A 576,716-nucleotide genomic window follows, 5' to 3' on the forward strand; every position below is an offset into this window, starting at 1 on the left:
AATCATGAAAATTCACAATCATAGTATTTAAAGTTTTTATACAGTGACTGAAATGACATAACCTCTTATTCTGTCACTAAAGCCAAATTGCAAATTTCTCATGCACTAATGTGTGAAAGGAAGAAAACCTCCAACATTTATTTGAATATGAGCCAGTAAATATCTTGTTTTTCAGGCAAATGCAATCACAAATACACAGAGGTGGCATCTTTAAATTTCTACTCTTTTGTATAGATGTCCTCAAGCAATAATTCTTAATTTCATTTTTGAACATATTATGTACTGAATAATGAATCTAGAAACACTGACAACTAGCCTGAAGTAAATTTATTTTAATATAATTTGAAACTTTTATTTGGAACCTATCTTCCTCCAATGGCAATATAATCACCAAGACTATTTGCAAGATTAGCTGGAAAACTCTTTTTCAATACTAAACATGAATACATGAAAACCAATGCTGGTTTATTTTCTTCTGTATTTGAAAATGAAACTGAACATGGTCCTTTCTTATTGAACCTAAGAATCATGAGTCTACAGAGTAAGACAATTTTTAAAAAACATTTGAGGGGGCAGATGGCTCAGGTATTCCTGTAGCTTTCATCTTTCCTCAAAATTTTAATAATAAAAGTGGGTTGGATCAGTAAATATCTCATGCCAACAACTGTCCAACAACTTGGCTTTAATATGAGCCACAGAATTAACATCTGAGAGGATAATATATTGTTTCATTCTAAGCTGACCATGAGCTCCAATACCTCCAAGAGTTCCAGCTGGTGGAAGGTCCTTGTCAACCAGTTAAAGACTCAGGCTTTAAGGCAAATTGTATCATATTTTGGAAATACTTAGTTTCTTACAGTTGCTTTTACAAGAATATGTGTGCAAAAATCCACAAGAACATGTGCAAAAATCCAGAATGCATCTGCAAATATGACATTCAGATAACCAAATTTTCTCATTGACCTGACACAGAAGGTGTAATAATTTGTAACAAGGATTTATACAACGCAGAAGAAGAAAAGAAAATGTTCACTGAAAAAAAAAAAAAGATTTGTAAGTCAGATACTGGTCTTGTCCTCAGGAGACCAGTATTCATTTCCTGATTCAGTAAGAGATTCATTTTATAATACTGAGCAGATCTGTGTCTCCATTTCCCACTTTCAGAGCAAAGATAATGCTGTTTAGCACTCTCTAACCACAACATCCCAAAACCTGCTCTGAGTTGTTGAAGCTTTCTAATGATTTAATATTTACAGCTTTGTCTGTACAGTCTCTCTTAGGAAGATGTTGAAGCGAATGAATAAATCAGCATTTCCTTTCACACCAAAAATTTCCTTCTCCTCTGATCATCTAACATGACTGGTTTTCTTACCATCCAGATGGTCTCAGTCTTGTCCTTGTATTTTCCTGGTAACCCATAGTCAAACTCCAAGGATGTTACCACTTTGGGGAGTCCTTCAGCTTACGTATTAATTTGTTTATTCTTGCTACTACCAAGAATATCACATTCTCTGTGGATGTAAATTCTAGCTTAAAGGAAAGTCAAGGATGTAGGCAAATGTGTGTAGCTACATCCTTAGAAACAGGTTGGTTCTGAACAAAACCCCACCAGAAAGCAACAGAATAGGTTTGATAATAAGATGTGAACAAAACAATTTGATGCTCAGCAGAACGTCCATCTCTGCCCAACACTCTCCCATAATTTATAACAGCTCTCGTTAATTACTCATTGCAATTTGTACCAGAATAACATTCCATCTGAGGCTATGACCAGAAAAAAAACCCAAAATATCAGTGACATCTTTAAGTACAGAAATAATGTTTAAAAAAATATTGCTTCTAAAAAAATATAGTTTTATCTTATTTAAGCAACACTGCGAAAAGACCATTTCTACACTAAATTATCCCAGCTGGATGTCTAATGTGTTCTAGTTTTCAAAAAGTGATGCTCAACTGACACTATAAATTTCACACAAATGTTCCAGTTATTTACCAAATGATTAAAATCAAATATATTATTGTCATATTACAGATTTTTTTTCTGGAATCTTAAAAATGCTGTTTCAGACATGCTCTTTACTGCTATTCATCAATCCAGAAAATGTTATATTCCCATATGGCAGTGGTGGAAAGTTTTGTGAGTCAGCAGTGCCCTGGCAGCCAGGAGGGCCAAGCGTGACCTGGGTTCATAATGCAAAGCATCACCAGCTGGGCCAGGGAGGATTGTCCTGCTCTGCTCTGCACTGGGGCAGCCTTGCCCCAAGTCATCAGGGCAGTTTGGGGTGCACAGTGCAAGAAAGACATTAAACTATTAGAGTCTGTCCAAAGGAGTGTGAGAAAGATGGTGAAGGGCCTTGAGGAGAAGCCGTGTGAGGAGTGGCTGAGGTCAGTGGGTCTGTTCAGACTGGAGGAGACTGAGGGGAGACCTCACTGTTGCTACAGCTTCCTCATGAGGGGAGAAGGAGGGACAGGCCCTGATCTCTGCTCTGTGGTGACAGTGACACTGAGGGAGCGGCCTGAAGTTGTGTTGGGGGAGGTTTAGGTTGGGTATTGAAAAACAGTGTGTGGTTGAGCCCTGGAACAGCTTCCCCTGGAAAGCAGTCCCAGCACCGGCCTGGCAGAGGTCAAGAAGCATTTGGACAATGCTCTCAGACACAGGGTGAGATTCTTGGGAATGGTGCTGTGCAGAACAGGGAGTTGGACCCAAGGTCCTCTTGGATCCTTTCCAATTCAGATTATTCTGTGCTTCTATGATAATTTTCTCATTAAAATGTTCTGAAACTCTATTCACTTTAATAATTTAACAATAGTACTGATAATATAATGTTTAAAGTGCCTATTTCAAAAGCATTTTAGATTTTTTTATTGCAGATTTTTATTATGGAGTTTTCTGAGGTGGGGAGATTAATATTTTCCACTCAAGGTTTTTTAAATTCATAAATGGATTTATATTGATAGAAAAAAATTCATTGCAGCCAAACTCACAATGTCACATAATTAGTGTTGAATTCCTTTCTTTCTTCAGTTGGATAAGATCTCCAAAACTAACAAAGCAAGTTTGAATGTCGTTCTTTTCTTCTGTGTCAGATATCTGGCTTTGAGTGAGAAGACTTTTCTTTGGGAAGTACCTGTCTTTTTCATTTGAGTTTAGGGTTTGTGTAAGGGGACAAGGACTCCTTTGTCAATGTTTTAAGTCAGAAATGAGAGCCAGAAATTGCAAGTCCATAGAAGTGGGTGCCTTTTTAAGTACTCTGTCTCTGAGATACTCCTTCCCTTAATTTAGGACACATATGGGGTGATCTATTATCTAAATATCAATACTCTAAACAAATCAATAATCTAAATAAATAAAAAAATTATATAATGGGACTTTTTATATTTTTGAATTTCAAATGTCTTGAGGAATCAACCTTCTGTTGCCCAGTCCAAATCAAATACAGGGACTTGTGAGTTCTTCCATTAAATTCCAAAGCATAACCATCAAGCTACGGTTTTCAGGTGGCACTCAACCTCTCTTTCGTGAACTGACTATTAGCCTTAATACACCATTGATGTATTTTACTCAGAAACACAGCAGACATTATTTTCTTTTCCCAGAATGCTAGTAAGTACTAAGTACTTAGCACTTTCCAGTACTAAGAAAAGCCATCAAGTTCTTCTCAGCAATTTCCTCCTTCATTCACTCTTTTGAAATGTCAACATGGAAAGAAAGTTAAAATCAGAGGATGCATCATTATATGTATTTTAAGAAAAAACACAAGTATCAAACTGGTAAGAAATGCATTATTTGTAGGACAGGCTTTTCTTGTCATGCTGTTGTCATTTGTTTATGTCTGAATTGAAGCAATTCTTAAATCTGAATCTTAATTTAGGCCAATAATTTACTGACAGGTACTGCATTCTCTTAGTGTGTGCACCTGCTTCAAATGGACATCTCATTGAGTGGACATGCAGAATCAACTCTTCCTGTAGGCTTAAGTGACAAGTAATAGAGGTGAGTATAGAAGCACCTGTGTTTTACAATAGCTGCAAAAGATGGGCAGGGTAGCACTTTTATACCTCCAACAAATTGTACTGAAATTCTGTAAAGGTGATCAGAGAATTGTATCTCAAATAATCTCATTAGCAAGAAATGATGCTAGTGAGAATTCCTGTTTGAATATTTTTCTAAATAAATCTGTTAGGTACACATCAGTGTGGATGGGGGTGTGGGGAGGTGGGTGGTCATTTTTCTGCTAAAGGCACCCTGAAACTTTTCTTCCTGAATCTTTTTCTCTAATTTATTTAGGCTTTCATAAAGCTGAATGTTTCATTGTAGTATTGGTCTCTACAACATTAGAAAGTCTAAACTTCAAATAGAATATTTAAAAAAAATAATCAAGAATCAACCAGGCTAATTAAAGTCTCAAATACTATCTCTTTAGGTAGCAAAACAAAACAAAACAAGACAAAAAATAGTGTTAAAACTGAGGCTGCCCTACCCTAAATAAAGAATAAATATTTTTTTCATGTGGAAGTGCTGACACACTGCATTATTTGTTAACCTGATCCTTCCTAACTCAGTGGGGCACAAAAGTGTAATCAATGAGGCACAGATGTATAATCAGAGGATGAAGTGTGAGGCAGAGAAATCTACTATTACATGCTGGAGGCTGCTGAGAAGCCATCACAGCTGCTCACTAGTGTCAGCAAAAGAAGTGTGCGTTGAGGTGCCTGATCAGCAAGGTGAAGGGAGAATTTTATTTTTCCTTTCCACCAGCATCAGGGTAGGTTTGTATTGTCAGAATAACTGAATAAAGGTAGAGTTCAGAAGAAAGCACCCTCAGAATTCTTCATACTGATCTCAAATGACAAAAGTGCTTTACTCTGAGCTCAGGTGTATCTTCCACTCACACTTGAGGTGGAGTGCAAGTCCTGTGCATTGCATAAAGGCTTCCAGTGTCAGGGCTTTTCCATAAAAGCTGGAAATTAATCTGAAGGATTCTCATGTTTTAGCTGAAAATGCTACTGCATGATAATCTGCTACTTCTATTCCTTTCAGAAAAGCAAAAATATGTAATGGCACAGCTATAGCTATATATCTATATCTATATCTATATCTATATCTATATCTATATCTATATCTATATCTATATCTATCTATATCATCTATATCTATATAATCTATATCTATATTTATCTATATCATCTGTAATTTATATCTATATATGTAATTATATCTATATATCTATAGATATCTCTCAAAAAAAATGTTCCCCCTGTATGTCAATTTGTTGCAACATGAAGCAAAGACCTACCTGCTTCTTTTTAAACCATGTTTCAGATAAAACAGTATTTTGGTCAAATGGTCTACGGATTTATTATTTCTCTTTGAAAAGTAATCTCTTTGTCAATATGGACATGTTAGGTGTTCATCTGTGCCAGAAATACCCAAGCAAATTCCATTGTGTTTTGCAACATTCCAGAATCCTCTGAATTGGAAGTAGATCAAAAATAAAGACTTCAAATTTATTAGGGCTGATCAGAAAATAAAAATCAGCTATGGAAAAATTACTGAAGTTTGCAATTTACTCAGTGTACAAAATTGAGATATTTCAATTTTTTTATAAAGAAATGCATGCGAAGATATATATATTAATAAAAGACATGGTCAAACTTGTACTCTAGCTGCTCTAATTGAAGCTATTGGATGCTTGAGGGTTTAGGCTCTATCTATAATTCTCATTTATTGTGCCTAGAAAATGCTTTCTTAAAAAGAAAAAAAAAAAGTTGAATTTTATATGCTCCCACTAACTTTTTCAGTGTGAATTAATAGATGTGTTTTGACAAAATTTATTTCATCACAAATTCCAAGCTGTTCTTTCTCCAATGTTCTCAAATTTTAGTGACTTAGATAAAACTGGATGTAAATCTAGATAGTATTCACTTCAAGATCTAATCCACATAAACCAGTGCTAACCAGAGTGAAAATAAAAACAGAATAAAATCTCTTTAACAAACTGTGGTCATAATAGGCTTAATCACATCAGAAGGTTCAACTTAGAATTCTGCTTCTCAATTTCTAGAGTTGCTGCATTCTGGAAACTGAAACTCAATTATAGATCCTGGCCACACACTCACACAGTTAAGACAGATTAGACTAATAGGAGTTATTTTTGCTTGACAGCCTGCTAATAAGATTGCATGTGCCATCATGATTTTCCCACTGCCTCTTCTCTGAGGGAGAAGTTACTTGATTTGTTTTATTTGTATTATATGCCACTTTTAAAAAGAGATTAATTTAATTTTAATAAAATAACACTGCTGAATGGACATGTATTTTATTACTCTGTATCATTTGATTGATATTGATTTAAGAGGTAAAAATAGATACAATTCAAATATTATATGATTTAAAAAAAAAATCAGAAAGCAAAATTCAATTCTCACACATGAGATTTTAATCAAGTAAACATACAGTACCATATCACACACAATTACCAAGAAACTTTAATTGCCAGAAAAATATTAAAAGAACACTTAGAGTCATGAACCTGAAACACGCAATCATTCGAACATGAGCACAGCAAGCCTGAAATAATGCACAGCTCTCATGGGGTTAAATGCAGACAGTTTCCAGTGTTCCCATCCAAGGTATTCCAGTTTTTCTTTAAACATAGTGGCACGTGTGTCTCATTATTTTTTAAGTGGAGCTCTTGTCAAGCACTTAAAATAAATAGATTCTTGCAACTCTTTCTCTTTATAGGTCACTCTTTCCTCAGAGGATGAGCTTATATTCTTTAATTCCTTGTTTTAATTAACTCTTTCAGTGCCATATGATAACTAAGAGAAAAAATAACTTGAATTTTGAAAATTATGGAATCTAGTGCATAGTCTAATACTTTCAATTTTTTTTAAAAACTAGGTCTCCTACTGCAATGCCTAACTAGTGCTAGACATTCTCTCACTTTAATGAAGTATGAAAAACTTGTATATTTTGTTGAATACAAATAGTTGTTAAAGACTATTTTAAATATATAAGCTCTATTGTACGTGATTGAGAAAAATTGGACATATGTAAAATCAGCTTATGTGCTGTTTTTTATCCTGTTGTTCTGTAAAAAACCACATTGTTAAGCTCAAGAACATGAAAAGTTATACCAGGTCCAAAGTTTCAGAATTTAGGATATGTTCCTATAATAAGGTGTTTGGAATGAGGGAGGCCTTGGTAAGATGTTTGATAGCATTCATGGCTGTGATCAAGATTTTGATCAACACTCAAAAGAGAAGCCTTACAGAGCACAGGGAATTTTTTTGCACAATCAAGGACAGCTTACATGCAGGATCGAGGTAGTTATCAATGAAAGCTGGTGTCTTAACTTCAGGATGAAAGAAACAGTAATAAGAGCTTAGCATTCAAGTTCAGTGTCATTTATGGTTCTGCAAGGTTGTTCTGACACACCGTTTACAGATGCAGTGCTGCACCATTTGGATGCAGACAAGAAAGGACACATAGTCCACACAGTGAGGAATGACTCTGAGACAATGGATATTGCAGGTAGGATAATTCTGGGAATAAAGGAAAATAAAAATTAAAAAACCACTAAAACAGATGTGTAAAGAGAGATTATATAGGGAATTTCTTTCTTTTTATGATCATTGTCTGAATTTTCTACTCTAAATATTTTGACCATCCCATATGAAAAGACATTACCTTTGACTTCACTTATTACAGTAGAGAAACAAAAAATCAACTTTTGTTTTGGCAGTCACAAATAAAAATACTTTCCAGAGCAAACACCTCTTATGGTCACAATTGGAATTTTTGCTGTATACACTTACCTCCATGAGTTACAATATGCTTGCACACCCTCATTTGATGATGATTTCCAGATATCCAGGAAACGTTTTCAACTATCCAGGAAACATTTTGATGATCTACAGAAAATAGCAACTTCTGTATCTTCTGTAAGGAATGTCTTGGCTTAACCCTAATTAGCCACTTGCTCATTTCCCTCTGGTGCATTTCTCCCCTGGGAGAGTGTTACAAGAGTAAAAGTAACTCCAGCCAGCACCTCCAAACATTACCCAATCAGGATTTTAAAACCAGTAAGATGGGGGGAAAAACAGTATACTACATAGTGAAACCAAAAAATTCATTTGGTATTTTAACAAGGTACATTTCCAGTTTAAATAGATTGAGCTTCTTATCATCTACATACATATGCACTGAATCTTTCCTTTGGGGGCAAAAAAAAAAAAAAAACAAGTATGAGCAAGACCAGTGTGGGAGAAAAACATCAATAAATGCAAATTCTTCATACTTTAAACCGTTAGGAATATGTAGCAAATACTTGTTTCTCAAATATGAACACAAATAGAGGAATCTTTTAGTTCGGAGGCTCTTGAAAGAAGGAGATGAAGATGGAAGAACAGCTCCTGAAGCTGCATATTCCAGATAATATCAAGTAACTCCTAGTGAACATAAGAAAAATAATGTAAGTAAGATTCAAATCAATGAAGTTATGCAGCACCTTTTATATTTTAACAATACTTCATAAGTAGTTCACCAGTGAAATTAAGTCAGTTTGGTTTTGACAGTGATGGCAAAGGTTTCAACTTCAATTTCATAGTCATAAAAAAATAAAGTAAACCAAAAATCTTAGAGTTTAGTGGTTTTTAAACTGAAGTCTTAGATGGGACTCTGGTCTCGTCTCTGCAACTGCATGTTCTTAGTTGTTCTTAATGAAGACAAGATGACAACGGGTGGAGGGAATATAACTTTTAAGAGGCGATTATTTTTTTATCACCTAAAGACAGAATGATAGTCTTACAAACATTAGTATGTTAAAAACACCATTGCAATACACAATTTATCTTAACGAAAAACTACAACATTTACAAAAGTTCAGGTAATCTGCATTACTTGAGATTACTCTTCCCCATCATAGAGTTCCTGTGGGTCTCCAGCACATGGTGTACATAATTTCATGTCAGTCCAGCATTTACTGCAGAAGCTGTGGTCAAACACTTGACATCTACCCAATATATCCCTCTTCAATGTCTGTATTAGGTGTACTTCCTATTATAATTAACAGGGTTAATCACATCAGTATCACTCACAGAGTGCTCTTACAGTGTTTACTATTGACCTTATAATTTAACTGTAAGAGGTCAAGATCCTGAAGATAATATATACTTGCTAAAAAAATATGTAGCCTTGCTATTCAATATATCCTGTATTAATATATATATATAAACTATTACCATTATGATTTCCTCTATCTTCCATTTACAATTATGCTTGATATTTCAATTATTGAGACCCTTTGTATCTTCAAAATTTATCACAAAATTGAGGTTTATATGTAAAATGTTATTCATGTATGTTCTGTGAATAACTTAAAATGAACAAAACTACTTGCATATAGATGGCATAATTTTTTTTAAGATTGCTCTAATTTAATTTCCCCTTGATTAAATTTTGTGAAGGTTGTATTCTAAGATCTGTGATGAGAAGGTATCAGTTCACATCTAAGTAGTTCATTGAGAATTGTAAAACAGAGTGCTGAGATAATTAAATAAGTATTAAGTGGATTAGTTGGTCACATCCCAAAGCTCTGAAAGGTCTTCTCAGTATCAAATAATGCAAAATTATTATAAAATCTGATGGTAAAATTTCAGTCATGGATATAGATGCCTTTCTGAGAATAAGCATATACTTTCTGTTGTATTTTCTTCTTGTCACCTTACAACAATCATCAAACAGTCATGACCATATAATTATTTCCTGCTTTCAATATTCATTTACATGGAAGAGAAATGGTCAAAAATTAAAATGTGACTCTTTGTAATTCCTGGATGGATTTCATAAAATATGTAAAATATGAGACCTACTAATACTCTTTATTTCTACTCTCATAGAAAATAAAGAGTGTCATACTACTGGAATCAATGTGTACTAAATTTTGGATATTTGTTATTTGTAGGAATTCAGATAATGACTCTTTTTCAGGGGAAAAAAAAGTCTTAAATTGTCCACATTTTACATTAAACTCTGTTTATTTTTTAACTTGTTTATTTTGAATTTATACTTATAGCAGGACCAAAAGTTTCAACTTGAATGGTATCTCAGAAAGCAAATAATATTTCGCAAGAAGTAAACATACAGAAAGGAGAAGACATTGGGTAAATACACAATTTATTTTTAAAGAGAGTGAGCAGACTTGTTTAACTGAGTCACTTTAGGACTGTAAGTAATACCTAAGGGGAGTGTTCGCTAGATTTCTCATTCCACTTTGGAAATTTGAATTATTCTGCATCCTGTCCAGTGGCAGAGTTCCACTGGCAGCCAACTGAGGTGACCATGGCATGGCAGCCTGAAGTGAATATTCCATTTCAAAGTTGAAAGCTATGAACAGCAACAAGCTGCTCTAATGTTTCACTTCAAAAAAAGTCAGTGTCATTTTCTCATAACAGTGTTCAAATTCACTTTTTTTTGTTTTTGTTTTTTTTTTAATCTGGCCCGAAGAAAGGTACTTCAGTAAACACATGGAAACTGTTTCATGACAGATTTAAATGCATGTTAATTAAATCAAAATTCAATCTAATAATTCTTCAAAGTGAAACTGTACAGAAAATGTTTGTCTTCCTTGGAATTTCCTGCGTTAAATACATGATGAATTAATTTTTAAATTCATCTCTAATTTTGTGGAAATCATATTTCTTTGACTTAGGAGCCTCATTCTTTTCTGGGTCCTCTATCATGAATAACACTGTTATATTTTTATTCTGTGTTGTGCATATTTTTCAATACCTTTTCATGTCAAGCTGCATCTTCCTGGAAAACCCTCCCATTTTTTTTCAAGTATTGATATTTGATGTGTTTTGCTTCAGATATCTGAAGAGAAATTTTCTTTATGTCACTCAATTTAAATCCTCAATTTAAATCCTTAAAGTAAGAGAATATTAATCTTCCCCAAGGTATTTCACTGGAGATACTTTTTTTTGGTAATATCCCTGGCTGCAGCTTTTTAAATAGAGACATATCCTAAATTTTGAAAATATTATGGAAGGAATTTTGCTTGAATAAGCCAAAGAGTTGTTGACAATGATTTAGAATTTTCTTTAAAAAAAAAGAGGCCAGAGCCATAATTAGCAGGCAATCGACAGCACTGTAAAATCAGCAGGTAATTATTATTAGTTATTTACTTCCACACTTTCCAGGTGGCTTCAGTCAGCAAAAACAATTTGTTAGTAACAAGTTTATGCATTATCATAACTCTGTATAATAAAACAAACTACATATCTTCATGGAAAATTTTGAAATAAGGAAATTCCAGACCATTCCAATTCTATATGCTTATTGTTTTGAAAAAAATTTCCTAAGTAGATGGTCAGCTATCTGCAAAGAAACTACAGAATGTTTTGGAAGAGTAATTTTTTTCCCTCCAGAAAATAATAAAATTGGTATCAGAAAAGCACTTGTTTAGAGTGGTACATATGTTAAAAAATATTTTTTATTGTCTTTGTCTATAAATATGCAAGCATTTAGGTAAAAGGAAAGACAAACAACAAAGAAATAACCATTATAAAAATTATAATTTTGTCTATTTGACTTCAAAATTGACAAGTCTGGAATTTCTTGTAGAAACTGTACACATACACACAGTTCATTGCAAAGACTCTATCAGTTAGAAGGTCCTCTAAACTGGGAGGAAAACTGAGATAGAAGCATATTATTTGAGAGGGCAGAATCTCACTCCCTGTATTAAAACAAAAAAAAAAAAAAAAGAAAAAAGGAAATTAGAACTTAGAAAGGTAATGAAAGAGAGTACAGAGAAGATACAGAGAAGTCATAGTCATAGTAGAGGACACTGAGTCATTGTAGTGGAAATGCTTATAGTATCAGTTCTTGGGATATTTTATTTTCACTACTATTTTAAATTACCTCTCTTCAGGCTGAGAAAATTAGCAAACTGAATATAAAGTTTTCCACTGAAGTGACTTTATGCAAATGATTCATTAATGCAGTCTCCAGGATGTTGTCAGCCCAATCTGTTTCTATCTTAGCATTAACTTCATAACATATGTTTGCATCTATTTTATGATACTGGTAACACTTCTATCATGTGAACCAGGAATTGGCCCCAAAACTTCTGAGTAGTAGCAGCTTGCTGTACAATAGAGGAAACTGTTGTGCAGATCCCTTAAAAATTATTTAAAACATTCCCAATACGTCGTTTAAATAGATTGCTCCTTTAAAGAATTATAAAATAAATAGATAAATTGGTTCTATTCATTATACATGCTGGTGAGTTTCCTACTTTGTTTCCTTACTATTTCAGATTTGATATGCTGTTACTGTGACTAATGCAACTTCCCAGGGCTTAAAGAAATTTATATACCAGGAATCAATAATAAAGGATATCTCTGCTTTGGTTTGTAGACCTTTATTTATTTAAAACAATAAAAATATCTTTTTCTTAGTAACAGAGACTATACTTACTAGTACCAATTGGATATTTTTTAAATAACCAAGAGCTACAAAAAGTGAATAACTGTTCTAAATAACATACAAATGAAAATACTTTTCTGATTTCAGTCTTATAAAAAAATCCTTCTTTAACTGACAAAAACTGAGATTTGTACATAAATAGCCAACAGCAAGCTGATATGGTATCTCTTGTGCTCTCAATAAAAATGAAAATTATAACCCCAGAAAGCTTTCTTTTTTTGGAACTATTAAAATTTTGATAGCTGCCTTTATACTTCAGTTTGAAACACTGTCTGAATGATTTCAAATGAATTTTTTGAGAGTAGCAGGTTGCATGAGCTCAGAAATTTTAAACTGTTACCAGTATAAAAGGCATTAACATCCCAGTGAACAGGGACTGAAATGCTGGACAACTTCTTAAGCTGTCTCATGAGTTTTTGAGTGAAGAGTTATTTTTCTACTGCAAGAAAGAAGACCAGGGGCTGGGCCAGTTGTGCCACAGAAATGACATAGTGGATGTACAAAGCTCGTGGTTTCCACAGCGCAGCCAGAGGGAGAAGAGGAAGAAAGAAGAGAACTGACAGCTTCAGAAAGGAAGGTCTTCTCCCTCTGCAGAAGCTGCTGTCCCAGCCTCTCCTTTTGGAGCTGGCAGCAAAGGGAGCCCAGCTTTTCACAGCTTTGATACAGCAGGGAATGAAATGGTGCAATAACTGGCTGTCTGGGTCCAGCAAAAAGCTGGCTTGGAAGCCAGTACAATCAGAAGCTGATCAGCCTTCTTCCTAAGTTATCTTTTGTAACAATTGCACTTCAGCTGTGCTCCCACTTTGTTCTTTTTTGCCCTGATCTCATGAATCATACACTTTGATTTGCACAGTGATGCAGCTTTGTTATATAATTAGCCTATAACAAGTGGTCGTGGTGAGATATGGATCTGAAACTGCTGGACTGAAATGGATATTTTATCTTTATCACCAATTTCTTGCATGATTCATAAAACTCTCTATATAAAGTTGGCAGGAAATAGTGGCCCATAGGCAGTAATTTATTATAGATGCTTAGATAGTCCACAGTCATTTCTTTTTAATTTGATGAGCATACCTACCTGCAGATATGTCAGAGTCCTGAGTCTGAAAAGCAATAGGATTTCAGGTACTAACTCTCTGGTCCTCCATATTTCCTAAATCCCTAATCAACACATGTGTATTTTGAAATATCTAATTTCTCTATGCAATGCACAGGCTTTTCCACTCACATATTTGACTTCTACCCAAATAAAAAGGAGAATCTAATCTACAATTCCTAAAAAAGTGTCAACTCAAGAATAAGTGTGGGAAAATTTCCATTTCTAACCCCATTGCAGGATCACAGTGCAAGCTAATAAGAGGTTGCTTCATCTTAATTTCTTTCAACCTACAAATTTGCATCTGGATACTGTAATATTCAATATTTAGGGCTAAAATGTCATCCTGGATTTTTCTCATTGACCTGTCTGTGGTGGATTTAATCCTTTTTCTCTACAAGTTTTCAATATTGCTATTGTTTCTGTGACTGATACTATTTTTTCACTGGTAAAATACAAAAGCAAAACAGATATGCTCCAAGTTTAAACGAAATAGTCACCAGGGACATCACTATAAGGGATATAACTAGACCCTTGGGAGCACAGCAGAAGATTCTGCTTCTGAAGTTATAGCTGTGGAAAAGAAAATAACAATCTATATAACAGTGAAATCCAGGAGTAACAGAAGAAAGGACCCTGAAGTGGGATAAAGAGACTAATTAAAGGTATTCTTTAAGGAATAAATGAAATACTATATCAGAGATCAGAAAAAAAAAAAGAAGAAGTTACTGTTACTCTGCTTTAGCAACACTTAAAGCATAAATACATTTTTATTCCCTAAATGAGAGTATTTAGAGTAGATCCTTGCATGAACAGGAGCTCACAGTGTTACTTCATAAAGGTGGTTTTTTTCTCTTAGGTTTGAGTTTCAAAAAAAAATTCCTATAGGAAATAGCAGAATCTCTTTCTGACATAATTACTTAGTCATAAAAGACTATTGAAAAATAAATATTGGCTAAGCATTTATATTTAAAATTGTATGTTTAAATATAAATACAAACTCTGGGTTTAACCAACTGTATATTGTGTATTAATATACAGCTGTGATTTTAATCTGTAAGTGCAGCCCTTCTAGTGCTCTTCAGGAGTTTGCACATATGAGAAAGAATGAGTTCATTTGAGAGATTTAACAAAGGAGTTATTTGAAAATCTTTCTAGAACCTCTTCCTCCTCTGTTCATGGTACTCCTCCTTATGCATCATTTACTGTAGGATGATTCTGCTTTATATAAGATAATATTAATTCAAATTGTTTTCATAAAAAGACATCTTCAATCACATTCCCTCCTTGTGTTTCTTCTGGGTTTTTTGTTTGTTTGTTTGTTTGTTTGTTTTTTTATTATATGATTTACGTGTGTTTTCTCCTCTGAAGTGGCTTTAGTGTGGTTAAAAATAATAAATGAGGGTAAGTGTAAGGGGCTTGTCTGTGCCATTAAGGTTATGGTCAAAAGAGCCATAAACAAGAGCACACAGAGACAAACCTGACCACAGAGATAGCAGGGGTTGTGATACAAACAATTGTGGTTAGTCACCCAAACCACTTTGGGCATATGGATGGTGAGAATGTTCCTCTACTCAGTTGGAAGGATAAGGAAGGAGAGGAAGACAACACACAGACATAAAACCTGAGCAGTTAACGTTTACAAAGAGAACAGGAAACATACCTGGTCATTAGCACTAAATGATGTGCTCTCAGGAATCTGCAGGCAAATCAGAACATTGGTTTTTGGTACATGGGAGGAGTTCAGTGGGACTATGGCAGCTGGTGAGGCAATGTGCAGGGCCATACTTTTAACATCTCTCAACATGGCATGCATGCAGTTCAGCAGAATTTCTTTATTCAACTTATTGAAGGAAATACTACACCCTTTAAATCAGTGCGGTTTTTAGTTGAAAAACCTGTACTTTGTTAATATGTATTTGTAAGTGATGCTGCAATACTTACCAATAGGTTTTTATTAATAGGCTCCTATTAAGATACAAAAGGGTCTTAACATTGTACCTGAAGCTAATAATGTAATTTTAGCCTTCTCTTTTTTCTCTCAGATAAAGATTAAAAGAAAGCAGTATGATAAATTGTTTGCATATGTAGAACTATTTTTTTAATCTCTATTTGGCTATGAAAATATAAAAGGATAGACCCTTTGTGGATAAGAGATTATTAAACAGCACCAGTCTTGATATTCAGTCTGTAGTAACATATAAGTCAATGAGCCTGTTAGTTGTAAGGCTTTTTAACCAAGGAGCCAAATACATGTCCAGACTCTGATTTGATTCTAAATCAAACTGTTCATTTTCTTTTCCAATTTGACTTTCACAATATGAAAATGAAAAGAACATAATATAAAGGCAAAAATATTTCTAGATATTTAAATGGATTCAGTACAAAAATAAGTTCATTATTCTATCTTCAGTGGTAAGTTAAGATTGTGTCTTTCTCCATATACTTAATTAAGTATCTGTCAAATTTTCTTTTGAAATTGTGGAAATCCACTGGATAAATAATTTTTGTGTAACTTTAACCTTAGAGCAAAGACCACTTGTGTATTGTTTTTGAATGGCTCAGATTTGTGTAGAAAATAAACATTCATTTTATGAAATAGGGAGTATTTAGTTAAAAAGCTGAAACTTTTCCCTTAGCTGCAATCTAGGAAAAAAACTTATTTCCAAAATGGCATTAACTGTAAAAAATGTGCATGGTTTGGTGTCTCATGTAGAGCATACAAAGAGCATCTCAAGGAACCTGCAAATGTAAGGATATAATGCAAATGCCTATCAGCAAGCCAATAGAACATTCTCTTGCATTAGGACCAGAATGTCTGTGACCTGCTAAAAAACCTCAGGAGTGGGAAAAGGAGTTAAGATATTTCTAAGTCACATTTCACCTTTCTGAATCCCTCATCTTGTCATTCATAAAAGTTGCCCAGAATAATTTTGTTTGGCAGAGCAGTATAATTCCTTTTTTTCTTTTTTGGAGATTCCTCCATTAAGGGAAAAATTAAAAAGCATATATATAAAAATTAGAAGTTAATTATAAATCAGAGTAAATGATGCTCACTAGGTGGATCTAGACTATCAGAAAACAAATTTCTTAATCCTTCCAGCATTTGTCATTTTCCTCCCACTCATCAAAACAGAAGGTGGGTGTTCTGAAACTTTCATGATCTTCAGAGACTTCAACAAAGCATAAATAGTGTATGCTGCACAAAGGGAATCACAGCAGAGAAGCAGGGCTTTTTCCAACAACTGTTTGACTCAGGGCATGGATTCATAAGCTAATACCAACTAAAGACATGCACTGTTTGGTGTGGAATCACATTTTTTAATCAGCGTAAGGAAGAGGGAGCTGAGCCAGTGCAAAAAAACAACCCCAAAAACATTTCAGGGATAATGCAATCAATAAATCTCAGTCTGTGTCAGGAGTCTGATTAGCATATCCCAGATGTAGTGCAAAGGACATACAGGGCACCAATAAAAAGGTCAGAATACAGCACACAGCAGTAATTGTGTGCTGCTTATAAAGAACACCTACAGGGCTGTGTACTGCCCTCAGTGAAAGATTGAGAGAACTGAATGTAGGCATTTTTAATTTAAGAAACCTAAAGTACAACCTCTTTTCCCTTTTTTCCTTAAAAAATAAAAATTAGCAATTTACAGAGCTACTTAACAAAAGCAATCAAACAAAACCAAAGGAATCTCCACCCCCAATAAAATTCTAACTCCCAACAAGAGCTGATATCTGATCATCTATCTAAATATGTGTTCAGATTTTAGCTCTTCATCTCCAAATTATTATTTCTGTTGAGGTTTAACTCTAAATATTAAAATAGATGAGCCAATTAACTATGTTAGATTGGTGTTAACATCTGCTTTAGTTCTGTAATAGCACTGTTATTTTTAATAAATGATAAACAGTATAGTGTTCCTCAATCTAAGAATAATTCAGTTTAGATTTATGTAACAGATTAAAGATTATTCTGTCTTTACCACTATTGGAATCAAAATAAACACTGCAGTTAAAGAGAAAAGGTATAGTGAGAGACTAATAATATAAGCATTCTCTGGCTGCAGGTCAGATGAAATTAGTTTACACATCTCATTGTGTTGAAAGGAAGCCATTCACTAAGAGTTTCTGGCTCTTAATATATCTGTAATACTTAACATAAGAAGTCAGTATCAATCTTCAAAATAAAAAATTAGGAATATGAGAAGGAAGAGGTATTTTTCTGCATGCATTCAGCATAGCTGGTCTATACCTGCTGCTCTAGAAGCATGCCAGCATAAACATAGTCTGCAAAATCTCATCCCAAAATAACTGTGTAACGATCCCTGTGTTACTGTGATCTTTTTCCAAACTAATTATAGGAGTCAGAAGAAACTGATAGGTATCTAAGGAAAAAAAAAATACATCTTTCATTCTGTATAATATCTATGGATCAAAATCCAGACTGTTCTATGGGAGAGACATAGTTGAACTGTTGAAACAGACTAAATGAAATACCTGTGTGAGAGTTTTTCCTGTCTGAAATCAAATCTTACCTGAGTGCCTAACCCAACATGTCAGCTTACTATCTATGCAAAGGAAAGAGCCATATTTATGGCACATATGTTAAGTATAACCTTTTGTCTTTTTACTGTGTTCTACTGTCAGAATCTCAAATTTTCTCCTTTGGCACATTAGCTCTTTTGGTTTCCACTTTTCAGCCTGTAGCAGAGGTAACATGAAAAATTAGTCCCTAGTGAATTAACAGTGAATTTTTAACATTTGTATATCCAGGGCCTGATGTCTCAGTACTGACTTGTAGGTTCCTTGTAATTGCTGTAACTATTTATAAATAATTGATTAATACAAGTAAAAACATAGCCAACAAAATATGTAGCATTTGTAAACTATAGGTATTCAATTATACAACTAAATTCATGTCATTAATGTAAGGTAAGTGATTTGACTCCTTCATAGTGATTCTTCCAGGCAGAGCATATTGAAGAACATCTCAGAATTTCTTGTGTAAAACAGAAGCAGCATGTTCACACATCCTAGCTGGCTGCAATTTCATGCTGAGAGTAGTGTATGTGCTCACTGGTGAGGGAGGCTGGCTACAGCCCAACAGACATCTTCTTCTTCCCTGTTTAGATATAATGTACATATTTGTAAATCTGCCTACCATGATTCCTAAAACACTGCCTTTACTTAAGGAAAGCTTAATCCTGCTGAACACGCCACAAGAGAATAGACTTGCATAAGCACAAAAACACACATACAAAACCAAAAAAAAGCTCCTTATTTTTCAGAGGAATTCTATTCCCTTATTAACCTCTCACAAGTAGCAAGAATTCATATTCACTGTTTGCCTCAGGGAAAGAGTCCTGTAACTATGGATGATATGGAGATATGGTTTCTACTGTAGCCTCACATGCAAGTAGATTCAGTCCTTTCAACTCATAGCAGAAAGAAAACATTTTATGCTTTCCTCTCCGTTCCATGCACACTTCAGCAAATGGTAGTGATATTGTCCTTGTGTTTTATAGAAGGAGGTACAGTAGCTCATACACAGCCAGCTACAGCCTTTTTTTTCCCCTGTGATGTCTCATATGTTAATATGAAGATTTCAGACACAATCCAGGAGTTTCAGGAGACAAGCAGTCTTTTGAAGAAGCAGCTGGAAGCCAAGAGAGGGATGCTAGGGCATACACCTGGCTAAAAAACAGAGTAGATGGAAGAGGGGACTCTGAACACTTTGAAGTTCATTGCTAGATCTGCAATTCATGTGCAATATGAACACAGCAACTGATCCTACATCCCTTTAAAAATTAACTTCCATCTCTGACAGCAGAGTAACATAGCATTCCAAAACTGCTGCATTTTCTTCCACCTTTCTATACACTGTGAAGGAAGATTTGGGGTAAGGATTGAACATACACATCTCTATGCAACCTGTAACTTTCTTCAGACAGCAGTTGTATTGGTGTAAATGTATTAAAAAAAAAGATGAACTAAAGGCTCTACCCTTTTTCTTGGAGGATGGCATAGCACATCTAAAGACAGCATCTCTTTCTATTTTTCTGAGGATGACGGCATGCCCAACAAGTGAATGATGTGGTTACTTTTAGGAAGGTTCCAAGTCAATCAGAAGCACAAGGGGCATATGATTTGCCCTCTCCTGCCTTTACCAGAGTTTAATTCACAGACATTGCATAAGAAAAATAAGTCAGATGAATGAGGCTGGAAATGTGGTTAAATTGTTTGACTTTCTGTCTTAAAATACTTCATATCACACACATTTTATTTTATCTTTCAGGATGTCTTTCTTTTTACACTCACTACTTTGGCATTCTGAAGGGCAATGCTCATTTTAAAATATGTATAGACTTCATTTAAAATAAATGAACCTAAAATCCTCTGGGGCAAAACCACGTTTGGTGTATCTCAGCTAACTTCAGTGGAGTTACACCAAGGTTGAATCCAGGCCTACATCCTCTCATCATGAGCTTAGAGAAAAACAAAGAGACACCATTAAAAAGATAGGGTGTTTTGCATTCTCTCATTCATTGACTTGCTTTGTTTTATGGCCTTAATAAAACCTTATAATAGTGGGATTTCATACATTTATCTTTATGTTTGATAACGTTTTTGAGCACTGTGATAAAATCAGCGGAAATTAATGTAATTGTTTCCAGCCATATTCAATAACTCTAATTACCAGCATTTCTAGTCCAACTGCATAATATGCTTAACTCTCCTATGTACTGAAGAAAATTTAACTACTGCTGATTCAGTGTTCTTTTATATTTGTATATAGATAACAATCAGAAGAGTAAATAAAGAAAAAAATGAATTTGCAAATTTCTGTTCATCATAGAGCTATCATTATTGCCGAGCTCCATAGAAATGTATGAAAAATCCAATCAGGGATCTTTTTTCATTGGTGCATTTACAATTAGAGAAAATTGTATGAAGCATTATATGAAGAGATGTGGCAACACAGTAATGCATTTTTAAATTGAAGAACATCTATGATATCCTAAAATAGCTAACACTTTCTGGTATGATATATTCATGACTGGTTTCTTACACTTTTACATCCTTATTTTTGTGTTCCTCTTGGCTGAAAATTTCTTCAATAGTATCATGCGCTGAAAACAACACAAAGATTGAGTCCTGATTATTCATCTGAATTTGATCAAGAGAAACAGGAAGAAATTATAACCTACTTGTATGCAGAAAAATTTTAAACACACATCCATTTAAATAATTCTGTTGCTAAACTGTTAAAAGAACAAAGAATTGGTATATCACTAATTTATGGGTATTTTGGTTTATGCCGGTATTTCTAGATGCTTTTATCTAGAAAATACACTAAAACACAGGCACGGGGTATGGAAGTTGCTAGCATTTTTTACCTTATCACAGCTGACTCATGTGACTCTAAACAGTATATCTACAATATTTTAAGTTACCAAGTAATTAATAAGGGTGGTATCTCTGTTACCTTAAGAGGACAGACTGAGAAGAAAACTGAAGAAAGAAGATCATAATGTTCACTTGTATGATCAGTAGAGATGGAGGAAGTCACTACTCTACCATATGATAGATAAGCAAAATACCAACTTCTTCCCTCTGAAAATTCAATTATTTACATTTCAGAGACAGTCGTGATCTGGAAAATGCTTTTGCATTTTCTATGCAAATTAAAGTGTTTAAAGCTTGTTGTGGATATGGGATTATAATTAATTCTTCTCAAGGATGCAAATACAGTGATTCACTGAGTTTATTACATGGGGCTCAACAAACCATGAGATTCAAATATATATGCATCACACTCTACCTACATTAAAATAATCATTGCCATTATATGATAAACATTAAGTGTAGAATTTTTTTTCTAAAATTCTCATTTCCTATGAGGAATGTTTTCTGTTCATTCTTGAACTCTCCAATGTAAGTTTCCTATGCAATATCAGAATACACCCTAATTTATTTTACTGGCTATATGTTTCAGCAGTGTATTTCAATGTGCATCCCTATGGTGTTCACTTTTACTTGTCCACAAACCCAGCTGAGGCATAACAAAAACACAAAAATCTTCAGATCTTGTATAACATACATATCCAGAAGCTCAACTGTCCATGACTGTTTATTCTGAAGCAAATATAAAGCAGAAATTCCCACTTAGTTTGACAAGCTCATCACATCCTTTTTTTTTCTTGAATTGAAAACAATAATTTCTCTGCAGAGTAGTAGCATAGCACCTCTACACTGCTCACACTGCTCTAAATCCCTGAGCTTTGTACTGTTCCTTTTCAAAGTCATCAAATTTATCAAATTTCAGGACTGGTAAATAGTTAACAGTCCTGAGTGTGTCATTTTTAGAATGACATGCTAGGTCATGTTTATGTTCTCAGCTTGCTTTGTCTATTTTAGTTCTTCTCCTACTCTGGCCTGCTGCTATATTTTGTTTATGAGTACTTGTGCCAAGACTATTTTTTTCCTGTTCATGTGGAGATCATCACCTTTACAGTGACTGTGATGATTTCAGTAAAATCCAACATCTCAAGGAATCAGAACACTTGGTCTACCATAGAGTTGCAGTAAACATTCAAGTTTAAGGATGTAATTAATACGTTTTAATCAATTTATTTAAAAAACAATGACCAGATTCACTCAAGGAGATGCAAGGAGCCTCAGTAACTCTGAACATCAAAGCTTAATTTAGTTCTAAGACTACAGGGTGATACAGTGCCCTAAGGAAGGTCAAAGTACCTGGAAAACCAGGCTCCCTTTAGTAGAGCCAAGCTGTATATGTTGATTTTTTTGATGTTCAGCACTCTAAGGCTTCCTTTAAAATAATAAAATATTATTTCCTAATAAAAATATCCCCTATATTTATTTCCATAAAAATGTTTACTTCAGTAGGTATTTTTTTGAAAATCAGTGCTTCAAAAAGTGCTTTAGTATAATTTGACCTTGGGTTTGGTTTTTATCTTTGTACCTAGCGACAATTTTAGTACCAGCCTTTTGATCCTGGTCTTGATTTTTTCATCCCTTATTAGATGAAAAAATCAGCTCATCTGAGCTGTGTCAGACAGAAAACAGAATTGAAGTTACCATACAATGAGCACAGTCTCATCTGCTGCTCTAACACCCTTCAGATTGCTGAATATATACAGTAATGTTCACTAAAAATGACAGACCACAACTTCACATAGATCAAATTGCATGTTATAGAGCTGAGGAAAATAGTGGTTTCACTTACCTTTTGGATTCTGCCCTTTTTAGTTTTAACCAAGATTAAAGATGAGGAGAGGAAAATAAAGTAGCAAAATTGCTCCATAAGGAAGTGTAAAAGTTATTGATGATTCTAATGAAAACAAATTTAATACCTAGAAACTAGTAAAACCAGGAGGAGGATTTTTTCTTTCGAGCAAAGTAATTATTAACAGTTCATTCATATTGTCAGAGGTGTTATGTTTTTAATAAAAAGAGTTGAGCATTTTTGCCCAGATGTAGAATAGAAGTGCTTTAAAGCAATACAAGTACTTTCAATTTTATTATTTCTTCCCACTGAATTTGTTGGGGGCTTTTTTCCCAGTATTCAAACACTCTGATATTATTTGCCCTCCTTCAAGGAAAATGTTTTAAAGTACTACAGACCCGCAGAGTTCTTTGTGCATCCGTCTTGGCATACTTCCCTGTGCTCTTCTAGCCTCAACCCTAAGGGCAGCCAAAGGCAAAAGTATTTTCAGCAAACTAAGAAACACTGTAAGCTTGAGGGATTTCTGGATGACAGATTTTAAACTGTAACCAAAGTAGAGGTGTAATTAAAAATAATGAGCTAAAGCCTTTCTCTAAATTGTAAAGGGAAGTGTACAAATTTATCTTTCCTCAACATTATAACTGATGACTGAACAATTTCTAACTTATTCACAAAAGTTAAAACCAGAATCCATCTATAGGCCATTTGAGCAGTGTTCTTAACAAGCTGAAAAACTTTATATTAAGTTTTGTCATCTCTTTTTTGCTGTCAGAATTCAAGTGTTTTGAAATTGCCCTTGCTGTATATAAGGTGCTGATGTCAAATGTCTGTGCTCCTCTGGGCTCTTAAAGATTTTCATCCCTTAAAGTCTGCAGAAAGATCATTGTTTAGTCTGGAGAAAAAGGGGCTTGTGGGTTACCTCATTGATCTTTCTCTACTATCTGGAAAACTTCTGCCCAGTCTCAAGTAAAAACACAAAAGGAAATGGCCTTAACTTTTGCCAGGAGAGGTTCAGATGAGATACTAGATTTTTTTTTTTTTTTTTTTTTGTCCACTAAAACTGTGGTTAGACATTAGAATAATTTGCCCAGGGAGTTGGTAGAGCGTTCAAGAGGGGTCTGGATGTGGCCCTTGGGTGCATGGCTTAGTGGTGATTGTGGTGGTCTGGGTTGACCATTGGCCAGATGATCTTGAAGGTCTCTTCCAACTTCAATGATTGGATGACTTTGTCATTCCTAAAGAGTGTATAATCACAACAATAAAAAGTTTCTTCTTCTATAGCTACCTCAGTCTAATTAGCCAAGCTGCTTTTAGGCAGGTTATGGAATTAAAATAATGTAAAGTAGGTAAATTTATGGAAGCATTTGTGGAATTAGGAATTAATTCAGTGTAAAATAATTTTTATAGTTACAAATTTGAAATATATTGTGCACAAAAACCCAAATCCATCTGAGCAATGGTAAATATGCTGAAAATTCTGCCACACATCTTCAGAGTAAGTGTGGTAGAAGAACATGGTACATTCAAATTTATAGTAAAGTTTCCTATTCCAGACAAAATAGCTGTCAGGTGTTAAAAAATCAGGAATCTTACAGTGAATATAAAACAAAACCTGGTTGTATTTTATTCCAAGTTCTCTTTTTCCTGTCTTTGCACATAAAAATTTTAAACTTCTTCATCAGGTCTTGCAACCAGGATTAGACATGAAGAGTTCTTGCTTTTCTTGGGTCAAAAGGTCCTGACTCACCTACTCACAAAATATTGTTCTATCCCAACTCTACATCCAAAATAATTTGATTAGTTAAGATTAAGATGTGTTTCCAAACAGTCCTCATTCAACCCAAGGGGGTCTTTCTTTTCTTTTTTTTTTTTTTTTGTCACTTGTAGACTGTAATAGCTTTCCTTTATCCAATCCCTACCCAAATCCCATTCAAAAGTATGTTAGGAGTAAATTGAACTCACTTTGAACTCAAAACCAACAACATATTTGTAGTGTTAGATCTAACAAACTAACCAAAGAACTATACCTACTCCAGGTATAATTATACTAACAATTATATAACAATTATAATTCAAAATATGTGACTTTAAAAAGATAAATACTAACTGTACTTGGTGTATTGCTCATCTATTCTATACACATCTGCACCATTCAATTTCAGTGCACAAGGCAGTATGGGAAATATATAAAAATATCATTATATTATATTATATTATATTATATTATCATATCATATCAGATCATATCATATCATATCATATCATATCATATCATATCATATATTATATTATATGATATTATATGATATTATATTATATATATTATATTACATTATATTATATTTATTATATTTAATATATTATTATATTATTATATTAGACTCCTCACGTTTTTGGAGGCTATGATGGTGGTCTTGGTGATTTCCTTCTTACCTCCAGCAGTTGCTTAAGAACATTTTATGTTTGCTAATACACTTTACACCTTACTCATGCTTCAATTGTCTGCAAGTTTACATAGATGTGAATTTGTTGTCTATGATGTGTTTCTCTTGTGTTGGATACATGTTTTGTGTTGTGTTATCACACTACTTCAATGATAAGAGGTGGTTGATCACTGATAGGTGGTTTACACTCGGGAGCCTCCATATTGTCCTGGGCCTGTATTTTCAAGATCCTTAAATACAGGTATCAAATCACCAAGTCTCCAGCAGCCTCTGCAGAAGGATATACAATGATTTATACTACTTCCATCGTATCTGCCAGACAGAGTGTCTAAAATGGAGCTACAGATTTAAATTGGGGCAACTGAATCTCTTCTAGAGTTCCTACAACTTTTGTGAAAATCTGTAGTCTAATGAAACAGGCAATAAAAATATAAAAATCCCCCAATTGGCAAGAAGCTATAGAACTCAATGCTTATCTGACCAGGGCCCATTTGTCCGAGTCTGGTCAATCTCACACCAAGGTCAGAATCAGCTCTAACAGATGTTGCCATTTACTCTATTTTTAATATTAGGTTGACAAAAGGAGATGAACATACAGCTGAGGAGTTTTGTGGGGATTTCTCCTTTTTTTGTCTTCTGCTTCTGGAATTCCTGGTTATTCCAGAAGTGATTTATGTAACAATAAAATTTGCCTTGCATGTGTCAGAAAGATGACTTTGGTCCTGGCTTAGGACCCTGACAGCCTTGAAGGATTTGTTCATGCTGATCCTCTGGAATTAGACCTGTTCCTCAAAATGATTCTGTCCCTTCAGACCATAATTCCTTTTCATTTCATCAATTAAGCTGTCCAGTTCTCGCAGTTTCTCAGCTATTCTACCTACTTCACAGATTCCATTTTTATATGTAGGTCCTACATCAATCACTTTTTCATCAGCTGGTTAGTGGTGGATTCACTTCTCTTCCCCACCAAATTTTCCATCCTGTCTCCTAGAGTCAGGGGCAGAAGGAATTGTTTACAGCAGGACTTTCTTGGAGTCTGATCCAAGACTGAAGGAAAAGTAAGAAGTTTCAAAGCCTTTTGATCACCTTTTCCTTTTCCTAGGGAAGAGGTGAAAGGATGCGGAAAGAAAAAAGAGAAGGAGGAAATATCTTTGTATTAAAAGGACAAAGAATCTGTCCTAAAAATCTTGTTCTTTCTGTATCTTCTTTCCCATTTACTTTAGGCAACAAAAACTTCATTGTTTATACCACAAGTTAAAAAGTTAAAAAGGCTGTTAAAAAGTCTTTTTCTCCTTCAGAAAACTCACTGATTAGACAAATTTCCTAAGTCATTGAAAAATTCCTTATAGTCCCTGAAAAAATGTTATTATTAAAAATTTTATACTTTTGATTGGAAAAATTGTCATGGTTAGGAATATTTTCTATAATAGGTAGATTTCTTGTACATTTGCATTTATGCAGTAAGTGACAACAATTTGTCATTTAGTTATAATTATTATTATAATTATTTTAAGCCTCCAATTTTAACCAGATAATTTTGAAATATACCATGTTTCCTTTCAAGATATTAAGAAATTTCTGAGACACAGAAAACTGTAGCAGTTGTAATTCACATATTTTAGCTTTAGGGGTTTTTTTGCTATTTTGAATGAGTCTCTGGACATATCTATTTCAAAGTAATAATGATTTATATGCTAAATTTGCAAGTATTGCAACTGAATATATTTGTCTATAAGTTAAGATTTGTTTCATTTCAGGAATTAGAAATTGTGTTGGGAATGATGCTGAGATCAAAAAAATAACAGGTCTGTGGAGTTTTTTCTGCATTGTTAGAAACAATAGCTATGGCCCTTGGTGATGCTAAGTTCCTGTAACCAAGGTGAGCAGGCTTAACAGGTCTTTGATATAAGAAGTCAGACAATTAAGTGGAATTGTGATCTTTCTCCATCTTCCTCACTTATTCCAGATGCACTTATACTACTCAATCCTCCACTCCAAGAGGAGCTTTTATTTGCTCCTGATGCTGCTGATTGTTTGTTTTTCTTTTCCCAGTCATCTTCATGGACTTAGTAATAAGTGCTGCTTATTCACAGTCTTTTGTGCTTACCTTCTTCATTGTTCTCTAACTTGAAAGGACCCTGATTGGATACTTCCAAGGACCAACTACACAAATATTCATTTTTCTCTCTATGTTGACATGTTGCATATGTATTTGTGCAAAACTTCTGTACATTTTATTTGGCTATGTCATCACAGTACTACAAAGTACCTATATATGTTATTTGTCATATAATTACTATGCAAATTTTGAATAATCTCATTCTTGGAAGTCTGGGCTGTTCTCACTTATGATCAACAGATGAATCTGAAAACCATTGCTTTTGTTTATTTATTTATTTGATTTTGGTATTTAGCCATTTTCCATTTAATACCAATAAGGATTTATCTGAATCTTTTTGTGTATGGATGTTGATCATTCTCACATATTAATGCATCAAATTAATGTCACTTAATATCTGTGATCAGCAAAAGCCATCAGTCGCATTGCCACAGCATTCTATACCAGATCACAATGGAAACACTCATCCTGTGGGAGGAACTGTTTGCAGCATGTTCTATGCACAACAGCTGGGTTGCATTTTGCTTAGCTGAGGATAGCTACAGTGCAGAATTCCATGCCTCAGCTAATTGCCTTAGGATTTGGTTAGTCATTGCCTTTTGTTCACAAAGGATAAATATTTTTACAGAGTCATTCAACTGATGAGATGAGGCATAGCATGCCATGCCATTTTCTTTCCATTGCCTCAGAAGGTAACTAGCTGAGATTCCTGTATTTAGCAGGTCACCCAACTTGATGCCTAATACAGCATAATTGATGAAGTAGTACAAATTCAAATAGTGTTGCCTGCATGTCAATTTGTTTTTCTGTGTAGCTGAGCAATAAGATTCTAACCTCTCCTTGTTTAACTTGAAAAATGCAACTATATGGCAGGTAGTAAGTGCATGCTGAAAGTCCAGACCAATTAAGATTGGTAGAACATTGAGCCTATATTCATTGTCTTTAGGGTCAGAAGAAAAGGCAGATATATTTCTTTTCTGCAGAAGCAGCTGTATTAGAGCTATTCAACTCTTTTCTGCCTTTCTGATTAAGTCAAAGACGAAAGTGGTCTTGTCTTCCTTCTTTTGGATCAGCTTGGTAAGCTATATTTGCTTACATTACTTATCTTGTCATTTAGAAAAAGGTGTTACTAAAAAAGCATCAGTTTATAATTTATGTCTATTTTAAAATTTATCTTCTATCCTAAATTTATCTCATATTTAATCTTTCCTGTGAAAATGGATCTGAATTTAATAATGTGGGAGTATATTTCTTTTAAAATGCTATCTTTTCATTTTTTCTAAATGCTACTTGGAAAGACTCCCATTAATTTCAGATTTGTTTTAGGTCTTTGTTAAGGAAAAACATTCTATTTTAAGATTTCTATATTACCAGTTACAATATTTTCATATGGAAAATAATTTTCAATTTAATTTTTAATTCTACATGACACATAAACATAACAAACATACAGAGATTTATACAAATTGGAAATCCTTTATAAGTAAATATGCCAAGAGCAAGTATTGAATATATAATTTACATCAGTATGAAAGTTGATGTGATTTAAAGCAAGAAGTAAAAATAGATGTCTGAGATAAGAGTGATTGAAAATTTTATATAAAACTGTTATTATTTAAGTCCAGAAATTGAAGAAGATGGCAAAAATTAAGAAATTAAAAAACTGATGTAGCTGTAAGTAAACAATAGAAATAGCGAGTTAATTAAACTTGAAGAGACCTAAAACTTGAAGATATTTAAAATGCAAAGCAGCTAGGTGCATTGGAAAATCTATATGACTTAAAAGAGAAGACTGGAAAAGAGGATCTGAAGTAGAATTAACCAAAAAACTCACTTAGATGGAAGTGAGAAATAGAAATAGTCAGCTGAATTATGACTGGTAAATTTCAAGGAAGATACAGTATTAGATCACATGCTATGTCCTTGATGACGTCCAGGATAAATTTTACTTTAAACCTATGCCAGCTTCCAGATATAAATGCCAAATACTTTTATGAGAATTTTCTTGGATTTCTTTATCCTTTGCGTTATTTTTTTTTAACTTGCAGTTTCCTGTGGAGCCTCATATGCTTCTGCCTTGTGCTCCTTCATTTTCAAGTGCAAGATTTTCACCCAAGCAGCTGTTCTTGTTTATAACTTGACCATGGCTTTCATACCTACATTAAGTCCATGCTCACCTGTGTTTCTCTGCATCCCAAAGTTTTAGAATATTATGTGACTTTGTAGAAACATGCTGGTTTCCTTTTTTTTTTTTTGCAGTCAGGAGCTTTCATGGATCTTAAGTGATATCTTCTTGTGTTTTGAGGACAGGGATATGAAGCATGAGTGAATCCAACCTTGGCACTAACTTTGGCAGCTCCATGGTGCTGGATGCGACACTTCATGTTTCTTCATCAATTTCTCTTTTTGCAAAGCTGTGATATAAACACTTCTCTGTAGGCAGTTTCAGTGAATAATTGAATTTTTAGGTGTTCAGACCACTATTTCTGACAGTTTTTTGACACAGAAAAACTTAATGATGCTGATGCTGTGGGGAGAGTGTCAGGGAAACAAGGGGGATATGGGAGTGGGGTTGGGGCAATAAGCAAATTTAAGGATAAAGTGTGACTCTCATTATTGGATAAAACTCTAAAATGCCCTAGGGAGGACAATATCAATACTGTGATTGGAACACGAAGTAAATTTGTTATTGAAAGAAGTGCATATATTAACATTTTATGGGGTAACATCAGATTTTCTAGACCTTGGTCTCTAGTTATTTCTCTTAAAATCTTGCACATTGCATGTATCAACTGATTAAATTAATCTCTGCAATTTAGTGTCCCATCTGAGTTTTAGCTTCTTATGGATCTGCAAATATAATGACTTAGAAGAAAATTGACATTTTGTATCTTTTACTATTGAAAATAGATATGACTGTTATGGATATGATTTTAACTCATAAATAAGCTGTATCAGCATTAAAAGCGTGCAAGGTAAAGGGTACCACAGCAGTAAGGGTGGAACAAGTACTCACACAAGGCACATTATTAACTGCAATTCACTTTCCTTCTCTGCTGTATTATCAGGAGGAAAATAAAGTGACCATCCTACTTAGGCTGCTCTGTTCCCAGCTCCACTTCACAGCACAAGTTTCTCTAGTTTTCTGTGGAGAGTTAAGGAGTGAAGGAAATCAGGAGAAAGATAACAGTGAAAAAGATTATTCACTCATTCCAGATATTTGACTGAAAATCCAGGGATAAAATTTCATAATTCAGGAGGTTGACTAAAGTTTGGGGGGCCAAAAAAAAGAAAAATATTTTCTATTAATTAATTTATTTATTTTGTCCTACAAAACTAATTATGAGAACAAAGCTCAACAGAACTTAGATAAATTCTGTAAATCATGATTGTCAAATGAGTAATCTATTCACATGACTGACAGTCCAAATGACAACTTCATACAAATTCAGATTTCTAGCTCTTATGCAATGTTGAAGTAGTAAAATGTTGAAGTAGTAAAATGGTGATTAGCTTTGATATTCATCCAAGAATAAGTTAAGATCCATGACTAGGGTAGGGGAGAAAAGGTTTGGTTAGCATCCAGCCTGTTTACTGGTGGATATATTTTTGTTGTTAGTACTTTTTGATGGCACTCTGCCTCTTACTTAGTTCCACTAAAAATCCAGATATTGAAGACAAACCAGTTACAACGTTAGGAGTTCCTTCTGAGCTATAAAGTTTGAGATCAGTCAAACCATTCAATATCTAGCCATATATTTGTGTGTGTGCATATGTGTAAAGTCATCATTTATTGCTTAGACAGAAAATTACCCAGCCAGTGTCTAAGGTTGTTCTTTCCAGATAGATCAAACAAAAAAAATTGCAATTTGGTGTAATTGAGACTTAATTTCCCTATTTTCTTCAAGGTATATAGCAATAGGAATGAAACTCCAAAGGCCTGGATCCTAATTCCAGTTTTACTATTATTAGATTGCTCTGCTGCTTCTCCAAAGTCACCAAAATGTGCTAAAACTTTAAAGGGAATCAGGACAAGCATGAAAGATCACTGTCTGGGACTCTGGCTTTCAAGGACCTGCTTAGTAGCAGGTCCAGTATAATTTAGGACCTTAATGATAGCTGAAGGTCCTTCCAAAGCTCACGGAATTCAAGGCAATTGCTTCCTTTGCCTGTGCTGGAAAGGAGTAAGAATTAAACAGAAGGGAGCTGACATGGCAAAAGACTATAAAGACAAGTGAAGATAAATCTGAATGAAAGGAAAGCAAAAGCAGATAATTAAATTAATAGGAAGAATAGCTCAATGAACAAGAAGATAATGAAAGAAATGAGAACTGAAGTATGTGAGACACATAACCAATAGAAGGTACAACACAAAAATTAGCTTGAAGCAGTTAAGGGAAAATTGTCTTTTAAAGAGAAATCTGAAAAGTGCAACAAAATTAGAAGGATGAAGTATATAATTGACTAAATGTTGCTTAAAAAATCTTCCATGTGTTCATTACTGTTCCTCTTTCCCATCTCCTCATTTTTCTGGTTCTTTCAAAAATCTGGTGCTTAATTTTCTTCTGCAGTGGTCAGCAGTCGGTGCCTAAGATTGTCTCAAAAGGACCACTTATAGTTCATTCCAAAAGCTAGTTGAGCTTTGTATTTCTATTTATTACCGCTTCCAGCTAGTAAAATTTGTAGATACTGCATTTGCTACTATTTGGGCCCTTAGTTCCCTATGGATTTTGCCATCAGAAACAAGAACACGGTGATTATGCACATTTACTTTAAAAATAAAACAATCTATTACTCACCACCTGCTAATCAGGAACTGCAGTCACAAGGCATTAGAGAAGAAAACACACTGTTGGAGAGGTTTCTATCAATCAGAGAAAGTCTGAATAAATGAGTTAAAGATTCTATAACAGTTTGGATTGGAAGGGGAGATCATCAAGTTCCAATCCCTCATCCATGGGCAGGGACAGCTTCCACTACCCCAAGCTGCTCAAAGCCCCATCCAACCAGGTCTTGAACAACGCCAGGGATGGGGCATCCATGATATAGGAAAGGAGTGTAAAAATGATCTGTACAGAGAGGTAGGAAAGTAGGAGGAGAAATGATGCCACTGTCTAAGCATTGTTATAAAACAGGAAACCTTTCCCTAGTGTGTGTGTTCATTTGCACTTTCAGATGAAACATCAAATGCTTTTGTGAGGAAAAACCATGTCAGTTATTATATTTACTTTGATTAACACACAGCTTGCATATATAAATATACATAAAACATTAGGACTCATTTTAAACTTAGTGGCAATTTTCAAACCCAAATTAATTGCTTTCCCTGGATGTTATAAGTCACCAACTACTGATAGACTGATATCTTCTGATTAATTAAGTACTCCAAAGCCAGAAATCACATTTTCAAGATGCAAATACAAATGCATCATGCAGCCCAGAATAGACAGATTGTAAACCACTTTTAAATGGTGGCATTTTCCTTCTCTGACTCTAAGCTAAATTCTTACATTTTCCAGAGATTGAAATCTAAAATACAGACAGGTGGCACTCTTAGTGATATTCAGCTGGCCTTTCCCCAGCTTCTTCCAGGAGATATTAATTGTCTTATAAAACACCTTTTTATTTTATTCACCCCTTCTTGGTGAATAGCTAATTTCCTTATTGTGAAAGATTAGTTAATAATATATCTACAGCATTATGCTATTATGCAACTGTCTCTCTTTCTTGATTTAGAAGTAAAAGGGTGACCTCCCAATATAGCTAATTTAATCTGCAAAAATAATCTTGCAAATTGACTTGCCAGAAACTAATATTAGATGAAATCTTTGTTCTGTTGAACCTGAATGTCATTTGTGATTCTCCATAAAAAGCTTAATCTGCAATTTTAAAAAATCTCTACTAATGTTGTCAGGTTTCATAAAATATCTATTCTATTAAAGAATTAGTGATGCTGATTCTGGTGGATTTGCAATATTTGGGTAGAAAACTTGGATGTGATTCAGATTCAGATCACCTTTTTTGTATTAAGGTTTGATAGAGCTGTAAAAGTGTTGCAGTAGCTAATGTTGGGATAAGCCAAGAGCATATGGTTTTAAAAAGCCCTAATTCTTCTAGGAATGTGAATCATTTTTGTTTTCTTTGAAAAAAAAAAATTAGATAATTTGAATTTTTTCAGCAATGCCCATTTATGCCTGCAATTTTGTTCTTACCTAAATAACTCTACTGTATGTTTTAGATTCCCTATTTTACCATATAGGAACAATTAATCTTCACAGCAAAACAAATATGTGATCGAGCTGCACTTTATGGGTAGTTCTACAAATTTCAGTATTAAAGCAGCAAATCAATTTGAAATAGATTTTATAACTAAATATATTAAACTTTGCTAAATAGTCAAGCAAAGATACAACAGCTATATGGAAAAATAAAATTCTTTATGCATATCTGGAACAACCCCTAAAATCATATAAAGGTGAGGATGAATAGGAAGATGATTCTCTAATGCCTAGGCTGTGCAGTGTTTGAAGTGATCTCCCACCAGACAGAGTGAAATGCTAACACCTTATCATTTAAAATTAAAATGCATAGATCAAAGTTCTAGAGAAAAATCAAGTTTGACTGGGTGCAAAATAGATGGGACTAGCTACTTGTGACTTTTCTATGATTCTTTTTACTTACAGATAATGCTATGAATTGCATGAGCTCAAAGAGTATTATTTTTAAAATTTGAATATAATAGAGTGTATTACACTAGTGAGCAGACTGTTCTATGAACTAACCAATGACTATATGTATGCTTTGTACATAGGCATATATTTTTTACTAGGTCAAGATTGGAGGCAAAAGACAGGTTTTCACAAATGTTCACAAATTTTTGAACATGAATTCAGTTTAAAATTCAGAGCTAGATGTTAGAACTCTTCCTTCTAGTGGTCCATTGTATAGTACAATGAAGTACTGAACTTCATCTGAGGCCACAGCAATATCTATATTTGTGTGCATGTATGTACATGTGTACATGTTTTTATATGTCTTTCCAGAATATACCTGGTTTACATTTTGAATCTAACCACCTGCTTCAGTACTGTTTTCAGTATGTTTGAAGAGTGTCATTGGACTTTTGCCTGTCACATCAAGATACACCTAAGCATGAAAAATACGAAGACTTATATTTTTCTGAAGTGTGTATATGTATATATTGTTTACATATACTGTTCTTTATCATACTTTCTTTTTTAATGCTGTCAGTATATGATTATACAAAAACATAAAAGCAATAAGACACATATAGTTTTTTATGTCTGCAAATAGCTGTGTCAGCACCAACAAATTGCATAAATGTATTTATTAATATCTTTGTACAAAATACAACCAGGTGGAATCTATTTTTTAGCTGCTTAAAATTACAATAATATTTTTAACATTTAAGTCCTTAAAAGTTACTCATTAAAGCCTAATTTTGGACATTATGCTTATAATAATGAATCAAACTATCATACTGTCATTTCTTTTCAAATTTAATAAGTGAATTCAAAGGTGATATTTATTTTTAAATTAACTGCCAACACTGTGTAGAATAAAGAAACTATTTTAATAGAGAAGAAATAGTAGCAGGCTTCTGTGCTGATGTTACATAGAATGTGAACAAATAGGCATCAATTCCAAATAGGCCATAATAATTACCCATTTGCATTGCAATGTGTTTTTTGTATCATAATGAATAAATAAGCATGCTAATGGGCCAAATAACTTGTGTTCGTATCAAAAAAAAGGTCATCTGTCACAGTGAATGCTAGCACTTTCCATTGTTTCCTATATGCCTGGATTGAACTTGGGCAATAGTTATGTATGTTTTACATATAAAACACCATATTTAATTAGCTTTTAGGGATCTCATGTTTTCCTAGTCAAAAAAAGCCACAGTTGGAACATCAATGTTTCTCTTGACAGTATCTTTTCATAAAGTGATACAATCAAAGGAAAGCAATTTGCATCCTTATAGCTTGTCTATCTGAATCAGGATAGTCAGTACATTTCTCAGATATTATGAAAATTTCCACCCTACAGTTAGAAATTATTGGTTAAGAGAAAAAGCTTTCTTAGGGAATAATGTGAGTCTGAATATGAAATGAACTACAGAAGGATCCTGGGACCTCATCATTTTGCTATTGCTGCTTGTTGTGGTGACTCATTCCAGTGGGCTTTGTTTCCCCAGCAGGCTGCAGCTAGGTCATCTGGAGAAAGTCACACATTTTCTGTGCTTCAGCTGTTGCAGTCTGAGTCACCCAAATCCTCCAGAAGGTAGAGGTGAGAGAGGAGCTGTTCACATTCGGAAAATGAAAGGGTAGGACAAAGACATGGAATGACAATAAAGGTGGAACCTGAAGTACACAGAGAAAGGTGGAGTTTGCTAAAAAGAACCAGGGACCAGGCTCAGCAGAGAGGGGTTGAGTAGGGATTATGTAGACTTTGTTGCAAAGCAGACACAGCCGGAAATTTTTGGGCCAAGCCTTCAGGCTTGAAAATGTCACATCCACAATTTTGTTATGACAAAAGGAAACCAGATGTATGGAGCAAGGAATTTATCGTCTGTTAGTGCTTTAACGGTCTAAAAGAGTAAATTATCATATTGTAACAGAAAAACTATGTTAATAATTCAACTAAAATTGTATGTTAATAACCCACCACTGCTCTTAGTTTATATTCACCTTTCCTCTAGCTCTTGAGTTTAAAATTTTCTATCTTTCCAAAAAAGCACTGGGTGTCTGTAAGCAGATGATACATGATATGTCGTTAATAATCTAAGACTTTCACAGGGAGAAATACGATGCTCAAGGTGAGAGGCCCCTCCACTGAACCTTGGGGCTCCTGCTCGGGCAGTTTTTATGTTCTTCCTTACCCTGGGCTCCTGCTTTTTGGCTGCTCCCAGCTGAGCATGAGTGTGGCCCTGCAGCCTCCCCAGGCTCAGCCACAGGGTTTCCTCTTGTTTGGACAACACCCCCCTGGCTCTGGCAGACCCTACTCTGGAGGCATCAGCAGAGCTCAGGCTCAGTTGGGAAGGTAACAGGCACGTGGCTCCAAGGCCGGAGCTGCAACCAGCCCAGGACAGCGCCAAGGTGAGCCCCAGCTCTGAGACCAGCACTTGCAGCTCCAGAGTGTGCGAGTTCTCAGCAGGAATGACAAACCTTATTGGTCAGGCTATACCAGGTACATTTCTTAAGGTCCCCCTTGCACTCCTTATGAATTGCAGAGATCAGAGACAAAGAAAAAGATCAAGGATGTTCTTTAGGGATCAAGCATTGCCCATCCAGAGGTCTTGCCTTAGACTCCCCTCCCTGCACCAAGTTGCGCATAAGCCCATATGCACTAACTTATTGAAGGTGGACATTTTTATGTTCATTTACCCAGGCACTTGGTAAAAAATGTAGGTGCAAAATCACACCCCACTTACCACAGAATTATTCATTCTGCACAGGAAATTCGTAATATTATGCTAATTCCTCATGCTATACAGCTTCAAAATGTACCCAATCTTCATTTTCTTGAGAGCTTATTAACATAATATAACTACACATCAACAATAACGTAGTCCTACCATTAAACTCAGAAGAAATGTGCACAAAAGGAAAAATAATACGATAATTAGGGAAGAAAATAAGGGAGGAAGAAGTTTGACTAAGATCATCAAAACATCTTCAAGAGGCAGGAAGAAACCTAAAGCTTTTTCGGAAACCAGCAAAAAACCCCAGCATAACTACTAGTCCTTTGAATTATCAACTAATGAACAAAGGAATCAAAGCAAGGCAAAATGAAAAGTAGCTTTCTATACTCCTATTTGCTGTGAAGGGCAATGAGGAAATTTCTTGAGTCAAAGATAATTTTTATAAAGAATTAATGAGTGGACTTAACAAAGGTTGATGCCTCTAAGAAAGATGTTACTGAGCAACTCAAAAAAAAATTCAGGGCAGTAAATCACTGGGACCAGATGGTGCTGATGAAAGAATTCTGTAGGAACTGAAGTGTGAAATAGCAGAGGTAGCAATGAAGATATGCAATAGATCCTTAATAAACCACACACTGTTCCCAAAGATTGGGAAGTTGTTATCTTAGGTTAAAAATAAAATAAAAAAGCCATATATGACCCTTGGCATTGCAGACCAGTAGGTCTCATATTTGCTCCAAGGAAACTGGTTTCAAATTTAATTAAAGACAGCATTCATGCAATTATAGCCCAACAGGGCATGGCTTCTGTGAGGGCAAATCTTTCAAACCTCCTAGAAGTTTTAAATGACAGTGGAAAAAAGATTTGTTCTTTTTAACTGACCAGATTAATAATGTTTTATAGGTTTGGCATATTGCCAAACACGTGGGGATCGCAGTATACAATCTAATAGATAAAAGTACAGGAAAGGTACTTCATTTTACCTTCCCAGAGTTATGATGTCAGAAGAGGCAACTGGGTGCTTCTGAAGTGCTATAGCTACCATCTGAAATGAAGATTATCTCTCTTGCCTGCTCCTTAACCCTGTAATCTCAGGAGAAATTATTGTCTGACAACCTTTCCAGAATTACACAAGTAAATTGACTATTGACTTCTCACTGATACAAGTTTGAACTTGCTTTTACAAAAACTGTAAGGGAGAGGGTAATGAAAATTTAATTTTGAATAATCAGACATACTTAGAAAGGGTGAAAAATGTTTCTTTAGGGGAACTAATAACAGTTTTTTGTTATGGTCTCTTTTTTTTCATTGCCAGAATTCTCATTTTCTACCTCACAGCTTGAAAGAATGTACCTGCTAGAGGCTCTGAGGTAGCAAGAATTTGTCATTAACCTTCTCATCACTTCATCTTTCTTTCTATTCTTCATACTTAATTAGAGCTGTGCAGAGATGGACAACTCCATTTTATCAAAGAATGTATATTTTGAAATTATGGTATGAAACAAAAAAACGCAACCCAAAACCCATTTATTTTGGGGGAAAGAAAACAGAGCCCTGTTAAAAGAGTGGAAGATATGGGTTGTCTAAAAAGTTTTCACCCTAAAAGTCCCAGAATCCATGTTTCTGGGTTCAATCCACATGGTTCAAGACTAGACAATATGGAAAAATTGCTTGGTGTTACACTACTAGGGTGCTGGGGAATCCTCAGCCCTGTGGCAATCAAAGAGTCTGGCAGCTGCATCAGCCAAGTTATCTCCCTCAGCAAATCTATCTCTGAAATGTCACCAGTGCACACTGGAACACCATGCAGATACATTAGCACAAATCCCAAAGCAATATATTCAAAGTTATATTGAATTCATTTTGAGGTCTTGCTTGTTCAGCACAAGAGCATGGCTCTGGGCACCATGCAGAGCCACTCTTACAGAACTGCACTCCTAGGAAGCCAAAACTGCTGATGGATTGTGCACTTAAATTGCCAGGAGCCTTAGCATGCCATATATTTAGGGCTGATTTGCAAAACTTACAAGGTTTGCATCAAATTATTTTGTTATAGAATTCCTAAAATTCAAAAAAAATTACTGTGCTTGGGATAATATGACACCAAATTAGTATGTGCCTGATGCTTTCGTTCAACCTATTTCTATACCTCAATGCCTTCATTGGACTTCCATCTCCTCACTCCTCTATCATTTTTCTTTTCAAATAAATACTATATGATAGACAGTGGAATTCTATTTTATACACCCTATAATGCACTGAGTTCTTGTTCAGGCAATACTTGGATGTGGATGTTCAATAGCAGTAACAAAGATTTCATGCAAAATTATGTCAGAAGAAACTTGGGCTCTTACTGGAAAAAGGATTATATATTTGCTTGTTTTATGACAGGTTCATTTTTTCTGGCTTGTAAAATAGTTATCTGGTTCAAATGGTCAATATGTTTTCACATTCATATTAGCCTCCCTTTTAAACCAGTAGTACATTTATAAATGTTTATTTCTGACATACTGAATGTTATAGCTTCAAAACAAATTATTTTTCAGCATGGTATAAACAGAACAGGGGAGTTAGTAATGAAGGCTGTTGAGTTTCACAATAATAACATATCTGTCTTCATATCACTTTTCTACTGTACAATACTCTTTTGTAATGCAAATACCAGAGTAATGTAAGCATAATGCTAAGCTAATGCTAATTGCCTTACAAAATCTTTATCCATTTCTCAACATGCATTTTAGTCAGTTATTCATTAACAGATAGTTTGCTATGTGGAGATGATATTTTAAATATGTAAGGCAATTTATAGAGTATAAGAGTGCTTACACTACAGAGCTGTTATACAGGTCATTGACCTGTAAGGAAATTAATGAAGAAAGCTTCTTAATTTAAGACTGCCAGTGAAAAAAATGAGACATGACAGCTATGCAAATACATAACATTTATCTGTGTAAATCTCTTCTATATACATGAAATCCCAGAAAAAAATCAATAAGTTAGACTCCTTTTTCCTTTTTCAAGCAATCACTCTGGAAATCATTAAACAAATCAGGGAAACAAGAAAATTATCTTCAAGTATTATTCATTATTATTTAGGGTAATATTTGAAAATTAAGATCTACCAGTCAAGAACCTTCTAAAACAACTCTTGCACATAGATTCAAGAAATCAGTATCAGATCTTGGTTCTGAGGTCATCCTAATTATGTCTTAATACTAAGAAAATTGCAGGACCTTGGACTTATTGAGCTTCATAAAGTTCATATGGGCTTATTCCTCCAGGCTGAAAAGGCCCCTCTGGATCCTTCCTTCATGTGAATCAACTGCACGGCTCAGCTTGGTGCCATCTGCAAACGGGCTGAGGGTCCACTCAACCCCAGTGACTGTTAATAAATGTATTGGTTAATACTGGTTCTAGTATAGACCTCTGATACCACTTGTTACTAATCTCCTAATGGACAAAATGCTGTTGACTGTAAGTCTTTAGAAACTGCTATCTGTTCAATTCTTTATCAATTTTATATTTTATTCCATCCATCAAACCCATATCTTTCCCAGTTAGAGACAAGAATGTTGTTTGGGAACACTTCAAAGGCCTTACAGAAGTCAAAGTACATGACATCCATGGCTCTTCCCTCATCCACCAATGTGGTCCAATCTACGATGGACTGATTACACCAGATTACTCAGGCACAATTTTCCCTTTATGAAAATATTCTTGGTGGTTTTGATCACCTCTGGCATTCACGTGCCTGGACATAGATGCCACAGCAATCTGTTCCATGGTATTACTGGAGATAAAGACAAAGCTGTTCGAACAGTAGCTCCCACAAACTTATTTTTTATATAAATTATAAATTTTGGACATATGAATTATTACACCTTTCAAATTTTTTAAATGCTAAGCATATACATAAATGCTACTAGTATTTTATTAAATACTTTTTGACACAGGTGTTGTGGAAAGTACTGCATACTTTTTTACAAGGATACTTTAGATTTCAGAAGAGTCCGCTAGCATGTACTGGCTATTTCAGTGATTGATACTGTGTGCTGTTTCTTGACACTAAATTAATCTGCTTTCTGCTTTTAATTTGTGTTAGTTTCATGCATTTGAAATAATATCTGATTCTGTAGAGTGTTTAATGAGATTTTTATTTTCCTGGTTTCTCTAGTGTTTTAAGTAGTTGTAAATAGGTTATAATGAAATTCTTTGAACTACTTTATAAAGTCAGTTAGTTAAGCCTTTTACTCTAAAGCTTTGAAATAGGGTTTCCAAAACTTGTGTCATTCCTATAGCTCTTTTCAAATCCTGAAATATTTTTCTATATACTTTAGAGGAGTGGAAGTCAGGAGCAAGGAAGCAAGGATTATCAGGTGATACATTGAAAACCTTGCACCAGCTGAAAATCTGTATCTGCAGATGTATGAAGTATTCTTGAACATCTGTAATCATTCTCAGTCTTTGCAATCTCTGTATTCACACTTAGTATCACCATAGAGTTGTGCAGCATCACTTTCAAAATGCATGATAAACGAAGCTGTTTATTATTTCTGCTTTTGCAAAATAATTTGCTTTTTGTAATCCTCTCCTTGTAAGTGTAATGCAAATGCTACATTTCTACCTGTGTGATTCAAGCCATTCAGCATGTCCTGTAGAACTGACTTGTTCCATTCCAACTATTTCTAGTGCATTCTTCATAGTGCAAGACTATTCATAGTAATCCACTCAGCTTTTTTAAAAATCAAAAGCATTGGGGATCTTATTTTCTCTTATAATTGTTAGGAATAAATTATTCAAATCTGTAGATCTAACAAAAAATAGTTTTCCATTTAGAATTCGCCTTAATCTTTCTGAAACAGAAAATATGGTATATTTTCATTGAAACTATGAATTTGTCAACAAACTCTCCTGCAGGTGCAGTAGAAAAACATTTATTGAGCATCTTATGCCACCTTCTTATGCCCTTATTAATCTTCTGCAACCCTTATTTAAAGAAAATTGAAAACAAGGATCTGCAACACAACAGCATCACACTTTCCCATGTTTAAAGTAGCATTCTCTTCCTGTACTCACTTATGCATTGTCTTTTGCATTCCTGGTTGAATACTTAAATGCGTTTCTTTCATTGTCACAGTCACTCTACTTGTGATCCATACAAATATAACCAAAGCCAGTGGAAAAGTGGATAACACCTACATGCTATAGATTCCTTGTCTGCTGTTGGCTCTGCAGCAGACCTCATGAAGACTTGTCAATATGATGAGGATCCAAGTACACAGAAATTCAGGGCTGTAACAAGGGAAAGATGAATTGTTTGGTAGCTTTCTTGTCATTGCTGTTGGTACTGTCACATAAAAAGAAATACTGAAACTTTACAGACCCGTGGTTGAAAGAAAAGACAAGAAAAACAAAAGGAACAGAATACTGTATAAGACTCCAGGAGTTTTAATCTTAAGATTTAGGATTACATTTTTATCATGTGTTCTCCTTGTTATGCTGGAGATTGGTTTTTTTGTTTATGTTAAATTCAAAATTTTAAGAGACAGTTGAAAGCAAGCAGATTATCACCCACTGTTTCCAGAAGGCATACCTACATAAAATCTTCTGGCAGCTTTGCAAGCAGGAAGAAACTGATCATGATTGGCCATTTCAGCACTGAATTCATGCATATTTTCCTCAATATTCACAGTTCCCATCCCTAATGGGAGCTGACAGAATGTAAATGAGTTCCTAAAGGAACCAGCAAAAGTGGCAATTTTTCTCATTTAATCTTCAGATGAGCTGTCTGTCTCCCAGCTGCTGAGCTTCATTAGAATTCTGAAACTAATTTCACCTATCAACACATGATTATTGGTTTGAGTAAGGGTTTTGGGATATTCTGAGTAAAAATCACTAAAACACAGAGTTAGCTCAATAAAAAAAAAAAAAAAGGATTTGAATTAAACTGGCAGGCTTCAGAACAGTCAGTTCTTATCCTGAAGAAAACTTTTGTCCATCTTTGGAGAATGGGAAAATTTCATCCTACACAGATCAGCAAAGAAAAAAATGTGATAACTAGGAAAGCTAGAAAGAATTACGCTTTATTTATTAGCATAAAACCAGTTAGAAATTATTAAAATATTTTGTCCAATGACAAAAAGTTTTGAGCAATCACTGTTGTGCTTACCCTCCCCCCCAAAAAAATACAAGTAATAATGATATTTAAATGACAAAGAAGTAGAATATACTGAAAAAAATTGAATCACTGATTGATTCTTCTCTGCAAAGTGAGAAGGTTTTTAATATTATTATCAGATGAATATTGTCTTTTCCATTCCTTCCCTGAAGTCATGTTTTGGTCATCTCCAATGTCTGTTTTCAATCAGTCATTCTAAATCAAGCAATCAGATGTTTATCTGTTTCAAGATCTATGATGACCACTGAGGTATTCAAAAATTAGTCATAAAACTGTTTGTATACAGAGCAAGAAATAAAAAGTAATTAGTTTTGTACGTTTTCATTTGTCCAGAAAATTACATATATCTACAGGAGATGGATGTAATTGTTACCATGACTGTGTGTCCTGGACAACTGTGTTTTGCTGTGATTGCCTTTCCATTTATTACCAAGAAATCTGTTCTCTGTCATCCATTTACCCCTGCATTTTGTCTTTATGCTCATAACAAGATGTATTTCATTTCTCTCACTGTTTTCATTTGGGAAGTCAAGTTTTCCCTAATCTTGCAAACTATTCAGTGTTCTCTTAAAGTACACAATAATTCAGCTTCGACCTAGTTATCAGTTACATCACAAATAATTTGTCTCTGCTGGTTCATCTGTTATCTGCACAGCTTACACAATTTAGCTTTATTATATAGGGGTAACAGAATGGCTAATAGTCTCAACTGGCAGCCTGTTTCTTGTAAAGAAAATTCCTTTCCCCTGTGATATTATTGAATGCATCACAGCGGTCTTGAAATTTCTAAGTGACTTTGCCTAGTATTTTACATTCCTTTTCTTTCTCCCAAAAGAGCATTGCTCTCAGCTTGCAAGACAACATTTTGATTGTTTCCAACTCGGATTTCTCTACACTATTACCCATTTTAACTTGATGGAATTTTACACCAGGAACCCTGTGACGTATGTGTTAAAGGACCATGCAAGCACTGAGCAGAAAGTAGTACAATGTTGATTTCTTATCCTTCAGTCCAATGGCATGGGGCAGTTTGCAGAAAGATAAATATACCGCAACAGAGATTAGCATAACCTGATACACCAGAGATGCAGGACAAGAGAAAAGGAACAAGCTAACTCTAAAAAAGAGAACCTGTTTTTCAAGGTCAGATCATTACATTCTTTTTAGAAATCAGGATGTCCCAGGAAATGAAAAGCAATTCTTCAATACAGGAGAAGTGGAGTTAAAATAGCTTCATGTTCCCTTTTCATTTCTAAGGGCAATGAAGTAAAAGGATTTCTTGTAAATATAAAATTAAAATAAATTAAAATACAAGGAATAATCATAGATACAACAGTAATTTGTATTTACTGAATAAAACTCAACAGGCACTTTCCATAAAAGCACTTATAAGAAATAAAAAGTAAAATTTCAGCTGTTTCTAATTCTAGTATGCATATACAGGCTTGAGAGGTGGGCTCCTGCAAACCTCATGAACATCAACAAGGCCAAGTCCTGCAAGTGCCTTAGGTCGATCCAAAGCACAGGCACAGGCTGGGCAGAAAATGGATTGAGCCCCAAGGAGAAGGACTTGGGGGTTTTGATTGATGAGAAGCTTGACATGACCCAGAAATGTGCAATCACAGCCCAGAAAGCCAAATGTATCATGGACTGAATAAAAAGAAGCATAGGGCCAGCAGGTTGAGGGAGTTGATTATCCCCCTGTACTCCACACAAGCAAGGCCACATTTGGAGTAATTCATCCAGCTCTGGGACCACCAACATATGAAGCACATGAACATGTTGGAGAGAGTCCAGAGAAATGTCATAAAGGTCATCAGAGGACTGGATCTCACCTTTCATATGAAGACAGGCTGAGAGACAGTGCTGTTGTACCCTGGAGAAGGCTCCAGGAAGATCTTATAGCAGCTTTTATTACCTGAAGGAGACCTACAGGGGAGCTTGAGAGGGTTTTGTACAAGCACATGTAGTGATAAGAAAAGGGGTAATGACTTCCAACTGACAGAAAATACAGATTAGATACCAAATAAAAATTCTTCACAATAAAGGTGGTGAGGCACCAGAACAGGTTATCCAGAGAAGCTGAAGATGCTCTGTCCCTGGAAGGGTTCAAGTTCAGCTTGGATGGAGCCCTGAGGAACCAGGTCTAGTAGAAGGTGTCCCTGACATCGTAAGGGACTTGAAATTAGATGGTCTTAAAGGTTCCTTCCAACCCAAGGCATTCTCTGATTGTACATCCCAGAATGCAAGGTCAGTAAGCCATGTACTATGTGCAGATTCACATCACAGGCTTAAAAAAGACAAATCTGAAAAATACTACAAGAGACATAATTGCAGTAGCCTACATTTGGTATGAAAAATCTGTAACTCTCTCAGAGATACTTGTCATTTTTCCAAAGTAACATATGTAAGAATTATTTATTACACAACTGTACTTTATGAATTTGTAGTTCTTTATGGGAGGTTCTGCAGGATAACTACAGAAAGTCATTATTATTCCATACATATCAAGTGACTTTACAGGACTCTTTCATTCCTCATATTCATGCATTTTGTATAGCTAATAACCCATAAAGCACCTTTACAGTCAATTTAACCTGCTTTAAATTTCTATTTATCAACTGTACAACACACTCCCACTTGCTGCAGTTGTTTCAACAGGTTACCACTATACTAATACATTAAAACAACCTTCCGGGACCCACACAGGGCCTGGAGAAAATATGAAGAGGAACTTTGTAGAAGGGTACGTAGTGACAGGACAAGGGGGAGTATCTTCAATGAGAGAGAAATTTTGATTATATGTTAGGTAGAAATTCTTTACTGTGAGAGTAGCAAGGCACTGGCGCAGGTTGCCCAGGGAAGTTGTGGATGCCCTATCCCTGAAAGCATGGAAAACTGGGATGGGTGGAGCTTTGGGTAACCTGATCCAGGGCTGGTGTCTGTGCCCATGACAGTGGGCTTGGAACTCAATGATTGCTAAAGTCGCTTCTAACCCAAACCATCGTTTGATTCTGTGATTCTATATTACAATAAACTCAATGGTAAAGGATTTGACATATCATAGGAATTAATCTTAACAAAGTATTATCTGTGCTATCACAGTGTCTTTCCTGATGAATGCCCTTCTTTTTATTGTTTTACTGCTTGCTTTAATTCTTACAGTAGGTGTAAAATAAACAAAACTCTTCTTTGCAAAAGATTACGTAACTAGCCAGAAATGGCAATTTTTCAACAGGTTCAGTTCAGAGGGTCTCACTGACTGGATTTCTGTTCCTTGTAGATAAGTCAATGATTCTTAATCTCATAATGAAAAAACCCAGGTCCTGGGAATAGATATTGTCACACAAATTATTAATATGTGTACCGTGTGTTATAGAAAAAAAAAATCTCATGACAATTGTCTAAAAGGTAATAATTATTGTAGGAGAAAAAGCAACTCATTAAATAATACTGAAATAAAAAGCACTTTGAATTGGACAATCAGCTGAAGATTTAACAGCTGAAGATGAACAGCATATAACATTTGTATCACAGGAATACAAATTCAAATTTTCATTTCTAATAACTAGCTTTTACCTTTTCACATGATTTTGGCTATCTGAGTGGTCATTCTTTTTGTCTTATTTACATATGATATTTTTTGGAGAAAGCCAGAGTCTCAAGGGTATGTATGGGAGAGACAGGACATTAAAAAACTTCCTGCAGTCTCAGGGATCACTGCTATTTCCCTAAAACCAAGGAGATTATTTATGTTGTGTCTAAAGCTGACAAATCAATCCTAGAGACCTTTAATCAGACAAAGCTGCAAAAATGCATCTGAGATTTTATTGAATGACTCTGAGTTGTTTTTTTTCTTGTTCTATTTTTTTTTAATGATGAGTGGTTTTGGGTTTTTTTCTAGGGAGGTTATGCATAGATTTTGGACAGTAAAGGAAAAAACAGGATACAGGTATTATGGCGTTCCAATTACTTTTACAAAGGGACATTCAGAAAGAGCATGAGTCATTGCTACATTCTTCTGCCTCTGAAATGGCTGATATTAAGAAAACCTCAGAAGCGAAATAACCTTATTTCAGACTTCTTTACCCCTTGTCATCTTTATACACACAGAGCATGCATTATACCAGACCACTGCCCGTGGTAAAATTTCATTTACATAAATGTGCTTCGTGAATTGAACTTGTATTTTTCCCAATCTTTTTTTCTGGTTTTCTAGAACTATTAATATGGATATGAAGGTTTTTCATAGTGTCATTCACAGTGGTAGGTTATACTTATTCATTTGCTTAATTAGTTCATTTATCAAATGGATGTGCTCCATTGTAGAGAAGCCTGATTAAAAGCCTGTCTTTTCTGTCGGTTGGTTGGACTCCAGCTTGGCTGTGAGTTGATTTCACTAAAACCATCCAAAAAGTTTATAGAATGAAGACATGAGCCTGATCGATCTCCAGTTCCTCCTGTTGTGTTCACAAGAACATTAATAACAAGTATTTTTTCTGAAATTACAGAAAATGAGGAATTTTCTGTCATTTGTGTGCTGAAGACAGAGTTAAAATTGGCCTTATTATAATTATTATTTATATTGCAGTGGTTTCATTGTGCATGCTACAAATGTGTAATACACTCTTTTGAAAACCCTAAATTCTAAAGAGAAGAGACAAAGAGGGAAACAAAAAATGAAGACAGAGAAAGGTGAAGTAGCTGCTCAGAGACCACACAGCAAGTCACAACAAAAACAAAAATAGAATGTCTCTTGTCTTTCAGTTCACATTGTCTCCAAAATCCCCAGTAAAAATCATAAATTCTCTGAAATAAGTTCTCTACATGTTGAATATCAGTTTTTTTGCTGTCAATTGAATGAACATCTGCTGTTTTCTTGGCAACAGTTCCAGCCATTTTGAGGCACATAATATGTTTTGTTCCTTTGCAGTATTCATCATGGTACCTCACAAAAAAATAAATATAATTTAAATTATGCTAACATATAGAACATATATTACAATATGTTTCACCTAAGGGTTGACTAGAATGGGCACAGGAACAGATCAAATTTTACATGTGCATTTGTTACATTTTATGCCCATTTTTGTTGAAAACTATACACTTTAAAGTAAAAAAAGAACCATATTTATGATGTGAAACACAAGAGCAAAACAGTCCTAAAAGATAAAGAATTCTCTCACAAATAGCTGCATTTAGTAGACTTTGAATAAATAAATTTTAATCAAACAATCTGAGTGATTTTGACAAGATAGGGAAGATTGCTGAAGAAATTGTATATTTTTAATTAAGCTGATGGTTTGATCTTGCTCATCTTTCTTTTCCAATGTAAATGATAGTCTAAAGAAATGGCAGTGCAAAACCATTACATAAAAAGCTTGAAAGTCTTGGAGTTTGGTCACTGTTTTAGTTGTATCCCTACCCCATATAAAGCCAAGATTGAAGTCTTCCCATCACATTTCCCATCCAAGACCTTCATTTCCCTAGGAAATAAATCTGGAAACACAGAACAGTAGGAAGGGGAGCAGGTTTGAGCTGGCTCCTGAGCACGACACAGAAGAGATGAGGCACTCCACAGTGTGCACTGAAGGGCAGAGAGAAGTCCCACTGATTTGCTGGCCAAATTAGGGGCTCAAAAATCTTGAATATTAAGACTACAGCCAACTCCTATGAAGTTTTCTTTCACTGAATTTTTAAAACTTGGAAGTTTAGGTTTTGGTGAATTTTTTTGGGGTGGGTTCTGGGTTTTGTAGGGTCTTTTTGTTTGCTGGGTTGGGCGAGTGGTTCTCTTTTGTGTCTTTGAGGGGGTTTTTTTTGTTTATTGTAGTATACTTCCTAATAAATAGACACAAGGCCTTATTTAATTTGTATAGTTGTGACATTTTGAGCTTAAACATGGCACAAAATGGAGAAACAACAGTAGATGAAGATGAAAGTGGGAAATGAGAAACAGCTTAATGTAAAAGTCTCTGAAACCATTTAAACTTTGTTGATAATTTTAGCCTAATTTTAACCATCTCCTAACCAGTCATATAACTGAAACTAATCTCCACAGTTGCAGCCACAGAGAAGGGAGTGTTTGACATCCTCTCATTCACTGTTAATTTTGTATCTTCATTATTTTAAGACAGAATGAAATATTTTCTAACGTTGACATTGACTCTGGATGGAATCCACATCTGCACACTTATGGAAGAGCAAATGCACCTTAGAAAGTTATTTCTCTCAATCTGATGTTCTCTGAAGGTAGGAGCATCCTAATGCACTTGTTGCTCAGTCAGTGATTTATAATCTATTATCAATATATATTAAGATAATTGGTAGCTCATCTTCCTTCCTGATTAGCCACAAGAATTGGTAAACTTTGAATTAGTAGAGAGAGGATAAATGCAAAATAACTACTGTAGACCTTGAATACGTCTTCAATTTAGTAGAACAGGATCTCACATAAATACCTCAGCAAAGAATAAAGCATCACATGGGCAGACTTTATACACTTCAAATTTACTTGCATATTCACTAATGTTGCTGACGTAGCTGTGCACAAGGCTAGCACAAAGAGATGGACTCCCTTGTTCTAGCAAGAACAGAATATTTCTTCCCTTATCTTTCAATCTCTTCCATATCTCTTTGTAATTTCCTTACTTAGTTTCAGTTATCTTCTCCACTTTACTTCAAGCTTCTTGAATTTAGTTTGATTGCATTTGGTTAAACTCAAAAATATCTTCTAAGTTTTCTTATGAGTCCTTAGTGTTATTACTCTTCAATGTCAAATTCAGTTTTGTAACCACATTGCTATGTTGTTCCCTGCTGTTCAGCAATTTCAGTCAAGTGATTTCTATTCAAAGCTAATAAAAAATTGTTTGGCATCAGCTAACTATAGGTAAAAATGTTTCTAGAGAGAGAAAGACAGACAGCAAGATATGCATATACAGTTTTAATTTTTTTAATAACTACTTAGTCTGCTAGGTTTTTAATTATGCCAAACACAGCTTCTTATAAGCCTAAGGCCAAAATGATTGCTTGCCCCTTACTTGCTTTCATTAACCTAGCCAACAAGACGGACACAAATGAGCATTAGATCATCTACTTAGACAAATAATTTTTCTTTAAAAAATCTATAAATAACAATCTAGGTAACAAAGATAGTCTGATTATTAGGACGCTTATCAGATGATAGAGGAGATGTGGATTACCTACAAGCAAAAACATACATCCTCATCCCAAATGAGTTCTACAAACATCAGATTATGAGGTAAACACCTTCAAAAATCCTGTCTTTATGAACATATGTTACTTTTTGTAAGTACATAATTATCAAACTGAAAAGAATGAACAACTAAGCATACAGTCCAGTGACTGGGCTATGATCAAATTTTTACATAAACAGGACTTATATTAAAGAGTGAAGAAAAGCCACTACAGGATTCCCACTAGGGTGGTTATAGCATAATCAGAAAGAATTAAGAGCTTGAATGCAGATGCCCCTTCTGTTGGGTCTGGGGTAACCACACTCACCTACAGGGCTGTGCATGCAGAGTATGCAAGAACATTTGCAATGACAATTTCATCAACAGCCACTAACCAATTTGAACTGGTAGAAAATTAAATGTCTTTTTTTTTTTCCATAAGTCTTAAATAACTTATGGACTGGTGGAATATATGGTTTCTAGTAATTTACACCAGCTCTGACAACTTTGGTTAAAAAGATCAAACAAGGGAGGTTGTATCAAGGACAAAGCAGGACAAAGTGTCAGGAATAAAAGACCGGTGGTTTCTACTAAGAATGATGGCATGAAGGTGTGAGACATTGAATTCACTTAAAGCTGTGAAAGAACAAGACTTAACACAAAGAGAAAAGAGAGTGATACAAAGCTCCATAGAACAAAATTGGTGAAACATGAGAGCTCCATTGCAATGAGGGGTTACAGTACAAAGACTATATAATACACTACTATCCTTCACTTAGCAACAGACCTATTTGAAATAGAGAAATATATACAGACAGAAATATACATAGTTGTATATATAGTTCTTTTTATGACCTTATGTTATTCTCATTAATTTCAAACCGATCTAAGCCAGTAGTGATAGATATTATAGATTATTTTCATGCAACATTTGTTCCTCAATCTTCATGTTATTTATACCCAAAAGGACTCGAACATAAAATTAAACAAATCATTATGAAGAGCACATTTTGTAACATGTAGCAAGACTGCAGTCTCTCACATCTCTTTGTGTACTTCTAGTGAAGAAAGTACAGGGAGACTGTACATACATTTAGTTTTCACATATATACAATTTTGAACAGATAAAAGTTGTATTTTTGGCATTAGCCTTCCAGCTATGCGTATAGTACACAGCATTCTCAATACTCTTTAGATCTGTGGATCCTGTGGCACATACAGAACACAATGATTGCATAGCTGTAAATCAAATGTTGCTTTTAAAGTGCACTAAGATTTTTTTTCTCAGACAACTGAAAGGACAGATAATTCTAATGGATTTGGAGAATTGCTGCATTGTGTCTAAGTAATATTTATAATATTTCATGCATCTTTGGCATTTCTTCGAGGTAGTATCTCCCTATAACTAGTTTGACACAGGTTCTTAAGGAACTTGGAAAAGCACATTTCATTATTTACTTCAAGAATCTTGGCTTTAAGATCACCTACTTGAAGGTAGTATACTTGAAAGAGTATTCATAAATTAGAATTCCTCTGAAGCTCATCCAGCTTATGTCCAGCATTAGCTTGAGACCATCAGCTCTCTGAATACACGTTAATAAGGCCAGCTATGGTGTCAACTCCCTCCCTTACCCAGTGAAACGAGCCGAGCCTGTGCAAGAAGGCATGTTTGCACACCCCATTATGTAGTTTCATGTCTTGTTCCAGAAATATCTCAGTAGTTCAGTGTTTAGGAATTCACTTCTCATTGCTTTATACAGCTGATTACACATATAAAGGCTCTGCTATTGAGCACACAGTTCAAGGGACTGTTTTGTTAACAAATGTTCTGTGCCACGGATGAGATGGTACATAATTACAAAAACACAAATCTGCTTTTCCTTTTGTTATTTTGTGAATACCTGTTTTAAAACAAGTAGTGAAACATTTTTATCCCCAAAATTATTTTCTGCAGCAATTTAACTTCATTTCTAGAGACTAACATTTGTGGTTCCTATATTTTTTCCCCTGTCAAATAACACTTTGAAGAATGTACGATCACATTTTTGTTACAGCAAGTCCTTCTTCTCATATCACCACAGCTGTGTGAATAGCAGAGGATTCATTCAATCTTTAATTATCCTCAATAGCAGCTTAATGTGGATATATAGCTTTCAAGACCAGAGCAGACATCTTGCCATGGAGCTGTGCTAACCCAGGAGATAGCTTAGAGCTGAATCTAAAAGGCTTAAACAGTGCACTGTATTGATATGGCCTTCTTTTTATTTTGGCTTCTCTTAAAGTGTGGAATGAAATTTGTGGGAACAACTCTAGTCTACAAAAGGAAACATATATCATATAAATACCTTAAGAAGATAATTGTGAAATAAATGTCATGTATACATTAAATCTCTATTGCATTACATTGTGATACTGAATTACTTAACTGCAGAGAGCAGAGCAGAACAGATACACCTAATTGAAGTACCATGCTCTAAACTGCCCAGTGGTTTTGACTCCCTAAATTAGCACAAGAATGTGTAAGTTCCTCTATTGACCAAATCTTGACTTCACTCACAGTCAGACTGTTGGTCTGAGATACACCTCAGTGTGAGGTGTACACTGTGAGCAGCAGAGAGGAGCTGATCATTCCCCTCCCATCCGTATTTTGCTGCTTGAGGGGACAGGGGAGGAGATAGAAGAGTTAGGAAGGAAGGAGTGAAGGTGAATCTGGGAAAGATGAAAGTGATTTTTTAATTTTGCCCGTGTTTCTCACCATCCAAGTCTATTTTAATAGGCAAGAAATTAAATTTGCTTTCCCAAGTCAAGTCTGTTTTGTACATAACAGAAATTGGTAAGTGGTCCACATGTCTTTTCCTTGACCTACAAGTTTTTTTTTATCTTGTGTCCTGTCCTGTTGAGGAGGGGGAGTGAGACAGCAGCCAGGTGGGCATCTGGCAGTTGGCCAAGGTCAATTCACCACAGTCAGTAACAGAAGAACAATCAAGAGCAGTCTCAAACACAAGAATATCATTCCCAATTTCCCAAATAATTTATTTATGTAATTTCCAGGGGTAAGCATATATCTAAGGAGAACCAAAATAAGTTCTAAAATAATTAGGCAAATTATTTGCATGCTAAGAATCACATTAGTAAACAGGAGCCCTCAGAGTTCTTTGGATCTTTCAGGTCAGCAGCTTTAAATATTACAAACTCTTAATAAACAAATTTATAATATGTTATTATATTTCCTTGATTGCACTTAGTAATTCAATCTGACTATTTACAAAGTTAATATTTTGGAGCCTTATCATAGTAAAATTAGACACACTTGAAAGGCATCACATTACATACACATTTGCAATAAAATATTTTAAAGAGAAAGCTTCATCACTAGAATAATGGCATTCACCTCTTCCCAATTTATTTCCATAGAGATCTCCTAAATATGCACGAAGGTTAGAAAGATTTTACTTCTTTGCCTTTACATTGTGTATACACAATAATTATAATCATTTCCTTCCTTATAATTAAATGAAGGGAAAAAAAAAATCTCTGCTTCTTCTCTTAGGCCTGCTCTGGTTATTTTGTCTGTGGATAAACACCTCGAAGACCCCGGAATGTTTGAGACGCTTGGCCGCAGATTTCAGCAGTTAATCGGACGCCACCCAGTGTAAGAAGAAGAAATCGCTACTCCTCAGTTCCGCTCCAAAATAAGATGGGCACTGGAGAGTGAGACAAGAGGAAGGTTTACAAAGAAGGTCGAATTGTATTTTATTTTTGAAGTAACATGTTAACATCTGCTTACTGCTGCTGTGCTATTAAATGGAAATTAAATTAGATAACAAATAGAAGAGCAGACAAGAAAAAGGAAGGAAGTTTAACATTCAGATTTTAGTTTTTAATTTGAATATCTATTTCAGGTAGTGTTGATCTAACATTTAATATTGAATATATTAACTAATAATTTTTTAAAAAATTTTGTCAGTGTTAGCCCACATTATATAAAACTCTTTCTGTCTTTTGAACAATTGTAGCTCTTAAGAATTAATGGATATTAGTGGAGACAATTTTGAAACTGTCTTATATTTCAGACACATATTCTTCAAAAATTAGTTCTATTATTTTAAATTTAAACAAAACAAAACAAAAATAAAACAACAATAGAAATAAAGTCCCAAACTATATTGTAGTTAAAGGAAGCAAGTGCTGGAAAAATAATTATATCCATGAAACTAAGGAATTTTCTGAGAAGAATAATCAATACAGAGATATCAAAAGCAACAATTTTTAAATAATTTATGGACATGCCTCATAAAACATGAGAGAAAGGCAACAGAATATTTGGGGGTGGAAGGAGGTATTTTGCCTTCAGACACTCATGTTTTGAATATTTGTCACTTATAACTCATTCGGATGGTGCTTCTTTTCCTGGTCCCAAACTGTTGGTGAGCAACTCATGATTGTTTCACTTCAGTTTATTTTTTGCTGAATGACTGCTGCTATTGGTTGATCTCTTGGTTGTTTATATTCACTTTTTTACACTTGATTCTAAATTAAAACTTGCCTTCACTACCCACGCAACAAATCAGCATGAAAACAGAGAGCCAAACCCAAACACTTTGCACACTGTGCAGTACTCAGTTACAGAAAATGAAATATCCAAGAAAGCAGTGAAGTTTACTTGGTTTGGGGTATTTTTTGTATTCATGTGAATATATAATTCATTTTATTATTCAGTTTATAGTAGTTCATTTTTATATTCATGTGAATACTTGTGCTGAAATCTGAAACCTTCTTGTACACTTTAATTCACAACTAGGATAAAATCTTTCTCTAAGAAAGTACATGTGGCTACTCTTCACTTTTCTTACTATCATTTCCTAGAAATCATTGCTCAGAGCTCAAGAAAGAGGGTTTTATATATTATTTTATACTATATGAAAAAAAATAAGTCTATTCTCTCAACAATATGTACCTAGCAGATTTGATAACCACCATGCCATATCTACTCTAGTTCACATATACTGACAATGTGAGACATTTCTTAATGCCTTTTTTAGCTGGAGCATGAGGAAAGAGAACAATGAGTAGTCTTTAGAAGGATTTAGAGGAAAAGTCAATTATCATGAGACCCATATGGGCAAATTCTTTACTGAAGCTCCTAAGGTTATTTGAAACATTTCAGTCGAAAAACAGCTTTTTTTTCAGTAGTATATAAACAACCCTTTTTATGAGAACAATCTCTGCAATTATATCATCACTTTGCAATAGAGCATGTTGAATTCCTAATCTTGGTATGGTAAGTGAATATAGTGGGTACCTCAGTGAAAGAGAATGAAAATCAACAAGCTTGAATACATTAAAAAAAAAAAGAAGCTGAACTTACATTGAATTTAACAGTTTGAAAAGAAATTCGTACATTTCGTAGGACAAATCAGAGCCTCTGCAATCTGCTTTTCCATGATGGTAATGCTACCTAAAAACAGTGAATATTCTTCATAAGCCAATAAACATGATGCTTACAACCCATTTTATTGTTTTTAATTTAAACTTCTAGAAGTTGTGGAAGAAATGTCAAAGACACTATTGTTTGCCGCTAAAGAGATTCAACATTTTCTAAGATGCTGTAATTTCAGCATATAGTAGTATTTAGATTTCCATTTACACAAGTGCCTGCACTATAAAGTCAAGATGGACTCCAGCCGCAAATGTAAAATTAGAACTAAATCCAAAGTTTTTCAAAACAGGCCTTGGGGTTTGGGTTGAAGTTTAGCGTGCTTTATATATGGCACATTTTTTCACATAAGCATATTTTATATCCCAAAAAGAACAGACAAATATATACTCTGCATCATTTTCTATTTTAAAGAATAGATAAATGACAACTTAACAAAACCAATTTTTTTATATTGCAATGACCATAAAATGTAGCTGTACTTCCCAATTTAAAGGAATGGGAAAGAATGAATGACTGCTTTTATGCAATGTTTTTCTATTTACTTTGTATCTTCTTCATTTAAAAAGTCCTGAACTGATCAAAAGAAAAATGTGGTTTCAATTATTATCAGCACTAAAAAGAAAAATAAATCTGGGGGGTGGGATATATCTATATATATGGTTAACAAAGCTAATATTTTTTAATAGGAATCTCTTTCAACAAGATTTACTCTGAGATGATGAGGAAATAAAACCAGTAATTAAATGAGTTTATGAGGCAGAAATAAAATAATATAATAATAATACTAGTAGTAGTAGATTAGTCATTATTTTAGAAAAATATTGTACAAAACTTGCCATGTATATTTTTTATTTCAAGTGCTATGTCCTTAGCGAGGAAATGCATTTTAGGCTGTTTTTTTTAGATTTGTTTATTTGTAGAAATTATTGTATTATTTGTAAATGCAGTATCTCTACATTTAATATATGGTAATTTTTTCCCTTTAAGAGTGGAACTGTTTAAAACTTAAATGATAGAGATTAGATATATTTTCTTCAAAAAATTTTCCATTTTAATACAGCACAGGAAAATAAGTGTCATTACAAATTGGGGGGAATTAACAATATCAAAACAGTCTGCTTAAACCATAATCACAAACACTTTAGTGTTTATTTATGAGATCAGCAAATAGATGCAGTCATTATAATCTGCGATTTGAATTGTTCTCTGAGTCTATCTTTCTCCATAGGAACTGAAGAAAACTCAGTTCAGTGATGATGGTGCCCTGTTTGGGCATGTGGGTTTCTGCAGTCTGAGCTCAAGAGAAGAATTACAGAAGAAGGGGGAAAAAAAAAAAAAAAAAAGGAGGGAAAAAATGAAAAAAAATGGTCTGCAACAAGAAAAAAAAAAAAAAGTGAGATGAACGAGGTCTGGATTCATTCCACTTAACTTGAGATAGCCTGCTAAGTTGGGACCATCAGTCACTCTAGGCTCCCTGCACAGAAAAACAAATTAGAGATAGGAACCTTCAGAAGGCAATTTACCCCACCTAAGAACCAAGTCATCTTCTGGTGGTTTGTCTCACACTGTTCACTCCAGGGACAACCCTTGCTCCCAGACAAGGTATGCCACTTTATTCCTGTAGGTGTCCTTGAGCTTAAGAAAGAGACAGACAAAGTGACAAAAATAGTAAGACATAGAAATTAATAGATGTCTAATCAGAAAAAAAAATTAAGAGCATGAACAAGAAAATATTAATCACAAGTTAATCACCAGGGAAGAGAAAAATTGCAAAGAGGAAACTGAAGAACCAAAGAAAAATGCAACAAATTATAAAAAATTCAAAGCAAGAAAAAGCTTTTCTTTCTATTTATAAATTCAAATGAGCAGAGATAGCACTGCTGGTTGTGAATTAAGAGGCTGTGTTTCATTTATTATGTTTTATATTATTTTTATGTTGCAGTAGGCTGAAATTTCTCTAGCCAATTGGCAAATGTTTGTCCACACATGGGGTTTGATGAGCTATAAAGGTGATGATGATTTCAAGTATGCTGGGACTTGTAATATTTCAAACATCCCAAATTACAGCCAAAGGAAACTAAATCCATCCAGATAGGCAAAAATTCTCTAAGCACCAAGACCCTACTGAGAAATTCAAATGAATAACCTTTGTGAAATATTTATATTCACTCACTAAGAAAGGAGTGGGGAGAAAAGTGTTCATAAAATGAAAAAGCATCTTGAACTAATTTTTAAGCCATCTATGCTAACACAGGTTTACAAATAATTCAATGTCCATTATTTGTTGAGCCATGTACATCTTGTTAACGAGAAGGATAAAATACTCCACTTCCCCCGTTGAGCAGAACACTCACTTTGACTTGGAAGTTGGGCAGCTTCTAAACCCACTTAATTTACACAGGCTATGTAAGATGTTAAATGAACCATAAAGGGCAGATGACAGAGACAAACAACCCTTTTCCCTGAAAGTGCCAAGTTTCAGGGCCTTGGTCTCCCTTTCACACTGACGCAGCGTGTGACACTGGAGGACGTGGCTATCACTTTCTATAAATGGCTTAACCTTCAGCTTTGTGTGGTCTGTCTAGTACTATACCCTGACAATTAAAGAAAATCAATATCTGGCACTTCAATGCTGAAAACATGGAACCCACTTTGGAGGTAAATAATTAGTTCAGAAGTGCTTCAGGCAATAATTAACTAAACTAGACTTATTAGGAACTCTTGCCTAAAGCATTTTTCCTTTTCAGAGGTGTTTAATATCTATCACATAACTTCTAAATTATTTAAATTTGGGCATTTCAGCTTTTAACAGTGTTATAATTAACATTGTTTGACTATTTACTCTTTTACACAATAAATTATTCTCAAATCACCACCTTAGCTTCACCTTAGTGAAGCTTTTGACCTCATGCTCATTTATTTCAGTTTTCAAAGAGAAAAGCACAGAAGTTATTTGATTCAGAAGCCTCTGATTTACATTTCTATTTAATACTCATGGAGAGGGTGGATTGTTTTATATGATTGTGTTTGAATCTTAGATTATACATTTGATTATACAACACATTTGCACAAAGAATTCCCATGTAAACCACTGACCATGAGAATGAAAGGCTTACATCCTTAGTTGTCTGTGGGACATTTTCCACTGCCTTTAGAAGGAATAGGAACTTATGGAAGACTCTTATGGTGAAGTCCAGTGATGTGTCCAACATATTTCAAGTTTACTTCATTCAACTAAGTGGCACAAAATAAAAGAAAAGTAATTTCTTCTGGCTAGATACATTATGGCTCATCAGCTGGCTGGAAATTGAGAGTGGGAAGAGGTAATTTTTGTCAGACTAGATGTTTTTCTTTTTCATTATCAACTCTTGAATTCTTATCCAGGTTGGGTCTTAGCAGTTGCTCAGTTTTGAAAACATTTCTGTTGAAGTCAGCATTGTTTCTAAAGTTAAATAACACATGTAAAAATTTTCAGGATCTGGGCCCCTAGGTATGTTCTGTTACTATTATTGCACTGGAGAAGTAACATTTTGAAGGCAAAAAAAGACACCTTATGCTTCTGGGTGCAGTGGTTCTGTGGTATCCTCACAATCTAAGCTATTATCCTACCATGATTCTTGCAAGGAATTTACAAGAACAAAACAAGAGATTTTCACGAGGCTGGGCTTGGGGCTTGTATGTGTGTATGTGCATGCATGTGTGCATGCTGCTCAGAAATCCATCCTTCACCTTCAGAATTCTATGGAAAAAACTTATACTAGAACATTTAAACTAAAAAAACAGGAAAGAAAAATCCTAAAGCCCAGGTTTATGGGCCCAAAGCTAAACAAATCAGTCACCCACAGCCCCTCTGAGATCAAAGTTACAGAATCTCTATATAGAACACAACCCTTTTTTCTCCTTTAATTGAACTGCTTGATGGATAAAATTAGTATTGTATATAATGTATCTTCCCCAGTACCTCATGAATTTCATGGATACAAAAGTACACTTCGTCTTACAATGATTTAAAAAACCCAAACACTGTAGAAATTAATAGTCATGGATTACTTTCTATATTTTATAGATTTTGTATCATCCATTTAACAATTTAAAGGTGACTAGTTAGGAAAGTCAAACACAGAATCGTAAGGTTTTACCTTATAAAGTCAAACACAGAATCAGAGGGTTTTACCTTATAGAGCAAAGTGAATACTTGTGGAAATTGAGACACTAACGCAGAAGAGAAGTGTCCTGTTTTATTTCACCTACCAATCTTGAAATGCAGAAGTACAAATAATGCAAGCAAGATATCTGATTTCAGTAACACACTTATGCTGCCTGTACACTCTTACAAAGAGATTCAGTTCTCTGACCATTGGCACATATTCTACACTAGAATACATAATTATCTTCTGGAGTTGATTTATTGGCTGTAAAAGGGTTATAAACAGCTTATAGCATGGGAAAATTGTGGCCTCATTTTAGTAATATAGAATGCAAGCAGCTACATATATAGGTTTTTAAGCTCTCATAAGTCAACAGAAATTAAGTTCATGATTGATAAGTTGTTCAGAGGGCCAAATGCTTGTGCCTCCCTTAGGATAAGCTAAATTGCTCTCAGAACACTATTAACAGTACTTACGAGTTCTCAACAAACTATATGGAAGGTCTGAGAAAAGTTGCCTGTGCTTGAGTCATTTAAAGCCAAGGCAAAAAATTCTATTCAAGACACTTAACTTTTAGGCATAAAAATTTAGGTAAGACAAACTTTGCCTATCAGTAATTTCCCACTAGACATTTCTGTCCCCATTATCTTGTAATTTTTTATATGATTGTCATATAACATGATTCCTATTTTTACTTATTTCTTACACTTTTATATCACTGAAGCATCAACACTCACATTATATTAACAGTGTGAATGTTTAATTTTCTTTCCATGTGTTTAAATTTTAAAGCTTAATTCAGTTACAATACTTAAGGCTACATTCATAAAAGATTTAATTAAACACAATTTATTTCAGAGTAGTATTATTTGATTGATTTTTATTTATTTTCAGAAATTGAGGTATAAGAGGAACAAAACTTTAGAAAATGTCAGTATCTACTATATTTTTAACAAAAATTCCACCAAGGCTTTAAAGTATTCATTTAGTCAGTATGTTCTATAGATATTTGGGGAAAAAGTCATAATGTGGGTACATACTTGCCTTTTCTAAGACTGTAAATTTGACTTCAGTATAAGAGTAGAAAATGTTAAAAATAAAACATTTGATCACCTGAAATTATTGTAAAAACACTCCATGGAGGATAAAATACGTTTGCAAATAAGTTGTTATAAGGTTTTTGTTGAAGGCCAGGGTTATAAGAAAATAAAGTCAAATGGTGCATTTTATTATTTCATACCCATTACAACCTCATGGGTAGATGAGGCTACTGTGAAAACAGATTGATTAATTTTCCGTATACTCCTATATTTTTATATTGATCTTCACCTTATTTGTGTTCTTTTGCCTTTCATGGATTGTTTACCACAGAAAGTTTGGCAGACCATTTTTAGTGCTAGTCCCGTGTTCAGTGTAGAACTTCACTATGACAAGCATTTCATTCTGGTTGTATTATTCAAGGGAAGTCTAAACTGAAGAATGAAATCCTGGCCCTTTTCAGAATAATTCATCTGAAGTCTTAGACATTTTAGGCACAGTCAGCCAGCTTCTACAGCATTCAATTAGTTTCCATTTTTTTTCATTTCTTTGCATTCCTCCTGTCCTCCAGGGACATTTTTAATTCTCAATAAACATTGCATCTCATTCAAAAAATATTTGCTCTGTTGTGTTGAAAATAGCAAAGAGTTTAACACTGAACAAATAGAAACATTGACAGTCTAGAAGTAGGATGCCATTCAAACTGAAGGAACAGGAGGGAATGCAAGTGGAGGAAATAACATTACAGCAGGTAATATTTCTTGTTTCTGTGTGACCACAACTCATCCTTAATAGCATTTTTTCATGAAACAATCATATAAACCTCTGCCCAATTGGGATGAGAGCTCAGTCTAACTAAAATGTACATTAGCATGAAGGAAAGTTTAGTTACCACTCTCAAGACTGTCAACTGCAAGTTTTTTGAACAATAAAGATTACGTTCCTGTCTCCTCAATAAACTCCCTGCAGTACTACAGGAAGATTTCCACAGGAGTTTGTCTAGATTTATTGTGAAACTACATTAATATAAATTTATTATAAAAACGACAGCTTTTAGATGTCTTTAATGTAAACACATCCAACAAGCATTTCATGTCTGAACTGTTCAACATTTTCCCAGATATTCAGGTGATGCTTCTGTGCTTAAAACCAAAGATGTATTTTTATTTAATGATATTCCACAGTTAGTATTGAAATATATTTATACCATTTATATTTATATTTATATTATATTTATATTTATATTTATATTTATATTTATATTTATATTTATATTTATATTTATATTTATACTTTCTGTCATATTTCTGAATATGCTGTCACATGACCACCAGCTAATTAGGGAACTAAATGGAGAATTTAGAACATCCTATATCTCAACTGACCTTGAGTATGTCACTGGAAAAGCAACAGAACACATGCATGAGATCAAATTATTGGCTCTTTCTCTGACATGTTAGCAGTGATGAGGAAAGCAGATGGAAAAAAATATTAGATATTGATCCCTTTCTCATTCCTGCATGCCCTTTAATTAGTTTTTGATTGTAAATAATGCTATTGTATCTTGTGACAGTATACATGAAATGATGGCCTGAACTGTATCTATGTAGATTTTGAGATACGAGTCAAACTGAGTGATTGGGAATTTTATGCATTAGAAACATGTTTCTTGTGACATTGCAAATTCTCTTAAAATTAACATTAAAAAAATAGAATGCACTTTTGAATGCATAACCAGAGAATAGATGATGAAAGCTAACCAGGACACCAATATGGTCAGGATTTTTTTGTCCTTTTTTATGCCATAGTTGTCGCTGCATCAGCATCTGTCAAGCCAACACCATGCAAACAAGCAAACATGCCCCTCCATTTTACACACACACCTCACTAAATTATCCTTCACAAAGCTGATGGGAGTCCAGCAGAGTTTTTCAGCTTAGATCTGTTGTCACATGGGGACTGCTCTCTGACTGTAAAACAAGCTCTCTCCTACTCTAGACCACATCAACAGCCTGATCACAGGCTCCTATGATTTGCCAGAACAGCAGCACACCTGAGCACTGAGCAGTCTGGATAATTCTCCTGCGTGCTTTGAATTCTGGACAGGCTTATTAGCAAGAGATCTGTGTTATAAAACTGCAATTACATGGCACAGGGTGCTATGCTAGTTCCTGTCACACAGGTGACCCCAGCTATCTGGTAAGACTAGCTAAATTCAAGTTTGGTGCAGAGAGACAAGAATTTCACACAGGCACAATTCTATATTGGTTCACTTCACATTGTTATGCTCTGTTAATCTCAAAACATCATCACTTCAATGATGTTAAAAACAAATACATGAAAGTATACACCTGAAATGAAATATAGGGCATGTAATTAAAGTTACTGATTTGGATTTCCCATTCTGTTAGATAGTGGTGCAGAGTAGCAATGAAGTACACTCTTCTCAGTGGTGGCAAACGGGACAAGAGGCAAATTGAAGAACATAAAATTCCATATTAAAACAACAATTTCTCTTTTACTATTACTTTTTACTGGTAGGATCATCAAACAGTGGAATAAATTGCCAAGAGAGGTTGCATTGTTCAAAGCACTCAAACCTGATTGATCAAGGTCCTGAGAAACCTGCTTTAGCTGACAATCTCCACCAGTCCCTGCCAAGTTCAACTATTCTGCCAAAAGACATACATTTTAGTGAATAAATTAGATGCTTTTTAAGATATAATTATACATATATATAGTCTTTGAAGAGATGTTGCATGAATATGCTGATGACAGACCTTCCAAGTATTTTCGACTAGAGGATAAAAACTTGATATTTACTTTTTTAAAAGTGGGTTACAGTCCCCCATGATAGGACAGATCAAAAAACTCAGCATGCCACTCGTGTTACAAAGCTTCCCATTCAAAACCATCTAGTTTAAAATAAAAAAAAAATTAAAAAAAGAAGTTTCTTGAGATTTAGCAAATCCCTTTTTGTTTCTTTCATTTAAAATACTATTCATTGCACTCCAGTCCACATGCCATGGAATCTACTTCTCTTCCTTCCTCCCAGAGCACCACCAAACCTAAGTTATAGGAAGGATTTTGGAGGAGGGGAGGACGTGGAGAAGAAGATCGAAAGAGGTTCATCCAGCCGTCTCTCTTATGGACTGTCTGTTGCTAGTGACTTCTCAGCATCTGGATACAGCAATGGGCAGAGGGGCTGAATCTTAAAATAAACTCAGTGACATGGTCTGAATGGAACAGTCTTAATGGAGCGGCTCTTCTTCAGTAAAGACAAGCCACTGGGAAGTCATGGATTGCAGTTGTGTATTAGTGAGTGCACTACAGTTCTCCATGGCCTGCAATGTTCTGTCAAATTCCAAAGCCTCAGATATCTTTAGCTGGCTGCAAACAGGAGACAGCCATAAATACAATGTCAAAGGCATTTGCTTTTCCTTCCTTAATCCACTGAAAATATAATTATCCCCAGAGACAGGAGATGAAAGAGACTTGGGAAAAGGGAATTTTCCTCGGTCCAACATGAGATTGCCAAGAAAGGTGTCTTGTCAGGCTCTATTGGCTTTACTAATTTACTTATTTCCTAATTTCCTTCAGGCCTCATCACCTTTGTTAAGAAACAGCACTGTACTTCTTTTTACGTTTATGTTTGCAGTTTGAATTTTTTTTATTTTAGTGACTTAACTGGCTTTGAGGATCAGTGGAATTTTGGCTTGGGTTTTCTGTGTTGTTTTGGGGGGTTTGTTTGTTTGGTTTAGGTTGTTTTGTTTTTAAAGACAGTTGATATTAAAATGAGCTGGATTAGAGACTAAATCCCTGGCAATTATTAAAGAAACATATTAGTTTAAAAAATCCCAAACAATTACAAGGAAAAAGAAAATCAACTTCCAGGGACCTCAGTGAGGATCAGGGCTGCCCTAGGCCAGCTCCACCCAGCTTGGCCATGATGGAAACACCACTGGGAAAACAAATTTAACAAAGGTCAAAACACTGCACAGTAGTCAAAAGTGAGGTAAAGCACTGGGAGAAACAGTCCTGCAGACACCTGGATCAATAAAAAAGGAGGAAGGGAGGTGCTGCAGGTGCCAGAGATAAGATTCACCTGCAACCTGTGGAGGAGACCATGGTGGAGCAGGTGTTTCCTTGCAGCCCTTGGAGAGATACTGCTGGAGCAGATATCCACGCTGTAGCCTGTGGGAGATGACACATGGGATGGTGGAGGTGGATATCCTGGTTTTGGCCAGGATAGTGAATTTTTCCACAGTAGCTGTGAGAAGGTGGACACTGAACCCGTGTGGATGTGTGGAGGTTGTTATTCTACATCACTCACTTCACTTCCAGAGAAAGTACGGGATTCTCACTCCGAGGAGGGGAGTGTGATTGGTACTTGTGAAGGAAAAGATGGCCTGTGGAGGGGTCTGCTGCCATTTCATTCATTATCTCAGGGGTCATTAGGTGCTGGATTGGTCAGTGAGCATCTTTTGCATGTAAACCACCCTCATTCTGTATACTTTTGTTATTATTAAATTGATTCTTCTTCCATTTGTTTTCTTGTAAATGATTCTTATCACAACTCAGGATCTCTCTTTTGTCTCTCTCACCAGAGAGATTGGGAGAAGGGGAGAAGCTTGTGGTTTACTTTTTAGTAGGAGAAATTAATTAGGAAATTCTATTCCTAAGCCACCAGAGTGGATATGGTCTGAAGGAACTGCGGTATGTGGCAGATCCACACAGAGCTGGTTTTCCCTTGAGGACTGCAGCCCCTTGGAAGTAACTGCAGAAGCAAGGAAAAGTCTCAGGAGGCAAGAGCAGCAAAGAGGCTTTTATGGACTCATCACTACTCTCCCACCCCACCTCCTCCCTGTGCCTCCTGGGCACAGTAGGAGGAGGAATTTGGAACGAAGTAGTAAAGTTGAACTTTGGGAAAAAGAGGAGAAAATAGTTGATCTTTAAATATTGTCTTTTTTCTCACTATCAACATCAATTTATTGTCAATAACTTGGACAAATTCTCCCAAGTTCAGTCTGTTTTTCTTTTAAGATTAATTCATAGGTTATCTCCCTGTGCCTGTCTCATTTTCTTACACTGTCCTGTTGAGGAGCAGGAGTGAAAGCAAGGCTGTATAGGTGTCTGGCTGCAGGCCAAGGTTAATCCACCTTGGTATAAAATCCACATGAAGTTACCTTGAATATCAGGAGCAGCAATATTTTTTAATTCATTGTCAACATGTGGACAGATTCTGTGAAGAGTCTGTCGCCTATGAATATATGTATATATATGTATAGTATGCACAGTACAGGAAGAATCTCACTAAAAGTACCCAACTTTTGTTAACAGTACCATAGAAGATGTGAAGAAGTTTCTGTTGTAAAGATCAGCATCTTCAAAAGGCCAGAAGAACCCTCATATATGGAAGACTAAATATTTCTCCCTCTGCCACATAAGCTCTGCAGACTAAATCTTTAATTTTTTTTTACCAATGTTGCTGTCATAGCTCCTGAGTGTAACATCTATGAGAGCAAGAAAGACAATAAGTTCAAACCAGGCACAGTGTACTTCACTATATACATACACATACATTTATCTAATATATTTAAGATAACTTTGTCTTTACCATTTTATTAATAATTGTTTCATTTACCTGTGCCAAGATTACCCCACAGGGTTTTTTTCCTTTTAATTATCTACTTTCATATGATCTTAACCCAAGAAAGATGTTGTATTTAGGGCCTTGAAATAGGAAAGAGTATTTGGTCTTTCAGTTAATTTGACACATATTTAATATCTTACCACATTTTCAGGTAGCAGAGGGATCAAGGTGTCTCATTACATAAGAGCATTTTGATATTCTCAAATGGTGCTGCAAGGTGTAGCATTTCAATACTTGTCCACTTTAAACTCACACTTATTAAAGCCTTGCTAATGGAATTAGAGAGTTATGATGTTTCCTGGCAGTAGGCATATTGTCCTGTAGATTTTTGCAGAACTTCCATTATCATTAAAGGGAGTTACACACTAGAGTACCAACGTCTATTAATACGAATAGCATCTTCCACAAACAGTCTTCTAAACAGCAATTTGGGTGTCCTAAAGCTCTCTAGTCATTCAGGAGAAATTACTCTGATGTCAACACTTTAGCAGCAAAGAAATATCCATTCCTCTATAACCACTCACAAGAGACTCTCAAGCAAGACCCTTTTTTTTTGTTTTAGTTAGTGGAAATGTCTTCTATTCTTGAGCCTATTAACTTGTAACAATAGAAATAATAGGAGCTGAGACAGGTGTAGAAAGTTTAATTCTCTTCTCTCTTGTGAGCTTCAAATTTAAAAAGGGAGTTCAAAATTCATGATAAAAAAGGTTATTAAAATTCATGAATGCCAGTATAATATAATTTTGATCTGCACAGTTTTTCAAGGATTGTTGTCAGTTTCTATTCCACTGTTAGCCATCATTAACAGCAAATATGACAGATACACTAATGAAATCGATTTGGTCATGTTATCAATTTAATTCAAAAACGTAACCCCATTTTATTACCGTGTAAGTTATAAAGGCTTATAGGCTAATTTCATCTGTCACTGTAAGTTCTCTGCTGGACTTCTTAATAAATAAATGTATGTTTATTTTATTTTTTCATATTTTGAATTAATTACTTCAGTACAGCAGTAATGCTGGTTTAGCTCATAATAGGACTGAAATATTGGTCAATGCACTCTAGTAGGGGAAACCTTTCAGTAAAATGAAAATAGCAATAGAGTATTGCCTTGGAGCCTTGCTACAGCTGAGCAATAGATCACTGTGCAGCAATATTCCCTGCAGCCAACTCACTGTCTAAGAAATTAATACATTCTTCATACTCCTATAAGAGGTGTGCCTTGTTGTAAGGACATTTTTTAAGGTACAATGAAAGCAGGACTGTCGTCATACACATACGTCTCTCATTAATAACATTAGAAGGCTCAGCAAGATATTTCTCCTTATATATGTCAATATTTCTTTTAAGCATTGATTATCTGATGAAGCCACTTTATAGCTTTTTTATTTGTTTGGAAAAATGACAGACAAGGTTAGCTATCATTATGACAGGTGTCACAAGATGGCATCATTAGATACAGACCTCTGAAATATTTCACTGAGTAACCAAATGTTTAAATTTGGGAAGCTTCTCAATTATGAATATAAGCTAAGGCATTATCTTAAAAAGTGGAATGAATAGCAATATTTTTACGTCTGATTCAAGTTTTTTCTTCAGGAAGAATTGCTTTTGGAGCACAGAGAAGTATTGTTGGATGTAAATAGCTGTTTTACAAGCTGATTGCCTTGTTTCTAGACCAACACATCTTTACAAGTAGAAAGTGAACAAGCTTTACTGTGCATCTATCTAGACTTTGTACTTATAGTACTTATAATTCTTGTACTTATAATTCTTCACAAGACAGTAAAAGAATGATAAAAGACTTCTGAAAAAGTGAACATTTTTAACTGGAGAGAGATACTGAAGGAATCTTTCATTCCTGTTCATCTCAGAAAGCTATTCAAATTGCAGTGGTTTCATATTATGCAGCCTATACAAAATCCCCTCAAGAGTAACAAACCTGAGGGCCAATTGCCACCTGGCATCCAAGTGCTCAGCTAGAGGCAAGTAAAAGCTGGGCTTTCAGTTGGTACTGCTTCACACACTGCAAGCCCACACTGGCAGCCAAATCTGGATGACCAACCCCAAATAATTCCTTTAGGAATGCTGGTTACCATTGCAGTGGGCATGTCTACACAGCACTGCAGGGTGCAACAAATGGAAGAAAAGGGAGAGGAGAGGAAGCTTGCTGAGTTTGTCAAAATGCCTAAGGTGACTGACTACAGTCACCATCTAAATAATACAAAATGGTCTTGCCATGGAGTCAGTGACAAAGATTTCTTCCAATGATATTTTGTTAATCCATGAAGAACAAGTAGTAAAGTACAGGAAACATTAACCTGATGTGTACAATTAAACACAAAGATTTCACAATGACTGTTCCCTCTAACTTGCTTTATTTGTCTTTGGGTTTAGACAGTTTTCATGTGTTCCTAGTTTGGAAGAAACTCTACAGCCAACACAGGTAGGTTCCCAGAAAAGCCTTCGTCTCAAGAAAAAGATGTGGCCATTTGCTCTTCTCAAGAAGTGTCCGTGTCATTTTCAGGGGTGTGAGTTTCCTGTGCACAATGTGGTCATTGTTATTTACTTAGCTAGAATTTTAGCCACTCTAGAGCTCACCTCCAGAGCTTTGATTTGTCTTGCATGAGCTGAAACTTACATTATCACTCTCATGTTGTATTCTTCAATATTCTGAGAAGGAACAAATCTGTCTGTGGAGAAAACCAAATGTTTCATGGCTTCATTGAGGCAGAAATTTTAAGTTGCGTCAAATTAAATATAATTATCTTCAAGCACCAATGTACATTTTTGTTTGCTAATAGCACGCCATTTAGGCTTATATGTTTTAAAGTTGCCATCCATGTAGAATTTCTGCTTTGGAGTCTGCTTAAATACGTCTTTGTAGAGTGAATAGAGAGTGTAGACAGAAAGAGCCACATTAATTTGCATCTATCCAGGTGGAGATTGTCTGCATATACAGGGAGAAATATATGACCCTTGCACTTGCACTTGTTTTAGTCTTTGTGCTGGGAAGGCCCTCTTTACTGCCACTGGGGATCTGTGAGCTGTTTTGTGCAATGTATTTGTACATTAACACAGCCAGGCTGTTAATGTACAAACACATTAACAAACACATCAGGCTTCTACTACCCACTTTTTGTTAGCACCTTCACAATTCAGTAAAAAATTCTGGTTGACAGCGGATGTCAACCTTTTCTGTCATCATAGCCTCTGCCGGAGGTGGGTGTACTGTTATACCTGTGTGAGAACCCGTACTATAGCATCTGCCTCTCCTCTTGGGAACACAGAAGTGTATACAGCAGCTTCTTCCAGTGCAGTGAAGGAGGACAGACACAGCTCACAGTGCTTTATACAATGGTTTTGAGGTAGTGCTCAGGCTCCTTAGATAATGTAAACTGCTCTCTGTACATGCCAACAATGTCCTTCTGTTATGTCAGACTCTATACTAATAGAAATACCTTTGCAGTTTTTGCTCCTAAACAAAGATTTGCAGAAATGTTCCTTTTTTTATTCTAGATTTTGGTGTGGGTTTTGTTTGTTTGTTTGTTTACTTTTTTACATTAACAGTCCTCATGTGTTGAAGCTGTTCTTTGCATGCTACTTATTAATACTTTTAGAGAAATTGCATTTTGATAATATGTTAATCAACTTAATTCATTTGCACTGGCGTTTTTGCATCACTGCAGCACAATATAGTGTTTTAGTGTCACTTTCACTAGCCTGATATTGGCAACATCAAACTCAGAAAATTGTGGGCATGGTCTGTGCAAGCCAGATGTGGAGGACATCAGTGCCATGAGCACACTGTGCTTTGTGATTACAGATGCATATTGTAAGGGTACTCCAAAGGCTTGCTGGAGCTCTGAAAAGGCATAAATAGCATAGGATTACCATATGAAACCAGTGACTTGGCCTTGAATGAGTAGCTTGAAACCAACATCAGTATCTATTTCAAGAGCAAAGTCCTTTTTCACATATTTCCAAAATTTGACATAGTTGAAACTACAGTTACTTTGATGTTGTAAGAAATGATAAATTGGCACTCCCAATTTTCAGTTTTCCATTTTCTGCTAATATTTGGTGATCCATTTTGTCTCTGCATGTCTTCATAGGCTTCCCATATCTTCACTAATCTGTGTAATTTACTGATACTAACAAACTGTGCAATCTCAGTATTTATATTTCATTCATAGTCAGAAGCAGTACAGGAACTTGTGTCGATCCTCCCACAGAATGGCTCATTATTAGTCACTATCTATTCTGGCTTATTGTCATTTCCACTTTTTAGTTTAGTTCCCAGCTTTTAGTTTATTTTTAATCAATGACAGAATTACCTTTTATATATTACCCGTGGGTCTCTAAGTTTAATGGAATTTATATCTCAAAAGAAGACAACCACATTATCAGTAAAATTCTCATCTCTGCAGTTAAAATAATGTTTCTTTTCTTATTTCCTTGTTTCAAATAATGCTCCTTTTGATTCCCCTACCATGTATTGAATACTAAAAAGCACTTATTAAACACTACATACTCTGAAATGAAAAAAATTTATTTTTCTCTGGTCTTGGTTGTTTTTTTCTTCAGTTTCTTTCTTGACCTCCTTTCTCTGCTCAAGCCCCAGTCTGAAAGAAGTAGAATATTCTGATTTCTGTCCATCTTTATTTGCTTATGCCCAGTGTGAGAGATTCATTACTTCAATGTAGGATCAATTCTGTGATGTCAGAAAAAGAAATAGTCAAGCCATTCCTGTCTTTGTCTGTTACTTATGTATGTTATTCTTTGTATACATCATACAAAGATGTTTAAAAGGAAATGCATTCTTATGTATTTTTTTAATTGAAAAAGATACTGCATATATCTAGGTTTATGTGATGAAAGAGCTGGTGCTGGGTGGGGTTTTTCTCCTTTGATTAATTATAATAAATATTTCAATTTTGGTTTGGGGTTTTAGGTGTTTTTTTTTTTTTTCTTGGTTGGTTAGTTTTTTGTTTGTTTGGTTGCTGTTTGTTGTGGTTTTTTTGCTTTTTGGGTTTTTTTCTGGACTTCTTGTGCTACATCCACTGCTGGCTTGTTTATTTTTTCTTTCCACTAGATCAGTTACCCAGGCATTCAGTGCTATGATTTTTCTGTCATCCAATCATTTACCACCTTCTAGTTCAGCTGTTCCTCACAGCCATAGAGGCTTTTCAGACAGTGTTGAATTCTTTATTTTCTTCTCGAAACTCTAATTAGTAATCAGGGTTGTGATGAGTAGGCTATATGAGATAGTAACTGCCTGGCTTAAAGATTTATGCAACAGCACATGGGTACAATTTCAGTAAACAAGTGAATGATTGAGAATACCACATAAAACCTGAGCTGCTGCTAAGAAGAAATGAATTGGCAAAAAAAAAAAAAGGCTAAAAGCATAATTATGAAATTGGTGAATGATGTGTCACATTGATTGCTATAGTGTGCTAATGTTTGCTCCATTTGATATCCCAGATATTAAAAGCAGTACTTAAATGTGTCCTTGCCCAGGCTAACAGAAAGCTACAGAGAAGCTTTTTTCAAAAAATTTTTGAAGGTTTACTGCATTTTTGGAGGTTATTTTTATTAGTCCATTATGTGTTTTTATGTATTATTCTGTTCCTTTTCAAGCATGTTTTGAAAAAGTTACTTGTGTGCAAGCTGAGAAATGACGGATATTTAATAGCATTCAAATAAGACATTACCCTCTGTGTTTCAAATTCTGCTTTGGAAGAGGCACATAAAATACTTTCAGAAACAAACAATTTTTTTTATGCAACTTAGTTCTGTAAAATTAAAGTTCACAATATTCTGAAAACATATTGTTCCTGAGAGAGAAACATTTCTCCACTGCTCTTAGAGTAGTAATTCACAGTGACAAAGGCAGCCAGTATATTTTGTTTGTTTAAAACTATACATTCTGGGGGAGGACGGAAATGCACAGAACACATTTTAAGTGCCTTGAAGTGTCTGTTGAATACAAGAGACTCAGAGATTAGAACACATCTCTGAAGGGTAATCAGAATCTTTTTTCTTTGATAGTTCTCATCCAGCGTAGACCTTATAACCATGTACATCTACCCTTTTTGAGAATATAACGTAATTAGAAAACAAAGACATAAGGTTGCATATTCAGAACTGATTGGACTGTATGATTCTAGATGTAAATATTTCAGATGTCCATTCTTAGATCCTCTTGTTCTTAGAGCATCCATTTTCCTGAAAACAAATGACTGTAATATGATCTGTAACTGAACACACCAAAATGAAGGTACCCAAGACATGAAAATGGAAGGGTAAAACTTCAAAACACAGTTCATGTCCTCAATTTCCAATTCGTCTTCCTCTCTGTGTTCCCACATTTCTTATCATCTGGTGAAATTCCTTTGGTGATGTCATGCTCAGGGAACAAGTCTCACTTATAAAAGGATTTTCTTTATTTTTCATAATTTAGCTGAACCAACACAAAACTGAATACTGTAAAGCAACAAAAATGATGCAACATCTTTCATTTTTTTCTGTGTTTACTAAATAAGGCTACGAAGCTCCCTTTAAAATAAATCAAAACAGAGAGTTGGTAGAGTGAGGGATCTGGCTCTTGAGGTCTACATGTACAGTAAATCTATTTACCATCATTTATTGCATGACATTTTAAACCTGACATTGGTCATTTATAGTGCAGTCAGTCCATAACACTTTACAAGTGGCTGGGCTTTAATTGCTACTTTGATACTGGTCAAAATCCTATGATTAAATAAGAATTTTGTATATATTTATTTTGTTTGAAGACAAAATGATCCATAGTTCATATTTTCCTGCAACCTCTGCATTATATAAGCCTCAGTGTTTGAGTAGGCTTTAAAAAAAATTCTTTAATCAACTTTTTGTTTTTGTATCTTTCATCTATGGTCACTTGAATAATATCTATTTCTTTTTCTTTAGTAGAATAGAACTAGCATAACACTAAAAGTTAATTGGAGTATTAGGTAGTATACTTGGAACCGTAATACATTTGCCAGGAAGAAATTAAGTTCCCTTGTTGATTGTATCATACCAGTACGTACTAAACTTATATGCCAAAAGGTACAGTAAAAAGAACAGGGCTTTGTTTTTGTTTTATCATAATTTCTCCCTTGTCTATGCTGTCTTTGCTAAATTTTCACTAACCAATAATGCTGAAAAAGTGGGCTTTCTAACAATGAGGTAAAACACTGAAAACGGGATTAAGGAACAGGCTTTAAATTGTCCCTTACATAAAAGTAGGGAAGAGGAGGGAGGGAGGGAGGGAGGGAGGGAGGGAGGGAGGGAGGAAGGAAGGAAGGAAGGAAGGAAGGAAGGAAGGAAGGAAGGAAGGAAGGAAGGAAGGAAGGAAGGAAGGAAGGAAGGAAGGAAGGAAGGAAGGAAGGAAGGAAGGAAGGAAGGAAGGAAGGAAGGAAGGAAGGAAGGAAGGAAGGAAAACCTTGCTATGAAGAGCAATGAGTAAAATATTTTACACTCTATTTTTATCAGTACATAAAGACAAAAAAAAATAAAATTAAAATAAAAAATGCCTTCCAACAGTGCAATGGTTGAATGCATTTATGTAATATAAACAACATTATTCTTTGCTTTTACTACACAGTCCTCTCTGGTCATGCTTTACATCCAGAATGTCCCAATGGAAGAAAGCAAACGACACCGGTCACTTCAGAGACAACTGAAGTAATAAAACACAACTTAACTCTGAACCACTTTTCATGACTGTCAGAGTTATCACGTTAATTGTTAAATAGGATTTTCTACAAATATACAACATATAAAAACTGTTAAATATATAACTTTAGGCTTTTCAAAATACATTTAATGATCTCTTTCAAACAAGTGTTACTTTTGTTTTCTCTTTAATTTGCTTTCTGGTGCTAAATGGTGTATCAGATGAGACATAGGCCACAGATGACCAAACATGCTCTTTGCAAATACTGTATTATCCAACTTTAACTATCAAAAATGGAACTGTAGAAGAGGCATGTTTAACTGGTTAAAACGGAAAATGATTTTAGTACGAGAAAGTCAATCTAAGTACAGAGGAATAAAGGTGCTGTGTAGACAGTTTGTGTTCTTTTTGTCCAAGTTTTTCAAACATAGGTCATTTTTTCTCAGTGCTCCGTTATGTTCTCTTGAACATGGCATTTCAAGAGCAGGTCTCTGAGTTAGTTTTTACTTCAGCTTTCCATAAAGACTTCTGCTGGACAACATTTCAGCTTTGTGAAAGCTGGAATCATGTCTTTGTGGAGACCTTCATTTTAATGACATAACTCTCTTAAGAGTAAGATTGTGTCCACTTTAAAATAGATTTTGCTCTTTGGTCTATTGTAAATACTGAAAGTATAAGAAAATAAAAGCAATTCAGACAGTTTAGGGCACAAGAAGAGTTTCTCTTTTGCACCTCAGTGTCCTCCCATAGGCAAAACAGTCTTCTCTAAGGCTGATTGGGATGATACTCTTCATTGTAGCAGACTCTTCGGATTGAAACATGTAGGTAACAGCAAGTCCAGCAGTGGTGTATAACGCAGATGAAACGTTAACCATGAACTTTTTTGTATTGCTAATGCCCAAGCATATCTCTTTTTCTATATTCCTTAGTCCAGTGATCCTTAGAATGGTAGAACAAACTTTAGCTCATAATGCAGAGGAATTATGCTGTCATTCATGAGATACAGAGAAACAGACAGTTGAGTTGATGACATATAACAGATGATGATCAACAGCAGTGTAACTTGACTAAGTTAAGTAGCTCACAGAGAGCCTAAACCACTCCTACGAGGATTCTGTGTTGCTGCATTTGTCAGGAGACCTGTAAATCAATAAGAACAAATGAGTCAGTGTTTCAATTTACAATTCTGCTTGTCTTTGCTGTCCATTATCATAAAATATACTGTACTGAGGTTTTTCAAGGAGACAGTTAATGAATTAGAAGATATTTATTTTGCACAGCATTTTCCCTGAGAAAAAACATATTCAAAAGCATATATTTTATTATAAAAACTTTATGCTTTAATAATTATTTCTAATAATATATAGCTTACAATAACTTCAATGCCATCTAATTTCTACTAAGTTTCAAGCATATTTCTTCTCATAAATATCACAGAATGTTCTTTTACACACATTAAAGTTACAAATAACAATGCCAAATATACATGGTGATTAAGATTACTTATACTTTTTATGTTCAGGATGTAATGAAAAATGGACTTGAAAGCCATGACCATGTATTAAAAATGCAAAGATGTTTGTACTGGAGGCTTTTCTGCAGTTAAGTTTCCAAAGAGCACTAGAGTGTGCCTAATTTAATCAATACTGCCCTCTAGCGATGTTATTACAAGTGCAAATTAATGTAAATAATTGCTATTAATAGTCAATTTAATCAGAAAATTGTTTTAGTTCCGCACCAGAAAAAAAAAAAAAAAAAAAGAAAAAAACTTCACAAAACCCCACAGAATATAATAAAAATGGGAAAAGTACTGCCCAATGAACCTGTTGCAAAGAAAATTGAATGGAAGCAGCATTTCTAAAGAGAAGCAGAACCAAAGTTCACACTATTAAAGAAAACAAGAGTACTGGAAGACAGTGCAAACACAAATGAGAAAATAATGACTTATAATGACTTATTTATACAACAAAGAGCTAGCTACTCATGCTCACCCAAAATATGAGTTTAGAAATGGTTTAAAAATTCCACAGATTCTGTATACACCAAAATGTTGTGGGATGTATTAAGCAAGCATGATTGTTACGAAATGCTGTTTGCATTTTCAAACACTATCTTCTGCTTCGGCATTGTTCTGTCTCCAAGTAGTCAGAACTGTTATTACTGATGGAAATACCATGCAAAACTCCACAAAATACTGAACAGTGGATGTAAAAGAGCAAACAAATAAGAAAACACAATTCAATTGGTTTAAGCCATATATTGAATTTTTAACCTAATCTTCAGAGCAGTACATGAAAGAAAAATCTGCCTCCAAATCAATTTTGTGACAGCTTGAAACATATGGATCTCTATATATATGCATGTAGAAAGAAAGAAAGAGAGAGAAAGAGAGGCAGATAGACAGATGAATACTTTCCTTACAGGCATAAAGTGTACGTCATAGATTTCTGCTTTTGTCCTCTCACCTTTTCCAGGAAAAAACACCCCAGAAATCTTGCAAACAGCCTTTCCTTTTCGGACTAGTGATCAGATCTCCAAACCACATGGCCTCAGACAGGCTGAAGGCAAAAAACCTGGTTGATTATTGTGATATATTCCCCTTCTTAAATACACTTTCAGCAAGAGAAATAATGTTTTGCTTCTATTAATTGCCCTCTTTCCTCTTTAAACTCTTTCTTGACCTTCCTGCTATGCCCCCTATTTTTCTTCCCATTAGAAAAAACCACAAATTTTAAGGTAGTAATACTTTTTAGGTTGCAAGACACAAAGCAAACAATTCATGGTTTATTAGGTCTGAAAGTAAAGCACTATGTGTTAAGAATTAGCTTGACATAGCTCCATCTTTCCTTTATAATGCCAGAATGGCCCACAGCTAAAAGCAACAGCGTAAACTGCTGATGGACTGCATGTTCAGTGTTGTCACAGTGTGCTTCTCTACCACTCTGGTCCCAGGAAGAAGAGAGAATTCAGGTACAACAACATACATTCAGAGATAACCTTCTGCTTTGTCCCTTCATGGGGATAAAAACCTCCTTCTTTCCTTCCTTGCCTTCCCTGTCTCCACCTCGAACACCCCTGATGCATGAAAATGGTATTAACACTTTAAAAAGAGATGAGAAGAGGGGAGAAAATGATGCACTTTAAAAATGCTGAGGAAGGGCATAGAGCAGGCTTGAAATAAAGTGATGACAGGAAGAGGAACAGATTAGAGAACAGGAAGTGAATTTACAACTTTGGACAATGACAGGAAAAAATTAAATGAAAGAGGGGAAAAAGCATATGTTAGCGAGGGAAGTATAAACATCACTTATTAATGAAGGCATGAAAAAGAAGTAAGATAGGTAATAAGATTAGCAGATAAAAAGGAGAGAGAAGATAGGAGAGAGCATGATGAGTCCAGAGAAGAGGAAGAGAATGCACACCTACCCTCCCACCTCCTGTTTTTTCCCTTTCGTTCCTCATTATAGGTAAATTAATCACTCCCCAGAAAAACAGACAGATCAAATAAGAGAAAAGAGGGATGCCTAAAAAAAATAAAAAGGACTATTTTACTATTTATAGTAATAGATCAATCCATAGAATAGAATCATAGAATCAGTTAGGTTGAAAAATACTTTTAAGGCCATCATGTCCACCCCAGCACTGCCAAGTTCACCGCTAAACCATGTCCATAAGGACCACCACAAATATTTTAAATACTTCCAGGGATGGTGATTCAGTCACTTCCCTGTGTAGCCTTTTCCAAAGCTTGACAATCCTTTTAGTGAAGAAATTTTTACTAATATCCAATATAAGCCTCACCAGTGCAACTTGAGGGTGATATCACTCATTCTGTCACTTGTTACTTGTGAAAATAGACTGACCCCGTGCTGGCTACAACCTCCTTTCAGAGTGATAAGGTGTCTCTGCTCCTCCCTTTCTCCAGGCTAAACAACCTCAGCTCCCTCAGCCACTCCTCAAAAATCTTCTGCTCCAGACTTTTTCCCAGCTTTGTTGCCCTTCTTTGGACATGCTCCAGCACTTCAATGTCTTTCATTTAAGTGAGAGGCCCAAAACTGAACACAGGATTTGAGATGTGGCCTCACCTGTGCCAAGCGCAGGGGGAAAATCACTACCCAGTCCTGCTGACTATTGTGGGTACAAGCAAGGATTCCATTTGGTTTTCTGGCTGCCTGGGCATAGTTGGCTCATGTTCAGCTACTGTTGATCAGCATTCTCCAGTCTTTTTCTGCTGGGTTGTTTTACATCCACTCTTCCCCAGCCCTCTAGCACTGCATGGGGTTGTTGTGACCCAAGTGCAGGATTCACCATTTCACCTTGTAGAACCTCCTATATTTGTCCTCAACCCACCAATCCAGCCTGTCCAGAGCCCTCTGCAGAGTCCTTCTACCCTCCAGCAGATAAACACTTCCATCCAACTTGGTGTCATTTGTTAACCTATCCAGATCATTAATTAAGGCATTAAGCAGAACTGTTGCAATACTGAGCCCTGGGGAACACCAGTAGTGACTGTCTGCTAGCCAGATTCAATTGTATTCACCACAATTCTCTGGGCTCAGCCACCCAGAATTTTTTTTTATCCAGTGAAGGGTGCACCTATCAAAGCAGCCAATTTTGCCAGGAGAATGCTGTGGAAAACAGTGTTAAAGGCTTTACTAAAGTTCAGGTAGACAGCATCTGCAGCCTTTCACTGAGTAGGTAGCCTTGACATTAGATGAGGTTGGTCCAGCAGGGGAATGCCTTTCATAAAGCCATGCTGGCTGAGCCTGATGCCCTGTGCATGTGCCACAGGATGACACTCCGGACAGGATGACACTCCATGACCTTCCCTGGCACCAAAGTCAGGCTGAAAGGTCTATAACCTACTCCATGGAAGCCCAAGGTGGCAGTTCTGCTGACCTCCCTCTTTACTTCTCTAAGAATTGAAAACGTGAATTGAAACACATGAAAGTACCACTTCCCTAACAGGCAAGTTTAATGTAAAATGGTTCTCTTGATGGCTATTTGGCAGTAAGTTTTAGAATATTAATTAGCCCATCAGCTTGCAATAATAACTGTAAATTAAATAAATACTTACATAAAACTGCTTCAAACCAGGGAAATTGGTTTTTGCATTGATTTGGTTCTTTTTTCCCTTCACTAAGGAAATTTGTAGCAGCATCAAATTAAAGAAAGGCTACATAACTATCACACAGAACAACATTTCTTCTGTTCATACACAGAACTCATGTCATTTCTAGGTACCAAAGCACATGTCTGTTTGTCACTGACTTCCGTGAAGTCAGAATTTCTTCCCAGCTCTTCAGACAGCAGGTTCTGCCTCCTTTGGAAGGAGCCAAATATTTGGGCTGTTAGTTTGAGTTTCTTCAAATTTGAGGTACTGAGCATGCATCTAGTACCAGAGATTAAAATACTACTGTATGCTTTCTGACTGCTTACATGGGGGAAGTCCAAGCCCTTGTGTGTTCCAAGAGAAAAACAAATTCCCTGTGTGCTCAAGAGGAAAACAAATTTTCCTGCTAATAATCCAAAACATAAGAAGCAATACATTTCACATGACCATATATATCTTACTGTTGTTCTTGGGTGGTTTGAATATGTCCCAAGAGTGTTTGGCTTATTAGAGCAATTATAACACATTCCACTTAATTTGTCTTACTCTGAAGGAAGTAGAATAAGGGTCAGTCTAGCCCCAACTGTGCTCTAATGGCACACAAAATATTTTAGTTCTTCATTTTTATGGTCAAAACAAAAGAAAAAAAGTTATGCAAGTCACCTTGAGAAGATAAGAATATATGACACTTTGCTGACTTACACAGGCTTTCTATCAAAAGAAATCCCCATAAAAACCTCTCTTTCAGTGTAGCATCTAGGATTTAACTGAGCGACAAAAATGTTTGAATTTCTCATCACAACCAGAAAGTTGAGCCAGGCTTACTGCAAGTGGCAAATATTTTCAGTTAGGATTGAGTTTCAAGTATGTCTTGACCTTTCACTTTATATGGAATCCACATAAATACCAACAATTCCATGTCAAGCCTGATAAAACTTTAGCAGTTTCATCTGTTTTTCACTCTGTTTTAGAATAAAGAGTTCACCAAAGTTCTGGTTTTTGCTACAGTAGCCAAGTGCTCTTAAATGGCTACCTATTGCAGTCACATTGGCACTCTTTGATGACAATTCTATCATTTTTCCAGAACTGATTTTTGGAAATTTTCTGGATACCTACAAAATAATTGGTCATATTAAAGATGTTTCAGTGTTGCTTAAGAGCTGAACTACTTGTCTAAATTGTGTGTTTTATACTTTCAACTACAGTCTTATGCCTCTGTGAGTCTTAGGATTTTGTGCAGCATCCAAGAGTGCAAACAGCTTTTTTTTCTATGGGTTCTTTTTACCTAAAAAAATTCACAGAGATGGATGCTGGTTGAACCTGCGTCTGACTCACAAATTTACTCATAATAGAAACAGTTCCAAACCTTTTACCAACTGACTGCAAGTCAGATAAACAGCATGTCTTTCCCCTCTGCTTCTGTGGCTCTCAGTTCTAGGTCCCTAAACAACTAAGCATACATGATGCAGAAAGAAAGATGTAAAAGCATTAAAATGCCCTAGGAAAACCTTACACTGCCTTGCAAGATACCTCCTGCTTTATGGGAATAAAAATGTAAATTTCAGGTGATGATCCAAGGAGCAGCAATGATCTGTTTCATTCATGAGAACTCCCATAGTCCCTTCTGAAAATTTATTTTGTTTCCCTCCCTTCCTCTCCTTTCCTCCACGCTGTTCATATATGCAAACTGAATTGCTTAGTCTTCAGAAAAAAAAGACAAGTTAATCTAACTCTAAAGTATCTGCAGCTATTAGGAATAAGAAAAAGAAACATGAAAGCTATCCTACTTAATGCTGTATTATGTCTCACTGAGCTAGCCACAGGAAGAGAAATTTCAGAGTTCAAACCACAGTACCTACAGAATTAGGAGTTATAAGATTGAACAAATTTAGTGTCTGTGCTTCTGGATGAATATTTATAAAAAGAAGTCTAATGTATTAGGTAGTGTATATGCAGGTATATTTTCCTGTGCTGCACTCCAGCAAAGTAGCATTCCTGAGTTACAGATAGCAGAATCCCATTACCAGTGCCCTTCAAAAAGAAGATGCCTTTTAACACACATTGTATATTTCTTTTCACTTCTACTATTCAGCCTGACACAGAAAGAAGTATTTATTCCCAATCTGAGACTCTTTGCATATTTTTTCCCAATAACTATTTTAATATCAGTCTGTCTCAAAAAAAACCCAAAAAGCCTAATTTCCCCTTAAATAACACTTCTAGTCCTATCTTCTCAACTTCCCCTAACCATCTGTCAGGACTATCATCATGATCATTAATTTCCTTTTCTGTTAAAACCCTTTTTGTTTCATATTACCTTTTTTTAACTTACAAGATTTTGGAATACACTCATACACTCCTTCTTCTGAATTGCCTATTACTTCATAAGCAATAGCAGTGAAGGAAGTGGGATTGCTGTTATAGTTAGATAATCCTCACAATGACTGAAAATGTTAGAACCACATGTTGTAAACCAGCTGAAATACATTTGAACCTGGGTCATGCAGGTAAGCCTTGTTGAAGAGCTCAGCCTTAAACATGTATAATTACACAAGTTTGGTTTGTGGCATCTGAACACATGCTAAGGAAAAGCAATGGAGGTGACAGAATCACAGACTCATTTAGGTTGGAAAAGGCCTCCAAAGGTCATCAGCTCCAATCTTTCATCATCACCTTGTCAGCTAGACTATGGCACTAAGTACCACGTGAAGGTTTTTTCTCAAACACCTCCAGACGCGGTGACTCCACCACCTCCCTGCACAACCTGTTCCAATGCTTGACAACCCTTCTGTGAACCAATTCCTCCTGTCAGCAAACCTGAGCCTCACCTGGTGCAGCTTGAAGCTGTGTGCTCTCCTATCACTAGTTGCTCAAGAGGGTGATCTCTACCTTTCTACAGCCTCCTTTCAGGTATTGTAGAGAGCAATAAGGTCACTCCTGAGCCTCCTTTTCTCCAGGCTAAATGCCCCCAGCTCCCTCAGCTGCTCCTTTCAAGGAGCTCCTTGTGCTCCAGCTTCTTCACCTGCTCCATGCCTTTCTCTGCACATGCTCCAGCACCTCAGTATCTTTCTTGCAGTGAGTGGCCCAGAACTGAACACAAGATTCAAGGAATGGCTCACCAGTGCTGAGTACAGGAGGACAAACACTGCCCAGGTCCTGCTGGCCACACTTTTATTGACCAGGATGACACTGGCCTTATTGGCCACCTGAGCTCACTGCTGACTCATGTTCAGCCAGCTGTGGACTCGCACCCAATGTCAGCATTGGTCCAGAAGAGAAAGAGAGCAGCAAGAATATCTCTCTTCAGAAGATTCAAAACCCTTGGATACAAAGGTGATCATGGGAGATTTTTGCTCACAGTAGCATTTAAAACTGTTGTGGATAACAAAAGAGCAAGGCAGGCCTCATTTTGCCCCCTGTGAAAGTCTAAAATCAGCCCCTTCAAGCATCATGGGTGGAAAGAGGGCAGGATGAAGAGGACCACACATCTTATAAGGCACAACAAAGCAAATAGTATGTGTTCATCTCTCACTAATAGCTAAAATGGCTAAAATGTTAAATATCCTTAGAATAACTCCAGCTAAAGACCTTGAGCAAGTAACTCAATGTTATATGATTTCTTTATGCTCTTTTAAGTTGGTAAGACATCTGCACATATATGAAGATTAACACAGATAAAACTAAGGAAGATTTGTAACTGGTAAGGAATTGTAAACTTGAAAAATTACTACTTCTCTGTCACCTTTTTTACTCTTTAAATAAAAAAAACCAATAGCAATATTATCGTGATTAAAAGTGTCTAAGAATAGCCATGGGCTTTCCTCAGGATACTGAAAAAATAACTGGAATTGTCTTATATTTTTATATTTATTTAAATTTATATGTATATTTCTGACACTTTTCTCTAAGGTAGGAGACAGGTTCAGATAAAATTCCCAATGTATCTAAGAATTTTTTAAAATTAATTTAAAATAAATTTTAAAATGCAATAACTTAATTTTTACTGAATTATGAATGTATATACATATATATCTATATTCAAAGCATACTCTTTATAGACTAACAAATCTTAAAGTTTTAAACTTTATTAAATTAAATCTTCTTGTGAAAAAAGTGATTTAAATATTTCTGTGTGCTAATAAATATATGCAATACAATTATCTTCAATAAAATAATGCTTTTACTGAAGCAATAGAAGAGTATTTTATTAAGAGAGTGATGTGATTTCAATTATAAAGTTTAAAAAATAATCTTTATAGTTAAATTTACTAGTCTGCATCATGGGGAAAAAAAGGAAAAAAAAAAGAAGAGCATCAGCCAGCACTGAAATCCACACACAAATAAAAATTTAATTTTTCTTTTCTAATTAAAAGATGAAAATTATTCAAGAACATCTGGGAGTACTATCTGATTGAGGATGTTGGTTCAGCCAACGGGCGGTTGGGCTGAAGCAAGGTTAGTCTCATACACAGTAAAAACTGGAAGTGTTTTACTAAGACTGATTGTGAAAAAAGTTGAATAATACATCAAAAGTCGAACATGCTTTTAAAGAGAATACTTAGGATATTTCACCCATAAAAAAAGCTAATTCTGACTTTAAAAGCATGAGCTTTAAACTGGAAGTTCAACTGGTAGTGAAGGAACTGCATAGTCAATGTTCACCAGTGAGATACTTTGCTTTATGTACTCCGTTTGACAAATGACTGTTTAAGAAAGTAGTCATGTTTCACATCATTCCAGAAAGCAATGCAGCAATGTAAATTACTTCCAACAAGCAGTTTTATAAATATTTTGTGTATTGGAAATAAATTTTTGGAATTACTCTGCTTAGCCTTTGTCTAGAACTTGAGGAGAAAGTCGTAAGTGGACAATTATGGGAAATCAGAGTAGAGGAGGAATATTATAAGTGAAATAAGAAGAATGGAGGAGAGTTTTTATTGTCTAAGAGACATGTTTGAAAACAAAAGCAGGAACATACACAACATTTTTCTTTAGAAATAACACAGGGACATTCACTGACAGCAGAACAGCAAGTATGGTCTTCAACACAGCTCACATGTAGGTAGATAAATAAAGAGAAGAAAGTCCATTACTGGTCTTAGTCCTTACATTTTCTGCAAAGGGAAAGTCCTCTGAAGGTAAAATTTTCTAAAACTGAATTATTGGACAGTCCTCTAATATGTACATGGAAAACAAAAATAAGCATATAATAGCATAAAATAGTTCAATTTTTTAAACCTTGATCCTATTCACTTTCAGTGAAAACTGAAAAAGTCCTGGATTAACAGATTGTTACATGCTTAACAGGTTAACAGATTTATGAGATTTAGTTCCTAAAGATGATTCCTAGTTTTAGGAATTTAGTTCCTAAAGATTTAGGCCCTAAAGATGGTTTTCAAAATAAGAAAAATCTTTCCCTAAAACACCTCACCACAGAAAGAGTGAGGTTCTTCAGAAAAGTGAAATAGATATTCTTCAAAAAAGTCAACTATCATTTTCTATCAGATTAAAGCCAAGGTTTTCTTTCTGCAATCCATCATTCAACAATGGACATTCTGAAAGGACAGTGGGAAATGTAGTTACAGTGTTTTCTTCACAATTTGAGGAGGGAGAGAATATTTCTTGACAGGGTAAGGGGAAAATTGACAGATGTAGGGGGATTGCGCATACAGCAACATATGCTGATCTTCTGTTTAATTACAATGAATTCATACACCTTACAAACTTTTAAGTCCTAGTTTTCTTCACTCCAGGAAAGGTTTATGTTTGTTTTGTGATATATTCTTATAATCCCCAGTAAAATGTCCTTTTGCACACCTATGCTCATCCTCCAGTTTTAAGTTGTGGATGATATAGCAAAGAAGTGGGATGAAGAATCAGACATGGAATTTAAGGATCATTATCCCAAACTAGCCAATTAAGACTATTTGATTCCCCTAGAGAAACACATTTAGGCATTGCAGACACCTAAATGCATTACACTGTGCAGCACTCTGATTGACAGAGCAAATATATTTAAGCTTAACAGAGGTTATGGATGCAGTGTCTCAGAAACAACCAGTGTTACAATGACTACTGAGGCAGAGCACTCTGTGCACTGTGCAGCATATTGGATCAAAATTCTTTGGCAAGATCACCGTTACACTCTCTACCCTGTTTCTGTGCTATTTTGGCAAGCAGTTCTGTGGTGATCAGATTTCTGCAGTACTCTGAAAACAAACAACAAAAGAGGAAAAATAAACTGTGGCAAATTTCAAGGAATTTTCTGTAATTTGCAATAAATTTATACAGACAAAACACAGAACTATATAAAAGCAGCTTCAATAAAACTTTTGGGGAGCAGAATAGGAAGTAAATCTTATCTTCTCTCAAAGATATGAGTCTCATGTGCTTCTCCTAGAAGTGGGATGAAACCCCTACCTTGTAAAACCTTTCTCAACTAGATTTTCGAGATGCCTAATGCAGTGTCTGTTCCATGACAGCCCTTAAACTCCCCATTATTACAGCTCCTTGGGACGAATTCAGAGATTATGACACCTGAATGTAGGTATTGTATGTGATAACTGTGATCTCAGTCAGGATCAAAAAATCTAGAGCTCAATTCTATGTAAGCACAGGTGCTCAGTGTCTATTGGACGTGCTTGGGTATGTCTCTTTTTCTACAGATGCTACTTAAAACCCCTTGTTGCACTCCTGAATATGTCTTAGACTTCTGGAATATATAGGCTGCCCTGGACATATGAATAAGGGGAACAGAATTCTGCCCCTACTTTCTTTTCACAAGCCAAGAAATCCCAAGCAGCTCCTGCTTGTGGCTCAGTGAGCCTCCTTTAGTCATGAGTGACCCTCTGCACATGCATCAATGCCCAAAACATGTCCTTGTGACTGAACGTTTTGTCTGGGTTGAATGATGCACGACAGGGAAGAAGATACCAGTCATGATCAGTCGCTGTGTGGAAGAAGCAAGTGATTGTGGTTCAGTTAGTCAACATTATGGGACAGACCATGAAACATTTCTGTGGGTCCATCCTTAAGAAAGAAATGTCATTACAGCAATCCCACATGATCAGGAAGATGAGATCACAGATAAGTGTCTTATTACACGAAGCAAAAGTATTCTAAGAGCTGTCAGTTTCTTTTTTAAAGGCATTTATCTGACCTTTGTTATCTTCCAAGCTTGTTTTCACATTTATAAGAATGACAAATAGTAACATCAGACCCTAAGACTATTTCAAAAGTGACTGAGCTATTTGAGAGATACTTCTGGGTTAAATCAGAGTAAAAGGCTTGCTCCAATCATAGGTGTGGAACAGAAGTTGTTGGTTCATAAAACAGTTACTCAGATGAAATGCAATGAACCTGAGAGGGAAATAAGCTTCAGGTGAAGACAGGGATCAAGCTATAGTGTTGACAGTGTCATTAGTGAATCCATTTTAGCGGGTCACACTGTTCCTGTGCTGGTCATCAGAGTACCATTTTGGTGTTCATAATCTAATGCAACAAATCAGCTTCAGGAACCACTGATAGCAAACTTATTTTTAATAAAATATTTTATGCTTTAGGACTTTACGCCTTTCATCACGGTAAGATTTTTGCTGCTGAGAATTCACAGGTTTCTTTTTCTCATCATAGATTCTCCCAGATTTGAAAAAATATAGAAGAGATCTGAAAGAGTTCAGCTGCTGACAGTATCAAGCCCTTGGTTCCTCTGGTTTGTCTGGGTATGTGAGGAGGAGGTTCTCAAGACAGAAGGAAGAGATATCACCATGTTTTAGCAGTTACAAGAAAGTACATCAAAGTTAAGGGGATAGGTCCTAAAATATTAACTATAGTCCAGATGGCCTGCGTGGGTGAAACTTGAGAATGTTTAATGAGAAATCACACAAAACTCAGATGCTATAGAAACAAGAGACAAAACAGAAAAAGAGGAAAATGTATTACTGACTCTGCCAGACATGCTAGGCAACATTTCATAAATATCAGATGGAAGAAGCCATGATCAATCTTTCCCTTGAGGTCAGGAATAACATGCCATATAGAACAGGACTGGTGCACAACTGACATTGCATGTTTTGAGTTTCTGCTGTAGAAGGATACTTGTATATTGTCCTCATACTAGGTCTTGGCTTGGGCTAAGAGTTTCTTGGGTATCAGTGTATCAGGGTTAATTAGCAAGGAATAGTTTGTGTTTCTCTGACACTGGACATTTTTCACTAATTAATCAGAAATGAAAAAAAAAAAAAAAGGCACTTTTTTTTCCCCTCAAGTAGGAGCAGAAATCTGGTCTGTGTAGGAGACAATGTGGGTGTACTCTACAGATTCTGTAAGATTCACAAGGACCACTGTGGGAATGACAACATAGGCAGGAAAGTACTACTGAAAAACAACCTTGCAAGGTAAAAGTATGTTTGTCCCAGCAGTCACAAGCCTTTTGAAAGCTTAGCTGCAATTCTTTTCCATATGAAATTATTAACTCTGATCACAAAATCTTTTATCACTCCTAGACTCAATAGGTATAAAAGCAGTTAAAAACTATTAAAAACTATTTTGAATAATTTTGTTTAAGAAAAAAAAATCCAAAAAATTAAACTTCCATTTAAAAGTTACATATTTAATTTTTAATTTTGCATTCCAGAAGTAGTAATATGCAATAGGATATGAACTGTTTTGAAAAGTAGACAAAAATTCCAATAGAGAAATAAAAACCTGGTCTGCAAATATTGTCCTATTCACCTCTGGGCATTTAAAAGCCCAACTTACAATTTTGTTGGTCTCATTGACTACAGCAAATCTTTTCTGAAGCCATGTAGGTATTAAATGCCTTATAAGGAAAAATGAATCTGGATGTCACAGATTATTTCTTTGATATTTTAAAAATCATGTTCCCTGGTTTTATTTTGTTTTTGTTGGTTTTTATTAAAAAATAAAGAAACCACAGCAAAAAATACACAAAAACCCCCAACTGCATGCTATGCAACTTCTAAAGATAAGATGACATTTTCATCTTCCTAGCAAAAAATTATTTCAAGCAAAGATATTAACAAGAAAACAGCTGCCTTTCTAATTAGTACATTTGATGCTTAGCTTCTATTCATTACAGCACAGACAGGGAACACTTTGATCTAAATGTTTTAATCAGCTTTAAGTAGCATCAGGCCCCAATAATTTAAGAATTATATATGTATTTAAATGAACATATATATGTATACACAAATAAATGCATATAAATATATATATATATATATTTATGAGCACCTAAAAATTGATCGGATCAAGACATTCCCTTATAACACATCAGCAGGAATTGAGAACATTATAATTGCTATGGATAGGCCATATAAAAATGCCTGAACTCTAATGTTAATGAGAAACATCGTGATAGAACTGAAGTTTCTTTTGGATTCTGAAAGTAAAAATATTTAAAAAAAAAAGTAAATATACTTAAATATCAAAAAATAAGAGAAAATTCTAAGTTGTAGCAAATATCATTAATTGTTCATCTGACTGTTGATTTAACATTTGGGCATTTATTCCTGAATCTCCTCCCTTTCCTTTTAAAAATTCCATACCAACACACCATCTGAATAAAAGGTAGGGGTCAGGAGGGTTTACTTTTTTACAATATATGCACCATCAAGTCTTTACATTTACTCCAATAAAGTGTGCTTAATTAACCAACAGTACTTATTCTTCATGCAGACTTACAAAATGCAGAACAGCTATATCAATGTGTAATAGGAGACATTTTCACCATAATTTTCTACTTAAAGGTGCACTTACATTGATATCTGATTACACTAGTGTTTTTCTATAAATAGCAGAGTATCTGCATATTCCCCCAACAAGCTCTGCTCCTGGGAATTTTCATTCAAAATCTGGCATGACTGTAAGTCAGAGCTCTGACATCTGGAGCACTTTGGGCTACCTCCAAATGGAAAAAAAAAAATCAATATTTGCCAGAGAGCATCTTTTTCAAAGATGGACCAACTAACCTTGGCCAAAACCATATAAACTGAAATTGAGCACCTTGCCATCAAAATTAAGAGTGACTTGAAAATAATGCTGTCACTCCTAGCAATGACACTGCTTTGCTCTCTTTTTAGATATACAATAGCATGACAGGCCAAAATGACACAAACTCTGTATGGGCAAAACTGACAATAATTATAAGTAGACATAATTCAGAAGCTAGAGATTTAGACCTTTATAACGTCAATGAAGAAAGAAATACATTTTCATTTAAAGCCTCATACATCGTTTGATCAGAAAATAGTGCCAAGATTCATCAAAAGCTGTCAATTGCCATTTGCTGGGCTAATTCAAGACAATCATGCACTTAAATATACATTTTTTGTTTTACAGAAATCCTGCTGATTCTCCTGAGACCATTATAACTGGCTTATTTCCCAGACATATCTGTAAAGGGTACTTGGCTCACAGAAAATATAACATATAGTATCCTAAAGTGAAAAATATGGTAGAACACTTTTGTCTGTCAAATTTGTGAGTTAAGGGAAAGAACTGTTCCAATCTCAAGATTCGAAAGGTAAACTGAACTCTTGGCTAAGTCCTTAAAGCTTAAAAAAAGACATGTAAAAAAAAGCTCCTTGGTCCTTTTGCCAAATAAATATAATGATTTATTGTCAATTAAATCCTTGCTTTTTATTATCTATAATATAATTTATGACTGGTCAACTGTACAAACAATAACTGTAGTTCTCACAGTTTGGTTCCTAGTGCAACAAGGCACAGAGTCTGATTTAATATCTAAAGCACTGGCTAACTGCCACACTTTACCTTAAACATAGCTCACAACTACCACCCAGAAACTGAGAAGGATGTTATTCACTGAGACTCTACAGACAGGATAAGGTACTCATATCTGTAAAACACTTTCAGTCACAGAAAGAGATAAGGGGACGAAGGATATAATTAGTATATCAGTATCTGAAAGCAGTATGGCCGTTAGCACAGCAGAGTTATTAAATTTTATAACATCAGAGAAGCACTTAGCTGAATTGTATGAATCTGCAGGTTCTGGTTACTGTCTCAAAGCACAATGTGAACCTGTTCACAGATTCAGGTCTATTTTTAATCAGATGATGAGTAAAGAACTACTCAAATAGTTTTTTGGGTTTCTTTCTTTCTATATTTTTTCTTCCTAAGGAACCATTCAAAAGACTGTCTTCTTTGCTAGATTGCAGTTCCAAATTCTCCCCTGCTCCTTCCAATGTTCCTGGCTGCACTGTGGTGCATCTACATAAGAAAGATTCAGTGTTCATTTTCTCCCTTTTGTCCTTATCTCTAGACTAGAGACCAAGTAGATTTCAATTCCTACACTGAAAAGAGGGCAGAACACGAGTTTCTTGCCTTAACAGTAATTATTTTCTATTAGGTCTAACCACTAAGTCTATGGGTTCAATTCATTAATCCCAGCATGCCATGTTTAGATTCCTCAGTGTATTGAGCGCTGATGGACCTGGTCAGGCTCCAATGATCATGGATACCTGCCTATATTTCCTCACCAAGTACTGTATCTCCTAGTAGGAAGACAGGTGGGCAGCTGTGGGAACTACCGCACATAGGAATAAATTGCAGCAGATGAGCCACTTCCTTGAAAAAATTCAATTTTGTACAATCTTCTGCCTTACAGGTATTATGTGACAAAATTCTGCACAGGGAGAAGTAGAGCAGAATACTTGACTTCTGATAAATTGACTCAGTAGAAGTTTGGACAGCCCCAAACCTCAGAGGTTCCTAGAACTATTAGTCCCCAGGCAGCTAACTTGCAAAACAATGCTCAAACTCCATGAAACCTCCGACAGATTGGGTCCTGATTTTCACTTTGAGTCCTCTGTGGTATTGATACAAAAACATGGCTGGTGCATTTTTCTCCTATTCTAGTTTTTTAGAAAACAGCTTTTGGATCCAGTGCTTTGTGCAGAAGCCCAGAGTACCAATATGCACAGGATCACTTCAGAATTAAACAAGGGAGCTTGCACTTAGAGGATATCAAACATGCTTAACCTCAAAGCAGCACTAAATATCTCCATTTTGCCACAGTAGCCAGACCTTGGGGTGCATGCAGAAGTGAAATTATATGCCTCTGAGTAACGTTACTGGGAAAGAATATGTTGTTTATAAAATTACAATGACAAAGATACGAGGCAGACCACGTATTGAACACCATCTTGGATTTAAGACTCATTAATAAAACAGGAACAGCATGAACACAAATATATTGCACTAGAGTATTCAAGTAGAAATTGGCTCCATTCAAGAAAGCCTATTTCCCTTTTTTCTGTCTGATAATCTGTTTCCATTTATATTTGTGCCTTAATCAGCACACCAAATGTATTGGCAAGCATTTTTGAGCTCACCTTTTGACCTCACTGTCAGAAAACTCTCACCTCAATATCAACCACGGGCAATATTCCTCAGGAATTATCAAAAATAAGTCAGAGTAGATAAAGTTGAGTGGGTTCTAGTCCCCATGGGCTTTAAACTGCTTATGAAAATGATCCTGGACATTTTGAATGCTTTGGCATAGTAGAACTTTTATTCAGTAAATATCAGTCAGGTGCCTTCCAATGGAAATATGATAAATACAGCATCACAAGACTCGAATGAATGTCTACTCTAGGGACAAGGAATGCTGACAGGCTTTTCACATGAGGGAGCAGATATTCTACTGCACAATTCTTCATCCTCACTATTCACCAGTGTCACTCTCCATGTTGTCTTTGAAGGATGCCTCCACCAAAGATGTTTCTCACAAAGAATTAATTCTGAAGGAGACCTAGTTTCCCTTTCTTAAAAGAGTTAAGTTGCTTTGGAGTTACAGTAGGATGCAGAGCAGAAATCAGTAATGCCACTCTGCAGATGTCTTTTTTAACAATGTTTCACTGTAGGCATGCTGGACTAACTAGAATGCCTAAGGTCAGACCTTCCCTTAGAGCTCAGCCAGATGCTCTCAACAAACTCTATAAGATGTTCTGGAAACACTGATATGTGAAAACAAAAATGATAGAAACTTTCATAAATGTATCAAACTGTCAGAGGACTGCACTAATGCATACTCTGTGATATTGATAGTATGATCCTGACGTTTTTTAGCTCTAAAAAAACTCATATATTTTTAGTACTTTTTGTGTATTACCTGTACTCATGAAAAATGAATACTTGAAAATACAAAGGAAAGGGACAATAAAAAGAAGTGCTGCCAATTTCTTGTTCTGTCTTTTCAAACATATATATTTTAAAATTCCCTAACCTCTGGTTCATTCCACTGGACTGTATGTAGCATCTAAGATCTTATTTTGCATTGCAATATCAACCAGCAGTGGGTGATACTACACAAAAGGAGGTGAGTATTGTTCTGTCTCATAGAGCTGCCTGAAGTAAAGTATTGGCTGTTTGTGGTCCACCCCAGAGTCACAAGGAGTTCATGTGTTTGTGGCACAGCTCCTCTTATAGCACCTTCCAGCTTCACACAGCTTTCCCTCTCACTGAGGCCTGTTTCATACCGCAACACAGCCAATCCCCAATTTATTTCTGAAGCTAATTTGGGCCCCGTACTGCCCATCGGTTTAATGCCCATGAAGTATACTAAATATCCCCACTCAGCAGGACAGATAGGGGATGATTGAAAAAAAACCCTATGACCCAGAAAAACACCTTCACTCTAGCCACTGCATCAGCCCATGGTTGGTTACAGGGAAGCAAATGGAAGTCATATAACTCCTTATGAAAAATTAAAGCCATAAAAGGTGCATGACTGACTGACCACTAAGACAAGCTTAAAAAATCCTAAAAAGGAAAAAAAATCCCAAATTTAAAACCTTCTCCTATGATTTAAAAACCTATTATCTTAGTTTCAGAGGCACGCTAATCCATTTCTTTTCCTCTTGGAAAGAAGAAAGGTGAAATTTAAGGCATTTTTTGTGGGTGAGTAGCTATCAAGGGCAGCAGATGCACCAAAAGTTTCTTAGTGGTTTTGGATATGGTGGGGGATCAGTCTCTTCTCCCAAATAACAACTGACAGGATGAGAGAAAATGGCTTTAAGTTGCATCTGGGGAGGTTTATATAAGATGTTGGGGAAAATTTCTTCACCGGATGGGTTTCAGGCATTGGAGAAGGCTGCCCAGAGAAAAAGTTCAGTCACCAGTCCTGGAGGCATTTAAATGATGTGTAGATGCAGCACTTAAAGACATGGTTTAGTGGTGGACTTGGCTGTTCTGGCTTATGGTTGGACTCAAAGAACGTTTTCAGTTTTAATGATTCTAAGTTTCTATGATCCCTGATGATCATCAGAATAACTTGGGCCAAACTTCCTTGCTCCTATTAAAAAATCAGCCAACCTTCAGTTGCAGGTGGAAATAAATGAGATGCCAAGATGGCATCCAATGGTTGTCCATTGATTCTTGTACCAGTGAGGAGCTGTGTGTTGAGCTTCCTGGCCATATATGAAGTTTTGTTGATTGTGACTTTGGCTGTAAATGTGGAAAGGTTCTGTACAAACATGTTGTCATGTGCTATACACTGAAGGATCAAGATCTACAAAACCTTCTATTGGCAGAGTAATATGTACAATATTGACATCAGTAAAATTCATGGCAGCAACCTAAGGATATGTCACTATTAAGAAGGTTTTTTTTGGTATCCACAAACAGTGACTACAGTGCCTATTACCATTACTGTTGATTAAAAATTCAGGAAAAAGATATTATAAATATTCCTTTTAAAAATCAATTTCACAGAGAAAATGCATTCGTTCTATAAAATAAGCCGTCCAAATATTCTTCTTATACTTTCTAAGACTTTCATGTTTTCTGGATTTAATTTTGGGTTCTATCTTAGACAAAGATCATCCCCACTCATTCTTGGGTATTTTTTCTGTCAGAATTAAAAAATGCTATTGTGAGTTATATTTCTGGAGAAAATAAATAACTGTGTCATTCTTAGTGATGGTATCGCCACAACATTTTCAGGCACTTTGAACAGCACTCCCGAAGATTATAACGTATTTCCATTCCACTGTTTACTCATGGCCTAAACAGAAAACTTCAGTTGCCATTCAAAAGGCAGAATTTTTTAACTTTCTAAAGCATTGGAACTATATACACACATCATATTCAAGTTTGAATACAAAGATAATTTTTTTAATAACTTTTTTGGTGCTCCTAATATGTTAAGAAAACACCAAAAAAAATCTAAACCACCTTCACAAATCTAAACAACATTAGCATGCAATAAATTCTTTTCTGTACATCAGTTGATTTCATCTCTCTTCATTGCTTCTCTCATGCTTTGTCACGCAAGTGGAACAGTGAGATAAATCAACTGTTTATTTGCTTTATTGCATAAATCTCACAACAATAAAACAGAATTGATCACATAAGGAAGTTCGAGATGGGTTTCAGTGAATCCTTGAGACACTGTAAATTAATCATGCAAGTTGAAATTGTATTTCCCAAGGGAAATATATTTTAATAGATATTTTCCAAACATTTTCCTTCTTTAATATATTTATAAATTTTGTTACTACTCTTGTTTTTTTCTAAGATGATTAAACCATTATTTTTCCCTAGTCTTGTGTGTTGAAAAACAAGTCATGAAAATCTCTTTATTACTTACAAAAATATGCAACAAAATAACAGGGAAATTTAAAATGAAGGCATGTATATATCTTCAGCAGCAATTATGTATTCCTAGCCTTTGTCTAGACCAAAATAGATGGCACTGCAAGAGGATCCATAAAAATGGAAAGCGACACTATATGTAGCATGTAATGCTACCCTGAGACAAGTTTTAATGAAATGAAAGAAAATTGAACTAGTCAATTCATCCTTTGCATTACTTGATACTGTCCATAAAGTCGCATTTTAAATAATTAAAAACTTATTTTTAATTAATACAAGTGAATTTCAAAGCTGCTTGATTTATAATACTAGAAAATATAGTTTTAATTCGCATTTGGAAAGTATCGAATAATGATTTTATGCGCAAGAATATAATTTAAAACAGGACTGCTACTAGCTCACAAATAGCTACTGCCTGAATGTTGCCAGTACATGATCATCTTCATTGCCACATCTTCCTTTCTCAGGGACCTGAACTGTGAAAGTGCAGTCTCTGCTTGCTCTTGAGATCCTGTACTAAAACCTTCCAATGTCTACTGATTTGTGCAAATCATAATAATTTTGTTCTAAAAGAGAAGACTGAAAAGAAAACATGAACACTTTTATACTTGTCCCCACAATGGAAATTGACATCAACAAAAGGAGGGAACTGGGTTAAACTATGACAGGAAATTAAAGCAGTTTCCCTACCCCCAGTCTTAAACAAATTGTTAAATCTGCCTAGTTTATTATGGAAATACAAGATTAAAACATCTGAAAACAGTGATAGACAAAGTAACATTAATTCCTTTGATAGTCCAAACATATGTGATGGTTTTAATTTGTTCAAAGTCTAATAGCTCTACAGTAATAACAGACACATCTCCTTGGCTCTTAACCATCAGCCATTAAAAGGAAGTCTGGTGAAAATAGTTGTTGTTGTTGCTGTTGCTAATAATAATAATAATATTAATAATAATAATAGCAATAATAACAATAATAACAAATATTATTATTTTCCTTTCTAACAAATAGCTGGCTGGTAAATTTGGGCTGCAACACAATACTGTCACATAGTCAAAGTCATCATAAGGCTGATTCACCGGGAAGTGGTTTATGTGAATGGAAATCATGCATGATTTTTGGCATGGAACAAGGCCAGCAAACTTTGTACCTGATTTCAGAGTACAAACTAAGGACTACTTGTGACCAGTGATATGGATAGGGTGAAATCTAGGACACTTTTGAGACAAACTAGTAACCCCATGGAAAATAACACTGATCTTTGCTGCACAGGGTTGTTGCTGCCAGTAGGATTCCTACAGGATCCTGTAACAAAAACATTATCTTTATGCTTCCACAATGTGGGGGTTTTTTTCTGTGTTATTGAAAGGAAATCCAAACAGATTAAGGATATGGAAATGTTTGTTGCAGTATTTTCTCTTGTTACCATAATTTGAAGTGAGTGATCCCTCACCATCTTCAGACAAAAGAGGGCACATGTAAAATAAAGCAAAAGGATGAAACAGGGCAATTGATTGTAGTAGTAAAGCCATTGTTAATCTGCTAACTCTTTCACTTTGATTAGTAAGTTTTCTAGATGTAGAAATAAAGGTGTGGTTTCATTATACTCTATGCCATAGTTCACTCCTAGTCTATTCAATTCTTCTCCAGCTTTCTTGCACCATACACAGTTGCTTATCCACTTGTTTCAAATCTAATTATGGTGCAATCAAAGAAGGAAGTGGAACAGTTCAATGATCTGATAGAAAATTAACTCATTAAAAAAGGGGAAAAAAGACTTTCTGTCAGAGCAGTGAGCTCAACTGATTTATGCACACAACTGCTCGTTGCAAGAAATGGACATGAATTTCCAGCCAGGCCTGGAAAAGCCTACTTTTCAGGGGCAATGTATAGCTGTACTGCATCAGGTACAATCTCACAGTAAATCCTGAGAAAGATAAAAATAAGGCTAATGACTAGGTGTGATATGATAGGAAAACTTAGTGATTAGAAGTTGTCTTGATGCTTTGACATATGGAAAATATAATGACTGCTTCTATAGAGACTTGGAATACACAGGACTCAAAGTAGACCATTTTATCAGGTCTGTAGGTCTGCCATATTTGAACTGGGCTAAGAACCATAACTTTATGCAGAAGCTTTTACTATATTTGAACTATTTATCATATGATTTCAAACAATGCCTTTTCCATGACAACTGTGGTTCTCATCTTCCCAGAGATCAGCCAGCTATATGCAGACTACTTAACGTTTCACAGTATAATCATTACTTAACTGATATTAACTCAACTCTACAAAGCTAAGTGGTCTTCTTAGCTTTTACTTATCTCCTTTCTTTTCTTTATCCGGCAGATTGCTTCCCACAGATTTGAAACTGAAAGTTTTGAAGACGAGTAACATCTCATGTCATATGTGTACAAGAGCTGAAATAACAGTTGCTAATCATTTTAGATTATTTCTATATAAATCTGTGTTGATTTTGTTTGTATTAATAGGAAAAGCAACAGCAGATACCAAGGTTCAAGAAGGTAATTTGTAATTTTATAAAGGATTCACAAGTCATCCACCATCTATGCAACATGTTCCAAATAAAATTTAATGATAAAGAGAGGTGTTGGCCTTCAGCCCTTTTTATTTAATGAGCTAACATTGCTTCACTTTCATGGCCAGCTCTGAGAACATTTTGATTTAAGGTAGAAAAAATTGGATTAAATGTTTACAGTTAAAGCTGGAAAATCTTTCTTCAGAGACATACTAAGCATATCCAGCTCCTAGCTAAAGAACTTTGAATCTATTTTCTTATCAGAGGTCAAGCTTGTCAGCTATTTTTGCAATGGCTCAACCTGTACTGCAGTTTCCACAGCACCGGGAAAGAAAGGATTAGTGAATAACCTCTTTCCACTATGGAGATCAAGAGTTAAAACACTCTCACAGTTACCTCTGAAGTTCCCTCAGATTATGATCAATGAGTTCATTCTATTTTCCTGATGGCTCTTCAGTTCCCCCCCTACAGGTTGAGCTAAGAGAAGCCCATAGTTTCTATGCTCTAAAGAAAACCAATTTCCAAGTAGTTTGATGGTTACTTGGTTTTGCTGTACAGCACACCCCACTTTACCCAAGATATCTGGGTAAACACACCAGACGAATACAAGCAGCAAAAAGGAATGGAACATGGCTGATCAAGCATGAAAATGAACATTTCTTCCCTTAAAAGTATTTGTATTATCTTTACATTCAAAAGAGGCATTTCTATTGGAAAGAACTCTTGTCCTGACAAAGCAATAAATACAGTTAAGAATACATCACATAACCTTTAGCAAAGTTCATTACTAGTCTTACTACAAGGAATTAATATTATGAAATAGGAATATGAATGACCATTTCCATTCTTCTTTTGATTTTCTTAGCACAAAAACTTGGTATTACCTGTGGAGGAGATGCTTTTTAATACAAGTAATCAGTTTACTACTCATACTATTTGGGGAGTAGTATATATTTACAGAAGAATTTACTGTCATATCACCTAAAGACACTAATTTTTTGCCTGTTAGTTGAAACATTTCACTTGTACCTTCTTCCAAAAAAAGGAAACTGCTTTTAAAAGAAACTTTAAATGAGAACTTTGGCTCTAAGTTTACTCACTGAGTTTACTCACTGAGTAGCTTCACTACTATGAAACTAGCTTCCATGCATACAAGATCAACTATATTTTCCTTCCATGCCACAAAATATTGTTCTTTAAAAAATACATTGTTCTTAATTCAGCAGCTGCTTCGGGCTGTAAAAATTTAGAAACTATTCTACATTTTGAGACAGGATGGACTGGAATGGCACATGCCTTACATGAATGCCAGACATAGAAACACCAAAGAAAATACCTGAAGCACATTTGTGTTGCCAGTGCCAGTTTAAATAATTAAATCTTGTTGTTCCACCAAAAATGAAAAATATTGAGGATATTTTTGTTTGTTTTGTTTGCTGTCAGATGTCTTGCTTTTAAATACTGTGACAATGCTGAAATCTCCATTCTTTCAGAAGCTGGCAGTTCTGAACATGCTACATATTGTTGTATGGAAGTGACTGAAGCAAAGCCAAACATCGTATTTGTCATCACATTCCTGCATTTCCATTTTTTTCCCCTGGCCTATCATTGGAACAATTTGTCTTTGTCTTTTTCAGAAAATGCTCTCTTTCCAAATCACCCCTCAAACAGAACAAACTGCCAGGAAGTCTGAAAGGCACATACAACATGGTCAGGATGGGTTGCAACGAGTGCTGTGAGTATTAGACATTACAATGGGTGCATTTGGTGTTCCAGTTCAATGGTACTTTTCAAGATGATGTTTTTACACATGGTTACTTCCAGTCTGTATTTTACATCATAAATAAGGATTTTCTGGGAGGTGCATTAGGCATGCTGACAAGGAGGTACAATATTATTATATTAGCAGACCTCTGTTATCATTCATTTCTATATATTTCACTACTGTTTCTTCCTGCATTTCATTCATATTGCACTAATAGCTGAGGTGACATACACATTTCTATAGGTTACATATCTCTACCATATATTGTTTGCCAGCATCCCAACAAGGCCACTCAGGCTTCTTTAGGGATATTTTAGAAGTTTTTTTCGAGGATTTAATGTGCATATCTAGATTTAGCATTTTTAAAGCGCTCAAAGTAATGGATTTACCCAGGTAACAAACATTTTCATCACCCCAGTATCTTTCTAGTTTAAGGGAGATATCTTGGCTAGATACATGCACACAGACTGTGTGCTATAACCATGTTAGGAATTACAGAAGTGCTGCTTTCCACATTTCCCATGTCTAATAGAAAAACACTTTTCACCATTCCAGTTGTATAAGACTGTCACCTGTGACTCCCCCCACTCAGAAGGGGCTCTCTGGCATTCCCCCTGCTTAGTCAGAATCTGGGTCAGAAGCTCTTGAGGAGTATCTCAAGAACAATCTGGTGTATTGGTTCCACTTATCCTCTGGCTCCCCTGTTGGCATTTTTTCACAAAGAAGCATGGGAGACTCTGCCTCTGCTTGGGTTACAGGAAGCAGAAGGACATCAGAGTGAAGAACCAGTACTCCTTGCCTCTTACTCTGAAGTGCTCTGAACATCTGCAGTGGGCTCCGCTGCCCTCTGTGGTGGATTTATAAGGGGCCACTATGAGCATCCTCTGATGACATTCAGCCTCTTCAAAATTCCAGTATTCTGTAAATGCTGTTCCCAAGGGCATTCTTCATAGTTATGCTATGGTATACCTGTATGACTTCCAGGTGTCTGCACCTCTTGAGAGATATTTATTAACAGCATTTTCAGTGACTTGCAGCAGCGCTGGCTGGGCTGATCAGAAGAAATGCTGCTTTGACCAAGAGAGGGTGGAGTTTCTGGGGTAACTGGGCAACCCTGAATTGCACATAGACTCCAAGGAGACTGATGACATCGCGAGTTGGCAGCACCTTCTAGCACAGGTGCAACGGTTTTCAGGATTTAGCATGCTCTAAAAATAGTTCAGGAGTGGGATTGCTGGTTTGTAGCTGAAATAATGGCACTCACCTAAAAGAGGGCTTGACTTTTATGGATGCCTGACGCACAACCAGCTTTTCAAAAATGGGTGTTCACTTTAGCTTTTATCCCATAGACATTCTTTTAGTGTAGAACCAGATGCTTTAACCTGTACCTGCTTCTCTGGGTAACTCACCCCACTGAGACAAATTATGCTGGAGATAATGAGCTCCTGCTAATCAAATCTAACTTTGGGAACTGACAGCAGAGCTGTGAGGGAGCAGAAGGACAGAAAATGGTGATGACCAGCCCCCCAGGCTGGAAGAGTATTGAGGGATGAAGTGCATCTCTCTCTGCTTTGTGCTTTGTGTCCTGGCCCTCTTCTTTTTTCCTTCCCTTTCCCTTTGTCATCTAGGGAAGAGAATTTCATGGCAGGTGCCTTGTCATGGAAAAGTGACACAAATTTGGATGCACACCTCATACACAGACCTTGTTGTCGTTTTCTCTGCTTCACTTCAGCTGTGGCAGAGGATGAGCCCATGGCCAAAATTCACCAGGTCATGGCAAACAACATGCTTCTGGCTCGGCATTGTGATGGCACAACATCAACCAACCTCTAAGCAGGAAGGGAGATATCTTACAGGGACTGCTGAAAAGATTCCATTGGTGCCACACTGCATCTGAAGCTGGAAATGAGCTTTAGCGCTTTTGTATCCAGTCCTGTGGGTATGCATGGTATGGACAGGTGTAGTTGATTATATTTGGGCCTGTAACATCTTTAATTGTACCAAAAGGCTTCTGCAAAGACCACATCGTGTTGTATAGCCATGGTAAGAAAGGGGGGCTGTGGTCCCTCAGTGGTACCTTAAGATCTGTCACTAATCAAGCTAAAAATGTAAACACCTGTATTGTTCTTGTAGCTCTCATTGGAGGAGGTGGGTAGGAAAGACAGATCAACATTTCCGTGTCTCCTTCTCTCCATCACAGATCATGGATACAAAGGAGAAGAAAAGAACTTTCATTTCCATGCTCAAGGTCCTGGGTTATAAAATGGCAGCCCTGCCATTTCACTGGTGGTTTGAGTAAAAGGTGCTACAACGAGAAAAGACAGCTGCCATGGAGACTTTTGATGGATTTCCTCAAGCTGTGCAGATTGCTGGTCAGAGAGCTCCTTCTTACTTTTTTACTACAGTCTTAATTTTTGAAATTTTATTATCTCTCATCATTTTTTTAGTGCACATAAGGTAAGCAGAAAGGAAGAGTAATCAAAATGTCTGTTGCATAAGCACACACAATTTTATTGACAGTTTCTTCTTTCCTTTGAATGTGAGATGCTCTATTCAAAACTAAATTTTAAACAGTATTATATTTACATAGCAAATTTATCTCCACACAATATTACTTTTATATTATTCAGTATTAAATTTATAATTTCTTTTAACAATTAGTTTTTTTTCCATGGGACTTTCTTTGCTTTTCTTGATATCATGACTTAATGTAACAGAAAAATCTTTGTGCAACACAGTTTCTATCAAAGCATCATAATTAGCAATAAAAGTATCTTAACAATCTTTATTCTTTATAATGAGCCTGTACATTCTAACAGTGTTGGCTTGCTCACTCCCTTCATTCTGCATTGCTCCTTCTGACTTGGTCATATTATTTTTCTAACTGGAAAAATGCAAGTTGTCTAGTGCATACTCCATTAATTACTAGTTTTAGTCCACAGTTTGCAAAAAAGTCTTGGCAAATTGTCAATACAGAAAAAATGTCTATTGTAAAAAAAAGGATAAAACGTTTTCTGGTGAATTTTCCTTTGATCAGTCTGTGATTTTTGGGAATTTTGCACAATGGAATATCTCTTAAGAGAACATTAACCATTTTGGTTGGACTATAATTTCTCTGGAAAGGTCATATACACTTAAATTAAAAAATAGCAAAATCTTCAGAGTTGGACACAGAAAGTGTAGAAACAAAATATGAAAACAAAATTGTGGAAGAAATAAACTGGAGATGAATATGCAAAATAACAGAGATTTTAGTAGCACCAGCTTTCTGTAATACAAACTGTGAGGTGCTATTAGCAAAGTGAGCAAAGATAAAAAGAACACTAATACTGTAAACACAGAAAAATGAGGAGATTATGGGAACAAAGTAATAAGAAAAGAACATGCTTTTGGGGTTTTTTTTGGATGCTCAAGTCATGACTTTTCTAGGAATATTGGTATAGAATACTGTGGTTGTGCCTAGTCATGTGGAAATTTGATTACTGCAATGACCATTTATGATTTCTGCCTTGCCAGCCTGACAGTGTCAGCTGTTAAGTGTACAGGTCCCTGTATAAATCACTGAGATTTTGACCACACAGCTTTGTTGTTGCTGTTCTTACACTGCTCAATGGCAACCTCCTGAGCTTTGGCTCTGCCGCATTTTGTACCGTAACATTTCAGGCTGACATTTCTGCTATGGCAGCTGATTCACTGCTCCTGCAGACAGTACACCTGAGTTTCCTCCATGGGCAGAGTTTCCATGGTGTTGCTTCCCTGTATCAGCCTGCCAGCCTGCCATTGAGCCCAGCTGGAAAATAAGCACGATTTAGCTGCTCCCTCATCCCCCTCTCTCCCTTGCTGTTGTACCAATTGCTCCTCATTATGCCCTTCTGACATAGTAGGGTGCTAGGGCTACCAGTCACTGTCAGCTGAACCACTACCAGACCTTACTCCCAATTCATAGAATATCAGATGAAATAGGAGAAAAGTTTTATATTTCTCTTAATGCACAACTGTAATTTTGCTCTGTCCTTAAAATGTCCTCACAGGCTTGAAAAAATCTGTAAGCTCTCAATTTTCCACATGCATCCAGATAATATAAAATACATTCTGGCATATAAGAATAATTTTCAACTTTTAGACAACTGGATTTATTAGATATGCATAGGAAGAAAGATATTTGGCATGCACTGTCTGTGGCAATGTCTCATGTAGGGCTCTCCTGGATTCTAACATACATACATACCGTCTTGCAAGCCCTATTAGACTGAAAGGAAAATATTTACGTCTGGGAGTCAGGTTCAATCTAGACTTTGAGCTCTATGTCAGAGAGCTCACTTTAAGTACCATCTGTACCTCAGCTATCTCCAGACACAGCATAGGACATTTTCCCTTGTTTCTCCAAGGATTGAATGACCTTCTGCGTGACAGTCATTCAACTGATTCTTTTAACGTTTTAGTTAAATGCAAAACATTTCTCAGAGTTATTTCCCACTTGATACTATCCACAAGGCTACATCTGTTATTCTTTCCTAGTGTTGCCCCCTGGTACATGAAGGACAGATGATAAATCTGGGCTAGATTGCATCTGGCTTTGCATGGGCTTGCAGTGAATCAGACAAAAGGATACAAGGAATTCCTCCTGCTTTCTTGAGCATTCAGTCAAGGGGCAGACACAAGACACAATTTCATCCCTGATTTATTAGAGCTCTGAATGTGCACAACTTTTGTATTTAATATCTATAGAAACACTGAGTGTCAAAATAGGATCTAAGGCCATGGTCAGCAGTAGAGTTAGGTGACTTTTTTATTAATGTCACTCAGAAATACAATCCAGAAGAGACCAAACCTACTAGGATAGGTAATTTGGATTTCTTGACTACATTTACTCCAGACTTCAAAACAAAACACCAAGTAAAAAATTTTCCTTCTCCCTCAAATAAGATTAATACAATGGCAAAAAAAATTAATTATTCTGTTTCAGTTGTCTCTGTGTCTTGATTTTTTTTCAATTTGATGAGAAAATTAAAAAACAAAACAAAACAAAAAGAAACCAAAATCCTAAACTCACACAACTTTTTTATGCAGTATAGGCAATGAGAAAGGCCAATGTTTAAGGAAAACAAATTGTACCCTTTAAAAAGATCAAAGCAATACAGAACAGTAAAGGTCCACCCCACCCCTGATTATATCAATTTCATCCCTATCATACACCAGTAGCAACAATCACAATATATATTAAAATTCATTATATCATCTTAGCTTCATTCTCTTATTAACAAGCTAATCCAAAGCCTGCTTCTGTTATTAAACAGAAACAATTTTAAGATCTCAATTGTCCATGGCTACTACTATCATCCAGTTGATCTTGTACCAGTGTAAACAATCTTTCCCTTTGGTATTTACTTCCTAGCCTATGACTATCTTGCAATAATCTACCTAATCTACCTCCTTCACAGGCTTGTTCTCCAGACAGGGCCACAAAGCACAAAGTGTCTTGTGGTTTTTTGGTTTTCTTTTTTTTTTCTTTTTTTTTTTTTTTGTTTGTGTTTTTGGTTTTGGGGTTTTTTTCTGTGTGTTTTTTTTTGTTTTTTGTTTGTTTTTTTTTTTTTTGCAGGGCTGTGGGGGGCAGTTGTTTACTTTTGTTTTGGGGTTTGTTTTTTTGCTTGTTTGTTTTTTTTTTCTAAAAGGAAAAAAAACCCATCTTATTTTACAAAAGTGCTTTAATCTGATTAATTCAGTAGCCCATTTTTTTACATGCTCAACTTTGAAATAACCTTGAATGGTGAGTAAAACTAAACTTAGGATTCTATATGAAGTTTCATTTGTGTCTTATACAATACATTATTACTCCAGGATATGGTTCTTCTGGTGCTTCCAAGGGCTGGTAACATTTAACTTATCACAACTCACACTTGTTGGAAGGCCTGATGCAGAAGTGATAGAGTTAATAACAAAAGAAAAGCTTAAGAACTGAGTGTACTCCTGAGGAGTTAGAGGAAACTATTATAATAAGATTATTAACTTTGGTTAAACGAATAAAAAGAAACAAATAAAAGACAAATGCTGTTGGTAAGACTTTGGGTCAGATAAGCTAGATTAAAATAATATTTGTTTTAGCCTTGGGAAAAGACAACTAGCAAACTGGGAAATAAGAGTTATTACAGTTAGAAATGGATAAATATAAAGAAGACTAGCTAAGTAGTTTAAACCAAATAATCAAAGAAGGAAACATTTCTGCATTGTGTTTATGAGGATATAATTGAAAGCAGGAGTCAGACACTTGTAAATTCTTTCCTTAGCGTCTTCCAATATGCTCATGGATTGATTAGCCACCAGTGATTCTAATAAGGATATAGTGCTCACTAGAGTTTAACTTCATTTCTCAAACAGAACAATTTGAACACATAAAGCTTTCTGTCTGGACACTGAAACTTCGAGACATCTTACGATTGCTCTTCGGCATTACTTGTGCTGAAATCAAAGCCAAAGTAATTTAATTTGAGGGCGACAGTTGGAGTAGTTTGAATGTCCCTATAAAAGGGTGGTGTTTTTTCACTTTTCCTTATTTAATTTTGTAATTGCATGGTCAATAAGCACATTGTCAACCTTAATACCCCATAAAAGTTTCATTTCAGTTTGCTCTCTGGAAATCTTGATTTTATTCTAAAAGAAGTAAGGTATTACATCTTTTGCAGTTTCCCTGTTTAATCTTAATTCATTTGTGCTGGTTATTTATCCAGTTTTGAGCTTTTCTGTAATGTCTTCTAGCTCTCTGCTTGGGATAGGTGTTCAAGAACATTTCTGGACATTCAAGACAAAGGAGTTCCAGGCCTCTTTCATATCCAAGACAAATATTGGTCTGAGTTCTGCAGGCTGTATGAGTAACTAATGAATTTTGTTTATCTTAGTTTGTCTCTTCAAAACTGATATCCTTTAGTACATGCCTCAATTTACTCTTTTACTTAAATGATTGTCAACTGCCTTATGACCATGCAATCCAAGTCTTTTTTCTACAACTGACATTTTCTTCTCACTACTTAAAAATCCAATTTTATAGGCAAATGAGCTTTGTTGTTTCATTGGTGGAAGCAACACAATTTCTGTATTCTGAGGGAGCACATGCTTTATGAGTAGCTTGTGGTCAGCAGCTCTAGACAGGAAAACAAAATCTGCTGCACATGATTTTCCAAAGGTACACACTTGACAAGATTTTGCATATTTACTCTCAAGAGTGTGGTGACATGAAACTGTTTCAGGACAGGTAAGCTCCTTTGAGGCATCTGCCTCACAGACAAGGTTCTGGAACACTCCAGGACAGTGGAGCATCTGGGATCCTCAGAGCAATATTGAAGGGGCTCTATTTACACTGTTCTTTCACAACCAGGTGCAGTTTCACTTCTATAACACTTTGCTTCTTTATTTTTTTCACACTACAAATCAAGAACATGTTCCTAAAAAAGGTATGTTCCCCCTCTTGCTATCTTCTTTTTTTTTTTTCATGTTACTTTTTCTCTTTGAACCAATGAAAACTGATATATTTGAATAAACTATAAATTATAAGTGTGAGTTTTAATTAATAAAGACTATGGAAATAATAAACTAACACATATGAATTATCAGCTTTTTTTTAATAGCCGTTCTGCAACAAAGTAATTTCAAAGCTGTTTAAAATTCTCTCACATGCCAGATGAAACTGGATATTAAATAAAAGGGACTGGGTGCCTGTGAGATGCAGAAGGAATGGCAGTAATACATTTGTCTTACTTATTTTCATACCAGGCTTACACAAAGGAGGTCCTCTAGAACTAATTTAACAAATGTTCTGCTCTTTTGCATTGCTTTGTAATCTAAAAGGAAAATTTCTATTATGCTCTTTCTCTGAGGGTCTTTGTGGTTTAGGCTAAATAATTTTTCTTTGGAAACCATGACATCCTTTTCAAAAAATTCAGTCAGACTCAGGGAAGATCCCATTATTGTTCCATTGACTGTGTGGCTTCATGTATTGGTACTGAATGAAAGATTCACTGCATTTCATCAGTATGAGAGCATGAGTGCTTTTTAGGACAACACTGGGAGATCATACCTTTGTAGGGGACACTAGCAGAACACTAGCAATGTTAAGAAGTATTCAAAGTGGTTAAAACCTCATATCCAAAGATTACTTTTTGCACAGTGAATACTCCCCCTTTAATTTTCCTGGGTCCCTTCATCCTGACTGAAAAACAGAGCATTGAAGCACATACTCAGTTTTCTGTCAGTGTGCATGTACCAGTCTGAAAGCAGGACAGTAAATCACATTCCCCAACATTACTTAGTGGTGACTGTTATTTGGGGGCATTGCTTCACTGCAACTCCATTTCTTTTCACTTCTCGTGTGGGGTCCTGATTTATATTTCTGTAATTCTAGTGTAGCACTCAGTCTTTCTAATGAGATTTCAGCCCAAGTAAAATCACGCACAAGCAGATTTTTATCTTCCTGTAAATTAACAATTCTGCAAGAAAGTCAAATGGTTCTGCTAAACACACAAAACTGGCCATGCTTGAAAATTAACTTTCTAGTCATTGCTCCAGCCCACGTGGCACTTGACAAGTGCTATAACCCTCAGAAAAAACCATGTTAATTATCACATGACTATTATTTATATCTCTATTTCTTGAAACACTATTCAGTTATTAAAGATAGTGAAAAATGGCACTATCCAGAATGAATATGAAATGAATATTCATAACACAGCTAATTGTCACTGACATCTCAAATTTCATTATAATTTCTGTTTTGCTTAGCACTTTCTCACACTTGCAATAAGCCCATCATTGTGCTATTCAATTACCAACTGTAACACAAGTCCAGACAAAATTACACATACACAGTAGGAGTCTACAGTTCACAATCAGCAATATAGTTAGAATGGTTAGAGAAATGCTTCTTATACAAGTATAGATGCATATATGTAGCATACCAGATCTCAACTTGCTTAACAGAATCTCTCCTTTTTTTTTAAATAGTCATTGTGTGCTTTAATTCACAGTAAATCTAATAATTCAAGAGTTTTTATACTTGTTAGTGTAACTAAAATCAACTTTTCCCTACTATTGGGACATTATAATAGGTTTTATTTATTTACTCAGTGCATTTCATCACTCCTTTGAATGTGCAAGTAGGAAAATGTAACTAAACAAAAACGCTTACAAGTGAGCCACACTAATGTTTATCGAGACCATTATTTTTCTTGCAGGCTTGTTAAGCTCTTAAATATGCATTTGTATCAAGCTAATGTAGCCCATGCTTTTTGTGTAGTATCACCTACTTCACATACACATAGACAATAAGGGAGCTTAATTTAAAAATTACTGTGGTTATAATGCTGGCTATACAAAGCCAAAGGGAGATTATTTTAGCTTTAAAAATTGACTTGGGGAAAATTAACACAGCGAACAAGCATGTTAAATACTAACTGCTTCAAAACATACTGATTTTTGCTGCTGCTAAAGAAAGGGTTATCTAATTTAAAATATCTCTCAGACTTCAATGAATACTTCTGTTAGAAGCACTTACCTTTACAAGCACTATTATTTGAACTGCATTAAAACAGAAGATGTTTATTGTCAGCTGTTTAGAGCTGAACGTTTTGAACTGGACACTGTGATGAGGAAGTCTGTCACAGGTGGAAAAGTAGTCATTTGGGAAGGAGAATTTTTGATGGTTTTATCATGACGTATTTGCCAGAATTCCTGGGACTGTGGGTCAATAGATCCCCTTTTCCATGAAGGGGAAGAAGGCAACTCCTAACTAGAGGGCAGTCAAGCCACACGGAGCTGCAGAGCCAGATGCAGAATGCCCACTGGCTTCTGCTGCCATAAATGTCAGCCTCTGTGCAGTTATTTACAAGCCCTGTCTGTGGTAACCCTGAGATTCCCAAGGCATGGTTGGCTGCCGCATTATGCATAAGTTCTTTCTATCAGAGCAGCCGAGGAAACAGAGACTGAAGTGACAGGTCACAACCCCATTACACTTTATGGTGACTGACATTCTTTTTCATTAATGGATACTTTTAAAAAATTTAAAACATTTTAAGAAACATTTTCCTAAGAAAATGTTTGTGTATCTATAAAAAAACAGCTTCTCTCAGCTTCTCTTGGGTGTGCTATCATTATTTCTTTTACTTTCTGCTGCAGAAGATGCACAGAGGTATATAAGCAGGAAGGACAAAAAGAGCTGTGTGTATGAGAAAGTTTTAGACTAACTGTACATTTTCACTCTCTAAAAAGGGTAGTAGGCAAAATTTTAGGAATTCTTTAAAGGGAAAAATCAGTGCAGACATGCAGTTTAAAACTGATTATGTCTGTCTGGTATTTACAGAAGCCATCCATGATTATTCTAACTTAGATAAATATTGAATAGAAAAAAAAAAATCAACTCGAACAAACATCATACAAAGAATCTTTCTTGAAAAAGAATTGTCTGGTGACACTCACAGGCTTAGTTAGCAGTCCTTCTCTGAAGAGGGACTAACAGCTAATGACATTCTGCCAAAGAAGTTCTGCTGGAGGTCATATTTGATACTTGTGACATTTAAAACAGAAATGTAGAAAAAAAAGGTGTTAATGCTGGGAAAAGAATCAGTGAACACAAACTGAAGCACAACTGAGTTGTTAATCTTTATATCTATCTACAAACACCAGTATTTTATTTATCCTGTGATGAAGCTAGTGATCTGATACATCCTTATGCTGTTTAAATATGCTAAACAGAAAGACCTATTTTAAGTGAATTGAAGAATAAAATGGGAAACATGTTTAAGTGACATTTTACACAAGATTTTAAATATGTGCTTCCTTGAACTCCATCCTTCATCATCAGTTAATCAGCTGGGACAGACTAGCTATATTGTGGAGTGCAGAAGTGTATGAAACAGGGCATAAGATTCAATTCATGGCTAAAGATGAACTCCCAAAGACGCCAGAGTCACTGTTAATGGCCTGGATTCAAAGTCAAAAAATCCAGACAAGATACCCTGAAAATTCAAATGAACCATGGAAATTAGAAAATGTTCTCATGAGAGAACAATCAGGTTCTGTAGCACCACACATTCACTGAATTTTTTCCTAATCTTTGTGGTTTTGAGATAACTTTTCACAGGTGATCTAACAGCAAACTGGTGTTTTCTTCTTCAGTTTGCAGTCCATCAGGAATGTGAAGATGTCATAGAGATTTTAAAGAAAACCAAGACTTTTAATGGGAATCCTGAAATTTCCCTTTGGTGTGGTGAAAACTGCTTTTCTGATTATAGTAAATGTTGAGTGAAGATGCTATTAAGTCCTTTATGGCTCCAAACTGACAGTACTGAACTCACTAAGGGAAAAAGAAATTGGTTGTCAGAAAAGAAATGGACAAATAAATAAATATACTGGTAGAAGTCAGAGAAAAATAATCTGCAATACAGCTATTGGAATTGCTGCAAAAAGCATGGCTTTAATCTACTAGAGAAACACATTCAATGTGAAGACATGATTTTGACAAGAACAATGGGATTGTAATTACATCCCAGTTTATGACAGATTATACTATTAAACTGGCATAATAGTCATGTTAGACCTCACCTACAAAGTAGTTTTTTACAAAATCAGCAAACAAGAGAACAAAACATAGTATCTATAATAATAACACAATGTGCAAAAATACTACTTAATTGCAAATTTTGATCATGGAAAACAAGGCAACAAAAAAAAAAGTGAGATGATAAACCCTTCTCTTCTAAACATTCCTTGTTCTACTTAATATCTACAGGGTATTTGAGTTCAGAAAGCCAAAGATCACCTCCTCTGGAGATGAGATTCTTCTCATTCAGATATAGACATTGAGGACAATGAGATTTACCTCACAGGTTTGAAACACCAAATTTATGTATCTACATGTGACTTACATATCCAAGACCTCAGCCCAGTCAGTAAAAAACTGTAGTTTCAGTCAGCTGTCTAAACACAGTATTGCCTTCCCATTTAAAATGTCTTCCAATTGAAAATGCCTTTTTAGAGTATCAGAGAAAACCCCATGGGACTGGTAAATATCACAGAGGACTTCAAGGACACTCTTGTGAAGAAGAGGCTGGAGAGCAGACAAGAATACCTGAGGCATCACCCATAAATTTGACCTCTGTGCTTGGATAACTGGAGCAAAGCCATTTGATCAATGGATCCAAAGGGCTATTTAAGCCCCTCCAAAATGGACATCTTCAGCAGATGAAATGAGCTGATCCCTACATGCCCCTGCAGAGGGCCAGGATAAAATTAGAACTATGAATTAAGTAATGTGCATCTACTTTCTCTTATGCATACATATTAAGTGGTTGGTTAAACATTATTCTGCAGTGCACATGTTCTACAAATGAGCCAAGCCTTGGATTCATTATTAACCAAGTGAACTCCCACAGCACTAACTTTTACAATCCAGCAGGTAAATCACTGGAAAGAAAGAGGATTATTGTCTTGTCATATGAAGCCACTCTATTTGGAATATTTCATTCAAATGAAGGAACTACATTCTTAGAAACAGATTGGCAAATGGGAAGGAGTTCTTCAGAGAACAAAAGAATTAGGAATAAATACCTCAATTTTTACTTATTAAATCACCTAAATATTCCAAAGAACTAAGTGCTCCAACAACCACAGACAAGTGATGGAAAGGAAGAATAGTATCCGCTTGAAATAGTACAACTCCTTAGGAAAGAAGGGATTATAGTATGCAAGACAAGAAATATAAAGAGAAACTTCCCAGTCAGTGATATTTTTTAGTTATTCAGTAACCTCTGAAATATAGAAATCCCACTTCACAGGATACTGAAAACCAAACTCAATTTTGTAATAGAAAATGTGCTTTAGGAGAGTGTCCTATATCAACAGGGAGACAGATAGGATAATCTGAGAAGCTCATCTATTAGCAACACCTATGATTTTTTCCACGCACTATTAGTTGTCAGATATTTTGTCAGGAAAGCAACTATCCTGAAAAAGAAACAAGATTTGTCAAGAGAATAGCAAATAACCCTTACTCAGAATTCAATTGGTAGGCCCTTAGCATGCTGCCTTAAATCATATCTATCTACCAATATTTCTGTTTAGCAGATGCTCCTTGGCTAGTACTTATTTTGGACTAGCTTTAGAGTAAAAGATTAAGGGCATTGAGTATTGATAACTAAATTAAAAGGGCTGGCTGCCAATAGCTATAACAGTAAGTAAAGAATAAAGAGCATTGCCTGCTCTGTGTCCTCTTGACCACACAGAACAATCATTAAGAATTAAGTGCTGTGATTCAGTCCCCCTCCTCCCTTTCCCCCAGGAGGCAATGCCTCACACACCACCAAGTATGCAGTACTCTGGGAACAAAGCCAAAAGGAGCAACTCGTTCTCTGAATGAGAACAGCTCAAAAATAGGTCTTACCCAACACAGAGGGGCAGGGGGAGGGGAACTGCAATATTTCCTGCTATTGCTTATAATGCAATTTTTGTAAATGGAATGAAATTTTTATTAACCCATCTTTTACTGTCTTTCTTAAATGAAGTTCAGGATTTTAGCTACTACAAAAAATTTTAATTAAATTGTACTGTTTCTTTTATTCCTTTACTTTTGCAATCATATATATATATATGTATATGTGTAAGCTAGATTTTTGTCTAGCCAGTTCATGTAAATTACATTAATTGATAATGTGTGAAGTTTTGAAGGAAATGCCTTCCACCATCCCACATCCCTCCTTCTTTTTTCCCCATTATATCTGCTCCTGGTACACATAAACAAAAAAACCCACCAAACAGCTGCATGATACATATTACAAATCTATATGCTTTATACACGCACACCAACCTATAGGTGTATATATAAGCATAGACTTATATTAATCCTTGTAGCTAAACTGAAGACCTAGTAATAATGGCAGTAATGATTTGAAAAATCTGTTTTATAAAAAACTAAAATGCAACTAAAAATAATAGCTGAGAAACAGATCCCCTTCTGTTGGTTTGAGCTTGCTGACTGAGACCGGTTATACTAAAATAAGGGCACTGACTTCGTTGTAGCTGAAAACAGGAACAAACTACAATAAAATTATGTAATGTTTGCATCTCTTTAAGTTATTTAATGTTATCTTGGTAGAATGAAACACAACTGTTGATTGTCTCAGTTACATTTTCAAAGGGTTTCTTTCTCTTTTGCTTCAAATCAACAGTTGAATAATTTCAAATGCATGTTATTTTCCATTTGGAAAACACATTATGATTTGAGGTTTTTTCTCTAGGCTTTCATTTCTAATGATGTTCAACATTATCACCACTTTCCTATTTATTCTTCTTGCAGATCAACCTTGATTGTCAGAACAACAGTGTTGCTGGATGTGGTTTTTAAAATTAATTCTCTTTAGAGGACTAATTGCTCTAGAGAGCAAAATATGGGGATGAAATCGGCATCATTCAAAAATCCTCCTATGGCTCCTGTGGCTCCTGTGGCTAAAAACTGTGTTTTTAGATTCTACATTGATGACTACAAGGTAGAATAGGCTAAACACAAATGGTATTGAATTCAGTGATATTATACTAATGATGCATTTAATCAGGCATGTTCAGCATAAAGAAAATATTAAATACTCTCCTGCATGTGGCTGACATGTTAGTGTCCAGATAACAGAAAAATTTACTCTTGCAGGTGAGAGCCACAGGAATACTGGGGAGGGCAGTCGAGGTTAGCAGAACTGAGCTGAGCAGTGAAAAACAAGCTCTGAATCATTTCAAACTGTGGCTGAACTCCTCCTCCAGCATCCCCTCTCCAGAGGTCTGGCACCCTCTGAAAAGGCTTCAGTATGTGACAGATGAATCAGAGAGTATTCCTTGAGGGAATTCCACTGTTGCAGGGCTCCTCTTTGTCTCTTGTTCCCTCTAGCGTAACACAGTGCATGCAGTTGTCACGTTCAAATATTCAGACCCTGGATTTACACACAAATACAGATGTTTGCACCTGCATAATGAATACACCTCCAGTTTTTAGGGTATGCTCAGAATGACGCCAGCATTTAATGTCTCATTAAATTAGGAAGATCTGCATTGTGACTTTATATAAACTTCATGGAACAGTTCTCAGATCAACAGTTTGTGAATTTAAACCATTAGATACCAATGTCTTTCAGTTGTTCCAATATTTTATTTTTTTTTTTTTTAAATACTCTACATACTGGAATAGGTGATGTCTTAGATATCTTTTAGTATGAAAAAAGTATTACAGTAGATGTTAAATGGAATAGTTGAACATTTTTTTTTTGACTGAATAGTTTTCCCGATACCTGACTTTTAAATACCTCGGAACAAACTGGACACTAAGCTTACATTGCAATCACTGGAAGGGGAAAAAAGCCCTCATCCAGAGAGCAATCAATATTATTTTCCAATAAGCATCTGAGATAGGTCAGCACATTGGTAAGTGCTCAGTTCTCTGTGTAATTCACAGGTAGGAGCTAGGATAGATATCTGAAGCTTTTATATCTACATTTTTGATGACTGTTGTCAGAAAAATCAGCACAAACCCAAATGACCAATGCAAGTTAAAAAATGTACCTCTGTTTGTCCTCTTCTCTTTTTCCCTAGACTTCATCAAGGAATTACAAAATCTCAGTGGTTGAGCTTGGTGTGGATGTCTGGAAATCCTTTAATTCCTACATTCAGACCAGCTAAAGCAAATTGCCCAGAGCTGTGTCCAGGTAGATTGTGAATATCTCACACAATCCCACTGTGAGAGGAAAGAAAAACTCTCAAAGAAAAAAAAAAATTCTTCTGCAAAAGTGAAATTTCCAGTAATTAAATTTCCATCTGTTATCTCTTGCCCTTTCACTGGGCACCACTGAGGTGAATCGGGCTCTCTCTTCTTTAGAACCCTCCCGTCAAGTACCTCCAGAAATGGATAGGAATCTGAGCTTTCTTATCTCCAGGCTAAATAGGACAGATGCCACAAGCCCTTTAAATCTTTGTGGTCCTTTGCTGGACTTGCCTGAGTAAGTCCACGTTTCCCTCTTAATGGGAAAACCAGGACTGGACATAGCACTCCTGATTTGTCTTTCCAGTGCTCAGCAGAGATGAAGGCAGCTCCTTCTGACCTGCTGGCAATGCCCAGTCTATTGCAGGCCACAAGGGTCTTGGTCCTCACTGCAAGAGCTCAGGTGGCTCAGGCACAATTTGCTGCCCATCAAGACTTCCTCAATTCTGCAAAGCAGTTTTCCAGCCAGTCAGTCCCCAGCCTGTACAGATGCATGGTGCCCTGTTTCTTTTGCTGCAAAACTCAGTATTTTCCTCTGTTAAGCTTCACATGATTAATACTTCCATTCATTATAGCCATCAAGAAGCCAATTAATCCAATTTTTTTTAAGTCACCCCAATGAATTGGAATGGCAAAATTGCTTCAAAGAGCAATTCATCCATCTATTGCACCAAGTAATGACTGGGAGAAAGGGTCACATCTCTCTCCATATCTATGGCCAATCACAGACTGAGGAGTATTTGATGTTTTCTTTATGCTGAATATGTTTGCTTGCTTCACAAAAATTCACTCTTAATGCCTTGTGCATTCTCATTTCAAGAAAATATGAATACTAAATTTCTACTAAATACGGTTGTGATGGTGCTCAGCTCTTCTTTGATCCGTGGTATTCAAAATACAAATGCTCCTCCAATAGCAGCCTTCCCCCAGTTTAAAGCATGTATTTTATTTGCTGTCTTATTTTAGTTTTTAGTTCCCTTACCCACTGTGCAAAAAGTTTTATTTTTAGTTGCCATAATTTTAAGCTATTTCTGTAATATTTTATAAATCTCATGTGATAAATATCCACTATTCCTACATCCAGTCAAATTCAGTGCCTTTAATATATCTTGATTTTTTTCCACACACACCACATATATTAGGCCTGATTTTAAAGTTTCCTTAATATGAACTACTTTTTCCATGATACTCTAATTACTTTTAAGAGTTCATGTTGTGGTAGCTTTCAGCAAAGAGAGAAAAGAACTGAAGCTGGTGAATTTAGATTATTTTTTCTAAAGCAAATGTAGAAAAGTGGCTGTTTTTATAATTTGCGCTAGTCATTGAAAAATGTTTGTATTGCCATTGGCAGTTTAAGGTCCAGTGTTAGCTCATACATTAAAATCATAGCATGAAACTCACTTGCAATTAAAGTATAGATTATTTTACAAGACTGTCTGGGGTTTTTGAAAAAAGAATTGAATTATAAAGATATAGGTATGCTAGTTAAAGGAACAACACGGCCAAGTGGAAATTTATATGTAAAGGAAAAAATAAAAAAATAACTATTCTTGCACCCCATAGGTTTTGTAAACACTTATGGCTAAAATTATAAATGCTTTTACTTGTGGAAAGAAGTTCTGATCCAAAGTACAGTTTTATGATGGAATTATATCATACTAGACTCCTTCTGGAATGTTTTTTTTCTCAAAACTATTTTCTTAAGAGTAATTGTCACACAAATCACCCCATTAAACCAGGTTCTGAAATTCTCATTCATTTTTCCATCTACTGAAGTGGCCTCCAATAACCCTTTCAAAAAATGACAGAGCTCCCCCTCTGGCATGCCCTCTCCAGAGCTGTGACTCCTTTTGAGGAGAGGTCAGCTGGTGCAATATAGACCCTGGAATGCCAAAAGCAGGCTGCTGAGATAGGCCTATCATTTGAAGTCATGCATGCTTTTCTCCACCTTTTTGTCACCTTCTCTTCTTAATTTTTTAAGGCTGCTGGGAACCAAACTGGCCCCTGGCATAAGTAAGTAAGGCAATCTTAGCAGCCACTTTGCTGGGCTTAATTATTGCAGCGATGCAGAAGGGCTGTGCATTTCTTTTTGTATTTTCACTGTCCTTGGTAGAATATTACTGAAGGACAAAGCAGATGATGTAATATATGTCACAACATATTACAGAATTTCTATGAGGCCATATATATCCATGTTGAAGCAACTTGAAAAAGAACTTTACACTTAAAAATGTAAATCTCTAAGAAAAAGATAAACTCACCAAACATAACTAGAGGGAAAGGGAAGTGTTTGAGGATCTTACCGTGTCTTCAACTTTATTCCTGCTAAAGCATATTCTGCCTTCACATATGAAAAAAGACAACAACAAAACAACGCCCCCCCGCCAAAAAAAAAACCCACAAAAAGAACTCACCTCAAAACTAAAAAAAAACCAACCAAAACAAAACCAAACCAATACCCAAAACAAAAGCAAACACAAACTGCTTCCAAAAATATTGCAAGTTAAAAAGCTTAGACCGATAGGATCTGGTATTCTGGTGTATCCAGGTGTTTCCAATAACTCCTCAAATTCCTCCTTGATTTCAAGACACTGCAAGGTTTTTTTAAAAATCACCAACAACATTTTCAGTAAATCAATTTCCCTTTGTTCTTGCTTTCTTCATTGGTGTGAACTCTACACTGTTTTCTTTCCAGGTCTGTCATCAAGCAATCCATGTAAACACTTGCCTGTCATTGCTTCCACCTGAGCAGGACTGATTAGTGCATTTTGTTAGCATTTTATTTTTTTATGTCATAGGAACATAAGTTGATGCCACAGAGAAAGGCTGTTGATTTCTACTATTGCTATGCTCCTTTGTTGAGGGAGTACAGGACAGCACGTTATTTTCCTTGGACCAAAATGGCTTTTTCAGACCAACCTGGAGTCAGACAAGGGATTGCACTTTTCCTGCCAATCACAGGTGTTCTGTGGCACAATGAGCAGCTGGATGGCTGCATCCTGAGGCTGCAGCTCTCCTTGCAGCCACACGCACAGCAGCCCCCAGTGCCGTGGGCAGTGGATGATTCTGTTACTTCGAAATAACAATCCCTTTCTTGACACCCCTTTTCTTTTGAACTAGACATTGCAGCATCAATAGCAAAACACCTTTGAATTGTATTGAAACCCACAGGTATCTATAAAGGCTGTCTTTTCCCCTGATTAATGCAGCTTTTCTTCAGCACTCTACCTCTGAATGGTTTGTCTGCTGTGTGTTTTCCTTCTCTAAACCAAAGCTGTCACTGCAAAATGCAAAAATGTTAAGAATATGAGCAGGAAGATTTGACTAATTTTGTTTCTAACCTTCTAATTTCTGACTGCCATGATCATGCATAGATTTTAACGTTATCAACATGATTATAATGTATGTTTCCATCAGATTTCCTCTTTAAAAGTCATCATTTAAAGGAATCATTCCAATGTAAAATCCATGCTTTTGTATGAACTGTTTTTAGCTATTATTCTTGAAAATAATATTTGAAGTTACAATCTCAGAGAGGGGAAAAAAATTGTTCTGGATCTTCAGTCTTTATTTTCTGCACAGAGCAACCTTCTTTTGCATAATCATTCTGTTCCTTCATTGCTTTCAGTTCAAATAAAAGCAAAATTTGGTTAAGTCTGTAAGAAATGACAATATAATAAGTCATAGGAAAGTCTATGTTAAATAATTTTTTCTTTCTTGACACTATTAATGTTAAGCTTAAACCAAATTCCTGTTTTTTACTCTAGCAGAAAATAAGAAAATCCACTTTACCAGCAGAACAGTTAATCATTAGTGAGGGCCAAAGAATCATGTCCTATTTTAATCATGATGTCAAGAAAAATGTTTCCATTTATTTGAAAACATGTCATAAGTGAGAAATTGCAGGATGCTTTGTTTTTCATTAAAGGTATTGACATTTTATCTCTGATTCTTCACAAAGTAGCACCAGTTATTTCATCCTTGTGCTCATCAGCATTAGAATCATTAAAGACAGTGAAAAGCAGTTAAACTTTCTAAGACCTGGATATTGATCTAATTAAAAAAAAAATCTTCCCAGGTTTATTTTTATTAGATTACTTAATAAGAAATAAAAGTGCTGGATCTGCACAGCAGTCATGCTATTCTCTATTAGATCTAGTCTGTCTCTTCTCTGGACATGTCATCAGGGATGTCAGCTTCCGCCCTTGCATTGTTCTGCCTATACAACTCTGATTTGTAAATTAATATACCTGTGCTGCACCTTTTTCCATCTAAGATGTTTTGGAAGTACTATGGGTGTCTTCTACATGATGCATTTCATTATATTTTGCCTAGAGTTATATGTCGCATTATACATACTGTATTTCTATTCTCAGATAGTCACACTCAGGCTCCCTCTGCAGCCAAAAATTAACAGGAAACTATTAATTTACACACATACAATAGGTACTTTAAGGATGAGAGAAATCACTCATTGTTACGGTTGGTTTTGCTCCATAGAATTTAAATGTATTTCTTGATATCTACACTTCAGTGAGTCCAATTCCTTGTCTGTCTTTTTCATCCACAACTTGCCTAATGTGCAATTAAACCATGTCTCTATCACTCTACAGGAGTCTAGTCAGCAACTGAAAACTAAACCCGCATATCATATTTAATTAGGCAATTTAACCATGCTGATTTCAGGATTGCAGTTCTTTCTGATTCACATTTGAAAACAAAAGCCAGACTGTTTAGAAAGAAACTGTCACATTGAACGGCAACTGAAGGAGCTCTCCAAATCATAGTATCACTTTTTCCTGATACATCAGCTCTTGAGGAGATTTCTCCATCACTCTAAGAGGACAGGGACTGAGCAGATAAATTGCGATGTTGAGGTCCAGGAAAGTGGGGAATTTGAATTATACTGCAAGCCTACAGTACTGAGAATTTTAAATAGAATCGACTTGTGTTGCTTTTCCCACATAAAGGTCTTTGGGCTTAGCTTAGGTTCAATGTAAAGAGCTATTTTTAAGAGTCATTAGTAAGGCAGCATAATTTTAGTATATACATCTTGCATATGAGGTTTGTTCAGTTTGCAGTTTACAGAATTGAAAGATCAGAGGTGGCTATACCCTTGCATTTCATGTGGATAACCACATGGCTCGCCCATCTCACCAGAAAAAGCCTGAAATTCTATGACTGAACACCAGGCAATAATGTTCTCAAAAATATTTTCAAAATTTAAAGTACTGAAAATGTATGGCACCTTCTAACCTCTCAAGTCTGCTCTATTCAGGAAGAACCAATGAAAAAGCAAAAATTTATTGGAGCCAGGATAGATTTCTTGGATGTAATTTACATCAGTCTGTATCTCCTAGATGATATTCCTGGGTAAATACTGATAAAGCAAACCTATGGCAATATACAATTCAAGGCAATTTCAAACAAGAAATGTAGTTGATTATCTAACATCAAACCTCCTTCTTGTGAGTCAATCTGTTAAGTTACAAAGCATTATTAGTGGCATATCGAGAGATTTAAAAAATTATTACATGTTAGAAGAAATGTAGGAAGTTAATTTTTTTTCACCTTGGTTATGAAAACTATAATTTGAACTTTTGGAGAGTCATCTGAGTAAATTCAGTCACCAAATGGTTTTTCTTTTGTTTAGGAGCTGTATGATTGACTGATTCTTAAAAAGTGCAAAAAATAGCTGTAGGCAAACAACAATACTAAGCTTGCAGTGCACAGAAGTAAGCTGAAAAACAGATGCCAGCCCTCAGCTCTTCCTGTATAATTTGTACATGGCAACGATAGTAAAGTGATTCCTTAAGCATATTTTCTAGCTTATTATTCACTACTATCTTATTTCATGTGGCACTTCAAAATGCTCTTTTATACCTAGGTTGCTAGAACAGGATATCAGCAGCTTTTTCCTAGTGCATAAAATTGAAAGGCTGCTACTTAGAGGAGGCACCATTAAAAATCTGAATTTGCTAGCAGTTAAAGCCCAATTCTACACCTAGAATAGAAAAGCAATTATGATATGCTGCTGTATTTAGAAGTATTGGCAAGTCTTGATCTCTTAAGGGTGACTTCTGTTCATAATAAGCACAGAACCAGTGCAAGTAGGTAAAATAAAATGAAAAAAATTATCAGGATTTAAGCTTCAAACAATAAAATTTCATTACATTTCAAAGGTAGTTTCAATTTCTAAAAAATTTGTTGGTTCTCCTGATTTCAAAAATTAGTTTGTAAGCACATCTTTTTGTTTCTGTTTTGTGAAAGCAATCCCAGTGTTTGACATGATGTACTTAATCCCACTGTTCAGCTTCAAAATGAACACCACTAACAATTCCTGACTACACAGTGCTCAGAGGGGATGAAAATCAAATGACTTAACATTCTAATTTTTTCCAGAATACAATCCTGCTGCCTCAGGTGAAATCAAAATAAATTCCCAGTACTGCAAAGAGTATGTGTGTTCTCCCATACAGATGTGTCCTGATGGCACTGCAGAGTGCAGCATGTTGAGCACATTTACTGCCCATCTTGTGCATTTGTTAAAATAGAAATGTACCTGGCGTTTTTGAGGTAGACTCAAAAGATTAGGAGGATAAAATTATTAAGAGCTGTTCCTTTTGTAGCTGAAAAAGGTCTTATATCTGAAGGGACCAGTGAGCTGACTAGATTCCAGTATTGTTGCACATAAGCTGGATTTGCCCTAACAATACAGTACTGATTATACCTTAAAGCAAGATTTACTTTCCTGTAGAAGATCATCCCTCTTTATTTACTGAGCTAAGCACTTTAGAGGCATTACCTTGTCTAGCATGAAATAAAAGAGCTTGTATTGAAAAAGGCTGCTGATGAATGAAGTGATATGTATGCTGTAATATATTTTAATTATTTACCATTTATGCATTTAAAATGGTTGTAAGAAACACACTTTTGTGAAGAATTGATACTAATGTTGTCAATTACCATATATAGCCTTTGGGAATGTAGTGATTAAGTTCTCAACTCCTCTGTTGTCCCAAATTGGAGCATGGATGGATGTCAGCTTGATCAATCACATTCAGGTGAGATTTTCACCCTAAAAGTAAAAATCTCTGGGTTTTTCTTAATACTCAAAATACTCAAAACTTGTATTTTTATCTAAATAAAGAATGCAACTCATAGAATCATAAAATCTTTGTTAATCCAAGGAAACCAAAATATTTTTTAAAAGCCACAGCAAATGCAAATGAAAGGGAAAAATACTGACTTTATTTTTTTTGCTAAAAATGAGAAAACTTACTTGAAACTGTAACTGTGTGGTCACTGGAGATGGACATCTTCATATGAGTCAAGGGTTTTAAAACATATATTTTATTTTATTGTTACAGCAGCCTCTCTGGTATTAAAACACTAATCTATTACTCAAATTATGTGTTATTAAATCAAAATAATGGCATTTATTTTACTTTGTCAATAGAAAGTTTGTACTTGAAATACAGCTACAGAGAAATACTTCAATTAAACCAGGAAATTTTCAAGAATTCAGGAAGAGTGCCTTCACATTAGCCTGAACAGAGCTCATTCTATCCCAATCTTTTCTGTACTGAAAAAGAGTCTTTTCTCCATAACTTACAAGAGGATTTCAGCCCTAAGATCAAGGCATGTCCTCATTATCCATTTTAAATCTAATTTCTGTTCTAAGAACCTAAGACACTGTGGAGTCAAAAAAACTGGCACGCAGAAATCCCACTAGCAGCAAAACCCTGGAGCTCAGGTACCTAAATAATGGCACAAATAATAAGAAAGAAAATCCAGATTCATTCATTTGATTTAGTAGATGAAAAGAGAACAGATTTCAAAGAGAAAACTCCAATTATAGGTTGCCCTCATTCAGGCCAGTTCTCGTGAGCACTAGCATGAATTAAATCAAGACAAGATCTAAAAATCTGGCTTAGTAGGATTTGTAATTATGTGTGCCAAGGTTTGGCTTTTCTGTTTCATTGAAGAATATCAGTCTTTCTACAGGATTTTGAATGTCTGTGTTTCTCTTCAGTACCAAATGTTTACAAATCTGTAGTAATATTCAAAATGTTACTCACTCTGCAAGTGTACTTTGGGATTAATTGATGGCAGAAGTGGTTGTTATTTTGGATATTTTGGGTCATGGAAGAGAATGATGAATTTCAGTTTCATGACTGACCTTGTGCAGAAATTCCATGGAGGAGTTCTGTGCACATAAGTAGGTAAGGATGACAGTAACAATGGTTGTGACTCTGACCTTCATTGGTGTTAACCTGAAAGTCTGCAGGCAGACATTTCAAATGTCATAATTTGATAGCAAATGCCTTTTGCAAAGTAAGAGAAATACTTCCCCCTGTTATTCCTCTTCAACAAAGTGAGACTAATCCTCATGAAAGGATGAGCCCCATTGAGGTCTTTCAATTCTTTATATTTTAACTACAAGTTGAATTTGTGAAGTTTCACATTGTCTTACTTTTGATCTGGTAGATTAACTTATATCTTTTATTGACTTTCTCACAGTCATGGGTAGCCATCTAAAGATATAGATTTTCCAGGCATAAGAATGTCAAGATTCCCTAAGTAGTCTTCAAGAATTTTGCACAGATTTTTCTCTACTGCTACTTCAACACTAAGAATGTAGAAAAATATCTATCACGGACTAATGCTCTGATTTTTTCCATTACTTGCCATCAAAAAAACCCAGCGTGTGATAAGTTGTAAAATTCTGCTGAAGTCATGACGTACTCCAACTGCAAAACTAAAAGCTTAACTACTTTATCAATATTAATGCAGAGGTCTAAAAATCTGTTCTTTATATTAAAAATAGGAAAATCTAAACTTAGAACCTTAGAAAGGAGTACCACTTGGAGAACTAGATTCCTCTTGGTCATTATATGAAGCTTTTATACATATCAATTATACCTAAAAACCTCACGGAGAAAATATTAACAGCCTGCAACCAATCATAACTGTTCTCTCACATTCTTAATTACTAAAAGTCATAGTATTTTTTTTAAATTTTACAAAGGAAGAAGCTTCTTCTACCAGCTTCTAAAAAGTAGAAGACATGATATTTTTAAGTGTAACTGTGTTCCTACCCAGCTGGCTCTTAAATAAGATCATAAAGAAATATACACTGTACATGAACTTTTGTTTCATAGCATTTACATTTCTTCCATGCATGCAAAGGAATCCCCAATCCAATCAAAACACTGATAATATTCAGTTTGGAGGTTGGGTTTACTTGAAGGATATCTAGATTTTAAAAAACAATAAAGGTTAAAAAACAAAAAAAGAAACTTATTAAAACTAGCTATCTGGCTACCTAAAAGAATTGCAAACATAAACAGAGGAGTCTCATTGACTGCTTCTAGAAACATTTTAACCGCTTTCTCTTGCAAATAGGTCACTTGGCGACATGATTTTTAACCATAAGTGTAAGAAACTTGCAACACAAGCACATGTAACATCACCTGTGGTATACACGGGGTATAAGATATATGGTAACACAAAGTGAGCAGGTCTGATCCCTGCTACAGAGCAATTGTGACTGGTTGATAAATTGTTAACAGGAAAAATTTCAGGTTAAAAAAAAAAGGAAAATTAGTATGGCCCAAATAAGATTATATGTGTATGAAGAAAGAATGAATGGCATTGATGAAGGATGTTAAACTAGATTCTGGGGTACAAAGGCTCTGCAAAGTGCTGTGAGACTGGGACTGGGCTGAATATCACTTTCCTGTAAGAGACTTATCTCAAATGCATATAAAGGGAGGATCTTCAGTATTGAGTCAATAGAGCACTGCAGTCCAAGACACAGTTAATTTTCAAAAAGTCTGTTCAGTTCTGCTAAAACTGTCATCTGGAATAGCAATCAAATTGAGAGGTTTCAGAAAATATTAGAGAAAATAATTAAAGGAATGAAAATAGGCCTTCTGTGCAATTCAGAGTCCAACTTGCCTGATCAAAGGAAAAGAATAATGGGGAAGAAGGGACTTAGTCACAGCCTGTAAAGATCTACAGGTTTTTGTCTTGCATTTTCCTATCCAGAAAAGGTATAATAAGATCCCATGACTGGCAGTGATGGCATTGATGATAGACAAGTTTACCTCAGGAGTGTAATTAAATTTTCTAAGCAATGTCTTTTAGAACCATTTATGCAGTATTACTTTTGAGTCTCCCCACCTGATGATTTAAAATAATGCTTTTTAGAGCATTGTTTAATAACATGATGGTCTTTTCCAAACTAATAACCTACAGAACAACTTTACTGATAATTAGTGCTTCTAATATTAGAGGGTAAATTAATTCAGTGAATGATTCAGAGAAAATACAAGGCTAATTCACCAACAATCTTAATGAAAAAAATGAGCATCAAAAACCCATATTTCATGAACAGATCTATGATTTTAACATATTTTTGCAAAAGCTCCTAAACAGAGGTTCATTTCTCTTGGGTCAAAAAGTATGTTTCTTTATTCATGAATCCACAGATTTTTAAAAACATAGCATCCATTCTAATTTTGTCATTTGGGAAGGTAATATGCTGAGTTAAAATCTTGTCTATTCAGGCTTTTTTTTTTCTATAGGATGTGGACTACAGATAATTTAAAAAGCAAAATCTCCTGTCTCTTGGGAAATACTAGTTTGCTTTTAAACTCCAGTGCACTCACTGCAATCATGCACTAAAGCACCATACTTTAAAGATGGAATGCTGGATCTATTTAACAGATTCAAGTCTGTTTGCTGGTTAAAGATTAAGAGACCAAAAGATGGCATCTATTAACAATACCGTATGAAGAAAGGAATCACTGCAGACTGAAGTAAGTCCCACTGGGGGCCTAACAAGCACCTGCCATTTTCACGTGGTGAGAGATCAATCAGTCTCTGTGTGCAGCAAGACGACCTGCCAAAAGCTGAACCACAGGGGGAGAGAAGAAAAATGATCAATTCCCCAAACTGTGTGCGCTGCAGTAATAAAACACTGTTCTCTAAACACTTACACTCTCTTTGCAATTGTGATATCGTGGTCAAGATCAAAATTTGCAGTGAAACCCCATGATGACACACAGAAAAAAAGATATCCAAAATGTATAAGAAAAGGAATTCTCTCTATTGTTAATGTGCAAATTCTTCGCATTATGAGAAAAAAGTTTTAAGGTTTTCAAACTGACAGTTGTGGAGAACAAACAACCAAGGTATTTCCTCATGTACAAGACCGCATTTCAAATTTTCCAGACTTCAGTTCATTGCTTATTTCATTTCTAGTTGTCATGCAGGACTGAGTTGGCCAATGGAATACTAAAATGCTCTAAATATGTATCAAAAACACAATAGTGACAACTGGAAATTAAAACAAGAGAATTGGAACCTGGTACTTGTCTATTTGCTTGAAAGTGTTGTACCAACATCTCTATAAGTTCACTTATTAACAAACAGAAGAATAGGCAAACAAAATCACAGCACCTTGCAGATAATTCTAAGTTCTACCAAAATCCCAGGATATTGCCAGTTTGGGTTGGTGCCAGGGGACCATACCTTTACATGTTAAGGTAAGGAAAGCCAACATCTATTCACAAAGATGGGAAACCATGAATGAAATCTCTAGAGAGTACTATTCTATCCTAGGAAATTAAGTACTCAAACTCATCTTAATGGCTGACATGAGCAAACAAAATTATCTGGAATTCTAGGGGAAGCACTTAGATTATGTACTTCTTATGTCATTAGCCTGGATTTTTTAATATTTTCATGTTCTCTCTCAAGTATTCTTAAAGCCACTCTCCCACAATATGATGTGTGATTTTTCATCTCCTGTTATACAGAAGACAGCTGTGGAGCAGTAGTACAGTAGTAAATAGTACAGGATGAGAATCTGTTTGGTATACAGAAAAAAACAAAGAGGCTTATTAGAGGTATTTATTTGCATTTTCCCTTCACTATGTTAAGAGCAATGATGGTTATACTAAAACCCCTCAATTAGAAACATCCAAAGATGCTTCTCCAATGTAACAAAAGAAGTCCAAACTAGCAAAAATCAAAAATAAAGAAGACAACCAAAATATTCAAAGTAGTGTATTAATCTTCATTAGTTGATTAGAAAGATACTTACATTGTTTGAAACCAAACAATGCAAAAGGTCTGAGAAAACAGTGTGCTTCTCATTCACTGGAGAAATTTTTACAGAAGTGGTCATCCTTATACAAATATTACCTTTAAAATGTTATTAAATGTGGTCTGCAGAGGTTATCTGCTGAACAAGTGACTGTAGTGTTAGCTCAGGAGAGATCCAAAGATGGCTATAACTGTTATATCAAACTTGCAGAAGAAAAAACATGACTTTCTCATAGACAGCCTTTTAAACAGCCACTTCAGTTCTGCTAGTTCCTGCTTCAGTCTAGTCTCTGTGACTGCAATTAGGTTTCAGCAAATCCATCTCCCCATTAGTTTTTCTTCCTAAACACCATTACTGACATATTTAATTTTAATACCACACCTTCAGTTGCCTCACAAAGACAAATACAACATGACACTGGGTGGACTGTACTGCTCTTCAGTCTGAGGTAAGGCTCTGATTTTAATGAAGGGAACAGGTAGACTTCCTCTGATTTCTGTGGTATCTTGGTTTAATTCACAGACTCTGTAAATAAACACATCTCTAGGGTTTGCACCATAAATCCTGTTATCACATGCCCTGACCGAGTTCCAAGACCAATCAACTTGTACAGTTAAAAAACCCAAAAAAACCTAATCAATGACAGTTATGTAGATAATATTTAAGAAAACACTTAAGCTCTTGATAAAAAATACAAAGATAGAAAATAAACAAACAAACCCCAAAGCCAACAAAAAAACCCCTCCTATCCTCCAACAGAACTGCGTATATGAGGAGGCAAACAGTAAATAATTTCTTTCACACAAAACAGAATAGATTTCAAACTGCAATGTGTAACATACTTGCCCATTAAATGAGAAGAAACATATTTTTTTTTTGGCCAGAAATATATACTCTGTACTTCTGTGTTAAAGCTGAGTACAAAAAATTTTGAACAATGCTGAAGTCTTTAGTGGTTGCTTCTTTTTCAAAAAACATTTCTAGGATGACATAACTTACTAGCAAGATCTGTGTATGAATTGTGTATCACTTAGGCTTATTGTGATTCAATGCCTGTGGAAGAGAGTCAAACCTATAGCTGTGCAATAATACTCTGAATACAAAATGAAATACTTCTCTTTCTAGGAATAGTAGACTAAACTAAATAATGCCTGAAATGATATTCAGATATCTTACACTGGATATATCTTAATATCCAGCTTTACCTAGTCCTGAAAGCATTTCACTCTTTGCCCAGTTCTCAGTTTGATCTCAACTTTCCCTTTGTTTTTATATTAAATATCAGTGTGTGTACACTGACACTGATTCACTGGGAAGAACGTGCTCTGGGGAGGATCCTGTCCTTCTTTCTGCCTAAGCTTCTCTATGATCTACTGTGCCTAACCTAAATTCCACTTAACTCCCCAGAAAACTGCAAACACTTCATAGTCAGTCTCAATCTAAAAAGCAAGGGAAAACACAGTGTTTAACTCCTAGGAAGCAACCTAATGGGTATCATCCATATTCCTTACAATCTAATCTATAAAAGTTTATATTCACAGCCTGAACCATATTGAAAAGTTTCCAAGAGCTCAGCTTAGAAGTTTGAATAAAAAATTGTAAATATCATCTATTAGGTATTTTTAAAGAATATCAGTGTATTTTTCCTGTATCATTACCAAGCACACTGGCCAGTTTATGCTGAAAGAGACTTCTGTTATCATTCTGAATATTTTAAAGTACTACTGTGTTAAAAAAAAATAGAAGGATTTATCAAAGTATCCATAATATATATTTATAAACCACTTTAATTAAAACACATATCTCTGTATTTAACTTAAAGCCTGTATTTCAATCTGACTGCCTTATGATTTTTCAAGGTTCCTGTACCATATGCACATATAGTTTTGAAAAACAAATAGAAATAAAATATGACAGAATAAACACTGATTAGAACATTTTGTAACATCATTAACATATGCAATTTACATAGCACAAATCTGCTAACATCTGCAGTGATTTAGAACGCCTCAACATCTTTCACATCATGAAGAATAAAAGTATTTTTAAATTTTTTTTTACTTCATTTGGTATAATAAATAAAACTGTGTATTTCACTTATTTTGCATTTAACGAGAAGCCAATGAGTGTTATTACAGCATATCAGCCTAGAACATGAAAAGGGAGAAGATGGAAATATGATGCTGAGCCATTCAAGTAATCTGTTCGTCCAGTCCCTAAAACAAGAGATTGCCTCCATCAGACAGTCATTCATTGTTTTGGGAGGCTCCAAGATGAATAACCTAGACTACAGCATCACCTCCCTTGGCATTTTTCACCTTTCTTCATTTCATTTGTCCATACTGAACAGTGGAATTTTAAACAAGGAAAAATCTATTAAAGCTGATGAAAGACATACCTGTATGTACACTAACATGCAGAAGGTTCTGAAACCATTGCTGTTGACTATTTGTGACAAATATTAAGTCCTTGTTTATTTAGATGGACATTGTTTTTTGGCTAACTTTTAACTGCGAAAATGTTTTCTTGACTCTTAACAGGAAAAAAAAAAATCTGCCAGAAATGAAAATATATTCTGAAGGGTGTCAATTCTTGATGTAAAATGAAATTATATTACAATTATATCCATAGTGTGCTTGCACAAAGATACAATAAGCATTGTCTATTCAAACCTTACGAAAGCTCAGCTTAATACTCAACTGCCAGATTTTTGCATCAGTTGAACTGTTTTACTCAATATCCATTTGTATTATTAAATTAAATTCTAGTCTTTATTCAGCTTGATAAACCAACTTTAGTCTTCCCCTAATGAGAGTGGAGTGTACAACTTACCTAATAGTAACAGATCTGTGATTTAATTCTATAGTCTGTTCATCTGAACGTTTTTAAAACAGATAGTTCAGATCCATTTCAGATCTGCAAATGTTCATTCAACAAAATATTAAGTCCTTGGAAACAACCCTCCTCTGCAAAGTCCTACAGACTAATGATTGTTGACAACCTCTTAATTTGCAGTTCTTTATTCCCACAGAGCCATGTGGCAGCAATCTATCATCCACAAGGTTTTTCGTCTCTTTGCTCTTTTCTATTGTCCACATCCTTTGCCCCAGGCATTCTTCTGCTGCACATAAATGAACTGCTTGTATTTCAGAAAACCTGAATGCAAAATGTTATGCATTTGCAAGCTTCCAAGTCCAACAAGGCCACTGTGCCAAAAGTGAGCACTTAGAGTCAGGAGACTGAAACCAAATCACTGAGACTTTAAGCTCTTAACCTTAAACTAGTTGTGAAACAAAAAAAGGCCAGAGACAGCTTGTACAGAACCACTTTTCCATGGGCCACTGCAGCTGTCAGCATTGCAGGGGCAGCTAGTGAACTGGGTATTGAGCAGGTTGTTGATCAGACACTGATTTTTCTACTTGTTGTGCTCTTTGCCTGCCTTACCCTTCCATTCAATTGAAACCATCTCAGAATGGTCTCTTCCGAGCCATCTCCATGTGTCTATTCCACACCCTATCAGGTGTGGGATTCCACACCTTCTCCCACACACTTCCCAGGTGAAGAACTATTACCATACATTAAAATAACCCAAAAAGCCAATATCTAATCATAAGATCAGTCTGAAAAACAATTTATTACTGTTATGGATTTTTCAACTACTTATCTTTTGTAACTTAGGGTTTTTCTTTTTTAAAATTATCTTTCAGATACATCACATACTTTTCCAAGGACAAAAAATAAAATGCTCACCAAAAACAATTTTAATATGTATGTGTCATTCCTCACATAAATTAATGGAAGACCTAGTCCTTGGCTCATAAAATTCTTCCTTATTTGCCTTTTTTACCATGCATTACTAATGACATATAAGATACATCCCTGTCTGCTGTTTTAACAAGCACTTTTACTGAAATAATTGTAATTAATGATGGGCTCTTTATAACAGATTATTTTGAAATTTCTACTTCAGAAAGTGCTATCAGCAGTAAAATCTCCATCACTAACAACAGATCACTCTGCACCACTAGGCAAGAGAAAGGCAGCTTCAATAGAGCAAATAAAATCGCAAAATTAACTTTTTTCAAAATAAAAGGCACTGCAGTGGCTAGATATCTCATATGGGTTATGTATTTCTTGTGCTTTCTGCATTTTTCATGTTCACCCTAATTTTTAGAGGAAATGGTTCCATAAGATTATAAAAGACAAATCATTCCTCCTAGAAAGATCAAATTGCTCCTGTGATCAAGTCAAGTAATTCAGCTTGCTCTGGCCCTATGGGAGGCAGAGAACTCAAGGAGCAGCAGCCCCTTAGATCACTGGGTCATTGGGTCACTGTCCTCTCTGTATGAAGACCTAATTCAAATGACCCAAGTGACTAGCCACTCACTGTAGATGAAAACTCTCAGATTAATCCTTATCAGGTCTGTGTTATCTTCAGCCGACTCAGAGCTGTTCATGCAGTTTCTGATATTGAAGATGCAGTTCATCATTAAGCAGCCATGGAGATCTACAGCACAGCCTTAACTGAAGCAGCACTGTCTGTCTGGGGCAATAACCATCTCACCTGAAACCTGACGGAGCTGGCAGATGACTCTGCAGGGATAACAGCAGAAGCAAGGAAATCTAAGATTTTGCAGGAAACTTTCACAGAGATTTTTCCAGAAGTTTTAAGAGAGCATTGACATGTGTAGTTGTAGTAATAACTTTTGTATTAATGTATTAATACTTTTTGTCCCTTTCAAAACCCTCAGTTCACTTCTGACTCTTGTCATCTACACTATGGAGTCCCCTCTAGAGGCCTAGTGCAGGAAAGTACATAACTTTATGGTGGCAATTGTAAGAGATATGGGAAGATTTCTGGTTTTAAGAGGCACAGTTGGACCAAAATATTCTACTGGAGCATCTAGTATCAACACTACAAAACCAGAAATGCATCCTATTTTATGGGGTTAATAATCTTTAGTGCAGTTATCTTATTCTTTCATCTTTTTATTGTCTCGTAATGGAATACCATTTTTAAAGGATATTGTTCCAGATAGTATCAGAGATTCAAGAAATACAATCTATTAGCTTCTTTCTGCACTTATATTAGGCCCCTTAAGAATAACTCACTTGGAAATAACTTGTGAGAAATACTATCTCTATCTTATGGGCTTTTATAGAACTCAGTTTTATTTTTATGGATGTTGTTCATTTACTGAAAAGGTTAAAGATCTTTTAAAGTGTTTCTTTATTCACAGCAACCGAACTTTACACACATTCTAAGAACAAAAAACTTCTGCCATACCACCAGCAATTTAATTGCTTCTGCCATTATATACTAGCAGTCAAAACCCCAGATTTTTCTTACATTATACAATAAATTATAATATTATAATTTTATATTTCATCATACTGCTACTTATAATTATAATATTATAAGGAGCAATATGATGAAATATGCATATGTAGAGCTGGTCAACAGAATATTACTGAATCCAGCTCAATAAATTTCGATTTTCTATGTTTAGCAAAAGTCAGAAAAAAAACCTCACCACCGTCAGCAAATAAGAGAACTGATTGGGGTTTCAGTCCTACTATCATGGAAAAAGAAAAAAAATAGGAAAATTTCACCCTGCAGAGGAAAGGTCACATAAATCACTTCTGCTTCAATTGCTGGCTTCCCTGGAAGCACAAGCCCCACATAAGGGTCAAGTCTTCTAGGGCTGGATCACACTGTAGGCCAGAGGCAGCTGTGAGGAGTGGAAGCTGGCTAATCCTGAGCCTTGAAGGTGCCCTCATGCAAAGAAATATATGGTTAGAGACAAAGGTCTTTATTAGCCTGGAGAAAAGGGGGCTGAGGGAAGACCTTATCACTTCCTGCAACTATCTGAAAGGAGATTCAGGTGGTGATTGGTCTCTTTTGACAAGTCATAGAATAAGAGAAAATGGCCTCAAGTTCCACTGAAGGGGCAGGATGGTAGGGGAATATGTGTGTGTGTGTGTGTGTGTGTGTGTGTGTTAGATTGAATGTTAGGTAAAACATCTTCACCAAAAGTGTTGTCGAGCCCTGGAAGAGACTACCCAGGGAAGTGGTGGAGTCACCAGCCCCAGAGGCATTAAAAATATGTGTAAATGTGGCACTTAAAGACATGATTTAGTGGTGAACTTGGAAGTGCTATGATAATGGACTCTATGATCTCAAAGGTCTGTTCCAGTGCAAACGTGTCGATGATTCTATGATTTTATCATTCCTGTCATAACAATTGTCTACCCCTGCATTTGTAAGTAGGAACAAAACTGATACTGAAAAGGAAGGGAGAAAGTTTATTAGGGAACATTCTTCTCACTGAATATGAATTAGAGGACTATTCTTGAACTAATGGACAGAGAATTCAATGCATTTTTTTAAATACAGCATGCAGACAGTTTAAAACATGTACCAAGAAGTTATACTTGATGCTGTAGTCAGTACAGTACAGTATGAATTCAGTCTTGTTGATACTGGCAAAATTTTCATAACATGTGCATGATTTGTGAATAGAGCTGTGCCTGAATCAAGGCCTCATTAAAAACAGAACAAAACAAGTAAAAAAAGAGGAAAAGAAAACCCCAAAAATAGAAGGATTGCTGAATTATTTATAGAACTCTTGTGAGCTCTGTCATATCTTTCCAGTGTATCATTTTGCCAGCAAAGCTGTAACAACCTCAGATTTTAGAAACATGCGATATGTACAAAATCAATCAATAAAAATCTGTCTGAAAACATCAGCAATAACACACTAACTTTATTACTTAGCACTCCTAACTTGGTTTTCGATCATGAGGTTTACTAGTCTCTTCTCAAACTATCAGCTTTTCAGTCTGTGGGAGATAGAATTAGACTGCTAAAGGGTTGAAATGGACCTTAAGCATCATCTAATCCAAACTGCCCCTTCCACGTGGACCCCTCCCACTAGACCATGCTGATCAAGGCCTTATCATTCTGCCCTTGAACACTGCCAGGGTTGGGGAACCCACAAACTCCTGGGCAACCTGTTCCAGTATCTAACAACCACCACAGTAAAAAATTTCTTCCTAATATCTAACCTAAATCTCCCCTCTTTCAATCTGTACCCATTTACTTTCTGTCCTGTCACTGCAGTTCCTGATATGCAGTTCCTTTCCAGTTTCCTGGCAGGCCCCTTTCTAATACTGGACAGATCCTATGAGGCATTCACACAAACTTCTCCAGCCTGAACAGCCTCAGCTTTTTCAGCCTTTGTAAGAGAGGTGCTCCAATCCTCTTATCAGTTTTGTGCCTCTCTTCTGGACTTGCTACAACAGTTCTTATGTTGGGGACACCAGAGCTGCATGCAGCAATTCAGGTCTCACAAGAGAAGAGCACAGGGGGACAATCACCTCCTTTGACCTGCTGGCCATGCTCCTTTTGATGCAGACCAGACTGGCTCTCTGGACTGCGAGCGCACATTGCTGGCTCATGTTGAGTTTCCCATCAACCAACACCCCCAATTCTTTCTCTGCAGGCCTGCTTTCAACGACTCCTTCAACCAGACTGTGTTTGTGCCTAGGACTGCTCCAACCCAGGTGTAGGATCTTGCACTTGGGTTTGTTGACCTTCATGATGTTTACACAGGCCCACTTCTCAAGCCTGTCCAGATCCCTCTGGATCGCACTATCCCCTTCCTCCAGTGTGACTGCCCCACAGAGCTTGGTGTCAACAGCAGATTTACCAAGGGTGCACTTGATCCCACTGTCCATAACCAAAACAAGGGTGTTGAACAGCATTGGTTGCAGTTGTGACCCCTGAGGGCATCACTTGACATGTGGACAATGAGCCCCTGGCCACAACTTTCTGCATGCAGCCCTCCAGCCAGTTCTTTATCCTGTGCATGGTCCATCCATCAAATCCACGTCTGTTCAGTTTGGAGACAAGGATGTCACATGGCACAGTGTCAAAGCCTTTGCTTAAGTCCAGGTAGATGATGTCAGTTGTTCTGCCCCTATCCCCCAGTGCAGTAGCCCCGTCATAGAAGATCACCAGGGTTGGCAGGCATGATTTTCCCTTTGTAAAGCCATGTTGGCTCTTACCAGTCACATCTTTGCCTTCCATGAGCCTCAGCAGTTTCCAGGAGAATCTGCTCCATGATCTTGCCTGGCACAGAGGTGAGACTGACTGCTCTGTAGTTCCCCAGCTCTTTTGATTTTCCCATTTTAAAAATGGGGCTTATACTTCCCTTTTTTGGTCATCATGGACTTCACCTGACTGCCACAATTTTTTCAACAATGATGGATAGTGGCTTTACAGCTTTGTCTGCCAGCTCCCTCAGGACACACAGACAAATCTCATCAGGTTCCACGGAATTGTGCACATTCAGGTGCCTTGGATGCTATTGAACCCGGCCTTCTCTTACAGAGGGCCTTCATTCTCCCAGTCTCTGCACTTGCCTTTTTCAAGTTGGGTGGCATGACTGGAGCACTTGCTGTTGAAGACTGAGGCACAGAAGTCATTGAGAAACTCAGCACTCTCTTTTTCCAGGGTAGTGAAGTCTCTCATTTTTTTCTGGAGAGGGCCCACATTTATCCCTAGTCTTTGTCTTGCTTGCAACATATCTATAGAGGCCCTTCTGTTATCCTTAATTTCCCCGGCATGCAAATAAGTGTGGCTCTGTTGGTTTTGGTTTTTGTGGTTTTTTTTTTTTTTTTTTTTTTTTTTTTTTGGTTGGTTCATTTTTTGGGGCATTTTGGTTGGTTGGTTTCTGTTTGTTTTTTTTTTTTTTTTCCCTTATTTTTTGTTTAGATCTTTTTTGCTGTTTTATTCAGATTTTGGTTAAGATGAATAATACTTTAATGAAGATTTCCTTGAAAAGCCATATAAACCCTGCTGTGCAGATATTTCACTCTTTACAACCTAGCTACAATCCTCTTCTAAGCTATGGTGCCAAATTTTTATGCAATGTTCAGTTTCATGGCACAAGTCTGCATGTATACAGACATTTATATGGCAGATGTTTTGTGCATGATATTTTTTGTTTTCCTTTAAAAAATTGTGTTATGTCTATGCAAATTCCCTGTATTCCAATAATTTTGTGAAGAGCTGACAAATGTGCTCAGTACTGTATCTTTCAACAGGAATAGTACTCAAATACAGACTGCTTTGTCAACAACATCTGCAACACTTTAGGAGATGCTTCAAAATTTGTTTCATTTTAAAATTCATTAATTTGAAGCATTTAAAATAAAAATGTATTATAAAATCATGCATTTCTGGCTTTCATTAAATGTTTATATTGCAGAGAATGTGATTTTTTCAGTACCCTTTTTTTCCTTCAAGTTCACATTTTGTGCAATACAGCAGTTCACCATTAAAAGACAGCTATTCCTTTGTTAGTGTTAGAATCAAAAATAAATAAAAGCTTGGCACTGTAAGCAGATGTTTTGACCCAGTTCAATTTTGATGTTCCTAAATGAAAAATAAAATATGACTTCTAGAGGATAGAATGGGAGTGGATTCCTACATTACTAAGTATATACATTGCTCTTGTAAGAGCCTGATGACTACACAATGAGGACACTATGACTATTTCAGCAATGCAGGTAGAGACATTTTCACACTTCCTTGAGCAGAACAGCTGCATAGTATTCTAGCAAAGAATTCTTGATTTGATTTTAACATCTGCCAGTGGTCTTATATTTTTTATCATTTATTATAAGAAGGACTAAGAGATTACCAATGAAACACAGACATTTGAGAAAGCATTCACACTGTAATTGGAGGACCTTCTATCTAACATTATTATATAAACACACATTTATTCTTCAAGTCATACCATTTATTTCAGCAGAGTTAGTTACGTCAAGAATAAGACAAAAGAGAAAACAGCAGTTCACAAAGGAAAAACAAAGATGAAAGGTATGATATTTAACATAACAAAGCCTGCTGAAAATCAGATGATTAAGTGCAAGTATGCACTTAATGAAATGGAGGCAAAAACAGTGCTGCTGTTGGTGTCAAATTGTCTTCTGGAATGAGAGTAATGGGATGATTTGATTTAAATATAAAGACATAAAATGTGACTATAAAAATAAAGCTAGGCATCAAACCTAAATGTCTGGAAGTTTCCTCCCTCAAGTGCATTTTCCATCGCTCCCCCAGCCTCCACTGAACATGTTTACCTCAGCACTATATGGGTAAATCTGTTCCTCTGGATTGCCTGCAATAGCCAAGGTACCCACAGCCTCTGTTCAGATTCCTTAATGGCTCCAAGTTCTTATTTTTCTACAAATAGCAACTTACTATGAAAAAATTTCAAAAGTCAGTAGAAAATTCTGCAATGATCACCATGATCACTTAGCAAGTAACATGAAAGGAAAAGGCAAGCCACCTAAAAGGTTACATGATAAGCATCTAAACTTTCCAAATTCAATCTTTTAATTTGCATGTCTTTTAGAATTTACATTTATTAGATCTGTCTGAAGCTAGTATTAAATAAAAAAAGTTCATTCACATTCTATACTGAGGCCCCTCTACTATTTTTCAGGTTTAGGCAGACAAGAATATGAAGTCTGGCTAAATCACCAGGATCAATCAGGGAAGATCTGGCAGTACCTCAAGCAAGGATGATGACAATAGGACAATCCATCATTTGCATATCAGTCTAGTAGGTAGGCCAATCATCTGGGATGCATCTAGACCTATTTATGACAAGGGTGGTTGAATCTCCTATTCCTGCATTCCAGGAAAATGCCATGATCACCAGGCAAATATCTCAAATCAGAACATTTTATCAGTCCCTTTTCAAAAACTAAAGCACGATGCAGAAAACCTGAAGTCACATGGAGATCTGAGGAGATATTGTTCAAACTCAATAGCTGACAGTCATCAGGGGAAAGAACAGAAGATACAGACCTCTCTCCATGAAATATAGATACATTTTTATATTGACATGGGATAAAAAACAGTTTGAAAAGATTTAATTTTCTTCTGGAGATCCCTAATCTGACTGCAAAGGCACTGGGTACAGAAATTTCTGTGTCCTGGTGGACGTCTGGATAGGTACCCACTGTTCTGACTGGATAGTAAAGTTGGCCACATTTGCTCATGTCTTTGTGAAAAATACAGTAATTGGCTTGTACCTGATCTTTCACATGCTACCTCTACTATTATAAGAACTAAGTATCAGTCTTCCCATAGCCCTGACAACTTTGTTTTGCTGTTTACACATTTGACATTGCCACACTGCAAAATGTGTCTTTCTTCTGTGGCTAGAACAATTCTAAGAATTGTTCTGTAAGGGAAAATTCTCAGGACTTCATGAAGAAAAAGGAAAAGAGGTAGGAACAAAAAAGAAAATAATAAAAGAGGAAAGAAATTCAAGCAAAACAAAAAAAAAGTAAATGCATTAGAAAACAGAGATGCTACCTTGAAAAGCTCTAGTTCAGAAAAGTACAACATCCTCCACAGATTAGGACACGGACTTTAGGACATGGTACACTGGTGTATTTCACATGACTGATGAATTTAATGCACTTTGTCTTTACTTCAGAGGCAACTTTAGAACTCTTTGGTAAGTGCAAATGGGGAAGAATAGCAGGGTTGGCTGAAAAAAAGCTAACAAGGTGTCCATCAGCAATTGTTGATGGCCCAAAGGCATTGGAACCATTTAATAAAGACAGACAGACTCCATAGATTTTGGCCTAGAATAATTTAATCTGCAGTATTGCAATCAGAAACTGATGTGGCTGAAAACTAACCTGGCAAAAAACAATGCCTATTTTGGCATCCCAAACACTTCCACAAGCACTTAGTGCCTGGCCAAAACAGAGGTCAGACATATACAGACAGAGTGAAGTGGGAGAATAGGAATGGGACAGTCTGGCTTTAGATTGGTTTAGAGTACCATAAAGCTGCACTGTCAGTCAAAAGAAAAGGTCTTATGATATATATGGCTGATTGATTTTACTGTCCCACCCTTGCCTGGCTTTAATTGGATCAAGGATCAGCCAGTTTTACTCACTTCCAACCTCTTGTTTCATCTATGTAATGAGATTGATAAGATCTAATGAAAAACAGGAATAGCTCAAGCTTTGGGTTATCACTTTCCCATGACAATGTAAACTGAATTGTTGTTCTGCACATCCCTGCACGCTCATATGCAAGTAGCCAGGAGGAGTAGTTGAAAACAAACAGCTGAAAACTCCTCATAGGCAGGAGCTAACTAGAACAAAAAAATGGCAACTTTATCCTTAAGGTCTGCCTCCAAGGTAAAGAAACTTATGTGCAGACATAATGTTACTGAATATTTCTATTCCAAATGGTTAATGAAAATATAGCAGGGGAATATTAAAAAATAGAAATGTCTGGTCTGTGTCTACCTTTCACAGATTTTCAATAACACTTAACAGCTTAATACTTTTTATGCCTTTGAAACCATTCTTAATAAAGTAGTGTTAGACTTTTCACAAGTCTGTCAGTTCCTGGGCCACCTCGACCTAGATCAATACACTCCTGTTAAGTGTTATTATGCACTGTTCACAGGTCCTTCATCAGTATCTTGTTGAAATGACAGTTTTCAATATGACAGGCCTTTCTGAATTAATTTTCAAGTATGGTTTTAAGAAATAATGTGTCAAATGTTATTATAAAAATCCCTGAGCTAAAACATTTTTTTCATTTTCTTTATTCACTGCTCGTTTTTTTCAGTCCAAGAAATCTAGCTTGCTTTGCATGACTTAACAGAAATCTTCATGGCCACTCTTAAAAAAGGAAATGTTCCAAAATGGATATACATGTGCAACAACTTCAGTTTCTAACACTTGTGTCATGAACATTTTCATTGTGCAAAAAGGGTGTGTAAGAATTTTAGCATTTTAAATTCTTGGTATTGATATCACATACCAGTTTCCAGCCTTCATAAGTTTACATTACATGCCCACAAAAAAAATGTTTTAAACTATATACCAAGTTCTGCGCTACTCTTTCCAGCTTTCTTCCTTGTTTGCATTATCAAATCTTTTTTTCTTCCACACGTGCAATATATCCTGTAGTCCCCTTTGGCTCAAACACATGGCACTCAGCATCTATTGAATCCCTTTTTACAGTGCATTGTGCTACTTAATGCAAGAAATTGCACAAGTAATCTCTACATTTGTTTCCTCAGATAGTCTCTCTTTGCAGTCACTTATTAAATGAAAATTGATTTTTTCCATATTCATGCAAGAAATCAGTAGCTTCAGACAATATCAATCTATCATGAAGCATACATGGTAGGAGCAGACAGCACTGTCTCAAATTATCTGATCTAGCAGATGAGGAGTGATATTTAGTTGCTTAACACAGACCGTAAATGAAGCAGCACCTTCTGCCTGACTTCCAGCTGACACCCCACAAAGGCAGTGGTCTGTAGGTTCTATCTTACAGATGCACACTCTGTGCAAGAGGCCATCAATACCCTTAAGTACCTGAAGGCACTAAAATGATAAACTGAGAAAAACTAAATCATAATTAGAATGTCTGTTTTGCTTAGAATTGTCAAAACACAAAAAGCCCCAGTGTTACCATTATTGATAGGGATTTGGTTTATCTGATGCTTTTAGTCCATCTCAGTACTAATTCTTAACATGCTTATTTCTTAGACCAGTTACCATGCTATTTCAGTATTTGGAAAGGTTTATTTAAATGGAAATGGTGACCAGGGTGTTAAACAATAATAAAAAAAAATAGTATCAGTGTATTCACATACACTCTTTGATGGGCCTGCAAATTTTCCAGGTAGATGCCTGAACCATCCAATATAGGTGTGAAATTTTTATGCCCCAAGCCTTGCATTTTTAAATTTAGGCTATTTTTTTTTTTATTTTGGGAAGATGAAAGAGAATCCTAGCCCCATATAAAAACATAATTTTTACTGGTGTCTTGGAAAAGGATCCAATTTAGAAAGAATTTAAAATGACAGTTTTTTCTGTTTATCAGATTAAATTCTGTTTATCAGGACCAATTTAACAATTTAGAAATTCCTTAAAATGCAGCTTTTAAAGCCTCTGAACACTTGAATCTTCTTTCAATTCACAATACATTCGCAATTTATTGTGTGCATTCATACAATCATATAGTAGTCAATGAACTTGCCAAGTTACAGATGTGGTTTTATTTACATTTCAGACTTCTGATTTCAAAGTATAGGAAAAAAAAAAACCCAAAGGCTTTGATTGGTGTTTGCTCAAACCCATTAGATAGATTATTGAAAATTACTATTATTGCCTTGGGTAGAAACAGCTTTTGTTTACTTCCTCAAACTGACAGTTCAGACCTCAAACTGATCAAAACATAGCTCATTTTACAGTGCAGTAACTGCTTTCAAATATTGATTAATCTATATAACAAAGAAAAGCCAAAGTTCATAAGCTTTAATCAGAAACTAGATTTACCTCACTGAATCTAAAGCTGGCTTGTCTCAAAGTTAGCATAGTAAAGTTGGACTGAATGCTAGAAAACCCAATATGAATATGAGATAAGTAATAGGAAACATGAAGAAAAATATATGTCTAAAATTCTTATCTTTCTAAAAATTGTTTATTTATTTGCACAATAATTGCAATATCTTTGAAATAGCCCATGCAGAAGTGAGCATTCATATTTTCTGTAACTTTAAATAGACAAAAGAAATTAGTATACTATATTTCATTAAAATCTGAAAATACATATTCTAAAAGTGAAGAACAAAACTTGAGTTTACCTAATTTCTTCCAATTATTTATTTGAGATGTTAACAAATTATGATTTCACTTTGCATGCCATTTTACTACAAGTCATTTTTGGCACAAATTTTGGTCTCTTTTCAAGCAGTGTGGATCAGTGAATATCAACAGAACCAGTATTCAGCATTCATGACAGAGGAAGGCGGTTAATCTCTTTAAGGTAGTTCTTTAAGTATTTGACAGCTCCTTTCAACCTAAAGTCTACAAGAATCACAAAATCTTTGCTAGCATTTTGGCTTAGGACTTGAAGATTACTTATTTGACGTGAAGAAGTGTATTTTGATAAGGATAACAGAGAATAGAATGTGGAGGTTTCAACATTGGTATGACAAAGAAGTGCACAGCTTTGAAAAGACTGTACTAGCTGAAGCATTACTAACATGCAAGAAAACCTGTGTATTTTGAAGGAATAGTACAGCCCCTTCATGAAATGCTTCAGCTTCATGAGGATTTTATTTCTATTTAGATTTCTTTGGGCATGTAGTCCTTAAGACATGGGGCCACAAAAGCATCCTACCGCTGTGCTTGTAAATTGTCTAAAGGGGTTATTCTTCTCTAACGCAAGAATTAGAAACATGATATTTAACTTTTCTGAGAATTACAACATCCAATTCCCACAATACCTTTCTTGGATATTAACAGCAAAGAATCTATTTCCAACACTGTCAATGATGACACATTTGCAGATTGGGATACCTTTTGTAAACAATGAGAATAATGGAAACTCCTCAAAGCATTAAAATATCTTGTAAGCCAAGGAAATAAATAGGTTGAATCTAGGCCTTGTGGCACACATCTATAGAGTGGCCATTGAAGCATGTGTTTATAACATGTAAAGAACTGATATTTTTCTCTCATAATTTATGTTAGTACTACTAAGAACATCAAATTAATACAAAACTATTTAAAGGCTCAGTTAAAGCACTGTACAATGACTAGGACTGATTCTATAGATATGCTGTTGCATTAGAACGAGATGCTAATTAAAAGTAACCTAGTTCTGCCAGTTCATATGTACAGTAACAGATACAGATATCATAACTTTTTGATCTCAACAAGATCTGCCATAGTTGTTCTGCAGAAAGTGTTCATGTTCTACCCTTTCTCTGTTCGGTGTGTATATATGAAAAGTAGAACACATCAATGTTTTAACATACATAAGTTATTTCAGGCTAACTTCCAGTTATGTGGTGTGGTCTCAGAAAATCTTAATCAAATATCAATTTCAGAAGCACACCGCTGAGACGTGAATTAGTTTTAAAGGACTTTGTGATGCATAATGCTTGGTGAAGCAATGGACTCAGAGCTCAGAAAACTGGCTGTCAGAGGGACTTAAGAATGCAATTTCTTTGTGGAAATAAAAATAGAGGTTTTCTTAAACCAGATTTCTAGACAACCAACTAGAAATTAAGAGTGAGTATATCTGAGCATGACCCAAAAGAGTTAATGATCTATTTCACCACAAAAGTGTGTTTGTGAGAGCCCTTTCAGCTGCTGTTAAGATCTCTCACAAGACAGTGGCAGGCATGCCATCATGAAGAGGGAGACACAGAAAAGACAGAGAAGAAATAGCGACTCAAATTTTGTAAGCTCATGGGATTTGAAGCAAAGATAGTCCCATAGGTTAAATACAGACAAAGATCCTGATTCTCCAACAATTGACTATTAACAATGAAAAATTCAGGATCCTAATTTCTGCCTTGTTTCTAAAAGCTAATACTTGGCTTGGAGTGAAGGGATAAACCAGGCCGTGGAAAAGTGTCCTCTGTAATCTTGGTCCGTATGTAGTGCTCCTGTTACAATTTGGACAGTGAAGGAGCTTAGCAGATGAATTGCTGACAGATCTATAGAGTGGACACTGAAGCACATGGCTATGACGTGTAAAGAATTGGTATTATTGTATCTGTTTCATAAGTTGACCACTTCTGACAAAAGGGAGGGGTGAAAATTAATTTGGCATGGCATGCATGCAACATTTCACTGCTTTAATCCGGTGCTGCCTGAAAGCTTGTTTTGGTAGGTATTGTATCCTGGAATGACACAGAACTAGAACTGGCAGGATGTCAAAATACTTCCAAAACCAGCTTAACCAAATGAAATCAGCTGAGCTGTGGAGATGTGAAATGCACATTTAGAAAGACTCAGAGCTGGAATGTAGGTGAGGCTAAATACAGGAACACCAGTGTTATGTGAATACCTAACAACAGCAGGAATATTACCAATAAGGACATTTATACATAACAATATTTTTATTTCTAAATTAATCTGAACTGATAAGCCTCTTAAAATGTTAAGTCAGGACTCCCACATTCACTGACCTATGGAGCTAAGAACTGTTAATCTTACTTCTACTGCTGGGGAAACTGAGGCAGAGAGGTTCAGTGACTTACCCAAGGCCACAGAGGTAGTCACTGTCAGAGCCAGGATTAGAGCTCAGGAGTTTCTGGCTCCCAGTTCCCAAGCTCAGACCACTAGATCATGGCCTCAGGATATATCCAGCTGATCTTCAGTCTAAAAAAAAGTAAATTCTCAAGTATGTTACAAATATGTAACATATATATATATATATATATGTATATTTATATGTGCATACATATATATTTATATATATATATACTTCTTTTTACCTGAATGTAATGATATGAGTGAAAACACATTGCTCATAAGTCAGTGCTGAAAATCATACCAGTATATTTTATCTGAGTTACCTTAATCATACATATATGTATGATAAAGCTTTGCTGAAAAAAATTATGATTTAAATTACAGCCAATACAAATATGTATTGTATTTTTCAGGGTAAGGAACAAATTGCCTTTCCAACCCAGCCAGCATGTCATTTATATTAATGGTGAGGCATTCATATTAATGATAAGTTGCTCTGTGTGTAAGTAAACTCTATTAAGAAAGTCAGGTCCCTTGGTGGAGCTAGATCCTTAGTAAATTTTACTAGCTAAGCACTGAGCTCCATGTCAGAGTAATTACACCTTTTATCCACTGTGAGCTCTCTCTTAGCTTCTCCATATTCCTTAATTTCCCACTTCAGCTAATTTAGCAGTAAAACCACAAAGGTTTAAAAGGTTAGCTGCCGAGGAACTGGCGCATGAATGTTCTGTTAAGCTCCGTGCATTGAAATCACATTATGTAGAAGAAGGAATTAATTAAGTAACAATTAGGTAGCGATGGATCATTGACAACATATCTACACTTGGGTGCTAAAAATTAATTTCCCCTGTAAAAACAATACATTCTGCATCTTCTCATCTATACACAAGCAAGTTTTACACTTGAAATATAAAATGGAAAGGCCCTTCAGCAACTCATTTAAAAAAAGAGGCATATCTTCTGGCACTATTAAAACTATAAAATATTTTTAAAATCATATAGCTTAATTTTAGTAATTAATTGAAAAATTAACGAGGATAGAAAAAGGAGAAGAAATTTTTAAAGGCAGGAGATTTTCAGAGTGACTCTAAGGACATTTGTTATATGAAAGCACTTAGTATGTTAAAATTGCTAACAATTGTGTAGTATTCTCTGGCTATCTTATTTTGCAAGCTGCCATATTGTTTCCTTGTATTGACAGTCAGCCTCTTAATACACAGATTGGCAGTTAGCCCAGTCGGTCCTCAATTCCAAAAGCCTCTTAGCAGATGAAAAATCTTTGGTTCATTCACACCTTGTAGAAAGAACAACAGGGCAGAAGTGACATCCAGATCCATTTAGAGTACACTTTGAGTCTGATTTTCCTTTGCCTTGCACCTTGTGTAGTCATTTATAGCTTTGCAAAGTGAGCACAAAGTGGATATAAAACACTGCTACTCATGTGAGGAGAGAATTCTGATTTGGTTGCATTATTTCCAGAGGTGATCACAAAAAGTGCCAGCCAGTTGAAAAATCTGGCTCTGCATAGAAAGTGTAAACAATTTTGACACAAAATATAAAGTAAAAAGCAGCAGCCCTTTCCAAACATTTTACATAAATTGCACTTTTTTTTCAGCGATGGATATGTTCACTTGCTATTTGCTTGGAATTCTCATAGAAAGAATACTAAATGCTTAACTCATCTACAGAAAACAAATCTTATTTCTTCCTTTCTTTTTAAGAACCATATTTAACTATGAGTCCTAAAGTATATTCTCACTTAAAAGGGAGCTCATGTCATCTATAAGATCTCTACAAGTCCTATCTTCCCACATGCTGCTTCTAAACCCAGTACTTAAAAGGTTGCATTTCTCCAAAACCTCCTGGAATCAATGTGAAAAGCTGGTATTATCACAACAGCTGGTCTCAGTCCATCAGAGTTCAACACTGTTCTGACTTTAGTATGGGTGACAAATTACTGTCAGCATTGATCAGTGGTATCTCTGCTGTACGACCTACTATCAGTATGATAGCTCAATAACTACTACCAAAAATATCTTTGAGATGCAAGCTATATCAGCAGGAAAGGGCTGCTGAAATTGGATTAATGAATGTGTTTTAACAAAATTGACAGTTAAAAAAATGAAGGACCTAATCTGGCTGTTGTTGGAGATGTGGTCAAAAATTATTTCTACTTCAGAACAGGATACAGTAACTAATTCACTATGTCTGGACATTTTTTTTCCCCATATTATCTCGTGGTCATTTTTCTGGCCCTTCCCAGCCAGATGTCCTTCCTACCACTCTTAAATACCATGATGGCACGATAGTGCATGGCAACTCATGTGTTGATTAGGAGCAGAAACAGCAGTTACTGCATTAGCAGCTATTGAGCTGAGAATATTGCTACAGTAAATAATGCCTCTTAGTGTTTCTGCTGGAATTTTTTTCTTTCTTTTAATCACAGTCATGAATTTCATGGAGCAGTTCCCAAATCTACTACCATGGTCCAAAGCTTACTCTTCAACTAAGTAGCTAAAGAACATTTTTAAAAAAATTCTTAATATTTAACTAATAATGTACTATAGGCTAGAATTTATTGCAGGGTTTTGCATTTGTTTTTCTTCTTCTCTTTTTTTCCCTCTCCCCCTTCTGCATTCAGAGCTTCTGTAAGCATTCTGAGTTGCTAGTCTGGCTTGACTGGAAAGTACTGTGTGTTTGTTGTGTGTCTGCATGTGTGATACCAACTGTTGAAGACTGTTTGATGTTAGATGAGGGCTTATGCTCAGAGCTGTTCTACAGTTGTCTCTCTGGCAAAATCTTTCCTTACCAATGACAATGATGTATCTGTGTGGGGAGAGTCTGTTTTACAATATTACACTTGCTGTGGTCTTAATTTTACTGATGGGGCATGATTATGATTTCATTTACATTAATCAAATTCATGAGTCATTCCATTCATGTCAATAGCATTAAAGAGCTATAGAGACAAGTAAGAGTTCAGAATCAGGCTTCTGGTGTTTAATCTAAAAGCATATCTGAATCACTTCATTAAAGACAGAAACTGAAGGATAGATCCTCTGCTTACTTTGCATTACTCAGTCATGCCATTAGCATTAAACATCAAATAAAGAGCAAAAATGACAGCTGGCAATGTGTCATAGTACAAGGGTTTTCCGTTTACCTCAGATACAGAAAATACCCATGAATTAACAAGATTTAAGACTACAGTCCAAGTATGACAAACTTATGGTATTAGACCTCCTCGCCCTTGAATGTTGGCAATAATGTTTAAAAACTTTTTCCTTCCCTTGTTTTTTGTTTTTTTTTTTTAATGCCTCTCTTACATAACTTGAATGCAAAAGATTTACATAGCTTGAATGCAAAAGATCTAAAGGCAAACTATATTTAAGTAAAACCTGAGAGACGAGTTAAGTTTTATAGCCCTGTCCATAAGGAGTATCATATCTGATAAATACAGAAGCATAAAAACTGTGATCACAAGACATAAAATTTGTTTTGTAGGTGTCTTATAAAGCATGATCAAATCTCCTTTAAAAAAAATGAAATAACAATAATTTTTTAAAAACAGGCATTCTAAACAATAAGAGTTTTTATACTGCTGTCTGTCTCCTGCTCAGACAGAGAAATTGTGCAGGGGATGATGGGCATTAATTTAGTCCTCACTGATAAGTACTTTTAAGACTAAATATTCTTGAAATTGCACTTATTTAAATTATACTCAAGCTCCCTGTAAATCTAAAAAAAGATTATAAGGACGGGAAATAATTTCAAGAGGCCTAGCGAGTTAGCAGAAAATTGCTCTATTATACTTCTTCAGATTTTTTCCATTTATTAAGTCAAAGAATTACTGGCATTTGAGAACATTTTCTAGAAATCTGATACATTATAAGCCCTAGAAACTGTTACAGTTATATATACTTTCAGCTTCACCACAAGCATATACCCCAAGATACCTAATCAGAGAACTGAGAAGTAATACAAACCAGGGCCAAAGCAAGCTGGGAAAAGGGATCTTTTGCTATATTTTCTGTAGATTTCACTGAAAACCAAAGATCTATCTGAGCAACTTGTTTTTCCAGTAGAGCCGGAATTGCAAAAATATTTTATTTGGAACTCCTAGAGAAAGCTTTCTTTTTACCCTGTTAGACCACACAGTGAGTTTTACACCCTACACTAACACAGCATAAGTTTTTGTATGTTGAAACAATAAGATAATGTCTTCAGGCTGGATACAAATGTTAGTTAAGCCACTGGTGTCTTAACCGGAAAACCTTGATATAATATCTACTCTTAGTAACAATGGGAATTACTCTTTGAAACCATGGGAATGATACATTTTCCTTTGTTATCTTTTCCAGTGTTGTACTTTGTGATAATATTGCTGTGTATTTCAGCATGCACACTTGGGCACACAGATTAATTATGAGGCAATAAACTTTACATAAAAGTGCTGAAAAACAATTAAAAATCTCACTTGTTTTTCAACAAAGCAAAGTGAGCAAGAAACTGAAGAATTATAGAATAGAGAAGTCACCTACCGTGGTTGTCTTTATCCGTCCTCCTGGTTGTGTACAGGTCCAGCCTGATTTATTGATTAGCAAATCACAGCCTTCTCCTTCTAAACATGGAAGCATTTCACACCACTGTTTTGTTTTGATAATTCGTGCTATGAAACAGAAAAGGAAGAATAAAAAACAAAACAAAAAACAATTGGCAGGAGAATTCACATTTTACTTATCTCTAAACACTTTCTCATTTGAGTTGTCTATTTGCATTATCCGATAATTCAGCAATAGTTTATGATGTAGACAGCCCTAGGCAGTTTACAAAATTATTTACAACACCTGCTGTGCCAACAAATTTAATTTCAAACTTAAAAACCAACAAAAAAACAAAAGACAGCTTTATTATAAATCAAAAGAACATAGAAAATCACTCTTTTTCTAATTTTATGTTCCTTCCAATGAAGGAAACATTGTTGGGGAGGATTAATAATTGGAGACCCACTATCCTAACTAATCATTTTGGTGCCCCACACCTGTGATCCATTGTGTTAGACTCTACAAACAGAGAAGATAGTCCTTATCCTGAAGTGCTTACACTGAAAACAGACATGAAGCATGCAGGGGAAAGAGAAAAGCTGTAATAAACAGAGGGGTCGGTTTAATGACAGCTATTGAGAAATTCTGTGACACTTGCAATAGTGGGGTGTAGTCAAGGGCAGAAACTAGGAACATAAGAAGGACAGGTATTGAATGAAGCCAAGGTTGAGAAACTATGGGAGACAATAAGCTGAGGGAAAAGACAGGACCAAACAGCCTGTTACTCCAAGGGAAAAGAAGCCTAGTTAGGAAGGTTTCTGACAGAAAGCTGGTGTGATACATGTTTTGTGTCTACCCTCAATGCTTGTGTCTCTGGCAAGCCAGTTCTGCAAAATTTCCACAAGGTCATACACAACATGTAGTCTTGGAACAACTGAGCCCTGACTGCAATAAAGTAAAAGCAAAGGAGTTGTGAGGAGAATTTTTTCCTCAAGGTAGGAAGAGAAGGAACTTTAATACCTGTAGACCTCTTTCTGGACTATAATACTACTTCTTTTGAATTCACCTTTGCAGTATCTGGGTTCCTTCTCATAGAATAGCAAACAATATTACTAATATCTGGTTTTCTGTTATTCTTTCACTCTTCACTGAAGACAATATTGTACAGTGGAATGTTTAGCATACTTTTCACAAAATACATATACAGAGAGACACTCACTTGCACGGTGCCATATACTCATGCTAAACAAGGTAAAGTCTCCCACACTAACTTTTGCTCAAACTTTAAGGCTTTCAATCTGCAGAAAATGGTCCTGTTCCTCCATGGATCATCTCACCAGTTCTTGGCTGCACTATAGGAAAGCTTCAGCACTTCAATTTATACATGTGTCCTAGCATACAAGGCCAGAACTTGTCCCACATAGAGGGACACAGATCATGCCTTCCTCTATGTTGATGTGTGACACCAATACACATAAAAATCCTACAGTAATCATAAGCCCAACAAAAAGAGAACTACAGGAGAACTACTTAGTGAAATAAGAGTACAAGAAGCTTATGTTGATCCAAATTAATTTGGGGTCCAAGGAGACTAAAATTAGGCATTTATCCCAGTGGCAGCTACAGGTTTATGCTCACCTGAACATGTGATTCAGCCTGACTTCTTCTGTCTGGAGCTACTTAAGAATACAATTCCCAATGCCACTGAATCATGGCAAGAAAGAGAAGTGCAATTTAAAGTTTTTAATAAAACCCTTTCCAATATTTTGTCACAAAACAACTTGTGTCCTCAGCTCTGGTATAATTGTTGGTAAGCTCTAGTAATATAACAAAACCTGATTTCTTTCAGTGGAAGCTCAATCTGGAATTCATATTAATATTTTAATTATAAAACCTCTTTAGAAACGAAATGTCTACATAGGAATTTGCACTGTTCATTAGCCAACATATAAATCAATGGTGAAATGATTCATAACTACATTTTTTTTGAAGCAACTCTGCTAGGCTGTTTAGCACATAATACACAGAAATGTGGATTCTACTTGGGCACCAGAGGTACTGCTCTACTGATAACTGGATCATATCAGTTTTTGAGAATAACCCCTCCTTTGTATCAGATAAAAGCCTCATCCTTTCAGTGAAGGTCTGCATCCAGTTACAGGCTTAACAGGAAAACCTCAGTAAAATGCTAACACCAAATCTGACCTACTTGCATGCATATCTTTCTTAATTCACATATCAAAATGGCTATTTCTATAAATGTTTCAACAATATGAGGAATCACTGAAAGACTGAATAGTAAGTTAAATTCAGAAATATCCAATAGATTGCTTTACCATCTCAGCTAGGAGGTTTTCCTAGAAACATGACTTGAAGTAATTTTATTTTAAAAAAGTATCTCTGAATGACTCTTTGTGTTTGCTTGGTCGCTATTGATATTATCACAAATCCATGCGGTCCTTGCTCTGTTATACTGGCTGTATCCACACAAATTTAAAACACACCAAGGGTATTTTACAAAACATAAATTCTAAAACATTTCTGTGTATAGAGCAGCTCATCCATTTAGGTCTGAGAATCAGAACTTCTTTTGTAGGGAAAATCTAGCTAGCTCACCTGACTTAAAGCTAATCAGTATCAAAACTGTGCCTCCTCAGCCTCCACTTCCTCTTCCAATCCTGCTTCCCGCTGAGATCTCCTCCCCATTACTGGTTTTATGTCCCTTTAATTCTGCTTTTCACCCACCCATTGCTTTGCTTCGGGAGCCTCACCAACACACAGGCCCTTAGTCACAGTGCCACGAGGGAGGCCTGTTCTTGTCTGCAGGACTACATCTATTTTTGCATTTTCACTTTTCAGTTTGCACATTGTATCACAGTATGAGAGTGAGGCTCAATGTATAATATAGGAAGGGAGCAAAATGTACAACAATTTTTATCAGCATAATATCAAAGAATTTTCATCAGCAATTGAAACTGAGTTATACGAGTCAAAGCAAAGGGATATAGTGTATTTCCTGAGGCAGTATAGTTGCCTTTTTACTGTGTGTATTCACCAGGGGTGTAATTCAGCCCTCTGCAGACAAGAGAGCAAAAAGCCTATCAGCTTATTCAAATCCACTCTGAGCTCCATTATGAAGAATTAAATGATGCACAGGCTTTGTGCAGAGCTTCTGCAAAGAACTGAATTTCAGCTTTAGAATCTGTGCTGACACTACCTTGCATCTCCTAAGAAGGGCTGTGCCTCTTCACTCAGACTGGAGAGAACAGGCACTGACGTTGCTCAGCACATGGTAGAACTGCTTTCCTGGGTAGGGCCATCTGAACTGGAGAACAAATGGACTCTATCCAAGGGGTTTTCATGAAAATGGTCTTGAGGCATTGGATGCAAGCAGATGTTGTATCAACATCATGACAAACTACCTACCAATGTGATCATAACTGTTTTGTCAGACAGAAAAACTTGTAATCTAGTTATTTGTAGAAAAAGTCTCCATTCATGATCAGTACAGTCTAATATAAGGCTGCTCAACTGAGTAGTGTTTCAGAACACCACAGATTGTTTTCTGCTAAATACTGCAACTATATAAGCTTTTTCAGGCCTCTCACCTGGTTTAATAATATATTAATGTCATAATATTAATATATTCTCTATGGAAATATTATATATATATATATGTGTGTGTGTGTGTCTATATATATATATATATATATATATATATATATGTATATATATATATTTCCCATGGAAAATCAAGTTTATCTTCTAATATTCTTTTCCCAGATTCAACCCACACTCAGGGAATTATCAATCTCTGCATCTTTAGTCAATCTTTTAACTGAACATCATCAACTGTTTGTGATAGCAAAAAACTAAGTCTTGTTCAGCAGCAGTAAATACAAAAACTTACAGTCATGTAAAATATGGTAAATTAGAACACTCAGACTGTTGCAGTTTGTTGTCTCTTTTTTTTAATGTTGGGGAACGAATTAGGGAAATAAAAGTAAAAATGTACTTTATTTTCCCTGAATAAGAATACTGATTGAGACAGCATTTGGATACTGATACTTATGATTTCAGAATAAATTATGCTTCTCTGCATGAAAAGTGGTGTGCAAAGTGAATATTTATAATTTTTTCATGTATTCATAAAGTATAATCCAAACCATGATGCATGAGCCTATATAAAGTAAAAAAGAAGCAGCAAAGGAGATACACTGAAGTAAGGACTAGGGAGAATCTTTCCCCAGCAAAACACATTTTGAAACATACTTCTTCAATGAGAACTTAGCTCAACTATACTTTTTCCTGAATGATTCTTCTTCACATTATGTTTTATTGAATGGTAATTTTTAGGATTTAATGCAAGTTGTAACATATACTTTGGAAAAAATATTTCTTCTTTGAATTTCATATATTATTTCACAGTGGCTTTCCTTGAACTTTGAAGAAAGCTGATCAGCATAGCAAATTCCCAAGGTTCAGAAAGGCCTTTGGCTTCACCACTTTAGAAGTACATAGAAAAATGCATTTATCTTGGTGTATTTGCTTGTCCTATTATAATTATATAATTATTCACCTTCAAATGATCCCAATTGGTTTCATAATACCACTCATCTCCTACACTTTTTAAAATTTTATCTGATATTTTTCCTTTTTCCATTTTTTCAACCCTAGCTTTTTTCTCTGACCATTTCCCTCCTCTGCCTGACTCAGTACATATACACTATCTACCTATCAAAGATCCCCAAACATCTTGCAGAACTTCCTATGTTTAGCACAGTTTTATCGATGACTGGTAAATGCTGTTCATTGTCCTCATTGTGCACAGAGGTTAATCATCTTGACCAAGGTCACACAAGAATTTGTTGCACAGCTGGAAACAAAACCTCTGAATTCTTAGTGATCACTAGACTGGAGACCTTTCTGTGTCCCCTCTTCCTTCAGAGACAGAGTGTACTTTAATATGTATACATGAAGAAATTAAACAACAATAAAAATATGCAAAGTATTATTCTTTCAAAAACATGTATCAGTTAAATTGCAGCAGCAGAATAAAGGCCATCTGAAAGATAAACTGAATCATACCACTCTAGGATACTGCAATCATGAACTGTCTTTAGAGCAGCAATTTGACTGTAATAGTGTAAAAGCCCCAAATGTCAATCTACTTTACAACAAGGAAACATCACAAAGCTTGGATACCTTTTACAGCAGTCATTCTGCTTCCTTAAAAAGAATTGAAGCACTGCTAATTCACAAAGAGTTAGACTGTCTCAATTATTTATAGGGCATCTAGACCAAAGACTATTTAGTTCTAAGAACAGCAATATAGCAATGTCTAGACACCTATTTTATCATTTAGCTCTTGCTGTCAAGATTGGGAGGGATGCTTTAGCTGAGGTTGAGAAATATATGGGAAACAGTGATCTCCTGTGGGCTACAAAGACCAGGCAAATTGAGACCAGGTAACTAGATCATGAGTAAAAGATTGAATGACAGGGCAGAGGCTTCTCCTACAGCTCATCCAATCATAGTTCCACTGAGGGATAAATCTTATTGCAACCCCTGGGCTGTGAAAATATCATCACTGTTCACCTGTATCCCAGAAAAGAATGACAATCTGGCTTTATCAGGAATTATGCAGATTGCACCTTGTACAACATGTATTTAGGAGGAGCAGGATAATACCTAGGAGACAATCTCTAAATTATATAGCCATCCATATTATCCCAAACAAAGACTCCTTAAGAGACATCACTGCCAGTTACATGAGTGGTCCCTAGGAATTTAGCTGATTTACCTGGTGTAAGAAGTTGTTGGGTTAAACTGAGTGAAAGCAGGAAGCTTAGTAAACCACTGATGCAAAAACTACTTGAAAACACTTTGAAAAAGTAAGACCAAACTTAAACTACTCCATTTAGAAAGGCATTAATGTATTTGTTTAATTTTATTACTTACTTATTGTTTTCCATATCTTCATAGGACTCTGAAATAAATATATACTGACAGCTTAAAAATAATTACACAAAAAAAACCTGAAGTATAATCCAGATTCTAGGAGCACTCTCATGAAACTCAATAGTGCTTATCTTTTTTTCCCTTCAAATAGAAGAATTTCCTCATTATGATACCCCAAACAATAAATAAATAAACAGTGAAAAGCATATGAGACTAAATGCAAAAGAACATGATACCTGTTTGTAGTGTAGAAACTAGAATGTATTTTTCTGGCCTCTGTCTTTTCAGTTCTTGGAAAACTTTAATACTATGTGACTCACTGATATAGTGATAGGTTCCTTACATTAGTCTACATCCAGATGTTCAAATATTTGTATGACAGAAGCATTATCCTAACACTGAAAGTGTTCTACAAAAACAGTTTCACTGTTTCCATTTTACTTGTCAAGGGCCAGTATTCTTCTAATTGATCTCATTTGAGATTATAATACATCTCTGCATTTGTTCTCAACTCCTCAGCCTCTCACTGGCAAATAGTACTCTCAGTGGCAAAACTGCTCACTTGGAAAAGTAATGCAGCAAATATAACACATATTTTCCAACTGCCTACAAAGCAGTCAAACAGAAACAGAAAAAAAATTATCATTTAATACATTTTACAGGGTCACAACAAGCATCCTGACAGCTATAATAAATGATGAATACTGATAAAATTTACATGTTGAAGTTGATTTAGGGACAATACATGTGCTTCTAGTCTCTTCAAAACCAGCATTTTCTAACTAAACATTAAAAAGGTCAGTCTTTTGAATAGGCAACTTGGCCTACAACTTTGCCCAGGATTTCAGTATTTGTCTGAATACTCACAGATGTGCATATTCAATGGTTTTCAATCTGTGAATGATCCTACTGCTTTGTTGTCTGTGGGTAGTTAGCATTTGCTATCTAATAAGAGATGCTAATAGAGCACCTACCCTAGAGAAAGCCTTGGTCAGGACTCAGTGTTTTCTGTTTCTGTGCCCTGCTGTTCTGCTCTGCTGTATTCAATTAGTGCGCTGTAAGCAAAGTAAAAATTACTAAAAATCTGATCAGTGATATGCCAGCAAAGAACACTTCAGAGACCAGGTTTTCATCACATTTCACTTTACTGCCAGCACACTGAGAACAGCAAATTTCACTGGAAAGGGACAGCAATTTCAGACCCAAAGAAGAGAATTTGAAGATCACAGCAAAGAATAGACAAGGGCTAAAATGGGAAGTAGTGGGAAAACAGATACTTGGAAAAAAAAATAGGCAAGAAAGAAAGGAAAAAAAGGACATACCCCATTTATATGTTACTGAAGCTAACAGGCAAGGTCAAAAACTTGAGGAACTTGTTCAGTGGAGTCAGTATGACAATGAAGGTAAGTAAAGGCAAAAGACCAGAACATATTGGGTTTTCTTCTCTTAAGTACACCAGCTTCATGCCTCCTGATCATATGAGCAGAGAACTGCAGTGGAAGTCCAGATTCACTATGGTTAAAAGCCAAATGATCCTCAGATCCTCACTGCCATCCCTAGATTATGCAGAGAAGGCTGGACAGCTGTGGAAGAGGGAGAAGGACCCTCAGAACTCTCCTAGCTCTGAAACATGTGAACATACAAAAGTAATCCCTGAATACACAGTAAAACAAGAATTTTAAGGCTGACAGCACAGTAATAATTAAACTTGCTCTGGGTTACATGGTCAGAGTTTTCACAAAACACTAAACATACACTAAAATTATAGCCAAGGTCCTTCTTGGGACTCCAGCTGTAAAGCATTCGTGTACCCAGTGTTACTGGGTACCTTAATGAACTCTGTACATGCTTAGTAAGGAAAAGTTAAAAAGAAAGAAAAAGAAAAAAAAAAGAAAACAATAAGCACTCTCCATTTGACAATTGATTTTGCTCAGGCAAAACAATGAGAATCAGAATGTGAGATTTCATGTGCCTGAGGACAGAAATTTGTTAGTCTTTAATCTTTTGACAGCTGTTTCTGGGAATTTTAGTTAATGTTCTTCACGTGAATTCAAAGGACAGGCATTTAGCTGAGTGGTTCTGCTGTGGCCCTCACTGCTTTTAGTACTTTCCAAATCTAGTGTCAGCATGTGTACTGCTGCTGTGGCATGGTGGTGACATTTTATTGTAGACTGAAAGAGATAATAATTCAGCTGTTCTCAAGTACAATGGGCTTCCTTTGTCAACAACCAGAGCAATGGGAAACTCTGCCCTCCTTTTGTCACGTATGTATGAACAGAACATGGGAGAAAATTGAGTTAAAATGAGCTCAAAGACCAACACAGAAACAGACTAAGATGTTGCTGTGAGAACAATTAAAAGTACTAGAAAATGGAACTCAGCAGTGAAGCGGACCTTATCTCCTACCCAAAGTGCTTTCCCCCTATTCCACAGGACTAGATGCTCTGTTACAGTAAACTGTATGCTTTTTGGGGTAAGCCCATGACTTTTTGCTTTCATCAAATATTAAAAATAAGCTACAATTACACTGGGGATTTTGACACAAATTATGCTTAAAGAATGAAGATTAAGAAAAAATCCTAATAAAACTAGTGAAACCGGTGAAAACAAAGAAAAAGGGAACCATTTTTATGGTATCACTTTTCATAATGAGACTACAATTAATATAAGCACTTGTGATTCTTTTGACACTTGCGTCAGTGAACCAGGAAACTTGCCATAGGAAACTGTGATGTTGAGCATTAGATACCTTGAAACTGTCCTTTCCTTATGACTCCTGCTTTCACCAGCCAGTGTTTGACCAACAGAGGGAAAAGAGTGCTAAAATACAGCAATGTTAGTTTATATAACATGCATTGTATTGATACACAGTCCATGGTGAGACCCTGTTACAGGTGGATGTGCTATATCTCAGCTGCACAGTCAATCACACATCCTCTCAGACAACAGTTTGATATTATGGCTGTGCAGAATGATTTTTGACTGACAGGTTAGGTCATGTGAATTGTTTAAGGTGGCTTTTCATCTGTACAAAAATATTGCTGTTCCTAACCCCAAAATTTTATGATCTTATAAAATTTTCCCTATTTTATACCTCATTTGGCAACTGTTTGTCTCATTACTTAGTCAAGATTTCTCCGTAAACCTTCTCTCAGTATTTTGTAAGAATATAAACTAAAGTACAAATGAATGTCTTCTCATTAGGTTCCTATTTTCATTTATAATGCACATAAAATTGGGAGACAGATACCTTAAAAAGACAATGCATTTCTAAAACTCAGTGAATGCATTTTTACTTTGTATAACTAATGGAACAAAAAATGGATTTTCAAAGATCCTCTTGATTCTACTACATAAAAATTATTGACACTACAGTTCAGAAGGAGCTCTATAACAGAAATAGTCACTGATTAGAAGGAATAGTCTTTCTTGACCCAAGAGGAAATATTTGATGTATCGGAACCCGTCTGGCAAATCTATGAACAGGCACATGTCTTCTTGATATTGCTATCTTTTTCACCACCAGAAAACCTAACTTTTAATTTTCAAAATTATTTCTGTTAAATCAGATTAGAAGGACTGGCCACAAGGTGAAAAGGGAAAGTGCTGCCTCTTTCCTAGGGCAGGCACTGCATCTGCTCCCATGCTACAGCCACTCTCTTTGCAAGCAGGAGACCTGTCCCTGTCAAAAGCTGCACAGTGGAGGCTGGTTGGGCCAAAGGACACAGTAATAGCACAAAAAATCTACTCTGACTTACTTATCTAAACCATGAATTCTTAAAATTAGGGGCTGTAAGTATTTTTTGCTCTGTAGCAACTGCACCAATCGTTAAAAATCAGACCACCAGGCACAAAGCAGTTGATCAGGTCAGTACATTGAGAGTTAAAAATACTTTTCTGCATTGTACTTCTTCACAGGAAATATGATAGAGTCATATATTTTAGGGACAGAAACAACAAGTTTTTTGAAGATCATAAAATTTAATCCAGCAAGTTCTATAACAATTTCAACAATTTCTTGTTGACATAAAACATAACTTTTAGAAAGACATCCAGGGCTAACTTTCAGAGAATGCTCACATTTCTAAAAACTCTTAAGGCAGCTTATACAATTCAATGGCAAAGGCAATACTTCTCAGTTCTATAGATTTTAGTATTACTCCTATAGGACTCATTTAACTCTTACAGGGTTATACTCGGCTTCCTTTACTAAATTCCAAATGATTGAGTAGTCTTCTCTCAGCTATAGTAAAGTCACATCTCTGAAAAAACACTCTGTGTTTCTGAAGGTTAATAATGCAAATTTTAAATCTCCCGCTTTTGCTTTTTTTTTTTTTTTAAACATTCAAAAGTATCTTAAGGAAAATAAAACAAATTAAGCATCAACACTGGACAAACAGCCACAAACAGGAGATAATAACCCACAAAATTAACTGGAATAGAAGCAAGTTAGAATACTCCATCTGCAGGAATGTAATTGTTTTCTTTTAACAGTAACTGTCTGAAAAAGAGCTTTCTCAAGTGACTCTCACTTTGTAAGAGCAATGGGGAAACCTCATTAGAAATATCTACAAATTGTAACACTGCAAACACTACAAGTTCACAGTCCTGACTCAGGCAAAACCTACAATGGGTTTCTTGAGAGTTCTTCTGAATAAAGCACTGCTTGACTGAGTCTGCAGCTTGGAAATAGCCCCTTGCAGATTAAGAAATAACAACTGCTAGTTCTCTATGCTTCTCTTAAGTACAATACTGAACTATTTAAGTGTTCATTTAGACTCAACATTAAACATAGAAAAAAATATCTTCAAAAAATCCCCCCAGGGAAACTCAACTTTTTTTTTTTTTTAATATATTTTCACACAGCAAAATGGTCCTTTAAATTATCCCAGTATGCCTAATTATGGCATTAAGCATGTACGCATGTATTTACGCATCTACAATATCAAGAATAAGAGCTGCTGTTACTACATCACTGCAGTGTTTTACTCTGGTCAGCAGGATACCCTGTTCAACCACTTTAGTTATAATGGAATAATAGAATACTTTGTATTAAAGTGTAGAATAATGTTCACACTTTCTCCTATGAAACTGAAAATAACCTTTCATAATTCCATATGTGTAGAGCCTATTTACACTTGTTAAAAATTCCTTTATGTTCAAGAATGGAAATATGTATATATTAGTATATAATATTTTTCTTCCTTATAATATTAGTAAACATAAAATTATTCAGCTATCTTATGCCATTATCAGCATTTTGTGTATTATAAAGTAATCTTCCAATTCCTAAATATTGGCTAGTGAAAAGGCAGATATTTTTAGCTGCCTGTTACAAAGATTTCTCAGCTTATCTACTTAGAAATATTCACCAGATATTAAAAGTCTGGGAGAATAACTTCACAAAAACAGATACATAGTCTGATAGTATGGAGACTTACAATTTCTACCATGTGCACAAGCAGGCACTTCAGTTTTCTGAAAATCAATCAACCTCAGAGCACATGTGACAGAGGTATGTATAACACACACAGATATAAACTTGTTAGCAAATTGTTCAGCAGCTTTGCTGTAATATGAATGATGGGGTTTTTTTGTGGGTTTTGTTGTTTTTTGGGGTTTTTTTAAACAAAATTGCAGCGGATGATACAGCTTCGGCACCCTGTTTATTACATGTATGGTCTTGACTACTTGAATCTGTGCAATCCATTCAAAAACAGACTGCAAAATGCCAAAGACTTTCATTCACTTCCAGCCCTGCTCAAGTTTTCTTTGAGGCAGTGCTCATCTGAGTCATTGCCTGTTTCTTGCTTACAAAACATTCATATTCAAAGCACCATTAGCACAATAGCAATTAACAAAGAGCCTTTTATGCCAACGTGCTACAACTTCATCTCACACACCCTTTACAGGAAAAAGGTCTTTTCTCCTCTTTCCAGTATCAGTGAAGCACTCATGCCATGAGAAAAGAATGCTCCCTTTCAGTGCAGAGGGGACATGGCTGCGCCTTATGTGAATTTACATACAACTGAGGGGAGGACAAGGTGACCTAAAAGATCTTTCTCATTTCTAACCTCTATGAAAGTTCATGGTGTTGGGAATTGCATATTAACAAATAGAAGCAGATTTTGTGTGGAAATGGCACGGTCCTTCCACAGGTTTTTCCTAATTTTCATCTGTTTTTTTATTTGCTTTTTCCTAATTTTTATCTTCTGCAAAGGATAGGAAAAGCACTTTTAGGTTTGTCATAAGTATGATCAAAAAGAACAAAAAAGGACAGTAATTAGCCTTGAGTCATTCACATCCATCACTCCCAAAATATTGCTAACACTGAGCAGTAAATGGGAAGCAGGAAGAATCTGCAGCTATATCACACTAGGAATCGGTGGGGTTTATTGCCAATACTATATCAAGTTGCCACATTGGCACTAAGACAAACACTGAGGTTTCCCATGAGGTAAGATTGTTTCTTTATGTGTGTGTTGTAGATGCAATCATATTAAGTAGAGATGAACAAGAGAAAGTGGAAATGTTTTATAATTCCTCCTAATAATCATTATAATTTATAGGCAATTTTGCAAGACAAAAGAGTGAGTAGCACAGGGTTGGCCAGAAAAACAGAGATGACAAACACATTTGCAATAACAGCATATAGGAAATATAAAAGTATTTTACAGTAATGTAAAGATAGATACGAGACTCTAACTGCCCCAAAACATCTTCAATATCAGTCACAATATTCCCCACACCTGAACTACACAACCCTGTGACATGTTAATAAACTCAATCATTCAGGAACAGCTGTAACATTGTCTAGAATGTGTTACCCTGAGTTCCCACTAGCACAACACACACTCATAAAACAAGAAACAAAAAAGAAACGACCCCTCAAAGGCTCTTGTGTGCCTTTATTTCACACTGAATAAGCAGGCACAGTACAGCCTGCTGCTGAGCTTTTTCTTACCAGTTGGTCAAAACATGGATAGACTCTTGGTTACAGCTCCTAATGTGTTGATCAACTGACCCAGAATAACAAAGGCTAAGAGTAAGCAACACAGAAATTACTATACTGGATCAGACCTGAATCAGTCTAGTCGAACATCCTGCCTCTGCAAGTAGCCAGAGGGATGTGTAAGAACCCAGCACCAGCCAGCTGCCCCTATTTCTGTATGTTCTAGCAAGAACTGTTCTAAGAAGAAATAACTTAATACACTCAGATTCATTTCTCAGTTACTGCTTTGCAAGCTGTTGATTGAGGGGCAAAGGGTGGAAATTGTACATCTCAGAGGAACAATTAACTTTGTACTTGATTCCCTGAGGTGTACGGTAAGCCATAATGCCATAAATTATTCCAAGGAGAATTTACCATAATAGATCTAAATTGATAGCATTAAAAATGCTCATACAGTTGTGTTTGAAAGTGCCTCTTTTGTTTTTTATTTTTTTTAAGGATTTTTCATTGCCAGTTTGAGGGAAAAAAAACACTATAATTTTTTTCCATTAAAATACAGAAAGCACTGCATATGCATCACACATTAATCACAGATAAATTAAGGACACAGAAAAACAAATATGATAAATCACACATCCTTTTGCCTGAGATATAATACAGCATCAGGCCTCTATACCTCATTAACTGCTGTATTTGCCATTAACACTTCACAAAAATGTGTGAACATATAGCTTCATCATGAAGCTGTTAAAAAGAAAACTGTCTGATTTTTTCTGCTTCATCTTCCCCTACATATTAGATGAAAATCATCTCTACTGCATACATTTCCTGGCATAAAATATAAAAAATTCCTTCACAATGGAATCTGCAAGGTATTCCATTCATTGTAATACCGACAGTACATTATTTCACCTCGACCGCAATATAAAATCTTTCCTAAATAAGCTTGATTTTCTAATACACTGTTCTGTTCCATTCAGCTTTTTACACAGCACTCAGAGGGACCCAAGAGCCTCTTGGTGGGATATGAGCAATGTGGCTCTCATTTATCATGTGCACTCTCACGCCCATGACAAGTACATGAGGTAAATGCTTTGTCCAACATTTTGTTGCTTCTCTTTTTCTTAATGTGAATATACATATACATATACATATACATATACATATACATATTTAAGTTAGGGAAAACAAGCCAATAAAACAAATCCTGAACTTAGAGTGGAAAGTGCTGAATCTTATCCTTAGCTCTTTGAAAAATTTTTTACAGTTGAAGTTAGGCCATGGACTGCTTTCCTTAGTACAGCCACATGCCAAAGGAGGCTGCTGAATGTACTCTCATTCCTGCTGTCTCTTGTCAATAAATACATGTTTAATTATATTAACTTCAAGACACTTCTTTAAACATTTATCCTCTCTTCCATAGAAGCTCTCAAAATAATTCTAAATTTAAGAAATCACATTCATTTCCTGAAGTTCCTAAATATAACCCACGTTTCAGATATCTGAAAGACTATTCTATTTAAATTCATTGCTTCAGAAGAAAGATGACAACTGCTTTCATCAGGCTCTCTGGCACCTACCCTTAATACTGGACAATTTTAAACCCAAACCCACATTTATTATAAAGCAAAGTGTTACATTTGGAACATGAAAAGTGAATATTGAAAGAATTCTGAATGCGAATATCAGGCTTCATACTGGACGTTACTCCAGTATCTTACCCACTTGGGGTGCTAGTGGTCTACCTTGTTACTTAACAGAGAGGAACTTACTGGAGTAAAGGAACTCTATTAATTTTTTTCTGATTCTATAGACTAAAATCTATAAAAATGAGGAACTGGTTCTGCTTAGCAGAATCGCTGGTAATCACACTCACACCCTTTCGTACATTCTTTCTGTCTTACTGCTATAGTTTCATATCATTTTTGTGCAGTTCATACATAGATCATGACAAATATTCACACATGCCAGTCAGTAAATTAGCAGTATATTTATACTAAGAAATGTGTAGCCTCTACCTTGTCCCAACAGCTTGGAAGGACAATACACATTAAATTAATTACAAGCAGTTCAGAACACCTCACAAGCCTGTATTCCTTCCTTCACCTTTTGTGAACACGAAGAGCTCCTGCTTGCACAGCTTTTTGTGAAGCTGGAGTCAAACTGAGAACCTCCTCTAGGTACTCTGACTGTACTGGCTACATCACTCAGTTCCTTTAAGTTATGGTGTAAAACATAAAATAGATTAAACATCTTCTGGTGATGCAGGCACTAGCAAACAAATCAGCTTGTTTGTCTTGCAAGAATGTATTTTGCCAAAACCACATTTCATTGGAAGATTTTTTTCAAAGGTTTTAGGATTATGCTTCAGTCAAATATGGTTAAACTAGCTGTGGTCTTAACTCATACAGTCAACAACATAAGTAACCTGTCATTATAAAACTGACTCATTAAAACAATGGGCCAGGAGTAACCTTGGAAAAGAATGCTGAAATATTACTGTTAAAATAATATAAAGAGAAATGCCTCTATATAGGAATGGATAAAAATAAACCCTGGTTAGGAAAAATGCATATTTTTACCAACTCTGATTTAACATCAAAGGCTTGCCAGGAATAAAATTCTCAATTGCTATCTCACAGTAAGAATCATTGAAGTTTAATTCCAAAGTTTCCAACAAGAGTTTTTAAGATCTCTGCTTTTATATCCTTTTGTATTTCTCTTAGCAAGATACTAGAACATGATGTAAAATAGATAGCTATTATTACCAATATAACGAGTATTGTGCTTTTTTTAAGTGGTATAAACCAAAATAATACCACTGAAAAATAAATCAGTTTACATTAATACTAAATGTAGAACTGCTTCTGTTTCTGTTTATTAAGCATTGAGATTTTTTATTGAGATTTTATGTTTATAAATGCATGTGAGCATATCTTACAACTGAAAAAATTGTAGTTGCTGTTGGAAACAAGAAAATTCAAATCTGCGTTGCTTGAGAGAAAATTAAAGTCTGTACTTAACATCTTAGCTGCAACAGTTGTTCCTAATACAGGAAATAAAAACAGGAATCAGCTTCATGCCAAACTGTAAATTATCTCAACCATTTTAATGTGCGAATCTAACTAGGTTAAGAATGAAAAAATAATGTATATATATATATGTATTTGAAAATATAAAAGCAATACAATTTGAGAAAAAAAAATCTGAAACTGGAAAACACAAGAATTGTTAATTTATTTTATGGATGGCAGACTGTAAGACCAGCAAGAACCATTGTAATTCTATATTCTGACCTCCTGTACAATGTTACTGAAAGGAATTCTCTGCATTCATCACTCTATTCACCAGAGCTAGCAGTAGTTCTCATAGAACTACAGAGCTGTTTTGGAAAACAGAAAATCCTGAGTTTAAAATTTTTAAACCACAACTTCAGTGACATATCCCAAAGGACAATGGCAACTGTGAATAGAAAAAAATATTGTGCTTGTTCTGAATTTTTTAAAGTCGAAGTTACAACATTGGTGCCTTAAAATCTGTACTCCAGAGTAAGGGATGGAAGAGGCCTCAAGAGATTTCTAATTCTCTTAACTCTTAACCAATGTCTTGATTAGCACAAACTTCATATAGTAAAGCATGTTACTTTCACTATCACCAAGACTGCTCTCTGAACTCTTTTAAATTTTTCAATATCTTTATTGAGTTGTGAGCATAAGAATTGACCATACTAATATATAGAAATATGTCCAATGTCTTGAAAGTTCAACAATGGATTTCCCTATATTCACCCGAGCTTTTCCAGACACTTTTCTCTAAGATATTCACCCTTCTGAGCATTTTTCTTCTTCCAAATCTTTTATTGCAGTGTATATACTGGATCTGGTTGGGCTGGAGGTAGTTTTCTTCATAGCAACTGTCATGGTACTTTAGACTTGTTATGACAAATGTCTTGGTAACACACTGATGATTTAGTTATTCCTGAGCAGGGCTGCACAGCACCAAGGCTTCCTCTGCTTTTCATTCTGCTCTCCCCAAAGCAAGCAGGCTGGGGATGGACAAGAGTTGTGAGGGGACACCCTTCCAGCACCGAATATTCTATGATTCTGTGATTCTAACAGCTGATCCAAACTGACCAAATGATATTGCATGTCATACAATGTCACTCCTGTCAATAAAAGGCATGGGGTAGTTTTTCCAAGGTAGACAAGCTGGCTGGGCATTGGTTTGTTTGGGGAAGGTTGTGTGCAACTGCCTTTGCATTGCTACCTCCCGCTCTTGCTATCACTTTAACTGTCTTTATCTTGACTCTCAGTATTTATTTTTTTTTTTTTTTACTTTTGCTCTTTTCTCCCTTATTCTGTTGCAGGGACTGGGAGTGGGGGTCAGTAAGCAAGCAGATAGTGACTGCTTAAGTTACTCACTGTGATTAACCCAATACAGCCTATTAAAAGATACAGTTCACATGGTTAGACACTTTGTACCACTGGACAACATCCCCAAAGCTTTAGTGGATAATTCCCAGTCATGGCCTTTGGAATATTTTGCAAAAAAATTATCTGTGTAGTCTTTACACCAATTTATGCTGCCTACTTTCTAGAGCACCTCATGATCAGAAGTGACTATGTAGAGTTGCTTGAGTTCATGAAGGCATAATCCTCCAGTGCAATGCAGCAGATCCCACACAACTTTCTTTCCGTATCATCCTTCCATCTCATTATGACTTCACATATGGTTTATCTTTTCAGGGGCAAAATGTAGTAAAAATCTTACTTGTAAGAGCCCAACACAGCACGATACTGCACAGGAAAAACACTCCATGTGCAGCCACAATTAGAGCCACAAGCTATAAGAAGTGCCCATGATGATCACTAAGAATAGAGCAACCTCACACCTTCCAGCACTTAGGTTCTACAAATGCTTCGCTTAGCTTCTATAAATGCTAGTCTTGGGCTCTTGCCCCGACATTGTAGGTTGAGAGCTGAAATAGGGGTTTCCCAGGCAACTCAAATCTGTCTAGCAACCACCCATGTAAGCACTCATTACAAGGTCATGGCAGTGTGTTTGCTATTTCCCATGGCATCATCTTGTTCCTTGGCAGCTACAGAAGACAGATGCGCACGGTGCCTGCTAAACCTTGGCTCCTGGTGCCAGCAACCAGAAGCCAGCTGGACCTGCAATCTGACTTTTGACAGCCAGCAGCCCTGTCCAATGCTGATACAACACCCAGCAGAGGAAAGTGAACAGAAAAGGCGCCTATTTGGTCCATATATTAGATGCCTATGGACCCAGTGCCTGGTGCTGCCTGGTCCTGGTACTTGTCTGCGTCTGGCAGCAGACAAGGTAAACTAAGCACAAACCATATATCCACAGAGACATGTCAGGGAGAGCTTGATGTATTCAGGGGATCCAGGGGAGGGGAAAGTTCTGGAAAGACTGTGTTGAACTGGCAGCAATGGCATTTGGGACATCTGTCACTCTTAAAAGCTTTCCTTTGCAGAATGCAGTGACTGGGGTCACCTTAAGGGCTTGCAGTAGGAATGTAAATAGCTACTTTAGCACGAAGTGCCACCACAGGGGTTATATAAAGTTATCTAACACAGCAGGATGGGTAAAGCCATTAGAACTACTGTAGCCATTGATGCTTTTTTTTACCTCCTTTTAGTTTGTGAATCATTCACAAACACCAAAAGTGACCTTACATTTTCTCCCAAGTTAAGAACAAATATTAGCCACTACACATTAAAAGATCCACTTACAAATACAGCTGTTTGATGTGACACTCTATTTACATTTACTTACTGATCTGCTAATTAATGACTCTCTTCACTTATTATGTGGCATGGTTATTTTTAATTGTACATTGTTCTTCCTTGCTTCCAATTTTTGTCTCCAATGAGGAAGTCCATTATATTAACATTAGTACCATTATTACATAAAAATGCAATTGCTTTGGGGAAAAAAATAGTATACTAGCTGAAAATCTGCAATTTAAACTAGCCCAAAAGATCTGCAAATTTAACTCACCTCATTATCTTATTTTTGATATGCAGATTGAAGTAAATATGCTTCCATCTTTACAGAATAATTTTCATGCTTAAGACTAAAGAATTTCAGAAACACTGTATAAGAGCCCCATAGAATAATCACCGACACAAGTAGTCGTTTGACTTGTTAGAGATACAGGCATTTTTTCATCTGGGATTACCTTTTTACCTATTGGAATTAAGTATCCATATTTGTACTAAACATTCCAGTGTTTGTCCCAAGCTGCCACTAGATTATCAAGCAAAAATATCCATGAATTTTTTCGAGCTGTCTCAGGTCATTTTCCATATTTCCTTGATTTCCTAAGTACCATACTGATATTCAAAGAAGAGTCTTTACCTGGGTATTCTTTAGTCTAAGAAAAAGGTATTTACTACTACTATTTTCAAATTAAGCAGCTCCATTGCTGCTGTAATGAAGTATTTCATTGCTGCCATCTTCATGTAATATGATGTTTTCTTTTTACTTAATTCTAGATGTAAAAAGAAGAAGTTTTTCAATTTAAAGGACTGCTATAATTACAACAGATACACTGAGAGAGACATTGAGTTTATTCAGTAGCTGAGACAGCATTTATGGTGAAAGCATAATTTGTTAAGGGAAAAAAAAGACAAAATCCAAAGTAAATATTGTTTGATCAGATTAAGTAGCCAAATACCATTGTTTACATACCCACAAAGGAAACTAATTTATCTGCCATTCATTGCTTGATACATGCAAGCAATGTAATTCAAAGCAACAAACACAAATATAAAAATGCCTTCCATTTCACTCAGCAGGCACCTTAAATAGCAGATTCTATAAACCATAAAAAACTTTGTCTTGCATAGGCTCAAAGAGACCAGTCTCTGCAAGTTTCTCAAGCAGCCTCTGAAAAGGTACCTTTGAGAAAATCTCAGATTACCAATAGGATTTGCTTTTATTATTATTCAATATAATTTTACTTTCAAATTAGGCAACACGGTCCTCTTTAAAACTAGTGAAGTAGTAGTTGATTTCATCACCTGACATCAAAACAAAGCTTTGGGGAAGCTTTTAAGGAAAGATACATAATCTTTAGCATAGCAGGCTTGTACCAGTTTGGAAAACAAAACAGAATTAAGAAAACAAATGAAAAAAGCCAAAAATCAGGTTCCTGTGTAGAAAAATATAGTTTAGATTAAATATTTTTTATTTATTTGGATAAAAATTGAATGAAAAGTGTAAATTTGTTCTAATAATTTGGAATATATTAAAAAATTTAAACCATTGACCTACTTTGCTTTTACATTTGAGACAGCTCTCAAGATCTTCCCACTGACTGCTGAAGACTGTTTACCAGTTCCTTTAAGAGGATTGAACAAAAAAGTAATATTCTAGAATGCACTTCAGTATTTGTCTTTACTGTACTAGGACTTCATATCCACATAGCCTCAGCTATCTACACTCAAATCAATGCTTTGACTTTTGATCAATTTAGAAAGTAAATCAGAGCAAAAAAGTGCCATTTGACTTGGGTAATAGGGTTGCACAGTCACAGTGTGACTCCAGGATTTCATGACCTGCACAGCTTCCACTTTGGTTTTAACTTAAAGGGAGCTTTGATACAAAAAAGCTCCAGATGTGCTCTGTTCAATCTACTTGAAGCAATACCACAGCTGGTATCAACAGAGAAGCTAAACCTAAATTCCTCCCACTTTAAAGAGAACTGAGTGTCAATACACTGCTTTTAATGGGAACTTTCTGCTATATGGAACCCAAACCAACCAGACCCTTGAAGCAGAATTACCTTTGCCTCCCTTGCCTTCTTGAAGTGGATCCATCAAATGACACTTTACTTCTATTCCCTGCAGGTGTGTTTTACTAGAATAATAAAATACCCAGGAAAAACAAAACAAACCCCAAAACAAAAACAAAAAAACCAAACAACCAGAAACCTCTTAAAACACAAAAGTCTGAATGGCTGGGTGAAACTTGAGATGCTTGTAAATAAATCTATCCCTGTTCACTGCTCTTAGACTAAAGTGACCTTTCTTCTAGCTCTCCTTTTCAGTGTAATAACTTTAGTGAGTTTTTACCTTGACAGGCTGGAGAGATGGGCTAACAGGGGCCTCATGAAGCTTAACAAAAGGGAAGTGGAAAGCTCTACACCTGGAGAAAAAACCCACTAAATGCTGGAGGATATCCAGATGGAGAACAGCTTGGTAGAACAGAATCTGAAGGTGCTGGTAGAGAACAATCTGATTGTGAGCCAGCAATGTGTCCTTGTAGCCAAGAGGGTTATTGGTACCCTGGGCCACCTTAGGAGGAGCACATATTCTGCCAACCATGCCTTAACCTGGGAATAGAAACAGCAGATCCTTTTCTGTGTATATTACATGTCAGTAACACAGATAAAATCATTACAGAACTTCAGAGGATATAGAACTGGCACAAATATCATTGTTGCATTGCAATAGTGCAAATTAAACTAGTACAATAAACCAATATTTACAATATTTCAGACCAGTATGAGCCAAAGGAAGCTTTGCTTCCAGCAGTGGGAGATGCAGATTTAATATTTAGTCTTTTTCTCCCAAGGGAAATGTCAACTTTCCTGCCTTAATTCTCTTTGGCACGAAACATTCACTGGAAATACACCTGGTTCAACAGAGAATGTTACAATTAAATACTGAATTCTGCTCTAAAATAAGCAGCTCAATTTAAATACTGAATGTCTCTTCATATTTTTTGCATCATTTTTAATTATAATACTACATGCAATTACTATTATGCAGTACTTTTCAGCTTCAGAATTCCACAGCCAAAATTAGATCATAATAAAATATTTCTTTGGAACTTTTTTTAATTTCAATAAAAGGTTCTCTTTCACTCCTTTTTAATGTGAATGTTCATTTTAAATGCATCCAATTTAAACACTATAGCACTTTGACAGTGCATTACAATAAAACATAAAACTGACAGAATTAATTAATGAACAGTAATTACTGTAATTTACAGTAATTCTGTCTGACAGCATCTAATTACCAACAGAGCATCCCTATGACTATAAAGGTAAGCATTTTATTGCTTCTCATTTTTTAATGGGGAAATTGAAGCAAAAATGTTAATTAAGCCCAGAATACTGAAAAATTAGATGTCCAGAATTTAGTCTGGTATGTATCTGTGGTAGATTTAAAGCTTCTCTTTTTTTTTTTTTTTCAGAATGGCTCATTAGTTTCTGGATTCTCCTATTGTTTCAGCAAATTTTCAGACAGCAAACAGTCTGATTAGGAGGGGTAAGAAAATCTTCCAAATGATATATTTTGCTGGAGTTTTAATTTCTCACAAGGGGGTAAATCCCAAATATCTAAGTGGAACAATTAGATTTTAGATTAGCTTGGACAGATAATTTGTCTGGAATTCAAGTACAGCAGCATTCAGGCTTTTAAAAGAGATTTTTCTTCCTCTCAAAACTCCCCAGGTCTCTTCCCGTAGTGCCTATCTCCAGTATCTCATTTCCCAGTCTGTATGGAATTCAGGTTTGCCCTGCTCCAGTCGCAGAACCCAGCACTTGCTTTTGATCATCTGGCTGGGGATTGCACAGCCCTCTCATTTGTTGAGGTCTCTCTGCAGGGCCTCTTTGCCTTTGAGGGAGTCAACAGTTCCTCTCAATTTACCGTCATCTGCAAACTTACTGATATACCCTCAATTTCTCTGTCCAAGTTGTTTATGAAGATTTTGAAGGGCACAGGAATGAGGATGGATCCCTATAGAACCCCACTGGTGCCAGTTCTCCAGTCTGATGTCATCACATTCCCTATAACCCTTTATGTCCAACCCATGAACCAGCTGCTCACCGATCCCATGATGTGTTTATCCAGCTGTTGTGTCCTGGACATTTTGTTCAGAAGGACCTTGTGACAGACGGACAGCAAGGAAAGCTTTACTGAAATAAAGAAGTTGCTTAAGAGTCCTACCTTAAATCTCATGTTTTGCATTGTAAAAATATATCAATAAATAAAACGACCTTGAACTAATCCACATTGCTTAACTGAATACAGATAATGGCAACAGAACATCCTTCCTGATCCCATTTCCCAGATAATGGGAATGTTTCCATGGGATTCAGGAGCAAAATATGCAAGTATATGAGTGAGGGTGAGAACCAAGATCAGGAAGTTTATGATCATGTGTTCTTTGTCTGCCCATTTGTTGTAATTTGTGGGGAAAAAAAAAAACCAGAACAACTGAATGAGATATTCAGGCTGCTGTAGTACTTGTATATACACCCTACTAATCTTCTGCATTTCTTCATCAGAATATTTGCTTATCCTTTCCTGTCACTGGTTCATCTTTCTGTCCCAGAAAAAATTTGCCCTATAATCGAAGCTTTTTCCATATAATAGCACAATATCCCATACTTCTATCAACCCCTGCCACCGAGTTATTGGCAATATGAAGTACATCGCATTAACAGAAAGTTAAATTGGTACGAGTCCATAAAGTAACATAGATGTTTTGAACTTGTGACAAAATATGGTTCTCACAGATACATTCCTTGGACACAGGAATGCCAAAGAGAGAAGGAATTCTAAGGTTTAACTTTCCCCACCCAGGCAGTTTAACTATCTGTGATGGTATGTATTCCCACACCACAGGCCAAGGCTGCAACTGGGCTTCTCCTCAGCTCTCTGTTTACAGAAGAGCTATGCCTTTCTCTGTTCTTTAAAATTACCAGAATGCAATTCAGTAAAAGTGCATTAAATAAATATGTTGGAAATATAGTAAAGACATAAATACTTCTGGACTGGAAAATGAATGGTTTTCAAAGCAACGCTATATTTCATCATGCTATGCAAATTGAACCTGTCCCCCTGGAGTTTGCTGTTTCTTGGTTTCTGTATAACACATGAATCTGCTTACTTTAACCAACTGCTGGAAAAAATTAATCACCTAGAAAAAGACCTGTGAGACTGCACTGAAGTCCTGCGTGTACCACTGCACACTGCTTAATTCATATATGCCATAAATAGAAAAACTGCCATTATTTTTCTTAAAGGTATGGAAAATTTGCACACATTGTTAGAAGTTCAAAACTACAAATATTTCTTCTAACATTGCCAAATAGCAGAGCCTATAAAGTCACCTTGCTATTTTTTTCCCTTTTCCTCAGAAAAGGTTAGGGAAGCAATACAGAAAGCTCACTTTCCATTTTCCAATACATGGGTAGTGCACAAATCAGCCCCAAGTTCTCTCTCTGACACAGAAGACAGAAAACTGAGACAGCACAAGAAAAGATAACAGTTTCAACAGCATCTAGATTTGGGTATAAAGGGACACTTGCCAAGCTTTCTCACTGTTTTTTAAAGATTTACAGGCATAATCAGATGTAATTAATAGATTACTTATAGTCTCTCCTGCATCGTCTTCCCCTTTTGCTCACTAGCAGATGTATCACACATGCTCATATTCACACACACCTGTAAGTCAAGGAAACTGCTGACATTCTTACTATTCACACTGTTTGCACTATGATAATGTAGTTGAACATGTAAATAAAACAATGACGAAAAATTACATCAAGACTTGGTGTGAATTATTCACTCACCTGCGTGCACCTTTGGTGCGACCTCTTTCTTAGTGCAATTTCTGAAGCATCTCCCTTTTAATTGAAAAATAAGGAACAATTCTGGGCCTCTTTTGTAGCACCAGCCACGCAAACGTGCAAAGAGTGTAAATGGATATTGCTGTGACTCTGTAATGCTCACAAGAGCCAGCTCTAGTACCTCTGCCACTATTCCTACCTTTACCAACCAGCAGAAGAATAAAAGCTGACTTGATTTTTATCACATTTAATTGAAGATACTTTCAGTATTGTGGAAAATACAGTCACCTAAGAAAAGATTGATAAAGCAATCTGAAAGTCATGATTAGGATGCTTACACACCACACTGAAATGGCTGTCAACAGCCTAACCAGTTAACAGGGCATCTTTGATGAGGAGCCCCATCAGACCCTGTATAAGATAGCAATGAAAGGAGACACCTTTGAAAAGTTTAACAGCTGCTGCAAATTACAGTGCTCTCCTGTATTACAATATTATTCCCTATTTTATCTATCCAGAAGGTCACTCCATTTCACGGGGGAATCTAATAGTCCAAAATCTAATTTCAGTCTGATTAAGAACAAGAAAATTCAAATACTGAAATGTTCATTTAAAAGGGATGCATTTATTGGATGTGAAAGCCCTGGAGCAGTTTGCATAGAAGTTCTAGGTTAAAAGGCCAGCTCCTGAAATGCTGTAATCTCTCTCACAAAGCACAGATTTCCATACTGACAATTTACCAGTATAATTTATTAGAGATATTTTGGCCAAATTGGACAATTTCTATGAAGTATTCATTTTTAAATATTCACTATATTCCAATGAAATACAGAGGTTTTTCTTTTCCTTCTGACTTTTCTCTGCATTTTGAGCTCTTCAGTTTCTCTGAACTATGCTTCCATCACTCAGGAACCACTTCACTGATTAAGGACAAAGCAGGCTGCCTGGAATGCCATATAGCATTTAAACAAAGCAAGCTTAGTAGTGAGAAGCAATATATTCTATTAGCCCTGTTGTTTGAACTTATCTAGACAAGCTAGCAGACTTGAAAACTTTTCTTTGGAACAATACAGGACCACAAAAAATACTCATTTGAATTCAACTTGTATTTACAGTAGAACTTCACTGTTCCATTCTGCAAAGAGACACCAGCCTTGGAATGCAGTTCATGCAGACTTGCATTGCTTCATACTGGGGCAACTGCAAAAGAGCTGCAGTGCAAATAAAATGCAGTGTTTTCTTTTTCTAATAACTGCTAGGATCACTTTCAAATCAAGACTTCCTGTAAAATCAAGAACAGCTGTAAAATCAAGAACTTGAAAGCAAAGCAGCAATGTAAAGTGAATTCTAAGGCCTTCAGAAATCCACACTTTTTATTTGCTTTTATAGGTTATATAGAGTAACACACCATAAAGCTTTAAAGAATTTCGTGAAAATATATTTCACAGTGATACAAAAGAGCTGCATAACAAAATACAACACACTTATGGCTCAGAAATAACAGACATTTCCTCCAGTGAAGGGTAGATCTCATGTGGGGCAGCCCAAGACTTTTATCAGGTAGCTGTCAATTTAAGTAAAAATATAAGGAATAAAGGGAAAAAACCACCTTGGTTTACAAGCAACTTGCTAAAAAACAGCGCTTCTAACCTGCATTTTAGATGTCATTCCAGTAACTTTTTATCCCCTGTAATCCATCAATATAATATGACACTTCAAAGCCAGACTCTAATCTTTCAAATTAATATTTTAAAAAGATTACGAGTGTTTTTGTTTGACTCCTTGGAAATGCTTTTTATTTTAATGAATAGAAGGCAGACCTCATGATGTGTGCTCATAATTTTATTGGTGTACTGCTGATACTGCTTTCTTGACTTAAGAAAACCAAGATACCACAACTGCAGTTAGTTTATGTCTCTTATCACATACTGGCTATCAGTAAATTTCAGATATGGTTTCTCTGAATTAAAACCTACCAGTAGCCAAGTCCAAATAGCAGTGTTCATAATAATTTATTTTATTAAATTATAATTCAATTTGGAGCATCCTTAGCAGCCTTATCAACCTCTGGCATTTTTGACAGCAAGGCAGCTAAGTCTCATAGAGTACAATTGGTAGATGTTTTTATTATACCGCAATGCCCTAAAAACTAGGGAATAGTGATTTCTCTTTTGATATCAATTCAAAACTTCACAGTCTCTGTGAAGAATACTCTGAATCTGTATTACTTAGATCAGTGATGCAATTGCTGTTAGGTGAAAGGTAAGTGAGGACAGCCACTGCTTTATTTTGTAGTCCTGATATTTTGGGCCCATTCTGTATTGAGATGAGATTATTGTGTAGCTAGGAAATGTTATAGCTCTAAATAACAGATCATTATTAATTTCTTTTCCACTCTTGGTTCATTAGTTGCAGCCATATCTTTTCCCACTAAAAGTCCCTTTAAATGGTTTCTAATTTGCTGGTACAGTTTCACCACTAACTGTGAGGGAAAGAGGAAAGGTTTTCACACCTCCAATTGAGTGCTACATCAGCTTGTCTTAGCAAATGGCCAAAAATAAATCAATTGTAGTTTGCTCTACCTAAAGAGACAAATCATTCTAATCAAAGTGGTGATTTAACAGGCTACAAGCTAGTGAGTTGCTTGGTTTGTTTTTTCTTTCATTAGACCAACTAAAGATTTTGTTCCTTTAATCTTTATTCATTATGTGACAGAATCCTATGTGGCACTAGACTAAATACCAACTTACTACTTTCTTATTTAGCAAGTTCTTGTTTAACAACAACTAGAACACTCTCCATTCATCTTATAAGCCTTCTAGTCTATGCAAGAACTTAATATAAAAAAACCCATAATATATTATAATTAATATAAAAAAACCTATAATTAATATAAAACCCCCCTAATATTAACCTCCAAACCTATAATGCTCTTTTCTTTTGAAATAAAGACAGAATAGACAGGACCACTCTACAGAAGTGACATTTAGTGATGTTTCACAGTAGTTCTAAGAAATCCCCCAAACACATGCATTTGTTTTTCTATCAACACTGAAATAAAATAAATAGGTAGTAGACATTTTTTTTTTGGTAAACAAAATATTCTGAACCATTTTAATTCACTAAATTCACAACTTTTCAATGTTTATCCAATCATTAGAGTTAAATTAAAACATTGAGAAATTTCCAGTACAAATTTATATGACAGGAAGGTCATGGTGAAGGAGATGATGCTTTCCTATTGGAACTGAGTTTATGTATATGCTGGATATTGTATGGACTGCAGTTATTTGTTTAGAAATACATTATGCTTCATTACACTACTTAGAATGTTCTTACCAAAAATTGCTTCTTTGTAATTTCCAAATGTGTTTGTTTGCATCTTAATTGTATTTGTAATAGCTTAAAGAATAACTAAGATTATATCATAAGTAAATAGATGATATAGCCTCAATAGTTTTTAAAGGTAATTTATTTGAAAGTTGGAAGAATGCTTCTTCACACAGCTGAGGTTGTTGGATAATTTTTGATCTTTTGTGAAAACTAGGCACACCATCATCAGAAAATGAAGATATTCTAGTGTGGATAACAGACAAATCTATGAAGACATTTACTAATCACTTTTTGTCTTTTGTGATAGCTATTAATAATGAAAGTTCATGATTAACAAATATTTAATTCAATAATATTAAATAATGAGATGCCAAGCTTACTATTAATGCTATAGAGATCTATCACAAACATATTTGAATTCCTTTTTCCTGGAATTTATGAACATTTTCCAAAGCAGCAAGCAGAAGTGTTCCTCCTTATTTGATCTGTTTTTGATAAAGAGCCTAATCCCTTTTAAGACAACACAAAAATGTCTGATTACTCAAGTGAGTAAAGGATTTTACCCAGAAAGTAAATAACAAACAAATCCGCAGTATCTTAAATTTTCACGCCTAAAACGAGATTAACTGCTGTCTCATCCCAGTCTTCAGTATGAAAGTGTGCTATTGTTATTTGATACAACAAACTCCTATTTCAAGCTGTTGCCTGTAACATCATTTGGACAATGTATGCTTAAAAATAAAGACAAAAAGTAATTCATCTTCTGAAACTACAAACACTAAAGGAAATAAGTTCAAAGACAGCAATAATGTGAAAACTTGATGGGCCACATTCCCTGGAAACATCACTTTAGGGCATCTTTCTACAAAAATGAATTCAGCCTATTTCTTTCTGTTTCATGACTTCTATTGAAATATGAAAAGAATGACAAAGAAGTAAAAAAATGAATGTCTCTAATATCAGACAGACAGCAGTAACAAGGTGATTTTAAACTGTATTTATGCACAAGTAACAAATGCTTTAACTTGAGCCTCCATCCTGCAAAACTTGTGTTTGTCCATCCTGGTAGTTTCACTAACGCCAGTGAGATCACAAACGCTTTCAAAACTAGAGACTGGAACTTTGTCTACACCAGAAAACATTGTGGCTTATAATTACACTTGAATATTGAAAACAATCAAATTTTTAATCAGTATTCGTGTTACAGCACACTTTTACCAATCTAGCACCCAATAAAAGCAAGAGGCTGATCTGACTGGCATAAATTCTATCAGTGAAAACCAGACATGTAGTTGTACCTACAACCTTGTCTGCAGTGTGAGATGAAAAATAGAAAGCATATCCCTAACTAACTAAATTACACTGGAAAATCACAAGTACATTTGGACTTATTTCTACTTGTATAACATTACACAAATATTTACAAATTACAATATATATCCCCAGAGGAGGAAAAAAAAAACCAACAAAAGCAAAAGACAAAGAGAGAAAATAAAATATTTTTGAATGCAAATTGAAAACTAGAGAATTAGCTGAATAATTCTGGCATGTCACTGTGTGTAACTATAACACTGAAGAAACTGCTAATAGTTCAAAAACAGACAACTGAGGAGGTAAAGAGCTAGCAGCAGGAGGTGTCTGTAGTAGAGGCAGCCTTAGTTTCAGTGATAATCTAGACTTTCCAGCTTCACAATATAAGACATTTATCTGATTCTAGACTTTGGAAAGATACAAAAAAATGAGTTCTTCAAACAGCAAAGTAAAATTCCTGTGTAAGTAATTCCAACCAGCACTGAACAGACATATATACATAGGATATACTTCAAATTTTTCTCTGTATCATGACTTTTAAAAGGTAAACAAATCTCAGTCTGTTCTAGCCACCTCCACAAGTTTTCCTCCCTCAATGTGGAATTCTGTCTGAGATGTTATCTGCGAATATCTGAGCTATCTGAGAATGAGAAATAATTATGTCTGAATGACTTATTTCCTCTCCCTTCAAAAAAGACTTACTACTATTGTTCTGGTGGTACTAATAAATGGATCGTAGAATTGGTCCAGAAAAAAATACCCTGCAATTCAAAGCAAATTTAAACATCTCAAATCACAATGAACCAATGTAAGAGCTCTGGATCTTTATGAAGTATTCCATATTTTACTATGTTGATAAAATATTTTATTATAACAAATATTTTACTGTAAAATATTCAGTATTATTGCTTAAGTGCCTCAGGCTGATGAAGTCAGGAAAGTTTTAAAAGATTATTTCAAATGTATCTAAGAGTGAAATTAGGAAAATTAAACCAAACCAACCAAACCAAATCAAACCAGTTTTGTCTGTATTAAGAAAGAAAAATGTCCTCGATTTTTTTCCTGGCAAATTAAAGGGTTTGGCAGCTAAATACTCTAAAGTTACCAAACATGCTTCCTTTCCTTCATGATCTCCCTACCTATTAAAGATCTCTGAGCAGAGGTCTTTTATGACACAGGATAACAACTTCATTACAAAGGAGAATTTTCCTCACAGTTTGCTGTTATTGTTGAAATCTAAAAGAGAGAAAACTGGCACAAGGCAGTGGAATAAGTGAGCACAGGAAGGACCGAGATGGGCAAGAGACACCAGGTGGACATGAAACCAAAGCAGGATACTACCTTATTAAACTCAAGAACCCTTCTACTGGCAGATGTCCTGAAACAACAGAAAAATGTGTCATGTATTTCTAGGGGCTGATACAAATAATCTAAGATTGTCATCAGTCACTTTGTATCAAAAATTACTTTGCAATATCTAGGAAACTTGTAGCACTAGCAGGAAAATGATCCAGTACCCTTTTTTACTGCCCTTGCCTTGAGGATGCTGTTCTCTCATCCAACCCACTTGAAATCCCTTGCTTTTAATCAAATCTTTTACACAGAAAAAGTGTGGCACAGACCCCATGGATTCTTCCATAATTTTTAACTCATGTGAAGACCACATTCTTTTTAGAGACCATGCCTTTTATAGGGAGCAGGGAAGAGGTTTGTGGGAAAGGAAATGTATAGTGGCAGCCATCATCACTTACTGGATGTGCTCATTACCTTTCTTGACACTAGAATATTTGATTCATAACCCTGGCATTTCATATTGCTTTAGGATCTCTGAAAATCATTAATGAAAACAAGATTTTGGCATTTTTAGTAGCTTACTTTCATTCAAAACAGAAGGGCCTCAGATGATTTCTGTACCCATGCACTCTGAAATGCACGATGGGTTTGGGAACTCCACATAGTTAGTGTCAAAGCAAAACAGTTATGAAAATTATTTTAAAGCTTTGCTTTTGGTCTTTGAAAGAATCTTAATCAAGTAAGCATACTAACTACTACTAACTACTAAAAATACTGATTTTTTAAAAATTGTTATTACACATATTAGTAACTAGAAATAATCATCTATTGTTTTTCTCCAGCTTTTGCAAGTAATCCTAAATGTGACTGTCATCTTAATTAAACTGATCTACCTGTAGCTTTCACTCAAAGTATAAACTATAACCTGATTTTGGTCGAGTTTAAAAATACATTAATTCATCTCAAAATTAGATATATTTTTCACATCAGCAAATCATCAGTAGTGGACAAGGATGTTTAGAAGTAATGGAAAGATCTCCCTGAGTGAGTATGCATGCCAGTGGACTCAGGCAGGACATCCCTAATATCTTGGGAAGACACATCAACATCATGCCTGTAATATGAACATCCCTTCACAATGAATTATCAGTCACAACAAGGCAGCAGCTCCCCTCCAGGTACACACCCCAGCAAGGCTTCTTCCACAGCTGATGGCCAAGTGGCCATGGGCAGTCGAAACCAGGAAATCAGTGGTTGGTTATAGCAGACCAAAATGAGTAGGACATCAAGGAAAATAATCACAGCCTTAGATCATTACAAAATAAGTTCAAATTTGATGGGACAGGCATTTCTTCTCACCATGCCGTTCAAAAATAAGAGAAGTGAAAAATTAAAAATAGGGGCAAGCTTTGGATCAGGGGCAGAGGACTTGGGGAGAGTCATCAGAGAAGAAGGGGGAGAAAAGCAAGAAGTGCCAAGGAAATAAGAGAGGAATAAGAGCTGTGGCTGGGGAGTGACCAAGTGGACATCATCCAAATTCAAGTATGGGTTACTCAAGGCAGGGAGAACAACTCTTCTCTCTACACCAGAGGATCATGATAAGAGAATACAGGGAAGGCAACAGAGAGCACCGTGTACCCTCTTTGTAACACATAGCACCTTATCATTACAGATGTACTCTGGGAGCAATCAAAGAGGGAGTAAAGATCTACCCTAGTTAAATTGTTGTAGATATGTCCTATGGGAGTTGTAGTAAAACTAAACTGCTTCTTTTGCATACAAAAGTAAAGAGCAAGTGAAAGATTTGACTTATGTTAAGTAAATAATTTTAGTAAGAGGAAAGCTATCTTTTATAACCCTTCAGAATTCTTTGAAGAAAAAGAAGTGGTTTGTGTTCAAAACTACTGGTTATGGGGTGAATTGATAACTCAGTCTTTGACTAGATTATGAATATGCAAATAAATCCATTAAACATGGTGGATTTCGCACACTGTAAATAAAGGTTCATATCCATTCACATTCAGCAAGACAGAGAATCTTTATATTTACATGTAAACATGGAGGGATACTAACTCTGCTCTAGATTCTGAATTTTAAAATGTATGAAATTTGCTCCATAATCATTGCAATTAACCAAAAGATATGCTGAAGTTTTTGTACACTCCAATCAGGTGAATAAATCTTCCTTATATTTATCTGAATTAGAAAGTTTTGTCCATCCTCTCAGGGATGTGAGACTTTTCAATGGATGAAATTAGATTATGTAGATATTGTGAACCATGAGTATTGGTATACAATTTCAGTGGCATAGAAAACCAGAGCATTTACTGTGAATCCTAACAGTGTCACAATGTGGCAATGAAACAGTCCAGTAAGACTTTGCTGCTGTGAATAAAGAAGGCAAGACTACCCCTACACTGAAGTGAGTATGGAGTCTTTTGCCAACTTGCACTTTGTTTCATAATGAACACAATCTCATTACTATCACCTCAGACCTTGACCAACGCCAGATTGTCATTAGTAACAGTAGTCCTTAGTTATCATCCACTGATGATAATTCTCATCAGTGAAGAAGATACAATTCACTCCAGCACGGAAATGAGAAAAGCCCATCCTTTCACCAAGCTTGGGGCAACTGTTCAGCTCCCACTGAGCAACACTGCCATAATTTTTTTTTTTTCTGATGATAAATTTCTCCATGCCATTCTGCAAATGACTTCTTAACTGATGATGTTAATTTTGTTTTCAAACCATGTTAGTTTTCCAATTCCTAGATTAAAATGGCCATTTACAGTCAGTATCACTTTGCCTGAAAACACCTAGAAAGGTCATGTATTAATTAGGCCGTGTTTCCAGAAACAATTTAGTGTAAAACTAGAATTATTTAGATAGGCCTATTTTGAGTCTTTTGCCATAAAATACTATGTGCTAGTCAGGATGCATTCAAAACTGAAATAATTATGTGAGACCAAACAAGAATATTTTTAAACATTAAAGAAAGGAAATGGACTGTATACAGCTCTAGATATAGCCCACTTATAACCTTTTTTGAATTATTTTATATACCCTGATATAAATTATCAGTATAAGATATTAATCTCTACAATCACCCTGTAAGAGATAAGAATGCTCTGTAATTTGTGTGCCATCTGATATGAGTTTGCATGAATACATACTTAAGGTAGAGCAGCTTCTCTGGCAATAAGTTTTTGGTATTATCTTATGTGTAGCAAAGTTCCTTAATATTTAATATTATTAAAAATATATATATTTTCAAGCTAGGGTTTATCAGGTTCTCTTTACCTTGATACGAAATAAACCTTGACAGAATACATGTCCAGATTAGAAATATTCTCAAATAAATCAGTCTCTAATTAATTTAAAGAGCTCATTTAAACAGGCATGTGAAATTCAATTTTTTGTTTATACCAAACTGGTTGCTTCTTATTTCTTTTTAAATCATGTATATACAAATATTGATTACTTTCATTTTTTAATTGTTATTTTATAAAACATTCTAGGGGAAAAAAATCTTGGAGGATATTTCCATTGGTAGCCTTTACAATAAGAATTCCATATATAAGTGACTCCTTTAGAACATGTACTGGTTGATTGCACAAGAAAATTCTTGCTTTCTCATGACAAATTTATTGCTAATTCAGAAAAATCAGTTCAGTAAACATACCAAGTTTTTATATTACACATCTTAAAACTGAATCAAATACTGAGCCAAAGAATGCTCCTGAACAAAAGGAAGCACATATCGTTGCTGGTTGAGGTATTTGAAAGATAAATAGGAGTGGCACTTAGGGGCATGGTTTAGTGGCTGACTTGGAAGTGCTTAGTTAATGGTTGGACTTGGTAATCTTAAAGGTCTCTTCCAACAAACTTGATCCTATGATTCTGATTCTATAAACTACTCCTGTGTGAATTAGATTCTTTACCCAACAAAAGAGATGTGGCCACTGACAAACTGCTATATAACATTTACTAATGCATTTCAACATTTATCTGGATGCAAGAGGGTAATTTTGTTATCAGCTTAATCCCTTGCAAAAAATCTCTTGCATCCCTCTGTGCTAAAACTGCACAGCCAGCCTTTGCCTCTCTGCTGAAACAGCCAAAAGTTCAAATTTGCATTATCAGAAATGGTGTCTTACAGTGTGTTCTAGTGTAAGATCCAGTGTCCCCAGTATAATCAGTGGAAACATAATAAATACAGCCAGATAGTTCAAGGCAGTTCGGCTCACCCTAAAGAAGACACTTAACACTGGGTAAAAGTTTGTCCTTGTACTCCATTAACTAGAGTAGGGTTTGCTTCACTTTTCACACAAAAACATCCTGCAAATTCTGAAATAGCACAGGGAGTTCTGCCTACCCTCCCTCTGACCCTCTCAAAAGGCAAAAGTCTTGCACATTTTATGTCATATCAGCCAGGGAATGTTTGAACATTTGAGTATCATGGCAAGAAATGCCCATGACTGGATAACTAAGTCAAATGCTAGATCTCCATCAATGATAACTGGAAGTTAGACACCTGCTGACATACAGATACTTGAATTTAAATACTTTAGTACAGATATTATTTGAGTGAGAGCTGGGACCTACTCTTTTTTTCTTGAGCCATTTAACTGACCTTTCATTTTTCATATCATGTGGATGCATTTTGAGACTTATATATGATAAACTGGATTTGAACAGAAGCGGATAACTTTAAAAAAGCTCCAGGAGTGGTAATAATCTTTTAAAGTCAGAAACTTTAAGCACTATGTTGCTTTTTAAAACCATGGAAGGATCTTTTTCAAGAGTAATAAAATTGTATAGAAATGCATGGAATCAGCAAGCATAAAAACACAGACCAAAACCAGACAAACAAAACACATGGAAGAATATCACTTCAAATATTCTGAACCCATCAACAGAAATACACTTCACTGTCATATGAAATAAAATCCAGGTTCATACTTACCAAAACCCAAATTTCCTGGTGATAACATAATTTCTGATAAGAAACAAAACAAAACCTGTCTTCCTGAGAGATTTTTCTAACTGAATGCTAGGCCTGTGACATAAGGAAAGTATAAAAAAAACCTCATACCTTGAAATAATGCAATAAAGTTGGAGAGTGAGGGGTAGAAGGGATGTATTCATTACAAGTATTTCTACATGATATTTGAAAACTAGAGATCACCAGTATTTTCCCTTTTTTTTCTTTAAATCTTCAGTACTGCATGCTGAAAGTGACCTACATCACTCTCCATACAGTACATCAAATAACCCATTACTTAACAAATCAGTGAAGCACCTCTACTAAATGAAAGGGACCTATAGCTTTAATCCCACTTCGATTAACTTTGTTCTTCTCAGAAGGCAGACCTTAATTTATATCAATTTGCAGTAATCTTTACAAGAAAATTCTACTTCACTTACACATGCTGTTTGACAGAAAAATGAATTTCTCAGGCCTGTGGATACCCTATGATGGTTCCAATAAAAATTGCCCCTAGTAACAATGAAAAAGCTGAACACTTTCTGTCTGCTTAAATGATTTCTTTGGTTAGACAGATGATGAGGTTTAATGATGTATGTTGTGAATTCTCTCCACTAACAAATACAAGTAGGACTTTGATCAGCAGAAAGACCTCAAGGACATTTGGTACAGTCATGTAAAGTTTCCTGTACATCTCTGTAGAAAGGCATTTTGTTACTGTATTCAGGTATACTATTACATGTCTCTGTAAAATAAGTTAAATATTTATAAAGGTCATCAAAACAGCATGTTATTACTACCAATGGGGAAAATAAGAAAATATATCTTTCAGGATAATGTTTTCCAAGTGGAACAAACTAAATGTAGTCCCTTAATTGCATAATTAGGCATTATACTTATTTTAGGTGCCCCAATTCTTTGAGAACTCACACTTCTCAAGATAATTGATCATATTTTTCACAAGTCTTATATCTATGAGTGCAACTTCTCAGGGTCTTCAAAGACCAGGTCTGCAAAGACAGTCAAATATGCATCTCTTATGCATCTCCTTAAGTATGGTGGGATTTAGAAGCTGAAGCTGAAATTGCAAAGTCTAAATCCATAACAAGAAGATGCCAATGGGATGCTCAGAAGTCCTGTTATATTATTGCCTAATCCCTTCATGATCTGAAGCGACAGAGAAGTCACATTTTCATTGAATAACAAGCATGCAACAAATTCTTGATATGCCAAAAATGTCTGGTGCTCAGATGCCAGGAGATCAGCCAGTTCATTTCTTCTGCATCTCAAAAGTTATCACACTCGAGGAAATGTATGTAAAATTAGATGCTGGAATAGTTTTGGCAGCAGGAGCAGACTACCTGTGAACTTGTTTGTTAGCACATACACAACAGCCAATGACTCCACAAGAAGAAGAGTCAGAAAAAGAAGTAGGATGCCTGTTTTCAGGTTTATGTGCTAGCATGAAGCACAGCCTGAATCTAGACTGTGAATGCCTTAGCACTGAAGCTGTAAGACATGCATCATCTCTGTAGTTTTCTTTATTCAAATTACTATTAAAAAACCTATCACCAAGTGGAATATCTGCAGCAGAAAGGACTGGGGCAGCCTTTCACCAAAACAAATGCCTTCTGAAAACTGAGAAAACTGAGCCTCAGATTTTCAGGTTTGAAATGTTGCTTCACCTCTGGCAGAACAGTATTACAAAACATATGTTCAGCCATCAGTGAGATGCCAAAGCAACCACGGGGCTTCAATTTATTATGCAGGTGAGGGCATGGTTGCTTATTTTCAAGTTATCAGGGCTAATGACTGGATGGTATTAAAAAACAACAGACATCAATGATTCCAACAAGTATGAACAGAACCAGACACCTCACAACAACCTGTGTTTAGGCAGGGTTAGATTTGACCTTATTCTCCAGAATAAATTTTGACATCTGAGTCCATACTCCTGTTCAGTTGGTCACTCACAGGTATATAGTGCTGTCTGAAGTGCTGTGAGGTTCCCTAACCTCCAGCTGGTGATTCAAAAAGGCAAGTTTTCTGTCAAAACTGCAGGCCTCGGGTTGATGCTTTTGACATTACAGAGCAACTCAGGTGTGTTAGGTGGCTATTGGGAGATAACAGAGTAGAACCTTTTGTTCATGCAATACAAAGAGTTTAGGGAGTTATTCACCTGACCAAATAAAGGCATTTATTTTATGTGGAATGGCTCTCTAGGTATTCTTGACTACAGAATAGGCATTAAGATGCCAATCTAGGTTCTGAGGCAGATTTATCCATGATATTATCTGCCTCATCACAAAATGGTTGCCAAAAAAAAAAAAATCAAATAAGTGAAATTGTTTCACAAAGCTGGAAATCCTCACTTCTAGTTTGCAATTCTGTGGTTGATATAAAATTTTACAGACATTAGTGAAAGTAATAGTAGGGAAGGGCTTCCTGAATGGTCTTTCTCACAAACAGTTAAGCAAAAGATACTCTCAAGTCAGCTTAGAATTCAGGATTTCTAACCAAAGAAAGAGATGCCAGTCCTGAAATTCTTTTTTATATCATTTTAGATTATTTCCCACTGTGCCACACTGTGAATACATGAATAATTAATTGGCAGCAACAAATCCAAACATATGGATTTGTATGTTTTGTGTTGGTCTTTGTTAAAAGGATAACATTCTGTACAAACACAAACAAACCCTGTTGCCCTTCATTCTTCCCTCCCTCTGGGATTAGCATTGTACCAAGAGTAAAGGCAGACAGTTTACAAAGCCTTTTGCTGTTTAAATACATAGATGCCTAAGTAAATGCTATAATTTTGCAGTAAAGTTTTATTTATATATAATCTTTTATTGATTTGTAGTCAATTAATAAAGCAGTGGGTATCTGACCTAAGTTTGGATAAAACATTGCTAGCACAAATATGGATTTTGATGTGGATGTAGTTTTTTGGTTGATTAGTTTTGGTTGTGGGTTTTTGTTTTAATCCCTCTATTTCAAATATAGTTCAAGAAGAGACATCCCACTGAGTCTATATCAGTTCAAGAAATGGCAATTCATTGCATTTCTAATGTGTTGTTCAAGCAATTACTAGTTCAACTTTGAGATAATTTTTGTAAGAAAGACAGTAGGTACCATAACACTCGTACTAAAGTGATCATATTTTATCAAGGCAATTTAAGTCAAGAGTACAAATTGGCTTGGATGATACTCAGGATCCAGGAGGAAGTAATTTTTAAAATGAAAAAGAAAAAAATGAGCAATCACAAACAAACAAAAAGACAAGAAAGTAGCAGTTTCTGAGCACAGATTTCATGTGTGAATGCCACTCAGGGGCTCAAATATATTTGTAGTTAAAATAGAGATGCACCAAAGCAAATTACAGCTTTCCTGAGGACAAAAGGAGGGGGTGGAGGGACTACCATGAGTTTAAAATTAGAAACTCTTCTCAAAGCTGATGATTACAGTTAAATATAAATGAGGGAATCCAGCCCATGACTGTCAAACAGAAACAGCTTCATAGCCCTAAGGGCCTTTCTAAAAACCATCTGAGTTCTAGTCTGCTACAAGAAAGGTGATCAGTCACGCATTCCACACTCATACAGGGGAAAAAATACCTAATAAGAGTCATAAGATATTTGACCCAGAAGATTTGATCTAATATTCTTTATATAATATAAAATTATCTTGCATGACTTCATCAGAAGTCCCTGAGGAGCTATTGCATAGCCACTGCAACTCTGTTTTGCTAACTGCCCATTTTTTCCTCAAATGAACCTTGTTGAAGATGCCTACTCATTTCAGCTTTCAGAAGGTCATTTCTGATTTTTGAAATCATGGACAAAATGCAAAAATACTGATATGTTTTGTCTATAATTTACTCATTTCCCTGTTCACTAGTTCTTTTTCTTCCCTTCACTCTCCCTTTTTTCCCTTTTGGCCCATATTCATTTTGTGCATGGATGCCTGAGGTGAAAAAATCCCAACTCATAGATGCTTTTTCTCTTTTAACAAGTAAATGAAGAAAAAATAGTCCAAGATAAAACTACATTGGAAACACAAAGTCTATTTCTTAATCTGACAGATACAATCAGACTGTCTTCTAATCAACAGCAAGATATCTAGCTAGAAATTCTGCCAACGATATTTCTTTTATTCAATGGACAGTCATTCAATCAATATAAAATGCAACTCAGATGAGAAGGGAACAAAAATTATTTATCAATCTTAAGTGATCTAAGAAAGCAGATCAAACGAAAAAAAGTCAGGAAGTATATAGGCTTGTTTCTCTGCTTGTTTGCATATTTTTCCTCTGGTGATATATTTTCCAGTATAAATGAGTTCATGACCAGTGCCTCAGATTCAAATTTATTCTTCTAAACACCTACAAGAAACCACAAGTTATTCCTCTTGTAACTAAAACATCTGCACTGCCATGAATTTATTCCATATTACACTCTTAATTAACTCATATGTGCATAAAATTTGAAGATGAAAAGTGTATTTCCTAATACAAGCAGGCAAGGTTTTCAATGTTTCAGACAGCATTTATTTTTCTCTCAGATACGTTACAGTACATAAAAAATCTGAAGGCTGCCCGAAAGACTATGTGTACTAAAACCAAGTGTTTCTACAAGTAAGATTTAAAGCATTGAAGTAATAATAAAATCTCTGTTTTGCAATTATTTACCTACAAGAATTCTTGCTGCAAGTGACAACTAAACAATGGCTAAAAAAAAAGTAGATATTTACTGCTTCTACCAACTCTGTCAGAACTTGATGTCTGGAATTTTTTATGTGTTTTTGGTTGATTTGGTTTTGGTTGGTTGGTTTGGTTTTGGTTGGTTGGCAGGTTGGTTGGTTTTTTTTTTTGTTTGTTTGTTTTGCTAAAGATTGTACCCTTAAGAAAGCAGGAAAATCTTACATATGATATATGAGGTTGCTGAAAGACAAGGAACTGAGAAGGGCTTTCTTTTTCCTCAGATCTTCTGTAGTTGCTAATATCATAGTTGATCTTTAGGTACTTATTTTTCAAGCAGAAGTGATTTTTTTTTAAGCTACTGCTGACCATTTAAAATTGCTAAAAGGTTTCCCCTTGTTTCCAGATTTTAATGTTTTTAAAAATTCATCTTCAGTTTAAACTGTCAGAGCTCATCGTCAGCCCAAAAGTAATTCAAAAAAACCCAGAAAAGTCTTCCTCACTAATTTGAGATGACAAGAGACAGTGATTGGGAGGGGTGAAAACACATAATTAGCAGAGATTTATAATGAATAAACCACATCACATTATGCGCAAACTGCTCTATACCATACAGTGTCTCCCTCAAGCCCTCAGTATCAGCCTGGCTAATAGGAGACTCTATCCTGATTTAAAAATGCATATACAGCATGTCTACTCTATTTTCTTTCCAGAAAAAACAAAACAAAACAACAACAACAAAAATACCCCAACCAAAAAACCCCAACAAAACAAAACAAACAAACAAACAAACAAAAAAAAACCCCAAAAAACAACAACAAAAAAACCAAACCAAAAAAACCCAAAAAAATTCCCTCAAATAACCAGAAAAACCCCAACTTGTTATAAGCAAGAGTCATCAACTTGATACTCTGCTTGGCTGACAGGGGAAGAACTTATTTCACCCATCAGCAGAGACTAGGATGCAGGAAATAGAAAAATACAATGCAAAAAATAAAACAGACAGTGACTGAAATTTCACATCTGGACATGCTCTGTGATGATCTGCTAAGATTTTGGCAGAGCATAATGAAGAACCATCTTCTTTGTGACCTCACTGAACATTTTTCTCTGCCCAGTTTGGCAGGCACATCTGCTCCTGAAACAATTTGCATGAGGCAAATTTTAATTGAGTCACTGAAACACAGAACCATGATCTGCAAAAAAGAAATAGACCAACACTTCTTTTGCATCAGATACAGGGGAAAATGCAACACAGAAAATAATAGTGAGTGATTAAGTAATGTTAAAGTATTTCCATGCTTTGTTGTTGTACATACTTATTCTCTTTCTATTTCTAAATTAATCTCTTTTTTTTCTATCTGGAATAATATTTTCATTACAGCATACAAAGATGTGCATCTTGCCCTATTAACCTGCTCTGAAGTGGGACCTCATTGCAGTCTTCAACATCCCCATGAAGGAAAGTGAAAGAGCAAGTAGCAATGCTTTCACTCTTGTGACCAGTGAAAGCACCCAAAGAAACAGCATGAAACTAAACCTTGGGGGTGGTTTAGGTTAGATAACAGGAGAAAGTTTTTCATCTGGTCTGGTAGTTCCAGACCAGTGGAACAGGTTCCCCAGGAAGTAGTCACAGCACCAGCCTGACAATGTTCAAGAAGCGTTTGGGCAATGATCTGAGGCAAATGGTGTGATTCTTGGGATGTCCTGTGCAGGGTCATGAGATGATAATGGTGATCCTGACAGGTCCCTTCCAACTCAGCTTATTCAATGATTCTTCCAAAGTGAAATAAACTTAGCAATCAAGTTAACCAGCAAAAGAAAAATATTAGTAAAAAGTTGAAATTTCACTCCAACTCCAACCAGTTGTCACAGTAAAATGATAATTTCATCCCCAATTAAGATGGTTACCTTTGACATTGAGACCAGGACAGGATGGAAATCTGGGTGGAGAGGAATCTATGGAAGCTCAACAAAGGCAAGTGTAGGATCCTGGATGCAGGGAAGAACAACCACATGTGCCAGAACAGTGCTGACCTGCTGGAAGGCAGTTCTGTGGAGAAAGACCTGGGAGTCCTGGTGAGCAACAAGCTGTCCACAAAGCAAGGCTGTCTGGTTTTCGGCTGTTTGAAGGGCCTGGAAAGGCCCGGAGTGGCCTTGGGGCAGCCCGCGTATCAAAGGACGAGAAGAGGCTTCAGTTCTTCTTTCGGTCTTTATGTTTATTAAATGTTTATCTAAAAGATTTTCTTTCGGCTCGACAGAGGTCTGCTCAGCAGCCAGCCATGAGCACACTCTGTCTTGCTCTCTGGACAGTCACCTATCTTTATACCTATTGTTACGTGTACAATATTTATCATTTTTCCCCAATCCTTTTTATTCTTATTGTCTGGTGAACTTTCAGTAATGACTAATCTCAAAGTGCCACCATCACCACAGAAGATGGAGGAGAAGAAGAAGAAGAAGAAGGACAGGACACGCCCCAAGTTGTCACAGTAAAATGATAATTTCATCCCCAATTAAGATGGTTACCTTTGACATTGAGACCAGGACAGGATGGAAATCTGGGTGGAGAGGAATCTATGGAAGCTCAACAAAGGCAAGTGTAGGATCCTGGATGCAGGGAAGAACAACCACATGTGCCAGAACAGTGCTGACCTGCTGGAAGGCAGTTCTGTGGAGAAAGACCTGGGAGTCCTGGTGAGCAACAAGCTGTCCACAAAGCAAGGCCAGTGGTACCCCAGGGTGTTTTAGGAAGAGCGTTATCAGAGGGTCATGGCAGATGATCCTGCCCCTCTACTCAGCCCTGGTGTGACCACACTGTGTCCAGTTCGGGGCTGCTCATTCTGAGAAGGACAAGAAACTGCTGGAAACAGTCCACTGCAGGGCAACACAAATGATTAAGGAACTGGAGTACCTCTCTTTTGAGAAAAGGCTGAGACAGTTGGGCTTGTTTATCCTGGGGAAGAGATGACAGAGGAAATCCTAGCAGTGCACACAAACATGTTAAGTGTAGATGTCAAGAGAATAAAGCCAAGCTCTTTTCATTGGTGCACAGTGAAAGGACAAATGGAAGAAGGCACAAACTGAAAAGCATGAAGTTCCATCTGAATATGAGGAAAAACTGCTTTTCTTTAAGGGGAACAGAGTACTAGAACAGGCTGCCTAGAGAGGTTTCTGAGTCTCTTTCTCTGGAGATGCTTGCAACCTGCCTAGACAAAAACCTGTGCTATCAGCACTAGGTGAACCTGCTTTACCAGGGAGATTGGACTAGATGATCTCCAGGAATCCCTTCTAACCCCAACCAGTCTGTCATTTTGTGATTCTGTGATGATTAAATTGTATAAGCAAAACCATTTCTGTTCTCTCATATCTAGGAAAAGAACACAAAGAAAATAAAAATATAAAACCAATTATATTAAAAGAAATTGTCTGCTAACGTTTTCTTTAAATCTAAATGCTGACATGAAGATTCCTGCCCCCGCAGTCACACTGTACATCCAACATTAAAGTCAAAGTCTTTGATCTTTAAATAAAGTCTGAATCCTGTAAGCTATTTTTAGGAGTATATGAATATGTTTGTATGTATGCACACACAGATCACACTGTCCATTATGTTCATAATCACAAAGTTTTCACAGCACTGTCAGTGATCAGCACTAGTGAAAGATGACAAACTGGTAGCCACCTACAGTCAACGAGCAATTCACATCTGGTTCCCGTGCTGGGACTGCAGTATGAGGCCAGTCTGTTGACATGAAGATTTTGAAATGATCCAAATTCTCTGTTAGAGCAAGTGAAGCAGCCAGGTTGTGGGAGCAACACTGCAGCCCACTCCAGTGCTGAGCTGGACACCTAACCCAGTCCTGTGCCACAGCACAGCACGAATAAGGAGTATTTTAATAGTCCAATTGAGGGCTGCTTTCAGAGTAAGCCTTCAAAGGTGCCCCACTAAGCAAACAGCACTCTGAATCTTGCCCACATTGAGATGTTGGAAATGTGGCTCATGCAGCCACAAAGGCTAGCAAGCCTAATTCCTTGCAGCCAAGCTGGTTGACATCAAACATTGGTCTGAAGCTAGGGGAGATCCCTCATCAGCTCTGTCAATACATGCTGACCCACAGAAATAGCCTGAGCTCTGGAGATCTACAAATACTCTGCAAATGATCTGCAAATTGGCAGAACAATTTCTTTAATAATTAAAATATTTTTCACTGCATGTACACAGAGCTTGTTACCAACAAAAAACCTCATAAATACAGTGTAGTAAAAGGGTGGGAAAACCCCCCACAATTGTGAAATGGGATTGTATTAATACTGCCACAGGAGTTCTAATGTTTTGCCATTTCTAATTCCATTCATAGTTGTTCAGTTTTACCAGAGTATTAAAGTGCTTAAAAATGTTTTTCATGCTTTGTGTACTATATCCTTTCCAGGCATATCTATAAAGTTCTCCTTAAAATGTGCTTATACACCTAGAAAAGAAGCCACATATTTTTCATTTGGCGTTATTCAAGTATCCTGACAATTCATTGAAAATATTGCAATACAGTTCTTATGCAGTACTGGCTGCAGACCCATTAGAAATAGGAAATTGAGTCAAGAAAGCATGCAGGTAATACACAGTGTTTTCTAAATACAGAGATCAGGCCAAAAGCCAGCACAGTGTAAAATGGGAAAGCATCCAAAAGAGAGCTTTATGCTGTTCTCAGGCATAAATATTTATCAACCAGTGCAAGAGAATGTCACATTCCTCCTCAAGCAAAGAATTTGCTCAGAAAGCATTCCAGAAGAGACAGAAGGGAGAGAGAATGAAGAAAAGGGAAAATAAAAAACCGTAAAAAAATGTTGCCTTTATGATGTAAAGCTGGGTTATAGCACAGAGCCCCAAATAAGAAGCTGAACTAATCACTGTTACTTTTGTTCTCAGGGAGAAAGAAGCCTCTTCCAGAACACCAGCCATCTCCATGACTGGCCAACACTGAGTGCAGCACAATCAAAATGGCAAACAGACATTGTGCTGTGTGAAAGCTGAAGATAATTTAGAAGTTGATGCATGTGCTAAATGAAGGAAAGCTGGCTGTGAGTATGCACCATACTCATCTCATTAAAGCATCACACACCTTTTCTAGCTTACATTTACTTTCCTCTCAGAGAAACACAATCAGCTTGCTTAGTTTCCTAATGAGTATAATAGACAATCATGTAAAGTAGACTATCACTTGGTAAATATGTAATGGAGAACTGCAGGCAGTCTATTAGATGTAAACTTGTTTAATTCTTTAATTATGTGTCTTTGATCAAAAGCAGCTCACTTGGAAAGATTTTTTAAAAAGCAAAGTAATGAGCACTCACCTTTCATGTACACTATTGACTGTTAGGCCAACCTGATATAACTGTGGTTTCACTGCTTGTATGTCAAGCACACCACTAAAATTGAGATAATAAATGTTACTTACAGCTATTAAAGCTTTTCTCTCAGAGACACAGACCTGTAAGAGCTGTTCTGCACTTTTAGCTTTTCTTTCCATCTCTGTCAAGTATCTCAGAGAATTTTTAAAAGAGCTAATTGAGGCCATTTATCTTTATTTTTTTCCTTCTTTGTCCTTATCCCCTCTCCTTTCCTCATTAACCTCAAAATCTCTGTTGAAGATCTCCTTCCTATTACTTTCAACACCTTATACTGTTCCTTGGACTTCATCTTCTGACAACCCTTAATCAAGACACAATCTCTTCAAGACTCTTCTACGTGCTACCTATTCATCACATGTGGCTATTTCATTTTCATCTCCTTCCTACCTGGTCCTTCAAATAATTCCCTCTGCTCAGACCTGGTGCGATTTTGTAAAGGTACAAAAGAGTTGCAAACCTAGGTAATGTCATATGCTATTTAATTTTTACAATCATGATAAATTATCAGCCTGAAGCAGTGTGACAACAGGAAAAGTTTCAGAAACTGCTGCTCCAACCTTTTGGCTATAGTATAAATAAGTTTCTGTCATCTTTGACTGTCCAAGGTTCTGGCCCATATTGTCAGAGACTGGTGATGAAATCACTGGCTGCATAACAAAAACAAAGAATTGACAATGAAAAAGCTCTGAGCCTTTCTGAAACATGCATGAAACATGTCATTGTAAATAGAGTCTACAATGGAGCAAAAACCCCTTTCAAAGCAGTAAAACTGGAATTTAAATTACCCAGATGTTTTCATTATAGAATTGTAACTATCCATCAACATGTCTCAGGTAAATTTCCACGAACATGGAACTCTTGTCATGAGAGAGTAAGCATACTACATGTTCATTACTGGTTCTTCTGTATAGTGAAGTATTCGCATATTTATGACTGATATGGAAGACAAGGCTCATTCATGCCATCTACTTCAATTTAACTTTATTGGAAAAAATAATGTTAAGATTAGCAAAAAGACTGAAACTAGGCAGAAACTAAAATAGAAGGATGCACGGGAATGGTCTCTGCACCATTCCTGCAACTTACTGGACATCAGGAAAAGTGACTGATGCTCTTCCTCTCCTGTAAGTATATCTTATACATAGAAACCTGTAAGAGTATTAAGCACTGAAGTTTGAATTCCTTTTAATTGATTACATGAATCAATTGTTAATCTAATTTTTCTTTTCCATAAATGAAAAAAAAACAATTTTGCTTTATTCTGTTACAACCAAGGGGTAAAAAAATACTCCTCCTTTTCTGTAAGGCTAAAAGAACCTATGTATTTAACAGAAAGAGCCTGATTTGTCTACTCAATACATATACAGCTTGTGTAAATTACTGCTTCATAAAAATAAAAAATAAATGCTTAACTTTATTATAGGAGGGCTTAGAAAATGCCAAAATGTCAAAAGAAGGAAAAAAAAAGAAGAGAAAAATAGATCTGAAAACTTGTTTAACTCCGTGTGCTCACTTACTGAAACTAAAGTACTGAATTCATTCAGGCTCCTGCAAATAATAGCTTATATTCTTATACTGTTTCTATCTGCAGCTTCTTCTCTATATCAAACATAATGACCTAATTCTCTGAAATTCTTGTTAGGGCACATGCAAATCAATATCATGTCTTGCCACACACTGCCTAAATTTTTGGGGTAAATACATACATAAAATTACTAGATCATCAAGATTTACTTGGATTTTAGTCAAGAAAATTTTTCTTGATTTGCATGAAATGTTGTTCTTTTTAAAATATATTCTTGGACAGTTTTCAGCAACATTACGATATATTACTGATTTCTGACTTTGATGATGGTTATAGTGTAATTTACATTAATGGTAAATTTCAGAAGAACAATTTTTTTATATAAAGTACCAGAATGTTTCAAATATTCATCAAATTTCACTTGACTCTCAGAATCACAAATCACATCATTAAAAATCAGCTCAAGTGCAAATACTGATATTATGTTAGAGAATAAGATTGACAAGAGTAAGAACTGCAATTATGACATGCACTAAGCAACTGTTTCAACACAAATAAAAAAATCAAATTTCTTATCACTGAAAATTGATGGTATTCAAAAAGTGAAACTTCCATTTACAATAATTTCTAATTGCTTCAAACCAGGACCTCTAAGAAATCCTGTTTTGTCTGTTTTAAAGTAATAAAATTAGTACAGATTTCCTGTCCCATGTCTGTTTAGTCTTTCATTTCTTCTTCTGACTAAGCTGAGTTTCATCAGTTGACAGCTGCCTGTGGCAGAGTGAACCAAATAGTTTTGACTAAATGAACAAGAACATTCCATTGCAGCTTGTCCTGTTCTGACACACCTGTGGTAATCCAATCAATGACATACATGCATATCCACTGCAGGCAGCAGGAAGAGCAAAAAGTTATGAATATAAAAGCCTGAGTACAGCAACAAAGGGAAGGTATGTTCTGTATTTTTAAACTTTTCTTAATTTTGTTTTTAATAAGGTAGAAAATACAGAATTCATCTCCTGAGATTCAATATTAAATTTCAAGGAAAGATAGCTAAGAAAAAAGTGGTTCTAATGGTAAATTCAGCACTTCTGATTACACTGCCTTTGAAGAATTGTTTAAGTTTAGAGTAAAATATTACACAGGACATATCTTCAAAGTATTCTAAAAATATGGATGTGAGATTGCAGCATTAATTCTCAGACCACAGGGAAACAACAGTCACTAATATAACCTAGAAATCTAATTTACAGTGTCTTAGCAGTTTTACAGAAGGAGTGCAACTCCATGATTTTTCACGCTTTGTGATTTACTCATCTGTTGAGCTCTGCACATCTTCCCGCTCATCCACAATGCTGGTTTTGCATTATCCTATGCTTCAGAGTTAAAACAGAAAACCTAAGTGCCTGATGTAATTCAGCTTGTCGTTTCCCCCCACAAAGTTAACCTAAATATGTACTGAAAAAAACCCAGCAGTTCAGAGGAGGAAGGTGCTACATGCCTGTACTGACATACTGGCACATCTGTTTCCATTGTCAAAGATCAGCTCAGACTTAGCCTTCATTGCATGTTCCATAATGTTTTTCATACACATTCAGTCAGCTCTTGGCACTAAATCCCTGCTACAGCATCTCTGATTTCACATATTTCACTAATTACACTAAATGAGGAGCATGGTCAACCAAGTTTCCTTTGTCATGTGTGAAGGGAGACCCTTTTCTCCTTAGAAAGAAACTCAGCACAACTGAGAACTTCTCTTTGGAGATTCTTTTGTCTCTCTGCTGATGATGAAAGGTGTTTAAAGAGACTTAGATCCTGACACTGGGGACTTTGAAAAACATCAGAAGATAGGTGGGATCAACCTTCACCCCAAGCACTGCTGGCATATGTAAGGGGCTGCATAAGGCAATGGCACGAATCTCCTGAAACTTCATGCAAGGTTGTCCAAACAATCTGAAAGAGTTCGTACTACAAGTACCTCAAGTCTTCAAGCTCTGAAAGGCTGCCTGTTCAACCTATAAATTTAAGCAGGATTTAGAAGACTGAAGAAGGAGGGAAGAGAAAAGAAAGGAACTGAGCTATACAGACAGATGTGCATCTATCTACAAGACTTGAAGTCTTCCTGTCACACTCTTCTTTTTTCTGTTGACTTCTTCCTTAGCCGTTTGAGCAGGGACAGGGATCTAGATTACTAGAGAAAGATTAGCCTTCCCTTAACAATGAGATGAGAAGAATGTGAGAAAACATGTTTACTTAAGCCAAGACGACAAAGAAAAGGGTTAAACTTCCTCTCTTTGAAAAAAAGTTATGACCTAGTGGTAAGAATGGAAGACTAAGACTGTGGAATTTGTTCTCTTTCTTGCTCCAAATAGGCTGTCAGAACTTATTTTTATTTTTTCTGTGCGGCTGTTTCCATGTCTCTACAATATTAACAGTTCCTCATAAGGTTACTGGAAAGTTTAATTCATTAATCTGTGTAAAGTACCAAGCAATTCCTAGAATGGGACTGTGGGCATGTGAAATATTATTAACCTGTCAGATATTTTCCTATAAAATTATACACTTTTGTCTAAGTAAAAAATAATTGGTATGACAACAAGACTGAAAGCTTTTAAGTATAACATAAAAGCTTGCTTATAATGATGAGGTTGTCAACTGACACCACATCCTGCAGAAATTGTGATTCAAAGACCATAGCATGACAACAAAGAATTATTTTAGCTAGCATAGTTCACATTTTTACGTATTCCAGTATTATTATTACACACACACAAAAAAAGGAAGTACAAGGGACAAAGAAACAAATGCACCTCTGAGAAGTCTCTGCCAGCCTGACAGTTAAAAAGATACTGCTCTTCTGCTAGAGTTTTTTATGGATATTAGAGGAGTCAAACTTTGGAGTTCTTTAGCAGACATTCAAAACTATTAAAGCACATGTTTCAAGGAACTGCACCTAGAGAGATGCACCAGAATTAAAGAAGAATAGTGAAGAGACATTTGATACCTGTAAAAGAAGGCTAAGGTTTTACCTCATGGGAATTCTGGCAAGCAGTGTGCCTATGTGTTATAATAAGGACTGACTATGAGGAAGGCAGCATGCTGGGAATACGCAGAAAGTTGACAAAGATGATGAAGGGCAGATTTTGACAGGGACTTTTTCAGACAGGCTGAGTTTCTTATAACAGAAAGCGTGTTTGAAGAAGGCAGATTATGAGCCAAAGAGTGGTAGCATTAATGAATAAACCAGACAGGCAGGAAAGGCACCATGTGTTCTTTTTATCATCTTACTTTAGACAGGAGCCATGACAGAAATTCAGTCTGCCTCCTATCTTTGTAATCCTCGTATGTGATAGCAGAAGCTTGGTAACACCACTTCTCCCCTAGCAGTGAATCATACTGTGTACTGAGGTTCACGCTAGCGCAAGAATGAGTATTTGAAATTCCTTTCACCACTTCTGTTGCCTTCAAGGGGGTAAGGACCAGATGTTACATTTAACACAGATGTAATGCCACAGAGCCTCAGACTCTGTTTGGTTCTGCAGCTCCCATAGCAACTGCTATTAAGTGTTAATAATATGATTAGGAGGAAAGAAAGAACTGCTTGAACGACTAAAAAGTAACAGAAACATTTTATTCTGACCATGCATATCTTTATAGCTGATGTTCTAGGAAATGCAACTGAAAACCCTGTTCATGACTACAAAGAATAAAGGAACGAAGTACATCAGATAGTGCAATAAATACTTGGTGTGATAAATACTTCTATCTCATATTTGCTGGAAGGTAGCAGTGTGCTAGAAAGCAGAGTGACAAGTATGCCTTAAAAAGTATAAATCCACTGATGATAAGAGAACTGACTCACTTGCAAACCAAGTGATCCTATCTACAAGCAAAAGAAATGGAATCCCCGCATAAAATGTCCAAACTGGGATATTTTATGATTGTACTGAAAAGGAAGAAACTGGGACAGGACAAGGAAAATAATACATGGTTGGAAAACAAAATTCAAGACTGTAACTCAGCTGAGGTCTGCTGACCCCGCAAAGCACAAAAGCCCAACTCAAACAGCTCCTGAATGACAATGAATGACTGAATTCCAGCTCCTGTATTTCAGCTAAAATCAGGATGCAATATAAACCAGCAGAACCAGACTCCTAAATCTGTTTCTTACAGTCTGAAGGTAAAAAATGTCAAAAAGTCAAAATGGCAGCAGCTACCATTTGTGAATTTTAAATAGATAATTAAACGAAAGAAAGGCTCCTGTACACAGACAGGAGATTTAAAAGGTTAATGAAGGTGTAATAAAGATGGAGATCTGACTATGAATGCAATAGTGTCTTGAAAAAATAAATGTGAATAGGCAGAAAAGAAAACTGATTAAAATAATTTCCATTGGACTCTTGCCTTCCCACTTGCCATTTACTTTTCTAGTCATTTACCATACAAAGGCACACACATAAACTATGTATGACCCCACTTGTGGGATCTCAAACTGTGACTATCTCTCATGATCCATTCTGAATCAGTAAGGCCACTATGAGAGCATATGAATATTTATTAAAAAAAAACCCTAACAAATCATTATTATTTCAGCCTTTCTATTTTACCTTGCCAAGTTTCCATAGCAAGCTGGATGTTTATGTAGCATTAAGTAGCTATTTTAATTTTGTCAAAATTTTGAAATTATCTAAACTAATGGATGGCAGAAATTATTATGATGTTTTACTTTTCTAGCCAGGAAACTTGGAGGTAATGCTGGAGGTAAATACAAACTTCCTATTGCTGACTTTCAGCTTCCTCAGGGTGGATGGTTATTTGTTTCTTCACAGCAAGATTTACAAAAGGCATGACATAGGGCTAGGGTTAACATGATAGGTCTTAGAAGTAATATCTTCAGGCAAACTCCATCTTAGGAAATATTTTAACTTTTCAGAGCCATTGGATATATAAATTAATGCAACATGTTTTGACAGTGTCAGGTTATCCCTGAGTTCCTCATTTTCCATAAAAGCATTTTTGTGATACAGCATGCCCTGTCTCCTCTTCATGGAATACCTCAAAAGATCAAAAAGAATTCCAAACTTTTCTCTAAATCCCTGAAATCTCCATATTGGACTTACTGTCTGTAAGAAATTATTTAAAACAATTTTAACTTTGGTTTGGATTAATTGAAAACATGCAAAATGAGGTCAGAAATGCATATATATTTGATTGCATAGAATTTGTTCATGGCATTACAGTTCTCCGTCAGGCCATATCTTACAAAGTGATCTTTGAAAGAAAGAAAGCTCTTCTGACTCTAAGTACCACATTGCTAGTGTAAAAAATATTTATTCTGAATTCTGTATACAGCTGAAATATTGTTCTTAACCAATGTAAACAACTTTATAGTTATTTAAAAAAAAAAAAAACAAACAACTTAATAGTTGCCTAAATCCACCTTATTTCAGTCCTGGGACAGTAAAGAGAAGCAAGAAGCTTCACGAAGTATTTTTAATGACAGAATAACCAAAACACAGGGTTTGTCTGAAATATCCTCTAGCTCTAAATTGAAGTGGCACTACCACAGTGTATCTGAAAGTGCTAAAATGTATGTTTAATTTTATAAAACTTTTCATCAACACAAAGAGACATGATTTAGTGAAACCTGCCTAGAATTAATGCATTGGGCCCAGAAGTTGAAATCTGCTCACAGAAAGGTGAATTTAAATCATTTTGTATTTCCATCTCCTTTCTAAGAGTACTTGTTTATTGAGTTGGACTTCAAAATAGGTTAGAAAGGACTCAAGGTGTTAAAATTTATGTCTCCTTGCCAAAGTGTCGGACTGACTAAAACCACCACCAGCAATGGCTCCTTTTTTCTAACTATGCCTCTTTATCAGAGAACAGGAAAGCAATCATGTCAAAATTGTACAAGTGGTCCTAATCCTTTGAATATTTTCTGTGTAGGAGGAATTTGGGATAGTGGTAGGTTAGCATATATTGCAGGAAGAGTGCAGAGCGTCCTCAATAAATTTCAGCTTTGGCAAGCATATTCTCACTGATTTCATAATTGCTGACAGTTGTCAGTTGGCTGGGACCAAGCTACAAGATGATTGGAGTCAAGAGTAAGCAAAGCAGAGAAACTGCTTAAAAAGGGAAAAGGAAAAGAAAGGAGTGCTCCGGCATCAAACATGAAATGAATCAGTAAAAAAGCAGGATCTTAATACTGATGATGGAAATAACAGTGGAATAGTCTGTAATACACCACTCTGCAACACCTCAGCATAGAAGAAAAGGGGCAAGTCTCCAAGGCAGCAGCCAAGTAAATCAAACATCATACAGACCACATACATGATCTATACACAACCACGCAGAGTCAGGGTGTTATGGAACACAGACAGACGTCATGGCCTGAAATGCAGCTGACTCAGCCAGCCACAAGAAATTACTGAACACAGTGCAAGGAATTGTTGGAGGTGGTAAAGAACAGCACGAGAAGGTGAAAAAAAGGGCAGAGTAGTGGTGCTGGGAGGAGTCTTTTGAGAACAACCAAACTGCATGTGTACTTGAAGGGCAGAACCGGAGACCTTTTGTGGAGAGAAGAGCCCCACAAAGCAATATCAAGGAATGCCATAATAGGTAATGGCTTTAGAGGTACTAAGTTTGGGTATGGATGTAGGACAGAACACCAGTAAGCTCTTTTCTCATCAGCTGAATGAGATCACTCTGGGTGTTCACAAGGGTGTCACTTGGTTTGGTTTCTTTTCCATGTGCCTGGGTGTGCCTTACACTGTGTGTGGGGTGTGCACAGGTTCATCTCCGTGTGCCTGCACAAACACCTCTGTAATGCATGCCAGCGCTGCTACAAGCTGGACCTGCAAATGGGAATGGCAGCAAACAGACTCACAGGAGGAATCACCTGAGCTGGAAAGTGCACTGGATTACAGTTGCCATATAAGAGCTTATCTTTCGAAGTCCTCTGCTCCCACTTCATAACAGGGGGCTTACAGCTTGAGATGGAGAACTTGTGTTGATATAACAAAACTGAAAATCAAACTGGAAGTTTAAAGGAGTTGCGGGAGTGGAATATATGTGCTCTGTCTGGCTAAGAAAAACAAATTCTTTATTTATCTCTTTCTCCTGCCCCATGCTTATTTGTGTTCATGCATGTGTACATAAATAGGTAGATAAATAAAAATAAGAAAATATATCTTTCAGGATAATGTTTTCCAAGTGGAACAAACTAAAGGTAATCCCTTAATTGCATAATTAGGCATTATACTTATTTTAGGTGCCCCAATTCTTTGAGAACTCACACTTCTCAAGATAATTGATTATATTTAAACCTTATATAGGTTTTTTGTTTGTTTGTTTGGGTGTTTTTTGAGAGAAGCTGTTTCTTTGTTGTTTTTTTTTTCCTTTATGTTGGTTTTTATTTTCTAATAATTGGTTAGTAATTTAGACAGAAAGTGCATGAAAAATTTGAACAGATATATAGCCTTTCCTCTTCCTAGATTTTGACACTGTTTTCAAATATGTCACTCAAAACATGAGTAATTTGATGGTGATCATATATTACTAATGAATCCAAATGCTTTGAGATGAACACAAGTTTTCCTCTTGAGGGGTTTATCAATAGTACAACCTTGTCATGAGAATATCCAGGGAAATTTACTGATATCAACATAATAAAATAATTAGGCCATTATTGCTTACTTCATGCATCTGCCTTCTTATTTCTGGTTTTGCCTAGGTGATTAGATGGAAATAGTACCGGAATATCCAATAACACCATTCAGTCAAGATCTATTTTTGTATTATATATAGAATGTAGCTTTGTATGAGACTTGAGTAAGGAAATGCTCATAGACAACCACCCTGAATGTTACTCTGCCTACTATGAAAGAAATCACAGGATTCAACACACTGAAACGACTTTCTTTGGAGCATTAATTATCCCAGTGCCTACTCAGTGGGCAAAGCTGTTGCAGTTGGGTCCCCAGTTGGGAGATCCCTGAGGCTGGACTCCTAAAACTGTTATCTCTGCTTCAAATGCTGTGAGATTTGTACTTTGAGCACGTCATTATCTGTATATTACAATCATTTCATGGAAATTTACATTACACCATACCAACAGTTGAAGGAGATAAGAAAATTATATGGCACGTTTGTCGATATGTTGCAGTAATCTTCATGTAGGTTGGTTTTTTTTCATTTTCATAGTATTAATTTCAGACATGTTTCTTATTTAAAATAGCAAGAAATATTTTTTATAAACATTCCACTTTACACTAAAAACCTAAAGTTGAATATATGATAATTATGATGGAATAAAGTAGAGGTTGTGGACTCTAATATTAAATTTATATAATTAAAACCTAGGTTTTCAATTTTGAAGATGCCAACAGATGAAAGCCTATGCATGAAACAGCATTTGTGGGTGTGGGACCATTTGTGACTGACCATCTCTGTCAGTCATGAGGCCATTGCTGTCATGGTCAACATTAAATCCTAGTGCTGGATGCTTCCCTATGCACTAAGCAATAAAGCATGAAATAAAAGATTGCTTGTTATCCTTATTGGCCAGAATTGCAGTTGGCTTAAATGGCTACATCTTTACTAACCTTAGCATAGCTATGGTAATATGTATTACCCATTGCTTTAGAGATAGCATTCATGATGTCTTTCTATTCAAGAAAACATGACCAAGCATACATGTAATTCCTAAAGCTGCATCAACTATAAAAAAACATACACAGACATGCATCAGAACTTTCCTGTCTCTGGTATAGAATTCCTAAAGCTAAAGTGTAGAGATAGACAAGATGATTGCATTCACACGATATAAATTCAAATAAAAATTCTGCCTGTGAAATTGGTTTGATCTGTAGACAAATGTCAGCTCTGTGCCCTATTAAACTTGCAATTGTTTTAAAAGGACATATCAGTGAGCTCTGAAATGTTGAATAAATGTTAATTGGAAGTCAAAGAAAATACCCTGAGTAAAATAAAATATGCAAAGAAAAAGCATTTTCAATCTGTAACTCAGTAACAAGTAGATCCAAGAAAGAAAAGCATTACCAAACAGTCAGGCTCCATCTTCACAGAAGACAAGACAAATACTGGAAGCTAGTTGAATTTAAATGAGCATTATCCTGATGATTATTATTTTTTAAAGTTGTTACCATGAATATATATTAATTTTAAAGATTAAATTGCATGATTAAATTGATTGTTGAGCTACCTATTAACAATCCCATATGCTTAGTAGGGTAACACGCAAGGGATTTATGATTGCCATACCATAATATACTCATGTAAAGCATCGAGGATTTGTATAATCTAATTAGAATGAGGAAATAACAATTTGTAACGTTCTACCTTTTTTATTATTCATCCAAGACTAAGTATTATGAATTATTTTTTTTTAGGTATTTCAATCATTTTTCTCTGGTAAATTTGTGCAGTTTGACAGCAGCAATTTAAAAATGAAGACAGAAGAGGGATTTGATTTTTATTTTTAATTATGGAAATGCAATCTTCTTCACATCTACTTTCAAAATGATGACTAGAGGCTATTTGCTTAAGTGAACAGTGAACAGTATGATGAGTGAATAATCACACTTACTGCAGGAACTGTATAACTTATGAAATTATGCTAAAAGGCTGCTAGATATAATACTAAAGGGAAATACCATCAGAACACTGTATTGTATATCCTCTTAGAGTAAAAATAGCATTTTGATGGAATAAAGTAATCACATCTTCATGTGGGATAGCAGTAAAGAATTTTATGGGTATACTCTTTCCTAAATTCTGCTAGGAATTTTATAATGTGGAAAAAAAATTAAACTAGTTTAACTCTAATAATAACACAAAATCTGATTATTTAAATTCATGTAGTATGACCAATGTAATCAACGCAGACCGTAAAAGACTCAAATACAGTAATTATTACAATGTTGTTGGATAGGGGAAAAAACCAAACAGCGTTAGTTCAAATGATACCTATAGTTCAAAACAAATTCTGGTAGACTATGACAACAAATGAAATAAACTGCCATTGCTTATTCTCTGAGAAAGCAACATAGAAAAGCTTGGTTTCATATGAGGTGAGAAAGTTCCTATTGACAGAAACTAAGAAACTATTTGATTTTAGGCTTTAGGCTATTTTTTTTCCTACCATGATTAGTCCAATTTCTGTTTCTGCTAATCTGACACTTTGATTGCATGTTACTGAATTTTCTCCTGCTCATACTCTTAGTGAAGAAAATATCCAATAAACTACTTTCTGAATTTCCGAACAACAATAAAAAGACTATTCATATATCTTCAAGTGCATCTGGAGAAACATTTCTTTTTTCATGGGAAAGAATATAATAACTATTAAATTTTAATCCTTGGCTCACTACCTATACAGACCTAATTCACATACTCTCCAGAGAAGCTTCAGTTTAAGTCTTGAAATATAACCAACCAGCTACAATAGAGTCAGTCAATCAATGTCAAGAAGGCAGTATTAGCAACCTTAACTAAGCACTCAGTTTATTTTTCAATTGTATAGAAAAAAGAAAGAAGGGGAAAAAAAAATCATCTTTTCTCATTCTTTCCATTCCTCTCACTTTGTCAGGCCTTACCTGAGTGGCAAAAAGTTTGGCTACACTACAGTTTTTATTATAGCAAAAGCTTTGTGACCTGGTTTGGTTAAGCACATGTTAATAAAAGCAGTAAGATTATACATATTGCATGGTGTATATGCACATGAAAAAAATCTCTTTAATTCAAAATAATCCTCATTTGGTGAGATCATTCTGCCTTGTGTTAGTTTTCAGCTTTCCCATCCTCCTGTGCTTCATGGAGCGCATCAACACTTCAGATCAATCTCAGAGTCTACAGTCATGTATTACTCATCCCATTTCTGTATATTCCTTCTTGTTTGACTCATTGTCCACATTGCTGCACATTTATGGGGGCAGATAAATCAGAATCTTTGGGGTTGATGGACTATCCAGTTTCATCACCTTTTGCTATTATTTATCCTTCCTTTTATGTCAGTATGGCAGCTACAGAACAGCACCATCTCCTTCATTTCCCAGAAAGGCAATGTAACAAAGGGAATGGAATACATCTTGAGCAACTTCAGATATTTTTCTCATCTAAAATTGGCTGTCTAAAGCAATTCTGATGAACCAAGTCCAGTAGTGCCTATTTGTCTCCAATGAGTAGGGGACTTTAGGATGGTTAGCTGAGACGCAGTCATCTGAATTGAGGAAGATGAATCCAAGTCCACCTGTCCAAGATCATCATCAAAGTAGTCTGAAAAGACATTTCAACTCACATCTCAGGTTTAGATTTTTTATTCTGGAATATCTGAGAAATAAAGTGATGAAATAGATTTGTCAGACTAATGAAGAATGGTTAATGCTGTATTATGTTCTTACGAACTGAAAGAAAATATTTTGTTCATGGATGTCTTCAGGGTCCCATTTGATATAAAATATTGTAATACCCTTGAAAACTTTAGATCCCACAGTTATGGCTTATTAATTATTAATTCAATTTTTTTTAAATAATCAGTTCTTAAAGAAGGAAGTGCAGTTAAAAAATAAGTTTGCAGCTTTTTAAAATTATACACACAGATTTGAGATGTCTCTGCATCTAGGACCACTTATTACTTTTAACATAATCAAAATGAAGAGTCAAATGATGAATATGTGAATATTTATTTGTACTTATTTAGAGTTGTACAAAAAGAAGGGATCTAAATATTGTTAATTGAGCCATTTATTGTTGGCTTGTCTAATGACAAAGAAAGTCTCTATAACACTGAACAATGCTTCCTCTTGACTCAGATAATGGTACTTTATGCAAAAAAGTGCATTAGTGGATCCATATCAAAACCTGATAATAGGTTAACTTGCATTTTTTGCTCTTGGTACATTCCATGATCTAGACCTTTGAAAATGAGTTGAACAGCACATTTGAAAGCACCAAACAACAAATGAAATAAAGGTAAGGCTAGAATTGAACAAAGTATTTATCCACTTTGATCACCAGCTCTCAAACTATTATTTATAATACGTACTGTCCTTCTCAGGTGAAAATGCGTCTCCTCTTAACATAAGGTTGTCCTAATGGCCAACACAGGAAAACTTTAAGTTCCAGTTCTTACTAGGCACTTATAATAACAACATAAAAATTAATAGTTTAAAAAAAAAAAGTTGCTTTTTTGTATTGTTTTTTATGGGTTTTTTTATTTGTTTGTTTTTGTTGCTGCTGTTTGTTTTCTTTTATTAGTTACTTTCTTAGCCTTACAGAACACTACAGCAGAGTAAATGACTGAAAATGAAAACCTCTGTATTGGTCACATCCACTCTTAAGGTTAGAAATTATTTACACGTATTTTTGAACAGTGTGTTGTTTGCTTTGTTTCATCTTCTTGATGGCTCTCATATTCTTCTACCTGTGTTTTCTAAAGAAGAAAAAGGGCTGCATTTTACTTGAAAACATAAACAAATTCTAAGCATCTCTTTCCTGCACAGATGCTTTCTCTGCAGCTGTCATTGCAGAGGTTCACATTTTACAGTTAACAATGCTACATTTTGCAAATGAGATGCAAAAGCTGAGCAAGGACAATTGTGACAAATCCAATCTTGACTGGCATAAGGCATAAACTGGCCAATTGATACAAATATCAAATGCCTTGTGTTAATCTTTTAGTTTTTTAAACAGTGTTTTTTCTTTAACAATATGTTATGACAATCCTAATAGGGACTGACTGATATGGAGTTACACTGCTAGATCCCTTGTAGTTGTTCTAGCATCAGGTTCTCCAGAATTTCTTGATGACCATTGCATAACCAACTCTTTCTCTCACCAGGATGTGGTACATACTGGTGAAGTAAAGATATGTCCTCACTTTTTCTCCTGACACTTCTCAAAGAGTTTCTATGTTAAAAGTTACCAGAAAGACCAGAAGGCTACAATTGTGCCATCTAACAGGGATAAAAAGGATGAAAATCTTTAGAAAATCTTACACAGGAACAATTTATTTTATAAAGAATTAGCATAAAGAGGTTGCACCTACCTTCTTCCTTATTTCTCAGGAAGCCCACCTGTACTAGAAGCTGAGAATAGGTTTCTGAACCAATTAGATACCTGTCTTCTCTAAACTATACTTATCACAAGAACGCCTGCCCACAATAGGTAATAGAACTAAAAGCTGTAGGTGTATTCAGTCTCAGAAAATCTCCAATTTCCTCAAAAAAAGAAAAAATATGCAGTATTTCTGTACACTAAAACACTGTAACAGTTCTGGAATGAATAACATTCCCAGTCCTCACGATTATTTCTAGCAACTCAAAACAGCGTGTTCTGCTTGTATAACTGCTTGAGAATTTAATTTAGACTCATATGCACACTCACTTCTATAGAAGCTGAATGCCATCATAAGCATCCTCTTCATTTCACTTACCTTGATTTACCCTCAGAATCACTTTGAATACTGCAATATACAGAAGTGATTAGAAGGGATTAAAAGCACTGAAGGGGCGTGATCAAGGAATAAATGTATGAACAGAAGATAGTACTGCAAGGATTTTTTAAAATACTTTTCTTCTAGAAGCAACATAGCACGCCATATTACGTGAGGGATGAACTATATTTTGCTAGATGGCCTATCATTTGAGACTTTTCTTCCTTGTTCTTTTGACAAAGAAATACACTCCCATCACCAATCCTGCCCTCCCCAGAACTCTAAACCTTCAAAATACTAAAACTGTTCTCAAGTGTACATTTTAGTATTACAGGATGATTGTTAATCAATAAGGTTCATAAATCACAGGCTATAATTTCCCTTTTGTAAACAGGATTTCTTTTACTGTCGCTTTTAGGCTACAATTCCCAAGACTTATCCCCACTCCTACCCTTCACTCCCACCAAAAAAAGAAAAAGCAAGACAAGAGAGAGAGAATAAACATTATCCAATTTCTGTAATTCAAGAAGGAGAATAATAAATTTCCCTCTGTTTATCAGTTTCAATTGCAATTGAAGTTACTTCTAGAATTACAGCATATGCTGAAAAGCACACAGATTTTTCTATGTCTTTTTACACATATTCTTGCATCTATATTTTTTTCTTTTAATGTATGACTTTGCAATGCAATTATCAGATTGGGAATGTACCATCAAACTGGAGAGTCTGTATTGTGATGATTTGCTCCAATGCAAATACCACAGACATCAAAACTATTCTTATCTTCATAAAATGATGTATATGTTGAAGAGAAGTAGTAAAATAATTCTAATTTCTTGACCACTGCTGTGATTTGAACCAGGTTTTGTTCAGTGCTAAAGGAAGAAAAAGCAGTTTCCTAGTTCTGCCATTCTTTGGAGGTGTGTTTTGGAGGACTGAAGGATGTGTGCAGTAGTTCTTACTAGTTTTATCCATAATTTCTGACTACCAAACAATGAAAATTTCAAAGGCAAAATAAAAATATAGGATGGTTATAGGATGTTTTCGAACACACACAATAAGAGTTTTATTCTTCCATTACCGATATATCACAGACTTCTAGTTCAAATTTCTTTCCAATGTAAAGTGAAATGCAATACATTCTTACAGCTGTGACTGATAGGAGGGAGGTCTTGGCTTTTTGCTGGTTTTGCTAATCACTTCTAATACAATGGTGAGTAGCTTAACAGATGCTGCCAATAGTCTCCAGGGAAGTGCAAGTACATTAAGATGACTTTGCAATGCGTCACTCCTGCTTACAATGTAATTAAGTTACAGTTTTCTGTATATAATTTCATTAATATGGATTAGTCAAAATATCAATGCACAAATAAATGCAGACTTGCAAAATGTATATGTCGATAAAATAAACATAGCACTCTAGTAATAAGGTAGGAGTGTAACTTCCACAAGAAGCCAATTCAATACTGCTACTCAATTGTCATTCACACCAGTAACTGAGGTTATCTGAACTGTGCATTTATGGCCAACTTCTTTTGACAATTTCTCACTATTCTAATATACTGTGAGAAATGCTTTTTTCCCTCCAGTTCTCTGAAGGCAGTCTCTTCTGTTTACTCAAATCAATTCTCTGGGATAACATTCCATGAAAGCAAAGGTGAACAGGAGCTCTGCAGGATGAATCAAGTGAAGTAAGGCAGCTCATAAGTGAGCCAGCAGCCCATCACAAGAGACCATAGTGTCAGCAAAGAATCTGTCACATTTATAGTCAACAGGAAAATTAGACTTTAAGGAGACATAAAAGAAATCTTGACTCTATACCTGGTGAGACATTATGTGTCCAAAACCAATATGGTTTTTATACAGTGTAAGTTTGATTCCCTTCCACTCTTTCATTTTCTACATCTTACTCTGCTTTCCCTTTGAAAATTAATTACACTTACAATTATGTATGGTTCTATTTGTAACTTATCCATAGTCAGTTTTATTCCATAAAATAGACAAGTCAAAAAAAACCCCAACCAAACTGTATAAAAATTGACGTTTCCACTCTCACCATACTGGAAAAGCCTTTGAGAGGACAGAATTGTCATTGGCTAATTAGGAATATGTAAAAGATTTTTATTTACTGACCTTTAGGTTATTATTACACTTAATGTCAAGGTAATATGTAAAAAAGCAAAACCATAAATGCTGTATAATAGAACATACTTTTATATCCCTCAGAGAAACAGAAGAGAAAATATATCATGTCCTTGTTAAGCATTTTTATACCATATCTATATATGGTATAAATAAAATATTTTATGATATATAAAATATTTTATATATATATATCTTTTTTCTGTCTGAATTTATACAGAGAAATGACAAGCAACATCTCCTGGCTCAGTTGTATTTGCAGATTTGTACTGTTTGAGTCAGAGAGAATTAAGCTCTTTCACCTCCCACAGCAAAGGTAAAGGTGACTAGCTTCTATTAGTACAGCTAATAAAATCCTGCACTGCAGCAAACTATCCGAAATAAATCAGGCATTTCCAGCACCAGGCATTAAGATGTTGTACATTAAAAATAAGATTCATGCAAAGACATGAGACTCAAGCTTAAGTATAAAGACATAGAGATTTACGGTGCTGCTCTACAGAAAACAAAATGGCTTACAATTCTGTACAGCTCCTTAAGAAAAATAAACAGACAAAGCAAATAGAAGCCAACTGCTGTTCTCTAAAAAGACAGGGGGGTAACACACTCTTCAAGCATAAAATAAATTAATAATTATGATAATTCATTCATTTGAGCTTGTTTTTGAGCAGGTTCCCTGTTGGTTTCTTAATGAGGATAATGATGTATAATCTTTACAACTGAAAGTCTCAGAGGAAAGTTTACACTTCAGGAAAAAAAAAAAAAAAGAGACTGAGACAAAGTGCCCTAAGAGTAACCTAAAGCCTCACTGGGATAGATCCAAACAAGTGATATTGTAAGGAGAGGCTTCTACCCAAGTTGTGCAGCCTCATGAAGTCATGGAATAACAGCATCAACACTGGAATAACACTAGAGCTCCCGATTCCCAGAACCTCTCTTTTTAGACACCACATTAGAATCAAAGACTAGGCAGTGCAACTGTAGTACTCTGCCTCATATGAATACTATGAAAGAAATGGTCTTTCTATCCATCCTATTCCTTTGGAAACCAGGCAAGATTTTATACCAAGAATATGTATCTTCCAAGTACTGGCTGACTCTGAGCTTGTGTTTCAAGGCAGGATCTGACAGGCAGGGAAAGGTAGCCACCTGCCTGCAGAAAAACAAAAATAGACATTCAAAAGTGTAAGCACAGGGAGGATCATAGATACCTAGAGTCATTGAAGCTTTTAGATTGGAAAAGACCTTTAAGATCACTGAGGCCAACATTAACCAAGTCCACCACTAAGCCATGTCCCTAAATGTAGTCACATGTCTTTTGAACACCTCCAGGAATGGTTACTGCACCACTTCCCTGTTCCAGTGCTTGACAACCCTTTCTGTGAGGAAATGTTTCCTCATATCTAATCTAAACCTCCCTGGTGCAAGTTGAGGACCATTTCTCCTATCCTATCACTTGTTAATGGGGGAAGAGGCTGATCCCCACTGGATTACAATCTTCTTTTAGGTGGTTGGAGAGAATAATAAAATCTCATTTGAGACTCCTTTTCTCCAGGCTAAACAATCCCAGTTACCTTAGCTGCTCCTCATTAGAAAAAAAAAAAAAAATGTATATATATATATATAAAGCAAGAAAATTGGTGTTAAATCTAAAATAAAAATACAACCTAAGAAGCCCAAAGCACTTTGTCTTCTTTATGTCTGGAATTTTAATTAAAATTTTAAACAAAAATAAGCGTGACATCAGAAATGTAGCTATTACAGTAGGGCAAAGGAGAGCGATGCTTGTTTGATATGGTATTAGTAAGTTAATAATGTGATAAATCTACTTATTACTTAGCATTAATCCAGAAACTATTGAGAAGCCCTTGATAAAATCTGCCCTTAGAGAAATGGCTTTCTCCTTGTTTGAGGAACACATCTAATTGGGTTTGAAAATGGCATCTGATCCACTAATCTGACAGTGTTGAATGAATTGGGTCTCTCAGGTTTTATATACTGATAAATCTACAACTGCCGGGCTTTTGGTAGCATTCTCATTTTTAACAGTTTTTGAGACAAATCAATGCACATTTGGTCACATGGTCACATCACTCTCTCTCTCTCTCTCTCTCTCATATCTTGATTAATCCATTAAAGTTAATGCTGTAGACCTCGTCTGCAGCAGAATCTCCTTGAAAACCTGGTAAGGCAAGTTAATCATGAAAACAGAATGATGCCACATCACAGTCCTTAATATGCCCTTTCTGATAATCTGATTAGTAGATATTAAATATTAGGGAATTATTTTTAGGAGACAAGGATCCAAGTTTCCAATTTAAACTTTGCATTACTAACTGCAAGAATGAGGTTAGTAAGAATTAGGTTGTCAGCTATACAAGAATATAAAAAAATACAACTAAATTACTCCAGTTCAGTGTACAAGCAGTGAAGAACATTTCTAGTCAAGCAATGTTTGCAGTATAAATATAGTCAGTGACCTAGAGTAAGTAAATTGAGAGGAGTATCAGTGGTGAAGACATTAATACAGAACAAACACATCAAAATAAAGAGTGCAGTTACAGGACTACTCCAGTTTTCATCTTTTCCCTCACACATGAGAAACCTATTTTGCTGCTTCTGAACATGGTCAACTAAAAAGTTTCCAAAAGTGCACATTAGTAGCATTTATTGTATGTATGAAAAAATGACTGATAAAGTAATGATGAAATATGATTGATAATAAAATAATCTGCTTGTAGCACAGGAGTCTCTTGAAAAACATTAACTCTAAATATCAAAGAAGTCCAGAATGACCAAATTCTGCATCCAGTAGAGTTTTAAAATCTAGGACACTTCAAAATACATTTTATATCTCCAGCAAATACTCTGTAAACTAAAACTACATTTTTCTAATGAGCTATTCAGGTTTAAGGAAGATGCTGTACATCTATTAAACCAATGATGCACTCAGGTGGATATTGCCTTACGTGGAATTTTTATTTCTTTAGGTACTACCTATAGGTGAAATCAGTGTTTTGAATAAAGCATATATAAACACATGTAACTTGCTAACAAATTGCAATTAGAACACAACAGAATACAGGAAATATCTTTCATATTCTAATTCAGCATTTGTTTTAGAAAACTGTATTCTTTACCTGAATCTGAAGCAGGTGAATAGCATATCACGCTCAAAGGAATTTCAGAAGTTTTAATTATAAATATACTCACTATTCTTAACATTGCTTTGTTTTTCTATTAATCTTAGAACACTCATCATATGCACATAAAAACAGTGAACTGCCACTTCAGTAATATGCATCGGGTGAAAACATTAGTTCCACTATTTTGAGAAGTTTTAATGGATGAAAAAATAAAAACCATCACATGTCACAAAAATCTGAAGTGTTAAATTATAGTCATTAAAAAGAAATCCAAAATGTTAAATCATTTCAGTATTTCAGCTGGACAAAGATATCATCCTCAAATTTAGAAATTTTCAGAGCCACTCTTCTTCCTTAAAAGGAAAAAAAAAAAAAAAGAAAAAGGAGGGGAAAACTAGGAAAAAAGGGAAAAAATAGAGAAAAAAAGAAAAAAAACTTACAGAAATTCTCATTTGTCTTACTAGAATAGGATGAGTTTTTAAGTCATCTGAACAGAGGTTGGCCTCTAAGGCACTTTGTTTACAGCATTTTAGAGTAGAGAAGTACTGAAGTTTCTGAGGTATTTCAGTGGAAAGAGGCACACTCTGATGAGCACCTGAGTCACAGCTATAATAAACAATTAGGAGATGCACTATAAAGACTGGTAAAGAGAAAAGACAAATTGCTAAGAAAAGCCTTCCTCTAAACAGAAATCAGCAGGAGAGAAGAGCTCTCAGAAACCTGCAATAATTTCTAAATGCAGATTGTTGGTATTTACCATTTTGTAATGCTTCTTTTGGAGTTCACCACCTTTTCCACTGGTTCAGAAAATTCACATTCCAGACACAGGGAAATTTTGTTTGTTGGTTTTATTTTCTGGTTTGAAGTGTCTGAAAGAATAGAACACTTTACTGTAGCTGCTAATAGTGGTATTTTTTATAGTATGCAACCACTTCTGTGACATACTCTAGGATAAGAAATGGCAGCACATGGGAGTATTTGGTGGTGAAAACATATTGAGATAGTTATGGAAAACTGCGGAGGGATCCAAATTTTATTTTATCTTGTCCACAATGCTTCTTCGGGAACCATCTCTGGCATTTTCTCTCTCAGGAAATGTCTCAAGGAGCACTGACTGACCCAGACCACAGATGTGCCAGGGACCATGCTGATAAGAGGGCTAGATGAATGCCGGTCAGGGCCAAAGCTGGTGCTCTGACCCTGTTTTATTTACTATAAATATTCCTGCTACAGAGCCAGCAGGATATAGAGATGGGAGAGAGACAGAAGAGTTGGATGTGGACAAGAAATTGTCCAAAGGGTTTCACTGATTTTTACTGACAAAGAAAGAACAGTAAAGTTTGGAAATCACGTTTGTATGGGATCATCCCTCTAACTGTTTTTTCCAAATTAAGCCCATATCAGAGACACAGAACCACAGAATATGCTGAGTTGGAAGGGAATCACAAGGACCATTGACTCCATCCATTGATGTCTGTCTTCCAGCAATGACATTCCAAACTGTTTTATTAATTGCTAGCTGTTCACTGTAGCCCCTTTCTGCTTAGTCCCCATCTTCTCTCAATTGACTTCTACCAGTTTCTTCCCTTTCCTATCCATTCCTGGGCCTATGCTTAACAGAGAAGAATGTACTATTTCCCCAGTTTCTTTCTTGGAAACAGATGAACCATATTCAGCCTCAAGCAAGCAGATGTAACAAAGAAAAATATCAGTCCAAAACTAGAAAGTTTAATAAAGTTAGAAACAATCAAAACCAAATATCCATCTTTGTGGCAGACAACTAAAAGATGTGTGTATAATACACATAGACTTTTGCATACTTAAAATAAAGAAACAAACTCCCCAAAATCCAACCATGCCTGACATCTCTTTGGCAGCGTAGCCTCATTGAAAAGATTTATATTTTTGAGACTAAAATTATATTAGAAAAACAGTTGCAAACACACCAATGCTGGGCATATCTTGAACACTTAACAAAAAAGAAAAAAGTAAAAAGAAAAAAAAAATAGAATGAGATGACCTAATCAAAATGAAAACCCCAAACATTTCCTGCCTCACAGGTCACCTAATACTCTGAACCATGCCCTGTAATTCTTCTTAAGCCAGGGGACCTTTGGACACTGGAAAATAAATAACCTCATTTCCTCTTCAGCATGTTGTTGGATGTGCCACTAAATAGGAGAGATGTGGCAGCTTTGACATAAAAATTGAGATAACTTACTTTGAAAAAAAGGAGAAAAGAAAAACACCTCAGCAGAAGCAAACCACAATGTTTCCTTCCTTTTTGACACACTTATACAAACTACACAAAATAGAACTATAATTTTTCCAAGATCGAGACCACTGTTCCTAAAATAATGGTAAAATCACATGTTAAGTCCAGTCTCATATGGCAGCAAAACCAAGATCTGGAAAACAAAGACCTTTATAAGGACTGAAAAATCTTTGAAGAAAATGAAGTTTTATAACTATGCGATGTAAGACAACAGTTTAAGCTCATATTAGAGAATGCAAAATTATTATTACAAAAGTAAGAAATTTATAGTCATCACTGATTTGCACAAGGCAATGACAGAAGTTGTACTGCACAAACCTTTTGTTTTAATCTTTTAAATTATAAGTTTTGCATCAGTAATTAAGGTGAAAACTAAAGCAGAGAGCAGTAGCCTGATTCTATAAAATAAATACTCTAGTTCCTGTAAATGAAAAAAACTTTCAAAGCTTAAAAGTTTCAAAATTAAATAGTTCATATATAAAGCTATCAAGTTAATGGAATATCTGAGAGATAAAGCCCTCCATGTGACAAATGTGACAAATTTGTGTGAGTTAGTGTGAATGCTATTTTGGATATCTAAGATTCAACCAAAGGAACTTTGCTGCTGCCTCAGTGAGCACATAGAGGCAACAGTAATGAGAAGGTTTACAATGTGCTTTCCTTGGAAGTTATGAGACAGTGGTTATAATTATATTGTGAAAAAAATATTTTAACTGTGATATATATTGAGAAAAGTATCTCTTTCTTTTCAGAGCATGCTAATGATATAGGATGGAAATTGTCTACATGCTCCATTTTCATTTTCTCCTAGGCAATGTGTACTTCTATGAATCTGCCAAGACTACCTCATAAACCAGATTACACAAAGAAATTGTTGAAAGGTGACTAAATGATAAGAAGGGCTATCTGTAATATTCAATAAACTCTGTAATATTAGATAAATTCTTTAACATTGCATGAATGGTACCAGCTGGACAATTGCAAATTCTTTATCTCAAAATATTACCTACTGTAATTGTGGAAGGATATGAAAGTGCATCAAGAATTTAAAGGATAAGTAGAGGCCTTTATAAATACTACTACTTTATCTAAGTTGTATTCTTGTACTTCTCAGTACCAGAACAAATTTTAAAACTAAAACAAAAGCATTCTCCTTTAAATACTATATAATATACAATAATATAATGAATAAGAAAACTTTCAAAATAGAAACCAAATATGTTCCCTGTAACCTAAGTTTGAAAATAAGGTGATGTCATGTGTTATGAGAGGTTGTAACTACCTCATTCATCGCTGCATGGAATGCATGAAAAAAAAGCAAACATACACTACAAACATTCATCAATTATTGTGAATAAAAACCATAAGTTTATAAGAAGATTTCTTATAACTATTCAAAAATCAGTAACAGACAGGAAAAACTAAAGGAGAAAAAAAAGTCAAGGGAAAAAAGTCCCTTCCATACAGGAGAAGCATTTGAGAAAAAGATTGTTTTTCATTTGTACTTTGCTTCAGTTGAATATTGTACATATAATTGTTATAAGTGGAGCTGCTATTAATTAATGACTGATTACCATTCAAAATATTTTAATGTTAATTAATGTTTAGAAAATTCACTGTTTTAAATACACACCTTTAATGACTTTCCTAATCTGCAATTTTTTCAGAGGTTGGTGATTACATAATTGTAAGTATGAAAAAAAACCCAGCAAGTTCCATTTCACACAGTAAACTGCTGGGAATTTTGCTTTATTTTTTCCTTACTATTATGTTGATTATTGTTGTTTCTTAAATATCTCTATAATCTATTTAGAGTATGCTCAAGGCAAGCACTAAAAAATTCAAATAAGAAACCTGAAAAATAGTGAATGGGGCTCCAGGAGAATCCCAGAAATCTATTTGCGATTTCAAAAAAGATAAATGAGTTCATGTCTTCATTCTTTTTTTTTTTTTTTTTTAATGTGGAGAAATAAGCTATTATAGCAACAGAAATAAATGCAGAGAGAAACTATTTTATTGAAAGAGAATCAAATAGGAAAATATTTTGTTAGGTCTGTTGCAGGACAGGGGATTTTCAGTCCTACAACATCCAAATGTAGCTAAAGAGCATTTCAAAGAATCTGTGCTATTTTTTCCTGTCATAGCCTTAAGGTAATTTATAAAAGCCAGTGCTTTATATGCTGACTGACTGAAAACCTCCAGATGCATCTGTTCATGTGGCAGAAATGGTCGGATGTGAAACAGTATTTGTGAACTCAGATCTGACTTCTATATATGCAAACCAGCTTCATCTTTCACACAACTTTATAAATTCAGGGGATGAAGGAGTTATTAGTTTGAAAAGATAAATTCTAAAACAGAAGAATACTTGGAATTATTTTGAATATATTTTCTATACATGTGATAAACTCAAATCTAAATAAAACCCCTCAAAAGCTTGGAGACTATTTCTTACCAAATCCCTCATAAAATATCAAAAACTTTAAAACTTTTCTTTCTCTATGACAGACTTTTGATATAAAAATGCAGTCAAAATACAGAGAACAAAGTAAAACAGATCAAGCTTTTTTCAACTCAATATTCTTTAAACAATTCTCACACTGAAGTTTGTTCCTCTCTGCTTTGAAAGATTATTTGTTGCAAAGTTTGGGAGAAAGAAATATTTGAACAGGAAAACTAACTGGGAAAGACATTAACAATAATCATGTTTTGTTAGTAAATATTCCATTTCTGCCCTAGACTCTCAAGCCATTTTACAAACATATCCTGTTAAAACATTTTTATCAGTTGTACAGATTTGCATGCCAACATTTACCAACACATATGCTTATCATCAGCCAATGTTACACAGTTATTTAGTGATTACATCAGCTTGTTAGAATTATATGATGATAATTGTCAACTCTTCCCCATGCTGGCATTTTTGGATTATCTTTTTTATGCTCTTCACACTTCAGAACCCAATTCTGTTAACATGAGAAGTTTAATTTTTTTTTCATTTTAAATTAGAAAAGAAAATATAAAAACCAAAAACCAACAAAATGCGTCCTGTTAGAAGAACTAGGAAAATGATTCTGTGATGATGTGAAAATGTTTCACTTCTGAGAGCAGACTAAGATCAACCTTGGTAAATAACCTGAGCATTAAGAAACAGTGTTGTTTCTCATCCTCCTAGTTAACGAAGACCAAAAACAACTGTGAAGCAAATGAAATCTGAGGTGTGCACGAGATCTGTCAAGGGCACGACAGTCCCATGTGTGAGAGAGATCCAACATAAATCTTGAAAATATTATGCATGGATGATCAAAAATTTGCTTAGGGGGTCACATCCATGTTGTATGCAGTACTCATCTGTTTCAAAGCACTTTTGGTCCAAAAAATTAAAAAAAAGAAAACCAGCAAATTTGCACAGATGAGCTTTCTTAGTAGGAAGGACACATCAAAGTAGCAGGATCTGATTAACTGAAAATGTGCCCTTTGCACATTTTACCTACTGTAGAACTTGTGTTCTCTAATGTGATATACAAATAGTCAAGTCCTAATTTGGTATTTCCTTAAAAATATAAAAAGAGACTATAACAACTTCAAAACTAAAATGCTTTTAAAGTGAAGTCCTAGATTCCATAAAGAACATTTTTACTTCATACTAATTCCAGGTTAAACAGCATAGATGAGCATTGGTGCACTTTAACAGAAAGACACACACACTGCAACTCATCTAAGGACTTCAGACAGGTGTACTCCTTATCATGTGGGGGGAAAAGATTAAAATTAAATAAATTCTTGGTTTAGAACTCACATGCCTTTTAGATAATGACTTGCCTAAGATTTAGACTTCCAACTCCTGTGCATTTCACAGTGCCTGAAATATCAGTGTTACCAGCATGCAGACGCAAAAATAAAATGCCAATTTCAGAATGTGGACCTTGCTCTGTCAACTGTCAGATCCTTAATTACTGGTACTGGTGATAAATTTAGACATCTACTATTCAAGACATTTAGGAAGTTAAGTTCCTTCAGTGTTCCTCAGACCAGACATACAAAATCACAAGCAGTTATTAAACTTGGAGAAGTTAAAAAGTCATGCTGTGGGATGTGACATTCCATCCCAGTTCTGCAGGATATTTACAGGAAACCCTAAGAACAAAGATCCTGATGTTGATAATTTTGATAAATTAAACTCACACTGACACAGCTAACTGGCTTCCAATACCTGAACTCAGTGCTGACAGTTACTGTGTGTGTCTCAGAAAGAGTAGAGGTCACAGAGATACAGGCTGTGACGTCTCCAGATGAGCATCATACTTGTTAGTTATGTATGAAAGAAAGGACGCTCACACTGACTCCTTGTTTTCATGGGTGTAACAAAAATGGCAAAATGAAAGCCAATGCAGACCTTATGAAGAAATATAAATAATGGGGGGAGACAATAAAGTCTTCTCCCACAACCCTGCACTGGATATGTTACTTTGGGATTTCAATATGAAATCTGAATTTATACAACATATATATATATATATATATATATATCTACTCTTTGAGATGCTATTACTAACTGCACTTCATAAAATATCCTATTTCTGGCGCACAGTATTTTGTATCTATCCAATAGGTCTAAAGCTGGCAGGCAGATGTTGCAGGTAACCCATATCATACCCATCTCTCTAGAGCCTGTGTGTGCAGCAGCCAGCCATCTGTTTTCTGGACTCTCTGATCTCCCCAGTCTTTTAAGGCCAGCTCTATGGAGAACGGTGGCAGCAGTGGCTTCTCATCTAGTGAAAAAATATCACACCAGCTCCTCTACTTTTTTATACTCCCTGCACAATATTGCATGGTTTATTTTAATTATAAGACACCTTGTTAATTGCATTCTGTTTGTTGAGTTAAACCCATGTAACCTGGAAGCTCCCTAAAGAGATATAATAAATTTGAATTCCATAAGTATTTAGCAGTTTTCCAATTACGGTTAACATCTGACAGCGAAAAGAAAACAAAGGCAAAAAAAATCATAAGTTACATTTATGTCTCTTCATCTGGTAACAAGTTTTATGCAAATTAGATAAAAAAGTAGCATATTAATAAATGTAGCACTTAACAATAATAGTGATAGAAATGCTTTTGGACACTTGAAAATGTCATCCATAGAACTCTAGATTGTTCTGTGTACACCTGCTCTGACAATTCTACTTTATAAGGATAGCTCTGTCTCATGTAAAACCTGCCTCACCAGTCTGACTTTGCTTTAATATCTTTATTCTATCTTACCTCTATGTTTTGGAATAGACCACAGAAATATAAATAGTATAAATATTTCATCAATTATACATTCTATTCTAAGATTTAAATATGACATCTTAAAAGAGAAAAACTGTTTGGGATTTATACAGAAACATGTTCTTGCGTCCAAATGATTGTTCTAATGTTTTTATGGACTTCAGTGTTGTCTTTCATCCCTTCTTAACTGCAGCACGTTGAGTGCTGATTTGATCAGCACCTCTTACAGCTAGATATCTTATAAAGACAGATGAAGGCAGTGTCTTTTAGCAAGACAGTGGGAAGACAAATTGAAGATGGGAAACAAACAAGACATTTAACTGCTTTACTAGGAAAGCCCTCTCTTCTGAGGTACGCTTAAGATTTTTATGTTCTTGAGTTGATAATCTGTAGAATTAATGCATTGCAGACAACAACTAAAACAAGAAATCTCACACTGATTTCAATAAACTTTGTTGCTTTATGATCTTAAATATTAAGTAGGGAGAAATTAGCCAGGAACTTATGAATTTCTTTTTAATGAAGATTTTAAAAAGCTATGAATATTGAACACAGAATATTTTATTTATCCATATTCTACTCAGCTGATAAGAAAGGGTAAGCTTTTTCAGCAGTACACTAAATATCATAATTCTACAGGTGTCCAGAATGCACCATGAAGTAAATCAGCTTGTCTGCTGGCTGGGATTTAGACTGGCTTGCCAAAAGCCTGCCAGTTTAACTGAATAATTCATGATATTTTATGATGTGGAGTACTGTCCACAGAAGAGACAAACAGACTCATTTTTCTTATGTCCTGAAATTGGACTCAAAATGGGAGGTTAAGAAGAGAGGAAAATATGGTTTTACTCTCGCATTTAAATAAGATTGTCACCTTGTGAGAAATGCATTATACAGCTACTTGTGACCAGTCATGTCCTATGGAATAATTGCTCTGATGAAGATGCTGAGGAACTTGAAAGAATGAGAGTTTTCTGAGGAATGTTTTGTTAAAACTCAGGAGGTAAACTGTAAGAAAAAAAGTGACAGAAAACAGACCAAGTTTTTAACCTACTATTTTTGGATCTGTTTTACTACCTAATTCCTATAATGGAATGGTTACAATGGTTTTGTGTTAAGCATTAGTTGTGTTCCTAAAACCTTTCTGCAGGATATAACAAGGAGGTTTCTTGGGTAACAACCTGATTCTCAGTAATTATTTTTTTTAAGTTCTATGGCAATTTGCTTTAACAAATGGTACATTTTTTTGTGTCAGGCCTCTGTAACCTTTTACACATGATTACATTCAGTATGGCATTTTCTGCAGAAGAGAATGTTAGTATAATGTCAGTAACACCAATGTTTTCATCTCCAAAGTGTTCCCATCAGAGTTATGGGGAGACTGGTACAATCTTATTACTAACAAATAATTTCAAATATGTCTATAGCTCTAATCCACTGAATTTGTGGTGAATTTCACTGAGTTAAACCACTGAAAATTCAAATATGGAATTGCATGTAGATGCAAAGCAAGATGAAAAGTAACATTTCTATTTCTAAATATCTTATTTATTATACTTGTTAATTTTTTTCTTAATAACTTTCAAATAACTTACTACTACATAAGATATATTCTTATGTGATTCAATGTCTGCAAACTTTAATGCCTAGTTTATACATGCATACAAGATATTTTCCTCTGATCTATAGGCTATTTAATGGGGAAAGAAAATATAATAATCACAAAACCTGAAAAATATGTTTACTATATGCTTTCAAAACAAAAATATTAATATTATTCCTTTCATTTTCCAAACTCCAGGGTTCAGATTTAAAATCAAAAGATTTGTCACTTAGCAATGTAATAATCAGTTTTAAAATCTGTTTTCATACTTCTGTATTACAAAAAATTTAATATGCTTTAACAGAAAAAGAAAATATATTAACATGCTCTAAATAGATTATCCCAGACTTTTACTTTCCCATTCTTCATAAAATGACAGAGAAATTCCTCAAAATGTCACTTAAAAATTTAACGCAACTTTAGTTTTCAACAGTGTTCAAACTGGTGTTGATGAGTCTTTTCATTCAGGTAAAAAGCAACAAGATAAAAATAAATTTCCTCAACTTGCACCAAAGCATGTTTATATTGGATATTAGGTAATATTTCTTTCTTCACCAAAAGGCAAAAGTGTTACTAAGAATTGAAAGAGGCTGCCCAGTGGAGTCACCATCCCTGAAAGTATTTAAAAGACATATAGATGTGGCAGTTGAAGAAACGTTTTAGTGGTGAAATAGGCAGTGTTAAGTTAATGGCTGGAAATAATGATCTTGGACACCTTCTCCCACCTCAAATGATTCTGTGATTCTACCAGTGATCCTCTCAATCTAGTGGTATCTGCAGACTTGACCATTGGCTCCTCCAGATAATTAATAAAGGTGTTAACAAGACTGCCCACAGATATCTGCATTTCATGACCACATATGGTGCTCTGGTTCCTCCTCCCTATTTACCAGATTCCATGTTTTTCTGTACTTGCACTTGAGGCAGATATCCATTTGCTATTTTTTGTCATTTCTGAGGTCCCTCTACTTCACATAATTCAGAAGCATTTGCTTTCTTGATTGCTACTTCATCACTTGTCCCCCAAATTCCTGGTTTAAAACAATCTTGTTACCATATTGGCCAGACTGTTGACAAGGATGTTGACAGGGATATTTACTGTTGACAAGGATGTTCTTGCCCCACTTTCAGGTGGATCCTGTCTCTCTACTCTGGAGTCCTCAGCGCTCAGAGTGAATCTCATGGCCATAAAAGCCAAATCCCTGTTGGCACAAGCTATTGAACTAGGTGTTATCCTGCAAGAGTCATCTGCTCCCACTTAAGCTTTTCTTTTATACCAGAAGGATTGAAGAGAGAGCATCTGGGCCTGCAGGTCCTTCCATCCTTGAGCTCTGTAGTGATTCTCAGTGTTCTACAGCCCTTCCCTGGCAGAGAAATTCAGACAATCAAAGGTAGAAAGCTTCCATACAAGCTATTTTCACATTTGAGATACCACAGAAAAGATTTTAATAGGAAGTGATTTCTGAGACTTTCATTAGCAAGGGGAATTACTATGTGATTTTTTGCCTTGTCATATCCTTTTTTTTCCTAGCTTCTTTGATATGACTTAAGCCGATCATAAATTACTAGGCTGTTCAGGAAATACCATCTCCACATACAGATGGTCATAAAACAAAAAGCTGATTAGCAGTTTAGCCTGGTTCAGCCTGATTTGCTGAAGCTAACAATACTTAAAGGCATACTTTCACCTCAGACTGAGTTTACCACCAAGCTATGAGGATATTGCAATTATTTAATCCAATGCTGAATTTCTGTTCGCATCATGGAATGTGATTCCATGGAGAACACAGTAATACAATTATGCAAAGGGACTATTTCATTCATTTTTGGAATATGAAATTAACAACAAATTGAAGTAATAAAACCTGTCTCTCTGCAACTTGCCTGTAACAATCTGCATAAGAAACCAGTGGTGTTATGGTATATGTAGCTGCTTCACTTGACAATATGGGAAAAAAATCCCATGAATAGTGAATATTTCCTTGTAGCTTGACATATATAAAAAAAGCTCATTTGTTTTCTCATAAGCAGAATGAATGAAAATTATCTTACAGCATATTGGACATGGAAGGAAATATTTTTTTATTCTTATAACAGGAATCCTACTTTAACTGAGTTTTGTATCTGATGATGCCTCTGAATAGCCATTATATTATCAGTAACATATTATGTTAGAAAATTGTTCAGATAATTTAGTTTTCAATCACAAAATGCAGATGTTAGGCATAAGCATCACACTAAATAGAATCAATATTAAAATGAGTAAAGACGGCACTGTACAAGTCCAATGAAATTGCTGTTTTCTCATGCAATCTATAGTAATCCTACTCTCATTTAGAAGCACAGCAATTTTTACATTCATCCCTCATAGTTAATGCCATCAGTCGTGTGTAAAAATAACAACATTGCTGTAGACTTCAGAAATAAATTGTTTAAATAGGATTTTGTTATTTTTCTAATTCTTCCCAATTCTATTCTGTTTATGGGGCACCTCTGGCAAAGGTTAGATGAGATGTTTGACTGAATGGCTTCAGCTGCCTTGCTGCCTTTCTTGGTGTTATGGTCTGCAGCAGAAGAAGCAGCAGGGTGCACTCTGCTGTGTTCAAGAGCTGAGCTGTGTGCTAGTCTGGACAGTGCCAGGAGGGGCAGCAGCGTTTTGTACAAGGGGACTTTGCTGCATGTACTGCTACTTCACTTGCCCCTTCCCCCAAACTCCTTGGATGTCTTCTTAACCCAAGCAACTTTTCTGAAAATCTGTGAAGTTTAAGTGACATTTTAATCTACCCAATGACTCAGCTGACTAACACAATTCTTCCTATGCCACCTAACAAAATATATTATTAAAATCTGAGATATTTTTAATCACTCATTACTAGCTGTGCAACAAAAATATCCTTGCCCTTGCTGCCACCTGTTTTCTAACATACACTAAGTGTTGATACTCCGTTTAGACATTAAGGAGCAGAAACAGTATAGCAGGACATGAAACACACCTACTATTTTTTGGTAACAAACCTAGATTTTGCTATGGCAGTGATGAGCATCAGTGCTCATTACATTACTAAGTGCAAGTAGGTGTTCTTGTTCTTCTACACTGGCACAGAGAATTGCAGACAGTTTATATTCCTTCACTCCTGTTTAAATAACTCTTTGGAGAAATTAAAATGGAAGAAATGACTCCTGACAAGTGTTTTGAGTTGCTGTCCTGATCTGGAAGTGAGGTACCTGCTCTGATCAAACATTTTGTTCCAGCATTGCAATACCAGTTCTGGTAACCCCAGCAGCATGATGTCAGCTACAAGACATCCACATTTATCCCAGGCACTCTCATCTCAACTGCTGAAAGTTACTAATCAAAAGGAATTATGTTCTGTACTCTCATGTCCTATAAACTGTCAAATCCTAAAATCTTTAATTCTAAAGCATAATGTAGCAGCATGAAAAAAGGCTGTAAGTACTGCTCGTGTACAGATAAAATTTGTATGTGAAGGACTCAAGCACAAAGTTGGCAAATATAGGTACTGTACCCAAAGAAACAAATATTATATGTGATTGGGCTCTATTAGGATGTTAAGCTTAGTTCATTCTTACACTTGTACGCTCTGTGGAACAAACCATAATTAATTTGCTACAGAAGCAATTCCAAATATTAACTCTGTAAAAGAAAGATAAAATATGAAAAACATTAAAGAGACTGTAGCTTTTAAAATTATGCTAGTATTTTTTATGCACTAAGAGCACTGGTTCATTTTGACTGATTAATCTTCATAATTCATTGAGAGATTGTTATGATGTCACAAACAACCAAACATGGTAGTGCTATTGTAGTAATCCATATAATTGGCAAACCACTATCTGAGACAGTTACCCTGTGTTGGGACTCAAGGGGAAATGATAACATTTCTGCAGCTAATGGCCATATACAGATCTTACCATTCTTCAAAGAATACACCTTTTCCTTAATATAGAAAAAAAACCTTACAGGTGCCTCTTCAATCAGGAAAGTCTTACAAACTGAGAAAAATTTACAGAAGCCTCAAATCTTTAAATGTTACATTTTTGCATTATTTAGAATTTATAATAGCATTTTTTAGCCTAGTATTTTATAACATGGAAATAAATTATGTTGTAGAATATGGTCAGCAGTCACCAGTCTGATATTTGAACCACAGCCCCAAAAAAATCAGGAATTACCTTAAAAAGTGATGACCAGAAAACAAGTCCCCATTATTCCTACCTATGACTTATAGATTCCATAGGTTTAAGAAAAGATTTATGCATTCTACTGCACAAGAAATGGAATTTTCACACAGGAATCACTTAATTACATACATGCCTAAAAAGGAGGCTTTGCTGAAGTGTAGGACCTGTTCGGGCTTTGAAATTTTTCGTAATAAGATTACAGTCTATAAGAAAAGCTTATCATATACTTAAGGACACACTTCACAGTAATTTCATAATTCATTATTTTCAAAGATCAAAGGTTATTATCTTATAGAAAAAGACTAACATTTCCAAACCAGCATTTCAGGTGTAAGTCTTCTTCAAGTGACAGAACTCATTGAAGCATTACAGAAAATAATGTTTTCATTTTATGAAAAATTGTCATGAGCTTCCTCGAACAAAGGTCTCCTGCAACAAAACATCTGGCAGAACCGGATTTCTATAGATGAAGACATTTTTAACCAGTCTTCTGATTCTAAAAAAAAATTACAGGATCTTTGAAGAAACTTAAACTAGTGAAATCTTTAAAATGTATTTATGAATTTTTAAAGATAGCATGAAGACTTCGTTTTTTCCTTCCTGAATTAAAAATTTACTTTAAATAAAGCTTCTCCCTGCTTCACTACAAAACTTAAAAGTAATAATTTAGTTTTATGACATTTTCCAGGACATAAACTGAGAAATAAAGAACTAACTGGGAGGAAACTCTACTGTACCACTGCCTGAAGGGCTGACTGTCAGCCTTCAGGTGAGATTTTACCAAAGAGCAGACAAGAATGTGTCATGAAAACAAAATACATTATAGCACAGAAGAAACTGCAGCAGTTTTGGTCATAATATAGAAAACTACAAGATAGGTCTGACTGACCTTCAGCAGCACACACATAGGAGTTCAGGCTGTGAATGACTGACTGGACTATCTGAACACTCAGGGCAGACTGTGAAGAACTTGGGTCTTGTCTTGGACAGAAGGTGCAACTAAAGCCAGAGAAACAGGCATGCCACCAACTCCTGAAGAAGACTAACTGCAACGGCAACTTGCGTGTAGAAAATATGGTCTTTGAAAAATTTATGTAAATTCTACTTGCAAAACAAGAAGCATTAAAACTATTAGAATATGAAATACTGAAGAAAATTTTGAAAAATAACTTCACTACCAGTCCTTTCAATCATGCCTCTAAATCCACATACTTGGCAGTTCACAGAAACAAAATACTAGTGTCCACCTTATAATGCTTTTTAGTTCTAATACTTCATCAGTCCATTTCTTGTTTACTTACTCACTGAGATCATATGCACCTGAGGAATGCTAACACACTGTAAAAGAACAAGCCTGCTGCATATATGTGACATAATACATGCTTTTTGAACTGCATCATTTAACTACTACTCTTTGTAAAAGTTACTTTCTCCACCTTCACTGGTTTTCTTGTACCTTCCTCAACAAACATACTCTTCTAAAAAGAGACCTATAAGTACCACTAGTCAGTTAAAAAAAAAAAGACAAAAGAAATGTATCCACCAAAGAAAAAATTGCTTGAAATCCAGAAACTTAACTGTATCCTGTACAAATTGTCCTCGTTGCTGGAAAAACGGGATTACAAAGGGATTTCTGGAAGAGAATTCATAGTATTAATATTTCCTATCTGCTATGAAATGTAAGGTATTTAATAATGCCTTAAGAGACTCATGCTTTTTACTTCATATGTAAAACTAAGATAAGTTTATACGGACATGTGATTATGTTACTTTGTTAATATGGATAGCAAACCTAAAGCTAACTGTTGAGAAGTGAAATCCCTTGGAAATACTTCATAGATCTACTTCTGTGAATTTCTTTCAAGCATAGCTTAAATGGAACCAAAAGGAAGTATTTGCATGTGCTGATTGACATAGGGATGGTCCTGGAGGAGTTTGTACTTGAGCATACAAATGTGAAATAAAATCAAATTAGCATGCTAAGGAAATTAACACTAATATAAATACATTCCTGAATAGTCCCAGATAGCTAATCCCTGGGAAGAATAACTTAAATTCTGTTTTTATTTATGAAAATGGATTCTAATAGAGTTCCACTTGCTAAAAATGTTCAGAGCCTTAGGCTATGCCTAAAGGCAGAGACACTATATGTACTGAGAATCCCAACTATTTCAAGTATTTCTTCTTAAAGCTACCCTAAATGTGGCAAAATTTTAATACCATATAATGAGCTTGACATTCAGTTCCATTAACTGCATATATAATGAAGTAATTTCCTGTTTGAATTATTTGATAGATCTAATTAAATTACAATTTAAAATGCTATTAATCTTTGCTAATCAACAGCAGTGAATGAAGAAACCTCAAAGATAATAGGTTTTATATTCTCTTAAAAAGCTTCAAACAAAACTAAACCAACTTGTTCTGGCACTAATTCAGTAATGAACATAAAAGCACTTCGCACCTAAATATCTGTAAAAGAAGTACAAATATCCAATAAGAATGAAGAATGAAACACCTATACATCAAAAAAGCTGGCATTTTACTCTAATAGAATTAAAATTTTTTCTACAGATGCAAAAAATATATAATCTAGATAAAAAAATATAAAATATAAAAAGACACTAAACCAAAAAAAAAGCTTTAAAATGCCAAAGAAAGATAATTATTTAAGAATATGAATTTCCAAACTGAACTTTTTTTCTGTCTCTTATCCTAAAATTCACTTGAATGTTTGAATAATCCAAAAACTTTGCTTATTTTCGGTTCAGATGATCATCAGAGAGTTGTTTTAACATGTCACACACAAAACCCAAAGTAAATAAGCTGTCAAAATAACTATTTTCCTCAGCTTGCATCAAACATGACAACATGCCATCTCAGAGATATGAGGTCATAAGTAATTTTGGCTAGAAGCTCAGATTTACAGTCAATTATTTTACAAAGGCATTTAAGAGATTGTGAGATTATTTATATTTGCTGATGCTAAAATATCCCACTGTTTTAGTGTGTATTGACTTGAGAGAAAATAAACCATCTTGACTCCTAAGAGTTTGAACTGACTCATGTTGTAACAAATTGTCAGGAATAGTGTTTTTATTAAGGGTAAAGGATTCTTGTAAACAGGCAGTACACATTTTCCATGTGAATTTGCATGAACTAATACTAGATGTAAAAGGCAGCCTCAATTACATTTCCAACCACTTGGTAATCATAACAAGTTTTCAGCTTGCAATAAATTAAAGCTTATATTACAGAAAGAAACCAAATGACAAGGAAAATTTTTAAAAAAATCAAAATGTGGAAAGCAATCAGGTTAAGTGCTGGTCAGCAAAGTAAACTGATTATTCTAAAATAAAAATAAACTTTCCAAAAGTAATTGACTACTGGCATCAGGCTAGAAAAAAGACCCAATATACTGATACTTCCCAAACCAACAGAAATGTTATTTTCCGAACAATAGTGAGTGATATTATTACTTGATGTTACATGAATTAACTTATCATAGGCATGGTCTCTTTGCTTTTTGTATTCCTACAAAGGGGCATGGAGATCAGAAAGAGTAAATTTAAGAAAGCCAAGGACAACCTGAATTTTAATAGTTTTACTCAGAGAAAACAGCAAAACTGTGAAACTTGTTTAGGGTTAATAAAGAACACAAAAAACAGATGAACAGGAATCAGAATCTCCAAAGCCTGGAAACTGTGATGCTGGAGCTTTTACTGAGCAGGAACTGCGAGGTATATATGCTGATGTCAATACATTATTCTGAGTGTTAGAAAGAAAATTGTGAAAGCTGTAAAGAGATCTTATACTGCTGTGAAATCAGATGATACACTGGCAGCTGAAACTCAATGTCAATAAAAACAAAGTAATGCACATGAAAAAAAATTAGTTCTAGCTATAGATATACAGGAATGTACTCTAATTTAGCTATTATCATCTCAGAGAGAGATCTGGAAATCAAACCAGAAATGTTTCAAAGTAAATATCAAGCAAGGGCTCAGAAACTGTCAGATTTGGAAGCAGAATTATACAAGTTACCAAAAAAAGAACAGATAACAAAACAGGAAAAATAAAAGCACACCATTGCAAAGCTACATAAGCCCCAGTACCCACCTTGGCAGTTTTAAAACTGAAAAGATGCAGTTGAAAGAAAAGTGTTCACAGAAAGGAACAAATAAGGTCCTATTACTGGAAAACCTCATGAGGACATGTATTTATATATACATACACAATTATGAGCACCACAGGAAAAGTCAGACGTTGCTTAGACAAGACACAGGAAAAGAACAAAGGACTTAATGCAAAATTTACTGACACAACAAACTTTGAAGACTTTGAAGAGACAACCAAATGGCTGAAGGCCTAGCAGAGGATGCAATGTCTTCACCAGTAAGTTGTTTGAAAGTGCTAGTGTTAAAGGAATAGTGCTAAATCCTTGCTGCCCTCATTAGCTTCATTCTCTCCAGCATAACAGAAAAATGGACTACAGAGAGCTGCCATCTTCTAACTTTGCCTTCTAAGCTAATGTAATATGACTATTACTGGAACCTTTCAATCCTCACCAATAAGACTTCTGTGAACTTTATTGTAAACTCCTGAAAAGATGATTAGTCAGTATTATGACAGGGCAGAAGGATGAAGAATAATAGATTTTAGCATTTGATTAACTATTCTGGAGTTATCAGCAAGCAAACATTTACTCTGAAGTAGATATGACATGTCACTCCTCTCTCATTTCCAAAACTGCAAATAGTTTTCTATTTAAGTACCTATTTCTCCATATGAGATATTTAGTATCACATCTTCTATTGTACCCATCCTGACATTGAGCCTACTTCAGTCTTCTCCACTCTAAACACTCCATCCACTCACCTTGTCTCATGAAGCTCAGGAGCTATCCATATTTTTAAACCAAAAATTTATACACATATGTATAAAGCATACATTGAGGATAAAAATGGGTCAAGAAGATGAATGTCTATGAAAACATTATCTATACTGTCCTTGTCCTACTACACAAGCAATGAGGAACAGATTTATTCATATTTTAATTCACATTATATTTAGAAATATGATTAACTACTTTACAACAAAAATAAGGGCACCCTGGTCTGAACAGTCTACCCAAGATAAATGGGAGAGAAAAGTAGCTGAAGAAACCTCTGCACAGCAGTTACTTGCAGGAGAAAAGGTTTCCTCATCAAAATGTTGAAGATACTTTATCATTGAACATAAGAAGAGAAGAAATGCAATTAAAAGTCCTACACCAATTTGGATGTCAAGTAACTCTGGATGGCAGGCATATTTATCTTGTGTTTTAGGTGATGGCTGGTATTTCCAAGTTCTTTTTGTAAGAGGATGAATAACCGATGAATATCTGTTAATGGATTTGTGAGAAAGTGCTAAAGGTTGAGGAAGTGAGCAACATGACTAACTCCACTTGTTCACTAATGTCTTCCTTTAGGAGTTTAATTAATCTATTTGATTAAAGATCACATTATTGGTAAAACCAAATACTGTTTCTCTTATACTAAAAAATTAAAAAGCAGCTCAGGAGAAAGTAAAAGTAAGGATATATTCAGAGATATATAGCAATATTAACTTCTGTTTCACCTTCCTGGTTCAGGTTCTACCATCCCTCACAAATATGAGAACAAAATGGGTTTCTGTTTCTATCTTCAGGTGAATCTATACCTGTTCTTTTTATTCCTGCTAAATTCAGAGCTAATTACAGCTTTTACTCACTTGGAAAGGCATGCTATTACCACTGCAATTATTCAGTTCCTCTGTATTGCCTTTTGATTCACCTCATTAGCCAACCTCTAATTTTACTTAACCAGGCCACAGTGTTTAGCTTCTTGTCCTTGACTCCACCCTCTCCTCATCCTTTATGTTCCTCTATGTCTTCTTGCTTTCTTCTACACTCCTGCTTCTTTTAATAGATCCAGCATGCAACAACACTACCAAAATAACAAAAAAAAAAAAAAACAACCACCAATGAACCAACCAATCAAAAACCAAAAGAAAACAAAGCAAAACCCAAAAAGTAAATTTCACAAAAAAACCACAGTCTAGGATAACATCCTAAAAATAGCATAAGTATATATTTAATCACCAAATGAAAATATTTTTGGAAGCTCAAAAATGTTGTTAAAATGCTGACAGGACTTCCTCTACTCTGTGTTGACTTGCTCTGGCCCTTCACTCTTTGTTGTCTTACACATGCTTCTCTGCATACCCAAACTTCTCAGGGTCCATTCTATGGCTGTATCCCCTTCACACCTTTCCCTTTCAGAATCTATTTCCATCATAAATTGTTTTCATCTGGCTCTATCAGCTTTCAGCACAACTTAATTCTGCTACACCCTACAGAAATTAACAAAATCGAACAAGCACGGACCAAGATTATTTGGTCTCATATTTTCTCTAGTAAGTTTTCTCCCTTTCCCCCTCTTATTTCTGTCTAATTTTCAGGAATGGGATTAACTTTTATTTTGAGTTTCTACAGCATGCAGCATAATAAAGGACTTTGACTGTCCTTGCACACTACCATGGCAGCTATGAGAAACAATAACAAGAATCTCACCAATCATCTTTTATAGATGTATCAAATTTTTTTCTAATCATACTAATTTTGACTGACCTAAGAAGTCGAAGTCTTTGACATGAGCCCAGTCTCATTTTTCTATTGAGGATGTGATATACTTTTGGTGATGAAAGAATATAACAATGGTAAACTATGAACACATTATATTTTTTCCTAAATTGCCTTTACAAAAACCAATGTAAATAGGCCACTGAACAATCTCAGAGACCTTTTTTCTTTTTTTCGGTGAGGGTATGGAAAGTGTTATTTTCTTTTTATGTTTATTAATCCAGCAGCAACAACCAATTTTCAGAAAAGGTGTTTATTTTGATTACATCTGCAACTCTGTTACTGAATGTCTACCAGAAAATGGTAGCTATATCTGAAACAGATATCAGTACTGCTCTACTGAGATCAATGATTAAATACTTTAGTAGATAATGAATCCTTATAAAATTTAATAAAAAACCCACAAAAATTTGGTTTCAGTAGCTACTGGTAATCTTACAGAAAACAGAAGAGGCCTACAGAGGTAGTTATGCCTTATTTTTCTCAAAATGTATATGACTGTTCTTAATGTAATTCTTGTAAGCTACTGGTTATCTCTCCTTACTCAGCTGCTGTGCCTCTGCAGCATAATGAAATTCTGGTGTGATGATAGTACATCCTATTAATGAAAGTATTATGGACACAGATGGCTATCAGGGCTGCAGATTGCAGAACACCAAGACTGTAGCTGATTTTCTAGCTGATATCATACAGTATTTAGAGTCAACAAATCTGGGACACAAATAACTTTGAAGAAAGCATAATCTAGTACTTGGTGGAACCCTTTTCTGTTCAAATCAGGGCATGCAAAGGATATGGAAAAGAGGGGGGGAGGGTAAGGAGAGGGAAAAGAGTTTCTACCCCATTTCCATTCTCTTGAATATTTGTTTTTTTTCAATTGGCAAAATCTTTTGAAAATCATTCAAGTGGAGTAAGCTTTACATCATAAAGATAAAATCTAGGAAAGGAAAACACAAATGTCTAAATTCAAATTAAAAAAAAAAATCTGTTGCTAATCCAATTTTTAATATATTTGAGCATACTTACAATTATTCTCATAATTTTCATAAACCTCACTTTTACAGATATCACAAGAAATGTATAATGCTTTAACTTCAATCTTTACCTCCCTTTTTTACTTTATGCTTATCATGTGTATATACATACTCTGATGAATTTCAATAATTGATAGCCTGTGAGCATCATATTATCACATATAACTTTTCTGTAATTTTTCATTTATGTTCAAATATATTATTCCACTGTTTTTCAGTGCAGAAAATCTCAATATTTTATTTTATGGAAAAATAAAAATAAAAACCAACATGTTATACACGGAAAATACTATATGTAGCCACAGTATGCTGAGGAAGTGAAAAGTTGAATATTGAATATTGTGCAAATTAACATATAAGTGAAGTACCATAACTTTGAAGAATACCCCACAGTTAGGTATAATATTGAAGCTAGCAGGGGCACTCTAACAGGATGTCACACCTCTAAATCTCATCATATTATGATATGAATCCAAAGATCAAAGGAACACTATTTTTCATTATTTTAATAGGCAAACTCAATCCAAAATAAATTAAAAAATAAATAGAAGCAACTCTTTATGCTAACAGTCCACAATATAATTTTTTAAAAAATCAACAAATTCAGAGTACAGAAAAAATCCAATGCAAACTGAAAAGCAGTTAGTCTTTCTCATATAAAATTTTCTATTCCAAATAAAAGCCTGCAGTAGATTATTACTAGATTACAGTGAAAAGTACACTATTTAAAGCAATTGTTATATAAAAACAGAAAAAAAGGGAAACCTCTTATACAAAGAATTTCAAATTACTCTTACATGAATCTGAACATCTTCTTCAAATTTCTTTCTTACGGGAAGCTTGTCACTGCACTGATCCCATTATTTTTCTTTTTTATTATGTCTAACTATCCAGAAGAGTACTGATCCGGTAAATGCAACTTCAAGGAAACAGGTTCATTAGCTTCAATAGCATTCTTAATTTGACTAAGAGGTTAAAGTATGTGAACCTTAAATTATAAGAATATCAAGATAGGAATCATGTCTCTCTGTCTGGGTAGGCTATTTTATTAATTCTATAATAGGATCTAGACTCATGTTCCAGATATAGTCATCAACATCTGAAAGAGAAGCAAAAACTACTTCAAGTACAGAAACCTTTCCATAATCTTTATTTGCATGCTGAACACAATGTCATTGTAGAATTTCCTACACAAAGAACTGGCACCACTTAATTCATAATAAATTAGTTTAGACATTGTAATAGATGGATGGGCTCTTACACTGGCTTAAACCTGACTTGAGTCCTCTGGCTTGTCCTGGAAACTACTCTCATGGGTGTAATTACCAGCTTAGGACAATTACAATTGCTAGGTAACTTTGTACAACCATGAGGTTATTTTACTCGCAAAGTCATCCTTGACCAAGAAAGTAATATTGGAGTAGAAGCACTAAATGTTGGGGAAGAATTTTATGTTTTGGCCTTTCAGCTTCTAATTTATTCACTTCAATGCCACATAATAATATAAATATAAAGGGATTTTCTATATATTTATATATAAACAAGATAGATAGATAGATATAGATAGATATATAGATATATAGATATATATACACAACTATAAGATAGAGATAAATATGAAAACCACCATATTATTACAAGAAAATAAAATCTTATGCTATGCACAGTACCTACAGAACTGAAGTCAACACAATACTCAGCATATATATTTTGTTTCCACATTACCCAAAAGGTTTTAAACTGTGCAAAGAGGTTCAAAATTAGTTGCCCTCGGGTTACCTTAAAGAACAAGAGGCAGGGCAAATTCTGTGAAAAGCAAGGCATGCACTCTTCCCCATCACATCCCCTGCAGCCTCTTGTCCAGCCCAGAAGGATGCCAGCCACTGGCACACCAGAGGCCCCACCTGGAGGGGAGTGTCCCAGGAGACCAAAGCAGATGAGAGCAGTTGCACAAAGGGACACGTGGACAAGGCCCGGCATTTGGATTTTACAGCAGTTGCAACTGCATTGGAATTCAAGCTGTGATTGTTAACCTTTCTCTGTCACTCCCACTCTGCTCTCTGTTCTCCTAATTTCCTCCTCTCAAAATCTGGGTAGCTTAAAGTTGGATGGGTTAGAGGTTTCTAAGTCAATGCCATGCAAAATGCTTTATTTGGATCGAATATTTGCTTTAAAATTTGCCAAGTAACCTTATTTTCTAAAGTTTGACAGTAAAAGTTTGTTGTGCAAACCTCCCGAGAATGTCATGTTCTCCTGTGCCCCTGCCTCAGGGTATAAAAACCTAAGCCCCTTTAAGAAAGTCTTCAAACAAGTCTGGGGCTTAACACCAACCAGTGCAGATAATGCCATTCATATCACTGGTAAAGGAAGACAACACTAACTCAGCACATTTTAGTGTAGGATGGTGAAACCACAAAAATTAAAGCGTGATGTGAATTCAAATGAACAGAGGTCAGGTACTTAAAACATTCATACAGATCAAGATATCCACTTCTGACATGTGACAAATGCAAAATTGCAAAACCCAGTTCGTTAGCATAACATCTCTTCAGGAAATCTGGTACTAAAAACCCAGCAGAATTTTCTAACAGTGAAGACCTACCGAGCTTTTTTAAACCCAAATGTCCTCCTACCCCACGACTGTGAGGCAGTTTATTTGCCTGCAGCCCACCACTTCAACAAGGAGCTTCTAACATTCACATTGAAGTAACTAAGCAGGCTGCCTGCAGTTGAAAATAAAAATTCAGATAGAATCTATACAAAAATACAGATTCAAAGAGACAGACATCTGTGGGAGTTCCTGAACTTCTCTGAGATTAAATGCACAGAGAAAACCTTGATATTATTAGCTAAAACATGATACGTTCCTGATCCAGTTTCACAAAGTCAGATCACCATAAAACTGGGTTCCAGGCACTTTGTGGATAGCATGATTTGTCTTCTGAAGGAAGATTCAACTTCAGCTGGGAACAAGTTGCTGAAGCTCTCAAGACAGGCAACAGGTTCTAGAGGGCTCCCATCAGGCAGTGCCCCACATAAACTCACAGCAGGGCAGAGGGGATGTGTCAGTGTACATGACCGGGTGACACTGAATCTGGATCATTTATCCTTTGGGCAGGGCTATGCTGGGACCTACACTCAGAGCTGCAGCCTTCTTTTTCAAGGCTGGCATTTCCCCTGGCTTTATACTTATATGTAATGATTTGACTTCCAAAACTTACATCAAAATTCCGACTTAAGGCTGTTAAAGCAAGAGTGTCAATACTGTGTCTAGGGTAACTACTTACTTTTGAAAAGCTGCTTAGAATTCGTCAATATTCTTAGCAAACCCTCGATTTTTTATGCTTAACAAAATTAAAAATTCAGTAAGGCATTCAAAGCTGAAGCTTGAAATTTAAAATATGCTTGCTGCTTTGTGCAGAAGATGTCTATCCTACCAAAGAAAGCCTTTTCTTGAATTATTTTAATCTGCATTACATGTCCCCTGCACAGAAAGCTTTAAAATACATTTTTAAAATAAAATTTTAAAAAAATACATATTTTCAAGGTCAGGAGGACTGAGCCTTTCAATTTTTTAGACTGTTACATGATATAATTGTAGAGAAAACAGGTGATTATTTCCATTGGTTATTGTTATTATAATGCCATTACTAGTTAGTGCAGCAAGACTATCCAACAATTGAAAAAAAAACAATTCATAGGCTTTTCCTTCATTAAAAAAATCAAACTCCAAATCAGTTCTATTTTGTATCTGAAAAACCTTTTTTTTTCCTATCCCAAATAAGAATTTATTTCTCCTTTGTGATGCACAGTCTAGACTGATAAATCTTCCTTCATATTCAATTAGGGCTAAACCTTGCCCTCTCCTGGGTGGAAGTTCTCTGTGTATGCCCTTCTCAGCTGGATGCTAGATGAACCCCTGAAACTCTCAAAAGACATACTCTGAAACAAGTGGATGGAAATTCTACTTTTCCACTTCCACCTCATCTGAGAGTACAAAGAAGCTGTGAGGGCTTTCCTCCTGATCCTACTCCCTAATTAACAAGAAGAAGCAGCTACACATCCTTACTGCCCTGTATCTCCAGTGAGGTCTATCCTTAGACTGCAAGAGCTTTTAGTCTAGGACTGTGTGAGACTGGCTTATGAAGTACCAGTCTGTGATAATGTAAAATATCACAGCAGCAAAACATAAGCAAAACAAGTTAGAGAAATAAAAAATAAAGACATAATAAAGTTTATTTCTCATATGAAAGTGCCAGTTTTTATGACACAAATATATTTTCTTCCTCCAATATGACCTCATCCTGCAGGGGAAGCACAACTCCTCCGTATCACCATAAATATGTGGCTTTCTAAGGTTCTGTCTTCAGAAAAAAAAAAATTCCCTGAATCAGCACTGTGCAGACTATTTTGAAAGAGATATACAAAAATGTAGCATTAGCTACACTGTCTCAGGTGTTGGGCACAGTAGAGCTATTAATGTTGTAATTAATTTAGAAATCAATTTCAACATTTTCTAGGACTCTTCTGAAACATCATCTATCACTACAGATATTAAATCTAAGTTTTAAAAGCAAGTTAAAATAAAAGTGGTACATAGTTTTAAAATGCCATTTCTAACCACGTTATAGCCTTTCTTGCTTCACTTTTATGAAACTTTTTTTGTTGTTGTTTAGAGTTCTTTATGCTTAATGGGATTACTGGGAGGAATATTCCTTGACCATGCTACTTTCACATAGTGTCTGAAATGTCATTTAGCTATAGTTGTACCTTACCCATTGATGGCAAGGGTATTTACAAAGATTCATCTCTCTATATTCTCTTAGACTCACTGGAGACAAACGTTGCCCTGGCAGAAGCCCACCTTCACACATGAATAATTTTGGAAGTTTCTCTTTTCCCACTCTTCTGGGGATAACTGGAAGGTAGGCTAACAACCAGAGGGGGTAATATAAACATGTTACATTTTTTCTATAAACTGCCTCTAATCAGTGAAGACAGTGGCTTTTCCAGAAGGCAATCTGAGCAGCTGATGGCCTCAAATATTTACTCACATTACATTCAAGCAGAAAACCTATCTGCTAGCCATCCCATGTTCTCTTTAATGCCATAAAAGAAAGAGACAAGTTTTCAGAAGTAATTCCAATATTCACACTATGTGATCTCTGAAATGCCCATCACAGCCCCCTGTCTGCAGAGGGAGGTGCAGAGGGAGCTTACAGTGACCAAACTCCTGAATTTAGGAATGTCATGTTGACCTATTGCCTGAAGTTAGGTAATGAATCAGACTGCAATCAGACTGCTGTGGTTGTTGATAGCGCCCTGCCGCAAGGTATCAAGCACAGAAAACTCTACCCAGTGATTCAGTGCATGCTTATGCTAATGCATAATATGTTCTCTAGTTATTTTGTCCACTTTAATTTAAAATGTCTGTAGTAATTAGGCTTCTAGTCACTTCCTCAGAAAATGGTTTCACAATCTAATGTCACATAACCTCTAACCATTTTTCTGAGCTGGAACTGCCATCAGAGCACATAGATGAAAGAGAATTAGACTACATGGGTGGCTGCATAGGAATGTCAAGGAACTAAAGGAAACGAAGCTGTTAGCATTGATGAACTAATGCATCCAATCAAACACCAGGAGGCTGAAGGTGTTGTCTTTCAGATGAAATGTGAAAGCAAGGCACTAAGCATTAGAGGCAATTAAAGTTCTCTCAGCACTCTTTGCACAGTATCAGGGCTAACCCCTGGTTCCTGGCCACCTTCCAAATCACATAAATAATTCTGCTTTCCTAAATATTTTCCTGCCCTATAATTTAAAAAGGCAGCCATCTATCTCTTCATTTGAAATAGTATATTGACAGCATGTGTAGCCTTGAAGTAGGACTCTTATAAGTGAAAAGTGTTTCCAGGTCTCTGTTATAAGTACAAGAAGTATTTTATTTTCAATGACATTTTATTCACTCTTATCCTGGCATTATTTCCCTTACCATAAATCGATACTGTGCCCAACTTGTAAGCTGTGATCAGTACTCACTCCCTGCTACTTGACTGCTATGAAGGAATTGTTCTGTGGTAAAGACTAACATTATGTAAAATGTTGGTCTGCAGCTTTATGCCAGGTCCAGTCACTGAATCATAGAATCATTGAATATCTCAAGCTGGAAGGGACCCGTAAGGATCATCAAGTCCAATCCCTGCTCCTCTCAGAGCTAGAGAAAATCAGATGACAAATTTTGCTTCATCTGTCAGACAGATCACCACCTTTAACATTAAAAAGGAAACAATGGTAATTGTGGCAGGTGATTCCCTTCTGAGGAGAACAGAGGGCCCCATATGTCGACCGGACCCAACCCTCAGGGAGGTCTGCTGCCTCCCTGGGGCCCGAATACAGGAGGTTACTAAGGCTCCTGGGCTGATTCTACCCTCTGATTGAAGGGCTGACCTGACCCACTGCGGATACTCCAGGCTGGCAGCGATGAGATTGAGAAGAGGAGCATCAGGGCAATTAAAAGGGGCTTTAGGCCATTGGGTCAAGGGCAAGAGCACAGGTAGTGTTCTGCTCAGTCCCTTTGGTGGCAGAGAAAAATGATGAAAGGAATAGGAGAGCCCACGTGATCAATGAGTGCCTCAAGGGTCGGTCATCAGCAGAATTTTGGGTTCTTTGATCATGGGGCAACTTTTGCAGCACCCGGTCTGCTGGAACAGGAGGGGCTCCATTTCTCTGTTAAAGGCATAAGGATTTTAGTTCATGAATTGGTGGAACTCATTGAGAAGGCTTTAAACTAGGATTGAAGGGGGAAGGTGATGCAGCTGGACTGTCTGGAAGCAGGCCCAAGGGTGGTGAGCCTGAGTTAGGGGTGAAATCAGTAGCCCAGATGAAGTGTGTGTACACTAATGCACACAGCATGAGTGACAAACACGAAGAGCTGGAGACCATGGTACAACTGCAGAGCTATGATGTAATTGCCATCATGGAAACATGGTGGGATGACTCACAGGGCTGGAGCACTGCACTGGATGGCCTCAAGCTCTTCAGAAGAGACAGGAAAGGTGGAAGAGGTGGAGGCATGGCCCTTTACATTGGGGAGGCTTTTGATTCCATGGGTATTAAAACTAATGATGATGAAGTTGAATGTCTGTGGGTAAGAACTAAGGGGAAGGCCAACAAAGCTGATATCCTACTGGGAGTCTGTTATTGTCCATCCAATCAGGAAGGACAATTTATTCCATAAGCAGCTGGAGAATGTTTCAGGATCACCAGCCCCTGTTCTTGTAGGTGACTTTAACCTACAAGAACATCTGCAGGGAACTTAATACAGCAGCAAAGAGGCAGTCCAGGATGTTCTTAGAGCGTGTGGAGGACACGTTTTTGTTGCAGCTGATGAGTGACTCCACTAGGGGAGGGGCTATGTTAGATCTGTTGTTTGCAGATAGAGATGGGCTGGTGGGAGATGTGGTGGCTGGGGGTTGCTAGGGGCAGAGTGATCATGAAAGTATAGAGTTCTTGATATTTTGTGATGAGCTTGTGAAGACACTCCCCATTATTTACCAACAGTCCTGGCTCACTAGTGAGGCACCAGTTTGGTGCTGAGACCGTTTTCCAAGGAAACCTATCTCATTGCCCAACCACGCTCTCAGAGAAGAACCTTTTCCAAACATCCAATTTGACTTTCCCTTGATGCTGTTTCACTCAATTTCCTTGGGTCCTAACACTAGTCACCAAAGAGATGGGATCTTCCCCTCTGCTGCCCATTTTGATGAAGTTGTAGACTGAGATGAGGTCACCCCTCAGACTTCTCCAAGATGAAAAAACAAAGTGACCTCAGTTGCCTCTTGTTAAGTCTTGCCCTCAAGACATTTCATTATCTTGGTCACTCTCCAAGACACACTGCAACAGCCTGATGTCCATCTTATATTGAGGCGCCCAAAACTGCCACAGTGTTCAAGATGGGTCCTCAGTCGTTTGAGTTTAGGTACCAAATATTTCAGAACATATTGAAACCCTTACCTCCCCTTCTTCGTTAAAGTATTTCTTTACGGTAGTTATCAATCTGTGTGCCACTTTCCTTGGCAGGGCTTTGGGTTTATTTTTCATTGGTTGCTTGCTTTTTATGCCATGTGTTTGATTACTCCTTTTATGCATTCTCAGTCAAGAGAGGAAACCTAACTTACTTCCCTGCATTTCTTACAGACACATCTTTGTTGTCATTGATGGCAACAAAACTATTGATAAGTTCCATTTAACACTGCTCAATTTCTGTCTTGAGGTTGAACAGCAGCATTTCTTCCCCAGGAACACTTCAATCTCTAACTGACACTTGACATTCATTATCAGAGAACAAAGGTATTCAATGTGAACATGCTTACGTGATTTTACTAAGTTTGTGATATTATTGAGACAAGAAATTTCATTCAACTTCTTTTGGAATATCACATATTGTCCTCAGTTTGGAGCTGAAAGCAAAGTAACTGAAATGAAACTTCTTGTGTGTTTCCAAATCAAAAGTGACCTGCAAGGTGGAAATTGTCAGACTGCATGCATAGGAAAAGGAAGCTGATGAGTAATTGAAACAATTTTACTTCCATATCAGTAACTAGGAAAATCTGTAGTTCTGACGGAATTGTCTAGAAGTAGTTGAAAGAAAATAAAGCCTTGTACATGCTCTGGTGCATCTATACATACAGATGCATTTGTGATTGCATATGTGGGAGTTGTGATGAGGAAAGGAAGAAAATTATTATTATTTCTTCAAGCTATGTCAAAAAATATGTTTGATATGCATACTAGTTTTCCTTTTGGTTTTATTTGTTTTAAAGAGACATTTCTTAAATGCAATTAAGTATAACTATAGTGAAGGAAGATTTGAAATATCAATCTACAATAAAATAAGTATAAAATAACAAATATTGCAATAACAAGCATATTAAATATTCTAAATGTAAAAGCAAAAATTATCATTTCTTAAAGTAATTATAGTTCTGTTTTCTTTTTTTCTCTTTGCTCCCTGCAATATGTCTAAGATTCTTTAGAATGATGAAGCTTTCCAGTTATTAAGCAGTTTTGTTTGAAGTGCATGACCTAGGATGCTATTAATGATCAGTTCTGACCTCTACACCTCCCTATAGAGTCCCAGAGATAATAAGAAGAACAGGGAATTATTGATTGAAACTAATGTGGCTTCCTTGTAGATCCTGAGTGTCTGTGTTAAACAAAATCAATCAATGCCAACTGAAAAGCATGTTAATCATAATGTATGAACAACTTATATATGCTTACATCCTATAAAAACCAATATTGCTACAGTGCTTGCAAAAGCAATTAAATATTACAAAAACTCTAAAAAGTAAAAAACAAACAACAAAAAACCAATCAAACTGTACCTTAATTTGTAACAAATGTGTCTGAACACTCTGAATTCACTTACCTGACCTACAACTGTCCAATATGGAACAATTTGAATACTGGGATTGATCGCCCGGCATTTTTCATAGCACTCAGTGGACAAAAAAGTTACTGGTACTCAAATTCAGAGCATAAGAGTCTTGTAATCACAGAATTCAGGTAAGCAAATTAATAATTGCCATCCTAATTTCCTCTGGCAAATAAACAAATTCTCTCATACCATTTTTTCTCTCATCAATGATTTCTATTTTCTGAACAAAATTAAAATTTATGTCATTTACCTATAAATATGTATTCTACGTAAGTACTGGAATTATTAAACATTTAAAAGTTCTTTGCACACTTCTCAGGATACTATCCTTGTATTCTAAGAAATACTTTGACATAACCAATCTTTTGATATTTATACAACTCTTGTGAAAGAACACAAATCATGGGTGCATCTGTCCATAAATTTTTATCAAAGACTTTTCATCACTTGCTTTAAAACAAATTTAAATTAGCAAAGGTACTGAACAAAACCAAGGAATAATTGCTATCTTCCAATCTCTCACTGGTTCCAGCTTAAAAAACTGATGAAGCTTAACCAACACACAGGGAAATTACACTGGTGATAAACCAGATGCTATGCTGAAATAAAATATCTTATCAAACTAATGCAACTGAGGTCATTGCTATGGAATTTGATCTCAAAAATGGTACTAGGGAACACCAGTTGCAAATAAAAATAATATAATGAAAAGTGGAGGCGAACCACTGTCATAATACCACAAACCCTACATTCATGAATAAAAATTACATCATAACAAAACATACCAAATATACATTATGAATCTGTGGGTGTAGAAATGAAGCAATCAACACTAAATCAAGCTTTAAATCAGAGTGAATATCATGCCATTTTTTCAGAATGCATTAGCAATCTGCCATAGTTAAAGACTGCTAGAAAAAAATACAAATCAAAGCAACCTTCTCCATCATATGGAAATATTTCAAGAAAATCTCTGTTCTTCGTCTACTGCTCAGACCAAGTTCTAAACACTCTATTTCCATTTCTAAGAATTCCATTTTTATCTATCTGACATTCACTGTGTTTCCTTTCTCAGGAAAAACCTTCAGCGATACAGCAGTTGAAAGCAGAGTGGATTTTGATAATCAACTCAGGACTTACTCTAAGAGTGATGTTGACAAGTGCAATCTCACCCAATGTTTGTAAAGTTTAAGAGCCCTTAAATTACCTTCTCCTTTTCCTGCAAGAATTGACACTTGCATTTCAAAGCTCCAGGAAATATACTACACAATTGAATATATTCTAAGGTGCTTCTCTCCACTGAACATTGTAAAAATGGCAGCAAGGTACAACACAATCCATTTTAAGGTTGTAAAAATTACCAGCTTTGACGCTGAATTCTTAAACCACTCTCTTGTTAGAAGATGCAACAAAATTGTTAGCTAATATTTTCTCACTATTGGGTTAGCAGGTCACACTTACTATGCCTGCTTCCTTCACATATGACTTTGCATTAAAGGTCTAAGGTCCACCTTCACTTTAGAAATAATTTCTTCAAAATCAAGACTATATAAAGAATGAAATGGACCAAATTTTTGAGGGTTTTTGGACAGCAAAAATGAAATGTCAAATAGCAATTATGTACTTAACATCAACTATAGTATAGATGATGAAAAATTTGCAAAAGTACATTCTACATCCTATTTAAGAAAGCTCAGAGAAGGATTTATTTATTTGAAAAATGGGACTCTTTACCGTAAAAAAAAAAAACAAAAAACAAAACAAAAAAAAAAAAAAAAACCAAACAAAAAAAAAAATACCAAAAAAAAACCCACAAAAACCAACAAAAAAAACAACCCAGCAATTATGTTTGGCTGTTACATTCCTAAACCAAAAATGTTTGACTTGATATTGGAGACAAAACCAGCTTTCTGCTACATAATTTTATGTAGCATTCATGTCATGTTCAGAATAAAGCTTTGAGTATTTGTGTTTGAAAAAAAATTACTCCAGAAATGTGAATAAAAATATGGAAGAATTCAGTGTTAATTCTTTAAACTATGAACCTGGTAAATTCACAGATGGATACTTGCCAGTCAGTGGCCAATTTATCTGCCAGCTTTACTTGCAAGAAGGTTAGAGACAAGATAAAATGCTTGTTTATTCTTTCCTATATAATTGTGTTAAAGTTATGTAAAACTGATTTTTTAACTTCATTCATGAAAAAAACCTACACATCAAAGGTTTGATTTTTGCCTTCATTTTAGTCTGGAAACTTGATGTACAGTTCTAGGTATTACTAACCTTTTTGAGCTCTGATTGCAAAACATCCCCAGCACTGCTGAGGAAAATAAAGTAGCATGTCCTACATATCTTGTAGTCATTCTCAGCAAAGGGCTGACCATCCTAACTATAAACATTTCAGAAAATAATGAAAAACCATGTTATTATAGCTTAATATGTCACAGAATCAATGAATACCAGGTAGGAAGGGAACCTCAAGGATCATCTGGTCCAACCTTTTTAGGCAAAAATGCCAGTCTAGACAAAATGGCCCAGCACCCTGTCCAACTGAATCTTAAGTGTACAATACTGGGGGATCCACCAGCTTCCTGGGGTGTTTCAAATGATGTTTTTTCTCATTTTGAAAAATTACCATTTTGTGTCTAATTGGAATATCCACAGAAGAAACTTGTAGCCATTATCCCTCATGTTTTCCATGTGACTCCTTGGCAGCTTTAAAAATAAATAATTAGGGTATTTAGACACAAATGTTAAAGGGAAGCTTTATTTTTCAGCTGATGAACTTCCCACTTATTTTTCAAATGTGAAGTATTTCATAAAGAGCCTTCTCTGACTACATGATCTCAAACCATGGATCCTGTCATTTAATTCTCTGTTTTCATAAAATGATGATCAAGCACATTGAAAGCACAAACAGAATTTGAAAGAGACTTTCTTCATGAGTTTCCCCCAAGAAATAAGTAAAGAAAGAAAAAATATTTTCAAATATCAAATTAACTCAAAGCTTCCATTTGAAAACAATCTAATGTAATAATCAAAGGATGAAGTGCAGTCATGTCTTAGTGACATCTACATTCCAGCTAAGTTTCATCTTAAGACACTCACAGGTGTATCAAGGCAAGGCAGAAAAACAGTGTGTAAAAGTAAAACAGAGTGGGGCTTCTGACTCATCCTCGGGAGTTAAGATGAGATAAATTACTCTGAGAAGGTCCATTTTGCTCTTTATTGGGCATAAAGAAAAACTGGAATTGCTAGCAGCTACCTTTGGATATCCAAGTTACAGCAAATCAATCTAACCATAGGCCAAAACTGACTGACTAAAAATTATATTTTGTTCCCAGCATGTGCAAAATTCTTTTTCTTGCTTAGAACTTTGCTGTTTTAAAATAGGAAACACGTGTTGAGTATTTTAATTGGTAGTAAGCATTTTTCCTAGAGTTGCAACTATAAATTACACAATAAAATCATTCCTTTCTTAAGCACTTATATCTTGTGATCTAACAATAAAACATGAAAGGAGAACTACTGGATATAGTATTATATTATGAAAGAGACAGCTAAGAAACTATCTTACAGAATAAGAAAAACAGTGAAAGAAAAATGCAAAAATAGAATGTGCATGATGTTCTATATTTAGCTTTGTGGGTTGGCTCTGAAATCTCCTTTTGAGCTGTCTTTGATAATCACTGGTAAGACCATATTCTGAGGCAACAGTAGGGTGTTCTCCATAATATTTTTATCTGAGGACTTAAACCAGCCAGTATTCAAAGCTAATCCATATTTATTATAGTTCTATACATAAGCATGTTTTTTTTTTACTTCTGTTAATGGAGACTAGATCAAAACATATCATTCTACATCATTATTTTCAACATGTCTCCAATTACATTTTTAATATTAATGCTTGCTAAAAGCCCTGCAAGGCAGACCTCTCTTGAAGACTCTCCCACTGTTAACATACCAGAGAATTTCATTTGTCTTAAAATATTATTTCAAAGTGAAACATTTTCATATCTCCCTGCATGTGAGCAGTTTTCCAGCTACATGCTATCAGTGCATCCGCAGTGAATCATACAGAATATCATTTTAAAGAGAGAAGAAATACTGGACATGTGATGCACATTCAGATACTGTATTCCAATTATAGCATCAGTGCTTTCTTCAACAGCATTAAATATCACACAGGAGCAGTCACATTAGCCTCCCAGTGGCATAAGACCTTTGAGGCTTGCTTGCTGCATTTTTTTAATGTCTTAAGGAATAAAAAAGTAGAGGAAAAAAGAATGCCATTTCACTGCTGATTCTGTGATCACATGCAGAATATAAAAGCACCATGCCCTTAACATTCAACTGCCTATCAAGTTAAAAAAAAAAAGTGAAATTTCCAATGAAAAAAAAGTAATTGTATTATCTATACTATTAGTCAGTATTACCCTTTGGTTAAATTTCAATGCTATTGCCACTGTTAGTCGGGACAACATGAAAATTTCTTCTATAGAGTTTTTATGGTTTTTGAGGTTTTTTTGTGAGACACAACTCTTATATTGGCAGACACTGATTGAATAGATTTTTGCTTCTTACCATCAACACATGCTGGCCTTGCTCTTGTTGTACCGGCAATCTGTCCTTTTTTACATGCACAGCGAGCTGTTTGTCGGGCTATAGTCCTTCGGGGCTGACTGCTATCTCTGTCCAAAGTAACAATCTCACATGTACCTGCAGCCAGCTGACCTGGAAAAGAAACCAGCAACAGGTACCAGAGTCACTGAGTGCACTACAGGAAATCTATTACAGCCAAATAGAGCCACGGCCTTAAGTCACAGCAGACACTCCACAACAAATGGGCAGCCAGCCGATGGATATAATAAAACTGCGATGACATACAATTTTTCTTTGTGGTGGACATATGAAAACCCTGCACACTGGTTCTGTCAGAAAATAATTATTGTTCCACAAAAGCCCAAGAGTTGAGGTTACACGGGTTACTTTTACTTATGTTGGCTAAGTAAAGGAAGAAACTTTCACAGCAATGGAATTTAAATGGTATGCTCTTTCCACATTTTCACAAAAGAAATTATAAAGCATACAGCAAATAAAAACTTCCCCAAATTTCCATGAATACAATGAAGTCCTAACTGCTTTGTGTGTTGCTTTTGAAGGAGCGCCTTTAAAAGCATGCCCACATTTGACAAACTGTCAGTCCTTTGGCTCTTGCTTCATCTAAACTGAAAGGTAATTAATTCTCTTCCTGACGCATATTTGATGTCGCTGTTATTTTCTTTTTTCTTTTTCTAAATGTACTATGTAACTGTCAAATGTCTTAAGTGACACCACACCCTTAGCTCAGTAATTACTTCCTTTTAATTGACTTGTCCAATATAGGTAGTTTTTCCTAAGTACTAAAGAAATTCACAGTACCTAATTCTGAATGTGGACAATGCTATGAGAAACAAAAAAAAAAAAAAAATTCCAAAAAATTATTTTATGAATAACATTAGTTTGAAGTTAATGTTATACTTTTAAAGCAATGCACTTCCTCTGGTACAACCAATAGTAGGCTAGTAAAATATCAAAATATTACCTTTTACAGGCAGGAAAGATACATTCTTGAATTTCAATGTGTAGAAAGACCAAAAAAATTTCCCAATTACTACTCTGCATTATATACAACTTCTGGGGTTTATAGTACAGTAGTAAACATGTGCAACACCACGTGCAAATCATAAGCTTTCCATGTTTTAGATTTTATTATTAAAAAAAAAGAAAAATTCCATATTGTTTTAGAAAAAAATGCAGTTTAAATAACAGTCACAGTAAATCATTTTGTGCTGTAGAAATAAAAAAAGAAAAAAAAATTCTATAATAATATCGAAACTAAAAAAAAAAAAAAAAATCAACCTGAAATATATATGAATGGCCTTTGAGTCAAAAGGTGCAATGTTATTTTTTCATGCTCCTTTCTTTTTTCATTCAGAATACAAGTTTACCCAGTCTATTCTTCTCAGAAGCAGTTAAAATGCTTGTTGTGTAGAACAGAAAAATATTGCAGACTGTCACCAGCATTGTGTCTCATTCTCTGCTAAGGCACCTAAATTTTATGTTTCTGTGACTCTTACACTGCAGTCACTTACAAAATGACAAAAATTAGATCTCAAAGATGGGTATGGAACAAGGTACTACAAATCCTTGCAAATATATGACATATGTAAGTAATATATATTAGGCACTTATAAACACATATATTCACAATAGTGAACATTATCACCCCACTGTTTAATGGCTGCTGGCAACTGGACTCATGAGCTATGGTCAGTCCTGTGTTTCTACTCTTTTCCACCCAGTCTGTTAATGAAAACATCTTAGGATAAACATATTAATTAGAGGACTTCAGTCTTATATGCTGCGTTTTTTCTTTATTCATTCAAAAATATTGGTTCAGATGCAAAGGTTTAGCCAGAAAGATAGTGGTAAAAAATTTTTCAGAAAAAGACAAGGGACTTGTCTTTTATGTATATGCTGCTACACTCAAACATGTTGAACTGAAAAAAAAGAAAAAAAAATCCCAAATCATTTTCCTTGGCGCTAACATATTTCATTCTGGGTTGTAGGAGATGTATTGCTCCTAAGGAATATAGCTGTCTTGGCAGATCATGTGAAAAAAAAAAGATAATCAGAATTGTATTTAGATCCTGAAGCCTTAGGCCACAAAAAAGTGGAAGCGTAAGTAAGACAAGTGTACTGCTTTCCATACTCTCAACTATCCATGAGTCTATTTCTTTCATTAAGAGTTATGATAAATCATACAATCTAGGGGAATAATTGTATAAAATTTCATTTCAGAGGAAAGGAACCAGACTTACAGCACAGTGAAGGCAAATAATGACTATACTCGGAGAATAAAAACAATGAAGCTCTATGTCAAGATAATTTGTGAAGGCAATGAGTTTTCCAGGGACTGCAAGCAATGAGTATCAATAAGAACAGCTAATGGTATTTTCTGCTTTTGGACCTGTAGAATTTTAGTTCTGCTTTGGTTTTCAGAAATGATAATTTCTTCCAGGCACAGCAACCTAATTTTCTTTATGAATTTTGACTAGGATACCTACACAAGAGTAATTGCTAAACAATTTTGTCTGTTGCTTTTCTTTTTGCTATAGCAGAAGAAAATTGTAAGCTGTTGTAGAGGTACAGGAGCTCTTACATATATGACATAAATATTTCCTCCCAATTGTGTCACAGGCTGCAAAGACTGCAAGCATATTAAGCACTGCAGCAGAGAGTACATCCAGTGTTACTTGGCTTTAGATGGCTGTAAAGCATGAAATGTATTAAGGTTATGGAAGGCCATCTCCAGAGAGAAAGTCATCCTAGTGTAAAACATGTCCTCTCTGTCTTTCATTAGGTAGAGAATAAGTCTACAGAAGTACACTTAGATGATGTGTGCTACATTGGCTTTTTAGCAATTTAATCTAGAAATATAAGGTACAAGGTAATGGAACTAAATGAATATGCTTCTTGCTAGTACTGAATTGCAAAAATTAGGATGTCTTTCATTTTCAGGGAAGTTAACACAGTGACCTCTTTCAGGGATGTTAATGCAAAAAGGCTGTTCATTGGTGAGCCTCTGAACATGCTCCACTTCACTCCTAAAGCCAGAGAAGAAATCTCAAGGCAGCAATGGCTGGAGTTCCACTGGAGCTTTTCCAGTTGAGGGATTAAGAGCCACAGCCCATGAACAGTCATAAAGATTCCACGCTTACATTATATTTTCTTTATGTATTTGCAACACACAAAGCAACTCACCATCCTCCAACCTAAACAAAATAATCTTGGTGGAAAAAAACCACAAGCATCATTAAAGAATAGAGTCATATTAGCCTTGTTTTAAAGTTTTCTTCCAAGAAAAATTTTGGGTTTACTGTTTAAGGAACCAAACATGAGGATTATTTTAGAAGTACCATAAAACTGGAGCTTTCCAAGTTAATTAGTAGATATTTCTTTGTTGTTGTTACTGTTATTATATATATATGCAAATATATTAAATATTCCTTTTATAATTAAGACCTCATGGAAACTTATTTGATTTTGTGTTGTCACCATCTGATTACTAAATAGAGAAAAGTTTCAGTTCTTTAATGCTGTTTTATAGTGTAGCACTGCATTCTTAAAATGCCAGATCTCTCCCCACTCTCTCCACCAAAAACACTAATGATTTTATATGGAATTATTTCAGAAAAAGGGAAAAAAACAGAATTCTGAATTAAAAATGCAAGGCAAAGTAAACAAAAATATAAAAAAAAATCACAACTTGCTAAAAATTTTAGTGAAACAGGACTGCGCTCTCGGCTTGTATCTTGAAATTGTTTACAGTAACTACTGTATACATCACTCTTTTTGTTTTATTCTAGATTAAATACTTTTGTGATCAGTCCTCAAACTGTTCTTTGTGAGACTTTCATGGAAGTGTAGGAATCATGAGTATAGGCATGTTTATTTAGCAAATGTGCAGGAAATATCTTAAGGCAAAAAACCCCATATTTTTAAAAGATCTTTAGTACTCGCATTCTTGAAATCAAAAAATTTGTTATTGAAAAGCTTAAGAACAGAGTGCATTTGTCATGTTTACCACGAAGACTCTTCTGTAAACTAAATGTCATTGTTGAAAGAACAAAGATTTTGAAAGATCTGTATTTTCTGCAACAGTTAAAAGCCTTAAATTGTAGATATATTTGTATTACATGGAGGGTACTTGGGATAATATTTTAATATTCTGTGGCTAAAAATTATTTCGTTAACTAATTGTCAACATTAACTACAGAAACCAAGTTACAATTTTTGTTAAAATTTATGCTTATTGTAAAGCTGAAAGCTTTACCTTTAATTCATTTAAAGAAACAAAATCAAATTATGAATTAATGGAATCCGTAGGTATAGCGAAAGTAAGTCTTGATGTAAATATACAGATTTTTCCAGGAGTTTAGATTTTATGCTCATCCAGAAAACCTACTTGTGATTTGTACATGCAGGCCTATATTATAGTTTCAGTGAACAATTTTTCCATGCATCACCAATTTGATGCCTAGCAACACAAGCTCTTTTAGTTCAAAATGCATTAAGTTAGATGGTATTAAAATTCTTGGCCGGATTCAGATATTCTTTTCTAAGTGAACACAATGCAGGAGTTGTTTCAAAATCAGATCATAGGAATACATTCAGTAGTTTTCTATTACAATATTGAAGTCTTTCTGACAACAGAGCCATGCCAATTCCTGAGGATCAACAATTCCTACTGAAATAAGGGGGAACTGAAGTACTTAGTGTCACTTATTATCTGCAGTTTGACATTAACCTGAGTAAAAAATATTTAAATATAATTCAATTTAAAATATAAAAAGCTTATGTTTAAGTGGAACTCATTTTTTTGTCATATATCCTTCCTCAAAGAAAATATCCTGAAAGCAGATCTCTTACACTGAACATGATCCAATTCAAGACAGTCCAATTACTTTTTCTTTTTAAACTTTAGTTCATAATGAGGGAGATTATGGCAAGGAATTGGTTTTCCTCAAAGAGCCAAACTCATGTTTAAACTGCAATAGCAGAATCTGTGAAAATCCAACTAGCATTAAATAAGAGCAGGTTCTAGGCTGCTTCTGGGGAAAAAAAAAAGTATCTAAAATAAAGTAATAAAGTAAATAAGAGCAGAATCGGCTTAGCCAGTATGGGGAAAAACTTTAATTTTTCAAATTAATCAGCACCATTTGAGAATGAATATCAAATAAGAATATTGTTTCCATTGTTAAGTTATGTGATACAAAGGCATTTCAATTTTTTAAATAGATTATGTTTAAACAAATAAGCTATTTCCCTTTCCTCTTTTGAAAGTCAGTGGCATTAAAAGCATTTCTTTCCAAGAAGTTTCATATATCATTTGGACCTTATATTCATTTCATTGAAACAAATGTTGTGTCTCTTTAAAGTAACAAGGCTACACAAAACAATTCTTCATGCTAGTAGAATTAGACAACCTTTTTAAAACAGTCTTTACCAGTTTATCTTGAGGGTATGATTATGTCAGTGGAAGACAAGACCGATGAAACAAAAAACTAATTAATTTAGATAATCCTAATCTATTGGTGTAACCTACAGGTGCCCAGTAGAGTAAAAAGCAGTACAGTTTTTTTCCAGAAGAGTCCTTACATTTACTTCATTACAGGGTCAGAGCTATACTTGATGAGAGTCAACATTACAATGTGACCTTTGTAGCTTCTCAGTCTTAAAAGAAGTGATTTTGAATTTTAATGGTATTAAAGAAGAAGATGTCCCTTAAAAGGTGTGGTTTGAGTGCTCATTTAATGAAGAAAAAAATCACTGTAGAACTTAATTAGGTAAAATTTATGAATAATGAGAAAAATATGATTAATGCCTTCTCCTTTAAATACTTTGTTTAAATATTTTTCAGAGTTCCACTGCAATGAAACAGTATATTATGTCCCCCTAGTAATTACTAATCTTACTGCAATTTTCAGACTACCACTTAGCCATCTCAAGCACATAAACAGCACAGACATTAGGAAAATAGTGTTCAGCTCCTCCATTCTGAAATAAGCAGTAAATTTTAATTAAGATAGATCCTAGTCTTCTAAGCAGTTGCACAGGAAAGAAAATCAAGTCTGTAGAGATTCAAGATACATTCAGGGCCCATTCTGAGATTTCATTTTTTCCCAGATAAGAGTAATGCCCTAACTTATTGCACCTGATACTGCTATTGCATGTAATTGCTTAATGTTTTGTTGTATAATTAAGAATAATTTCCCCTCTATCTGACTATTAAAAACACAAGAGAAAGAAAAATAAATGTAAAACCCAACTGCAGTAAAAACAAACTGCAAGATTTCAGATTCCAAATGGGATTCTCAATCAGAATTGGTACACAAAGGGGAATTCCAGACCAGAAAAAGATCAAAAAGTCAAGGATGTATGAATAAATATAGAAACAAGTCATTTGTGCATAGGAACCTAGTTCTAACCAATTTTTCCTCCTTTATTACTTTAAAACACATTTCATACTCCATATGTAGAAATGACAAGGTGTTTGAGTCCTTTTTCTTGAAATAATTTCTGCCTCTGTGTAAGTCAGTGTGAACTGCAAATCTCAGCTCCACAGAGCTGCTCCAAGGAGGACCTGCAGCTCCAAGGGGTTGGTTAATTGCTTCTGGAGGCCCCAATTGGTTACAGAAAGGAAGTAACTGCAGGAATTCAGGACTGAAAAAAGCTTTGCTTATTTGCATAAGCCAGGAAGAGGCTGTTATTCAATTACTTTACTAAAAATATTAAAAGATGTTAAAAAAAAAAAGGAAAAAAAAAGCAAAAGGAAATGAAAAAAATAAAGTAAAAAAAAAATCCTTCTATGTCTTTACCAGCCTCTACAAGTAAAATAAACCTAGTCTGTTTATAAAACCAACATAATAGCCATAGGGGAAAAAATGTTATTGGAGGGATGCTGATATTCCTCTTGAGAAAGACAGGAATAAAAAGCACAGGTTTGTCTAAAAAGCTACTGACATTTGTTGGAGCCAGAAGCTGTATGTCAGGAAGGAACAAGTCTGTTGTGTTAGCAAAATATGTCACTGCAGGGAGCATGAAATCAGTTTGAAAGAACATGCAGATAAAGTCATATATCAGAAGTAGATATAATGTTGCTGCTCAGGTAAACAGTGTTTTTAACTTCTCAGGCTTTCCTTTGCGCTATCAAACCTTTATCCTAGGATTAGCTGATTGCTATTCTAGAAGGATTTGAAAACACAAATGAACAGCCTTTAAAAACTCATCATACAAGTAGCCACCCTACTTGTATCAAGGAATGCACTGCAAGATTCTGAGTTCAGAAGGTGAGCAGGTTTTGGGTAAAATTCGGCCCAGTAAGCGCCATGCAGGAAAGAACTAACATACTGAAATTTTGTTTTCTTGAATCATGTTGATATGTCTCAGTCCTTAAACTGCAAAAACAATAACCCCAAAGTCTAATTACCATCCACCAGGAACTAAGTCGTATCCTAAGTAAAAAGAACTGTGTCATTATTCCATGCCCGTAGCAGGTTTCAAAACCTGAAGGCCAAAGTAAGCTGCTGAAGACAACAACTACCTAACACTATCCAGCCTTGTTAACATGCCATATGCTAACTCATACCTATGTATGAATAAAAAATTCAAATTATGAAAATTTTCTGTCATTTTTGTAGGACAACTATTATCACAGTACATAAACTACTCTCCTGTTAAGTAGGTCTAAATGATTTCTTTAAAATAAGGCTGTTTATTTTCACTACTGCCTGCAACATTACTCTTCCCTTTTCTCAAAAGACTACGACAAAAAAACCCTAAAACATTTTCTTTCTAGTAATGGCACTGAAATGCAGTTGTTTTTTTGGTAATCTAGATGGCAGGCTTACCCTGAAGTCACTACATAGCAGACAAAACGTTCCAGTAGCTAAGGCAATTATTTTGCCATCTTTTTTGTTCATGGAAAAGGTCCATAAACATTCTCCATTTAAAATAAAGTCTCTCAAGACTTGGTTATGCTGCACTTGCTGTGAACATATAGGTACAATTGCTCACACATAACCACAGGGAAATATAAACTTATCTTAGTAACACAGCAAAAGTAAACACTGGAAAAAACAAAACTAGAAAAAAAAAGGAAGCTATCCAAGAAGGATACAAATCTCAACAAATTTTAATGTCTTACTACACCTGAGAAGAAGTAGTCCAACTGAAAATATATGACATTAATTAGAAGTATTATGGATGAATCCAAATCAGTCTCATGCTGGGAAATCTTGAGGAGACAAAGGATGCTCAAGCCCAATGCTCCAACAGGCAGAATTTGCATCTCTTGTAGTGTGTCTGCAGTGATCACAAAGGAAGTTTATGGTGCATGTGTTCAACTAATCTGGATGCTAGCATGAGCGCTCAACTCAAGCTCATCATCAGGCCCAGAGCAGAACAGCTAGTGGCTGCTGTGTCCCTCCCTGTTGTCACTGCTCCCAGCAGAGCAGTTTCTCCAGGTGCACAGCAGGGCACAAGGGAGGCCCTCATTCAGGGGCTCTGCTGAGCCCATGGCCACATTCAGCACACAGGCCCCACTACTGCAGGGACAGCACCAAGGTAAGAGTTAAAAAGACAGATATAGTATGCAAAAGAAATATGTCCTTTCTGTTAGGCTAATATGAAACTTCAGCCCCAACCAGAATGAGTGAACTTCAGACCAGGCTTCTAAACTGATTAATCTGAGTGATGGCTTTCATTTTAAATGTTTGGGAACAGGGTCTTACACAAGTGTGACAGAGAAGCATGAGTATGCTGGCTATTATTCTCAGATGTTCTGCAGACTTGGAGGAGTGATTTTCTATCTGGGCCAGCTTCACTGCTGCATTTTCCATTTCTATCTGTTTTGCTCAAAATGACTTATGAAACAGGTGCATGCCGAAATGAAAAGTTTTCATGGATAAAATCCATGATTTTTATATCCTTATTTCTAGTCCTCCAAGAATATAACCATTTATGGGATAAGATTCTCTTCTGCACAACTCAGAGGAGGGTGTCAGAAAAAGAGTTTTTAAGTTGCTCATGTATCCAAGGCTACCCAAAGAGAGAGCAGTTAACGAGGACGACTGTCATCCCACCCACCTTTACCAATCAGTAAAGAGCCCAAGATTAGAGACATACAAAATATCTCCTCCTGTGTCCCACTAACCAGGAACAATACCTTCCATTTACACGCCTAAGTGTTCAACCATTGCACACTCACAATTCCATTATTTCAACTCTACAACATATGGAGGGGCTCCTGCTTAAAGAAAGTATGTCATGTGTGTTCACACTAGTTCTAGAACTAATCTCAAGTTACTGAAAACCTGAAAATATCTTAACTGTACAAATTCATTTTCTTCTGGACTTAGTGCCTGCAAAATAAACACAAACAAATCTATCAACAGAAGCAAAAATTATATGGCATGATATATGTTCATATCATAGAAAGTAATGTCACAAAGACTTTATACACTTATGACCTTTTAAAAACTTTAAATGAACATTTATTATTATTATTATTCCCTCTAAAGCAAGGTTCATCTTTTTATGTACTGCTTATCAGTTTTACTAGCTAATAAAAAGTTAAATTATGCCATCAATTTCCCAATGAATGCCTAATAAATAATACTTCCTTAGTTCAAGGTCCTTTAATAAAAAGGAATAAAAATGAGGCCTGACACCACTTTGCTCAGCATTTTGATGAACTAAATTTGCTATTACACATGGTGTATCGTCATGAAATATGTTTTCTAAGATGTAGAATAGACTGTAGTTAAGTTTTCTAAACATAAGCAAACTTGCATAAATTTACACACATACACACATACAGATATTCTTCACAGAAGGGTGTGTTGAAGATTATGCATTGAAGGCATTGGTTCTGATACTGACCATAAGACATAAGCTATTTTCCATGGTTCCTCGCACAATACTGCGATACTAATAACACAGAGTGGATCATTAAGCCTGCTCTTTGGCATACCATAGTCAATGGTGCAATATCTTTACTTTAAAATATACAACTCTAAGTCCAACCCAGAGGAAAAAATCATAGCAGAAACTACCTGTGTAAGACTTCCCACTTATTTCTAAGGGAATGCAAAAATAAAAAAAGCCAGGTCTGAGTCTGGTGTTGGCTATACTTTGCATTGTTTGTTCCCATCTACCTGCTAGAACTTTAACACCACAATGCTGACTGCAGACCATGTTTCAATGTTCTGAGTGTGTCTGGTAGATGACACTAAATTTTCCTCTTAAAGTTGAGATTAAGTGCATCAGAAACCATCATAAACTATATTCTATCTTTCATCAGCTAAGACTCTAATATGACAAGTGAAGATGAGAGATTTGATCAACTCCGTGGGTCACACTGAAGTAGCATCCATCAGAATTTTCTGGAGCAGAGGACAAAAAGAAAATTCTCAAGGTAAAGAGCACTGAGTGTAACTAAATGATGCTCCTCAAACAGAGGTAAAGCTGAAGGAAAACTGTTAACATAATGGAGAAGCATTAGCATTTTCTGCCTTCCTATTGGTGAGTATATTTCAGCTTAGCTCAGTGGTACTGATATTGTGCTCCTGTGGTAATGGTACGTAAGCAGGAGAAAGTATAAAACTCACAGAGAGGAGAATGATCCCACAGGGATGAGTAACACAGCAGTAAAGCAAGATTTATTGAATGAATGTTTGCACTCACCAGATGTAATAAAACTTGAATGATATCAAGCAACTAATGTACATATATGAGATATACATAGTCATGTTGATCACTTATGGCCTGCCCTTCTTATTTTAATTTTCCCAATGGCAATATATAAACCTGAATGAAAACTGAGGATAAGCTGATAGGAACAAGAACAGAAAAGCTAGCAATAATATTTCATTAAAAAAGGGTTTCTGAAAGGCCATATAACCTTTTGTCTAAATGCCTCAAATCCAAAATGTATTAGGTTCAAACAAAATACAGTTATTTTAATTAGGTATAGGTAATCAGAATTTATACAGCAACAGCTACAGAGAGAGTGATTATGACACTAAGACAAATCCAATCATTCAGATCAAAGATTGGGAAGGCTATCTTTGCAGAAAATAGGCCAACACAAGTATGTATTACCTAAGGGGCAAGTAAGCGTAGTGAACTGGATGATTATTCACAGCTGTAAGTATGCATCACATTATTTGTGTGTATGTTGATGCATAAACGTGGATATTTTGGTCTGATATGAGGTGGACAACAGCAGAGGGACACAGCAATTTTGTAACAAGAACAACATCACAACCACATTGCAAGAGAAACATGAGCCTATTTATATACAGAAAGCAGTGATTGTGTTTTTTATCACTGAACTTTACAAATGTAGTAAATAATGATTACATAGTCTTGGTTCTAAACAAGTATGGCAATCAAACCACTAAGATTCGGTTTCTGAAGTTGTCATATATCTTCTGTACTAGCTAACCATTTTGCTCTGGTTAACAGGATTATAGAGCACTGTTTGCAGTGAAACTACACCACTACCAAACTCAAAGTAGCCCAGAGCTGAAGCTATAAGGATGCAGTATTAATCAAAATTCAGTTTTCCTAATCTGCTAAATCCTAATGAATTAAAGAACAATCCTTCCCTAGTCTTAAGTGAAAACAGTAGTATATTTTCTGTACAACATGAATCTTTTCACAATGACTAATCCCATTCCCAATAAAATCAATGGAAGTTTTACCACTAACTACATGGAGGAAAAAGAACCAGCAGCATAAAAGTCTCCACACTCCCAGCACCAGTCCTTTAGCAAATTTGTGTTACATCTCAAATAACTGTCATTCTAACCAAGGACATATGTCAAATGAATTCTTAAGCCAACTGAAAGTTCTATTGTAAGAACTATTCACTTTGTATGTCTTTGTATGCACCACAAGTCATGGCAGCAGCTCAGAAGGTGCCCTGAGATCAGGAGGCAGAGGTATCAGAGGCACACTTCAGTGTTGCACTTGGCTGTGCACTGTATGACAACTCTAAATTTTAGAGTCTATTTTTTTTTTCTTTGTACTAGATACCTTCCAGGCACCCATTCCATCCTAAATTATTCTATGATGAAATGATTATAGCAATGTCCCAGAATACTCTAGCATACACTGCGGGTATAAACGAGTACACGCAGTATCTACACTCCTCTATGCATAGCTGTTGACATTTTAGTCTTGAAAACACCTTAGATACACCATATCTATTCTAGCAATTTCAAGTAGACAGTTTCTATTTGCTACTGCTTCCCAATTTCAGATATTCATATCAATTTTCTGTAACACAACTTCTCTGTTGATACGAGATAAGTGTATTCCAAAGTTATTACATTTAATACCTGCTTTCTGGTATCTTCAATCAAATAAAGCTGGTCACTGTTGTAGAAGCAAAAGAAGAAGTAATTGATCCAAAGACTTAATAAGAGTAAAGCATACAAATAAACTATTTCTGAAAATGTAAAATCCTTAAGAGAATACAGAACTACATGTGACAATGATCTAAATACTGTATATATGTAGTATCTGTATGTATAATGCAGAATGCAAATTCTGGATACCTAGAAATTGTAGCAGTATATTCCATACTCAAAAAATTTAGAGATGCACAGATCCAGATTTAATCTGTCCTGATCCCTCTGTAGAACCTTCCTACCCCCCAGCAAATAGATACTAACACTCAGCTTGGTGTCATCTGTGAATTTACACTCGGTCCCATCATCCAGATCATCAGTAAAGATCCTGAACAGAGCTAGGTCCAACACTGATCCCTGGGAGACAGCACTAGTGATAGGATGCCAATGGGATGCAACGCCATTCACCACCACTTTCTGGGACCAGCCATCCAGACAGTTCTTAACCCAGTAAAGGGGCTACCTGTGGCCTGCCAGCTTTTCCAGAATGCCATGGAAAATGGCACTTAGTGGTTCCCTTTTCCACTTCCCACTAATTAGCTTTTTCACCGAGCCTAGCAGTAAAGACAAAAATAAAAGTCAAGACTGGATTTGTTGCTTAACCCTTCACATAAACTTAGGCACTGTCAGGCAAATGTTATAAAACCTAGGTACCTTTTCTCCTCTCTTTTAAATGTTACATAACTGATATCTTGTATCCTCTCCTACACAGAGAGAATCTCATAATGCTTGCTGAGATTGTATACATTCTTACACACATGAAATTCATGGCTATACACACAAACACAGATGCATATCCCACCCTATCCTGCCCTGAGATAAGCCATGTCTCAAGTTCTTTTGCCTCCCTCATATCAGAAAATCCACTGATAATAGTTACTGCATGATCAGTATGCAACTGGGAAAAAAAAAAAAAAGCCAGTAAAAAAGAGAAAACCCTCAAGCTGTCTAGGCAACCAATCCTTTCCACATTGCAACAACTTTCAAGTAAAGAGACTTCCCTGTAGTTGGTGAAAAATTAGACTCTTTGCCAAAGTCCCTTGGCGACAAAGAAACGGATTTTGATATTTAATCCCTAAACACAAAGTAGAATCAGAAAAACATAAAAGCAAACAAATCTATTTAATAATCTCATCAATTTTACCTTCTATTTCTCCAGTGATGGGGCTGTATCCAGTGACGGTGTAAACATTTTAGTTTGCACAATACAAGAGCCACAATAGAAGAGTGTAATTAGCACTGGAAAGACATTCTTGAGGAAGTACTTTGATTTCAAAAGACTGTTGTAGTGATTGTCACCCCTGCTGTGCTTGGATTCTCTCTTGATGTGCATAAAGTGTGAATGCAGAACACATTATTATGAAACTCACTCGTCCTTGCATTTGTGTGCTCATTGCTTTGCCATCTTGTGGTAACCAAAAATAGAAACCTACAGAGCAGCATATAATTCACACTAGAATAATGCTGCCGTATTTTTTAATGAATTCTTCAGTACACTTGCTGGAAATCTACAACTCAAACCATGTTATGCATTTTGCCATTTATTTAACAAATGTGAAGTCATTTTCCTCTTAAGATTGAGATCACTGGAAAATATAAACTCTTGTCTAAACATTAAAAATAAGTGCAAACATTAAATGATTTAATGCTGCATGAATGACTTCCAAAGAACTTTCCAAAATACACTATGAGATCTTTTGTTTAAAGGAAGTAAAGTGATTCTATTTTCTCAGCACATATAAAAGCTATACCTGTATAAAAATTGTCCAACTACACGACAGTTTAACGTGTGATAAAGGAAATTGGGTGCGGACTTCACAAACTAGTCAATAATAATTTATGGAACAAAGTAATTTGCTGGCTTTAGTTTGGGGTTTCTCCTTTAAATTATCATAGGAAAAAGTAAATATAAAGCATCTACCCCTTCCAACTTTAACTTTTAAAAGAAGTAGCACATTTTTGAGTTAGCAGTCCCAAGGGAGAGAGGATGAGCCCTTCTGTTGCTAAGCAAGAGTTTGCCAGTTATTTCAAGCTTTAGCTGAGTACAAGCAATAATCACTACTGCCTGAAATATATTGGAATGAAAGTACATGGGACCATTCATGACACTTCATCAGCATGCAGGAGGCAAACAGAGTGACTGCAGTGATTGAATACAGGCTCAGAACTACTGGCTTTAATCTCCATCTCATTCATTCAGCCTTTACTTTTGGCACAGCTGTATGATAAACATTCTGACATTTCTTCCTTGCCCACCCTCCCTTGGAATCCCATGATTGCAGTGTGTATGTTTGTTATGTATTTAAGATCACCAGGTTTGCTTTTTTTTTTTTCTTTCTTTGTGGTTTTGGTTCCACCCCCTTCTTCCACTCCCTCCCCCCACATCCCAAAAAAAAAAAAAATAAAAAAGAGCCAACAAATGCCTGGGTATGGGAAAGGTAAAACTGGCTTATAATGGCATTATATAGAATTTTAACATTACTGGTGCTAAAAAAATTATTATGTTAAAGACAATGCAGTTTGTTACTCCATAATGGGGCTTTTGTTTGTTTTCTTTTCTGCTTGTTTGGTTTTTGTTCAGTTTTTTTTTTTTTTGTTTTGTTTTGGTTTTTTTTTTTTGCTGTACATCACTTATCTTGACAAGAAGAGCCCATATGCAGTTCCATATCCCCAGTGCCTCAAATCTGCCTTGGCTTTGCAGCCACTGGGTTCAAAGGGTGCTGAACACCTCAAGGCCTAATTGGTACCATAAACAACCTACAGTAACATAATGAGTTATATATAAACCCAGTATGTTTATGTATTAACAAGCAACTGGGCAGCAACTATTAGAGTGGAGTGACACTGGTGTCAAAAAACAACTATTTTATATTACTCCTTCCTCATATTAAAATGCCTAAGAGTTTTGGGAAAATCTTCCTAGTCTACTAACAGAAGTTTGGCTGACTTCTGCTCAGTATGCTAGACTCCTTGAATCCACAAATCTGCTACACGAAACTACATGCTTTTCGCTCATTTTGTACTGAAATTGATGCTGTATGATCACTACAATAGTTCTAATTAAATAAAAAGATAATCTTACGACAAACAAAACACTATAAAGAACCTATTTAACACTCTCCACTCCGATATGGGAAAGTATTTGCAGTTTTGCTGACTGAAGGCATGGGGCCATTCCTTAATGTCCAGAGGTAAGCGGGATAGAGCTCTGCAGAAGACTGGCAATACAGTGCCTGTTATTGATATGAAGATGACTTTTCTCTTACTGAGCATTCAACATAATGAATATGAATAAAGAGAAAAAAAACCACCTACACCCTTTTCAGGCAACATGCAACACCATCTCTCTTAACTAAGTAAAAAGAGTAATTGATACACTGCATTGAAATCTGGAGACAGCAAACAGATCAATGAGAGAAGGAGATAGATGAACTTTTCAGGTTCCCAGAGAGATGCAGAAATGTCCTTGGAATAGCTAAAATAAATACTTTAAGGAAAAAAAGTTTTTCATCAACTACAATGCCATCTAAAGAACAGGACCTAAAATCAGTCTCCATAAGACAAGGTAAATTCTGTGCTGTACTTAAGTAGCAGGAAACAATCCAGCACCTTCCTCCTAAGCATTTTTACCATACTTTTAAGGATCAGGTTTCATTCTTTATTCACCTAAATCAGGAAAAAAACACAAACCCCTGAATATGAAAAAAAAAAAAAATGGCCCATCGCGTGAGACATGGAAATCTTCTAAGCAGCAACAACAAAGGAACACAACACACAGTGAGACAGATTAATCTCAGTGCCTGTGTATCATTATGGAAAAGGGACCTAGGATGACTACATCTACACTGCAGTGCAAATACATTGAGATGTCAGCCAAAGACTGATACCAGTATATTTCTTACTGTGACTGTTCTATCTTTCCTGAAAACAACCATTCACTAGCAGCAGTTGGTTAGCAATATTTAATTATTTGACTATACCAGCTCACATTATGATATTTTTTTATTATTTACCTACAAACAGAATTTCATTGGTACAAAACCACCACAAGTTCCAGGGTACTCTTCAAAATGTTCATACTGACTGCTTAATTCAAATAATTTCTTCTTAATTAAAAACAACAGATTTCCTGACAAGAAGTTTAATGTACTACCAAAAGGAAACAAAACCAAACAAATAAAAAGCAAAGAAAAGAAGAAAAAATAAACCAAAATTTTCAATAGGGTGCACAATCTGATTTATTTATGACAGCTATGAAAAAAAAATTCTTTTCTCATGAGACATATGTCTCCTAAAGAAATCATTCTATCGGCTGTTCTTATATTTAATGTAGAAGTTATTCAGGATATACTTTAACTGGTGGGCTAACAGACTAAACAGACCATAGAAAAGGAAAGTTGACAAGTGATTGCAGGCAACATAGCACCTTACTGGAAATATAAATGATGAATATCATAGAAGACATCATCAGTGCATTGTGACCTGCTTAAAAAAAATTAAAAATAAAATAATATTTTTTTCAATTACAGTGAAGTTAGATCTTACTTTTAGCACCATCAGGCAAAAAAGCCTGCTCTTTCTTTTTTTTCATCTTACTTCTTTTCCTCATTAAATGTAGGGCAAGAGCAACCTTGCTTCCCAATGTCAGGATTTATGAATTCCCATTCACAGTGTCCAAAGATTTGCAAGACAACCATCCTGACCTTGGTTAAAAAGGAAATCACTCTGAATGAGTTTAATGAGGATTTGAAGAAATGTCCTTGGAGGTGTAGCTTGAATGAAAATGTAATAATGTCTACATTTTGCCTTGTACCTTACTGAGGAAGCAAGAAACAAATTTTATTCAGTGTTTTGCACTTGCTACTCTCAATCTCACTGAAGCTGCTTAAAGAAAGCTAATAGAAATTGGCTCAATGAGGCATCATTACTTTCATCTGCTGTACTTAGTTCTATTTTTTATACTGACTTCAGAAATTATGTATTAAGAGAACAGTAAGTTAGTATCACTGTGGGTAAACTTATCAGACTTTAGAGTGAGTTAGCTGATGATTGTTGGTGTCTGAAATGTTTCTTTTGATTTTAGCTGAGAAGTTTTGGTGGTTTGTTACTGCTCTTCTGTTGAGGGTTTTTTTTAATGTTTTAAGAAGAGGATGTGTTTTTCTAAAACACACATCACTGCTCCACTGAAATTAAGACACCTATTCTGCCTTTAAAATAAACTAACTCATCAACAAAAACTTTTTCCCCCCTTTTAATACACTTCAGGCATGTGGTCTTATTTGTCATGTTCTCTTTTTGGATGTCAAGAGCCACAAATGACATTAGTCTGAATTTCAACTAGTATTGCACAGACACGTCAATATCAACGACATGAGAGATGTTTGCAATAAACTTGTGTTGCTGACTCTTAGTTAGCTACACAAAGCTAAGGAAGTAATTTGTGTAAGATACAGCACAGAGACACATGCTTATCAGAGAACAATCAAATCAGATGTCTTATAACAAGCTTTGGTGAATGAGAACTCAGAGACCAGAATGTTCCAAAGTGTTGCTCGAGAACACAGCAGGGTCTTTCCATTGACTTCAGAAAGAATTGTAAGACCCAGTATGATACTCCTGTCTGCTCATGTAAACTAGTCCAAATTCAGTGTTGAGAGATTCACACCTCCAAAATAAATGGTTTAGTGTAAGTTTTAAGAGATCCTTCTATGGTACTAATTTACATGTCCCCATAAACAGAGTTTTAAAAGATCACCAAAATGGTGGAATTTGAATGTGATCTTGTTCTGCAACTGTTTGCACTACTTTCTACTGCTCCAGTGTCTGACCAGAAGAGGAAGAGTGAAAATAAAACTTCCAACTCTGTGTAATAAGCCAGAAAATAAAAATCTGTATCAGTCAAATGCTAACCTATATTCTGCAGGTATAAGTTTGAAGACCACATGCTAGGAGAAAAACTTCTAAGCGGAAGCTGCTGCCAACCTTAGCTGGAATAACCTGTGTTCTTTAGACTTCACAGCTTGTCTCTTGAAAGTTCTCTGGCAACATGTGCTTTTTCACATTTGTCATCTAAATTACAGATCCAAATGTAAAATATAACATTAAGGAACAGTAAGTGCATTTGCGACACTCCTTGGAGAAATCAGGTACACGTAAGGCAATGATTATATTACATGGAAATATAAGCAGCCCCTAATGTGATTTTGTTACACTAATTTAATTAAGAAAGATCAGTTGTCCTTCCTAACACTGATACTCTGCTTTTCAGAAAACTTTGCTGTCCCTAGGTAACAATGAAACAAGATCCATGACAGTTTGGCACAATAGTTCAAACCACATACTGTTACCCTAATTATTCACAATGCTCTACAAGTGCAGACAAAGTATGAAAACTGACTCCTCAAATTGTGTGTTCCATTGATTGTGAAATGCAAAGCAAGAAATGTATTTACCTTTCATCTGTGACACTGAAACAGCTCTACTGAAGAACTTAAACCAGAAATTTCCAGACTGTTCGGACTAATTTCTCACTGTACTCTACAAAATTCTCTGCAAAAACACAGTACACATAAAGCGTAAGCCTACCACAAAAATTCATTCAGAATATGGGTCAGGTTTTGTAGAATTTGATATAAAATCAGGCAATCCCCTTGCCATGAAATAATACAGAACATTTTATTGCTGAGTTATTGAATCTGGTGCTCAGTTTCGGAAATTAGCTGATGTTGAGGAAATTCCTTAGGCAAAGGACTGATGATGTGGCAACATTTATACACACCCCATGTAGGAAAAAACACGCAAAACACATGGTATGATGCCTTATACAACAAATTTCTTATCAGAGTGAGATAGCCCATACGAGTTTTGTACTTCCTAAATGCTGTCCGGGATCACTTCATCGCAGCAAACAAAAATACTGTTTTAAAAAAATTGTGCTATGGAATGACAGCCTTTAAAACTGCCAATATCATCAATGAACAGTTCTTTCATGAACAAAAACTATCCCAAATACTTTTCAGAAACAAGAAGCATAAAATCAAATAAAATTTTGCAAAATGCCTGAAAGGCATTGCAGCTGCAAATCCAGCTACATGCTTGTCATAAAACCATATGCTAGTGTGCATCTCACTGAGTACTGCTCTCCAAATTTATTCAAAAGTCACACAGAGTACAAATCTTACAAATACTTTACTGTTTTATGAGACTTAAGGCATAAAAAATTTCAAATCACTCATCTTTTCTGTGTTTTTTTCCTTTTTTCTTTTCCCCAACAGCAATTTAATAATATGTATATTAGCCATTCTTACATGAAAAATTATATTTCAAATCTATCCTAAATTGGGCTAATCCCATCACTACTATCCTTCAAAGGGTTTTATAGAATGAAGCTTTAAATCAAGGACTTAGAAGAAATCTTGATCTTCTATTTATTATGTTATGACAAATTCAGTTATTATTATCTTGAGGAGAAACGTACAGTTTTCATGAAAACACTGAGTGAATACACTTTATGTATTTCCTGAATATAAAAAAGAAAAGATTATCAACAATAAGATCATTTAGCAGCAGGTAACTGATTACCCTAGTCTGCTTTTCTGGGAAATACACTAGACAAGAATATATTGAAAACTTTATTTTTTCCATGTTACTTAAAGATTTGCAACCAATTTTGAGGAAATTGTGACCAATTCTGTCTGGTGTTAATGCCACTTCACTAAAAATAAAAAAAATATAAAACTAAAAATCCTATCCTTTGAGGGAAAGGTTTAATTCATCTGAAAATATATGGGTGTGCTTTGGTATTAATCCTATCTTTGTAAAGATATGGTCTATGTTTCCTTGACCTTTAATACTTGTTGCATTTATATGTCAGTCAATTTTGACTAACCAAAACAGTACTTTAAAAATTCTGCTGAACTGCTGAAAATAAATCTTTCCAGCAGCATTGAGTAGTCATTTTGGTTTATAATTCTGTTTCAAAAATGCACAATTACAGTCTTTGGATAGAATGCAGCTATCACTTTTGGCAATTTTTTTTTCCGACTTGTTATTACTTTTCTCTGGTAAATTTAGTGTCTGGGTTCTGAAGGCCTCTAGTGCATTTATTTTGAGCTCCTACTCCCTAATTTGTCTTGAACAAATTTCCTTTTCTTACTTTTCTATCACATAAATCCATTCCCTAGGATGATTATGCTCAGATTCAATTTTTAGGGTTTTTGTATATGTAAGTAATTTATCTTGAACATTTTCAAATAATGGAATCGTATTTTCTTAAACATGTATCATTTAATTACATTCTAAAGATTACTTTGGGGTTTAACTGTTATAATGCATAGCCTGGGCAAACAAAACAGTGAAATGGAACATTTTGAACACAAATGTATGCAGAAATTAAACACAGGTCTGAGAAGTAAGAGAACCTGCACTTCTATACAGTTACCTATACAGGTTTGTATAGCAAGTAACTGAGGAAATGCTCAGGAAAAGATGTGAACAAAAAATACATAGAGACATTGATTTATAGACAAATGCCCTGTACTTTAATAGCTTTGTTTAAGATTTTTGAAATTTAAGGTTATTGCTGAACATGAGTTTATTTCAGTAGGAAACATGCCTTTGGGCTAGTAAGTGTTCTGAGGACTGCCATTTGAATCTGTCCATCTTACTCAAGCTAAAAACAAAGGGGGAAAAACCCAACCCAACAACAAGGCAAGAAAAGTAGCCTTCAGTTCAAAAATGTAATGAATTTCAGACTGCTCCCCCAGCTGCATCAGATAGTAAAAAGATACTACAGCTTCATAACTCAATTAAGAGCCATTCTACAATATATTTTACATAATTCTGGGGGTTGTTTGTTAATTGTATGAGAGAAATCACTATGGTGAAATACAAACTTTTCTTTGTCAGACTGTCTACACATAGTGGTTCACAAAATAAACAAATAATATTTGTAAATATGAATGCTATATGTATACCCCTGATATTGTAAGTAACTTAAAGATTCAGAAGTATTCTGTTTGCTCTTTAATACAAAATTCAATACATGCTTTATATGTTATGGGAGCAATTAAAGGGATTTATGCGGAAGAGAACAATCTTGCCCTTGTCACTTGCTTTTAAATAATCTATTTTGTAAGAAATAAATTACTTAGGACGTAACGTTAAATTGTGAACCAAAGCATATCCTGACTCTGCTTAGATGTAGGAAGGAATAAGAATTGTTTAAACACATATTCTGAACTGATTCAGCTTACATGGCCCACAGAGAAACAGAGAGAGCACATCTTTGAGATATCAAAGTACTTTATAACAGCATTACAAGAGCTCTACTGACACCCATGATTAGATGGAGCATATGCTGACCTCTTTCAGTTAAGATCATTCCATTCTGCTAGTACACATGAGATGAGACAAAATAAAGCAGCCCAGAGGGCCTTTTCTAACTTGGAAGGAATATATATGTGTGTGTATATATATATGTTCAATTGATTTCTCATTCATAATCGTGCCGCAAAGAAAAATAAAGGTAAGTCACTCTAACTCCTGCTTCAAAAAAGATTTTAATATTTTTTTGTGTAGAGTTCATGTGGCTTCAGAAGTCACACATGTCCACCTCTCCATAGTACTGGTTATGAATCAGAATTCTACCCTGGTCTTAGGTTTGAAACATCCAAGCAGAAAGAGGACAAGTTATGAATGTGCAGTCAGATAAATTCCTGAGGAAGGACTGCTACAGTCATGCGATCGCTCTTCCTCCCATGCTGCTCCTACTCAGTGTAGCAGTCCCTGCAAAACACCATACATTCGAAAAAATCTTAGGATTCAAAGTTGAATAAGGACTAAAAAAGGTCTCCTACAAAAGCAGCCCCACACCAGGTAGGTGCATTTGTTGCAAGCTTGGTGGATTTCAGAACTAAGCTCTAGGTGGCAACTAGATGTGCAGACTCCATATGCTAGGGATGGAGGCATCTGAAGAAAATAAGACAGCTATGTTAATCTAAGGTGGCTCCAGTTCAGCAGACAAACTGCTTCCCACATGCTTAGCTATCCAGTAAGACAATCTGTTGAAACAGCTGATTTCTAGCTCACTTTGTTGTCATATGGACAAACACGGATTCTTCCTGAAAGGCCTCATCCTGGCAATATAAAAAGAGACAGCTTGCCTGGAAAAGTGTAAGAAGAATTAGTATATACACTGGGGCAAAGATAGGAAGCCTTGGCTTAAATAAAATCCAGTGCCTTAAAAAATAAAGGGTGTTTTCTGAGGATAACATTCACAGAAAAATGAAGAGGAGGAGGCTGTAAATATGTATATACACCATATTGGATTATAAAGACTCAACTGCAGAAATCCAGAATTTTCCCTCCTCTTTTGGTTGAAAGGAATATCCTTAAGGAAAGATGACAGAGGCTAAAGTTTTTGAAGGCTCAAAGCACTGGCCCATCTCAAATCTAACAATAAGTTAAGGTATTGACTGTGTATACTGGAGGAACAAATACTAGTTTCTCCGATTGCAGATTCACAAGAATGTTTTGGAGGATGCCTGAAGCTGATCTGGATCTTTTAATTTCCTTCTGGTACTCCAGTCAAAAGCAGGGACTTCAAGATGTGCCTCCTCCTTCTTCACCTTTCCTTTATGTTCATGTTTGTAGGAGCTCTCAGAGTTTACAGTTACTTAATTGTGTTTACAAACTCCTGATTTAGTTGTAGGGTGACTGAAATCTGCAGTTTATACTGAGCCACACCACCAAAAAAGAAGTTCATGTCATTTTTCTCTCTGTAGGGCAAGCAGAAAAATATGTATTTTGTCTACATTATTTGTAGCTGAACTCCTTTCTACACAGGGACAGAAAGCGTGACACATCTCATTAGCGTGAGCTTCAAGACAGTGACGTATATACTGAACTTCAAGGTCAACTGCAGCCTCCAATCTCTGAGATCACTGAAGTGAAATACCCATCCAAGGAAGGCAGAATTAATCACTACTAACCTGAAAAAAGGTAAGTGGAACTGATGCCACTATGCACCACCCATAGGGAAATCTTGCAGAGTTCTTCACTACCCCATCTGTACTGGCAACCTGGGGGGAGCAGGATGCCCACCATTTGAACAGTGATTTGGGGAGCATTTTCCCCCATTAGCATGTTCTTGGAGACACTACCAACCCAAAGGCTTCTTGAAAGATCTAAGAACTGAAGCAGAACTTAACTAACTACTAAATTTCATCACAGTTGTTTGCATGTTTTCTCAGTAGATATTCTCAGAATCTGTACTGTCCAAAATTTAAATCCAACCTAAATGGTGGGATTTGATTGAATCACACCAGTCTCTAAGGCAGAATAAGCAATTACTGTGAGTACAGTTTGAGGAATAGTGGAAGAAATGGTAGATTAAGTCTGTATTACTAGTACTTTACAATCTGCACAATCTTAATGAGGTAGTTGAAAAGAACTGAGGATGTGGTATGCACTTCCATTTCCACTAATGGCTAAAAAACACTACTCTCTAGGACTTCAAATTTAGGTTCTCTGGGTATTTCAGAAGGAAAAGAAAGTCTTCTATGCTCACAAAGAAAAAACCTTTTAAGCTGTGTTTTCCACAATGTTTCCACTGGAAATTGCTATATCAACAAGTCTCATTGTCATCAAACAACTATTTATTACTAATAAAGATATTTTTTCAATATTTTACATCTATAGATCATCCTAACAACCTCTGCTGTTAAACAAATAACCCAAAACACTTTCATGATTACACTTCTGTTCAATTCTTGTCACCACAGATTGATGTCTTCTCACTGATAATTCTAAAAATGTCACTGAAACTGGCTTTTCTACAGCTATATAAAATGACATTTTTGTTTAAATTTCCTGTCACCATAATAATTTTTAAGTTATGATTCACTGAAAATGCAGGACATTTTCTGGCTAGGAATTAGTCACATTAAAGACTGGCAAACTATGTACACTGATGGTAGCTGCATAGACTTTGAGCTGTACTGCTATTTGCCATGGGATAAAAACCAATGAACATACTATCTATAAAAAATGCCCATCTCATCTTAAAATGAGATTCAAAAAACAACACTTGCTTTTTATAACGTGTTTTTTTATAACATGTTTGTTATAGCTGCTCTCCTTTGTCTTATGTCAAGTACAGAATTGGATACAATTTGCCAACTATGCCATAGGTTGAAAGTATGAACATCTAAAGTAACACAGAAAAAATAACAATAATACAGTGTTTTTAATACAGTATAATGCTACAAAAATAGTATAATACTAAAAAGATTCATTGTTTAAGATCACTAATAAAATTTATGCTATAATTTCATGATACAGGCAGTAGAAGCATCTTCCCTGGGGAGATTTAAAAGGAGAAAATATGTGGTGGGAAGTGAACTGAAAAATCTAGTAACTTTCATCTTTAATTTCTGCAGGGTATGATCTACTTTCAGTTACCCTGGTGTAAATGCCAAAAAAAGAAACCAGAATTGCAAATTCAGATCTTTCTTCAGTTCTTCAGTACACCTCTTACAATAATAAGGACACGTCAAGTGATGAAAGAGAGGATATTCCTAATTTGGGACACTGTCCCGCTAGCCACTCTGCAGAACGCAGATCCTTAAAGACCAGTAAATATACTTACCACACTGTAAGTGAAGCAATATAAAGGACTATGATTCAAACAAGAACAGATTTCTAAAATATCAACTCAATGATAGAAAGTTATGTTCAAATTTAATGTTCCTGAATTTTCTGCAATCTGAGGAGCGTCATTCTCTAAAAGTGATCTTAAAGTCCATGAAATGGGTTATTAAAAATAAATAGTTACTAAAAGATATTTTGGCAGTTAATAGGAGGCTGGAATCTTCTTCTAAGCCAACAGAAAAGCCAAGAAGTAAAGAAACATACAGAGGTTTGGAGGAGTCTGTGTTTCACAGCTGAGAAAAAAAATCTCCACTAGATTCTAAAAAAAACCTACGAAACAAAACCAAACACAACCAAAACACCAAACTCCCCTCCTCCCCCAAAAAATACAAGAAAAAAACATAAATAGATTGTGAAAACACATTCAGGATACGTATGTCCTACAGATGATGTTCCATTTCACTGTTTCCATACACACCTCTTCACTCATAGTAATATCTAGCAGGCGTGCACATGATGGCACTGTTCACAACATTTCATATCTTGTCCAGCATGATGTCATCACTGGTGAGACAAGAACTGCACCATCACTCCCATCTTTTTATATGCTAAGAAAAAGTGGTATTAAAGAACCTTGGGCAGCCTGAAAATCTCTGCAGCAGAGATCCAGAGGCACGACAGTGGGTCTGATTTTGTCACTGTTGGTTACTGTTTTTAAAATGCTGGCCTTGCACTCTGAGGGGTACTGCATAATCACAGAAAATGTAGGGATCACATCCTGGAATCAAGATGAGCAGTAGGACCAACAGGTAAAGACAAAAAATATAAAACTGACAGGGTAACTTGTGAACATTTGCTTCAGCCCTTCATGTACTTTTAAGTATCTGCGTTTCAGCACTCCTCTCAAGAGGTTGTGTGTGTCTGTGCATGAAATTATGGTATAAAACTGATGATATCAAGACCAGATAGAATTAATAACCTTTACTAATTTTACAGTACAAATAGCAATGTAAATATAATTCAGCTTCAAAATTTATGTCTGATGGTGTCCTGCAACCCATCCATTAATTCAAGAAGTGAGTTTATTAATTTTTCTAATAGCTTGGAAAGCACAGGCATGTGTGCTAAGGCTGGCAGATCAATCCAATTCACTTTGCATCACTTTCCCTTCAATATGGTACAATATCGTAGCATCTCTGAAACATAAAACTATATTTGAAATTATGCTCTGAACTTAAATGGTGGAGAAATTAAGCCCTGTTAATTAAACCCTGACAGTAAAACTGAGACTCAAAATAGTCTTACAATGCCTGCTGAAGCATCACTAAGATCAACCTACACAGTGTCCTGCTCAGGTCACTCCCACTGCATGTTCACAAACTGCAGACACGAGGCATGTACTGAACCACACACACTTCTCCACATACTAGCTCAGTCTGGAATTTCCCAAGTGATTGCCAATACAGTACCATCACCTTTTAAATATTCCCATGCACTTAGTAAAGACTCCTTCAATCAATCTCTCAGGCAGTTAAATATCCTTAACTTACATTGCAGCATTTAGGTGGAAGCACTGAAGAAAGCTCAAAGATAGCCAACTAAAATATACATCTAACCACAAAAGGAGAGTTGAAAAGGGACTGCAGGATTTCTGCACTAATTCTCTCAGTTATTTCTGCATCATGTGCTTGCATATTGCAGTAAGATGTGTGCATGCCACATACAGTAACCAAGACAATTCCCTAAGTTCAAAGGCATGTACCTCCCATTTGACCCACTAAATAAATTTTTGTGATACTCGGTGATTCTGCTCCACTAAGACAGAATTTAATATATTGCTATGGCATAAATTACTGACTTTAGTTTTACTGACAGAGCTATTGACTCTTTCCAAACATTTGCTTCTAAATAAAGAACAACAAATAAGAGTTCATCATTGAAACCAGATGTGATGAAGTAGATAACAAGTGAGCATCTCCTGAATGTTATAGCAGGACTGGGAATATGCCATGAAATAACAACACACTATCAACTTGAAATTGTACCATATTACAGTAAAGTTCCTGATGTTGATGATAATTTAACAAATGCAAGTCAAGTAAAGTATTCCTTATGATTTTACATTACAAAACTAAGGAATTATTTGCTCCACTATCTCAACCACCTGCTTTAAAATTTGATCTGGTTAACAATGAACTGAGACCAATAATTTGTTCTTGGCAAGAGTCAAATAATTTCCTGAGAGTTATTTAGTTCTAATTTGACAACCTCATGTGATGGAAAAATCACTTGTTTCTCTTGGCAATTTGTCCCAGCAGTTAATCACCTCCCTACTGAAAGTGTTTGCCACATATTTAATTTGAATTTTGGCTTCAGCTTCTACTAACTTGCTTTGCTAAATTAAAAAGCCTTTTATTACTAAGTGTTTTAGACACAGTTAGCAAACCACCTCTCAATCATATCTATGATAAGCTAAACGTATTCAGATGCATCTGAAACTGTATATCATTTTCTCCTACCAAGAGCTCAGCTTTAGGGCTCTTTTCTTCACTCTTTATTTTCAGCATGAAAAAGAACAACTGCAACCAAGTATTAATTCTGCCACTGAGGTAAAATAATTCCACAATATTTATTTATTACTTTGCTCTACTTTCTCAGATAGCTCAATTACTCTGTTGTCACTGTTGATGTTCATTCTGAACTAATTTGAAATTACAAAGAAGTAGCCTAATTTAAAGACTTACCACTGATATCTTCCCTTTATTTAGAATCTCCCTCCCCAAAATGTTTACTGCCTCATTGAGCAATGGATTCTGCATTTAAAAAGTCTGCATATGATCAGCAATTGATTTGGACTGGCATGACATTAAACATTTTACAAACTTTACAAAGTTCATTATGCTACATTTGCATTGCCATATATCAACCAATCTTGTTATTTCAAGAAAAACAAATTCATAGGTGAAATGTTAACAGCGTAGAAAAGTCTGGTACTCTTTCTAAACTACATCATTTCCCCTTAAGTCTCTATTTATTTCAGTCCCTTATTACACAGACTGTTATTTTGCCCACAACTGATACCAAATAATCAATCAAGAAACTACCTCTCACTTGAAATATTTAGAAATGTTGAATCCTTCTCTCTTCTGGTGCTGTGCGCTCTATCAAACAAGAAGGTCATGAGGTTGGAGATATCCTTACCCAAATAATTAGTCATGGCTGATAACTACCCATAAATTTAAATTTTAAGGCATGTATTGTTCAGATACATCATCCTCAAGACAAGAAGACAGTAACATAGACATGGCAAGTATTTCTGTTAAATACAATTGTGTTTAATGTGTAAAGAGCCCTAAATATGTGATAAGTTTTGTTTATAATTTTTTACTTTAAACACTTTTAAAGGCATCTTTAGTGAAAGATTAGCCTAATCTCTTTTAAACTTGAGATGGAGGAGGAATGGTTCAGACAATCATTAACTAAGTGAATATTTCTCTTTATGATCTGAAGAAGTATTATTCAGACTACACAGCAATTTTTTTGTGCTATCACAGAAGTCCTTTCTGATTACAGTGCTTCCTGGATGCAAAATTACATCATAAACTAACAATACCTTCCTAAAAACTAAGTAATAATATGTGCAGAAAATATGTAAAGAAAGAAAATAAAATGTTTCTGTAATGTTCATAATTACATGCCAGACATCATTAATCTGGTTGCTCGACCAAGATTTGTTATATTGTATACACTGAAGCTGTGGTCACCTTCATATGGAAACTGATGGAAGAGAAATCATACAATATGATATCTGAGTCCGGCAATCATTGTTGATTTTTCACTCCTCTCATTCACAGATTTTCCTTATGAAAAGCAAAATAGTTTCCTCTTACAAATATAGCTTTGCAGAACTAAAAATAATAATTAAAAAAATAAATAAATTGAAAATCAGGCATAGGTGAAATTAATTTTCCATGGAAGAAAAAAGGAGTTTTGTTTCCCTGACCAGCATTTTCTACAAAAGAGCAGGCTACTAATAATTCTATGTTATTGATTCTGGTTTGTTGCTTTACTTAAAATGATTTATAAATGATTTAGTAGTTGGTTATTAAGCATGGCAAGGTGAAAATGAAAAATGTGCCCATGGTAGAAGTTTTATATTTTTATTAAAGAGCTATTAGATATATTCAGTGCTGTTTATGGAACCATGTAAAAGTAGTCATAGCAAGTACTTAAATTGTACCTAGAAATACAGGTTTAAAAGAGAATTCTCTTTATAATACTATAATGTCTAACATTAACCAGTGTTTACTGACTGTATTGGTTATTTTGGAAAAAGATGTAGTTGTTCTCATAAGAAAGATTCATAGTATATGAACCAACTTGACAGAAAAGAGCAAGACATTCTCAATAAATTGTGCCACAATTAACAAAAAAATAGTGTATTTTTCTCCCAAAATCTACTGCCCTAGTAGACCTTTACAAAAAAGTGACTTTTAATACAAGCATTATCTACATTGCCAGATAAATTTAAAAGCAGTAAGTATTACCTCCCACACTGCATTCCAAAAAGATATAAGAATGTTATCTTAAAACCCCTGCTAACAGAACAGGTTTTGCTGTCTAAAGTCCACTTCACTATACCAACATAAAACTGCAAATATGTGTTCATATGGAACACATTATTAAAATATGCATACGTTATGCAAATACAAAACTACTGATAGATGCCTTTCACATATTCTTTAAAATATGTTCCACAAATTATATAATGACAAAAAAAGGCAGCATTTCAGCCGTATTTATTTCAATTCTTCACTGTAATAAATAATTACAAGAAAAGAATAATTAAAGGAAGACAATGAATCGCTGGCAGCTCAACCAGGGAGCAATGGTGCCCCCCCAGCAGAAGGCCATGGTGTCCCCAAGGTGGCTCTGCAGGTGCTGCCAGCCCGGTGCCAGCGCCAGGCTGCAGGGTGTGCCCTGAGAGCAGGGCAGCAGCAGTGAGCACAGCAGTGGGAGCAGCTCTGATAGGTCAGCAGTAACTAAATTATCAATCAACAATTTGAGAAGTTGCTATTTTTTTCTTCCCAAAATGATGTTATACTTTTCAGAACAGAAGCACGACTACCTTGCTTCTTACAAGAAAACAAGAAATTACCACATTATGAGCCCAATCTCAGTAACAATGTACAAGGGAGTATTTACAAGTCAGATATACAAACATTCTCACCCCACTGAGTTGCAAAACAGACATTTTCTTAACCAGATTTTCTTCAGTATGAGCAATGAATGCTCAGCAGTTTAAAAATTAGGTCATTGAGAATCAACTGTTTAAAGAGATTATCATAATATTGGTACAGTAAAAATATTATCAGAAAAAAAAGAATAATAGTGAACAAACCATATAAACACTGGACAATTAAAAGACTCAATAGTGCAATAGCATTAATGTCATGATTAAGGTATTTCTGGACATTCCTGTTGCTTTCTGCAATGGGTAATTTGTTTGTGTTCTGGGGCTCTTTCATTCATTCATAAAGACAGAACATGTCTACCTGAAGAAAAGGCCAGCCTTTCAAGGACGGAATCAAGACAGCTGATTAGTAGGAGATAGAAGATGAAAAGCCCCCTTTTTGCTCCATGGCACAGATAAGTGGGGTTTTTAAACCTTCATTTAGTTATTCAAACAACATGAGCAGAAATCAGGTTGCTCCTTTGATACAAATTCTCATATTTTGGTTCTCTCTTCAAGGCAAGGTCATACAGTGTTTTGAAGGGTACCACTCAAACAAGAGCACAAGCAAACATTGTGTTTTAAGGAACCGTTTATCTGGGAGCTATGAAAATTGAAGTTATAGTGTAACTACTACTATATTTTTCCTTTTTCAAAAGCTACTACTCCATTCGATTCACATGACCCAGCTTTTGCTGCTGGTTTGCATGGGTGCAGCATGGATTGAATTGTCCTATGGCACAATTTGGGGCTGTCTGTGCCTCCAGTGGAGAGCCCTCGTGCTGAAGCAGTGATGGGAAATGTATCATATCAGGCTTTCACAGGGAAGAATTGACAGAAAGAGAAGAACTTTACATAATCCCTCATAAACTTCCTTGGGGAGAGGAGAAGCCATCTCCTCTGACTTCCATGCAAGCAGTGAGGACATTTACCAGAAAAAATGCCAAGAAATAAAACTTTTTCCATTCCCATAAAGTTGACTCAGGTATGCTGACTCAGGTTGTCTAATGCAAGCCAGAGATAAAAAGCTACTATTTAAAAAAAATAGAAATTTGTTACAAGAAAAACATTTTCTAAGAATTCAATACCTAAATGTCATAATATATAATTAAAATAAGACATTATATGAAAATACAGATTCATATATATATATATATATATATATGAAATAATTGTTTCTACTGATTAAGGAAGTTACTCTGAATTCTTCCAGACCTGACTATTTATGTAATGACATAATGACAGTAATAATGTGCTGAAAGAGAGGATAGCTGAGTGTGAAGGCTCTCAAAATATGTTGCTGCATACTTGAGAAAGACTGTATGGATTGTCAACAAAAGGCATAAAAAAAAGAACCCAAACAAACAAACAAGAAAAAAGTAAGACTATTCTGTAATCTTTTGCTGCTAACTCATGAACTGGAGATAATGTATCTGGATGTTTTACTGAAAAAAAAAACCAAAACAACTAAATCAGAAAACATTAGAGGTTAGGGGAAAAACTTAGCTAAAAACAGGTGGAAAATACCCCGCAGATGGTACATCTGAGATGAAGCTTCTGAACTCAAGGAATAATAAAGCAAGAAGAAAATCAACACCTTTTGGGGTTTTTTCATAATATCTGTACTAAATAGAACTACTTACATCAAGCTGCATGAAATACCAAGAAAAATCTTTTTCAGGACCTATATCTAAGTTAACAGAAATAATATGTTTTCATTTTTGAATCCATAGAAAACAACTCACATGATAATAAATAAATAAATTAGTGATAACAGCTGTCTGCATCTAAAGGAATAAATGTTGCCTATCAAATTTTAAAAGTTTTAAACTCCAACAAAAGCCACTCAAATATCACAGTACCAAATTGACTTATGCATCCTGAAATCACTCCATCAAAGGAAATTTGCTTATTCTGTACTTAACACTGGAATATTTTAAGCCTGTGTGAAGCAAAGGCCTCAACAGATCTATGTAAAAAGAGCTAGAGGGGCAATAACACCAAATACTTTATGTGACTACAGCCATTCCTATTCTCTAGTATATTAAGCTGTTAACACTTTATAATGAAAGTGCATAAGGGAGATTATGGTACAAATTGGTGATAATAAAAACAACACTATTACATTGCTTCTCATTTGTTGCGACAGACTTTTTATGTGCAATTATGTAATTATGATTCCTAAAGAAAATTGAGATCTTCATTCCTTTGCTGTTGAGAGGTTCCAATCTTACATAATCCGAAAAGGCAATAATCATAAATCTGTTCCTTCTAGTCCATTATATTCTACAGATATGATGTGATGAAAAGTTCACACAAATTCAGATTTCAAAAATACTTTACTTTGAAGATACATCTAAAACAGCTACTAGATTACACATCATAAATTTAAGATGTTTTGTATATCTTTAAGTACCTTATCCCTAAAAGGTAAATTCATACACTTGGTAAGAAAAAATGAAACCAGTTTGGGGGCTATAAACAATCAGAAATCTCAGAAACATCACTGTGAGATCACCTACCTTTGGAATACTTACAAAAATAATGAAAAAAAGTATGAGATATTTTCCCTCATTTAATTTTTTCTTTTAAAAATGCTGACCAAATGAAGCTTTTGTTAAGATGGATAGCAGTTATTTCCTGAAAAGATGCACTGCTCCTTGTAACAAATTGAAAATTCCTATTTGAGTCCAACTTTTAATGGAATAAAATCAGCTATTATTTTTATTTTGAAATTCTGATTATAAGTGAGACAGGCACAAGTAACCTCTTCTACAGTGAATTCTTTGCTCTATTTCCTTCATAAATTTTCAGTATTGGAATTAATAGCCCTAGAAGACTGGAGAAGCAGAAAAAATGAAGCCCTCATGTGATCATATAATTTTGCTTGCTAATATGGCAGCATTTACTAAAGGGTATTAAAAGAAAATATGGACACTTTTATTGTTCTCCTTGAGGCAGAAAATACTGCAGTGAAGAGGTTCATTACTAAATATTTTACCACTGTCCAGCTGCCTCACAGTCAATTATGTTTAGTTAATGTGCATATTAATGAAGATCTTGACATAGAGTTATAATCACAAACTGTCCACTCCAATGTCAGTCTTCAGTTCATGATTGGTACTTTGTTGGCATAATATAGCCAAGTTTCAGTTCATTAAAATTAAAACAGAGTTCAATAAAAGCAACTTGTAACATGCTATTTATTTTAGTAAAGACAATCCTATTCTAGAGATGAAGATTCAAGAAGCAATAAAAATGTGAAAAATGCACCGACTAAAAATGTGAAAAATGCACCAACTAAAACTATTAATATTATATCTGTTCATTACTTAGGATCACTTTTATTTGGTTATTAAAGTTATTATGCAAATATTCCCCATAGTAAATCATCACAATATATCAATGTTAGTTTTGGGAGAGAAGATATATGAAGAAAAGAATACCCTCAAAACACAAAGGTACTTCTGCAGCAGATTTCCCTGTGATGTAACCATGGAGGTTGCTATGCCTGAAAAACAGATAAACATAGAATTATCTATGATAAAAAAAGATAGATAGAATTATCTATCTTTTAGATAGATAGAATTATCTATGATAAAAAAAACAGATAATCACAGAATTATAGACCTATGAAGATGATTCAGGAAATGAGAATCCTGTTAAATGACAGAAAATAAGACATGTAGAAAACATGCTGCAATTTTCAAATGAAGTTTTTCAGTTGAATATATTCTCTAAGTTCCCATTGGTGATATCATGAGAACATCTGGGTTGCAGATTGTGAGCAGAGTACTAACTAATATAAATAGATCCTGATATCTTTCACCAGGGAGGAAGGAGACGCTGTCCCAGGCCACAGGAGGGGGAACACTTATCCAGCAGCACTGTTGACTACATCAGCTTGAATACAGATTATGCACCATGAAATTACCTTTATTTGCCCCTTTTTATATGACGGTCATTCCATTAACTCACACTGGTAGAAAATAAAGAATGTATTTTTCAAGGCATTAGGAATAACAGGGAAGCTTTGGGGACAGAAACGGGATGGGAGGCTGGTCCTCAGCTTTACTGTTTTATAAAGGTACAACTGAGACTTCAGCAGATTGCTTCTTCACAATGTTACTGAGAGGAGAAAAGAATCTCAGCCTGTTATCAGGAAATTACTGTGGTATAAGGAAATCATATTTCAAAATATCATCTCAATGGAAGATATGTCTAGTTACTGCACTAGGAATAAGAATATCGTTGGGCTGAGAAGAATATGTGAATTTTACATGAGTATTTTTACAGCAGAAAATTGCTATTTATCACATTCATTATGCAGTTCTCTAATTTTATCTATTACCATAGATCTCTTGTGTTAAATCTTTCCTAGTTTTCTCATAAGTACATTCTAATGCAGTAGACTGTAATTTTTACAGAAGTGCAGAGAATAATACTTCAAGATAACAGTTCCAATATTCATAAGAAGACATTATCAAAGTGATGGAATTAAAAGATAACTCATCTAATTTTAACTATTTAGTGTCCGTGAGGGGGGGTAGGAAATTAAGAAATTATTAATTCTCTTGAACTGCTAATTAAAACAACAATCCAATTTTTCCCACCTCATCCTCACCTGACCCTGAATGATCTTGCTTAGACCCTTTGCAGCCTGGATATATGCATGACAATTGTATTACCACTGTAGACCTCCAGTCAGTGAAGACTGACTAGGCAAAACACAAAAATGCTGAAAAATTCAGGCAGTTGGGAAATTTAGAAAAGCTGGGTCTTGCATATTTAGCACCTTTCTTTCCTTGAAGAAAAAAGTGAAGCAAAATGTTATCACAGACGTGAAAACCCATTCTCCACTTGAGTGTGACTCAGATTGTGAAAGAGTTAAAGTTTAATAATTTGAAATCCATAGAATGCCTCAGCAGGAAGAATCTTATTTTTTTTTTTTAATCTACACAAAAGATTGCAAACGTGTGCTCTGCTAGCATTTTCTGATTGTATTTGTTGTGGTCTTCATTCATTGAAAATAAAGGTTAGTTTACATGTGTATCCAAAAAATCTCATTCTTCCTTTAGACTTATCTCTTGAATGCCTCTAAGTGCTGCAAAAGTCTTAAATCAACATGAAATTGATTTTTCTTTAACCTTTGTTTTACCTCTATGTTAATTTTCTCTTCTACCTTCTATAAGAAGAAATTGATAAATTTCCTTTATGAGAGAAACATTAAAACATGTCTGATTCACCTTCCAATTCTAAGTCTTGTCAAGGGACATGAAACTGAAGAAAGGAGATTTCTGCCTTCTACTGATTGGTTTATGCTGTGTTTCCCAAATCTGGCCTACTTGGGCAAGCAGCAGATGCCTCTTCCCCAGTCATGGGGAGTAGTTATTTTTGTTTTGTCACAAGTTCAGAATGTAGTCAGTGCTGTAGAATGAAACAAGTCTCAAACACATGCAAAGATTTAAATGATTCAACATTTTGTAAATATCATTCTTCTATTGTTCTGCTAAAAGGATTAGTAAAGTTGTGCTAGTCCTGTCATCCAGAAACTAAAATTTTACAAAAAATTCCTCTGGCATAAGCAGATTACTGAGAAAAAAATACTGATAATGGTTAGGCCCTGTCTGCAAAACAAAGCTATTTTCACAGTGAAACATCACAATGTAAAGTTCTCCTAGAGATCAGCACAGAAAATGTGAAAGCTGTGAAGTGTAAGAGTAGCGGTGCCAACCTCAGTTAAGAGGAGAGAAACAATTATGCCTGCTCTGCTCAACTACCTAACTTTCAAAATGAGATAGGAAATTCACGAAGGAAACACTGATTTTCGTGGGAAGCTACAGCCTGAAGTATTGTAAGTATTTGCCAAGAATCCCCAGGAGTGACTATTAACTGCTTGAAACAATTATTTTTTTTTTAAATCCAGAAAAACCATATCCCACATCAGTTTGTAATAGACACCAGACATTTTGCTACTCTTTTTATCACACAAACCTGCAGGCACACACACATGCAGACACAAGCACACACTTTCCTTCATTGGGAAAGAAAAAAAGAAAATATTTTAAAACAATTCAAGAATTAACCCAGAAAACCTTAGGAAGAAAGATCAACTAATATTTTCAATAATAAAGCTAAACATTTTAAAAGGTTACAAGCTTGTGAAAACAGTAAGGGCACCTTCTTTATAAGGAACTACATAAAACAATGAGATAACAAAAATCACACATTGACTTAAAATATTTGCCCCTGTATTTGCCTTCATGTTCTGCATATACAGGCTTGTGTTCAACACACAAGGCTGTGTGCTTGAAGCTTGCAGCAGAACTGACCTAAAGAACATTCTGCAAAGCAAGGCTCAGCAGGGCTAGGAAGTCATTCAGTGATTCTACTGAATAATAAAAGCTATGATTACACAAGTTGTTCATCCCGCAGTGAACAGTGATGTAGAATTTTTGGTCCACAATTATGAAAAACACCAAAACCCATGAAAAACACGTCAATAAACAGCAAAATTGATGAAAATGCACACCCATGCAGAGAAATAATTTGTTTTCTAACCACACAACGCACACAAAAGACCCGAGGAGAGCCAACCTTTCTCAGTGTTCTCCTGGTCTTCCCCGTAGTACCAGGCAGTGAACAATTACCTTCTGATTCCCAGCTTTGCTGGCCAAATACATTTAGAATTGTATCACTATTGTACAGGGGTTGATCTATGTAAAATTCAGTGAGTGACCCTAGTCTTTCCCATACTGAAAGATTTATCAGCAGACAAATAGTGCAAGCCAATTGGGCTATGAAAATTTACTTCAAAGTAGCAAAGAAAGTGTAAATTCTACAAACATTTGACTGGCATATTTTAAAACTGAAACTAGAATAATATAAATAGGTCTCATGTAGCAACTTTCCTTCTTAGTTTTATTTCTAGATTACCTCTTAAAGAAGACTCCAATGTGCAGTGCAACTCCATAGCATCACTTTATTAGCCTGCATTGAAATTTACCTTAATTCTTATCTTAGTAATTCCACTATTTTAGAATTTATCTCCTGATTTGAACAGAGAAGTTACAATAAAAAACTGTATTTTTTTTTTACTATTTAATGTGCATATGACAGAAATATGTCAGTCATCTTCTGAGTTGCTATATGGTAACCAATTGTATTACAAGAAATGGGCACCCAGAACACCATATGTAAAAACCTATCACAAAGAAAGTAATTCTAAGCTTCTCAGGTTACTTAGGAAAGGAGCTTATTCAAAATCAAATGCAATGTGCTATTCAGCTGCTTCAGTTTACTAAGCAAGAGACAAAAACAAACCTCTGTCATCTAAGTCAATAAAGAACCAAAATTCTTTATCAAAATTATTTTTGATCACACTTGATCTAAACAGCATTCCTTCAGAAAGCCTGTCATGAAAAATGTCTATTTTCTTTGTAAGTCTAAGGTAATAAAATGTCTTTTTATTTCCTTTTCTTTTGAAACAAAACAAGCAGTTAGGGAACACAGGTATTTGAAGACTACCCTAATTCTGCCAACCAAATGCTTGTAAAGTTTTCAAGTGATTTTAATTCCAAGTCCTTATTTTCTGAGCCCAAAACCATGGGCTTTTTGTGGAAAAATACTTCCACTGAGACCAGAAGACTGTCACTGTGAATCTATCCTCAAAACAAGATTCTGATAGGGCATTACTAATTTGCTAACTATTAAATCTTGTAGCTTTAATGAGTGCAATAAACATATAAGCACAAACAGACAATTAACCTCATTTTCTTTGCAAACAATGTCCAGAGAATACTCTTTGTGCTATGTGCTATCATTTACTATATAAAAACAAGTTAGTGCTGGTGAGTTTTTAAGACACAAACAGTTTTATCCGTCAGCAGCATTACTTTGAAATACCACATGCTGCTCTACAAACTGGAGAAGTGGTCCCATGTGAATCTCCTGAAGTTCAACAAGGCCAAAAACAAGGCAGTGCTCCTGGCTCAGGGCAGCCTCTGGTATCAATACAGGCTGGAGGAAGGAGGAATTGAGAGCAGCCCTGCTGAGAAGGACTTGGTAGTGCTGGTGGATGAAAAGCTGGACATGACCTGGCAATGTGCACTTGCAGTAGAGCGCCAATCTTACCCTGGACTGCATCAAAGAAATGTGGCCAGCAGGTCGAGGGAGGTGATTCTGCTCCTCTGCTCTGCTCTCACAACAGCTTACCTGGAGTGCTGCATCCTTTGCTGGAGTGCTCAGAAGCAGAAAAGCACAGACTTGCTGGAGTCCACAGGAGGGTCACAAAAATGATAGGAGGGCTGCAACATCTCTCCTATGAAGACAAGCTGAGAGAATTGGGGTTGTTCAGCCTTTAGTAGAGAAGGCTCTGGGGAGATGTTACTGTGGCTTTTCAACACTTAAAGGAGGCTTATAAGAAAGATGGGCACATACCTTTGTAGGGCCTGTTGTCAACAGGACAAGGGTTAATGGCTTCAAACTAAAGAGTGGTAGATTCAGTCCAGATATTAGGAAGAAATTTTTTATGGTGAGGATAGTGAAAGACTCACACTGGTTGTCCAAAGAGGTGGTAAATGCCCCATCCCTGGAAACATTTACAGTCTGGATGGGGCTCTGAAAACCTGATGCAGTTGAAAATGTCCCTGCTCATTGCACAGGGACTGGATTAGGATGCCTATAAAGGTGTCTTCCAACCCAAACAATTCTGCAATTCCTTGAAAGATATAGACAAGTCCTAGGCAAATATCTTACCTAGGCAGAAATAATCCCATACAGTATGACAGATGAAGGGCTGATTGCCTAGAAAGCAACTTTGTAAAGAAAGAATTGGGATCCTGCTGGACGAAAAAATGGACATGAGTCAGCAGTGTACCCCTGGAGCAAAGAAGGCCAGCAGCCTCCTGGACTATATTAGCATAACTGTCAGAGATAAGGAAATGACCTTCTAGCCTATTTACCATTTGTGAGACTCCATCTGGTGTGCTGAACCCAGTTTTGACCTCCCTGGTACAACAAAGAAATAGATGTACTGAAATGAACCTGCTGGGAGTCACCAAGCTGGTCATGGAGATGAACACAGGACACAGAGCAGAGGCTGGGAGTGCTCAGCCTGGGCCAAAAATCTGCTCAGCCTGGCCAAGAGAAGGCTTGGGAGTCTGCACCTACTGAGGTGGAGGGCACAGAAAACAAAGTGTGCAGAGCAAGAGTCAATGAAAGCTCCAACTAGATACAAGCAGGAAAAACTTATCCTGCAAAAGCTCAAATGGTGAAACATGACACAGAGATCTCCACGCAGGATCTCCAGGGTGGGAGATACTCAGATTCTGGACATGGCCCTGAAGTATTTGATGTAACTGCACTGGCTTTGTACAACTAGCTGGAAAAGACAGCATATGGCATTTCCTTTCAGCCTACACAATTCAGTGAGTCTAAGACCATTTTTGGTCTTCTAGTTCTCAACCTTGCCTCTCAGTAGTCAAGTTTATTTTCAGTATATTAGCTAAACAAAAAGTTTTATACAGTTTTTTCTTAATAAATCCTATCCCAGATGGTAAGATCAGTCCAAAAAAAGACACAATGCTTAAAAAACCCTAAGTATCTCTCAGGACACAGTAATGAAATTGTTTAATCGTATCTTAATATTAACCAGAGTAGATTATTTTAATTCATAAATTCAGCATTATAGGAAGTTATCCAAAATATAACAGTGTTCATAATTTCAAAAAATTATAATAAATCAATATAAACGGCAATATACAATAAATTTGCAAGGCATAAACTGAAGGAAAGTTGCATAGTGTCCAAATACGTGTTACATTTGTAGATGTCAAAACCAACTTATGGACTCCCAGATACAACTGCTGTTTCATAGCAGAGTAATGCAACTATATACACTCTTTCTTAACATTTTTTTTCCTCTCTTGCTGCTGTTTTTTCAAAATATTCTTTTTTCCTGAATTAATGCGAGTATCTGTTTAGTTTAACAGATTGGTTGCAGTACGCTCAAAAGAACAAAGCTTTCAGATATCATATAGGAGAAGTGAAAACTTTGTCACAGAAAGCTTACAGTGATTCAGAAGAGAGCTTAAGGAACAATCAGCTTTTTTTTTCCCTTTATCTGCAATACCTGGTCCTTCTGGAAAACATTTGGAAGAAAAACAAGAATTAGTAACAAAAGTCCAGAATTTCTAGAAGTTTGTCTAAATTCAATTACCCTGAGTGACCAAGGAAGTGGTTTCAATTATTTTGGCAGAACTAACTAGTCATTAAGGAAAGTTTTAATGTGTATTTATATAATAAAAAAAAAAGGTTTGATACAAGGATGCATTTACACTATGTAGTAGGTCAGGAATTTGGTGCCCAAATAAATGTACATGTCAAAAGGCTCTATCTATATGGCACAGCATCTTTTTTTTCAGTGTGGTGCTCTCTGGGCGTGCATGATTTTTACTCTATCATTATTCCATAACCTATGGACACCTAGAGTTTCTCCTGTTTTTCTACCACTGCTTCAGTCAGAATGTTTCTATCCTTAAATTAATTCCCCCAGAGACTACACCTGAGCTGTGGCTGCTGGAACAGGAATTGAAGCCAGTTCTCCCACAGCCCGGGTGAAAACCCCAACCAGCAGACACTGACTCATTATACCTCTCACCCTCTTTGCTCCCCAGCTTGGCAGTTCCTGGCTGTGCAGAGGAACAAGTGCCTTGGCAGAGGTGCTGGGACTGCCCACTGTAGCTCACACGGCACCCACGTGCCAGCCTCCATCCCCAGAGCTGCCACTGAACCCCCTCAAGGTGCGAAAGGCGCTTATATGGAAAAGCCATAATCTCCAAGACAGAAAATGCAGGTGCCACTCACCATCTCACACCAACATACATCCGTATCTCCTTCCAGTTAAGAGCAACAATAAGAATTGATCAGGGTTACAGAAGTTCTATTGTACCTATCAGGTTGCAAATGGCAAATGGAGGAAGGTGCCATCCCGAGCATAATATGGAAAAGGAGCTTGATCTCCAGGGAGAACAGGAGTTTCAGACAAACCAGCTGTGTTTATCATTTCCTACAGGCTTCTTGCAGACAGTACCAGGCAGGCTAGGCAGGTAGTTATCAGTTTCCTTTAGACCTCATCCAAGGCACCTATTTTTCCCCCAAAACACACAAAAAGTCTAGGAATTGTAATATAGGTTTCTTATTCAGCTATTAGAATCTTGTCCTCTACCTTGAAACTGGTTTCCACTAATAGTCAACCATGAATTTTACATTTTTATTTTTTAAATTTACCTGGCAACTGTCATGTCTAAAATCTGTAACAAGATCTACATGGCCTAGCTACAGATTTCACAAGTGTATTTTGTCTCCTGAAGTCTACATCATCTGTTCAGTCCTGAACTGCCACAAAATAGGATTGTTACCCAGCTTTCAAAAAGGAAACATGCAAGACTTTTACTCCAAAAGATAATAAGGATGCTAGAAAAAAAAGTTCTGTGCCTATGTCAAACAATGAAAATATAGAACATGTATTCTAAAAGCACAAAACAACAGTGGGACATTAATTTGTTTTTTAGAAACTGCAACTTATTCACTGAGTAGATGTCTCAGTAGGACACTATAAAATCATAACAACAGATATCCCATAATAATCTTTAACAACACAGTGAAAATGTAGAAAACACCACGTAATTCCACAAGATGAGGCTTTTAGTAGGGAAAACTGGCTATACAAGCAGGAGTCAGATGACCCAGATTCAACCCAGCTCCTCCACTGGCTCTGAGCTTATCTACCCAGGGAAAACAACCTATAATAGCTTCTCCTACAGACACTCTTATTCCATTAGTCCAAAAATTTCTATGTTCAGGTAATTTAGTTCACTTTAGTTTAACTGAAGACAGCATGGAATACTCACCATTTTTAAATTTCATATGCCAGCCTATATTGCAACAGGTTCAGTGTACAGACAAGACTTCATTATAAAGCTCAAAAAAATCATTCCATCACTTGGTGCTTTGATTTATTCAATGTGTAGATGACAATACTTCATGCTACATTAATCAGCACAATATTTTGAATCTGTAAATATTCAAGAACTATATTTGGATCTTCAAATAATGCCATACATATCTAACAAGGATATGAAAGTGGCAATTTTTTTCCTAAATTGTTTTAAAATTATGTAAAACACAATTTTCTTACATCTACTCCGCCATCACCCAAAAAACATTAGCTAGCTCCAGATACAGAAAAATTTAGAGATATATTTCTGGGAAAAAAAGGGAGAAAATTGGTTTCTCTGTGGGAAAATTAAAAAGGCAACCATTACCTATGCACAACCTTTTTTTGTTAAATTGCATGTTAGAATGAAGTCAATAAATACAGTGGATTTAGAAATTATTTTAATTCCAAGTGCACTTTTCTCCTTTTATGTAGCATCTTTGAAGTGTAATTTAAACTCAGAACACTTAATAAGTGAACATAAAAAGTTTTGTGCTACACCTACATAATACAGGGAAACCAAAATAGGCAATTATGTCTTATTCTTGATCAAAACAATTTTAACCTATAAAAGTGCATGGTTTCCACCTGAATTACATGTCTTAAAGCTACAGGTATTTTTACTACTTATTTATGTTTGTTGTGCAACTGACAGGCAATAAGTATGTTTCTTTTTATCCCTGAAGTTTCAGTAATCAAAATACATTTTTGCTTCTTTGTGTATACTAAAGCTAAGGCTATTTAGCCTGAAGAGCTTTTTTCCATAAAAACTTCACCAAAAAAAGATAAGGTAACATTGTCTCATGGAATTAAAAAAATCAATTATAACTGAATATCACAAACAAAATAGCACTTGGGGAATTATTAGAGAGACATATTTCTGTTGAAGAGTGCTCCTGCACGGAAGTTTTAATCTCTAAATCTTAGAGATTAATCAAAAGCCATACTGGCTTTGGCTGGGTCACTTGAAATTTCATCACAGTTTCTGGTACAGGGACGTGTTTTAGATTTGTGGTGAACAGTGCTGATAACACAGGGATGATTTAGGAACTGCAGGGCACAGGCAGCACCAGGGCCTTTTCTGCTTCTCAGGCTGCGCTGCCAGCAAGGAGCTAGGGCTGCTCAGGAAGCTGGGAGGGGACACAGCCAGGACAGCCACCCCCAACTGGCCAAGAGTGTTCAGACCATTTGGCATCTGTGTCCAGCAAGAAAAGCTGGGGGAAGAAGGAGGAAGGGGGCACATTTGGCACTCCAATGTGTCACAGACATCTTTTGTGAAAAATCCTTTCTTTAGGATTTTTCCCTCTTATGGGAAGCTGAGCCCCGAGAAAAAGAATGTAAACGATTGTTATCTGCTGCTGTGGAATGCAACAGGTGCATGTGTGATTGGCCCATGTTCCATGTTTACAATTAAGGGCAAATCAAAGGCCGAACTCTCTCTGGGACAGAATCAGAGAGAGCTCCTTTGTTTATTCATTCCTTTTCTATTCTTAGCTTGCTAGCTTCTGAGAACTTTTCTCTCTATTCCTATTAGTATAGTTATAATGTAATATATAGCATACAGTAATAAATCAAGCCTTCTGAACATGAGGTCAAGATTCTCGCCTCTCTTCACCCTTCAACCCTTGCAAGCCCTGCAATACCAATGTAACACCTAATGTCCGATAGAGCCCTGCTTCTTTGTCAGATAACTCTCAGAAATACGACGTGATTAGGCACTGAAATTTGCCAGTTACCTTATTTTTAAAATTCTTCATTTAGTATCTTGCAATGGTGAGATTTTCTCATATTTTTTTCTCTTTTTGATAAAAGCTATTTTTTACATTAAACAGTAAGTCTAGGTCTGTCTCCCAGAATGGTAAATTAGGTTTGCCTTTACATCACATGAAGCTTCAATGTGGGATATTAAAAGGAAGAGGAATAAGGACACTTTAAAGAAACTGACTCTTTTAAGGACTTCAAACATTTGAAAATTCCCAGTTTCCATTCCATCTAAAATACATTTAAAATATGGCCTTGCAAGTAAGCAACCAACCTATTTAGATTAGTGGACTGATTCCAGGAAGCTACCTTCTCCTCTCCCTTAACACTATCTTACAGATATTTTAAAAATCAAGTTGTCATAACAGTGTTTCCCTGCTCCACTAAAATTAGACTGATCACTGGTATCATTTACTGAGGAAAAAACCACATCTGATTCAGCAAAATTCACATGTTCAGGTGAAATAAATTCTGTGTCCATCCCCTCTTGCATACAGAATTTGAGGTTTTTTTTTTTTTAATCCTAAATATATATGCAGATTCAATGTCTGTTTATTGCTAGGATAAAGCTAATAGCACTGCTATGGCTTTTCCTAAACACAGCCTTAGCTCTTCCTTCAGAAGAGGAGGAGGAGAATATGCAGGAGGAACAAGGAGCTGTAATTTTGTAGCAGTCTAACTCTCTTGCTTCTAACATTATTTCACTTGTTTTTATGTTACCAGAACTTTACATTCACTATTTTACTGGCACTATTGTTGGACCAGGCTATCAAGGCTTTAGATGGTCCCTTCAAACAGTGATGAATGTTCCTGGTATTCCATATGTTTTGTGACATTTGAGACAAATACTACATTTAATCAGTGCAATATGTTTCAATGGTTCTCATCGTCACACAATCTCTAAGTCAAAATAACAAAACAACCTCCCCACAAATCCTTTTAAATGTGATACTTTATCACAGTTGCCAGCATAAATTTTCTGTTAGTGACAGCTCAGTTTTTCTTCCAAATCCACACATGTACCATTTAAAAATATTCATTCTATTTATGGAACACATAGAACTGTGCAGTGACTTGTAGTATGTGAACACTCATAGCCAGATTTAAAACATGTCAATGGATTTCATTGAAACGTGTGGAACACTCCTAAGAAACCTTTTTTTTTTTTCTCTTCTCCAAGGACAGCACAATGAGTTTAATAGAATGTCATTTAATTAGTTGATGAGAAGAAATATTTGAGTCTTACTGGCTTAGTATATCTTTCTACTCATGTCAAAACCTTTTTAACTCACTCCACTGGAAATTCAATAAATTTCAACTCCAAATGTAAAATAATTAGGTCCATGTTTTCCAAATCACTCACTGGAACTTGAGGACATGGTGAACATTGTGGTGGTGCTGAGCAGATGGTTAGACTTGATGATCCTAAAGGTCTTTTCCAATCTTAACAATTCTATGATTGCTGATTATTCATTATGCCCTCAATACTGTAAGAAAGATATCCTACCTTATTTCTATTCTTTATATATTCTTCTGATATGAAGATATCAGAAAAAAGCAGTTCTGCTAACATAAAGTCTAAATATTTTGAACCAACCAAATATTCTAAATATTTGAACCATCACATGAGATAAGAGTTGTTCTACAGAAAATATTTAATGCTGAGGGTTTTTTAACATTCAGAACACCAGTATAAAACCCTAAAACCTTTCTGAAATTATTTAAAAGATCATAATACTTCAACATTCGAACAATCCTGGAATTGCTACCAAAAAATGGGAATCCACAGAGATCCTAGAGTATTGTAAGATATAAAGCCTGCTTTTCAACCTATACTTACATTTGGAATTCTCAATTTAATAAATCGGGCATTTTCCTATACTCAAGGCAAGAACAGGACTTTAGGAAACTAAAAACACATTCAATCCCTTCGTGTTGTAACTAGTGATTTCCACAAACTCTGCATTAAAAAAAAAAACAAAAAAACAAAGAACTCCAAAGCCAAATAAACCCTCCCACAAAAAAGGAAACACAAAAGAGAAAGGAAAAAGACAACATGGAATTTTTAGTCTGTCTTAGTGTATATGCACCTCACAGAGGTGCTCTATGGACTGCTAAAATGAAAATAAGATAAAGATCCATTCCTTTATTCTTGGCATGAAATTGTATCTCCACTGCACATACAAGCAGAAGCACAAGAGAAATAGAAGAATTTAGAGTGATCACGAAATAAAAAGAAACGGTTGCACAAAGAAGAAAACATTAATATCAATGTCTTCATTGATTCTATTAATATCAATATCTTAATTAATTTCCTCTCCCAATGCAGCACTACACCATGAGAAGTTCTCTATATTCTAAAGGGACATGCTAATTACTTTGGTGCTTTATTCTAACTGGAAATGTCCAATAATCTTTTGGGTAAGATTTTTCCAGCAGAGAATATTTGTCCAATATAAGCAGAATTTTCAAAAAATATCTATTTATATTTTGAAGTCTAAGGCCAGAATCAGGATTATTTCCACCGGTAGCTCTGGCAGCTGGTCTGTCTGTCCAGTGTTTCCTCTTTCTGCACAAGGCTGCCAAAAGCACTGATATGGAGCAGAGCTCCTGAGGTTTCTGGCTCAGTAAGGACGAAGGGCAGCCAGGCCTCCAAGAAGAGTGTTTGCCTCCTCAGCAAATACATGTTGAACTAAGACACAGCTGATTCCTTTCCTGAATCTCCTACCTGCATATCTGGCCAGCTCTTACAGGCAACCAGCCCCTGGCCAACAACACGGACACTTACACTACTTTTTCCAGGCACCAAGACCCCTAGAGCACCTGGGAGGCAGCTCTGGCAGCCATTCAGACTGGCCAAAAGACCTAACTTTTCTGTTTCTATGATAATTTGAGGTGGTAAAAAAAAAAAAAAGAAAAAAAAGGAAGGTAAAGTGTTAACATGGACATTAAACTACATCCAATATTCCAGCAACACTCAATAAAATAATTTAGTAAAATAAAATGACCACACAATAATAAAAAAATCCAGAACAGCCAAACAAAAAAACAACAAAACAAAACACAACAACCAAATAACAACCAGGAAAAAACCCACACAAGCAAAACCCAAAAATCCACAGATAAATTTTAGAAACCAGAAATGAAGAGAGAGAAAAATATATATCATAATCAAGCCGTATAAACTTTTGTGCACATTGTTTCCTCAAGGTAATCCAACCTCAATCTGCCTTATTCAGGCAGAAGTAATCCTACTGGTTTCAGAAAGCACAGAGGAGGCCACATGTTGTTTGTCTCAGAACAAAGTATCTCCCATCCCATTAAAGCCCTTCTAAACATTCCAGAGCACCTACTGTAACTTTTCACATGCTAGTTTGCAAATATCAGGCACACTAATGTGAAGGTAAGACCACGTTTTCAAATTGGAATAGGAACTCTTGCTGGTTTACATGCCTTCAACATGCTCAAAGATTCCAACATACACCTTGCTGACTCTCATAACAGCTGTCAGGTGTTTTCATTCCAAAACTTTATTATGCTTCTTGAAACACAGGCTTAAAACTGTCTTGCTAGAATGCCCTCTCTTTCTTTTGGTAATGTAAAACAATGCTCAACAGAAATACCTACTGTTGCATCTCAAACCATCTGATGAATTAAAGTCAAGAGCAAATTATTTCAGGATGTGATTAGAATCTGTTTCAGATCTGCCACATGTGTGAAATTCTGGAGGATTTTTCCAAGTGTATCAGTTACTCTAGTAAGAGACGCCTTTCCTTCTTTCAGCAAAGAACCCAACAAGAGAGAGTAAGATGAGAATGTGCTGTACCACCATCCTGCCTCCTTCAACTCTTCTTATCTCTCTGCTCAGACCTAGGACTGTCAGATCTTTGGGGCAGGAGTTTTCTGTTTTTCCTGCTTCAGCACAGCAGAAAAAGAATTGAGTCCAAGACTAGGCACTAGCAATATAGTATTACAGAATAAATCCTATTATTCAGGAATAAAATTTAATGTCTGAGTTTGAGCTGAAGTATGATTTTAGAGAAATATATATACATTAATATGCATACATTTTCTACCATGACTTCAAGAATTTTGCTGTTCAGAAGAACGCATATGGTAAATTATTACATTTATTTGAATAGACTTACTAGGATTTACTAGATCAACATTGTATTATCTATATAATAAACATGCACATAGCAACACAGTCTATACTTTGCAGACTTGAAAAGAGTAGCCACTTTTCTTTAAGTATGACTTCTTAAGAACTTTCTCCAGGAAAAATATACTATCTGAGTGAGTAAAAAAACCCACTCAAAGCAAAAAACAAAACACCACAAAAAACCCCCAAAATTATGACAATTTTGGATGATACTGTCAAAATTATTCAAGAAAATTTTATTAAGAAGTGAACAAACCTGGGCAACATAAGGATATTAAAACTAGAAAAATAAAATTGAATACAGCTGTAAGGCTGATTTACAAGTGTTTTTGTCTTACAAAGTAAATCAAATACTATAATACAAAACTTAGAGGTATGAGAAAACAGTGAGTGCAAAACAGCTGTGTAACAGAACACAGCAATCAAAGAGCTAACCACTCCTAAGGGTATTCCATGACTGAATTTTGTGTAAAGGTCAGGAGAGTTAAAAAGCAGTAGAAAGCAATGTGGCATCCCTGTAAAAGGACTAAACTAACACAGTAGCTTCACCGGTAATTCAGTCTGTAACCTCAGGCATATTTCCCTCCTCCTCCTCCTTCTCCTTCCTTCTCTTTCACTCTTTTTGGCAATTTGAATATCTGCACAGATGTGGACAGACACTGAACTCATTCTGACTGCACTGCACAACAGCTGAATGGGAATCATCCCCAACCAGAATGAGATTTAATGACACTGTGCTGGGGTGTTCAGGCCAACAATGCATGCTGACATCTCTCTATATTTACTATCTCTCTCTACCAAATGGATTGTAATGTTTGGTTTTCTAATGTAAATAAAAATATATCAGACATCAACAAAATGACAGCAAAAACAACCCCTATCAAAATACCCACATATACTGATCTTCATTTGTGTAAATAGAGGGAGTGTAGCCAAAGATGCATAACATGTGACAATGTTACAGTACCAATAGATATCTTTCGGACAGGCCTTAAACACAGCTCCAGTTTGCAGATTAAAAAATTACCCATTGGGGAGTATATATTCAGATTAGTACTGTCTCTGTATTCATTTATTTTGGACACTCCAGTATCCAGCTATGACAGTCCCTGAGACATCACAGTTCCTGTATACAGAATCAAGCAGTGCTGATACTACCAAACTCAAAAATATAGTGTGACAAATCAAGGGAAGTCCAGTTCAGGCTTAAAAGCTTTCAGGTTCAGATAAATACTTTTGTGCCTGGTAGAAGCCAAGCTGCCTGCTGCTGTGCTTATACTTTGATCAGTGCTCATACCAGCCATATGAGTATTCAAAATTAATTTAAGCATAAGATTTGAGAGGCCTTTGTATCTCGTGTGTATCATGATATGGACAAGGGGATCAAATCAGTCATTTTACAGATGACACCAAGATGGGCAGGAACACTCATCTTCTGGGGGGTAGGAGGGCTCTGCAGAGGGACCTGGACAGACTGGATCAATGCCAAGAACAACTGGATGAAGTTCAACAAGGCCAAGTGCCAGATCCTGCACTTGGGTCATGACAACTCCATGAAATGCTGCAGGCTGGGAGCACATGGCTAGAAAGCTGCCTGGCAGAAAAGGATCTGGGGGTGTCGGCTGGCACCAGTTGGACATGGGCCAGTGTGGGCCTAGGTGGCCAAATGGGCCAATGGCATCCTGGCCTGTATCAGGTAACCAGCAGGAGCAGGGCAGTGATTGTCCCCCTTTACCTGACACAGTGAAGGCACACCTTGAGTGCTGGGTTCAGTTCTGGGCCCCTTAGAATGAGACACTGAGGTGCTGAAGCATGTCCATAGAAAGCAACAGAGCTGGTGAAGGGTCTGGAGCACAAGTCTCATAAGGAGCAGCTGAGGGAGTTGGGGGTGTTCAGCCTGGACAAAATGAGGCTCAGGGGAGACCTTATCACCCTACAGCTACCTGAAAAGAGGTTGTAGCCCAGGGTTGGTATCTTTTCCCAAGTCAGAAGAAATAGGACAAGAGGAAATGGCCTCAAGTTTGCTGGGAATGAGTGTGTGAAGATTGGATATCGGTAAAAATTTCTTCACTGAAAGAGTCATCAAGCACTGGAACAAGCTGCATAGGAAAGTGTTTGAGTCAGCATTCCTGGAGGTATTTACCAGACATGCTGATGTGGGGCTTAAGGACATGGTTTGGTGGTGGATTTGGCAGTGGTAGGTTCATGGTAAAACTTGATGATCTTAGAGTTTACATCCAAATTAAATGATTCTACAATTTTATGACTCTAAGATGATCATCTTTCCAGTTGTCTCTTTCTGTATCTCTCAAACCAATTTATCTTTCACTAAAACTTCTTCCACTCATGTACTTATTTTACAGAAAATTCAAGGAATTTGTTTCCTTTCATAAGCTGAAGAGCCTCTGGTCTTACTTCTGCCAATATAGGTTCTGAAGTGCAGCGCTTATCTAAGAAATCTTGTAGAAATGGTTCCTTTGCTAATTAACAGATAGGAAAACACTAATAGACTTCATGCAAAGCCTTTGCACTATGACAATTATGCTAATGTTCTCTGATGCTTTTTCTTATTTTCTTTTTAATTGTAGAGACACAGAACATAATCCTGTGAACGTCCAAAATTGATGGCACTTATTATCAAACTGAACACTAGGCAATTTCCTTTCTGAGTCCTTACATTTAATGCTGCCAGTATTTTTTGTTTTGTTTTGCTTTTTAAACAGCTGTCTCTAAAGACTCACAGGCATGAGCAGCTCTAGAAAAGATCCTCTCTTCCAATACTTGGCTCTATAATTCAGAAGATGCAGCCAGCATCCTCTCCCTACAGACATTCATAAGGCAAATGGGAACACTCCTGTGAGTCACGGTACAACACAGGCTAAGTCAGCCATTCTTCCTGCACTTCATAAATTTCATGATCAGGAGTGTAGCTGTCATATGCACAGCATGTGATTTACACACAGATTTGTCTCATGTATACCCATGATGGGCAAAACCACAAATTCACCAGCACTATGCATAAAATCTGAAAAAAATCACAATGTTTATGCACAATACTATAAATAAACACAATGCCTTGAATCAGTTCTCAGAAATGGAAACTCATGAAAGAGTCATAATCACACAACTGCAGAATAAACTTCCTCCAAAACTGTTAATTGGTAAACAGTGCAGTCCTATTTTCACTCTCTGTGTTGGCATTTCAGGCTCTGCTCTTCTCTCTCCATTTGTGTTTTTCAAATCTGTAATTCTTAGGGGTTATTTTCATTGCAGAAGTACATCTGGGGCTGCTAAAATGCATTGCCAGTGTTGTTTGTACTCAACCAACAGTACCTAGGACAAAGATGATAAAATACCTACACTCAGCAAGGCATTCTGTGGCATAGGAATATCTCCTCAAATGGTTGATTAACATGTTAGTAGGACATTTTCCCCTGAATTCCCTGGCCATACCCTGAATGTCTGTCTAATTTCAACAAAATAATTTGGAGTATGAACTAGTGATTACAATACCCAAAATTCAACAGCCTACATGAGTGCAGAAGTAGTGTGGATGTCATACTTAAGCTTGTCTTTAAAGTGTGCCTAGCATCACATTTAAATTGCATGTGGCTGTGCAAACAAGTCACTGCCTCACTTGCCCTTGAACCAGTTTTTACAGTTTTCACATTAAAACATCCAGAAATGTTTCTGGGGCAGTACAGGATTGCACCCAGCCTGATGGTACATTGGCCACAGCAAACCCAGAATGCCTCTGGACAGGCCCACCCTTCCAGATCGCAACATACCTTAATGCAAGCCTGCCTCTGTTTGATGTTTTAAGCTAAAATGCCAAGGAAGTTGCTGGCATAGCTGAAATACAGGACTGGTGTGATTGGTCTGTGTTCTGCACCACCAATTTTGATGCAATAAGCAGTAACTTCCAAAAGAAACCTTTTAATACCTGAGAGCTATAACATTTTACAAGCGTGCAGACACATTAACTTGTCTATCAAAGCACGTATTACCATGAAGGTTTAAGTGCAAACCCTTCTCTCCTTCAGATGGCCATAGCATAGACAAGTAGCCTTTTTAAAACCAGTCAGCAAGTGAATCTAGAAGCTTCTTTTTTGCCAAATCAGAAAAACATTATAGCAAATTAGTTTAAAATAACAAAAAGCCTACATGCTTACCTAAGCTTCCTAATCTTGTACTTAAATCCAGCCTGTGTTATATAAGCTTTCCTTTGAGTTATGGCAATATAAATGACAGTTCTAATTTCTCTAGAAAATATCACAGGAGGTTGTTTGCTCACTTCAAGGTTTTCAAAAAGGCCAGTCCTGTCCAGATAAAGCAGAGACTGCTTTTTATATGCAGTGATAGCTGCTAACACTGGGTTAGAACACTAAGTCCTTCTTTTGTCTCAAAGTGGTATTCAATTAGCAATTCCAACAGGCCCCTTTGGCTGAAGCAGAGCTGCTGTAGCATTTATAGCTGACAGTGGTAGCTCCTGTCCTTGCAGTGGAGCACAGAGCTACCTTTTCTCTCTCTCACTCCATCCTTCGTCTCCAGGCATGCTAATGGCAGCACAGCTACACACCTACCCTCAGAACTGACAATCATTTTCCAATGTTCATACAGAAAGCTATTACAGGACCCATCATATTTGGATAGTGTCTTTCCCCTATTAGCATTATAGTGACTTATACTATTTTGAAAGCAATATCCTTCTGCCATTTAGCCAGAATGTCTTTTGCATTTATTATGACTGGAAGAGCAAATAATCAAAACTTATATGATCCTCAGATCAAAGGTTCCTAATCTATGCATGAAATACCTTCTGCAACAGATTATTGCTACATTTTGAAATCAATACTTAGAACTTTACTTTATATTTTATATGTCTTTAGGCTAGGATTGGTTTTATTTTTGCTGTGTTAAAATATGTGTAAAAGTTGATATTTACTACTGTAAAAACATTCTTTCAGAAGATGAGAAGGCTTAAACCACTTCTGTTACTAAACTGCTGGAATAGTCACAATGAATTAGTCCTTTCAATAACAACTAAACCTGATTTAAAGATTGTGTACCTAAGAAATTGTGGTCTAATTTTCAAAAACTGAAAGAATTTCCTCAATGCAAAAGGTTCAGTGTAACTGAAGAAGAAGCTGGGAACCCAAACCTCCTCTCATCTGTCTAATTTTAAAACAACCCTCCACCCTAGCATACTTATCATCAAAATTGCCATCAACATATGCTGCAGTAAACACATCTTCACCAGAATGAAAAATAGAAAATGTACCCTTTCACAACTGGCATAAACACCTCGCATAACAGAGCCATCAATGCATGGATCCTGTGCACACACACATGGAAGGCACCAATACTGGTATAAAATTATGTAGGGCTAAGTGAAGAGACCTTCCTGTAGCAGCAGAACTCACATATGAAACACTAAAAGACAAGACATCCACTTAATGGAAGAACAGTTTCCACTAAACATTTCTTACATTTCAGGTGGATCATTCAACCTCTTTCTCAACAGAGACATACAAAATAATTTGAAAAGATAAGCTTTGGGACTAAAACTTATAGCTTTTCCAGTAATACTAAAAATCACTGATCTAACAATGACACATTATTATCACACTCACATCTTCTCCCTAGATAACTTCTCCATGTTCCACAGGTAATAATTACCTGTCTCTTCTCATGCTACAGAGCTAACAACTTGAATACCTTCAATCTTGCTAGCAGCTTCCACTGTCCCACAGGAAAAAAAAAACCCTTTCCATTGTTTCTCAAACTGTATATTAAATTAACATAAGTAAATTAAACTGAGAAACTATTTTCAACATGTAGTGGTTTTTTTTAAGTTTTGAAGAGATGGTTTTGTATGTAGGAACTGGCTTATTTTTCCAACATCTCTTGCTTATAAAGCTCAAATGCCCACACACATCTATCCAAACATATATAATGAAGATTATTAACATACATTTACACATTGTAATGTATGTATGTGCATATTTATGCATTTTATTATATATATATGTGTAAAATGTCTTACTACATCTTCCTAAAAACTTTGCCCTATAAAATCATTAAAATATTTTCAAAGCTTACATTATCACATCTCAGAAAAACATACTGGCTAAAATAGACAAGAAAAGATAAAAATCACTAAAAATTAAAACCTCGTTAAAATCTCATTTTATTGGGCTTGCGTGGCCATGTTTTGGTAGTAGGGGGACTACAGCAGTGGCTTCTGTGAGAAGCTGCTGGAAGCTTCCTCCATGTCCAGCACAGCCAATGCCAGCCAGCTCCAGGATGGACCCACTGCTGGCCAAGGCTGGTTCAGTCAGGAATGATGGTAACACCTCTGTGATAACACATTTAAGAAGGTAAAATAAAGTTATTGTGCTTTTGTAATTGTGGCCAGAGAAGAGCAGGGTGAGAATATGTGAGATGAACAGCAATGTGGACACCAAGGCCAATAGAGGAGGGAGATGAGGTGCTCCAGGCAGGGATTCCTCCACATGGTGAAACAGCTGTGCTGCTGCAGCCCATGGAAGTCCCCAGGAGGCAGAAATCCACCTGGAGAAGACCCATGCCAGAGTAAGTGGGTGCTTGACAGGAGGAGATGACCCCATGGGAAGCCTGCTCTGGAGCAGGCTCCTGTCAAGGACCTACACAGGGGTGGAGAGAGGAGCCCACACTAGAGCAGGTTTTCTGGTAGGATTTGTGACCTTGTGGGTGATCCATGCTAGAGCAACCTGTCCTTGAAGAACTGCACCTATGAAAATGCACCCACTCTGGAGCAGTTCATGAAGAACTGTAGCCTATGGGAATGACTCACACTGGTGAATTTAGTGGAGAATTGCCTCCCATGGGATGGACTCATGCTGGAGCAGGGGAAGAACTCTTTCTGAACAGCAACAAAAACAACTTGCAATGGACTGAAAAGAACTCCCATTCCCCATCTCCCTGCTCTGCTGGGAGAGGAAACTATAGCCCAAAAAGGGAAGAGGGGTGGGGGGGAAGGTGTTTTCAATATTTCTGTTACTTCTTATCCTGCTCTGATTTCTGCTGGTAATAAATTCAATTAATTTCCCCAAGCTGAGTCTGTTTGGTCTGTGACAGTAACTGATTGTTGACAGCTTTCCTTGTCTTTACATCAACCCATGAGCCTTTTGTTACATTTTCTCTCCTCTGTCCAGCTGAGGAGGAGAGTGATAGGAGTCAGTGGTAGCAGTGTCAGGAGTCTGCTGCCTACCTGGCCTCCAGACAAGGTCAAACACAGCTCACTTTTGATGCCTTCTGAAGGATGACCTAGAACAGAGGCTAGACATAGCTAAAGGATAGAGTAGGTATTTATTAGAAGGCCTCAGTGGATACACCTTGGGCAGTACAAGAGCCCAGCCAGGGCTACACCCAAGATGAACTCAAAAGGGTCACAAAATGGATGACCGGTCACAGGGTCTCACACTTTTATAAGTTTTGGTCCATTAGCATATTGGAGTTAATTATCCAATTATAGCTTTAGATTATGATGTCCCATCCTTATTGTTTTTCTCTCTTCAGTCCACCCTTGTTTATGCTCTTGAACCAGAGATTTGAATCATTTATCCTTGGTTCCCAGCTAGAAAAGGAATTGTTTTGTCTACCTACTCTGTGTAAAGAGCTAATATGAAGCTCAGAAGTATACACTAAAGCAGTACAGAATTTGAAAAATATAAAAGCTAAACCCTGAGGCATAACTTATGCATCCCCCTTGCTCTGGGGGAGGGCACCACACCCTTTGAATATTCTTAATACAGATTTGCCTTACCTATTTTAAGCATACAGAGACAGAAACACCCTAGAGTTTTTCCAAGTATTTAGCTGTCACATAAAGAGTTTTCTTGTCCCAGATTCCCAGTGTTATGGAGCATGGTGATTATTTTTTTTCAATTTGTTATCATTTGGGAAACAGAACCATCATTGCTCATGCTAATCTTTCCTACATTAGAAGATAAACTTTTTTTTGCAATGATATTGATATATACACCTGTCAACCTTTCTACTGAGTACTAAGAAACATTCTTTTGTCCTTCTAATATCTGCTGCTGATTATTGTTTGTCTCCTCTGGAGGCCATCCAATTCATCTGTTTCTTTCTTTCAGCCTAATGCCCAAGACCAGGCAAATTGCTTCTGTGATATTCCACTCAATGAAAAATAAGCTTAGTAGCAACTCCCATGTGTTGCAAATGACATTCCTGTCTGCATGTCCCAGGGCAATTTGCTCTTTTTTTATGCACAAGAATCACATCATTAATTAATTTCAATTGGTGGTTATTCTAACACCCAGATACATTTATGCACTACTGATGTCTACACATTGATTTCCTATTTTTAACGCAAACATTTGATTCCTCATTTCTAAATTTAGTAGTTTGCATTTATCTTCATTGATCTTCATCTCACTGACTGAAAAACATTCCTCCACTCATTTTGATCTAAGACTAAGTGCTTAGTACACTTAGCATCTCCATGCTATCAAAACAATAAAATTGCTTTCTGTTGCAAACAAAGGATCTCTACCATTCTCTAATTATATCTTATTATACTCGTGGATCAAATGGAATATACAGTTCTCTAAGTTTAACAAACTTTATGATCACTGTCTAGTTCATGGAACATACTGTTTCTGAATAAGGTGCATATATTCAATCTCTTACCAAAAATGTTCATACAGTACTGGAAAGAGGAATGATATTAAAAACTTTAAAACCAAAGATAATTGAACTTAAAAATAAACAAAAAAATTGTAAAGAAGAAGAAATAAACCCTCAGAAATCACAGGTTATGACAAAGAAAAGAAACTGCTATGACTTTCTACATGAAAACACACTGCTAAACAAAAACTGGCAAAAAATCCCTGATAAAGACAAAAATCCATAGGAAAAAATACCAAGAGGAAACAAAGAGCAGCTGTATACAGGAAATTCTACAAACCTTTCACGAAATCCACAATTAGAGATCAAGAATTCTTCAAAGTAGATTCCAAGAAAACTGTGTACTACCCTCAAATTTTAAAATAAATACTTTAAAAATACAGGGACATGAATTCAGCACATAATTTCCAGGAAAAATATCTATTGATATAGATAAGGCTTTTCATATTAAGGAAAAACACATTTTAAAGAGAAAAAAGTGTAAATGATGATTTTTCACAGTCTTGAGTTTCTTTCATAATGGTACAGCTTCAGGCAGAGAAGGGATAGAAGAGGAGCTAGGGACAGGAGGAGATAATTCATGAAATTCATTCACAGCTGTCAGCCACATCATCTCCAAGAAAGGGAATGTTGGTCCAGGAAGGTCAGCAGGAAAAAGGGAGGTATAACAACTGGAGAAAGAAATTTAACTGAATAAAAGGGTATGTTAAAAGATTTTTGAACTGCACAAAAGAAAATTTAAGGACGAAGAACATATAAGTAGAACAAATAAAAAAAGAATGCATATAAATAAACCCAAATGCTGTCTTGCCAGTGAGTGCAGTATACTGCAATAAACATTCCTACACTATAAATCTTATGCAACACTTACAGTAAATGATAGCATTTTTGGTTCAAATCTCCCAAAACTCCATTCAAATATGATTAATTTATTTTTACTAAATCTCTACAAGGTAACTATAGTTTGTACCACTGTATAAATGGATTGACAGACAGTATGCCTTGTCCAGTCTCACACAAGAATTATGAAAGGATGAAACTGTTCAAAATCCTAAATCTCTTCATCATCTATAATATCATCCTCCCTCTACGCTTTTCCAAGTATTTTCTGAAGACTGGAATTATCATCAAGACCTACAGCAGAATATTCTGTTTTCATTATGTGCCCTCAGCTGTACCACTAGGTATATAAACAGAGTCATACAATCCACTTCTTTTGGAATAAAAGACTTACTGAAAAAATGTTTTTATAGGTGGGCAACTGAAGCTTGGCAGTATCGAAAATAGATGCAAATACATTCTGCCAGTTCTACTATGCATAAGCCAAATGGAAACCCAACACCCCAGCTCATATTCATGGCAAAACATAAGTCAACTCAATCAACAGTAGAAATAATTGCTTAGAACAGTTCATAGACACTGATCTTTGGCAGCCATCTTCAAACCCTTCCTCTCACAGCAAACCTGTTTACTTTCCAAATCGAAGAGGAGGATTCAAAGTTTTTGACATTAAGCATTTCAAAATTACTATAAATGATGCATTCTGTAACTACTGAGTGAAACAGTTCTGGAATTGACAATTCAAGCATTTCACAAGTTAAGAAGTAAAAAAAATTGTTCCAACATGGGGAGCCAAAGAGCAGTTATTACATAGAAATATATGAATACAGGAAAAACCTCAGTATGAATAAGCGGTAAGCAAATTAGCAGTTTTCTAGGAAACTCAGGTCTTGCATTTGATGGATCATTGATTCTTAATATTTCTCCATAATTCAGCACTTACTAATAAATGAACAGCAAAGCCTCATCTATTACTATCAGAATTGGGTAGTGGCACAATAGGCTGACACATGTTTCCACCTACACGAGCACATGGATTTTTCCACCACGCACTGAGCAGGGTGCAGTGATCAGCTGTTGCTTGGAAAGGAGCTGATACTGCAGTGCAGTGCAGCAACTGAAAGCTGCCACTGTCATGTTTTGAAGCTGTTACTTCTGAGGGCAAGGATGGATAGAGATATGCTACAGCTCTCTCAAAACCACTCTGGGATTCTGATAAATTTTCCTACCTACCTCTCTTGAATGGAAAAATAAATAAATAATAATGAAAAAAAATGTGTGCAGATTTTAAGAGGCAAAATATCATTTCTCTCTGTCTGCTCAGAGAATAACAGACTACTTTAAGAAGAATGTTTCTTCATATTAATTTACCCTTCAAAACTGAGACTGAGGAAAGCACTGCTGTTGCTCAGTGCAGAACTAAAGCTAACTAACAAGTGATTCCCAATTTAAAGAATCTCTCAGATTCTCAGATTTTTCTCAGTATTATTCCCATTTTGAAACAAAACTTCAAACCAAGGCTTCCTCTTTACAAGCAAACTGTAGGAGCTAAATAAGCATTGGAAAACTGGGAAAAAAACCATGGTTTAAAGAAGATAAGCACTCTGGCTTGAAAAGTCAACTTTAAGTCATCAGTTCGTATATAAAGAACAAAGTTTTTACATACCAGTTTCTTCTTTGCACAAGGCTACAATCAATTATATATTTTAGGACAGCATATCCTATTCTTGTCTCCTGAGATTCAGAAGTGCGAGTCACACAAGGAATCTTAACAGTTAATGAGAATAATTCTTTCTGATCCAGGACAACTATTTCAGTGTACTATACTTAAGGAAAATATAAATAGCATTTCCAGAACTCCACAGAAAGTCATACATTGACTCTTACTCCCTAAAAGACTGACCCCAACTCATGACGTTTTTTCTTTACAGAAGACAAAATTATTCTAAGAGAAGGATTAATCTACCTCACATTTTTTTCATCTCTGCTCATCTTGTCTATCACTATGTATATACAATAGCTTCAGGTTGAAAAATCAAATTTTAATGCACTCTAACATGCACATATGTGGCTTTTCTGCAAGAGACTCCACTGTTCACCACTAAGTTCTGAAAAATGCCATCATCTCCTACTGCTGACCTGACTCTTTGCCATCCTGTATTAGGGCTATTATTAGAGCTACCGTATGATTCTATGCCAGTTACTTTCATATGATTAAGCAATAAAGAAAAACCTGTGGATCTTACACAAAGATGGAAGCTCATGTGGCATGAAGAGACAGGCAGGCTGTGCCCTCCTGCATCTGAAGCTACAGCTCTTAGTTAGAGCTCTTTCCAGTTCCACACATCTCAAAACAGCACAAGAACTTCTGGGTGTCAATGCTATTGCAAATTCCCTACACGCACACGCATCAAATCCTGATTCAGTAACAACAGCCTGCACCCCAGCCATCCCCAAGTACTCCTTGCCTTCATTGCTTCAGAAGCACTGAATTGCTATCCACCCTCTTTCATCCTGTACCTGTATCACTGACCTCAGTTCCTCCCTTGCTCCTACCTAAATCCATGTCCTGTCAGCAACCCATGCATTGCTGCTCCCACTTGCCATGAACCTTTCATAAGGATTTCAGTATTCCTTGCAGTTCTCATCTTCTATTTCCCATTTCTTAGGCTGCAAAGAGTGCTTACAGGCAACTCATACACTCAGGTTCAGCAGGAAAATAAGCTGCTGCCATAAATTAAAACTACTCAGCTATTTCCATATTTGATTTCTCATATTTGGAGGGAATGGTAAGACAAACCATGACATTGATTATTTGGAACAAATAATCCAAAATGTCTTGGAGATATAAACCTGACTATCTGAACCATTGGGATAGATGCTTTGCTTGAAGATATAGATTCATCCTCACTGAAATCTATGTGGCTGACTCTATACAAAACCACTTTTAAAATAAAGAGTAGCCCAGTAACAACCTCCGTCAGTCCTAGTAAAGGCCCACAAACTCTGCCCTGAGATGAAAGCTGCCAGAAGGTAGCAGCCTGGGCAAGGAAACACATGAAAATAAACCCAAACAGGTCCCAGAGGTGAAGAGGTGAGGATTCTCATAATGAACATCACAGTTTGCTCAGCAAAAATCTCATGACAGCCCCTGTACTAACTGTGGGCTAGGAGAAGCCATAAATCATCAACCAGGAAACCCAAAAGGAGCCTTGAAGAGTGAGCACAGGACTAAAGACACTAGGGTGGCTTTTTTCAAGAACCATTTTTATAAAGACTTTGAGGCTGTTGTTAATGAGCACTTTTTTTGTTCTTCACCTCTCCAAGCTCATTAGAAGACTAAAATAAAACAAGAAAGGTTCTAGGTCCTTCAAGGGCTAAACACTCACCAAGTTTAACTTTGGAATTCCTGCAACACTGAAAGGCTGATATCACAAATATCAATTGCTTGATACTTCATAGATTCATATTTTAATCATATAAGCGTGTCAGGGAGGAAAGGACTTTAAATAATGTAGTATTCCACACTTTCTCACATAGCTGTGAATGACCATGAGAGGTGGTAGGCAATAGATAATTGGGTCCATGATAACTACTGAGTCCAAATGAGGATATTTACGTGTTTTAAGCCATCAGGCTGAATCTAGACTTTATCCATACATATGCCTCCCCTGTATAATATAAAGCACATGAGCCAGTTTGCAAGTGACAGGCAAAATGCTACTGAGCCTGGTGACTCTGGGTTGCAGAACTTCAGAATACTGCAAGGATATGCAACATCTGATGGACTTGAATTCATCCTTCAGCAAGATGCAGGTGGAAGTAAGTTTTAGTGTATAAACTTTACTAGGAAAATGATGGGAAACAAAGACAGTACTTGTGATCTTGTATTACCATGCTGCACAGTGAAAATTCTACTGAAGGTGAGGAGTCTCCTTTACCATACAAACTACAGGGAAGGAAAAAGCAATTTTACCTTCTCTAGTGCAAATTATTTCCATGTTCACTGAACATTATTATTTCTTTTTGTCTTCCTTGAAGTGCTGAATATATTCTTTTGATTGCAAAACACTGTCTCCAACATTGATTCAGAATATATAGAAAATCACTTATGAAGTCAGACAAGGTAAAGTGTACCTTTACACAAATCTTAAAAATAAAGCAGCTTGATACGACCATTCCATGAACACAAAAAACTACCCAAGTTCAGAGTTTTTCACAGATGGGATTCTGGCTTGAACTCTTCATTGATATTAAAATGAACATTAACCAACAGAAATTACTTCCCTGTAGTGAGTGGGGCTTTCCTGGCAGTCATAGACTATTGTCGAAGGCCACAGTCACTGCCAGGGACAGCAGCTGTACTGTGCCAGTGCTGTGCTCAATTTCATCATTTTTTACTTCATTGTGTTGCTTGTTTTCACACTTCTAAAGGTGTCTTTCTATGCCAGTTACTTTCATAATAAAAGCCTGACTGTGATCAAAATGTTGAGGCAATTTCTTCATGAATTGCTCACAGTGGGCATAGCTTGACATCTGATGCATTTTAGAGGTTACATCAGAACAAAGAGAATACATTTTGGGACTTAGAGGAAGTTGAATGGGAAGCTATGTGATAGTAGAACATGAATGCAGGAAATGTGGGCAAAAAAAGAAATTCAGGAAAAGACATACCTCTTTCACAAGAAATACTGATTTAGTAAGAAAGATAAGTACTCTTATCCCAAAGAAAGTCACAAACTACAACTTTCAAAAGTTTAAAGTAAAAAAGCTCAAAATCCCCTTGCCCTTTTTGCTTAAAATATGTGAAGGTTTTTAGATATTGAGAGAAAGCAAGTATGATTTTAAAAATCTGCTATTAACACCACAGAACTCAACACATCTTCCATCATACAAAGATGCAGATCCTCATGTGGATTAGAAATGCCAAGGAAAAATAGCAGGCTGAGGTTCACAGTGACGTACAGAAGAGGAAGCATCACCCATCAGGTTATTATATGAAAGCATAGTCCAGAAATACCTGAGGAATATTTTCTAATAAAGCAAAAACATATTTTAGTTCACGTTCACAAGCAATATAAAAGACAGACACCAGAACGTGTGCCAAATACTACGCAAACCCCTACGAGTTCTGTGATTTATCACATTAAAAACAACATATGCTTTCCACAGTAACAAGTAACTGACTTTACCTTACATTTGTAACATTTTTATTACACTTTGGTCCAATAATCCATCTGTGATCCTTCTGAAGCTTTGACTACTAGAGTATTCTACCACAATGCTTTAGAAATTGGCTTTTTAAAACTAACCTATAACTTAGGAAGATTACTCAAACTCTCATTTAGGAAAAAGAATACATGAAACAAAAATAAAGGGGGAGAAGCTAATGAGTTTTCTGGCTATAATTTACCAAAATAAAAAATAAAAATAAAAAAACAAAACCCAAACAAACACAAACAGAAATGCCAAAAAAAAAACCAAAACCCCAACCAAACAAAAAAACACCCAAACAAAAAAAAATCCTAAACACTAGAAATTAGGTTAAAAAATGTAAATCTTTATTTTCTTTCATTCAATATGTTCAACATGTGTATGCATATACATAGGTATAATATACCTGCACACACAAATGGGTAAGAGGTTAGATAAAAAACTGAGCTACATCATACTGTAAAAACAGAAATAACTTTTTCTTAAAAGACTAACTGTAAATTTACCCCATACTTTCTTCCTTATGTTACCCAGTTGTGTTTCCATGGTTACTCAATTTTAAAAATCACTGAGTCTTACCAGAACATGAATAATGATAATATTCCTTAATCAATACATTTTATGAAAAGATCAACCAGGCTAGATTTCTAAGATGCACAAAGTAATTTCCCTTTTTTTTTTTTAATAATTATAATTTAAATTCTGCATTAGGCACACATCTAAAGGAAACAAATAGAAAAAATGTCACAGAAATATTGTAATTAAAATTGATTTTGAGCTTTAATTCCAATTTTAAAGAAGAAATTTCTCAATTTCTATTTAATCATGTATATATTTATTAAAGATGTTTTTGCTGGTTTCTAGCACTGACATTCAAAAGGGAAAGAAAAGGGAGGGAGGGAAAAGTGGTTAATGCTTCATAAAAATGTGGCTTTGTAGGTTACAGAAAGTAGTCCAAGCAACTACTCTTGATTGAAAGTTGATGTTAGAGACAAGTTATTATATTAATGCTTTTCCTAAATAGATCACAAAAACAAATCTTTATTCAAGTTCTTAGCTGAAATCAGTGTTTTGTAGCACGTACACTGAAATCTGTCTGCAAATGTGGGTTGTCATGATACAGACACATAGAGAGAATCCTCTTTTTCTGAGCCACCATTTTCAAAGTATAATTCATTTAAAAATTCCTTCCATGTTGAAGGGTAACAGGGATAAAGAAAGACAGAGGGGGTTCAGAATCATTGCTTTAAGTAGATAAAAGACCAGGGGAAAGTGCCTCCTCCTTTCTATTTTTGTTTACCCCAAAGGTATCACCTGTATCAATGCATTTATTTACCCAATTTTTGAAGGCAATAGAAAATATCTTTTAAATGTAGTGTTTGTGTAAGCCATCTACACTTTCCCTTTAAAGAGACAGGCTTATTTACAACTTCAGTGACTGCCACAATTTTTGAAGTGAGTGGTTTAACAACTACAACAGCCAGTTCCCTCGGGACCCTGGGACGCATCTCACTGGGTCCCATGGACTTACAAACCTTCAAGGTGGATTCAAATGTGATCTTCCTCTACAATGGCGGGGACTTCATCCCCCCAGCACCTGCCCTGAAGCTCAGGGTCTGGAGAGATGTGGAAAGAGAGATTACCATAGAAAACTGAGCCAGACACACACACATACATACACACACAAAACCGACTAGAAATGCTGTTAATTCCACCCTCTGTCACAAAATAACACTACGTATTACCCTGTTAAAATAAAAAAAATCAGACTTGTTATCTCTTCAGCTATATGGGACTTAGATATTTAATTCTGAAAAAACGATTACCAAGAATGTACACAAAAATCTGAGTCCCAAGCATCCTAAATAACCTGATAAATAAAGGTTCAGTCTGCTAATTCAATTGCAATATACTTTTATCGCCTCCTTATCACCAGATTCAATTTTCACTACTTACTCTTATTCTAGTCCACAAAACTTTTAATACATTTGCATAAAAATGCAACATACTCATAAAGGCACAAAATCCCACTGAATGAGATGTGTTAGAATTTTATCAAACTGAAGTTGACTCAAGGGTCAAGCTTATGCCCTTCCATGTAGGACAAAAATCACTTCTTAGAGACAGCAGAAATATCTTACTGGATCAAAAGTAAATTGATGCTTCAAGGACTGAGAAGGTTTTCTTGGCTGGTTGGGTTAGGCTTGGGTTTTTTCCCTACTTCTGCCTATGTCTTGTCTGCATTTCAAAACCAAAACAAAACAAAACAAAAAAAACAAACAAACAAAAAAAAAAAAAAACCAAAAAAAACCCCACAAAACCAAAAGCCCAACAAAAAACCTCAGAACTAAACCAATCAAAAAACAACCCCCTCCCCCCCAAAAAAAACCAAGAACAACACAACACAAACAAAAAAAAATCCCAAGCCAAACCCATAAAATCATTAGTTCTTCCTTAGGGATATCAGGGCTGAAAACTGTTAATGAATCAAGATCCTCAGTGACCAGCAAACTGTTACATGACTGTGAGAGGCAAGAGAGCTCAGCAGTTTCCACGGCAGCACTACTCTTTAGAGGGGTGTATCTCCAGGGCCTTTCAGGATGGCCTCTTCCAGCACTATCAGCTGGGAAAATGTAGAATGAAATCAAGACCCTGCTATACTCTGGGAGGTTCATATATAGCACAAGGCTCCCATCACTGTGGTCGTTTAACCAAGGGCCACTGTCACCTTCAGTGGCACAGGAACTGATGCTCATGGTATGGAATGCACTGGCCCACTCTCAATGGGACAACTGCCTAGAACATGCATCAGGAACCAAGGACAGGGAAGGAAAGATGACAAATCACTTACCACTGCTATTGGACAGAGCCAGTCCTGGTTCACTGAACAGTCGGTGCCCAGGCCTTGGGGGTCTGTGACAGAGGCTGGGATTGCCCTGTGCTGGACATGGTCAGTTCCAGATGACTCCATGCCACCCACCACAGGGCATGACTGAGCCCCTTGCCCACAAAGGCAGCACCTCTGGGAACTTGTATTTAAGAGCAAAACCACCACAAGTGAAGTAGGACCAGGAAAAAAGTACGAGAAACAGCCCTGCAGAGACCAGGGTCAGTGAAGAAGGAGAGGGAAGAGGTGCTTCAGGCACCAGAGCAGGGATTCCCATGCAGTGCCCGCAAAGGGACCCAGCAAAGCAAGATCAACACTCAACAGCCCAGGGAAAAGACCACAGTGGAACAGATATCCACACTGCATGCTCCGTGGAGGAGACCTGTGCCAGAGCAGGTGGATATCCCTTAAGGAATGTGGCCCACAGAGAGCCCATGTTGGAATAGGTTTATCCTGAAAGACTGTAAGCTGTGTGGAGGATCCATGCTGGAGCAAGGGAAAAATTTGAAGATGGAGCTTCAATTTAAGCATTCAGTTTCTAATTTAAAAAAAAAAGGGTTTTTTTGGTTTTTTTCTTTCTTTTTTACTTCTGTTGATTGTGACTTCAAACCTTTTAGGAAAAAATACACTAGACAACCAAAAAACTACATAAAGGAAAATGTGCAACATCCAACTAACATATTGGACCAGCTGTCCTAAACTGGCTTTTTACCAGAAAGTAAATAAGCAAGGAATTGGAGTTCTCATAAAATAAACTTGGTTCAAGGAGCTCACAGCACAGGAAAGGAAGAAAGCAAGAGCCATCAGCGAGTTCAACATAACAGGAAGCAAAAAAGAATTTTGCTTCCACACTTATGATTGACTAGACAAAGGAAAATACATTAATACTATCTAATGGAAGATGTAATAAGGTCAGCTAAAATTCCAACAGGGTATAAAAAGGAGTAAATTTGAAGAAACCAGTAGCTTACCACAAACTTCAAGAGGTCTCTCTAGGAAAACCACATCAAATAATTCATGTTTAAAAAAAAGAAAGAAAGAAAGAAAAAAAAATTCAGTTTCATATAATAAATACTCTTATGGGAAAGATAAGGCTAAAATCAAGAGGCTGGCCCTCAGGGCTTTTTCTCTTTCAAAATGGTTCTTGATATTTTGGAAGGTATGAGGGCCATGATGTGCTCATGACAGATTCATTTTTCCATTAACTCATTTTTTGGTTTACTTTGCTTAAAATAATTTCTGTTTTAAATCACTTAAAGGGAACTAATGAAACATTTTACTCCTAAAGAGCATCTTTTAAGGGCAGTTATTTTTTACAGCATAGTTACTGAAATAGCAAGCCAGCATGACTACTAAACCAAGTAACTAAGTTTGCAAATTTCTGCACAGACTCATATTAAAATATCAATGACACCATGACTTCCAAGATCCCATTAAAGGTCTATCCTTCAAAAAGCTCTGCAAGCATCACTCTTTCACATCTGGACATCTGTTCTGGTCCTCTTCCCAGAAGTCTAAGATACCTCCAATTACCAATGTAAAGGTTTTGATTATTCTGTTACGTCCGGAAAATGAGTTATCAATGACAAGACCACAGTATAAAACAGTGGGCAAGCAAAATGGTCATCCTTTGCCAAAGCATATTGTTTGTTCTAAAGTTCAAACGGGGGGTGGGAGGCATGGGATTGGGGGAGGGAGAGGAGCATATATGAATTAGATGGGAAGAGTACTCATACATTTAAAATATATCTCAGTATAGTTTGATAATGAGAAGAAAATGACATATAACACAACATGAGAAAGAACTGACTTTATCATTGTTGATTTCAGAGTAGAAGCATTTTAAAGGTTATTTGAGCCTAAGTATTATACAGCCTGATCTAAAAGAGATGAAACAGTATCTCAGCAAGGACATTTTGTACAGTTGCAGTCCTTGGTGCTTATCCTCCTTGGTCTATAACTCAGCTGGAGGCTAGCAGAAATAAACTATGCTTTGCAGAGAAATAGTAAATCAAAAATCCCTCATTTTTAAAGGGTTTCTCCCTATGTTATTATTCTTCTGAATTACTGAAACCACAATAAAACTCATTTTGTCATATAATTGATTTCTATATTTTTTGTATTATACATTCAGCTCAAATACTAAGGCTTGTCTAGCCATTTTATTTTTTTTAATCATATATTAGCCCTTTTCAACAGGTGAAATTTTAAATAAACTAAAATACATTCAGTTATAACTGATATTGACTAATCCTTTGATAAACAGAAACTCCTTACTGACATCTGACTTGGGGTGATGGGTGTCCAGTCACACTTCACTAATCACTGTGATTATTCCAAGCAGCTCTTGATCCGCTCTCCAAGCAAACAGATGTAGGTGTGACTGCAGACTTAAAGTTTCTGTACTCTCACAGCTATTTGCTGTGCTTATTAACAAGAAATGTCAAGCTGCTCATCATGTGTTGACTGGTGAAATTTAGTTAACAGAAACTATGTGTAAGAGAGCCAAGAATAGCCCTGTTTTCAGTCATGATTAAAGATACTGGTACTTCACCCTGAGATAATTTTATTCAAATATGATTTCTCCAATGTAGAGAAATCCCAGTATTTCATGTTAAATACAACAGGTACACATATAACCCATTTAAAAGCAAAGCATGTCTGTAACAGTCTATTTAAACATCTGAGCTTGTGCTTTGTTTATTGCAACAGGTGTGTTTTCAATTTGAACTGTTATCAGAAGACTGCAACTCCTAACGCAAGGAAACAAGATTGCTGACAAAATGGGTTTGAGATATAAGAATTTGCTTAGTTTACCCAAAATGAGAGCATTAGTATTTACAAATAAAAAATCTTATTATTTTCACTTCCTTCAACATCTGCTTGGGCCCCAAGAAAAATACGAAACTATGTGAAATATCTCTAAAGGTAGCAGGTTCTCATTTACAGGCAATTTCTTCTCTCTGACTTTGAGACAGTGCAAAGTTCTAAGTAAAATATTCTAATTATTCGAATTATGCAAAGATAGCTTACATTTATGAAAATTAAATCATTTAGCAACTTGTATATGGTTAATGAAGCATAATAAATATTAAACTAATGACATTGTAAGTCCACAGAAGATAATATGCCAAAGCAATTCACAGCCATCATTTGCTATAAGGACAAGTCTAAATTTTCACAAGCATAGTCAACTCCCTGAGCAGATATGAGGGACTTATTATTATTGTTATAGCTAGTAGATGTTTTTCACAAATTTTTAATTTTGTTAGACAGCAACATTTAGACACCCTATGAAGAGCTAGACATATGAAAGGAAACACTAAGATTAATAAAATTTATTACAAAATTTGATGATAAAATCAGATCAAAAGATCTGTTTACAGAAGATGATGAACAAAACAAGAATGTTTGCAGAAAGCATATTAGTCAGCTTTTAATTTTCCTTTCAGTCTTTTTGTGATGCTAAGGCATTTTCAACTGAAATTAATAACATGTTTTATCAGGGTTGGATATTATTTTATACACATCAGGAACCTGTCTACCTACAAATTAAGTATTTCAGTGTCAACTCAAAAACTAGAAGCTTTCCTTCCTATTTTCTCCCCTCCTCACAGCCAGTAATAATCAAGCCTTGGACTATCAGCCAGAAGACACAGTGATGTTCCACCACTTCGGGGAGCAGATCCCTTGTCTTTGCTATCTGCCAAAGGACACAGAAATTCTGCACCGAGTAGGAAAAAAAACACCCACCCCAAACCCAAGACACCGTGTTCCTGTCAGTGCAGAAACCAGATCTTTGTTCCCTGTGAGCAGGCAGAAGTCATGTCCTCTGAGCATCTATGCCCTTCCTAGCAGCGAGAGGACAGCGTGCAGCCCTGGCTGCCTCTGAAGGGCCCAGTTCCAGCTCCAGCCCCAGCCCAGCAGCTGAGCAGAGCAGCTTCAGCCTGGAAGGGACAGGTCTGCAGCGGCTGAAGAGCGGCAGTCGGAGCCAGAGGCCTCCTGGCCCAGCGGAAACAGCCCCCAGGCGCGCTTGGAGTAATCAGATCAGGCAATTCCTTGTCAGTGAAATGTTAGTGTTCATGGGGCAAAACTCATGACAGTCTCACAATTTTAATAAAGTTGGCACATGCTTAAAGTCCTGATCTGGGAAATGTCACTTGTCTTCCGACTCAGGTTATGAGACCAGTAATGTGGCTCATGTTATATACTAATGGTCCTCTGTTTGCTCTGCCTCCAATTAGTCACATAATAATAGAAAAATCAAGTAACCTTCTCTTTTGCCATAGATCATCACACAGCAGAAAAAATTCATATTTATGGTGTATCCTTACATCAAAAGGTTTTTAAAATGAATAAGGCTTAGAAAACAAAATGCAAAAACTTTTCAGTAAGAAGATGACTAAAGAAAAACTCAGAAATATGGCTTATTTATATATGACATATTTATATATAAAAATATAGGTATACAGATATAACATTTTATAAATTGCTGTACATATATATTTAATAAATCTGTAGCTTATAATTATATGATTGATTGATGATTATATACTTTATCATAATTATAATTTTTGGGTTTATATATATATGTGATTTTCAATGACTGTGTATCTGTTCCAAAAAGAAAAGTACCCCCTTTCTGGAATTCTGACATCTTATTAAAAGTTTGTGTTACATGGATATTTTATTTTTTTAAGAGTTATTAAATAACTCTTCCCAAATATTATGTTGATTAGACAGGAAGAAATCTTGACAAGAATTATTGTGCCAAACCTCCCTTTGAATCACCCAGTGGCAGACCTAACATCATTCCTTTGGTAATTACATCCTCCAATCTAAAAAGGAACCATACCACAAAATCCAGTTATTAGAATAACAGGATGCATGCCAAATTAGTTTTGCCCAGGTCCTGAAAGATACATAAATACACACACATATACACATTTAATCCCACAAACTGTATTATGTGTACTCCCAACACACAGAATCAGTTTGGACATCTCTCAGTGCTACAGAGAACTTTGCTTTAGATTATACTCACTGTTTTTCAAATCAGTCAGAAAAGCAGAAAGTAATGAAATTCCTTCATGTTCACTGAAATTTGTATACAAGCTCTAGAACCCCTCTGATCAGGGGGACCTTGGTCCAACAAATGCTTTCTATCACTGCATTTGAGTACCAAGACTGTACTGATGCCTGTGACTCAGGAGGAACCTCTGTGTCCAAGGGACAAACATTGCAGTCAGAATATAAATAATCCACAGAACTCAAGGTTGATTTTGACCAAAGTAATTGTGTCCTTGTATGTTTATTTCCTTTTCTTGTCTTGGGCAGGGGAACAAAATGGCTGAAACTGTTGATATCAGTAGACCCTGGAGAAATTATTTCCTCGATAGTAAAGCTTCTTTCATGCATGGTAATCTTTGGCTTTTAGGAGCAGATTGTGAATCTACACAGACTGACAGATTTTCTACAGCACCAAAAGTCTGTTGGATGCAGCAGATCTATGATGGGATGCAGCCAGGAAGTATTTTCTGTCCCAGGCTTAGAGAATACAAGGCCTAAACAAGGAAATGCTTTTACTTGTCACAATCAGGAATAACATGCAGTCATAACACAACTAGGGAGACAGCCAGAGTATGCTGTGCTCCAGCTACTACTTCCCTGGCATCTCCTTCACAGGAGTAGAGAATGATGACGAGCGCTGACCAACTCTACTGCCATTAGAGAAATTAAAATAGGGAGCCGCCCTGCATGGCTCATCTTCTCTGAATAGGAGATGTTCCAATGGGGAACTGCTAATCCTGGGATGAACTGACTGAAACCACTTCCCTAAATGTTTTTCATGATACACTCCAGTGTTCTTTAGCAGTACAGATATGAGCACCTCAGAGTGGAAAAAAGAAAACAGTCATCTCATGTAGATTTGCAGCGGCAACCTCCTGGGCTAAAAAATATGAATGTCACTCTCTGGCATCAGACATACAAAATCAGGCTGGCTCTGCCAGAAAGGAGGAAAGGAAGTCAAACAGCCAAAAACTTGTCCTCTTCCAAAATCATATGACCCTGAAAATGACTTTTTTGGTTCCTCTGGTCACCGGACAACATCAATAAAATAACTGTTTACATTAATGCAAAAACTCTTGAAAGCCTAAGACTTTTCTTTCCTCTTGATCAAAACTCTTTTTATGCTCTGCCCCTTCCATGAGGATACTTATTCTTTTAGTAATGTTGCCAACAGTTACAAGATGTTCCATTCTTGGCTATACAGCAAATCTATTCACTTATTAATCAAAAGGAACAGTCTCCTTAGCACTCTGCTTTTCAGATCTACTGATTCATGAACCAAAAAGATAAGGAGGGGAAGAAACTTCCAAGGAAGCTGTCAGAAGCCAGAAAGTAAGGGGTCACAAAAATGTTCAATAGGTTGTACTAATACTCTGAAAGTTTCCTGTTTGATGCATGTGGATATGGTTTCCTCCAATTGAATTCCCTTTGATGTCTGAAAAGAAAAAAAAAGCTCAGAATATTACTCCTTCTGATGCAGAAATGTCAGGAGGAGTAGGAGAGGGAGGAGGAGTAAAACTGACTCATCTTCAGAGTCAGATTCAACAAACTCTAGATATATTATCCATCAAGAAGACTCTAATAAAATATATGAACAATAGATTATGCTACATGGATGAAATACAAGGAATCAGAAGTAGGCTGGATGTAAGCATCAAGGGAGGTCATTTAGAGACACTACAGGTAATACAGCTTTCTATGTCCTGTGGTCAGATCAGACGGTAGGATTACAGTACATTTTCAAGACAAAAAAGGCAAAAAAGGAATCTATTAAAAATTACTATTTATCTTCCTAAAGACCAGAGGGAAAGAAGTTATGGGCATAAAGTTTACTAGTCAGAAAAAAAAAAAAAAAAATAAACACCACCCACAAAAAAACCCCCAAACACCACAAACCAAAAAACAGGCAAAAAAACCCAAACCCTTTTCTCTTGTCATCTCATTGTGAAAGCTCCCATACAATCTCACTGATTTCTCATGGGCATCTCCTCACAGCACTGACTCCTCCTTCTTCACAGCACAGCCAACAAATTCCAACTCTCTCCTCACCCAGCCAACCCACTCTTTTGTAGCACTTGTCTCTCTATTGGACACAGCTGTGGCCTATTAAGAGCAGGCCTGTTCCTAATCTTTGGTGATTGGTACAGCTGCAACTCTTCAAGGGTGAGATTACCTTCTGCACTGTCTTTATTTTCTTACATTTTATCCCTCCACACTCTTCTGCTCACCAACTACTTAGAATGAGATAAAATATCAATCAAAAAAAAAAAAAGTCCAAGGAAATTTTAATGCCTGTTGGCATACCACACCCCCAAAAGGACTCTTTCCTGTAACAGTGCTATACAGAGAATCAGTATAATGATCCCATTTAATTGATTAAAAAAAAAACAAACCTTTGAAGGTCCTAGATATCCCTAATGACCAAAAATTTGCTCAAGACCAGGGGCACAGCCTATTTGCAAACTGTGTGATGCCCAGAAGCTTCATATTCCCTCAGAGTGAACTGGTGTAACAGACACAGACACACAAAAGAACTGTGAAAACCCATGGGCCTCTCTGACCAGGGACACCTTGAAAGAATAATTTTGCTCTCAGAACCCAGGAGATGTTTGCCCATAAAGGGGCTGTAAAAGCAGCTACACCAGGAACAAGCATTATCCCCTACATGTCTGATTCCAACTCCTTTACAGCTGCCCTTATAAAAATAGAAAAACAGCAAGAAGAAAAAGAAAAAGAAAAGCAATTACTGTACATATATTGAAAAAAAAAAACAGAAAAAGAAAAAAAATCACTTCATGAATAACAAATAGATGCTTCTTATGTAAAAAAGCAGAAAAAAATGAGTTGGTCTTGTTTGTTTCAAATGTGTTTGAAATGTGTATTGCACCTCACACACAAATATCTTTTTTTTCTTTTAATCTTCACATTAAGTTTGTCTCCTAAAACTAGGCATGGTTTTCACTTTTATTTGAATAAAGTAGTTTAATTACTTCTGCTGGCACTAATTTATAGCCTGTAGATTCTTGCTAATTAAGAATCCTAATCACTGTTTCAATCTTCTCCATCATATCTCTATCACCTGGTGTGATTCATACCTGCTGATTCCCTTAGGCACTAAAGCCATACATCAGAAAGACATTTCCTAGGATAAAAGTAAACTTTTTAAGTATTTAAGAATTAAATCAAGGAGACTTATATACCAAAATTTTTTACTTACAACTTTTAAGCAAAACATAACAAATCCTGTACTCTACAGAAAGTCAGTGCTCTAAAAAGTTTGCAATTCAACTTCAAAAGACTTTTGACTTCTAAGCCAATATGTTTTCAACTGTTTTTCACTGACGTGCTAGTTCCTCATTGAAAATGAAAGATCAAGAATGGAAAAATCACAACTATCAAGAACACCAATACCAAAGCCCAAGATCAGCAATTTTTACTCATAAAATTTAAACAAAGGAAAAAATTAGCAATGAGAAAACAAAATTAATTTCAGAACTTTTTTTTTTTTTTGCTATTAATTCATTCTGTTTATTAACGCTTCAAAATTTCCACACTCACAAAGTCCTGTTCAGGAAAAAGTAGGGATTTTTCAAATATTGCTCTGACAAGACTTAGACCTGCAGTAGTTTAATGCATATTCATTTAAGCTTTGCATGGGTACCACTGTACTCCTGGAATAGAATGTGCTGTACTTAATTCTCTGTAGTTGAGTTGACAGTTTTTCACAAGCATAACTACTATGAAAAAAAACAAAACATCAATAACAAAAATGCAGTATAATCAATATATATTTTGAAATAAAAATACAGGATATCCTAAAAGTGGACAACACCACATTCTTTTGCTGAAATCCTTACGATGTTATTCCCAGGGTTGTTTGTGGGGAGGATAGGTTGTCCAATATAGCATTTCCAATTCTTCTATATAGTTTTTTTACTTGAAATAATTTATAATATACAGTCCTTACTAACCATAAGGAGTTTGAAACAAATGAAAGGATGGCTTAAAACAGGCGGGACAGGTTTAGTGCACCTAGATCGAATTGATATTCTTACCAAGGCAAAGAATAAAAACTCCGCCAGCACAAAGTATGCTGGAGTAAGCCAAAATTAACAGAAAATCCTTTTTACATTTGCCAGTCTCGATTTGATAAAAATATAATTTTTTTAAGGATAGATATTTCCATAAAATCATAGCAATGAAAATCTAAAATGAAAACCTGTAACTTTTAATAAAGACAGTAAATCTAAATTGGATAAATGGAAGTAAGGCTTAGTTTGCTTAATTACAGCTACAAGACCTAAAGTCAATTTTCAGTTATTTTATGATTTCTTATAAGACAATACTTTTAAGGACCAAATATTATAGCCTAGATGTTCATGTGTTACAACCTAACACTCACTCTGAAAACACACTAAAATAAGAGATACCCCCATTTGAATAAATGCTATTACACTTGGTAGAATTTTACTTTTCTCATTTACTAAATTTACATAATTCTACACTACCACATGTGGGTGGAGTAGGAGTTCAAAACAAATGAGTCAATATTTTTCTTCAGGAAAAATACCATTAGCAGAGCATTCATGAGCAATCATATAATCACAGGCAAGTGTCCCAGACCCATAATATATGACGACAAACATGCTTCAGAGAAATATCTCAGACAGAGAAAAAGCTCTCAGTGTGGAAAAGCCATGATGTTATTCCAAGAACAATGAACTTAAGCTTGACAGTTTTCCTGCATCCAGTTATAACACAGTCCCTCCTCAGCTGTAAAATGAGTTTATTAGCATTCCTATTCTGAAAATTTTTACATCTTTTGCCTAGTCATACTTGAAGCTTTTTCAAGAACTTTCTCTTGTGCTTTTAGCTCAGATCTATCTCAATGGATTTCGTTATAATCTGTTAAAGAACAGAAAAGATACACTAAAACCACAAATTCCCATTGTAATACATTCGGAGAGTTCACACTCCAGAAATGAACAAGTTAATCGACCAAAGATCCTATTTTATTTTTTTTTCACCGTTTTTTGTATGCAGGAATTTAGGCAGAATACCCACAGAAAAGACGAGAGTAAATAGATTATTTTGTTCCTTAAAAATTTACAGAAATCCAATCCACTATAAAATTTCTAGCTCGTGTTTTGCATGATAAATTTGGAGAACATCTTTCTGTCAAAATTATTGAGAACATTTTGTAGTAAATTGCCCTGCTGTCTGTCAGAAAGCATGGATAACTGCAGCCAGAATGATCACTGAGCCGAGTTCAACACAGGGTCAGCAGTGACTGCACTGGCTTCAGTGAAGATACTTTATTACTACCTTTTAAGCAACAAAGTTTTTGTGCCAAACAAGAAACAGACTGAAATCGTGAAAGTCGGGATGCGAGCAGTCAAGTAAGGGCTTATTCCTGCAAAGGAAACAGCAGGCCCTTGTCAAATGTCGCTTCTCTTTGTCATCCTGTACTTATCCCTTATCCCTGGGAACCTCTGCAGCCCAGCAAACACCATATTGCTCCTGCTAGGAACAAGCCATGCTGCCTTTGAAACCACCTTTGCATGGCCTGGGGACTGACACCTGTCAGACGTGCTCTGACTGGGCTTGTCTCGGTCTGCCTGGAGCTTTGCTTTAACTTTTCTTGGTGGAAAAACAAATTTTCTAAGGTTCAGGTGGCTACAGCCTGATTTGTATTTGAATAATTTTGTGGGATATTCATCATTTTTACAGTCGGGAGTAACGAGTCATGTTCTAAAGACAGAAATATTAGGCCAGTGTAATGGTGTAACACAGAGGAACAGAGGCATGATATGGCAACAGAGATCTCAATAGTGGAGGCATAGAATGTAGTGAGGTGAAAACATGACACAATAAGAAAGTGCATCCTTTAAGACCCCCAGAACAAAGAAAAAAAAAAAAAAGTTGGTTAAAGGAATGGAGGCCTGGAAACTGGGCAAAACCAGATGCTGGTGCAACAAAAATCATTAAAGAACAGTACCCTCCAGTGTGTTAAGGCACTCTAATAGATTTGATTGTAATGTGAATTTGCAGACTGAAGAGTAAAGCATCAGAAAGAGATCAGATTATTAGGAAACAAATTACATGTAAACTTTCCTATATTTTCTTATTGCTTGAAGAAAAGATGTTGAAACATAGTTGCTTGATTTTCAGGGACACTCTCAGAACTCAAAGACAAATCACCCAAGACAAAACTCAGTCTACATAGAGCACTTTGATTAGAAATGCTTTGCTGTATTAATTTAGACTCATATTTTAAACCTCCTTGCTGTCTTTTTGATTAGGTTATTAAGATTTAAATACAGCAGTAGTAAATTCTTGGGTCGATGTTAAAGTATTTTTCCTTTTGCTCAGAATAACATTTTGACTGTAAGAGGTCATAATTTATTTTTGGTACAATAGAAAAAAAAATCTCAGATGAAATAATTAAAATTTATAATTAACTACCCTGCCTCCTCAGGGTCTGCTTTTGATCAGCCTTCTCTTTTATCTGGCTGAAAACCCAGAGACTCTTTGGAGGTGGGGGTTCAGCCCTCTGTCCTACATCGATCAGAGGTTTTGGCATCATACATCCCAAAATTCACCTCCTGCCCTTGGGGGAGCAAACCCTGCCACAGGAAAAGCACTCTGGCTCCTCCACAAAGGGCAAGGGCTTTGAGCCATTACCATTCCAGGATCCCACAGCAGGAAATAGTAACTAAAAACCCTGCTGGATTAAGATACTGCCTCCATAGAAATAAAAAGGAAACCCTAAGTTAGAATGACATCAGCAGCAGTAACAAACTTCTACAAGAGCACACATAAGCAGTACAAAGTGTAACAAAATGGGTTTGGGAAAGCTTTTAATGAGTCTGTGCTCTCAGCAAAGCATTAACTTACAGTGAACACAGAAACACTTTTCATTTAGCCTTCATGGAGTAATGCTCTGTATTTGACAGTGAGAGGGAAGGAATGGCCATGAATCCTCATATTTCTAGTGAAACCACATAGACCTTACATCCATAATAAAGTACTAGATATAGTCCTGTCCCTAAACACCAGGATCTAGCATGCAGAATCTACTGTGACACATTGACCACATCTGTACAGAACTACCACGTGTAACTAATTCTAATTTAGAATGCATAAATGAAAAGTGACAGAAAAACCTGTGGATGTTTAGCCTGTATATGCTAAAGATATGAGTACACATAAATAATTAAAATCTAGCCTTGCTGTTAGACACCTGTTTCTTGAAGCATATTAAAAATTAAAGGAATACTATGGATGACAGAAGGAAATTGCATGTTTGCACAGGAGCAGTATGACAGTAACAGGAAAGCAAATGAGTTTTTACTTCCAATGGGCTGCACTTAGTTTAGCCAAAAGTTGTTTTTGGTAATTTAGTGAATTACACCAATTCTTCTCTGGACTGCTTTTTCATAACTTTAAATATTGACCCTTTGGACTAGCTAATTAACTAGTTGTCACTCATTTAAGTAGTTATGGAAGTTTCCATCACAGTAAGTTTCTTTTCAAGCTGTGGAAAATATGTATTGTGTGTTTTTTAAACAGAGCAATATTACTATTGAATATGAGTAAACCCTGGAATGTAAATATTAAGATTTCTATTAACTGAGACAACTAATCAATAGGAAAATACATAATGATGCAAACACTGTATGTGTCCCACTTACCCACAGATATGAATTCCCCAAACTCTTATCAGAGCTAATCCCTGGACAACCTCTGTGTTTGTGCAATGAAACATTGCATGAGAACACGGAAGGATCAGGCAGCAAAGCTGATTTCAGTCTCTTCAAAAGACTTCTTGAATCACTAGTCTGAGATCTTGTGACCTTTATGAACTTTTTCTGTTTCAAGAATCCCTCAATCCCTGGTTCCACCGGGGTTCAGTTTCAACAGGCACAAGGGGTGCCTTTAGGGATTTAGTCTCTCCTTCACAGGCTGAGGGGTGTGATTAGGAAGCTGGTCTAATCTTGTGTGCCGAGAGACACAAACCCTTCCTTCAGGGGCTACCCAAAGGTTTGCTCAGATGAGTACTCCAGCAGACACACTCAAAAAACAAAGAGAGGTCCCTGACATACAGCCTAGGCATTCTCCTTTGGTCATCTCTGCTGAGGCTTGATCAATTTACAAATGCACTTAATCATTTTTATCAGCAGGTGTACAGAATTCCTAGTAAATCTAACTGCATAAATTAGCTGACATCTTCTCTATAGGTGCTAAAGCCTAAAGAGGGTCTTGTTCTTTCTTTTTCTGACTCATCCTCTTGTTGTTCCCAAACCTTATTCAATTTTCCAGCACTGAAAACATTATCAGATATTCAGGGTAGGATTAAATTTATAGATTAGGATGGCCAAATCCAGGTTTGTATTTTAAAGCAGCTCCACACATATGCAGACAGCTACACATCAGTAGGCAGAATGGCAACCCCTGCCAGAGAACAAAGAGTAAAGCTAAGAGAAAGGTTTCCATAAATGAGAACCCCAAGTATTATGCCTGAAGTCTCTATTTCCTTTTGAGCTGTAAATGAAAGGAGGTGCACAGGGAGTTCAGCTAAGGTGTTGTTCTTCAGATCTCCCTTACACGCACCTAACTCTGCCTATGTCACCTAAAGGGTCTAATTTCCACATGAGCTAGGGAATATTTCACTTCTACAGACAGTAAACATCACTAGAAGAGAAGGTCTCTAAACACTTAATTTCCAACACAATTTTTACCATTTCTTTTTCCCTCTTGGATTTTCTTGCCCCATTACTACGCAGAAATGCCAGTAGCATGTGGGAAACTTGCAGGTTTCACTTTTGGACAGAGATTGCAAAAAACAAAAATTAAACAAATGCAGATCCTGTGCTAGTACTACACCTCCTGTCTTTACCCACATGCATAGGAATGAAATTACTACCTATCTTCAAGCTTGATCAAACACACTGGTAAATGTTTATATAGATTTCCTATCTTTAACTGCAACAGAATCTCAAGAATATTTATTATGAAACCTAAATGTTCAAGTCCCTAGAAATAGCAATTTCCAGTTAAAAAAATGTAATACTAGCCTTAAATGAAGTTTTTTCTAGACGTCTTTATCCAAAGTAAAAACTTTTCCAATTTCTAAAAAGAAAAAAAAATCTGCTGCCTCTTGTGTCTTCTGTGAAATGCAAAGAAGGCAAAAGCAGCAGAAATACATCCTTGAGACATCCTTCTAGACTTTTTTAGATCTTTGGCAGAAGCACCAGACAAAGTTTGCAGTCAGGAAATGTCAGTGGTATCTGATTATCGCCTCCCACTGCCACATGTATTGTTACTTGTCTTTTTGCTGAGCCAAGTGAGAAATGCAAATATTTCTTTTTTATCTAAAAAGTCCAGGATATGCAATTTCTCTTTTTATTTCTATGCAATGGACTAATGAGTTCTAAAAGAAAAAATTAACACAGAGAGACAATTTACCTTGATGGTCAACTGAATTTCTCTATTTAGTAAGAGCCAATGAAAGAAATTATTGTAAATTTCTATTTTTCATAGCATTGTTACAGCCAGTCTTGTTTGTTTTACTAGATTCCATATCTCTCAAAAAATTTCAAGACACAACAAACTTGCCATTCTCAAAACGGGAACAGAACCTTACAGCTATATCAGCTTCTTCTGAATTAGATGTATTGCATAAAAAGATCAGTGAAAATTAGGAATCAAATAATATCCTTAGAGGGATGATCAGAGAGGGAACCCTGAAATTCTAGCAGACAATTCTAAAACTTCCTAAAATTTCTTAAAACTTATTCCTAAAACTTTCAGTATTGTGTCTATTTTCCAAGATCACTTAGGATTTCCTTGTATAGTATGAGCTGCTCTCCTACCAGGAATATTTTAAAAAATAATCATTCTATGTGCTTGTTATATGCTCTATGTTAGAAAAACATAATAATAAGTTACCAAAAAATTCTGACAAGCCCTCAGGAATGTATTCTGACTTTATAAATGCGTGTTTGATTTTGGCAATGTAATGCCTATGTAATTAAGATAAATGAGATAACCATGTGCTTAGAACACGTCACACTGAAACTTTAATTGTAGATATCACACAACCCAATAACAAGTTTCTTCTCCAAATGGAGAACACTAATAGATGTATAGGAAGGTTCCCAAAAACTCAGTAGTAGCGCAGTTGTGAACGGCAATATTGCAGCTCTTTATTGGTTTCACACTGTGAAAGCCACTAACTTTCAATTTTGTGATGTTATTCAACACAATTTGATCAGCTATTTTATGCCACTGTGGATATCAACAACAAAAGATATAAGATAAGCAATAAAATAAGAATTTGTTAAAGTCAACCGCCTTGTCCCATTATACAGAGGACAGGATGAGAAAGAGGCAGCAAGATTCAGAATTGTCAGGCTTTTAAAAAAACTAATTTTGCTCTTCTTATGCCAATAAGAGCAAAACAAAGAAAGAATTAAACAAGAAAGCATGTTTTTCAGTAGTTGAAAAAATACATAGTTCCATAAAGAAAAAAGTCAAAAAATATGTTATATTTAAATTATAGTATCTAGAAATTTCTTCACTTTTAACTACTCAGGTGTGATTCTGAGGACACGTTCCATGCTGACATAAAAATAATCCAATGGTGTAACCTATATGTGTTTTCCATGTTTTGTAGTTTCTGCTATTGATTTTTTTAAAATATAATTAATTTTTCTTTGTATTTGCTTCAGATATGCACTAAAACAAATACATATAAGATGCAATTTTCATCTCTTGACTGCATGGTTAGAAATCTTTCAAAGATTTGGAAAAAATACAGGATATGCTTTTTGATTGTATTTTTCAGCAGATAAAACCGAACAAACCCGCAAAAATAACAACAAAAAACCAAACAAACCAAAAAAACACCCAAAAAAACAAAAGAAAAAAAAAAAGGCAAACCAAAACAATCAAAGACAATAAAATGCTGACATTTTTCCTGATATAGATACTACTGATAAAACTACCTTATTTGATTCCTACAGTTGTGGTCTAACATTATTAATGAACCAGTCCACAAACAAAAAATGTCAGAGAGCAACTGTCATTCCATAAAGTGTGTTAACATTCAAAAAGCAAAAAGTGATTAGCAAGAGTCTGGTGGTTTTTTTAAAACAGTTTAACAGTGTTCACCACCGAAACATATATTGGTACCTCACACTCTAAAATGTCCCTGAGAGTCCCCTCAGACACTTACAGAAAGTAGCTCCCATAAAGAGCTTTATAGCTGAAGAGTTAAATTTTTTTCACAGAGAAAGAAACAGATGTGTAAAATCACATGATACATGTAATCAAAAGCAAATTTCAAATACCTAGGTTAAGCTAATATTAATGATGCTACGCTATTAATTACCTGAGTTAATGTCAGAAAAATTGTATCAAAAATATGTACTCTTACAAAAGTCAATTTATTTCCATCTAATGTACCCACATATACACTCAAACTAGCAAAATAATATTAACTTTGTGACTCTGTATTTCACATAGAATATATTACATAAATAAATTTGTAAAAGTGAAGTTTCACTGGGAAGTTTTAAAAACCAAACTAAGCAAAACAAAAACTTCTTTTCTATTGTACGCAGATTATTCAAAAAAATTCAAAGGTAAGCTTAACCTTGTCAAACCTAAGACAGACTACAGAAATAACAGATCAGATACAAAAACTTCATGAAAAATCCAGTTCATTTCCCTGTTATCCTACAACACAAATCAAAACAATATATTATCGTTAAAAGATCTTATTAGATAACAATTCAGCGTGCTGCTCATTGTCTTATTGTTAGAGGAGTCTTTGTAGAACTGCAACTTCTTTTAATTTGTCCAGACACATGATAGTTAACAAGAATATTGCAAATTTTTTACAACAGAAGTCAAACATCTCACTCAGAACCATCCATTGATTTCTGTGTCTTCATATACTATGCTGTATTCTTGCCTCATCAGAATCCAATAGTTTTCAGAATTGCATTATTAGAAAATTTTAAAAAAGAAAAAAAAAACAAACCAGCAGTATGTCCCCAGGTACCTTACAAGGAAATTTATGAAAAACGAGCCTCTTACAAAAAAAAAAATCAATATTTCTAAACCATATAGACAAACTGATAGAAGGTAAATTTGCCAATGTTGATTTGACCTTCTGTTTCCCTTTGGAATTAATACTCCTTTCAGAGAGAAGTAAATATAGCCACTTGGGCTATTCAAAAGGGTCATGTACTTATGTTATGACAGGCATTGATTACAGTATTTTGATAAGTCAGCTAATGAAATAGCACTAAAATGAGCTTGCAGTGGAAGCCTGCCAAGGTTCTATTTAGAAAACCACATCCAGATATATCAAAAAGTCTTTATAGATTAATGAAAACAAAACAAAAAATTGGCAATATATTAATTATGTTCAAAACTAAATTTTCCAATTAAATGGAAAGAACTGCACTTTGCTTCTCCACATATTCTCATTTTAGTTTTAAAAATAACTCCTTGTCTGAAAGGCAAATGGGAGCTAGTAAAATGCCTTTAAGAAAAAAAGAGCATTCTTGGAAACTTCTACCAAGTACAAACATACTAAGTACATGCCATCTAACAGAGCTCTGCTCCTATGTTTATTATTCAAATTTACCCAGTGATGCCATGACACCCCAAAATAAATGGTAATAAAACACAAGAAGACATTTACATAGAAAAACTAGTCCAAGAAGGAATAAAGGCTACATTCACTGGGTCTAATCCCAAATTAAGTAAAAAAAAAAAATTCTTTCTCAGATTTGCTTCTGAAAACAAAGGTTCCAAGCACAATATATCGTTTCAAGCCATGGAAACTTATATGCCTTTTTAGTATGGACTCTACTTCCAGTAGAGAGCAGATACATCTCCAAACCACACAAAACCACAACAATATCCTGCCTGGATGCAACTTCTTGGTAGATATAGAGTACACAAACTAATTTAACATTATTTCTCTAGAACAGGTTCAAAATTGTGAATAGATGCAGATGTTGGCAATGCATGCACCCTGATACACACCTACTAGTTTAATTACGAGATTTTTAATGATTCATATACAGTCCATTGCAACTCCTTGGAAATGTAACATACTTTGAAAATATAACTGCCTCATAAAGATATTAAGTATTAGCTGTAAAGCAGACTGCATTGAACATGAATTATGGTATCCTTTAATTCTTGAGGGCCAAAGAAATAAAAGTTTAATATAAAAAGCTCAGCTAAATCAATCTCAAACAATGGAATAATCTTCCTCCTGTTCTTCTTCAACTCCATTCGTATGCATTAACATCCACTTTTTGTTCAGCCTTCTACTTAATACATACTTAGCTCTATAGCCAGCATATACACTGCTCTCTGGGAACACCTTCAGAGGCAACCAAAGAGTCCGAGTCCCACTGTTCTTGCTGCATAACAGCAGTGCATCTTCAGGAGATTGCCCATCTCCAAGGTTCATCTTTGTTTCCAATTAACACACCTCTAAAGGCCTGGGGAGAACACCACACAATATGCTTTCCACTACAGCACGTGCAACTAAAAGTTTTTGTTCTGTATGGACAAGCTGCATTGATCCAGAAAAAATATGAAAGGAAGCATGGCAGAACCCCCCACACAATCAAAGCACATGAGCCAACACAGGCAGAAAAGCCAGACCTGCCCAGGTTTCCTACAGGCAATTTTTTCAGATGGAGAACCAGGATTAGCTCAGTCCACACTGCCCTTGCTCTCTCTGCACTGGAAAACCACCAAAGCGTGCAGAACCTGTCTCATGCAGAGACAATCAGGCCACAGAAAACATTGCTATGAAAGAATACTGAGACAAATCACAACTAGAGGAACATCAGTGACCATCCAGGGAGTATCTGGGAATACTCTAGCACTTGAGTGAACCAACATAGGCAGCCAAGCACTGAAGGGAGCTTCACTGTCTCCACGTCCACGCTCTGCCAGGGCCACAGTGATATTTATTTCTCCTCTCTGCTGACAGTACACCCTCACAAGCTGTCCCTATCCAGGGTTTACAGGAGAAGGAAAGAACCCAAACAAGAAATCACAGAAGCTCCTTAGATTGTCAGTAACTAAAACAGTCAAAACAGCAGCTGTGGGAAAAGAGGGGAAGCAGTTGCTTGGAAGGTACCTGGAAAATGTCAGTTTTATTAACTGTAATAAAAGGCTAGATATCTTCTCAGGACAGGATGGGCTGAACACTTTCTTTTAAAGGCAAATCTTCAGCTGTCAAAGGCCCAGTCTCTGGACAACAAGTGGCTCAAGGATGTGGCTCAAGACCTTTTGGACACCACAATTCATGAGAATTTTGTTGCTTAAGCAAAACCAGCAAAGCAGGTTGGTATCATCACAAGATACATGTTCAATTCATATATATCCCTGGGGGGAAAACAAAAACAAAAGCCAAACCAAACAATTTTAAAAATTGTAAAAAGGAAAAACAAAAAACACCTAATAGTCCAGGCAAAACTCAGACAGGTAGAAGATATTGCCAGTGATCAACAAGGTCATGAAGTGAACATGGGATTTGGTCAAGGATGTTTCTGATATGCATGCAGCAAGACTGTAATGATTCCTGAGACAGCAACCAAAGGAAATAGTACTTTGTAGAGGATGAGCTGTAATGACAATGATACCCATGCAGACTCACTGCACAACTGCTGTGCTACAGACTGGCACAAGCCTGGTTATGGCGAGTTTCCAGAGCACAATTCCTTTCTGCTTCTGGGCTCTGATTCAGAACTAGAAACAAATGTGCAACCTTCCCTCACGTCAAGGGCAATTAATCACAAAGAGCCACCAAGGTTATCTTGCACGTTTAAAAATTATCAGTCAGTGGGCGGTTATTTCATGTCTGATCCCAAAGGGTTTGCCAGAAATATGGACAGCCTGTAACACAGTCACAAAGTTTTACAGTGCTGTGCAAGACTCTTCAGAGATCAATATGGCTGTGGTGGGCTGACCTTGCGTGGATGCCAGGAGCCTACCAAAGCTGTTCTGTCACTCTCTTTCTCAACCAGACAGAGAAAATACAGAATGGCTCATGGGTTGAGATAAGGATAAGGAGAGATCACTAAGCAGTCACCATCACATGCAAAACAGACTCATCTTGGAGAAAATGAATTTAATTTACTGTCAATCAAATCAGAGGAGGAATTTGAGAAATAAAACCAAATCTTGAAAATATCTTCTCCTCACCCCACCCTCTTCCTTAATTTTGCTCCCCGTTTTCTCTGCTTTCTCCCCCTGAGTTGTGCTGGGGGATGGAAAAATGGGAGCTGGAGCTGCTGTCAGTTCATCTCAAATTTTCTCTGCTGGACCTTTGTCCTCAGGGAGAGGACACCTCACACTCTTCCCCTGCTCAAGTGTGGGATGCTTCCCATGGAAAATAGATCTCCACAAACTTCCCTAATGTGTATCCTCCGCACAGACTGCAGTTCTGCACAAACTGCTCAAGAATGAGTCTCTTCCATGGGGCACAGTCCTTCAGAACCGGCTTTTGCAGGGTTACAAGTAGGGTTACAGAAAACCTGCTCCAGTCTGGGCTCCTATCTCCATGCATTCACAGGTCCTGCTAGAAGCCTACTCTAGCACAGGGTCACAGCTTTTCCCGCAGAGTCACAGCTTCCTTTGGGCAGCCACCTCCTATGGCTGCAGGGGAATGTCTGCTCCACTGCCTGTAGCACCTCCTCCCCTCCTCCTTCACTGACCTGGATGTCTGCAGGACTGTTTCTCTCACATATTCCCACTCCTCTCTTCTCCAGCTGCAATTTACCTCAGTGCAGTAACTTTTTCTCTCCTTAACAATGCCCAGAGGTGCCACCTCTGTCACTGATGGGCTCAGCCCTGACCAGCAGCGGGTGCACCTAGGAGCCAGCTGTCCCTGGCTCCGTTGGGCACAGGGAAACTCCCTGCAGCTTCTCACAAAAGCCACCCTAGCAGCAACCCCACTACCAAAACCTTGCCATGCAAACCCAGTGTAACTGCCCAACGAGCAGAACAGACAGCTGGTGGCCCGATTCCTGCTCCACTTCCAGCCCTTTTCTTCCATTGTTAACACCTGGTTGGCTTACACTATGATTGTAATAACATAAATTACGCCAAGCTGCAGCAGTTATCAGATCTCCAGAGAACTGTACGACTCAAGGGTTGTACAGAGCAGGTCAAGACCAGCACACCTAAGAAAGTCTTATAGTAACTCTGGCTGGAGTGGTGCCATCCCTGAAAGCATCAGCCAGACCTCCAGTAAAGACATCAGAACCATTCTACAGAGCCTTTGTACCTGAATGATGAACAAGTACTCCAGGATGAGACACTATCATTAGCATCAGACTTCTAGGTTATACTTTTAAGTAACCAAAACAAGTAGAGCCACAAATTCGAGGTGAATCCCTAAACCTACAGCCTCTAACTGCATATGTATTCTTTACACTCCAGTGCTCCTTAGACTCTTTAGTAGACAGCATCTGATAGCACTAATTCCTCTCATCATAAATCATAGCAAAAGAGCAAAAATCAGAGCCCAACCATTTCAACTGACTTGTGTTCTACTTTTAGCTCCACATAGGCCTCCCATGGACAACTAACCTGCATATATTGTAATTTAAACTCTCAAAGCATTATAATAAAAAAACCATACACCACTTCTAAGGGTATTGTGATAATTAGTTCATTCATTATAAAGTATTATGAATTTTTCAAAAGAGGAATGCTGCAGAAAAAATATTGTACTGCTATGAAACTATAACAATTTACAGGACAAATATTGACAAAGCGCAGAGAGGATTATGACCTTCAAGTAAATAATTTTTAATCTTGATCTTGGCATTTTTATGGACCTTATCACTGTAAAGTCTGAACCACTCACAAATACTAATTAACTGAGACTTTTTAATTATTCTCCCTGCTTACACAAGGGAAACCCTAGACCCAGTCCAATCTAAGTTCTCCTTTAACACTGGATGAGTCAGAAGAAAGGAAGGACAAAGCACAGTATGTAATGCTGATACTCACTGACCTAATACATTCTTCCAAGAAGCCTGTGAGAAACAGCAATCTCTGTATTATCTGAACTCATACACAAGGTCTTATGGTGCCATACGTGAAACATTTATAATCCTCTCAGCAGTGGGTCTGAATGCTCTATACTGTGTGCACAAGCAATAAGGCTTCAACTTGTAAAACAAGCAATGGTAATATATTCAATGCTCATTCCCTTGAACCTCAGACTGTTTCTTGAAACATTTGTAGTAAAGGATCATAGATTTTAAAAAACCCAAACAACACAGTATTACAAACCTACCTAACAGATCAAAGTATTTCTTGCTAATAGCAAGACTGTACCAATCTGTCTGATTCTTGTACATGCTTCACTGAAACTACAAAGTAAGCACTGGTGCAATCACTCTGTTTCATTAAGCTGCTGGAAAAAAGTCTGTAAGCATATATAACACAAATAATTATCAGGTGACTACAACAATGCTTAAAGTCTCAACCTTTTCATTCTAGTTTTGGGGGGGGGGAAAACAACAGAGATGGAGAGGTTTAGCTAATTGAAAAATAGTGATTTTCTATCTATGGAAAATATATTTTTCTTAGTTATATTAAGTAAAAAAAAAATGCTATTTACTAAGCCAGTCAACATACATCTTCACTGAAGAACATTACAGATTTCATCTACTTTTGGTTCGCGTTTGGTTTGGTTTTGCAACATTTAGACACCTCAGTCTCTTCCCTCTTTTGAGCAGCAAGGGACTGATCCTACAAACAAATTACTTTAGTGCCAAACTGCAGCTAATATTTCAATTAGGAATAGGAATGAGTGATGAAATAATTGCTTTTGAATATTGAAAAATTAAATATATATAGTTATGCAAAGAAAATAATGAAAATATTCCTTCTTTTGCTTTTTAAACATAGAATACATGGGTTGCTCGCACCTATCTCTTTGAACACAGACCCTTTTGTCTGCTCTTTTTGCCCTCTTTATTCAGACATCAAAGTCAATAAAAGTTTAATTGACCTGCCCCTTCCTTGTCTTTGTCTTTCTTTTAGCATGATACATACAGATATTTTTAGGGCAGAGCCTTTGGTGACACAAATATTGTTTCTATCAATCTGCAGAGCATAACTAATATAAAACAACATAATCATGTGAAATAATGTCTGGGAAGGATAGCTATGACAAGCTTGGAATGCAGTATTTACTAGGGAAAAAAAAAATATATTAGCAGTTTTCTAGGTGCATTGTCAGTGTCAAAGCAACACAAAAGTTAAACACAAGCAGAGTTTCTACACAACAAATACAATTCAACCAAGCACAACAGCAGGAACTGAAGGATTGATACACGTCCTTGCAGACAGAGTTTTGAAGTCCTTATTGCATGAGACGACATAACAGTGCCATTGCTGAAAGCTCTGAGAAGCAGAGGGCCTCTTCTTCCCCCCCAGAGCCTGGGTCCACACATGAAAATGGCACTCCATGAAACAAAAATACCAGCATGCTGGATGCCACTGTGCAGCCTTGTCAGATACAAATCCCTTCTCTGAGGAACACAAACTGCACCAATTCTCTCAATGGAACTGAAAGCAGTATTTTTACTGAATTGCATGCTGTGGCTTTGGGGTGGAATGGCATGCAATCCTGAAAATAGTCTCTCAAAGCAGAGCTACCCATGAGGGAAAGTTAAAGGAGTGCTGCAGGACAGCATATGCACCCCAAACAAGAAGATTCCCCATACAGACACATAACCATGACAAATTATAAACTGCCCATTTTGCTGCATTATCCCAGCTATTCTCAGCTGGAAGCTGTACAAGGCACTGTGCCTACACCAAACTAGGGCAGAAAGGGGGCTGTTGTCCTCATAAGTCAACCAGAGAATGTTTCCCACAGTGAATATCTAAGACAAAGAAAAGATGAGAAATCATCAAGTTTTGGACAAAAGGTTCTGCTCCTTAGTAATGACAATATTGCAGTCATTTGTGATACTACTCTTACCCTTTTTTTTCAGGTCCAGAAAATATTCTGCTCCAAATCACAAAACTCTATTCTCTAAATCAGCCATTTTCCTAAAAAACTACCTTCCATTAAAATCAGAGTTGTAAAACAAGTTATCTGCTGGTTTAATTTGATTAGGAAGCATCTTCATCTGGATTGTTTTTTATTGGAAATTGTGTGGGGTTTTTTAAACAATTTAATAGCAGGGCTCCCTCTGTTCTTAGAATGCATACCAATGGTAAAATAAGAAGGTGAAAACTCTTACAATGTTCCATTCTAACCTCTTGTAGGTTTATTTCTAGCTAGTGAAAAGATAGATGATTTCATTGTACACAAATGAAATCATAGCTATCAGGTCTAGTTTAAAAAGATGGCAACAAACTCTGCCTTGCTCTCTCCAATTGGTTGCATTACATGCAATTACTATTCCCATCCAATATTAACCAAAGAGATCTTCCTGACAGGTAGTATCAGTATCTTCCACATACTCCACGGCATTGGGTTCCCTTGTTTAGAGCATCTAACAAGGCAAAGCTAACTAAAAGATGGCTGACAAGCTTCATATTTTCATGAGAGAGCACGAGGACAAATCCTGTTATACTTTGTGTGCATGTTCACAGCTGGCATACTGTCAAGGGGCATTGTAATATGAATTAAGGTCAGCATATGAATCACAGTGTCAGTGCATGCACAGCTGGACTCTTAAACAGACTCAGGCAAAAGACTCACGTCTTCACACAAAACCCTATCTACTGGTTGTTTTCAAAACAACCAAACCAGCAAAACTAATATTAAAGTGGCTTTCTTTGCTTGATACTGCCCCCTGTGAATGAAATTTTTTAACACAGAGTAAATAGGTACCATTCTCAGATTATTTAGTATCAGATCTATATATACAAAGATCCTTCCCCACATGCATCATTCTTTTCCATGGAGTACAGAAGAACCCAGGCCTGTCAGCAATTCTTTCAGGTTTTCCAGACAATTGATGGTATCTTTGATTACATTTTAGCAGCTGCCCTGCCAGCCTCAGTCCCTGGCAAGAGGAACACAAAGGCCATGAAGCTGATATCTGTGATGTAGAGGAGTAATCAAGGTCTTTGTTCACAAGCAGATCTTGGATACTTGTTTTCATTGGGACTGGAGTCAGCTTTTCTACAAGAGTTAAATGAAAAAGGAGGATAATCTCAGTTTTAATAAGCTAAACTCAGTTTGTACTGCTCACCATCAAACAAAAGAAACCCTCCAGGGAGGTGAATCTCCAACCCTATTGATTTCATAGCAATGGGACTAATTTATATGTTTTTTTTCCATGGGCTGCTGTTTTGCTGCAGATTGTTGGCACAGCAGCACAGGTGCTGCCAGGACCCTCAGCAGCCCTTTGCCCTGAGTGCCTCATGCCCTGGGAGCAGCGTGATCCAGCCTCCTCCAGAGCCATCCCTGCTGGAGCAGGGACAGGCAGGGGACAGGGTGATGGCTCACCTCTGCTCTGCCAGCAGGCAAAATGGAGCTGCCCAACTGAAGACCGTCAGGTAGTTTAGATTAAATTAACCCCCATCTCTGAAGGGCAGCCTTTCCCTCTTTCTGCTTGACAAGCAGTGTTAATATGCCAGCTATATTCCAAAATTATTCAAAGCCCGGTCCTGTGAAGACTAAATACACTGAGTATTTGGCAATATTTCTTATTTAAAAACATGCCATTTGTGTTAATATCACTTTCTTCTGACTGGAATTAGTTTACACTACATTGAAAAGCCTAGTCTATTGACCAAGAAGCAGAGTAAATTGAGAAAATTAATGACATGTTGAAATAAATGACTGCTTTCTCCTCTATTAAGCACATTGAATTTAGGAAAAAAAATACAGATGTATGGCACAAACTGTGAAGCATGGTCTTCTTAACAGTAATACATTAAATAATTGAGAAAATATGCTAATTCTAAGTGGAAAGGAACTTAAATGTTAAAAAAAAGGTAAGATAACAGAGCACTAATGACTATTTGGAAATGTCCATTTTCATATTTCCAGTTTTTGCATAATCACACCACTTAATAAAGCTACAGAAAGATACTGTGCACTGCAAATTTTAATTTATGCAGCATGCAGTTCAGCAGCAGTTCTGAGACAGCCTTACTTCTTAGAGGATTAGAGCACAGTATTATTTTAATGTTGCTCCACAAAGACATTAATTAAACAGTATATTGATACGTTCAAAGCTGGTTCCATTTCAGGCCAAGAAAGCTTTCTAGCTATCTTTTTAAATGTCTTCTGTAGACATTTATCAAATTCTGCAGGTTTGCTTGCTGAAACTGATAAATCTTATTTACATTTGAGGAGTTTTAACTTTTAACCCAGCCTGTTTGGTGGCTCAGATGAGCAGTGTTTAGATCAGTTGCACAGCTCTCCAACCTGCACAGAATTCCTTCCTGTGAGAGCTCTTGCTACTGCCAGAATTAGTCTGTGTATCCATTTTCTATGAGCCGTGTTTGTGTTAGAGAAACACACGCCAGAATCTTGTCAGCTGAACTCGCTACTTGCTGTCTAAGCACTGCTGGTGCTGCAGCCACTGAGAATATTTTGATTTGGAGGGTAAGATTTATAGCATCTCAACTTAGTAAATAATGAAAAAGCCATGGCATATACAAATCATCCTTGCAGGTTCTAAATTCTATAATAGTTTTGCTTTTTTCTTTCTAAGGTTTCAACAGAAAACAAAAAAAAACCAAAATAAACAAACAAAACCCAAGATTTGAAAGGCATAGATGTATCTCCAGCTTTTGCTGCAGTATTTGAAAAACATACATTACAGTAAAAATCCCAGCCTAAAATAGAAACCCTTAGTCAGCAATTACTGCGGAGCAATGTAAATCCTGATGTATTTACAGATGAAAGAGGGTCACACAACTCAGCCAAAATAGTTCCTTTTCTGAAAATCACAATTCTAGTTGAGTTTGTAATATCAAAAAAAAAAAAATCCTGTATATTTACAGTCAGCTTATAGGCAGCTGGGGTACATTTCCTTCTCCAGTAAAATATGTACTTTCATATAAATCAAGTTTATAGTTCACATGGTGCTGTAAATGCGTTAAGTCTGTTCCTTTTAAAAGTGTATTAACAATTTTCAAAAGAGAGAAGAAGCCATTTGTAAAGCACATGCCTCCAAAAACCTCCTGAGGGGAAATGGCAGGATAGAAGGGCCAGCAGGAGATAACACTTTCATCACTCTCTCTGGCACAAGGGATCAGGACAGAATTTTGAGGCCAGTCCATAGGATAAAGGACACATTGCATGAGAAAATTAGGCAAGAAAAACAGCTTACAGGATAACACTTGTTTTTGGGTTTTTTTTCCCCCTCAGCATAGGTCACGTGAGTTCATACCCTAAATTCTGCAGTTAATTTCAGGGTTAGACATCTCAAAATCTCAGATGATCCAATTTTTACTGATATTGAATAAAATCAGAAACATCTCCTTGATAGATGGCTTGGTTCAAGGCTGAGTCATGGTTTACCTAAAAGAATCATGAACTTTTGTTAACCTTTCTCTGAAATTAAGTCAGTTAAGTGCTTCCTAAAAAAAATGGAAACTAGTTTCACACCATACAACTGCTCTACCCTTCCACTTCAAAGCCAGTAAAAATTGAGTATTTGTAGTCACTCCAACTTGTCTGAAAAAAAAAGAAAAGTTGAGATGTTCCTTCACAAATGAAAGAGGCAAACAACATGAAACAGTCATCCTTAGGAAAAAAAATACATATTTGAGAATTTGATTTCACCCACTCAATTGCTGAAAATGGTGAGAGTTTATTTTGGGGGATTTGCTTGTTTATGGCTTTTTGTTAGGTTTTTTTTTTTTTAAATCAAGACAGGTGTTTTGTTACCAAAACCCAAAGCTTTTCTACCACAACTCATCTATAACTGTTTCCACTTTATTCAGTAGGGTCCTTTCAAGCCTAGGCAATTTACAGGAGTTCTTAATTTAAAAAAAATAGCAAAACTCGGAAATTATTCCTCTCCCTTCTCTCCTACACCATGATCATCTAGTTACAGTAAAAATACTGAAAAATAAAAGAACAACTTGAAAAGCCTATGTCCCTAATACACTGGAAAATATGCAGTGTAATTCACAAGACACTAAGCCTTTCTTTGTAGGCATAAAAGCCGTAGCAATTCCAAACTACATTTCTCAAACAGCAGGTATCAAAGAAGAAAGGAAAATATTGTTGTGCAACTGCCAGAGAACAAATAACCCCACTAATTCTTCTCTTCATACCTTTTCCTAAACCGACTAAGTGAAAACCATTACACATTTTGAACAGTTTTATAAGTACATGCAGGTAATCAAAATGCAGAGCATAAAATGAGAGTTGATTAATTAAATATTAATTGACATAACTAAACCAACCACTGAGTTCAGTTCTAAAAAAAAAAAAAAAAACATGGTTTTCTAATTTAATTATTAAAGCCTGGAATATTATAAGATGGAAGACCTAAAAAAGTGATCTAATAATACCATCATATACTACTCTTGATCAAGTCTTGAGATATGTAGACAACAATTTTAGTTTGGAAATCTAAACCCCAAATGCCAGTTTAAACCCATATCATATCTTAAATTTTGCTTTTTTTCCCAGCTCTTTTTTATGTGCAAAAAAAAAATTACTGCAAATTTGGTTACTGAATTCTTTTTATTGTACCTCAATTAGAAGCTCAAAATAATTCTGAAACACAAATTCTGGATGTATTGTTAAAACAATAAAAGCTTAAAATATAACATAGGAAGAACTGAATGCCTTTCTGATGACAGGTTTAACAGAAGTGGGATGAGAACAATGAAGTGGAAAGCCAAGTAGGTAGGAGCTAAAAATAATTCATATGAAAAACTTGGGAATTTACTGGTTGAAAATGACAGAGGAGAAAAAAAAGGACTAAAGGGATGAACTGATGACAGATTCATGGTGCACCATCACCCTTATGTGGCTGTGAAAGGACAGCTTCGACCCGGACAAATGGGAATGGGAGAGGCAATGCTAAAAGGGAGGTAAGGATTAGTATTAGTGCTCAACATCACTTGAAGACAGCTAAAGGAAAGATCATGCTTTTTCAAGCCACTGTTTGTGGGGAAAAAAGTATGGCAAGGGTACTACATGTACACATTCTGAAGTAAAGCTGGAAATATATCTATTTTTCTTCAGCAGGACAAAATAAAGGCTAAGAAGGAAAAATATTATTAATTAAGAATTAAACTAATTTTTTAAACTTAATAATTAATAATTGCCCACTATTAATAATTTAAGTGGGTACACACACTGGAAGGAGGCAAAGTGTAAAATAACAAATGGACACATATCACAAATAAATTAAAGTGGAAAAAAAAAATCAGATTTCCAGTAAAAACAGCAACGAAAATCTGAAACACCCTATGATGGGATTAAGAAGTGAAAAGATCTTCAAAAAACTCAATTTATAGACAGAATATAATGTAGTTGACTGTTATGGCCTACAAAGTTCTGGTGATCAACTTGAAAAATTTAATTAGATTAATAAATGTAGAGAAAGGGCAAAAGAGAGAGCAAAAGAGCTTGAGCAACAGAACAGTTGCAGAGCTGATCAAAAGAGAGATGGGACCCACAGTGTTTAAGACTATAAACTTTACATTTGTAAGGAAACACTATACTTATAGTTAGGGCTGATGAAGCTTTTTGCCAACAAATACTTCAGTGTGCAAGTTCAGAGTTGACTGACTATAGGCAGCAATTGTCTTTGACTAGCCAGCAAGGCCAGAATTAGTCTCCATCTTCCACCCCTTGCTACAAACCTTTGAAAAACCAAGCTCATTAAAACTAATGACATATACTAATAAGTATTTAGTCCTAACATTCAAGTCCCTTCCATACAGTATTTATGACACATTTTTAAGTTTCATGTTCCCAGTATATGTACACCGAATACCTCAGAACATAAAAGCACACTTCAAACATGTTAACTCAAGTTTCATCACAGAAAAGTAAAGATATATAAATAAGAATGTTTTTGCCTGTGTAAAATATGGAAAGCATGCATCCCAACTATAAATAAACCTTTCATCACTTTCTTTTTTCTTTCACTAAAAATTCAATACCTTGTATGTGATCACAAGATCACATGCATTTTCATCACACAATATTTTCATCCAAAACCCAAATTTCAGTCATTATATACAAGTGAAAACCAAAAGCACATTTCATATTCTGAGATGCAAAGAACATGCAAGGAAGATGTCTTACAAGTAAAGCACATCCACTCTGCTGCTAGCAGTCACTCTTGCAGCTAAATTGAAATTTGGTCAAACTACCATCCACAAATGTGCATTTAAGCCTGTCAAGCCTCAAAACTGTACACAAACTTGCAGGACAGCTGGACTGTGATACAACCAAAATACAAAGTAAAGCCTTGGCAGAGAGGGATGACCAGCAAAGCTTCACTGTATATTGCACATTCACTGCACACAGATATGAGCTGAGATACTTGCAGAATTTAAGAAGAGTACACACTGTTCAAGCTGAATTAATTTCTAAGAGTTCTGGTTACTCATTTACCTGCAGCATAGCACAGTGCTATCAAATGTCCTTTGAGAAATCATAATTGCAGACTATGTAAATTATGTCCCAGAAGGACAGTGTGGGTCTCATTGACATTGCAGCCTGTCTTTTGCATACAGTAATACAAAGGGCACTTTGTATTACTGCAGTTTTAATGAATCAATATGTTTCTATATGACTTAAGCAAACAATATCTGAAATATAAGCTACTCTATCACAATTACAAGTACAGTCAAGTATTACTTTACTTGAGGGGATGCAAGTCCTATCGTAGTAACATAACAATAAGCAATATAGCAAGAGGAAAAAACAATTCAACCATGCATATTTTGTGTCTAATTTCTACAGTTTAAGATTGCAATGTAAAACTATATACTTGTGCTACTTTCAAATGTGTTCTTCTCTGTGATACTAAAATGATTCCTAAATTCTGTGTCATGGCAACACAGTCCATTCATTGTAGATGTAACTATGCTGTCCCATATTCAATGTTATTCATTGTCTGAAGCATCAAGTAGAATAAAGGAAAATGGAAAGGAGATAAAAGTACTAGTTTAAAAGTATCCTGCAGTGGCTCCTGCACCCCAAAATGCTTCACAAAGTCACATCCACACAAGACAACTTCATACCTTTCTACGAGTTTTAGGTACTATTAAAATACAGCAAACCTTTCATTTTAACACAGTTTAGAGAAGGAGGATCTAACTGATAACATCAGTTAGATAACATTAAAGGAAGCCCAATACAGTTCAATTCAGTATTAACCCTCCATTCTTGAATTCCTTTTCTATTTTTCTGAAGTGACATTTTCAGAAGCACAGATCGCACTTCCCTGAAGAACTGACATGGTGCAGCAATGTATCAATCACCCCAAGCACGGGGCTCAATTTATCTCCAAGTGCCAGTCCACACTGAGCTCGTTCAGGGCCCATTACCCCCTCCACAGAGTAATGTGCATGGCCTTCAAAAGACAAGTATATATCTGCCACATAATATGCAAAAGGCAGTGTGTCAATGAATTCTGGTAGGCTCCCGATGCATTTATAGCGCACACAAGGGACTTTCTCAGTGGATCAGCCACAAAAGCAGATCCAACATCAGGGCCCTGAAGGTTCCAATGTTCCTGCTTGGCACACCCTGCCCACATCCTAGGACCTCATTCCAGCCCACAGGGCCATCACAGCAATGCCACAGCAGGACTGGTCTCCAGCCCCCTCCAGCCCTTCACTGCCCAGCCATGGGCCAGCCGGGCCTCTCCCTGTTCCCAGGGAGGGAACTGGTGCCCAGGACCAGGGCCTGGCTCTGGGCTGTTGTGGGAAGAAGTCCTGGCTGCCAGGTCTCCCAGAGGACCCCAACACTCCCTGCACTCCATTCCCAGAGAGCTGCCAGCCTAGCAGCACCCTGATGCAAAAATGCAGGACATTAGCAGTATATATGTGGACCTAAGTATAATCAAGGAATACTTCCTCATAGACTTTGCCCTCCAAAATGAAATTTAGTTTCCATCTCTATCATAAAGAAACAAGCTAGATATTTGCCAAGACTTTAGAAAACAGAAAGACAAAGTGAGGCTGCACAGAGCAGCAATTAGAGATGGATGATTTTCAAAAATATTCAAGATTGTCAACAGTAGCAACTGCGCATCCTAAATACTCCCAAGTACCAAATGTTTCCATAAAAATGGATTTCAAACATGACTTTTTATATCCCATTGGACAAAGATTTACTAGTGACCTCCTTCAAAACTTTGAGGAGAGCAGGATTTGCTGCTTTGAATACCTTCAATAATTTGTGGTTTTGAGTACCTTCAAAGTGCTGCTTTGAATACCTTCAATACTTCCAATGAAGAGAAACCCATGTATTTTTAAAACAGGGAAAAAAAGTCAGTAAAATTCCCCCTTATACATTCACCTTTCCATGGGAAGCAAAACATCATCACAAAAACATTAGTCACAATATCAAATTAATTGCTATCAATTGTGCTCACAAGACATGTTGCAAGCCCTGGACAACCACAGGGGTGGTCAGAGCTTCATGGATGCTACTCCTAAACAGTAAATGCACAGACTTGTGTTTAAAATCTCTGGAATATCTTAAAATAGCAAATTAAATTGGCAGCCTCTAAAACCACTAGTGGTCTGCTGACCTGGGGTGTTTTGGGAAAGCAGAGGATGGGTACCCAGGGCAGTACAAGAAGCCATTTTGATACTGCAGTGATGAGAAGCAGGGGCCTCCCAGGATGAAAAATCTTGAGGATGGGAGCAGAAACACCAATCATGGCCAGTTACTGGTTACTGAAGGAATGTTAGCTTCGCAAGTTCAGTAGAAACAGCATAACAAGGAAAAACAGGGAGCATACATCTCACACATGTAAAACACCCTTGTATGAGGTGCAAAAATAAAAGAAATAGCCATAGAAAATGGCTGCTGCTTCTTCAGGGGCAGAGGCCAAAGAATAATGGGATTGTCCAAGTGCCTTCTCAGCAAGGGATGCCACATCTCTCCACTGGGGTCTCAGCACATCTTCACTCAGCAAGTCTTCCTCCTCCCCAGCAGAGACTGAACACTGCTTTTTGATTTGCTGTTTACTACATTCTGCAACAGCACCCCAGCAATCATACATAAAGTATTATCTTTACAATTTAATTGGGTTAAGTATGTTAGGATTTCAAAGAGCTCTTTATGTGTGTGTGTGCTTTCTGCTCCAGCCTTCCCACATGACAAAATGATTGATACCACAGCAACCACTCAAGAGTAAATGCAGACACAACTGATGAGTGCAGCATGAAAATCTGGGAAAGCTGTAGAATCTCCATCATGAGAGGGCTGAAAGCAAAACAATGGCCCAGGTGTACTCAGATCTGCTGTGTGCTTTATGACTTATTTTTTATGATTCTATGGGAAAGAATAAATGCTATTTAAAAAAACATATACTAAATACTTATAATGGGAAAGGAGACTTTGCAATAGAACTGAAGCTGAAAAATGGCAATGGTGGTGTACATTAGTGCTATATACTCATGAGTTCCTCCTGGTATTACATTTAACATATGTAAAAATGAGATCTATTTTCAAATCCAACACATCATTGGAAGAATTACCCAAGCCATAACACTCAACTGTACCAGACATCAGCAAAAACTTCACCTCAAAAAGTTACATAGCTCAGACCTCCCACAAGTCAAAAGGTCATTAGCAATCATCAGTAGGGATGGGCCCAACACAGCAATACTTAAAGGCATTAGACAATGGTTGGGTAAAAACATTATTTCATACATAATTCCTAATCAGTTTAAAATATATATGCAGCACTGAAAATAAAAATTGGCTGTTTGCTGAGACCTGAGACATGCAGCAAATTAATTAGTAAAAAAAATTGACACTACATATAACTCCATAAAAGTTATTTGCTCAGTTTGGCTGCACGTGGAGTTAGAAAGGCAACAGAACAGCCCATGGCACTCAGAACTACAGTTTGCAATACTCACAGTGCATAGTATTAAAACTGGCCTTTTAAAATAGCAAAAATGAATCCCATCATTAAACTCTATCTTTTCATCTGTTCAGCAAAGCCCCGTTGAATATAAAAATATTCTTGGTAAGTTTGTTCTGGAGAAAAAAAGCTAACCAATTTAACAGAACTATGCTGTAATCTTATTCCAAAAGCTCCAGACTTCTCAGTGATTTCTCATGGGCAGATCCTCGAAGCACTGACTCCTTCTTCTTCACAGCACAGCCAACAAAGCCCAAGTCTCCTCACCCAGCTAAGCCACTCTTTTGTAGCACTCATCTCCTTATTGGACACATCTGTGGCCTATTAAGGGCAGGCCTGTTCCTAATCTTTGGTGATTGGTACAGCTGCAACTCCTCAGGGGTGAGACTGCCTTCTGCACTATTCGCTTACATTCTATCCCTCCACAGAATTAAAAAGAATTTATGGGGACAGAATATAGTGCCCAGCTTGTTTAAAAATCATCAATATTAACTGCACAGTTGCTGAGCAACAGAGATGCAACAAAATCTTATACTGAAAAGCACCTATATATTCCACTTTTTTTTAGGGAAAAAGATTCAAAACAACAATTATCTTAGGAACAACATAATTAGAAAGCTGATTGGAAAAGACTCCGTTTGCATAACTTACTAATGTCTGCGTAATTTTTTATGTTTTGCACAAATTTGTAGCCAAATACACAGAATTATGCTCTTATTCACAAAACTAGAGAAACATGTCATGCAAGTTAAGAGTTTCCTCAATCTAATGCATCAGATTCAGAAAATTTTTACAACCTACGTGTTACTATGGCAACTTTTTTGTTTCCTCAAAATGTAAATTAACTCTGAGGCTTCGTTACAAACTCTTTATTTCCTTTGTGTTTGTACATAATTTCTTCTCATATATAGAATCAGAATAGCTTTTTACTTCAAATGGCTACATTTTATATTGAAAAATGAAGTTACAGTGAGTACAAATTGGGATTAAATCAGTTTGTAAGCACATCTCTGCTTAACCTTGACTTTTAAAACATAACAATAAATAAGTGCAGGAGAAAGCAATCAAACAAATGAGTTTTATGGAAAAGGTTTCTCTCTTTGACTTTTACAATTATAAACATCTATAAAATGAAAATATGCTGCAAATTTCAGTCTTTTTCTTGCTCTTTTTTACTGCTAATTCCATTAAAAACCAATTTTACTGTGTTTTTATTCACTTTTTTGTAAAAAAAATTTAAAACATCTGGAAAAGAAAGTATGACTGCTCTGTTTTTTAATGAAGAAAATTGTGTTTTGATATGCCTCTCTGGTTCTGGACAGGCTTACTGAATTCAAGAACCTGCCTGCCTTAAAATGCACAGGTGTCTGCAGTTCCTGTTACAGTGAGCATTACAAGAATTATGTAAGCCCAGAGATAGATCTGACATCTTCATCAGCATGTCAGAGAGTCATAGCATCGGAATGAATCTAAAAGAAAAACTACTCTTTTTAATTTGACTATCATTTCTTGTCTGCTGAAAAAAAGAAAATAGCAAATCTCAACTTGTCAACTGACAAGATTTTTCAATCTACTCATTAAAATACCTGCAATAAATAGAGACTTTCAATTCCTTTTACACCATTACTAAACATATATAATTTCTATCAGCTGAGCTTAATATTAAAAATTCTTATAAATCTAATGCATTTTAGCTTTTATCATAATGGAGCTCAGAAAAGTGAGGAAGAAAACTTTAAAACATGACAATACAATAAAACACACATGAAAATGTAGGAGGTTAACAATATATAAAACTTGGTCTCTCCATCATGGGAATCTAAGCAACCTGGTCTAGTAAAAGGTGTCCCTGCCCATAGAAGGAGATTGAAATAGATCATATTTATATCTATTTGGAAGATTTATCTATATCTATTTATAGATTTATATATATATTTATTTATTGAAATAAATCATCCCTTCCAACCCAAACCACTCTAAGATTCTGTGATCTGTGCTGTCTTCCTCAGGGAACAGTTGCCCAGAAGTTTGCAACCAAGTAATCTAGTGAAAAATAACCATCTAGCAAAGACAAATGACTTATAAAAAGGGCATAAAGCCCATGTTCATCCTAGTTCTCTGTCAGTATTAGAAATAAAAAATCAGACTATATTCCAACAAAACTAAATCAGGATACTGGTAATTCATTAGCTAGTACACAAAACACTAATGCCCAGTGAACTAGATTATGCAGCCAGCCCTATTCTAAACTAAAAATCAGACTGTAACAATTTTATAATGGGTGAAGGGACAGTCAAGGCTATACTTGTAGTTATATAAGCACACAGGCAGAGGGAACATGGAATTTATTTCGAAGCCTAGAAACCAGGGGGAAAAAAAAACCCAGAGTATTCAGAATCATGAGATCCCTTGACCATCTCCTTTTTTGCCCATGTTCCCAGGGATGCATGCAGGAGGAAACTGCATTCTCTTTGGAGAGCATGCAAGAGAGAAACTGAAAGTAGACAAGAACTATTAAAGAAATTCAGCATCTAGATGATGAAAATGCCTGTGAAGAGACACTGAGGAGAAATGATATTTCATAACTTCTGTTATTTTAACTACTTGCTCATGTATAATTTAAGAATCTTTTTTTTGCACCACTTCTGCGAACAGCGAGCGTCTCTAGACTTGTTAAGTGACTGCAAGGATACGGTTCTGGCTCCAGATAAGGCCTAAGTGCATAATTAAGTAGAAGCACATACTACTAACACTAATAATTCACTGCATTGGAGTATGAAGTTGCACAATAGCCATAATTTTTAGGGCCTGTGGAATGAGGAAAACAGCCTCACTTCACCATCAGAAAACAGTGTCATCAGGAGCTGCAGTGCCCAAGTATGGGACAAGGAACTGTGGCGTGGAGCAGAACCTTCCCAGTTAAATACATGCTTCAATCAGTTTTTTGAAAGAGTTTCAGCAAGGATTATCTTCCAAAGATATTTACCTCACACACTTTACAGATGGAAAGGACACTATCCCAGGTCAATAAACCAAGGCAAAAATATACCAAGTAAAGTCTCAGTGCTGTACAGGAGCATAAATGAAAACAGCAAGAAGTTCAACATCAATTTCAATGGAAACAGGATTTCATTCTTAACATCAAACAATCATACTGCTCCCTTCAACTTTCATTTCTTTCGTACCTTACTTTCTTAAAGCTGTTACCAAAGTCTAAGTTTGGTTAAGTTTGAAGAGTCATGTGTGGTTTGCAAAATGCTTTTGGGATCAGAAAAGTGCAACAAAAAGGAGAAACTGCTGCTAATTAAGCATAACACCTTCTTTTTTTTAAATAAGTAACAGTACAAGGGATGCCTATACATCACAACAAAATGGATATTTGTTCTATTTATTAATTAACCAGCAGTTATAATAAATCTGTTGGGCCTTGACATTAAATTAGTAGGTAGATATGGCCACAAAAATGGTAAATCCATATTTTATTATACAGCCTCTAACTGCATATAATGGGAGTTCTTGGGTACTCAGCCCACCTGAAAATCATGTCACTATTTGCTAAATAACAGGTAAAATACACATTTAATGTTTTAACAGTCTTTAGGGAAGACACAAAACTTCTTAGAATAATAAAATGCAAGAAGTTTTACTAAAATGTTAATCAAAATAATGGAAAGTTGAAAAGAGTCAACAAAATGGGGCTCTTACTATATTCTACCAAAGAAAATAACACACAGCAAAGTGATTTTTATCTTTAAAGGCTTGCATCTAAAACTCGTCAGCACCCATTATAATTCTATAAAATAAGATAAGGCAGCATCTGGTACAATCTATATAGTTTTATAGCCAAGTACACAAAAATGCTTAAAACAGTTACAAGATCTTTTCACAATAAATGAAGCTGAAGCCTTTTTACTTCCTCTACCAGCATGCATTATAAAAACAAAGGCAAAAGCTAGAACAAAAGAGGAATAAAAAAGAACATTCATTTCTCCTAATGACTAAATAATACTTTTAAAAGATTAACAGATAATGGGACCTGCTGATGCACAGGAAGAAAAAGCATCTTCACAACCATTTTAGTTTAATCTCAATTAGTTCATAGCCATAAGCAAGGTGATACTCAAGCACTGACCATTTCAAACAACTGTTTGATTCTCTTGAGGCTAAATCTATTCCCAGATTCACAATGCACATCTCCAAAACACGTGCAAGTCTGAGTAATGGAGCAGAGGTTTGGTTTTTTTCTTCCTTAGAGACATAAATTTGTATTGAAAGAATAATGCAGAAAAAAAAAAAGTAATTTAATACAATAAAGATAGTAGCAAATTTCAAAAGATATCATATAAGATCATTTGCAGGATTAATTAGCAGTCAACACAAAACCACATGAAATGCAAGTGCTTTTACAAAAGCAAGTGTAGAGGGACAAAGAAATTTTAACTTGTCATGTAGTAACTTCAAAAAACTTTTATTTCTTGTCTTTTAAGAAACATTAGTACTGCTCAAGAAAGCAAGAACAAGTATCCAGGTCCTCTACATCTCTAAGTAGAAAAACTCGGTAGTGCATAACTGTTCCACAGACACAAAATAATTCCACACAAATCTTGCTCCCAGCACAAGCTGTGGATCATGAATATATTTGGTTTGCATGGCAATGTCTGGGGAGAAATGGGGGGTTTAGGGATGTCTTCCATGAGAAGCTGCTGGAAGCCTCCTCTGTGTCCAAGGAAGCCAATGCCGAGCGGTTCCAAGATGGACACACTGGTGGCCAGAACCGAGTGCATCAGTGAAGGTGGTAGCACCTCTGTGACTACATATTCAAGGGGGTGGGGAGGATCTGTGCAGCACCAGCAGCATTCAAAAAAGAGGAATGAGAACATGGGAGAGAAGCAGACAGCCCTGCTGACACCAAGGCCAGTGAAGAAGGGGAGAAGGTGCTCCAGGTGTCAGAGCAGAGATTCCTGTGAAGACCATGGTGAGCAGCTGCCCCCAGCAGTCCATGGGGATCCACAGTAGAGCAGAGATCCCCCTGCAGCCTCTGAAGGACTCCTCCATGCTAAAACAGAAGGATAGATGCATGGCCAAGGCAGGCTGCAGCCTCACAGGAAGCCTACAATGAAGCAGGCCCCTGGCAAGACCTGTGGATCCAGGGAGAAAGGAGCCCACACTGCAGCAGCCTGCCCCTGATTGATTAAACCCATGGAAGGACCCATGCTGGAGAACTTTGTGCAGGAGTGTCTTCGATGGGAGGGACCCCATGCTAGAGACAAGGAAGAGTATGAAGAGGAAGGAGTAACAGAGACAATGTTTGATGAATTGACTGCAACCCCTTTTCCCCATCCCCCTGCACCACTCAGGGGAGAAGGCAGAAAAATTGGGAGTAAAGTGAAGCTTAGGAAGAAGAGAGTCAGGGGGTGAAAGTCTTTTAAGATTTGGGTTTGTTTCTTGTGACTCTACTCTGATTTTCATTGGCAATAAATCAAATTAATTCTTCCCTGAATTATTTCTTTATTAAGAAGAATTTGTCTGTGATGGTAATTAGCGAGTGATCTCTCCCTGTCCTTATATCAACCCAGAAGCATTTCTGTCAGCACAACTTGCTAATTCTCCTTTTGCCAACAGATTTGGAACTACACAGACATCTAAAAATTGGACAGTACTGCATCCAGATAAACACCATTGCAGACTGCAATGAACACAAAGCTTTTAACAACCCATATTACCAAACAGGCACATGTTAGCAGAGAACTTTACAAAGCCATTTGCAGCTCACCCTGTTGTGGGGCAGGTTCTGTGTTTCCAATATCAGAGTAGCCACAGGATAACCTGGAGATAAAAGCCCTTCACATGCTAGGGTAACAACAGCAGACTGGCAGAAACAAACAATCTTAAACACAAATCCACATCTTATAAGGAATACCAGAATGTGAATTAGACTAATATCTCCATTTCACTGCTCATTGCATATAAAGAAGTGCAAACAGAGCATAGTCCTGATTCGGGACACCTTTGAGTCCTAAATAGCTTGCAAGACAAACACTACTTAAAAAGTAATCTTCATTTACATGAATCATGATATTTTCTGTTACTTTTTTTTTTATTGTTTGTTTTTAAATTACATCTGCAACTAAAACAAAATGTATGATTCAGCTAATAAAATACTTAAAACACCAGCAGATTTCTTGGATTTTTTTTTTGTTCTCTGATACTTTCAGACCCTAGGATAATTTCTCATGAGCCTATTGACTTCAGCAGCCAACAGAAAATTGCCCTGAAGTTAGATGCTTAAATATCTTTCACCTTCGTAAGTTTTACGTAAATGCACATTTCAGAGAATCGGACTTCAAGAAATCACCTAGTCCATCTGTCTGGTTCAATTTAAGAATACTGTTCCCAACAGACAAGATTGTGATCTGAAAATAAAACTCTCCTATTCCACAACTTCTCAAGAAAATCTATCTCAATGCTTAACTGTTCTTGCCAATAGCAAGTTCTCCCTACAGCACCAGCACAAATCTGTCCTGCTGCAACCTTTCCCAATGTCTAGCTTAAATTTCCCTCAAATCAGCTTGCATTCATTGCTTCTTTTGATCTCCCCACTTTACAGAAAGGATGGTTTGTTATTCTCAAGGAAGAATTTTACCCACTGAAATCTTTTATCATGCCAGTAATCTCTTCTCTAAACTTGGTAATACTAGTGTCTTTAGTTCTTTTTTCTAGGTCATATATCCTAAAGATTTAGCTATTCCCTTTGTTCTCCTGTGGATCCACTTAATCTTTTCTCATGTGTGACTACAATTAAACAAGCAGACTTTCAAACACCACATAGCCTTGTGGAACATTAGAAAAAAGCTGAGGTTCAGAAAATACTTGCCCATTACAAATAATTTTTTCACCTGATAAATTAATACAATCTCCTTTCCTTTATATGGTCAAAAATAATACATCACTCATGTGAAAACACACATTAGTATGCAGTCTGCCTTTAGAAAATATTAGTACTGTTTATTTTTATATTAATTTCCTGTTTGGACATATTCCAAACATGCTACTCATTGCTTCTCACAAGACTAACAACAATTAGTAGGAAGATCTATTGCTCTGAGTAAGATTTACTTGTGAACTGATGTGGTGTCAAAGGTAAAATATAATGAATAGGCAGATTCACTATATTGTGTTGGATTTCTAGAATAAGCATACAAAGCACATTTAGGCAGATAAATGAGTTTTTTTAAACAGAAACTACTATCACTATGGGTTATAAGTAGCACATGGATGTAATTTCTAAGAAAAATAAATCTTAGCTAAAATGCAGTATTGGGTGGAACAGATACCCCAGCTGGCCAGTCATACTTGGCTGAATGATCAATTCCAACTGGGATATCTAAATACTACCAGAAAACAAATACTGTTATTTTAGTTAGTACAATTGAGTTGTGTCTTTTCTTCATGTGATTATAAAGAACATTTTTAAAATATATACACTAAGAGAATAATTTTATCTATATTTTGATAAGTGAATTTAAAAAAAAAATATGGCTTCCATCAGCAATATTATATTGAACTCAACTTGTAAATACATGCTTTTTTTTTTTTTTCATTTGGCATTTTTAGTTCAATTTCAAAGAGTCTCAGTTGTATGTGTCTTGTTTGGGCAATTTAATATTTGATACAGTGTATGCCTGTTAAGAAACAAGAAAAATAAATATTAACCAAGAGATCTAAAAAGCATGCACTTTTGTATGATGTGACTCACTCCAGTCTATAGCACTGCCTTTAGGAACAGGTAGGGCTGATAAATGCTGAGAAAGGTGAATAATTCATCACTTGTGCTCCTGGGCTATGAAAACAGGCAATCCTAAAAAGGCTACTGAAAAATCTCTTGCTAATGGCTTTTTTTAAGTTGCTCAGTGGGGAAAACTGGGAGATTTATACCATCGATGGTGCAGTTCCCTGTGAAGACAGACAAGTCGTTCATATTAAACACCCAAAGTGAAAGACTATTTCAAAGCTTCCTCCCATGGGCAGAAAACCTGTCAGACTCCCCCTCTTGGTACATCCCAGCACAGCAGATGCACACAGAGAACATCTTTCCTGCCTCCCTGAAAAGAAAATGATTGAGAATTTTGTTTGCATTGCTTCCATTCACTGCTACACCTCTCTAATCCTATTGAAACAAACAAGCAAACAAAAAACAACGGACTGGAAACATAAAAAAAATTTCAAATACAAAGATATTTTATCTCAAAGCAGGACCTCCTCTTATTTTTCTGCAGCTCCAATTTGCCACACACCATCACACAGCCACTGAATTGGGTCTTAATTCTATTTAGTTGCCATAAAACTGTATCAAAAATGCAAAGAGAGATTGGATACCTTTCACATTTTCTTTCCCATGTAGCCCTTATTCAAGCTTGGGGCTTTTCAACCACCAATTCTGTTTCCTGGATGGGAAGACCAAACTTTCCACTTCTTCATTCTGTGCTTCTCTCTACCCTGATGTCCTCCACTGAAAATATCATTCATATCTGCCTCTTGACAGCACCCTTCCAAAAAGTGTATGGAAGAGAGACAGTAGAAAAAAGTTATACTACAGTGCATTAAATGTAACAAACCCTTCAGCAAATTTGCAGCTGGGACACACCGTCCTCAACTCAGTTTTACTATATATAGGTAACATATGCAGCACATCTGGTATGCAAGGTATCTTACTGTTTTGAGACACAGGTAAAGCATAAAAGGGAAAACTGAAAAAATAAAACAAAACAAAACCTTTTTTTCCCTCCCACATTCTTAAAAGCAATTATCCTCCTGCATTTAACTGGTTCAAATATTTTTTAATGTTTTAAAGATAGAAGAAAAATTAAAAGATATCAATATTTTCTGTCATACTAAGTCACATTCAAGTTCTTTCTAGAAAAATTTTGAGGGCCAAAGACTCAAAACATTTTAGAAGATAACAGCTCCTTTCCTCAAAAGGTTTTACACAGCAATAAACATTAGCAATACCAGCTTCCTCAAGCCATCAGGTTATATGAGCAGAAAGCTCTTTAAAAATCATCTTGGGTATACTGTCAGTAGACATTTTCAAACATTAGCAGAAGAAGCAGCAGAGTTCTTTGGGGTTACACAGCTAAATAGAATATGTGCCCTATTATTGTCAGTGTCAAAGCAGACATGCTAAAAACAACAATATGCAAAAGCTTTTTCTGTAGTTTTAGAGCAGGATAAAGTATTTCAATCTGTATAAAAAGTGACAGAAAAAAGATATTAAGTATAAAACTTAGCCAGGTTATGTATAATACTGCACTCTTTTTAAAAAAAGTGTTGCAGTATTTTTCACTATTGTGACAATAATTTCTATAAAGAGAATTGACACAGAAGTGCCTACAAGTGTAACCAATAATTACTAATTTTTGCCTGAGGAGAAAAAAAAAAGATATCTATGAAAAATTTGCTAAACAGATACCTTATTCATATACATAAGTATACTGTAAAGTTGCACAAATTATACTAAATTTTGGTTTATAGCCATAATCATCTGGTTATAAAAGAACCACTGGAATTCTCTTGTCTCAACTACTGCAATGTATCAACAGAAAATCAGAGCTTATTTTGCAGAGCTTACTGAACATCTACCCAACAGATTAGGAATCTAGTTTTGAGATCTGAATATTCCAATCCTCTATACTTTAAGAAAGATTCTTGACATTTAATCTGCTCCTGTGCAGTCCCTCTCCAAACAAAGCTAACATCAGCCAAATCTCCTAAACCATGCAAAACATCAACACACCTTTTGATAAATTAGACATTTCTATCCCCCAACGAGCTATCAGCAAAGCTTTAAAGTATATCCAGGGCTGTAACACACCTTGGCTGCCATGTACACACACCCTTCCCAAGTTACTCCATAATTGCCCTACTTTCCATGAGACTCAAAGACACGTTTGGAAACTGTATAACTGTATCCTTTACCTTTCCCCATCACTGCAGCGTCTGAATGGTTAAAACTTTCTCTACATGAAAGAGGTCCTTGTCAGGGGCAAAGGAGTTCCCACAATTGATGAGGTGTAACATCAACTCAAATGTTTTTAATTTCTCTTTGAATACATGTGTTAAACAATATTAGATAATGAATCACCAAAAATCAGAGGTGGGCGGTGAATAAACTTGGTTACTTTTAATTTTCAATACTCTATGCAAAAAAGTTTTAGATACTGAAATTTTAAACACTCTTTCATACTGACTGCAGCTGACTAGAGTATGTTAAACTGCTTTACTTGAAGATCAGACAGGCATGGGACTGCAATTATATATCACAATACCCTTTTCTGGGTTCACAGCTCTATTCATCTTTTAGAAACACTGAAGGACAGATTGGACATAGGGGAACGGATTAGCCACAGGACGACCTGTATTTCCACACAAAAGCCTAAGTGTGGAAAAATGGCACCCTGTGTTCCCCATTCTTCACTTCCTGAAAAAAACATATTCATGGAAATAGACATTTGAACAGCTCTTTCCCACTCATCTCAGAACAAGCGTTCATTGTTTCTCAACACCATTTATATGGTAGTAATGTAATGCTACTACCAAACTGCCTCAATCCACAAATGTATATAAAAATATTTAAGAATTAAGACAGGCCTACTTCAGCACAGGAACTGAAAAGAAATCAACTTGAAAATTAACATTAATTATAAAAAAAAAAAAATCTCAGTTGGCTATGGCAACATAAAATGTCATATTTATGAATGGGACTGAAGGAGGGTTTGGTTCTGGTATTAAGTTTCAGCTGGCTGTCATGGAAGTTCTACACACTGTAGCCACACAGTACAACGGAAATTATAAAAATACAATGTGTTAATAGGCCACAAGACCATAACCTACCACATAACTTCAGTAATTCCAAGTGAGTAAAATGAAAATGAACACAGAAAAATACATATAGTAATTATATAACTTTGAATGAAGAGAAGATTATGTCAGTTTTCTGTTAAAATCTAGCTTTGGAAAAATACCAGAGCTTTTGAAAGATGCAAAAATTGAAAGAATATGCATTAAAAAAATCATGTTTGAACTTTAATTAATTTTACATGTCATTCTTCTGAAATCAATTGTCTTGCATACGACAGAGATGCCTGGTGTATGGACTTGTACCATCAACTTGTCTCAGGAGATAGGTGTCATCAGCTAATCTGATCAAGCTACTCAAACTGGTAGCTTATTTGAATGTTCTTTGAGACAACAGAAAATTATCCTTCTGCACAAGCAATAATCAAATTAAAATGTCCAAGCATTTAACTTAGGAATTGGACCACACAGCTGAGTTACAAACAGCAAGCCTGTGTAGCTCATTAGGCTCCAATGGGAAATTAATCTTTTGGCCAGGAAATCTACAGTCTAACATCATGTGCAATGAGACATAGCCTTCCTGACTTTTTATAAAACTATAATGTAAAGGGATAACTCTGACATCAGAAAACTATTTCAAATCTTATGAAGGTAGTGAGGTAATCTCACATGTATCCTTCCTTGTACATATTTACTTAATAAACAAATGTGGTAGGCATATGGTTAAATTATTTGCTAGTTCCTTCCTCACACTTTTTGTTTTCTTATTGAAAGTAACATAAAACACCAGGTTCAAAAATGAAAAAAAAAAGTAGAAGTAAATCTTATTTTGCAAACTGCTTACAATACATAGTTTAAATCCAGTGTTATCTATTTCTCATTCTTTATATGCCTTCATTTAGATATCTTATGCTTAAACCATCCACTTTTATTGGATATTAAAAGTTCTTCATAAAAAAAAAAGCTCAGTCATACCATGCAGATTTTCATTCAACTCCATCAAACTATTCCCTGTCTTTACTGAAACCACAGGGAGGAAGGAATACATACACTGCTGAAGTAATTGCATGGAAAGGGCCAAAATGCTATCGTGGAGATTAGCACCTGTCAAGAAAAGTCGGACAGCTGTCCCAATATATGCAATTTACAGTCAGGATATAGTTTTCATTGCTAAAGAAAGCAGAAATGGTTCAGGAACAAATATAAACAAACTGATCCAATTAAGTTATCCAGCAAGCTAAAGAGCTTCAGTTTGCTGTCTGCAGTCCATGTTAAAAATGGTTATAATTGGTAGAAAAACGTAAAATGTGTTAAAAGTCCTTCATGTACCGCCATGGGCTCTGTTTTCATTTGCTAGTTTTCTGTTCCTACAAGGCAGGATGAAATATTTTAAAGGAAACAAAATGCTGCTTCTTTTGAGGATTTTTTACAGTAACACAGACCTCAAGCCCTAAAAGACCGAAGAAGAAAAAAAAGGAGTATAATGGCAAACAGAGTAAAAAAATTGCCTGAAAGTCTGCAAAATCTCCTCAAAACAGGCCCTGTCAATAGACAGATACATAAAAATACAGTTGTCTGAGCATTTTAAAAGAATGTTAAATAAGTTCTTATGTGGGAGGCATTGCACACAATGAAATTACAGCATGGGTAGGTTTCTTAAAGGAGAAATCTTTAGCACTGGAGGTATCTGAATGATGTTCCTAAATTAACCAAACAGAGTTTGTTAATTTCAGAAAGAAAAATATCTCTGAAAACATAAGAGTTTCATGCTTTGCTTAGCCTGACACCAAATTAAAATCAGTACTGATGCTTCAGAGGTTGCAAGGCAGTCACTTTGCCCAGCCTTGAGTGAAACTTTGTCCCAGTCACAAAAAAGTTTTTTTCCTGCTTTACACAGCCAGCACTACAAGCTAAGCCTAGCTCCTTTTTCCTCCAGCTACACTCTCAACTACAATGGTAAAAAAAAGAAAAAATGGATTCACCAAAACCTCATATTGTTTTTATTTTAGTTAATACTGCTTAAAAAACAAGACTGGACTTTCTCATACACCACAAAATATGTATACATTTTTTTGGATTCACACTTGAATCTCAGACTAGAGTTTGCTATACAAGTAACAAATGGACTAGTTATTTTAGCAGTAGAAGAATAAAAGAAAATACTAATTTCCTGAGGAAAGAAAACAAAACAAAAAAAGGAGCAATACAAAGGTTACTCCCCAGGAAAAATCCCTCTACTCACTTAATCAAACATTTTTTTTCACCCAATTCAAGTAGGTAAAAAAAAAACCAAAAAACAAAATAAGATAAAAAAAAAGAGGAAGGCCTGCCCGACAATTCAAATTATTTTCTCCTAAAAATTGTAATCACAGTTTTCTGACCAGAAGGTGGAAAAAACAGGAGCCTTGAAGCCACGCAAAGGCCTCTTCCCGTTTCGGGGCAGAGAAGAGAAGGAAGAGGCTGAATGCCCAGGATTTGCTCTGCCCTGCCCTTTCCATAGAACTTTAGTGCCATCTATTGAAAATGTACTGAATAAGGAAGAGGCAAAGGATGCCTATTGATTTGGTATAAAAATAAGACGTTTACTTGTTAAGGGGTTTTTTGGTTTATTAATATTCCCATGATGACTACTGTTTTGTGGTCATCTGATAGCAACAAATATTTTCTATATACTATACGTGCCCCATAAAGAAATGAGACGTCAGCTAAAACATCGAATATAAACATCATACAGATTTCATATATATATATTTATATACACATATAATATATATACATTTAGCAAAGATGTAAGTCTAAGCCTACCTATTACCTAAAGCAACAAAACTGAGCAGGCTTTAACGGAAAGGAAAAATAGCGTGGAAGCACTGCTGTAAATAGAACATACTGGAAACAGTAAAAATAATTAAGGCACCTCGTAAAGATCTTAGTATTAAAGAACAGGATATGTAGACATGCACATACAATTACCTTCTTTAAGAAACTGTGAGTGGATGACAAATATAAGAAAACAGCAGATCGCTGCTCCTGCTAGTGCCCATAAAGCTTTCAAGAGCTGCATCTCGGTCTGAAACTCAGTAAATACCCAGAAAGTCACACAATGAATTTCCACAGCGATGCATCAACGCTTCCCTCTGTGCGCCAGGCGCGGCGGCTCCCGGCAGGGACCACACTCCCGAGCAGGGCGGGCGAGCCCGGGGCTGCGGAGGAGGGGCCGGGGCTTCACACCCCGCGCGGGGGCAGCGGCAGCGCCGCGCTCTCCTCGCCGAGGCGGCCGGCGCGGGGCCCCATGAATCAGCGCTCCGTCTCCGCGGGAGCCGCGGCGAGCCGGCGGCGGGGGCAGGGAGCCGGCAGCGCCGGGCAGGGTTGCGCAACAGCGCCCGCTGCGCCGCGGGGGCGCGGGGCCGCCGCCGCCGCTCAGGGCGCGCCGCCGCCGGCCGGCGCGGGGCGCGCAGGGGCCGGGCCCTCCCCGCCGAGGCTCCGCCGGAGCCGCTGCAGCATCGCCGGGCTGCGGGCGCCGCTCGCTCGTCGGGCCGCTGCTCCGCTGCTCGCTGCCACGGCTCGGGGAGGAGAGAGCGAGCGGGGAGGGGAGGGAGCGGGAGGGAGGGATCTCTCTTTACTGCAACTTCTCCCGGCTGGCGGCAATTTGTTGCACCCCCTTCCTCCTCCCCCGGCTCGGAGATGCTCTCCAGTGCGGGTGCGAGGGGCGGGAGGGAAGTCAGTTCAGCCCGCCGTCCCTGGCAAACGCGGGGCCGCTCGGGGGCTCTCGCGCAGATCGCTGGTCTGCCTTTGGGCTCGCACCTCCGCCGCCGGGGCTCCTCGTCTCCCGGCCCCGAGAGGTCCCCCAGGCGCCGTGGCTGGCCCCGCTCCCTCGCCCGCCGTCCGCCCGCGAGGTCGACCCCGTCCCGGGGCCGCGCCCCGGCGGTGGCACCGCAACGCGCCCTCCGAGCAGCCGCGCCGGGCTACGGCGGGCTCCCTCAGTCTACAGGTTGATGCCTCTGCTGCAGCAATCCCCGCGGAAGACAGGAGCGCAAATGAAAGACTCTAATAAATCAGCGTGAGAAAAAAAAAAAAAAAAAAAAAAAAAAAAGAAAAGAAAAAACACAGCCTACAATAAAAAAAAAAACCAAAACCCGGAACACCAAGGCTGTGATTTTGCTGCCGCCCTCCCACTCCAGGGGAAGGAGCCTGCCGCGGCCGCGGCTGCCGTAGAGCAGCCGGGCGGGGGGGCGGGCAGGCCGGGGCGGTGCTGCGATGCGGGGCCGCTCCGCGGGGACTGCGTGCTCGGTGGGACGCGGTGTAGCCGCGACCAGGGGCAGACGCGGCGCTCCGCACCCGGGGGCCGCCCCGACGGCCGGGGCTGCCGGCCAGGGCTCCGAGCTCGGTGCGCACAGGCGGCTCGGCTCGGCGGTGCGGGGCAGGGCAGGGCAGGGTTAACAGCCGCACACCGAAGTGCTGCCGGCCGTACAGGGGGGTGCCCCAGCCGCGCTCCCTCCCGATGTCCTCTGCCCGCGCAGGCTCCGCGCCTCTCGTGTTCAAACGCCGCGCAACCTCCGCGGTGCGTGCGTGTCCCGCAGCGCGGCCGGCGTTGCCCCGCGGGCGGAGCGCGGAGCAGAACGCGGGGAGAGAGAGGGGCTCGGCAGCGGAGGCGGCGCAGGGCAGGTGCGGTTCGCTGCGGGCACAGGGCTGGCGGCCAGAGCGGCCTCGGCACGGAGGGACGGTGCCACGGCCGGCACGGCGGAGGGGCCGCCCGCCGTGCGCTCCGCCACACGCTGCAAGTGGCGGGGCTGCTCGGGCTGGCCGTAGGCTCAGTGCACAACAGTGACAACCGCGGTAACGCACGGACGGCCAGTGAGCTACCCCGGCTTCTCCGGGACAGAGATCCATAGTTTTGGAGGTTTAAACCAAGTAAGGGAATACTTGCACGTTAAGAGCTTTGTTTTCATAGCACCTTGGTTACATCTGCATTTATGATGTGGATTGCTGTTTTGTTTTTTTGGTTTATTGCTTGTTTTGGGGTTTTGTTTTTGGTTTTTTGGTTTGTTTTTTTTGTTTGTTTTGTTTTGTTTTTTTGGGGTTTTTTTATATTTAATATTTAAATATTTGCTTAATTTTAAGAAACCAGGAAAGGGTTCCTAGATGTTTGAAAGGACAGATTAATAAAAGATCAGTATTTTTATTGGGCAAACATCTCCCATGCTGTTGATGATGTGTCTTAAACTCATCCCTATGCCTTTTCGTTTTTCACAGATAGCTCAAAGAAACATTAAAAACAACCATCTTTTGAATTTTAAACTTCACACAAATCCCTATAAACCCATGTATTGCATTTACTATATTTGAAGATTACAGCAGTGCAATGTTAAAGCAATGTCATAGCTACACTAGAAGAATTCCACTGTAAATCTTTCATTCTGAAATGTACACTTTGGTGAGAAATTTGCCATGCTTGGGCACAGTTCAAATTGTGTTTTGTTTGTTTATTTGTTTTCTGGGTGAAAGAAAAAAGTGTCAAGTAGCTAAAGAAAATTCACACATTTTAAACTTAGGCAAACAAATCTCTCTCCCCCCCTGCCCCCCACCGACATACCAGCTTTAAAATCCACAGGTAACTTTAAAATCCATAGGATTTTAAAAGTGTCAAACTTCAGAGTTTACACAGTCCACAGTAAGCATCTTTTAGTCTGAAAACATTTAGAGAAAAATCCTCTGAAAAATTTTACTCATTGCTTTCTTTTTTAACTAAAAGCACATGAAGATCCACTGTCAATGGGTCAGAACCCTCAACAGCATGTTCCTTGCTCTTTTTGAGGTGCAAGATGGTGCTTTCTCTCATTTTAAACTACTCTTACTTCTCTGAGCTTCTGAATTAGACAAATACGCCTGGGTTTCTGTGTCCTTTAGGTCAGACCTTTCATAAATAAAACATCAGAACATGGCATTGTGTTCCCTGGCCACAGCAGAGTCACTCTACTTGCACACTAGTGGAAGTGGGAGCAAATCTGGTTCAGCACTCACTGTACGGACATATTTAGTCTCATAGCAACAAAGAACTCCAGAAGACTTCCCCATTGAGAGGACAGTGGTACCTGGCAACGCCACTTGCTGTACTACATATGGTTCACTCTCAGTTTTGTGTCTTCCAAATAGCTTTGGACTTTTCAAACAGGGTGAGTCCTAGTCAAAAATATCCATCTTCAATTTCTTTACTTGTTACCTGCATAAAGATTTATAAAATATTAAAGATAACTCAAGTTACCCATGTAGACTTTTCAGGAAGACTTTTCTGAATAAATTCCACTGATAAAAATTCCCCCTTATCTTTCAGCCGGTTAAGATTTGCATCCCCAACCAATGGAATAACACCTGTCAAACGACTTCTAAGCTGCTTAGGCCATAACAGATTTGCAGACCTATCTCTGCATTTCCAGGTTTTGTCCTGACCCCATTCATCTCCAGCAATACAGAGGCAAAAAGCTGTGATCCTAGCAGTAGCTCCTTCTAGGGAACCACACCACAGGGGTTTTCCCCATTGTGTTTTCAAGTTGAAGGAGTATGCTCAGCACCTGAAAGCTGGTAAAGGATGGTGATGGCGTTGGCAGACATTTCTGATATAGAAGGTTTTTGCAGCTGGGAAGAGAAGTAAGGAATACATTTTCTTGGTGATCAGGGAGCAAGAACAAATCTGTAAGACATAGAAGATCTGAGATTTTACAAGAAAGCAGCAGAAAAATAAGTGCATAATTTTCAAATGTGTGTTCTCTTTTGGAAATAGAGCTCATTTTTCCTTTTTACAAAAAATTCAGTTGAGTTCTACAGAATTACTAAAACTGGAACTCAGTAGCAAAAACAGCAGCCTTTGCTCAAGTATAGAGACTTGAAAAAATTATCCATACTCTGCATTTAATTTTGTGAAAAGATTCTACCAGACTCTGTAAGATTTATTCTTCACTACTGAAATATTTTATAAATAAAGATGTGCTAAAATTCCTGGAAAACAATCATGATCACATTGTATTCCACATACCTAGAAATAAAGTCCTACTATTTCCAGCTGTGTCAAATGCCTTTTGCATAACCATTTTATTCCTGTTCATGCAATAAACCCCCAAATTATGCATGGCCAATGCAGATCTAAATGCAGGAGCACAAGATCTGACGTTAGCCTATTTTAAGTAATGAATTTGAAAACTACTTCTGGCTTTGGGAAAAAAAAATAAAGAAGACAATAGCTATTATTAGGTTATCTAGACCAAACTTTTGCCAATGCCCACTGGATTTCATTTTTGTTACTTTTGAGTTACTCAGGCAATAGTCTGTCACCAGCCACTTGAGGTGATTATTCCAGCCCAGTGGTTCTCTCAGCTGGAATGTTTCTTTTGATGCTAAGTTTAACATTTTATTTTGTTGAAATTCACCCAGTTCATCTTTCACATAAGCCTGAAGTAGCATAATAAATCCTTTTCCATTTTGAATCTAACCAAAATATAAGATATATTGAATATATAGGAATGAGTACAGACAATTATATTTCCACCAATTAGTTTTAGCAGCATTTAAGCATTTTTTCCCTCTTCTTTTCTCTGAATACCAATGGCTGGCTGCCATTTCTTTACTTTTGAGCTAGGCACAACTACAGCAGTCCTCAAAATTTTATTCCTGGTCTTCAGCTGATGCTGGGTAACTGCCACTGAAGTAGAAATTAACATCTAAAGAGATGCTATTGATCTCTGGTTTGTGACATGATGCAGCTACCATGGGAATCACAAATACATTTGATTATCTCTTTCCATGAACACCTAAAATTTTCATTTTTTTCCCTTGACTTACCAAAGTAGGTGATACTTAATATGTCTTTAATATTTTTGACAGATTATATGCTGCTTCCTGTCCTGTCTCCTAGTGGCAGATTCATGAAAGGGATAGCACAGCATAGTTAATTTAGAATTACCACAGTGTAATCTCCTTGCTAACGGCGCGTGTTTACTTAGAACATTTGACAGTTTAGGGTTTTTTTTAAATAATTTTTTTAATTTTGCTTCTCAGTTGCATTATTTTGCTGTTCATGTCTTCTTCCTACCATCTTACTGGCTTTCTATTCACATATGATTTTCTTCCTCTTTTCTGTTTATAAAAATTTGTGCCAGCAGTTGATGCCATGTAGACAGTTTTCCACTGGGAACTCACTGAACATTCTCCCACACAGCAGTCACCATTTGGAAACAGCTTTTGGCCACTACCAAAAAAGGAGCTAAGTTAGAGGTCTTGTGACACCACTCTGATCCCTTGAACCCCTAAATTCTCCCAAAACACATATCTGAAATCACACAATGCTCCAGCAGAGGCACTATGTGTAAGTGTAGAGTCCTAGGTTTGGTCATGGAGGGCCCCAGAGCCCTGGGGCCTGGCCACATTGCTATTCTGTAGTGCTCACACCATCGCTGCAAGGGCAGTTTGTTCCAGGGGAAGGAAAAAAGGGAAGAAACTCCAGAAATTCACCATTTTGTTCTGTTTCTTTCAAAGCCCCGTCGAGTCTGTGCCACGGCATCAGTGCGAGAAGCAGCCGGGGGAATGGAGCAGCAGAGCCTGAGCTGAGCCCAAGCTGAGCCAAGCCTGGGCTGGGCAGACAGGAGCTGAGCCAAGCATTGCTGGCCACAGCCAACCCCAGCAGTGCAGAAAGCAGGCAGCATCATGGAGAGGATTTTGGGGGTTTGTCCATCATTGTTTTTCATTGTCTCAGGCTCAGGGATGGGGAATGCTGACCTTGGAGTGTCCGCCACCTTGTCTTAGTCTCAAGAATAATTGTGAGCTGCTGCCAAGCTGCAGGAACATTCCCCATCTTGTCTTTGTCTCAGCAGCCATGTGGAACTAAACTGAGGTGTTCGTGAACACCCTTTGTGTGTAAAGAACCATCTCTTCCAAATACTATTGTTATTAATATTGCTGCTGCTACTGCACATTTCTTATTCCACTGCTATTTGCTTTCAGTAAATCGTTGTCTCAACCCACAGTCTGTTTTTCTCCCTCTCTCACCAGATGGGGGCTGGAGAAAGGGGAGTGGTTTATTTGAGGTTTAATTACCAGCAGGTGTTAGGCCACCACATGCAGTCAAACACTGCTACCATATTCCTTCATCTATGTTGTATTCCTGGATCATCATCCTCACATCTGCCTACCAAGAAATCTCCCCTTATATAAATCAAATCTTTAAGCAGTTCACGTCTGAAATGTTGCTTTTGTCCTCTCTCATTTTGCTTTATATGCTCCACCTGTTACAGAGAGCACCTCCATTTGCAGAAGCTGCTCTGACACATTTAACAGCACAATTATAGATGACTTGGTAACCACCCATTGACTAAAAATAACCTAGCAACTGAAGACACACTTGGGTATTTATACTTAGATATCCCAGAGGAACCCTTCACAGCTCCTGTAGCTGGGGAAAACATATGTATCTCACCAAATGCAGTAGGCTAGGAATCCTCAGGGGTGGGGGCGGAGGGACGTAGGGGAAGTGATAACATTGCACAGCTGAAAGATTTTCCAGACAACACTCTGCCAGCTAATCCAACTCCTATCCAACTAGCTCTGCAATTAAGGTTTCCTACTGAGAACAACGACAGCATTATGACCTGGGGAATTTTCTACATAAAAAACCTCTTTGCATCTGGGATTGAAAAATTTAGAGCCTTAAAATCCAGCTCTTACACTGATGGTATTTGCCACCATTACAGATCCTAAGGAACTCTAATGCCAGTATGCATATGAGAAAATACGTGAGCTGTGATGAATGAAGTGCCAATGAGGAGGGAGACAGGCAGCATATCCTCTGTGAAGAATCTGAAGTGCTGGAACTCCTTCTTGCCTTCCCAAGTATGGATTATTTTATTTTTTAAATTCAAGATGTACCAAGTTGTCATACAACCTGTTCAGAAAGAAATATTCTGATGTCTTAAGAAAGAGACATTTAAATGTCGTGATTTAATTTCTATTATACATTATTACATATGCTACGGCTGCCTGTGGCTAGTTTTATATTTGAGCAGAAGAAGAAACTTGGAATTTAATGGAAAGAACCCTGTGTATCTTAATGGAGAACTTGTATTACTGCACAAGTGTCTGCCCATCCTTTTTCTGCTTCTTGTTTTTTTCTCGTTTATCTATGGCCTTCATCCATTCCTGTCTTCAAACTGTGCTTTTATTCACCCTAAATAGTTAGCAGACTACAGCAACAAAGAGAACTACTAATCTCAAAGAGAGACTGGACAAAGTCATAAGAACCTTTTTATCTGCCTTCAGTTGTAAGATTATTGTCCTGAAATGAAAATTAAGTTTTCAAGATGAGGTTGGATGGGGCTTTGAACAACACGATGTAGTGAAAGATGTCCCTAACCATGGCAAAGAGCTTGGACTAGTGATCTTTGGAAGTCTCTCCCAGCCCAAAGAATTCTTTGAGTTTATGATAATTCAGAGAGAGCATCAAACTCTTGAAACTCACAGTTAAGACTGTGCAAGGCATAGGCTCAAACATTCCAGTGACTGTAGGGCTATTCACAAAAATCTCAATTAAACTCAGATGGCTTATCTTGATATTTTTACTTTTTATATATTTTAAGATCATCTGGACTTTTAAACACTTCTTGAATTAAAAGTGTTCAGTCTTATTTTCAGAAAAGGGATATGTATTTTAACCGTGATGATTAACCACATGAAATTAAGGGAATGTAGTTATGATCCATGTTTCCAGCATCAATTCTTGAGGGTGTAGCTTAAAAACACACAACTAAAATGCTGCAACATTCAGGGAGTAAGTTCTTAATTGAAAATGAGACCCACAGAGAAAGCCATGCTGAATACACACAAACTCTATGAGCCGTGTCACAGCAAGCCTTTATAGAATGGCCAACACCAGTGTTGCATGGAAAAGTGAATAAGCTAACAGATTTGTAATGTCTGTTGTTTTCCTCCATCTTAGTGGAGGGGGAAAATGAAAAAAAAAACAATTCTACTGAAATGAATTCTGTTATACAAACTCATACTCACTGGCAACTTAAGCAATGAACTCTTTGACCTGTAGTTTTAACTTTAACCAGAGAACCTCCTTTGCATTTCTTTAGATTTTGACTTTCCACATTTTTCAAAATCTGAATGTTACAAAAATTGATCAGGAGCTGAAGTTAGGCCACTTGAATTTTTTTCCATTAGCAATTCTTATTGTAGTATGTATAAAAGGGAGCTGCAGCAGAAGTGGTGCATATCCTGAACACCACCAGGCTCCTCCACAGTAAGGGAGAACGGGTTCTGAACATACAGGGAAGAGACAACAACTGACTGATATTTGAGCACATTGGGTGATACTACTGAGAGAAGTAATTTTTGTTTGCTATTAAGCTGGTGAAGGGGGAACAAATATTTTTTCAGACAAATGTTAAGTGCAGATGGTTTAAAATTATTCAAAACCTTAAATAAACAGTTAAAATTGTTACATGCACAGAATTAACAATTATTACATTTTACGTATAAATTAAAATGGGTTTACCACTATGGCACTCTTTAACCTAAAAATTCTTGTGTTTTCAAGACATTATCAGACAATGACATCAAAAGAGAGAATTTTATAAAAGTTTCTTCTGGGTCTGTATTCAGGAATAAGTAAAGGTGAAGTGGTTGTTAAATATAAATCTTTAATCCGAATATAGAAATTTGTTTGTCATTCTGAAATATAAAACAATAATTTTACAAGCCATTCATGTATAATATAGTCCACTTGATAGTAAAGAAAAATTATTAGTGAATCTCTAGCTATTATTATATGTGGCCAGTTAATACTAAATGGTATAGGACTTCCTTTTTTTTTTCAGTTGGAAGAAATTGTATTATTGAAAGCTAATCTCAGGTTTACTACTGGACTCTGTGGAATTAACACACTGGAGGCCTCTGTATTTACACCTGGGTAGGATAATGGCAGGAACTGTAGATTAATAGAGCTTTCTCTTGCATGCACAACCTATTCATTATTTGCTTGTCTGTTTATTTTTGTAGGAAATTTACTTCTATCAGGAGTCCTATAACTTACTGAATTTGAGGAAGTAGCCACTGCATAGAACTTTTTCCACAAAACCTTTTTCACAAAACCTAAACATATTTTAAGTGCCAACCAACCTCTTTGGTTTTGTTTTAAATGATGGTGTTCTAATAGGAACCATTTTTTCTGCATGCTTACATTATTTTGTAATAGAAAGCTTTAATTACATCATGAAACAGAGCATCTTAGATTTTTGGCATTTTACAAAAAAACAGTACTAAAATATGACCCCTGGGTCATGGGGCAGTGACAGTGCACAGCCTGAACTAACTTCTGTAAAAATCATGGAGATACTGTAGCTGATTCAGCTGCATTTAAGCCAAAGCATTACAAAGAGCATTATACAAACATTGTAAGAAATAAAACATCCTTCTCTACAGCAGAATATACTCTCTCCTTGGACACTGCTTAACCTTAAATAGAGAAGGAATAGATTGCCAAGTCCTGGAGGTTTTAGCATCACACCTGTGCTGGAATGTCTCAATCATCACCATACTCATTTTCAGGCTTTTAAACAAGAGATAAAAAGCTTTCTCTGATTTCTTAGAGTACACTCAGTCAAAGTCCCACATCAACAGTCTATGTACTCCACAGGTGAAAGTTCACAAGCCCTTAAGTTTTCAGTTGTCTGTACATAAATGAAAGGGGAGATGAGCCATGATAACTAATTGTTCCTGACTGAACAGGGGTGTGCAAGGTAATATATAGATAGTAAGGATGATACAGGCATTACAGCTTGAATTGAGTATAAATCTTAAACTAGCAGATTGGTTAAGACATGCCTGCAGAAACAGCTTTGACCTTAAAGTCACAATAAAAATCTGTCTTATTTACCACACCTCTGTACTAATATACAGGGGTAATAGACATTAGATTAGCATAATATTATACATTGAATGGCTACTATATTTGAAGTAGACCTATCAGAAGTGGGCAATGATGAATTGAAGTTTTTATGCATGAATTACCACATACATATTAGACACTGCATTAATTTTTTTAAATACTTGTTACCTTTATTTGTAAGAAAAATATTTATTTTGTTTTGTTTAACATTTCAGAGGGAACTGAAGTCTATTCTGTAAACAACAGAATAATAGGTCAGTAACACAGTTTGTAAACTCTGCTTTCAATCCATGCCATAGTGCTTTGAGAATGTGTCAACACTCAGTGATTTCCTTACCCAGCTCAAAAGCATCTTGGAGGCACCCCGGGCAATGTCTCATATACAGCCATTGAGGGTTATCCGCTCCAAAATAGCTGTTATAATCTGAATGGAAGAACCATAAATGATTCAATTGAAATCATGCCTGAAAATGCAAAAGGAAACGAACACAGAACAAGCTATAACATTAGTGGGTCTAACAGTGTGCACACCTGGAGGTCTAGAATTGAAGACTTTGGTGTTTCCCTTGCAGTCATCCTACTCTATGAGAAAGCTACTTCAAGATGCTGAGAACAGTACTTACAAAATTGACCTTTACTGTTGTTTAGAAGAGTTATTTTGCACCATTTCAGATGTAAACAAAAACATCCAGTCACCTCTGACACAGCTGAAGCTTGGTAGAGGCTCTCTCCCCACCCTTTCTTTTATCTTTGAAAGACTTTAAGTGTTTATATCTCTACTGTGAAGTAGTTCTAGTATAGTACATAGCACCTACCTAGTCATAGCCTTCATAGTAAAACTGCTTTAAATAAAAACATACAGGCTAAATACTGGATCCAAGTGCAGCTTTGTGATTTTTTTTTTAATTTTAATTTTATGAAGAAATTTGATTGGAATTTTTTTTCTTCCAACAGAAAACTAATTGAAGTCTATACATCAGACCAGATGGAATTCCCAAAACACATGACAATTGCTTCTATAATCAAGGGACCAGTAAAAAGCAGTATACTTAGTAGAATAATTGTTATGGTTAAAAAGGACACCTTAGATTTATTTTGAAAGACAACTACTTTTTAAATTGTTTTCTCTTTGCCTACACATAACAAATCTTTATTTTCTTCCATTAGGAACCATAAGGTTTTAAAATACTTTGTTTTCAAAATCACTTCAGAGCAATAAAAGGAGGGATATAAGAAGCAGGTGTGTACTTTATGTAGTAAACTGAAATATCAAATAGTATGAGCAAGATAACATCTAATTGTATATTAAGTATCGCCTGAGGGATCAGCAAGGCGATCTGCAAGTAATCAGAAGTTATTTGGTTGAAGTAAACATGTGCAACTGGCATCAATCCTAAAGACATTCCAAAGGTATGAATATCTTTATCAATCACGTCCTATCAAAATGTATAGAATCCCTATACGACCAATGACCTCCTATTGTGAGAAATAGCTGCAATTTACTTTGCCATAAGAGAAAGGCCTTACTCTTTACAGATTATGTACCCTGCTGCTTCTCATACAGAAAAGCATTCTAAAGAAGGCAGTCCTTAAAAAAAAAGAGGAATACAGTAACAGTTTAATTACTTTTTACTGTTTTATTTTCTCTTTCCAGGTATACTACCAAATATGTGTCATTTTCTTTCTGACAGACACAACATAGCACAAAAATTCTTCAACAGAAATCTGAATTTTCCACTGCTGGTGTTGCTATTTTTTAAATTGGTTGACTGTCAGAACTGCTTTGAAAACAGGTATCCTTTCCTTTTAAATTTTTTTCCACACTACAATAATCTTTAGCATCCTAATTATTTTTGTGTGGTTGATACTGTGTCTTAAAGAGGATTAATTTGACACAAAATATAAAAATATTTCCTATTCTTTTAAGGAGATAAAAATATTCCTTTGAGTCACAGTTTTCTTGAATATTTTGGTAGATATTTTAGTGTTGCTGCACTATGACAAAGTATTTTTACTGGAAATTTCTGGTAACAATGTATTTTACTAAAATAATGTTCAATAACCAGAGACATGTATAAACCAAAAATTGAAAAGGTGTTAGAATGTTCAACAACTGAGACAAAATACTGGCCCACTAACAATTGTGAAATGACGCTTCCTCTTGACTTCATTGATAATTTTTTCTTCAATCATGCATCAATTTGAATTACAGAATCTTGAATTCTGATTAAGAATAAGGTCCTGCATTTATGGAAAAACTGAAAGACAAGATGGTACTGAGTCTTCTGCTAAATCCAGAAAATAAGAACACATGACACTGGGAGCAGCCTGATGGTTGTGAATTCAAGTGAAGATTGGGAGTTGATGCTTGTGGCTCCTTTTGTGGTAAGCTTTTACAATACTGCAATAGTACATTATTTTATTTTATATTTCTTCTATTCAGAATAGTGTATGTTGTGTATGTGTATAATAGAGGACATCAACCCTATTCAATCCCCAATACTCAGAGAGAAAAGGAAAAAAAAATTACAAAGCTCTTCTCTCTTGCATTGTGAGGAAAACCTCAACCATAGCAGAATATAATACTCATCTTGAGAAGCATTTACACTGTCACTCTTATGGGAATGTTATTAAAAGCAATTCTATTCACTACATATTCAAACAACAATAGTGGAGGGATGGACTTCATGGCAAGCAAGCAACCTCATGAACCCCAGCCTGAATGAGGCCTGTTCTTTTGTATGTTTACATCTTCTATTTAAGTGCAATTAACTGAATTCCTACAGTTCAATACTTTTCAAGACCATGTCAATTCTCTACATTTAATGCAGTAGGAAAGGACATAGTATGTGCCCACCATTGGGACATTTACAGAGCCTCTATATCTTCTAATGATAATTTCATAAGCATTTTTGTTGCACTCAACCACTAAATTAGAAAGCTTTGCATGGAAGCACAACAGATATCTGTTTTTCTGAGCATCAAAAGTTGCAGAGCCCTCTTCGTTGTCCTTACTGACAGCTCACATTCTTCCAAATCTCTTACTTGTGCAGTGTGTCTGCTGCTACTACTGTCTACACATAAAAAACAAAACAAGCCCTAGTTTGGAAATCTCTCACTAAGTCTTTCCAAAAGCCTTGGGAATACTGTATACTCTTTTTTGTTCCTTGGTGCTAATGTCCTGAGCCCCACATTCAGATTTTAACACTGACCAGCATTCAGCCAGGAAATTTAAAATTGGCTTACCAATTTACCTCCAATGAGCACCTTGTTAACCTGGTGTAACTGTGTGGTGTGTCTGAAGTCACACATGTGAGTGAAGGTTATTTCAGAAGGAAAGGACAGACTGAAAGAACAGCCTATATCCACAAGGAAAAAGTAGAGTAGACATTTGAGCAAACTGTTTAACTTTAAAGACAATTAGGCAATGAAATTACTTGCCTGAGGAGGTAGTTTAGACAATGTAATGAGAAGTGCTTAAAATAGAATAAACTGTTTGCAAGACAGATACAGATGTAAATAATCCTCCATGTTTTGAGCTAGATGAATCAGGAGAGGTATCTTTTCTATTCAAATGTCTGACTAAAAATGGTATTCTCTTTCTTTGGGAACTGCTTTCCAACTTATGACTGTTTACAATATATTATACTGTTCTGAATACTAAAGTGAAACTGCACTCCAAAATGCAGTTTAACCTCACTGTATCATTATAAAGTGCATTTATTCATAACAAGCATCTATGAAAAACTTCCAACAAAAAAGTCCTTAGTCAGGGAGATGCACATTGTTGCAAAAATGGATTGTTTCTCTAAGTGCTTATATGGCCCCATTGCTATAGCATCCAAGTGCCTTACAAACATTAATGAATGTATTCTCACAACACCCCTGGGAGATAGAGATAGTATTATTAGCTAATGCACAAAGAGTAGCTTGTCCAAAGTCACACAGAAAGTCTGTGGCACAGCCAAGACTCAAAACTGTGATTTCCTGCCCACTGCTGTAACCATGACTATATTCTCCTATCCATATACAGCATTTCAAAATTTGTTACATATAAGCTCAGATCTTTACACAATAAGCCTTTCTGTTCAGCTGCAGATCCAACCACTGACGTAATAAAGAAAAATAACTTTGTTTATCTGGAAGCTTCATTACAGCAACAAATTTGCAGGTTACTCAAACAATGACAGTTATATGGACCATAACTGGTACTGATATATGAGAGCAATGAAAGAGAATTCCCTGATCATCACATTCAGAACAGAAGGCATCATATCCAGAACATGGCTTTGATACCTAAATATTTTCCTTCAGATAATGTACATTATACAGAGAAGTCTTGTTTTGAGAACAAAGGGAAGAAAAAAAAAAAGAAAAAGAAAGGCTTGCTGTATTCCCCAAATAGTTTCTTGTGGGTAAACTATTTCTGCAATAAAAGGACACACACTGTATTTCTAGATGTAATGAGGTCAGATCTGGAGGGACAACTGCAGTAAGTGTATTTACACCTGAATATCAGAGAAGAGAATATGGCATATATTCGATATTATTATCATGTAAATATATGATATTGAGACATGATAGATAGATAGATAGAATAGTTTTGCAGTCATTTAATGGATTCATAGATCTGAACAAATGATAACAGGATTACTCTAAATTAGGAACGCAGCAATTTGTCTTTTATTTTGGCAAAGGGGAAGCACAGGCATTAAATTTTTTTCTCAAGTGCCAAACAATTAAAAAAGAGAAAATTGTGGACAACTGCATAAATAATGGAAAATTATATGATAGTATGGTGGATCACAAAGTGAATAGTGATCCAAAAAATACAGTATTATTGTAACAAAGTGAAGTATAATATTGGAATTTATTGGCAGAAACAGAAAACAAGGTAAGTAGTGTCTCCTGAATTTCCAACAACAGCCCTTTTCTCAGTTCATGGCTTCATCTTTTAAGAAAGATGCAGATAAATTAGACCTGGTTTTAATTAGAGCTACCAGATAGGAAAGGGGGTTTACATTAGATGCTAACTGAAAACTGTTAGCTCATCTGTCAGGACAATTAAATAAATAATGGAGCTGTTTATTATTGATAGTGAATCCACATTTCAACACATGTTTAAGAATAAATTAATCCCATTGGGGTGATCCTAATTCTCATAAGAGGATAGGCTAGACAGTGTCCTCAGATCCACTTGAGCCTAACACATTTGATCACTGTTCAAACAATTATTCAGATCGCTAATTGTTCAAAAACTCCTATTGCAGAATCTCCTATCACCTCTCTCCCCATCTCTATTACTTTCTTTTCTTTTCTTTCTTCTTCTTTCCCCCATCAATTGTCTCTCTTTCAGCCCTCCCTCTGTCCTTTCTGTGTGCACTTAAAGTCACACATCCTTATTTGGATTGGAAATTCCTGAGATGTCTGCCTTTAGCAACCTTAGCATGTTAAAGAACATCCTATTCTTAGAGATCAGATATGTGTTCCCTACAGACTACATCAAGGTCTAAATTTAGATAAAATATTCTTTAAGCTGCTCATACTCTCACTACAGGACCAGAAAACTGCAATGAGTTGGTACTTCTGGGTAATTTTTATTATCATTTTTATTACCAAAGTAATAGGAAGATAGACTGTACATTAGCAAAATTATCAGGTTAGAGAAAAAGAGACTCTTGATACTGAAGAGCTTAGGTGCTCAGCTCAGTTGCAGGAATAGTTTCTCATTTTCTCTGGTTCTCCCAAGCACAGGGTCAGATTTTTTTGCCTGTTCACTACCATCATAGCTACCTGTTCATGTTTGCACATGCACAAAACTTCCTCTTATTAAACCTGTGGGTCATTCTGTTTCATAAAAACCAATGTGAAAGACAAAAAACTGTCCTGTACCATAAATTTCTCTCCTTTTATTCCTTTTGACACTGTTGACACAGGGATTGGGTAGAAATAAATGGAAGTGCACTCAAATGAAAGGATAATAGGATTTAATAGTTCCTAGTTCTAGGTGAAATGCAGTCAAACAGGAGTGTAGGAACTGTTTCTAACAAAGGACTAAAGGAAGACTTTCCACTTAGAGCACCCTCTTGGAGATATAATCCCCCCTGGGACTATTTCCTAATACTGAAATCAGGCCATGTTATCTGGTTAGAACAGGTTCTTTGCCCTACTTTGCTCCCACATACATAAAGGTGACTGGGAAAAACTATTATGTTATCTGAAATTATACAAAAGCCATAATAGTATCAATAAATGTATTTTGACTTTTTGAAATAGCAGTCTGCATATCTCCCACTAAGAAGGAGTACAGTCCCCTATACAAAAAATCCATATTCACTGGCACAGAGGTTATTAGAATAGCTATATTTATGTGCAGTTTAGAAGGGACAGTATAAAGGACTGACTAAAAGCTCACATGTCTGGCAAGTCAAGAAGTGCACACATGAAGAAAAATCCTTACTTGATGAGAAAATCAGCCTTTGCCTAGAATGTGCAGGAGCCTGCAGGACGCTTTTCAGACAATCTGGAAAGAAAGACTACAGAAGTTACAGCGGGTACCAGAGAGCCCACTTACAAGATGTTAGCAAGGGCCCTCTGCTGTGAAGTGTGTGGAGTGCCTGGCCAAACACTAATGAAGAAAGCCACAGGAATCCCATACTGGAAACTGAAAGTTAAGCAGTTAAATATGAACATATGGAGCTAGGCAAGCTGTAGGAGCCCCAGACAGTTGTGATGGTTTAGACAATAGCACTCGTCATTCCTCACAGGATGATCATATCAATGAGAAGAGTCTCAGAATTGTATCAGTTAAAATGGATGGCTTCACTGAAAATGGACAACCACCATCAACAAAATCAGTGAAGGGAGTCATGATGACTCAGTGAAAAAAAGCCCAAACCCATAAAATGTCTCTTGGCATTTGGTCATGATCAGCATTGTGCTAATTTTATCAGGAACTAACAGACTGTCAACAGCATAGAGGGGGAAGATCTTAGAGAATGGCATGTGAAGCACATTCACTCTTGTGAAAGGTGATACTTTTATTCTTTGTGTTAATAATCTCTGATATAATATGACAATTCTAAAATACAGTCAGAAATTTAGTTGTGGAGTAATGTTCTGTAACTTTTGATTTTGCTTGGTTTATTTTGTGTCAGTGCTTGACTGCTGGAAAACACAGGGCCTTTCTGACTTTCACACAAAAAACAAGGGCCCAATGAGTGAGAAATGTTTGAGGAATCACTGCTAGCTATCACCTAGAATCTCAAATGAAAACATGAGTCTGCTTCATGTAGCTTCATTTCACTTGGTAACAGAGATAATTTCCTCTCATTTTACAGTCTTTGACTCACAGACTAATTGAAGTTAGAAGAAACTTCGGGAGATCATTTAGTCAAATCTCCCTGCTCAGATCAGGGTCAGCTGGGGATACAGGTAACTCAGAATTTTCTGTGAGGATGTAGATCACCAAACCCTGGTGAACATCCTCTCTAGTGTTCAAACACCCTTACAAATACTAATAATAATAATAATTCAAATTGTATTTCAATTTGTGCTCATTTTATCTTGACTTTCATAATAATTTATCATAATAATTTTGTCAAAACTCAACCAAAATCGAAGGAGACTCTTTCTGAGAGAAGGGGGTGACAGAAGCTGTTGCTGTTCAGCTGAGCAGTAGCATGCAATACTAATTAACACGTGGGTCTACAGGCCACCATGGCAAAGATGCGTTCCATAAGCTTCCACATCCACAGAAATTTTACTGTAGTCAACTCCACATGAGTCCTGGCAATAAGATACATGGATAATGTTTTCTTGCTCCAAATCTTTATCTAGAATTTATGTTATTTGATAAGGACAACAATGACACCTACTTGGTGGTCTATTTCTAAGAAATAAAAATTCGCAAAACACCAACAAAAGTTGGAGCTGAAGCAGCTTACAATATTTATTGCTAAAACAAAATTTAAAGGAACATTTTAAAATCCATGTAGAACATGCATATAGCATATAAAAATGAAAATATTAATAGGATTTTAAAACTTTGCTCAAATTATCAGAGATTAAATTCTTAATGACTGAGTAAAGAGGTTAAGGAAAATAAGAGCAAAGTGTTAATTGCATCTTTAAAAATTCTGCTGATTTTATTTTGTTTAATTAAAGATTAATAGTTTTAACTCTTTCTCAATAATAAGTAAGATAACAGGGTAAAATCACATTCCAGACATTACAAAAAAAGGTATTGCAGGGAAGCTGAGAGACAATATCACATCATGCTTTATTTTTTTTTAACAAAATAAAGGGAAAAAGAAGAGACATAAATAACAAAGCCCCAATACCCAATATCTTGGTTTGCTTTCACCTAAGCAATAAAGCAGATTCATTTTGAGCAAGGACTTTATCATAACCCTCCTAAATGTTTCCATGATCCTAGAATGTAGCGCGTTCCATAAAGAAGAACCTACAAAGAATTGTTTATAGTCAATTATATTTATGATAAAAGAACTTTAAAAAACTCTTCTCTGATAATTTCAATATAATTAATTTATTCTAACGCCTTCTATGCCCCTGCCCTGTCCTCCTGCTGCGGTGCTGCTGCCTCGCCCTGCCATGAGCTGTCCCTTCAGCACCACAACCACCACAGCAGCTGCTGAACGACTCAAAGCCTTCCAATCAACCCCATCAGTTAATTGTCTCGTGAAAGAAGAGTGCTGCCATCCTATTCAGACTCTAGGGGTATATGTTTAAGAGACATAAATCAAACTATTCAAATTGAGTTCTGAATTATGCATATGTGAAAGTAGTCATTTAGAATAAATTATAAACACTGGTAATTTTATAAACCAGTACTTGTAGAAAAGACAAAGAAATTCCTTCAAAACTATATATTTGATAAATCTATATGTGCTTGAAAATTCTGTCAGAATTTCAAAGCAAGAAATAATTTCTTCTCAACAACTAAGCATGCATAATAGAATTCCTAAACAGCCAACTAATTTTACTAAATCCCACTTTATAAAACTTCATTTTTTGTACAGGTAGTAAGCGTATATTTTCTTTCCAAAACATTTAAGTGCCTATATGATAAAAAATTCTTTCTCTGTAAGCACTAAAATATCATATGAAACAACATATTTGATGTGCTGCAGAACTGTGTTTCTTAGTCAATAGAAAAAATGAAAAAAAAATCAATCTGAGACTGTCACCTATGCATATACATGACAAGATGACATTAAAAGTCCAGGTTTAAAACCAGCACTAAATGCATTAAACTCTAGAGAGACTATTTAAATAGCCACAAAGTTATTGTCTTCTACTATATGTTTATACCTATAAATGCACTTGCAAATTTCAGATGTAACTCAATGTCCTGGGTTCAGCTAGGGTGGAGTTCATTTCTTCTCAGTACCTGTTACAGTGCTGCATTTCAGATTCAGAATGAGAATGGTGATCATAGCACACAGAAGTTCTGTTTTTCTGAGAAGTTGTGTTTATCCTTAGTCAAAGACACATTTTTTTTTCCTATTCTCATGCTTATGCAGTGAGTACAGAAGAAACTGGCTGGAAGCATGGCTGAGACAGGTGACCCAAAGAGACCAAAGGGTTATTCCATACCAGAGAACATCACGCCCAATATATAAACTGGAAGAGTTACTCAGAAAGGAAGTCCAACCTGGGTTCAGGAAGGAAGGTCTGGAATCTGTCAGCTGGTGGTGAGCAATTGCATTGTGCATCACTTGGTTGGTTGGTTGTGGTTTTTTTCTTCTTTTTATTATAATTCTTCTTATTATTTACCATTATCATTGCTTTTTACTGTATTTTCAATTATTTAAGTGTTCTTACCTCAGCGTAGAAGTTTGACTTCAGTTCTCCTCCCCATCAAGGCAGGGGGTTTGAGGTTTGAGAATGTGGCTGTGTGGTTTTTTATCTCCAGCTGGGCTTAAAACAGCAGTCCTTTTTGGCACCCATTGTGGGGCTCAAAGGGTTGAGATAAGGACAGATCTGACCAGGGGATGTTAAAAGAAAATTAATAGGAACATTCATTGCATTTGTTTAACAGTTGCTAGTTACAATGTGGACATACTTGCTCTCCTACTTGTGGCTTTTTGTGTGTATTATACCAGTAATACACTCCTTGCAGTGCATGTTCTCAGTGGTGCATTTCATAGGATTAGCTAATGGTGTGACAGTGTTGCTGGCTGGGACACCAGTCTGGTGTCTGCATCCAGTATTGCAGGCACTCTGTGCTTTGGGAGCCATCTCCTGGGAATGATTAACAGTCACATCTTTGTTGTTTTCTCCGCAGAGGAAGAGTCTGTTGGGAAGACACCTTCTTAATTTTTTTCTCCCCTCTTATTTTCCTCTCTTGTCCTGCAGGCTGATTACAGTAGTTCAGAATTTTAAAGATTTTGGATATCCTTTGACTACCCTTGAAAGCAAATTGCTTTGTTTTGGTATTTTTTTGTTAGGAGCATGCTGTTCTGTATGGTTCAGTTCTTCTGTAAGGTCATAAAAATAACTAAGATTATTATCCAGAGGTCTGCTGAAAAGCTGGATATTTCAGAGTTGTGGGGTGTGTGGTATTGTATGGAGAAGTACCCAGGGCAGTTGGTACCTCCAACATGTTTGCACCTGACCTCTGAATAAGTCCAGAAGCCAGAAAAACGAGTAAATTTTCTTTTTTAAAGTGTCCTGGCACCTGGCACTCCAAAGAGAGCCCAAATCACTGCCATGTGTTGGGGCCTGGCCCAGGTTTACTGAGCCATAGTCAACACTGCTCAGTACCTGCAGAAGAAAAAGAAGGTCTCTAAATCTGACAATGAGACAACAACAGGCCCTGCAGCTGTTCCAACCACTATGACAGACACTGTGGCTGCAGTGTAATAGTTAAGAAGAATTTACATTTGCTCCTTTTTGATGTAATGAGGAGATTGTTTGTGCTGGAAAGTTCAGAACTCCACCTTGTGGTGGCAATTTTAACTGTAAGTTGAAAACAGGAGATGGAAAGGAATACTGAGATGCAAGCAAAAAAGCATGAGAAATTCAGGTTTGAACTACAGTGAATAAATTCTGTTAAGGTTTAGTTGAAGAACCTTTCAAATTCACTTAAACTGTGGGGCAAAGAAAAACTGTATAAGGATGTCTTTATTTGGGAAAAAAAATTACAGAACATTACAATGTGTAATATTCACTGTGGAGATAGGCTTTCATCACTGCTCTACTCCTTCTGTCAAGACAAATGCCTGAAGCTAGCAACAAATGCCAAGCATTCTGCTGGACTTGAATTGTTTAAGGAAATCCAGACTGACCATCTCCCACTACAGACTGCAATAAATTCCTGATAATCAACAACATAAATTCCATCACTCTATGTTTCTATATGAAAAGCAAATAATCTACTAGCAGAAGATCCATTATTTTAATTTCTAAAACAATGTCTAAGTATATAAGCACTTGGAATTTTCCCCCAAATTAAAACAAATTGGTCATAGCATCAGTCTGATGTACAGAAGTTGAAACATTCATATGCTTATATCAACAAAAAGTTCCAGGCACTACCATTTTAATTATAGTGTTGTGGTTTCATTTTTCATTATCCTACAGAAAAAGAGGTTTAAGGATGACAAGTTGGCCAAGCAAGTAACTATTCCAAATTCATAGAATTCCACTGATGCTCTGATTTACCTGTTTATTTTTGGTGAGAGCACAATGCATTTTGAGGATCCCTGTTTCCTTTCATTATACTGCTGACTTGTAACTGAGAATAAGATATCTACAGCTGATGTATCTTTGCAGAAAGCATAAAGTGAATTATCAAAGTTATTAAAAAAAAACCCAAAATGCTACTAATTTATAGTAAAAATATTTGTTTGGTGTCTTTGTTTGTTTACACAGTTTAAATAATTATTTTACTTGGAAAAATCATTACCATGCCACAGAAAGTCTTTTCCCAGGGAAGAGGCCAGTTCTTGTATATCTTCAGTCACAGAAATGCATAAGGTAAAAAACCCAGAGTGTTAACTGCCAGCAATCCACAGCTGTTCAGTGTAAGTAACAAACCCTAATTCCTGGTCAGATAGTCCTTTATTACTGGAAGTATCAATTTGTTGCAAGAGATATGAATAGCTCTACATATCATCACATACAAACAGAAGAAGGACATCAACTTATCCTTTGTACTCCCTTCTATGCCATCAGGAGTCCCCTGCAGAAGGAGAGTGCTGATAGCAAAGTACAGATACTCTGACAGAGTTCAAGACACGTTTTGCCAACTCTCCCAGGCACATGGTGTGATTCTTGGGGCCCTCTGCTCAGGGCCAGCAGTTGGACTCGATGATCCTGATGTTTCCTTCCAACTCAGCATATTCTATGATTATATTCTATGATTCTATGCTAATCTTCTTAGAAAGGACATTAGAAATAGTCTTAGAAATCTATTCCTGTGTTTACTGTACACCAGAGAACACTGTGCCTCAACAGCTCACACTAAAAACACGTCTGCACAGAAGCACTGACTTGCTAGTATTTCAGAAAACCATTGTGCAAAGCTTAAAAAACAAGGACCAAGCCTTTTCAACAAATAAGTGAATTCATACCTGTCCCTGGAATATACCCTCATGGACCACCACCAGACTCTTTAAAATTATTCCATATCTATAAACAAATCTGCATCATCCTAATACACAAGGCACACACACTGGTATGTTTCTATCCTGACATGAAACTAGTACCAAAAGTAATAAATAGCTTATCTTCAGGGGCTGCAGACAACTATAAACATTTAGACCATCACAGTATAAAATATTTACCCACCAGAAAGAATAAAATCTACAGTGCTGCTATAAAAATACTAAGATTTCATTAATTTTTAGCATGGTAGCCTCTTAATGAACTGTTGCTACCATTATTCCATGCTGCACAAAGAAATCAGAATGAAAGCCTGCCAAACTTATGTGTGCATTTGCAGCAGAACACTGTAAGAAAATAAAGGTTTTAGTAAAAGAAATTAAATACTTATCTTCCTTTGGTTCCTATACTGATCAATGCACCCTACTGTGGAGAGATAGAATGTAAGAAAATAAAGACAGTGCAGAAGGCAGTCTCACACCTGAGGAGTTGCAGCTGTACCAATCACCAAAGATTAGGGACAGCCCTGCTCTTAACAGGCCACAGCTGTGTCCAATAAGGATGAGTGCTACAAAAGAGTGGGTCAGCTGGGTGAGGAGAGGGTTGGAGTTTGTTGGTTGGCTGTGAAGAAGGAGTTAGTGTTGCAAAGAGCTGACCATGAGAAACCACCGAGAAGGTATGGAACTTTTGCAATAAGATGACAATGCTCTGCCTTGAGGCACCTGAATTAAAATTGAGCTTGTTGTATGAATTATTGTAGCATAATAGATATTACCCAGAACAGGCAAGCAAAAAAGCACATCATACCAAGACTTCTCCAAAACACAAACATCTAAATTTGCAGGTTTATGTACCTTAATCACCAGGGAAATAAGAAGTTTCCTAGATCTTCTCTCCTTTCAGTCTTATCTTTTCCCTCAGATTCCTACTCCCAACCTGACCACAGAGCTCTCCTCACTTTAGAAAAATAGGAAGGAGTTTCATTTGGAACTTCTCTCTCATTTGGAATTTCTCTCATTTTCAGAATTTCCAAGTTCAAAATTCACTAGATACCCATGTAACTTTTTCTACTTTTTATGCTCATTCTCTCTGGGAGTAGAGGACAGCAAGTAAAGCACTATATACTTGGTTATTATCTTCTTGGGTCTGATGCCTTCCTACAGCTTGTAAATGTATTATTTTTGTTATGGTATTTCAAATGTCCACTTTTAAGGATGGTTTATGTATGCACTCTGTCTGTGACAGCACTTAATGTTTTATTACAATTTTTATGATACAATGAGTTTTAGAAAGGGAAGCTATTGGCAATAAGTTAGGGTCAATTTCTAAGTGAGAAATTGTTTTCTGGAAGAATCTCAGCCTATATGCCTTTCTCACAGCCAAATTCTTACAAGATACAATATTCAGAGTCCATGTGAAGTACTTGTTTTCATTGGTGTTAATTTGGTATGAGCAGATTTTCTACAACAATTTCTCCAAGTTTTTTTTTTTTAGCTCCTCAGGGATTCCACTCATCTGCCAAGAGCCAAGGAGCTCAGCTGAGCAGTGTCTTGGCACCTTCTCCTGCACTGATTCACCCAAGTTTTGCCCTGCCCTGGGACTGCCACTTGCTGATTCTGCCTTTGGTGCCTCTGTTCTTTGTGAAGCCACCATTTTTGCCTTGCTCGGCACCATTAGTCAGTTTTGTTGGCAATCCCTCACATTAAGAAAAAATACAGAAGTAGTCCAAGGAAATATACTTCACAGAAGAAATTCCACTGAAAAAATGAAATCAAACCCATTAAAATCTAAACAAAATAAAGTTCTGTAAGCAGAATTTTTGTTTCTTGAACAAAAGAAATTAAGAAATTCTAAAAAGCAGATGTATAAAGAAAGAATCTTAGACATGTAATAAATCCCAGTGTTTACGATGAAATGCACACTACTTTTCCTTCTACATATTTAGGAAAAAAAACTGTATGACTTTCTCAATCTTAAATTGCATTTCCTATGAAAGTTTTTAAGTAGTATCTGTTTCAAAATCTGTATATTCTTTTGTGAACTACCAACAACAAAGCCAGCCAACAACTTAGAACAATTAATTATGTAAATGCATTGATTATTTGCATACAGTATTTAACATTCTCAGGTAGTCAGAACTGTTCATAGTCATGGGAATTTAAGTCCAACTTTTGCAATTCAATATTTGTAAGGATATTCATGCAAAATACTTGTGGCACTGCATATATGACTTTCATTTTCCAGACACCAATTTTTTTGTCCAATTTATCAAATATTTCTGATATATATGGCTACAGCCACAGGCACCTTTCCCTTCTGTGAAAAAATACAGGCAATAAAGCACAGCAATATATTAGAGTACTATTCCTAAAGCAGCTTCCTTCAAACTCAGGTACTTTTCCCTTTAAAATATGTTATCTCATCAAATCAACTTCTTACTTGGGTATGGTCTCATTTCCAAGAAGCAGTAAGATTGCCTGCTTGTGGAGGACAACTTTAAAATTACTTATAGTGTAGAATGGCTTTATTTAGACTTAAATGAGCAACCACAGAAATCAACACACAAGTTAATTATGGCTACATTTTAAAAAGTATTTCTGAATTTTATATATATATTATATAGGAATACATAAGGAGAATTTTTTTACAAAAATTTCAAGTTTCTTTAAAACCAAGCCAAATTAAGTCCCAACTGAATAAAGATATGTTGCTAATACTTGCAATAATAATACTTGCTAATTTAGTAGTTTAATGTTGAAAAAAGAAAACAATGTTTTGTTTTAAATATTGTAGCTTGATTGCAAATAGCAGAGTTTATGATTAAAAGCTTTGATACAAAATCTGGTTTAATCTTACTATCTATGGTTTCTGGTGTGTGTTATTGATAGATGAACTGTAGTATATTCTTAAAGAAAAGTAAACCTGTAAAAAATTTCTTTGCTCTTCTTCTTAATGATTTGATTAAATGAATAGAATTTATGTGGAAAAAAAGGTGTCAATTCTAAAGGTTATGCTTTTTTTTGGTAGAAAATTCCTAGGCATAGTACCAAGAAGCCAAATATAATGCAAAACAAACCTTTTTATTTCCAGGAAAGGAGGAGGAGGTACCAGAAAAGGTCATTTGAAAATGTCATGGGAAAGTGTAGTACCAACTGCAGCATTTATAGTAATAAAATAAATAGTATAGAAAATAAAAATAAAAATCAATCCTTCTCAAACATTTATAATATTCCAGGTGAAAAAGTGAATGTACTTCTGAAAAGTTGTTTTTGGACACTAAACAAATTTTTGCCTTTTTTTCAATTTTCATCACTACTCAATTATTCCTGACTTCAAGATGTTCAAGATTTGTTCACTGCATTTTTTTAAGTTTTCAGTGCTGCAGTAAAAATAATTAGACATAAACCCCCCCAATACTCTGCAGGGTAGCTGTCATTAGACAATTGTGAAAGCACAATATAAGCACGACAACTGTTTCCAATTCGGTGCATGGCTCAAAGCAGATACAAACATTCCATTTGTGGTTGTTGGCAAGGGAAGGGTAAGAGATACTAGCAAACACCTACTGCTGTTAGCAGTGTGCCAAAGCAGAATTCTGCACAAGAAAATGTTACAATTCTCTTTGAAAATACAAAATCCAAAGGAAATCACTCTAATAGAAAACAATACTTGTGCAGAAAATGCACATGCACATACATATGGGCTTATAAAAAGTTAATAAATAATGCTTTGTTCACATTTAAATCATTTTGAAAAACTCAAAGTCTTCCATGCTGCTTTAATAGCAGTGGTACTGCGTTGGTGTCCAACAGCCACTACGTAAAATCTCTACTACAAAAGCACAGCATTAAGGTGTAGAGTTTTGTACACCACTGAACTAACAATATGTGACGACATGAGCAATAATGGAATGCAACTTCTCTGCCCTTACGTGCCCTTTACATATTCATATGATTTAGAAGAGCACTTCAATGGAAAGAAACCAACCAACTAAACTTTAGGAGGATAATCCTAATTCACATTTTTAGGTAAGAAATCAAAGGAAACTCAAATTTCTCCCAATATACAGCCCTCAACCATCTGGCTGAATTAGAGGAAGACACTTGAGGTTTTCACATCTTAAAATGGACAGTGGCAGGTTCACTCTAAGAGTGCTAAAGAAAGAAATCCTACTGAGCCCTGAATGATAGAGCCCAGTATATAATGTCTTCCAAGAAAGTCATACAAATAGGGTGATATGGGAAGTGTCCCCAACTCCTAGGTCAGTACCAGAATATCTCTAGCATAGGTTACAACACTACAAATAGTGCTAATTGAAAGTTTTCTGATGCACATTTCTTGCTATTAGCCTAAAGGCTCAAACACTGGTAGCTGGTATTATTGTAAGGCTTAGTCACTAAGTCCATAGCAACAATGATATGCAGGAACATTTATCATGTAAATAGCAGCTAGGCAAATATCAGCACTTTTTAAAAGCAGCCTCTGATTATACCATCAATTCTACTATCCCATCAATTTATAACCTGGAAAGAAAGAAAAAAATAAAAGAAATTATCATGAAAAGTTATTTAGGGAGTATCAAATGAAGCTACAAGAACTTGGGGGTTTCAAATAAAGCTAGCAGCAGTCATGCTCTAGGGTAACAAAAGTACATGATTCTCAAAACAAACACCTTGTGATGTTCTGGATTCAAGAGAAGACAGGATAAGTATGGAGAAGAAATTTCAGCTGACAGTAATGTAAGAAATCACATCACAGTCAGAAAAAACACCTAATATGGGAAAAACTGAAATAGTTGTATATATGGCATACCATATATGCTTGTCCTCTTTTCAGTCCCCTTGAATACCAACAAATGAGTGTTGTTGGAGATGGACAATTGAGCTGAACTCATGTGGTCATTTTCAGGTTCTTGCAGTCTTGCTTAAAATATTCCAGTTTCTTTGCCATAAATAAGCGAATGAAACAAACTCCCACGTTTTCCTAAACATTTTACACTTACGTTTGGTTTATGACCATCTGGCAACCAAGCCCCACACAGCCTCTTGCTTACTCCCCCACCAGAGGGATGGGGGAGGGAATTGGTAAGGTAAAAGTGAAAAAATTCATGGGGTGAGATAAAGATACTTAAATAGGTAAAGCAAAAACTGCTCACAGGCCAAGCCAAACAAGGGAATCATTCACCATTCCCATGGGTGGGCAGGTGTTCAGCCATCCCCAGAAATCAGGGCTCTATTACACATAATGGCTACTGGGGAAGACAAACACCATCACTCCAAGAGTCCTTTGCTTTCTTCTTCTTCACCCAGTCTCCCCCAGCTTTTATGATGACATACAGTATAGAATATGCCTTGGGTCAGCTGGGGTCACAGCTGTGTCCCTCCCAAATACTCGTGCACTCCCAGCCTCCTCCTTGGTGATATGATATAAAAAGCAGAAAAAGACTTGGCTCTGTGTAAGCACTGCTCAGCAATACTGAAAACATCTTTATATTATTAACATTATTTTCAGCACAAATCCAAATCATAGCTCCATACTAGCTACAATGAAGAAAATTAACTCTACCCCTGCCAAAATCAGCATAGTTTGTACAATATCATTTTAATGTAAAGAGTACCTTTACATACCAAAGAATGTAGCCTTTTTTAGTCTATTCAGGAGACTACATTTTAAGTACTCCTGGTTGTTAGTATATGATTAGCATGGCAAATCATCCAAAATGCATTTTCACTTTTATTGGAAATATAATTGGGGTATTAATGATCTATGTTGCAAGTCGCTTACATACTGCCATACTTTTCTTCTCACAATATATTTTCAATGGGTCTCTGATGTCCCTATAGGGAAAGCCAGATTGTCATAATGATGCAGCAGCATGGAAGCCAATTGTGATTTCATCCTAGAATACTACACTTTCTGTGGCCTTTTGCAGTAAGCACCATACTAAAAATAATTACTTACATTTAAGATCTAAGCCAATTTTTTGGCTGCCACTTTCACTCATCTTTGATAAATTAAAAAAAGTAGAGATCTTAGAGCAGTTGTAGTCCAAGATCAGATCTTGGCCCATGATATACATAATAAATTGTGTTTAGCTGACTCTTCTTATTCTGAATGCAAGGAAAGTTCCAGGGTGGTGCAAAAAGTGGGTAAATCAGTTTTCTAGGGCACAGATAAATAATTTTATGAAATTTGAGGTATTCAGTTTTGTATTATTGGAAATAAATAACATTGCTGGTATCTAATCTCACATTTAACTTTTTGCTGGTTTTGATTTGTATGTACAACTCCCTTCTGTGCAAGGGAGTTCTGTCAGGTTATCTACTCCCTTCTGAGACAGATTATCTACTTTCCAAATTTTTAGCTATTGAGGTTGTTACACTAAAACAGATATTTATTTCTTCACTGCTATGTAAGATGCAACTTTTATTTTTTTTACTGTTACATTTATATCTTAGATTCCAAAAATTTTGCTTTTTAGTCATATTGAGAAATACATTAGATTGGGTTTATGATCAGTCAAAGGATATTAAGCAGCTTCAGTTTCTCCTGTATCCACCAATTCAACAGACCATTTCTATGACTGAATTGTTTACAGTACTTCAAAGAAGATTTGTGAAATTCATATTTCATTTTCAAAACATCATCCATACTTGTAGATTGTTCTTAAAAGAGAGAGTACATTTCTGATTTTAACAAAAGTGTTATACTTCTAGCATTTAATATGTTATACTATTAACATTACTTTCAAACAGATGTAAATGCTTCAAAAATGCTGTAAAAATAATGTAAACAGAAAATCAGAACAACATTATGTTTCATGTCATACACTTAAGTAAATACACATTGCAAAAATAAATTCATAAAGAATTTTTCTTCATAAGACCTCAGGTTTTCTTATTTAAAAAATTCATCTAATACTTGGACTAATTCTATGCATGGATTCTACACTTTGGATAGACTGAATAAATTTAAAAAGCTGTTTTCTTAGAGTTAACAAGATTATAAATAAATTTAAATCAATAAACTGACCCAGACTTTGCATTTTCCCCAGAGATACAGACCCCAGACAGAGCAGAAAGGTGGCAAACTGAACACGCATTGTTGGATATGCCTAACAAAGCTAATCATAAATGTTAAGTGCTTTAAAAATTGCTATGATATAAAGTTTGTTGAAGACATTTGGGAATCCTTCTTCTTTGGCAAAATTAATTAAACGAGAAACATTAGACTTTCATAGTACAATAGAGGGGAATTTTATTATGAGTAAGCTCTTTACAACAAGTTCATTTGGGAGTACCATGTCTCAAATGGTACCTATTCAAATAATTTTATTTTTAAAACAGATCATATATCTCCTTCCTCTATGGCTCATAATGCATAACCAATAAATAATTTGAAATGCTTAAGGTTTTTATGGTTGTATTTGATTCAGTTACTCAGAGTGACTCAGAATAATTCAGAAGAATTCTCCCTATATCAGGATTTCACCTTCTAAAATTTCATTACATTATTTTAGTAGGTATACTGTAATTTAACCTCATTAGGATGTTTGCCCATGTTCATAACTTCTAGTCCAATAGATTCCTTTACATCCATTGTCCATTCATTCCCTTACATCCATGTCTTGGTCTAGGTCCACACTGTCTGTGTCTCTCTGAAGAATAAAATATCAGACTTAGCAGCAAGTATTTATTTGTTGTCATATAAACCATCTTTGTGTTCACACTGTTCATACTGGCATTGTGAGATGGGTTTCCATCTCTACTTAACTCAGAAATACTGAATCCCTATCTCACAAGATATCCATAGCAATCACCATATGTGATTATTTGAAACTAGGCCACTAAGTAATCAGGAGAGCCAGCAACACTGATTCTAAACTAGTAGTGACTAAAAGCAGAAATGCATTTATTTGTTTAATGACTAAGCTAAAATGGATTTGTATTCAAGGAACTGCATTTGGAACCAAATCTATAGCTTCTGCAAATTCATTGCTCGTTCCATTAGACTAAGATATTTACTACCTTCTGTTCTGACCATTTCATCCTTTGTTGGCATACAGATTCAACTTCTAGAATAATCAGTATCCTTATCCATGGTCCTGTAGCCTGGTTATTACACTTTCCAGAAATTTGAAATACTAAATTTAATGTATTTCACCTAACAGACTATTTTAATCATTAGCTATTAAGCAAAAGAAGAGTTCTGTAAGTACAATCACGCCCCTCCAAAAAGTCAGCAGATAGGATGTTCACTGCTGAGAAGTTATTTTTGATAATTTCCTATGGACTGGAAGAAAAAGTTTGGGGAAGCATGGCTAGAAAGCTACCTGGCAGGAAAACAGCTGGGGTGCTGGTCAACAGCGGCTGAACATGAGCCAGTGTGTGCCCACATGGCCAAGAAGGCCAAGGGCATCCTGGCCTGGATCAGAATACACCAGCAGGACCAGGGCAGTGATTGTCACCCTGTACTCGGCACTGCTGAGGCCACACCTCAAATCCTGTGCTCAGTTTGGGCTTCTCACTTCAAGAAAGACACTGAGGCTCATTCACGTTGAGGTGCTGGAGGGTGACCAGAGAATGGCAGTGGAGCTGGGGAAGGGTCTGGAGCCCAAGTCTGGTGAGAAGTGGATGAGGGAGCTGGGACTGTTTAGACTGGAGAAACAGAAGCTCAGGGGAGACCTTGTGCTGTACAACTGCCTGAAAGGAGGCTGTAGCCAGGTGGTTTTGGCATTTTCTCCCAGAAAGCAAGTGGCAGGACAAGAGGAACTGTCTTCAGGGAGTAACAGGGGACGTATTAGAAAAAAAATTCTTGAGGAGAAAGGGCTATCAAGCATCAGAACAGACTGTCCATGCAGGTGGTTAAATCACCATCCTTGGAAGAGAGCACCTGTAGATGTGACACTTAGGAATGTATTTTAGTGGTGGACTTGGCAGTGCTGGGTTAATAGTTTGACTTGATGATCGTAGAGGTTTTTTCCAACCTGAAAGATTCTATGATTCTATAAGAATGAACTTAATGTCCTTCTGGATACACAGTCAAAAGGGAGTTCTCTAACTCAGAAAAATGCAAACTGTCCACGAATCTTGAAAGTATAATTAATATATGTGTTTTATATCTTGACATCTAGAGTTATTGATTGCAATGGATACAGGTTGTTCAGTAAGTAGAAATGTAGATATGAATATAGAAAGCAGGTTAGGGGTTTAACTTGAATCTCATTTATTTAAAGAAGGAAAACATGAAAGACAAAGAAATGAAGGAATAAACCATAGCTGATTTTATATGTAAGCTACAAAGCATGAATTGTAAAAACACTTATGTTATGAGAGGATAATAGGTTGTCTTTCTAAGTGCTAAGTTTCAAGCACTTAACAAGTTAAAAACAACACAAGAAAGAAATTAAGATGTCAAAATTAATTACTTCTCCAAGCTATCCATTAAATAAAATCAATATCTATTTTCCATGCCACCAGCTTAGAGACAAAACAGCAAAATACAACAAATGTACTTGTAATTAGGTGTGATTTCCTCAGGTCCTAGGTACACTTTTTCCTCCTTGAGTTTGATCACCTGTGCTGGAGTGCTGACATGGCACAGCTGCATAACCTCAGCTCAGGCTGCTGTGAGAAGCAGTTGCCTCCCCCCTCCTTTGCTGAGAAGTTTGAGCTCAGGCTCTTGTCCTTGGCTGCTGACTGAGCTTCAGTATTACCATGTCTGTGCCTGGAGATGTATCCTGCTGATCCAGATCCTGATCTGGAAACTTGATCTCCTGGCTTGCACTTCAAAACCTTGAGCTGCCTTCTCACCCCAGAGCTGCCTGGGATCCCTGCAGTGGGCCTGAGCTTAGTTCTGTCAGTGGGCCTGATCCACACTTGCTGATTTGACTTCTCAGCTTGACCTGGGACATCCTTCATCACTCCAGTTTTGCCTGGTGCTTTAGACTCTCCTCAGACTCACTAATGCAACCAAACCTGCTTTGCTCATCAGGTTGGGTATTGTAGGATCAGGCCCTTACTGGTGTGGGCTCTGCTGGCACCTTGCTTCACACTCAGCACCCAGCTTGCTTCTCCTCATGGAGCAGCCCATTCTTGCTGCTCTCTGATGTCCCTAGTAAGGGAGGGGGGTTAAAATTAAATCAGGGAATGATCCCATCTTCAATCATTTTCTTTTCCTACATATTAAAAGATACCACAAAAACTAGCAAGGTGATTTGCTTTCCAAATACTGCTATAGAGTTATTAGAAATAAGGAATGGGTTAAAAATTAAAATAAGAATTAAATCAGTTAAATTAGAATAAAATTAATAGTACAGTGGAGAGATATTTTAGAAATAATATTGAAATCAGATGTGAAATTCTAGTATTCAAGATTTTTTTAAAATATAGAGTATTGCACTCAATTGAGCACTTTCAATGGGGAATGTAACTTGATAAAAACAGTATTAATTCAATTACTAATGGCACCAGAGGTATATTTCTACTCAGCTAAAATAGACCAACTGCCATTCCAGTAGCTGCATTTAAATATACCAAATAAAAATTCACTGCAAGTAAGGCACGGAAAGTAATCTATAATGCAATTCAATACAAAAGTTCTTTTAACGAAAATTTTTTTTTTAATTTTTTCTTTTAAAGAAAAAATTAAAACGTAAACTCCTAAGACAGGTAGGCTAATATAATTAAAACCATTATTATTATAATAGGTGTACATCTCGAAAGTCCTATCAGCATTGCTTTAAATGTGAAATATATCTATTATTTTAAATGTAAGCACAAAATTTAAGATTAGCTCATGGTTATCTAGGCACTCCACCACAAGTTTGTGCATAGTTGACAAATATAACCCTGGCTAACCACTGTTAAAATGACAGATTGTGAAGGAACTAACTTTATACACACAGTATGATGGTTCTAGAAGCAATTTAGGGTGTTTCAGCCATTACTGATCTAATGTGAAGTTAGTAAGAGAGAATCAAATGGTGCAAGTAAATAATAATTTAATCACATATGATGTAAAGTATGAAATTAGAAAGAGATAAAGTGAAAAAAAATATAAATAGAGAGATAGATTCAATTAGAGACCCTGTCTTAAAAATTCAATTTTACAGTCAGATCATTTCTATAAGCAAACTTCATAAATTTCAGAAGAGCTAAACTACAAAAGAGATATAATGAAAAGCATGAAGTTTTTTACTATTCAACTCTGATAAAAGTGAACTGGTACAAACAAGATTAATCTCACCAAACTTTTGAGCTTTGTAAAGCATAAATGCCTAGTCTCCTTCATCTAAACCTTAGAGGTAGGTGGCACCATAAGTGGTTTCACTCTGTGTTTGACTCCTACGTGAAGACAACCATGTGTCTCCTCAAGCAAAGCCCAGATGTTTAGCTGTGCTGCTGTACCTAAATACTCTAAGAACATGGATGAAGCAAAGATTGGGAGTTGAAATATGTGTTTAGAGTATTCTAAGTAATTGGTCTAGAATGTAAGTATTGCAAACTTAGTGCTGCATTTGGTGGATGTTATCATGTCTGCCTTCATACATTCTTCAGCTCAAGCGAGATCCCTGCTGGAACCAGGGAAAGATGAGGTGAGTCACGCTGAGTGAGCACAGTGGTATGGAACTTCAAAGCACCACTGCACATTCTTGCAAAGGAAGACAAACTTCTGTAGTTACTGACATACATTATACAACCTCAGCTGAAAAGGCAGCAGCAACAACAACATCCTGCTGCTGTTTAAGGTACACAGAAATGAAGATTAAAGAAGCACTGACCGCAGTACTTGGACAGTAAGAAAAGTCTTCACAGCAATAAATTCCATAGCCCATTATAAGAAATAAAGGTCTATGTGGTAGTAATGAGGTGGAGAGAGGATTGTAATATCCTCACCTACCAACCAACCAATCCAACGTGTATCAAATACTGAAGCAAGCTTTGCTCAGTCATAGGCAATTGATGTACAGTTTGGACCACGGGACACTGATATCAGATCTTCTTTCTGACTTACACCACTGTGCATGCACACACATAAAACTACTGCCATACTATGCAACTCATTTGACAAATGCAACTCATTTGACAAATCAGGTGTTGCTACCTGTTCTCTAATAGGATTTTTCCCTGCTTTTGAGATGTGCATTTTTTCACACGATGAAGATTTGCCCTACTTTGTTCTTACTTAACCCTGAACTAAAATCAGTAATATTGATAGCATTGTTTAAATTCTTAATTTAAACTTGTTTGTAAATGCCCAGCAGTAATGTGTCCTATATTTTCTAGATTTTTCATCCATTTCATAGTTTGAAGTTTCCCTTCACATAAATTTTTATTATTATTTAACACTACCTATAGGGAGGTTTCATGCATTATGAAGTTAAAATTCTAGATTTGGCTTCCAGATCTTGATATTACAAGGAAAAGGTCTTTGGGGTCTTTGCCTTATACAGACACCAGAATTACTAGATTTCACTTTTTCTCAATTTCTAATATAGCAAGGGGTACTTAAGTATGATTATCTGATACCAGAAAGTTTCTCAAGAAGAATTAAATTTTCTCTTAATTTGGTTCTTTGCACACTATTTTGTTGACTTGTCTGAACAGTTTGGTGTAGAAAGTGTCTCATAAGTACAGCCCACCCTACAAGCACATTTGCCAAGGACTATGCAGTGCTAATGACTCCTTCCTCTTACCTTGTTCTCTAGATACCCAAAAAAGTATAAATTATGGGAACCATGACATAATTGACTTATTATAAATCAGGAAGCTTTAACTGGCCACATTCCTAGTGAGATACAAAGAAGATTATTTTCTATTTTCCTTCGTCGGATAACTTTCTATTCTTGAAAATTATATAGTTTTAAGCATGTATTTACAAGGTAGAAAGAGGTCCAAGTTAAATTTTAGTGAAGTGATTTTGGCCTAGGAAATTCAGGATTTTTTTATTCAACATAAAAGAAGCATATCCATGTAACCTCCCTATTTTTAATTGAAACAAATAATTTACAATTGCATCTGAGAATGATAAACTCTTTTTTTCAAGAAAAAATTCTGCTTTAGGCACAGCCAGAACATGCTTTTAGAACTCCTTTTAGAAGGCCATACAAAGTCATTAAAATGTTCATTTTAAAAGTACAAACAATCACTAAATAGATTATTCTTGAATTTGTAGATAAGAGTCAAACACATAAAACTGCATGTGTGCTGGTCAAATTCTAGAGCAATCATGATTTTTTCGTTTAATCCATTAAGACAACAGTTTTTATTAAAACTCATTTGTTACTTGTGAGAAGTTGCTGACATAAATTGATGATTAAGCTGCTATTTTTTTTTTTTTTTTTTTTTTTTTTTTTTTTTTTTTTTTTTTTTTTTTTTTTTTTTTTTGACTTCATGAACTGTAATTCTCTTGCATTTTCATTAAAGCGGGTAGCCATCTTTTATAGTAATACAATTCTACTCAAGTCTTTCTAAAGTCTTCCTCAAGAACAATTATCTGGTCTAAAACCAATGTTTAACCTGTAATATATAAGCATATATAATTTTATATAGAAATATATATAATTTATCATGTAATTAATAAATATATAAGCAGGTGTACAAGTATCTATATTTATATTTATCTTTATACATATAAAATATTTAAATTGATACAAACAAGAGGTTATGATATATACAATTACCTTTCTTTAAATTGAAGATTATGGATTAATTTTGTTTTTTTTCTAAATCAAGGTAAATTATGAGAAAAATACTGGAATAGCATTAAAAGTGGCCAAGGCAGTTATTATTATGGATAATATAAACTACTTTGATATTCTGAATTGTGGTAAATTCTGTACTCCTATTTTATATGTGCATTTAACTATGTTTGTTTAAGTATTTGATATGGCTTTTTCATGGCAAGGTAAGCTAAGCAATTTGCCAAAACTAATTTACTGAGCCTTATTTCATAAAGGAATAGATCTCCTCTGAAACGCAGGTCAAAGAAGACACAATTCTAAAGATAAAGCCCCAGACACAAGAGTTTTCTGTGGTTCAGTAAGACTCAACAGCTAGTGCAAATATTGTGCATTTTCATGCACAAAGATTAATAGAATTATTTTAAAGGATCTTTGATATCAGCAAGTAGAAATTCTTCAAAAAGGACATCACATCTATCTGAATCACACTGGAATCTAGGATTATGTCTCCCTATAGCTGCAGTGTGTTAAATTTTTCTTAAGAAAAAAGAACTTTCAAAAAAAGAACAGATAATTTTTTCTTCAGAATCATAGCCTTTTCATATACCAAACCAAATTAAATCTTATTTCTATTTGCATGCTGATAAATGAACTATATGAAAAAAATCTATTCAGACGGCTTCTGGTGCTGTAAAGAATGACAGTATTCCTAATTTTGAGTTCACATTACTTTTACTGACAGAAAATTTGCAGAGTATTCAACTTAAAAAGACAACCAGAGTTAAAGAAAGACAAATGCAGTAGCTTTTCATCAGGTCTACTTTGACATCCATCTTTAAAATTTTTTTTAAGAATATAGAAGCTATTTCTAGTGCATCACATAGTTTGAAGGATCTAGACAAGTCAAATATAAACACTTCATTAAAAGAATTATTTGCTCTTTAAAAATTATAAAAATAGGCAAGTGACTGAAAATTTTTTAAGTCTCTTTCTTTTATATCAATTCCTATAACAAAATTCAAACTTGACAAACATCTTAATTAAAAAATACCAAAACAGCACAACACCCAAATAGGTTCATTAATAGATATTAGAACATCCTGAAACTATTTTAGGCATCATGTTCTTGGCAAAAATGCTGATAGAGTATCTGAAATGATTGACCTGATTAAGCCCATGCTAAATGTACTCAACAAATTCTAACGAATTCAATATGCATGACTGAGCAGAGAAGAAAGTAAAGGGTAAATGACTAAGGCAGCAAGGCAACAGAAATGTGTATACCAGTGATGCCTAAAGTGCAAAACACTGAAAAGTGCTGTTTTCCAGCCCCCAAAAGCCCAAATGACTAGATCTCATGACCTCACCTTGTATGACATACAGACTTCCAGAAGAATTAACGAATGTCAAATTCACACAGGACATTCACATTCACAGACAGTCAGGAACGTGTTCATCCCTTCTGATGGGGCAAAACTGACTCAGCCACGCTGACCTGAAATGCAGCTGTAACGTCTCAGAAGGTGCCGTAAACCATCAGACACCCTGAAGCAGCTCCAGACTAATTTCTGAGACCTTGCACAAGAGAACCTCACATGAGCCACAAATGTTGTGAAGACCCAGTGTTACAAAAGATGGTGTAAAGCATCCTCCCCACAGGGGAGCTGGCTGGGCATTCCCTTGTATACCTGAAGTATACTAACCCACTAAACTATGTTTTGTGGGACCCCCATGACCAAGAGGACCAACTGTTGGATCCACAGTGGTGGTGAATGTTGTTACTTATTCTGTCTCTCTCATACTCTCTTTTTTCTATTTCTCTGTGTCTCTCTTTGTATCTCACATTAACGGTTAAATAAAATACATTCTACTGGCTTCAGCATAGGGTCTCGTTTGCACCTTAAATTGAGTACAGGCATCTCTCTCTAGGGATTAGATCTCAGCCCTTTAACCAGGGCCATCCCAGAATCTTCCCTTTTACATTTGCCTCTACATTCTGGGCTATAGAAAGACATGTGCTATGGTTAACATCATTAGGAGATATTTTAAAAATTTTCATGATATCCAGCTTTTTCACAGAAGGCACTAAAGAATAAGATTTCACACTAAACAGAGAATGCATTTATATATTTCCTGTTTCAGACAGTTCAAGAATAAAATTTCATTCTTTATCCTCTTGAATTCCTTTCCTTGCTTTGAAAAGAGGTTGAATTTTCCTGTCTATGTAACAGACTCTATCAGACATGTCAAGTTGAGAAAGTCCTATTTGAAAATCCTTTTAAAAAAAATTAAAAATAACATTAAAATTTCTTGCAAAGACTTAAACATAATTTTCACTGAAGTGGTCCACTGTTTAGCACTGAGAAATGGTCACCTCTTGGATGTCTTATTTCTTCTTTATTCAAAAAACGAAATCAATATTATTTCTTTAAAAAATTCTAACATGTTAGATTTTATTGAGGAAGAAAACATATATATGGCAATTTTTTTTATACCTGCAGTATCACCAGATGGTTTTTATCACATTGCATTTCCTTTAATTCAGGCAAATTGATAACATGTTAGTAAGAATTCTCAGCATTCCTAAATACCACCAGATGACAAAGGATGGAAACATCACTTAGTTTAGTGAATCAGTTCTTTAAACAGCTTATCTTTTATAAATAAAATTATGGTAACCAAGGAATTAACCACGATCTTAAGAAGATACCGAGAATAGGGGATGCAAAGTATTACTTCTATATTTACAGGATCCACTCCAAACCTATTCAGGGGATTTTGGGAATACTTGTGTAACTTGTACAACATCTTATTGAGCAATTATTTTGCTGCTGAATGTTTAAATTTGAGGTGATATGAGAACAATCTCTCATTTTGATCAATTTTTAAAAAAGAGAGAATAAACTAATCTTAGAAAGCACTCAGAAACTGCCTTCTCTAATTAGTTCTTCATCCAATACTCTAGTAAACTCTTCTTCCTGTAAGTATAAATACACAGTAATTATGACCAGTAAGGAAGTTTGGTTTGTTTCATTAACTTTCCTACAAATCTAGCCAATGATTTGTCACCTTCTCCACAATGGGATACTAATGCCTTGTCTAATAAAACATCAATTATTTGCAGGATAATCTCTTCCATAAGCACTGGACATAGTATTCATAGAAATTTCATTTACATTGGATCACATAAGCTTTCAAAAAAAAAGTAACTTTCTATTTTCACTTTTGTCATCTCAAAGAAATCTAACAAATAGAAAATACGATTTCCTGAAGTGTTTCCGGGATACAATGCAGTCTCCTAACACTTGAGAGTGATTTCTGAGGAGAAGAGAAGAGAAGAGAAGAGAAGAGAAGAGAAGAGAAGAGAAGAGAAGAGAAGAGAAGAGAAGAGAAGAGAAGAGAAGAGAAGAGAAGAGAAGAGAAGAGAAGAGAAGAGAAGAGAAGAGAAGAGAAGAGAAGAGAAGAGAAGAGAAAAAAATTCCATGTATCTGTTTCTCAGTTCTGATATATTTACATATTATTTTTGCTACCATGATATCAGTATTTCCTAAGGAAAAAAAAAGTCCAAGGCTTGTATGAGCCACAAAGTGCACTGAACCACTGGTAAATTGTATGGACAACAATTTCTTTAAAAAAATGGATGTTTAGCTTCTTTGTAGTCATCTGGATACAGGAATTTTTTTCAAGAAGGAAAAACCACCTTCTGTATTTAAAAAGAAGAAATAAGAAATGTCTCCTAACTAGCAGTTGTTTAGAGCATAGTAGTTTTCGTAACAGTTGAACAACACTTCCAACCCTTCACCCTCAGGGGTGAAGGTGGGAAGAAGGGCCTAGCTGTGTGTACTTACACAGATATAACACTGAGAAGAACTGCATTCTTCTTTAGGTCAGTTCAGTGTAGTCTGCATTCTGAGGGATCTGGTCTTGCCAGGTCAATGACTGAGACACAACAAGCTTTTAAGCTTGGGTTAAATCACCTCTCTTTTGAAGTGAGTTTCACTTAAGCCAAAGCCAACAAGAGTAGGACATAACTGCACTGCACTGCACTGACAACACTGGCCAAACTGATCTCACGTCAGCACTTTTTGGAGGCACAGATTACTAAGGAGAAGATTAATAATAATCTCTTAGTAATAAATAGAATCATAAATCCCTCTCAATAATAAAAAGTGATGACTATATGAATAAATTAGCCCCAATACCATGAAAAAAAACCCCTAAAACTGTATAAAGGAGTATTTTTACAGACTACATCTGTATTGCCAGTAAATAGATTCATCCAAATGTATTTAATAATTACCCAAAATACTCCAATGTTTTCTTGATTTTATGTATTTTTACATCAGTGCCAAGTTTTTAATCGTTTAGAAGACAGTTTACTAAGGAAAGATACAAAATCCTACAGGGCTTTTTTTCCCCCACAGTATATAGAATATTTGTGCAGACTTCATACATTATAGAAACTTAAAAAATGAATCACAGGAAACACAGTTGAAAGATAAAAGTTCTGATTTATCACTAAATTTCATCTACTCTAGGCATGAATGTAGAGTTTATCATTTGGAATATGTCCTTCTTATTTAATTGTCCCCAACCAAGAGGCAAGATACATAACTGAATAGGCATTAAAATAATGCCTCTACATGATATACAAACCTTACAAGACAAGATAGTCATTGGAATCTTAAATCAAATACAGGAAGGTCGAAATAAATAAGAACAGGATAATTCTCAGACCAATTTGTCCCTTCAGTTTTGACTCTGTGCCAGTTCTATGTATGCTTATTTTCAAGCCAAGTTAATAAAATTCTTTTAAAAACAATCCAGAGGACTCCAGTAGTAACTAGTCTGAACACAAGTTTTGTACATGGTTCAGCATTGATGTCTTGTCTAATCCTAAAGTGAATATCCTAATCTAATTTTTAAGTGAGACTTAAATGGACAAAAATATTATTAAAGCCCATTTTGCCTTTTTAGTTTAAATGAAAGTTTTATTTTAGTTAGTGGCATTGTGATTATGTTTTTTATTTCTTTATCTATAAGATACAAATACAAATGCTAATATACAAATACTTAGACTTTCTTTAAAGGGAGAGAACCCTACAAAATACTCAAAATACCAGTTTGAGAAGTTTGATCCAAGAGCAGAAAGGAAAACTGCCTGTAACAACATAAAAACAATATTGTTGTAACTCATGACAATAAACCCTAACATATATCATGACATTTCTCTTTGCAGAAAGATAGGAAGAAATTGCTGTGGTCTTAAATATAATTAACAATGATTTTTCATTCTTGCTTTAGTGTTCATGGTAATCAAACTGGAATCTTTCTTTGCAGGAGTTTTTGTACTGAAACCAAACATCCTGTTTTGTGGAATACTAATAAGCAGATAATTAACTAAAACAATTTCATGTAGGCTATTAATTAGCTACAGAGTAAAATACTACAGAGTATTTTGTAGAGGAAAAAGCAAGGATTCTTTCCCAGAGAAAGCAATGCTTTTCTCCATTGCTTTCTCTGGGAAAGAATCCTAACTTTTCAAATCTCAACGCTTCTCCCTGTTTTTTTTTTTTAAATTTAATTTAGCAAGAATTATCATCTAATATTTAGTCATCAATTTCTTTCTGACCTTGATGTCTCAGATTACTTCTATTTTATTAATTTTAAAATTCTGTTAAGTAAAATCATTTTCTATATTAGCACCCACGAATACTTAATTTTTTAAAGTTTCTTTACCTTCACTTCATCTCACTTCTACCTTTTGAACCCGGTATTTCTTTTCCTAAATTGCAAAACTCTCACAAAATTAATTGTACTTTCTCTATCATATTATCTTCCTTCAAGGCCAGTCCCTATGTTTTGGCTGCAAGTCACAGTAAGTAAAAAAAATCAAATTTTACTACATGCAAAGAATTTCCAGTCAGAGTCTCTGATACCAGCATCTCCTTCACTCTTAAGTTTCTCCTGCTGGCATACACAGTGGCAGAAATTGGGTAATAAAAAGCTTAATAACCAAGTATTTCACTACACTTTTTTTTGTGCTAAACCCTCTAATTATCTTTGTTATCCACTCTCCTTTCTTTTAGTTTTATCTGTTGTCATCTTCTAATCTTTTAAGTTATGAGCTGTTTGAGTTACCCATTTGAATGATGTCCTAATAAATGGAGTCTGAAATAATTGAGTTATCATTTACCAGCCATTAATGCAATAAATACTAAATATATTATTATTACCCCATTAGAAACAAAAAAAAAGTTATGTGCATTCCTTTATTGCCATGTATCTATTTTAGAACCCTACAGCAACAATTAGGAGATATTGGAGGTAAATGAGGCACAAAATAACTACTGTGACTTTCTGGTCTTAGCACAGAAATGTTGCAAATCTGCTAAAAAATGAGCCCACTGGAAAAGGACAAATTCCTGGCAGCAATGGCTTCTCCCCATCCTGCCTTAGGAAATGGCCCCCCTTTGACTGTTGGTCCAAAGTGCAGTGACTCACCATTTCCAAACCTGGGGAAGGATGGTTACTGGAAGTAATATGTGCAGAAAGGCAACCAATACCTTTCTTCTTAACAAAGCAATTTAGGAGGAGGCAACCATTTCCTCTTAAAGTGCTCCCTGCTGTGTTGACTCACTGTTCTAAAAACCACAAACATGAATCAAAACATTAATATCTTGCTGAGAAATTAGGATAATGAAGAAGGTTGGTAAACTGCTTAGCATTAAACTCAGTATATAATAAATACTGTATCTTGCAAATGTAAACACACAAATCCTTGTCTCCTTTTGATCATGATGGAAATATTTCCCTTCCCAGTTTTTTGCCTTTTTATCATTATTTTAGAAAGATCTATGAGGGGCTTCTCAACTCAACATTATTATAATGTTGTTGAAATTTGTTTTTTGCATTTTGCTTTCTGTGATTTATATTTTTACCCTCCATGGACATTAATAAAGGAAATTTAGCACTTGTAAGCATAATTTCTATTGATGAAGTTTTTTATCTGATAGATAAAGCAGCACTATAATGAAATGTCCAGCTATTTAGGAAATGTCCAGCTATTTAAGAATTACTATCCAAGATACAATATGAGTATGGTTAATTTAACTCAAAATTAAATGTGCTTTAACTCAAGATCAGTCTAAAGTTAAAGAAGAAAAATTGAGTATTATGTTAACTAAAAATAAGAAGATTTTTCATTAAGAACTTGAGAGAAACTCTTTCTGGAAGTACCAAAGTGACAGAGGATATATCTTGTTTTCAGAATTGATCTAGGGTACTTCCTGCATTTTAATTACTGAACAGCTCACAAGGCCATAACCTAAATGACTTCAAACACTGTATAATTAACACAGTCTCAGAAGCCAGACCTCAGCATAAACTACATAGCAGATAAGTATTTGCCCAGCTTTTCAGACTCTGTATGTGGCTCCAGGCCACATACAACTGTAGGAAACCCAGTAAAATCTCTTCTCTTAGACAGGTTAGAGCTAGTTAGTACCTAGATGTAGCCCTAAGAAAATATGCACGATCTCCCTCGTAAGGATATTCAGGGATATGTTTACACATCCTACATTTCATAGGCCCTGGACAGACACTACTTGGAGCAAGGACAAAATCTGTATGTCACCTGCTTCTTCTCTGCCAAAAGCCTCTGTAGCCCTGTTTTGCACAGGGACATTTTCATCCCTCTTCCCCTCCATGAAGACCATTTTACAGGGCCACTGTTTGGAGCAGTTTTAGGTGGGCTTAAAAGCTCTCTTCAAACCAGAATAAGAGAACAAATGCAAATGGAGAGCACACATTTCACACAAACTATTTAAGAAATAAAGCATGTATTATTTGGATCAAAGACAGCCATGCAAGTACATAAATTCAGATATAAATTTCCAAATTTACGTTTCAAGGAACACAGCTGTGGGACTGACATAGCTGAACAGACAGGCTGCAGGCTGGGGTGAAGGTTTAGGGCAGGTTTAGAGTGCAGAGTGGCACTGCTGTGCAAGGCTCACCTGTGTCCCAGCATCTTTCATCTCCATGCACAGCCTGCTGGCTGTTAAAAGCCTGATTCTCACCCACTGACCAGGAGCATTTGTACTCCTGACACCAGGACCTGTGCGAGCATAGTTGTACCATAAAATGCAAGAACCTTTCCCCCACCTCCTTATGGAGTAGTTAACTGACATTCCAAGTATAACATTTCTTATCAGGAGCCACTACATTTTGAAGTTTAAAGATCCAACAAAGATTTTCTCACAGATTAATAGCTTTGTTTCGTGTCAGAGGAATTCTTTAATTTACCTGGCAAATCTAAGTAGGCTGCCTGCCTAATGCCAACTGCCCCAAGGAATGTTTTGAAAAGTTGACGGACATTTGTGCTAAAGTGTAGCAGCAGGTTAGAAAGGGCACTACACATGGTGGAATTTTACATTTCTAGGTGAGATGGTGCTATGGATTTCATGTTAAGGAAGCTGAGATGAGAAATACTGGAATAGGGAGAGGAATAAACAGCATCTCAATTTAAGTAAATCAATTATTTATAATAATGGAACCAGAAGGATTCTTTTCATTTTCAATTAACATCTTAATCAGGGGAAAATTTTTCTACTAGGGCATTGGGCAGGGAGAGTGGTTTATGTTTTCTACTAGGGCATTGGGCAGGGAGAGTGGTTTATGTTTTTTATGTGTAACTAAATTATAACCATACACTTGCAGGCTATTTCAGTCAAACTCTAAGCCAAAATCACCATGAACAGCATTAACATTGCCACTACTGTGAATTATATACATGGAACTCCGCAGTGTCCAAGTAACTGTTATTTTTCCACAGAGATCACATTAGTGAAAGAGAAAATGCCAAGCACTTATAATTTAAAATACTGTAGTTCATATGTCAATTGTTCAAAGCAGTATTTACATGTTAAGTATTCCTGTATTTTAACCTAGTAACAACATTTTCAAAACAATATGTATTAGCTGGAGAGGTTCAAGAAAGAAGTAGAAAACCAACACCAGAGAAATTAGAAAAAAAAGCAGAAAAGGGTGAAACATCACACCCCAGTAAAATCCTAATCAAATAGTTCAGATTAGAAATGTAGTCCTAATAAACAAGTGCAAACATATTAATTTTTCTGAAAATTGCAAGCATATAAATAAAAATGAACCACTTAATAGTTGTTCCAATTGTTTTATGTAGACACATAAATGCTGTTTGCCATGGTTTGACAAGTAAAACATACAGAGCAGAAAGAAGGGTCTGAAAGGACATCTTGAAATGGACTTCAGAAACAAGCAGAATGCTGAACTATGAGGGTTCTCAAATGGAAGGTGGTTTAAAGACCTGATTTTCAGGAGAATAGAGTGCTACTATTTGCAAATTTCATGCTTTTCTTAGTCTACCAGTAAATATTTTATATGTCATCAATCCATGCCTTATTTCTCTTGTGGGTTTTTTTTCATCTTTTTATAAAATCACACTAATAAAATACACTCTGTGTTCCCCAGTGAACCAATAGAGCAACAAGATCTATACTGCATCCTGCTGGCTATGAACCCTTGTCAGGCCTTTCATCCTGCCCACAGCTCCAGTAAGAAATTACAAGTTATGGACACGGGATTTATTTAGAGCATTCTTAGCATTCCCTATCATTATATGCAGCTGATTCACCAGTATCCTGAGGCAGTGAAAATCCTCAGTCACTAACTTTTCATGCGGTTGTTGCACCACGTTCTGAAATACACAATGAACTTTTAGCCCCAGGCTAGGCTCCTTACAAAGGTTGTTCTTTCTCTGCCCTACTTTCAGTTCATTTTATCATACAGAGCTTAAAGCCCTTCTTCTAATTTATTTATTGGTCTGAACACCAAAGAAGGCTTCTATTATGACCTGCAACCACAGCTGTAATATCCTGCTAAAACTAGCAAGCATAATACATGAGAGTGTGTGAAAAATACTGACCAAGACAGGGAGTGATTAAAAAATGCATACACTCAACAAGAGACGGTAAAATTAACAAAGGAAGTGGCATAGTTGACTTATCTATTGAATTCAGAATTCCATTTGCTTACCAGCACATCTAGTAAGTAAACTAATGCAGATGTTAATTATATATTTTGTCACACCACTGGCCCTCCAAGGTAGTTGGAGATTTGGCAGACTTTCTCCCTGTAATCCCATTCATTGTTACCAACAAAATCAAAAGTGGAGAAAATTAGGCCGAATGCACCATTGAATACACAGAAAAATCTAAAAAGAAATTAATCTCTGAAAGGAGCACTGAAAATTTCAGCAGTTTTGCAAATGCCAGTACACATCTACAGCCATCCAAGCGGAAGAAAAAGAGCCTTCCTTGCCTCTTCAGAAACAGATTTATCTCATATGCAGTACTTAGTGCTGGCCGATAAAACAGTTAAACAAAATAAATCACTTAAGGGGAATTAAAAAGATCATAATTTTCAACACTATTACAGACCATTTGTTTGATGATGAAAGTGCATTATTGAAACTTGCCACTTTAAAAGCACAACCTGAAGTACTGATGTCATTGACACATTAAAATGAAATGGCAGTCTTAAAAACAGTTCCATTTTAAAAAGTAAGTAAAATTATTTGGAGTTATTTAAAAAACCCTCATATGAACCATGTTAAAAGAACGCCTCTGTATGCTTAAATACATACTCCTAAAAATTTACAAAAGATAAACACTAATTCCAGTCTTTATGATAAATGTTCGAAAATGGCAAATAGTTCTTCTAAATTGTGTTGTTACACTATTAATAACCATTATGCCAGTTTCATAGGAAAACCAGCATGAATATTCCCTTAACTATGTACTATTTTACTCTCAGTCTTAGAGACCATACTTAATGGTCTATCGTGTTGAAATTTCAGTTTCATTCTGAACATAGAGAATGTTTCTGCATAGGAAAAAAACAAGGAATTTTCTCCTAGTTTTGCTTTAAAAAAATCATATTTAATTTAATTTATTCCAGTACCACAGCACTTTGCTAAAAAATTAATGTAAAGTTGAGGGCAAATCTGCAGAACCCATTAGTGAAAAAATTCCAACTCAAAACATTTTAAGAATAAACAATAGCCATTTTTCTGTTTTCCAGTTTTCTCTGTTAGAAGGGGTATGGGGCGGGGAAAATTCAGTAGACTGAACTAAGTTACTGTAATGATTTTCACATCCTAATAAGAACTTCTGTCCTTATTAAGTGATCTTAGAAAACTGACCTCTTTCAGGCTTATGCTTCGCCTGTCTAAAATATAACACAACTGAGTTTTGGTTGCTGAAAGGTTTTCATTGCACACTAACTGGAGAATAAGATTCCACTTTCACTTGCAATGGTGCAAAAGCCATCATGACTGAGATTTTCTCAGTTCTCTGTGGAATGATGCTGATAGATGTGAAGATTGTCAAAAATTCACATATTAAATTTGAGACAGTGTTCTTCACATACTTCCTTAAGGAACTGAAGACAGTTGCTTGACTCCTGAAACTCAACTCCTAAAATGTTGAGGACTAGTGGAGATGGGTGCTAGAACAGTTGGAAATTTCTGGCTAGTGTTTATAGAATGACCAAGGAAAAATGATGGGATAGGTTTAATCATGTTCACAGCTGACACTTTTCCCTTTGAGGAACTGGATCTAAGGGTGGATGGAATGGGATAATGTTGTCTGGAACAATCTCAGAGATTGCTGTCTTTGCAGAAGTGTGAACAAAATGTTTGATGCTGAACCAACAGTGGGATCAATTCAGCTGCTGCTTCTCTGCTTTTGTCATCCAGGAATAGGGGTAAAATGAAGTGCATGACCATAGTGTCTGAAGCCAGGTACCAAATAACCAACATCATTAAGCCTATTTTGTATTGCTTCATAATGTTTAACCCCTTAAAAATGGTACTGTCCCAGACATTACAATTAGTAACAGTTTTTCATTTGCCTAGTACATGAAAAATACTGATTTAAGTAAAAATCAAGAGAGGATTACTGCCAAAAAGTAAATTCATTATGATAGGTAGATAGACACTTCAGAGTACTGATGGATGCTGGTAAGTGAAAAGAGGGGTGGGTTATTTAGGCAGCAAAGAGAACACAACCTGACCCCTCTTGCTGCTCACGAAAATGGTAACATTTGCTTCTTCCCTATTCAGTGTAAGCAAGCGTAACTTAACCTTAAAGGAAAGTAACTCCATCTCTTTACCTCGCATGCAAACATGAGTTCAGGTTTAAATAATTTCTCTTTGTAAGCAACAAAACATTTATACTCGGAGAAGTACACTTCAAAGACATGAAGTACTGAAAGCTTCTAAAGATGCATAGGAGTGCATGTTAAAGCATACCTGCATAACAGGTCCATGTTAAAAAGCATTTTTAAACAACAGAAATAGGGCACTTAGTATATACACTGCTTGTAACTAAATTAACAAAACTATGGGCTTACTTTGATTCATCAGTTCAGAGTCGTGTAGCCCACAAAGAAGTAATACCAGTTATAATGGTGCAGTACTCTCCACAGCACTTTATATGGGTCTAATTTTGCTAGCATTAATACTTACTGGGACAAAATCATAGGTGTTTTTGAAACCACAATTTCATCTCTGGTCCTTGCTTCTTTGGAATTAGTATAATTTCATAACAGGTAACATGGGTGTAGCATAGCTTGATATAACATTTTCTGCTCCTAGATACTTCACCATCCTTCCACCTTTTGAGACCTCCCTTACCCCTTGAAATCTCAGGACACCACAGTAAAAACTAATCTCATGTTGGATTTTACAGCACAAAAAAAAAAACAGGCATAAGAAATAAGCAATATTGCTTTATATTTCCTTGTGCTTGTTTACATTTTTATATGTTTATATTTTATGAACATTTCAATACTTCTGCTACTTGCAAGGGTTAAAAATTATTATTTTTTTCTTGGTACACTATGTGGTTCCTAGATACTGCATTCCCTTGAACCAGTGGGCATTGATTACCATGAAAGAGAAGATAAAACAGATCATGCTGGTACTTTGGCAGTTACACTCTGATGTACTTTGTCTTACCTGTTTAGGGCTTAATCAGACATAGGACTCTCAATCAGGGAAAGGTTTTTCTTTTGTCAGGTGGGCAAAAATCGGCTCTTCTGTTGTCCAGGACACAGTCCACTTTGAATTTTGGTTGGGTAGTTCATCACAAAAATGTGTTACATAAAGCAGTACCTTTTTGACTGACAGCATTTGAAGTAACAAAATTATTCCTCCTTTATTCTTATAGCACATTTTTTTTGATGCTTTATCATTTTCCAGGTCTAAGTTCATTACAATGTATGGGAAATTGTTCTGAACTTGGCACATGGTTTCATTGACTCCTCTGAATAATTTTTTTATGGCAATAATGGCTCTAGATACAGGCTTCTTTCTTTACTTTTAATATCTGTAATTTTACAACAAAACAATCTAAATTATTACAGTAAATCTAATGTTTTATTTCATTCTTGTTTTAAAAAAAATAACAACCCCTTAGCTAAACCTTAGTTTGTACTGAAATAGATCCAAATGAACCTATGCACTGAAGATTTGGAAGATAAACTGTCAAACCTACAGAAGCTTTACAAAGAGACTGAGAAAGAATCTCTAATGTTGGCCATTTGGAACAAACTGCATAGCTATTATTGATCAGGAATAAAACTAAAAATATAGCAATTTAATAATAGATTTAAAAAAAAAGTAGAATGTGAAAAGGGAAGCCATGCCAAGAAACTGAATTATTCTGAATTATTTTCCTGGAACAATTAAAAATCATTGACTAAAATGAATAAGGCATGGTCCATGACACGACTTTATTATTTTAATTATATCCTCTTAAAATGCTGTTTCATGAAAATGTTAGATGGTGTTTCAAAGACCATATGATTTATAAACCAGTGAGACAACTTTATCCTAGAGTGGCTCGGGATATTTGGGATTTTAAAAATGTGAACTTCAGATTACAATAAGAATTTGAATAACCAAAATTGAAACTGAGTTACAGAATCCTAAAATGAAAAAAAAAAATAAAGATAAAAGGATTTGTGATAAGATATACTCAGGTTTTTCCAATAACTTTTACCAATATTGAGAAATTAGGCTACATTTTGTAATTATAATATGGGTAGATATTATTAAAACAACAACCCAAGAAATCTGCGTAAACTAATGTTAAATTTATTTGTTATGCATATCACAACTAAATTCTTTCTCCACAGTTCTGATCCACTGGTAATGACAGTGTAAAATGTAAGAAGCCTGACATATTATTCAATAGTCCTTCATTTCTTTTGGTGTATCTTCATAGCAAGCACTTCAATAACTTGAAGATGGAATTTTACTTTTCTGGAATTTTAAAGATTAGTCACATTTCCATTTGATCTATGTTCTGTAAATCCTGTCAGAAAGATTTCCCTACGTGAGATAATCCACAATACAAAGAATTTGCAAAACTGGTTAATTATTAACAATGCCAGTGACAGCAGCTGTAAGAAGACAGAGGCTCTCACTTTACAAGGAGCCATATGGAGAGGACAAGGAGGGTCAGGTAAAAGTTGCATGAGGACAGGTTTCAACTCAACATAAGGAATTATTTTTTCACAGTGAAAACAATTATTCACTGCAGCAACTTCCCCATGGATATGATAGAATCCCAATTGCTCAAGGTTTTCAAGGGACTGGGTTTCAAGGGACTGCTCAAGGTTTTATTGGACTGAGCGCTACATAATGTCATTGATGTAATTGATGACATTGATGACATTGATGACATTAATGTGATGTCTGACATTATGCAGCGCTCAGTCCAATAAAACCTTGGGCAGTCCCTTTTCCATGAAAGGATGGATGGGAGGATCCTTTGAGATTGCTTCCAAGCTGGGATGTTTGGGATGCTCTATGACTCTGTGACAGCATACCTGTAGATCTCACTCTCTAGTGTGGAAGGCAGTATCAGTACCTCCATTTTCAGACAGAAAACCTGAGGGAGAGAAGTATCAAACAGCAGGTGGCCAGCAGAGCTGGGACTGGAATTTCCCAACTAAATAATGCTCAGCGATATCCTTTTCTGGTAAAACTTGAAATGTCATTATAAAGGGATTATTTACACTGATTTATTTTTACTTCTTTCCCAATTTACTGATTTGCCAGACCAAGGCAAAAAAAAAGTGAAAAATCTTTAAGATTTCCAGTTCCAAGTGCTATCTATTCATTGAATCATTTTCTCTAAAACTGAATCATCTAAATAAGATCTAAATTTGTCCAGAGCCAATATTTACATGAACAAGTGACAGAATTAAAAATATTTAAAATGGGAAGAGGAAACAATTTGTGAGGGGTAGCAAGATTTTCAAAACAAGGCAAATGAGTCCAATATCCCATGTAGTAAGATGCTCTTTTAAACACATGTGGAAAAGAAGCTCATATCAAGCACTATGAATGCAAAACGTAAACATCTGCAAGTAAAAGATAATTTTATGTCTCTCGGGGATGATTTTGTAATACATTTTATCTCAAGAAATGAATTTATTAAAAATTGTCCTTGAAGCCTTCTCATTTAATTAGATGCTATTATACAGGTGACTATCATTTTAAAGAATTTTTCTTTTTATTAACTTGTCTACATACAAAAGTATCACACATAATTATTGCAGCTATAACTACCAGTACATCAAAATCATTTAAATTTCTGGAATCTTCAAAGCTTGATTGGAATGATGGGAATGATGAACAGCTATGTTGATGTCAGCAAAAACGAATCCCCAGCAAAGGTCTGTAGCCATTAAACTATTTAGAAAGAAAAATAGAAAATGAAAAGTTAATAACAAAATGTTTATAATGGATCCTATAAATTGTTCAATATAAAACTTAAGGCAATTTGGGACTTTAAAATAATTAATGTGAATTGTAAAATTTAGGAATAGTATACTTAGGGTTCTACTACAAGCCATTTTCATTGAAACACTATTCCCTTTATTTAACTTAAAAATCTTCCTCATCATTCAAAAATGTCAAAGACAATTCTTTCCATCATGCTGAGAATTGAGAATTATTTAACCATATTATTTCAATTATTGTTTGCAATTCCATGTATTCAATTTTTGTAATATTTTTCATTTAAAGAATAATTTCATAAACATCTCTGAATAATTTTATTGTTTCTTCTATTAGAACTATGATTCAAATCAATAAAATAACTATCAAACACTAGTTCAAGTAGAAAGTGTTTGGAAATGTAAGAATTATCTAGTATGAGGAGTGACAAGGATTTATCATTTCGGATATGGTGCAGGGTTAAGAAAAGTGAAATTTGAAAAGCACCTGAAAGTTTTAAGGAGTAAATATATTATTTCTTGTATCAGCTAACTGTATAAATTCACAGACTACTGAGACTCTGTAGATACATATAGCTTAGTTAATTGAAGGCTTTAAAATTAATTTATAAGTATTTGAATACTTACAGAAATTTACATGTCTCTATTTTTCAACTTCTTTTCAGTCAGTTTTAGTAATCAGAAATCAGTGCAGTGAACATGATAATCCAATACATGTTTCTCTTTCACGTGCTATCATGCAAGATTTGTGGAATGGGTGTTGCAGAAGTGGACACAACTTAGCATAGAATGTGCTTTCCCCTGGCCCAGAGCCCCATTAGTGCTGAAGCAGTTTTGCTTCTCCTGACACTGACTGCATTAAAGACAGGAAGACTCTCTCAGCTTGTGCCCAGCCCAGCACAGGGGAGGCAAGGGGGAAGCAGCACTGCCTTGGCCCATGGAGTGTCCCCTCTCCAGAGATGGTGTTCCATGAACTTTGTGCTCAAGCACTGCTCAGCAGAGAGAGCAACAGTGCTAAAGCGCAGCAATAAATACAGTAACAAAGATTCACAATCCTTCTTGCAATTTACAGGCTGCTCTCGCTGTAAGGATAATGAACTATAATTCAAAAGCATTAAAATCTTAAACCTGCATTTAAATAGTAATTATACTGATTGTTTTTAATATCTGCCTAATTTATTTTCTTCAGAGCAGCTGAGCATCTTGCATGATTAAATACAAACTCTGCAAAGAAGTCCACTGTCTCTTACTACAAATAATATTTTATAATTGCAGCTATTTTAATTTTGAGACATCATGTAATCTGTTAAACACAAAAGTTGAATGAGGCCTTTTGACTTTCAATATGCTGCAGCAAGTCATCTGCACATTAAATTTTGTGAAAACTCTGTAAAGCTACCATAAAAAAGGAAAATTGCCTTTTTAAAATCACATTTGTATGGAGATGTGTCCCTGTGGCTTCCTCGTATCAGCTGCCAATGACAGAATGCACACCAGAGGTAAATGGAACTGAGCTGCCCATCTGCGTGCTTCAAACGCAATTGTGTGCCAACAGCTAAGGAGTGTACACACAGAGACACAGATATAGATGTGTACAACATCCAGCTCCTTCATCCTGGAACATGCAGCCAGAAGAATAAAGCCATGGTAGTAGTCCAGGACTGCCATCACCGTTAACAATGCATCAATTGCAGCACCATTTGCAACTCTGGGACAGAAAGCACCACTATCACACTGCTTCCAAAGCCTTGCCAAGATGAACATGTGTTGTCAGGGCAGACATCAGTGGAGAACAGAGCTTGACAAGCGAGCATTGATTCCGCCCTCTTGGTGAGAATCGCTTGCCAATTATGTGGTAAAGGAATTTTTGAATTTCATAAATTAATTTCTAAATGTATAAAATTCTTAAAAATATGTAATTAATGCTCTAATCTTCTATTGCTTCATTCTAAGATCCCTTTTCTACAGATTACATTAATATACAAGGAAGTATGGCTCAAATTAACACAGACTTGCATTGAGTCTACATGGATAATTAAATAAGGTTTTGATTGCATTCTGCTACCATAATGTTCTAATTATGAATACGTATGAAATACTTGCAATTAAAAAGTTGAATATACTGAAAAAAAAAAAAGTTGTTTGATTTTTTTCATGAAAGGTAGTGTTTCAACTCCACTCAGATTGATCCTTTTTCTATGAATTGCAAAACACATTTTAAGATCAGGGTACTACAGTCTAAAAATCTAAAATGCATTAGATAACATGGCTCAATACTGAAATACACTTGTATGGAGGTGTTAGGGCTAATTTTACAAGTTTATATTTTTCTTTGATGATACTGAGTCAGTAGCAAACTGATCAGTTGGAAAATCTGATAGGTTCAGGTCTTCAACTGCATAGACAAAGCAAGGTAGAAGACAAATTCTGGCAGTTAGTCAGTACAACACAGGACAACTGAATTCTTTGCAGCCAGATCTATGCAAAACACATGTTACAACTACAGAAGACTCCTTTCTCCCTGATTAGAGTTAGGAAATAAATAGATACCTATCCACAAGTATGCTAACCACTGAAAAAGATCAGCACAGCAGCAGAATTTGGTACTTGATGCGCAGGGACAGTACCTGGCAGGACAGAGGCATCGTCCCTGCCTGCACCCGACCTGCTGGCCTTGCCAGTGCTGCTCTGCATGAACAGTTCTCACAGTGGCTCTAAGTCCATGATGCACGTCTGACACATCTGCCTCTTCTGGCTTGTACCTTGCTCTGGCTGTCTCCTAAGTCATCAGCTCAGAAAGCAAGAGAGGATGATCTTAAGGGAGACATTGTGACACTCAAATTAAGTTTTCTCATGTAAATTGAAACTTCCACAGTATAGGTATTTAAATATCTTACCTGCCAAGATTCAATTGACAGCCAATGGAGAGAAATGCATTTTTTTGGAAAAGCCACTTACCACTTCTTACAAGGTGTGTCTGGGAAAGTTTATGTGAATTGCCCTCAGAAGGGCCTTTCCCTTCATCAGTTAAAGAGAAAACGTAGACAACTAGCTCAGATGTAAAAATGTACATGTGATTGCTGTGTTAGGTGAGATGAAGCTCATCTGCCCCTACACTTTTCTGTTGAGCCACTGTAAATCGTGTCTAAAATTGCCTAAAGAGCCCAGAGTCTCACTGCCACACTGAGGGTTGTTTTGCCAGTGCAGGTACTATAAAAGACAGTTTTAATAATTCCTACTAAAGAGTAAGACAAAGTTTGGCATACAGACAGCGTCATATTCTTGAAATCAGTCAGTCCCTGAAGAAGTGTGAGGAGATACCATAACCTGACAACCAATACTGACATCCCAAAGAAGGGATGAAAGCAGCCTCCTTACAGTTTTTATTTTTCTCTCTAGGTATTAATTTTTTTCTCTTATAGAGATGTCTCTATAAAACAAAGTTTTAATGTGTTTAACCATGATTCAAAACCAGTGAAAAATAAAAGATATGACTTTCCATTTATCAAAATTTTACAGGTAGATAATATCTGTGATCACTTATATTCCAGAATATATATATTTTTCAGTGATGAAGAACAAATCTTTTATTAATTTATTCCATCAAGTAGGATACTAAATATTAAGTGGTTCAGAGGAAGTATACTGTAACAGATTGAGCCTACCAGCTGAGTCAGCAAAAAGCTCCTGACTAAGAGAATTTATTTTAGAATTAAGTCAGTAACTCAATATCCAAACCTCTGTATCATAGTGCTAATGCTTAAACCACTTGATCTCCTCAGATTAAAAAAACTCTGATATTAAAGCATTATGCCCAGCTTACCTGAAAAAAATTACTAGAATTATTCCTTATAAAATAACATTTTTTTCCATGAACAGAAGGCCCATGTGGGAATTATTTGGAAATAATTACAGCAGAATAACTTCTTCTGGTCTATTTCTCTCCTACAGATGAAATCTTTGTTTTGATATAATTCTACTGATTTCAGGAGAACTACTCTCAATTTTCCCCAAGTGAAAGATGAGACTCAAGCTCATTTTGTTCTCATCACTTTCATATGTTAAACCTACAGTGGAGTCTACAGTTACTAATATTTGTTGTCTCTAGATGTAGAGGTCCCATTCATCAAACAATTATCATCCATTAGAGAAATTTTCTAAACATCTCTGTATCTAAGAACAGGACATGGCTTTATCCCTTTCCATCTTCATTTTTTTCCTAAATATGAAATCGTCTCTGCACAGAATATTCAGCCACTATATTTTCCAATGTCAATTTGGAATATAAACCTGATAATTTCTCTTGTATCTATGTTAATGGAAAATTGAACAAGGAATGGATGAATGTCATTTCAGAAAGATACATGTTTTTTTATGGGAGGAAATCATATTTGCTTCAAGGAACTATATTTTTTTTACATACACTAGTAGGACACAGACTGTCAGTAATTGCCTGAAGACCTCACTGAAATACCTGACATTACACCTATCAGGTGCCAAAATCTACCAGATTACATGATGGAGAGCTCAGAGGGTGAGGCAAGTAAGAAATGTACTTCCCTCTTAGATCAGCTAAATTAGAAGCAATAGTTTACACATCAGGGGACAACTGGATCAAATTCAAAATGCTGCAGTTGATTTAAACAGTCTCATATTTGTCCTTTAAAATCTTTACTTGAAAACTCCACTTAGTATAGATAGATCTTAAATACTTATATTTAATAGATATTTACTTAAAAGTGAAGAATAGTAAAAGACAGATTTTATCCCCAAGAGCCTTTTTTCCTTAGAAGGATACCTGAAGTGGGATGTAAAAGTCTCCTACTTGCAAAGACAGCTGCCACTTTCACCATTATTGTCTCACAATTACCTTACAACATTAGAATTAATCTTAGGATTTGCAACCTATATTTCAAAGGCCTATGTCTACTTATCACTGTAAAACATACTGCCATTCACATGAAAATTATGAAAATAATCAGCATTCAGTGTTTAAACTCTGTGTAAAACAACCTAATATAGGTCAGTGCTCCCTATTGATTTAAGTTAGTCAAACCCCTGTTTCTGTCAATTAAATGAGAGCAGAAACAAGCCCAATCAATAGCTACTAATCTTAAATATCTCTGCAAGAAGTACTGGTACTTAAAAAAAACACTGACAAGATTTTTTTTGTGCAAGTGTTTGTGTGTGTGCTCATGTTCACAAGCACAAGCAACTGCTAGGACCTGAATCTGGGACTTTGACCTTTGTGTGTAAATCTCAGAGAGATATCTATAGCATATTTCAACAAGTTGCAGTCCTCATAATTACCTAAATTCAAGGTAATGATGGAAAATAAGTATCTTTAAAAAAGAAAGCATATTCACAAATTTGTTAAATTTACTCTACAAAGACCGTCTTAATTGTTATATCTTCTAATTTTGGAGTACTTGAAATTGAGACATGAATAACATTGATGAAATATATTTTTCACTTATTTCTTAGAGGAACAAGACATAAATAATTGCTTTGAATATTTAATTTTCCATTTGGCCGATCTTTTTAAACATTTGGATAATTTCTGTCCATCTATCAGACATAGTCCATTGCTTGTCTTGAAGTTTCCTAAAAGTGGGTTGTTAGGTAGAGAGTCTTACTAAAAATGAGATGCAGGGAGAGCAGAGCCCATAACAGACTGACAGCAAGCAGCTGGCCGTCAGATATGTGTACTGGCCAGATGATCAATATATGAACAGGTCTAAATGAACCACAGTGCTGTCTCTTGCCTAGACGTATTCCCATAGGAGAGCGCAATACTTACTGCAGTAGAAGGAAGAAAAGATTAGGGATATAGAATTCAAATCCCTAACAAACTCAGTTGTTGTTTGTCCCACTTCTCAGGGAACAAATTGTTTTCCACTTACTTTTATTAACTGTCACCACAGAAATCTAATCCTAAAGCACTGGAGAAAGAGTACACAGGTATTTTTCATCTTTTATATGTACATGCAAAGTGCACATAATCCAGAGAGGAAAAGTATTTTTCATTCTAACACAAAGAAGGTTCTGACTACATGGGAAATGGAGCTTTGTCTTCACTCAGGGACAATAGGAGTTGCCTGCACTTGTGCCTGCATCATCTGCTCAAGGTACCTTCAGGTGGCAATGTATTCAGCTCTACAGACACATCTGATTTCTTCTTTTGTCTTGCAGAGGGGATAGTTTAGCAAGCTTGGTGCAGGGAAACAATGGTGACTACAGAAGGAGAACAAATGACACTTTCTCCCCATTTTCATGGGGATTTTTTGTTTGTTTTTCGGGGTTTTCTATGTGAATTTGAAGAAGATTGGTTGCTTCACTGTGATTTTCTCTGGTTAGAAGAGTATTAAGTTATTATATTTATTAGGACAAACAGATAGTGTATGTTTGTACTTTCAATGTCTTTTAAATGAGACCTGAAGTTCCTTAGGTCTATGAAAATTATTCAGTAACTGAAACTAATCATCCAAAATCAGAGAAACTCAAAACAACCCAATACTTTGGTTTACAATTACTCATATATTCACAGTGAAGAACAGAAAATTTCCCTCTGTGTTAACGTTGTTCTTATATCACCTATTTTCGAACTTATCTAATTGATGACATAAAGTATCATTGAAGCCTGATTATCATTTAATCATGTTGATTACATAAAAATATTCTGGCCTCAGCAGATAGATAGTTTATGTTCTATACAATTTGCACAGGGCAGTAATTGCAGTTGTGTGCATATTCTGCAGTGAAGATGAGGCAAGAAAGTCTCGTGATGATTAAATATAAAACAGTGTACTTTGTAATTTCATGAAGGGTGTGGCAAAATGCCTGAAGGCAAAAAAATAGAGAAAACTGGGAAGATTCACATTCTAACAAGTTATAACAGCACAGAAACTACAGGCTAAAATACAGTTGCTACTCCCTGGATGGAATGAAGCCATGCCAACTTCCCACACACAATCCGTGCAAAGGAGGACTAAAGGAAGGGTGGAACAGAGTGGAGACACCGCAGCAGGACTCTGCTAAAATCCTTGCAAGAGGGAGAACTTGGTGGTATCTTGCAAGTGATAAGCCACATGGCAGCTGTCAAACAAGGGAAGAAAGGAGATTTCTTGCTGTTGTATCAGCACATAGGGCAAGATCACGGATGTACATCTCTATCCTAAAGGCTACCTCAGATGTAATACTGACATTATTCACCACCAGGCTTTCACCACTGAACATCATGTATGACCAGAGTTACACAAGCTCCACCTAAATGCAAACTTAGTATAAAAGTAAGTAAAAATGGGGAGTAGTTAGGGAAAGCTCCATCATAACTGCTGGGATCAGTCAATGAGAACCTGTATTCTACCCTGTAGGGGTGCCCTTCCTGGGGCGCTGACAGACTAATCAAACACAAAAGGTTTGACAAAATCTTTCCTTTCATGTAGCAAATGACAAAGATAAATCATAAAGACAACTGGAAAAAAAGAAAAGCTGTTGTCATGGAAACATAACAGTTAAAAATTTCTCATGCTCTTTCAAAACATCAAAATTTGATAATCAGATTGAATTCCCTGCTCCTCATAGCAAACTATTTGATGAAACAAGTGCCGGTATGAGTCTTTGACAACACATCATCTTCAGTGGTTGAGCAAAGCCATATGTCTACACTGCACTGTAGTACAAAGCAGAAGTTCCTCGAATTCCTTGGACAGCACAGTGGAGGAAAAACATCAACATTTTCATGTAAAACTCTGATTTTAGACATCCAGTTATTTTTGTCAGAAGTTTCACTTGGGTTTTACAGATGCTCATCTAGCTTCACTATGCTCAAACAGAAGTTAAATTCAGCTCCTTGTTTGCATACAGAGAAAAAACTGTTTATAATAGTTTTCAATTTAATGTACCCAGCAGTGTAAATTTCTGCTAGTCACACTTTTCCCTAAAAGGCAGTTATAAAAATTCTAGCTCTGACTAATTTCCCCAAAAAAAAACAAAAAAAAAAAACCCAAAAAAACCACCTGTGCATCTTGATATGCCAGTAGATACTTAGTTGTTTTATCAAGAAAAAGAAATAGCACTGTTACTAATTGACTTCTGCTTAGCTCAGCTGTTTCATCTGCTCTCAGCGCTCTCTAAAGTTGGCTCAAATGAACGGCAATTCCTCTATGAAATCAGCCAGAGAAGCATGCCTGCAGATTTTCCATCAAATCTCTTATGAATGGCTGCTGTAGCAAAATAGTGAATACCAGACATGGTATTCAAGGTCTGGTAAGGGACAGAGATATAACATACAGGCTCAGTGAAGTCTTATTATCTCCAGAATCAATCTGTATGGTGAAACAACTCGAAGTGAAAATCAGTTAACTTTAAAAAATGAGGTAAACATTTAATTGTCTCCTCTTCACTTACAAGAAAGTGGCAATGGTCTAGACGGAGAAGAGAGTTTTACCACTACAGATTTGGCAGAACTAGGAAGGAATTATACATGACTTTTAGAGGTGGGAAGCAGAAATCAAAATTGCACTAGTAAGTAATTTCTGCTTCAGCACCACTGGGTTTCCAGAGGCAGAAATATCTCTAGGACATCAACATTTTATGATAATTCACAAGGAAAACAGTCTACTGAAGTACAGACATACTAAATCCCCTTCAATCTGTTGTTGAATATTGATTCTTAAAATGCTTTCTGCCTTCAGAGATAAGGACATCATGGTTGTCTTTATTTCTTTTTTTTTTTTCTTTTTTTTTTTTTTTGCCAAAATCTATGCCACGCAGGAGTATTTTACTTTACAACATATGAAGAAAAGATTGTGTCTAGTACCAGCTGTATTTTAAATTTGGGAAACAGATTTCAAGATCTGAAACTTTCTGTTTGCAGATCTCTGTGCAAAGCTCCTAAGTGTAAAAAGCAATATTTCTCATCATTTTCTTTGCCTAAGGTTATTGGCATGAACAGCACCACAATACTGTAATCTAACAATAGAAAAAGAAATTGCACTCTCCAAATGCCTAAGAGAGAATCTGCAACCAATCATTGTCTTTGGAAAAGACAGAAAACAACTGTTGCAGTTAAGTGTGAATGACGCTGGAACAATACTTCTCTTTCCAATCCAAGGTCCATGTATTGCCACACTTACAAGTGATGATAACAGAAATCTATGAACAAGCTGCTTAGTAATTCTCATCCAGATATGTAACCATATAAAACTATATCAGAAAAAAATATCACCAGGCTTCCTTAGATTTTTTCTTTTTCTTGAAATGCACATGCAACTCAATCAACTGAAGTAATATGTACATAATTGAATTAAGAGAAAGTAGACTCTGCAATAGTTTTGGCAGAGCTTTTACTCTGGGAAGGAAGGATCATTTTTGCTACTTTGGTTGCTTAACATTTAAATGTAGAGCTCCTGAAATGTACCTTGTCTTTATGAAGAAATAAAATACCAGTAGAGCAACATAAAAAATGCACTAAACAACATGAGGTTAAAATTACTTTCAAAGTATCTTTAACAAAAAAAAACCCAAAAAAACCAAAAAAACCCCACCTTGATTATTCTACATAGCCTTCTAGATTAACTCTTTAGAGACTGAATAGGAGTTAATGATGTTGGGATTTACCATCCATGTTTAGAAAGACTGACAGGTTGAAGCATTTTTCTTTCTTGCAGAAGAAACTTAATTTGATTAGATGTTTAGCTGTGTAAGCTATCAGCAGAAGTTTTGACCTGCAATATAGTTTAAGAGCACTAAAAGAAGATGGATGTTACCTAATCCTGCTTCATGAGTAAAACATACATTGACATACAGGACATTAAGCTAATATTTGCACTAGGGAACACTTGGTAGTTTTCTGGGGACAAATGGCTAAACCATCATGATCAGTGTAGTAAGCATGTGCAGGCCTTGGAAAAATAAATGAAAAGTTAAAATTTAAGACAAACCAAGTATTATTCTATCCTTTAAGAATTTTGATGCCAAAAAAAGACTGTCTTGGTACATAACAGAAAACAACTCACAAAAACGTTCTTTCTTGTCAAAGCTTAAATATAAGTAAACTAACCAGAGAGTGGTCCAGGCTTACTATTGGCAAAATAATTCAGAACTTTAAAGCAGCACCTGGTATTGCATCCATCTTTCTGAAGTAGTAATAAATTTGGCTCACTCAGATAATTCAGTCATCAGGTATCACTAGGAAAACTATTAAGAATGTTTTGGGAAGGGAAAGTATCAGGAAGCTCAATTCATGGTCTAAGTGTTATTTTTATGCTTTTATATTGCTATATTTCTACAGATAATAAACAAAATGGCTACATACCTACTTTCCATTGCAACCAAACTGTTCTGAAATAAACCTGCCATGTGTATATTTATAAACACCATGATTTAGTGTCATTTCACTCAAATCCTCCCCAGGGGATCTATTATCAATGAGAACGTCAGATACCCCACCTTCAGGGGCAGGTTGTAACAAGACTATCCTCTGTTACAAGGCCTTTTGAAAAAATGCCATTCTTACTCATCTTTACTGGAAACTTTACTATTGTTGTACTTTCTTCTGGCAATTATAATAAACAAAATTTACTGCCTGTTTAAATTGTACTTTACCAGACGAATACAGCAGCAATGATAACAGCTTAGAAATTGGATTGCATGTGACTCTGAAAGTGGGACATATGAGCAAAAGCTTCTGCTTCTCATATGTTTGCAAAACAAGCTCCAGGGCCCAAATTTAGAAAAGCAAGGTACAAAGGTCTGAACATATGTGCTCTGGGAATGTTTAGAAAAAGGATATGCCACATCAATGAACTGCAAGATGGTTTCCCCCAAGAGAAAGTAGACAAGCTCACACAACTCTGTCATTTAATTCTCTTGTCTGCCAGCAGGAAATCTATCACATTTCTTTCACTTTATTTTCACCAAACTATTTCATTCTCCTTTTTCTTCAGAATTGAGTTTCAGAAAAGCAAAAAAATATTATGATATGCCTGAAAGGAAACAACCCATTTTTTTCAGGGAAAAAAATGATCAAGGAATTAGGGGAAGTTATTCCACTAAAACAAAACAAAAAAGGACATACATTTCAAATGACATCTAAAAATCTAGCCCAAACCAAAAGAGACCATGAGCAATCTGTTTCCAGAAACTTTATTGTGTTCTGTGAAAATCCTTCTGTAAATAAACCTGTCTAAATTATTTAGATTAGCTTGAAAGATTAAAGTTCTGTTTTCATGGGATCTCATATAAAGCTTTTACCAGTAAGTAATCACTTCTGGGACAGCATTTCAGAAATTCTCCACATAAAACCCTTTAGTACTAAACACATAATCTTCCTGACAAACACATCATCTATTTGCCTTCTCCATCTATTCTCCTTAGGAAGAAAAAAAAAAAAAAAAAACAAAAACAAAACCAAAAACTTTAAGGAAGTTCTCATCTCTTGAGATTTTAGTTGCTATTTTTAATCTTCCGTTAAGATTTTTTTATTTTTAACATTAATTTATTTGCTAGCAAAGATGAAAGACATGCAAATTGGCAGAGTTGCACAGAACAGCTTAGAAGGTATAACAAAACGCGTAAGAAACCTATATAAACTAAGTATCTCAAAATAGAAGAAAAACTAGAAAAATCCTGAATTACTGAACCTATTTTCCCCCCAAGCCTTATTGAGGCTGGGTTATCACTGGAGTATGTTGAACTATGCACTAGAGTGAGAACAAGATTAATTCATTTTATGTTATATTGAATAATGTTTGATTTCAGAAAACATCACTTAATTCCTTACAACTTCAGTTTTCACCTTTGAATAATAGGGGCAATGTTTTTTACATTATCCTAAGTTGCTTCAGAGAAGTGGAATATATGCTATTTCCACTACCTCATTTTGGAAAAGCCACAAAGAATTCCTTGATTAAATGTTCTGAGTTTACTAAACACTGGCAATTGAACAAAACAATACTATTGCCCTTTCCTGCTTCATCATCTCCTTTCTCCCCTCAAGGATCAGTTAGATGTCAGAGAAAATCACATATCTTTGAAAGGCAAGGAAAATGTCTAATGGGAACGATGTCTAATGTCTAATGCATGAGAACAGAGGGTTGCTAAAGTTACACAGACAGCAGTAGAAACTGAGGTATCACAAAGAAAATGAGTTATTGAATAATTTTGGTTCAAAAATCTACTATGAAAAACTTGCTAACGGATAAAAATGCTGACTCCATCAAGTCAAAATGCTGAACTTGATGCTAAACTAGATACAGGTGATATCCATGTTATAATTTAAATGTCATTATGTTGGTTTTTCACCTCTAAAACTTAATACCTAAAAACAAATACAAAACAAGTAAAAATTGTTGACCCACTCTTTCAGAGAGGTGGTTTTATGATGGCATTCATGTTCCATGTTCCCATATTAAGTGCTGGCTTAGAAGCACTTCTGTATTTAGTGCTCACCTGTCTGGTTATTTTTTAGAGTACAATATTTCAAAAACACCACAGTGTATTACTTTATATAAAAACCTGCATTCTTTTTCTCCTGCTCTAACTGCTCTATGAGAATAACTGTATCAATCAAGATTCATCATTGTCAAAAAAATACTGTTCAGCAGAGAATTTTGAAACTCCTAGCTGAATTCTGCTTTAAGAGCTCCTGGATCCAGGAACCTCAGAGGACCCTTGGGAACTCTCTGAGAATCTGCTGCCAGATAAGGAGAAGGTAAGGCAGTGTGTGTGAGCATGAGAAAGCTCCAGCAGCTTCTGACAAGCTGAACCAGCCCCAAGCATACCCAGTGCCTTTGGTACAGATGCCCCCAACGAGGGGGTGTCAAAGACCCTTTAAGTGTGGCTGGGAGGGGCAGGGCTGAAGCAGAGTGCAGCTAATGGATACAGGAGCACAAAGAGGGGGTCCCATCTCAGCTCAGACCACCCTACACGCTTTCAGGTACAGGCAGGTGCCACAGCACAGGTTCCCTCAGGTGGTGGAGCAGCCGCCTCTACCAGGGCAGAGGCTTCAGACAGAGCTTCAGACAGTGGGTGCCGCCCTGGGAGTCCCAGGCTCCAGGGAATCCTTGGGGCCTCACCTGGGGCTGGAGAGGTGTTCCCTCTCCTCAGCAGCTGCGCTGCTCTTGAGGAGCTGTGTCACCAGTGGTCAGTGCACAGTCAGTGCAATGTCAAAGAGGATTAGAGAGTGACCCACAGAAACAACCAGGACAGGAAAGAAGACTTACATTGCAGAACAGATGGTAATAAATATCTGATCCATATTAAATCCCCCTGAAAATTTTCTATTCCTGATCAGATGAACCCTGGTTGTACATCTTTTGAACTCCTTCTGAAAGGAATATGATTTAAAAGCTTCAAGACCATCCTGCAATGTAGGGACTGTAAACCTCCTGACCTACATTAATGTAAATAAACTCCTTTTATCTACGCTATTTACGTCTTCTATATCTTTTTATTTTCATAGCTGTAATGCTGGTTTCAGGATTTCTTCTTTCTCAAGCCCCTTCAAATATTACTCACACAAGAGGGGGGAAGAAAGTCAATTATTTGTGAGGAAACCCTTAGAAAGTTATGACAAGATACATAGAAACTCTTGGTTCTAGTTTTCATGGAAGTAGCACTTAACAAACTGCAGTTTAGGAAACCCCTATTAGAGAGGTGTAGTAATTAATTTAGGCCTACCTTAAACAAATGAGTTTTAAAAATTTTCTTCTGCATCCTACCAGTATATCTAATAGGGATGATAGAGAATGGCCATAATATAATGAGATGGCTATTCAGACTGGAAAATTTATGTGACATGCCAAAGCAACTTTCCATATGGTTCATACACATTTTGCACAGAACATTTATCATGGAAGATCCTCTTAACAGCTCAAGATGTAGCCAGGTAGGTGCTGCTTGTCTATGGTTTAGAAGCTGACATATATGATGAGAAATAAAATTATAAGAAATATTCTGGAATGTCTAAACATCATCCCCATATTTGAAATAATAGCTGTGGGGGAGAAAAACAAATTATATATACCTGTATACATGTGAATACAATAAAAAGAAAATGTTGGTATCATGCTGCTCTAAAGACATTTAATTTTTCCAATTTATTAGGAAAGATCCTTAAGATCAGGGCTCTCTTAAGAAGTTTATGTTATTACATACTGGAAATATTTATCTATGCTTAATTTAGCTTGTTTGGGAGTTTTTTCCATAAAAAATGTATTTTCTCAATCTAAAGACTTTGTGTTAGTCAAGTTTCTTATACACTTGCATTCTATGCAAAGTTTGTCAAATTTTATTTGAAAAAACTTCTTGATTAATGTGTCCACCTTTTTCTTTCAATTAGCAAAACATCTCCTCAAAAAAAAGTATTTAAATTAATCTTTTTCACCTACACAAAAATACCCTATTTTATAACTATTAGTCTGATGCTTCAATATTATAAATTTATTGTATATATTACATGTGGACTGTTCTGTCCCATAAAAATAAAACCTTAGCCATTTCATTCTTTCACAGGGTGGTTAGATGGCTGTTGAAGAGATACAGAGTTACAGAGGGGTGAGAGGAACAGAAGACCTTTTTGGTGATGCAATTCTGTAAGCAGCCAATTGCAACTGGAAACCCATGTTCTGGATGTACAGAAAAGTGTTCGCTGCATCAAAACACAGGACAACAGGTTTCTGGTAGGGCCCTGGAGCCATTCAATACTGGCTAGCAGCACATTAGATGAAAACTAAAATGGAAAATAAAAAATTTTAAATGAAAACTAATAAAAATAATTTTTGACAAATGTCTGAAATGTTTTGTCTTTGTAAATCTATCCATGCCTTGTTTAGTGGTGCCTTCCAATTGTACCTAGAGGAGCACTAGTTCTTCTGTACACCAAAACTAACATTTCCCCTTTGAACAGCTGATAAAAACAACTCTACTGGGCTTTAATAAAATGTTAAAACATAAGTGGAGCACTTTTGTCTGATTGCTGTCTGCTTTCAGCCTCATTTTGCTTGTGCAAGATAGTTGCAAAAAAGCTTGCAAAATTGAATCAAGGTTTTCTTAATTGCCACTCTTCATGCCATAAATGATATATTCAACTGTGGGTATTCAAAATATTTTCACATTAAAAAGCTTTTAAGTTTGGTTGCTTTTCTTCATCTATGTATTTCATGCTACACCAATAACACCTTGAAATACTGTTGAGAAAGGCTGATTCCATGTTCTTCTTTGCTCTTCCCAGCTGCTGAGGTATCTGCAATGCACAAGGTCACAAATCAGGAGAAACAGGCTCTGGGATAGTCTGAGGCGGATGGTAGGTAGTTTTTAAATGTCTCCATTCCCTTATTTTCCACACTGTTCCCCCAATCATCTTAAGTGGAGCAGTACTTTTCTTTAGCTTTTCTATCTGAATATGCACTTAGCAGATTTACAATACCTCAGCATCTTTTCCTACTGCTGGTCTACACTAGTATTGTCTGTGTCAAAAAGGCATTATTAGCAAAACTCCAATTTCATCAAAAGACTGATTTCATCCCCTGAAACATTTTTAGAAATTATATGAATTTGACTGATTAAATTGTAATTTCATAACATTCATTGTTATTGCCATGTTCAATGGTAATTTGTAAAGAACTTATTTTCTGCTTTCTTTACTGTCCTCACTAATCCTTTGGTCCAGGTTTTGTTGGTTGGTTTGGTTTTTTTTTTAATCATCAAAAGTTCTTTCTTTATCATCATAAATACTCAATATTATGATGAGAATTCAGGAAGCTTATTTCAAAGTTCTTTTGATATGTAAAGCATTTTTATTTCTGCTGAAGGGAAGAGGATATATTTTAAAACTTAAAATTATATTCAAACAAAAATTTGTATATTCAAAATACATATCTAGAGTAATATATCTTATCATAATATTTAAAGTAATTTCTCTTTTAAATAAAATCAGGAATACTTTACAAAGTTTTTGATCTGAAAACATGCATCTTCCAATTTTGATGTATTTGTATAATCACTGAGGAACTGACTGAAACTAAGATTATGTGTTTTTAAAAGCATCTGTTGTTACACCTGTTTATTCTGTTTCTTTGAACAAGGAAGTAAGTCAGTTATCAAGGTTAATAAAATTTCTCACTTAGAGATGTGCTAGACAGATTACTCATATCAGATTTCAGCAAAATCTGAAAAATCCAGCAAACACACGATGTTCAGTACAGAGACAATTGGGTAACATTTTATGGCCTATTTAACATGAGAAGATCCTGTAATAATCCCTTTTCATCTCCAAATATGTATAAGGAGAGTGTTTTCTAAAGGAATAAAGAGAAAAAATACAGAATAACACAATAAATGCTCTCTGCAGAATATGTTTGGTCAACATTTCCTCTTCCTCTCTCTTCCTACTTCTTCTGTAGCTGCAGTCTGAAATGATTAAGCCAGACCCCTGGTCTCTGATTTACTTGCTGTTCCAAATATATCATGATATAGTAACCCACTCCTCTTGTAAGACACTAGTGGTGTACACAGCAGGCCTTGAAGGGCCTCTGCTGTCATGAAATTTAATTACTGCTGAAAATAGAGACTACTGAGATCTACTGCAGATAACTTAATGGCTCAAACTAGCCAACATGTTCTGATCAACAGATAAATATGGATACAGTGGGAGGAATATGTATCTGTTCAATGACAGATAATCTTGTGTGAGATGGAAAAGTTAAGATTCCAAAAATCTATGGCATAATTGCACTTCTTACCCACACAATTGATTTAGGAGCCCACTGGATGAACCTTGACCTTTCAGATCTTCAGAATATTGAATGAAATTTAATGGAGAGCTTAATATTTTTCTCTTGGAGAACATTTTAGTTATTAGGAGGTATCCAATAACAAAATATATTCAAAGATCTAGTTGTATGTTAAACAGACCATACCCATATGTCAATGAAATTAGATGCATTCTGAAAAACTACTTGAAATTGGAATATTCTTGTATTATTACTGCCATTCTCCAAGAATCAGCTAGGTTGGAAAAGAGCTTTGAGATTATCAAGTCCAACCTATGATCTAATACCAGCTTGTCAACTAGACCATGGCACTAAGTGCCACATCCAGTCCTTTCTTAAACACCTCCAGAGAGAATGACTCTAACACCTCCCTGCGAGCCCATTCCGTGAAGAACTTCTTCCTAATGTCAAAAATTATGTACATTGAGAAGAGTAGTTACACAAACTAAAATTTCTTAGCCTCACTGTTAACTTACTTTTAGCCTTATTTTTAGTGTGAATGTTTTCACTTCCAGACTTTGGAAACAGGGCCTCCATGGAAAGACCTGTAGAAACTGCACAGTGCAGAGTAAAAGAATAATAGGTTTAACTGAAAAAAAAAAAAACAAAAACAAAACCAGTCTACAAAACAATTATATGCACATTAAACTGCACCTTTTGGGGATCATCAGAGGATTTACCAACTTGAAGCACTAAAGTGAATCCTCTGCAAAGAAAACTGGGACAATACTAATGCTACCTTTTTTTTTTAGTTGCATTTTAAAGAATGAATCATGCATTTTCTTTAGACACAAAGATGTTTTTGCTGTCTCCCTGAAAGATCTATTCATCAGATTAATATTCTAGTGCTTGAGTACTTCAGTACAGTACAAACATTTTATTTTCTATACATTTAAAGAATAAACTGTACAATTAGTCACAAATTCCCTGCATATGCCCTGCTCTCTGGTTCCTTTTGCAAAATATATTTCATTATTGTCATGCACATTCATGGTAGGCTTTTTTTCAGCCATTCAAAGAATATTTTTCAAGTGATTAGTCTTCTTCTGATGAAAGGTCATGGCCAAGGAGTTCTCATTATATAAAAGAAACTAACAGAATGTGAAATGAACAAGACAGATGAAATATTCTGTGTCATATACCAAAATTCAACTATCTGAAAAGGAGTAGGTAGCATAGTTGGGTAGACACATGATTAAAAAAATGTTTTCCAAGCTAGCAGTAAAACTGCTAAGAATGCAGACTGTCAACACTTTCTTCACCACAGATTTTTTAATTTTCTTCAGTAAAACATTTAGCTGAGACTTAACTGTAGCTTCTCAAGCAGTCTAAAAGACATTTATCTGATATTAGTCATTTTGGTTCAATTGGGAGCCACCATCACCAAAAAACTATTCATTCTGTCATAAGATATATGCACAAAATAACAGGACATATCAGAGCTGGTTCTGCCTCTTCTTTTTGATTGACTCTAGAGAAAGTCTAAGGAAATGGCTTAAATTAGACAGTTAAATGTTTTGACGTCTACAAATTGTCCAGATCCAAAGTAGTTACAGTTTTGTATTTGGGTTATTTTCAGAAAAGGAAACTGTGAGGCTTTCAGAACAGAAACAAAAAGAGCAAATAAAGGAAAGCCACCTGAGCCATACAGATAAACACTACAGACAAACAGTATAAACACTGAATGCTAACAGTAACTATGAACACTCTGCACCAACAGAAAGTCCAAGGGGCGAATGACTGCATAAACAACCAGGTAAGGCACTTAAAAGGGAGGAACTTCAAGTCTAGTTCCTGTTTCAAGGCATAGGAAGGAACTGAATGTTTGTGTCTCCAAGAACCCTTAAGAGGTGGGACACAACTACAGCTTTCTCCCAACAGCCCGTAATTTTAGGCGCTTCATAATTCTGTGGCTCACTAGCATAAGCAACTGCTACATTTTAAAAAGAGGAAAAAAGTGCAAATACATCCCATGTATTTCACTTACGCTCAGTTTGAATGTGCAAGCCCACAGCTCCCAATTTAGAAGTTACTATGCAGAAAGTGTGGACCCTGATCCTTTGAAACCATCAAATAAATTTGAAGATCTGTGTCCTCAAGTCACCAAAACCCAGTAGAAGCCCAACAAATTAAACAAATTGAAGGAAGGCTAACACATATTGTTACATGACATGCTGACATTTGTTTCCATCTCTAAGAATGAGCTAACAAAAAAGTCACCTTCAGACAGAACAGGACTAAGACATTATCACAGTCCAGATCTTATCAGAAAGATTAAAACTGAATCTCAAACTCAGCATAAAAAAACAGTATTAACCACTTCTACAATGTAACATGATATTTCTTTATGTTACGACCACACCAAGTGAGTTCTCTAAAATTCCAGAACTGTACCTGTAGTGATTTTAACCAGAAGACCACTGAAAACTGAGGAGCTAGTGATCCACACAACAGTTAACCTGAGCAGAGCAGGTGATGCCTGTGTTAGCTACACGTATGTCACTGTGCCATCACACCTGTGCTGTGCTGTGCTGTGTGTATCTCCTGGCTACAGGAGAACCATAGCCTACTCACAGTAACACAAGAGCCTGCGGGCAGCTACTCAGTATGGGGATTGTATTTCAGCAAAAAAGGCAGGAAGAAGTCCTCATGTAAGCATCACTTTTTTTTTTTTTTTTGGACAGTGTAATTTATTATTAGAATAGCTTTCTTTTAAGCAAATCCTGTTAAATCTCAAAAGACCTTCTCCTTTACAGTCTTAGCTCCAATAAATGGCATTTTTAAGTGGTTTTCTACAGTGTGAGTGCCCTCCTTATTATGATGGTAATGAACCAGCACTTGCAGCTGCAACAGTAACCAAGATACCTGATGCTCCAGCTGAAATGACAGTCTTTAGAAATAAAAATGTTTCTACTAATATTTCTGGTGTTAATAATACTTTATCCAGACCACAGCATTGTTAGCTTACCAATTATTTTTGAAACACATTAATATATGTCTTAAAATGAAGGTTGAAAGTGGAATTTAATAATGTCACCATTTCTTGCTCACATGACCATAAACTGCAACCTTCACCTCCTTTTTTACCTACATTTAACAGAAGCATCTACCTACAAGAATGACTGACTCTCATCCAAGTCATGACAAGTTTGTTATGGAAGCTCATTTGAAGTGATGTCCCGATCAAGCTGAAGAGATCTCAGTGTCATCTACTCTCTCTGATGTAATTCCAAACATAGCTATTCAATTAGATAATAAAATATAAACATCATTCTCACACACTACGTGCCTTTTCTGAAGTTCAAAAATCCTGTCAGCTGAAAAGACTTGCATATTTAGGAGGAGCAACATTGTAAGAGAATTAGGAAGGTAAAAGTTCTAAAGTCAAATTTAGTTCTTACATCTCTATAAATTCTGACGAAGCCACAGACTACAGGGAAATACTCCAGATGTCGAGTAAACAAAGATCAGGCACTAAGACATAAAACTCTCATAATAATTCCAGCAACTTCTATCTTCTCTAAAATATGCAATTACTTAGGTGTTGTGGGAAGTCTTGGGTACCTTTTTGTTCCCAAAGCTGACACTACCACTGATTGTTTTAAATCTTTTTTATTTTTACTTGCTGTATAAACAGATATAGCTAGTAATTATTTTTCTTTATCTTAGATGCTTGAAGATATATGCTCATGTCTGAAGGGAAGCATACTGTCTATGAAAAGTCTCTTTCCTCATCTGCATGGTAATTAAGCAGTACTCAAGGTGCTATCAGACAGCATACAAGAACAGGGCTACAAGGCAACTAGGGAACAACTGCAAGAGACTGGAGTGCTGGACTGGAAAGTTAATGCAAATTTTTTTCATGAAAACTTTTCCCTCCAGTTCAAATTGCTTTTACAGGCAGTGATTCTGAATTTCTAGTTTCTTTTCATAAAAAAGATGTTTTGTAAAAGATGGACGGTCAAAATACAGAAGTATCCACCAATGAAGGAAGAAAACCTTGCAGAATATAAAAAATACTAAAACACCTTGAATGCTCACTGTCAGACAAACCACAGTTCCAGCGAACAGATCTCTGTTAATTTTCTAAATTACACATTCAAGAAACAAAAGCCAAATAAAAAGAATCATCAGTTCAATCAGCATTTAAGAAGAACACATTTGATAGTACATTTTTAAATGGAATCTCCTCTTCCAATACAAGTGCCATGTTGCAATCTAGTTAAGTCTATTCACAGTACTCCACATTGATCATCTCATTCTTCTCCTGCAAAAAAACTCCAGAGGACACATAATGACAGTGTAATCAACATTTCAATGAATTCACCAGACATTGTCCAATCTTGTAAAGACCAGGAAAGATGTAACAATAAGCAGCACAGAAATTGTCTTCACTATCCTCTATGGATGAGTTTCTTAAAAGTGACTATCTCAAAGTTGTAAACAAAATTATTAATAGAGAGATAATGGAAATAAAAAGCACCCGAAGAATTATCCAGACTGATGCTGAGTCTCATCAACTTCCATATCACTCATTATAAGGTGAAGGCATTGAGCAGGATTGGTATGCAGGGTGATTATTCACATATACATTTCTTCCACATCCTGGTGTTTATTCTATCTCATCATATAAGAGAATCTAGAATACACCTACTCTTCATTTTGAAAATGATTTTTTAAAAAAAAATTCATTTGTTCAAAACAGTAAAGTTACAGATTTCATAGCTTAATTTTACGATGAAAAATGAATATACATCAAAACTACTGATATAATTCACCCACCAAGATCCCGGTAAATAAACTCTCCTCATGCAAATAAAAGTCCTAAAAAAGACGATTGCATTTTGCATCCAAACCTTAAAAGTCCACAGGATCTATCTGACTGCACCAGAGAAATGGATGCTAATCTTGCATTCAGGATCTTTAGTCTTTATCACCCTCCCTGAAATACACAAAGCTACTAGCTCCATTTAGAAAGCTGCTAACTGTATTGCCTCAGAGGAGCAGGTTCTGGAAAGTCAAGTTTTTAAGCTCTGTGAGACTTACAAATCATTATCAACTCCTTATACTATACTCTGACATAAATGGGAAAAGCCCCTTACACTCCCCTTTCTTACATTACAAGACTGTATTAAGAAAATACTCCAGAATATGCATGGCATGTTGTGACTGCCATTCCTCATACTAACATTATTTCCCTCTGGTCCTCTCAGAATTTATTTTCTTATCTGTAGTCTTACAGTTGAATTGTAAATTTTCTGAAAGGAAGTATCTGTATTTGCCACTTGTTTGGTACCTAGGATGAAATCAACTTCCTATGACTGTTCCACGACCACAACATATTTGCACAAGGCAGACTTTTAAATATTTATATTAAGTGACATATTTGTCACTTAATAGCATGCAAAACAGATGAACAATTTTTTGTTTCATTATAAAGAGAACTAAAGTTTAGGTTTATGTAATGACCCAACACAAAAGTAACAGACATTTCTAGTGTTTAGAACAGAAAATGTTTCTTTCATATAGTATTCATTAGGGATACAAGAGTCAGTTATCAAATCCCATGCAAAATATCCATAGACTATCCAGAGAGAAATCTTGTCCTAGGCAATAGCAATTCACAGTTTAAACTTTGGAAGTCTAATCTTCTGGAGCCTTCAATAACTTTACATGAATGCATAAAATTTAACAAGAGCAAGTGCTGGATTCTCCACCTGGGAATAAAAGTTCCTGGTTATACATTGAAACTGGGGAATGAGAGGCCAGAGAGCAGCCTCACAGAAAATGACCTGGAAGTACTGGTCAATGGCAAGCTGAATATGAGTCAGCAGTGTCCTGGAGCCTGGGGGGCACCAGGCACAGCATTGCCTGCCAGGCAAGGAAGGGGATTGTCCCACTCTGCTCTGCACTGGGGTTGCCTCACCTCGAGTGCTGGGAGCAGTTTTAGATGCCTCAAAGGATATAAAGTTCTTACAGAGCATCCAAAGGAGGTTTAGAAGATGCTGAAGGGTCTGGAGGGGAAGCCATATGAGGACTGGCTGAGGTCACTTGGTTTGTTGAGCCTGGAGAAGAGGAGAATGAGGGAAGACCTCATTTCAGTTACTACAACTTCCCCAGAAGGGTAAGTGGAGGGGCAGGTGCTGACCACTGCTCTATGTTGACCAGTGATAGGACAGGAGGAAACGGAATAAAGCTTGATCTGAGGAAATTCAGGTTGGACACTAGGAAAAGGTTCTGCACTGAGGAAGTGGCCAATCACTGGAAGCGTCTCCCTGGGGGAGTGGCTGTGGCACCAAGCCTGTCAGAGTTCAAGAAGTGTCTGGAAAATACTCATGGCCATATGATTTAATTTTAGGTAGTCCTGCAAGGATCAGAGTGTTGGACTCAGTGATCCTTATGGCTCCCTTCCAACTTGATACACCCTATGATGCTACAATTCTGTGATTCCATTTTGGCAGATTTTTTTTGCCTTTATACAGCTTCATGATTTTTCTCCAGAAGATGAAAAGCCAGTATCTGTAATGAATTATGCTATTAAACTAGGAGAGCTATTGGAGCATAAATACATGTAGTACATGCTTAAAAACCATACAGAAAACATCGTAAATAACAAGATGTATATTATCTTTGTGTAATCTATTGATTTTATTAAATTCTGCTTAGACACTGAGAAAGAAGAGACTAAACTAGCCAAAGAGGATTAACACCATAAGAAAAAACACGAAGGATTAATTTAAAAATGCTCAGAGAAAAAATATTTTGTTTCAGAAGATGATATTACTCTATAGTTTGGCAAGATGGTAGCTTGAATCACTGAAAAATAAGTAATTGCCTTCTTGGCTTCGAGTGCTACATCTGTTTAATTGACTATTCTCTGTCCTTTGTCATTTCAAAAATTCTAAACACACAATTAAATAGTTTCTAGCAGGCAGCCAAGCTTATCTATTCCTCAGAAGATATCAGGTAGCTTTATGTGTTTTTACATCTTACACAGACAAAAAATGGCAATGTGTTTGGTAAGACAGCTGTGCAGCAAATAACAGGTATTTTCCATCAGTGAACAGACAGCCTCATAGTTAAGGAAAATTCTGTCATTGAATTCATCAATCAGTTCAGCTGGGATCAGATACCCCTTCTCCTTGCTTCATTATTACTGTCTCCCATGTGCTGAGGTACTTCTACCTAAAAGGTTAGAAAGAATCACTGAACCATATAGCTTGCATGAAGTGCACACACTACAGCAGTGACTGTGGGTGAAGTTATAAATATATGCTATGCAAGAGCATCAGTGCTGGCTTATACATGCTGGGTTCTTATAACACTTATGCCTAATATTGATTTAATGCACAATATTTGTGATTCTCATATAGTGATGGATGTATAAATAAGCTCAGAACAACAGCTAAAACTGTTGACACTATTTTTGACACTAACTGTACCCTTGAGATTGGCCTCATTAACATTAAGTTCTTATCAAGAATAGTTTATATGGATCAAGTTTATTGTGGTATTCATTTTCTCTATTTTAATGTTTGTCCTAGTTGGTCTGTTTCTGCTAACTGAATATGATAAAAAAAAATCCTTGGTCCTATGCAGAGCTTTTCCTGACACTCACACAATGTTTTACAAAGGTTTAGCATTGTGATCTCCACTGCTACCAACAGAGAAACTTACACACAGATAAACCAAGTGCCTTTTAAAGCATGCTCTTATTTACACTTACACACAGCTCAGAGAGCTAAGCGAACAGGACTCGAGTCTCAGTCCTGTGCAATATTAAGACAGCTAGGTTTTCTCCCCTACAGACAGAAAAAGCCAAAATCAGGGGGCTAATTACAAGTAACGGCAGACAACCAATAATCCTTGAATAATCCAGTTTCAAGCACCCTGAATTATTAGATTCATAGATTCCTTGTAAGCCTCTGAAGTAATTAAAGCCTGACTGAGAAGCTAAGCAATCCTCTACTGAAATCCTATGAACAGATTAGCTTGAGAACATAATGTATGATGACTATTAATGTACTATTTTACTGTTTGAGCAGCGTCATTCAGCAAAACCTTACCCAAATTGTACATGTATTAGATTCACACTGTATTTACAAAGCTAAAGCTAATGTTAGAATAAAGCACCAAAAAATGTGATTTAATCTCTTACTACACCAATGAGATGCAGTAATTGAGAGAACACAGCCAGATTCTTCAATGCTTCAAGGGATGAAGATCTGTGAGTCTTACCATAAATTAGGAAACTGAGCAATTTCTGATGAGGGCAGTCTAGTGACAGGAATGTGAACTTGTTACTGTTCCACCATTTTTAAACAAAGATTCTCCATAATTTGGAAAGAAATTCTAATATTTAAGGGCTTCTAGAATTATTAAACTACTGTTAATTTTGTTTGTTTTAAGATAAAATACCCTTGGAAACTTACTATAGTGTCTAGAGGAAGTTAAACATCCTTGAATGACCTGTAATCTCTCCATTCACCATTCAAGGAGCAGAAGCCATTTATTAGATTCATATTTAAACTGTATGTGTTGAGCAACAAAATATTTTTATCATAACCATTGGACTCTGTTCTAAAGAAATGTTCACTAACTCATCTTTGTATTTGAGCTCATTAAAACACTCATCACTTTATCAGAAAATAAGAGATTGCTTTTTCTAATTCAAATTGGGCTCAACCTAAAAATTTGTTTTTAATAGTTACAGTCACCGGGTTTCTGTCAGTCACTAACACTAGAGCCTCCTTCTGAGCCATTAAGTACAATTAAGCTCAAGTTTGAATTTGATGCAATTTGACAAGAATAACATCCATCTTTGCCCAAATTCTTGGCTTTTTTTTCCCTGCTTTCTGCATCCATTTATGTAAATTTTTATTGCACATTTCTAAAGAAAATACAATTCCAGGCATGTCTGTTAAAAAAAACCTAAACCATCATTTTTTAGTAAGACTATGAGGCTAAAGCCACTTTGGACAACAGCATTAACAGACCAGTGCTTAGGTTTGTCACAGCCCTTCCTCTTGAGGAATATTTTTTTGCTGAGCATCTGTTACAGAGCTTTCACAATGCAGAACCCAGAACCTGAGACATGAATGAGTAGCAGCATCTGCTTATATTACTACCAGCAGCATACATAATGAGTGCCTTAGGGAATGTGCATTGCTCTCCGAATCTTATCTTCCTGCCTGCCCAGACCCACAACTTCGCACCCCATGGAGCCACATCTTCCATATTCCTTCTTCCTCCCCCGAGAGAATCTCATGCAAAATGGGGCCAGTATGGTCCATCTGCCCAAGAAGGAGCAAAGAAAATAAAAAAGCTAAGCTTCATAAAAGTGCACCAGAAAAACATCACAGCTATGCATCCTGCTTTGAGCACTTTTTCCACATCTGTGTTATGATGCCTCTTCAATGAAAGGAACCAGGGATACTCTTTCACATACTGGCCTCACATCTGACTCACTTCTCTGTTCTAGTCACAAATTCTATATCCTCTCATGACTTTTCCTTGCTCTTCAAAACATCTCCAAACCTTTTGTTTCTTCCCCTTGTGGAGGTCCTTATGGTATTTCCTAACTCTTGGTATCATTAATACTAGTCAGGTTTACTTTCATGTTAAAAAACTTTATTTAAGGAACTTGTGTGCTTTTCTAGACAGCAAAAGATTAGGGAGAATCTCATTTCTAAACATAAAATTCAAACATTATGTAGTTCAAATTTGAAAATTTAAAAAAATAATTTCAATTAGCATAAATTTTGAAAGAATTCTTCATGCCTATGCAAGAAACTATCACTTCTGATCTAATAACTATGGTTCTGAAAATATGCCGGTGGTGAAATATTTCATAATTTCCATTAGAATCTTAGCTTACAATGGCAGTTTAATGAAAGACTAGAATTAACCTCACTGAAATGCAAAATTATACTAGAAGACTCTTTATATTACACTAACAATGAGGTGAGATTATACAAGCTTTTGAGACAGGATACTGTTGGGTCCAATTTTTCATATGAGTCTTGCAAAGATAAGGAAAAAAAAACTATTATATCTCTGGTGCACTGCTAAGAAGTACAGCACTCATATAGTTAAAGTGAATCGGAACAATAGGTCAGCATGATGGAACTTGTCAGGAAAGAAAAGCTAGGAAATGTGGAGATCTACAAAACTAAAATATATATATCATCCCTGAAATGATCTTTGGACTCATGCATTATATGAAAAAAAAAGAAAATCCACATATGAAAGAGAATCAAAATAACAGAGAGCAACATAGCAACATAAAAGCGATAGAATTTGCAACTACAGTAATTTGAATCAAACCCTGAAAAACTTCAAAAGGTTTCAAGAACTTTATAAAACTTCTACAGAAATTCAAAAATAATCTGACATCTGCTCTTTCTTCTGACACTGTTACACTTTCAGATGTGCATCCCATATATTCAGTTAACACCAAGAGTGAGAGAAAATTTAAGCCAACTGACCTCTATCACCTCAAAAGATTTCTCACTATATCATCCTATTATCTCCCAATAATCCTATAAAGCATCTCTCTTATTTGCAACATAAGAAGAAAGTCACTAGACTGGCGATTCATCTAGTGTAGCACCACGCTGCTGACAATGGCCAGGTTCACCTTCTGTAAGAGGAAATTCTGCTCCTAACAGATGCAGAATACACTGTCTGTGGGGAGGCTCCTCCATAGCTATTGGAAGTTAGCTAGTATGACTTACCTTCTAAATTGTGAGCATTTAGAAGACTAATTTTGTTTTTATTAAAATTAACAATATTTACATTTTCCCAAGAACAAACTTGGCTTCAATTTAATCCACTTTTCTATATCCTTGATTCCTTCTGGAACTAAGCTGAATGGTTCATCATGTGCTGTCTAAAAAGAGGATAATTTTATCAATTTTGGTGTGTTTTTAAATTGTTGTTAAAAATTCAGTAATTCTTTAATCATTAGCATGGAAAGAGGAAGCTATAATAGATCCTTTATTAAAAACAAAAGTTCTCATCTTTATACTAGCACTGTGCTCTCCAGCATCTAAATGCTCATATTTGGTCCACCTTTGCTCAATATACTGCCCCTCTTTTCTCTGTAATAATGACAAGCCCAGATCTGCAAAAGGATGCATGCAACTATTGCTCTATTTGGATGCTAAATTCTCATTTCTCTAATAAGAAATAGGAACCAAAACATTCAAAGATTTCATTCTTTGAATTTTAGAAGTTAAAGAAAAAATAATAATTAGTTGTATCTGTAATTCATCCCATTGAAAGTAATTTGAGACAGATATCTGAGTTACAAACTGTAAAACCAAAGAAATAAAAATATCTCAACTATTAACAACAATGAACAGCCTAGAGCAATTAATGATTTTTTAAATAACAAATAGAAGGAGTTTGACTATAATTTTAATCCCTCTGTCATACTTTTACTTTCATGTTTAATAGATTAGGACCATTTGTTTTTTTTTGAGTTACAGCTCTAAAGAAGTATTAGGATATGACAAGATCCAAGCAGCCATACTTTTAAATAAAACTTATTTATCTTGTAAATATTCCTTTAGAATTTCTGGCTTTTATCATCAGTTTAATGAAGTCTAATGGATCTGCTATTATCCTTTTCCTTCAATGGGGTGATAAGAATAAAATGTAATTAAGCGTGTTTGAAATAAAAGAACAAAAGCTGACGATGTGGGAGAAAAAGAGATAGATACAGCAATACTACATGAATGAGAAGTCAGGCAAGCTGCAAATAACTTTTCTGTAGGCACTCCAAACATAGTCATTCTATGATTCCAAAGCTTATTCATAGGTTTTTTGCAGCCTTCTAAACTGGTTACATGACCAATTGAGTTATGAACAAATGAAGCAACCTGGGTAAACCTGGTAAATTCATTTTGAAGAGAAAACCAAGTCATATTTTACTGGGAGCCAGCTGGCTGTATGAAGCAATAATTGTGAAGGCGAGGTTCATTTTTTGCACGTTGTGACTGTGTTTTATTTAAATTAAGGCGAACCTACATGCAAAAGAATGTCTGATTAGTGGCCAGTAAGAAGAGAAAAATTTATGTTAAATATCTGCTTTCAAGAAGCTTCTTGTACGTATTTTGTTTTGTTGTTTTTTTTTTTTGCTATATTAATTATGCATTGGGTAGAGGAAAAATTCTGAAGTCGAGGAAAAATTACTAACATAAGGACACATTTGCAAAATAAGCATTTAAAAACCCCCTATTTGTAGAGTTGGTGTTTTTGTTGGAAGTTATCCTACACTTAGATATTTCTACATTGAACATTTCAAGGCATTATATGAAAATGTTTTGCTTTTTTCCTAAAAGAACTGAAAAATTCAGTTTGCATTTGTATGACAAATTGTAACTCTACCACAAATAGATAAACAAAATCTTTGATTTTATTTTTCATAATTTTGAATAAGGAAAAAGCATTTAAGTTACTTCATAGGTAGCATGATATTTCCTTTTCTTATATAACACTAGAAAACACACCATATATCTTGTATTACACATTTCTCATTAATAAAAGAAATTATCGGTTTTATCACAAACCTATGACTTCCCATCAAAGCAGTACAGCAAAAAACCCCATGAAAATTCATACTATGCTGTCTTTGTTTCTCAATTTAAGTACGATATTTAAGAATTTTGTAACTTAACATCCTACAGTAAAATTAATTAGCATAGTTTCAGCACAGTTAAAAATGGGTATGGGTTTATAAAACAGAGGAAGGGAAAAAACCCACAGGATTTGTCTATGAAGCAACAAGGAGGACCAGATTAAGTAATTTTATATTGAAAGATTATAATGAACCTGATCAGGAGCTGCACAGGAATGTTACTGGTTTTCTCCTTGGATACTTTTAGCTCCACTACTTGTTAAAGAGAAGAAAACATCTGGATGTAGATCAGAAGGTAGATTATTCTTTGCTGTGATGTTATTTCAGCTCGTCAATTAGATCAATGAAATTCACCAGAGAGAAATTCATTTAGTCTTTTGCATTCCAAAAAGCAAAAGTTACCCAATTCCCCACACTGTTTTCTCCCTACACCACCCCTTGAAATTCTTTCTAGATTTTCATAACTCATGTTGCTCCTTTAGTGATTAACTCCTTTGGTTTATCATTTCCACTATAGAGGATCTACACTTTTCCTTGAGGCCTAAGGGAATTTTACCAATACAGCACAACTGAAAGTGCTGAGCAAAATGAGCAGTGAGCTGAATCTCTGCATAAAACCAAGTTGCCTGATTTTTTTCTACAAAGTATGAATTTGAAATAATATAAGGCCATTTAGATTTCTATTTCATGCTTCATAAGTATGGGGGTTTTTGTCAGAAACAGACTATCAATATATAATTAGTGTCATTTTTTCAGGAAAACAGTGCTAAATTTTTTAACTCTTTTTATTTTCTAATACATGGATAACTAAATGCAATCCATTTTTTCTTCCATTGTCATATATACCCAAGCTAATAGAGTACCAAAATAATTTTTCAGCACCTCTTGTCTGTTTCTCACTTTGATGGATAAGTGGCCTGAAGGAGAGCATCAAGGTGGGCAATGATTCCATCACGACTTCTTGGTTTGTATGAGCTGAATGCATGGCACCACAGCAAGACTCTTGGGCTGTGCTAGTCAAGGATAATCAAACATTTGGCAAAGAAAAAAAGTCAGGCAACTCCTCCTTCCCTGCCTTTCACACAACGGTAGAGCCACATGGGTGTTCAAGCTTGTTATGCACAATCCTGTTGTTGTTACAGGAAGAACTATTCCATAAGAAGATTAGATATTAGCTTAAGCTGCCTTGATACAACTGAATAAGCATGAGCCTGCAGATATACAAATGCTAAATCTACTGGCATTATAATTTCTTAAGCATTTAGAAACCTCCGAGCTTTTCTAGATGGTAAAGCATCCTACTACACATAAATCTATTTCACAGACATACCAAATCTGTTTATTTTGAACAGAAGCAGCATTGTTCAAGCTAAGTTATAATGTAATAAACAGATTAGGCCATTGGGCAACACTATTATTAAAAGAGTAAGATCCTCAAAATGAAGAAACAAAATGAATGTGAAGTTTTCTGTCAAATAAGAAATGCGAGGAAATTAAAATTAAAAGGCAAGGAAACTCAAATCTAGCTCAAAATAATTTACCATTTGGCATCATACATCAGTAATTCAGGTCCTAGTTCAAAAAGTAAATAACATTTCAGGTTGAATGAAATTGCCATCTCTTTTGAAACAGTGTGGATTTTCAATTTAAAGTAATCTGTAGTCATTTATTTAGGGCACATTGTTAAATTATCGTTCATTTCAGAAGACACAGGAACTTTTAAGATTGCAACTTGTTCCTGGAAATCGAATGCATTTCATTTTTTTTTTCCATTTTTCTCAATAGGTCATGGGAGAATTGGTTCATTGAAAATAATGCAAATGGACTATATGTAACATTTTCTTTCACCCGCAAAGGTAAAATTCACAGAGAAAAGGTTCCTCCACTACCCCTCTTAATCAGAGTTTAACTAATAAAAGTTTAGGTCCTAGGCTGAACCTTGACACAGAACTGTCTTACATAATTTTTGTCATTTGAATCAATTCTATCTCTTTTGAGACCAATTTCATAAATTGTTATTTTAAAGGTAAATATTACATCAAGATTCAAAAAACATCAGTGATCCTTTCTGAGAAGTTCTCTTTACAATAATATAAAGGCCACTATAGCTGTGTTTCTCTCTATGTATTGGTATTGTCATACTGAAGCACAAAGCCTGAAGACTAAGAACGTGAAGTGTTTCAGTTTTTATAACAAAAGATTTTGCAAATAATACCAGAACCTGCAGAAGCAAGGTTGAGGGTGGGAATGTGGATTGCTTTCAAAAACTTAGGAAAATCTAAATGTTTACAGCCTCTTCCAATCAAAGGGACTTTATAGCTGCCCTGATTCACTTCAGAAAATTGTGCCAAAAACAACCCCAAACCAATAATTTTACTTTCTAAACTTCAACAATATTAAAAATCAAATTAAATGCTGAGAAACCATAAAAAATTCTGTTTACAAGAGAACCTGATAAGGACAAGAAGCTCAGGCATTCTGTTTAAGCTGTTTCAAAAGAGTACAACTTACTGGCAGCTATATGTCTCAAGAATACATGCACCTCCATCTCCAGCCAAGAAAGAACTAAAGAAAGAACTTTGTCTCAGTGGTAGAAGTATCAGGTCTTAAGAAACTGAACAAAACAAACTGGTGAATATTCATGGGGAACAAGAATAGATAATTTTCTCCTAGTTCCACTGTTATGCAAATGTTTGGAAATATTTGTTCAAATCATGTTTTAACTCAAAACAACCTCTTTGTAATATTTATTCTGTGTTGTCACATAAATGGGGGAATATCATAGTGTGCTGTTTAGATAGGACAGAAGACAGCTCTAAAGGCAGTAACTTTTCATATGTATTTGGAGTCTCAGACTTCCCTGCTATCTGTGGACACAGATGCTCAGGATAAATAAATCACACCAACAGACTCCAGACTGCAGTATACGGTCAGGCTTGAATGTTGTACAGCCACTGTCAGAGACAAAATACTAGACTATTTGGAAGCTTGGTCTCTCTCAAGGGAATTTCTTATACTGTTACTCCTGAGTTCAACTTTGAAGTATTATCTTCAAATGAGAACATTATCTTCTAGGTTTGACTACTCTATAGGATTCTATACCACTGAATTATTTCCAACACCTTCAAAGGATTAGAAATAATAGATTGATGATGTTTCAGACATTTGAGAAAAACCTGGGAAATTCAGATTACTATAGTAGGATTTTTCTGATATTTCATTTAAAAAAAAAGTGTTTTTAATGAGTTATTTTCTGGAAGACTTCTATGTGGAACTTTCACAGAACTACTTCTGTGTCAGTAAGTCAGGGAGCATGCCTGTTATTCAAGATTTGCTGCCTCCAACCCGTCTAATCCAGAGCATCAACAAACATAAATCATTCAATTTTCCACCTCTACCTTATCTTATACATAAGACTGAATATCTGGAATGAATGATTCAAACATCTCTATAGTAAGTTATACTAATTCTCCTTCATCTTCTCATGCTAGCCTTATGGTTTCACTGCATTTATTCTTCTCTTTATCTCATTGTTCTGTGATGTGGAAAACTTCTGTATACTGTCAACAGTACTAGTTGCTGGGAAACTGACTGGAAGAATTATCCCCTCACTAGCTCCGTTTTGAAAAATGGAGTTTAAAGGAAAATTCTTGAGACTCACTCTGCTACTGTGCCCTCCTTTTTCCTCTTGCTTACACGTGTCATATTTTAAAAACAACCTTGGTTTTGTAAATCAGGAGGGATCTACTTGAAGTCAGTGTTACTCATTTGTAGAGAACAAGCTTGCATTGGCTTTATTGGTTTACATTTCAACTACCTTGAGACACCATAAAGGGCAGAATTATGCAGCACTTAATGCTATAGAATACATGTTGTATCTTTCCTGTGAGTATTTTATGTCAAATCCTTTACAGAGAAAGCTAATATAAGACTAACCTAAGTGAGTGAACAGAACTGATAATAGAAACTGGTAAATCAAGGCAAAGGAGAAAAACTAGCTTGAAAGAAGTTATTTCAGTGTGCAAGTGTGGAACAATTTTGGAATATACCCGGTACCTTTCAGATGCTGAATGCTTTCCTTGATTATGGCAACAATAAGAAGCACTGGGTTTTGCAAATAACTAAAGATAACATGGGGCAAGATTTCTTGTTTAAGAATACCACAAGGTCAAACTTTTCTGAAAAGGTCTTGCTGAATTTAATATAGATTTATATTAATGAAGAATTCTAGGAGGGTTGCATGAAATTATGAAATAATTTCAAGACTCTTTAAACATAATTTCTGAAGGCTTTAGTTAGTTCTATCTCTATTATACTTTCTATGGAACCTCAACAATATGTGGTGATTGATTTCAAGCACATACTAGAAATTTGCAAACTTTGTACTTGGTGTAATGTCTGTTTTGTTTTGGAGGTTTTGTTTGTTTTTTCTTTGTGGTGGTTCTGTTTTGTTTTGGGGGGAGTTGGGGTTTTTTGGCTTTTTTTGTTGTTGTTTTGTTTTTTTGGTTTTTTGTGGGATTTTTTGGGGAATTGTTATTCTTTGCAGCTCTTTTTCGTTTCTTTACCCACTGGTTTGAAAATGCACTAGTGGTAAATGACCTGTGATGTGCCGGAGATATCTCTAAGTGGAGAAGACAAGATTTGTACTTCAGGACATCAGCTGCAAAACAAAGCATGTGAGTGGGAAACTCCCTGAGAATTGCTTCATTTCATAGATTTTCACAACACATGTTATTTCCAGCTTTTCCAAAGCATTTATCATTGCCAAATTTAACAAGGACTTGGGCAAAGATTTTCCACATAGTCCTTTACTGGTTCTATGAATCTCTATGTAAGCTAAACCTATAAATTTCTTCAAATTACATTAAAAGAACATTTCTTCTTGTGCAGAACTTATTTTCTTATTTTTAGGGATTTCTAGGCAGGAAAAATTTGACATTGTCTTCTTTCTATTTATAGCTTATTCTGCATCCCCCCCTAGCAAAGTTCCACCTTTAAGTCTTTCTCAACTGTTTTAAGCCACAATAATCCTCAATGAAAAGAGCAGGTGTCTTTTCTAACCAAAAATACCATATTGACTTGGTAGAGAATAGGAGAGCAATGCATATTGTCTACTTTAACTTCAGTGAAGATTTTAACAGTTTCTCCCTCAAGACCATCACAGAGAAGCTGTTGAAGAATGAGCAGACAGTAAGCTGAACTGAACAAAAGCTGAATGTCTGTGGAGGGATAGAATGTAAGAAAATAAAGATAGTGCAGAAGGTAATCTTCCACCTGAGGAGTTGCACCTGTACTAATCACCAAAGATTAAGAACAGGCCTGCCCTTAATAGGCCACAGCTGTGTCCAATAAGAAGAAGAGTGCTACAAAGGAGTGAGTTAGCTGGTTAAGAAGAGCTGGAGTTTGTTGGCTGTGCTGTGAGGAGCTGCACATGAGAAATCACCGAGAAGGTATGGGTATTATTGCAATAAGATAATAACAAGTGTCCAGGCCCAGAGGGTCGTGATCAATGGCTCAAATCCTAGATGGAAGACAATAGCTAGTGGGGGTCTACCCTTATAAGGGGTCCAGTCCCTTATAACATCTTTATTAACAATCTGAATGACAGGGCAGAGTGTTTCTTCTGCAAATTTGCAGTTGACACAAAACTGGGAGAAGTGGCTGATAAGCCAAAGGGTCATGCTGTCCTCCAGACAGATCTCAACAGCCTGAAGGAATGGCCTGACAGGAACCTCATGAAGGTCAACAAGAAGTGCACCAGTATATATTATACACCAATCATCTGGAAACCAATCATTTGGAAAACAGTTTGGCAGAAAAGTAGGCATCAGCATGACTATAAGCCAACAATGCACCTGTCAGACATTCTTTCATAAAACTCCTTTCTTTTAGGAATTGTCCTCTTCTGGGAAGCTGAGGCCCCAGAAGAAGAATGCAGACAATTATTATCAGCTGGTGTTGTGGAATGTAACAGGTGCATGTGTGATTGGTCTTCTGTGAGTGTTTGGATTTACTGACCACTCACAGGAGAGATTGTCCTGCTTTCTGCATGGACACAGAACCTTGGTTTGAGATTCCTATTCTATTCTTAGCTTAGCATCTTCTGGAACTTCTCTCTCTATTCATTTTAGTATAGTCATAATGTATTATATATCATATATTAATAAATCCAGCCTTCTGATCATGAACCGAGATTCTCGTCCATCTCTCTCACCCTGAGAAAACCTCACAAGTCACTGCAATATGCACCCTTGCAGCAGAAAAGGTTAACAGTATCCTGGGCCAAAGCAGATGATCGTGGACAGCAGGTTAATGCAGGTGATCCTTCCCCTCTATTCAGCCCTGCTGAGGACACAGCCAGAGTGTTGTGTACAGTTCTGGGCTCCTCAGTACAAGGCATGGACATACTGTAGACAGGTCAGTGAAAGCATGAAGATGGTAAAGGGACTGAAGCTTCTCTCCTGTAAGGAAATGCTGACAGAGCTTGGCCCATTCAGGTTAGGGAAGAGAAGTCTCAGGGGAATTTGATAAATACCTCAATATCAAATACAATTTGATCAAGGGAGTGTGTAAAGACAGAGTCAAGGTCCTTTCAGTAGTGCCCAGTGATAGGACCAGAGGCAATGGGGCACAAATGCTGGAGGTTTCCTCTGAACCTCAAGAAACAATTTTTTCACTGTAAGGGTGACTGGGTACAGGCACAGGCGGAGTCTTCAAACTTAGAAATACAAAAAAAAAATCTGGATATAATCCTATGCAATCAGCCTTGGATGGACCTGCTCAAATAGAGCTGTTAGACCAGATGAACGCAGAGGTCCCTTCCAACATCAACTGTTCTGAAAATCTATGATTCTGTAATTCAGACTTGTGACTGAAGCCCAGTAAAGATACAGAATTCAATAAACGTGCTCAAAGCATTATTTAAAAAAGGCAGCAACATTCTACATCAAATTGAAATGTTAATTGCATCAGGCTTAGCTTTGGCTGACTCTATTAATCCTCCATTTAAATGAATATTAAATCCAGTAAAATAAAGTTATTTTCCATGTGCCAATAGCAACACTTACTTGTTTGGTATTACACTATCTGTATGCAAACACTGCTAATACAAATGCCTTCATATAAACACTCACATCAATGTGCTGTTTGGCAGGAAATCACTCTTTTGTTTTCCATAGGAAATCACTGTACCTGTAAAGTATATTGATTCACCTTTTATCATATTGCTTCTTCATTTAGAGACAAACAAAAGATCAAGAGTCTTTTTGTTTAAATTCATCTTTGTACTTTATAACAGTAACATTGTTAGATGGGTTGACAACTCATACTGGTGCTATGGACTTCATTATAACTACAAGAAATTTAGAGCTGAAGAATATAATAGGCAATTATAGATACAATATTGAGATAATTTTTCTCTCCCACTTCAACCATCTGAAGCTCTCACAGAAAAAAGTATGGCTCATCCATTCAGAAGAAGAGATGCTCACTGTTAACGTTGCTCTAAGAGTCGTTTGAACAGGCAGTTTTGACTAAGATGTAATTTATACTAGGAAGACAGAAGCATATAAAATCATCAAGCTAATGAAAGCCCATTATTCAGAATCCTTCACAAAATCAAAATACAGTTAAGCTAATTTTATGAATATTTTCAGTGCTTTTAACAGCACCTGGATAGTGAGCAGCTGTGAAGATAAAACATTATTCCATAATGTTTTATGAACATAAATCTCATTTGTGTGTTTCCACTCTCATTTAATTTTATATCAGTTCAGGCAATGGGACTGCATATTTCCATGAGATGCATTCCATTCATCAGACAATCTTTAGGAGGGAAATACGATCAGTGTATGAAAAGAGTTACTGGTATGAAAAAAGTAGGTGTAATAGAGTTTTATGCTTTGGGGAATAATGGGGAATAAAAATAACATAGTAATTATTTGAGGAATAAAAATAAAAGCTCCACTTATGGGCAGCAGAGAGACTTTAGTCATAATGTATGTGGTGTGGTGTGTTATTCTGTATTATTAGCCCTGCATGGCACTGCTAAAGAGAAATGGTGGCAAGTCAGGACTAATATAACAGGAACTGGAGTATTTGTAATTCCCTCCTCAACATCTGTTGCATAAAATGTAATTTGCTCATTTGTACAAGCTGTGCTTCTTTAGAGGCAATCTCCAAATCCTTTTTTTGGATGTACCTGCCCTAATTTTCACAATTTGAATAGGGCCCAAAATAGCCTGCATTTCGGTTTCACATAATTTGAGGATTCTGAAGTGTGCAAATTGTTTATTTAAATTACATAAAATACAATGCAACACAGAGGTATGAGTGACCACAGAGTCGGAAAAAAAAGAATTCAAACAGGATTTCTGTTAGGTTTGTTTTTGTTGGTTTTTTTTTCAAGAGCCAGAGCTCTCAAATCACCAGGAAGAATATTAAGGAAAGCAGTTAATTTGTAGTTAAAGGAATCGTAATGCATATGAACATATGTTGTTTTACCTAATTTTGATCAACTTAAAAGTAAAAATATCTTTATTCTTTCAGTTGAGTTTAACACACCATCTGGTTTAATTATTCCTTAGGTAGCACACCATAAAGTTAATAGTAACAGTACTGTTAAGCCAATCAAAAAGAACATTTCTGATGTGATTTTTCACCAAGGATGTTTCTCTTAAACCCATTGACTATAAGGTCAATGTAATAAGCTTTTGCATAAGGATTATGTTACTGCCAGTGCTTGACAGATGTTAGTTGCAAATAATCACCTCTCAATTGACTCAAATCTGCTTAGTAAGTGAAAGCATTTAATCATAATCTAAAGTGCTCCTTTAATCTAGAATTTTGGGCAAATTTTCATTTAAAAATTGTTGAGAAGCTATAACAACACTAAAACCACAAAATCCTACAGGATTGCCTACTAAAAGGAAATAAACTGGAGTTTATAAAAGTCACGTTGATTAAAGAGACAGAATTCAAAAGCTAATCTCAGTCCCCATTTCAGCAAAGAAAGATGAAGCCTTCAGAAGCCCAGTGAGCCTTCTGAAATCCACTTCTTTGATCAACTAAGCAAGTGAAATATGGAGTGTTCATTACTCATTGTAATACCAGAGGGACAGTAGAGATTCAGGGATTCACTTCAACATCTTTGAGCTGAAAAGTGACTTCAATCAGTTTTGCATAATCCCAATTTTAAGGAGTTCTAGTGAAGTTCACCATTCTACGCCTGTGTTCAACAGACTTAATTATTGTTTAAAATTTTAGCTAGAAATTGCTTCATGTTGTTTACCTTCAAAAGTGTTTTTAAAAAGAAAAAGAATGCTGTAACAAATTCTTACAACACCGAGTGCTTTCTTATGGTCTCAAAAAACCTGTTTCTGAACTGACCAGAAAATGATAAGAAGGGGCTATAGAACAGAATTTCATCTCAACAGCTTTATAAGAATTATTTTATCAAGCACACAGTATGCTACTCTCAATTTATCAAAAGAAAGGGAGAAGATCTAGAATACATTACATGAGTGCTTGATATTATCATCACAACATATATTTCCATTTAAAAACGTAGTACTATATGTTCTCATTTCCTATTCCAGACTCTAGCTATGTGTGTGATAAAAAAGGCTACATGGTGATTATGAATTAAAAAACCAGATATCAGTCATACTGAAAAAAGACCACATTAAATCACTTTAATGCCACAGTTAATCATTGTTTTCCCAATTCCTATACTTTGTTGTCCATTGTCACAGTATACAATTTATGGTATACTGTGCCATTCTAAATCACACAAGTCACAGTGGAGTCCAGTGACTCCAGGAAATACAAGAAGCAAAAAAATAATTTAATTTCCCACCAGTCATGCTAAATGGAGTTAATGCAATTATTTTTTCATTTATTAAATGCCCCTAAATCTCATTCAACCGCAGACATCCTGAACACAAATCAGCTTGGGAATGGAGAACTTTAGAGACAAGTGTCCCATAGCCCTGTTCTGTCCTCAGATTTCTAAGAACACATTTGCAGCTACCTCTGAGTATTGGGCTGAATAAATGGTTGATGCAGCCAAGTAAATTTGTTCCTGTGTTTCAGCATAAATAAAGAACTGAACTAAATAGAACTGTAACCCATAAAATGATAAATAAATTACATCAAGACAACTCTGAGTACCTAAATGTTCTCAACAGAAGAAATGTTACACAAAAGACATGGATCTCTCCCAGGACCCATTTGGGGAATTCCTACAGATAAGAACATACCATATTGATGAACAGAAGTCATTCCATCTGTAATATAAAACTTGCATTTAAAAAGCCTTACCAAACAGTCCAAAGGAGCTAATCAACTTGTCAGAGATATCAGGAGATGAACACAGTAATCCATAGGTAATTCCATGATTAAGTGAAGATTTATTGGAAGAAGTAATCTCAGCCACATGATCCTACACGTTTTTATCCAGCCACAGCACTCAAAGCTATCTGTCTGAAACCAATTTGACTAAAAGAGTCAGCAGAAAAACAGAAGTCTATGTGAGATCTCTTCAAGTAATCAAAACTGGTGCCTTGGTACCACAGGCCCCTATGTAATAAAATCCTATTTCTAAATCAATTAAATTCCACTTCCACTTAATCATGAACTAACACTACATTTTTTTTTTAAACTTTTTTCTTCTTTATTCTTCTAATGTTCTCTATATCTCTCAGTTGTTTGTTACCTAAACAAGTTAAGTGATTTTCAACTTCATTTCTAGAAGGGAGATTCCATTTTTCTGAATATCCAGTTGTTTTTCTCCCTAGTTCAGTATGAGTCTCTGAATAACAGAAATTATTCATGGCTTTGCTAATCAAGGCTAAACAATGCTGTCTATAGTGACATTAATGCTTCTCTATTTTCTAATTCACCTTGGGTGGTCGCACATCTTTTTCACAATTCCAGTAACGATTCACAGCTCTCCTGCAACTAACCACCATGCCAAGGATCCCTGTTGCTGAAAGATGATAGATGAACTTTCATTTTACTACAGAAATTCATGCTGATAATTAAGAAATAGAATTGCAGAATAGTTAGGGTTAGAAGAGCCCTTGGGTGAATTTCTGTTCCAATCCCTTTTCAAAGCATGGTCACCTAGAGCAGGTTACATAGGAACGTGTCCAGCTGGGTTTGGAATGTCTCCAGAGTGGGAGACTGCAACTTCCCTGGGCAGCCTGTTCCAGAGCTCTGCCACCATTGACGTGAAGTTCTCCCTCATGTTGAAGTGGAACTTCCTGTTTTTCAGTTTATTGTCATTGCTTCTCATCCTTCCTAGGGCACCATGAAAGAGAGTCCGGCACATCCTCCTGGCACAGGCCTTTCAGATATTTGATGAGATCCTCTCTCAGTCTGCCCTTCTCCAGACTAAACAGGCCCAGCTACCACAGTCTCTCCTTGTAACAGAGATGCTCCAGACCCCTAATCATCCTTGTGGCCTCTGCCAGAACCTCTCCCTCTCCAAGGCCAAGTGGAGAAGCACCATCACCTCCCATCATCTTCTCAATGAACCTCATCACGCTGTACTTCATCTAACTGTGGTTGATCCCAATCTATTCTCAGTCTTAACTAATCTTGGCCTTGGTGCTACACTTTTTCTTACAGATCAGTACAATTTTAATATGCAAGCTAAAGGAGATATTTTCACCCTAAATGCATTTGCTTCTTCAAGCATTAGATACAATTCCTTCTTTGATATTGCTTACACCCTATGCTTCAATACAAAACATCCCAGGCTCATACTGTAGCAAATGCCATGATCACATAATTTGTTCTAAACTAGGGAAAACAGTCAAACAACAAATTCTATATACAGAGATTATTACAACAGCTTTCTTATTTTATATGTAAAAGAAAATTCTTAATACTTTTCATTCAGTAGGAAGCAGCTGTACTCTTAACTTTACTATGTGGAGAACAGGAGGGGAAACAGCTGTTAAAAAAATTGCAGCATTTGTAGTGAAAAATGGCTTCAGCTTTGGGAATAATTGATGTTGCCAGTACATTCATTGTTTGCAAATTACCAGCAAAGCATTGAAACAAAATGCATTAAAATCCAGTGGACTTTTAAGTAATTTTCAATGTGAAAATTATTTATAATTATTAACTGTTGGTCTGTTCACACATATTAGTGGTCAAGAATACACAACTGCAGCTTAAAATAAATTCTTCAGTCACTCACCGATAGCTGTGACTAGAAGCTACCTAAATGTATCAGGAAACTCTTGCAAAAGGGAGCCTTGAAGTATAAACAGAAAGTTACCACTTTATCCCTTTCTGTCATTATTTCTTTTTCATTGCAAGTTCTAACAACTTGATCAATGAAACAAGATACTCAAAATTATTATGGGTTTTTAACCATCAGTTTTGTAAGAATTACATAGTTGAGGAACAAAAGAAGCACTGGGATTCAGTGAAGATTAAGGCTTACCCTCTCTTTTGTTCCATTCTTTTTGTTCCCATCTCAATCCAGTAAAATAAAATATCAATAGCTTTTTTTCTATTTCAATAAGTGTACTATTCTTTAAAAATGAGGTCAAACCAATGATTTTCCTGTAGAGAATCTGACACAATATTTTCTAATTAGTGAAGTACCTACTTTTCTGCAAACACCGTTACAAGACATCGATGTCAAGTTTTAACGTGCCTGTGCAGAAACATACATTTATGTAACTCAAAAAGACTCACCATTTGATTATGACTGCTGGCCAGGCATTAAAAGTACTAAACCGTATAACACTTTGATATCTCAGTGCTGGAAATGTTCTCAGCTGCTGGCCAAAATCTGATCAGCTTTTTCTAAGCAAAATATTCAGTAAAGTAGTAAAAAACCCTTCTGTCTAACACCACCTGTCACCTGGGCTTCAGACCAGGCCACTGGCCTGAGACAGCACCTGTGGCTCTGCAGGGTGACCTCTGCATTGTCGGGAAAAGGAAGAGTGTCATATAAATTCTAGTAGACTTGGCATCTTTGATAAAGCTGATCTCCAGATACTCCTACTTTCATTCCAAAGACAGTTGCAGACAGCAAACACTAACAGTCTGAAATTACTTGGGCCATTTTTCTCAAACCATAAACCATGGGAAAGTACACGCATTCATTGTCTCTACCATCTTCAGACTCTCACTATGGTTGCACTCCTCCTATTTACCTTTCTCCAGGATCTAGATCTACTAAGTGCAAAAAGCAGAATCCACACACAGCATTCAACTCTACCCTGCACCAAGTATGAACATAAACAAATTCTGTAAAAAGCTCCTGTTTATAGAAGAGCTGGTGAGAACTGAATCCAGGAAGGCCAAAACAATGCTTGAAGCATGACAGAAGTGCTCAAAAAAAACTCTCTCTGGAATAATTTCCATTTACAAACACATTTGTGGCATTATAACAGGCCACTGCTTCAAAGATACATTTTCTTCCTCATCTTTGGCTCAGACACCATGGAATATCAAGTTTCCCTGGATTTCATCTGAGATTTACTGGAACTTACCAAGTATGGGTTGGTCCTGGTGAACTGGTCAATCATTTCTCCAGATCTGTGCTGCATGTATGAAAGGAGGAGGGAACTCTGATTTTATGTGGAAATGAAGCTTCAAAAGAGACAAAATTCGAAAGAACCAACTAAGTAATAAAAATGTCTACAAAGATTAGTTCAAACTTTCAAAGACCTACACTGGTCCACGACAGTAACTTCTGCAGTCATTACCATTCCAAGAAAACAATTATGTTTGTCATTCTTCACAATGAAGTGTAAGCAACAAAAATTTTATGATGGTATTAGCATCATAGTGATACTAATTCCCACAAGATTAATAGAATACAAATCCAATTTATTCAGATTAATTTACCTTCATTTTCTTCTTTTACACACAAAATGGAAAGACTCCTATAAATTAATTGAGCTATTTATTCTCCAAAGGAGAGAGAGGGACATGCTTGTTGGCAGTGTTTTATGAACCTGAAAGGTAATGGGGCCCATAAAACTCTTTGACACATGTTTTTGAGCTTCACATAATTAGTCTGTACCTCATACTTGAAGTGTAAAAAAAGACTAGTTTCTTTTGCCTGATCATCTACCAGCCAAATTTGCTGCTCATAAGAATTTATGTTATAGGTTTTTACTCTCTTCTCTTTAAAAAATAATATTTAGGTTCATCGAGGTAGTACATCTTTTATAAAAGGCAAAAACAGCGGTTGCATTATGCCTATCCTGCAAAAACACGCATAGCAACCACTCTTCTTCAATGTTATTGAAAACATAAGAAGAAAATTAAGTTTAGAAATATCTTGTTAATGTACAATCAATATTCTTCACGGAAAATTGAGATTCATCTTCTTGAATGAATTGAGACTCATCTGATCTCACAGAAGGAGTGTCTGGGCCTTGGAACAGGCTGCCTGGAGAGCTGGTGGAGTCACCATCCCTGGAGATCTTTAATAAAACACTGCATGTGGCACTCACTGCCAAGGTCTAGCTGGCAAGGGGGTCTAAGGTCATAAGCTGGACTGAATGATATCAAAATTCTTTTCCAACCTTAGTAATTCTGTGTGATCTTACATAGATCTGGTTTTTTAATCTGTATAGAATCTAGTAAAGCAATGGGGAAGAAATTCTACTATAAAATTATGTTTACACTGTGTGTACATGGACTATACTTGGTACAACAGAGTCACTCTCCAAAATAGGCTGTAGAAACAAAAGTTACTAATTTCTGGTATTCATAAAAGTTTCACATTTAGATGAAAAATTTTTCAAGTGCGGTACAGAAACTAAAATTAACAGAGAACTAAAGCACATTTAAAGTAATAGCTCAAAGCTACCTTTAGAAATCTAGCTTCTTTCAAAACAAAAGCTGTATACCTAATTTAAACAGAGTTAGAAATATTGAGAGTTTGCTATATATCTTGATATTATCTGTATGCATTTCATATGTGGAAGCTCTTCTTCCTTTGTTAGTTCCAGTGGCTCTGACACCACTGCAAGTTTCCAATGTGTTATTTCAATATTAGTCATCTTAAATCCAAGTAAAGAAAAAAGAAGTCTTCTCTTTTCACCATTAATACTCTTTCATCATCTGCAATTGATTTAAAGAGAGGCTTTTCAACTGTTTACATAAAATGAATCATTCCTCATCTTGTGAACTTAAACTTGCTTAAGTTCCTTGTTTTTAGGAAATCAGCATTGTGGTATTTTTCCTGGAATTATATAAACTGTTAATATATGTAGGTGTTAAATGTATCAAAAAACATACATTCTGTTTGAGAACAGTCCCAGCAAGAACTACTTTCCTTGCAGGAGAAAATACACTTTTATGGTTATCATTATTGCATTTTATAGATGCAAGCACTGCAACATTTCATGAACCTTGTGGCCAAGATTCCTGTTAAGTGTACACAGCAAGTAAATGAATTTGCCAATACACATTCTGTAAGGTCTTGATTTTCCTGTCTCTCAGCTAAAATACTACAAAAGTAGGAACGAACATTTTGACAGATTGCAACCACTTTAATTCCTGCACTACAAGAGTTCCTGCATTGAGCAAGGAGGCACAAGTGTGTGCGCTCAGCAGGGACAGCTTCCCAACTAGCAGTAATGTTTCAGACTCAGGTGCCTGTGGCAAACACCCAGAGAGACACATTTGTTTCCACTGAGGCAAAACTGAAGTGGGTGATCCAGAGTATCAAATGGTCTTCCCATGTGTTTATCCCTCTGTTTATTTTGTTTTTATCTGAACTGTGAAAGTGTGTCAGAAAAACTATGTAGAACTGAATAGGAGACCAAGACACGACGGAGAAAAAAGAGCTATCCATAAGATAAGGGAGATGTAGGTAAGAGGGAAAGCAACCAACACACAGATAAGCTTCAGTGCGGATTCAGAAACTTCCATTATTTAATGACAGAATTTTCTCTGACAGTTCTCCATCACATGTACCTGATTTAACTCAAAATTTTACTCCTCCATAATTTCTGGAAATGTGTATTTTTCCCTTCTAAATAAACTTAAATTAAAAATTGAAACAGAAGCAACAACACCAACTTACGGCACTATCTCTGATCTTCTGTGAAAGAAAAAAAAGGTGCAGATTTAGAGATGTGGGGGAAAAATGTAACATTTTGATCCCTTAAGTTCAGCTACAGTGTTACACTGTTACATTAAATATGTGAATTTATAGAAATATAGACTGAGAAAAGTAAATCAGAAGCAAAGTAAGAACATAAAATTGGTCAAAAGCATACTTCAGAAATGTTGCTATTTGACTTTACAGAAGAGCTCTGTAATTGTCATTCCATATGCTTCATGCCACCATCACCTTCAAACAAAGACGAAAACCAACTAGCCATGATTTAAGTTCTACATTTCTGATATTCACTTTTCAAACATTTGTTTCTGTTCCTGGAAAAATTGATACTATTCAGCCAAACCATAGGTGTCCTTTGTCACATGAAAACATAGAGGAGGTTCTCAGCAATACTGACAGCTATCTGAAATTTAGGGGCTCTTCTCATAACAACTGGTACATAACCATCACATCTACGAGCATTCTGGCAATCTAAAAGGCTTGTTCAAATTACATGCACTGAAACTGAAAGCATATTTTTTCCTCAGCATTTCAGTACTACTAACCTTCTGTGCATAATCATATCTGTTGCTTAATATACTTCCAAAATAATTGAAAACAGCAGAGGAAATTTTAAACTAAATTCTGACAAGGTACTTAGACTCAAGACTACAGTATGCTGTATCACAGACTTTATAATTGGGCTCAGAGAACCTGATGTAGGAAGAAAAAAAAAAAAACAAGATCAAAAAGCTCAATTCTCAAATCTCTGCAGATCTAGCAGTTGGGAGAAAAATTCTCTACACATATATCAAGTTAATTTGTCTGAGAAGTCACTGACAAACTGTGATTCACATAGCAGTACCTGTCATGCCAACTAACAAAAAAGCACTTCAGAAAGTGGCAAGACAAACAGTAGGGGCAATTCACCTGACCTTAGATAAGAAAAATAAGGAAGCAAAACTGAAAAGTATGAAAGATAGAAAACTAATATTGGAACTCAATGCCAACACTGAACACTAAATTCAAAAGGAAGCCCTCAGGAAGGAAATGGTTATCATTTATTATAAACTGTGAAAGGAAAGGTAGTGAAATAAATTGGGAACGTGCTCTAATTAGATAATGTAGGAGATGTTTTCTTGTTTTCTACATGTTTGGTCTTTGATGGAGACAAAAAAAAAACCAACACAACTATAATTTCCAGGAAATTTACTAAGAAAATGAGACAGGTGCAACATCTGATATTTGTGTCTATGCTTAAATTAAAATACTACAGGAAAAGATTAGTTTCACTCTGTGAAGTTGAGGATTCTAAAGGACAACCTTTTCCTCTATAAAGAGATTAATTATTGGAGAAAACAACAGAGAATGATTCTTAATACTACCTATTGTCAGTACAATGCCAATCCTATGAAGCCAGTGTACTATTTATACCAAAGAATATTCCAATGTATACCTACAATATAACAATGAATACCTACATTGCCATCAAACGTCAGGGTTAATTTTCAGCAGTAGCTGGGAGGGGGCATGCCTAGGACAGAGAGATTATTCCCTACCACCCGAGGTCATTGCTAGGTGAAGGGGAAAGGCACTCTCACTTCTGGGGAGAAGGGGTCCCTCCTGGTCAGGAAAAGATGGCAGGGGAACTGTCAGGTCTTGTTTATTCTCCTAGAGTCCACAATGACCATTTTTGCTTGTGAATCACTCTCTTTTGCACACTTCTATTACCACTGTTGCTGTTACTGTTCATTTCTTATCTCATTTCTATTTTTAGTAAATTGTTCTTCTCTCAACCCACAATGTTTTGTGCCTCCAACAGGAGGTGGGGTGGAGGGAGGAACAATGTTTGGGGTCTTTTTAGTGTGATTGCTAAATTGGAGAACACCATTTCTAAGCCATGATGAGTAAGGCATTCTGCATTTGTAGACAGGATTAAAGTAGAGGTCTCTAGTTACACAGGCACAACTAGAACTGAACAGCTTTAAGACAAAGAATCCATGAAGATATATTTACTGTGAAAAAAGGCGAAAAGCAATATATTCCTTGAACAAAAACATATTTATAAAACAATGAGCTATAGAAGGCAACAAATCTCTCCAGATGAAAAGGACTGTAGAAATAGCACTTAGACTGAAGAATGGAGAACTGAAGGAACATCTTGGGTTATAAAGCTCAATATCCTTCCAAAAATAACCACAACATTTTTCATACTAAGCTTCTATTTTCTTCATATCTCCTTTTATATTCAAGGTAAGCATTTCAGGTCTTCTTTGTCCCTGCAGCTTCTTATAAACATGTACACACTGTTCACCTTTAAAACTTTTCTTACCTAAGTCATGAGTAGATGAAGGTGTTTCAAATGTTTTAACCCCACTATAAAAGTTTGCATGGTGAAAATGTGTTCAATATTGTTTCATATGGAAGAGGCTTAAAAAAGACAAAAAAGGGAATGGTAAAGCTGATAACCTTTGGTACACACTGAAATTCACATAGGTTCCAACTTCTGGGGGAAGACAGAATTTTTAGTGTCCAAAGTGTGACAATACTGTCAAAGAAACTGAAGAATTTACAATAAGACAAAACATTGCAAAAAATATTTGGAATTAAAACTGCAAAGATATCCTCAGAAAATCTCAGTAATTTATGCCAACTACATCCCTCAAATTGTGCAAATCCTTTGCTGCATTAATTCAGTACCTTGACCTACAGTCTTAATCAATCTGTATCACAAGCCAATTTTTCTGTGTTTTTCTTCCCTATAGAAATACTGAACCAGTTACTTGGCATTAAACATTTTAATATTAAATGTGGGCCTTGAAAATAGGAAGAGCAACATCCTAAAAATGTTGTAATGATGGACTGGATCAATGTGATAACACACATGTTAAAATCTTAGCAAGTTGTCTATCTGCCAACAAAGACAAGCACTTCTGCAGCACAATTTACATCAAACTCTAATCTCTATCATGTATCTTAAAAAGGTCACATGAACTGCACTGTGAAAATGTTTATGCTTTCACTGACTTTTATATGGTAAATATAGATGACTACACTGCAGAAATCTAAAATAAGGAAAAACCTATCCTGTTCAGATGAAACTGAAATTCTTTGTCAGCTGTATCTTTTAATCTATAAGGATCTAACTTTCAGAACATTTATATTTGAGTTTGGTGGTTTTGTTTGTTTGTTTGTTTCCCTGGGTGGAGCTGGTAACTTAAAATGAAAATATCTGTGAAAGTTCTTTAAAATGATACCTTAAAAGGTATCATTTATATGTGGAATATTATGCATATTTATATGCATAATATGTGGAATCATAATTCCACATATTATGCTCTACAAGCACATGTTACGAAAATGCTTTAGAGCAGGTCATTTCATCAAAATTATTACCTTTCAGAAACATTTGGTGATATCAAATTTTAAAGCCTCTTATTTTTGTTTTAAATATTGATATGGTTTTTACTGAGCACATATATACACAAAACCATATATACTCTCACCTTAGAATGAATGTTCAATAGAGCATTACTGACAGTAGATACTTAGAAAGCTCTGTAAAACCTTTCTGATATTTTTCAACGAAATTATTTTCAATAATAACTCAGGTTACTATATTAGTTCAATTCAGGAAAGAATTTTCTATTTGTTGATTCAAGCTGATATGCAGAACTACATTGGAATTTGTTCAGTATACAAAATAAATAATAGAAACAGCCACATTTTTTTTAGGTTGCACCCAAGGAAAGTGTATACCCAAGGTCTAATTAAATAGAAGGTTCATTTTGGCTCAAAATGTGAGAACCTGGTGAACCCTTTCAGTAATACAAGAGAATTGTATCAGTAACAGGTAAACTCTCAATATCCATTACATTTGTATTTGTTTAATTTAGAGCAAGAGAACGAAAGTCATAGACTGGTTTGGTTTGGAAGGGACCCTTTAAGATTATCTAGTTCCAACCCCCACCACCATGGGCAGGGGCACCTTCCACTAGACCAGGCTGCTCAAAGCCCCAGCCTGCCTGATCTTGAACACTTCCAGGGACTGGGCATCCACAGCTTCTCTGGGCAACCTGTGCCAGTGTCTCACCACCCTCGCAGCAAAAGACTTCTTATGTCCCAACTGAATCTACTCTCTTTCAGTTTAAACTATTGCTCTTTGTCCTGCCACTACAGCCTCTGGTAAAATATCTTTCTCACAAGCCCCCTGGTTATACTGCAAGGTTGTAAGTAAGGAATTCCTTAAGCCTTCTCTTCCCCAGGCTGAATAATTCCAACTCTCTCTACTGGTCTTCATAGGCTTCAGCCCCCTGATCACTTCTGTGGGCTTCCTCTGGGTCTGCCAGAAGTGCCAGAAGCCACTGTTCTCACAGCATTTCAACATTTCTGCGTTCAGCTGAACCATTTAATGAGCACTACAACAGCTTAGCTTAAACCCACTTCTGTCATCTGGCTAAGATGTTCTGCCAAACTTTCCACTGGTCTAGTTCAATGGAAAAATTAAATATCCCCTGAAAGGAATATTGACAGCTGAATGTATGAAGAGTGACAGAGGTATTCAGGGTTAAAGGTATCTCTATTTGTCAGTTTATCATCTCTTAAAACACATTTGTCAAGATCAGCATTATAAGATGATCAGAAAAAAAAAAAAAAAAAGAGTTCCAAGAGCAAAGGTCAAAGCCATCATAAATTATACTACGATTAGCAAGAACTCAGAAAGCATTTCCATTTACTTTTTTTTAGACTAGTGTCATATGTAGTGATTATTTTCTTTTCCATATGTAGTGATTTCTCATTTCTGTAAGAATTAAGGACCCTTCTCTCAGATGACACATAACAGATTCATCAGGTTCTAAAGCTATGCTTAAATAAAGTTGGTCACTGAAAATCTCCCTACAATGGATGAAAAACAGGAATTAACCCAATCAATATAACTTGCAATCTAAAATATTTCTGATCCCGTAGGCATTCTGTTCTTGGCTTTTACTCTGGGCTGTTTCTGGTACAGAAAATACAAACAGAACACATCTGTTAACTATGTTCTGGAATTAACCTCCACACAAAACAAAAACAGAGACAGTCCCACTGTCTCTGACAGACCTTCCAAACACTACAATGAACAATGGGGTCATAGCATAAATTGCTACTGTCAGTTGCAAGCAAAGGCAGAAGGATGCTTTATTATGTAAGGTATGTGATCCTAAAAACATCATAAGATCCTGCCCTGTTAAAACATCTCCTGTTGGGAGAGCAGGATATGACAGTGGAGGAGAATTCTGAAGCCAAGGGTCAGATAAAGGCATGGGTTAACTTGGGCTGCAAGAGAATGAGGCAGCCTAGGAGTGGGACCTTTTATTTGGTCATTTAGTGATAGGATAAGGGGCAATATTTTAAAGCATTAGTAACTTCAGATTGAAAGAGGGGAGGTTCACATTAGATATTAGGATGAACTTCTTTAATGTGAGGGTGTTGAGGAACTGGAACAGGTTGCTCAGAAAAGTTCTCATTCTGGGAACTGCTCAAGGTCAGGCTGATTGGGGCTCTGAGCAACCTGGTCTAGAGGAAGGTGGCCCTGGCCATGGCAGGGGGTTTGGGACTAGTTGAACATTAAAGGTCCCTTCCATCACATGAAGAGGCAGAAATATACAAAATAAATAAACATATATAAACAAACTAAAAAAACATCAGAACTATAAATAAGTCACACTAACCGACAGTCTTGAAGGGCACTGTAAAAAGAAAAATTTAAGCTAGAGGTCTCTCTACATATATTTATGTTTTGTCCAACAACAAGATACAATTTGGCAAAATAAATAACACTTTGTTCTAGAGAAGCAACCTCCTTATTGCTGTAGTGCTCCACAGGCAATGAAGAGAAGTGTCAGGACTTCTAACACTGCAAAAGCAGAGATGATATTCAGTAAGTGGATGCAACTCAGGAGAAGTTGAGCAATAACCCAAAGGGGTTATTGCTCAGAGACCCTTTTAAAAAATAGTCATACTCCTCACACCAATTAGAGGATTTCTTCTTATCTGAAAGCAATCAAGTGTTTGAAGACGCAGTCCATTCAGAGATCAAAATAATACACAGGCCACATGGTTTGGAAGAGATCCAAAGATCACATAGATGCAAAACCCTCTACCATTTGACTTGTTATTCATGACCAGTCCTTTTTTGAAAAACATGCAAAAACTCTTTGAAATAAACCTCCGTACCAAAAATATTGGAAAACATGGTCTAAGTACGGGTCATATATTTTCAAATAGTCACCACATAACATTTTCCTATTTGTACGGCTAACATAAAAGCATGAAGAGATGACTTTCAAAACATAGACAATAAGCATATTTGCCAACCATCTGTCCAAAAAGCAATCTAACTTAGATTTAAACACTGAAAAAAAAATTAAAAGATAGATTCCCAGCCCAGCAGTGGAACAACACACCCGATCAAACATGAGATCGAGCATGGAAATATTCTAGTTTGAATTTAGCAACAAAGAATATGCAGACCAGGAAGATTGTGGCTAATCAAACCCACCTGGATTTGCCTATGTGTCTAATACTTCTATATGAAGCTCAGTATCCAAGTGCATTTTGGAGTTATTGACAACATTCAATGCACACCTCTAATATTTGACATGCCAGATGCTGGACTAGCTGTTAACGTTTATTTTCCCATGTAATAGCCTTATGGTTAGAGCACTCTCTAAGAAAGTACTAAATTACATCTTAAAAACTGAGATATTTCATACCATCCCCTTCTAGCAGAGGAGAATAAATACACACTCCTAAAGGCTAGGCTCAGTGAAGAACTTTCTACTGCTTCTTTAGTGGCATCAGTAAGGAAAGACCAAAAGATTAATGGGACTCCAGTAAAAGAAAATCTAATCCAGCTCATGTTTACACCCTCTAGTTGGAGCAGCAGAGCTCTACTCCATGGCCCCAGTACCGTCTTCATAGTATATGATAAGAAAAAAATAGTACATTACATAAACAGCACAAAAAAACTGTCTAAGAGGTCCCAATCTTTGTCTTGTCAATCCAGCTGAAAGACATGGAATGCTTCTCTACCACATATTTAATTGAAAATATCCATTTTCTTCTAGTTTCCCCTCCTTACCTACTTCCCATTATCCATCCACATCAGTGGTAATACTTGCAATGGAAGTATGAATTGCCAGAATTCAAACACATTTGAGAAATTGTGACAGTGCTTACTTAGCCTTAAAGGGTCAAATTCAATATTCAAAGCAGTAAGAAGACATTTCTTGCATTGATGCCAAGGACTTCTATGTAATACATCATCTGGACAGACTACAGCACAACTGCTGAGACAATCTCGGTGTCAACTTGGTACCCACATTGGCCGGTAGTATGTTGTAGAGGCCAGGAAGTTCTAAGAATTGATTTTATCACAAAACTTGAGCCTGCTTCAAAAGGAGCAACTGGGACAGTACATAAAGAAACAGAATTCTAATATTTTACTTATCCTATTTAATTTCATAAAAGCATTATTCTTTCTATATACAAATTAGACTGATAAAGTTCGACTTACAACAGTTGTTCTCTATGTCACATTCTGCATACAGAGTTTGGGAAAAATACATACACAGTAATTCTTGCAGAAAATATAATAACATTACAGATCAGGTAAACAGATTTTTAAAAAATCTGTGGTTCTCAGTTCTGAAAACAGAAGGGACCTGAATGATAACAGATCAATAACAGGAGCTGCAGGCTTTCATTCAGAGCTGACTTGTTTGCATCCAACATAAATGGGCAGTGACTATTTACCATCTAACAGCTGTTCAGTAGCCTATGCATGATGACATGGTAGCCCCTGGTGTAGAAGTGGCCAGATGACAGTCACAGTTAATTGCCATTCCTGCTGGCAGTCTCAAATGAGGAAACAATAAGACCTGGAGACCATAGCAGCCCATGTCTTTTAGACAGAAAGCAACTCCAGAACAGGACAATGAAAAGGCATTTCTCAAATGAGCCATGTCTACCCAATAAGTAGCAGGATCTCAATTTAAGGTAAGGTTAATATAATATTTTTTTGTGGTTTAACCCCATCCAGTAACCAAGCACCAGGCAGCTGCTCACTCTCTCCCCATGAGCAAGACTGGGGAAAGAATCAGAAAGGTAAAAGCCAGGAAACTCATGGGTTGAGAGAAAGATAGTTTAATAGGGAAAACAAAAGTCATGCACACAGGCAAAGCAAAACAAGAAATTACTTCATCCTTTCCCCTGGGCAGGCAGGTGTTCCGCTGTCTCCAGCAAAGCAGGGCTCCATCATTTGCAACAATGGAAATGAACACCATCACTGCAAATTTCCCCTTCTTCTTCCCCCCCCATTTCATACACTGAGCATGATGTCACATGGTCTGGAATATCCCTTTGGTCAGTAGGAGTCACCTGCTCCGACTGTGCCTCCTCCTAACCTGCAATGTACTTGCAGTTTCCTCACCAGTGTGGCAATAAGGAAAGCAGAAAAGGCCTTGGTTCTGTGCAAGCCCTGCTCAGCAACAGCAAAAACATCTCTGTGTTATGTGACTTACTTTGCATTTTGGACTTTTAGATTCCTTTTTCCTAGTACTATCATTATTTAGTAAGCATAAATGCTGGGTTTCATACTGCTCTTTTCCATATACTGTACTCAAAGTAAGGAGGTCAATTTTCCAAGTACCATTCAGTTTTGGTAGCTCCTTTTAAAAAAATCCATTTACTTACCCTCATAAGTATTAACTTAACAGCACAGGGCTCTAAAGTTCTACTCCTTAGGCTTAGAAAACAGTATAAAAAAGGAAAAGTAAAAGCTTGTAACTGTCACAAATTTGCTAAAAGCTGATTCCTATATTGCTTTAAAAAGTTACCATTTACATATAAAAAGCCTTTCAGTATTTATAGCAAAGTCAACTGAATAAATGCACTAAGAAGTAGTTCTGGATCAAAACTATGTTATTTAGATTCCTGATGTAGCAGGCAGCTGTGATACCACATAGAATTTCCTTAATTTGACAAAACTTTCAAGCATGGTAAAATACTCCAGTTATAAAGAAGAAAAAGAAAACAACCAAACAAAAAACCCCAACAAATCTATTCATTTTACCCTTACAACAGTAAAAAACACAACGTGAGGCATTCACTGTAGGTACTTCTCTCCGGTTTACTACTGTTTATTAAGCAAGTATGCGAGAGACATGTATGAAATCATAAAATGTCACAACACTTTTAATTCTGAATTGCCTTGAAGGTGGCCACCCTCTACCAGGAGAGCCTTCTGAGGCTGTTTGTGCATTTAATGAGTCTTCTGCTTAGCAAAATAACTCCTTGTTGCTCACACCAAGGACCACAAACAGTCTATTTCTACTACTTTGTTTCTGCCTTCCTCTATTGAGAGCCCATCAAATAAGACCATTTTCCTTCAGATGGAGAATATTACATTATATTTATCACTATAGCAACTAACCTAATTGATTTGATGCAGGTTTCTCTTCCACCATAGGATGGAGCCATTATCCCTAAGTATAATCTAAACATTTAAGAAAGAAAAAATTATCAGTTTATCATCTTACCACATCAATAGGAATATAATTGGGCTTCAGAAACTAAAGCATAAATGAAAGTCTAATGGGTTGTACATGTACATCCAGAACATTCTTTACTAATATGCTTATCTGTCAAGTGGAACTTAGAGTATGGTGTTTACTGGTTGCTCCCAGTAGTAGGAAGGACTATTGTACAACAAATACACTTCCAGAAAAAAAATATTCACAAACTAATTAGGAGAAGGAGAAGCAATGTTCAAATAACTGATTCAGAAATAAGTTTTTTCAGACTAACATTAAAAATGGAAATAGGCAAGATACATCAAAAATTGTATTTACAGTGTTATTAAGAAAGGAAAAATGGAAAAGTTATTTTCCAGATTTTGTTTTGGAGGCTGCAGGGTTTGTTTTCAGTAGAATGATACAATGAGATAACAAAATATTAAGTTCCTATAATTAGTTTGATAATATATTCACCTGTATGGTTATACTTCTGTATTCCTGACAATAAGGTGTGGGGGAAAATAGAGACCACCTTACATAGTCAAATTTCTTTTCTTTTATTTTCTAAGAAATATGGCAATCCAGTTATTTTTAAAACATTTTTAAAAGTCATCATGTACTCCCCAAAACCTAAATTTGCTTTTCTTCAAAAACAACCATCAGATGTAAAAAGACTCATTAAACTCTAGCTGATTTTTAAGAGAATTCATAAAATCTGAAGTGCTGCTTTACCTAGAAATAGCTTCACTTTTTTTTATCTTGATTTTTCACAGAGCAAAAACCACTTTTTTCCAATGCTCAAATACTACCACTAGAGAAAATGTTCATGATGCTTCATTAACATTTGGAATTGCAATTGTCAAATCAGTGAAGCATTACATAAATGGTGGAGTGTTTTGACACTGCATATTTTAAGCAGCATGGTGCTTTTCAGTGCTATATGACATGAAGAGTGTACTACATATTTGAGGAACACGATCTACACTGTCTGGAAGAAATAATTAGAAACTGATCTTTAAGCACACTAAAAAATGCCTTGAGATTATTGACCAACATTTGCATTTTTCATCAGTAAACAATGAACAATATGTAACAATTCAAATGTATGACTACATTCCTTAGGATAAAACACGGTCAAACTTCTTATTGCTGAAAATAAATAATTTCTGAAGTGTCAGAGTTCACAGTTAACTCTTTTTGAGGCCATGCTGATTGAAAATGTATGAGAAAATCTCATATCTTCTCATAAGAAGCCTGTGATGCTTTGGACACTTCTAACACAAACTTAACAAAATATTTCCTATCACTAATACCAAACTGAATTCCCTTTGTCACTGAACTATTCATTCTGTAATATGCACTCCCATGATACAATAAATTATTTTAAAACTCACTATGTTCTTTAGTATATCCTCTACATTATCACATTGAATACAGCATTATGTACAAAATTATATTATTAGAAGTGTGGCCTGTTTAATATAATTTTATTAATGAGAATTGTAATGCAAAATGTGCTAAATAACAAAAAACCCCCCAAACTATTACAACATATGTTATTCCTTCTGGCATAATTCACTTCCAGTGTCATCAGTATAAAGAACCCCTGGAATACACAAAACAGAAGTGAATTAAAGGTTTTCCTAACCAATTACAATCTTGTTTCGAAAAAAACCCAGAAAACATACATGGAAAAATGGTCAGCGTAATACAGCTGGAGGAAATGGAATAGAGGGTTAAGAAATGCAGCAGGTATGCTCCTGCAAACCAGCATCTATTTCCTATTCATCAGAGCCTACACCTATTACAGCTCCACCAGACAAGCCTAGTGCAAAATCCTTTATGCTACAGCTAATGAAAGCAATATGCACCATGGGTAAATTACAGATCCCATTCAGCTCAGGGTGGGAAAATACAGTGTAGATTCATTTTGGCAAAGCTGTGCGGGTCCTTCCTGATAAACTGCAGTTGTTTGGTTTTATATTATTATTGCATAAAAATTGCTTTTTCTATTCTCTTTACAAGTTTCCTACTCTGGTGCTATGGACTAACTTGCATTCCCTAACTTGAAGTGTGGGCATAACTCTATTTACATTATATAACTGCTTGAAAATGATTCTTGCTGAAAGCAAAACAAACAAACATTACCAAAAACAAACAAAAAAGCAGGAAAAAATAAAGACCTTTAAAAGTATTTATAGCCCAAATACTTGATTCTTACAGATACCTTATCTGCAACACTATAATTAATGGAAAATCTATCAAGCCTGAAAAAAGAATATAAAAACTTTACTGATAACCTGAGATGCAGCTCTAATACTGGCAACATGGACTTACTAAACTGCTGAGGATATGCTAAGAAAGTGCCAAGATTTGCTCCTATGGAATTTCAGAGGATCACATATGATCCCAGGATGTTAAGACATCCGCCACTTGATGAAGTATGTGCTTCCTAAAAAAATGAACATAAGCAAACCAGCTCCCCTTCATGGAAGGTGGACAGAATTCGGAGAGTGTGTATGTGGAGGGAGCAGCCTCAGAGCAATCAGTTAACATCTGACAATAAACAGTGAACAGGGATCAGGGCTACTACCGCTAAAAAGTTTGTTTCTAAAATCCAGGAGATGATACTATTTGGACTGGAAATGCCACATTTACAACCTAAGGACAGCTCACTCTCCTGAGAAGCAGCAGTATTAAAGTGCCGGTCTACCTGCTTTGCCATAGGGGAGTGGGGGGCGATGTGCTGAGGGGCAAGTCTAAGGCACAGTACCTGCGCCTGCCAGCTTCAGAGCTTGGCCCTCGCCTGAAGTGTTACCTCACATGGGAAGGATGTAGATTTATGTCCAGCAAAAGCACCAGGACAAATATGTACTTACTGCAGTAAGCGATTAGGAGACTAGCCAGGATCATGATAGCCCAGAAAGTTGAGGACATGCTTGGCAAGGTGCTGGCATCTTTCCTACTGCTTCTCCTGGGAGATGGAGCCATTGAAGCCACTTCCCCAGCGGGGGGAAAGTCAGACAATTTCACCAGCCAGCTCTCCCCTCGACTGATGGCCTTGTTCCACGTGTAATCCTCAAGGAAGGCATCTTCCAACGACTCTGCTGTTCATCATCAGCACCACGGTCCTGTCGCAAGAATCATCTTCCAGCCAGAAAGCCAAGGCGACTCTAATAAAAGCAGGGCTTGGGAACAGCGGCCACAGCCAGCTTCCCTCCTGTCACTCTGGTGGGATGCACTAGCATGGAGGGTCTCACTGCGGCTGGGATGCCTCGCGTGGTACTGAGCTTCGAAGATGTCCCACGAATAAGCCTCTTTTTTTTATTTTTTTCTTTTCTGTTTTTATTCGCAGAAGTTGTTCCGCTTGCCGTCCTTCCCCCTGCCTCCCTGTCCCGGGGGCAGCCCCGCAGGCGGAGCGCGGGCCCCGGCGGTGCTAACGCGGCGCCTCCCCCGCCCGCCCGCGGCTCTACGGCGACCCCCGCTCAGGGCGCGGCCGCCCCTCAGCCCAGGCCAGCATGGCCGCGAGGGCCACCGAGGGGCGAGGGCAGCCCGGCGCCACCGCCGCCCGCCGGGCAGGGCTCCGCGGGCAGCTCCGCGCAGAGAGGGCGATCCGCGCCCCGGCCCAGCGCCCGCAGGGCGAGGACAGCCCGGTCCCCCCGCGGCCTGTCCAGCCTGAGCTGCCCTCCCGACCGGTCCTGCGGCTCGACGGGGCGGAGGCGCGGGATGGGCCGGGACACTTGAGGCGGAGGGTCGGCGGCGGGTCTCGTCCTCTCCGAGCGCCGCCCGCTCCGCTCTCAGGCTCTGCCGCTACAGCAGCGCTGGCCCTTCAAGTAAAGGGAAGCGGGAGGAGGAGGAGGGGGCCGGCAGTCACGCCCACAGGTGCTCAGCGCTCTGAGCAGCCCGGTCCTTCCCCCGCCGCTCCGCTCGCCTCCCCGCCGGAGGAGCGCGCCCGCCCCGGGGCTCGCATCGCCCCCCAACCCCGCACCGCTCCCCGCTCCCGTTCCCGCTCCCGGGGCGGCGCCCGCCGGGTTTAGGGAGGGAGGAGCCGCGGGGCGACAGTCCCTGTCCCTGTCCCCGCGGAGGCAGCTGCCAGCCCTGCGGGGCCGCTGTGGGAGCGGGCTGTGCTGCGGGCTGGGGCCGAGGGGCGAGCCCTGTGCCTCGGTGGGGCAGAGCCGACTCCGGCCCCCAGCGTCTGCCCACGGCGGGAGGTGGCGCGGAGGGAGCAGAGGGGATGGGAGCGGAGGCGGTGCCCGCCCCGAACCTCCTCTGGGGATCTGCTCTCGGCTGACGCCGGGTCTCGGCAGAAGAAGTGGCCCAGGGAATTGTCTCTCCTAGTCCCCTCACCTGCACGGTGCGGCTCGAAATCTCCACGATGTATTGCGCCTCGACTCGACCACAGATGCTAAAGGAAACAATTCCTCATTGTACACCCATCTGCGGTCCTTATGGGCACTGCCGTTGGCACGCGATTTCTGTCGCTGAAATGGCAGCGACGCATCGGTATGAAACCCACTTTAGAGGGCTTGGGTTCACATGTGTGCCAGTATCCCTTATGATTAAAAGCTTAAATATTTAAAGAGGGACCAGGTAGTTCAGCTTTTCTGTTCGGAGTCTCCATAGCAATGTCTTCAAATTAATATTTTAGTTCTGCAGAAGGTAGTCGCATTCCAAGTACAGGCAGGATTGTCAGACTAGAAGAAGAGCTTAGTCACAAAATGTCCCATTATCTCCTCCCGTGTTTTACTTGCATAATAGAAATGCCATGAAGAAGCTGATTCCTATTCCTTCAGAAGCCCCAGGTCTTCTGATTGTTTGCCATTTAAACACATGAACTTAAAATTGCATATGAATGATGCAATATTCACAAGACAGGGCTGTAAGGACCTTTTTGGTACAGCTGCACTTGATTAGATAATAGTAACTAAGTTCAGTTTTGCACCATGAGGACATTGCCAATCTAATTGCTTTGATTTTAGACAAGATTTTTCTGCCTGAACTGGTAGGGCAACAGATTAATGTGTTCAAGCATGCTTTAGAGATTAAATTTTAAGTATTGTTTGGGTACCAGAACATTTCCTTCCAAGATGTGACTTTCTTTTCCCATATTTTCATGGGAATTTCTTTTCCAGTATATTTGAAAATTCGAATGGAGCCCAACACAAACATTAAAGCAAGCTAAGCTGTATTCTCCTTCCCCATATCATTTGAAAGAGCATTTATATGTAGAGTCAAAATCTTTATATCACCTTCCATCCCTAACTTAGACACTATAATTTTCCTTCTAAGTCAACTTTAATTCATCATCCCTCTTGGAATCCTGAAGTGCTACTTCAATTTGATGTTGTAAAGTTGTACAACTTCATGAGTTTTTTTAAAAAACTAGGACTTTCAAAATTCCTCTTCTCAGATTAAATTTAAATAAATGTTAAGCAACAAAAATGCCTCTGCATGTTGTGCTGCTGTTTATTGCATTTCCAGGACTAACATGTAAATGAAGCATTTTTCTGTATTTATGAAAACATTTGATTTCCATTATAGCTGTAAGTAATGAATGCCCACTTAAATAACATATTTTAAAAATTACTATAAAGAAAAAGCAAAAGTGTCTTGAAATGAGATATGTAGTATGATGTATAGATCAAGAGATTCTAAAGCCATAAGGGACAGCTGTAGGTGTATATAGGCAACTACACCTTTCAGTAGAGTCCACAGAATTTTAAATAGTAAAACTTACAGTTTGGCTTGTGGATTTCCAAGAGGATTTCCCTTGGAAATACATCCAGCTTTCAGTCTGAGGAGTGGGGATCATGATGACTGTTCACCTAAATAGAGCTTGAAGGTTCATGCAGAAGCTTAAGTCTTGCTTTGACAATTCTGAAAACGGACATGCTTCACTTGAGACCAGGTTAATTCCCACTAGACAGGAGAACTAACTACTCAGTTACTCAGAAAGTAAGGCACCATTTACTGAATATGGAACCACTGAGCTGAGGCCTTTGTGGTTTTGTACAACTACTTGTAATAGCTTTACAAAGAAATTTTAAATTAATAAAGATTTTCAAGCATTACATTCTAATTTGATTGTCAAAGACAAGATTTAAAACCACTCTTAAAATGCAATTTTAGGTCACTGCTGATTTGTTTTGTAGGTGCATGTTGATCTCCAGTAATGGCCTGACTGTTCTGCAGGGTCTTGTATTGAAAAGTATTTAATCCTAGTCACAATGTAATTTCACAGTATTCACAATGTAAAGTCCTACTTTAGGAAGAAGTGATGGAATTTGATCTCAAATTAATTTGTTTACCCCTTTCTTGATATGGTCCCCACACTTTGATTTTCAAGGAAAATATGTGAGATCTGTCTGTATTGCCTCCCTAATCTCTCAAAAAATTCCCAGTATTCAGACCTGTGTGTACGGAAATGTAAGAAACAATTATTAAAGTCATGGACAGATGTCTGAAAGCTGAATAGAAAATAGGCACCCAAGTTAAAGGCTGTATATCAAAGCGAAATACCCTTTTCAGAAATCAGATTTGTTCCCATATAGTCAAAGACACAGATCTCCTATTCTGCCACTACTATTGGAAGAGTTAATATTTGCAAGGAAATTAAAATAATATTTAAGCTCTTTACTAAGATAGGCCGTGCCATTAGCCACACTGAAAAATTATAAACAAAATATATCTATTGACTAGAAAAGGCATAGTTTGAAGGCTGTTTTAAGCTGTATCTCTGTCAGAGTTTGTCAATGATGTGTGTGTACGTATCTCTGCTCTCTGCTAGGATGTCAGACTTGTGAGGTCTGTGTAGTGATGCTGACCTCTATGACAGGTGAGAGGATAACCTGCAGAGGATAAATCTTAACATTCATTTAGCATCAAGCATGTACATGGTAGAAGGTAGATAATTTTCTTCAGATCTTTACAAAGAGACCTTCTGTTCTTTTTGAATTTGCTTATTTGCTTTGAAAATAGAAGGTTTAAATAAATTGTGAATAGGTTACACGGCATTGCACTGACTCAGAATACTTCAGAGAGAATTAACAATCAATAATATTCAAGCCAACAGCTGAGTTTTTGCTTCGGATCAAATAAAAATTGTCAGTTGATTCTAAATGTTGATTTCAAGGAAACAACAGAATATCTGAATAGACATTTCTGATTAGATTTGTTAATTTTGAGATAAATATGAGCAAAAAAAAGATGTAAAAGAGTAGCAGCATTTAAATCTTTTTTGCAATGTTAAAAACATAAATTACTTATAAGAGCTGTGTAATATAACTTGTTGTTATATCTCAAATGACATTTTAAAGGAAGAGCAGTAGAGCATCATACTAGGAAAGCAAGAAGCAAGCTCCTCAACTTTATCTAACCATTTATATTTTCAAATAATAAGTTAAAGAACTCTATATGTCTCTTTATAAAATTCCATAGCACATCTTTTAGAACCATAGCAAATATAAGAAAGAAAGAATGCAAGAGAATTGCCATTTTCTTCATCTTCCTTGATATAGAGACCAGTCAGGGGATATGGATTCATAGTTGAAGATTTTATGACAAGATTTGCTCTCTTTTTATTTACAGATCTTAGGCTGTCTTTAGAAAATATATTTTATATAGACACATGCCTCAGTTATTTTTAAATACCTGTTTAGTACCCAGAATATTGACCATTTATTTAGTAGGGAAGTTTTTGCTATTGATTTACAAGAAGCAGAAAATTATTGTATTTGTGAACAAAGAAAGAGTAAGAAAGAAAGAGATTCAGTGTGAATTTGAATGTTTAATTCATTATGAAATTATAATTTAGAGTTCAGTTCTTCAATAACAGAAATCGAATTTTAGTCTAAATGGCAGCAAACTGCGTGCATCTGAAACTGTGGCATAAGAAACTTAGTTCTCATCCACTAGTTCAGTAAAAGTCTTCATTTTCAGAGTACTTTAAAATTTGTGCAGAGATATTTTGATACATGTACGTGAAAGAGCCTTTATTATGGTCAGTAACAGTAAGGTTCTTAATAAAAATTCCATTAATGCATAGTCAAAATATATTTAGAGGGAAGCCGTTGACCAAATCCAAGTCATGTTGCTTTATTGCATTGTATTGTCTGCATGGCAGGTATTCTCACTGAGGAATGCTTTTGTTGATTTTTAAAATGTAAAACTACAGCTTTGTTACTTGTAGATTGTGCCTTTTCACTGATCTTTCTTTAACAAGGTACCATTTAATAGTGGTTTTTTTTTTCTAGCCATTATTAATTTAGCTGGGTTTAGGTTTTTTTCCCTAATTTTAATTACTTCCCAAAGATGTTATAGATGTTTTGTGATATAGATGCAATTCGAAAAGCAGTATGTGGTTTTAATTTAACGGGAAAGCTTTCATAAGTTATGGGAAATCCTCACCCTGTAAAATAAAATCTATGAAGTTGTTCACTGACAGCTATATTAACCTGTCCAATTATGTGTAAAGCCAAATATTTTGAAAAAGCAAGGAAGTGAAAGTGGGAATATGTTGCCAATACAAAATATTTTTATACCTGTCTGTATTGCTGATGGGGTGTCACAACATCCACATTATCATCCTGACTGAATTTTATTTGTAGACTTTACAATAAAATGCATGAAAGCAATGAAGAGAAGTACTTAAAAGTGCATTTTTATTCCACTTTGTGACAAAGAGAAATCTGTAGTTTTTATTAAAAAAATGAAACCAATATTATATCTTTTCAAAATGTGTCTGCCATTAAAAAAAAAATTAGCTGTTGATGACAAAGAGATCAAATGAACTTTCTGTAAAAATACTGCATTCTCAGTTAGGTCCTAAAAATATAGAGATTGGAAAAAAACCACTTTACTGTTGTCATGCAAGTGCAAATATCACATCTAAAGTTGGGTTAAAATGAACTGCATCTTTTCATAGCATGTAATAATAAAATGTTTATTTTTTATAGTGTGGGTGTGTAAAATTGTTTCTTTGCATTGAAATGCCTACAATGATGTGGCAAATAAGTACATTCCTGTCACTTAGCAACCTTTACTAGTTCAGAAAAAAAAATTGGGGGGTATCTTAAATGCTGTTATAAAAGTTTCTGGAATTTAGCAAATTACCAAATCATTCAGAAGTGAGTCATTACCTGAGCTACAGTGATGTAATATACTGGATTTGACAGCAAGAACAAAAATAACTAACTTGCATACATGGATAATTTAGGAGGTGAGTTATTTAAAATATTAGGAAAGAAATCAGAACATCGAACAGCAAACAAACCCAAAATAAATCCAAATATGGTAAATTGCTTTCATTACAGCAAATAGATAGAAAATGAGAGGGATATGAAATCATGACTATGAGCAAATTTTTGTATTGGAAACTACATAAATTATTAATCAGATCAGATCTGTTGTGAGTTTAGTTTAATTTTGTGCAATCAAACGAAAGGGATGCTGAATGCAGTGCCTGTTTCAAAGTGTCCAGAAAAATCTGCTTTTGATTACATGACAAATAACTCATGCAGTTCTTTTACAATATATTTAAAATGAGGAAAGAGTACATTACTTGCTTGGGAATGTATTCCATTTTGTCCTTTTTTTCCTCTAATTTCCTTTTACTTTTTTTCCTTCAGTGACGTACCACAATTTGATAGCTTACACACTTGACACTTACACATGTTAAGAAGTGTACAGTCACAAATACCTGATTTTTTTGGTCAGTCCTCTATTTTTTTCTGTCCTGTGTCTGTTAGGTTCCCTACACAGTATTCTGTAGGAGAGAGAAATCAAAGTATCCTATACTTGGCTGTATATACAATCAGCAAGTACCCATTTGGGAGAAAAAAGCATCACTGCAGATCTGGCAACTGCATGATCCTGTTTGTCAGGGAGCCAGGATTTTCAGGATCTTGTCAGGATCCTGTTCTCTGAAGCCACCTATGGATTTGCTATGTAAGTCCTTATTTCCTTGGACATTTTAGCACGCACACAAGAGACATAAAGGCATATGGGGCTATGTCTTCTTGCCTTTTTCTGAAAATCTTGCCCCTTCTTAACAAACCTTGCTACAGGAGAAGAAGCAGGTAGTATTGTCTGGAGGGGGAGTACAGAGTTATGTTTGAGAGCTGAATTCTTTTGATGATGAAGCCAATACATTTTCCGAGTAGCTCGTTGATAATGGTTTCAATGTCTCTTGTTGCCTTAGTTGCTGCTGGAACCATGAATTGTTAATGTTTTTTGGTTTGGTTTGCTTTGTTTTTTTCTGTAAAAATCTAGAGAATTTTGATAAAATATTTTAAGTGTTCTGTTTGAAGGTGAGGTAATCTACAAACATTTAAAAAATGTGTTTTTAAGAACTCATCTCTATGATGCAGTAAGTTCAGACATGCTGAGTGTAAGCTGATACTTGAATTCTTAAATCCACCATGCAGCAATATGTTTGATCAGTGAATAGTAGGAAATCTTAGGAAAATAAATTGTGACAAACCATGCATAGCTCCAGATTTAAAAGCTGAAATTTTCATCTAGAGTTGATTAGACTAACAGAGAGCGAAGTTCCTTTGCATTGTCTCATTTGCCAGTTCAACTATGTGTTCTTTAGAGCAGGAAGAAATGTTTCTGGCATCAGTATCCTGTCTTTCAGACATCAGCTAACTTTTTGCAACCAAGAAAGCCCTCAAAAAAATCGTTGCCTTCCTGAGTGGAAATTAGAAACTATTGGTTTACTCTAAATTGTAGCGTACAAGCTGCAACTTGTGAACCTGATGGACTTATTTTGAGAAGCAGACAAGCTGTCTCTTGAACGATACTGCTGAAGAGCAGACAAGGGTTGAAATTGCCAGTGTTTTTCTGGTGAGATGAAGTGCTCAGTTCATCATCAAACACTATCTGTTTCTATCATATAAAATAGGATTTTAGATTTAGGGTAGGAAAAAAAAGGCTACTGGAAGGTGAAGTTGACAACAGTAAATTACAAATAGGAGCAATTTACTGGAGATCTTGCTGGTAATATAAGTTTTAGTTTGGGATTTTTTACTTTGGGTGAGATTTTTATAGGGGGCAGAGGAAGTGAGAACAAGAGGTGGTGAGATGGCAGTAAATGCTGGATTAGAGAAGGCTATTTGTTCATAAGGGGGTAGACATATTTTATTCTAAAACTGTCACTTCCATGTACATCCTGCAAAATTTTTGCACTGCTGAAGCATTACTTTGGGTAAAATATTTGGCTTTCAGGAAACAGTAATCTCCTAAAGTTCAAAATTGGGAAACTTGAAGTCCTGGACCTGCAGAGGATTAACTCCATGCACCACTATGGACTGGGGCTAATGATGAGGAAAGTGGCTTTGCAGGAAAGGACCTGAGAGTCCTGGTGGGCATCAAGGTGACCAGAAATTAGCAATGTGCTCCTGCAGCAAAGAAAGCCAGCAGCCTCCTGGGCTTCATTAGGCAGAGTGTTGCCAGCGAGTCAAGGAAGGTGATCCTTCTCCTTTAGTTAGCACTGGTGAGACACATCTGCAGTGCTTTGTACTGAGCTGTCACAAGAGGTAGTACAGGAGAGCACAGGAGAGGTATGTCCAGCTCTCTCTCCAGCACAACAAAGAGCTGAGAGTGGTTAAGGAATCAGAGTATCTGTTGTACAAGGGCAGGTGGAGAGAGCTGAGATTGTTTATCATCAAAAAGAGAAGGGTGTGGGGATATGTGTGTTTTTGTGTGTGTGTGTATGTGCATGCCTTACTAATGGGTCCTGGTGGGGCAGGACAGACTCTTCCTATCCAATGAAAGGAAAAGAGACAATAGGTAAAAATTGAAACAGAGGAAATTCCACTTAATTATAAGAAAAAAATATTTCACTTTGAGGGTATCATACACTGGAACAGATTGTGCAATGACACTGTGCAGTCTCCATCTCTGGGAATTTACAAATTCTGTTTGTATAAAGTCCTGAACAGTCTTGTGTAACTGAGCCTGCTTTGAGCAAGGAGGTAAGACTAGATAAATTTCATAGGTCTTTACCACCTTCAACCGCTCTTTAAAAAGTAATTGAATGATGCTAAATATATATATAAATATATATTTTAAAATTATAGTTCTTTATCCTTGCCTCTTTTCAAGGTATTTGACTGTTATCTAAGACACCAAGTAACATTTGTGCTTTCAGACAGCATGAGGAGGGTTAGGTACCTCAGTGCAGGATCTGGCCATAAAGTCAGCAAGTGGTGCAGCTTAAGAAATAACATGGAGATATCCACTTAAAAAAAACCTGAGGACAAGGGCAACTCCTGTCCTCTTATTAGGACTCTAAGTGCTTTTCTATCCACCTGGATAACCTACTCCTGAAGGCTGTTACCTATAGTCCTTCCTTCTAACCAAGTATTGTGTTTGGAGGAGAATGAAGTGGTGGCAATAGGACAGGTGTCACACCACATCCTCAAGGCCTCCTAGTCATTACAACATTTATTCAGGATGTATGGGAGCTCAGTTCAGTTCTCCTCTCTGCCAGGGGCAAATCTGCATCAATCAATGGTTCTATAATGGGGCACTTACAATCCCCTTGTTGAAACAATGTCGCTGCTCATGTAATAAATCAAGATTTACAGGGCAGAAGGAGAAAGTATAGAAGTGAAACTGATTCTGTAGCTAACTGTTTATGTGGGTACTCACCTTGAGAGGAGACCAATCTTTTCTTGCCAGATCCCAGGACAGTTAGTATAATTTTACCTATGACTGCATAATGTGCTCAATTACAAAAAAGAGAGGCCATTGAAAATGACCAATATCTGAAAACTTAATTTACTAGGACTTAGCTTCCATGCATTGTCTGAAAATTGAGTAACACCTAGTGTAAGTATGTAGCCTTTGTGGCAAATTTCTGAATAGTTACATCTAGGACAGGTTTCATTAAACAAGCAAAAAAAAGAAATTTTTACATTAGTATTCATAACAGTGTTTTCTGAAGAGATCAAACAAATATTATAATTAATACACTGTTATTCACTCCACTGAACATTTTCTTTTTTTAGGCTCACATTCTTTTTTATCCTACCCAGACTATTTTTTGCCTTTTATTAATGCAAACACTTCATTAGATTATTGGAAATAATACTTTCCATAAAAAAAAAAAAAAAAACCAAGTTGCTAAAACTTGTTTGCCTTCTCCACAGCTTGATTGTTTACCCTTTAAAATCTGCGGGTTGGAATATGAGAAGTCAGATGCTTCTTCACTGTGTTTGGGATTATTGCAATCCAATTTAAGTAGCACTATATACTTCTGCACAAAATTTCTGCATATATTGCTGTTTGCACAGAACCCATACCTAACACTGGAGCCTCAGGAATACAGACAGGCTTTCTTCTGCCACACCTGTGGCACTGCACCACTGGTGCCAGCTCTGATGGGGACACCACCATCTCTGCCTCACCTTTGTGAGGTTCTGGGTTTTCAGAGCCAAATTTGGTGCAGCTGAGGGGTGAACACCCGGCATTGCAGCAAAAAGGAGTGTCAGCATCAAATGCCTGCAGATCCTGTGCAAATTTTGATTGCAGCTGACTGGATAGATGCAAGAAGCTGGGGGAGACAACCCTTTGTGAAACTTGCCCAGAGGGCAAGATAACAGTATTATCTCTTTTCATTATAGAAAAGTATATAATATTCAGACCTGTGGAATACCAGCATTAGAAAGAATGGCTCAGCTGCGTGTAGTAACTTGGCATAAACTCATTTCATGGAATCACACAATAGTTTGGTCTGCAAGGGACATTTGCAGGTTATCTAGTCCAACCCTCCTACAATAATCAGGGACACCTTCAACTAGATCAGGTTGCTCAAAGCCCCGTCCCACCTGACCTTGAATGCTTTCAAGACTGGGTCCTCTGCCACTCTGGGAAATCCATTCCAGCACTTCAACACCCTCACTGTAAAAAAATTTCTTACTTAAATCTAGTCTAAATCTACACTCCTTAATTTTAAAACATTTAGCTCTTGTCCTATTACAACAGGTCCTCCTAAAATATTTGACTGCATATTTCCTATAAGCCCACTTCAAGTATTGAAAGGTCACATTAAGATCCTCCAGAGCCTTCTCTTCTCCAGGCTGAACAGCTCCAAATCCCTCAGACATTCCTCATGGAATGTCCAGCCCTCTAGTCATTTCTGTGGCCCTCCACTGGACCCTCTCAATTTAGTTCACATCTTTCCAGTGCTGAAGACCCCAGAGGTGGATGCTGTACCCATTTGATTCACAACACTGATAATTGGTTATTTGCCACATGTTCAGCTTATTAGGACTGGTTCTTTGGCACCCTAGGACGGCATCTTGGTTCTTTCTCCTGTTGGGCATGCTAATGAATGCCTGAGAATATTGATTTTGTGTGTCTCTTTGAGACATTGCTTTGCTGCTCTCCTATGGAGCTTAATTTCCTCCATCATGACAATATCCTGCAATATTATCTCCAGTTGAATGGAACTGTTTTGTGTTTGGAGCAGCGTGAGCCACAGAATCTGTTAATACACTTTTAGGTACTGGACTGAAAAAAGGGTATACAAATTTTTAAAAATAGTTTAGCTTAAAATGAGGAAGCAACATACTTGCAAGACCACTAATGAATATTTTAATTCACTTCTATTCTTATACTGAGGGTAGCAGGACAATAAAAATGGAACCCAAACACATTTTTGTGTCATCATGAGTTAAGGCAATCAGAAAAATTTCTTGACAAGTTGCCATCCTTCATCATTAGGGACTTCTCTGTGATGCTCATTCCATGATGAATTTTTAAATCTCATCAGCTGTGTGAACCATCTTTGTCAGGCAGGAAGGACCTTAACAATGTCTTTATTTATTATCTGGACCTCACATGAAACTAACATGACACTTCAAGTCAGATGTGAATGTCTCCATGTCCATAGGCTCACTTTCAAGCATGCTGAGTGTTGATACCTGGGATGACAGAAATTTTGTCATCTGTGTGACTTAAAGTTGCACTGTACTGCTCCTCTGCCCTCCCCTAAATCACGTACTGTAATCAAAATGCCCCCTCTCACACAAAGATCTCTGTGCTTTATGTCAGATCTGGATAATATTTTATGCATTTAAGTCATAAGAAGAATTGGCTTCAAGAAAAAAATGAGTAAAATCCTTATATATGTTAAAATACTAAATTGAGAAATTCTGAGGATAAAAACTGCAGATTTTGACTGATGTGCACATTTTCCAAAATTCAGAAATGATAAAAATTGAAGATAAAGGAATTTTTTTTTGCCTAGGATATTTTGATTATGCCCTCAGAGGTTATTTCTCCTCTCTCATGATTCACGGTGGTGCTGGATGAAGCTTTTCTCTTCAGTAGTCTTTTCTTTTTGTCTTGCCAATTTTAGTTCCAATATAATTTTAAGAGATAGCTTTTGAATCACTAGATTTTTCACGGAATTGCAAGGCCATTACAGGCAAAATATGGCAAGAACAAAGCCTGTCAATGCACCTATTTCTTTTAATTTAATTGTACTCCATCTACCTTAGCCTCTTTCTGGTCTACTTTTAAACTTAGATGACATTCTCTGTGAGATTTCCCATAAACTAAGATGGCATTCTCAGAAACTGTGATACTTTCCAAATACTGCAGAATCATGCACATTTTTTAAAAGTTATTCTGATGCCAAATGAGAAGCAAGATAGTAGGTATCTTTTAAATAATGTCAGAAAATTGTTATCTTGCCTCTTTAAGGAAGATCTGGTGGAAGTAATTTTGACAAAACATTTTTCATGAGAAAATATTTTCTTGATGAAACCAAAGCTTTTCACAGAAATCTTTATCTTTTTAATAAAAGTTTCATAAAAAAGATTTTTTTTAATGTCCAGATAGAATTTCTAACCGACTTTGACAAATTGAGATGCACTCTGTGATCAGGGCAAATTAGGAGGTCTGGATTTAAACTGTTTACTTTGAGCTCCAGAAGGTAACTGAGCCTGGGCCTAGCACTCTAAAAGTCATGTGCTCAGTGCTTGAATGCTGTTTTTTGAGGTAAATCAATCTCAGAGCTATCTTCAGAGCTTTTTATATATCATAGTTTTCCCCCTACATGGAGGTAAAACAGAAGGGAAAATGTCAACTACGATGACTAAAATAAAATTCTTTTGGTCTCAGGTCCAGCTATTTTTCAGAGTGCAAACAAAAATGCTGTTTGGATGTATTTAGTTAGGACGGCTCATATGGCATATTTTAAATTCCAGTTAGAATTTCAGGTCACAGGTCTGTGTTGATTCATAACACACAATTCTGTTTGATTTAAGTGAAATTATCTCTATAGGTGCATGTAGACTGCTTGAGTATTTCTGTTTATAAACTTTGGCAGAGAAAAAACCCTGTAATTTAAATATGAAAAAAGATTTGAATTTTTCATTTGAGTAAACAGTTTTATGCACATTTTTTATAACAATAAAATTCTCTGCTCAAAATACCATGCTATTCTTTTATGGGGTAGATTCTAATATTCCATTTCACAATAATATAAAAGAATTTAGATCAGTCAAGGAATTAACCAAATAGCTGAGGATGTAGGTTCTAAATAATTAGAAGTGTTAACATTGCTGATAGCCACTATTAGAACAGTCAGGACAAAGAACACAAGACACAGAATATAATATCTTCTGTTTTAATCTGAGTCACTCAAAGTTATGGTAGATGACTAGAACTGTCAAGTGGGCAAATGTACATATAAAAATATCAGAAGATACTTTTTTGAATTCAGCATAAAATTTGTGAAACACCTTGGCTATAGGGAATGAATGACAAAAATTTATCTGTTTAGAAGGAAAAGAACTGTGTGAAAACCAAATTATTTATAGTTTTACAATAAAGATAAGCTGCTATATAATAAAGAATAGTGATACTGAATAGACTTACATTGGTATATTTGAATAGAGGGTGTATTTATTTATAAGATTTTAAAAAGTAAAAGCTTTTTACAAGTTGCCTTACAAAGTGGACTAGAAATTTTCCAGACCATGAGTAAACTGCTATTTTTCATGGAGACCTTCTTGACCATCATCATTTTAATGCATTTTGACTGAATGGGAATTGTCTAGCAATAATTGAGGTCTCCGCATTCTGAAGTGTGGGTTACTGAAATAAGGAAAAAGTTGATTTACTGTAAAACTGCAACCTTGTTAATTACTACTTAGCTGCCATCCATCCCAGGATCAGTCAATTACAGCAGACAAATTCTTGTTTAGCTTGCCTCAGTTTTTACTGAGGCTTTAGAATTCTCCACCTGCACGTGATCAGAATTGCCTTACTTGGGTCAAGTACCCATCTTCTTCCTGTGACCTGCTGAATCTGTGACACAGCCATGGCAGGGTTCATATCTGCTAAGTACTCTCACAGCATATCAAATGCACACTATCAAAAGAGCTATGATAAAGTGGAATCATGTCTGCATTCTTTCTAAAACCTATTATCAAGATACAGAGGGTAAGGTGTTAGCTCTCACCTTTGAATATTAAACAAAGAATTATGACCGTTCCCTCATGAAACCTGAGATAACTTGTGTTTTAAACCTTTCACCAGAAAAGCAGCTTCAGATCTTCAAATTCACCTTTCTTGTTTCCATAGAAAATGAGCAAGTTTTACTGCACAGAAAACATTTTTAAGTGGAGAGTAACTCTCTCTGTGACCATATGGGTCCCTCCTTCCTTCCTTCCTTCCTTCCTTCCTTCCTTCCTTCCTTCCTTCCTTCCTTCCTTCCTTCCTTCCTTCCTTCCTTCCTTCCTTCCTTCCTTCCTTCCTTCCTTCCTTCCTTCCTTCCTTCCTTCTTCCTTCCTTCCTTCCTCCTTCCTTCCTTCCCCTTCCTTCCTTCCTTCCATTCCTTCCTTCCTTCCGCCTTCCTTCCGCCACTTCCTTCCACTTCCTTCCATTTTCCGCCACTTCCTTCCGCCACTTCCTTCCGCCACTTCCTTCCGCCACTTCCTTCCGCCACTTCCCCTTCCTTCCTTCCTTCCTTCCTTCCTTCCTTCCTTCCTTCCTTCCTTCCTTCCTTCCTTCCTTCCTTCCTTCCTTCCTTCCTTCCTTCCATTTATATGCAGCCCAAGATTTAAGTACTGCTTCCCTTATTCATTTAATGATTCTATCTTTTAATTTCTCAATTATAAAATAACTAAAATAATTACACTCCTACCCAAACATCTTGATATTGTTGATGAAAGTGATAATTTAAAAATGCATATATCAAAAGTGTCCAAGTATAATAATACTTGATGACATTTCTTTCTAAAATTAATTGATTATGATAATATTTTGTAAGTGTTGACCACATTTACATATAAAAGATTAATTCTTTCTCTTTTCTCCAATAGGCAGGCAAAAGGTGATACACTGCTTGATTCTTTCTAGATACTGGTTTTGGCTGGGATAGTTAAATTCTTTCATACTAACTTGTGTGGGGCTGTTTTGGATTTGTGTTGAAAATCCAGTGATAACGTTGATAACCCACTCCTGTTTTCATTTTTGCTGAGCAGTCCTCACACAGTGTCAGGGAATATTCTGTTTCTCACTTGATCCCGCCAGCAAGGAGGCTGGGGGGCACAAAGGGTTTGTAGAGAACATGGCAAGGATGGCTGACCCAAGTGGCCCAAGAAAAATTCCATACCACTTTCTCCTCATCAATAAAACTGGAATGGCTGGAAGTGGGCCAGAGCTGCTGTTTTTCTGAGATTGACTGAGCATCGATCAGTTGGTGGGGGATAATTGTTTTATTTTGCATCACTTGTTTTTCTTAATTTTTATTTTGTTCCCTCTTTGTTGTTGGGGTTTTTTTCCTTACCTTTTCCCCTCTTAATATTATTAAACTGTCTCTGTCTCAACCCATGCGTTTTCTCACTCCACTCTTCCAGTTCTTCTCTATCCCACTGCAGGGAGGTGAATCAGTGGCTATGTGGGGTTTGGTTGTCAAGTGAACTTAAACCATGACAGTGGACCAAACAGTAACTCTCAGTCTATTCACTCCATTCATGACTGCATGGGGAGGAAGGAGAAAAAGGAGGAAAGAATAATGAATAAAATGAATATATATATATATATATATATATAATCACTTACTATAGTTTAGTAGTTGTATATCCATAACAAAGAAAATCAAAAGGGATGCATATATATTCTCAGAGCATGTAGACTGAACAATTCAGTGAAAGGCAGTATTTGTCTTTGATTTTATTTACTTAATATTTGTTTATATTCTCAGACCTAAGTTCAAATACTGTCCTGAGAATGAAACTAAGCAATCAAGAGAAATGACTGAGAGCATGTTCATTTGCATCCTTCTTTTTAATGTTCTTCAGAAGAATATGATGCACTCTACTGAGTCTAAAGACCAGCAAATAAAAGTTATAGCAAAGTTAAAGTTAGTTTTGTAGGAGTCCCTCTAACAGAAAGAAATTTCCTTTCTTGGCACTTCACAGACTATTATTCCATTGTGCATCATGCACAAGACATTGTAATTTACTTACTTTTTTACATGCTACCATTTTCTGGTCACTGTGTGGCTACTTCAGCTGCATTGGCACAAATCAGAGCAGCTACATTAGGAGCAGAAGTTTGCTATGAAGTGAACAGAGAACACTATACACTGCTTGGGGTCAGTTCAGAATGCTTAAAATTAATAAATTGGTATTCAACTAGTCACTATAATCAATGGAGATTAGCACAAAGGTTTTATCATGCTTATAGCAACAGCAAGTTCAGCTGGGAACTAAATATTCTTTCTCTTGATTGCAAAGCTAGCCAACCTGTGTCTAGATCAGACATTACAGACATTTAAACTGAGATGAGGTGGACTTCTAAGCCTATCTCTGTTGCAGACATTTTTTCATAGAAATCCTTTCTTTGGGATTTGTTCACCTTCTGGGAAGCTGAGGCCCCAGAAGACGAATGTAAACAATTGTTATCGGCTGGTGTGGAATGCAACAGGTGCAGCGGTGATTGGTCTTCTGTGAGTGTTTGGATTTGCTGACCACTCACAGGAGAGTTTGTCCTTGCTTTCTGCTGGACACAGAACTTTGTTATGGATTCTTTTCTATGCTATTCTTAGCTTGGCAAGCCTCTGCAACTTCTCTCTTTATTCCTTTTAGTATAGTAATAATGAATTATATATCATATATCAATAAATCCAGCCTTCTGATCATGAAACAAGATTCTCGTCCACTTTTCTCACCCTGAAGACCTCATCAGATCACTGTAATATATCTCTTTCCTCACCTCAGACAATTAGCACTGGACTTTGCAGCTGGGGATCCCACATTGATATACCCAGGCCAGACTACATGGATCAGAGTAGGTGACATCTTTGATCTGTCTGCAGCTATTCCCCTCTGAGGAGTTTAATTTCTCCTTTGCAAAGGCTTTGATTGCTATCTGGTCCCACAATACACAATTCTGGTCATCATTTAGCCCATAAGCACAGTGAGAGTTAGGGAATCTAGGTCAAAGAAGGGCCAAAATAATAATTGCACTGGGGAAGTGGCATTTGTGAGTGCCACAGTAATCATGTTCTTCAGATCTGTTTGAGAATTTGGATGTGTCTCTTCTCTAAATTCTCAGGGAGTTACTATTTTTCTGATGCAGTTTGAAAATTTAGTCTTGGTGCATACCAGCAGTTAAACAATCACTTGGATTTTATATTCAAGCATTTTAATTAATTTAGTTTTATTAGAAGTAAAAATAGAGATATTATTCATGTATAAGCAGAATCTATCAGAAATTATTGTCCTTGAAAAATTTGTTCATTTTTTGTCTCTTCTGGGGTTCATCCAAGACCTATGAAGTTCCTAGTGAAGTGCCAACATTAGTCTCACTTGGAATTACTAACCATGGAAAGAAGGTGAACAAATTTCTGCCATGTTATACTGGTTTCTTGAGTTTATTTAAAAAATAGTTCCACTAACATGTTAACCATATTTTTTCCCCTGGAAAATTGTTAATTTTCTGAATTTAACATTAATTTAAATTCTGAATTAAATTTTCAATCTCCTCATATTAACAGCCCATAAATATTAATTTTTTTGTGTATGTATATATATATATATATATTTAGGTGTATGCATATATATATATGTGTAAATAAAAATCTGTTTATACTTAAGTAGTTTAAAAGAGATTGGTTTCCCTCATTGCTTACCTCCATTTCATATTTACAAAAGATAGGATTATCTCATCTCAGCCTTTAATGAGTAATATTTATATGTAATAATATTTTGACTCTCCCCAGCTAGGACTTTTCATTCATTGAGATTTAAGTGGTGTGAAGTATTTTAAAAGTTTTTGCTTCTATTTATGCTGATCTCTTTATAGGCTGTGGTATGTTCAGAGTAAAATGATAGGGCAATGAATCATTGGCCAATGAAAAAGCCACTGTTGATGTAGTGTACTTTAAATCCTGAACTTCATTATTAGCAGAAAGTAAAAATGTTGGAAGTGAAGTCAGAACTGAAGAACACTAGTTTGGAATAAAAGGGAAATTACCTAATTGAGAAAGGCACATATTAACTACAATAAATCTGGAAAGGGAATCTATGACTTGCTAGAAGTCAAATCAAGTCACTACAGGCATTTCCCTGTTCTAGTGTGAGTTTTGCAGGGCTGTTATCCTGTTTCCCTGAAAAGTAAATGTTGATTCAAGTGCCATTTAAGAAGGTTTATCCTTTAAAAAACTCACCATGCTGATGTGTACAAGAATCTGAGTACCTGTAACATACAGACCAACAGGACACAAGGTTTGAGATAAGTGCAGTGGAACCTCAGTAACACATCCACACTCTAGTCTGTAAAAAAATGGATGTTGTATCTGACCTGTCTTGCAAAGCACCTTGAAGTGAAAGTGATTTTATCTCTTGTGTGGTACTCAGATCTCCTGAAGATTTGACCACAACATTACTTTATTAGGGTCTGTTTTGAGGTGACAAACCACTATACACAGTTCCATGAAAGGAAAATAACTGGGGTTAAGCACTCTGTTGTAGATGAGTTGTTTGAGATCTCTGCTTTGAGAACTTTCCCCCTGTGGAGAAGAGAGGAACACAAACCCTGCCAAGGTTAGTGATGACACACATTCATTGGGCAGTGCTATGAGAGCTGGCAGCTGCCTGGAGCCAGGTACCAGGAGACATGAGGGATTCCTGTGAGCCTCACCAGCCAGGCCACATTCCAGGGATTGGGACAGGGAGCAGGGCAGGCCAGGAAGGCAGCTGGGGCATCCCCAGGTGAGTCTGTGGGCATGGGGATGACAGGCTGTGGGTTGGCTCTGCTGTGGTGTGGCTGGAGAGCCAGACCCCTACAGCACCACGGACAGCTCTGGGCTGGGCTGAAACAGAGCCCTGGGCCGTGGAACGGGGATGTGGGAGCCCCAGGGAGCCTGCATGGGGCTGTTGAGGGCCATTCCTCCCCTCAGTGCCCTGACATTTAATGACCTGTATGTGGAACATAAAAGGTCAGTTTGTCTTTGTCAGAAAGAATGGTTACATGCATCTTGATCTTCTGGGCTGATGACCTTTCTGTTCACATTGTTTCCACAAAGATAAAAGAATCTGGCAAGGAAAAATAAAGAAACATTAATGTGAAGAGCCATTTTTTGACATTTCCTACCTACGCTAGGGGAAAAAAAAAGGATGACAATACACTTCCCTTTTTTTATTTTTGAATAAACAAGCTAATTTCAAATTAAAACACTATGGATTGTAGTAAATTTAAAAGTCAAAATATTGCACTTCTTATTTTTCTCTTGGTGTTCAGGAATCCAATAACCCCTTCATTTATTTAACACACAGATCTGTTGTGTATGGATTACATTGCAGATGGCTTAAAGAAATGAACCATCATTATCTCTTTCTTACCTTTTCTTTCAGATGTTCTCTGCTATAGAGAAGCACCTTCTCTTTTTTAGCAATAGAATATCAAAATGTCAAAAGTGACCTACATATGTATGGCACGACTGCTATAAGAGCATATCTTTAAAATCTTGGTAATGAAAACCTAATTACTTATTCATGGCATTAGTTGTTCACAAATACAATAAATCACTATTTTTCATTTACTGACCTACAAGGGTTTTTCATTTCTGATTTAATTTCACAGCTGCATAAACGACATCAAAAATCAACACATTTAAAGCACTCAGGTAAAAGAAGGGACAACTTACTACCATGAAATGGCAAAGTGTACAAAAATAGATGAATTTGAATTGTGAGCTGAACAGTAAAAAATCTTTCTTAACAAGGAATTACATATCATTGCAGTTTAATTACAATAAGGACTGTCACTATAAGATTAATGATGAGCAGTTTTTCACTTCAAACAATTTCAATTGAGTTAACGTAGTGTCATTATTCTTAGACTGACAAGGTCAAGAAAATGAGGCAAAAGTAGGCAAAAAGTGGAAAACCAAAGTGTACTGAAAGAACATTCTGTCCTATTCTATGCTATTTAAAATATTGCAATAAGATGATAAAATACTAAAAATTTTACATTTTTTTGTTAGCCATGCAAAATCATAGGGTCTAATACCATTTTCAGAACTGTGAATCAGAAATAATTTGTACATTGGCATCTCTCACTCTTTTCTGGGAATGTGATAAATTTTTCTAGTACGTACATTATCGATACAGGGAGACCCCAATGCAGGGAATAATGTTCTCTGATCCTATGATTCAGAAGGCTGAACAATTGCTTTATTAAGCTATACTATATTACACTAATATTATACTAAATTACATACTAAAGAGATACTATACTAAAGAATACTACACTAACGAATACTATGATAAAGAAAAACCTGTGACTGTCTGGAGACCATCAAGACACAGCTCTGACCCAATTGGCCAATCAATCCAAACAACCCTTACAGGTGTCCAATTAACAAATCACTTTGTGTAAACAATCCCCATAACACATTCCACATGTGCCAAACAACAGGAGCAGTGAATAGAAATAAGAATTATTTTCTCTTCTGAGCTTCTCACTGCCTTTCCCAGGAAAAATCCTGGGGAAGAGTTGTGCCTGCTGTTGTCTGTGAAGAGAGCTGTGGCCACAGTACATATTACCTTCTCCGTTAGGTGTCTCATACCAGTATTCATAGGCAGGAAGGCCATCTGACCATATGGTAGGGATAAACTCTGAATTGGTGATGGTGAGGTGATCTTTTGATGCACTAGGTAGTGTGACCTCGGGAGTCACTTTAGTTTGTGCCCTTATACCTTGAATAGAAAAGCTGTAGCCCTTTTGCTTAGGGAGGAGACATTTAAAGAAAGACAGAAAGAATTGCTGTTACTTCCCTTATGTCAGAATCTGAGGAGAGGAAGTAGGTCCACAATCTTCATTTTCAGACTCTTTTCTGGACACTTTGCTTTTGAGCATTGTTAGCATTCTCAAAAAATGTTCATAATGTTTATTTGAATCAGGAAAAATGATTTTCAAATGTTGCACCATAAACTCTGGTTGATAAAATAGGTCTCTTGAGGACACATATAAGGGAAGGGGAAGTGACATGCTCAGTCCACTAACCCCGCTAATGGAGAACACTCCATTACACACAGACTGGTTTACTTTAGGTCTGTTTCCTTAGTAAGTGTTAAAATAAAATATAACAAGGCCCTAGTAAAAGTGGTTAAAATACCCTGATCAATCATTCAATCATTACAAATTATATTTCAGTTTTCTGTGTTTGGTATAATCAGAGATCATTGTCTTCTACTTTTCTTGCAAATCCCAATATCCTGGCCTTTCCTTATTTATTTATTTATTGATTTATTTATTTTTAATTTGTAATTGTTATTATTACAATGTCCAAGGAAATGTGCATTTTATTTTCCTTTGTGTGCACTTTATGTCAAATTTTGGCATTTACTGACCTCTTTTGATACCTTTAAGGATCTCCCTTACATTTATTAATGTAAAAATATATTCAAAACCTACTGGAATATATGATAGAAATTACCCCAAAGGTTTTTGAGAAGGAATCAAGTTCTGCAACTCATGTGGATAACTTGAAGAATAACAGTAATTGTGATAAATATGAAGAAATGCATTTTCTGTCCTTATTTATCTGCTTTTCTAATGAAACCTCTAGGGACAGTGAGGAATCTGGCATGTACTTAACATTAGCCATACCAAGAAACAGGCATAAGCAATGTATTAGGAATTTAACTTGTCTACTCTCTTAATTCAGCACATAATCTCACATTGCTTTCAGCCTGTGAACTAAAGAAGCTGCTCAATCTTTCTGACTGACAACAAAATAAATTAATCAATAAACATGATTTTCTGTTTTAATTAAATTAATATAATTTGGTGTAATCTACAAGAGAATAATAGTGCTAGTTTTTCAGCCCACTTTGTTAATAAATTAGTTTGTCTGAGAGCTGGTGCTTATTCTGAACTCTTCTGTATGTGAATCACTTAAATAGAAATTAAAAACAGAATCATCTTTCAAATTCTCATTACTTGGGAACAGATGTTTCACACTCTTGTTGAAAGTAATGCATACACCTTTTTAAATGCAAGTGCATTTTAGGAAAACACAAACAAATTATTCTTGTTTGCTACCTAATCTCCACGAATACTGTATCTATCATCAATCACCATGTAAAATATATTTGCTTTTAGATAAGAAAAATAAAGAACAACCAATCCTTGAAGTTAAAAAGCCAAAAGCAATCTCAGAGGATGCTTAGGTCTGAAGATTTTATTGGCTTAAAGAACAGTGTCAGCGTAACACAGAGAACACAGCTCAAAGATCCAGCTAATAGACCAATAATTATATAAAAAATCAATACTTATTTGTATATCATAAGCATTTCCTCCAGAATCCAGAAATGTAAGGATTCAGATAGAAATTTTATAATACAAGTTGGTGCAGAATGAAATTTGAGTTTAATGCTTTTCAATCCATAATGTGGGAATATAAATGGGATTCCTCTGTAATATGCACAATCTATATGTAACTGGTGTTCATCAGAGTAGCCCTGAAGCCTGAGAGGAATCAGCCAATTTGTTCACTCAGACTTCAAAGTCTAGACAGGACCTAGACACTACTGCTGAGGACATCACAGTCATAACCTGCATGGTCACAGATCATCTGTGCAAAACAAGGTATTCCTGACCTCTTCAAAAAGGCTGAGCTAGCGGTGTTTTATGTTTACATGATGTTTGAACTAGATTTTTTGTTTTCATTCCTGTGTATTTCTGTAAGTGTATAAAATCATGTATATTTCTGCATAGAATACTACCTATCAATTGGCCTTACACACTTATTTTGCTTGTATTATTTTGAAGGCAAACAAAAGGATGACAAAATGCCAGTAACCTTATACAATTGACAATAGCAAGTAATACTAGTGCATGATAGGTGACTCTTAACTGATATGAAGACAGCATTAATCTCAGTATCTTGAAAGGAAAAAAAAACAAAGAAAGTTCAACAGCATATTGTTTATAAGTCAGCAAACTTCATTTACTAATTTATCCTGAAATATTTTTAATACATATATTGCATTGCAAATGCATAGGAACCATATATTTTCTTTGTTCAGGGTGGTGTAAGCTCTGAGGGCAATAAATTTGGATATACAGTTAGTACTGCTTTCTGTTGCTCATAAATTTAGTAAAAAGCAGAGTTTCCAAAAATATATATTGCACATATAGAACTCCCTCTAGACAGAAAAGCAATATAGTAAAAATATGTTCTTCTTTTTCACAGTCCTTTTATGAGAAGGTATATAGCTTCTCTCATTCAATATAATCAAAACTGAGTCTTTCAGTCTAAATCATCTGATGTGGTATGACCAATATAAGTTACATTATTCTGAGATTGTAATCAATGAAATACAAACCATAAGATTATCATTATTTTAATATTGCTTAGGTTTTGAGGGTTAAAGTGAAGTTCAGAAATTGAATCCTCAGCTTGGCCATTTATATTGCGCAAATTAATTTGTAAGCTTATAAACAGTGAAGCAAAAAATATGAATTGAAACAAAGTTGTTTTAAAGTACCCTGAAAGAAGAAAATTCCACTTACATAGCAAATTTTCAATATGTTTCTTTTGTTTTTCGTTTGATATAATTGATGCAAAATGTCCTCTGAATTCAAGCTGTCCAATTACCATTCTGTTCCCTGCCTTGCATCTAGTCAAACTCATTAGAAAAATCCAAACACAAAACATGGAGTAGAATTTTGATGAATTATGCTTTTCTTCTCTGTAAAGTAAGATCTGTGTTACACAGAATACCCTCAGCAATTTTTTTTCTCCACTAAACTCCTCCTTTTTCCTTTTTCTTTTATGGAAATACACTGAGAAGTCGGTCAGTAATATACCAAACAGTTTTTCGCAGTTGTGTACATACAGTGGTTCATTACAACTGATATCAGAGGTCAGCCTGTGGGCTGGCTTTCACATCTGCCATGCTTCCATAACTCCAAGCAGTAGAACAGGTTGCCCAGAGAGATGGTGCTGTCAGTCTCCACAGCTGGAGGCTTTCAAGACCTGACTGGATAAAGCCCTGAGCAGCCTGGCCTGATCTTACAGCTGACTCTGCTTTGAGCAGAACATTGAACTAAAGACTTCCTAAGTCCCTTCTGGCCTTAATTATCCTGTGATACTGTGATTCTGAGTGATACTTTGAATTTCTGGGGTAAATGCACATGTGCACATAGTGTACTGCAGTGTCACGTAGAGAAACTATAGAAATGCATGTTTTCAGAGCACTGTAATGTGCTAAGTACATGTGCCATAACGTGCCCCCTTTGAGGATATTGGAACTGCTATATTTTTAATCCAATGAGAAGTGGATTCATAATTTCTGAATGAAGTTTATTATTTTAGTTGCCTTTCTCAAAAATATTTGGGAGACTCAAAACATCACACTGCTCATGAAAACCTGCTTTTCTTTCTTATGGAAGTAACACAGCAATAACTGATGTGAAGGAGCTGCTCTAATCCCCTGAGGTGCAATAAAGGTTTCAGTGTTTGAGTTTTTGCTTACAGGTGTAAATTACTTACAGTTTTATGTTATTTGCAACGTAAGTAATTTTGCATTTCACAGGAGTCTTCATTAAATAAATAACCATTTGTGTTTATTCCTGCTTTGATATCTATGTATTACAAACTACTGTACCTGTTAATGACATTTACCTATTTCCATTACCATTTTTCAACTTCTTGTCTTCTTCCTTTCAAGTCCACTGGAGCAGTGCCTTTGCTCACAATCCATCTCCATTCTTCATGCACAACTAAACAAACTTTCTTTTTTTTCTTTTTTTACTACTGCTATGGATCACTTCTTTTGTTCCATTGTTTTCATTTAGCTTCTGACTACAGTCTTAAAAGAATTAAAATGAACTACCCTGCTTTCTAATTCAAAATAGAATCTGTATTTATTTTGGATTATAGATGTAATTCAACAGTGCTGAAAAGACCTTAAGTAACCAAATTTTGTTGCCATTACAGCTGTTTTCAAAATTATCTTCTGAACTACCAAACAGTACTCACAAAGGTTTCAGTGACTAAAGCAAGTCAAGAAAAATCAGCTATCACATTATAAAGATGGAGAAACATCTGTTTTAAGAGCCTCTAAATGCCTCTAAACAGCTTCTAAATGCTGATTATTATTTTTCTGAAAGCCATGACAGTCTAAAGTACAGTACATGCTGTTTAGAGATTGCTTATGTAAAAATGAAAACCTTTTTTTAATAGCATCTTTTTTCCCTCTTGTGGGGTTGTTTTTTTGATTTTTTTTTTTTTTTGGTTGGTTGGTTTAGTTTTTTGGGGGTTTTTTTGACCGAATGTGAAAGCAAAACAGGATTAAATATTAATTTAATATGACTAAATAATACTTTCCATGTAATCCTGGGCTGTTGTACTGTGCAGTATGGGTCACAGACTCATAGAAAGTTTGGGATTGGAGGAGATCTTCAAGATCAGGTACTTCTAATCCTGTTGCCATGTGCAGAAACATCTTCCACTAAACCAGGCTGCTCAGGGCCCAAACGAACCTGACCTTGAACACTTCTAGGGATGGGGCAACCACAAATCTGAGCAACCTGTTCCAGTGCCTTATCACACTCATAGTAAAGAATTTTTTCGTAAAAAAATCTTATCTAAATCTCTCCTCTTTTAGTTTAAAACTGTTCCTCTTTATCCTATCCCTATCCTATCTATCTGGGCAAAAATTCACTATCCTTCTTTGTTATAAGCCATCTTTAAATGCTGGAAGACCACAATGAGACCTCCCCAAAGCCTTCTCTTCTCCAAGCTGGACAGCTCTAACTCACTCAAGTTTGTCTTCAGAGGAGACAATCCTCCCAATCATCCCTGTGGCCTCCTCTGGACTCAACCCCACAGGTCCATGCCTTTATTGTGCTAAGGACCCCAGACCTGGATGCAGCAGGTGAATGCAGATGTGGTCTCATGAGCACAGGGTGGAGAGGGAAATGCCACTTCTGGCTTTAACTCATCACTGAAGCAGTGCAGTAATCTGGTGATTAACTGCTTTTTTTGTGGGGAGGGAAAGGTAAAGCCAGGCTCCTTTTTAACCAAGATCACTGAGAGATACTTCATAAAATACAGCTTCCATAGAGCAAATATTTCATGTGAAAGGAAATTTTAAAAAAGTTTATGTAAACAACTGTACACATTGCTAAAATTTACAGTGACAACATTCATTTTAATATGTAAATTTGCAGTTGATATAAGCAATATTTCAGATGTAGTATATCAGAAAAACAGTATTTTTTATAGAAGCCAGACTGTGGATACAGGAAAAATCCAAAGCTTTCAAAGTTCTGCATATTTCTAAAGCAAGATTCTCAAGTCAGTGGAAATAGCTGCCACTGTGGAACTCTTGTTAACTTTATTGCTTATTTGTCCCAGTAAAGACCTGATTGCCTCAACATAACTCATATTGGCTAAAGGCAGTGTGTAACCTATTAAAAAGACACCCTGCATTTAACCAACAGGCACTAGCCAAAATAAAAGAAGTCTTAGCTTTCATTACATGACCCTATCCATTTTATTTCTGATAAAGATAAGCTTGCTTTTTTATTTTACTTTCCCTATAGCACCGTGATTTCTAAATAGAAAATAACCATAGTATTTCAGGGCTGGGATTTTTTTCTGTATCACTTTTCTTTTAAATGCTTGTTATGGGCCAAATTTCAGCTGAACATTTGACACTGCTTGCAAAAATGAGTATACACACAGCATTATCAACATGGATGTCCTGCAATTGGTAGATCTACATTTTTTTGTTATATTTTCAACAGATCTTGACTGCATTGTCAGCTCTATATTACAAAGAAAACATTCAATGAAACCTGGCACAAAAAGGATGAGATGCAGGGTTTTTTCCATCTCACTAAGTACTATCATACTTGTCTTGGTTGAATTGGGACAGAGTTCATTTTCTTAATATCTAGTATAGTGTTGCAGTTTGGATTTAGCATGAGAATAATATTGGTAATGCACAAATGTTTTGGTGTTTGCTGAGTTGTGCTGGTCTTAAGTCAAGACTTATTCAGTGTTTCATGCTGTCAGTGAGCAGGTGCACAAAACACTGTGAGGGAGTGTGGCCAGGAGAGCTGCCCCAAACTGAAAAAAAGGATATTCCATATCATAGAATTTCATGGCTAGTACATAATCTGGGGAGCTGAGCAGAAGGGACCAGTGGTATTCGAGGATAGGCTGGTTCTCAGTCAAGAGGGGGTGAGCAATTTTATTGTCCATCACTTGCTTCTTTTGGATTCTGTTACTATCTCTCTCTCCTTATAATTAATATTATTATTAATCATATCATAGGAATATTATTATCTATATTGCTATTTTTATTATTACAATAATATTTTATTTAGATTATTAAATTTTTCTTATCTCAACCCATGAGGTTTATCTTTCTTTCTGATTCTCACCCACGTGGGGTGGGTTGGAAGAGTGAGTGATCTACAGCTGCATGGTACTAACTTGCTGGCTGGGGTTAAACCATTATAATTCTCTCCTGAGAATTCAATAATAATCCACTCTTCTCCTAGAAGGATTTGTCCAGTGCTAATTTCTTACCATAAATTCTGCTGTGATCATGTGTGAAACATCAGACCAAGTCCACTCCAAAATCTTTGCTGAGTTAATTATATTTCTTTTTTTTATATATTTTTAAAAAAATTTATTATTTACTTTCTATTACTGAAGATGGCTATTCTTATAAAATGATGTCTGACAAACAATTTCTGACTCATAATTTTATGGAGGCCTAAAAAAATCTTGAAATCTAAAGAAGAACCAAATGAACAAGAACTATGTGCTGCGTTCTTCAATAAAAACTTAAAGCTGAAAGACCAATAACCAACTATTGCACCTGGGCCCATCAGCACAGAAGTCCTTTTCTTATTTGCTATTTAGATATTTACTAAGAAGTGTAAAAGTCACAGATGCTAATGGCAGCTTCATATGTCATCAATTACCACTTTGAAACCCGACACATTTTCTAAATAATAAACACATGGATGATAAAGGATATTTCAACATTAATCTTTGAGTAATCATGAACTTGGAGCCTTGAGAGAGGGTCAGACAGATTCTTGAGTAGCAGAGGTTAAAACACCCTCTTCATTTAATTTCCTAACTGATCTTGGAAGAATAAACCAGAATGAGATGAAAAAGTTTTTTTCATTACTGATGGAGAATATAGGTAATAGAATTGCCCATACATTGGTTTTAATTTACTTAATATCCTGAAAATGTAACCTAATAGATGAAAGACAGTATGGAAACAGATCTCTTAAACAGCCTGAGGCCCATTCTCACAGAATCTCAAGAGCTGGAGCCTACACTGTGGTAATCGATGTTGCATGAAGTCCTTGGGGATACTGGTAGAGGACAGTTTATCTTCTGGCTTCCAGTTAGTCCTGAGCTCAAGCTCCACTACACTGTCAAGACATTGGCAGTTATATTTTTATTGATTTTAGAGTGAATGGTTTTTAGGTAATTTTTCTACCAAGGTCTACCCCTCCCATCAATATAAATCCTTCATTTCAGCTGCAACCTGATATTTTGCAAGAATAGTCACTCGATTTTCCTGACTTCAAACAGTATGGCAATTAGCAGAATGGAGTAAGATGTCATATTACTAGTCAAACTTCAGCCAAGAGACATAATAACTGTCCAGATTCCAAAATCTGAATTTGACTAATTTCCTTCTTATATAATTACATTGTTACACATTGCTCAATTTGCTAATTGACTACATAATTTGCCTGACATTAATATATACTTTAATCAGTAGTCTTACTGGGATTTGGTCATGGGAATACCTGCAATGTTTGGTAACATCCTGACTTGAAAGGATATTTTGAACTGAAATTTTGTGTGCACATTTGTGTACATATGTATGTACATATGGCTTTCATCTAGTACAGATAATTCCTTTGAAATTTTGTTTTCACTAATGTGTTATTGCCAGCATAGCATAATGTTATCCAGCACTCTTCAGTACATGAAAAGTCCCAGCAACTTCCTTGCTTGTTGCCATATAAGACTTTTATGATCACTTATAGCACAAGATATGTCCCAGAAAATCAGGAAAGTAAAATAATGCATAGGAATGCAAATGTGTACCTTTGCATTCTAGCTTTCTCCAGGTTTTAGACTGAAGCTTTCAGAATTTGAACCAGGCACTTAAATGACATCTAAATCCTGATTTTTGTACATCTTACTGGCTCAAGCTACAGGAAATTTGGTCTGAGAATTGGTCAGTAAATTGGAATACTAATAAAAATTCCTAGAAGTATTGTTGGGGGCAAGAAATGAGCAGAGAAGGAAAATGCAGCTATGGTTAAAAGCTGCTAGAATTTTCTAGAGGTTGAGATCTCATAGCAGATAGTCCACAGAAAAGGAATGAGTGTGGAGACAAAGGGTGAAGAGGGGCAATACCTGTAAGGAGTCTCACAACTGAGGAAGAGATTGGCAAAAGGACAGGAGGGACTGTTGCTTTTACAGTGTCATGCTTTGTTCATTGCAAAAGCTGAAGTACACGAAGGTTGATGTTATATCTGCAGAAGCTGAATATTTGTATGGAAACTAGATTCTGTCTACGCCTCTGCTACTGATTTTCATTGTATTTGATAGATCACTTCAACAGTACTTTCTAAAGGTGCATGTTCATTATAGTCAGAACATATTGCTCCTCAGTAACAACAATACCAACTGTTCAGAGAGGTAATTAAAGTTGATTTGTTATGCTGTGAATATATGAAGATCCATTAATGCAAATAATATGAAAAATAAGGTTGTAGGTATTCAAACTAGAGATTTTTTAATCTTACTCCTTTGGTGTTTCAGTTCTCTCTCTCTAAGTTGGTGACAGTGCCTATATGTGAAATTTAATTTATTAATGTTTATGAAACAGTAACACATTCTCTAATAATGTTGTAGAAACACTTCTGGGAAAATTAATAATTCCTTCTCCAGACCAGGATTTCAGTCTTATGGAGAAAATAACTAAGAGGTTCAGTGGGAGGAGACCAGGCAGCGGACATTGAGGAGAATGTGAATTATTGAACGGATCTGGGATACACACTGTGATATTGTGCAGACAGGAGTCCTAAGGAGAAGAGAAGAAATTAGATGATTCATCACAAGACATATTTACAACAGCACTATATTACCTGTACAGTGAATATCTTTAATCTAGCCAAAATATTTACATGGCTTGATTTTTTAATTAAGAATTTAATTCAATGGAATGGAATGGAATGGAATGGAATGGAATGGAATGGAATGGAATGGAATAGTTCTAGTTAGAAGGAATTACAGCAGTCATCCATTCCAATTCCCAACCAAAAGTTAAAGTGTATTATTAAGTGCATTTTCCAAATGACTCTTAAATGCTGACAGGAATGGAGTATTTGCTATACTCTAGGAAGACTGTTTTGCTGTTTGATCGCTCTCTTGGCAAAGAAATGCTTCCTAATGTCCAGCCTAAAATCCCCCTGGCGCAGCTTTGAACTCTTTCCTAGCATCCTATCACTGGTTGCCAGACACAAGAAATCAGTACTTCACTTTCCACTTCCCCTTCTCAGGAAGCTGTGGTGAGCAAGGTTGCCCTTGAGACTCCTTTTCTCTAAACTAGTTTAACCCACAGTCCTCAGCTGCTTCTCACAGGACATGCCCTCCAGCCCTGTTGCTGGCTTTGCTGCCCTCCTCTGGACACGTTTAAGTACCTTCACATCCTTCTTAAATTGTGAGGCCCAGAACAGCACGCCATCCTCAAGGTGATACTGGACCAACACTGAGCGCAATGGGATAATAAATAGTGGATAATCAACTCCTTTGACCAGCTGGCGATGCCGTGTTTGATGCACCCAGGATAGGATTTGCCCTCCTGGCTGCCACAGCACACTGCTGGCTCCTACTGAGCTGCTGCTAACCAGGACCTCAAGAACTCTTTCTGCTCTCCAGCTGCTTTTCTCTCAGTCTAGATTTTTAGCTGATCGTCCTCCCTCCCGTAGCATTTGTTCCTGTTAAATATCAGAACATTGACAATTGCTCGATGATCCAATATATCTAAGTCCCTCTGCAAGGCATCTGGTTCCTTATAAGAGTCAACAGCACCTCCCAGTTTATTATTGTCAAAAAACTTGCTAGTGGTGCATTCGCCTCCTTCATGCAAATCAGCACAACCCTTTCAGCCCTTCTGTTCATCCAGTTCTTCACCCAGTGCACTGTGTACCCATTCATCTCTCAGGTGGACAGCTTGTCCAGAAGGACACTATGAGGGTCAGTATCAAAACATTAATAATTCTAGTAAAGCTACATCTGCTTTCTCCCCTTCATTATTAGAGAGATGACTTTACATTGAAGGATATCAGATTAGTTAAACAGGATTTTCCTTTTTTGAACCAATATTGACCATGCCCAATGACTGAAACCTCCTTTAAATTTCTTTTAATAGCACCTGATATGATCTACTCCATAATTTTTCTAGGTACTGAAGTTAAATTTATAGTTTCTGGGGTCTTCCCTTATGCCTTCTTTTAAACTAACAGAGTGTTGGCAAGCTTCCAGTCAGCAGGGACTTTCCCAGACAGCCAAGACTTTTGATAGACAAGGAACATTCCTGCTGTAACATTGCTAACGCTTCAAGTACTTTGGGATGTATCACAATCCAGCCATACAGACTTATGAACATTTAACTGATCCCTTAGAATTTTAGTGTCCACAAATGGAAAGCCACTGTTTCTATTGTTGTGGACTCATAGAATCGCAGAATATGTCAAGTTGGAATAGACCCACAAGGATCATTGAGCCCAACTCCCTGCTTCTTGCACAAGTACCTAAACATGAACCATATGACTGAGATCATCATCAAGGCACAGGTTTGGTGCTACAACCAGAAGAAACTGATACCACTTGGTATCAGTCTAATATTTTCCTTAGACCTCTTGATTTTACTTTGTAAAGCCTCTTGTTTTCTGACACAACACTGGCCAGTTTCAACTGTACTTGAACATTTTCAGTATTATAAATTTAGCTTCAATTCCTCAGTTAAAAAAAAAAATAATCTTTCTTCTTCTTCTTCCTACGTAGTCTATTTTCCATGACCATATCAGATATGAAGGGAATTGTGAACACATGGATATTGATTATATTTACTAATATAGAGATACCTGAAACTAGTGGTTACATTGATGAGCTGATAAAAGGTAACAAAATGGACTTATATTGTGTTACCAGCTACTGGATAATTGATGTTTAATAAATAACTGATCATCATTAAGCCTCAATTTTCCGTTCTGATAGTTGGCTAAAATCATTATTTTCTTTGTAAAATACTATAAGAAAAACTATACCAGAAAACTTTTAACCTATATTCTATTACTTTTTTTTCTTAAATTCATACAGATATTAATGTTCATGAATGTACTGGGTTTTTTTTACTCTAATGCCAAAAAAAGCATGAAGTAGCTGATTTCCTCAGCTTCCTTTGTTTTTGCCACAGATTACACTCAATCATACACTGCTCCTTTGGAGAGGCGATGTGTGGTGCTCTTAATCATGTCTGAGTAGCAGCACTAGATTCTCCTTGGTCTGGCATCATATTTGGCAGAGGATAGGTTATGTAGGTCCATTTCAGAGAAGTTCCTGGTTCATTCCACAAAAGTCACCCTCCAGCAACCACCACCAAGACCTGAGAGGTATGACCAAAGGACAGACACCCATATAAATGTGTTACTTTTTGAGCAGTACACCTAGGGAACTTAGAACTAAAGGACATTATGAGAATCTTTTTTCTCACCTCACTGGCCCACTTTGTGATGTCTTTTCTGAGGAACTGGATTATTTCTCTTTGACTGCCGACTGACAAATTGGACAGTTTGTCCACACCTTCATAAAATGTGATAATTACATGTCTGCAAAAATAGTCTCTTCTGACAGGTGTAATTTCACTTCTTCCTAATATTGTTGTGTGTTTCTCATTTATGATTATTGGAAATTATTTGAAAATATAAGGTTAAAAAGGAAATAGTAAATTGCACATACAATAGGCATCAAGGAAGGGAGCAGAGGCAATAAATTGAATACAAACAGATGATGAAAGTGATCTGACGGCTTAATATGTATGACTGTACTTCTCTAAATATGTCAAATACATTCTGGAATGAAAAATCAATCTTCTACAAAAAACAATGCAGTATCAAATTTCTACAGTTATGAGAAAGGTACTAGACCATTTTTTTCTGTGAAAAAAATGGTCCAGAATTAAGAAAATCACCTATGTAGAAATTCAAGAAGGATATATATTATTGGGCAGGAAACAAAACCAATAATTTAAGGCGTAACCTGGTGTATTCACAATGAAGAATCAATTCCTTGTTCCTACACAATATAGTGTATATAATTATAAATAATATATTCGTAGGGACAAAATAGAAGGTGGTTAGGCACGTTCTGCAGTTTCTCCCAGACCGAGCATTTGAAGATTGTCACAGTCATTCTACCTTCAGTGCACAAAATTAATTTTTTCAGAAATTTTTATGTGATGATTAATCTTCATATAACTAATAAACTTTGAAACATTCATTAAAAATTAGTAAATTATATCAAGCTCTCCCTCATACAGTTACCTAATTCCCTCTTTTTATTGGTGTTTTGATCTTATAAACAGGCATCTGGGGGAATTTTAAGCTGTGATTGTCGGTTTCATCAAAGACTAACAGTCCCAGTCATGTCTATGTTACATGCCATGGCATCAGAAGGCATCAATTAAAGGACGATAAAGTCAACCATCTTGCTTCTCTGTTTCTATGTCTTAAGTCATCAAATTGACCGCCGTGTCGAGATGAGATGAAAAACAGGTTTTCTGCCAAGACAGTTTGAGTAACAGCTGTGTTCAGAAAAATTGACACTACATGAAGGAAAGAGTAATAACAAGAAAAAACTAAAAGCACATGTCACAACAGTACTTAAACATTATTGGATTTTACTTTTTTTTTTGAACAACAAGGACTGGGAGCACAGATAGCAGCCCATGATCTCTTTTTTTTCACAGCAAGGGCTATAACTGGTGCACTATAGTGTAAAACTCACTTTTTCAAGTCCAATAAATCTTAAATTGTTTTCTGCAAAGAAACTGCCTTCAGCAGACTAACTTGATAATGCCACAATAACAGAGCAACTCAAGAGCACATTTTTAAGAGTCAGGAGATGTGAATGTTGATCCTTAAAAAAAGAAAATAGTGCTTTGGAATCTATAGTACTGGACAAGTATGTTCAGGAAATGATTCTGCTTCTCCCCTATGCTTTCTTGTTCTGTTTTGAATATTTATACTGTTGTTACTGCTCCTAAACATCAAAGTGGGTCTTTCATTGAAAACTAAAATTTCCTGGCAACTTGGTATTCTATCTTATAACTACAGTCATAAGCGTGTTGTTTTGTTTCTATATTTTTCTTTTTTAACATAGATTCTATGGAGGCATGCAATGGACTTGCCAAAGCATATAGAGTTATAAAATGCAAATATATAGAAGCCATAGATTTAAAAATTGCTTGTGTGGTGTATTTGGGTAACTTCATATAAAGTTAAAACTAAAATACATTGTTTAAAATATTTACAAATTCATACAACATGAGGTTTTTAAAATACTACACATCAATATCATACCCTTCTAACAGAACTCTAAGGTATTGGGCTGAACCGAGTATCTGTGCTTTGTTCCACTGCAATCACTGTTTTGAAGACATTAATTCAACTGGGTAAGTACTGTGAAAGTGGCAAGCAATTAACAAATTGACAAATGAACAAATTGAGAAACAAAACCTGACAAATAAACCAATTGGCAAACTGGAAAACTGACAAATTGGCAAACAGCTTGGTAAGATGGAGACGTGCTTGAAGTTTATTAGAAAGGGCAGTTTAGGTTGGGAAATTTGATTCAAGGTCCTCTCTGGCACTGGGTAGTAGTTATTCACTGATATACTATGAATGAAAAAAGGAGTAAAGTGTAAGACTAGGGATATGAGCTTAGACATTTTTAAATTAAGTTTTGTGAGAATTAAATATTACCTGAGAACTGCCAATCTTTGAACTGCAAGCTAATTTATCTTTACTGCACAGAGCTTTTTGAATAACTGTCCCACATTTCAGAATGCAATATCTAAATGGTAGATTGGGAGTAGCTTCTATATGAAGTCTGCAATGGCACTGAGCAAAAGACTGCTTGATAGGAAGAGCTGGTTCACTTCCAGACAACCTCGGGCACAATCCTGAGCCCACATGGGAAAGTTTGGAGAAAAGATGATTCACATCACCTCCTATTTTAGCTTGCAGGTTTTAAGTGGTTTGATTAGTTGTTCTTATGGTGGATTGACCTTGGCTAGTGACCAGACACCCACTGTCTCCCTCCCCCTCCTCAACAGGGCAGAGAGAGAAAATGAGATGAACAGCATCATGGATTGAGATAAGGGAGATTGCTTACCAGTTACAGTCATTGGTAAAAAAATACTTGACTTGAGGAAATTAATCTAATTTTTTTAAAAAAAATAATGTAAGATGGTGAGAAATAATGACAGAACTGAAACCACCTCAAACAGACACAGGTACACACTTTCTTCTTTTTTCAAAATCATTTCACTCAGCAGGGAGAAAAACATCAGATTTAGTGAGCTAACAACAGTGGAAACAAGAGTCTGTTGACTAAATAGTACCCTGCATTTTATTTTGGTACAGAATCTTCATAATTATTTCACTCCTCATCAACTTTATAAACATTTCTTCAAGAAGTGAAATCACTGGAATTTTTCCTTCAGTGAGAAAAATATGCTTTTGGTTGCAGCCATATCAAGAATCAAGTAGAACACTAACTTTCAGCCAAATACTTTCTCCAGGAGATGTCCTAATTAAGCAAGTACTCCAGTGAACTGGAACATTTAAATAGAGATGGAAGTACCTCATCCTTCATACAGTATATGAATAACAGATTAATACAGATATAATGTCAAAGAAACTGTTTTGTTTTCTAGATTAATACAATAGCTTTATATTTTATTCAATTATCTTTTAATAGATAATTGGTTCAGAATTGAATGTGTATCCCTGAGAGAAACTTGCATGTTTTCCAGTGTTTTCTTGACTGTAAGACCATGCTATCTGCTGTCTCTTCTAACAGTTTTGTCTTAACTGCCAAGAAGTTCCGGACGACTTTTTTGAAGCTGCCGTTGGAAAAACTGTAATGAATTGCTCTTTTGCAAGGTCATATATCAACTCAAAGATCTCCGGGTATAAAGACTGTTTAAATCTATCATTAACATCATAGGTTGCCTAAGAATCATGCCCTCTTTGCATTTTTAACCTCCGTCTTTTAATTTATGGGCTTTCATTATTGTCAAAAAGCGTAGGAAAACACATTTTGAAAAATCAGCCTTGATAACTCCAGCTGATAAAAAAAGATGAACAGGTCACAGAAAAAAAGCATATGGAAACCTCAATTTGCATTATTGACTGCCACTATCTCAGAAGATTCACTTCAAAGGGACCAAGAGCTTTTTTCCTGATAGCAGTATATAAATGAGCTGAGTATGGAGGTTATGTACTGGTTTCACACAGCCAGATGTCATTTTACTGGATCTCAGGAAGAGCAGACAGGTACAAGTTGTCCTTTGTCCTTTTCATCTATATACAATCCTTGAGGATTAATAATTAAAGTGACTTTAGAGCTTGCCAATGGCTGCTATTGTAGCTACAAGATTTTGCTTGTGATAGCCTTCATCAAGAGGAAAAGTCCTAGATTTTATTATCACTTTATTCTAGAGCTTCTTTGATTTAAGAAATAAACAAAACCAAACAAGAAAGACCTTCAAAATTCTTTCAGAAAGGGGAAATAAAATTACTTTGAGAAATTACTGGTTTTCTTGCTTCAGTGGTGGCTCAAGAAAAAAACTATACAGAAATCGTGGAATTAAACTTTTCTTCCACATTACTGTTGACTACTCTGAAAGAATAAAAGATGTCAAGATGAAAATGGTTGAGGTAGAGAAGCAAACAGAACAAGCAGGATCATTTAAAGGATGAAGGTAAAAAAATTTGGACTGCTAGATTTGTGTTTCAATGAGTAGCAAACTGTCATCCATATCGGCAGAAGAGATGGTTCTAATGTTTGTTCCATCTCTGGTGGCCATGTACAGTAGCTTCTTCTTTTTCAATGAAAAAATCTTCTCTCTTTTGTCTCTCTTAAAAGAATATGATTCACATGTTTTCTCATGTCTACGAATGGTAGATGAAAGAACAGAGAACAGTGATGGGAGTATAACAGAAGAAAAGGCTTTTAGATTTGCTTCAAACTTCCTGACTCTTGAGACACTATAGAACTAAATACTCTGACTGGACAGTGTCTGGTCACAGGCATATGATTAGAAAATAACATTTCCATACATTAGGAGTCAAACCCCTGTGTGTTTCTGGCTCTTGCACATCCTGTTGATTCACACCTGGCATACTTCAATCCTAAACTGTCAGAACATAGCCTAGAAGTCAAGCTCTTCATGCCAGCCTGATATGCCAGCCCATAGAAGCTGGCATGCACTGGTTGTACTCCAGTAGCTCATGTTCTGGCTCTGTTTACTCTGAAAGAAATCCTACTTATACCTTTTGAAGTTGTTTCTTGCTGTGAATCTGGTTAGAGGGGTTGATTGGGAAATTTACTTCAAAAATGCATCTAAATCACTAAATCCTAACAAGTTTTGACATGAGAGACTATAGTTAATATTCTAAGTTATACTGCCTTAAAATGAGTACTTCTCAGACTGCAGAACTGAAAAGCTGAAGAAATGTCTGTGTGTCATCATGTAGTGAGTAGGGGTAGGATTTATTCTAGCTGAGCTTCCTACACCTATGTATATAAAAATGCATTCTCTCTTTGAACATTCATATCCTGCTTGAGTTGCCTTAATCTGACCAGTGAATAATGTTTATTAGGAGAGCTTAATAGTTGATACAGCTTGATCCTCACTTGCAAAAAGATGTGAAACAAATACTGCTTCCTGAGACACCCAAGTAAGGGATTAATTGCAAACATCTCAGGCTAACCTGCAACAACATTTGATTTCAATTCATGCTTTGTTTTGAACAGATGCTGTGTACTATTCTCCCAAATTAACCTCTGTTATCACACATAACACCAGCTAAATTTATGGAAGAAGTCTATCCCAGTATTTAATTAACTTTTTATTACAAAATTAGAATGACTTACCACAAGCAAAATAGCAAAGACCTGCAGTGCTTCTTTACTTGGTCCAGTGGCTTAACTAGCTATGAGAGGAACTGCTACTTTAGACCAAGGAGGCTGGGATTTCCAAGGACAAATTGTCCCTCCTTCTGTGTTTCAGAGAACTTCATAGCATCTCCAACTTACCTGTTTTTATTTTTAAATCAGTTAATTCAGTTAAATGTTGAAGAAAGGACATTTTGTCTCCCAGAAGGCTTTCCTGAGACATGACCCTTTTATTTATGTGTTTGGTTTAGTCGATTCTTCAGAGTCTAACAGGGCTTGCAATTCACTTTTTCAAGAGTGACACAGCATTTTGTACATAATATAATAGAGAAAGTATTTATTTTGCATACACATGATAAGGGTAACAGGCATTTGTGTGACTCGCACTTTTGGCAGCAGAACCATATTCTCATTTACCCTTTCATTCACCAGCACCCTAGTCAGTTCATTACTTTTTATATTGTACTTGCTTTAGGGTAAAAAACCAAAACAGAGCAAACACAAACAACCATGCCCCCTATCAAACTGTAACAAAGTTATTTTTCTGCCTGTTTAAATTTTCCACAGACATCTGTCTGAGCAACAATTTAAAGAAGTTTTTCTGTGAATTTTTCCTACTGTGTTTCCAAATCAAACAAGTTAGAATTTCTCTGTGATTTGTGCACTGTGACTCGGTTCTAAAAAACAAACAACTCTGTAGTAAAAACAAAATAAATACCCATTAGCAATATAAAGTAAATGGAATAAAAATTATTTTGAAACTGAGAAATAAAAAAGAAGATAAAGTTTATAGAAACTGGATGTGGAAATAGAGGGGTGAGGTCCCATGTACATAGGGTTGCTGAAGTTTCATCAGTTTATAAAAATGAATATATAACAACAACAATACAGTCTATGACTCTATTAAAATCTGGTGATGTACTTAAATAAAAACAACACCTATAATTATGAGTATTTGAAAAAATACAAACTTAATTTTCAAAAGACACTCCTATTTCTATTAGCAGAGCAAAAATAACTGCTGAATGTGCTAGATGTTGTGAGCTCTCCAATTGTTGAACTTTTAATGAAACTAAATCATGATCATTCCTTAAGATTTCCTGTGGTCACTTATCTTTGGAGTGAATAAAGTGCTATTAATTGCATTTATATGCTTTAATTGAACTACATCTGATACTTTTTACTGATGGTTTGACAGCCAATTTGCATTATAATGAATAAAATCCCAAGGATCTTACATATGGTGGAGAATTAATGTGGTCAATACACAAATATACATATAGAGATATTGCATAATTACACTGTAAGAGACACGCAGTGAATTAAAAAAAAATTAGTAAATCCAATGTCAGTTGGTGTATTCCACATCACAAAAGTTTTGCTTTTGTTTGGCTTTATTTGAACATTTAAACTGGGGGGTCACCACGTGACAAAATAACAAGCACTTTGAACAATGGGCACACATTTTCAGGCAGTTGCATTATGCCATGGAATAGCTTGTTCTTTGTTATATAATTTTGTTATGTAACTTGTAACATAAGTTTTGTGATAAACTTAACTTCTAAACCAATGATTTAAAAGTATGCTTATAGTACCCAAAATGGTGCAGCTTCAAGGCTGCTATATAAGCTCCTGCTACTTTAAAAATGGATGGTGTCATAAACTGTTGGATATCTTAGATAATATTTGCTATGTAAAGGAAAACACTGTTTAAACAGCAATTGCCTGTGAAGAAAAGCAATGCTGTGCTGCTAAATGTCTGAATCCCATTTTTGCTATGAACAGATGTTAACAAGAACAGTCATTATATTAAACTGCATTAATTAAATATTGACAGAACAACCTTAGTAGATGAATTTATTAAAACAGCGTGGGGGCTGATTAGCAATTAGTAGATTGATGTATTCATGATTATTTGCATGTGACAGCAAACAATCACACAGTAGAGAGAATATTTTCCATATTATAATCCATGTTATCCTTTCCTACTATTTGAACCAGGAAATTTCCCACGGGATTAACAAACAGAGTTAATGACTCCCTTAAATTGTTCACAAGATTGTATTAATTCTTATGACATTCTGTTACCACTGATTCTGGTAACAACTTTCCCAACAAACAAAAGAACTCCAACTTTTAATGCAGATACATGTAACAGACCTACATGATATGTCAGTAAGACGTGAATGCAATATTTTGAAGAGCTTTTTTCCATCTACAAATCAGGTAGAAAAGTTAGTCAAACAAACTAGTGTTCCTTTATTGCAGGAAGAAATCATTCCCAAAAATCAGCTTATCCATACAGTTATTTTTATTTTTAATAACTTTAACTTTTCACCATTAGGTTAAGAAGTTCCTGAATGGTGCTGGCTATGATTCTAATCAAAATAGCTGAATATTAGCTATTGTACTGATTTAAAGGAGGTAGGTAGTCTTACCTCATTATTTCTATGAAATAAACTGTTTCTTTCACTTATAATGTCTCTGGAAGGTGAATAATTATCTACTGTTAATTTAAATTTACTTTTATGACTTCCAAATGTAATAGAATAAATTATTACATTTAGGTCATAGAAACATACAGTATAAGCCTGTGATTATATTTTTAAGAAAAACTTTTGAGTACCCTTTTTATTGCTATATACATGCACATGTGTCACAGACATGTTTTATGAAAAATCCTTTCCTTAGAATTTTTTCTCCTGAGAATCTGAGAGGCCTCAGGAACAAAATGTAAACAATGGTTATCTGCTGCTGTGGAATGCAACAGGTGCATCTGTGATTGGTCTCATGTGGCTGTTTCTAATTAATGGCCAATCACAGTCCAGCTGTCCGGACTGTCTCGGTCAGTCACAAACCTTTGTTATCATTCCTTTTCTATTCTTAGCTAGCCTTCTGATGAAATCCTTTCTTTGGTTCTTTTAGTATAATTTTAATATAATATATATCATAAAATAATAAATCAAGCCTTCTGAAACATGGACTCAACATTCTCATCTCTTCCCTCATCCTGGGACCCCTGTGAACATGGTCACACACATGCATAGTTAAGATCACATCTTCATTGTTATCTGCAATTTCCTGGTCAATGGCAAGCAAAACAGTCAATGCCTACTGGCAGTCTGCACCCAAATGTGCCAATCCTCAGTCTAGGGCTGTCGACCAAAGTCTCCGTATGGTGGCTGATAAAGTCAAAAGAAAGATTGATGTGTTGACACCAAGCCAACAAGCCACTCACTCGCTCACTCACTCCCCTCAGTGCAATGAGGAAATTAATTAGAAGGGAAATAGTGGAAAAAAGTTTTCTGTTGATATAAAAGCAGTTTAATAGGGAAAGCAAAACATTTGTACATGCAAAACTTGGAATTAATGGGCAGGCAGGTGTCCAGCCATGCTCATTACAGCAGGCTTCCATTACATATATCATTATGTTTACTTGGGATGACAAACATCTCCACTCCAAATATTGGCTCTTTCCTTCTTCTCTCCCTTCTTTATAGGCTGAGTGTGATGCCATGTGCTCTGGAGTATCCCTTGGGTCAGTAGTGGTCAGCTGTCCCAGCTGTGTCCCTTCCCAACTCCTGCACCCACTGTCTCCTTGTGGTGAAGTATGGCAAGAAGCAGGAAAGGCCTTGACTCTGTGTAAACTCTGCTCAGCAGTAAAGAAAACATCTCTTTTATCAAAACTTGGTAGCACAAATCAAAAACACAGCCCCATACCAGCTACTATGAGGAAATTTAACTCTTGCCCCAGCCAAAATGAGTAGGGTGACAGAAAGCATTTGGTAGAGAGAAACCTCTCATTTAACATCTTCTTGCAGAATTTTAGTTAGAGCACATTAAAACGTCTACCGCACTGAAATGCTGTGTCAGAACTGGGTGTAGCTAAGGGACTTATTTAAATTTTGTGCTATTGCTACAAACTGAATTGTTAATGGAGCTGCAGTGTTATTAGTACAAACAAAGCACTGTGGAGAAGCTCCTTTCCCATACCCTATTAATCATTATTCAAAATAGCTACTTCAGGAGGATTTATGAGAGTCAGGAAGAAACAAATATTTTGCTATGTCCTATGCAGTAATGCAGTGTGATAACAGCAGATCTGTCAGGCCATCATTCCATGCCAAGGCCTTGAACAAACTCTTCTTATTTTGAATAGATTTTCTGAGTTTGAATAGATTTTCTGGATTTTTCTTCTTTTTTTAAGTTATACAACTGTTTAAATATGATGAGGCGAATTGTCAGATTCTGACCATGATTAATTTTTTTTTGAGATAGCTGTTCTATGAAAATGAACAAGTCAGAAGGTTAGTCATGAAAAGGTCTTTAAATATCATATTTAATATATGTGTGTGTGTGTGTCTTCTTCTGGAAGCAATGATTTCATAAAGGTCAATAAAATATTTAATAGTTATACTAGATGATCCTAAGATTTAGATGATGGCTAGTGGTAGGGATCAAAACATTATCATAAGTTACAAGGACTTCAAAGTCTCATTTGAGATACAGAAATTCAGAAGAGTCAGTACCTAAAAACTGGCACACAACATTTCAAAAGAGTGAGGTTAAAAGCAATTTCTAATATATTTCTAGATATTTACTTCAGGCTACGGGGCACATCCATATCCTTGAGTTGTGCATACAAGGCAACTTTTCAAGAAGAGAAGAATCCAATGTTTTCTGATAAAATAAAGTCAAAGGAGGAGATTTTCTGCTTATATAAATATATATATATATTTTTTTATACACATTTAGACAGAAGCCATTTCACTGCAGGCTCTATCCTGCTAAAGTAAATGCAAATCTATTTCTCAATCCCCAATGATGCCTGCATTGGCACTTCCCTTATCCATGTCCTGCCCAGTTAGAAAAGACCTCAAAACATATTGCTTTGGATAGGAAGTTCAAGACTGAACCTGTGTCAGCAGCAATGCCACTTGGTCACTTTGAGAAGACAGAGACCTGGTTTCTATGCTCCAATGTATTAAAATTAATTGACTGGGAGGGGAACTGATTAAATCTAAATTATGCTTGAATCACAGAATAGATGCACTTTAATGAAACGAATATTAGAGATAAATTTTGCTTAGCTCTGAATGTCAGGCCTATACAGAAATTTCTTCAAACTTAATGTAGTATATTTTTTCTGTAAGTCTTTACAGCAGAGCTTTTTTCTCCTACATCGGAGCCAAGAATTTCATTTCCATCTCTGTCTGAAATAATCTTCAGAAAGTACTTAATCTCTGAGATTAGATTCATACCTTTAACAGGTCACAGAGGAACTATTAAAACTTCAGGCATAATGAAAAGTTAGCAAAATTTCCAGTGGTGGAGCTCTTGGTCTTCCTAATTGAAGGCTTCCATGTGTTTATGCCTCTAGAAGTTTTGAAGTCCACTAGACTAGTGAGTACTACATGGAAAAAAAAAAAAAAAAAAAAGAAACTTGCATCAGTCTGGTTTTGCTTTTCAATAACTGTGTGAAAGCTGAACATCTTTGTATTTCTGTATTTCACTATCTGTCATAGTGAAAGAAATTAACGTTTGTAACACAGGCATCAATAAATACAGATGCGTAATTTTAGTAGTTCTGAGTAGCAGTGCAAATTTATTTAAGCCTACACAGGGCAAGTCACTATTCTCCAGAGGAAACATTGTTTCACAGATGTATACCAAGGAAAGAGATAAGGGACATGATTTGTTTTAAATTATAATTTTAAAAAAATCATTGAATACATAGGCTGGTCTGGTCAGTCTTGACGTAGTTCTCCCACTAGAAAAAAGAACATAATTTGATTTGGTAAGTGTTCAATTATGATAATTTTAAGGCTCTTTAAATGAACTATTGTGCGTGTTTTTGAGATAAACAATTGATTTTCAAAATTTCAATTTTTAATGGAACAGTTATATAGTTTCTTACATAAAATTTAAAATTATTAGTACTGTAGAATAATATATGTTACTCCTAAATATGAATATGATCCAACACTCAATACAATTGAGCTTCACTTTCCATTTTATTACCTACTTTTAGGGATGTAATTAACCTATGTTCTGCTTTATACTGGCTCTACTTAGGCAAATCTCTGTTACACTTAAATAAGATTTTTGCTAAAGAGCTTTTAAGCTTATCAATTGTCAGAAACATGTAAGCAAAATTTTTTTGTGTGGAGATTTCATTGGGATTTGTTTTGTGTTGTTTTCAGGCTTTTTTCTGGTTTTGTTTGTTTTTTTGTGGTTTTGTTTTTGTATTTTTTTGTTTTGTTGTGGTATTTGTTTTTTTTGTGTTTTTCTTAACTCAATAAATACAATATCATGTAAGTCATCTGTCAGTCCAGAAGGTCAAGGCATCAATTGTGCCGTGGGATATATGTTCAGAGAATTTCTTTTAGTGTTATAGCTCCTCATCTTTAATTGACACTGCACAGCACTCCACCATCAGTGTCTAAATCCATATCTGTAGAAACCACATCATCATGTTTTGGCAAGCACATAGTCATAATTTAAACTATGTAAATCTACTCATAGGCTGAAATGTAAAATTCTGCAGAAAGTAAAAATCTAGCAGTACTTATGAATCCCACCTCATTTCTCCCTACTATACTATCTCTTACAATCTAACTAAGGGTTTATTTCTAATGCATAATTGTGGAAAAAATTGTAAGAAAATTACTGTAAACTTCAGTTACATTCTGCAAGAGATTTTTGTAGGGTAAAAATATCACTCATCCCATAAAGTCCCTTTTCAGAAGCATGCACCAAACTCCAAGATGAAAGAGTCTATTAAGGTATTGTCAGGCACGCTTTCTTCCATTACACAATTCTTTTTTCAGTACAAAACAGTCCAACTATGAGTAGCCTGAGATAAATATTTGCTGCAGGTGCACAAGCCATCTGTGATGCACTCATCTCACTCAAGAACAATAGCTATTACCAAGTTCCACAGCCTGTGAAATATGTAATATAAAAGGGCCACTAGTTCTGGGGAAGCTTCTAGGAATTTAGCAGCTGATATATTAAATATTCTGTTGGAATAAATTTATAATCTGCTCAGGAAAACCGTAGAAACAAGAGAAAGCCAAGATTTAAAAAAGCAGAAAACTGAAGTTGATACAGTAATATCTAGCTAGCTGTACTTTCAGCATGCCTAAAGCAGCTACTGGTGCTTATTTGGGGTACCACTACATTGGCAGAGCTGCACATTACAGTCTGGAATCTTATGACATCAAAATTCATTATGTGAAAGATATCTATTATTGTAATAATTAATTGAAGTAATATGCTAATTCCCATGTTTAAAGCATCTTAGATGCAATGAATACACAAAATAACTTTGAGTTTTCATCGATTCTGCCAGTAAGACTGTGGCCATCTGAAGTGAGACAGCAAATTAGAAGCAGGGCAGCTCAAATGTAAAAGTTGAGCATCCATTTTTGTTAATGAAATGGAGAAGGGTTCTAAACATGGCAGGCAATATGTCGACGTCTGAAAAGGTCAGATGTTGCACAATGCAAAACCTGCATCTTCTAAAATTATAATTAATTTCAGTTTATGCTGTCAGATGGAAACTGCAAGCTACTCTCAGAGTAAACTCACCAGAGGAATGTAGGTACCTCCAGAAAGAGTCAGGCTGCCGAGAAAAACTTACTCACCTCAGAATTAAATTGAAAAAGAGAACATAGCTGTTTATATTTTAATAACACCAGCATACATATTTATAATCTGAAGTTACTGATTGCCCAGAATTAACTTTAATTTGTAATGGAAAGATTCCAAAAGCTATTTATGCATTCTTTAAAAAATGTTTTGAATAGTATCTTTTAAAGATGTAAAAGATTATCTACATTCTTTATCATTCACCAAACAATGATTTTGGTGGAAATTTTTGTTTGTAAAATGATAAGTGCCCTACCTTTTATTTAAGCCACTGTCTCTAGTGCAGCAATCACAACTTAGCTAATGACTGATTTCAGGTGTACTAAAGAGCAAACTGAAGGATTTAAGCAAAACCTATGGACATTACTTCAGGTAATTTTAATTATTTATAATTTTGAAATATACAAATTTTTCACTTTATAAAATGGAGAAAAAATAGGGTTTAAAGGTCAGAGTTTCTTTCACTTATAAATGAAATCTATACACCATTATCTGAAGACATTTGTTTGAAAATGCAACGTTAATTTTCCAGATATAATCCAATTGTTTAAAACTCTTACATCAAACTTATTCAGTTTTGTTGATCAAGAGATGGCCAGCTTCAATAGTTGTTGTTCAACATGTTCTTAACTACTGCTACATTGAGATCTTATCCAAATACTTATAACATATACACACACACATATATATATAATCAGACTTTTCATCAGCTACAGAAAAAAACCCAAAAACATTTATTGAATGATATTATTAGATGCAATTGCCTATTTCTATCTGGTAGTTAGCCATTGATAATGGTTTCTTTAAAATTCTCACCATCCTCTCTTACTCTGCTGGCCATAGAGTTGTCTGTATTTTCTCCTTATGAGCTTTCTGAAATTTTTATCTAAGTACTTCCAGTTCTCTCTTTATTGAAGTTTATTGGTTTTTTTCCTCTTTGTCTTTTAGTAAAAGCTGATTTATACCAGAAAAAAAATGAAGGTTTGGGGGAATCTAATAAAATCTTTTAAGTAGCTCCCAAATATTAATTATATTGATGGGTTTTATTTTCTTTCTCAGTGTGACTGCCTTAATAATTTTATGTTTTCCACTTTATGAAACCATCACAGCATCCTAGAGTTTAAAGCAAACAAACTAGCACATTTTCCCCAGAGTATAAAACAGGCACTTCAGGCTCTTTGCAAATGTAGACAAGTTACAGCCCCTTGGAACTAATCAAAAACTAACTTATAGTTCTGTGATCTGCATCCTATGTTTCATGGAATGACGTTTGAGGTAAAATTTAAGTCAGAGTATGCAGATCCTTGCATACTGATTCTCCTTAGATGTAGCAATTATTTGATGTAAGCATTTACAAATTGCAAAGAACAGAACCAGTAACCCCAGGCTTTTACCACAGACTAAAGTTCCTCATGTCTTTTTTACTCTGCTTCATCAAGAGTATTTAATGAGCACATCTTTTTCCTAATGGGATCTAATGGGTCTTTAGCATACACCTTCTTTAGCACAGCTTCAGTTTTATCCACTACAGTAGCAATCTGTGAGTATCCAAGAGTATTTGGAACTGAGTTTTGGCTGAGGTGATTATATATTACACTAGACTAGCCTACACAGACTAGAATAATTCAGGTTGGTGAAGACCTCTAAGACCATCAAGTTCAACTGTTGATAAGTTAAGGCTCAACATTTGTTTTGTTTCTCAATTTGTTGCTTTAAGCTTTCCTAAACGATTTCTAGTTTGTGATTTTGATATTTTAATCCCATGATTCTATCTACTACTTTTCAGTTAAATCAACACAATTGAATTTATGCTCATAAATGAGCAATTTATTGACTTCTAAACAGTGAGAATTTTAGTTCATCCCTTGGCAGATATATAGGACATGAAATATCATATTGTTTTCATGTGTAATAGTGACATAGTGAAATTCTTCTTGACATTTATATTCAGAGCTAAATTATTTGTTATTTTTTTCTCTTTTATGTTTAGTTTATTCCATATTGACTCAGTCAACTGGGTGATCATCTTAATGGTTTTCCCCTTTTCACTTCAATAAAACTTATTCAAACTTAGATGCTAATCTCTTAAAATAAAATATGGGTCATTTACCAAAGTTTCTGTCTTATTCTATTCATTGATAGATGTTTCCTATCAGAATTTTCAGGGAGTGAAGATTTCAGGACACAGTGTTTCCAAGCTAAGAGAAAAACTCATTAGTTAATTTCAATTAACCTATTATTTAATTTCAATCTAAATTAGTTCATTTTAATTAACTAATTAAATTAGTTAATTTAAATTTGTTTTGATGACCTGTAGAGAAGTTCTTTCTGAACCGTCCCATGTTCCTTTAAGGTATTACAAAGAGTTAAAGATAGGATGTACCTGGTTTAACACAAAATAAGACCATTAGGGGTTCCATGGTCAGCTTCAGATTTTAAAAAACGGAAATGTAAGATGTACTTATCCTCTGCTCCCTTGATCAAAATTTCAATTTAGAGCAGTTGAGAGCAGAGGTGCCAGCAAAGTGGAGACCTTTATTATCTGTTCGGGGATCACTTACATTTTACAGAAGCAATCACAGTGATATTCATTACTTAGTCTCTAACTATCATCAGCTTTATTGTTTACATGTATAGGTTGGAAGTGAATCGATGTAATCATCCTCGTTATTACTGAAATCCAGGGTACATTTTTCTCAAGACATCACTTTTCACCTTTGGATCAATATCAAGTTCTATAGGACTAAATCCAGGAAGCTGCATGGCCCCTCATACTAATCTGTGGGTTCATGACAGTGAATCTGACAAGACAAATCTTTACAGACCTTTCTGAGTGAGAAACAGCTTTCAAAATTATGATGCTTCAGTGACATTTTTCTATTTAAAAGGAAGAGATCACTAGTCACTTCCTCCTGCATTTATTTCTAATATCTCAAAACTGAGAAAAGCAGAAATTCAGGTTTGTAGCTCTATGGGCTTTTTCTCACTTTTTCTTTGTGTTCCCTGCTCCCTCCCAACACCCCTGAGTTCAATGCCCATACCGCCTCACAAGTTAGAAAACCGAAATTTCTGTTCAAGATCTCTTTGTAGGTAAAGATCCTTTGTTAACTTTGATATCAAAAGACAAAAATCTTAAGCCCTACCTGAAAATGAGAAGAGGCAGCTTATTTCAAACTGCATACTGAAAACTTGCATTTCGGTTTCTAAGGCTGGATGAGACTAAAATTTTGTAGTCATTGATCATTTTTTAGTGTATTTCTGTAACCATGTAAAGGGACATCTATTTCACATCTACTACTAATCTAATATTGAATTTTCTGAGGAGCCCTACACTCAGATCATGGCCAAAAAACACACTAAAGTCTTCCTCAGTCCCAAAAGGCTTGTTATACACAGAATACTGAGCAAACACCTACACCACCTGTGTAGCTTTGTATATGAGATGCTACAGTACACCACAAATCCTAATGTAATACCATTCTAATTTAATTTTCATGTAAACTAGAGGGAATCTAAGAGATAAAATAAGGGGTTTGGATCTCCTTGAAAAAGGTTTTACATTCCTCATATTTTCTATTAAATCTGTCACTTGGAAGCCAACAGTGTTATTAAATGTATTTGAAAAATCTCTGATTTTAAAAAGTCTAAATATATGCTAAGTTGAAATATGGGACTTCAGTTTGAAGAAAATGTAAATGAAAATAGAATGATATTGTTCCACAAGAGTTAGGTTTGAGTGCCATTATTTTCCCTGCTTGATTTCTGTTGTACCATTTAAGCTGTTTAAGGCAACACATTACTTTATTTACAATGCTTCACTACAATATTTATTGTTCTAATCAAATCTGCAGCTGGTTTTCTTAAATGGAGATTCAGTACTGGCTCCTTTATGAACAGCACTGAATCTCCTTAAATTTAAATATAGTGCTCAAGACAATATGTTCATCAGGAAAAAAATCAAACCAAAAACCATTCTGTTCATTCTGTTTCCATTTTAAAGGATGTGTTTGATGCATGCTAATGTTGAGCTCTGTAATGTTTTCACTTGAAATATCGTATAGACTGTATTTTGCTAGAATATATGTCATAATGTTTTCTGATATTTTCAGATGAGCTGAAGTGTATATCTGTTCTTAATCTATTCCCTCTGCTGAGGCAATGTGCATCCTCAGCAGCATATTTAACCAAATAGAGTTTTTTTCCTTAGCAGATCAAACTGAATTCTGCTGCAGGCACAGAACTTCCTATTTAAATGACAAATGTCTCTGCTTGCAGATTTGAAAACTCACTTATTGAGTCTTTCATCTTGTGTAAACAAATAATCAGCCCATCACCAGTATGGTGGGGATAGTGGAAGAATTAAAAGGAAAAGGAATTTTGGGGAGTACTGCCAAATATTGCATTACTTGGAATAAAATATTACTTGTTTGCTGTTAATGTTGCCATTATACACAAACAGTAGACAGCAATGCTAAGAAAGAACAAAGAAAAATCTACAAATTTGCTGTAATACCAAATACTTCTTCACACTTAGAAGACAATAAGGTTTTGGAGTTTTTTCCTGTAATGACAGCAGAGAAGTCCTGATTTTTAAAAAAATATTTCAAGCTTCTTTTGCAGTTAGATTTTGAGAATGATATTTATTTTAGAAACTTTCAATTCATTCTTCAAGTGTCCAAATAATTGTAATGTAACTTCATTTAGTCATTCTTTGAAAACCTTGAAGTTACCCTGTATCTCTATACTGTTTTATTGTTTTTGTGGTTTTTATTTTTAGAAAAAGCATATATATGTCTGAAACATATATAAAGCTTATATGTGATATTTACATATATTTATATATATATATAAAGGTAATGGATGTAAGGCGTCTCATATGCTTTGTTGCTCCTCTTGTTTTGTTTGCTTTCTTAGCAAACTGTTACAAGAAAAATGAAAAAATCAATGGTTCCTAAATAAAATGATATCTGAGTACTCTTTTTTTCTCATAATGATGCTTTGAAATGTGGCGTTGCTGAACAGCTTCACAGGGAAAAAAAAGCCATGGAGTTGCTCAAGGGATAAGTTTCTTTACTATAGGTAAAGCAGTCTTAGGGTGAGGTAAATCCATAAGGAAGAAAAGATATACTGCAGGACTTAGACCTAATCTGCAGCTGCTATGATTACAAAATCACCTGCCTATAGTGAGGAAAAAGCCTTTCTATGTTAGGTCCCTGGAATGGCATTGGTAAATATTGATTTTGGGTCTGAAAAAGTGTGATACTCCTTTTAATGTAGGATTTGTTCTTTTCTTACCAATGCTTTATGGCTCCCCTAAATTAAAAGAAGATACTTCGTGAAAGCAGATGTAAGTGACATGTTACACCAAAGTCTCTGAGAACTGCATTCAGTGAAATTGCTCTTCTGGATTCTTCTGTTCCAGCTCTAAAAAACAGTACAGATTTGCACTTATTATTTGATCTTTGTGTCTGTATAATACTAAAATCTGCATTCATCATACTTAAAGTTTGCATATAAAAACATAAACTCTTAAAAATGTAAATCTTCTTTCCCAACTAGATTGTTTTGCAATGGAGACAGTAGGTTAATAGAATGGATGCTTGCCATAAATTAATGACATTTTAATGAATAAAAATCAGTGATATGAAGTAATTTATTTACAATGCACTGAAAAACAAAAACAGAAGAAAGTAAATACTTTTGCTCTAAATCTTATACTAATTAATTTTTCAAACTAGGAGGCAGCAATTTGTTAATGTTAGATATTATTGCTCCATCTGTATTGATGATTTTTTTTTTCCTGTGTATGAATCACTTAGGGCAACTCATCTCCATTTTTAAACTTTATGGAAAGCTGCAAACTCATACTATAGGTAAGTAATATAAAACTCACGGTGCAAAATCTTCACAGGAATATAAGAAATTAACAGTTTGAATCAATCTGTATGAAAATATATGTACAAAGGAGACCTCCAAGCATTTATCTGAGTGATTAAATGAATACTGTCAGAATATACTGTGTTGTATATCTTTTGATCTCTTAATTTAAAATTAGATTTTGAGTTTTACTTCATCATGAATGCATATTAGTTACAGTAAGTGTTGGAATAATCTCATATGTAATGGGGACATTTTACTTATAGCTGAAAAAATCTTCACATATTCTCCCCAATAACTTTTTCATTCACTAAAGAAACTTCTTAAATCCTCAACATTAATTATCTTTTGCATTTTCTTTCCTAAGCCTAATAGTGATTTTGCTCAATATTTACAAATCAACTACTGCTCTTCTGGACATTTGTGTGCAGCAATAGAGGGATGAAGATGAGAAGAAAATAGAGAAAAGTTATTTATTATTATTTATTGTAACTATAAAGAAATTTAGAATCATAACAAATGAAATTCACTGAATAAAATCATATTGTGTCTTTAAATGGTCTCACATAATGTTGTACTTACCTCTTCATATTCAAAAGGGATTTTTTCCCTCTTTCAGGGAGAGAAATAAGTTGACTCAAAGGAAAAGCAAATGAAATAAATTAATGATAAAATATAACCCATGGGGGAACTTCTTCTGTCTGATAAAGTAATATAAAATCATTATCTCATTAGCTTCGTTCTTTACACCATATTTATCTTGAGATAGTTAGAGTGTTATTTAGCCCATAAGACCTGTTACAGAATTATAGCTGAATTGATTGAAATGGGAATGATCTATCATGCTAGCATAAATTAGATATGGAATATAGTCTTTCAGTCTTCTCTAGATACTTCTCATGAGACTAAAGAGGCTAGAAAGAAAGTTAATTTGGTGTGTTTTGTTGTTTCTGAAAAAAACCCACAGTTAAACCTTTAAACCTAAAGAGTTTTGCACATAGTCATCCACAGTCATGACTATCATAGAGAGGAGGGAGCCACCATCTCAGTTTAAAATGCATTTATTATTTATAAAAATGTTATCTTGCTTTCTTATTTTGCTGGCTGAGGAAGCTAATCAAAATCTTTCAGTTTTTGCCATCACTCTAGGATTCCTTCGCAGAAAGTAATCTAAAGCTTTGGAAAGTTAAAAGCCAAGAGTTGGACAGCTTGGGAATCATTGCACAAAAGATGGAACGTATCTCCCTCTGAATCACATGGTTTATTATATATATGACAGGTCAAATCTTCAGTTTGTTTAGACAACCAAACCATTAGTGTGGAAGTTCCAAAAGGTAAAATCATCAGCTAACTTCAGAAAGCATTTTTCTTCAAGAGGACCTTTCAATATGATGTACCTCTAATGACTGTGAATACATTTTAATCAGGAAAACTCTCCTTATAAATCTCAATTACATGGCTTGTATGATTGAGGACTACTCATGCAATTATCTACCAGGCTCCAAAGCATGGGGTAGAAATTGAAGTGTAGAGTAAATAAATGCATATTCTTCAAAAAGGGTTCAGTATGTGTATTCTAAGAGTTTATTCTTGATCTTGATTTTAAATAAATAAAATTTAAACCTGCAGAAGGATTTTTAACTTTACATCCGGGCCTAGTCAGTCCATCAGTCACCAGGCACAATTTGCATATTATATGCCTGCTTGAATAAGCTGTGCATTAGTCATGTAAATTTTTCATGGTCATTTTGGCCATAAGTAAGAATGACAAGCTGCAGTGAAAGCAAAGAAAGAAACAGCTGAAAGTGAAGATTTTTGTTTACCATTTCCTTCAGTGCAGAATTGAAAGTATTCTGTGTGAAAAAAAGTACTCTGCGTTCAGACTCTGAAAATTATGGTACTGTATAGTAATACATAGAACAGCATTGAATTTCTTTGTGAGACTTTAAAAACAGTAAAAAAGGACTGAAATTTAGGAAGAATTAAGTGCCTAACTTACTCTCCTACACTTCTTCCCAAATAGCTTGCTTTAAGGTAAATACCTAGTTTGAAATTATATTGAGGACTTAAGTTTGGTTTCCTTAGAAGCTTCCTACAATGAAAAAGGTAGTTTGAGATGGCTGCAACAGTTGGATGTTTGAAATGTTTCTGGTCTCACCACTATATAATTTTAACAAGAGTTTAGAGAAATTATAATGTGCTATTGAAAGCTCTTCACCATTTTTTATTACTCCAATATGCTGCCAGTAGTATTAACATCACTATGAAATTAGTATAACCCCTCTTAGTGTATATTTTGTCTTGATAAGCTGGATACGTCTGTATGCGTATTTGATATGTATACCATCAAGCTAAAATGTAGAAATTAAATAGTTTACATAGTTTGTAGAGCTCACAGAATATTACGGAGAATTTTTCTTCACTACGGTAGTAGAAATGAAATAATTGAAAATCTCTGAATGGTAGGCTGTAATTATAATAAATTATGGAACAAATAAATTGAAATTGAGGCCAAAATAATGTTGCTTCCCTATCATAATTGCCTGGTCACAAAGAGAAAAGTAAAACTAGTCCATTTTTCAGAAAAAATCACCAAGATAGAACTTTCACAAAATGTTGCCTTCTTAAAACCCTGAAGATCTGCAAGCAGAAGGATCACTATTTGTTGGTGACTGATGAATACTAGAAATAATAAATTCTCTTTTTCTAAAAATTTCAAAGATTAGTTTATTTCTAACCAAAAGCCAGGTAACTGTTGTGTTTTGCCCTATTGCATCTGTTCCAAATGAGTGCCCAACAGTGCTTACAAAATGAAGGGTATAAGCTGAAAAACAGATTTAATATTAAGTGACAGCGAGACAAAGTTTGTTGGCAAGATTCACTCTACTACTTACAAAACAGTCAAAGTTTACCAAGGAAAAACAAGCAACAGCAATCCCAAACAAAATCCAGATAATCAAAACAGAAATGCACTGAGGACTATTTAGTGGGTCTATGTGTGTGTTTGTGTCTGCGTGTGTTCAGGAGCCTCATGAGACAAAAAGACAGTGAGGTCAGGGATAAAAAGAAAAATGGCCTTAAACTTTAATAATGCTCAATATTAACAGTATTTTAACTTAACTTACACCTTAAACCTAATAATTTAACAACTGAACAACATCTAACTTATATCTAACTTAATTTCTACCCTAATTTTATAACTTAACTGTAACAATATAACATACAACTAACACTTAATAGCATTTAACTAAACTCAATAACTTTATACTTAGCTGCCTAGTGAAAAAATGACAGCAGCATTTAAGTAAGATTAAGTCTTAAGCCTCAAGCTTAGAGGCCTAATTTTCTTAGACATCTAAAGTACTTAATATCTAAAAGAGCATTTCTCCTAGATTTGCTGTAGCATGTACACATGTGCACACACAGAGACATAAAGAATCAGTGCAAGAAAGAAATCTGTGAAAAATTCCCCTGAAGGTCAGTCAAATACTCACTTTGGATGCCTTTGCATCTCCCAAAAGACGAAGGGCTGGGCCTGTAGGCGTGAGGGTTAAGGACACAGTTTGTAGTGATTGGGATGGGGCTGGGCTGAGCCCCATCCCCAGTGGGCACAGCTGTGAGCAGCAGGTGAGCAGCACTGACAGCAATGAGCCAGGGAGTGCCCAGGGCACTGACGAACACCAAAGGGAACAGAGGGCACACAGGGCAGTGCATCAACATGAGGGGTGTGAAAGGTTGGGCTAAAGAGCAAGAAGGGTGGACACCTGCAGCTTTCTGAGGTGACACAATGTTGTTCTGTATGGGCAGACTCCTGAAGCATTCTGATGTAGTATGGTGTTACTCTGTATGGGTTGAAGTTTCTAAAATTGTGATGATACTCTGTGCATCATGACCATCTCAAATGCAACATATGCTGTGATGTGAGGGTATCAAACCAGGACTTGCCGTTGTTTGGTGATTCTCCAAGTGCGGCAAATGTGGGAGTTTGCTGGCTCTGAGAGGTGTCTCCCTCAGAGGGAGGTTGCTGGTTGCAGGCCCATTTTGGACTACTTACAGGGTCACAAGAGAGGCTTTAATTACAACATTGTTTCATCCTGGCCACAGTTTGGGTTGGCACTTTCTTTGAAACAGTGAGAACAGGAATGTTGTGCTGTTTAGGCAAGGAAAATATTTTCCAAGGTTGGTCATAAGGAGAGCAGGAGTCCCAGGGACAGCAGTTTCTGGGAGCAGACAATGTTTCTGATAAGCTCTGGAAGATGTGAGCCCAGGTGCTGTTTGTCAAGGCCTGGGCCTAAAGATCATTTCTCAGATGCAACGTGGCCTGGAAAGCATGGGGGGGTGGGGGGGAGGATTATACCACCATAGGATCTTCTGGTATTATTTATTACTGTATATTTTAACCACAATACTTATTCCTTCCTTATTTATTTGCCTGTTTGTTTATTGAAATCCTTGACTGTGAAAAAAACATGTTTTGTGACACAAGTTTTGAACGCAGAATTGCATGTGACTTGAGCATATAATTATCTACAATTGCTGTGAGCTCACCAGATACAGTTTTTTTTTTTTGTAAATGCCTGGTGAGGCACTGATATGTGTTTCCTTAGCTGAGTATTTGTTTTTTACAGACTGTTCTAACAATGGTCAGTCATTTCAGTATGACTGGCAGCACTGCAATTAGGGATTATTGTCTCTTGAGTGCTGATACTGTGCCTCTTGAGTCTCAATGTCTTCTATGCCGATATGTATTACTTGTGGTACCTGTTGTCCCATTCCTTCCCTTTTCTTTCCTTTTGCTATTTTGATTGTCTTTCTTTGGAGCTCTTTCCATAACATGTATTATCATGATGTGTATGACCTTTACTGCCATTATTGCATTTGTCATTTACTGTAAGACTTTTCTGAGCACAGTGAGTCATGTAATATCATAGTAGTGGCCACATAAGGAAGGGAGGGGGGTAAAGACATTGTGAAAATCCAGAATTTGCCCTGCTGAAGCAGGACAGATTGAAATTCCAGTGTGATGAATGTTCCTTAAGTTTCTTTGTAGTTAGAGTTCACATCTATGTTCACATCTGAAGTTATTAAAAAACCTCCTTTTTTCAACAGATCTTGTTTTGGGTGAGGTTTTTTTCTTTGTTTGCTTTCCAGGAGCTTATTGCAAATTCCCTCTTCCTTCTTTTTAACTGAAAGTATCCTAACTAATCATTTTGCAATGCAGAGTTTACTGTGTTAGATGGCAGTTCTCACAGTTCTGCATTAGGCTTGTGAGATTCAGAAAAGCTCTTTTCTTTGCATAGCTTTGTTTTATTTCAGATGATTTTTCCAGCACATATATGAATTGCTTTCAAAATATTACTCTCATATTTTATTTTCTGGCTGGAAAGAAAAGCTTTAAAGACATACCCTGAAAGCAAACACTTAGCTTTTGGGTTTTTTAAGTCACTTTATAGCCTGTATGTCAGAAAATTAGTTTTGTTTTGTTTTCTATGCTTTAAAGTCTCACATGGAAATAAAGTGACCCAAATCTTCTGGAGGAGAATTGAAGGCAACACACAGAGAAAAAATCCAGTTTATATTGCAGTGTAATTGTTTCCTACCCTTCTGTGATTGCTTTGAGGGAGCTAGAGGCTTGAATTTTAAACTCTTCGGTAAATCTCATGTTACATTCTCAGCACAGTATTAGCTCTCCTGTCACTCACCATTCACCCAGAATGTGTTACCAGTAAATAGAGGTGGTGAGAACAGGTTAGGAGTAATGAGCATTATTGCTAAGAGTGAGCCAATGAAATATAATGGTTCCATAGACATTTTATGGGCTTTCTTTGCATTCAATTTCTCTAATACAGTTATGTTCTTCAATTTTAGGACATTGCCACTTGGGGCAAAAGACTTGACCAAAGAAACTTGAATAACAGAGAATGAAACCATTTAGAGTACCTTGACATATTAGAATAATTTTCCTGCTTGTAAAATTTTATCTTCTAATAGCCAAACACTGCCTTCTTTAGAGGATAACATTTTTTTGAATAAGTTAATTATGACTGTTTGTTTACATACTGCCAAAATAATTTTAGGGAACGAATGCTGCAGAACAGGAAATTAAAATAGTTCTTATCTTTTGCATTACCCTCCAGGAAAAAATTGCTATTCCAAGGCCCACAGAAAGAGGGAAACAGAGGCTAGAAAGTTATAAAGTCCTTGACCAGGTATTGGCCATTTTGTTGTTTCCCAGTAAGCAGCAAGTACATAGTATTCTGCTGTTAGTGTTGTATCAACAATGAATAATTCATGTTCTTTTTTTGTATAATATTTTTTGCTTAAACCTTCACTGCACCGTATGCCCCCTTCACATCAGTATAAAAACAGGACAAAGATTTTAATGTGAGTTATAAAGTTCAGGTGGAGTGTGCATCCATTCTTCCCAGGGTAAGATCTTCTCCTGGATTTGCCGTAAACATGTATGTAAGGAACGCTCTTTTCATTAAGGAAGCTGAGTGAAGAACACTCTTTTGTCTAAATGTATTTGTACTAAATAAAATTGAGACAACCAGCTTTGATCAGGCTTAGGATCTTGGTCATCTGATAAAAACAGTCCAGTGGTTTGCCTTTGGCACAGGACTACTGTTGGAAGCTCCTAAAGAGGATAGATGTAGAACATACAGAATTAATACCTTAAATTTAAATTCATTATAAAATTACTAGGTATGTGTACCCTTGACTTCCTTTAGTTTTCTGTTTCAGTGATGATAGGTACATTTTTTGAAATTCATGCAATACTTTTCTTTGTTAGACTTTATGCTTTGAATATCATTTCATAATTGGCAGTGTTATAAGAAAAGTTCTTAAGTGGGTATGGTGCTGTATAAAAAAAAGCAAAGTCATAAGCTCAGACTTCAAATATACATAACAGAGCTTATTTATTTCATACAATAATATCAACTTTGCTGCAATACTGATGTGCTCTGCATTTTAAATGTTTTGATCCTAGTTTCAGAGGTATGCTGCATATGTTAAAATTAAAAAAAGAATTCACAGATTCCTGAGATGCCTGTCAAAAAGAGATTCAGTAACAGAAAAGAAGAAAAACTACCAGCTGGCTGGTGCAGCAATTCCTTTTGTGTTAGACTGATGAGATTTCTGAAGGAAGAAAGAGAGAAGAAAGAGCCACATGGGTCATTGGGACAACTTAGGATTGTTTCAGCAATATCTTACACTCTGTGAGAACGTGATACAGATAAGACTCTATATCTTACCTCCCAAAATGCCATTCTGGCATCAACAGCAAAGACTAAATTATTACTTGACGAAATGAGATGTTGCAAGAATTCTTTGTGCATAAACATCACATATATTCTTTTTCCTAGAACATGTTGGAATATGAAAAATATTAGAATTTCCAAGGACATGAATCTTTTTATTCTATTCTCTAAAAACCCACATCTCATGTGTTTTTTTCAATATGTAGTGATTTAATTATATCAGTTTATAGACCACCGAATAAAAAATGTTATGCTACACAATTCTTTTTGGAAACTGAAAGTACCTAGTTCTTTAGAATATGAAATTAAAACTTGCTACTTAAGGGTAGACCTTTTCTAAGTTGTTCCATAGAGGAAAATATATGCACTGATGACAACTATTAAGGAATGAACTCAAAGTTTTCTGTGATGAAGAGGATATTTTTAAAGTGTCTTAGACAATTTGTTCACACTATTATTCCAGTCAGATAAACTATCATATTTTATAATGCTAAATTAATTATATAGCCATTAAATTCCTTAAAAAACCTTTAAAGAAACACTCTTGTAATGTAACTGAGATGAAAAAAGAAATCTAATGATGATGGTAACTCTCAAGATCACAAGCTCTATTTTTAGAAAGGATTATACAACAAAGTATAAACTACTGTTAATATTTCAGAAAATATGTGTGTGTGTGTGTGTTAAATCTGGAAATGTTTAATGACTATGCTGCATCTTCCACCTATATTATCCAACTAAAACGAAGTGTAGACTTCAACTGAGTGGTTACATCTGAAAATGGAAGTGATTGTTTTTTATTATTATTTTGTTAGCAGACTGTGTACTTTATAGTAATGAACTCTGTAATTTATAACTGCTTCTTAATCTCTCTTACTCTTGTATTGAAAGGTGGGACTAAAATTTTCCTTAAAGCTATTTTAAGTGAAAATTAAATATGTGACTGTTAATATAAAACTTATAGCTGAAGTCTGAGAAAGCTCAGAGGTGATATGAATAGATAGCTACAAGACTTACATTTCTTTGGCATGTATAGATTTTTCTGCCTTTTTTTTAATAAAAAAGAGGCTATTATATTATTTAATACAGGAGAAAAAAGTATTTTCAACTCAAGATGACAGACATATCAAACCTGCTAATTTACATTCACTGCTGCTTCTTGTGACTTTTATTACTCTGACCTGCATGGACTCCATTTGTAGGTCTTTCCTCATATTTCACTTTGTGTTTAGAAGATAATCAAAGCAAACTCTAGTGGAACCCATAGAGGTGGATCCTCCACCCTGATGTCTTGAATTTATTCAAGAGTAATTTTGCCAACGCTGTTATGGCAGGACAGGGAGTCAAGTTCACTGATTTCTATTTGGTTTCCATTAGAAACCATAAATCTTTCCCCAGTGCTAGAAAATCAGCCTAGGTATCTGCTAGGCATTCAGTTCCAATGCACTATCACATTTGCAAGTCAGAAGAGCTCTCTGAAATGAATGATGAATGAATTGTTTTCTGTCAATCATATGATAAGCTGGCTGTGAAACCCAATATGTATGTATTTATATCTCAGTCCTTCAGAGCTAGCTTCTGTAAAATGTAGGAAAAATAAAGAACCCGAAGATTTTTGAATCTATGGGACAACCAAAGGAATGAAGTTATTGTAAAATGTTTTTATTTAAAAGCATCAAAGTCTGAGTTTCAATACTGAAGAAGCCTTCTGTGATTGAGCCCCAGTGGTTACACAGCAGCATGGAGACAGATGTGGGAACAGAGCAAGGCTTCTTCATGTATCCTTCATCTCAGGAGTTCAGCTGTCTGTGCTCCAAACCCCTTTTTGTTAAAGCATGGTTATATGTCCATGGCTCAGTTTTATTGTGAAAATTGTTTCTTGGGAAAAAAATTTGTAAGCATACATGAACTATACCACACAGTATAAGAAAAGTAAAACCACAGAAGTGTAATTGCTAAGTTGGGAATTGTTAGCAGATGGATTCACAAGGTAAATACTGGCATGAAAAGAAGCAAACTCCTAAGAAGAAAAACAGTGACTCAAGAAAGAGCATTACATCAACATGAAAGATCAGTCCAGTACAAGGAAAATCAACTCTTTCAGTCCTGAATGACAGCTGACAACCCTACCCAGTCTTATCACCTGTCTTGCTGGGTAAGTGGAGATTATTAATGTCTTCCTTACTGACATGCTGAAGTCTCAGCAAGCTACTGTGTTTACCAAAAATACCTACTATGTTCACTTGAGTTATTTAGATCCTGCTTGTAGTGTCTCTTCACTAATGTCAGAAGACCCTCAACTAAAATCACTTGTGAGGGTGGACAAAAAAGTACTAAGAATTCCCCTCAATACGTGTTCTGTTGGGAGAGAGTGAGAGAGGGAGAAGGATAAGGGCAAATTTAATACATGCTTTGAAGCCTGGCCTGGGAAACCGGTATAAATAAATCTCTAGAAGCTGTCTGTAAAATGTCCTGCTGATGCATATTTTTGGTTTTCATGCAGCTTCCCCTTCTTTATTGACTGGGTGATAGGAAAAGAACTTGCTGCTTTAAGTATGTCTTGGCACTACATTTGTTCAATTTTGTATGTGAGTCTTTTTGTTATCTTTTCTTTTGGGCCTTTTTCACTTTTGTTCCTTTGTTCGCAAATAGCCTTTAACTCTCTCTGAACAAAGCAAGTATTCCATGCTTTCCTCTCATTCCCTTCCCTTCTGTCATGTAATCAAACATTCTTTGTGTGGCTTTGTTCATAGCAGGGTTTCACAAAATTATTCAAAATTTATGATAGTTTGAAGAAGGCTTAGATGCACTCTACATTTAGTTTCCTTTGTCTGTGTGAAGTCTTGCACAAGTACTATCACCCTCTTTTATCATTTCATCAAAAATACACTCAGTACAAGATAAAATTTTCTCCATTAACAGTAATGCATAATTTTTTCCTCCTTTTTGCAATGTTGTAGATTATAGGTTGTATTCTTTTTGGTTGAACACTTCAAGTATTTAATTTTTAGTTATTTTTTGAAAGGAAAAAATTAATTTTACTAGATATCTTGGTTTACTCTACAGTTAAGATTAGCAGCAAAAATATCTTTCTTAGTTCAGTAGTTTCCATGGAGTACTAATAAATAATCACAAAGCCATGAGCTTTTAAAATGTCAAATTTTATAAAAATAGTATAAGCAGCGAGTCACATCCAGCAGTAATTTTTAATGTTCTTAATCTCTCAATTAATGAATTTATAGTGTGCCAAGTGTGGAGGTGTGGTTTTGTTCTTTCAGCAGATGTTTGAAAACTATTGCATTTGATGTTTGAAAACTATGTATCCCTGTCAAATTGCTATTATAATCTAGTCCCTCCGATTTTATCACTTCAGATGTTTTATACCTGATTAGTTTGGTCATTCTATAAGACAATTAACATCTATAAACTTTTATTTTTTTAAAAAACATTTGAATATGAAACTCCAATTACATCATTCAAATAGCATAAGAAAATATTCAATGGAATAATAATAATGATTGTGCTCCAATTGATCTAATTCAGATTTCCTATAACAGTGCTTTAGAAAAATGTGCTTTAATAGTCAAAAAAAGGTTAAGTTGTAAGTGCATATATTTCCTTTGTGCCTTTTATGTGTCATGTGTATTAAGAGATGTCCAGATAATACATAAAATCTCTTCTTTAGCAGGAAGGATTTTTAAAGTTAATCAAAGAAAACCCCCAAACTATAAAAACAAATTCTACATTTTATGTGCATTACAAATTTCTCATTTGTTATAATCTTTTCAAGAGTAACAGTTCAAAAGAACCCAACATTACATTCTCATGGTATGAGAATTATTTTAGGAGACTTAAGCCATTGGTGTTCCATTTTCCTGGCATGAATGTGCTTGGAGAGTTCAATGGGAAGGCATCACACAGGGGCCAGAGCAAAGCTGAGGTGGAAGACAAATCCCCTGGGCTCAGGATGTCCTTTGTGAAGAGCTGGGTTTCCTTTGCATTTGGGTATTTTATGCTGCAGCTTTAGAGATGGGAAGGGGATTATTTTTTTCATTATGGTCACTTAAAATTCTGCTTCAAAGCTATGACCTACCTTCCATCTAGCTCCTAAATACAAATTGTGGTATATTTTCTTTAACTATGCTTCTGCAAGTAAATTTTATTTTCATTGCTCATGTTGGTAGAGCCATTATTAGCTACAAATTTAAGCAGTCTGTTTTTTTGTTCCTTTTCTTTCTCAAAACACTCTAATAATTAGATTGTCCAATCACAAAAAAATGCTACTGCAACTGGAAACCAATCACCTGAAAATTTGGAATTTGTACATGGAGGTATTTTAGAAAATAACTTTTTAATAGATTGTGTTAACAGAAGTGAAACTAAAAGGAGGCCTAACCATGGAGGATAGGAACTTGTTAAAAGCAAACATAATTACTAATTTTATTAGGCAATTATATTAAAAGTTTACGAGAACAAAAGGAATAATTTACTTAAATTCTTATTTTAGATGAGGAACAGTAAATGGAGTAATTCACAGAAAAAAAGGACTGGGAAAAATATGACCCAGATCCTTTTTTTTTCAGAATAGAAATAACTTTATGAAGAATGCATGAAAGACCACAACTAGTCAAATGCAAAATTGTGTTCTAAATGACCCACATGAGGGACAGCTATGGTTTTTTTTTACATTTTGGAGTAAAATCTTACTTTCCGCATTAATATCAATACTTAATTATTCACTTTTTTCCTTTGTTTTGTAAAAGAAATCAAAGGGTACAAACTTGGTTAGGTCTGAATAGAACTAACTGAAACTATCTAGAGAACCATAAAACTGGCCTAAATAACTGAAAAAAAAAACCAAAAAAAACAACCAACCCACTTATCACTAATATATTTCAGATCACAAGAATAAAACATGTGCTTGCTTATTTCTTATCTTTCTCCTCATCCCCCTAATGGGAAGTACCTACAGTAGCAAAAATGGCAAGTGCCTTGGAAGTTGTCATCCCCACTTTGCCTTTTGGATACGTTTGTTGAGGCATATATCAGCTTTCCCAAAGATTTTTTCCAGGCACCTGGTAAAAGTGTTTCTTTCTGCTTTCCCTATAGCTGCCTATCAGTGTATTTGGTTATCTTGACTAGGAAAGAAGTAAAGCAAAACTTGGTGATGGCTGGCTCATTCATTCTCTCTTCTCTTCTTTTTTTCTTTCTTCCAGAAAGAACATATATTGAGAAGTTTAAAAATTTTACAATTATTTCAAGTAGAAATTATTTATTATTTAATAATTTATTATAATTTAAAGTAGAATCTATTAAAATAAAAAAAAAATCCAAACTACAACCAAAGAAAAGGCCTTAATATTTTTACTGAACTTACTGTGTCAGTGATTTCAATGCTTACAGCTAATATGGAAAACTCTTCCTGCTGGATAAAACTGATTTAATGAGTTATGTATTTCAGTAAAAGTTAACACGCAAAGCTGTTATGAAGTCTGAAGAGTGTGCAAATGGGTAAATGATGACCTGTCAAGCTGCTCAAGGCCTGCCTTTACCCTTGTCATATTCTTCCAGCCAGTCTGTTTCTGTTGTGTGATTTAATTGATCTTGCCTACAATCTTTTTTACATCCCTGTAAATATATATATTTTTAAAAAAGAGTAAGTAATTCAAAAATTATTCTAGATAGAATCATGTCTGGATGCAAATAAGAGGAAAACTTGGTCATTTTAGTGTTTTCTGGAATCTTAAGGAAAACTAGTGAGTGTATTGATTACAAATAGTAAAACTTCATTTACCATTTAAGACAATAACTCCCTCAAAAATCCAATCAGCAAATAGGATAAAAATACGTAAAAAAGAAATATAAAAAAAGGCTAATTAATCAAACTACTTTTTTAGGAAATATTGGTGAAGTAATGAGGTATATGCTAGGCTGTAATTACTAAGAGCATGTATTTTTTACTCATGAAAACATTTTTTGATCTTCCAAAGGACATAATTTAAATCCCCCTCAATGAGTAAATGATTGACAGATTATAATACAGAAGTGTTTCGTATTTTATCAAGCAGAAACAAAAAAAAAGACAGCATTATACAAAACTTCTAAATAGTTTGGCCATTTTTCTTCTGTTATCTGTTACTTTCAATGTCATCATTTTATACTTCAAAGGAAGATGTGTGTTAAAAAAACATATTTCAAATTAATGGATTTTATTGGTGTGAAGTACAATTGTTACTGAAATGTAAAAAGAAAAAAAGATGGAGGTCCTCTGGGTGTCTATTGGAATTGGTAAAATTCAAGTAGGGCAGAACAGAATATTTGCATGTACTGACTGATTTCAGTGGATAGTCAAGCAATTAATGGTCCATTTTGTGATATATTTTGTCTGCTAATTGCAAGTTAAAATACCCACAAATTCAGCCACATGCAGTATAGGAAAAAATATTCTTCTATCCTTTGTATCTTTGCAAAATCTGAAGTTTTACTATTACACAGATGAACAAAGCCAAAGATTTTAAAAGTGTGGTGGAAAGTTTTTTGGGGTTTTTTGTTGATGGGGTTTTTTTGGTTGGTGACTTAGGGGTTTTTTTGTTGTGTTTTTGCGCTTTTAGAAAATTTAATTATTAACAAAACAAAAGGCAGAGAGTAGATATGACTTCACAATTGCTAGCTGACAAACGACTCTTCTAATCAAAATATTGCAGAGCAACAGAAAATTTAGTATCATAAATGTGCTGGTGCCAGTCCTGACTAACTGAAAAAATTGAGGAGAAACAGAAGTGGGGGACAACAAAAACTGAGTCTTCGTTATTTCTATGTTTTGTGTGTTTATTGTGAAAGCAAAAATTGTTGACCCGATCAAACAATTATTTTCCTACACATCTTGTTGTGGAAATTATACCAATTTAGATTTGTTATTATGGTTTGACTATGGTGTTCCTTCTTAGTATTGAACATCTATCATGACCCAAACAATTTTTAGGAAGCTTGGGCATGTAGGTTATGAAGATCTCAATTTCAGTATTTACAGAGGATAACAAAAATTAGTTTCCCATCAAAAGGAAAAAAACCCCTCCTATCTACAGTCTCCTGAGTATTTGTTTGCTGTGGGCAGTTTTCTTATTGCAAAACTCATTTCCATAGTTTTTTTACGGAACAAGATGAGATAAAATAAAAAAAAATTGAAAACATTATGAAAGTTCTTATCTATAAAACACATCTGAAGACGTTCCTAAAATCTGGAGGAGATTCAGCCAGAGAACACCTATTCTTCTACTTTGTTTATTTTCTATTTCCTTGAAAATGTGTTTCTGGATGGATGGTCTTTTGTTTTCTTTACCTCGACTATTTTTATAGTCTTCAATGAAGCAGATCTTTCTGCTGTTGCAGTTGACTTACAATGACACATTCATTTTCTGTTTGGAGCACAGGATATGATACTAAATTGTTGTTTTGTTGAAAACAGTAACTTAGAAAAGACAATTGCCAGCTAATTGAAATATCTCTAAAAGCAACTTTCATGTTTTTTTGTAGTCTTTTTGGTTTCATTGGCCTTTATTGGGAGTGTTTTCCTTTGCAATTTTTTTTCCCACCCTTTTGGTTATGGATGTGTAAAGACCAGGAATAACCATAAGCACGGTTCAACATCTGGTAGAAACAAGTTCATAGCACTGCAGGAAGAGACTATACCTGCTAGAGACTGCATGTAGCAGGGTGTTAATCAATAGAGAATGACTAGAGGGTTGAGTCTGGTGTACTTGAGTGAAGTCATCCCATTTGTTTCCATGAAACCTGGCATTCTGAATCAAAGGGTACTGAGAGAACTTAATGCCCTTGAAAAAGGAAAGAAGGTAAAAATGAAAAAGCCTGTTGACATAGATGTAAAGATAATTTTATTTTCTTTCTCCTAAGCTTTTGTCCAGAAGCATAGGACAGATTCTGTATTGTGAGTGAAGTGCAACAGAGACCTTCAGACTGAATTTCAGAACTTCATCAAAGATGAAAGTGATGTCAAAATATGGGTAATTTTGAACAATCCAGTTTGTTTCCACAGAAGACCAAAATGAAATGTATTTATTGTTGGTTACTATTATCTTTCTATTTATCTTAGGTACATCTACTATTAAAGGAAATTGCAAAGATAGAGAAAGACAGCACAGGTCTCAGAAGAGATATGCAGTGGAGCCCAGAGAAAACAACGGCCTAGAGCAGCTCAGGTACCTCTTTGCTCAGCAGAGATACTCCATTGCACAACATCAGCTTTTCATTCTTCATTCATCTAGATAGCATACATGCAAGCTGCCGTGCATTCCTGCAGCCAATACAAAATAACAAAATATAAGTATTAAATATGCAAACAATTTATCTATATGTTGCCATTTCCATGCCTAATTCTCTAATCAGTAATAATTAATTTACTGATTCCAGCAGTACATGTTACCAAAAAAAGGGGGTCTGTTATTTGATAATGTGGCAATTATTTGAAAAACATTAAATGTGTTTCTTATTGCAGTGAGACCAACTTATTACCAACAGAGGTCTACAGGTGAACAGCTATAGAACAAAAAGTGGCTAGGCTGTCAAAGAAATCTTAGCATATATTTTACAGCTGGAATGAAGACCACTTACTGCTTACATAATCAACCCCCGTTTTTTTTAAGAAATTGTGAAGCTGTGGGAGTCTAAGTAGTTACAGCAGGAATAAAGGGTCTTTAAATGAAATTCAATTGAAACACAGAGCTATAATGTATATTCAGTAAGCATTTCAAAATTAAACTGATAAATGTAACTTTTATTCAATATTATATTCTCTAGATTTAATTAAAAGTTAAATGTGAACTTTAGAGTCTGAGTGAGTGACAGAACTATGAAAATTGACTTTGAGAATTTGATAAATATGTGCTGTACAGGTACCTGTTAGTCCTGTAAATCTAATTATGGCAGAAGAGGAGATAGTCTGAATTTTTTGAGAACACATCTTCCCTTGATGAAGTGGCACTCTCTCCCTCTCTCCTTTCTCTACTTACTTTCTACTCTGTCACATACCAGGGAAATAATTTTAAAACTGAAAAATTTATAGCTCAGAACAATATTCATGGAACACAACATTGCTGCATGAATGTGTTGTTAACCTTTGATATGTAGTCATAAAACAGAAAGCTGATATTATAGAGGATTAAATTTGGGGCTGATTAAACTCAATGGCAAACATTCCCTAGGTCTTGAAGAATCAAGGTTTTGACTGGTGAATTCTATTTGGCATTTTAAGGCCATGACAGAGATTTATAAAGTCAGAAACCTTGGCTCTCTCTTAGCATAAATCCAGAATATTGAGCATGTAAGGTATAAATGAACCCATTTGAAAATCCCTTTATATAAAACCATTTCGGACTCAAAAGGACATTGCAGCTTCAAAATGACACCACTGAACCATATATACCAAATGTCCCTTTTTCAGTTAAAAAATTCTCTAAAGATAAAATTGCAACCCATTCTAAACGTGGTGGGGCATATGCCAACAAGCCAAGGCAAATTGTAAATTCCAGCCTCTGAAAAGCAAAGATAAGATAAAATTTACTTTAATAATCAGACACTAGCGTGGCAGAAACACTATTTATATTTTGAATCCATTTGGAATACCAATGGACTCTGTAAAAATATTCCATATTTCCATTCCAATCAGTGAAGCCGAAGATGTCCTTTTAGGTCTTCAGTCTTTCACCATTAACACCAGCACCATGTGGTGGCAGTAAATGTGATATCTATTTGACGTGTCAAAGGAGAAAAATGTAAAAGCATTGAGCAGTACATGCTAACCTTTCCCCTCCACCAACTGCTACACTCTTCTGGAAGGGTTCTGGTGAAACAACTTGCCTACTCTGCCATTAGCTGATGGTCTTTTGATTTCAAACCTCCTCATTTGTTTGTAAGTTCTTGCAAAACTTAAAGTTAAGTTTTGTAATGTACTACAACTTCTATTCTTCCTAATTGCTTTCTAAAGAATGCAATTAGGAAGAATAGAAGTTGTAGTACATTTACAAGGAAGGGGTTGGGGATCAGCAATCTCAACCTTTTAGTTGCACAAAATTGACTGAAATAAAGTGTGCTTGGCATATGATTATTGTCTTTTAATGTTGGTCTGTGGTTTTAGTGCTGGTGCAGACAGAGAGAGGCCCAATGAAAGATCACTTCCATCAGCTGGTAATGCCAAGCAGCCACCAAAGAAAGGGAAGAGCTTAACATTGAAATTAAAAGTTATTTATTAGCAAGTGCAGCACATGTATTGACTTCTGGTACAACAAATTCATCTGTGGAAAAGAAAAGCCTCAGTTTTATGCCAAAGAAAACCTCCATTTGTTCAAAAAGTAGGACTTAGTGATTTTTTTTGCTTGGTTAGGGGAAAATTAGACTACATCTGCAAGCCTAAGGGAGACAAGGCTTTCTCAGCTCCCTGTTCTCAGGTTCGAAAGGTAGCAAGGCTGAGCTCATTTCCAGAATACGCATGTGCAGGTTTGTGGAGCACAAGCAAAAAGCAGAGGTCTACAGGTCTGGCCACACATACCAACACAACAAATTGACAGAGAAATCACTTGAGCAAGATGATGTGAATGGCCTCATCCTGCTCCCTTTTCTGCTGAGCAGGATGGAGATCTGCTCCTGGGAGAATGTAAATTTGCACGTGTTCAGAGTGAGCTCAGTCTAAGCCCACAGCTGGGCTTTGACTCCCAGTCTGCCCAGCTGCTGGCGCAAATGCTTTCACACATGGAGTGAACTTGGGCTCTCCTGACTCCCAACAATTGTCCCACATCCCTGTGGTCTCACTCCTAGAGAATCATTCACCCCAGGCTCCCAATCACAACACTCACGTGGTGGCTTGCCTGGTTTGATCTTAGCTGGCACTCACACACTCAATTTACACACTTGCTCCAGTGGCTGGCACCACGGGCATCTGTCCCACTCCAGGTTCTGGCACTGGCACCCACTCACTGGGCTCTTGGCGTTTGCTGCCACCACAGACACACAGGCTCTCCAACCTGTGGTCTGGCTGCAGTCACATCCCCCTACACACACACATAAGAGACCCTCATCCCAGAAAAGAGTAAAAAGAAGTGTTAAAGGAATAACAGGACTTCTCAAAGCAGCAATTTTAAGTAAGCAGTTTTCATGTTTTCAAGTTACTGACTACTACTCTTCAGTACTCAGGTTTCAAAATGAAAACTCATACACTCAGAATGAACACTAAAATTATGAAAACAAAATGGGAAGAACTGCAAGTCTAAGTTTAGGTAGTATTCTACTTGGAACATAGAAATGTCAGCATTTAGGATCTAGAATTTTCCCTGAATGTTCAGAATTTTGAGGGAAAAAAACCCAATTCTGAGGAATTTAACTGCCATTTACAAAATTTTAAGCAGATTTTTCAACTAAATTTATTCCCAGAAGTCTGTACTTGCTTTTCTCCTATTGGTCTTCTATAGAAGAAATGCCTAGTATGCTTGTGTTCTCAATTGGAGTGTTAGTGAGTTTGAGAACCAAGTCTGATGAAACAAATTCTGTATTTTATAAATAAGGAAAAATTTAATTTTAAATTGAAAATTTAAAAAAATAGTATTTCTTGCATGAAACATGTTGAGATGTCAATTTCCTTCTGGACTGGCAACTAGAAACCAAGATACTCCAGAACATCTACATTTAGGATAGTGTAGCCTATGTGTGGAACTTTAGCCTATGTGTGGAAACCTCATTTTAGGCGATCTCAATTTTTCTTTACAATGATACTTTTGAAATCACTGAAGTATTAGTAAATTCGTATAAATCTGGCTTCTCAGGTAGTGTTTGAATCAGTGCTATGTTTCCCCAGCTACTCTGTGATTAGTACTAGAATTAGTTTGAAGCTAAGCACATATCCACAGGTACTTCTGGCAGAAGGGGACTGTAGTGCTGCTATACCCAAACCCAAGTGGAAAAAAAAATACAGCTATTTTGAAGTCATCAGTTTGGAAATAGAAAAGGTACTGGGAGAGAATGTTTTCTTTCTTCTTCTGTATGACAATTGCAAGAAGGCAGGATTTAGAAGAGAAGAAACTGAGTAGAGTGAATCTTTCTTTCAAATCCTTCCTCATAGGAAATTTCCTTCCCCATTCTCTTAGGCTTATTCTTTTCTCTCCCTATACACCCTGTGATAATTCACCTGTTGTCTCCAAAATTGAAATGATGTCTCCCTCCTATACTTACAATTTTGCTGTGAGTTTACAATCTGTTAATGTTAAAGGAGTAAAGGTGATAGTGTTTACAAAGAGGAAAATGCCTGCTGAAAAGTACAGTTGACCAGTGTGATATGTTAATGCCAATAAAACAAGGGTGGTTATTCATGTTGGTCATGACTAGGGAAAAGCTATTAAAATTACATGATTATTCATGAAAATATTTTTCTATTTTTATATTCAGCGCTAATATTGAGAACCTCATTAAGACAAATATTTAAACTAGAAGGAAAATGCCAGACTGGTTGGATAAAATCCACTTTTGGTAAATCAGGATTTATTTTAATAGCTACAGCCAAATAGATTATTTCCTTAACATACTCTTCTTCTCACATTTTATCAAACCAAAATTGTTTATAGCTCCTCTCCTATAGTTCCTTTCCTACATTTTATTCCTCTCCAATTGCAAATTGCAAAAGAGGAATTGCAAATACTAATTTTGCCTTTCTTCAATAATTAAGTATAAAACTTGTTGATAGGTTTAATAGGAATCCATGCTACTGATCTCAGTTTCATTTGTCAATTATTCAGTATTTCTGATAAAGGTTATTCAATCTTCCTGACACCAACAGTCATCTGAGTTTTATTTAACCTCAGCTATTGTAATTTGCATTTCTATATAGTTATTCTTATTAGCCATTCTGCTTTTGCCACTGCATTATACAGTCCTCTTTATTGAAAACAGAGATGAAACATTCAATTTTTGAGCTAGATCCATATTATCTTTAGGATAATACCCACTTTTAACACATTGCTATTCCACTTTTCTCCCTATTTACTAGAAAACCTTTCTCACTTGTTGTAATTGCCTTTGCAAGGTTTATTTCTGCCTGACTTTCAACTATTCTGAGTTTATGAATAAGAATTGAGGTCCGCCCTTTCAACAGTCTTTTCCACCTACTGAGATGTAGGACCTACCACTTATTTACAAACAGTAACTTTTCTGTTATAAACCTAGTTGACAATGACTCTTTTTACTCAGTAACCTTCATTTTCCACTGCATCTTGTTTATTAACCTCTCAATACCACATACTCCCCATTATATCACAAGCAGCAGAAACTTCCAGATCATATTTAACAGAGGCCAACTAGAAAATAGCATGGGAGTCACACATACCTGGCTGTTGTGAACTGTGAATTTCTCTGTAGAATCAAAATTATTTTATATACACACCTGTTCTGCTGCAGCCTTTCTCCACTATCTCACTTTGGCTACATCTTGGATGTGCTTGGTCACAGCTTAGTTTTGATTTGCAGAATAAAATTTAAGTAGAATCATAGAATCATTACTTTTGGAAGAGTTTAACTTTTAACTAAAGAGTCCAACTTTGAATTAGTACTACCATGTTCACCACTAAATCATGTCCTCAAGTGCTAACGCAGATATTTTTAAACACTTCTGGGGACTGGGACTCAGCCACTTCCCTGGGCAATATGTTGCAATCTAATCTAAATCTCCTCTGGAAAAACTTGCACCATTTCCCCTTGTCCTGTCTTATGTACATAAAATATAAATATAAATGTACAAAATAGACTACACTATACTGGAAACAATTCATACAGAATTTCTTAAACTGATAGTGTCAAAGAAGAAATCAACAAGATGTACCTCTTGTTCCTGGATACCAGAAAATAATAGTCACTGGAGTTATACCTAGCATAGATTTAGAAAAGGAAGGCAAGCCAAGAGGATTCTGATTCCTTCCAGAGCTTGGGCCTGAGAGTGATGGAGACAACCTGTGCTCTAAGTACTTTCATTTCCAGATCAAATCAAGAACAGTGCCCGGTGGCTGAGGTCTAAAAGTATCTCTTATGCTGTGGTACAGCAGGAACAACTTCAATGCAGTCAGATCAGGCAGAGAAGCACAAAGCTTTGCAAAGGCTTCTGGCTGGCTGAAATCAAGGATGCAATAGTGAGGGGCAGACCTGGTGCAGCCTCCTTGAGGGAGGCTCTGAGCTGAAAATGGGAGCATGAAACTGGAGCTCTCTGAAGTATAGTTCTTCCTTTACACCACTCTCTTCAGAACTTTAAAACTCTAAGGCAAAACCCCAAAGCTGGACACACTTGATGCCTAAAAACTTCCTAGTCCTAGCCAATGGATAGAATATACTCTTACACAGAAGCACGCTCTTATTTTCTGTACAAAAACATAAATGCACATCTCAATGCTGTTAATACACTTTTATTTCATATAGATGGTAGGTTCTTTATAATGAAGTTATCATAAGTAGATTATATATACTCTCTTCTCTCATGCCCTATACATTGAAGAAAAGATATAAAGTCTTTGATGTTTTGCTGCTAAAAGGGACAAAAATGTCTCAATACAACTGCCATTTCCCTAGTATAAATGTCAGACAAATCCCCCTCTGTTTCTTTCTTTCCTTCATTTTCTAATAATAAACTGAGGAACATTTTAAAAGAGCTGCATATTCATCATCACAAATGAAACTTCACTTTTTCTGTCTGTGGAAACAGTAATTATAGGTTTGCACTTCTAATTCAAACATTGATGAACATGCCTCACACTGCAGAAAATATAAAATAATTTTTAGGCAGGCTATATGGTTTTCTGGGGGGAAAAGCCTAACAAAAAATTGAAAGCATCAGCATGAATCCTGATAATGACTACTCCAATGGCTTATTTCCATGTATCACTGTCAGGAGAAATTAAACTAGTGGGGGCAGGACATTTTTTTAGAAAATTATAGAGTATTAGTTCTTTCTTAAATAACAATTACCTGATGCCCAGAGGTCAGATATAACCACTGTATTTGTAGGGCAGTATGGCCACTCCTCAAGGAAAATCAAAGGGGGTAGAAGCAAATGTTTTCCTCTCTGGACAGGTGGTGTCCAAAGAGCCAACCAACCAAGCAACCAAAAAATATTAAAAAACCAGGAAAGCCATCTAGAGCAGATTAATAAATTCCTAGATCCGTTAGAAGGACAAATCCAAGTATGCCACTTATGGTACAATGGAAAGAAAGTACTTTGATTCATGGTTGATTGCTCCTTATTTCCTCTTCTTGTTCACTAATATATAGTTTCTTTGTACTTGTGCCTCAGTCTGAGAGACTTGTTAGCAGAAAACTCAAAGATGACAACAACAGAAGGGTGGCAAAACAAATCAACTCCCCTGTGTCCTCCTGAAAGCAGCACTAGATGCACAATTCAAACAAACAACTGCTTTGCACACCTTAAATATGGCAGTAGAGTCTACTGGTCTCTGAAGTTACTGATACTGGGAGTCAGTCCACCTGTACAACACTATGAGGTCATTCATAGCTGATGCAAACTGTGCCAGTTTACATCTCTGGAAATCAAACCTGTAGATTTGCATTCTGTTTAATATAAAGAAAAAGCTAGACAATTAGGATTTTTTGTTTGCATTTCATCCAAATAGTTTGGGTTGTGGATTTCCATCTGTGTTGTCACAATGACATTTCAACCACTTAAAAATTGATTTAATTCAGGTCAGGAATAGAAAATCCTTATTGCTCTGACTATTGCTCAGTTTCAAACATCGCTGAAAAGAAATGCAATACTGAAAGACTAACAGCCAGAGGGAGTTCTGCTGTAAACTAATAAGATCAGAGAAAGTTCTTATTTGAGATATTCAGCTTATGGTTATTGGTAGGGAAAAACAAAAAATAAAGTTTAAAGCTAATTACAGAGAAAAAAAACAAACAAACCACAACAAAACTTTTATGGTAAGCCAAATTGAAAGCACATGGAATTATGAGGGGAAAAGAGAGATACTCTCTTGCTAATTTCTCTTTTGTTCAAAAACAATTATTCTTTGTATAAAATTAAAAGAAAATATCACATTTGTCAGAGATCATGAATCTGACAGCCAATTTGGTGAAAAACATACCAGCCAAACCAAAAAAGCATGGAGCAGGAAAATCCTCTCTTAATGAAGATATGGGACTGAGAGACCTAACTCAAGTATGTTTTAGAGTGTTCCTAATAAAGTTTCCTGTCTTACTGAATGAAAAACATAAAACTCCAGGTAGCACTTTAAACCACTTAGACTGAACCTCCTGTGCTCAGCTGCTTGGCATTTTGGAACTAGCAAATTAATGCCAGTATTTGGCACAGGAACAGGTGGGAAAACTAATGATTAATTTCTTCTCTCTTCCAACTCAACTACCACCACTGTCTTTTAAAAACACAATTCTTATCACTGCCTGCTGTTTCCATTTCTTGTCAATCTCATTGCTCTGACATGGGGCTGCAATAAACAAACAGCTGGACCCATTATTCTACTGCGAGTGGAACAGCTTCATTCCTGCAGCAAGAGCCTTGTCTTAATGTGCTCACATTGCCTCTCTTGGAAGGGTCAAAAAATCTGAACTCTTCCAACAGGGATCAGCAGCATGTGTGCTGCAAATGGCACAGGTTCAGTTTGACTGCCAAACGAAATAAGCTCCATTAGAAAGGTACCTTTTTTACTATTTTTCAGGCATATGAGAAAAACAAAGGGAGACAGGACAGATCCAAAAATTTCTATTCAGCAGCTTAGCAATAAGGGTATTCATCCAAGTTGTTGGTGAGTGGATACAAATGTCTGCTCTGAATCAGCTGAAACAGGTGTTGATTTAACTGTGCCTGCATCAAAAAACAACATCTTCAACTTTTCTCACCTCAGCTACTTCAATCTGTCTCCATTAAGTGCATTGCTAGCACTTGTTCTTTTTTCTGGATGAATGACCTTGTCAGTGACCAGAGAAGTTTTTACCAGGCAGATTTAGGCCTATAGCAACTTCTGCATCTTTAGTTCTGACAAACCCCAAGGTTTACATAAGCAGTTGATCTAAGAAAAATTATTAATGTCCTTAGAAGAAACATATGATTCTACATCTTCTTCTAGTGATGCATGTAAGAAACACTGATGAGGGTGCTACCAATGCTGGCTGAGACAAGGAGTAAGGAGATTTGCTTTCACCATAGTTTAAAGGAGAACAACTCATGGTGAGCAATTGTCTAGGGACAGTAATTCTGCTTCAGCCTTTTGCTGACCAATGACTGGGAACTTTTACTGCAATGTTTTTGCTCTTGGAATGAAAATGCATCTTTTTTTTTTTTCTTCTATTTTTAATTTTTTTTTATTATACCGAAAGGAAGCCATTGAAAGAGATTCAAAAATATTTTAAGTGCAGCATAAAATTTTCATCAAAATTCTCATACATCTGCCAACATTTTTACCTGCTACAAAACAGGCTCTCTGGTAACCTAACACCATCACAGTAAACCCTGTGCATTAAGCATTTGAACTGCATACATGACAAAGTTTGATAGAATACAAATGTGAACTTTAGCTAAAGCTGGAGTGAATAGAAATGCTGAAATGATAAGTGAGGTAGAACCAGAAGTAATGGTTGATTGCTAATGAAAAAGTTTATTGCCTCCATACATGAATTCAGCTCTGTGCTCAGTTCATACTGCCTTTGAAAGGGGTGAAGTCTTTACCTACTTAGGTCCTGCTGGAAAGCTGAGCTTTTTAACTTCACAGCAACAAGCAGTAGGATTCCAGAGGGAGCTAATAAGCAATAATTAGAAAAAAGTTAAAAAAGTTTCACATTAGATACCAAATATTTGTATATATTTCATTACTTTTGCTTTAAAATACCATGGAAACCAAATGAATTTTAAAGTCATTTAAGATGTTGGTTGGGTTGAGAAATTGAGCTGGGAGGGGAAAATAAATTGAAGAGATGGGTCTGAAATAAGCATTTGTTTAAAAGTATCAGTTTAATAAAAGGAATCTCTTTAAGAGAAAAAAAAGCATGAATTTTCAGGAGCACAACTTTCAGAGGAACATTTAGGCAAGAGAAGTTAAATCTGCACAAGACAATGTCAAATTCATTCCCTTCCCTCAGTGACCACTGTGTCCATACGTATAGATAATTTTCAGGGACAAAGTTCAGTGGGTGTGTATGAATTGGTGAATTGTTCTAACATACATTAGTGAGGTTGCAGAATTCCTCACTAATACCAAGTGGAGTTTTGGTTTTTTGAAGTTTAATACAAAGCACGCTATTGCTACTGCATAAGGTCCTAGTTCTGAAAGCCTGTCATTTATTGCCACTGTCTTTTGTCAAAATCCATTGAAAAATGTCAAGGTAAAATGGATTCCAGTTGATATTAACCAATGAAAATGAGATGTCTCACAGAGCAGAAAGATAACTTTTTCCTGCAAACTTAGGATAGAAAAGAATTTTTTGGTTTTTTTACCAATTGTTCAAAACTAAGATTTTGAGGGGAAAAGAAAACAACCTTGCAGGATTCTATGTATATGAAACCTATCCATTAAATGGTATATATCCATAATATAGAATAAGAATGAAAAACTGAGCCTATTAAAAGTAAGTATGCTGGACTTTTCCATTGTCTGTCAAAATAGTATCAGCTTTTCTCTGACTGTAAAGCTGTCTCTCTAGAGATAGATAACTGAGTCCATTGCATTATAACTTAGTGTGAGTTACAATACTCCAGTGTCAAACCAGAAATGTGGGTAACTGAAAATGGATAATTGATATTAATTTTTTAGCTACTGAACTTTCAAACTACACTCACTCAAATCCTTCAAATTAATTTGTATCTTTAGGTAAATATTGAACATACTGTTACGTGAATCCCTTTACAGAATTTTTGTGGTATTATTTGTGATTTTTTGTGTAGTATCACTTCTGTTTCTTGCTCTGTTCTACTCCACTGTCATAATTAAATAATTTTAAAAGGAATGGCAACTTTTTAGTAGAAAAATTTCTGCATCTTAAAAAAAGGGGAAAAAAAAAGGCTAAACCTAAAACTTCACAGTGATACCTAATGATTAGGTTTCAGTAGGATTTTTAAACAAGCAGCACTAAATGACTGCTTCCAGAATACTCTTTGGCAGGTAGCTCAAGTTAGTCACCTAAGAACAGTTAAAACCATTTAAGAGAACATTCACTAACTACTTCAGAAATATAGTGGTGGTTTAAATTATGACACTCATATGATGATTTTAGTAACTGCCCGAGACGTGAACATAAGTGATTACAAGGAAGGAGAATGATGATTCCTTCCTTCCTCTTTCTTAGATACACTGGTATTAATCCACAATAAAGGACAGTCTCATCCAAAAAATGGGAATGTGAATCTGGGCTCCAGCATGCAAGCAAAAGACAGAAATACTTATGAAGGAATAGACTCTTCAGGCAGAGTCTTTAAATTAGATTAGATTTCATCAGAACATAAACTAAAACATTTAACATTGTTAAATAACAGGAAATTCAAGGAGACTAAATAGATATAGAACATTTATAAATCACCACATCTCTATCTCTCACATATCCTTTCAGAACAACTTTCTCCTGTGTAGCTCTCAGATGATGAACAGCTCCCCTGTTTCCGCTAGGGCTTCCAGAAGGGTGTTCCTTTGCAACTTTGGAAGTCTGAACCCTTTTCCCTTTCAGGACTCAACTCCATCCCAGGAGCTTCTTCTCCTACTTTCTCAGGTGGTGTGTCCTCTTTAGAGAGGTCTGGTTACCAAGAAAATGTTCAGGATGCATTTACCCTGACCACTAATACTATTTATCTCATTTATTTATTAAACTTTTGTCCCATTTTTCTGTCTATAAATAAATGTTTTGCCTGTTTATTTTATCCTGTTTACCTTATAAACAAGATTCAATTGGGACATTAAACCCAAGCAATTAAATACTACATTTGAATGGATCATAATTATAGAACTTTTTCAACCTAGCTAAGCCTCCTCACATCCAGTCGAATGCAGTAAGAAACTGGAGCAAGTTCCAATATGTCACTGTACCTGTAAGTCAACAGAGTAATAAAGGATTTTGAAAAATACGAAGCTAAACTATGTCTATACTTTTATCAATATGCTCAGTTGGAAAAGATTACGTTTATTTTTCTGGTTAAATCACATTCTCTATAATAAGCATATGCATAATTTTGTACTATGAATGTTTTATAAATCCTGGACTGTTACTTCTCAGAACACTGGTATACAGTTAAGGGTCTAAATGTAGCTTATCACGGGGAAATATCTGCAGATGAAGATATTGGTTCCATTAAAATTTTATGGTTATTATTGCCAAACTATCCAGCCTCTGCGCATAATTTAAACAGAATATGCCAGATTAGACTTTGGCAGAAGTTGCCAGTTCTGTTTTGTAGTAACATTCAAGACTTTGACATTTTTTAAATTACAGACTGGAATAAAAGCAAGCATTAAAAAACATTTAAGTGAAAATTAAAACTCAGTGCATAGATTTTTCCATGAGATTTTCTACTCAATAAAAAAAGAAATAAACCAAACAACTTATATACACTCTTATGCCTAGAGCACAGGATTCAGAGACATGACAGATGCAATATTCCACATTTCAATTTATGCTGACAAGACTGGTAATGTAAGTCAAAATCTCCCATGTTACACATGCAACGCTTCCCATGAAGTTGTGGAGCACTGAAGAATTTTTTATTCTTTTAGCAAAGTCAGAATTTCCAGTAAGTGAGAAATCATTGAAACTAGATCCCTTAGATACTGATACCACTGCACACTTAGATGACATCTTAACCAGAAGTGTCTATCAGTTATCTCATACTGTTTCAGAGGGAAGGAGAAACTTTCACTAGTCGCTGAAAAGTTAGCTCAAACCCTTGCAATTGCGCTAAAAACTATAAATAATTTAAATTCTTTTTGGTTTTCCTGTTCAACTATTTTAGGAAGAATAACAGCATGGCCCTTCAGTTGATGAATCCTGGTATGTATACCACTTCTTCAGAGTAGCAGGCATCAATTAGAGCACCATTCCTGTTCATCCAACTTGCAGTGGAAATTTGAGATGATGACAAATCAACTCCACAATTCTCTAAGAAACGTTACAGATAATTTCTGGTAAAGTTCAAGTAATAGGTCAAAAGCATTGTGAATGAAGATGACTACATGCTGAGCTGTAAACATAGCTTAAATTTACCTTTATCAGTAATTTTTCCACATTTTCTTTTATTAAACTTACAGTAGCTAAGGCTTAGAGGTTATGGAGCAACAATACACACTTTCATAAAACCTTTCTTTAAGAGACAGCTTCTTTTATATTAGTCAAATATAGATAAGACAACTCCTAGCTGGAGCAGAAGGAAAGATAAAAGGTTTCAACACTCAATCACAGCAGAGAGAAAAGCTTTGATTATTATAATAGTAGAAGCAAATTCTGGAGCAAGATCTATCAATGGTAGCTTCTAAAAGCTTTGCAAATTAAAAGAAAGTACAAGATTTTATGGTGAATATCCTATTGCCACTAATTCTTTTAAAATTCCTGAATAATTTGTCTTTTCTTCTATAAGCCACAAATAAATCACAGATTTATGAAGTTAGCAGGGAAATTTCTTTTTGTTAAGTTACTTCAGAACTGCGTGTTATGAAGTTCCTTGGAATTTCTCCTACCGTAAAACAGCCACTGACACAACAACTGACTATACAACTATATATCTTATAAAAATTACTGTATTTTTGACTATTAATAGGTTTTTCTTGGAAGATGAAGAATGTGAAAGAAGGGTAGGATTTGCTGTTTTTTGTTAGAGAGCAGAGCTGTTAAAGCAGTTATTTTGCTTCTCAAGTTACATGATTTAATAAGCTTTACAGGAAAAGCCCCCTTAATATGCACAGTTATGTGCTAGTATTTATGTTGGTAAGTGAAAAAGTTCTGACCTATGCAATAATCAGATGGGAATTTAGAGCAGAGATAATTCTGTCATTGGATAGTCTTGCTATTGATTAATAGATCATCTATTCTAAAATGTACAAGAAAGAGGTAAAACCATTGTAAATAAACATCAGTGTGAATTGTGTTTCAAGAGCAGTAGGTTTCCTAGGTGTGTTGTTTATTAGCTTTCCAGGCATTCTTTCTTCATTGTTCACAGTATTCTATCAGACTTAACACATGATTTACAAACTAAAAATATCTTTAAATGCAAGAAAATAATGTTTCCAAGATTATTTGAGCTTAAAGGATTTACAGTGCTAAGCCAGACTGAAATCTGCAGTGCCAGTGTTTCTAACTACCTTGGAAACTCTTAAGTAAGCTGACTGCTGCCCTGGAGCATTGGACGGACTCAGCATGGGATGATTTTACAGTGTGAATTATAAGGAAATGAACACGAAAGGACAAAAAAATTTACTTTGAATAAGATTTTTCTTTACTCTTAGGGCCCTTCTGCAATCATGGTGACAGTCTGAAACGAGCAATAAATTCTCAGCTCTGGGAAGTGCTCAGCATATCTATGTGTGAATATATAAATATATATAGGTATATATACGCACACTCACATACACAAACATACATATATATATATATGTTTACATGTAGCCAGATAAGGCCTGCAGAGACCCCTTTTTTCTTGAAGTCTCACCTTAATAGTAATTGGGCTGACCAGAATTTCCTTTGCTGCTGCATTTCCCATTAACCTAAAATTACAATTGAAGAAATGTTGTGGTTGCTGCCAAAATACTGCTTTAGAGTTGTGCAGATTCTGCTCCATAAAATAAGAGCTAGGGAGAAGGAAGTGTGACTGGGATACAGGACAAGAGCAGAACTAATAAAAATGCAGGCTTCCATCCTGTTTACCATAAACAAATGTTTTAAAGTAGCTCTGCTGTATTTTTCAACATATGGAGTTCTCATAAGAGTAGAAGGGACTCATTTTACATCCCAGTGACCTAGTTTTCCAGGAGGAAGGGCCTCATATCCTTATGCATAACCCAGCAGTTCTGAAACCAGCTGTAGAAGAGAAACACAGAGTAATGAGGGGAAGAAGGACTACAGGGATTCAAGAGTTAGTACACTGGTGAAAATGAAGCTAAACATGCCTGCAGGCAGCAGCAGCTCTAATGCTTCTGCAAGAGTGAATTAAAACTCCGAGGCAAAGGATATAAATTTCTGGTGGGGGCTAAGCCCATTACTCCTAAATAAAATCTAACCCTGCATGCAATGCATGAGAAGATAGAAAGAAGAAAAAGCATTGTGAAAAGTACATCTTCACCTCTTAGATAATTTAATAACAAAAGGAAGAGAGCAAGCTAACTAAACAGCAATATCAAAGGGTGAAAAGAGCCAGGCCTTAGATTCATGGATATGATTTCCCAAATACCTTTTGACTTCTGAATGGTCCAGCTCCCCTTAAAAAGTTTACACTTATGCCTCTTTAACAAAACAATCTACAATAGTGTCCCAGCTACTTAGAATGAACTTTTATTTACCATCCCCTTGTAATTATAAGATGCAAGTCTTTTCTCTGACTTGATCTTTTTCTGCTGTCTCACTTTGAGCCTCATGTAATGTTCCTAAGAAAGCATTAGGCATTTGACCGGGCAATGCAAAGCAGCTTTTCTTGGTAGGAACCTACTTTCCCAAAAAGTGCTAAGTGACCAAAGGAAATGCAAACCAAGAATGTTTTTAAACTGGAATGAAGTTAATAGCTGCTGGAAAAAAGGCTTAGGCAAAGCTAAGGCTTCTGTAATACAGTAATTAATGGTTTGAATATAAATCCTTGTTTTGAAATGATCAGTTTTGTACTTTAAGAGAAAGGAGGGAGTGAAAGTGGAGATCCAGGGTGAATCCAGGGAGTATACTTAAAGCAGCCAAGAGATGTTTGAAAGAAATTCAGTTAATACTCTGTTCCACATTTCTACTCCAAAAAAAAAAAAAAAAAGAAAAATAAATTGGCAATCTTGCCTTAGCTTCTACTTCCAACCAGGCAGTTCACTGCAGTAAAGCAGTTGATATACTCTGCCCAATGGTTGAGCACAAATGAACTCCACTCTTGACTTTTTATTGCCTCATTTTAGCACTGATAACAGGTCAGAGAGAGAAAGGCTAAATACAGTAGTTTCAGGTCATTCCTTCCAATAGTTGCAAGGCCTGTATACTTAACCATGAGAAATTTAAATTATTTTTGTGTTAGTCATACTCTGGGCAGTTGCAGTGTCAAAATTATTTAATGACTTTGGATTAGCCACATCCTATTCTATCTGAGCCTTACTGCTTATCTCTAATGTCAGGGGCTTTGTGTGGAAACTAAACTGTATGAGAGGCCCAGTAGTAGAATATTTCATAAGACTATTTGGTTTTGCAGACTTTTTGGTATGAGATTGCTAATACTGGGACAAGAACAAACCTTACATATTCAGTAAACCACATTCAGATGCTGTCCTACCTTTGGTCAGCAGGGGTGGAGCCTAAAGCCATGTGTCCTGTACCTCATAGCTGGGAGCAAAGATTTTGGAGGGAAGAACAAAGGAACCTATCCCCAGAAGTGCAGCATCTTATTCACTTTCTTGATCAGGAAAGGTAAGTGTGGTGGCACTGTGGACTCTCAGGACCAGCGCTGCAGACTCTTCCTCCACTTCTGCCACCCTGCCCTCCCATTCCTCTAAAATGTGGTTCTGAGATTTATAAAATCTATCCAAGATGAAGCTCCAGGATGCAGCTCCAGAAAAAACAGAGCAGCAAACTGGCTGAGAAGAGCCAAGCCAGGCTGACCCTGGGCCCAGCCAAGCAGAGCACTCCAAAGCAGCGGCGCCATGTGTCGTGGATGATCCAGCTCTCCAGGGCTTAATCCATCATTGTTTGTCATTGTCTGGAGCTTGGGGATGGGAAATGGTACCCACAGGAGCACCTGTAGTCTTGTGTTTGTCTCAGCAGCCATGCAGAACTAAGTCAAAGTGGTGAACACCTTTTGTGTGAAAAGCACCTTCTCTTTTTTGTTCTTTCGTTGTTAATATTTTTGCTGTTGCTATGAGTTCCTTATTCCATTGCTGTTGGCTTTCAGAAAATGGTTGTCTCAATCCATAGTCTCTGCCTTTGCACTCTCTCACCAGAGCTGGGTGGGGGAAAGGAGTTTAAAATTTGGAGTTTAAATCCCAGCTGGTGGTAAACCACCACAAATACTGCAAACAGGTACTGCATATTTTATTTAAATATATTATAGTGTTGTAAGCTCTCTCTGCAGCCTTAAAATTTCATTTTTTCACTCCCTTTCCTTCTCAACTTGATACAATATCCACAGGCACTCTTACATTCTGAGTAGATTGCCACAGATTGCCAGGTTTGTATGTAACATCTCAGATGATTCCAGAAAAATAAACACAGGTGGGGCTATAAAATGGCTTTATCTGCCTCTTACCACAACAGAAGTATGTTCTATTGATCACATAAGTAGGCACCTTAGGACCAAGTGATGGGTTCAGCAGAAAAATAGACAGAAATGCAAAAGATCAAGAGGAGATCAATTAAAATGAGTAGTACCTGTTCTTCTGTTAAGATCACTATTACTGATATGACAATCAAAAACCACCAACACATTGTCAGTAGTAGATAAGAGTTGGAAAAAACTCATGCAATCTGTTACTCGTGGCATAATGTCCACTTTTTCTCCCACATGATCTTAAATAAATATCAGCAGACATAAATTCCAGATGTAATGAAAGATATTTTTTAAGACCCTGAAAATAAGCATTATCTAGAAAACTGGAAGCTTAAGGAAGTGTTTGTGGTTTTTTTCTTCAAAAGTTTAATTATCCATCAGAACAGTCACAGTTCCTATTTTTTATTCAGTTTTGCTTCTGGTAGGAGTTATTTTTCCAGTCTGATGTGTTATAGAACCTCTGGAGTCCATTCCAGAGGCATCTATGATTATGGTTGGACAGTACTGGTTGTTTGATGCTCAGATGTATGAACCATGCAGCCGGGCATCATTTCAGCTTTTGTGACCTCCATCAGTTGCCTCAGTGAAAGATGTTAGAGGAGAGATGGTAAATGAACTCCCTATGAGGGATGAGAGAGGAACAGGGACAGGTTGCCAAATATTTGGATTATGGCAATGTTGAGTCAATAAGTATGGAAGTTTTGCTTAGAATTATTTCTTATTCTTTCTGTTTTCTCCGTAATTATGGGTGTTCTGACCATCTGTAGAAACATTCAGTTTATGAATTATTTCACTTTTGTTTTTGACATTCATGTGAAATTGTGTTTTTCTACCAAAACCTGAGCTGAATGAAGACAGATGTCCTATTAGAAGTTTCTGTAAGATCACTTTTATCAGCCATTCCCTGCTTGTCATGCTATGCACACAGCTCAAAGGAAGTGCTCCAGGCCAGGTTAGCCAAATTTGCATATCACTTTTCCACAGGAATGTATTCATGGCTAGTTTTGACAGCTAACACAGCTCCTATATTCACAAAGTCTTTATTGAACTTTAGTCATCAGTCTGCTTTGTGGGAGCAATAAGCAATTTCTGACTCCCCCCTGGAGATGCTGTGATGACTTTCCTGCAGAGGCTTGGATGTAGCCTGCTGAAAGATCAGATGGCAAGTACAAGCAGACTCAGATGAAGGCTGAATTGACTCTGGGAAATCTGAATGTGGGTGTCACATGCTGGACAGATGTTGGCAGCCCGGGCTCTAGAAGAAACCCAAAGCCAACCAAGCCAAGCTAAACCACCTGCTCTCCCCTGTCTAGATCCTTCAATAGATCAATGGAGGGGACATTTTTATCAATTTCCATCTGCTTTAGATTGCTCATTGCCAGTGTAAAAAAAAAAAAAAAAAGATAATGGTAAACTTACTTTTTTGTGTGTTCAAAGAGGAAAAAAAATGAAAGTTTGTAATTTTCTCTACAGATAGTATTAGTGACTTTCATAAAATCTTTATCTGATTACTCCATTAGTCTACATCAAAAGTTGCTGAGATTTATGGCCAGGGAAAATATTAAAGAATAGTTTTTGGCATAACCACTTACACATACAAGTTCAAGCTGTAAAAAATGAGGATTTTAAAATCTTTAGATCATAAAGCTTTTCTCTCTGCTTTCTTTGAAACCAATATGAATATTTCCTTGTTAATAATAAAACTTATAAAATATTTTTTCACAAGTTAGGAAATGAGCCATGCTAGAAAAGTATAGTTAGTCATGATAGAAAAAAGACTTTTAAAAGCTCATTCAAGCCAAACACTATTTTCTGCTTTTCAAAACTAGGTATTTATTTTCAAGTTTACTGAGCCAGAAATGAAAAGAACAAAATATTATGACTCCATTTGGACAGAAAGTCTCATTATGGTGCTTGCTGAAACATTGGACTTGGATTCTACATAGTGTTTGCTACATATGCTAAAAAATTAAGTTAAGTAGGAAAGGGTGATATTTTTTCCTTTTCCATCTCCTTCCAAGTTTTAAATATTTTAATTTAACCCTGACTCAGAACTTAATTTACAGCAATAACAATACACAATAAAGATTTTATAGATATGGAAAAATTCAAAGGCAAAATGCTTTACGTATTTCTGTTTAAAGTGAGACTGGAAAGTACAAATCAAATTGGGTGAATGTTTTCGAGATTATCTGCTATAAAAATCAGACGAAAATACCCCAGAAACTTATAAATTGGGGTGGGGGAGAGGATTTTAAATAAAGGATCAACTGAAAATATGTTTCCTGAGTAATATAAAGCAAAACCCAACATCAATTAAAAAAAAAAAAACCCTCTAACCCTCTTCAGTCACCTTTGGAGTTTTAAGAAAACCAAATTTTGTAAAACTGAAGTGGTTCAGTGCCATCTAACAAGGAGATGTGACACAATACAGCCTGAGATAAACCCCTTGAAAAAGGAATGTAACATCTTTTAAACAAAGAAGGAAGTACTGGATAAGTCTTGAGAGAATATAAATAGTTCCATATGAACAACTGACTTCTGACAAGTAATGTAAACGCATTGCAAATTACAGAATGTCATGGTTTGAGCCTGGCACAGAGCCAGTGCCCCCCATGAAAATGCCTCACCCTGGTGTCTGCTGTGAGATGTGACCAGGAATAAGCAAAACAGGCTCTAACTTAAACATAAAGACCACTTTATTACTTAAACTACAGGAAAATAGGGAGAGACTATAAGGAAAAAAAAGAAAAGAATTGAAAACCTTACAAAAAAACCATTTTCCTCCTCCCCCACCACCTGACTTTCCCAATCCAATACATTCTCCCAAAACAACTGCCCAGCCCGGCACGACACTTTAGTATACTCAAACATCAGTTCATGAAGAGGAAAGGAGTCCTTCTCGTTCCATAGGCTTCTCCTGGAAACACACTGAAACCTCGTGTGCTTCTCTGTTACTTCGGCACCGCCCGGAAGAAAAAAAGTCCTTCTGCCGCTTGTAACATCGTCCTTCCATGCCCAGTGCTCTCACCACTGACGGCATGGACCAGAGCTGCTTTTAGGGTTGTCTTTCAAGGATGCCTTGTCTCACTCCAAAAAGGCACAGTCTCTGCTTTTGGGACATCTGTCCCCCCCATATTTTTCCAACCCCCTGGGGCCGGGGGGTCCTCACGAAGAACCTTCCTGGTTTTGAGGCACTGCCTCCCCCTAAATGCAGTCTGTGTCACAGGAACAACTGAGTCCATAGCCACGAGAAAAGTCCAGCCAAAAGGCCACTCCAAATCATCTCTCCCCATCCAATCATCTCCACATTCTTTGGGCCAGGTCCTTATCTTATCTCATCTCTTATCTCCCTTCTTATTCAGCTTCGAGGAGGATTAGCATTTTTGCAAGGCCCCAATCATGCAAGAAAGGGTTAAAAGTTTTCAGTCTCTGTCTGTCCTGGGACGAGATGATACTCCCACACGTGCTGCTGCTGCGGCCGGCCGGGCACTCTTTCCCCCCCCCCTTTTCTCTTCCTGGGCCGGCCCTCTCTCTCTCTCCTGGGGGGGGGGGGGGCTGGCTGCCCGATGTCTCGATGTCTCTTGGGGCTCCGCCACCCTTCCATCCTTGAAAGCCCCTCAACCCCCACCTCTGTCCAGGCCCCTGGCCTACCGCATGGCCGCCCCTCCCCCGCCCAGCAGCAGCGGGCTGGGCGGGGGAAGAGATCTGACCTCTTCGCCCGACGATGTCCCAAAGAGGAAGTGCCAGGGCAGTGCCTTGCTTTTAACCCCTGTGTATTCTTGGAGGTGTGTCCAAACCCCACTGGCTACACCAGGTGTCAGTATGAAACCCAAAACCTTCATTGGTTTGACCACAGCTTCCCAGAATTCCCACTCCTTCCTGGTCAAACCATGACACAGAAGATAGATCAGACTGTTTTTAAAAGATGATCTTTTAATTATCAAAACTCTTAATGCCCAGAACTCCTTTCTTACCATAAGCAAAGTTACATGGGTGTGCATGGTCTTGGCATGGCTGAGAAAAATATTCTTACAGCTTCCTGCCACTCATGTGAGCTGAGAAGGGTTAAGCTTCTCAGGTCATCAATACCAGCAAAGAATTGATTTGTGCAGGGAGAATGAAATCTTGATGCCAATGAATGCAGGAACTGATCCTCCCCCTCTACTCAACCCTAGTGAGGTCACATCTGGAGCACTGTATCTAATTCTGTGCTCCTCAAAATGGGAGATATGGAACTCCTGGAGCAAGGCCAGTTGAGGACAACAAAGATGATTCAGCGACTGGAGAATATCTCCTGTGAGGAAAGGCTGAAAGAGTTGGATCAGTTCAGTCTCAAGACATGATGGCTTCGAGGCGAACCCATCAATGTTTGTAAGTCTCTAATGGGAAGATACTCTCTCTCTCTGTCAAGAGAATAGAGTCAAGACCTTCTTGGTGGTTTCAAGGAATAACAAGAGGCAATGGGCAGAAACTGCTGCACAGGAAGTTCCACCTGGCTATGAGGAAGAATTTCTTTACTGTGTGTGTGACTGAGTACTGGGGCAGATTGCCCAGAGCGGGTGTGAAGTCTCCCTTACAGGAATTATCCAAGAAATTTCTGGATGCGATCCTGTGCAATGTGCTCTAGGATGACCCCGCTTGAGCAGAGAGGTTGGACCAGATGACCACTGCCATCCCTTCCAAACTGACCCAGCCTGTGGGTAACTTTTCTATTTCTGAACTCGGCAGAAAAAGAAGTTTTGTGAAAACCTTTCAGAAACATTGAGGAAAACATGAATATGCTTAGACTTGCACGTCCAGATAGTAACTGTGACATTTCTTCTGTTTTAGACTTAAGACCATCAAACAGAAATTTAAATAGAGGGTTACCTCATAATTTATCAGATCTGGCACTATTTCTTGTCTTATTATAAGACCAAAATAATACATGGGACAATATTTTCAATAATAATAGTAATGACAATGATAATAATTCTAAGGTCTTTTACTTTTGAAAGCAAGTTAAAAGAGAGCTATCAATTGCCTTGATAAGAAATTTCATAATTTTTCATAAACCCAAGAATTCTACTAACTTGTAACCCAATAGAATGTCGTAAATTTTCTTATACTTGCCATTTGACAGGGTAGCTTCTTAGCTTTGCATGTCAAATGTTATTAAGAATGTGGTATGCTTTCCTTACTTTCAAAAGGTGGGTGTCTTCATCTGATTAAATATTCTGTATGTAAAGTATGCAAATCACTTTGACATTCTCACTCAGAAAAGGTGCTGTGTTAATATGACATATAATATTGTTCTAAGCAATAGAAGTAGACTTCAGGGAAAAATAAAAGAGACCCAGCTTCATTTAAATAATGACTGATGGCAGCACATCATGATACAATAACTAATTTACTGACTGGTAAAAACAAATCAATGAGTAGTTTTAGATACTGCTCTTCAAAAAAAGGAGATATTTAAGGTTTGATCTTAGTCATGAAGTTCAGACAAGGTTCCTACTGATTCTACATACAGGTTCTGTGAAAGTCTCATAGTATTAGCCCTAACAAGAAAGAAATTATTAGAGAAACTGATATCAAAAGGAATCCCTCCCTCAGCGCTCATTAGCTATTTTTATCTGGATAATTGATAGAGTTTCTGTAAATGACAAAATATATGCCTAATTCAAGGACTCATCAGGAATTTCAGTGGCATTTAAGAAAAAAAATGATGCTTTCCTCTTTCAGAGAATAGCAAACTTCTACAAGAACTTCATCTGTCCTTGGGAATGCTGCCATCTTACTGCAAAAACTCCATACTATCTCAGTGATTTTTCATGGACATCTCCTCACAGCACAACCAACCAACTCCAACATCTCTCCTCACCCAGCTACCCCACTCTTTTGTAGCACTCATCCTTATTGGACACAGCTGTGGCCTGTTAAGGGCAGCCTGTTCCTAATCTTGGTGATTGGTACAGCTGCAACTACTGAGGGGTGAGATTACCTTCTGCACTATTCTCTTACATTCTATCCCTCCAAAGAGTGCATCTGCCTGTGGGGCAGAATAAATGTGTTTTCCTTCTTCTGGTATTAACTTTTTCTTCTTCTTATGGTGTATGTTTTAATTTCTATTCAAATACCTGAGAAATTGCCAGTTGTGTAGACTGATCTTACTTCCTCAGTCATGCAATTCATTTATGGGGCAAGAGGCTGGGTGGTACAATTTACTTGAGATGGGTCAGGTAAGGCTGGTACAGGAATGGGATTAGAACTGACTTCAGGATTGTGGTTTAATGCCTTACTATGCACTGAAGTCTCTAAGTCTTGGCTAGAAGACCAAAGGAAAGGAAAATTTGTTGTTGTCCTTTTATACATGGTTTCATTTGAGGGTTTTTAAGATGATTTATAGACTTTTTTTAAAATATTAATGATTTAGGGTAATTAATAACATGCCTCTAGACAACAGAAATATTTTATTCCAGGCTCTAAGAGAATTAAGCCTATTTTATTTTTCTGCCAGACCAAGTTACTAGTAAGTCATTCTTTCAGCTGAGTAAGTGGAATTTGGCCTCACTTTCCCCCAGAAGGTGTTTCTGATGTAGAGTTGTTTGTGTTTCAGCCTTGAGAAATGAATCATAAAACTTCTTAATTAGAAGTGGGATAAATCTCCAAGAAAACTCTAGGATCTCTTACTAGAAAAAATTTGAAGCAAACAACTTGGATTAACTAAAGCTGAAAGTACTGTCTGTGGCTTAAAAACTAATATAAAATAACTGTCTAATTAACTGGCAAAGCAGGTGTCTCAGGTGAGAAATGGAATAAACCCTCTACCAGCAGACAAACAAAATGACTGTACTGTGTGGATAAATTGACATATATACAGAGTTCTAATCCATGTTTGCTGGTTTAATTAACTAATGATAAAGTGTAGCTCTAAATATAAACAGAGTTCAGTTAAATCTAATCTGAGATACTAGCACTCAGGAAGCCAGTGCTTCAGCTGCTCTAAAAGTTTGTGCCAGGAAGAATACCACTCATGCAGTGAATATGCAGATTAGGAAATGCTTGAAAGGCAATCAGATCACTGGTGGTAACAAGTTAAATATTATCACCCCTACTAAATTTCAGCACAGATTGCCCCTGGCAAAAGGAAGGGAGAAATGTGGCCAAGAGTAAAAAGCAACAGGATCTTTAGCTAGGTTTCAGCACAGTACTGTTTCCATAGCTTAGTGTTTACCTTACAATGCAGTCATGCTTCTTCTTCTTCAAAATAAATATTTTGTAGGTAAATAAGAGATCTTTACCAGTAAGAGTTGGAAATTTCATCTACAACTTCAAAACAGCATCTTTGTTTCAATGGGAAGTCAGTCTTTCCATTCATGTATTAATATCTGCCTGTCATTTGCATAAACAGGTGGAGTTGATGAATATGCAATGAGAGACTGAAGCTGCCCATTTCTCCTCAATATGGCTTCCTGCTGCCCCATCCACCTGCTTTGTATTTATTTCCAGAATGCAGCATTTTTCACCATTTGCTCAAGTGCTTTCTAAGGAGAGACTCCATTCTGCCTGCAATTTGTTTTCCAGAGAATACATAATATGGATCCCCAAGCACACTATACCATTCTGTATTATTATAATTGTTATTAAAATAAAGTGTTCCCCAACTGCACAGAGTAACATAAAGTAGAAGCCCACTAATAAATGCCATAGGTTAAAGTGAAACAAAAAGAATGTATTTTTTCATTATAGAAAAATCTAAACTGGAACAGCTTTGGTGAAGGACTGGAGAGTGTAACCCTTGTGCTGTCATATTCTGTACTAGTTGAGTAGGTTCTTTCAAACCAAGGAAGCTTCATGGATTAGTAAAAGGGGCCTATGCTGCTGAATTAGTCTTGAATCAACCTGAATGAAGGTTGTACAATGTAGCTCAAAAATTGCATGACAGAAAAATAGTTAAATAAGATAGCTCTATAATACTTGGCTAAAATAACACAATTTTAATTTGTAGCATAAAAAAATAGTTTTGGATTCCTGCAGTTACTCACTTCCTAAAATAGAACAATATATTTATAGTCTTAAAAATCATCAGGATTTAGTATGGTGAATGCTATATTTGATCCTTGAAAATCTCCAGCAGCAGGCATTCTTGAACATTCCCAAGGATAGATATCCTAAAACAACCTCAACATTTTAAGGGAAATACAGACTATAACAGAGAGGTTAGACTGAGGAAGCAGAAATTAAAATATGGGGAATAAAGGAGATTGAATAAAAGAGTTCTGTGTGGGAGAGTGAGTGGGATTGAATTCATCCTTAATAAGTTTGTGTATGACACCAAACTGGGTGGTGCAGTTGATTCTCTATATGGGAAAAAATAAGATGCACCAATTTCTCACTGATGACCAGCTCCTCTTCTTGAAAGGTCAATCCCCTCTTCTGGGTGACTGCCCCCAGTTTGTATATTGGGCATGACATTCTATGGTGTGGAACATCCCTTTGATCACTTTAGGTCACTTGTCCCAGCTGTGCTCCTACCCAGTTTCTTTTGTACACCTCCTCACTGGCAGACCATGAGACAAGGAAAAAAAGTCTTTGACTTAGGAGAAACATGATTTAGCAAAAGACTAAAACATCGGTGTGCTATCAACACCATTCTCATTCTGAATCCAAATCACAGCACAGTTACAGCTACTGAGAAGAAAGTAACTCTAGCCTAGCTAAAACCAGGACTCTCTGGAACAGGTTGCCCAGAGAAGGTGTAGCTGCCCTACCCTGGAGCTGTTCAAGGCCAGGATGGGTGGAGCATTGAACAACCTGCTCTATGGAAATGTCCCTGCCCATGGTATGAGTAACTATAGGATCTTTTAGGTCCCTTCCAACCCAAACCATTTCTATGATTACATGACTCTGTGATAAACAGTGGCAAATTTTCAGGGTATTTCAGTCTTTAGCTCAGTATTCCATAAATGCTCGCTACAGCTGACATCATAATATCACTGCAATACATTATTGCATTGACATCACTTGATCTTGGTGTGCTTTCTGCAAACTACAAGAGGGTATAAGTGCTTTATATATACAAGTAATATGTTATAATAATTTTCTGGATTGTCAAGCCAATTGTATTCTATTCCAAACCAAGACATAAAAGAATCAAAATTTCAAAAGCTGTTTAGGTTTATGTAGTTAGAAGTTGTTCCTAGGTGTATAAACATAATTTATATTGGATTAAAATTATGCTAATCTTGGAGCAAGGATTGAGAAGATCCACAACCCAAGGCTGTAACATTTTGATCACTCTTACTTCTCTTACCTTCTCCTGTCTCTGTGGCATTTGAAGTCCTGGCTGCCGAATGTCCTAACTTTACCAGCAAACAAGGACTACATTTTTAGCTAAAGAATTAATCTGTGTGGTGGTTTGGGAACTCCCATTATGTCTGCTGGCTCCAGTAGGTTATAAATTGTTTAGAACCAGTTTCCTACCTTACAATAATAGATGATGCTTGGGACACTAGCCAGTGACTGCTGAAGCCAGTTCTCTGATAACATGGATAAACATCTTTTGAAGTTTTCTTTATATTTTGTGGTTTGATGCTTAGGTCCTGACTAGACCTAGATTTTTTTCCATTAAATCAAGAAAGAAAATTCTGGGGGAAAGAATTCACTTTTGCACGATGTAGACAAGAAATCAAATCTAAAGATCAACAGTCTACAAATACAACTATATTCTATTTCTATTTAGTGTTCCAAAAATGTTAGCATAATGATGTGCTGCACATTGAGGTCAGAAATTTTCCTTGTTTAGTTGTTTGAAGTTGGCACAGAATGAGACAGTTTTCTATTTTTGGAGAGGAGGACAGGAAGATCAGGAGTGGCAATGAGGTATGGAAATGAGAACTAGAGGGAAAGAATGGAAAGCTTGAGGGAAAGGGTCTGTGCTGACAGACAGAAGTGGTAGTTTATAAAATGGAACAAGAAAATTGTTAGACTTGAAAGTAAGAAAATAAGGCTTGAAGGTTACAAAGAAGTCTCCTTCCATGTGATATTATCCTTATTGAAATTATTGTAGTGAACCATGGGAAATGAGATTAATCACTCTTGAGATAAATTTTTGAGATTCTGGAAACCTGGAAGGATGTCCAGCTTGTAGTGATATTCAGAGTTCATTCAAAAAATATAAACAAAATATTCCAAAATTTATTAATTTTCCTGAGTACACCATTCTCTTAGAGCAGTCAGTAGCTTTAGTATTTGAAAAGTAAAATACTTCCACAGGTAGTAGTAGTATTTTAAATCCAGATCTTTAGTTATGGCCCTTATTATAGATATGGAAAAGTTAGGAAGGTTGATTATAAGCAAATGAGAATAATTTCTAGAGGACTTATTGTTCACCTTTACTGTACATGTTAGTGGTAAGGGGAAAGTAGTGGGTTACTTTGAATTCATAATTAGTTGCAAAGGTTCAGTAGTATGAGAATAAAGTTTACTGAGCTACTGAAAATAGTAATAAAGCTGGCTTTTGGGTGATATGTGGACACACTGTGTCTAGGGACTGGAAGAGGGATTTCATATCTGCATAAGTATAGGGAGTGTTTAAGTTAGTACTGAAACTTTGCCACTGCTACCAGCCTCTATTTAGAGCTGATGTAGTTTTGCCTCCCATAGCTATGACATTCCAACTTGCATTGTAGTCTTCAGAGTTAAAACTCTGCAAGGGAATAAAAAATAGCAGATGGAGTCATGTCATTTACACTGAACGCTGCAGGAAAGGCAGCCAGGTCACAGCAGATTGGGGGGAGAAATCCATTTTTGTCACTAAGCAGAAGAAAAAATAAATCACAAATAGAAAGGGATTAATTTCTAAGGGACCAGCTATTAAATGTAGCATGGAAATTGGACTGTCTAAGAAGTTTGCAGAATTTAACTTCACAAAATATATGCAATGGTGAATTATTACTTTAAACTCACAACCCAAGGCTGCAATGCAGGGATATAGAAGGTAGAAATTAATTAATTAGCAATCTAAGTTGAGAGCAATATTCACTTTTAGATGCCTGGTGAATAGAAGTAAGGACACCAAAAGGACTTACATAAATTATAGGTCACTGGAGATAACAGCACTCAAATCTATGAAGGTCTCAATGTTAAATGCAGAAGTGGTGTAACAAGATAAATAACAAGTGTTTAATGATGGCAGGAAAACAATAATAACCCACAATCAGATGGATAATAAATTATGGACAGATGGTAGCTGGAATCTTCAAATATTTCACTGTCCCATCTGCCTTCAGCCCTTGTTATAAATTTAAATTGGAATCAAAAAATAAGCTTTTATTACTCCTTTTTTGGTTTTTCCACAAATACATTATTAGAATCATGTTGTGTAAATCTGTTTCATGGTTGGCTGTAATACATCACCAACAGTCCTTCATATTGTGAATTTTCAGTACTGGAAAAAAGACAGGGTAATTTTGTTTCTGTACATTTTTGTCTTATAAAATTTCATAAAACAAAACTTCTTCTCTAAAGAGCATTTTTATCTCAGAAAACATATTTGAAATTTCTCCTCAGTCAAGTCATACTATGACTTTGAAAGTAAAGCAGATTTTTTTGTCCAAATAAATATATTGTACAAACACAGTTGGTACCTTGACAGACAAATAGCATTTAAGGACAAAGTGTATATATACACACATTCATTTGGAGATGCTGTGAAAATTACCAAAAAAATATTTAACTTCATGGGTCCAGAATGGAGAATATGAATTTTTCTTACTTGTGATCAAAGCAAACTTTCTTGCTCAAATAAACAGTATGAAACTTGTTTTTTTGACATATTTTCTATGTTTTCCTATATCATTTTTAGTCTGAGGATGCTGATTCTTAATTTTAATCTGATCCTACATAAAAATGAAATTAAAAAAATGAAAAAGGCCACTTTCTAGGAGTTTTTTCAAAGGGAAAAAATAGTAGGAGAGTGCATTTTGTAACACCGTTCTCCCTCGCAGCCGGGAGGGTAAGGAAAGAAAGAGAGAACTTCAACTCGTTTGAAGCAGGCTGTCTATCAAGGGCACTTGCAGTTCCTCAGACACAAGCATTTATCACCACCATCCTACTAGAGGAGAAAAGGGCTTTTACAAGCAACTTAATGAGCTTAATTCTGAAATCTGACAGAGCTTAGCCCCAGGTAGCTGAGCTCTGAATGGTCTTAAATTTAACTGCTTTACAAAATTCTATCTTTTTGTAAAGAGTGTGTGGGAATTGGGAAAGGGAGTTGCAAGGGCATCTGTTTTGTTTCTGTAGTATTCAAGGATAATAGATAAAGTTAAGGGTCAGTTTTCTTTGATTTATATACTTATGCCGAACTAGTATGCTAATATCTTATTTAAATCAAGGCATATGGATTTGCATACTGTAGTGTTCTATATCCCATTGAGATCTTCACTGCCTTAGTGTTTGGTATTCCCTTGTGCTTCAGTTTCAAGGGCTTTTTAACCTCTGGAAGAATTTATTATGTGTTTTCCAGATGGAAAGGGAAAAAAGAGCCAGTTTATTATAAAACATCTAAAAGAATTATTAACCTTTCACATGTGGAACACAAGACAAAATCTATTTGGTTGATATGCCAAAGAAATCTGGGGATGTGAACTAAATTTTGGAATTGAGAGATTTAATTATATTTTAATGGATTTCTTATAAATTTGCAGAAAGGCATTAAACAGTACAAAGTAATCAGGAAGCAAGGGGCATCTATGGCAGTCTTTTCCCTACCTGTTTTGCTTTTTTGGGAAAGAAAATGTGTTTCAGACTTCAAACAATGAATGATAGGTAGGATCAAACAGTAGTAAATGATATTCTGAAGTGGTTAAGTGGTACCATTTGTAAGGTTTTTGCAGACATGTACCTATTTGGTGAATTTGAGTTGTCTCTGTGTCCCAGGTCATTCAGACCAATGACACTTTTTACATGTGAACTCTGAGAATCAATCACTCCGCAGAATAAGAAAACAAATGATTAAAGAAGGTAATTGAGAGTCTAAAAAAAAAAAAAAAACCAAAAACAAAAACCCAAACTAACAAAACCCTCAAAACAATCAACAAAGAAAAAAATAAACCAATCAAAAATCCCTCCCCCATGTATTCATCTAGGAGCAAACTGGAAGAAATACAGGTATCTTCCCATTTACTTTTATCCATAGTTCAAAAGATGTAACTCTAGAAAATCAAAGCCTCAGGAATAAAGACTCCTGCTTGCGAAGAAAGGGTTGCCAGAAACCTAAAAGGAACTAGATTCCAGAATTTAAGAGGACTTGGGGAGAATTACAGACCATTCAAAACTCAAAGCACTAAGGGTGTTGAAACTGGTAAATTAAAAAGATTTATAAAACCCAGTGAAGAAATGGTAGGGAGACTTGATTTGGAGGACTTCTATGAGCCTGATAATGATATAGGTGAGCTTATTTTGAGGGCAATAGATGAATTTTCCATGTTATTCTGAATAATAAAAGATAGAAAATTAGTTTGGGATTGGATCAGAAATGAACTGAAAGAGGCTATTAGCATAAGTTTGGCATAAGGTGGAGAATAAGCATTTTAGCTGAAATGAATTAAATGAAACAATTTCTTCTGCAGATCACAAATTGCAGGATGTCTTTAACTGATTTAATTTTGCTTAATATTAGTTATTTTGTGATTATTTTTAAGATGTAAGTATAAATATGGAGAGAATAATTTTTCAGAATTTCCAAATATCTGTGGCTTCCTCTGAAGCTGTAATACATGCCTCTTACCCTTACAAATACGCATACAAGAAATTATTTTCTAAATACTTGATTTACTTTTTTGCATTACTTATACAGAATTAGATATAACAGTGAGAAGAGTTGGCAATTGTATGTGGTAGTTTCTATTCTCTCCTCAAGCCAGCACTTTATTCAGTCAAAACTATAGTGATTTTCCAAGACCCAGCCCATCTTTTCTCAGAGCTCATCCTCCTAGGAGCAAATATGTTAATATCCTGAAAACTGTGCAGCAGGTGACAGAGCTTGACACATGCCGTAGATAAGATTGTGCAGCTTGAGTTACTTTCAGTCTAGCGTGTTTCAAATGGAAGTGCTGACTTCATGCTCTGGGTGTTTTGATTCTCATCTCTGCACTTCAATCTTGTTTACCTGTTTCCTTGCTGTATATGGAAGCTGACTTGTGTGCATGCAAGTTAATAATATTCACTTAAAAACCCCAATTCAGTTTATTTCATAATAAGTTTTGCTATTTTGATGCAATGCTCCTTTCCACACCCTTTTTTCTCAGTGATACAAGTCGGCTCTCTGTCTCTTTGTCTTTCAGAATATGAGTTAGGATTTACTGGAAGGACTCAGTCTCTCTCCTTATCTCTTTATTTAGTGTACAACTCCTACATTTTAATAATTTTGTTCATATTTATAAGAAGAACATTTTCTTGAAATATTTTACCATTAGAACCATAGTTCTAATTTTTTTAATGACGCCAAAACTCTGTTCACTACTTCATGAGCAACATTTCTATTTTATCACTGGCTCTTCTGCCATGGGAAGACCATTGTCAGTCCTTTTCAACTCAGAGAAATATTCTAAATTATGTTTTAAAATATATTCTTATTTAACTTGTAAGCTAGACTCCTTGTGTGTATGGATGGACTTCAAGTAAGTTTTGTTTAACATCAATGTTTTATGTCAGGAAGGTAAAATTAAAATTCTTTGATATTTACTTCTCTGGTTTTTGTTTTTTTAAAAAAACTTGGCATATAGCAGCCTTTGTATTTTGTTGGGATTGGGATTATTTTTAATATACTGACTGCCAATTATTTAGATTTACTTCTATTCTTTTTATGTAAGGTTATCAGACAGTAATAACAATTGCACATCATATATTCTGATATTTTTTGTAATGCTGCTACTTATATAAACTGGTGAACCAGTTGCTTGAAGTCTGTGGGATGTTATGTTATAACTGCAATTCCTCTCTTCTCATTTCATCTTCTGTAATATTGCAACAAAAAGATTTGATAATTTTGAGGCTGTGGGAACAGACAGACATAATGGCATTCTTGCACCATTTATACACTTTTTTCTCCCATTATTCCAGAAACTGAACATGTATGAGAAAACCCTTCATTGACTAACACCATGTATTTTATTTTCAGTCCCTTTTATGTTTAAATAAAGAGTCTGATACATAATATTTTTGTTCTAGTCTTAGAAATTAATTTTTTTTCAAATTAGTCTTCTGGGCTTTAATTTAGGCCTAAAATAGTAATTGATCCTCTTTCTTTATGCAAAAGTAGATATATTTGATTTTCCCTTTTAAGATAATAAACAGTTTTAAATGATATTTTACTGATTTTTGAATGAGAAGTTTCCTAATTCTTTACAGATTTTGGTGGATAATAATTGGCCTAGTTTTTTAGGAGTCAGATGTGGACTTCAGTGCATTGCTCCATGCATGATACATCTGAACTAACCACTATCACATCTTTCTTCTTTCTAATACAAAAACTTTCAAATACAATCAAAATGTGAATAGGAGTAAGGATGTCAGTATAATGTGACCCCCATAATTTAATTTATTGAAGAAGCAATAATCAAGATAATCAAGCAGTGCAAGTCAAGATGGTTTTTGTGCAATGCACAGCTAAGCTTCCAGATTCTTGGTCACACAATATGATGGACAGTTAATACACAAATGGGGTTATTCACAGTTGAAATGCAGATATTATTTTCAAGTGAGGTATAAATGGAGAAGTAGGCTTAGTGGAGGAAACAACACTTTTTCCTGACCTGTTCTTAAAATTTTTCTCTATTTGGTGTCAGTGGTCACAGTCGGATAGGAGACTGTGCTAAATGGATACCTGGGCAGATGAATGTTTTCCCCATTATTTTCTTCTTTGCAATGCAGACAAGGTAATAGTCTAAGCAAGAAGTAGCCACTGATACCATGAGACAATGCCATGGAATGGCAATCAGCACAGTGGTAGCTCGGTGTTCCACTGTCTCTCACAACGTTTTTTCTGTGGTCAGGGAAATCCTTCACAATACTCCCAGTCCTGTGCTCTGGTTAGCAGGAACATTTTTCACTTGTGTTATGTGTACAGAACAACAGGTTTGGTTTCTTGTCTTGCTCCAAGTGTGGTGATTAAGCTTGAAGTGTAATGCCTTGCTCAGTTTTGTGTGTTTAGGGGAAGGTAGTTGGATTTACTTTGGACTACTGCAGGAAAAGCAACAGAAGTCTCAGGGGATTCAATAACAACTTTATTTGCAAAATTTAGAACATTCTGATAGGATAATGCACTTGGCAAAGCCTAATTTGTGCTTGAATTTTACACAGAGCCAGAATGTTCCTGGCAGGTCCATGAGGTCTATCCCCAGTTACAGTGCCAACCAGTGTCTGACTTCTCAAACCTGCAAGCGCTACATAGCGCCATGTGAGAGGGCTCAAGGGGGAAGGGAGGAGGCCCAGCACCATCCCAGCTGTGCAGAGCTCACCCTGACCCCTGCCACTTCCTATGTGGCTGTTCTGAGCCACTGAACCATTCCTCCAGTCTCCTGCACACGGCTGCTCCGCAGGTACTCTCAGACAGAACCAGTCATGTGGCTACATACTTTATTGTTCCTTTCTCACATCTCTTGACCTGATTTTCACTGTAGCTCTAACTCTCTTTCTATGCCTTTGTGTCCTCCCAGTTAAAATCTAGCCATGCTTACTTTTTTGTTATTTTCCCAGCTGTGCTGCAGCAGTGCCTAAATTTGTTACTTCTGACAACATTACCTAGGTAATCCCTCTCTTATATGGCCTTGTTGGTACACTTACTTGGCCAGCTGGTCTTGCAACACTTCCTCCCCAACAGGTCCACAATTCTTCTGTTCAAGTACCTGTGCAGTATGACTGCATCTCCCTTTGACCTATTAATTCCAGCCATCCCTTGTGGTACTAACTATATCTCATGTCAGAACATCCCTGGGTTATTTGTTATGGCCAACAGTTTCATATCCAGTAGTTTTCCATGCCCAAGCCAGTTAGTTTGGCTTCCAGACAGGGACAAGAATGTGCCATAATCATTTGCCTGCAATCCTAACACTACCCATTGCCATTTTTAACCTAAATCAGTTTATCAAAATGCTTTTTAAGTCCTTTCAAAATGTTTACAAGATTAAGTAGATGATGTTATTCTAAGTATAATTTAATTTAATTGGTCCCCCACCTTTCCAAATTGATAATTATTAAAGTGATAAGCATAGTAAGCTCAGCATTTTTTTCTATGAATGGTGTTTTATTGAAAGCTAGATTGCAAATTCCTCTCATGGAAGGACCGTGTTAAATTCCAGCCAGTGAAATTATATACTCACCCATGAAAGAGCTCAATGTCCATGAACATCTGCTTTCTGTTTTAGTTTACCAATGATGACTTATCAGATGGCAGTGGAGAAAAATTTAATAGCAAACAAAACTAAAGATCACACAAATTAGTATTCATGTAAGCTTTATTTTATATTCGTGTATTTGAATCTTCATTCTGTAAACATTTTGTCATAGTTTCCCCCTCAAACTAAGATGAACTGACATATAAAAATGGGATAGGAGATAAATTATTAAAATATTCTACTATAAACTTCATTCTAGCTCTTTTATCAGAAACTCTTAAGTATGTTTAAGGATTAAACAGATTTGAATGGGAACAGTAAAAGGAGGTTACTAATTCTGTGGGAAAAAAGTTCTGGCTCAAGAACAGCAAAGACCAGAATAACAACTGATAATGAAAGTAATTTTCACATACACCTGTTCCCTTCTCCCAAGGATCTCCTGCTACTT

The 576,716-nt window shown here is 36.0% G+C and overlaps 1 protein-coding gene across 8 annotated transcripts; it reads right to left on the bottom strand.

Moving 5' to 3' along the window:
- Nucleotides 1–53,476: 53,476 nt before the first annotated feature.
- On the bottom strand, nucleotides 53,477–474,818 carry TAFA5 (TAFA chemokine like family member 5). 8 transcript variants are annotated; one of them, XM_064702791.1, is made up of 7 exons: nucleotides 473,707–474,815; nucleotides 373,934–374,020; nucleotides 249,739–249,888; nucleotides 148,838–148,965; nucleotides 144,302–144,422; nucleotides 76,680–76,772; nucleotides 74,085–75,354 (listed from the first exon to the last, which is right to left on the bottom strand). In XM_064702791.1, exons 1-5 carry the CDS (start codon nucleotides 473,816–473,818, stop codon nucleotides 144,396–144,398), a joined length of 504 nt encoding a protein of 167 aa, XP_064558861.1. In that variant the 5' UTR covers nucleotides 473,819–474,815; the 3' UTR covers nucleotides 74,085–75,354; nucleotides 76,680–76,772; nucleotides 144,302–144,395. The 8 variants fall into 8 exon arrangements, with proteins under 8 accessions (XP_064558860.1, XP_064558858.1, XP_064558865.1 ...); XM_064702790.1 differs by lacking the exons at nucleotides 74,085–75,354; nucleotides 76,680–76,772; nucleotides 144,302–144,422 and adding exons at nucleotides 53,477–53,931; nucleotides 57,196–57,302 and having other exon boundaries at nucleotides 473,707–474,818; XM_064702792.1 differs by lacking the exon at nucleotides 76,680–76,772.
- Nucleotides 474,819–576,716: the final 101,898 nt, after the last annotated feature.

The sequence above is a fragment of the Zonotrichia leucophrys genome, chromosome 1A, assembly GCF_028769735.1.
Source record: "Zonotrichia leucophrys gambelii isolate GWCS_2022_RI chromosome 1A, RI_Zleu_2.0, whole genome shotgun sequence".
Lineage (NCBI taxonomy): Eukaryota > Metazoa > Chordata > Aves > Passeriformes > Passerellidae > Zonotrichia > Zonotrichia leucophrys.

What these genes read in the sequence shown, in the direction of transcription:
- TAFA5 (XM_064702788.1), bottom strand. Translation starts at nt 473,818, where the DNA reads ATGGCTCCATCTCCCAGGAGAAGCAGTAGGAAAGATGCCAGCACCTTG. An exon ending in TCTCCTAATCGCTTACTGCA is followed by an intron (nt 374,021 to 473,706) that starts GTAAGTACATAT and finishes TCTTCCATTCAG; the next exon opens with ATTATAACAGCTATTTTGGA. An exon ending in GACGGATAAAGACAACCACG is followed by an intron (nt 53,932 to 148,837) that starts GTAGGTGACTTC and finishes CTCACTCTCCAG; the next exon opens with TGCCCATCTTATTTTGGAGC.